Raw genomic sequence first — 567754 nt, forward strand, 5'->3', positions numbered from 1 at the left:
TTTCGTTATTAATGAGTCTGGTTTGGGTGGATGGAAATAACACTGACAAAGACTGAACTTGTTCAGTGAAAAGAGAGCTGACTGGGGAGAGAATTGCGTTATCTGGAGTGTTTTTTTGTTGTTCTTTTGTCTGTTAATATATTATACCCTAATTTTTGTGTTAGTAGTATATACTAATGTCTATGGATCTATACTAATGTATAATCGTATTTAAAATATAGTGAAGCTTCACTACTGTCTCAGATTAAACTCAAGTCCATTACATAAGTTTGTGATCACCTCTTTAAAAGGTCTTATCTAGTGAAGCATGACGTCCTACAGTTCCCACAATGCCTTTCATGGAATCCCCAGAGAACATGTCCAAACTTGTAGGAAAATAAATGCTTTGAATGAGAATAAGGCAATGTTGACAACGAAAGAGCAACAATAGGCCTAAAACAAAGCGCAGGGTCATGGCACACGAGGACAGAGTGTGGAATTTCAGGGGGCATTAGCTATAGCATTTTTGCTTTATTCAAATTGTGATTACAGTAACAACATTCAGGATAAACAACACTTTAATTACAATAATAAACGCGCTGCACTGACTAAACTGTCAATCACAAGTTGACCACAAGACAGAAAACATTAGTGCTGATCTGCTGGTCTCCTGTGATTGATGCATTTATGTTTAGCCCTTTGCACTGGAGTTCTCCAACAAAATTACTTCCATCATTGCACTAGACATTGAGACTAATGAGAATATCTTAAACTTATGACAACAACACAAACTACATTTTTCTTTTCTCCAAAAGCTCATGAAGGAGTTAAGAGTACCGACTGAGTCTTTTGGAGGAGCAGAGAATGTGCCCTTTGGATATTACCATCTAGTGCATAACAGTTACAAAACATGCATGCAGAATAAAAGTCATAGTTCAAACCTCATGACCTTTCTAATATCCTGGGCCTGCAGGAGTCTCTCAGTGGTAAACAGCAGAACAGTCCCAGGTGGAGCTGCCTATAATTAATGAGAGCTTGCTTGCTCAGCACATCATCCCTGGCTAAATAAAGATAAAAATGTGATTATTAGACACTTATAAGAGGGGCTAATTACTCACTGCAGTGTAATTCTGAACAACTGTATGCTTAAAGAAAACACTTTTGCAATCTTCTGCTCTTTGCAAACAAGAGTTTAGTTTCCCTCAACGTCAGCGTTTGTCATCCTCGCTGATGAGCTGCTGTCTGCAATTTAATCTCTTCAGCAGTTGCTTAGATTAAGGGCAGGGTCTCTGGAGAAGATTTTAAAAATAACAATAGCAGTAAAGTATATTTCAAATTAAATGTGCACAAGTCAGTCTTGCACTTGGGTTTTCTAGCACTGTATGCACAATGATTGCTCATGGTAAACAGTTTAAATTAAAAAAACATACAACAGCGAAAATGTGAATTAATTTGGCTGTTTTAGGGATTTAAGTAGTTAAGTTTTAATTTTAGCACTGTAGTGATAGTGTAGTGCCTCGAAACACCAGTTTTCATGCAAAACGAGTTTATTTTTCAATTCAGCAACCATGAAAAACAGCAAGAGGAGCAACAGGTCTATAAAAGTTAAAACTATTAGACTTAAGAACTAACTGAAACTCCCTTTTGGAAAAGGGCCTCAAAAAACACCCTCGAGCCTACGTAAAGTAATTGTTCCTACAGTTTCACCAGTTACTAAATTTGCACTACACGCACCTGCTTGAACATAATCGCATGCAGAAATGGATCCTGCAATGTAAACACAAAGGATGATGGGGTGAGCGAGTGTTAACGAGAGCGAGCGGAACGAGTGATTGAGTGACATAAAAACACAGTAAGAGATCAGCAAATGAGCAGCTGAGTGGGTCTGGCAGAGAGCGAGGAGACACAAGACTCTCATCTCAACAGTTTGTATTACAATCCAAAGATCCCGATAGACTTTAATGTTTCCAGTCAGTGTTCAAATCTGATTTAGTTTCTAGTTTTAGTCTTCTGATTATTTTTTCCGCACCAGTACATGTCGGAGTGGAGACAATAAAAAATCGTTGGCAGCACGATGCACTCATAACACTGCCAAGCATGACTGAAATAGCATCGGTGGCAAAGTACATGTTAGTGACGCAGATTGTAAAGCGAGAACAGAACTTGTGTTTGTGTTATGACAACAGAGTCAAGCTTTTGAAGACTGATCACAACTGTTTTCTACTGTATTGACGCCTGTTGATATTTTTTGACAACTTGACATTTTCCTATTTTAATGCAAAGTGCTTCCAGGAATTCAGAGCCATTCATCAGGATTTAATAAAAGACCAATAACAGCCTAATAAATCACTCTAATGCTAGTTCATGTGCACTAATGGTGGGGAGTGTGGTTCATTAAAGTGAATTTCAGCATGTAGGTGAGTGTGAAAAGATGGAGGAGTGACATATAGAAAGTGTTGAGAGCGCTATTAAAAGTGAAGCCATATGTTTACGTGTTAATATAAAGATATATGTATAATAAGAAGAAGAATAACAATATCTTCCTCTTCTATTAGGCGACGCCACAGCTGAATATCTATTTCCATCTTGTCCTGATCTTTATTACGCCTACCGCCTGCACTCTCTCTCACCACATCCATAAACAACCTTTTTGGCATTCCTTTTTTCCTTTTGCTTGGCTGCTCCATCTCGCCTGTCTTACTGTGTCCCTGAACCAACTAACCTGAGTTGCCCCTGTGACATACCTTCCTAAACCCGTCCGTCTTTCCCAGCTGTTTCATAGACATATGGGGGCTTATCCGGGATTCGGACCCGGTACATCTCCCAAACTTTTAACTTTCTTTGAACCCTCTACTCCTTCCATCCTCCTGATCCCACATTCCGTCTTCTTACTCGTGCACAACTATTCTGCCCTTCTTCCACTGTATTTTATTACACCTTGTCTCCACAGCATTCCCTGAACTTTCCAGGCAAGTCACCCCAATCTCACTACAAATCACAATGTCATCTGCAAATATCTTAGTCCACAGAGACTCTCGCCTGATCTTCCCTGTCAGCCTGTCCATCAAAACTGCAAACAGAAAAGGGCTCGGAGCCAACCCTTGGTGTATTCCCACCTCCACCAAAAACCATCTGTCACACACCTCACTATAGTCCCACGACACTCATACATATAATAAACCAATGTCACACACTCCTGACTTCTTTACCCAGTACCACACCTCCTGTCGCAGCACTTTATCATATGCTTTCTCCAAGTCCTCAAACACTGTTTGTCTAGCAGTACTCTCAAAGTCAAAGCAAGCATTGCATCTGTAGCCCACTTCTTGGCTGCACCTCACTAATCCTAGCCTAGCTTCCAATACTTTCCACAACTCCCCCACTATGGCTGATTATTTGTATATTTACTACAGCTCTGCACATAACCCTTATTCTTCAAAACTGCCAGCCTACTAGCACATTTCTTCTCTTCATCCACTTCATTTCCAAAACAGTGAAACACTATTTAGAAACTTCACCGTCATCTCGCCTGTTGATCTCTTTGTCTCTCAATGTCTTTCATATGGACCAACCACCGTCCCCTTTTTTATACTCATCCTTTACTTACACTCCCAGCTCCACCATCTCTTCACAATGCAGCCTGTAATTCTTTATTCATTATCCCCTCCAAACACTCCTTATCCTTCTTCTCTTTGCTTGTCAGTTTCCATCTTTAATCTCTCTAACCTGTGACACATCCTTTGTGCACATCCTCGGACCACTTATACAATACCTCGTCCTTTTCATTCAGCACCTTATCCCACAACTGTTTGTACTCTTGTCAGCTTTCTTCTTCTTTCACTACCCCACTTCTTTTCATCAACCTCTTCTTCCATATATTTTCCTGAACTTCCTCATTCTACAAACCAATCTTTAGGCTCCTCTCCTCTGACCTACATGTTCTCATCAAATACTGATGTTTTGTCAGATGCTGCTGGTGGTGCGGAGAGAGATTTTCTGTCTTTTACTGTGGTTATTTTTGCTGTCATGTGCTGCTTGATGAAGTTTAGGCAGTTGATTAGGGATAAGAAAAGATTACACCCCACATTTTGATAAATGACCAGTGGATTTGAACACAGGATAGGGTGTTTCTGTGTGGAGTTTGCATCTTTTGTGCCTGTGCGGTTTCTTCGGCTTCCTCTCAGTCAAGAAACATGAACATTAACTAAACTGGTGACTCTAATTTGACTGTTGTTGTGAATGTGAGGGTGAGTGATTGTCTGCCTCTCTGAGCCCAGCAGTAGATTGGCGACCTGTCCAAGGTGTTCTCCACCTCTCACTCTATGACAGCTAGGACAGGCTTCAGTGCCCCTGTGATTGTAAACTGGATAAGTGGTTAAGAAAATGGAAAGATGGATGGATATTATAAGGTGATGCATATGCCATGCATCAAAGTTTGAAACTACAGTGTCCTTCGTGTGATAAGTCAGGAGTAAGAGACCGTCGTCACTATTGGTTAAACTGTGTGTATCATAGCAGAAACATCAAAGGACAGCACACACTCATCTGTGTAAAAGCTTTAACAGAATGGGCGTATTTATCACTCCATGAACGAGCTCATCGAGCACCTTCTTAGCTGCCTTCATCTTTTGACAAAAAGTGATTTCCCAATCTGTGCCGTATTCATTCACAGTAGTTACGTTATTTTGTATCATTTCTTATTAAGAAATGATACAAAATAACGTAACTACTGTGAATGAATACGGCACAGATTGGGAAATGTAATGTGTAATGTGTAATGTAATGTGTAATGTAATGTAAATGTAATGTGTTTTGGGCATATAGCTGTTGTATAATATGCTTAATCTATTTTGCTATGCAGGTTTTTTTCAGTTGAAATATACTGAACTAAATCCAATTCTTTTGGATATCCATCTCTTTTTTTGATAGTTGTCATATATTGCACACATTGGTAATTCTGCTGTTTTGCGTGTGCAAGTTTTAAAGAAAACAAAGTTCAGGTAATTCAATTATGAGCACTTTAACTGTAGATGACCATAAGTTGGATCGCTTCCAAGGTGTAGTTGGATATAAAACTCTCCAGAATAAATCATCACTACACGATGTGTAACTGTGTCAGGGGTTAAGATAACTGTGCTGTTTATCTGAACAACAGCCATAGATAAAAACGTTTTGTGTCTATAAAAATCAAAGGAAATTAAATGTTGACTTTGAATGAACACTTTTGTGAGATATATCAAATCATTTGGTTTTAAAGTGTAAAATTTCAATTAGTCATTAATTTAAGATACGCTTAAAGATGACACTGTAAAAAAAATAAGTAAAATAAATATTCAGCTGTTCAGCAGGAGCAGTACACTGTTTTATTGTAAACCACAGCAATGAAACCCTGATGTTTTTTTATAGCACTGTGATTGTGACTGGGTATTTCCCTGACTGAGGGTCATGAGATACCATTTTCCCTTTCACGATGGTGGAGAAAAAAAAAAAATCTGGTTTCTTAGAATCGTTGTTGAAATAACTGAAATAAGTCCAAAAAATAAAAATAAACAAAGCACAAGAACATTATTCAGGAAACTGCCATGTTTCATCGATGAAGATAACATTTTTTTGAAAATTTGAAATTACTGTGATGAAAATAACCCAGATGAGCTTTAATTATACACTTTTTATATTTTAAAGCAGATTCATTAGGAGAAATCTTAATGCTAAAAAATGAAATCTAGTTACATTATTTCAACAAATGTTTAGAGGAATGATTTAACCCTAAATTAAAGCACAGTGTCCGGAAGTAGGGTCACCAATAAGTAGTGTACAAATAATAAGCTTCAATCACAAACACGTGTTGCTGTAACTACATTCTTTGTATTTATGGTAGTAATAGTTTAGCCTTCATCTAAGGCAGGAATCGTCTGCAATTTGTGACTTTTAATTAAATTAATTAAACGATGCAATGCAACGTCTATGAGAAAACCTGTGAAGTTACAGAACTGATGGATGAGATACTTGCAGAGCAAACTTTCACAAAAGGTTTAAAGCATTCCCAAAAATAACCCTCTATTTCCTTGGATGTATAGTTGAATGTGTATGTGCATACTGGAGCAGGAACATGCACACCCACACACAATAACACCCGTGCATTTAACGGCTGTGGAATGATGGAGGAGGGGGTGGTATTTCTATAATGACACAGTCATATCTCAGTAATTACAGGAGAAACTGACAGTGATCCATTAGTCTGCCGTGGTGGGCTGAGAGCAACAGCAGCTACATACTGGCTAACACTGGGCTTCTGGTAGACACATCCTATTATTATGCACTTACCGTTCACATGTAATAAAACATAGCTTCTATATATGCCGCATTCAGAGAGCACATGTTCAAGGGCACATGTACAAAAAAGTGTAATGCAGTGATAGTCACGTACCTCAAACACAGTCTGGCAATGTTATTTCAACAGTTTTTATCTGCATGTACCATAACACACTCATTAATACAGCTAATTATAACTCTTTATATTCTGATGCATGCATTTCTGACACACGAATGCGGTTCAGTCCATTCTCATGACTGAATATTCAGCTGTGGCTGCATAGGAGTAGTGCTGGTCACGCTGGTGGATGGGTGATTGGAGCCTGTCCCAGCAGATATTTGGCAAGAGGTAAGGTACACCCTGGACAGAATGCCAGTCCATCAAAGGCATGGAAATCTAAGGGGCACGCAATCTTTCACGCTAAAATCCACACCTCCGGTCAATTTTGAATCACCAGTTAAACTGCATGCATGTCTTGTGGGTAGAAAATAGAGCACCTGGACAAAGCCCATGCAAGCATGCAGCAAAAATGCAAAGTGCAGAGAGAATGACCCGATCAGACCAACAGGTTCACACAACACACAACTCTCAGTTTCAGTTAATGCATACAGATATTAATGCTAATACTTGCAGTGAGAATATCTTCTCAAATAACAAACAGTAACATTTACATACACTTAATTTTTACTGTCTGCCATAGCTGACCAGTCAACACCTGGATCATTGAGCCATCTGGCAAGGACATTTGGTGTTCCCAGGTTCAAGGATATGGTCACATGCAAATGGTGCCATTTCTTCCATTCATTTATTGCCATCTTGTGGTTTTTATCCTTATTTATGTTAATGGTTTTGTACTTTCAGTAAAAGATTAATCACAGGGCAATCACTTGTGATTTCACATGTACACTTATTGATTGATTTAATTTTATTTCCTTACATCTAAAAATGCTGCAGAATTTTCACTATGTGCGAATGTGTGCAAAAGCAGTCGCATGAAAGATCACATGCATGATCACATGCATTAATGTGCTCAAGTACATATCAATATCTGAGGCACATGAAACCCTCAGCTCGACTTCTCACACCCCTCTCAGATTTTTCAAAAGCTTTCCTTCAGAAAACAATCCAGTGAAACCAAAACACTCTCATAGTGTTGATCCCCCCCCCCTTTTCCCACACACACATATACATGTGCAGATTAACGACTAAACACACACACACACACACACACACACACACGCACACACACACACACACACAGTGAAAAGATATTTCAACACAACACAAGGTCATGACACTGATGATCAGGTCTCACTGCCTGGCAGTGAGCCAAGCTGGTTATGGTACACAATGTGAGACCCCCCCTCCACGCACACACACACACTTATAGCTTTGCAGCAGGCATGCCAGTTACACTTCCCAAAGGACCTAATGATGAGAGTCTGGATTGGGGAGTGAAATGGACGAAGCTGGCCAAAAACGCCTTGTTTGAGGACTTGGATTGTGATAATTACTGTCATTACCAAGGAGGCGATTTGAAAAAGGACACCATAGCAGTCGTCCAGCTGTAAATACAAGAGTGGGTAAACCCCAGCTCATTTCAGCTACTACGTTGTGGGGCTGGCCAAAAGCATTTTGGTTTGCTGGAAAAAGTTAAGTTGCAAAACTTCAAGTTGCCAATGTGCACCAGGGAGCTGCTTTCTATGATAAATGTACAAAATTCAACTAAAACAAAACATTTACTAGACAGATGGCTCCTTCACATAATCCAAGTGGTACATGCATTCAGTATTAAAGCAAAAAACATGGTTTGAAATTTCAAACGTTTCACTGCAGACCACTTCACTGACGTTCCACTGCACTTGACAGCCATATCAGAGGTTTTCAGCACTAGTTCATGAAGAGCTGATTAAATGGTTATTTTCACTCAACAGAACAGAAATGCTTTATTTACAGTTTGTGCACCATTACTGCCAGAGAAGTAGTCATCATAGTTTGATGTGAAATAAAAGTGACTGAAATGTACATACAGAAGCAATACAAAATAAATCAATCAATAAAAAACTGTTGAAGGTAAAGATGATTAACTTTTAAAACTGAATATAAACATCAGAGGACCAAGGATGGAACCCTGTGGAACTTCAAAGAGAAACTTTTACTGACAAAGACTAAGCTAGAATATAAATTTGATCCTCTGAAATAATCGCTAAAAGAATTTAATTTGTAGTTCTAAATATATTCTAAATGGATTTAGGGTGTTTTTTACTCACTTTATGTCTCTTCCATGATGTTATTTCTCTCTTCTACAACGTAGGTTACAATTATATAAGCATGACCGATTATGCAAATTAGGCGATGATGTCATTTAGCGACTAATAGCGACTTCTAGGACAACCAATAGCGATTTTCCTTACTGAGGAGTTGGCAAGACTGATAATGACAACATTAACAGCAGCAACTCATCCAGCCATCAGTCTGTGATGGGGTCACAGAGGCACCAGTTCCAGATCCTTCTCAGCAGCCATTCTCAGGCCAGATGAGATACATGATTTCTCCAGCAGATTCTGGTCTACACCCTGAGGACTCTACCCAGTAATATAGCTAGTAATAATAATAAATGTACAAGTACTCCACATGATTTGTTTGTTTTAGTTAGAAGTTGTTTCATCACAACTAAAGACATTATTTTTTTCTGAAACTGAATAATAGACTTATTATTTAACGTGAAACCTACAAAACTGTAATGTACAGCTCTCAATGGCAAGGTCTACCATTAATTATCACTAAACAAGAGAAAATAAGATAGAAAGCTACAGCAGTGCAGCAATTTGCTGCTAAAATGTAGCACAATTGGCGCACTGACATATGATAGTTATCAGCATGATTTGTATACAAGTTTTTGACCTGTCAAATTTGCTAAAAATCTACATAGCATGGGGCTCTAAAAGTAAACGCAAACTCTGAAACTTTACCTCTCTGACTTCAGATGTTACGAAACTTCACATTTCCCACGGCAGAACAAATCAGAAATTTCGGTGACTGTTGTAAAAATCTGATGTCTATTAACGCGTCCCTTATTTAAAGAGCCGTGACATTAAATGCTGAGTCAATACTGCGTCAGAAACATCTGAAAGTCATACATTTCAGTAAGATTTGAGCTCAGCTGGTCCACAGTGCCACACGTGCAAGTTTTCCATCCAAGAGCAGCAACAGTAGGATGATTCAGTATTTATCAGATCAAGTCAAAGCCAATATGTGAAGCAATTTAACATGATTCACTCCACTGCTCTACCACGCAAATTAAGCAAAAGGTGTATAAACAAAGCGAACACGTGAAATTTAGATGCATTTTATTGTTTTTCGTGTGTAATATATTCGTGTCATTAATTCAACATTAAGATCCACCCATTCCAACAAAAACCAACCAAAGAAAAAAAAACGTTTCCGATTTTTCGATTTTATTTGTTGACACATGGACGTGAGAACCCAATGCTTTAACTGATTGATAAATAATGGTGACCACATGTGTGCAAAATGCACCGAGTCACGCAGTAAGCATCGAATGAGGCACTTCGGCTGCTACTATTGCATGTCATTAACGGAAAAAACTAGAAAGCACAAACACATTGTGTTTCTACTTAACATCAATCAGTTTACTGCATTTAATTTGTTCTGTAAACCTTTTTTTTTAGGTTACCCAGAACATATTTTATTGTGACTTTTCCCTCAGCTTTTAGTAAAGTTGCCCCTAACACAGTTTTGATCCTCTTAAAATATCCAAATCATGTTTTTGAGTGAAACTAAGACCACTCACATGCTTCTCCTCAGAATGATATTTGCCTCCCTTATTTGTAGGGACAGCTGTGCAAAATTTACCCTTTCATTCTCTCTCTTGGCACAGTCATCATCGATTTAGCCTAAGCCCTCGCTTGGCACCGAGCAGCTATTCACGAAGGCTTTAAGTGCAAATGCCAGCATCTAACACTTCCAGGCACCCTGATACTTTGTCAAGTGATATGAAGAGCTGCTTGTCAAGAAAAGAACACTGTCCCACATCTCCCTCTGTGTGGGTGAGAAGCAGGATGGCGCAGTTTGTGGTGTTGTATTACATCAGCTGACAAAGAAACGGCCACTACATCATTCTGTACACCGCACAGTCTTTGGTCCACGTGCAATAACACACACACACAAAAATCACCAAAGCTACATAAAAACAAGAAAAATTCTTGCTATATGAATGTTTTTATTCCTATTTTTATCTTACCTAAGCTTGCCAGACGTTACTGGGACAATAATGGCATTAATCCTGCATGTTCTGTGTGGACTTTGCATGTTCTCTCTGTGCCTGTGTGGGTTTTCTTTGGGTACTTCAGTTTCCTAACACAGTCCAAATAATAGGTTGTTAAGCTGATTCTAAATTGGCTGCAGGTGTGTTAGCTGTGCTAGCCCTGTGATGGACTGCTGACCTGTCATGAGTGTATCTGCCTCTCACCCCATGACAGCTGGGATAGGCTACAGCTCCCAGCAACCCAAAACTGGATAAGCAGTTAAGTAAATGGATGGAACGACTTATTGCGGTTGTTTGGGAATCTTGCCAGCACTGATCAAAGAGTCCTAAAGACGTGGATTTGCCTGTTTCAAATAAGCTCGCTGAAATGAAAATGTGATATTTAGCTGCAAATATTATTATAAAAAATGACCCAAAATTAACAAAAATTACTATTAATTTTGCTAACTTGACTGAGCTGCTGTTGAAAAGTGACCTTTCCTTTCTCACCCTGGTTAAAATAGACCAATTTTGTTATGTAGTGAAAACAAAACATAAAAAGAAAAAAAACCCTCATTTTGTTTGGGTCTTCACTTTAAATTAATAACTACAGATGTCTGTGAAGGTTCTCAGTCATCCAGGTCATCGTAGTCAAAGGAGCTTGCAAAGAAAAGCATCTGGACTTCTTTGAGTTGCTTGAAGACGTTTCACCTCTCATCCAAGAAGCTTCTTCAGTTCTAAGGTCAAAATTACAGATGGTTACAAATATAGCTTTCAATTTAATTTCAGCACAATTATATACTATAATATTTGCTGGTGCTTTTCAGAACCACCATTAAAAGGTATTAACAGGAGTGAATTTGGCATTGAACTAATGAAAATGGATCTAACATAGTAACTGGAAGCAAATAGGACACTGAAAGTATCATGGCCTAAAGGTCACACAGAGTGCGATCAGTGACCTGGAGCTGTAGGCAAAAGGAAGGCCACTACACAGTCAGGGGGAGTGCCTGTGTGTGTGTGTGTGTGTGTGTATGCAGATTCCTTGTGTGAACAGTAATTTGGTTAAATACAATCATGAAGAGTTGACCTAAGGTGTTGGAAAGGGTTACACAGCAGCAGCTATGGTTAGAAGTCTCCAGGAAATGAATGCAAGTCAAAGTAACATCTTCTAATGTGATGGAAACGCTGTGTGTTTGTTACTGTATCTGTGTGTAGCTACTTTATATAGGAGTGAAACTAAAATTAGGAAATGAGATGGCTGAGAATGCGTGTGCCGTGGTCCCCGCGTCCTCTCAGGTTGACCTGCCGTCTGTTTTTCCTCTTTGTCTCAAATTCTGTCCTGGTGTGAAGTTGCCCGGCTCCTCTCGCACACAAACTAATACTCACCTACATATTCAGAGACCTTACCTACACCAGAGGCTGTGGAGGAAGAGAGAATAATTGTAAAAAATACATCTTTGGAAAACAAAGTAGACTTACATGCAATTCCACATGTGAAAATAACCATAACCAATCTGTAGCTGCAACCAGAGAGAACAGTGAAGACTTTCCTGTCACATGACCCTGTGACATCTGGACTTACAAAAACTGAAAGCCACTGTTTGAATATCGAGTTCACTAACTTTCTAAAAAGCTGCAAATTCATACCTGTTGTGAATTCAAAAGTGTTAATTAAGGTCTTTGAACTTTTTCTAGAACGTTCAGCTCCTTCAGTCTCTTGCACTAATCGTGACAGTTTGCAAACACGGATGCAGGGAAGCGTGTGAGCGAGATGTGCAAGAATGAAAGTGTGAGCGTTTGGGCCTGTGATTTACGAGAAGGGAAACTGTGAGAGCAATGACTGCTTGTGCGTGTTTATGTGTGTTAGTTATTATCGCCATCCTTTTAAAACATGCTCCAGCTAGCCTGAGACAAGGACACGGCAATTACAGCATACTGACTAACAGAGGTCAAAGAGCAGCGAGGTCACCTCGGTTGACTTCTAACGACCTGAGCCGTTAATCAGCAAGGGAGCGAAAGCCGTGGCCACCGGCTGTTGTTTTATTAGACGTTTCAGCAGAATGGTCACTTCAGCTATGCAGAGGTTATTTACCTTCCTTTAACGTTTGGCATTTATGTACCAGGAAACTACTACAACACGCTGTGCTCCTTTTGTTAAGTAAAAGCAAGTAAGGCTTGCAGATATTGTTTTGTTTTGTTGAATAGCTTTTCTTTGCATTGTTTGTAGTGCAAAAATCTCTCTGATTTATTTGTTTTGGTGATCAGATAAATGTATAATCAACTGAATAAAAGCCCATCTCATATAAATAAACCAGGACTAAACAAAACAGGATAAAACTACAGTGTCCCGTATCCCCTGAACCAATTTGGCAACAATATTGTAAAAAGAAAAAAGTTAAATCTAGTAGCAGAACAATATAAAGTAATAAAGTAAAAAGTGGAGTGGAGAAAGTTCTTAAAAGCTTCATGATAATGACTAAAAATCATCATAATTTTTACATCATTAAGGGCAGTGAAGTTGCACCTGTCTTCAAACAACATGGTTTTTTTTTTAAAATGAGATGATTTTTAGCAAAAGAAGAGATATATATAAGTAAAATGTGCCAAATTGCTGTTTTTGTACTGAAAAATTATCAGCCTTCAGTAAAATACTCTATTTGCGTAGCACCTTTCATGCAGGTTAGTACAGTTCAGATGACTGACATGTCATCTGCTGGATGAAACAGATTAAAAAGACAAAACAGTTGGAGCATATCTGCAAAGGATATTTTAAATTAATCACCCCTGTTTTATATTCAGTCAGTTTATATTTATATTTGCAGAATCTATCAAAAATTCATCTGAAAAAATGATGCTTTTGTATCTACTTTAGACTTATATAAGTCACATGACTACCTGATGGTCTTGGTAAATGCGACTCTAATGTTGTGACCTGTTTTCACCTCTTAAACTTGATAAGTTCACATATGCCAAATGTTTGCAAAACACACAGGCAGCATGCAAATCTGCAGCTTTCTCTCAGAAATTCATTACATGTGGCTTTTGAATGCTCATTTGTTTTCTTCCGTTAAACTGAGGCAACAACTCAAAGCAGAGATCAAAGATTGCATGGGAGCTAAGCCGCTTGCCTTTCAGCCATCGCTTTGAGATAATCTTCTGATATTTGCTTGTACTTGTGGCACAATGAGAGTTTTCAATAAAGCACTAAAGATGAAAAAGACAATAATTCTTTTGCACCTCTTTTGCTTGGAGTCTCAGCTTGAATAAGGATAAATGAAAATGTACATGTCATAGATCAGTAAGACCTGTATGTAATATACTGAGCCGTTCACTTGAACAAACATTAACTTTGCCAGGGTTGCATGCACCCCTCTGTAGCGTTTAACTGAAGTCATTCAACAGAATGGCAGCTATGAACAGCATTTATCACTTGTTTGTGGTTCTATCTCAAAATGCTACACTGCAATAATCATCACAGTCAGTAGACGGAAAAGCCATCGTCCCCTGTTTTTAAAAATACCATGCTGTAACTTTCCATTTACCAATAAACTCAGCAACACACTCCCATTCTTCACATGGCCAACCCCGCTATCACTGTATTTACATTACCCAAAATAAATGACCCTAATCGAGTGTGGCCTACAGTTCCTAAATCAGTGAAAACAGCTACTGCAGCCTGACAACATGTTCAATTTTCCAGCTGCCTCACCTCATTTTTATTCTATGTGTAATGTCCAGTGTCATGGAGCAGTGGTTTCAAGCCCAAGCAAAAGGAATGGAAAGGAGAGGAGGAGGGGCTGAGGAGCAGAAGCCTGCGATGGTTTAAAGCACCATGCATCTTTTCTATCTGAGGGACTCCGCTGGTTACCGAGTCGATGGTTCACTGGGCCATGAAGGAGCCGATTTGTTCTCCTCCCCAAGACAGGCTCTGGATTCAGCTAGCCTGCACTCCTCGTGAAAAAAAAAAAAAATCCATCTTAACAAGTCATTTAATCTGGTATCGTTTATATTTGTCTTGGGGGGAAAAAAACACGTGTAAATGCAGATTTCTTCAGCATCATTTACATTGAACAAACAGATCACTCCACAGACCTCCATTCAGACCATTCCCCATTTAATTAAAGCCAATTCTGGAAACATGGTGTTGAATAAGAAACAAATAAACAGTGAAAAAATATGGATCGCCCAACAGTACAGCTTGTTTTCATAATTTAAGTAAGCATTGTTCATTTATTTTGTCTTGAAAGATGATTTGCATTTTAATTTAGTAAACTCTTTAATTAAAAATGGATTTGGAGGCTTAACACTTAATGGCCTGTTGACAAGTTTTGCAGTGCAGAGAGGTGCAACATGTGGATTGATGGGAAACAGTAGAGGTTGTTGGAGGTGGATGGAGAGCTCTATAAATCATCTGACACCACTGTCTGAAAGGAATTTAAGCAAAACAGCAGGGGTTTCTTACAAAGTGCCAACAAGGCAACAAAAGTATCCCAGATTAAATCCAGACATTTTTATAAAGGGGAGTTCAATGTTCAACTTACCTACAGAGATGCAAACATAAATTTACTGTATGAAGGTGGATAACCATCCAGCCATTCTCTTCTACTTATTCAATTTAGGGTCGCAGGGAGGAGGGTGGGGGGTAAAGCCAATCCCAGTTGTGATAGGGTGAGAGGTGCGGCACACCCTGGACACATCACCAGTCTATTGAAGAGCCAATACAGACAGTCATTCGCACCTATGGGCAGTTTAAAATCACCAGGTAACCCACTAACTACATGTCCCTGGACTGTGGGAGGAAGCCGGTGTTCTGACAAACCATCCTACTTTGGCAAAACGTCCTACCGTAAGTAGTTTATGCACATTTCTGCTGTCTCAGAGTAATTCCAGCACAAATTTAAGTAGGTATGACGGTTTGCCACTTAACTTTGCCCATCAGAGTATGCTTGTAGCTCATATTCATAAAGCCAGGACGGTTTTCCACTTCATTTTACCCGTTAAAGTATGCTTGTAGGTCACAATCACAAAAGTAGCATGGTTTGGCACTTCATTTTACCCGCCAGAGTATGTTTCTAGCTCTTATTAACAAAGGTAGGATGGTTTGCCACTGAATTTTAGCTGTTAAGGTATGCTTCTAGCTCAGATCAACAAAGGTAGGACGATTTGCCACCTAATTTTACCTGTCAGAGTATGTTTCTAGCTCTTATTAACAAAGGTAGGACGGTTCGCCACTTAATTTCGTGTTGTGCGCATGCGCAGAAACAACGGGTAGGATTGTTTGTCAGGTAGGATGAATTCCCAGAACACCGGAGTACTTGGAGAGAACAGGTAAACTCTACACTGAAAGGTGCGAGCCTGGATGGTGGATTTGAACCCAAGAACTTCAGTGCCAACCACCACGCCACCATTCTGCTCCAACACACTGCCATATGGTCGTTAATTTGGTCATGTTATTAAAAAAAAGAGAAAAATCAGATCGCGACACAGTGCATTTAGTTAAATGCTGACATCACCATGCTAATATCAGTGACTGTATAAAAGATGGAGGACATGGCTCCACATCCTTCATTATAAATCGAGGATGAATTACTGAGAAAACTGAACAGTTTCTCACAGTTTTCTGGTTGACATTCACAAATTAATTATTAATGGCTTGCTATTGGCAAACCATTAATAAGTTAAAATTTATGCCTAATTTTTCTATTGTGGAGCTCAGCTGTAGCTCCGCATTCGGAGAAGAGCTACACATACTTTAAGTCAGAGTAGGTCTTGCCCCCTTGCCTTTCAGAGGGTTATACAGATACTAAAATAATTAAAATTTATGGTCAGCAGACAAGTATTATCTAAGGAGTTTTCCATGACATTTTGTGTTGAACCATTTCGCTTTGGCTGTGCTTCTCACATGGACACATTTTACCAGTGCTACCATAAATTTAAATGTTAACCATTTTGGGAGCTTTACCAATAGTAAAAGAATAAATTTAGCAGCTATTTTTTAAACAATTAAGTGTCACATAAAAATATATTATATACTGTAACTCTTTGGAAACTGCCTCTTTTTTACTAAATTATCAGTCTTTGTAGATTAATCAAAAGAAATGGGAACTAATTACATATTTGTTTTGGCAGGCCAATAAAATAGGAGTATTGGAAGTATAGAAATTTGCCATAGAAATATAAATATTACTTCAATATAAGTAATCATCTCAGCTTGGCCACCTTTATAAAATTGTCTGGCTTCCCACTGATTGTATTCATTAGAGAAAAAAAAAAGAAAGAAAAGAAAAAAAAAAGAAAATCTATACCACTAATATTAATGAAAGTCTTTGTTTACCATGCTAACATGCCAACAATTTCTATTTAGCAATATCAGTGTTTTTGCAAGTATTTTTAATTATTGTTATTATCATTAAAATCTCTTTTCTGATTCTGATTATAGGGTTTTATAAAAAGGTCGAATATAACCAGTATTTCCTCATAAATATAAAAATAGTCAGTTATTGTGTCACTTCAAGTAAAAGTAAGGCAATCCATCCAGTGATCGTGAATTTTTTAATCTTTACAGTCCAAGGCCACACTGTTAACATCATTAAAAGGAAGGGCCGTTTCCCTCTAACCTACTCATAGAATAACAGCATTAAACGTATTTGAATCGCAGTATCGTCCAATGTGGACAGCTTTTTAAAAGTCTATTTTGGATCTAACTGCTCTCCACAAGGCTGTAAAGCAGCTGAAACATGTGCGTCCACCTGCAGAGGTCTTGCTGCAGGTGAAACAAGAGCAAAACGGATTTACTGCACTGTCGTCTTTGTGCTCTGTGGCCCAAACAGACCAAAAATGACTCATTCAGAAACTCCCCGGTCTGTCAGTAGACACACTGTCAATCCATCATATTGATTATGTAGTCAGAGTTGATGATTGTTCACAGGCCAAATCAATAGTTAGTGGGAAATGTAGTCACAGCTAACCCACACACATGAATGGAAACAGTCTCATATTCTGGTCAGTCTGGAATTTTAGGAAGTGTGGCCGCGCGAAACCTTGCATGAATCTATACACAGACGTATAATACACATCTAAAACAGGTCAGCTTGTGTGTGGGAGTGAACACCAAAAAACACATTTCCCCATATCTAAATGTCCAACACTAAAAAATCACAAGTGTGTGTTACCATTCAATAAAATTCAGCACTTTATCAGTATACACCTCATAATCATCTAGAGCTTAACTTACATCTCTCACTCTCATTTAAATTTTAATTTCATTAGTTAAATTCCAATCCAATACTAAGTTCTCCTTATATATACAGCAATCTTAGCGGGACAGGATTTATGCATCTTTTAAATTAAATGAACTGCAAACAGGCCTCAAGCTATTTATTCCCTTTGGAAAAATTAAAGCTTTATTATGAGATGTCCTTTATGACTCTTGGATTAATTGTTATTTTATGGAAAGCTGCTGCTGCTGGTTGACTTTCTATTTATGTGTTTATATTTGCTTGTGCCTGACTATATTGATTAAATAATCCCCTTTATGCAAGGTACATGTTTGTCCACACATCAGTATGAGTTGCATTAGTTGCCATGGTGTGCGTAAACTGATGGGTAATTTCTATTTAGGTTCATTAACGGCAGACAAAACATAATGCGACAGAAACAACGCTGAAATAATTAAAACTACTTAGCAAACACAACTCATTAGAGTCATTATTCCTAAGAGTCTTCTGTTTTGGGTTTATTTAGATTGAAGGTATTATTCAGGAAACTTCCTCAAATGGTTGAAAATTTGCATCTGGATTCTCACAAGATTAAGAGACTTAAAGGTATGAGCCTTGCAGTTGATTTAGATTGCTAAATGTTCTACGAGGAGCTACTGATCTGATGACTGAAAGATGAATCATCTAATTGCCTACTAATTTCATTTGAGATTAACTACCTGCAAGTGCCTTTCATAGCTACACAAAGCTGGCAAGAATTGTGTAATGGCATGCTAACTAAATAGCTAGGTACAGGGGCTCATTGTTAGCTTTCCTCTTCGTTGTTCCCTATGTCCTGGCTTGTTAACCTAGCACTAGAAGAAGGTGCAGGGAGAAAGAAGTGAAACACTGAAAGTGATCTTGAAAGGAAGATCAGCTACGATTGGTTAATTTTATGGAGTCATTGCTGGAACTTTCTTTTGACATAAGCAGGGTGAGGCTTAAGGTATATATTTGCTAGTCCAAAATTAGTTTAGTAATTGGTTGATAAACATACAAATGGAAGAGCACAAACATTTTTATATTACTAAGAAGAGATAGATCACCTTATAATTCTAAATAACAACATATAATGGCTGTTCGTTCAGTTAATTTTATTATGATCCCCATTAGCTGCAGCCATTTTTCCTGGGGTCATTGTAAAAAGTGCTCCGTAGAACATATACAACATATCAGGGCTGCATTGATTCGTCGACATAATCGATTACATCAAATAAATATTAATCAATGAGGAATTTCACTGTTGACAATATTCACTTCACTTCAGTTTTATTTATACAGCACCAAATCATAACAACAGTCACCTCAAGGAGCTTTATATTGTAAGGTAGACCCTACAATAATACAGAGAAAAACCCAACAATCATACAACCCCCTATGACTTTGCACTTTGGCGACAGTGGGAAGGAAAAACTCCCTTTTAACAGGAAGAAACCTCCGGCAGAACCAGCCTCAGGGAGGGGCGGGGCCATCTGCCGCGACCGATTGGGGTACACTACACACTACAGAAACGATGTAATGTATACAGTGATGGTCCAAGACAACTTCCTTGAGGTACTCCACAGTCGACAGCTTTAAGGTCTGAAAATTACTCATTTTAATAAACGGTTTGTTTCCAATCACTCAAATAACTCCTCATCCACATTCTAATTTCTTCAACAGTAAATCATGACCAGTTATATAAAAGGCTGCTGCGAAGTCCAGCAGTACCACACCAACCATTTTCTCGTCTTCTATAGTTAGCCAATTATCTGTCAGTTGAGTTAAAGCAGTAGTTGTAGAATATCTTTTTCTATAAACATGCTGAAATTCAGTTGTCAGTATTCTCACAAAAATAACACTTAATCTGCTCATAAACTACTCTTTCTGTAATCTTACTCAAAACAGGTAGTAAACTTATTGGATGACTATTAGATCCACAAAAACATAACATACTATTTGTATATGTTTTACAATATGACAGATAGCCAGCCAGCTATCAACTTACCAACTATTGTAAACGGTGTTATATCTACCCAGTCAACACCAGGAGCTTTATTTTTTCAAGTTTTTAACTTAATCTCTAATATATTTATATTCACTAGTTTAAAATTAAATGTACAATTAGTATGCTTAGTGATTTGCTTTTTAATTAAATATAATACATCATTATTTGTTACAGGCACATTAATTCACATATTCAATGCATTTCTTTTTTGCAAAAGAGAAGGATTTCAGGCATGATGAATTATACTGAGTAAGAAAAGAATAAAAGGACTGCTATCAATACTCTGATATACAATGAACTTGGTCATTTTTTTTAAATTTTAACCAAAGCCACACACAATAAGATTCATTGATTTTGACTTTTGTGTACTTTTGGTTTTGGAAAGAAAGAAAAAAAAAAGCTTATGACACTTTTTTATAGCCACACACACTCAGTGTCAACATGTGCAATCAGACAAATTGCTTAAAACAAAAGAGGTTATATTAATATTTTACAGATCAGAGACAAAGTATTAACAAAAAAGTAGAGAAAGGGCTGCTCCACTTATAAATGCAAAGTCAAATTAGAGTAAAAACCTGCACATACAGTACACACCCACAGCATAATTTTGCCAGTCTTGCTGCAGACCGTCACCCTCGGCCACTTGCTGCCTTTGAAGTAGATTTGTAAGAGAATTTCATAAGTGAGGCTGAATTGAAAACGGAAGGCTGCGGATCAATATTTGAATAGGAGTGCTTTGGTTTACTCACATGTGAGTTTCCTCACATGCATGTGTGTGTGTGTGTGTCAGGCTGCCTTGGGCAGTGCTAGTGGGACAGTTGCCAGACAGTTTACTGTCTGGAATTTGATGGAGTCTGGTAATGTTTTATACGCCCTCGTCTCCATGATACATTATGAATGAAGCCCACCTTCCATTAAAAAGAAAAAAAAATAACAGAGAAAGGCATATCAGTTGCATGGACACAGAGTAATGTGTGGATGTGCATGCAGTATTTCTCAACAATAATTTAAATATAAAACTCATATTTCTTTAAAACAAATGTTCCACACTAAGCGTACTTTCCCTCGTATCTAAATGTAAAATGGGAGCCTAATTGTAAAATCAAGTCTCGACCCTCAAACAACACTTTAAAACAGCTCCAAAATAAAAACTGGCATAAAATGTCCTCATACTCCTCAAATATCCTCTCTGATAGTATAAAACTCAATGGTCCCCACAAATGCAGACATACCAGTATATGCACACATGCTCACACAGATGCAGCAGTAAAATTTTTAACTCATCTCTCAGTTTGACAGTTTTGGCTCATGTTTGTGCCACAGAGGGTTGGTCTCTCTCTCACTCTCTCCCTTTTACACACACACACACACACACACACACACACACACACACACACACACACACAGACCAGTAAAATTTTTATCTCATATCTTATTGAGACAGTTTATGGCTCACCCTGACAGACACACACACTGATACAGACACACGTACACACAGTAACCCAGTGGGAGAAAGCGAGAGGGACAGACTTCATTTGACAATCCAACAGCCCGGCCTCCTTCCTCTCTCAACCCTGAGGTCTCCTATTTCCTCACTTTCCCACAGACGTCTCCTTCAATGATGCCGTATTGATTTATTGTCCACCACATGACAGTGAGACCGAGTGAAAGATGCTGAAAAAGGGACAGAAAGATATCGAGCCAGGAAAGAGAGACAGAAACTGAAAGATGTTATTAATGTTCCCGAATGGTTTGTTGTTGCTGTTGTCATCGTCAGAACTTGATTGTATTTGTTTTTTGAGCATGTATGGAGTGTAAAAACAATATGGGGGGAAAAACACCTCTAAAAGTATACAGAGTACACATTTTTAAAATGATGAACTGAGAGAATGACTCACTTCCAACTCAGAGTTTTCAGAGGTCATTTGTTAATGACTTTAAAGCAAATGAATTACTGAGTGTGGGAGATGAGATGCTGGGCACTGCATTACTGTCTCTGCAACATATTGACTTTTCTGAAAATTAAATTAGGCATACATCTTTTTAGTTTGCTTTTTTCAGTCATTTGGACAAAAATGTGATGAAGGTCGTTCTTCGTTTACAGAATCCTAATTAGCCTCTATGGAAGGGATGGCTCCTCTATCTGATCACCCGTAACAGAAGACGAGAGCAACGAAACGGTTTATCTTTCTGCGCACGCCTTTACACTTTCAGTTTAAGCTCAGCATGTGGATCATTATATTATTTAGCATATTTGTTTTTGTTTTAGGGACCTCACAACTCCTGTTGAGGATGTACCTGTGCGCATGACAAACATGCACAAGCATGGCATCACATTATGTTTACTTGTGCAAAAACACATGTAAATCTGTGATTTTGTTATGCCTCACAGTCCTTTTAGTGAGACAGATGAAAAGCAATGATGCATTCTTTATGTCTGTTACGCCACCATAAGATGCTTTGCAGCTAACACTCATACATCACTTGATGTGCTGCAAAACAGTGGCTGTTTTCTGGGTGACATCCAAAAGAAGCACAAAAATCAAACATTAAACAGGCACAAATGAGAAGAATAATCATTGTGTCTCAATCCAGATAATTCACTTTGTACATTTCCATGCAGTAAACTGCATGCAGTCATATTTGTACCGCTCTACGTGCATTGGGAACAGGTGTTGTTTAAAACCAAACATGGCAAGTTGCGCAGAAATTCTCACATTTTAGATGCCACATTTTGTGAACATTTACAATCTGCTGAGCCTCTGACCACACATCTTCTACGTTACAGATGGCAATTCAGCACACAAACACCCCAAAAATGTAACACATGTACCATTAAAGCCTGACCAAAAAACAAAAAGAAGAAAGAAAAAATACTGTAAGTAGCATTGGAATTGCTCTCAGAGACGACAACTCCTCACTGACTAACAGAAAATTGCTCTGTGGTTCATCTCCTTCTTTTTCATTGGCAGTATGATGACCATTGAGGGTTAGAAGCATACAGTAATCCAAAATAAGCTTTGTAAGTGTGTTATGAGTGCATTATATCGCTGTCAATGTCAGCACGACCACACTCATGCACTCAAAATAGCCAGTGAAGTCTGCAATTATGTGACTTGACACACAGAATGGGTACATTGGACAGTTTTATTTGATTTTATGATTTTTATCTGTCTTCTGAGGGAAAAGCTCAAGAACCAAAAACAGGAACAAGAGTAGTGCGTGCATTTTCAGTGTTTGAGTTGCTTTTTTAAAAAAACATTTAAAACATTCTTCAAGTGGCAGCAGAAAGCTAAAACTTGCAGACGTGCGTCTATAAAGCTCAGCAGTGTGCCAAGGCAGCATGATGATCGTGCTTTAGGAATGCACCATTCTCCCATTTTATTGTGTTATTTTATGTTGCTTTGCTCATGGACACTTCGGTAGCATCCAGGTTCTGTGAATAGAGTAACCCATTGCCACCCATTTATGTTGCATTTTTATGCAGTTTCACTTTCATTAGTTGAGCCTTAATAATTAAAGTGAGAAAGAAGCATTATTTAATCAAAAAGCACAAACAACACACCACACCGAGTTTAATTAAGTGTAATGTTAATCTTTTCACTCCCCGTCAACTCATTAACTTATCTACTCTCTTCCTGAGTCTCATTCTTTGGAGGTTTCTTCCTTTTAAAAGGGAGTTTCCTCCCCGCCATCACCAAGTCCTGCTCATTGGATATTTTGGGTTTTCACTCTGCCTTGAGGCAACTGGTTTTTAACTGGTACTATATAAATTAAACTGAATTGAATTCTAGTCCCACTTAGCTAAAGCAAGACTAGTGAGCTCTAAGTATGGGTGAAAATAAAAATTTAATTCAAAATAAAGCATCACAAGGCATAAATCGTGATGGTGGCGGTCCTGCCTCTTCCCACAAAGAACAAGTCATTTGTTTTAAGGTAGCTTAGCTGCAAAACACATTTGGCAATCGTGCTCTTGCACAGACGCAGCCACATAGATGAAGTCATCAGAAACATGTCGGTTAATGTATGTTTTGTTTTCTTGGCTTACTGTACCTGTAATGTCAATTAGCAGGGCGTTTTTTAAATCTTATTCTGGTATATGTCATCAGCATTTTAAAGCACTGTTCATCAGATACGAGTGGTGGTTTATACTGTATATTGTACCAAACTGCATTTAATTAAGGGTTTGGTTTTGCTAGCCCACTTCAAATGGTGGGATGGCTGCCAAGTGGCAAGACTCACTTCTAGAAGGATTTTGGCATCATGCATATAGTATATTCACTTAGTAGCAGCAGAGCTCACAGAACACAAAGTCTGTATCTCTCACTATCTTTTACTTTTGCTAAACAAACAAAAAACCATTCAATAAGAACCTTCCGCAAAACACTGAACAGCTCATCTGTATCAGGGAGTCCAACACAAAATTAGGGCCACTCTCTGCTCCTAGTTGCCAAGGCAACCACTCAGAAATATAGAGGGTTTTCTGCACAGGGACGAGCAGCGTGGTCATATTATTTACCTCTGGCTGCGGCTGTAATCCCTGTCACCTACCCGCTGTGTCGCAGACTATACCTCTGGAAAAGAACATCCAACCCCTGTAAGCAACAGCAACCCCCCACTCCATCTCTTTCACACACATACATACACTTTCGCACAAACAAACACACACACACACACACACTCAGGCATACACTGCATCATGGCATTGTAGGTCTCTGGTAACAGCAGGGCCACAGTTACCATGGCAATATCGATAGTTATCTTTCATGCCCCCTGCATGTCAACAGGTGAGCTTCGTAATGTAAATTTGTCACGCTGTCAGGCAGAGATGGGGGGAGTCCGCAGGGGGGAGCACATGTGCACACACACACATAGAAAAATGCACAAAAGGTCCTCTCTGAATATATCGAGACAAAAAAAAATATGAACACATATGTGTAACGATGCAGATTTGCATAATCACACATGCATGAAAGAATATAATATAAATGGATATGAAAATACAGAATGAGCCTCAGACACAAAAAAAGAAGCATAGATGAAAACAGACAAACACCTCCTACATGCTACATGCAAGCATTCAATGCACATGTAAAAATAAATGCAGTATGGGTTTTTTTATTAGAAAAAACAAACATATACACACTATCACAGTCATCATTTCAGTCACAAACATATCACCCACCACCCTCTGCTCCCCCCATTAGTCAAATCCATAATTGGGCGACCATTATGCCAGAGTTCATTTGCATGGTTCCAGCTGAAGTGTTTACCAGATGTCTGTGGGTGTTGCTAACATGATTAGGCTGCCGTTCTGCTAATTTATTGGGTTGATCCTCTGGGTACTCGTCCATCATCTCTTGGATTTGGGAAATGCTGTAAAACTGATGGTTTCATCTCAAAACGATGTTTGTGATAGAGACGGTCTTCTGTGCACGCCGTTTATAAACACTGCCTGCGACACCTTGTAGTCCCTGTATGATGTATTGTCATCAACAATATCATAAGGATGATGAATCTTTGTACATTTATCATGGTTAGTGATACAAGTGAGGCCGGTTTAGAGATTTGCAGCTGGTCTGACTTGGATTTGAAAAGCTTGGGGATGTTAACATTGAGAAAAGTGTGTCATTCGGTTTTGTATTTTCAGTACTTTTCTGTTCAGTTACAACATCTGAGGTTCTGTCCATTGCCATCCATCCATTTTCCTCCGCTTATCCAATTCAGGGTTGTGGGGGGGTGGGGATTGGAGTCTAGCCCAGCTGCCACTGTATGAAAGGCGGGATACACCCTGGACAGGTTGCCAGTCGGTTAGCTAACACAGAGAAACAGATAAGCATTCACACTTAATTTTACGCCTACAGCCAATTTGCAATCACCAATTAACCTAATCATACTAACTACCATTAACCACCTACCCGTCTTTGGACTGTGGGAGGAAGCACAATAACTTCTTTCCGTGAGACAACAGTGCTAACTGCTCCACCAAGTCTAGTCTTGTGTTCCATTTATTTGCATGGTTGCAGTAAAAAAGAAACTTAAGGTTTTCCTTTGAGGGCAAAGAAAAGTGATTAGGGAAAGACCTCTGAGGTGGCTAAAAGGTGTAATGGAAGATTCAAAGGGACCACAGTGCTCAGAGAATCTACCTGCACAAACACAAGTCTACTAAAACCTTCACTTTGATCATTTAAACCTGGCTAATTATCACCGCACAACATGCAGATATTAATAAAATAGCTATGAGCATTCATACGTAGATTGCCTGTTAGTTAAACAAGTTCAAAAGTTCAAAAACACGCCTATGATGGAAGCAGCAGTAATTTACATGATGATCTGTGTTACTTCATATATAATCAGTTAGGCTAATGATGGAGTTGCAGATGGTGCTTTGAATTGTGCGGTAGCATTATCTCCTTTCCTTTTCATGCATTCAGTGATCCTGTGCTTAGCTAAAATTAAAGTGATCCCTTGCTAATTAAAAACAGTGAAGCACCTTTCCTTTGCATTTGGAGAATTTGATCGGGTCTTTTTATGGCTGCCATGCAGAGTCTTCTGGGTCATTTCACTCATTTTGCTGCCAGACTGTTTCACATCCTGCCTTTTCTGATTACTTGCTCTGCTGTGGATCAGTATGTTCAATTATTCAATCAGCCCTCTCACTTTATATACTTTCTTGCACTCTTTTATTCCAGTGAAGATTTAGCTTGTGTCCTGAATAGTCATACTTTCCAGGCATTTTCGTGTGTTTTCTTATTTTATTTATCTTTTGTCTCATTGAATTTGACAAATTTTAGTTTTCATTGTTTGACTTTCTAGTTTCTGTTTCTGTTTTGCTGACTGCCAACCTGAGGATGACCTTGGGCTACGTCTACACTAATCCGGATAAATTTGAAAACAGTGTTTTTGTCTAAAAACGCTCTGCGTCCACACTCTCATTTTCAGTCGTTTCCGAACAGTTGTTCATCCACACTGAAACAACTGAAAACGCTTACGTTCCTGTATTGCACATGCGTGAAACGTAAGACGATTCGAACTGCGTCATTTCTGTCTGCCGTTTATTTACTTTCCGGCTCTTTGAAACTTTGCAGCAAAAATGTTGAGGAAAAGCACCGAGTTTTTTTAAACGGACTGACAATGAGGTGGAGTTGTTGCTGCGAGTAACACAAAAGTACAAAGTTGCAAAAACGATTGAGAATTAAACAATTTGAATAAAAGCTATCTGGAGCATGTACAGACTGATATTAATCTTTAATAGGGCTGTCAAAACTGGGAGCAAACAAAACAACTGCTGTGTAATGCCCTCCGCCATCTTAGTTTAATTGGTCACATGACTGCCTCATGTGACTTAAATGCGTCATTGTTTCCTAAAGGCTCCATTTACGCACTCTACACTGCTTTGGAGAGCGTTTTCAAAAAGCTCCGTTATCCTTGACCAAAAACGCCGTCTCAGTGTGGACGGAAGGCCAAAACGGAGAGAAAAAGATGTGTTTTCAAACGAAAACGTATTAGTGTGGACATGGCCTTAGACGGTTGATTCAGGACTGTAATTCTGAACTTTAGCCTGCCTCTAGTGTACTGCATTCGAGTTCTTTCATCTCTTCTTCTGTTACAAAATACATGCCAAGAAACAACCGAATGGCTTAAACTGACACACATTTTAAGTGTGGGCAGGGCAGGTATTTTACTCATAGATACACGTGCATTTCCATTGGTGTGAGAGTAACGGACATGTGAGCAGGCTTGTGCATGTTTCAAATAATTTGTCACGACACCGACATGTAAACACAGATAAAGGCATGAACAAACACACAAACACCTGCTACAACATGCAAACACATGCACACTTCTTACACTCTCTGAGCCCTGTCCAAATCCACATGTACATGATCAAGTCTCACATATGCGTGCTCTCATTTGCACCCAACTCCCCACTGTCACAACACTACCCGTAATGGAAATGTCACTCTGCCAGGCAGCTTTAGGGAAGCTCATATTTCCTCAATGCTATCTGGAAGAGGCAAAGGGAAATTTCAGCTGAAATGCTATCCACCATCCCAGTGACATCTAAATAACGTGCTAGGTGCCAGGCCTATCTAAAATAGCAATCACCAGATGTAAATGTCATCGAGAATTCAACTCAAGGGTGTTTTAAGAGGAACACTCTGATCCTGGGATTTAAATCCATAAATGGCTGATCTGATTCCTGTACGTCCTGCGTGAGAACGATGTGGAGGCGGCTTCAAATGCCAAACAAATGTCACAGGTATTAAACAAAAATACACATTTTTTATGAGATATGACTGTCAAGTATAATATGTCAACATATTTTTGCTGGAAACTGTGAATGGTTTAAAAAAATTTAAAAAATACACGTCCGCACATTTTTGCACAAACACACATGGATTTTGTATTAAAATCATCCAGCACATGTGGGCATGGTTATCACTGATAAATTTGTGCACACAATGAAAACACAAATGTTGTGACTAGGTACTGGCAAGAAGCTGAAGGTATTTGCTTCAGGCTTTACTGCAGAAAATATTTTGTGCAAACATGCAACATGAATGAATGTGGTGGCAATTCTTTACCTACGCTATTGCACGCTACTGGCATGTGGAAACATGATGTACATGTAAAACAGCTTTTCACACATGACTTGAAAGAAATACCATCAATTTTTGCTTACGTGAAGTAAATTCACTGTTTGAATTATCAGCATATCACAAAAAGGTTTAATAAAAATATGTTATAGACCTTCTTTATGTGTGCCACACTGTTTGTGTGATGGTACTCTGTCATTTCAACTCTGGCATGGTAAAAGATAGGTATTATATTAGCATTTTTTGTTTATGAGATGGAAAAGTTAATTATTATAGGTGAACTCAATAATAAAGTTCATTTACTGAAGGAACTGGGATAAAACTCCTGCATTGCCGTTTCCCAGGTTGGGAAGCAAATCTCTTTGACTTAAGGGTGTTCACATGCTTTTAAGTCAGAATGTGGAAATAAAATAGATTTTACAAGGAAAATGTGTATAATTTTTAGTGCTGTCAGCGTTAATCTCGTTAAAATGACGTTAACGCCATAACCGTATTAAAGCGGTAAGTCTCCTTTAGCTAGTTAACGCGGATCGCCCCGTGTGTGGGGCTCCACGGCGTCAACGTGTTAGCGCAGTTAGCTCGTTAACAATAGCTAACGAGCTAATAGCTAACCAACAGCTAACGAGCTAACAGCGTTATGGCGTTAACGTCATTTTAATGAGATTAACGCTGACAGGACTAATTATTTTATTACTCCAAGTGTTTAAACACCATAGAGATAGTTGTTTCCCTTATATAACTGCATTACCTGAAGTATTAGCAGGGTAACTGCTTCTTTCTCTTCTATTGGTTGCTGCCTTTAGGGGCCGACACAGCGGATCATTTCACACTATGCCTAGGATCCTCCTTTGTCACACCAACCCTCTGCATCTCGTCCATTACTACATCCATCCTCTATGGTCTTCCTCTTTTTCTCCTCCTTGGTCCACCGTGTTCACTATCGTTTTTCTGCACATATCCAAACCATCTCAACCTTGCCTTGCCAACTTTATCTCCAAAGTGCTGGACCTGAGCTGTCTGTATCATGTACTCATTTCTAATCCTGTCCATCCTGGTCACTCGTAATGAAAATCTCAACTCTTCCACCTTCAGCTCTGCCTCTCTTTTGACAGTGTCACCATCTCGAAACCACGTATCAAAGCAGGTCTCACTCTCACATCATGTGAATCAATTTCACTCTTGCTGCTATCTTTGTGTCACAAATCAATCAGGAAAAAAGTTGGAAGAAGTAAGACAGAATGCATACACGTAACGAAGGTGGATAAGATTAAATACCTGGGGTCACCGCCCAAAGCAGTGGTCAGTGCACAAGAGAGGTTAGGAAGAGGATGTACTGTCCTTTGGATGGTTGACCCCAGGTATTTAATCTTATCCACCTTCACTACCTCTACTCCTTGTAGCTGTACTACCATACCTGTCTTGTGTCTAATGACTTTCATTTCACCCCTCTTCAAAGCGTGCCTACACCTATCCAGGTTGTCCACCTGCTCGCTACTCTCACTACAGATCACAATGAGATCTACAAACATCCTCAACCATAAAACTATAATTTTTTTATTATTGATAATAATAATAATAATAATAATAATAATGATTCGTTACTAATAATTATATAATATGAAAAAAATGGATGTGGATTATTAATTAAAACATTCTTACGAATCCAAATTTCTGTTTATGAGGATATGAACAAAATGCACAACTTCTATAATAATGCAACATCAACAATAATAAATGGTAAGCAGTCCTGCACTTATAGCACCTTTTAACTTTAGTGGTTCTTCATAATGCTTTGCAATGGGCTGCTCATTACTCACATACCAGTGGTTGTGGAGCTGCCATGCAAAGCATATGAGTTCTTCTGGCCATCTCTGTTTTAGGGATCATAACTGCGATGTCCCTGGTTCGAGTCCAGTCAGGATTATTTCGTTCTTTTATCTTCATCCCACTTAAAGTTAAACATTTCTTACAGTCTATGTGAATAGCTCACGTATATTTCCAATCAGTTTTTTTTCTAAAGGCTAAAAAGAATTGGAGTCTCAGAATAGGCTTGTTATGATTCAGCATGAGACAGTTAACAGTATGTTTAGTTAAACAAGTAAGAGCAGCACTATGGAAGACCTTGCAACAATGAAACCTACACATATACAGCGTACAGGCAAGTCATCATTATTCTCAGTCAGTACATGTGGAGACTTTGCAACCTCAAGGTCGGAACCTTAGAGCCTGGTTTGGCCTTGATTCTAGTCTTTATTCACTGCTCACCGTACGTGGCCTCCATCCTGCACTCTGAATGGTGTATTAGTAGGCTGTGCAGCACTATGGCTGAATTAGAATTCACTTCCCCCACCGCCAAGCGAGGGGTGTCCATTCAACATTTCATTCAGCTCAGTCACTGGCAATGCCCTGCATCAAGTCTGCGAATTAATCTACCGTGACTTGGCTACACTGACCCATAAATTACACTTGTTGTTGAAGATTATTGGTTCTTTTGAAATGCACTCCTTTAAAGGTTGGGTTTGTGGTTAGAGGGTAACGCTGTGACCTGGAAGTTCCAACCTTGCAACCATAAACATGCCCATCAAAGATCCTAAAGGATTCTCTTCACATTTATGGCAAGATTTATGAGTATAAGCTTGGATTGGATGTCTGAAATGCAAACAGTGATGCAGAAAGTATGCAAAGTTAAAAGCCAGAGAGTAATATTTAATAAAGGATCCTTATCCTAGGCTGGTAAATGAATTAAAATGCCTTGCATCAGCGCTATTGATATGCTGATCTATGACTGAAATCTGAATGTAAGTTTTCATTAGTTTTCATTAGCCAGTGGAATTAAAGTCCCATCTCTCATAAATTAAACAAAAAGCCTTTGAGATTTAAGTGATTTCCCCAGCGGAGTAAAGATCCATTCAAAACATAATTATAGGTTTCATGAAGATTATCAGCACAATAGTTATAAAGCATTAATGTCAAAATCAGGCAAAGAAAAGCTTCTGCAGAAGAGATAACAACGACACGACATTTAGTTTTTACATTTCAGCCATTATCTGCAGTTTTGTAGAGTGTAATGACTGATAATACAGAAAACCTGGAAATTATGCACTACATAAGCACAGAGTTAAAGAAACATGAGCGAATGTGGTTTATACTGCACAGTATTTAAAAAAATAAAAACGTTTTTATTAAAAATGGGCAGTTTCTTAGCAAATGAACACTGACGGTAAATATGTTGTTATGCCTTCATACTTGATCCACATATTTCCCCTCAGTGTCCCTCCAGTAAAACAACAGATAACAGCATCAAAGAACAGAAAACAACTGTTACTGTATTTGACGCTAAGCATTTTTGGAATTTGGGGAAGTCTATTCTGATTTTCATCTGTTTTCTTGTAATTTCCTCTAATGTGTAATAATTTAATTAGAATATCTTCGTATAGCTTCCCCTCTTTCAGAGAAAACTTGGAACTCAACACTTAAACTGTGATTATAAATTTAATTTGATGGAAACTGGTTTCAGGCTCAAATATTGCCTTTTTAAAACTATTAGAAAATTCCCAATGAGATAAAGCAACTGTGAGTAGTAAAATTATTAATAATCCACTGTATGAGCTTGTTGGGTTTAATGAAAACTGCTCTACATCATGTCTTTTTTCATATTTGTCTCTACTCCTCTATTTTCTAAGAATATACCTAAGACCCCAAGTTTACTGGTTCTCTATAATCAGTAAGTAAAAATTTTTATTTCAATAACTACTGCAACTCAGATTATAATTGCTAAAGCCTTTATCATGGAAATTGCAACAGAACCAGAGTAACATGTGTTTACTTCGCCTTAACCTCCTAAGACCCGAACTCTTTCATGGCATGCATTTTAAATTTCTCTTTGCTATTTGGGCTGATTGGGACATGATGAATGTAAAAATAAAGAATTACCAGATTTTTATTTTTTTTTACCTGATTTTTGTTTCTGAGAAAAATTAGATCCACACATGAGGAGATTCGCTTTAAATTTCGATAGAACAGTTGCAGTATAATGTCCTCGTAAGTGGATATCTGGTTAAAATCAAGGACAACTCTTACAAGACTCATTATGGGAAAAAACGTTCGTCTCTTCTCTTTTTTAAACCAAAAAAAGAGTTAAAAAAAAAAAGAAGGAATTTGGTAATATTCAGTTAAATTTAGCTGATCCATGGATCTCAGGCTATGATATGACAGTTCGATGTGCTGCATACGTCCAGGATTGTGGAAGGAAGCAAGTCTTTGCATTTGGCATTAGTTATTTAACCAGTTATTGTAAATCCTCAAATTTCAATGCAACACAACGTTTTTTTCCCAGTTTGGCTTTTGATTGGCTCTTTACGAAGAGAGGTGGGAGAAGTGGCATTTTTTCATGATGGAATTTCTGGGACTGATTTTAATTGAAGATCAACGAAATGTGATATGCTGGAAGTGACAGGTTTGATCACTACAACAAATACCTGAACAAATTGGAGAAAGAGAAGCACTGTGAAGAGGTCTTTCTGGCCTATATCTAGAGCTAAATAGCAGTGGGTGTAGGAGAGAGGTTTTTTTAACCTTAAAGGTTTACATGGCCCTTTAGGGGTTCAGGAATCCCTTCAAAAGGTATTAGCTTTGCATTTTACAAAGGCATATTCATCCCTAAAAGGCTGTCAATGTAGATTTGACTCAAAAGCAGTGAAATGCTCTTGACATTACTGATAATCTGAGAAGGCTACTGTGTCTTCTGCCGCATCAACAGCAGCAGACATCCGCTAGCATTTCACTTGTAATCCTTTTACATGCTGCATAATCCCACCACCCTCAACGTGATGCCATGTCACTCACTCAACTCTGACTTAGACATCTGTTAGCTATCTGCAGAGACAGACAGCGATAGTGACAGACACTTGATAGAGGAGTCCTTGAGCTGACAAGAAAAGAGGCTCAGACAGACAGGCCAGTGTGCGGGGCGAAGAGCCGAAGGCCTGCCAGAAAACCTGCCCTACCACCCACGACCCTCCAGCCCCCCCGCAGGACACGAGCTGGTGTGTGTGCGTGCCAGCAGATGACAGCAGCCGGTGAGCAGACGGAGTGTGTGCGCGTCTATGTGTGTGTGTGTTTACGTACATCTGCGACTAAGATGACACCATAAGACTACTTAGCTGCCTCTAAAGATGTGTAGCCATGATGTGAACAGCATGACGCAAGTACACACAAACCAGTTTTGTTATACTTAACAGCATCTTAATAGCGGTTGTTTTAAAGAAATGTCCGATTTGGGGATGACAAGACAAGTTTTAAACTTAGATATTATTACATTACTTGCTGACTTTATGTAATTGGCAGGTTCAGGATTTGTTTTGTTTTGTAAAAGAAGTTTTTATTTACTGTGATGCCTTTTTGCCTTGTCAATTTGGTCATTTTACAGACTTTAATATAATATCATTGTATATATTCTTTAGTTTTCCTCAGCCATGTACTCGGTTTTACAGACGAACAATATTAAAACAACAAATCAGGAGCGTATCTGTTATTACAGTTCCATTTCTTTAATTTCCACCACTTTGATGATGATGATTATTATTAACATTAGGTTTTCAGGATCCAATCGTTCTGTTGTTCTGCCCGAACTACATACAATCTTGCCAAAACCACAAAAAAAATTTAATAGCAGTTTATTTGGAAAGCCAAGTCATAATCCATACCCGTTTCTCACTTAGACACCTTCTAAATCATACCGACAACAAAAGTTGCCTCATTCTCAGCACACACGTAAACCCTCAGGAGTACTGATAACATATAGGATGGGAGGCACACTCATGTGAATCACACTCGAGGAAAGAACTAAAACTGACAGCTACTAAACAGGCTGTGAGAGAAAACAAATATCAAGTATACCCATGAGCCATAACATTAAACAGACAACATTAAACATCGATCAGCCGATTACAATCTAATGTCCTGGCAGGAAACCTTGGCATCTATGTGCATGTTAGTTACAGATCAACTAAACTACAGAGTGCAGTGGCCTTTCACAGCAGCTGCCTGCCGCACCATGTTGCTCAGTTCCAGCCTCATCATTTATTTGCAGACTGCAGTCTGATCCATGGAGGCCTTACTCACAACCTCAGGAACTACAGCCAGGTGATTTTGCAATAAAAAGTGCATTGTGAGTGAAGTGTCTTAAGGATAATACAACATGAAAGGACATACATCTGACGCATGCTGTTCTTCACCCTAATTGTCAGCCCAAAGCAATGTGTGTTCTTCACGGTTTGTGCTTCAGCACATTCATTTTGAAATAAAATAAAACATGCTACATTAAAGTGTCAGGCCTCACTTTAATTTGAGATGGTTAATGTAAACATTGACTAAAGAACAAAATGTGCAACTGTCCAAATAACTGTCTGTAATAATGTGACACTAAAGGGAAATGTGTACTTCTCTTAAAGCCAACCTCAGGACTGAGAGCTGCATTTATAGTCACTTTGTACCAACAACTCCTAATGAGTAATAACTGCTTAAAATTTATATTGGCTGACACTCAAAGACTAAAGCTTATGGTTACAAAAATGTCTGATATTCGGCCATAGAAGGGAAAAGACTGACTCACTTGACACCAAACCAGGATTTCATCTATTTTGATTCCTCATATGCATTTATTGCCTGTAATGAGCCGCTCAGGGTGTACAAGTATAAGCAAAAGCACAAGAGATACTTGCAACTGAGCCAAAATCACTTGAGTGACTGACAAAAGTGGCTAGGAAGTCACAGTTCTTATTTATCATATGGTTCTTGTTTGAAATAAGAAAAAACAAACACTGAACATTGCAGGAAAAGCTACAGATGACAACCATGTCTCTGGCAGTATTTAGTATCTGAAAATGAGGCACAAGAAATTTAAGGACGCGAGTTAGGATAGATGGAAGTTGAGGCCAGTGTGAAGGAGAAGTGGACATTTGCAAGGTTGTAGGCCTTTCCAAAAATGCCCCAGGACGGAGTTGTAGAAGTCTGAGATGAGCCTTATTCCTGGAGATACATTTATGCTTCATAACCCTGTGAATGTTAACCTTATTTTAGCTGTGGCCTAATGTGCCACGTCCAGGCTAAGGTACTGTTGTAACCTGCTTTCATTAGCAGTTACATCAGTTGTCATTAAAGGCTGTTCAGTTTGATACAGAAGTTGCTGTTTGCTCTTTTGAGGTTGATGGTTACATTTCAGATATCTGCATGAAAGTGAACAGGATTTCGAGAGAGGCCCAGAAAAGGTTGGTTGATACTGTGTATCATGCTTGTCTGAGGTTCATCACTAACCGTAAATCTCAGACTCACCACTGTGAATTATACTCTCAGGTAGGATGGCCTGCTTTGGAAAGTCAGAGGAACTGTCATTTATACAATTTTATATATAAGGCAATACTTGGGTTGCTGCCTTCTTATATATGTTCCCTGCTTGCAATGAAACACGCTGGTCGGTATTCTTTTTGTCCACATGGTTACTTGTTACTTTCTGTTCCATTTTCGAACTGAATTTGGTAAAAGAGCTTTTGTCCATTTAGCACCTTCGGCTTGGAACAAACTGCAGAACGACTGAAAAATGACTAAATTCATTTCATTAAGTGCTTTTAAATCTAAACTAAGAATCCTTGAGGCCAAGTCCATAACATGCAACTGTTTCAATTAGATGGATTGTCATTTTAACGGATTTTTATAAATTTTTATTTGAATTTTACTGAATTTTATTGAATTTTTTATTTTATTTTATTTTTTTCCATTTATTTTTGCATGTTTGTTGTTGCTGCCTGTGTTTATTTGAGTAATTTCTGTAACTGTGAGACACTTGCTGCTGCCTATCTTGGCCAGGTCTCCCTTGAAAAAGAGGTTTTTAACCTCAGTGGGATCTTCCTGGTTAAATAAAGGTTAAATTTTTAAAAAAAGGGTCCAGGGATGCAAAAGGAGATGATCTTGAAAGGGAGAACAGCCAGATTCAAAATCCAGTGCATGTTTTGAATCTTCTTGTGTTTGATATACATCGGACATATGAACAGTAACACTTTAAAATGAATTAACTTACAGTAACAGATAAACCTTTCACCCTTGTACAATTAAAAAATAATTCACTTCAAATTTAAGATGCCAGTGTTTTAAAAACCCTGTGAAGGGGAATCAATTTGTACAGAGATATTTTTCAAGGCCTGAAAACAAGTGAAAGATCATGTAGCATGTAGGCATCCCTTTCTCATTTCTCCGGGCTACGTATAACTAGATTGAAGGTTTCCCTATATCCCTAGCTGATGCCAAATGTCCCACTCTGTAGGTGTCCTTATCTGTGGCTAATATTAGCCCAGTACAAGGCTGGTTCCACCAATCGCCTCTTCGCTGAGAGGAGGGAGGTTGATGGCGATGCTTTGCTGGTCCCCCAGGACCATCTGTCTCAGCTAGGCACACAGTATGGGATAATGGCATCATGCACTGCTGTTTCTCACATCCGGAGGATCCTTAGATGCAGCTGCAGATTTCATTTATCAGCTCTCGTGACCTGGGAAAGAAAATCTCTTGGTATTTAATAACTGCTTGGTGTAGCTTGCATGCAGATGAGGAATCCGCTGACCCTCATTTAAATGAGAAAGGTATTACTGTGAACAGAGGTCAGTAATTAGTGTCTTTTCATCTCCTGGCTGGCACTTGTGGAGTAGAGGGTGAAACCGATCAGAAACAGTCACCTCACTGTCAAACGGAACGAAACTATGACCTTTACAAAACCCAAAAGACCTTTAACTGAATATTATTAATCAAAACACCAACCGGAGATTGGATGCTCAGCCATCACAGAAGCCCTGTAGTCAATGAGAGTCAGCAAACTTAACCAACTGTGTCTTCCCTCTTTGTTGTCATTCACAGGCATGCTAATCCAGAGAGCAAATCTCCATATGCCTGGACAAACCTAATTAACACCCATCACTTATTAACACAACCAGCACTGAGCTTTATTCCGCTAATTAGATGGCTTTTATAAAAGCGATGCCTCGACAATGTTCCACGGCCTCCGATGCGTCACAGAACATTGCAGGGTCTTTGTCTTCAGGTCCCCCCCCCCTTTTCTCATCTTTGGATCAGCCGCATTTATGCAAGCCTGTGCCAAGCTATTAATCACCAAGTCATTAGCTATGCATCAATTACTCAAGATGCCCACCACGCTTTTTGATTAGAAGCTGGGCAAACTCTGGAAGACTGATTTAGTGAATATTTAACAATTATCTGTTAAGCTGGTGCCAGTCCTGTTCCTCTGACACCCCCTCACCACATTACAAAAAAACCCCAAACCCATCTGTTGGAATCAAGAGCTCCTACTGAAAATGCCTACAAATCCAAATTATCCAAAGATAACCTTTAGTCCCAAAGTGACAGTATAAATTCTGTTTCCGTGTATTTAACTTTTAGGCTTGCTTTAAATTAAATCATTTCCTAAAATCAGCAAAGTGGCCACAATAAAATGCATCAATAATTCACCATCTCAGAGGGAACATTGATCAACAACACTTTCCTGTAATTGATCGTCCTTCAAAAGATTTAATCAGCTATCAAAAAACAGTTATTTAATCTGCCTGATGAAATATGGTTGGCAGACTTTCTACTGACTTGAGTTTTCAGAACACATCTGTTTTCAACAAAGCTTTAATAAATTGTACTTTGCAGTCAGCCTGTGCAGCTCATAACAGTGAAGCTATACTATTGGTAGCCTCAGTGCAGTGATAACGGGCTGCAGGTACTTGGCTGAAAAAGCAAAGCTGTAACACTTCACTTCTCCTAAATTGACAGTTGCTTTAAGAAGCAAGACTTTAATTAACATTTTGACCCTGCTGAATTACTTAGAACAGCAGCAGTGTGGTTATCCTGTGTAATATCCCAGGTGTAAGAGCATATATACAAAGGCTAAGACCGCACAACTAAACAAACAAATCCAGTCAATGTGAAAACATTTCAAAGAATATACAAGAAAGACAAAAAGGAGTGCTGTTTTCTGGTCAACCATGTGTGCAAATCTTTGCTTTAATTTAAAATATCTCAATGCTATCCCTTTGAACTTTAAGAAATGGTTTTATAATTCAATAACAAAGAAAAATATGACTAAGGCAACGTCTTCTAATGTATTTGGCACATTAATGTAATTAATAAAATATTGACAATTAGAATAAAAATAACAAATCTGAGTAAAAACACGAGAACTGCTTTCTCAAAACTACTAGATCAATGGGGCTAGTGTAAACAAGACTACATATGGTTTGAAAAACTTCACACCACAAAACCTGTCATTTAGCACAATCTGTTGCTGTTTTGTTTGCAGCATTCCCGCTTCCCTCTGGAGACGCTGAATTAGAGAGCTGTTTGCTGCACTGCTCGCTGGGGGAATGCAGCATAATCTCAAAGCTCCCCCGAGTGCTGTGGGAATAATTGTTCAGCCAGATGCTGTAATATCAGTGCTCATCACCACCTCGACAGGAGAGTTGCAGACATAAAATAATCTTGACTGTGAGCTCGCCGCGGCTGGCTATCATACTCAAAGTTAGCACAGCCAATGAGTTCAAGTAAAAGATTGTCACACCAAAAATAACTTTAGCTCTTTTAACAGCTTACAACATCCCATGTTTACATTCTGCATAGCAGGAAGTCATGTGGCATTATTGTAATCCAGCAAACAGCTTAGAGGGAGGAAGCTGTGTTGAATAGATGGGCGTGCAAAGTACCTCTTCCTACAAACAGCTAGCATACTTTAGGTTTCCTCTAACTGTGAGAAATATCGTTTTTACCTAACATAACCTGAATGTATGAGGGTTAGAAGTCTACACTTAGCAAACTTTAACCACATTGGCAAAAGACCATGAAGGCAATCATGTTGTACATTATGTACTGGAAGGTATTAATAGGGCCAATTAACTAAGATCACTCAGGGTTCAGGCCAACCCACAACTATTTGCTATTTATAACAACAACGTTGAGGCTGAAAACTATATACAACTTACTGTAAGTATTTTTAAAGCAACACAAAAGGAAAACAAATGTCCTCCATATCTGTGTTGCCCTTCATGACTTCACCAAGAACTACCAAAGACTTGTTTGAGGGGTTAAAACAACAGCTTTTTGTGGCCAACGCTGGGCGGATGTTTAAAGAAATGGAGGCTTTCATTTGCAAAGTTTAGTTTTTACCTTCTGGACTGAACAAGCAGGGAGGTATCCAACCAACAATGCTATGATAGAAACTGCACAAGGACAAATACTGTTGTAAGACTGTTTAAATGAAATGCACCGGTGGATGTAAACACGCCACTGTAAACGGTTAAACCAAACTCTTTAGTAGGAACAAATACAGTCAGAAGTGAAAAATGCCAGCGCGAGTGATGGAGGTTTACCACCCTCGGGCTAATCCCAGCAGGACCCGGTTATTGTAATGCCTTAGAAAGCTGTTCATTTCAAAAACCAGAGGCTCGGTAGAAGAGCTTTTTAATAAAAAACCTGGGCTAGTGGACATGAAAAGAAAGTGCAATGAAAAGCTTCTCTAGATTAATTGACACTCGTGGGTCCATTAAATACTCGCAATAGCCTGGTGTAATTTCTCTCGATCAGAGCACTCAATGCAGTGAGGTTCAAAAGCGATCATGGGAGTTAATTACGTTCAAAAGAGTGCCGCAGTTTCATCACATGAGACTGTGGTGAGGATTAATGGCAGGCGTCACAGAAAAATCCAATAGACGAGTGATTAGCATTCCTTGGAGATACTCGAAGATTCGGTGCATTGCTTGATAATCAGAGCGTATTACTCTGTCTCAACTTGACACACAACATCTAATTTCATCCCAAAGAGAGAGTAGATTCATCTTACAACAAAGAGGTGAACTATTTCTAGAAACATGAAAAGGTCCTGTTGTCCTTGAACCGCACGCGTCTGTACTGTGAAACAAGAGGACACGGATATATATCAGTCACCCAAACTATTCCCATGAATTTATTGCGCTTATTTAAAGTGACCTTAAACATAGCTATAATATAAAACTGACAGTTATGACCCAGTGGTGATATTAATATCTTGACCCACGATGTGATTGATGTCAGTGACTTCAGAGGCATTCGCACAGCAAAATCTAAGAAATTTCCCCGGGATTTCTGCTTAATCACGTGTTGAAAATAAACTTTACCACCTTAAGTCTCCAGATAAATTTACAGCAAAAATATCTGGAGTAAAATTTTTGGTCTCCACCAACTAAGTAAGAAAAAATAAGCTGTGAACCAACATCTCATGAAGCATTGCTAAGTTTGAAACCTGCTGCAAGGTTAAAGAAGAATACAAACAGATTGTTTTGTGTAGATCTGCCAATTTGCTGGAGCCTTTAACCTCACAGAACATTAAAAACAGTAAATGCTTTCTTGTGTCCTAATTTCTGATGGCAATTCAGTTCCTTGTATAAAAAGCTACTCTTCCAAGAAATGAACAAAGGTTGCCTGCAGAAAGAAAACCACTGTAACACAGTCGAGTTGCTGTTCTTATCTGTTCTGTTCTTAAAAATCCTTTCGCTCTGAACTTGAGTCCACAGGACTTGCTGTCACTTGCCCATTACTAGTCTGTGATTGCACCTTTCCCATGTTTGAGGGCTTACCATTTACACTGCTATAAAAATAGCTTCGTAGTTCACACCCCTAATGTATACAGCTACGCCGCTGTGATTACCGAGGAGGGGGGAGAGCTTGGGTTGTTTTTGTAGCTCCTTGCTTCAGAAGTCAACCATTTATTTGCCTTGAGTGCCATTCTTGACTCAGACAGTTCTTGCATTAGCGCATCTGCATACAAAGTAGAAATTTATCATGTGTTAGCTCCTAATTCCACTTTAATCTCAGATGAGGCAAGAACAACATTTAAAAGGATGTTGCGCTTCATTTCAACAGACCTTTGACTTGGAGCAAAGTCATGACCCCCCCACTCGTCTCCTCCGAGCAGCATCTCGCACAAACATGCATGGCCTTCACCTAATCTCTACTGCAAATTAAAAGTAGTAAGATACAAATTCTATGTAGTTTAATTTAAGATCTTATCAATCAAATTATCTGCCGTGCTGCTGGACAATTGTTCCCGAGATGAAACTGAAGGGAGGGATTATGGATCAGCCTCAGTCTGTTTATCAGTTGGATGTTGTTGATTGGATTTTAATGGAAATTTGTGGAATGATGCAGACATTCTCAGCTCTGCAATTTCTAATTTATGTTAATTGGCCCAAGTGGGCAACAGTTTGTTCAACTCTCTGCGTATCACATGTATCTCACATAATACTTCTTGCAAACACTTCTTCCATTATAAGTAATGTAACGATAATGTATTTCGCAGCTATAAGACATATATATATATATATATATATATATATATATATACCCAGAACAGGGTCCGGTAACCATCACAGTGGCAGACATCCAAGAAAGGGTCTCCAGTATGAAGAGTTGGACAGCACCAGGGCCCGACATGGTTCACGCCTACTGGCTGAAGAAGCTGACTGCACTCCACGAGCGTCTGGCAGCACAAATGAACCAGCTGCTAGTTAACGAGAGACACCCGGAATGGCTAACCGAAGGTCGGACGGTCCTGATCCCCAAGGACCCCAAGAAGGGACCGGTCCCATCCAACTACCGACCAATAACCTGCCTCAGTACTACATGGAAGCTCCTGTCAGGCATCATATCGGCTAAGATGAACAGGCACATGGGTCAATACATGAGCGGGGCACAGAAAGGGATTGGCAAGAATACCAGAGGCGCAAAACACCAGCTACTGGTAGACAGAACAGTTAGCCGAGACTGCAAGACCAGACTGACCAACCTGTGCACAGCCTGGATTGATTACAAGAAGGCCTATGACTCAATGCCCCACAGCTGGATACTGGAATGCCTAGAATTGTACAAGATCAACAGGACCCTAAGAGCCTTCATCAGGAACTCAATGGGGATGTGGCGTACAACACTAGAGGCCAACTCCAAGCCCATAGCACAACTCACCATCAAGTGCGGGATCTACCAAGGAGATGCTCTGTCCCCACTGCTGTTCTGCATAGGCCTTAACCCCCTCAGTGAGATCATTGACAAGACTGGCTACGGATACCGACTACGGAACGGAGCAGTTGTCAGCCACCTCCTGTACATGGATGACATCAAGCTCTATGCCAAGAGTGAACGAGACATCGATTCACTGATCCACACTACCAGGATATACAGCAATGACATTGGAATGTCGTTCGGACTGGAGAAGTGTAGTCGGATGGTAACAAAGAGAGGGAAGGTAGTCAGAACTGAGGGGATTGAACTACCAGAAGGCAACATTGCAGATATAGAGGACAGTTACAAGTACCTGGGGATCCTGCAAGCGAATGGGAACCATGAAGAGGCCACTAGGAAAGCTGCAACCACCAAGTACCTGCAGAGGGTCAGGCAAGTCCTGAGGAGTCAGCTGAACGGTAAGAACAAGATCCGGGCCATCAACACCTACGCCCTGCCCGTGATCAGGTACCCTGCTGGGGTAATAGGCTGGCCAAAGGAGGAGATAGAAGCCACTGACATAAAGACAAGAAAGCTCCTTACCATGCATGGAGGGTTTCACCCCAAGTCCAGCACCCTGAGGCTGTACGCTAAGCGGAAGGAAGGGGGCCGGGGACTGGTGAGTGTCAGCACCACAGTCCAGGATGAGACAAGAAACATCCACGAATACATCACGAAGATGGCCCCAACTGACAGCGTGCTCAGTGAATACCTCAGGCAGCAGAAACCCAAGAAAGAGGAGGAAGGCGAGGAACCATCATGGAAGGACAGGCCCCTGCACGGTATGTACCACCGGCAGATAGAGGAGGTGGCTGATATCCAGAAATCCTACCAGTGGCTGGACAAAGCTGGACTGAAAGACAGCACAGAGGCACTAATCATGGCAGCACAAGAACAAGCTCTGAGTACAAGATCCATAGAGGCTGGGGTCTATCACACCAGGCAAGACCCCAGGTGCAGGCTGTGTAAAGATGCCCCAGAGACAATCCAGCACATAACAGCAGGGTGCAAGATGCTGGCAGGCAAGGCATACATGGAACGCCATAACCAAGTGGCCGGCATAGTGTGCAGGAACATCTGTGCAAAGTATAACCTGGAAGTCCCAAGGTCAAAATGGGAGACGCCCCCAAGGGTGATGGAGAATGACCGAGCTAAGATCCTGTGGGACTTCCAGATGCAGACGGACAAAATGGTAGTGGCTAACCAACCGGACATAGTGGTGGTAGACAAACAGAAGAAGACGGCTGTAGTGATCGATGTAGCGGTTCCGAATGACAGCAATATCAGGAAGAAGGAACACCAGAAGCTGGAGAAATACCAAGGGCTCAGAGAAGAGCTCGAGAGGATGTGGAGGGTGAAGGTAATGGTGGTCCCCGTGATAATTGGAGCACTAGGTGCGGTGACTCCCAAGCTAGGCGAGTGGCTCCAGCAGATCCCGGGAACAACATCGGAGATCTCTGTCCAGAAGAGCGCAGTCCTGGGAACAGCTAAGATACTGCGCAGGACCCTCAAGCTCCCAGGCCTCTGGTAGAGGACCCGAGCTTGTTTTTTATATATATATATATATATATATATATATATATATATATATATATATATATATATTAGATATTTGACCATAAACCTTGCAAACAATGCAATAAAACAGCTTTTACAAACAGCTTTTACATACAGTGGAACCCCGGCTTACAAAGATCCCATTTAACGAAAAATTCAAGTTACGAAGGCATTTAACGGCAATATTTCTGCCCGTAGTACGGCAAAATGCCCACGTAACGAAAATGCCCGTACATTAATTAACGTAAATGTAAGTTTTAGTTTTAATGTTTAGGATTAAATTCCTTAATGTTATGTACATGTACATGTACGTATGTATGCTTTCTTCAGCCTCCACCACCTCTGCCACCTCCTCCTCCACCAAGAACTTCATCTTCAGCCAGCATTGCCTCACTCAAAAGGCGATGGAAAAAGGTGCTTTGACTTACGAAAATTTTGACTTACGAAAGACCCTCTGGAACGAATTAATTTCGTAAGTTGGGGTTCGACTGTATTTTTGTGTCTTTCTTTGATACGACAATCTTTGGAGCCACAGCTTTTAACAACTCACTGTATAAAATTATAAGCAGCTACACAGAGTTTTTAAAGTTTTCAGGCTTACACAGACAACTATTTAAAATTTGGCTCAGTCATCTCCCCTGTACTTCTCGAGTTCTCTTTCTTGACCGCTACCTGGAAGACCTGTTCTGCCCTGTCTGCAGTGCACACTGGAACTAGCGAGCAGCGTGCGAGTAGCATGGGTGATGAGCATATCTTGAACTGCACTGAACTCTGCATTCACACTTTGAGATCTTTATCTTGTACACTGCTGATGCCTCCACTGAAAACTGGTGTTTGATCTTTGACTAATAACAAGCAGTGAATCTCTATTTGAGCTGGTACCTCTCTGGGGCAATATCCAGCAGCAGGTAATAAAGTTATCTACCAGAAAGTCAAGCTTTAAAGTTAACTGTTGAAATGTTACGTTGCCAACTTTTTAATACTGTAGGTGGCCTCCTCATTTGTACTTCCTAGAACAGCAGCCCCTAACCTTGTTTGCGCCACGGACCGGTTTATGTCCGACATATTTTCACGGAGCAGCCTAACAAACAGAACAGAAGATTTATTCATAACACATGGGAAAAGACCCAGGGAAACTGAGTTAACAATAAAAAAATAACAATAAAAACCCTGAAAACCATACATTTCACACCTCAACTCTCACGGCCCGGTACCAAACGACTCCGGTCCGTGGCCCGGGGTTTGGGGAACGTTGTTTTACAACATGCTACAATCAAGGAAAGGGTGTAAAACTGATGCCTTCAAGCAAAATAAAGGTAATAGGTAATTTGTGTGATTTTTGTTGACTCAACAACTTTTGAAATTGGGAGAATCAAATGAGAAATATGCCTACTGGATCATAAAAAACACGCCTTCTGGGTTCTCTGCTTGGCAAGTGCAAGAAGGTGCATGGTGCCGGGGTGACATCCACTCTTTAGTTACTGAAACTCGCCTGTGACTGCAAAAAATGCCTCAGATATGACCCATGTCTGCAGTCTTGGACACTACAACACATGAACAAGAATCCTCCACCACAGAGACTTTCAGCACCATCCACTAACTATTACAAGTCATCAGAGAGTTGGGGTTTTTGGATGCACCAGGCATCTCTGACAGCACTCGAGCATCAAGCCTTCTCCTCCCATTGGGTGTTGAAGCATTCTATTGCCCCGCCCCATCTTACGCTCCAGGCTCATTTTATTTCAATTAATTAGCATAAATGTATGTGTACGAGGCCCCCCTCCTCCACCTCTCAGGCACCCTTACAATCTAGTATGCAAATGTTAATTAGAAATTGATGTATTGCAGGAGGGTTTAAAGTAATGACATCCCAAGGGGGGAACTTTCACCATAAAATGCAGTAATCCGCACTGACAGCGAGGCTTCTGTTGCACAATGTGTCTAGAAATGCACCTCCAAGCCAAAATTGCCCGTTACACATAACGCAAAACTGTTGAGATAAACACAGCCAGATATTACATATTCATACTCAAAGTTCATTTGGAGAGGAGCATATTAGGGATTACTGAGTGTTATTTATCCGATTTTAGACACTTATTTGAAGGAGATGTGAGCTTGAAGACAAATGAATGTTTGGCAGCTTAACCTATAGTAGTTACTCATTCTAGTCCAACAGGTTTGTATGATTGATAAGACGACTTTATGGTGCAGAGTTTACAAATGCACGAGGAAAAGGGAAATAAAATTATTCTCCAACATGTTTATGGTATTAAAGAGAAAGAGAAGAGAAAACTTGTGATAGAAAAACAATCTACCTGCACAAACAATATAACTTTTTCCATAACAGAGTACATTTTTGTGACAGTTATTCCATTATCACTTCACTGGCAAGTGGAGCAAAAATATCATATACAGCATCACAGCCCAAAACAAAGTGAGTGCTTTTTAGGTGTTTTACAGATATATTTTAACACAGTGTGCTGCAGTACAGACATAACAAGCCTGGGTAAGCAGGCTAGGGCCTGTTCTTCAGACATTGCTTAAAACACATTAGATCAACTGGATGACCCAGGATCTGCTAATCACAATCACACTAATGCGGTTTGCTCATTTCAAACCTCCAACGAAAATAAAGATGACGCACTATGCTTATTTCAAGCTCAATGCTTTTATTCTTGGACACTACTTAACGGTTAAATGATTTAAGTGACTTTGAATGTGGCATGGCTGTTGTTGTCAGATGGGCTGGTCTGAGGATTTCAGAAAGTGTTGATCAGCTGGGATTTTCCCACATAACCATTTCTGTGGTTTCAGAAAAAGAAACTATCCAGGGAGCTGCAGTTCTCTGGGTAAAAATGCTTCGGTAATGCCTGAGGTCAGTGGAGAATGACCAGACTAGAGTAACTTAAATAACCCCTCATCACAGGTATGAGCTATTCAGGAGACGGTCTCTGAATGAATGCAGCAGCAGAAGACCACGCCGGGTGCCACTCCTGTCAGCTACAGTAAGAACAGGAAATCAAGCATGAGTCTGTGATGGTAGGATCACAATATGGTGTAAAAAACATGAAAGCATGGCTCCTTCCTGCCTTGTATCAACAGTTCAAGCTGGTAGTGATGATGTAATGTTGTGGAGGATTATTTCTTGGCACACTTTAGGCCTCTTAGTGCCAAGTGAGCATTGTTTGAATACCAAAGCCTACTTGAGTATTGTTGTTGTTCATGTCCATCCTTTTATGATCACAGTGTCCCAGTCTTCTGATGGCCGGGTTCAGCAGTAACAAAGCTCAAATAAACTAAAGTTGGTTTCTTGAACATGAGAGAAGGTTCACTATACTCAAATGGCCTTGACAGTCACCAGATCTCAATCCAGTAGAGCACCTTGGATGTGTTGGAACAGGATGTGTAGCCAATAAATCTGCAGCGACTAGGAGATGCTGTCCTGTCAATATAGAGCAAAATCTCTGAGGAACATTTCCAGAGCCTATCTGAATCTGTGCCATGAAGAATTAATGAAGTTTTGAAGGCAAAAGGAGTTTCAACCTTGTGCTAGCAAGGTGTAAATAACCAGTACGTCTATATGAATAGTAAAACAAAAGGTAGCCTGCAGGCCACCAAATTAATCTCTTGCAGTCCTTCTCCTACCAAAATTCATTTTTAATGTGCTTTTCTGCTACGACATGTTAATCAGTGTTAAAACAAATCAGATATCACAATAAGTCAGTAGCTCAGTACAGCAGAAAAATCAGAAAAATCCAAAATGTGAAAGACAGATAAAAAAACCATATGTTTCAGAGTTAAAATAACAGAAACATACTGTAGTATGAATACTATACTGTAGTAGGAGTGGCACAGGTCAACAGTGTTGAAAATTATGTTATTTTTCACACTTCTCGCTTCATTTATAAGCGTCTCTATAAACTGGGTCATGTATTTTGGGTAAGAGCAAGTAAAAGGGTACAGGATACTATTATTACTTTAATACGACACCACATGATATTAGCTGCAACTAAAGGAGCATTCTGTCTCATCAGGAGCACCGATGAGACTGAATTAATTATGCACAAAAATGCAGGGAACAGAGCGGTTTATGGGGAAAGCTCACTTGAGGGACTGAAATGGATCATGGGGTACTGAGACGGTATAAAAGACTGAAGGGAGAATGTGGAATCACAGTAAAGCACGAAGAGTTATTTGTTTTCACTCACGGTGTAAAGAAGCCTCCGACCTGGGAAAGACACAAATCTAATTTGAAGTAATTCAATAAAGAACAGGGTCGAAGATACGTCAAAAAACAAATTGACCCAAATAGGAACTTGTCAGGGGAAAACCCACGAAAGGAACTTACAAAGAATCCTTGTGTGAATATATGACAAAGATAAACACTAAACTTAAGTGAAGAAGAGGATAAACAGATAAATCTGTGACTCCTCTCCTCAGCCTCATGTATAAAGAGTCCATTTTCCCAACGCACTCCTCCGGTTGAGTCACATTGCTTTAAAATGGAGCACCAAATGTCTCACAGTACATTTCGAGTACAAAAATTCCCCGAATACAAAATGCATATTTCATAGCAGGGAATGCATTATGTGTACAAAATGCACCTTAGGGCACCGAGTATCGCTTTCAGTGCCATGTAATGAATTTCTTCTAAATATATGAAGAAAATGAACTGGTAATAATTATAATATAATTACCATATAATTTCCATATTAATCTGCTGCACTTGAGAGGCAATGCACTTTGATGACACTTAATGGCAATTTTGTAGCACCAAAGATATGACATGCAGCTCTGGGTACCTCATAACCTGATGCCTCACACTGAAGATTGAGTCTGCAGTACTTCTGTGGGTTTGTGTGACTCGTGATCCACTACAATCTGTTGTTTAACCTATTAGGGACTACATTTCTCTCTTCTTTCTATGCTATTTAAAGCCTCAAAGCTTATTTATTTATTTACTTTGGTTACACATTTATGTTTGACATATAACGTGGTTGTGTCGTTGTCAGCAAAGAAAAATTACATTAAAATACGTAATTAACAGTGTAAACAGTGCACAACCTCACCTGAAACAAGCTTTCTTCAGACTATTTTGCTAGCTACTACTCCTGCTCCAGAAAAGGTATGTAGCTTTCAAATGTGTGCACATTGTGCTTCTGATTCTTTGTGTAACATTAAATGAAACTGGTACCACTTGTGGCACACTAGTGCTGTGCCACAGTTAGTCAGTATAAATGCCAGTGTAGATTTTTACAAGATATAAAAATGTCATATCAGCAGCACCATCAACTTCAACAACCTCCAACAACGCACGGTGTTTTACAAATTATGCAAGAAAATTATTCCAGATAAACATGGAACCAACAAACTCGTTTCACCACTTGAGATAAAAATACACCACTGAGTACAATCAGGGTACAAAGGCATGCAAGGAGGAGATATTTGCAGCTGGTGATGCACGACTAAAATCTAAACAAATGACTCAACCAAGCATCACTAGCTGCACTTACTCTCTCACTGCATTCCATATGACAGGAAGAGCAAACGGTGGATGGAAATTACTGATGCACTTACATGGAGGAAAAGCTGGTTAAAAATCTTGCCTCAAGTTACATCATGATGGGTCAAGACGTCCTGGGTAGAAAATATTTTTCAGTTTTATTATGTGCCGATATTGTGTATTTAGGTATTATTAAACTGTGAACCAGTTATTTTATACTTTTAATAAAAAATCCAGGGAAACATTTGACTTATGCTGTAAAGCATTTGGTTTATTGTTTTCTTATAGTGTCAGAAACATCATTGACACATACTTTTTTGATATCATTTTGAGACACCTGTCCCTAACGAATAGAGATGAACCAGATGCCCCAAACTCAAAAGCCCTGGTAAATAAAACTGCATAGTAGGTAGTGAAACATAAGAAGAATGAACAAACTCTATAACCAGTGTGGAGACAACAAGCAGTGCTATTGTTGCCTTGCTGCACCTGGGATGTTATTTTATACATTGGGGGCAGTTCAGGTCATTTACTATTCTGAAGGTTAGTGGATCGATCCCTGGTTGTTCCCAGTCTGCTCCCAGTTAGATAGAAAGCTCTTACATAAAAAGTATTTGGGTGATTCAGGCAATTTGTGCTTTGAATTCTCAAATACAGTAGAAAAGCACTTATGTAAAAACCAGGCTATTTACCATTTACACCTCTTTAGAGGTTTTTAAGGCTGTGACATACAGTTTGTTGGCCTGAAAACTGCAGTTTGTGTCCCATTTTTCCCCTTTTGTCCCATTTTTTGTTCATTAATTTCTTTCAAATTCCTTCTCTGATTATGTTTAAGCACCACAAATGTGATCAAATCAGATTCCTTTGGGTCCTTCTCAAATTGTCATCAACTCCTTATTGCCATAAGCACCAACTCCTGATGCGAGATGGCAGTGTCTTTGACAAAATGCCAATAAAAATGACATATTTCACAAATTACACAAAATCTATTAAATAAGATTATGTTAGGTGCATTCATGTATTTTGACAGAAAATGTCTGTTCCTACATGTTTGTAAGCATAACCATATATTCCCACAATAGCCACAAGCTACAATCACGTAGAGTAGCCATATTTATGTACATCTTGGCCAAATATGTTGTGCATCTTGACAGTATACATGACAGTATGTCACTGCACATGCATCTACATGTACCTGCTGTAAACAGGTTTACTCATCTCTGGTTTGGTGCGTTCAGCATAACAGCATACCGTGCTGTGTGGCTCGGGGATCTAGAAATAGTTTCACTGTCAACAGAGAGTGAGGAAAGAAAGACACTGTGTGAGTGACACTGAAACAAAATGAGTGATACAATGAAGGAAGCAGTAAAAGACAAAGTGTGTGTGTGTGGGCCGTTCCACAAAAACGGAAAAAAAAGACATAATTAAATAGCATAACAAAAAGGACCAAACACATAACAGCTTTGTGCACATGTCTGTTTCCATGAAAACAGTTTCCGTGTTTGCATATGCATGTGTGTGTGTGGCAGAAAGTGACAGGTAGACAGACAAAACGAGCAACGGCGGAAGGACTGATTGAGGACTGAAAGCTTTTTTCTTTTTTAAAATTTCTCATCACTCGATGAAGCAGCTGTTCACCTATCACCCTGTGTCTTTATATAGATTAGACCACAGACATTTAATAATTTAATTAGCCTGTACTCAGCTAAGCCTGCACAAACACAGCAGACTGCAGAGGGGCATGAGAGCAGTGGCAGGAGCCCCTCAAAAGCTCAATGACTTATGAGACAATAAGATGTAGAGATGCTGTGACCGCAGCGCTGCAGACGACAGCGTATGTCTCATCCATCAAAATAGTGGGTGTACGGAGAGACATAAACCATTAAGTGTCATCATTCAAAGGGAATGTCATGCTGTCAGATTCTGCAGAAGCAATAACATGAGCTTATTGTCAAGTTATTGATGGGAAGACATGCAACAATGCATTGATTGTACAAGAAAAACTTGAAATGTGAATGGTGTTGAAGGAGTGCTTTTCAGTGATTAGTGGGTCACTCTCTTTAGAGGCTGTTGTGTGGAAAAAATGAGTGCATTGGTTTAGCACAGGAATATGCAAAAGCAGGCTCCCCCTGACTAAAACGTGCATCATGCTTCTGATATGACTGAATCAACAAGTAAACATTTGTAGTGGTTATTAGTGTAAGATAGTCTTTACACTTCTCTGCAAATGTCAGCACATTTCAGCCCTCTTTTGTCACCATGCTGTAATTACTGTCAGCAGCTTTCACCATGAGGCTTTAGGGCTTTGTCCAACTCCTTATCTTTTTATGAAGTGCTAAGCCCGTGTTAAGATGCAGGTGAATGGCCTTTTTACTCTGCTTCCCACTCTCGGGATAATGGAACTGCAAAATTTTAAAAAAAAAAGAAAGAAAAAAAATCTAAAATGTAAATCTAAAATCACTCTCAAATCATTAAAGCAACTTAAACAGTGACATATGTCCTGGTAATAATGCAGTTATTGCATCATGAGTTGCTGAAGCCACTGTAAAAACCACAGAGACCCTGTGAAACCACCAAGTCTGCTAACTTTATCTGCTGGTTATGTGTAAGAGTACATGCAGAACGCTAATAATAGAGCAAAACTGTGAAAACTGTATTTCAGAACTAATCTTTAATGTCAGGCTGTTTGAGGTCCCTGCCTATGTTGGGTTTGTTATTTAGTTCCACATCACTGCTGCACCCTTGATTATACACAATACACAAACTGATATCTATAATTAACTGAGTAAGTGGGCATTTTAAGCTAAAATCCACCTGCTTTCTCTGACTGACTAATAAAATTACATTTGAGAAAATCTGCCACAGAGGAAAACAGCCTTCGGACTCTAATTGAGACCCTGTAGACTCGACTTGTCATCCATATTAAATTTTGGTGTGGAGACTCTGGCATATACACCCATGCACACACACAAACATAGACACACGTGATAATCAAAAGGTTTTGGGGTTTTTTAATCTGCAAGAAATGTTTGTTGAATGAACGAATCAGGTTAGGAAACAAAAACATGTTGTATGACATTAATACCATTTAGTCTACATTTAGCGTCCTTATGTCACCTGTAGGGTTGGATATTTACAGAGGATCACATGCATCCTAACCACATGTTAAAAAGACATTTGCTCAGCTATGTCTTGATCTTGATTTTTGCTTGTCTCAATTGGTCGTATATTGAAGTCGTTTCTAGAAGGTGCTCAAAACTGAGGCTAGAAATTAGCTGCTTTGATTTTCTTACTGCATGTATATATGTATATAAGCCTGTTCCATAACTCTTAGATACATTAATCAATCTGGATTAGACTTAGTATATGAACTGCCTAAGGTACCAGGATTGTCGGTTTTGGGAATTATTTTTTATATTGTCAAATCCTTACAAATTATATAAATTACATGAAGCAACATGCATGTTACATGTACATGGTGCATATCTGTAAGTGTTCATCAAACAGTGATACTACTAGTCCCTGAAATTGCTTTCTTTGTTTTATACTATGAAGATGTAACTTTCAAGAAGGAAGAAGAACAACAAATATATGTTTGTATTTTTCTATTCTTTTGTTTGGTGTTTCTGAACAGCCATTTTTGCCATTTTATCACATATAGATCTTATAACATATATCATATTTATATTGCTTTATGCAAGGCTGTACAATCAATCCAGTTTGTTTTAACTCATTGATGTAATAGGCAGACTTTTTAAAACTGTTTTACTGTAGGTGCATTAGCAGCCAGACCAATGGTAATGTTCACGTAGACTAGGGAATGCAGTCAAATGTTGAAGGTACACCTACATTATGTTTTCATGCAAATAAAAAAAATAATAATTTTTTAGTGTTCCATTCATTCATGCAAAGATGTAAAATTACTTTTACATCTTTGTCCGTGACAACGTCAAGACTTTGCCTTAAATACACAATTTAGTAGTATTACTAAATAGTAACACTTAGATGCAACTGTAAGGATGTGTTGAAATAAGTTTTGAACCATATCTCCTATTCATTATCTGTTTATACTGTACTACTTTACCGGCTAATGTTCATGTTCTAGCCCGGCATTCAACTTAAGCAAACAGCGAATTAAGAAAACATCTGTTGCATATCCAACCGTCAGGCCATTGTCATTACATGCTTATTAGCTCATTGATTGCCAAGGAAAACATGCAGCCATACAACTGGCAGAGACATCAAAGGTTCAAACCCTACGAATCTCCATTCTCAAGAGAAGGATCACAGTCTGAAAAAGCTGTCCTGATTAAGTCCCCCATGTGGCAGGGGAACGTTCTCTTCCTTGATCTGTGTCTCTCAAATGACCCGATCCTCTCTCAGTGGGCATGTCCTCTGTGAGAAAATGGCTCATGTTTCTGTGCAAAGATTTCATGCTGTTTAGTTACATTGGATGATGTGTTTGAACCAGGCGGAAAATTGTTAGACTTTTAATACCATGTGAAGTTTTTACTGTAAGCTGCACTTTTGCCTCTCTTATGACTTTAAAAAATTAGACTCCTCTGAATATATTTAGTGTTTGTATAGAAGAAAAGGCAAACTTTTTACAGTTAAAACTGAACTGGACTACCGTATCAGGGTGATGGGACCTCTGTAGATGACATAGTCTGTGCCTTTTTAATATGAGAATGGTAGTTTCTTTTTACTTCTACACATAAGAACAAATCTAATACCTAAAAGATAAACAAGCAAGTTGACATTATATGGCAGCCAAAACTCCATATGAGCTTAAATAATGATTACACCACTAAAAAGCACAAATTGCATTGATTTTCAGCCCTTTGTGCAATTCAGACACAATGCACTATCCTCCCAGTGAATCATCGTTTTAGTACAATCAACAGTTCCGTGCAAGGAAACATCTGGAAACCTTCTGATTATAACTCTTGCAAAGAAACTTGATGTTAGCATTTAACACGTGTTATGAGTTGTGTTTCTAATAAGATGATGTCAGATTTAAGCAAAATTTTGAAACAAAAATTGTATTTTTAAACATCTGTAATGGGACGATTGATTACACAATCAAGAACCCATCTGTATTTCTTCCACACCATCATGGCACGGTAGGTCTAAGTATTTTTGCAAACTGAAGCAATTAGTTCTTTTAGCTGTGTACCAAAACTCAATCAAGTTAGAGTTTCCAAGTGAAGCTTGAGGTTAAATAAAGAAATGCACTGCTTTGCATTTTTTATAGTTTCCCTAATTTATTTGTTTAGTGTACATAAAAATTACACCACTGTCCAGCTGATCTAAATGTATATGTGACTCAAATGTGTATACACCTTTTTCATTCTTATCCCCATCCCATGTTTTCTACTGTTATTAAATATAAAACGTTTTTGCTGGCTTTTGTTTTTAAATCTGTTCCTGTTATGTTCAAGTGCAATTTAAAAATTCACATGTGGATAGGTATGTTCCTGTACTTCGGTTTGCATTAGCTATTTAGTAACAGCTGTGTCACTCATCCTGTGTGTTCATGCTCGACAGTTAGGGACTCATTCAGTTGCTTGGCCACTATCTAATTGGACTAACACACTAATATTCAGGAAGTTGTACACAGCTTTCATAACATCAAACTCTTAGATTTTGTCAAGGTGGCAGGTTTTGTATCCTAGCAACCACCACCCCTCCAATCCTCATATATGGACTTTTATGAAATCACTTGCCATCTGGAAGTGCAGTGACTCCTGCATCAAGGCACTGACACCAAAGGACACTTCATGCATATGCAGCGTTGGACTGCTTGAGATTACGTGGGATTGTGTGCGGTACGGTCATTTAACACTGACATGCTGTTACTTCACCTGAAATACTAACAAAGTTATGATTTCCATTAGCTCAAACACTCTTAAAATTACTAAGGCATTGATATTGTTGATGTTTTTTGTTGGGGGAGGGTTTCTAGCAGGACTGAGGTCTTGCAGAAGATTTGTGGTATTTTTTCCTTCAAGTCCGTCAAAGAGCTCAGGCTGCTTTTTTTTTTTTCTCCCAACCAGATTTCACCGTATAGTCATCTTTCTCACAGCCATGACCTAATGTCTCACAAACCTTTCACGTTTCTCCTGCCTTGGCTATCCATCTTGCACCATCTCATTATGAAAAATCCTCCTTTGCACTGCCAGACATTACTGTCAGGCTGTGAAACTTGTCAATTATGTGTTAACACAGCTGTTTTAAAAGGAGCCTGCTGGGTTACCTCACCTGGAACAGATGTCTTGGTGATCATTTGTTGCCATTCGATGAATAAGAATCGCAATCATCCAAAAAAAAATTCATATCTTTAGACAAAATGACCTTTTTTAATCGCTAATGCACTCTGTTAATTTTTAATGTTCTGCAACAACCTGTTAGTTTTTTGTCTCAAATTAATGCTTGACAGTTTGAAAGGGAATTTTTTCACACATCTTCCATCTGTGCACCAGTATCCAGCCAAAAGATACTACCTGAAGATAAAAACTGACACCAGCACGTGTGAGTCATGTGGAAATCAGCTTCACATTTCACGTTCTCCTGTGCTGTTCCCATATAATATACAGGCCCTTTAAAAAAAGACTGTCTTTGGGGCTTCTTCTCTGTAAATGTCATTCTACTTCAGACATCACTCTGAAAATGTCACCCCGCTACCCTTTTCATTAGCTCACCAGCGCTCTTCTCGATTATACACTATTTTCCATTACCATGATCACACACCCTGGGCGAGGCTCTTTTTCGAGCTGTACGTACTGAAGTGTGATTGCGAGACTGAAAGGATGGCTGTTCTGGATGTTCTGGCACTCTGCTGTTATGGTTTGATGCTGTTTGCTCAGCCGTGATCACCTGTTATTGAAGATTCACTGCCATTTCCCACACTGCAGTGCTGCAGAGGAGTGCAGGACTGTATAAGCTGTCAATCATATCTGTACAGCAAAAAAAAAAAACCCACTGTAATTTATGTTTTTTGGCTTGTCTGAAATGAAAGTTTTAGGGTTATGGTATGTGCGCACTCGAGTGAACTCTAGACTTTTGAAATTTTCCTAAAAGCAGCAAAGCAGCCAAAACATTTTTTATTTTGAGTCCTCCGTGGGGTATGTTCTTGGTCTGCAATCAGTGAAAATTCCTGTTTAAATATATTGCAATCAGCTCATCAACTCAACTTATATTTAAGTAGATATTACAAGCACAAAAAAGCAAACTAAAATTCAGTCTGTGTACTTTCTAGTTAGTCATCCAAGTTCACATTTGGTGCTCAAGATATTCAGTATTTATTCATTTCATCGTGTCCATATTTATTAATCTTCCCAAAGGGCCCAGTACTCTCTAGCGATGGGTCACACTTAATTAAGTTAATTCATGTGACTGCATTTTGTTTTATTTTGGTATTTATTCGTTGAATCATGATACTTACTTATTTCTGAGTTTGCATGTCTGCATGTGTTCTCTCCAGGTACTCTGGTTTCCTCCCACAGTCCAAAAGCATGCAATTACTGCGGTTCGGTTAATTGTTGATTCTAAATTGCCTATAGGTGTGAATGGGAGTATGATTGGTTGTCAGTCTCTGTGTTTGCTCTGCGACAGACCCTCCAGGGTGTACCCCACCTCTCCCCCTATGTTAGCTGGGATAGCCTCCATTTGCCCTGCAACCCCGACTAAGAGAGGCAGAAGAGGTCTTTAGTGTCTTTGAGTCTGATTTGACTTCCCTTCCGTTTTCTTTGTCTTGATTGCACCTGTGTCTTCCTCCCCCCGCTCTATCCACTTCCTTGACTCCCCTTCTGTATACATGTCGTGTATATATACTATTCCACTCAGTTCTTTGTCTCAGCGTCTGTTGCCATCCTTGTGCACTATCAGCTGTTCTTGGAATCTTAGAAAACTTTGCAACTTTACACTCTATGCTACCATCTTTAATAAATGTATGGTTTTTTGAATATGTCTGCCAGTCTGGAAGTCTGCATTTGAGCCCCCATTTCACATATTCTGCAATAGCCAGGAACATAAATCCACATCAATTCCCCAAGTGTTAGTGGGACTTTTTAGGGGCTGCCTCAGAAGATTTGTGAACCTAAAAATCCATAGCAATTTAGAGTCCTGTTTACTGAAGAAAATTACACTTCTCATGTAGTACTTTTTTTTTTTTTTAACTTTGTAAAAGTTACAACAACATCCTTGACCATAAAATTCCACACAGCACATAGTAAAGTGTGCTGAGGTCAGTAAATAGACAGATTTGGAATGCTTCCAAGCGTTAGTAACATTGTTACCAAACTACTTCTAGTTAGAAAACAATGTAGGGTCATGTTACAGCATGTGTATTTGGCAGTAGCTATGTACATTTATGTTTTGGAAGACATGCTGTGCAAACTTTGTTCTTCAGTCTTTATATTATTTGCAAATAGTAAGAAGGAGCTTTACCCATTGCATTCAAACTCATTGCAGAAATGAAGCACTTTCCCAGCCTGCATGCAACAACCACAGTGTGATGAATTCGAAGCAGTTTGCTGCCAAAATGAAAATGTGGACATTTAATATATTCCCAAAAGAAGGTCTAGTAGTACAGAGGCTTCATAACTGCGGATGGATTTCAATAAGAAGAGCATCTCACAAATCCAGTCACTTAATATGCAAATGACCAATGCACTCTCCTCAATCCAGCGGAGTTTATCAGGTTCCTCTCAGTCAGTATTAAACCTATTATTTGATGTCTGCTGTCGGTCAAAGTCAGCACCCGGTTCTCGCTCTCTCTCCGTGGACCAAGGGTAATATTTGCTAATGAGTTGCTTTGCTGCTGCCATGGCAACAGGCCGATCACCACAGAGTGTGAAGCAGGAGTGGCACCCTTGACACCAGCCTATAAAGCAAGCCACCCAGGCTTATGATCCACAATGCATAATGCAGTGCTATAACCCTCATCCTCCCCTCCTCATCTCACTGTCTTTTACTCTGCCCCTTCTCCAGTCCCTCACTTTTCCTCACCCCCTCCCCACCTTTTCCTCCAGTCATTCATTCATTCCGTCTGGTTTAATCAAATCTACTGGATGGTCTCTCTGCACCAACTACACCCACCTTATCCCAAATCAGACAAGGAGACTCAATAAAAGGAAGAAGAAAATGAGATAAAGTCTTTCGAAAAACCTCACGCAAGAAGGGAAAGTTCATTTTCGGTCACAGTGTGATTAAAGAAGAACACGCAGACTGTCATGTCTGAAATTAATATGGATCCAATTCAAAGTTCAAAATTAAAACTGGCCATGCAACACCTACCGTTATAATTGGTCCCTGGTGGAAGTAACGTTTAACATTCAAGAGTCCAAGTTTACTGTACACAATCTATACCTACCCATCTACCTTTGTCCCTTTTTTAATAAATGGATCCCAAAGTTTAGAACTCCATTAAAGAAACATCAGCAACAAGCAGCACAGCAAGACTGTTTTCATCTGAACAGCACGCTGCAGCAGGTGCAGACAATTAAAAACAACGATACAATCACAACTACATCCAGCTGCACCTCAGCGCCGTTTTCAGTACTGGGAGGCACACACATAGGTATCATTAACATATTACAGCACACTCAACCATGAAAGTAGCATCACCAAGAGTAAGAGACTATGGTAAAAAACAAGATGTGCAGCCAATTATAAAGCATACTCAAAACCCGCAAGGTACTCTACAGACGCCCCTTAAAGCTATTTTGAGGCCATATTTTAGTCACAATGTGAATTTTTGGCTTTTTCTTCCTTTTAGCACATTTTTGTAAAGAGGAAAGTTCATATTTTGCTTGAGTGCAGGTGAATAAAGAACAAGCACTAGCTGCTGGTAAGTTATGGTCTTCAGCTGATGATAGAAGCAACTGCAACTGGTTAAGTCTTTCAGACTTTAACGGTAATAAAACTTGCTTGAATAATCGCATATTTCTGTGCTTAAACTTGATATTTTGAGTGCATAAATGAGCTCGCTGACAAGTAACAAATTTCCCACGTGTGGGACTAATAAAGGTTATCTTATCTAAGTAATGCTACATGAAGTGTACTAAGTGCACTCAAGTGTTGCACTCATAATAGTCAAAACTGTGAGAATACCACAGATATCGCCATCTTGGTTCCTCCTTCTTACAGCTGCTCCTTTTCAGGTTCCCTGGAGCGAATCGTCCAAGGTCTGATCTCCTGATCTGGCATGGAATCATTCATTTAGCAAATATTTTACACCAGATGTCTTTTGTGACGTGACCCTCCCCTTTTTATCCAACTTTGGGGAAGAGTATACGAGCTTAAAGCCCTGACTGGAGTTTATTGATGGGCCTTCATGTGTTATGGCATTTTGTTGCCATTTATGGGTGTTGCAATTTATTGTTGAAGAATTTTGTGTTATATGTGGCCAGAAGCTCATAAAGTATATATTTGCAGCAGTGTACTACAAGAAAGTAAGTCCAAGAAGTGTTTTTGTGCATGTGTGTATTAATGAGGTAGATTTTATATACATATATATATATATATATATTTTTTTTTTTTATTGTATTTTAAGGCTTTTAATTGTCTCAAGTGTTCGTATTTAATACGTGTTCCAGCTTTCCACTCTTGTAGTCTGTATATAGAGCATGTTAAAAGCTGAATTGGTTCTGCTAGCCACACAAACTCTCTGCAAGGTGAATGCTTTTGTGGAGCACTTAGGTGAAAGAGCCAGGTGACAGCATTTTATTAAAGCTGAGCTCCCTGTGTTTTAATGCAAAGCCCAGCATCACTGGCTCACAGCTACAGGTTTCAGTGTGAGCTCACCAACCAACCCGCAGAAGGCATCTATCTAATTACACAAAGGTCGCCTCGATGCCCTTCTTGCCACGGTGTGACCAGATGACACCGCTCACTCTCCCATCTGTCCTGGCCTACTGACGCCTTGCAAACCAGAAGAAGCACAGATTGTGACTCTTGTGTGACTTCGCAGGCACAGCAGGCCATGATGCTCTCTCAAGCCCCAGCGGTCCTACGTCCCATATGACCCTTTGCGAATGTGAGAATGCAGTGATTGCATGAATGCTCAGTTGGGTATCTCACAGTCTGTGATAAATGTCTCACCATTTTACCCACTTTTCAGTTGAGAAATTACTTCACACTTTGATTTGAAATCGTGACATGGCTTGTGCACAACTGTGATCAGTCCACCATTTTTATGGTCAACATTTTGCATCAGCCTAGGGGACCCCAGAATATGTAAGAGTCCTACTTGTCTCAGTGACTATAATACTATATGTATAATTTTTAAAAAATAATTTTGTAACTCTCAAATCTTTTCCTTGACATAACTTAGCCTGAGCACTCACTGACTGGTGGAGTTTCTACAATCATAACTTATCAGACATTCTTAGAAAGAACAATGTATATTTCCCAAATTATTCTAATGTTATTCCATTAGAAAGAAAAGAAATCAAACACAATTTCAGAAACCACAGACATTTTATAAATGGGCAAAGCCTGCTCTGTTTCTAATTGCTAGCACATGACAACTGCATAAAGGACTAATGAGAATACTTTGGCCTGATTTAAAACCTTATTAAACATGTTCCTAATATCTTTGTGGTCTCAATTATAAGACTTTAATCGAGTAAAGTAGGGCTTGATTTAGAGTAAAGGAGAAAAAAGTAAATTACTTTTGGGGGGTTGGCTCTGTATGGGTATGAAGTGTGCACGATCTGATATCGTCGTGTTGGTGTTGTTCCCAGATCATCATACTAAATGTTGTTCCAGGATCAACATTGCAGGTGACCAATCAGAATGTTGTGACGTCATACTTTTGCGACTTCGGGAAAAACCGCCGTAAAACAAAAAAACTGTACTTAAGCTGCGAGAAACCGCCTCTGTCCACCGATCAACGGACCCTGACCCTAATCCTAACCCTAACCCTAAACCTTTAATAAACGGTAAGCAGAATTGATATCATCCTTGCAACATTGGAATTTCATAAATGCACGAATGGCTTGGCGCGCAAAAGAATAACGTCACAACATTCTGATTGGTCACTTGCAATGTTGAACCTGGAACAACATTTTCATGATGATCTGGGAACAACACCAACACGACGATATCAGATCATCCATGAAGTGTAGTTAGGTGCCGCCTTCCTTGTTGAATGTTCATGTTTACTGAAAGACGCAACATGCCACTTAATATCACTCTGACCACAGGATGCATCCTGCTAACCAAGCCAGCTTGCTAGTAAAAGCATTGCTTGACCAGCTCTACCATCTTTACTAATTAAGGTCAAATCTTGTTTCGAAAAACCTCGATGTCCCTAACCAGTGGGATACATCACAGTGGTTACGTCCATGTAGTTCAGTCTATGACTGAAGCATAACCCTGACATATTTCTTGTTGTGACAACATAATATTAAACTAAACAATGCCATTTTCAGGCCTCTAAGTACATTTGTAGCAAAACAAAACGGAAAAGGTAAAGTACTGATTTCAGTACGAGCACCTCTTTAACATTTTAGTTACTTGCTGATTAAAAAAAACATATTTCATGAATCTACAATTGTATTTCCTACTTCTCCTTAGGTGACACTTTTTTCTTTTCAAATGCTCATAGTTAGTTATACTTAGCTTTGAGCAACAAGAAATGTTAAATAATTAATTTCTGGCTATTTTGCAAGTAATTTTATTCACCACAGAGACATTTATATTTATGAAAAGATCATGATTATTATTTTAAAAGCACCGGGGAAATCATTTAATTACTATAAAATTATTTTGTGCTTTCTGGTGTAAAAACCGTACGCCAGTTCACCATTTTGGTTTCACGAGTGTCATTTTTCATCGTAGCACATTGTAATTACATTTTATGTTGTGCTCCATGGACCCCTTTGCTTTATATTTTGTTCATTAGGAGCCTTTGGTAACATTATAATGTGCAGTCATTATTGCAGGCATCATAAAACACAGGAGGCCAATGAATTAGTGAGTATTTTTCCATTAGCATGGCCTATTGTTTTAGTAATTGAGCTGAAAGATGGGGAAGATCTCTGGTGCAACCATGAAAATAAACCACTCTGATCAAGCAACAGTTTATACTGAACATTCAGCATCGCACCGATTTCACTGACAACCTTTATTATTTCAGTGTTACCTATAAATGCATTGATACATTTTTCAGTACATGTATCATGTTGTATTATCAGTATTTTTTTCTCTTTATAGTACCTGAACAGATCTTTGAAAAACCTTGATAAGTCCTCATGGGCTTGATTTTCTAAAGCCTGAAAACAGAGGCTGGAGGAAGTAAAGGTGTCCGGTTACCTCTCCGTCACATGAATTACAATGTGCTGAAAGGTTATTATTGATTTTATGTCTAATGACACCAAAAACATGTTGTCTACCCTAGTTTAGAGAATATTTTGCCTAAAATACTTGTCTGTTGGACTTTTGCCTGTAGTATATTCTTAAGGACCTGAGTACAAAGAGTAACATGTCATGGTTAGATATATTAGTTACATGTACTTCCTCACATGTACCTATTCAACTTGTAGCTATAATTATCTACATTTCCACTATGAATGGATTTGATGGATCCTGGTGTACGGAGGGTAACTTGTGTTGGTTTTTACTGCACAACTGTTGAACAATTAATGTGGGGTCTCAGACCCCCATTCACTGCCTGTGTCTAATTGTACATAAAATACACTGACCTTTTTTTCACTGGCAAATCCGATGTCCATTACTTATTTCTAGGGCGTACATATTTGCATGGCAACACAACCTGCACGTTAACAACAAATTGCCACCATCCATCACAGCTGTGCAGCTCTCGACTGCAAGACGTTGGCTGTTTCTGCACACTATCCCTCCAGTCTACTATCTCTCAACTTACATAACCTCTGTGGTTCTCAGGAGGCTTCCGAGGCTGGCAGAGATTGTATCATAGCACAGGTCAAGGGAAGGTGATGACTAATTCATGAGGCTGTTTGCAGGGAACCCTCATTGAGAATCATTAGCTGCCTGTCAGCCACTGCGCATGAAGCCCAGGGAGTTGGGCAGTGTTGTGTGTCGTGATGGGCTTTAACAAACAAGACCTTCTTTGCTCTTTAGACATAGAAGTCACAAGGAACCAGTGCTGACGCGTGGCTGGTAATGGCTTAGGACTTTTTTGAATGCACCCTATTGTTGTAAAGAGCTTTGATCAAATTCCTTGATTTGAAATGGTTTGTATAATAATTAAACTCCTCACATTTTTATGTTATCCTACACTGGGAAGCCGCACGAGTCAGTTCACGTACCACCCTGTTAATGAGACACTTAATCAAACATTTATGGTGATCTACTCACGTGCATGTTTTTCCTGAATCCCACAGTCCAGCAGGCTTTATGACAGGAAAGAGTGGGTTAAAGTTTCACTAATTCCTCACATGGTCTATACATTTACATGCACAGTCCACAATTTGTGTAGAGATTCACTTCATGTACATGAGGCCGATATATGGGGACTTCTGAGATCAAGGGCCTTTTTGCAAGCATTTGACCTCATGTGGCTGCTGACATGAAACAGCCTGGTAAAAATGTAACAGGTTATGTTGATATAGAAGGTCATCGCAATAGGCTTACCTACATGAATACATGCAGTCTGACACCCACACTCGGATTTAAGGGTATGACCACCTCTTGGGTCAAACTGTTTAAAAGGAAAAAATATGTAGCTATGTAGAAAAATATGTACTGATTTTGAGCTCTTTGGTTGGATGGGATGAACAAGAATCCAATAGATATGGATTGGTGAGCAAGCACACTCTATTGTCTGAATATATTAAACTGTTAATAATCAACCTCACAAACCTAGAATTCTGGCCTCCATACGTGTTATGATTTGACAAATACCTGCAGAAAAAAAAACAAACGTGCAAATAAGTGTTCAGAGGTCTGAATATTAAGCTGATTCCAGCAAAACACTAAAATACTATGTAGATTACCATTTCATTGGATTTTATTCCTCCTGATCACAGGTGATAAGCTTTTTATGCGATTTCTCCTCATTTGGAATTTTTCTATATGCTATCACACTAATCTCAGTTTTGTTGTTATATTTTGGTGAGTTTGCATTCAGCATTTGATTTCTGCAAGTAACTTTCCCACAGACTTTGTAGGAGCTGGTGTCACCGGGCACCGATTTACCCTGCCCTCATTGTTACCACCTTGTAAAAACCCCAATTCCAACACTTCCTGTGTTTGCCTTCTTGAGACAGGAAATAGTCTGGAGTCTGAGATCAAAGACCTGCACTCATCCCTTATCAAGCAATGGAGAAACAGGGCTGTTGGATAAAGCAGTCTGGATAATTGTTTAAGAATGCCAGAAAAAAAAGGAAGACAAAGGAAGCAGAGAGTTTATGTGTGGATACCACAACCAATTTTAGGCAATTTTGATCCAACTGAGGCGAAATAAGAGAAGCTGTGGGGTTTGGCGGGGCCTTTCTGCAGGGTTTTTTTTTCTTCATGTTCTTGTGATCCAGCTTCCATGCACATGTTCAAGACATGCTTGGTAGGTTAGCTGATAATCCTAAATTGGTCCTAGGTGTGAGGTGTCTTTCTCTTTGTGTTAGCTCTGATTGGACTGGCACATGGGCGTATGCCACTATTTGCCTGATATCAGCTGGGATAAGCTTTGCTCATCTTTCTGCAGGATAAAGCAGGTATATTTAATGGATGGCTGTTGTCTGGGGACCCACATAGAGAAAGGTTTTCCAGATAAAGATTAAATAAAGCTCTGAGACCCCAATTTCCCCACAAGGGCTTTTCATGTGTAGAATTAGAAGGTCTACCTGTTGAAAAGAAGAAAAAAATCAGTATAAAACAACCTCAGATGGGTTGAAACTGTTGCTTTAGCTTAAAAAAGTCAGCTTTTGTCTCATCGGTCCATAGAATATTTTCCCAAAAATGACCATCACTGGAAAGCTTCACTACTGTCCCAACTTCTCACCTTTTGTGGATAACGACTCTCACCTCTAAAGTCCCAAAGCCTTAAAAATGGTGCTGTAACCCTCTTCAGACTGACAGATGTCATTGAGTTTGATTCTCATCTGTTCTTGAGTTTATTTAGATCGTGGCAATGATATGTTGCTTGTTGAGATCATAAACAGAACCTGTGTGACAAAATTAAGTGATTTCTTGATTCAACAGGTTTGTAATCAGTGAAACTGAACTCAGCTTTGCAAGAAATATGATAAACAGTTAACTTAAGGGAGGTAATTACTTTTTCACATAAGGACAGGTAGGTTTGGATAGCTTGTTTTTTTAGGTTGTCTTTGTCTCATATTAAAATTTATTTGAATTTATTAAAAAAATGAAATCATCCATTGTCTCTGTATAACCCTTTACTGGATGAAAGTTCACAAGCATTACCTTTCTCTACCTGTGTATGTTTTGGACTCATATTTCAACTGTCCAGAACTTTGCACGGACCAAAAAAGCAGGAACATGTCTTATTTGTGCTCTATTTCAGTGTATTTTCCTATTCTTATTTGTGTCACAAAGGGCCTGTTGTACTACTACAATATCCAGATCATCAATAAGGGATTCCAGTGCTTTATTAATTGCCAATAGTGGTCAAAAACTGTAGTTAGCAATAGAAAAACCGCATATAATTTGAAAAAGTTCCCAAGACACCATCAAAAAAATTTTTTTGACAGTCTAAAAATCAAAAAGAAACCACAGAATTTTTCTTTTGACCAATTAACATCAATACGACAGTCCTAATAAAGTGTTACTGAAATTTTTCCACAGACATGATTCACTGTTAGTGAAAATGTTCCTAACTGAACAATAAAACATGCTCTTGTTGACCTGGGCCACCCTGGTACGAAAACCTCTTCCTCTCGCGGCAGTAATTAAAGCGGTCAGTAGGTGTTTGGGCATGACAGAAGGATTAGGATTCATGGTGCTGGATCTCAAACTGAGCTGACAATATGGTCCAACCACAAAGCCAGGGGCTTCTGGGACGTCAGCCAGTGGCTGATAGATCCATCAATATGACGTGTTTAGTCAGCACTGATTGCTCTCCAGAGCAGCTCCTGTTGGTTTGATGGTGCAGTGATGCGTGGAGTTTTCCACATTGTCAAACTATTTAATGCTTTATTTACATGCAGGCCCATAACAGGTCAATGAGGACCCACCGCAGGCTAAAGGAGGTCCTCAATGAGTTTGCTGAAAGTTGAAAAATGAAGCTCAATAAAGGACCTATGATTTCTCTACTAGGGGTAATGAGTGTATGTGTGCTTGTATATGTGTTTGCTGTTGTTTTGGTGGTTTCGTCATAATTTTGTGAGAAAGTAGTGCAAATATTTTATTTAAATGATTCTAATGAAGTAAAACAGTCATTTCCTCATTGCTGATTACTTGTACTTAAACAATAAAATGTTGTTTATTGTCATAACATCTCACTCTTAATACTGTAAAATCATAATAAATATGTTCTCTCTCACCTCATGGTTCTAATACTGCATCATATCAGAAACCTCAGTCACATCAAGTGATTGAAAAATATTTTCTATTTAGCTCAATATCAGGATACATTATCAAAGAAAAACAAACAATTCATGATCCCAAAATCTGACTGTGCCACTCCTTAAATCTCGAGGCTTATCTCAATCAACTATATGACCCAAGTTTGGTGTATGGGAATAGCGAGATAGAGCAGTCGCAAAGCTGTTTACTGCCCGAACTGGAGGGTTCCATTTCCTGGAGCGCCATGAGATAACATTGTCACAGAGCAACATGAAGACTTCCCTCTCAAAAGGGTGCTTTGAAAAGCTGTGCTAATTTTAGCACAGAAAACATCAAGTGATGTATGTTGATGAATAGCTTTTCAAGGCTGTGTCAACTACGTCACACACAATAGTCCGTATAAAAATGAAGGTAAAAAGACCAGAAACAACCACAAAGTCTCACTGGGACAATCATTCTATGTTTCCTTCCTCAAAGTGCTTTCAAAGAAGCACGTGAATCACAGACAGGAAACAGAGAAACAACTAGAACAAACTGGGCTGCAGGTGATAAGACATTTTTTCCCCCTCACTGTTCACTCATCTAACACTAATTCCTCTGTTGGTCAATGAAACCCAAAGAACTATTTAAATCCCAAATCTACCAACAAAGGAAACTCATACAACACACTTCTACATGTGAATTAATTCTATACTTAATAATCAATTCCAAATAATTAACTGCTGATGTAAAGTAAGAAAAATTTATGTATAGAGCATTTTTCACATAAAGTTACAAAACGCTGTATAACAAAATAAGTAAAAGCGAGAAATAGTCACAATAAAATATAAAAAATATATAATTAATAGCAATTCAAAACTATGTTAATATGATTTTTTTAATTTTCACTGTATCTTTAACACCAGCAGGCACTGTGCTGCAGTTTCTTAATAGTCTATCACATCATAAGAGTGGTTGTCTGAGCTGTTTATTTCCTCTCAGCCAGAGGTCTGAATCATCGTCAGTTTTATAGCCTTCTTACTAACGAAGACATTACATACCAAGTCTCACACCAAAGTACGGTTGCTAAGGAGCCGTGCTGATGTTTACAACAGTAGTTGTAGTCGTTTTTAGGCATTTTGTGGAGATTTTGGATCACATAGTTTGTGATATTTCTCAACCAGCAGCATCATTCCCCTCATCACCTGTCCTACTACACACAGGCCGCAGAAAGAAGTGATGAGATGGAGGTGCCAGGAGCAGAAAAAAGGGGAGCAATGGAAGCTGACAAGGGAAAAAAGTACATCGGCTTGGCATTATGCATCATGCCAAGCCGATGCTGGTGTGGAGTTCCACATAATAGGGAACTCAAGTCTGTGAGAAACTAAATCCTACACAAATGCATTGCTGCACCAACTGTACAGTGCAACCGAGAGTGAAAAAATAAATTCACAGGATTCGCTGCAGAGGTTACATCTTTCAGCTGTCTTGGGAACGCTTCAGTGTCCCTAGATGAGGTGGAAGAGGTGGTTTGGCTGAGGGAAGTCTGGGCTTCTCTGCTCGGACGGCTGCCCCCATGATCCGAACCCAGATAAGGAGCAGAAAAAGGATGGATGGATTCTTCGGTGGATCCAAAGCACATCTTCCTTGTTTACTCCAGAAGATGACAACACAAATCAAAAGTGTAAGTTCATACATTTTTCTAAGACACCCATGAAGCTGTCACTGTGTGTGTGTGTGTGTGTGTGTGTGTGTGTGTGTGTGTGTGTACATCTGTAGAACAAGCTGCAGGCACTTTAAACAAAGGTCCAAGACATCCATTCTTCTGCAAACTATGATAGCAATTAATTCAACCAACAACATGTCATTTACAAGAATTAAACCAAAGCTACTTCACAAATGAATTTCTGGAGTCACAAAAAACTGGATACATTTTCTAGTTAGCAAATTGTTCTCATGACAAGATAAAGGAACCTGCTAATTGTTTCCAGGATGAAAGGCTGTTTGAATGATAAGCATAAATAAGGCTATACAAAAGTGACCTGTCCAGAAATGATCAAATGACAGCACAACCTCAGCACCCATACAGTACGTTCCCCTCACTGATTATTTGAATCATAATATTAAGATGCATGGATGCTGTGCTCTTTGCAGTGGGTCAAAATAATGTAAAATTGTCCCTAAAAGATGCTTCAGTGTAAAAAGGGCTTCACTCCTGCGTAAGTGCAGGACTTGATTGGTATTATTGATCAGAAATACAGGATCATCACTCTGCATGTATAATACCTGTAAACACAAAATAATACATTTTCTGTCCAAGGCCATCAGTTAGTTCTACCAGTTATCACAGAATCACAAACCCACATCAAACACAGACGCCTAAGAGACAGTATTGATTAGACAGCCATGAATGCAGAGCCGTCTCCCCGTGAAATGGGCTGTTATTACTGCAGTTTCAGTACAAAACTACCCACAGCCATAAAATCCATGACTATGACCAGATCACTACAGCAAATAGATGTAAATATATACCACACAGGTATGTTTCTTTGAGTAGTGAATGTTAGGCTAGGTTCAACAACATTTTTTTTTTAATCTGTCTTAATTTCCATCATGTATTCTTAATTGTATGTATATATTTTTTTCTTTCCCTGGATTCTTTTTCCTATTTTTATGGTTGGTATCAACTGAAAATATTACTCACCAGTACAGTAACAAGATCTTGCCCTCAATGACTTTTCACATTTAAATAATCTTAATTAAAAAAAAAAAAAATCACAATTTAACAACTCAGTGGCCTGTCAGTGATCATTCAGACTGATAAACCATTGTAACAAATCTAATTTTACAGCTGACTAATATGTAAACCAATAAAAAAAATTATACATGGTTCTGCTCTGCTAGCAAGGCACGAGCAAGTTTACAAAAACAGCCGCAAGGTAAATGTAAAGCAGACAATAAATCCATATCAGACATCACAACTACTGAGAAAAAAAGGCTAAAAAACATGACAACACAAATGATATTAGCAGCTTCAAACCAGATTGGGAGGAAGTCAGTTGTCTGCCTTGCCTGGTGGTAAGCAGCGCCTCTGAGTAGGAGAGCTCAGCCCTTCTTTAGAGAAAGTTTAGGAACATTCATCATTGAGTGATCTTACTGATGACTTTAGTGAGTGTATATGAAACTATCTCAATGTTTCACTAAATTCAGCTGATAGTGTATTCTGTGTTTAACTTGATCAATGCCATGTCTTCCTACGTGCACCTCCATTGTTTCATCATTGTTTAGCTATCCGGTCTTTAAGTGATGACATGATGAACCCTGCTTCTGGTCCAAACTACCCTGCGTTTATTAAGGCTGTTGTGTTTTTAACATGTTTTAATGCTTTGTATTTGATTTGATTTGATATACTTTTATTAGTCCCACAAGGGGAAATTTCATATCTTGTTCTATTTAATCTGAACAAGCCCCTAAAAACAGTCAGTGATCACTGTCGGCCTCTCTTGGTTTTTATTACCACTATTCATTTTAAAGCTCAGTTTTTAAAACCTTACGATGTAACTACAGCCCAGTCCATGCAGCAATAAATGAATGACTAACCTCTTGTTGTGGATGGATTATCTCAGTTGTTCTCCTGACTGAAGTTTGGTACATTTACAGGATCCTGCCACGCAACTGCATTTGTCCCTAACCATCGGGAACCCTCACGTTAACTTTTACCGATTGGAAGTTAGCATTCATGCTACAGCTTCACTGTGCTAATGTGTTTATATTATGCTAACCATAGCTGTGGAGCTAGCCACCACGTAGCACTTCATTATATACCAGCTAGCCCAACTTCAGTAACCCTACAAACGACATTACTGCTTAGTTTTCTGTCTTCATTTATGTCGGAAGTGATAGCAGAACTATATGTTTTAATTTTTTCAGAAATCCCTCAGTCAGGACATGCTATATTATATTTAGATGGAAACTAGCGAGCTAACTTCCTGCTAACTTCTAACTCCGTTAAATTTAATAAATTCAATTTTCATGGATGCCTGGATGTTAATCTTAATTGTTACACCTGGTAGAACAGCCACACTGATCATTTTATTAAAGATGAAAGATTTTAGACAGTTTTTAGCTCTCAGTGATGCTACAGTGTTTGTTTGACTTTGGGACCTGAAGCGGAGTTTGGACCCGGAAACGGCTAATGGCGTCAGACTTAAAGACCAGATAGCATCCTGACTGTAAAAACTTTAAAATTCTTTAAATACTTTCCATTTGGTTACCAGGGTGATGTGCCATTGACATTTGTGGAATTATATAGCATTATATAGCTTTTTAGCATTATACTTTTCAGCATTATACTGCTTAAACATTATACTTTTAAGCAGGCCTCTGTGTGACCTCAGGAGCAAGAGTAGTTGAAGCAACATTACAGGAAAAAGATGCATTGACGAGATACTAAGAAATAGTACATTAGTTACAGTAGATAACGGGGGGCAAAAGGGCAGCATGAAGAACAGTCTAACACATTGGATAAGTATAGACTAGAAAAGCAGAACTAAGGAGGAGAGCGTAAACCCCTGGCGCAAAACACACTTGACATGACCCCCAGACACACACATCCCTACAGTGCAGACAGGAACACACACACACTGCAGACAGAGACATGTACATCACACACACACACATAAACAATTAAGATATGCAATTAAAAAAAGGGTTAAAGATAGGGCAAGACCTTAAAAGGAAAGGTAGAAGACTATAGATGAGGAAGAAGTTGTTTTGATCGAAACTGTGTAGACGTATAGGCGAACGTGATAACAGAATAACAGGAAAGGTGGGAGGCAAATAAGGAACTTTGGAATATTATAAATGTAACAGTTCGAAGGACTGCCCTTCGAATCTGCAAGAGGCTTCATGCTGAGCTGATTCCCTTCTGCGCAGGGGTTGAAATAAAGAAGTTGATTGAATTGAAGAAGTCTGTCTCGAGTTGTTCGTTGTGGTTTTTCACCAGGTCAGATTAAAAGGATCGGGAGAGGCGTCAGCATGCCGACACATTTCAGCTCTTTCTTGTAATAAGTTCTACACTTGTAAAAAGTGAAGACTGCAAGTCAAACAGCAATGTGACAAAAAAAAAGGTCACAATGTGTAATCAAAGCAGTTATTACTGCAATTAAACTTTTAACCGTGACCCACAGATCGAATCAGACATATCCCTTTCTATTTTATCTTTCCTATCTCCAGCACCCTCGCGCTAGCAGGATCTCTCACCCCAGAAAAAGCAAGAGGAAAAACGAATACATTTTCACCAGCGAGGTGCTACTCCATCTGCAGAGCCACAGCAGCCTCATTTTCCCGTGTACATCACACAGGCGGCTGATTGTGAAAGATGATGCACTCGCACCTCGCTAACAGGTTCACGAAAGCCCACATGCTTAAAGCCACCTTCGGCTAATTCAATTCCACTGCCATTCCAGAGGTAATGGAGTGTGCCTGCACCTCCTTGCAGTTGGTGCATAGAAAAAGTGGGATGACAGGGTGGAGCGGTTGGTTGTGGTGGTCAGTCCACCGCCCCTGTGGATTAACAAGGTTATCCTGTTGTTGTGTTTAATTTTTCAGCTACCATCTCAAATTTCTTGTCCAGGAACTAAACTAAAAGTGACGGAAAAAAAGAAAATGTCTGGATTAAATTTCCTCCATCCACTTTACCTCACAGAAAAATATTTATATCTTTCCTTTAGTGGAATCTAGACATTCAAATTGTTTTGCTGTCTGTGATTTTTGGCTTCCACTCCAATATAATTATCAGCCAGTGAAGTACTTTGTGATGCTCAGTGCACTAAAAAGAAATGAATATTTTCCATTACTCTGGAAAATGATCAAAACAAGTTTTCAGAACTGCTTTTTATTGATAAAATGGAAACAGGAGCTCCAGCCATTTCTGTTATTTCCCTTTAATTTCCCATAGATGATTCAAATAGTGTCTTTGTTGGTTGGTTGGATGATTGTTCTTTTAATATCTGTAATTGCTCTTATACATATAGTTATACTAGGATTGACTTTGCAGTTTGTCTTAACACTCATTACCAGACAAACACAGAGTTTGCGTAGCCATAGACTAACACCCCCACCCAAAAAAAAAAAGATGGAAAGAAAAACTTTTTGGTCTCAGACGAAACTTATTCCCATAATTTAAAAGTCTACATTAAATAGTGATATGACTACTTTATTTCAGGCAAGCCAGCTCATACCCTTTGACACCTCCAGTTGGACACATAGTGTGCCCTATTTAACCTGCTGTAGCTTGCTTTGCACAGATCTGCAAGTTACTTTTCAACCTGCCTCCAACTTTGTCTAACTTAACCAATGCCAATTCCTACCTGCAATGTTCAGGGTTTTGCTGCTGCTCTCCCTTTCCATGTTTGCACATAGAAGGCATGTAAGGATGACAGCCATCTGCATGGAAATAACAATCTTCATTTAGCTATAGCAGTCCTGACTGAAAAGCTTCAAAATTATTTAAATACTTTCCATTTGGGCACCAGGGTGATGCACCATTGATATTTCAGCTCTTTCTTGTAATAAGAATCATCTCTGAGTCCCTGAGTCCCCGAGCAAATGTGCTCACTCACTCTGACTCATGATACAGAGAGAGGCTGAGCACTCCCTCAAACACACTTTAATTCTGAAATGTGTCATTCCTCCTGAAGCCCTTTGACATTCATGCATATGTAAGAGCCCAAAGGAAAGTGTTCTGTGCACTGTGTGGTCATAACGAGCCGCCAACAACTTTTACTTTGCCTTCATATTCTAAACATCCTTTAAAAAGGATGTTTGTATGATGATGTTATCTCCAAAGCCTTGAAGAATTTGTTATTGCATACCTCCTCAGTGGAGAGAAACAAACTGAAATTACAGAAATGCAATCTACTGAGAACGACTGAAATGGCCCATGAGTGGACTTCAAGCCTCCACAGCTACTAATCGCCTCTATTCCTCTGATACACTCAGAATGAGCGACGTTGCTCCTGAGAGTGTCTGCCTGCTCACCAAAGCCACATAGAAACACAACATTCATCTTCAGACACAGTGGAGGCTTGCCCACCTGCCATGAAATTGCTTTTCACTATAAAACCAGCAGTAATATTAAAGGAAGAACAAAATCACCTGCAATATCGGAGTGATCTAAAATAGATCAGAAATATACTTTGATGGCATGCAATACATACAGAAGCCACTATTATTGCAATATGACAAAGAACATTTCCCTTTTGGATCGGCATATGCAACACGGGTATGCACGGTGCATATCTGAAATTTTTGTTCAATAATAGAAAGTTTAGACAGTGGAGTGAAATAAAAATTCCTTCTCCAGTTTTAAATCCCTCCTTCTGAAATGCTTAGCCATTTGACAGGATACAGAGTGCCTGAAAAGCAGCTGTCTCATTCATTTGTCTGGGCTTGATTAAGGACCTACTAACTTGCTTGAATCCCCCATTAATGAGACCAGACTGAGCTTATGGCATTCAGCATGTCACATAAACCTTCATTAATGTGGAATTTCCAGAAGTCAATAGAGGAGCCAGGTTTTTAAATTCCTGGCTCTACTGAATCAGCAGGGGACAAAAATTGCCCCTGAAAGCCTAAAACTGCCCTAACGCATGCTATCCAGCTTCAGAAGTGAAACCACTATGAGCTTTATGTTAAGTGCACACAAGTCTTAGTTATTAAAAAAAGGAATGCAATGCAAAAGAGTGCCATTTATTATCATAGCCTCAACCTCACGTTCATGAGAAAATAGTGGGAAGTTACAGGTTCTGGCAAAGAAATAGTCTGATACATAACCCTGTTAACGGACATTTATGTGGAGATTTAAAACAAACTGGAATCATACATGTTAAAAAACTAACTTTAGAGATACTGATAAGTGCATTTTTCTACAGCATTCGGACAGGCTAACCATTTCCACCTGTAAGCAGTCCTTTCCATGGATTCCCTCACATGACTTTCAACAAGATACTTCTATCTCCATGGGTTGCTGTCTCTATGTTAGGTTTTTTGCCTTATAGATGAAGGGTTGTTCTCCTGCACCTTCAGGTTCGGTCCTGAGTATCGCTTGTGCTTACGCGCCAAAAGAAAATTCCAGCGTTCTTGGAGGCGCCGGGTGCAATGGCTGCCAAACTGGCAACTCCATTGTCCTGCTGGGAGACTTCAACACTTACACCAGCAACAACAGTTAGATCTGAAGGGTGTGATTGAGAAGAACGGCCTGCCTGCTGCTGACTTCAAGGAAGACAACTGACCCATCACCAGGTGTAAGATCACTGAGGTTTCCTAAACAACTCCTTGGTGGTAGAGTCCTTACGATGGATGCAAATTGCTTGAGTTTGTTAAGGCCGTGCATGTTGTAAGGCTGTCTTGGATTACACGTCTCTGTAATGTTGCATGGAGAGACGGTGCTTCTGCATTAGAAGAAGGAGGTGGTGGTTCAGTCTTCAAGAAGTGGAAAGGGAGGGTGTGCTCCAGATAAGGGGGAATCATACAACTCTCTGGGAAGGTCTGTGCCAGCGTCCTGGGGAGGAAAGTCCATTCCATTCGTTGGACTCAGAAAGAACAATGAATTTTAACCAGTCAACATGTGTTTTACGGATGTGGAGAAGCCATTCGATTACATCCCTCAGGGGATCAAGTAGGAGGTGCTTCGGGAGTCATCCATGCTCCTACTTGCAGTGGGTCCTCCACCCCCTGTTTGTGAAACAGTTGTAAACAAAATAATTTCACTGTGAATCAGCTTTGGAATATTAGAAATGTATGTCATTGTATTCCTTGCTACAACTTATTTCTATTGTAATGTAAACACTGAAAAAATAAACTCATATAGCTCTAAAAAGCAGTCATGTGAATATTACTGTACAGAAATAGGCCGTGTGAGACACACTGTAAAGAAAAGAGTGACAGGTCTATCATTTACAACCGGATTAGTCATTAGGATTAGTCACGATGAGGATCCACGCAGCCTGAAGCCATCCATTAACTCCATGTCACCAAGTTTAGTTCATTTCATTGGGTATATGAAGGGGAAAAGATTTATGTCAAATAGTTTCAGAGAGTTATGTATTGTGTTCAAGAATATTTGTAATAAAGAAACATTTCCTGCTTCAGACTGAATATCAAGTTCATGATTAGCTTTCTGATCATGCCCGATCTTTTATATCATAAGGTGAAATTATAATTTTTTACAGAGTATTACATCATGTAGAGAAAGGCGGGTGAAGTAGATTTTCCATTGCTGTGTAAATTAAGTCTTGAAACCTTAAAAACAACAGCTGCTCATTTCACTCACAGCTTTTTAAGATATAATGCATGCTGGGCTGTGCCAAGTTGTTGGATACTAAAGCTCAGAGCATGAAGCAGCCCTTTAAAAAAGAATAAGGGCAAAGGACTGATTGCGATTGTATTTTCACACACACTGTCAGAGACATCAAATGTCATGTGTCTGCGGTCCTATTGATTGCCCAGCGGGGCATCATGGGAAAGAACTCTGAAACAACCCGCAGAGGTTAATGTACACGCATTTCAACCTGCTGGATATGAGTCAATACATCACTATCTATTGACTGCAAACCACTCAACAACATGTGTCAAGTGCAGAACTACGTAGATCTAAAGAGAGTTTTAACTGACATGGAGTGGCAGCTAGGCGATATTTACCCCATATCCCCATTTTGGAAACACAAGCTACAGGCTCGAAAATATTTGAAGAAATCAGACCAAAATGTTTAAAGGACTCAAGTTTTAACCACAACAATCAATTTACCAAATTACATTGAGAAAAATAACTCAATAATGTAAAGGGGATCAATTGCAATGAACCTACTTGTGCAGAATAATCATCTTAATCTATGGCTCCCATTCGCTTAATGATTTGTTTCAAGTCATTGCTTTGCTTTCTGGCCCACCACTTTGACGTTTTGGTTCACTCTCACAATCCTCATAGCATTGTTTGCAAACAGAGGAGAGAGCTGGAGGACACATATTGAACTATTTTGCAGCCAAAGAACCAGATGTCTCTTCTTGGACCAGTAGATAAGTAGGTAAAGTTTATTTATGCAGCACTTTTCAAGAACAAAAGTCACAAATGGTAAATGGACTGTTAGTTATATAGTAGTTTCTACTCAATTTGAGCACTCAAAGCACTTTCTTCCTACAAGCCTCATTCACCCATTCCCACAAATGCATTTTTCTAACACTCACACACTGGTGGATCCATTGGGGGCAATTCGGGGTTCAGTATATTATTCAAGGATACTTTGAAATGCAGGTTGGAGGAGCAAGAGGCTGAACCACCGACCTTCCAATTAGTAGATAACCTGCTGTATGTAAGTCACAGCCACGCTACAATATAAAATAAATGGATAAAACAAAATAAAAGCAAACCAGCACGAGTGGATCTTAAGCTTCTTCTTAAAGGTATCATCAGTGTCCACAGATCATAAGTGCACAGTCTGATTTTGTCCTGAACCTGAACCGAGGTACCAGAGACATGATCAGTTCTGAGACATAGGAGTTAACATATTTATATACATCTTCACGAATACAGGGAAACATCTGACCTTAAAGAGCTCTGAAAGGGAACTTTAAACTGAACCCTCAGCTTTACAGGAAGCCAGTGGGAAGAATCGGTGTTACATCCAACCTTAGAGAGGACCTGGCAGGAAGCCTGACTGCAGTATGTGGGAACATTAATAGGTGATTTGCTCAGTTTAAGGATTAATGAATTACAATAATTGAGGCATGATGAAATAAAAGCATGTTTGAACTTGTATAACATCAGAAATCTTTCTGAGACACACATTCAGAAACATTTTATATTACTTTAAATTTGAATTAAGGGTTAAACCCTGTGTGGTTACACCACCCTCTTTTAAAGGAAGTCCAAAAACATACAGAGAAATTAATAAATATCAGAACAAAAGCAAAGCTCATACATAATAGTGACAGCTGACCTGATAAAGCAAAAATAAAAAATACACAAATGATGTTCTTTCACATTCACAACAGTCTGGGTCAGTGATCTGGAACAACGCGGCCTCTGAATGACAGAAAACCTGCTAAGTGGTCTGACTGTCGGATAAACCTGATGTTTGTGTGATTTTCAGACATTTCCCGTGATTCTTTAAGCTCTCGGGCGCTCTTTGTGTTTTGCCGTAAAGGTCAGTGGAGCTGCTGTGTGTGGGTTTAGTGTTTGTAATGGTTACAAGTATCCTTGTTGCTGTCATTTTCTGGAAATATGTAATAGTAAATCAATTTGAATGAAGAAAATTGCTTTGAATTAACTGTTTGCACCGATATATAAAATCTATATCAGAGCAATACATGTAACATGTAGACTCAGCCACCAGTTTATTGAGTGTACCAAATAAGAAATTATTTTAGCGAGACTGTGACACTGCATGCGTCAAATAAAGCAAAGTATACAGCAAAGTAAGGTGCTCTTTCTTTGCTAAAGTTATGAGCCATATAAAAAGGTTACCAAGAGCTACTGCTGGCCCACAGGTAAACCCTAGGTTTTGGAAAACGGATGGTTATGGGAATAGAATAGTCAAACAAGGGAAAGAAGTGGTTGGAGACTGCAGCATGACTGGAATTATTCTGACTCTGTGCAATGAACTTGCATTTTTGTTGCTTTAACATGGATGCTTTGCAGTCTGGGAACAGGTCTGAAATCATTTGCAGTAATTTGCAGTCTTCAAAGCAACTTACATGTACATGTTGCTGCCACCTACATCTACTTTAACTACCACTCCAGGAGTATAATCAGAATAAAGCTAGTTTGCAACCAGTTAAGTCAAGTCCCCTATACACTAAAGAGGCACATTGCACACAAGCTGCATGTGACCTGTATAATCTCATTGCAAGCAGCGGTCCCCCCATAGGTTGAGAATGCAACACCCACAGCTGGTCACCATAACTACTTGCATGTGCTCTTGGACCAGCTGAAAAGTACCGCCATGACTAATTGACCAAAAGACACTGGTCACTACTGGTTAACAATCTTCTTGCCTCGCTTGGTGTCTTTTTATTGACTGAAATCAGCTCAGGAATCTGAGACAAAACTCCACACAGCCAAGTATCATCAAGTCAGTCAGGAGGGAATTGTATTTGTCATGTGGCTAATGTTCTGACCTGCTGTTGTGCCACATGCTGTCCAGTTAGATAAGTCACCGCCTTTGTGTGAGTTGTTAAAAAAGAAAAAAGAAAAGCAAACAGCTTTTCTTTCCAATATTACAATTGCTGTACGACTTCGAATAGCAGCACCTTTCTCGGCGAACAACAGCAAAGCTTGTTTACAGAAGCAGAGGAGACCTTACTCTGATCCCATGAGTTCCATCAGAGGATCTGGCTGTGCAGCAAAGAAATAAAACATTGAGCAGCTTCAAATGTTTCTGATCAAAAAAAATAAAATAAAAAATCAGGCGCAGAAATCACACAACAGACTGAACTTCACAGACAGACTGACTAAAATCCCCTGTTGTGCTGCATGGTAAATATCTTCCACTCCTGCACCACTTGTTGCTCAGATGCTTTGATTTGGCACAGCCGTTTCCCTTGCTGAACCATCAAATGCCTAATTTAAACACCAGAAAGACTGTGTATCTCTCTGCCTTTTTCCTCATCCCCTGCGCTGCTTCCGTCTTATATGCTAATGCGTGAACACACAGTGCTTTAGTTATGAATTTACCTTGGCTCTCTTTGGGAACAAATACCAGGCAGAACAAAGCTGAGCATACTTGTCCTAGATGAGATAGCTTGATGAAATCTGTGCATGTGTGTGTAAATACATGCGAGTGTATCTGTGCAGGAACAAAAAGAGGATCAAACAAATGTACATGGGTGCACTTGCATGTTTCTTCTGTTCTTTTTAAGAGCCTCTCTTTGTCCCTGGAGACCCTCCACTCAGCAATCTATCATTCGACATGTTCATTAGCGTAAGTGTGTGTTGGTGTGTGCGCTGTATGTGATTCACCAGGCATCACCCGCCTGGGAATCAGCATTAAGCGGTGCAGCAGCTCGCCATATGCTGAGATCAGGAAGAAGAGCATCAATTAACAGACTTTTGATCCTTTCTAATAAAGCGCAAACACATTGTACAATAAAGGCTGATAGCAACAAATCCCACAATGGGATCAAACAATCAATGGAAGCGTGTAGCTCTGACTCAAACCTAAAAATAGAGTGATCTGATAGCTCTGTGGTATTGGAAGAAAAAAAAAAAACAGTTTAAGACTGAAATTTGTTGTTTTCTGTACACAATATTGATAGACAGCCAAAAGCATGTCAAACTGTATTCAGTAACTCTACTGGAAAAAATGACTGGTCAGTGCTGCCGTGTGTGCACAATAAGCGAGGGTTGTGTCTAGTGGCCAATCTTAACCATCTAATCTGACCATCTCAAAAGGCAAAGCTGTGTAGTCTGACCCTAATAATACTCCAGAGAGTATAAAAGGTGAACAAAGCTATGTTGACATCACCCATTGTTTTGTGAAGTCCTGTTATGAAGACTTGAACTGAGTGTTTCTTCTTTTTCAAACAAGCAAAGAATGGTGCGACTATAAAACCGCACACTCATTGGCTAGTGATGAGCCTTTAGCCAATGAGAATACCCAGAATAATCCTCCTTTGTGACTCTTGGATCATAAGTCATAAAATTGACTTAATTTTCTTTTCAGTAAAACCCAAATCTAGGTCATAAAGTCATCAGGAAAGTGTTTAGTGAGGTTGCAGAGCAAAGAAGAAAGCCAGGGCTGTTTGCCCATAGAGAGGTATACAACTGGAAGTCATTTTGCAGCCACAAGAGTTACCCCCTGATGGGCATTAAATAGAATGCAGGTTTAAGACACTTACTTTTTTGGCTTCAGTTTTCAGACCTCAAAGTTACATCCATCTGTTTACTCTCAGTGGACGTTACAGAGGTTTACCTGTGGTTGAAAAAAATAGCTTAAGAATAGAAGTCACTGTGCACAAAACATTTAGAAAAAGCATTTTAAAAGATAAAACAGAACTAATGATAAACATAGAAGAAAAGTCAGTATGGAATAAGATGCCAGTTGTGAGCCTTTGGCAAATAATTTGTCATATTAATCTTGTGGGTGAGAACTGGTCATGCCAGGATTTATGCTGCCTGCTGATGGACAATATCTCAATCTTTGAAATATTTGTGTTTTTCCTATCCAAAGAGGTGTGGGGGTAAAAACAACCTTACTTTCACCTACAAGAAATAAAACAGGATGTCTCAGATTACATAAAAATCTCATATCAACCCAGAATGTTAGCGATGGAACGCATTCAACATATGGCACCTCTTCTATGTGAATAATAAAGGGATTGAAGTGTGATCAACAGTTGCCAAGGTAACACATGTTTGTTCTCATATGTGATTTGCAACTAAATTTAATAAAAGCGGATGAAATCACAAGGCTGTTTTATTATAGAGCACAGTCTGCTACAGTGGGGACGGAGCCACTTTGAAGTATTTATTATCATTGTTTATTCATCCATCTTTTACAGAGCATGCACACACGCATGTTTGGGATCCAATGTAATTCTTAAACCACCTCAATTTTGGCTGAAACATTCCTGGTGCACAAATAATGGTATTTTAGGAGATTCTTTACTTAAACTGATTAAAAAAGCCTACAATTTTTACAGATTTAATCATCAGTTATATGAATACTGTGATATATAAAGGATGGTACTAATGTTACTGTTAATATACAAATCTAGTACTTAACCTTAATTCAGTGATGATTAAAAGATTTATCACGTGCACACGCCCTAAATCCATATGTTAGTAAAAAAAAATGACTCCGTTTGAAAAAAAAATATCCAAATTTATCAATGGCATGAGGTAGGATCATGCAAAACACAAGATAATGAAGAAAGAGGAAACGGGAAACGCATTAAAAAAAACACATTTAAAAAATGGACAAGGGAAATAAACTAAATACCATTAAACAACACTAGACAAAGGTTACCAAAATAAAAGAGGAAATAACCAAACAAGGGGGACACCACTGATGAAGACTTTACAGAAAAAGGCAGAACAACATCGAAAATATGCCACCCCCCAAAAAAGGATTTTGAAAATAGACCCAAGGAAAACCAAGAATGTCAAAGGGGGCCCGGAAGCCTGTACTGAAACTGGAACCAAGTGCAGAGCCGAGTCCGAAGACGACAGTAGTTTTAACAGTTTTATTTTGCTTAGTGACAAACACAGTGTAATAACTTGGCAAAGAAATGTGGAAAACTTAGAATGTATACAATATATAACTTAGCAGGGTGAAGGGTGAGGGCCCGGCGGGACTAACGAGGTGAACTGAGTCGTGGCCGGAAACGGGTGTGGTAGCAGTTGCAGGTGGAGTTGGAGTAGCTTTGGCGGGAGAAGGTGAAGCTCCGGGTGAGCTGAGAGGAGTGGAATGGCTGACCTGAGTTTGGGAGATCCAGCGAGCAAAAGGTGGCAGGAGGGCAGGCAGGTGGAGAGCTGGAAGCTTTCCAAGGGATGGAGTGTGAAGAGCAGAGAGTATGGCTTGGAGTCCGAGAAATGAGCAAAGCCTGAGGGATGAGCTGTGACGTGACCAGAAAACTGCAGCACAAGAGAACAAGGTGGACTTGAGACAATAGCATAGAGCGTAAGAGCCTGTCACCAACATGGGTTAGTTGGCAAACTGGCGGTGACAAGACAACGCAGGTCTTGGTGGACACAGGTGAATCTGGAACCCAGTGGAAATTTCCAGCAGCTCACCTGGACTGTGACAAAGAATCACACATTTACACAAAGAAAACTAGAAAGTCCACAAAAAACTCAAAATCACAGGGTAGCAGATCCAGGACCATAACAACTTCTTGTAAACCGAAAGCTTCAGTAGAAGGAACGTGGGGCTGCTGTACTAGCAGCCAGCCTCAAATGACCATATTAAGGATATCCACGGCCACTGGTGCCAAGTTTCCAGGAAAACTGTTGGCGACGGCACATTTAATGAAATATGAAGCCTGAGGTTTTGGCCTCATTATCTGAAAGTTTGGTCTTGTTATAAATAAGCATCCAACATCGCATTAATATATATATATATATATGCATGGCAGAAAATAAAGTGTGGAATGTCCCCTTTAAAAAAAATCTACTTTTGAGAATAAACCCCACACAGAAACATATATACAGAGCATCAAAGAATCCATCAGACCTCATACTGTTTCGGCTGTAAAGAGGCTCAAATGAAAGTAGCAACATAAAATGATGATCTAATGTCACCGGGGTTCAGCGTCTCATCAAACAGTCACACTCTGAGGCAGAATCTAAATGGCATTTGGTACTATATAGTTATTTTCAACAGTCGACATGGTCTGTGCCGCAGGTGGCAGAATATCCATTCACCTCTCAGGGTGCTTTCTCTGCTCTCATTTCATTTCTCATGGATGAAAGAGAATAAGGGGAAATGCTACCCACTGGTTCTCACTTTACTCAACAGCGCTCTGCACTAGGCTCTGTTTTGTCAAAAGCCAAAATGACTTCATTGTAATTCAGCAGACATGTTTGAGAAGTAAGGGAGATGACAAGTCTTAAGACACTCAATATTTCTCACTGCTGTTCATGTGAAGAGTGAAAAGATGAAGATTTTCTGCATAGGAAATAATCGGGAGTTGATGTCTCGGCTCTTCTATGACTTTGGAAATGTGTTTTTGCTGTGCCAGCTGTACACATTTATATATAACTGGTGCAACAAAAAGACATCCACACACAAATTATATACAGCTGTGGTCAAAGGTTTCATCACTCGCATGTCATGGTAATCTGGAGCTTTTAAAGGTTTCTTTGACCTCTTCTTTTTCCAGGGTGTTATGATTGTGCAGCATGTTAACTTCTTTAAAAACTGAAATGGGTGCACATGTTTGAATTCATTTTGGATTTTCCCTAATCTACAAAGGTCAAATGCACTGTTAAAAGAATTAAAGGAACACTTTCAAAACACATCACATCTCAAAGGGAAAAAACATGCTGGATATCCATCACTGATATGGACTGGATAATATGTTGCCATTTTTTTAAAATGTTCAACCTACAGTGGGGCTGAATTCAAAGACACACTGAAAATCAAACTGAAAAAATGGTTACAGTAACATAGTCTAATAAAGGAGAAAACCCTTTGACAACACAAAGGAAATTATTTTTATTGATTGGTATTCTTGCTGATAAGTAACCAGCAAGTTCAAGTGATCTATTTTCTAATCTAAGCTCTATTAGCTGAAATTCCAGGAGTGTAACTCAGACATAAAATCTTGTTTACACTTCCAGCATCACCAACTGAATACATGTAAAATCCAATGAGAATGTGACACAGATCCTCCTAGCAGAGGATCTATATCACACTTGTGGGCTCTTCTACCTGATTTTAAACTGAAACTCTGAACATATGCTGGTCCTGATCAGGCTATGAGTTCAGCATACAGTGAGTTAGTTACGTAATAAGAGAGTAAATTCTATGAAAAAACGTCTGACTTTCAGCCCAAGCTTGGCAGGATATCTGGCACTTTTAACCCGCTGTCCTAGAGGTAAGGAACAAACAGTACAAACTGTACACACAGGACACAGACAGGGATTGGAAAAAGAAAGAAAAACAAGAGGAAACAAGAGAAAAGTAATGATCAGTCTTACTAGAATCCATTTGTGAGTCTGATGTTGTAGGCAATTCTGTTCTTGTCTGTTGGTCATTGTTTACGAAAGGAGACTTGGGTCACTTGTACAACTGCTACTAGTGCAGAACAATAAAGGTGAAAAAGTCAATACTGCTGCAGATACATTTTTAACAACTGAGAGAAATTAACTAAATTATCAGATGATAGCCAGTGGTTTTGGCATTGGTCTTCTGCCACTTCTCTTTTATTCTTTAAGCAAACTGTTTACCTGCATGCAACGATTCCTTGCTCAAAGCTGACTGATCAATAGCACTCAGAGTAAAAGCAACAACAAGAAGAAACCAAAAATCTTTTCATTGCTAGCAGATTACAACAGAAGCAATGATCAAAAATAAGATGTCTACTAAATAAGGTGTATGTGTAGAATTAAGGGACAGCTAGTTGTCACTACTCTCACTGAGGATAGGGAAAAACTACAGTGGTCCCTCGTTTATCGCGGGTGTTACATTCTAAAAATAACCTGCAATAGATGAAATGCGCGAAGTAGTGAACTTTATTTTTTACAATTATTCTAGATGCCGTAAAACCCCTCACTACACACTTTATACACTTGTCTCAGACAGGCATGAACATCTTCACACGTTTCTCTCTTGTTTAAACACACAAGTTCAAACCTTCGTAGAAAAATAAGTCCAGTATTATAGAATGAAACCAAAGATCAAACCCTGTTTTCAGGTCCAGAACATGGGAATACTGTAGAGCAGCTCTGAGAGAACGCAACATTAATGAATCAATGGTACGGAAGTGGAGGAAGCAAGAAGAATGAGCTTTTTCCAGTAAAGATAAGTCAAGAAGTTTGACTTATCTGACTGTTTGGTTTCACTTAATGCACCTTATTATCCTTTGACGTCGACACTGTTTTTGTTGTCTTCTGCAGGCGAAGATTTATGTAAATTTGACAAGCTGAACGCATTCTGTACTGTACAGGAGACACGCAGGAGCAAGACTGAAAATGGTCTACAGCCGATCAGGACGCAGAACACAATGCGCTTTACAAAAAAAAAAAAAAACAACACAAACTCGATATGAGGAGGGTATTTTTACATAAAAATCAAGATGCCACGATTCTATTAAATTTGAATAAACTTCGGAGAAACCCACGTTGCCTTTAGCAAAAGGAATTCGGTCGAAGTCTTGGAACAAAACAAATGTAGGCCAAGCAAATTAAATGTAGATGAAGGAACAGAATAAAATGAGTTTAATGGAAGAGAAAATGAAGTATTTGGCATGACGGAGTTTAAATTATTGAGCTCTCTTTCAGTTCACAACCAGTGGCTTCAGGGTGCTACAGGAAGACCCCAAAAGACACGTCTGGCCTTTCTCTCCGTCATCCTTTTAGTTTTATAGTTCTTAATCTCCTGCAGTGCGTTCCACAGCTTTTACCATTGTGGTTATTTGCTGCATGGAGTGACTCACAAAGTAGTGCCATTAATCATAAAAGTACAGCTCAACCTGATACTCAAGTCTTTTAATTTACTGTTTGGAAGATAAAAGTTTGCAGAAATATATTAATACTGTGAAATAAACCCACCGCTCAGCTTGTTGTCCCTGTTATATGTGTGAAGACGTATGAATACAAGCTTGGGAGCTTGGTATAAACAATAGTTTGGTGGTGTATATGAATACAGTTAGGCCCATAAATATTTGGACAATGACAAGTTTTTGTAATTATGTTTCTGTATTTCGCCACAGTGGATTTTAACTTACAGTTTTAATTTAAGGTGGTTAACAAAAGCATTGCACTGACTGTTCAGGATTTTTAAACAGTCCCACTTTTCAGAGGCTCAAAAATAATTGGACAATTGACTGACAAGCAGTTGCCAAGTGAGGCCTGTTCATTTGTTGTTTTCTAACAAATGAAATCTGGAGTTTAATCCAAGTGTTAAACTTGCATTTGGAAATCTCAACATTGGATCCAAAGAGATGTTGATGCAAGTGAAGGAGGCTATCATTAGGCTGAAAATAAATCCATCAGAGAGACAGCAAAAACATCAGCAGAGGCCAACAACCTTGTGAATTCTTAAAAAGAAAAAATGCACTGGGCACTTCTGCAACATCAAAAGATCTGGAAGACCACAGCAGGGTTAGTGCACGATGACAGATTTACATGGTTAACAAAAACAGTGTGATAACATCTAACCAAGTATAGGATAGCCTTGAGGAGCCAGGTGTATCACTATCAAGGTCTATAACCAAGAGATGGGAATATAGAGGGTTAGGAACAGGAAGGCCAGGTCAGGCTGCCAGAAAACATCTAAAAGAGTCTGTACAGTTCAGCGAAAAATATTTAGGACAGACAAAATCAAGATTAAGTTGTAGAAGAAAAGAAGAAAAGGAGCAGCTTATGATCTGAAGCATAACACAACATCTGTCAGACATCTGTCATACATGTGCATGTTATGGCTGCACATGTGCAGAAATGTACATTGGGTATACACTCTGCTCACATTCGCCCAAGTGCTGGAAAACTGATTGGACAGTACTTTACAGTGGAATTGGATAATTCTGTTGCCTTTTTTTATTATCCTTGTTAACTTTGGCCACAGCGAGAAGTCTAATGCAGCGCCCTCATGACCCTTCAGGACAGGGACATTAATTTAGGTGGATAATTCTTCTGTGGATCCACATTTGGGGGTTTTGTTCCTCTCACCACCACCCGGCCCACGACAGCTTCCTCTGATAAACACTCAAAGTTTGTGGCACTGGACGAACTTTGGCATCAAAATTAGCCTGTCTGAAAATCCCCTTGTGGCTTTTTGTTCTGAAGCACAGTTGGAAAAGCATGCCAGGAATGACCCTCAATCCCAGAATGATGATATCATGACAGAACCAACAGCCAAAAGCTGTCACAGCACTGAGTCAGTCAAGTGATATAAAAACAAGCAAAAAAAAAAAGAGAGCGAGAGAAAACCACAGTTGGCTCTTTCTCTCTATTAAATGCACATGCTGCATCCATCAGAGCATTTCTTATAAACAAAGATGCTCTATTGAAGCAGTTGAGCCTAAAGCAAAAATACCAAGAAGTTTAACATTTATAGGTTTTAACATTATTGCAGCATCATATTTGGCTGGTTTTATAGGCTAACTGTGTACTAAACTTATGTGCATGGTTGCCACGATGTTTATTTTATTGTTGGTGACACTTTATAACTTCATTATTTATCACTATAGTAAAAAACATGCTCCTCACAAAAGGATGGTAAATGAGCTCTGCAACCACTTCTGAAATGGCGATATCCATTCTTGCTAAAGGATTCATTTTTGTTACATCGCTTTACTTCAAGCTAAAGAATGGCTGCCAATGATGAAAGCAATTAATGGCATCTGAAAGGAGCCGTAAGCAATGATGCAGTGACTTAATCTGCTTTCTATTGCAGGGCCTATATTGAATCTGTCAGTCTGCCTGTGTGCCACAATAGGCTATTGTTTAGGAGGAGGACATGAGGGATGACTTCTGCCTAGGCAACTGTCTTTTACGTTAGGATACACCTGAGTAGACACCCATACTATGGGTAACACACTACCTTAGTTACGTATGTACACTTTCAACGTGAAAGCATATTTTTGTAATGACCTATACGTTCGGGGATGTGCATAGTGGCAAACAGGGATGTAAATCTTTACAAATACAGTCAAACGTGCAGATCATTTCATGTACTTTGAGTGATACTTGGTTGTTTAGCAGAAAAATTATGTCTTATAAGACATTTACATTATCTTTTAAATAATACAACAAAGTGTAAGGAGCCAAAAACATATTCTCATCCACACTCTTTCTGTGAATACAGCTCAGAAAATCCCAGCAGGCAGAGACAGCTACTATACATGCAAACTCACAACCAGTATGAATACTCAAAACTCATACAATCACAGGCACCGGCGCTCTAAAATAAGCCGCTAAAAGATGAGATAAGCACAGAAAGAGAGTCGGCACGAAGGCTTATACTCCACAACACAAACACCTTGCATGCAAAATTCTGAGTGCTCACAGAGATGACAACGCTGCTAAAAGTGACACAGGTGCACAACCTGCTTGCATTAACATGCACATTTTTAAAACATGTGCCAGGCTTTGTATGTTTAAAATAATTTTTTGTAAACATAATATGAATAGTAAACATATCTGCTTGTTTAACATACTATTGAGCGCATATAACAACAATATAATCATAGCATGTGTTCACTTGCCAATGCATATATTAGATTCCCTACCATGAAGCAATAATAATCAACAATTTTGCCTTCAGCTTGACACAATCTGGACATTTTCATCTGACCTCTGGCATCAAGAAGGTTACAGGATATTTTTTCTGCTCGTTTTCTATAAACTCTTAGATTGTTATGCAGGAAAATCCCAGCAGATCAGCAGTTTCTGAAATACTCAGCCCATCTAGGACCAACAACCATGCTACCTTCAAAGTCAAATCACCTTAAATCACATTTCTTCCTCATTCTGATGCTCAGTTTGAACTTCAGCGAATTATCTTGACCATGTCTACGTGCCTTAATGCACTGAGTTGCTGCCAGTAATCTAACAGGTATACCTACAGTAAAAACATGGTGGGTGGGTGTATATCTCTTATTAAATGCATTTTCTATAGAAAGGTAAAAACTTCATAAATTCCAGCCTAATATTTTTTTCTCTTATTCTCAATCTTTGTCTGGTCAGTGGCTCTCAGGAGCCCAGAGGGTCTCTGGGTTAACGACTTTCCCAGCCACCGCTGGACAGATAGACAGATGTGTTCTATAGATGGTGTTGTTGCAGATAAAGTCGAGGGGGAGTTACCATGTGTCCTGGTTGCTACAAAGCCCTTTGGTCTCCATTCATCAGCAAGAACAGGACCAGACCGCATGAATCACACACACAGCCGAGAGCAGTTTGTGTTTTCTGTGTGTGTGTGTTCATGAATGTAACATACTGTCTGTAGGCAGAGCACATGCACTTTGTCTCACCATTGCAAACGATACATAGTGACAGAGGCTTGTGTATACAATGTGCAGGTGCAGGGATTTTGCGCGCGCACACACACACGCGCACGTGCTTTCTGCTTTTAATCATTCAAATAAACGCATACGAAAAAAATTCGTGCATCCATACCACTCGTCTAATCACATGGCATCATCTTAAATACAGGAAGTACAGGATAGTTTGCACACTGAGTGTCAGCACTGTGGATGTTAAACAGAAAATAGTCATATTGTCCTTCAGTAAACAAAGGCTGGTAAACAAATAGGCAAGAGTGGGTTATTATTACCCAACAGCGCACACTCATATATTACACACACGCATTCACACAGATATAAAAGCAGGAGCAGTATTCATTACTGTGCCACATTAAAAGACAGCACAATGGAACATAAATGACTCTGCGCTCCAATAGCTTAATTGCTAATCTCTTCTTTTAGGACAGTGTTTATTTCATTAGCCTCGTTTGCGCTGATGCTATCTCCCTCCTAATTAACTTGTTTGGATTAAATGTCTTTTCCCTTCGTGCCAGGCAAGAAACAAACAAATGCAAGGACCACCGTGAAGCCTGTACAATAAATGTGAAAAAATAAGAATAAAGAAAATATATAAATCACAGGTTTACATGGACTTTGCGCTGTATTAGAAAAAAATGATCATTAAACATGGATTTAAAGTACTGAAATAAGTCTATAAGTAACTATTATAGCTATTGGCCCATTTTGTAACTAATAGGAGAGTAATTAGCGCTTAAGTATGTATGAGAAATGGAGAAATATGACCCACACATCAAGACTGGAGCTTTTCAATCTTAATATTGAAAGCGTTTTTTACTCTCAAATTTCATATGTCTTCTCCTCCTAGTAAATATCTTCTTCTTCTTTCATCTTTTTTAATGTAATTCCATTAAACTTTCAGGTCTTTCAAGATGAAATGCCCAACCTTCCTCACATCGCTGAGAGAGCTCATGAGACACGGCACCCAGAACTACAAATTAAATGCTCTGTGCGTAGGCTGTTCGAACAAATATAGTTACAAAATCTTAATCTAAGGCACAAATATCTTTGTGATTCATCCATCTGACTGGATCACGGCTGTATTCTCAGAAGCACAGTGCCCCGTGAACAGGTTGCCAGTTGATTATATGCCTAACACAGACAAAAAGGCAATCATTCAAGCTTCTCCTGCATCCAGTATTTAGAATGGCCAATTAACCTAAGATTCATGTCTCTGGACTGCGGGAGGAAGCCAGAGCAGCTGGATTAAAAAAGGGCAGGCAAAGGGAGAACATGCAAACAACAGGCAGGTTTGATCCCAAAACCAGGATCACTATTTGCCATACTTTGTCAAAGAGCAATTACATAACTGTAACCAAACCTTAGCAATGGCCACAGTGCTTTTCTAGCCTTATTTCCAGCAGCTAAAAGAAAGAAATGCATTTTAAAATCATGGTGATTAAATGTAAATAGAGCTTCACTGTGTCAATTAAACAAAAGCTTTGTTCTTGTTCAAATTGTTCAAAATTCCCAGCATCTGGTTCCCCGGGTGGCCTGCTACATCAGATGAAAACTGAGATGTCTGGAAGCCTTCACCGGTCCTCATTTGTTTTAATCTGGTACTTTGGTCTTAATCTATCACTGTGGTGCTCTGCAGCATGGCATTCTTTCATTGTGTCAGACTCTGACACTGCAGGCTAGTTTATCTTCACAGTTTGAGTTTGTGCTGCAATGTGGAGCAAAGAAAATAAATGTTTGGGGGAATGTGCTCAGATATGTGTGTGTTTGAGAAAGAACAATAGGTTGAGGGTGGTAGACAAGTCAAATGGTGGATCGAGGGAAAGCTTGAGGTGTACGCTTGCTATTTTGTGGCCATTTTCCCCCAAATGTGATTTCTTTATCTCATTTCTCAGTGTTTAGAAGCCTGGAAAGGGAAGAAGGCTGGGGGGAAAGGACGTGTAAGAAAGAAACAAAGACAGAAACGTTATTTCTGGTTTGTGTAATTACGTCAACGTGATTGACGGTCAAAGGAAAACGATTTCTTTATCTGGATCCTCAGTCCTGGGAAATAAGAGGGGACGGAGAATTAGAGGAGAAAGCAGATGTGGGGCAACGAGAATGAAATGGAGTAAAACACTGTGTGCTTCGGGATGTGTGTTTTTCAGTCTACATGTACAAGGTGTGTAAAGAAGTGCAGTGATAAAGAGGCCACGAAGACAGCAATGAGAAAAAGAGAGGGTGCGATTAGAGAGAGAAAAAAGCGGGCTCCGAACTATTGAACGGCGTATCTGGCTGTGTACACAGCCATCTGTACGCGGGGCCCTGAACCCATTTAAATTCAGGACGATTGCACTGTTTCTCAAATCCTTCAGAGCTGAATGCTTTTTGCACCCCGTCGAACAGGCTCAGAGGAGTAACACTGCGTCTGAAAATACGAACAGCAGCAGCACACGGAGGGCAGATCTCTTTGTCTGCTTAGAAAGGCAGCATTATCTACCCGGCAAGACACACTTACACCGGGCGGCCTACAGGTTCTCACTTCGTGTTTTCATATCATTATTGATGGGGGCATTTTACGGTGAGGTGGTTTTTGTTCAAAATACCCGGAAGGTCAGCATGGCCGGTCGGCTAACATCAACCAGGATGAGGACAAACATCACAACCGGCTCAGTTTTCAAGAGTGTGTATGTGATTGAATCTCTTGGACATAAAGTGATTATTGGAGACTGACTGATCAGTTCTTAGAAAAGAGAACATAGGTTGTTGGTTCGTCAGACACATGCAGTCTAAGCAGTCATGAGTCGGCTTCGTTGGACTATAAAAACAAGTCAAAAGCCAACACTTTGGTAACCACCCTACCCAATAAAATGGTAATTCAGTGCAGTAGTGTGGTAAAACTCCCCTGAGGGGCAGAAACAAAAATACAGAGCACAACCACAGCAGCGTTATAGACAGGGTTAGGTTTTTATTTCTGCCTCAAGCTTGTACTTGATCCCAATCAAAAGGGCACGTTGGCATCCAGACAGGTACAAGAGAGCCATTTGGGAGATACTTAATAAAAATACAAAACTGAAATGGAGAACTGTGTGTCATACCCCAAACAGACAACCTGTTGCTTTTTGTACCAAGATAAAATTGTAATAATCGGCTACTGTGCCAATATTTACTCACTGGCACAGTGTCCCACTAATTTCATCTGACTGCTGCACTCAGTACAGTTGCAATCAATGTAATATATATACATAAATTAATTCATTAGTTTTGTTAATCTTGTGTCATGGTTTACAGCGTAATTAATATTTTACATAATTCATTGTTGTTTTCCTGTTCTTTCCTCATGTGTTTCCATTCTCCCCACTCTCTTCTGCATTTCCCTGCTTCTGTCTGTGTGTATTCCACATTCCTTTCAGTTACTTCCCATTCATATTACTTCCTTATGTGGCTTGCTGTGTTTTGAGTCCCTGTCTTGTTATCTAATTGAATTTACCTGTGTCTTATTATATTTAGTAAGTGTGTCCCTTTCCTCAGTCTTAATGACCTTGTCGGGCTCTCCCCCCTCCTACTCCCGTGTCTCCCACTGCTTCATTTTCTTGCTTCCTTCAGATTTTCTGTTTGAACTTTGGATTATTCTGCCATATTCTTACAGTACTTTTTTAAAATTAAAAAGTCAAACTAAGGATGATTTTCCTTTTTACAACATACAGCCTTTTTGTGCCTTTGTTTTGGTCTGCTAAAGACAGCATCATTGTATACAAGCAAGCATCTGCCCACCAACTTCCTCCATCAAATTAAGGCAGATGAAATATGGCTTTTCTTTTATGTCCTTTCTCCTTTGAGAATTCTCCAAAAGCTTTCAAAATGATGCTTTAAGCAGACACACAAATGCACAAAAATACGCCAAATGATTCCTGTCATTATTTGTTATTTTCACTCTCATATCTACCCATACATGCACTTGATAGGTACCTGTATGCAAGAGTCTCATAGAGTCCAGTAAAGTCAATAGGAATCCCTCCAAGTCACCATGAAACCCCACCACCCCACCTGCCCTGTAAAGGAAAATTGGTAATTCATGATTGATCTTCTTTCTTTAGACATCAGAATTAAATTGCCTAAAACTAATGACCATGTGAAGTCAGAATTGGAAAGTACGTTGGCTTGTAAACACAAAGCATTGTGCTTCTGGTTGAACTCCCACTTCACCATCACGATTCAGTACAACCTATGCATCTGTGCTAATGCTGGAACAATCCATCAAATCACTCCCCTCTATTGTTTTCTATGCAATTTCACAAACTTGAGCTTCACTTGTGTTTGAACTGCTCCCTTTACACATTCAGTACATTCAGCTGAAACATGTCATATAATGTAGCTCCTCTGTTTTTCACTGTTTTCCATCAAGTCCAGCTGCCAATAAGTGAAACTGCCACATCAGACTTTACATAAATAAACATCTAAAACTATAACCGTTTGCTGCTCCAGATTGACAGGTGTATTACATTGGATGAAAATACAACCCCATCTACTGCACGAGTACATAAATTCATAAACAATCATCCCTCACCCTCTCAGGATACCATGCAGCACTCAAATCAGTGCATCTCATCAGCACCTATTCCATCAACACTTTGGTTGCTGACACTCAAGGGCAGCCTCTAATTTCAGCCAGTGATGAATGAGCTGGTGGGACTGAGGGAGGGGGATGAACTCCAATCAAGGGGCTCCTATGGGACTGTTATCAATGGGGTACTTCCGGAAACATCTGCCACATGGCTATCTATCATCAGATGACCAGAGAAGCTGCAGTGGGGAATGATGGGCTCAGCTGTGAGGCTTGTGTGGCTGGAGGTAGAAGCGCACCTTTTGAGTTTTTCATCACTGTACTTTGTCATTACATGATCAAAATGATAGTGGGACAGGTTAGCACGCATTCTCCGCCTGTAATAAATCAGTGATTTTCTGTAATGATAAGAGAATGTGGTGATGGATTTCTATGAAAGTGTCTCGGTATGCTGTACAACCACATCTTATCTGGTCTACGCGGAGCATGGAAGTTATTCCCGGGAAGCGAACATCTTCAATAAAATTGAAACGTATCAGTTTTGAACAAAAATCTCATTTAAAATATGAAACACAAATTTGGAGAAATGCTGTGCTGTCGTCTTCAAGAGACAAGCTTTGAGCTGCAGGTATCAGAAAGGACATTCTATGTTTCCTTTAATCAGTGAACAAACAGAAACACTGTTGCTGGAAGCAAAGAGCAGAAAAAAAGTTGCTAAATTTAAAAAGTGTAACATTTCTTCCTTGTTTTATTTTAGGAGGTGTTCTCTCATTCTAAAAGGGGATTCTTCCAACATGCTACACCCTGTTGCTTTTGCTCATAGTGTGTGGAGTTCAGAGTGATAAAGCCCATGGTGTTTGGTGTGATTACCCCAGATGCTGCCTGGCATGTAACTAATGACTTGCGATTCACCCTAGGTCAAGTCTGAGGCTTCTGCTTGAGCTTTGAAGCTTGTTTACCCTGCTGCTTAATGCCCATGAGACCTCTATGCTCCCCTCCGCTCCCTGCATACCTTCTAGACAAATTAAGTACCTGCACTAGAAAAGGATTGTTTTTTTTTAGAGAAAGAAAAGAAACAGTCTTTTGGTGCTCAAAGCAACAACAACAACAAAAAAAGAAAGAAAAGAAAATACATTTGAAAAAGTCAGCAGCAATGTCTCTTTCCAGAAGTCATGACAGTGTTGTTAAAAATCCACAGAGCTTGTTGAGAAATGTTTCAGGCAGGAACTTTTTTCTGTTAACTGTCTACATCCACCAACCAAGAAGCATGAAGCTAGCTAACATTACAGCTCTGCCAAAAGGGACACCATCAGTATTCTCACGCTATTGAGCAAAAGCCTCATCAGGGGTAGGTGGATGCTTTTCTCTTTCAAGCAATGAAAACAAAAAGTTGTACATGAAGCTGTTTAGTACTTGACTAAGTTAAGACTTGTGGATTTCTCCTTTTCTTTATGGCTCGATCTGGCATAATTTTGTGAAAAACACATTGCTGTCATTGGGTTTTTTCGTACTCACATTTCTACAGGGCCTGGTCCATACAGACAGGGAACTCACACCAAAATTGAAGCAGACTGTGTGGGGAGTGAGAAGGAGGACCCAAAAGGAGAAAAAACTAAGCTTAAACAAAAAGCGAGCCGTTTATTATGGCTGATACATGAGTGCAAAATAAAGCAAAAGGCGAACAGGGGCGAAAACTAAACTACAGCCTTAACGGGGAAAACTAAACTGTGGTAACTATGACAACAGACACCGATATGATTCTGAACAGGAACGTGCGAGAAACTATGATAAGGAAAAACGTGACCTGAGTAGAATCATGAAGTACATGGAAAATTGACATGACATGGAGGGAAAGAAAGCAGACAACCTGACAAGGCTGAATGAAAACAAACAGACTAAATACACAGAAGGGTAATGAGGCAAATGGAAACACCTGGGGAGACACAGCTGACACAAATAAACATAATAGCGCCACAGGGGAAGAGTAAAACTAAGCACAGTGAACATAGAAACACAAGACTTTCAAAATAAAACATTTATTTATTGTATACTTCCCTTTGTTTGCCTTATATGACCTATTGTTCAGAAATTTGGGGGAACACATACAAAACATATTTGGATTCAATATTTAAATTGCAAAAAAGAGCTATTAGAATAATGAATAAAGTTGGATATAGGGAGTCCACCAACCAGTTTTTTGTAGGATTATCTATGTTAAAATTCATGGACATTATATATTCTAAAACTTTAGAAATGATATATCGAGTGATGAAAAAGAATGTTCCAATTTGTATTTTAAGTATGTTTCAACTAAGAGATGGAAAATATGATTTGAGGGGGTCTTATAAGTTTGAAATACCTAAAGTGAGAACCAATGTTAAGTATAGATGTGTGTCAGTTTTGGGAGTGAAATTATGGAATGGACTTAATGATGAACTGAAGATGTGTTTTTCTTTGGCATTTTTCAGGAAGATTTTAAAAATTTGTATTATACAAGGTTATAGAAATTTGGTTTGATAAAAAAATTTGTGTTGATTTAATTTACTGATTTATCACTGATTTCTTTTCAAACTGTTATGTAACTTATTTATCAATGCTATTTATTTTCTTGGTTAAGGATTTGAATATTTCTATGGGGGTAAGGGATAGGATAATTATAAGCCACAAGGCTTCAGCCTATTCCTTTTTCAGTTGCTGTTTGAGTACTTTTATGTAAAATTATAATCTGTTGTTGTTGTTGTTGTTGTTGTTGTTGTTGACTGAAATAAAATTTCAATTCATTCATTCAACATGGAGACACGTAGACATTATGACACCGACTAGACAACATGACACACGTGGACAAGAAATACATGACATACTGACACTGAAGACAAGAAAAGACTTTAAATCAGGAGTTATAGAAGAACTAGAAAGAAACTCAACTAAATCCTAACTAATAATAGTAACCCAAGAACTTAACACATTCCCAATATAATAAGAAATGAAAATACAAAATAAAACTCAATCACAGACCCAGCCCCTGACAAAATTATTGTAAACTGCTGAAAAGGCTTTGGGACGCATTTCATTGATTTTGTATGAACTGCACCTTTAGTTTGAAATTTTCCTGCATTTTTCCTTTTTTCAAAAAATCATTGTGTGCATATGGCAGATAGTGTAGGGCTTAAAGTGCTGTGGATTTAATTCAGTATTATAAAATATGTTGAATAATACCAGATCTGGCAAGTGGGGCTGTAGATGAGTGATGACTGTTTTAGTGTATCAAACAAAAACCCAAAAAAGCTCCTTTTTCACTGCACTGTGAGCAGATGCACACTGGCAAGCAGCACAGCTGAGGTTGTTTGTGCCAAACGGTCCTCTTCAGACACTTTAGGATGTTACACTAAACCCCAAAATCATAATGTAAAACCATGTGAATGTCATTAAAGAAAAAAAAAAGCATAATCCTGACCTGACACACTGCCTTCAGGGACGGATACTGTGGATCCTTCCACTGTAAACTGCTGTTTGGTCTTTGGGTTGTAGCCAGTGACTCAGCTTTTCATCATCCTCAAACCCAAAATGATGATCTGTGGTTCAGTTTGAAACAGTTGATGTTTGCACTTTTGTACAGTTAAAAGTAGTTGTTTATTTAAGCGGTGAGACAGGGATTTTCAGTGAGTGATCGAAAAATATTGGCTCAGAACCGCTGGAACCAGTCCAGAGGTGCACAAGAACATGACTTTGAAGCAGAGCCGTGCCAAATTTAAATCAGGTACTTTGTTATTTTTAATTAGCAGGGCTGGAAAACATTGGCAAATTGACCTGTCTAATATTAAGGAAAACTGTTTCAAATCATTTGTTAAAGTGTACTCCATTTAAATGTGCTGTTATGATATCAAAAGGAAACTGAGAAGCATGGAAGATAGTGTGTACGTATAAAAACCACTGTATAAAGTGGTCATACAACCATGCCATCTATCAGGCTAAAGTAGACAAGTAATTAATATTGATTGGGAGCACTGAAGCTAAATAATCCAATTGTTTTATCTAAAAGAATAATCTGATTGTACAGCAACATAATACTCAACTCTTAAACAACATGTTCCTTCATTTTCTTCTGTTGCAGATTTACATGATTTCTTAAGCTACAACCATTTTCACTGGACTCCAAACTTTTAAATGGGAGAACTTCACTCACTAAAACTCTTCAACCACTTGAAAGAATTAAATTAGTGAACTGATCACAACTCAGACATGTAATTACACATGGCTTCATTTCAAAGGGTCACAAGCAAAACCAAGCAGAACTTCAAATTACTCTCATAGCGCCCAGTATTTCAACACCATGAAGAGATAGCAGGTTCTTTAAATTCCATTTCAAACAAACTAATAAATTATGTTTAAGCTCATTAAAAAGCCTTCATTTCAGTGATGACCTGGACTAAAAGACAGACCATATATTACTTGTTAAATCCAGAATTGGTCTTGAATAATCAACCCCCATCATCTCTTAAAGACGCTACACTGCAACACTATTGTATTTAATCATTAGTAATTGATTGGAAATTCTGGCTCCCTCACAGTGTGTCCTTTGCCCTGTCTTCCTCCCCGCACCACCAACCAGTCACAATAAATGGTTGCCACTCCTCGAGCCTGGTTCGGCTGTAGGTTTCTTCCCGTTAAAAGGGAGCTTCTCCTCCTCACTGTTGCCAAGTGCTTGCTCATGGGGGTCATTTGATTGTTCTTCTATACCTTACATTATAAAGTGCCTCGATGTGACAGTTAATTAAATTGAATTCAACTGAATTGAAATGTTTGATTTTTACAGTTCCAGAAATAAAAGTCTAAAAACTAACTGCACTGTAATCCCAAAAGTTATTTGCATTCAAATGGTTTAGCTATAATCACTGATGGTAATTAATTTTCTTTGTAAAACTAAAATCATATAACTGTGTCAGACAGAACTCATTGGTGGAAGCTTTTTGCACTTAACCTATATTGTTTTGCATGTGATGCACTAAAATGAATACATTTAACATGGTCCTTTCTATTTTAAGTTTATTCTAATAAATAGTTTAAGTTCAATTTTTTATAAGAGAATAAGTTTTAAACTCAACACTCAAATAATAAAAGTAAATTTGATGTTTACTGATTATGTTTAGTTGAAAGCACTTTCACTATTTTTAAGTTTTTGTTGCCCCTCCCATATTTTTCCCGGCACTGGAACCGAAGAGACGTCTGGACTTGTTTGTCAGAAAAAATTAAGACAAGTCGTTTTTGGTGGTTTTGCCTGGGATTGGACATGTTTGTTTCAGTCTACAGTCGATAGGGAGTACTTTTCCTCAAACCTCCACGCAAACTGGTGAGTTAAATCTTTGTATTTCAACTTTAAGCAAAAATAGTTGCATGTTACATTACGCAAATATGCACGCTAATTCAATCTACAGTGAACCCTCATTTACCGCGGGGGTTACGTCCCAAAAACAACCCGCAATAAGTGAAATCCGAAAAGTAGTGAAAAGTATTTATTATAAATGTTTTAAGGCTGTAACCCTCACAGCCTTAACCCCTGCTCATGCGTAATGGTTCTAGCATCTTCCTCGTCCATCCAAACCGCGCGGTTCCATTGTGTGATGTGAGCACATCCAAACCGTGTTCAGGGTTAGCCCGGGTCCGGACTCCGGCCCCGGTCAGAGGAGGAGGACCAGAGTAGAAGAGTGAACCAGTGGACGGTGTTAGATGAAGCTCATCATCTTTATGAAAGAAAAATTACAAAAATATGCACAACAGGTTAATCCTCCTTCCAGGTTAAGCCTAGGTCGCAACCTGCTGTACAGGCTCCTGCAGCCAATCTACAAAAACCCATTCTCTTGACGGGTTGCTGCCTTATCAACATTGAAGAATGGGTCAAATGCAGAGGACAAACTTCATTATACAGTTGTATAATGACAATAAGCCTTACAGATTCCCCAAATTTTCCTGTTTTTTTTTTTTTTTATTTGAACAATTAACTTGTACTTAAATAATAAAGAGCATTTATAGAAATACAATACTTTGACCTTTTATACTTGTGTTACTCTCCACCAACAGGTTAACTCACAGTTTTTTCCCCCCCTCTGTAGAATGCTGCTGATGGTGACCTTGAAATCCCAATAGGAATCATCTTCAATGGTGAAAACGGAAGTCCAGAGCAAGAACTGAACCCCTCCCAGCTGGGGATCCTTCTAGAGGGCAATGTGGTAATGGATTCCATCTGCAGTCTTCCTTTGGCAATGTGTCTCCTGTTTGGACTGACTTATGCACTCCACTTGGAGTACCCAAAGTGCATGAAGAATACATTCCTGTTTATCCAGCAGATTATGCTGAATCTGGGACGAAACGATCCTCCTCCAAAACTCCAAAGGCTAAAAAATGAGCTTTCAATGTGTGCATAGATACATTGAATGTTCACTCTTCATTGAGCAGCTTTTTCTCAAGTTCAGGAAGTCATTATTGTGTTTGTAATTGTCTTTTTTTGTTTTTAGTGGATGGCAAAACCAGGGCTTAAAGGAGTAGTTCACTGATTTTACATACTGAGATATGTTCTTACCTTAGCTTTGAAGAGTTGATGCATACCTGTCTTGTCTTTGTGCGAGAGAAAGCCTCTCCCATATATTCCAACTACCTCCACTTTTTGCTCCTTTTAGAAGCTACCGAGCTCCTCCACGTTTTCCCTATTTATGTAAAATTACATGAAAAGTTACACCATCTAAGTTTAGTTTCACTAAATTTAACGTATAGATTTTTTAAGCCGATAAAAAGGGGCACTATATTACAAGCGCGCAGTAACCCTAGTGCACTCTGGAGCATAGACTGAGTTACTGGGGGGATGAAGAAGTGCTCCTACAGTGTTATTACACCTTGTAATATAGTACCCCTTCTTATCGGCTTAGAAAATCCACACGTTAAATTTAGTTAAACTAAACTTGGAGAGTGTCACTTTTCATGTAATTTTACATAAATAGGGAAAACGTGGGGGAGCTCGGTAGCTTCTAAAAGGAGCAAAAAGTGGAGGTATTTGGAATATATGGGAGAGGCTTTGCTCCATTTGCATGACTGAGGGCACGCACAAAGACAAGACTGGTACACATCAACTCGTCAAAGCTAAGGTAAGAACATATCTTATTATGTAAAATCAGTGAACTATTCCTTTAATTTCATTGTCTCGCTGGGGCCATTCCTTATTCCATAGTTTTTATTTTTCCAAGTTAAAAAATTTGTGAAAATAAGTTTTACTGTTACAACTTGTTACCCAGAGTGTCGCACCAAAGTTCTTTACTTGTGATACACAGTTTTATGTGTTTAAAAGGATTGTTTTAAAGAAAATGTTTTATTGGAAGTCCAATTGTGCAAACAAAAAACTTGCTGTTCAAAAAAAACTACCTCAGAGACCACAAATAAATTCTTGTCAAAAAGTGGCTAGGAACAACTGAAATATTGTGTTTGTTTCTGAAAGAAATGTCTTCTTAGAAGCGCCATGTGTAAAAATTGGAATACTGTTCAAAGGAAAACAAAAGTCTTGTTTTGTTATAAATAAAGTAAAAAAAAAAACAAAAAACACTTTAGTGGTCTTTGGTTTTGAGTGTGTTTGCCTTGACATATTAAGTTTTAGTAATAATAATACATTTAATTAAAAGACGCTTTTAATTAAACACTACGCAAAAAAGTGAGTTTTGTAATATTAGCACCACTTAAACAATTTAGTTTTTTCTATTAGTATTAAGTTAACTGTACTTAAACAAATTATTTTTGAAATATTGAATACTTAAACACTTTAGGTAGCGATGACTCAATATAGTAAATTGTGACAATTTTAATTTTAAGTTTACTTGACTAAATCAGTTAATTTTTTGTTTTGGGTTGATTACTCAAATCATTTGAAGGGAATCGGTTTCCTCAAACGATTTAAGTGTATTGAACTTATCCGGGTTTACAGTGTGGGTAATAACCAAAGGGTGACTGCCTTTGCAAAATGTGTCCACTCAAGGTTAGCCCAAGGACACTAACCCCATCACACCTCTGGAGATGGCCCCTTAGCACATTTAGCTGGCTCCCATGCCTCTTTAATAAATAAAGCTGACCCCTCAGCTGTATTACAAGAAGCTGGAAAAAATGAAATGCCTGTGATGGGTAAAGGCAGGGCAAAGAGTCAGGCGGTCTGGAAACAGATAAAAATCAAAAGTCAAGCGGGATTTCTGGGGACTTGCAGCATCTAGCTCAAGGTTCACTGCTGGAGGTGTGTGTCAAGTGTGTGAGAGAGAGAGATGTGTGAGGCATTTAGTCTTGACCTTGCCATGCTGAATCCTATTTCCCTTTGGCTGTTGCCCAGCAACATCACCTTGACAGCAAGAATTGGTCAGAGAGAGATATAAAAAGGAGGATAAAAACAGAAATGGGTCTCCCGCTTACTTGATACGTTAATATCACCCTTTGCTTCAAAGCTACACAATGGCTTTTTCCTGCATTTCTGCAGTAGCAGGGCCTTTTTTTAATTATTATTTCAACCTAAGTGGGACAGGTCAAAGGTCAAAGGGAAACCGATAGCATCTGTGGCCCCTGTGGAAGGTTTAGCAGCTTTAATCTAAGAGAAGTTATGGCCTTCACTTGGATGTGACCCTGGGGAGGCTGCAGGGCAGTAGGTGGTCAAGATCAAAGTTGTCCTGCAGGACACTGGCACTTATGGTCAGGGAAGAGTCTGTACTGCTGCACAGATAAACACGATGTAATATCTGTGTGAGCTCGCAGCTGCCCCGCCGAAGGCCCCGCCTCCTCACCCCAGAGTCCGTGCAAAATGAATGTGCTCTCTTCTTCAATCAAAGGGGAAGGAAATGATTGAGAGGCTCCCACGGAAGCATTTCATAGACAGAAGAAAACGCTTGACAAACAGGCAGGAAGATGAGGAACACGCAACATGGATTCAAAGGGGCAACATGACGAGGCTAGTGCTATAGTTGTGACAAGGCTCATTTAAGTTTGTTTACATCGTTTTAGTATTATTATTTTATAGAAAAATATAATAGATTGTTCTTTATAACATGATAGTCTATCAATCATTCTTTATTACCGACATGAAGTTTAACTGTTACTTAGGATTTTCAGCTTTTACTGTCAGAAGCCTCCGAGGTAACTGGTTACATGGTTACTACTCTATATCAGAAACAACAAGCACAAGTTTGTTTAGTTAATGACATTCTCATTCATGATTAATTGATATTACAGTAACAAACTTCTGAAAATGCTTTTAAAAAATTACTGCTCTTGCAAATTTTGCTTTAAGAAAATCAGACTGAACAAGAATCAGAAGTAGTCAGACATGTTTTTGGATTAGAACATGAAGGCAATCTTTGTGTGATTCTTTCATCTTTCCCTGCATGTACTTTACAACGCTTTGTGACAAGAAACTGTAGCAGACTTTCTCTTAAGAGAAGAAAAACACTTTTGTATGCTAGAGGCTTTCGGCAAGACGAGATCAGAAAATTGCTTCAATTCAGAGAAACCGAGGCAGACAGATTTATCTATATTATATCCCTAACTGCAGCGTTTGAGGATAGATGGGCCCAGGCTTTTATTTTGATAGAGTATAAATGGACAGGACTATCTAATGCATGTCAAACAGCCTCGCTTCAAAACACGATAACAAAAAGTGGAATTGGCTCTAAGGATATGAGCCCAATCGAACACAAGTTTTTACAAAAACGTGCCTACATTATGATATAGGTAACACTTCTATGCACTTAAAAGCAATGCACGTTTCATTTTTTAGCTTTCAGCCTGTTCAAAGCAGGTTCATCAGGCCATACATTTATCTTTTCTCTTCTTTTGTGTTATTTCTTAAAAGCAATCAGCTGCAGAAACTGTCGGCTCTGAATCCAAAATATCTGTTGAGTTGAAACCGGTCTGCTTGTTGACTCCTTATATAGACACACAGAAATTATAATTTTTGTAATGATCAGTTCAGCCTTTAAAACCTGCGTGGGAACATCTTTGAGCAACATAACAAATGTTGAATGGACTCAGAGTGTTTTATACATCATGTCTGCTTCACCCATTCACACATGTATTCATTTTTTTTTTTTACATTTAAGTGCTTTTTACTGAACATTGACACATAGCCACACTCTGATGTTCAGTATCTCGCCCAAGGACAATTTGGCATGCAGAATGGAGCAGCCATGGCTCAAACCACCAATCTGATTAGCAGATAACACTGCCCGTCTTTAGTTTTGATGATGCATTTGCCCTGACATTGTTTCAGTAAACTTACACAATGTCACACAATTTATTTCTATCCAGAGTTGATTTTCTGTTCATTTTAAAACCGAGACCTCGAATTGATTATGGCAGAGTTAAGTTCAGTGGACTCTTTGGTGGCCATCCATGTGTGAAAATGATGCATCGTGCTCTGAACTACCCTTTGGCAGTTTGAGCCCGATGAATCTTGGCATTGTCATCTTGGAGCATGTCCATGCCATCAGGGAAGGAAAAAAAATCTGCTGATGAAAAAAAGCCTGGTGATTCAGTATATTCGGATAGTCAGCTGACTTCATTTACTGGGTACATACCCTTTGTGAACTTAGATGTGACAAACTGATGCCTCCACAAGCTTGTATGCTAGGCACTAGTCATGATGGGTGCATCACTTCATCTGCCACTGATGCACAGTGACTCTGCAGCAGGGTAAATCTGGACTCATTAGAGTACATGACCTTTTCCCACAAACTTACCTTAACCCAAAGTTAAATATTTATCAACCCCAGCAAACAGAAGCTTGTTTTTTTCTGAGTAGCCTCACCAATAAGTGGTTTTCTTAGGGCTGCACAGCTGTTTAGTCCCAATCCCCTGGGTTCTCTTCACATTATCCATGTAGACTTGCTCTTACTTTTACAATTTTACTTTAGTGATCTCCAGTTATGATCATTCAACTTTTTTTTTCAGATAATATTTCTTCCATCTTCGAGTTGTAGTAATCTCTTAGTTGTTTTCTGTGTTTTTGAGCCAGGATACTAGTTTGACCTTACTGAAACAGAATAACAGGGTAACTTTTCCACAGCACGGGATGTGTCTTCCATATCCAAGAAAGGAGAAGCTACTCACTATGTCAGTTAAGGTTAAATAACCTGCTTCCAGCTGGAATATTAGTCGCAGCAGTAATTATCTAATGCAAAGCTCTTACCCCGAGTTAAATCCAGGTCTATAACGATGCAAAACAAGCCACCAACTCTGAATTGAAACCCACATTAGCTTTCTAGCCAACGTCTCTTCTATACAAGCATGGACATGAATATTTAGTTGTATGGTGGATTTTTATATAAACAACCAGAAGCTAGAAAACTGCAGCACACATCATCAGTCTAAATTAAAAGGTTGTCCTAAATGGTGGTACTGGCCATCTTTCCATGCTTGTATTTTCTTCCTCTTTCATTCTCGTTCAGTGAAAATTTAGTAAAGAAGTTAAAGTTGCAAATCATAGATACATGCATGTATGCACACACACACAGAAATACCAGATAACAGCTGCATATCGACCAGTTATGGCATACAGAGTTCTTTTTTTTTCTTTGCAGCATGCTTTATCAGCCTACACAACTTGCTTCCTCTTCACTTTACCCTTAGATATTCAAAAGAGCACAGTCAGCAAAGTTAGTGCAAAGCAGAACATAAAAAAACACAAAGCCACAAAGTTCAGGAGTCACTTTACATGTCGGGACAAAGTGCAAAATGATATCTTTTCAGAGGGATGTCTAAATAACCAGAAGCTAACGCACAGAGTTTCCACGTGACACAAAAATCAATGATATCAGCTGATTTGGCAGCCGATGGGCCGGAGCAGATGTGAGCAAAGGTTAAGTGTCAAAGCACTGCAAAACATTCCCTCTTTGAGAGGGAGATATTCACAGCGGGATACAAGCTCTATGTCATTACTAAAAGGTCAAAGGAAGCCGTGGACAGTGGAGTTCTGAGCAAACAGCCCATCAAATTGGTTGAAGTCTGCATTTGCTGTTTTTACCACTATGGAAAATCCTGGTCAATGAAGAGGATTTTCAGATGCCCTGTGGCGAGATGTTTATTTAAAACTATGTCAAATGCATTTTCTACATTTCAACAGTTGTCCGAGTATTTGACATGTAACTCTGGTTCAGTTGAGTAACTTGGGTTTTTAAAGTATTATTTTACTCACCGAGGTCAGGAGAAGTTCTTATGGGGGAAAATCATGATTAGTCAGATGATCAAAAGGGTTTTAAACAAGCCAATGGTTTATCCAAACTATGGTTTGTTCCACTCATGAGTGTGCTACATTGTATCACTATCTGCATGATGAGGAAAATTTGGGATATCCTATGAAGCTGTTCATTGTTGCAGTGACAGCATGAGTGCATTACTTTTCTCCTGTGCATGTTAATATTTTACGGATGCAAAGCACTAGCAATGCACTTTGGCCTTGACTCAATGTACATACATAACAAATGATGCAAGACATGCATAACAAATGATGATTTCCCCCGAAGGTTTAAAAGCTCAGATAAAGGCCAGAGAAGCAGAAAGTTGCTCTTTAGGTTCTGATAGATATTTTTAACAGGCAACTCTTTACCATCATCATCATTCAATCAGTGGATCTATTTTCTATCAAGATTTTAGCGAAGTGTTTTTGCACAGTCTGCTCTATTAGATTCAGAGCTAAAGTCTAGGAAAGACAGAGGAAAAAATATCCAAATATATGCTTGTTGCATAAAAAGAAAACACAGGAGACTTTGCAAGACGCTGGGTGCTTGGCAGCTTTGTTTATTAGGCGAGACATGAGAGAAAAGAAAGCTTAAAAGCGACTACCACAGCACAGTCTGCACTTAAAAGACATTTGAAGTCTACTTCCCACAATCTACTGTGTGGAATTCCCTTCTTGGCAAATGTATCTCATAAATTCAGCATGAGAGACAGTGAGAGAGACTGTAGAAGGGAAATGGAATTCAAAGGAAGAAAAAAAGACAATTTCACTGGAGAAAATGTCGATATTTACATTAAAAAAAAGCTTTCCAACATGAAGCCGTACAGATGACTTGTGCTCCCATCTCTCGCAGTACAGACAACACAACTCCCGCAAAATAATTTCCACAGCACAGCTTTAGTAAACTGGATGGATAATTTTATTGTCCAACAATTGGCCGAGCTGAAAGCTGGCAGTGGCAGAGACAATGTAATTAGCTGTTTTACTATCACGCCTGACCACAGAAAGCCTAATTGTTTTTGCTGACGGCGCACACAACAGGTTGACGAGAGAATGATCACACAAATGTTACATTTCTCCATGAACATGCAGTCAAATAAAGAAAGACAATCTATTTAATCTATAAGTGGCATTTTAGCACCCCTGATTGGGGTCTTTAAAAGAGCGTAATCGTGTACAATTACACAAGACGTAACATGCGTCCCCTCCCACATGTTTTTGGAATCAAACAGAAGGCCCAGTTCCAGTCTGGCCCCTGCACCCTCCCCACACACTTTCTCTCTGTATGCTTGTTCATGTGGAAAGTGCTGTTCCAAACCAACTAACCTTAAGTGGGAGTGGGTCATAAAATGCTCCAACACAGAGTCAACAGTGATGTCAGCTTACTAACCACATTCCTTGAAGGTGTAGTACCTACTTGTGTCCAAAAATGGAGGGAATAAAAGCACACTTACAAAAAATGACTTCTGTGTGCTTATTTTGATATAAAATGAAATAATCAGAAGGTCCCGTTTCAGCTGGAAAAGGACCAAGGCTTCTGAAATCCTTCTGCTGTATTTATAATCTACCCCTTAATTAAGGGGCCCTGCAGGAGTTGCGAGTGTGACTCCACATGGAGTTAAACTCATCTCGGAGTAGTACAGACTGGGATTTTACCACAGTTTGATTACAGACACAAATACCACGCTATACATGCTATTTTTGCTGCTCCTCGTTGACCAGGCTAATATCCATATGGAGCAGTGCACTCGCAAATGTTAGCAGCATGAGCTTCCCCACCAGGAGCTGTTTAATTCATCTGCATCTGTTCTTTAGTCTTACCTTTGTTTCACAGCTGACATGTTACCCTTTTGTTTCTAAGCGCCTCTTAGTCTTATACATCCCTTTTCTTTAAATGTCTTGTCTAACATGCAGGTGCTCTTGTGCATGTTTTATTTTTGAAAGATTTATATACAGATTTTTCACTGGTTATTTTGAGTTGCATACTTTGTGTATGTTTATTAATGTTGCTTAGCAAGTTGCAAATAAACCAGACACTTTAGGTAGCTATCAGCAAGCTTCTAGTGTAATTCAGGCTGAATATTTGAGTACATTTTTGGGGAGAATTGGTAAAGTTCATCGACACCTTCAACAGCACCATGTCATTGTGGCCAGTTAGCTCCATCTCGATTGACCAAATCAGTCAAGCTTAAAGGTATTGACTTTGGCGTAGGGGACAAAATCACCGTGAGAGGAAATCACCTCTCAGTCCATGATTTCCATGGAGAGGAAATCACCATGGAAAATCACCATGGACTGAGAGGGTGGTCTTGGTCACCACCCTCTCAGTCCATGGTGATGTAAAACTCGCTTCACTGTAGACAGTGACGGTGACATTCTAGCATTTTCCTGTTCATAGCAGGCTTGAGCCTTAGTGCTTCCTGGGCTGTTCTTGAACATCCTAGCCAACTTATTTTGCTTTAAGAATGACAGTCTGAGTCTTCCAGACCTTGGTATAATAGTGGCATATCTGAATAACTTACTGATGATTTTGGAATCTTCTGTTGTCTAGAAATGGCTTCAAGAGACCTTCCCAACTTATATAAATCTGCAATTCTCCTTCTTAGATTTGGACAGTCCCTTGGACTGTACCGTTGCTAAACAAATCAATCATGATCTCTAATTGGAAGTTAATTGGCCTTGGCCTTTTGAAGTTAAAAGACACTATAGGACCTTCAGCACACAAAGACTGATGGAAGCGTGTATGTATATAAGCCAGCATGTTTGTAGTCTGTGTAGATTAGAGAAAATCCAAAATAATTTAGTCATTACAGATGTTTGGTGTCCATTCATTCCACCCTTGAAAAATAGCATTTCAAAGAAATAATTAAAAGCTTAAAATTACTCAAAATGAGCGCGTGCAGACTTTTGACCATAACTGTATTTTTTTTTGTACAGGATTCCATTATATGATGATATTATAATAGAAAATACAATATGCATGACTTTGGAGCACCTTCTCTTTTTCAAAGCTTTCAGCCTCATTGATTGAGTTCAGTTGAGTTGGCCAGTGTTGAAGATCTTCCTTCAGAGAGCAGAGCATCTCCTTGCTTTTTAGCTAGAATGTGACAAAACGCATGATAATAGCACAAAAACAAAACAAAATAAAATCAATGGACAGGGACAGAAAAAAAACCAGTTATACATGGATCACCTGCTGGCAGCTGGATACATATGCAGAGATACTGTTGTGAGCTTTGGAACATATCGCTGCCAAATAACTAAGATTTCTTACTCTGAGCTGACAGCACGAAGGCAGATTTATCCAGACTCTTGCATTTCAAGTCCAGCCCCTGTTTATCCCAGTGAGGAAAAAGCCTTTAGTCCAACAGTTTTGCTTGAGGGTACAAACTGGAGTCTATTGTTGAGGCAAAATTCCATCAGTGGAGTTACAAGAGTACAGCCCTGTTGTGGCTTAAACACAGTGATTGAAAAAGCTATCTGGGAAAGCGTTTATTCGTAGGGGACAATCGTTAGCCACAGTCTTGATAGCGCCAAAAGCTTTATTTAGACTTTTGTTTCATTCGGTCTCTGCAGTCTGAGATAAGCTGGATGTGTGGGCTAAGCGCAGACTAACCCTCTCAGCCATTACATGCCATGACTTGTGGCCAAATCTGGACAATGACGGTGTGTTGGGAGAACCAGTCATGTTTGAAGGGCAGTCTGTGAAAACACTAGCGGCCGGACGGAGAAAGATGTACAGAATAAAATGGAGTATGGATGAAGACACTGAATGTAATTCAATTGGGTAGCAATCTCTGCAGATAACGCTGCTTTAATCAGAGGCATCTTATCTGAAAACACGTTATATAGAGCTCGAATTTGGGGGTGGGGAGGTTGTCCTCCTGGACCACAAAAAGAACAACATGGCTTTCTGCAATTTACTTATGAAACACACGACAGGTCATGCACATTGTATCTCAGCTATTATAAGTCTGCAGATTTGCTGTGGATACTCGGAGCAGCATGCTGCCAAGTCTGCAGCACAACATTTTTACAACAATGTGCAATTCTATTGATTGAAAACTCAGTGGATCCACGGTAATCTTATCAGCTCCTCTCTTTCCACAGTGGCAAAAACAACAGTGGCACACTGAAAGGAAAAACAAGCTCCTATTTCATGAGATAAAATGGCAAGAGATGGTCCCACAAGAGTACTCGAGAGATGATCTGCAAAGCCTCCATCAGATATTAAAGTGGGTTAGAACTTACCTTACATATAAAATAAAAAAATAAAAAAGACTCACACCAAAAGCCAAGAAAAGCCCCCAAAATATTTCAGTTTCATATGCATACATTGTTATGATATCTATATTCTGAAAGCATGTGCAGCAAAGAAGAGAGATGGGCTTTTCAGGTTTCGGGGCCTAGATGAACATGCCTTGGCCTCGGGCTAGCGACCCCGTGTTTTTCATTTGGAGCCCCCATCTTGGTCACTCTCTAGTCTTTATTTTCCATTAGGGAGAGAAATGCCTGTGGACGAAAAGTGGAAGCACAGAGAAAAAGAGGGCAACACACACACACACACACACACACACACACACACACACACACTCACAGAGGAAGAGAGAGAAAGGAGCTGAGCAGAAACACAGAAGACAAAATGGCTTTCATTCGCGCAGCAGTAGAAGGCCAGAGGTCCCTTATTTTTCCTCTTTCACTTCTTTCTCTTCATTTCTCGCCTCCTTTCATCTCGTCTGTGAGGTATGTTGTTGTGCAGCATTTTCAAATCACATAAAAGATGTTTACACATGCTCCACAAGCCCCTGTGATTGCCATGTTTTGCGCAATTGTATGCAAATCTACACAAACCCGGATCAATGCGGCGAGAGGAGAGACTTTCATAAGCATATGCAGTCGGTGACTCGGCATGCCGGGTTCCTCCAACACTCCTGCCTGAAGTGTTGGTGGTGAATATGAAGTGGAAAAAAATAACCTCTCAATCTTTTGAGAGGCATGCGAGTTTGGAATTATGCGCGCGTTTAGCTTATTGTTGTGTACGGTTTGCCCGGTGCACGCCATCGGTGTGTGGTGACAGTGATAAATAAGCATTATTAAACACGAGACAGAGGCCTGGTGGAGCCATTAATCTTCATCCTTACTGGCACCATCACAGAACTCACTTCTCATCAACCCGCCACATCTACACGTCCCATTATCAATAAGACAAAGGAAGCAGAACCAGTTGCCCGTGTTCTGATGGGGTTTGTGTGGCTCTTTAACCAGAGTGGACCATCTTCAGGGTCACGGCGAGAAGCGAGAAGTGATTAACATCTACTAGTATCAGATGAGCGATGGGACAAAGAGAGAGGACGACACCTTGTCTGGTGTCTCAGAATTAATCACACTCTGCTTGGAGTTGACACACAAGTCTATTGCAGCAAAGGAGGAGGAATATGAACCTGTAAGAGGAGGCTTGCTGACAGTGAGTGTCACACTGCGGCTTCTGACATTAAACCTAAAAAAAAGGATAAAGACATTCCCCGTCTTGTCGCTCCTTCCCTGGAAATAAAAGGCTGGGATGAACAGAAGCAGGTTGGAGGGGTGGGGGAAAAATGATGAATCATCAGGCAGTCGTCTTTTATCAGCAACTCAAATCAGCAGGTGGGAGGAAGAGAGGAAATAATAAGATGTGTGCAAAGCGAAAGCACTGAACATGGACCAGTGAACACGCAGGTACCTTTTTAGAAACATTTCTATGCTCTCTAAAATTAAACTCCCACATACTGTCAACACATACCAATATTTACTGGAGGCTTTGTTTTTCAACATATGTACAAAAAAGGGGATGGAGCGAAAAAGGGTTGTTTTTGTTTGTTTTTAACTATGAATGGGAACCGCAAGAATATTAAGCACATTTAACAACATAATAATGTCTTCATTAGGGGTAGACGTGTAAGATTGTATTGGTAACCAAATGCTTTTATTAATTCTTCCTACAGATTTGATTCTTTAATCGATTTACTTATTGATTCCTGAGGGAAACATGAACATGCTGTCAATACAGAGTGAATAGAAAGGTTTGTATTAGGCCACTAGAAGCATGACAACAATGACATCATTCCAACAGTGGACAGTTTAGTATCACTTCTGGTTGGAACTGGTTTTCAGTTTCCATCCCTTTTCTAACTGATAAACTCAAAAGCAATATGAATTAATTTTTCTCTGACAGTAGCCGTCTGAAGTGAGAGAATTGTGAAGAGCAACTCGTTGATTTTGGTCTTTCGGCACTTTCACCAGATGGTCACCAACAGCAGCACCTCCCTCCACAGGTGGCGGTACTTTCCCCTCCACTCATCTCCTCAACCCTGTGATCACACAACATCTGGTTCCACGGTTCATCGTACTCTTGCCTCTCTCTAATAAAACTGTGGCTCCAACCCTGAGGTCATTTCCTTCATTTGCAATATTTTTGTTCCTCCTTACAGCAAACTGAAAATTAGGACAGGAAACAGCAGGAGAGTTTAAGGCAATGGAGCAGCACCGTGTCAAAAATTCAAGGGCAAAGGCGCAGCAGATAGGAGACGGGCAGAGAAGTGAAAATCGAGCTGTCAGTCAAGCATAGAACCGTGGTTAACGTCCAATATCAGTTGGAGGTGGAATCAGAGAGCAAAATAATGACAAAACCAAAGTGAAAGTACATTTTCCCACAAAAGGACAAATAAGTAACAGGTGAGCTGGTGAAGGAAATCTCTGCCAGAAACTTTGAGGTCTCATAAGTTTCTTTGCACAAACGCCAGGAAGAAAAATGACAACTCAACTGTGTTGTCCTCAGCGAGTAACAAGATAAAATCAAATCCAGGCGATCATCAATCGTGTGTCGTAATTACAAAAACACAAAGTAATCCATTTCATGAGGCCTGAACCAACAACATCATTATCTATCCATCTGCATTCAGGAATCATTGAGCAAGCCTTCGAATTGTTCACACGGGCCACATGAGCTTCGTTAATGTTAGTGCAAGAAAATGGAAAGCAGGCTTCCTATGCTCGATGTAATCACAAATCACACTGTTAAATTTGGTTCAAGGAAACAAACACGACGGACTTTCTTTTAAATAGTAAATACTCACCTCATCCACCTGTGGACTGAAATTAAAATAAAGCAGATAACATCTTTCACATTTTAAAGATTCAGCAGGCGGTGATTCTTAACTGATTGTGAACAGGTGCAGGCTGCATCCTCCACACACACACACACATAAACCATGTACCTAATAAAAAGCAATTGTGTATTATTATCGATTAAAAGTAAAAGACAATTGCAAAAGTTTTCTTTTCTTTTGTGTCTTGAAGTCCCAGCTGTGGTGTTATTAAATGTCAGGATACGGGCCTCTTTTAAAGAGGAACAAAGAACATGACCACAGACCCCAAGCACGCCGGGGACTTAGTGTTTTGCACCTTGTTTTCATACTCTGCTTTGGTTTAGGTGCAGAAAAAAAACTTTGTTTGGTCAGAGTTTGTGGGTTTTGGTTAACCTAAGGCCCTATTAATCTTGCATGTTGAAAATTGAACCCAGGCGCAAATAAAACGTGACGCCGAAGGGGTCCATATGCAACACATGGTTAGCGACAGCAGTGATGCCAAATGAGTATTTCATGCTCTGGAAACAAAAATGGGCTGATATTTACCAGGTGAAGGGAAAAAAGTAGAGTTTACCAGCTTTTTCTCAAAAAATGACTCAAACAGCTCTGCAAACAAAAGTTGTAGACAAAAAATAAGATTAAGTATTTTTTGATTTAAAGTTTTTTTCATTGGAGACCATTTATGATTCCTTATATATATATATACAGATAATAGTTGTTATGTGACACTTGGCAGTCTTATTAGTAGTCGGTGGCCTTGCTAGAACTGAGAGCGTAACATTTATGTGACTCACATACACGCTATGCCTATCAGATCAGAGTTTCTGCAGGATACTGCAGGGATAAGAGCCGCTCATCCTCTCGGAGGCAAACTTGGGAACCCGCCAGCATCAGACAGCTCAATGTCCAGCTACAGAGGCATGAAATCCGGGAAGGGGGTTTCATGGCTAAGCAGGGCAAAGCAGAAGAGAGCTGGGTGTGTTAGAGCCATTTCATGGAGCATTTGACAGCGGGAAGTTGGACAGAATCCTGTCGGAGTCCATGCTCGTAGGATTTGAGGCTCCTAGTTCTTCCCAATCTGTGCTGGTGATGCTTGATGGAGGTCCATGTCTGTGTTTGCTGATTTACAGACTTAATTAGCATTGCAATGTTTCCTGTGGGCCTGTTACATTTTCTCTGTGTTAGTACTAACTTGTATTTATTATTTTGGGCTTGAAAATCCAAACAGTTTTCTGTGATATTTGTTTGGTTTCTCTTCAAATTCTCAAATCTCCACCAGTGAAGTTCCCAAAAATAAATAAAGGTTTTCTTTTCTCAACAAACAGGTTTCATGAGAACCTTGATGTTTGAGTTAAAAAACAGCTGAAACTAACTAAACGACAAGAGCATTTTTTAAAATGCATTTATAAAAGCATGAGGGACAGGTACAAGCAGAATAACAAGAACTAAGAGATAGACTTGCACTTCTTCTGGGCAGAACAGTGACACAGTGGTTCAACCTGTCGCCTCACAGTGTGAAAATCGTGGGTTCTCGTCAGGTACTCTAGTTTCCTCCCATAGTCCACTGATATACTAGGGTTAGGCTAATTGGCAATTCTAGATTAGTCACAGGTGTGAATGGTTCTTAGTTTTTCTGTGATAGACTTGCAATAGACTTGTAACTTGTCCAGGGTTTATCCCGCCTTTCCCCTTTTGACAGCTGGGACAGACTTCGTGACCCCTGCGCCGCTAATGTGGATAAATCGAAGAAAATGGATGGAAGGATCTTTTTAAAATGCAATTTTGACACCACGTATAAAAGGATGAGGGAAAATTATGGAAGGTACCAATGGAATAACAACTAATAACAATTAAAACTGACTTGCACTTTGTCTTGATGCATGCTCAATCATCCAGGTAAGTAAATCCCACAAGGTTGACTCTGTTCATCTGGACGTAGCGTTGACTTCTTCAGTCTCAGCTGACTGCAGGTTTTCCCAACCTTATAAACAGTACATTTGCATAATGACTGAAACCAGCCCACTGAAGGAACAATGGGCTGATCAACAACTATTGTTCTGACCTGACGAGGTAGCTCTTCTGTCAGGTCAGGACTCTGCAGTCTATTCACACCTACAGGCCAGTGGACACTCTTTCAATGATGAGGATGTACACATCCTGGACAGGGAGGAACGCTGGTTTGAGCGCGGAGTCAAGGAGGCCATTTACATGAAAAGGGAAAGACCATCTCTGAATCGATGAGGAGGCCTAAGGGTACATCTTTCGCCATCTTACAATGCTGTGATTGCAGCCATTCCCCAACTCTCTGTGAATGGTACTCATGGCCATTGATCAGTGGTTGTTGATCAATGGTTGTTGATCAATGGTCATGAGTATTTGCATGTTAATGATCAAGGAACTGACCTCCCAGCCCTTTGTTGAAACTAGCCCGGTGGTAAGGTTCAGTCATTATGCAAATGTACTGTTTATAAGATTGTGGAAACCTGCAGTCAGCTGAGACTGAAGAAGTCACCTGGATGAGTGACGAAACGTTTCTCCCACTGAAAACGCTACGTCCAGATGAACAGAGTCAACCTTTTGGGAGAGACTTGCACTTTATGTGATAAATACGCATTGTTTTGCATACAGCAACATCTCATCTCAGGACAATGACAAATACAATTTTTTTAAAGCCTTTGTTTTCCTCAAATGAACAAAATCTGCAGATTTACAGTAGCAAACACTAATATTTGTTACACATTTATAATATTTGTTACATGTCAACTATCTATAATTATTGGAGTTATTGAGTCTGTTCAGTTTTATGAGGGTCAAAACTTCACACCCTGCTTCCAGATGTCTGACAAATGTAGAGGATGTTAAATCTGGAGAACTTCCTCAGTTAGTTTCCTCTGTCCCCCATCTTGATTTACGCGCTCATGTCTTGCCCTCCTTTTGCGACTTCTCTAGCTTCCTGCCCAAATTCCAGAAGGATGGCATCATATACGAGCGATCCTTCCTAAACATTATGGCGGAAGGAGGGGGGAAAAGAGAGCAAAAACAGGTGTCACCTCTGAATAGGCCTTTAGCCGACCTCCCAGGAGCTAAATGGCTTGGCTGCCCCCTACACAAGGTGAGTATGACATTAAACAAAATGATAGGCTTTGTTAATGGCATCACGGTGCACGGATGGCTGTAAAACAAAAGGTTTAGCAGCTTCTTGTTTTGGCTCGGTGTTGACAGAGAGGGTAGTGGTTGAAATGATCCGTGACAATGCTCCGGGGTTGATGCAGAGTGCATTAAAATGTTGTAATGCTGCTGAAGGAAAATGGGAAATAACATAAGGTGAAGTTTATGTGCTCCCAAAAGGCGCTGCACGCACAAACTGTAGAACCCAAAGTCTTTTCACTATTACATCAATTTAAACAATTAATTTATTATTATTCCCAGAAGTAAAAAAGAAAAATAAAACAATTATGAACAGATTAATTACATTTGCATTTATATAATTCATGAAAAAACTCAAGAAAAAAAAACATGTAGCAAAACAATCAGTGTCTGATTGCCCTGACCACACCAATACATAAACTTAATCTAATTAACTTAAGACAATCAGAAAATGGAAAACATAAACAGCAGAAAACAAATTAATTGCATGATTGATAAGCAGACACATTAGTGAATGAGGGGGAAAAGGTAAAAATGAAAGAATCCCTTTTTATAAACAGACTTGTGATTACATTTGAAAACCAATTATTACTTCAATTAAAAACAGAATAAGCAACTAGAATAATTAACCAGCAACTTTTTTTTTTCTTAAACTTTAAACCTGTAGTGCAGAGTTTTTGTCTCTATTGGGAAGTGAGATCAGAGTTTCCTTCCTCTTTTTTTGGATGCTTCCGGTGTGTGAACACTGTAGACTCAGGCATGGTCTCAGCTGGATTAGCTTACTCTGTTGCTATTAGTTGTTGCCTCGTTCAACTCTGGAAAGCCAACTATTGCTGGCTGATGTGAAGCACATGCATCAGTGTACAGATGTCTCCACAGATACTGGATTGAAAGCTCTGGATTGCTGTGAAGTACATACAGATTGAGACGGCATTCAGAGGCTTTATTAGCAATGTGAAAACTTGCTTGGCAAATGTCCATATATGTACAGGAAATACATTTTCCCATATAGTCCCTCCCTTCATCATGCATTAAGAACTAAATTTAGTTTTCCAATTTCTATGAGATTCTCTGAACGCAAATTTTTAATCGTTTACAGACTATCAGCCAACTGTAGCCTCCATACAAGCAGGTTTCTTAAAGATATGTCTGCTTATAGCCATTTTTGTGTTAAATATTTGTAAATGCAAAGTAGTGCCAGAACTCATTTGGGCTATTTAAAATTTTCCAATGGCATTTTTAAACCTGGCAAAGTGTTATGAGTAGGATACAGTGATGAAAGCTTTTATGTGAAACACATTAGCCTGATGTTTACGGTTAATAGAGATATGATTTAATTGAGGTTAATTCTTGCAGTGGAGAAATGCCATTTCCATATTTCAGAGATGTTTTTGGAAGTCATTATGCAGCTTTTGGCTGAGAACTGAAGCAGATGAAGGTTACACGAAGACGATCACCTTTAAGGGGGGGAAGGGGGGTTGTTGGGAAGAGATCAGAGCTTTTCTTCCCAAAAAGGATTTTTGGAGAGCCTTTCAGCAAGGTGGTAGAACCGCAAGTACTGGAATTATTAATGGCAAACAGTATGAAAGTGTAGTTATGTTTTGCACAGCCAAGAGAAATAACTCCTTAATTACTGGAACTCGTCCATGGACATTCTCGACACTGCGCCAAAACATATTAAGGACTGATTGTTTCACTGATTATTATTATTATTATGCCCAAGAAAAACTACATTTGGTCACTGATAGCATGCTGTAGGAAAAAGGAAATAAATCTTTATGTTACAATGTGTTGCCTCATTCTGAGGATTGCAGCTGTATAGGAAGAAATATTGGGCCATAGTTGCAAGTCACTGAGTTAAACTAAATGCACGGAGATCTAAAGGCTTCAAACAAGTCAGCAACTAATACATACTCTGAAAGAACACTATTGGGCAGCACGCAGCCAGGTTTGACTCCTGCCCTATGGTAGCTGGGACAGGCTCCAGCCCCCCGATCACCCGGATAAGCACAAGCAGGTTAAATATGAATGACTAACAGAAACTGAACTTAAACACTTTAGAATAAATCCCTGGTTTGGTTAGTACCATATTTATTTTTCTGAGCTATTTTACTTACTAGAGACATTTTTATTGTTCAACTTTTTATGTTTATGTAAGTTTTTTACTCAAGCAACTTTTTTTATTCCATTTTATTCTATTGAACCATTTTCTTTGAGACATTTTATTTTACTGAGATATTTTTTGTGTCATTCTATTTTATCAAGCTAGTCTACTTTTAGTCTGTTTCCACTGTTGTAACTTTGGAATTTTCCAACATTTGCGTTAAATTACATACGATTTCCAATATGACCTTCTTCCCTATTCCCAATGGGATGTACACAATGGCCTTCTCTTTTTCTTTTTTACGGTTTTGAACCAAATTCCATCCTTGGATAAAGGAAACCACAATATACAACAACAGTATATAAGCCTAAGTATCCAGTCTACAAGGTATGAGCTGAAGCCTGAAAGCACCTGTTAGTTCTGACTGGGCCTCAGTGCACTGTAGTAAACCCTGGGAGTGCTGTGCATGTTCCATATTTCAGCTGTATTTGAATACCAATGTGGAATGAGACAGCTGAAACGGCATCCTGTGTTCTTGTAAATCCACACTTGTCAGTGCCAAATGCCCTCATAAATGCAAGCGTGAGTATTCATGCGAGCTTCCTCAGTGAACCTTAAAGGATGTGGTCTGAAGGTTATCATCGACAGCCTGCGACTCAAAATTTCAAAGAAGAAATAAGCACACAAAATCCCTTCTGTTGTCTCACTGTGATCGTGGCATTGTTACACATGACATGTATAATTCCTTCTTAATGTCATGCTATTAACCCAGTAAAAAGAACGACTGCTGTGAATGATAAAAGCGCAGGATGAGGTAGAGGGATTAAACTGCTTCCAGCTCTTTTTCCTGTGTACCTATATCTTAGTTTCTCTCAACACATGCAGGCTGTTGTCTTAAGCAGCATTAATTGTATTTAGTTAGGATCTCACCTTTGGCCTGAAGAACAAAAACAGTAGCAGGGAGCTGCTCAACAGGTCCCCTGTGAGTCACAGTGGGAATAAAGTTGGACTTAATAACAGGAAACGCAGAGGTGTTTTGGGAGATTATCTCATTGTATTCACCAGGTCGGTTACACGGGGGGAGACAGCGCCGTTACCCACTAGCCAAATGTTTGTTTCAGTTATGTTTGTACATCAACTGCTACGCCATTTCCCCCCACGGGAATGAATGATTTCATCATGTTACCTCCTCTTTATCCATCAAACTCTCTCAGTTTGTCTTTCTGAAAAAGACATCAGCAAGCAGCCCTGACAGGTTTGACATCTGACTGCAGAGTCCCTCATGGTTAATTGACGACACGTCTGATCAGGGTTCAGCGTCGGGCTGGGAAGAAAAGCTAGGGAGGGGGGAGCGAGACAGAGGCAAGGCGAGGTTGTAAACAGGATGGAACAGCCTTCTGTTTTATTCTAAATTTGATATGTACAGGAAGAATCGGCTGCATACATTTCTTAACAGATCATGTAAAAGTTTTCTGAAAAAACCCAACAACAACAACAAAACAATTGCACATCAGCATCTAATAACTTCCATTTCTTTTGAGATACTTTAAAACACATCATGGTGCAGTATGTTTGAAGGCATATCAAACAGAGTACAAATACAATGATAACTGTCCGCAAGTGTTGGCTCTTACAAATATTAAAAGATAAACGTTCAGGAAAGTGTACCCTTAATATGGATTTAAAATATTAAAAAAAAGAAAATCCACTGTAATTTGTGTGCTGCAGTGTCACTGACAGAAAAAAAAAATCACATCATAACCTTCTTTGTGTAACATTTTGTGATATTATCTCAGGCACTTATTGATATAACAGGAACAGCTGAACAGCTAAATCCACTGTATTTAGAGCACAGGTCAAACACATCCTTCTAAATATGCTGGTCTGCAATTTGTGTTCACAGCAGGAACCAAACACTTTGCTAAAATAATGTGCGTAACGGAGAATGCTTTTACTCTCATCTGCACAGCTTGTGTCTTTTTTTTGGTAAGTTTTTCATCAGCTTCATTCTCAGATGGGTTTAAAAACCTTCAAACTGGGAAGACGCCCCCCCTCCCCAAAATCAGTTCCTATCATTGCACCCATGCACAATATGTGCACTGAACAATATTGTTAGCTTTGCTAAGTTTAAACCTGGAACAATGCCACTGAAGGTTCATTTTTACTTCATCTCATTCATTACCCTTACCAGGCCTGCATCTATCCCAGCAAGGGTCTTCATTAACCAGCAGGAGATCATGTATATCATGCAGCTTCCCTCTGCATATGGAGATGGTGTGGGAGTGAAGGGTGATTATGCACTGCCCGTTTGTTCTCTGTAGCTTTTTCTGTATTTCCCTTTTGTTTAAAATTTGACCCCTGCCCCGTTTCATTTGTTAGCTCGGAGGCAGACACAATCACGTCACAAACATTAGCGCTGTCAAAGAAAGACAAGCACCGAGTAAGAGGTTGCCACCTACGGCAGCAATTATAATAGTGGGCTGGTGGCAGTATTTTTTTTTTTTTTAAGTATGTGTCATCGATGCCCAAGGGTTTTTTTCCAGTACACCTACAACAGCTGGCTTTAGTGCTTAGTGCCTCAGGAAAAAGTTTCAAATCAGCAGCTGCAGAGTTGGGCCAGAATGGAAATTTTTATCTAGTCTTGCAGATATTTCTTATTTAATTTGTTCCGGTTTGGTTTTTTTAAGTTCTGTTTCCTCATAAAATGGAGACCAACACAAAAAAAAAAAGAAGAAAAAAGTCCTTCTCAAGGCCGTCACAGCAAAACCTACGAAACCACTTCATTTTGAACAGAATCAACAGAATCAGTGGGTTTGCCAAGAGGTCCGACGTAAGTCTGTGTGCAACCTTTTCATTTTCATAACAATCTTCCTTCAATTTTAAGCGGAGCCATTGGGAGAAAAGAGGAGGAAGACATTTGAATAAATCAAATGTAAATAGTTAGCTGACAATAGACAGTTCGAGAACAGCAAGCGCGCGCTATTGTGACTAGTGCGCATTAGCATTATTCCAGCCTGAAGATTGCTGTGGAATCTTCACCTGTGTCACACAAAACCCCTGCTGCCCGGAAAAGCCACTTCCATGGGAACTCCATGCAGGGCGAACGGCCAGATGACCCTCTCACCTTGCACCTTGCATAATGATTAATGAAAGCCTGTTTGTTTACGTGTGAGCCTGTGGAAAGATTCCATATTTGTACCTGCTGCATAGAGAGAGAGGTGGAGAACACAAAGTTAGCATAACCCACTAAGCCTAGATTGCCATATTAAGGGGAAACATTTCAGGATGGTTAAAAGGGAGTTAAAAATGTTCTAAACGTTTGTTTGGAAAGAACGGCTTCTTTCTATTGTCAAGAGAAAAGTCATATTTCATTCATCGACTATGGCAGCAAAAGCAAACTCAGAGCTAGACACTGCAAAATGTGGGCAAACAACAACAAAATGATGTGCCAGTAAATAAGCTGTTTTGTCATTTTGTTCTGCCCTGTAAAAGCTTTTGGCATTCAGATTATCTATTGACTGATGCTTTTTTGAAAGTATGATAGCCCGTTTACCTGTTCCCTCTTTTTAAATTATTATGGAGAACGGGGCTGACTAAATGCTAACAACTGCAAAAAAATACAAAAAGCAATTACAGCAATTGAAAGCAATTAACTCCCAAGGACAGTTTTGCCTTTTGTTAAAACTAGGAAAAAGCTCCAGCTAATCTCACACTCGGAGGCTCGTTGTCTCTCTACCCATCTTTATTCTGTCTGTCTTTTTTTTGGGCTTTTATTCCACTCTTTATGTCAGAAGCCGGGCCCTCTGTCGATGCCTCCAGTGGCAGCGTTCTTTGGCTCTGGCAGGCAGCAGGTGGCTTGTGATGAAAAATTCAGTGCAGAGCCTGACTCGGGAGACGAGGAGGAGGAGGGTGGCACCGTGTAGCAGGAGGAAGAGTAAGGGGAAGCGAAGGTGTGAGATGTGCAAAGACGGGAGAGCAGGGGAGCAGAGGATAAAGGTAGGGGTGTTGAGGTAGAAAAAAAAAACAGGAGCGTAATGAACAGAGAGAAGACGAGAACAACGCAGAGAGGATGAGGGCTCCAGACAGACAGGCGGGCGGGCCGGCAAGTCAAGCCCAGAGCCAAGCAGAGGGGCCAGGCAGAGGATCAGAGCTGTCTACCCTCTCTGCCTGAGCCTCCTCCATGGAGATAACACAAAATATGAATCATTTATGAGGGGGTCTTTTTTATTAATAACACACACAATGCGCCCCGCTTTCTTTCACACACTTTGCCTTGTTTTCTGTGCTCCCTGTGGAGTACTGTGCGAGTTGTGTTGCTGTGGAGAGAAGACTAAAAGTAGAGAAAACAGAATGCTGATAAACACCGGCAGCATCTGTCGGGGCTGAACGTGACAGGTGGGCAGAGTCATCCGCGGGACACATTCTTGATAGTGAAACATGTACCTTGTCACATGCCCACATACAAAACCCACACAGAAACTTACGCCTCCCCGTGGGCTCAAAAAAGCGCCCACTCACTTGCCTGTCTGCCCATTTGATTGTCAGTACACGACGATGCCAGATCTCGATGAATCAGAGTCCTGGACGACTGCGAACAAGCTTCGTGTCCGTGAATGCAGAGAAGGCACTGTTTGTAGGAGGGTGAATGACTGACTAGTATAGGTCATCCTCACAGCGGAGGACTGAACACAAACACCCACATACCGAGTACACTTCACAACTGTTTACCTATAAGATCACTGCTAAACTATAAGACCTCTAGGTTGTCCCCTGTCAAGATTCATAGTGTCCATTTTTCTTTCTTCAAAACAATCCCCTTGGCTCTAATCGTTTCGTTTGGCTCTTCATCAACCAGTCCAACGATGCTCTTCAAGAATAAAAAAGTCTTCCTTTCTCAGAACCCAATCTATTAAGCCTCGCTAACTGTGAAGGCGAAGGTGGCACGTCGTGGCGGTACGGCCCTTTAGGAGAGGCGGGGTCTTTCAGGTGTGCCGTGTACCCCTCATAGCTGCTGTTACCGGCACTTTCCTGCATTAATTTCCCTTTGGCTTCTTGCTCTCTGCGTCTCTGCTCCTGCCTCAAGAGCTCCTGGGCCTCCAGAAGGACTCTGGCATTGACACCGCCTCCACCTGGATAGCCATTCCTGGAGCCCTGGTAGCTGGAGTACCTGGGGTTGTCCTTGGCAGTCTGGAACCCTTCACCAGGTGGGTATGCCTTATCCCAAGAGTCTTGGGAGATGGTGCTAGGGTTCTTTCTGGGTTGCCTGAAGTAGAAAGAAAAATAAAGCAATGGGAAATGTGAAACCGCTTTTGACATAATCATAAATAATTAACCCTAAGTTGTTTTTATCGCCTCATTTTCACTCCCTATTTAGTTAATCACGCCATCAGCAATCTGGAAACCTATCAGTTTCCAGTTCTTGCCTTTGGATATCCTGACTGTGACTTCCTGTTACATTGTCCTAAGATGATAGCTGACAGTTTCGATAGAGATTTCATTTTGGCACGTGCGATCCCCATTTTGTTCTCCACAAGGACCGTTTACCTGCACGTACACAAAGCCTCCTCTCCTCTTCAGTCAAAGCTTTCTTGTCTATAGAGTCAAGATATTCATATGCAGAATCTGTTTTTAGGGATCATGCCACATGTGGTTATTTTCTGAATATATTTGCCTGCAAACTGACTTCATCAGTTGTCACAAATGGTGCAATTCATAGTGTAGGTTTGATAACAAAGAAAGGGAACACTTTTTGAAACTGAGTGTAAAATATCACCAGTCTTATGTCTAAGTCAGCTTTTTTTAAGCTTTTACTCTCTGGTTCTTCTTCAGTGGGACTAAGAATCGACATTTAAAGCTCTGGAAAAATCTACCAGCTCGAGCGTTGGGTGAGATATTTTTTGTACAATGACTCGAAATTATGTCACAAGGTTTTCAATTGACAGATTTAAGAGAGGAAAAAAAGTTTACTGTCATTAATTTTGTCCCTCCTACGTTTATTGCCATTAAAAGCGGTTAGTATTTTTAGGCTACAGCTACCTTCACATAGGCGATGCAAACATAAGCTGTAATGTTGCCATGGAGATCAGCACAGAAAACTCTTTTATTAAGGTTAAGGTGAGATTTAAGGTGGATTTATCTGTTCTGGGCCATTTTTCTGTCCGCTTACATGAGCTAAGGAATATTTTAGCGTGGATCCAGGATGGGTTTCATGAAGGGGCTTTGGCACATTATGCTTCTCTGTCGGTGCCCTTCCAACCATTAACTGACATGGTTGTATTACAACCAGTAAATTAACTTTATGGAACTGATTTTTTAATTATTTATTTTTTAAACTGATGTAATAATTACTGACACACCTGAAATTGAATAATTTGACTATGTATTTGAGGTAAAATGAACAAATATTCTCTCAGAAAACTAATTTTGGGTTTATTATTAACAATTGAACCTGTTACCTCCAGGCAAAGCACTAGTGTTTGGATTATTATTTTCTGTTGTTGGAAAAAAAAAAATGATAGTGTCAGTAGCACAGGAGCCAAAACATCACATTCAATGAAAATGAGGCACCATTAGAGCCTCACAAACTGCCTCTGGGCAACTATCAACCCACAGCGACAACATACAGGGATACCTAACCATGTCAGAGTCTCCTTCCAGCACATTGGGCCCACGTCGAGACGGACTGAAACAGCCATTGGATCTGACAGACAGTAATAGCAGAGCATTGGATCTGACAGACACAAATAGCAGACCTTTTGCAGCTAGAAAAATGAGGCGACCATCTTGTCCCCTATGGATTCATACGGGCTGATATGCAACACCTGACACAACAGTCTTAAAGGCGCAGTTGGTTGTCGTGATTCTGGGGGACTGCCCTGGCCTTTACAAGAAAGATAGACAGACAGAGAGGGGTGGAGGGGTCCAGATGTGTGACATCACCTCTCATTTCTGCTTGGCTAGCCTCTTTGTGGCAGCCTTGCCTTTGTGTGTGTTTGTGAGCCTATACGATATGCATGAGTATTCCGAGTCTAACAGCTCCACCCGTTTATCCCGAGGGCAAAACGGGAGCAAGAGACACAGAAGACGGCGACACACAAAAACATCAATGGGCATTTGACTGTGAGCCATGCATAATTAGCAGGTTTATCAGCCAGCTGTGAAGAAATCGTATTATTCCTGTGTTTGGATTTCAGTAGGAAGAGGAGGGAAAAAAATCCTTAATGAGAACAAAAAAGACCTTTTGTTTTTATTCAACAGGGATTGAATGTGATTGGGAATGGATACGCTCCTCGATCGGCAAGATAGGAGTATATAGCCCAGGTTTATTCTTGCACACGCCTGAGCGCTTCCAATTTTCAGAGACAGGCGTCCCCGGGATCTGATTTCATTTCATATTGTTGACAAAGAGGCCAAAGCCGGTCTGCCTCCCTGCTGAGAAATGCAAACCAGATCGCCGCCTCAGTCTTATGCTGTGCCAAGAGGGAGCGTGTACATGTGCGGTAAATACAGAAAGATGTATACCGTTCTGTATTCCACTCATGCACTCAGTGAAGCATGAAGAAAGAAGAGAGGAAAAAGGTGACAGAGTGAGACTGACAGAGAAAAGGGGAGATAGGGCAGGGGTGTCATGACATGTGGTTGCGACACCCACGCATGCACACAGGCACACACAAGTAAAACCAAATGCCAGCTGTTGCAGCCAGCCTTTGGCGTTCCGAAATGGCATTACTTTGGCTCACAGATCAATGGTGCTGATCTGTGATAAAGATCCTATTCCCCATCATTGTTTCCAGTGGTGGCCATTTATTTTCACTCATACCTCCTTGTTTAGGAAAGGGTCTCATCCAGAAGAGAACTGGCTTTTGTCGAGAATAAACGCCGTTTTCATGGAATGACACTGTTATTAAAAAATAAATAAAAAGCTATGCTCATCCACATGACGCTCATCAGAGCCGTGACCTTCCAAATGAAAAATTTAAAGCCTCTGACTCCAAAGGATGTTATGCTTCTCAGTCAAACAATACTTAGTGTTCTGGAGAAACTGCAGCCGTGTTTATCCAAACAGAGCAGTTTATTAATGGAATTAGTGTAAAAGTGAGGGTATGCGGCCACAGGATGTTGCCTCTGACCGCCGGAGCGCGACGGTAGTTCATTAATCTTTCAGCAAAGCTGCCTGCAATATTTATCAAGGAAGGGATTTATGTTGATAACAGTGGATTAGAGTACTACGGTGAAGTAAGAGAAGATAATGTATTAAATGTTGTATATGTATGGTAAGTGCGAGGCGACACGCACCAGGATGCGTCTGCTTAAACAGAGTTGGCCTTAAAATGAATTTGAAGGAGAAATTACACAGATGGCTTCGGGAAAGGCGACAGTAGCTGTGAACAATGTTTTCCTTCTGGACTTTTCATGCTTAAAGTGAAGAATTAAAAAATATCCATAATAGGGTACTGCTATGATTTTAAATTAACATCAAATCTATGATTATAATCTCATTACGAGGTGTCATTGTTACTTAACATAGTTTTTTTTCTTTTTTTAAAAACACAATACTGAGGAAGGGAAACGATCATTTTTATTTCCTGACTTTCCAAGCGGTTTAGCGTTTTTAGAGGGGCTCATTTCTGCTCTGTTTGCTTCAGAGGTTTTGCTTTAAAAATGATACAAATATGTAAATATATGTAATGTGTTCAGGGGTGCTGAAAATGTCCACCCTGGAGGTAAACATTTCACCAATATCAACCCTAAACTCACACCAAAAACATTCAAGCAATAACCAAAACTTCTCAAATTTAGAAAAAAAAGAATAGAGGAAAAAACCCACCCACACCCCAGCACACTTCCTGGAACAAGAGACGCGCATCTCATGCAGATCAAAGGGAATTACATTAAGGGAGAGGAAAGCAATCATGTCATATCTTTGGAAGAGGGTAACATGATCTGTCCATCCTGACACTGAGAGTGTGTGTGTGCAGCTTTGCGGTCTGAAGCTGACCAGCTATGACCCTTTTCTTACTCAGATGGTTTATATATGTATATATAAATTTAATCTGCCATCACTACTGTCACTGGGCTATTACGATGAATCAGACGTAATCAGACAGGCGCGTACACGAACGCGCACACGTAAAACCACACATGCGTCACTGCTTGAGATCCATTACACCGGATTACAGATCTCAAACGGTCACAAACTCCAGGACACTTTTCATATTAGACAGACGCACGAAAATCTCTTGGTACGTATTGATTGTTGAACAGAAATAAACATCAAACACAATCGTGTCAAGTTCTACATCCGTCAATCTCACCGTGGCAGGGAGCTGTACTGTCGCTGCGCCTGGGTGAACGAGTCTCTCTCCTCCTGCCTCTGTCTTTGCATCTGCACCTCGACCGACACAGAGTGACGGCCTGGCTGGCTGTACCCGCCTGGACCGTTGCTGCTGGTGTTTGACTGAAAACATGAAAGCGGCAGCTCGGTTAGGACTCAGAACACAATCACCGCGCATATAATCAGAGACATACTTTAGTTGTCTAGCTACTACACTTTGATGCCAATCCACAGAAGATACTAACTAATGACAATCACAGAAAATGTCCATTGGGTTAAAAATATTGCATAGAAATCAAAAATATTTTGCTGATCTCAGTGCAAAACATTATGTATAGAGTGCAAAAGTCTTAAACCAGCCCTCATTTCTTTATATTTTGCTTCCAAGGGGCCACACGTTCTTGTGTAGTCTTTCTCTGGACTTCGGCTGCTTTTCCCCTCATTTTCAATCCAGTCCTTGTATCTGAAGCCACTCAATACTTATCTATCAATCATTCAAGCACCTTAAAAAGGCACCCAACTCAAGGGATGGGCCGGTGTTTTGTCTACACGTAACAGACAATTTAGCAAAGCTGATTAAATTCTTTAGCTGAATGTGTAAAAAACTGCTAAAGATGACACTATTTCACTGTGTGCAGTGTGTTCTTGAAAATAATTGAGGAAACTGATAAGCAGAGGACAAAAGAAGAAGGGGTAAGTCTAAAACACTACCTAGAGTAGATGAGCAGTATCTGAAAGTCATGTCCTTAAGAAAATGGAGCGGGAGAGAGATCCAGCAAAGACCTGACACAGGACCTGACAGATGCATCTGGCCCTTCATCCATCTACTGTTCACTGAAGCCTCATCAGAAATAGTCTCAGTGGAAGGGTGGCTGTCAAGAAGCCATTCTTAAGGAAGGAAAATGGGGAGAAAGGCTGAGCTATGCCAAATTATACAAGACCCGAACTGACAATCAGTGGCAACAGGTCTTATGGAGTGATAATTATGGAGGAGGTCAGGAGAGGCCCAACACGTCTGTGTGTAAAACACACTGGAGGCTCCGTCACAGTTTGGAGCTGCATTTCAGCCAGCAGTGTTGGTGATTTTGATCCACCATGCAGTACCATCTAGAAGAGGGGTTGGAAACTCCAGGCCTCAAGGGCTGGTGTCCTGCAGGTTTTAGATCTCACTCTGGGTCAGCACACCTGAATCAAATGATTAGTTCATTACCAGGCCTCTGGAGAACTTCAAGACATGTTGAGGAGGTAATTTAGCCATTTAAATAAGTTGTGTTGGATTAAGAACACATCTAAAACCTGCAGGACACCGGCCCTTGAGACCTGGAGTTCCCCCACCCCTGATCTAGAAAGTCTCTGATTCAGCATGTCACTGAAGCCTGGAAAACTATTCCTGAAGACTAGTCAAAGAAATTAGGTGGCCAAATATCGACTTTCAAGCTTGCTACAATTGTACCAACTCTATGTTTGCCTTAAATACTACAATTCCATTTGTGATTGTACATATGTCATTCAGTTATTGACTGCTGCCCATTTCCGAGCAAAATATAAAGAAATGAGTGGTAGCTTGAGACTTTTGCACCACATTGTAACTAATAGACATTTTGTTTATGTTCTATAATTAGATAATAATCCATGGATTTCAAAATTTGGTTAAAAAAATGATGTATAGAAAACTTACAGAATTCAGAGATATTCTGCTGATCTCAGTGCAGGACACTAACTGCAAATGTGTCACAAGTAACACAGAACTGTTTCTTCTCAGATTAGTTATTGACACAATCAACCTGTATCAAAGTGTTTTGAAATATAAATAAGAGCTAAAATGTCTCACCACCTTTGTGGCTCTAACGTGAACAAAAGTGCCTTAAGCTGCTGGAAATGTCCTTGCGACAAAGCAAAATTGTCAGTAACGATGTGTTGATCAGAGCGCTGCTTGTACTCATAAAAGCTAATATGACTCTGGGACTTGTGGGAGTTTTACACTCCCGTGTTAAATAAATACTGATGACTGTTTTTGTGTCCCGTTAAATATTTATGGGGCTGAAGAGCCTCAAGGAATGCAAGAAAGACTCTAACGTGCCAACATGTGAAGTGAGTAGAAGAATTTTGTTTCTTATGTGAACTGATAATCACTGGAAACTTAAACCATACACATCAAATACACATACATGGCGCTAGTATATACAGCTGTGGCTAGCCTACAAAACTGTGGTGAATTTCATGCTGTAAATATGCAAAATCCTTAAAGAAACAACAATGTTTTCTTGATAGGCCTCTCATAAATGAGTGTAGCGAAAACACCACATTGCCTGTATAATAGCACACATCAATACATATTTTTATGAAAATGGCGTTTCGTTTAGAAAACTAAACTGCCACCGAGTTATATGTGCACGGACATCTTGACTTAAAATAGAGAAAAGAACACATGATCCCTCGGTACAAATTCAAAGCATGAAAATCACCACAACTTGGAGTTCGAGTTTCCTCACAGTAGCCCAATAAAACTAGCAGCCATCCCTGACACAAGATACCCTCACAAAATCTCCCCATCGCACCCCTCCACCCGCCCAAGCCCAAACCGCAGACACTTACCAGCAGTTAGTGGGGCAGACACACCCTGAGCTCGTCTCTTCTCAGGTCAAAATGAAGGTGAGTCACACAGACAGACAGGGAGGGAAGGTGATGTGAGAGAGGAGGGGGGAGCCATGCTGGAGACTCAGAAGGGTTACACAATGAGATGTGATGGATGTTAGTGGGTGTTAATGAAAAAGACAACACCTGACATCGTGACAGTCCTCCCCATACACGAACACCTCCTGTGTTCCTGTTATCGGGCTGTGGTAGGTATGTGGACTCAGACACAGACAGCTGAGATAAATTTCAATTTTGTGGTAGCAAATAGTTCATGACTGCATACATCGGCGTGATTCAGATATACACATTTTTGCTGCTAAACTGTGAGAATTTCTTAGAGCAAAAGAGGTTGACTATATTGAAACAAATGCCTTCATATTATTTGTTGCCCCGGCATGCCTACAAAGAAAAGTATCAATATCTGTTCCCTAGTAGCGATACTTACAGGCAGGGGGAAGAAATAACCCTGACATTATGGCCTCGCAATTCCTCTCCATTTTTTCTTGGAGAGATATATGTCCTAGGCTGCTGCAGTTCAAACAGGGATAATGGCACACACTATGATACACCGTCTCCTTAAAAGCACTCACCAAAAGAGACGGTAGCAGTTGCAAACTTGTGAGAGAAGCTCAAATCTTGCATATTTTTGCATGTTGGTCAATGCTAATTTGCCTAGGAAAGTGTACAGACCTGATTAGGGGATATTTCCCCCAATAATTCAGAAGTTGGAAAGGTTGTGCCTTTTAGCCATTCAGCAATCTGATAAATGCTTCATTTGGAGTATAATTAGCTTTTAACCTTAATCCCCTTTATTGCAACTACAAGCCTAATCCATATCCTTAACCTGATCGTAACCATAACCCAAACATTGTTAAAATATGCAAGGGCAGTGCAGATCATACTGGACCTCGCAAAGGCATACACACAAGAATGCATACACACAGATCTCTCTCAGAAACCTCAAGTTTCACCTCAAGGTTCAGCCCACACTTGTACCACAACCCCTCTTCCTGCAATGCTCATTATCATTAGCTGTGTGGGTGCAATAACTGTGTGCAGATTAGTTGCAACACAAAGCCAATCTAATTACTTTTATGGCTGTGCAACGTATTGAGAGCCTGGTGGGAGCAGTGTGGACATCAGTTGGTGGGAAGGCCATAAAACGATTAAGAGTGCTAACGAGGCTCGCCTTTATACCAAATGAAGCCGGGGCAATCATCTCTGGCACTGAGTGGCACTGGATTGTGGTTCGGCTGACAATAAAGGACGAGTGAGTGCCTATATAGCCCGTGTTCCACATGTGAATTTAAAATGCTCATAGGAGAAGTTCAGGCTTAACATTTTTTTTCCCCCCCACTTGAGAAAAAAGAAAAATCCCTTCAGGGAGTTCTGAATATTCTCGGGAATGTTTTCTCATTCCTAAACACAGTGCTTGCAGAGGGGAGTGGAAAATACCCCGAAGGAGGCCAGATAATAGCAGCATTAAAATGTTACAGTAAAATACAAAAGGCAATATCGTACCATTTCTAAACCCCCAACATCAACTGAATGAACTCCTCAGTTCCCGTAGTGGTATAAATGAGTGCAATAAAGCTTGGCGCGGTGCTGCCGAGAGGGTGAGCATCAGTCATCGTTGATGGAATTAGACCGTTCTACCCACAATCCTCTCCTGCTCCCCAAACTATGGAGAAAAAGGAGGAGAGGGGACCCATCGCAAAAAACGGATATATTTACCCAGCGCACGCGGCTACAAATGGATGGCTAAGAAATAAGTGTTGTTTTTTTAGCCATCCATATTTAGAAAATGTGTAATTGGATGGATGAGAAAGACAGATTAGAGTGCAAAGATGTGATGGCTTCAGCTTTATCTCGCTGAAGGTGAGATTTGAAGAGGAGAACTTAAGTGTCTAAATTTGGGCTGAAACAACATGGTAAGTGCTTCCATATGGCTGTTCACAAATATCAGTCTAATCAGTATGGCGTGACACTGTGGCCGATAACAGTTTAAAGAAAAGAGATAACAGAGTGAATTAGGGCTGGAACTCATGATCATTCTAACATTGACTAATCTCTCTGTTTTGCATTAATTGTTTCATGAAATAGCCAAAAATATAGTCTTCTTTTTTAGGATGTGGATAGTATAGCACAAATTTGAAATTTGCAATGTTTAAAAACCAGATTCTCACAATTTATATTTGGCAAGTTTGGTTGAAAATGTTAAAACGCTGAGCCAAGTTTTTGTCCATTAATTCAATAAATCGACTCTATTAATTATTCCAGCACCGAAAACCACTGCTGCCCCTATAAATCTACATATGGTGAACAAAAGCAACTATTTTCATTTGCATCATACAGCATTACAATTTTCTACTATAAAAAAAAAGAGCAGTAGCAAATGGCACCATCTCACATGCAGCACTGTTCTGGCAAAGACTAAGTGGGGCAGATGCAGGTGAATTAAGAAAAAAGACGGTGGCTCCTTGAGGTTTGCAGCACATCACTCGGATGAAGCAAGAAAACGTAATAAATGCACGGCAGAGGTAATTGAATTTCAAAGAAACGTTCTCCTGTTTTCCATATGGCCCACAAGTATGGCCAGAGCATGAGTCTAATAACATGCAATCACTATAGAAAGCCTGAGTGTGGGCTGCAGTCTGACAAAGTAAAAGGGATTTAACAGGCTGTGGAACTGAAAAGGATTGCTGGGAGAAATCTGTGCTTGTCAGGTTTATTTCCAGACTAATTAAGCTTTAATAATAATACTACACTTGACACAAAGATTTTTTCATGTACCAATTTATCGGGTAAAAAAGAACAAAACATTGTAGCTGATGGAATATCTAATTTTTATGGGTAACTAACACTACTTTCCATGATTTAGATGGCAATAGAAAGTACATTGCAACTAATATAGGAAAAAATGCTGCAACGCTGTCCGGCTCTTTAAACGAGAGCACGCTCAGTAGTTTTTCAGACAAAAGGAGAGATGACCTACGCTCTTCTTTCCCACACGCTCCTGCTTTTCCTGTACAATGCTGGTTGGAATGTGCACCAGTCCATCTATCCCATTTACACGCAGGACACTGGTTAATACTGCCAAATTCAAAACACTGCTGCACACATTTGTTGGGCTTATTAGTTTGAAAAGAAAGAGCCAGAACACAGAGGATATAGTTCATGAGCTCTCACTTTATCAATTCATTTCAATTATAAGTCACAAGGGTAAAATTTTCCCATTGCACATCAAAAGACTGAGCAAAGTTACAGCGGGAATGTCTAGTTTATACACCAACAATTAAAAAACAAAAAAAGTTCATACAGAAATATACAAAAACATATCTGTGCGAAAACACCTTGTAGAGGGAAAAAGCTAACAAGGGCGCTCAATGTTATTCCTTATGGACAACACACTGTCTGGTATGGGACAACCCACATTTGTGCTACCTACCACCATAACACACTATTTAAAATTATATGTATTGTGTTATATATTAGAATAAGTTGGGAGGGACTGTATGTGAAAACAAAAAAATGTGTGTTGTCCCGCACTCAGTGCAAGTATGTGAAGACATTTCATTTATAATACACATTCTACCAATTAGAAAAAAAGGAATAAAAAAATCATGTATAAGATTTAAAATCTGCTACAGCTGGCTGTTCATTTAACCACAGTTCATGTAAAACCAAGTACACTTGAGGTGCAATGCCAGGAAGCAAGAAGGACTAAAATAAATACTAAAAATATGACAAGTGATTGCATCAGCTCCAAAAACCTTTGAAGGCATTCAGATTTTGTTCGTTTATAATTACCCCTTGTTGCTTCAGAATGCACTCGTCATCCCGCTCCTCAGCTAATGCAACTTTGATTTAAAGGGATGTCCGTTAAAAAGCACATAGCTCTCACTTGAAACTGTAAGAAGGCACAGGTTGAAAAACAAGGTGACCCCCTATACAGAGAAACAATATGGAAATGACCCAAAATCCATGAGGTGGTGGGCGGGTCCATGTGGATGACTGACACACAGAAAATGAAGACGATGGATCAGTACAGCAGGTCGTGACAGGTGGGTGGGGTTAGTGATGGTTGTGTCAGGAGGTGTGAGGACTCCTGCATGCAGACGGTGTTAGCATTAGCACAATTAGCCATGAAGGCTAATGGAGGTTAATGGTAATCCTCAAGTGTAGAGGACCATCAGTCTTGTTCATGGCTGCTAGTAGTGGGGTTAGTGACGGTAAGCACCATTAGCCACAGGTGCAAACACTGTTAGCATTCTCCTCAGACTAGCACTTGAGTCTCGGCCTGGTAGATAGCGGTTGTTTCTCAACAGTCTTACAGTTTAGCCGTCTTCTCGGCCCAGCAGCGGATTTTAGTTACAGGCCCCAGTGATTTTAGACACTCACCCAGGGCTGCTCGAAGCTGTAGGTCCTCCTGCGATCATCCGGGTCGTCCGGGACATTCTGGGCCTGCTGAAACTCTTGCCTCAGCTTCTGTATCCGGTCGTGGTTGCTGGGGGTTAGTCGGTTACTAGGGAGAGAGCAGGGAGAAAAAAGAGAGAGGGTGGAGGGAGATGGATGAGTGTGAAAGGTCCATTGTTAACAAGTGACCTGATTCCATCAGTGCAGGCAGAAATGGCCTGCAGGATGATGTTCTTTAAAGTCCAGCGTGCTTTGTCCATGAATTGATCAAATGCACTGTTGACACTGGCAAAGCACCCGGATTTACTCAACCCAGATAAAATGTAAAAAATGTGATAAAGTGAGGCCGGAGCCAAGAGCGAGCTTACAGCTGAGCCAACAGCAATATGAATCAAACTAATGTGCTTCTGATGTATTATTCAGAACAATGAACAAAGACTAGTGGTGAACGGTGAGTAGTACTCCAGCATCCCCACGCCCCCACCCCATCCTTCCCATCGCGGTCTTATATCATTCATCCACTGCGCTGCTATTGTCTTTCGCAGCCCTGTTTACATCAGACAACGCTGCTGTCAGTGTAACTTCCTCATGGTACAACGAGTAAATACACTCACACTGGTCATTCATAATAATTCTACAACTGCAACTATATTAGGAGTTACAGAGTCTGAAATACTCAGCTTTAACACCATGAAGTGTGTAGGATGAGGTTTATTAGGGAACAAAAATATTGTTTTGATTTACTTTTATGCTGAAAATCATTTTACACATATGTAAAAACTAAAATGTGTAGATAGATAACAATATAGAGATACAAATATGTATATTTACAAAAATGTTTATTTATTGTCATGTGTTGCATTTATTTCTTGTTTGTTCCTACTATAACAGAACATTTTATTTTGTATAGTACTTTATTGTACTGTATATAGTAATTTATTCTTGTTGTATAGTATGTTATTGTATTTTATCTTATCCTATTCTATTGTGTTTTTCTTAACTTTTACTGCTCTTAAACGTGTACTTTCTGCCGTGACCAAAAAAATTCCCAAGTGTTTGACTAATAAAGGTTTATCTTATCTTATTTCTCCTCGTAATTTTTTGTATATATATATAAATTGTGTGAAATTTTGATTTTGAAAGTTACTCCCTTTCACCAACGGTTTGGACCATGCGTCATAAATCAGTCCTAAAATGTAGCTATTTTATTTGCACTGATTTTCCTGCATTTCACCATAAAGGTTTCTGCGTCCTCATGAACACAGAATGGAGAGAAATCTATAGACCTAAATAGAAACGAAGGGACAGGTTAGTGTTAAATTCACATGGCCTCCTACAGAGGAAAGTAATTAACACATTTTCCCTCTCACACAGTGTGAATGAATAGAAGTGTTAGGCTCTGAATGAAGGAGCAGCGGGTGACTGTGACTCTGAGCTTGACTTTTCAACTTTCCAACTTTTGCCAGGAAATTCCTGTGGACTTTGTTATCTCTCAAACTCAAAAGGTCCAGCCTGCAACCTTTTCAGCTTTTTCAAATCTTCTCCTGACTGAAGACGGGGAGCGTTAGGGTCAGCATAAAAAATTCCAAGATGCAACTGGTAAGGGTTATGATTAAACTAAAGTTAAAAAACATAAAATACACGCCGTGCATATGCAAAAAAGAAAGAAGAAATCCCAGAGCAGCTGCACATTTAGAATAGACTTAGAATAGCAGTTTGTCTTTATTAGGTCAACGTATGACTCTATGTAGCATAAAATTACTGCCTAATTCATTTCATCCATCACAAAACAGCCAGAAAGAGAGCCCTAATGGCATAACCTAAAACACAACAGCACCACCAACTTAGCCAGCTATCAACTCCAGACACACAATAGAAAAGCCAGAGGCGGTCAGCCTTGTTAAAGACCAGGAACCTGCCATATGCAATCCAGCTAATCTCCATGACATGTAACACAGCTGCTTGGCCTTTCTGTAACTCAGCTGAACTGATGTGTGACCTTTTGACTACGGGTCAAGGATTCAATGCCAGCTTTAGCAGAAAGGCTCATATCTAATGTTGCTAAGTATGTAAACAGATGCCTGTCCAAACAAAAGAAAAAAAAAAACTTTTTAAAAAAAAATGTAATGTTTGTCAGATGGAAGCTGTTCAGTCTTCCGAGGCTCAACCTTGTAATAAAAAAACGTATCAGCTGATATTACAGAATCCTGCCCGAGAGACTAAAGAAAACAGGAACTCAAATAAAAGGATCAAAGATCTCCAATCTTTGACAAAACGCTGTAAATCAATCAAAGAAAGAGCAACACAACAATACAACTGTACTGCCAAAACACCCCAGAGACCAGGAAGAACAGCAGGCTGAAATTTAGCCTGAGATGAGCTTCATCATCTGGACAGACTCACTCAATATCTGGCACTACTGTATGAGGCTGAAAGGTCACTGTGAGGCTTTGTGGAGTGGAGTGTCTCTGGGACTCAATAAGAGGACTGTGGCTTGCTGACTGGGCTGCCAGCAAAGCTGTTTACGCTGAGATGCACCCTGCCTTTCATGGTCGGGTGTGCCTCCTGAAAAGCTGTCTGTCTCAGCCTTAAGCCTGGCAAGGAAGGAGCTTTGGGAAGATGTAATGTCTGCACTGTGGGCAGACTTTGACGACGCTACTACAATATGCCCTAATGCGGCGTGTTCAAGCAGAGGGATTGCTCAAAAAGAAGCTTTGAGAATAAAATCCAAACAGTCAAAGGATTTTTAAAAAAAATCAAAACTTGTGTCTTTTTTAAAATCCTTGGCTATAATTTGGGTCAGGAAGTCTGTAAACTCTGTGGTAACTTTGACAGATGCTTAAAAAGAAGAAATGTTTGGGGGGGAAAGGTTTACTGCTGACCCTTTCTCTGCCAAATCGCCATCTAATCAAGTCTAAATCAAGTGCAAAATCCAGTTCAATCACTTGGCAGAGAGATGACATTAACATTACAATACCAAGAACAATCTGTAAGCTGCAAGTAGCAGATATCGATTACGCTGTTTTTAACAGCTTGAAAATACTGACTTTTACTTTTAACTGATCCAGATAATGGAGTCCAAACTGTAAGCTTAACGAGTGTACAGTATTGATTCAATGCATAAATGATATGATGTAAGATTATTCTCTTCAATGTGCTGCGATTAGCTGTTAATTTTAAGTATCACTCTGTTAAGTTTACTGGCAGTAGCAGAGTGACGACTTTGAGTGATGTCATTTCTACTTAGTAAACATTCTTTAGCAAATTACAAAGTGCAGCTTGGAGTGATCATTACAAAAAGACCAGAGTTTGCTGAAGATGCATCAGAATTAACGTTAATTATAGCTCATATAATCTTCTTTGTTTTTTTTAAACTATGGTCAGCAACACTGCAGGTTACAAACAAGAATACTGGCACTCAGTAATGCAAAAATACTTCAAACTAAAGCAAGTCCAAGTTTTTCACAGAGCTGAAACAGAACTTGATGGGCTCTTTGTATCTGTGACTACTTATTCTTGGTGCCCTTATTAACATCTTTAGTGACAATTAGGGCAGGGCAATATGGCCAAAAATATTTATCACGATATATATTTGAAAATTTGCAATAACGATACAAGTCACGACTTTATTAGTGCAAAAAACCCCCCATCGATGTATTTTCACTTAAACAAGCAGCTGTTTTTTTATGTGCATTAACACTATATAAAAATTTAACAGTGCAAATGCAAATTCCTTGCTGACAGTTTAACCAAAAGGCATTTCCAGTGGAAATTGGCCGACATATCCTCAGCATAACCATGTATAATATCCACAAAACTTAAAAAGGGGTTATACACACACAATGCAGTAATATTATGTTGAAGCACAGTACGTATCACTCCGCGAGGCTCCTCGGTAGCTGTAATGCTCCGACAATCCATCAAGCGGTGCGACTTCGTAGCTTAGCAAAGTCGTACTGAAACATTTTTTGACAGATTTTTGAGCGCCGTGAACCACAGAATCGGTTCGAGTTCAGTAAACACAACCAGAATTCATACATAAGGCGCACCGGATTATAATGGGCACTGTCGATTTTTCCGAAAATCAAAAATCAAATTGATTTTAAGTGTGGCTTATTTTCCAAAAAACAGTAATAACGACGGCCTGCTTGCATGCTCTACCAAAAATTGTGCGCATGCGCGTTTTACACATATTCTATCGCGATATTTCATTTTCTTATCATTGCCTAACATTATACCGGTATTACCGTGAACGGTACGATATAGCCCAGCCCTAATGACAATACCGTGATCTTAGAGCTAAGGAATGATCAAAACTACAAATTCAAGATTTAGGTCTTTAATAAACACAATTTATTCTTGAAATCTGGCCTGTGTTGCAGTCAGTCTTTTTGATCTCAGAGCCACAATATGTATGAAAAATGCAGCCAAGACACTCAAAACAAGAACCCAAACTTTATGAGCAAGATCGATTTAAGGCAGGCATACAAAGCCTTTGCTTCATTTGGCAGGGAAGAGGACTTCCAAACTAATAGGATTAGAAGATATGGGCTGTCACCTCAAAATCCCACATGACTCTGGCACTGCTTTCACAGATCCCAATCAAAGCATGCCAACAGAGAAAGGGAAGGTGCAATGTACAGTAAGTGACAGAGGCAGCTGATAGGCAGCGCTTTAATCCTGCAGATTATAAATGAATGGCCTCATTCACAATGTGCGCTCTTCCCATGTCTTTAACATCCTTCAGACCTACCAGCAACTGTATACGGGCATAAATTTTACAACCATCGCTTAGAGGACTTGGCAACCTTCAGTGGATCGATGTGCTCTCGAGATGAATGCAAAGCGGCGGGTGTCCGCGCAGTTGAGAGCACTAAAAGAGAAACAACTGGAAACGACCCCACGGCCCGCAAAGACCATCTGAGCATGTACAGCCTGCTGAAGTTCAGAAGCCTACATGGTGGGAAGATTCAAGTGGATCTTGTGTCTGTTTTGTGATGAGGGCCCTTGTGGTGAGTGGTTACAAGTGGGGTGACCTTGAAGATACAAGAGCAGCATTGTTGGTTCACACTTCAAAGTATTAGATGAATGCATCGCCCTGAGCCAAATGCACCACCATGCAAACTAAAACCCCAGCCAAGACTACTCAGTGTCTTAAATGTTAGTGCGTTCAATTCGAGCTTACTTCATTTCACTTCTTTAACTTAAAGGGCATCTTTTGCCCTTTAAGCAAATTAACAGTTGCTGACTCAAAAAGAAATCTCACCTCCCTTTTAATAACGATAGGGGTTGCGTTCTGTGATATTCTATCTATTTAATTTGGCAAAAATCCTCACTTCATAATAATCAACTTTTTAATTAAAAACACCATCTTAATTAAACATTTAATTAAGCATGGGTAGTCATGGGATTCCCATCTCTGATGTGACTGTTGTACTGACTAGCTCTGCAGCCTCTTAAATAAACATTTACTGATGTACCGATACACGCAGTAAGGAAAAAAGTGCCCACACGTCCTTCTTGAACGCAGCAGATGTGGTGGTTAGTTTCTGTAATCTTATCAGATGGGTGAACTAGGCCCTACATCCTCTGACAAAGAGGGAGTAGCTGGTGGCGGCTTTCTCTGCTGTGAAAAATGAACTGAGATGCTGGAGATGATAATCCAGGTCTATTGATCGAAGGCTCACAGACAGCTAGAAGGGAGACTGATGCTCTCGCTAACTGGTGCTAGCAGCTAACTCTCCATCTGTGAGCCACTGTATGACAGTGTCCCTGTTATCTACTGCAATAAAGCAAGAGGGATCGACTCTTTTTACACTCTTGTCCAGATCTGCGATAGCTGTTAGATAGTTATTCCAATTTAAAAAAAATGTAATTTTCTAAGTGTATTTCTGATTACAATCCAACATTCATGACACCCCCGTATTTATTTTTGTGGTTTATCACAAGACTAAGAGCTAACACAATTTTATGCCTTGATTTGCTCTACATTATGATTTAAATGGTTTTACTTTTTAAAAAATAAACTGTCTGCCATCTCTGTCGACTTGTTCTGGTTGGATGCTCATAAAAACGCGTTTTAACAAGGGAGCCCTTCTTGTGGCATTTTTTTTTTATTTGTAGAGCTTCTAAGGAGAGACAAAGTTTATTGTTTTGAAAGTAATTTTCTTTCCTGAGTGTTGTTCACTGCTGCTACTGTGTAAATGGTGTCTCACGGGCCCATGTGGGCCGTGTGGCTGATGAAACAAAATATTCTCAAAGATTTTCTTGATTTACTTTTTAATGGTTTAACATCTAGATTTCTATATTTTTCTGTGATGCCAAATCTTTTCCAAGAAACTGTATATAGATGAGGTGGCATTACTGACAAGACAGAGGATAAGAGAGAATTAGCTGAGATGTTTGACCACTCACAGCCTCACTGGTGTCTGCTGATGCACTGGAAAGATTAGAGGTTCCAAGAGGCCATCGAGTCTGTGCCATTTAGGCACTATTAGTCCCATCTTGCCTTCATTCTGGATTACACAGGTTTAACATTGAAACAGGGGAAGCCAAATTGATCTGCAGAAACATGGCAATTAGACACCAATCGATACAATATCACCACAGTTAGCAACTCATTATCAACCCCCTGGTATTTACTTCATGATGTCAATGGACTAAGTGAGACTAAAGGAACTGCATGTTGATGAACTGCGCAAACAAATCAGTTAATATGCAGAGGAAGAAACAGCCAAGTAAAATGTCTCATTCTATGGAAAAGCTCGTGTTGACAGGGAAGTTAAGAGGCTAATGAATCCAGCTAACACATTCTGTAACCCAGGCCGAAGCAGACACCATCTGCGCGCTCGCAGCCCGGCTCGGATCAAACCGTTCTCTTCTCAGAGTGCACAGCATGGGCACAGCGCCGGCATGCTGTGCCAAGCTCAGAGCCATGAGTGTGCAAAAGTGTGTGTGTTCACCGGGAAAGAAACATGGCTCTTTAGTTGACTTTTTGCCACAGAAGAAGCGGTCACTGGGCTGCATTAAGAGCTGCAGCTATGGAGATGGATTTGAATACACGTGATGAATTCGCACGTGTCACATTTTAGGTCAACTTTAAGGTTCAAAAATGGATACAGAAGCTGATCTAATGACTAACTTGATTTACTGAGATTCATTTTGGGTCACTTCATCATTTAAGACTAACTTTAAATCCTGCGCATTTTAAAGTGCCAAACCCCCCCCAAAACTTTATGCATTACATAAATGGAGGAAACGCTTCATTTGTTTTCCTCAAAATGACGGAAGACAACTTTCCAAGAAATGACTAATTTCCTACAGCACACAGATACCCTCCTGCAACTTACAGTAGCAATCATTTTGAGCCTTAGCAATCCCACCGGGTGTCAACACTTGTGCAAAGCAGACAGTAAACATTGGAATCCATTGACGGAACGGATTGAATTTAATTGGCTTTCAGTTTTATAAGGCGTCTCTATTTTTCCAGGGGAACTGCTGGTCAGAAATGTGGGTGATGGTAATATAATATTTGACTGATATTAATGCAAGCGTGAGCACACACACGCACACACACACTTAAAGCAAGATGGGTAACAGTTCTTCGATTTCAAGCCATGGCGCCACTGGAAGCAATAATGGCGTGGCACACAGAAATATGCCTCCTTTTAATTCACGGGCCAATTTCATGCTTGCACACATCAGCGTATCGATGCCGGCCTTTTCAGTTACAAGCAAATAAATTGCTCTGCGATTCTAATATCTGTAATTCTACCCTACTTTTAATGAAGGTGAGGGACATGTCATGTCCTATGTGGGCCATTTAGGTTTCATTACTCAGCCCCCACCCCCCCCCTCCGTGGCAGAGCCACTTCTGAATATGTCAGTGTAATATATGCAAGAGCATTTCACACGTGGTACAGCAGGAGCTCTGTTTCCTTTTCCTAACAAATGCTTTCTTTACAACGCTTTCTGAGATTAACCTTCATCCCCAGATTAAACTGAACAGGGATGGCGTTAAATCTAATCTGATGGATGCCAAAAATACAACGGGATCAAACTTACTATTTCAGAATGAAAAGTGATTCTAAGAAAAGCAAAATTTACTGTAAACTGTGTGCCTCGTATATGAAGACAAATAGCTCTCCGTGTAACTGTCAAAGCTGACTACATATTGGTATTTACATCACTGCTTTGAGGCATCCACTGTTTGTCTGCATTGTGGTTAGCCTCAACACCACTTTTACATTTTAGACAGTCCATCAAGAAAAAGACTGCATTTGCAGTCAACTCAAAATCTTAAAATGACATGTGATAAGTTATCTCATTATATGTTTTACATCCAAACAGCAACTCAAAGTCACAAGAGGCTGATTAGCAAAATGCTCATTGTGCTCCTTGTCTGTATTTTACAGGGTGTATCAAAAAGAATCCAACGTGCTCTAATTCCACAACCATCCATTAGCAATGATCAAAACGTGTACTGCTGGAAAAAGGGGATTCGTGAGTTTCACCTGGTTGCCAGTAGGTAGTTTAACAACCGCAGTGGCTGCAGTGACTCAAGGATGGTCGCAAATGTTTAGGATCTAAATACTTAAATTGTAAATACTTTACTTAAAAAAATACAGCCTTCTTTAAATCAGATGATTCTTTTTGATACACACTGTATTTTTGAAGGTCCAGAGGTGCAAGCACCCTCAGGTTCTGCAGTAGTGAGGGGATACACAGAAATCAATCAAACATCAGTTAAACAAGTGCATCTGAACAGATCGGAGCAGAAAAGTTAACTAAACTAACCGAATGAAACGCATGAATGGTTAAAACACAGATGCTGGAAACAGACTAAACTATTGCTAAAAATGCAAAAGCAGCTGATGGATAAACAAATGAAGCTGTTACATTGTAACATAATGGATAAATACATAAATAGTTAAAACTGGCACCTTATCATAATGACTGGCTGTTGTAACTACAGTAATTAAATCAATGAGTCCAAGAGTAATACGAAATAAACAGGCAGAGTGTGTGAACACCCTCATCTTTGCAGGTTACTGTGCATAACTGATAAGCTAAAAGTAGTCTCAATCTAGAACATCTTGGACATGAGAAATGTTGATGAAGGGGTTTTTGAGCCCACTGGCGGTATGCGATATGAAACCACAAGTTGTCTCACCCATGTAGGTTTCAATTCCATCTCCCTGCTCCGCATTGAAATGCTAAATAGGGAATATCTGATCTTATCCACATTAACAGCAACTCCTGTAGATGCCATCGCAGTACCATCAGTAGTGCTTTGATGTAACAGTACGAGAAAAGAGCCTAATCTCATCCATCAATGATAGATGACAATCTCCTCGGTGCAGAGAAGGCGTAATGAAAATGAGATTATTTAAAACCGTGGAAATCTCCAGACACTCGTGTTTAGACTCTTCTTCCTTTGTCAAATTTGAAACAGCTCTGAAACACAAAGCCCGTCTGTTTCAGAGTCTATTCATCTCAGATATAAATTCGCAGACCCTTTCGCGCCATCTCCATCACACCTTGCTTCATTGCTCTCTCCCCCCTACAGACACTGACACTGACTTGAGGGTTAAGCAGAGACGGCATCCATCAGGCCACACCGTTCAATCAGTCAACAGACAGATCTGTGCTGTCAGATAAGTCACTTATTGTAATATATCTGAGCTTCACATTGCCGTTACGATCCCACCAATCATAACTAACGCCTGCAGGCCACTGTCTTAGTGAGTCACAGCTGATCACTATGATTCAGCACATTTGGTCACCTGGGGAAACTGTAACCAGGCAACAGGGTTTGGAGAAAGGGTCGTCCGAGTTAATGGCTTTACCGCTGGCAGCATCGCATCCTACTAATTATTCCTTTCTGTGTCAACACGGCCGTAAAGTAGACTCTTCTAGGCTATTAACTTGTAGTGGTGCTTTAACAACTCTGCAGCGAAGCGAAAACTAGTTTCAACCTGCCTGTGCCCACAAGAGCAGCGTTTTCCTACAGGTTGTGCAAATTACTGGCAGAGTTTGAGAACGCAAAGTGTGAGATGAAAGGGTGAGGGGAAGAGGAGAGGATTTTCAAACCAGCAGGGTGAGTACGCGGTCTTATCAGCGGTGGATTAGGGAAGCATTAAAGAGTCCGACTGCTTTTTTACATTTTTATGAGGGCTCAGCTAAACTAAACATTGATAACAAGGGCTGACTTTTTCATACTCATGAATAAAGTTCAGTCTGAATGAGAAACTACAGTTGAACAAGTTCTTTGGCTCTTGTCTTTTCATGTTGGCAAAGCATCACAGAGTTTCACTCAAACATTATTTCTTTGTTGAGGTGAGAATAGAGGATTTCAGATTTACCAGTGGTTTTTAATTAGGATGTAGGGTTGCTATTCAGTGACTCAAAGTCTAGAGCGCTACTGGAAAGGAGAGCTGTGACTGACACTTTCTTTTCTATTACCGTATTTTAAGGCGCACTTAAAATCTTTTAATTTTCTCAAAAATCGACAGAGTGCCTTATAATCCGGTGCACCTTATGTATGAATTCTGGTTGTGCTTACTGACCTCGAACCGATTTTATGTGGTACACGGCGCTCAAAAATCTGTCAAAAAATGTTTTAGTACGACTTTGGTAAGCTACGAAGCTGCACCGATTGATGGATTGTCGGAGCATTACAGCTACCGTAGTCAGGAGCCTCGCGGAGTAATCTGGGTCCAAAACTCCGTCCGCTTCAGGTCCAAAACACTGCGGCATCACTGAGAGTTAAAAACTGTCTAAATTCTTTCATCCTTAATAAAATGATCAGCGTTGCTACTTTACCAGGCGTAACAATTAAGTTTAAGTTAGCTCGCTAGCGAGAAGTTAGCTCGCTAGCTTCCATCTAAACATGTTCTGAGAGATTTCTGAAAAAAATAAAATGTACAGCTCTGCTATCACTTCCAACATAAATGAAGACAGAAAATTAAACAGCAGTGACGTTTGTAGGGTTACTGAAGTCTGTGAAGATTCTCAGTCATCCAGGTCATCGTAGTCAAAGGAGTTTGCAAAGAAAAAGCGTCTGGACTTCTTTAAGTTGCTTGAAGACGTTTCACCTCTCATCCGAGAAGCTTCTTCAGTTCTAAGGTCAAATGGCCGAGAGTCCCAGATTTAAACCCAGTGGGAGTATCCCCCCAAGGAGGGACAAAGGACCCCCTGGTGATCCTCTAATCACATGCGGTGATCACAGAGGTGAAACGTCTTCAAGCAACTTAAAGAAGTCCAGACGCTTTTTCTTTGCAAACTCCTTTGACTAGGGTTACTGAAGTTGGACTAGCTGATATATAATGATGTGCTATCTGATCGCTAGTGACACAGCTATGTTAGCATAACATAAATACAGTGAAGCTGGAGGATGAACGCTAACTTTTTCCCACTTGATTAAAGTTAACGTGAGGGTTCCCGATGGTTAGGGACAAATGCAATCGCATGGCAGGATGCTGTAAACGGACCAAATTTCAGTCAGGAGAACAAACTGAGGTAATCCATGCACAATACGAGGTTAGTCATTAATATACTGCAACAGCATGGGAATAGAGCAGCTGCCAGAGAATTCAACATTAATGAATCAATGGTACGGAAGTAGAGGAAGCAAGAAGAATGAGTTGAGTAAAGTTTGACTCATTTCACTGTTTTGTTTCGCTTAATGCGCCTTATAATCCGGTGCACCTTATGGTCTGAAAAATACCGTACTTGGCATTTATTTGGTAATATTTATTAGCTTCTGTAGTAGTACTAGTAAGATAAGATGCCCCATCTTAGTACCTTTTCTTAAACTCTGTATCAAGATCAGGATTAACAAAAAACACAAAAAACCTGGGCTTACAAAAAAGTCTTTGGTGGGAGCACTGCACGTAAAGGTAAATCTCACTCTACCGTCCATCAGAGGGCATCACCCCCTGTGGACAAACCTCAAAACTGGCAAAAAACAAAGAAGGAGCTAATAGAAACCTCAGGAAAATAGACTAGTAAAATGGGAGAACACATAAAACTTCAATAATGGACAGTAATGGCTTTGAACCTATTATATGCATGAGAGGCGAGATATCCTAAGGTCTCAAAGAATGATTTATCCATGCATGTATCAAAGACCGAGTTACTCAGTGCAGGCTAAATTTGCTAGTGGTCACAATGATCTGTACATTAGGAAGTGGACACTCTGACTGGGAGATTATTCACGGCAAGTACAAAAGGATCCATCCCATCTATGGCAGCAGAGTAGAGACAATTTTAACTTAAAGTAAGTCGAGCAGGCATACATTACAATTCCAATGCTCGTTTTATTAGCAAACGTTAGGGTCTGACTGATGCTTGTGTTCAATGCCGGCTGACAATTTTGGCCTGACCTGGACTGGGGAGAAAGGGGAGCAGTCATAAATGAAGGGGGAGGAGAGGCAGAACACCACAGAGAGAGAAAAGAAATCAAATTGGAGCAGTCTAATTTCTGGGGCAGGCATCACAGTCCAGCTCATATGGCCCTCTTGTTCTCTCCGTTATGGCGACCGGTGGGTGACGGATGGATGTCTCACTTGTAATGGTTCCCATTCTCAGAGAGCTGCATAATACTTCCGACTGAAGCATGAGCAGCATCTGATAAATCATAATCTAAGTCAAATTAGGATCCATTATCATCAGGAGGCAGGGGGCCTTTTTCCCCGTTTCAGGGCAGCATTGGAAGAAAATGAGACTGGAGGCATCTTGTGACAGCAGGCAATTTTGAGAGAGAAAGATTGAGTATTTGATGTATAATTGCCATGGTAATACGTGTCCTGGATGCCAGGGAGAATGCTCACTCTGAGGCCGGATTTTGACAAAACCATGTTCTAAACATGAACCCATCCTCAGTCTCGTATGCCCTTAAAACACCCAGATAACATCTTTCTACAAATGTAAGTCTCTGACAGCGATTCCTGTAAAACATATTTATCGAAAAGAAAACAGCCAGTGCTTCTGTGTTAAATCGAACCATCTATATTTGCAATATTACATTTCAAAGGCCGGACTTGTTTGCTTTCTTTCTTTTTCTACCATTGTTGACTGAAACTGATCAGCTCATTACAACGCAATGTTATGGTGCAATACGTCTTACCACTTGGTATTAAATGTTCACACATACACTTAGAAGGTGACTGGGGCTATGGTTTTAAAATGATAATCCATAAACTAGCGGGTGAGGTCAGAATATGATCTATGTTGTTACTGATCTGTTACTTAGTTGCTTGTTTTAGTTCTGTGAAAGACAAAAAAAAATGTATCAAATGAGTATTTTTGTTACTAAATCAACCCATGTATCTCACATTAGCTGAAAAAAAAAAAAAAAAAAAAAGGACATTTGTTTTTCCAAATCACTCTTGGGAATGAAGCTAAAGTGCAGCAATGGTTCAGGAAGCATTCATTAAAAACTGGGACTCTACACAACAGCCTCATGAAATATTCAGGATATAGGAGCTTTTGGAGGACATGATTTCCAGACCACCAAAAAAAAAAAAAAAACATTCTCAGCAAAAGAAACACGAAATCATGTGTCTGTTTTATTTTAAGCACAGACGGCACACAGAAATATCTTGGATTTATTTTTTTTCCTATACAAATTTAAAGGTTAGACAGAGTCGTCTCCTTGATATTTGCAAGCTTAAGATTTTAATAACACTGCAATAAAGAGTCAGATACTCAACGAGTCGGGGCTTATTACTTCAGATAGTGATGAGCCTTGAAATATGATCCTTGAGGTCCAGTTTGAGTACGACAATTATGGGTTTAAAGGCCAAAAGACTGAATAATCATTTATAATATGGCAACAGAAAAGTGAACGTAGAAGGCTACATTGTGACAATAATAAAAATTTGCGATAATCTCCAATGCAATTCTCCTTGGGAACTGTCCTCTCTTATAGTTTTATATCTTTACTTGAAAAGTGTTAAGTCTCAGATCAACACCAGATATTAATGCCCTTTAGCAGCACAGAGTAATGTTTTTAAAGCCATTCATCTCTCCCAGCAAAACAGAAGCTGAAGTTGTTTAACAGGAAATCCTGGGTAACCTCCTCCTAGCCCTCTACCAAATGCTCCCACACAACCAGCTGCAGCCGTGAACACTGAGAGGCTCTACAGGCGTGCATAAAGACTTTCCTGCCTCTCTTCAGGACAAACGTTTCAAAGCAGGGACACCGTGAAAAATACCCATAGCATCAGCAGGGTACAGACGCTTCCCCTTTCGTGCTCTCCTCTGCCTTGTGTCAATCCCTCTTCCACCTTTTCCTGCCTTTCAAATCTAAGCAGCATGAACTCCCCAAACAGGTGGAAATTCTCTGGCTTTTGGTGAGTCGCATGTAAATTTGTACTAGAAGTAAAACTCAGGCGCTATTTTAGACTAGTTTACAATTTTTTCACTATTTTCTCCTGGATGCGTCTGCATGTGTCTGGGCTGTGTTGGATTGTGGGGAGCTGTGTAGTAATAACCCACATTTTGACAAATCCCAGCAATACTTTTCCCGCTGCAGGCGTCATGTTTTTCAATTATATGATAGATTTGAAAACAAATATAGGAAAAAAAACTGTTTCAGTCTTCACTGCAGAACCAGAAAAATTGCTTTAAAAAAAAAAAAAAAAATCTGTGCTATAGATCACAAAATTCACAAAACATATTTCCAAGCTGCAGAATTATCGATATGAAAATTAATTTGTAGCTGCTGGATGCAAAAATTTCCACTAAGCTGGAATATCATATGTTGCATTCAGAATTAGATTTGGTCATACTCGTTGCCTAAGGGTAAGAGAGCACAGGGGAAAGCAAACAAACAAACAAACAAACAAACAAACAAACAAACAAACAAACTGTCTGGTCTCTATTCAGGCTACCCTCTGCTTCACAACCCCTGTCAAAACATCCACCTAGGCTCAGTGGTTGCTTAGTTAGACGCCTAGCAGCAGAGGAGTTGACAGGGTGACTACATCAGGTCTGTGTGTGTGGGTAAGGGTGTTTACATACAATCCTTCTGCACATAGGTGCAACATGTCTGCTTTATTTAATATGTTTCTAGTGCATCTTTATGCATGGAATTGTCACTGCATCTAAACAGTGATTCTAAAATGTGAAAAGAAAGAAAAAATTAAAATTTAGACTAATTTATGAAGCAAAAATCTAAAACATTTTTCAATGTTTGTGTTGTGGATGTAATGCAGTCACACAAATTTTGAGCTATACTTGTTGCTTGTTTTATTGTCCTTGTATTTCATTGTTACTTTATGATTTAAGACCAATATCCAAAATGGGGAGCCAAACTAAACTTCAGTGGGCGGAAGAATAACACTTGCAACATTAAAACAAATTCTAGTCGTAAATGGCGCCAACCTAATATTGTAAATGGAGGCGCATAAAGGCTCTAATTAATTAGGACGTTTTAATTTTACGTAATTGTTTGAATAGAAAAAAGAAAGAAAAAAAATCTGTTTTTCGAGGCCTGCACAGATCCTCTGCTCTGCCTGATGCAACAAAACGACACACATGCACCCACACGAAACACATACAAGTGCAGCCCATCAAAGAGCCCCCATGGAAAACTCAAAGGGAGTCACAGGGTTTCTGGCAGGTACCCGTCACACATCTCTCCACGGTTCAGATCCCTCAGGGAGGCTGGTTGCTGTCTAGAGAATGCTGTCAAGACCTCAAGATGGGAACTCTTTTTGAAAGCTGCGATGAGAAAGATAAGTGAGGCTGAGGGTGGAGGATGAAGGAGCAAAGAGGGAAGACAGTAATGGAAGGGAGGATGAGGGGATAAAGCAGGTGGGGGGATGGGGGTTCATAGGCCAAGTGTGAAGGAAGGATGAGAGGGGGAGATGACAAAGGAGGCAAGATGGTGGTGGAAGACAAAGGCAGGCAACAAAAAAAAAAAGGTGTGGCAGACTGAAACCAGGAGTTCAAATGCATTCTTTTTACATTAGCAAACAAGTCTGTCTTAGATGTAGCCTTAAATTTAAACGTAGTGTTTGGGTTTCTGAAAGTAAAATTTGGATAATTTTTCATTTAAGTCGGAAGAGATGCTGAGCTGACAAGGTTACGGGAGATAGCGACAAGTCAAGGGATGCTAAAAGGATGGCCGAAGGGAAAGAAATATTTATAGATAAGGGCAGACAGTAAGAAGGAGAGCAGAGATAAGACTGAATGACAGCACAAAAGGCAGAGTCCGGTGAGAGCCTTCTGTAAAGACTTCAAAGAGATCAGGGGGGAGAAGAGGAGATGATACATGGGAAAGTGGGAAGCAGAGATAAAGTGCTGTGGCCATATCCACACCAAGCGAGATAAATTAAAAAAAAAACAAACAACTTTTTATCACTAAAAGCATTTTTTAGCCGGCCAAATTGCAGACATAGTTTGTGTCGCAGTGCTGAAGAAGACTTAGCCCCTGACGGTTGAAGAACTGAATAAGGATGAAGACAGGCGAGGGTGCAGTCTACGTACTGGCATGAAGTGAATGAATCCCTGGAGGTCCTGCAACTAGCTGCTGACACGGGCGGGTTTTATAGCAAACCAGGGGGCCATAAATAAGACATTAAGGCTTCGTGGGTGTGTGCTGGGTTTTAGTGTGCCACTTTAAAAGGCCTTTTTGCCATTAGTTGAGTGTCCAAGCTGGTTGACGTGATAGGCCAACGCGTGCACGCACTTGCAACTGCGGGAGTGACCTCACTATGGCAGCACCGTATTTTAGGCGGCCAGACGAGACACAACTCAGGAGGCCTTGAGGGATCCGCCTGTCTCGAGATCATGATTCCCCTCTTCCCTGCCTGTTGTGCTGTTAATCATATTGTAAGAGCTGGAGTATAATGGTGCATAATGGTGGCCATCTCATCATGGAACAAAGCTCTTCAATCACTTGTAATATATTTTACATTGTATTGTGGAGGCAAGAGATGTTGAATTGATTGTGCATATTAGAACACTTTCTCCTTCATTTATTAATCTCCTACATTTTCATATCTGCCAGAGTTCCACAAATGAGACTTGAAATGTAATGTATTCTCCATTTCACTCCCCCCATTCTTCATCTTTCCCATCAGCTCTTATTTGTTAAGCTGCCTCCCTCCCTCGGTGTATCAGGAATAGTTGTACTGCTGTAGTGACTGTACTGGAACTATGCCTATTGTGATTCACTGCAGGTTTATTTATACGGCGCAAACCCCCAACCATAGTTGCGCGTCAGAGCAGCCTTACCAGGACCAAACAGGTGCAACCGGCACCAAATAAACACACTTAGAAATCCATAACAAGGGAACATGCCTTTTACATGTATATTTATATTGTACATGTAGTATATCCTAGGTCACAGCTTTAACATAAATGACTTTTGAACATATTATCAGGGTTCTACTTCCTCCTTTTTTGGTATTTGTATGAAGTAAAACAGGACAATTACAGTGTTTTATTGTTATATTGTACTATATACAGATACTATTGAATGTATTAACAGCAAACTCCTGTGAAATCTTACACTATAATACAGTATTCAGTCAGTTAAACTGGACTTTTGTTGAAATAAATACTGTAATCTAAAAGTTAAATTTAAATACTTTATTCTCAAGTGCTGTACTGGTACAGCGTTTCCATTTGCATGTATGTATGCTATGGTTTCTCGTGTTAAGGTTTAGCTAACAATGGGTAACCATGACTACGGCAATTAATCGTATCTGCCCAGCATTTTTTTTTCCAGTGTGGATTTTTTATGTTAAATAAAGCATGATTTTAAAGAAAAATACTGAATGGAATAATATATTATGAGTAGAAACATAAAAGCAACACTGCAATAGCAACCAAACAATTAGCAGTATTATACTGGCATATGTAGTACACAGTACTTTACTGTAAATTCACAGGGAAATTTGTTCTAGTAATTGACTTATAGATTTGTGCTAAATGAGTATTTTTACTGCAGTTGCTGGCCTTTACTACTCAGTTTCACTTATTTACGTTGCACTTCTATGTACTAGATCAGCGGTCCCCAACCTTTTTTGCGCCACGGACCGGTTTAGTGTCAGACAATATTTTCACGGACTTTAAGGTGTCGCGGACAATACAACTAAATAAAATGATACAACCAAGTCAAAAACGGTGGTATTTTGTAAATATAATAATAAACGTGAATTCATTGTGTAATTATGTAACTTTATTAGCAGCGTCCTCCTGAAATGCACCAACAACATTGAGAGTAACATCCTCCTCTCTGGGCCTTAATGCTCTCTCGTTGCTATGGTAACGCGTGAATATTTCTTTCAAAATAAGACACACAACTACAACACGGGAAAAGACCCAGGGAAACCGAGTTAACGATAAAAACTCTGAAAACCATAAATTTCACACCCGAGCCTCGAAGTCTTGCGGTCCAGTACCAAACGACTCATGGACCGGTCCGTGGCCCAGGGGTTGGGAACCGCTGTACTAGATGGACGATTATATGGAAACTAAGAAGTATTATCAACACTTCTGAGAATATTCCTATTTTTCTGGGGGGTTTTTTGTAATGTATTCCTGGATTTGACCACCACCTTTAAACATCAATATAGTTAATTACATTAACCACACCTGACACACTCACAGCTGCATATAAGCTTTCGTTCTAAGCTTGAGGGTCATTAGCTGCACTGGAAGACTTGGGCATGTGATGCTTATCTGATAAAGAACATGAAAAAGAAAACTGTGTAACAAAAAGCTTTTGCAGTATTTGTAACAGTTTTTTTTCCCACCACTATTCACTACTTAACAGGATGTACTTTTAGACAGCATATTTTCATTTTTACTTTCATAGGAAACTCCAGTCAAATACTGTCTGTATTTGTCATTTCCATGAAGTGTAGCTGGTCCCCAGACACTGGATCAAAGTAACAGCCAAACTTGTATTACCCTTTCAGGATCAGATGTTTAGAATTTGCCACAAATGACGGGACAATTACTGAAAAGCACTGTGAATATACAAGTCAGTTTATTACCATTTGCTGTGATTAACCATGATTAACCACCTGCAAATGGCAAATATACTGTATGATCCAGTTCTGGTTTCTGGCAAGAAACTGGTTTGTACTACTCTAAGGAATAAACTAGCTATTAACATATAAATACCACTTGCATTACCTTCCTCCGTCAGTGTGCAGTCACTGGATTGTCAAGGTCCACGGAGCATGAAAAATCCACAAAATTTGACAGGATACAAGCGTTAGTTAATTCCAACATCTGTTTTTTTTAAAAAAAAGGTAAAATGACAGACGTGCCCTCTTAAAATAGCTCGGGGAACATGATAGGGATACACTCTGGATTAGTGTTAGTGATGGAACATTTACAGCCAAATCTACTGTTTTGGAAGGGGATTAGCACACGAAATCTGGACGTAATTCATATGGCATTAAATGTTAATATACGGAAATACCTGATAAAAATGCATAAGCTTCCTTTTGTCGAGGATTACTTGTCAATTAATGACACAGTGTAGGCCATAAGTAAGAGACCTATGTATAAAGGAACAAGGGAATGAGCAAGAGAGAAAAACGCAGCACATTCAGGTTCGAATTATGGAAATCGCAGCAGGAGCTAATTTTTTTCACATTTTCAAAACCAAGTTTTGAGTGTTTGTGCTGTAATTTGAAAGTGTATATTTGATTTATTTAACAAATCGGTGCCACCTCAAAAAACACAATAACCCAGCGACTTTGAGGTCACATCCTGCAAGATAGAAGCAGAACAGCAGCATACAACAAAATGATTTTGATAATCCGAAGACCAAATCATACTTAGGCTTCCCTTGCAAGACCAAACTAGTTAGCCTGATTAAAGGGGGACGCACATAACCCTGGAAACGCTTGATTTCCTCAAAAGGCACAACTGTTGAGTCAAATGCCGTTGAAACAGGCAAGCGAGGGAGAGAGACAGCTTCTGCCCATGTGGTTGTCATCACTGCTTCCGACGTACAGCCACGGAAATCAGATCCGCTGAGAGGGGAAGGTCAGGGCAGCCCGAGCCTCAGTGCACTAAGTGCTGGCTTTGCTGCCACAGGAGCACCCCTCGTGAGACAGATCGTTTACCCCACATTCTTCCTCACCCCCCCCATGAATATGTATATCTATACCGATGGAGAGAAAGGCATGGAACAGCACATCTTTACGAGTGAAAACAAAGAAACAATACTGGCCTTTTACCAGTTTGAGATTTTCTAACCTAAATATTTAATTATGAGAAGCGCTCTCCTGTGTCCTGCTAATATATTCCTTAAATAAGACACCAGACCTCCTGCTCATTAAAATGTAACACGCACACTGACATATACCCAACGTGTCAAACCCGCCAAAGTGACAGATGTGACAAAGCAGAGGAAAAATCCCTTCTTGATGCAGCGATCTGCCATTACAACTTGTTCACCGACAACTGCACGCAGACAGTGAGTGATGAACTGAAATCGCCAATCAATGCAAATCTACATAATAGATTCCAAATAGTCAATAAAGCCTCAGATGTGTGACCGAACTGCCCCGCTACTGCTCAATCTAACCCAATCAAGGCACGCCACTGAGGACATGCTGATATAGGGCATTTAATTAGAACTAAACTAAACTAAAAATGTATTTAACTGCATACGATGAAGAGAAACGGGTCTTCGCTGTGATTGGTTAAATTGATTGGCTGGTAAGTGAAATGAGTAAGAGAGAGTGCGCGCTGCTGTGACATAAATCTAGTGTTAAAAGGATATTCGCGGGGACTCCGGCGCATATTGATTAGACATTATTTGTACTAACGGGCCTGAGGGGAGGAGAGATGGGGGTAGGAGTGGATGTGCTGGAAATCCATTATCTAAAGGGGGGAGAGAAAGACGCTGGCAGGGATCAATAGGTCTCGCACGGGTCTGGCTGCGACTACACTCTTCCTCTTTTAAGTTCCACTAAGACACAACAAGGGGGGGGAAAAAAATCACTTACAGTAGTATGACTAGTAGAGTAATGGTCTTAGGCTGGCTGGCTTATGACCCCTTAGAACGAAGCTATGAGCCATAATCGCTAAGATTTCCGTCCCCAATTATTCTTTATTTGGCTAAACTTAAGGGCCTCAAGAGGGACCACTCATCTGTATTTTAAAAGAAAAAGCAGTAGAAATGCTTCTTTGCTTTCCAACTTTATGAATCTTTTAAAACTGAATTAAAAAAAACTTACTGGAAATATGGAAAATCCTTTTATTTAAAAAAAAAGACTCACAACCAATAGAGAAATATATTAAGAAATACTGACGTGGCTCATCAAGGGAGACTGGAAAAGAAGTTTCCCTTCTTCACCGCCAAGCAACAAAGCTGTCAACACTTCATAGATTCTTCCTTCTCTTCCACTAAACTATCTCTCCCTTCCTTTCTTAATGTTTCTGGAGGCCTCTGGGACTTTTTTCTTCTTTTCTAAAAAGCACTGCTCAATTTCTTATCCTCACATTCTCCCTCTTTAACCCACGAGAACTAAATGCTAGTAGTTTTGGACCCGGTGGTGTGTCGGGGCAGAGGGCCACTGCTTGCAGATGTCTGCTTCTTGTCAGAAGTCCTTAAGTGGACAGTACATGGAATAGGATATGTGAAGAAAGAGGGGAGGTTGTGGCCTGACGTCTTGAAAATATCAGGTAAATGAGGACTAATTGAGATCCCTTTAATCTAGAATGTTTCCCCTGTGTGTGTGATTTAAGGTGATTTGAGAACCCAATTACCAATCAAAGAAGAGGCGTCTTGGCGTGAGCCTCCCCTGTCATCAAGTAGTCATTACACATTAACAAGGACAATAATTTAACTAGATTCTTGCTTGTGTGAGGACAAAGACAAATTAATGAGGAATCAAAAGGATCTTTCTGTCAATCTGTTCAAATGTTAAACACATGAATGTGTCTTATGACACTGAGGCTCCTCTTCAGCCCATCTATCATGTGAAAACAGACCATCTGACTGACATCACAGTAGGGCGGTGTGGTGAAACTAAAAACATGGTTTCAATCACGGGCGGTACAGTTTCACTTATTTCACCACGGATTTTTAAATAAAGTTAATGTGGTTTTAATCCAAGTACACAATAGTGGCGAAGGACATTTTTCCTGTGATTTATCTTCTTTGAGTTTGCTTAGAGTGGCTTTTCTCAGAACATCAGTAAATAATTAATTTGCAACTCAGTTTGGCTACATTACATCTTTAGTAGTTGTATTTTCTTTTTGCTTTGCCGAGCCACAGTTTGAGAGTTGCATACAGACACTTCTGCATGACTAGCAGATGTTATGGAAACTTGCCAGTGTTCAGTCCAAAGAAGAAGAACAAAGCAAACTAAGAACAAAGTTTATTCCCACGTCAGCAAATGTCTGAGCTAACCAGCTATCGAGGCGTCCATGCTAGGTAAGATGCCCACGTGGTGTTAACTGCTTTCTAGCACTACTGGTCACTAAAAACAGCACTGGATCACTTTCACTGTCATACTGAACAGAAGTGTATTTCTCAGCTCCCAAAGTGAATATCAAAATAAATTCAAGTGGAATTATATGAGAATATGGTTACTTACAGACATTAAATAAAAAGATTTAATACATTTTTTAACTCTAATTCTACTGTGGACTCAAAGCTGACCAAACATAATCCTCCTATTTTTAGAGCCAACATCACAACATATTAAATTCTTCTTGACCCAAATCAACATCCTCACCCAACCATGTAGATCTTAAGAAAATAAGCAACATACACGGAAAGTGAACTCGGTGACGTTCCACGTGCCTGGTGTCTTAGCACAGAAGCCAAGTTTATTGGAGATTTGCAAAAACACGGAAGCATAAAGGAAGGATTTTGTTTGGCAAATCATTCGCAGCAGTCTCGAGTCATTTCTCTGGTGTCATAAAAGGACGACAGATTGTCATCGGGATAAAAGATTCAAAGTGCAGATATGCACTTTGCTACTGAGACTTTGGTAATTAGTCTAATGACTTTTCCTCTTTTTCCCACCACCATAAAATCATTGCATCTAATTAAATAAACAAAAAAGCCCTATAGTTGTGTGTGTGTGATTGTGTGTGTGGAAAGGGGCCAAGGATAATTACACTGAAGTCGTTGAAACAGGGGGTCTCTTAATCCCAAATGCAGTTACACTTATTAAAGCAGAGAGGAGAGAGGGGGCTGCAAACAACAGCAGCCCGATTCAATTCAAAAGAAGATTTATTTTATTGGCAACATCGTATTCTCCCAACAATCTTATGAATTTAAATAAATGTCTATTTGTGTTGGGCTAAGATAGTCCTTGAAAATGCACTAAATACTCAGATATCTATTTTTATATTTATTTATTTTTAATAACTGCACCACAGTAACCTGGATCAACAGCAGTCAAATGTCAGGTGATTGATAGTTTGGCTTAACTTCATACTAGACTTCTAAAATGAAGTCATAATGGCCGTCACCATGTTAGCTTTTTGGAGTCAGAAGTGATCATATTTAATCTCTCTCTCTTTTTTTTTTCTTCTATACATGTAATCCTAGAAAGTTGTTGCTAGCCAGGTCTGTAGCCTGGGTGTCACACACAATATGCTCCAAAAGGAACCAAACACAACTTTAGGGATAAATATAGTTTATATGGGTGACTTCCAAAAAAAACAACAGAAAAAAAGCTGCGGATGCCCAAAACACATTTTGTCCTGGGTTGTAACGATGATTATTTGTACTTTATAGTTGGTCATTTCAACATGAGGGTATTTTTAAAAAATGGCCATTTGATAAACTGCTCTGTTTTTCTTCTCGAAACCAAAGCATCCTCTTTTAAATAAGAATTTTCTGTCATTCTTTTGGCTGCAAATCGCTGGAATTTAGATCAAACTGAACACTAATACAGTGGATAGTTTTTCCTAATTTGGATGTTCTGTTCTTTCTCCCTACATAACAGAAAAAAGTACCACACTATTTTCCACTCTCCCTCCTCTCTAGGTTTTCCTCCAGTCCTTTCTTGACCACCCCAGACCTCATCATCTCCTTTCCTTTCCCCCTCTCTCTCAGCATCCCTGCCTTCCTCCTCTAAATAAAAACCAGTCGTTGTGATGCAGGCTGCAGCTCCTGCTGGTTGAGCTCTGCCGACAGCTTTGGAGGAACGCCCTCTATTTTCTGCCCTCCATGTGGGAAACCTGAGGCCTCGGCATTGTGGGCAGCACGCTGAGCTGAAGACAAGCCGGGGAGGCCTGATGTCCATTTCCTGAAATTACACACTCATACCCAACCGCACACATCTAGATTGACATTTACTTATAGATATAGAGCTCCCTCTCTATCTATAGATATAGAGCTGCAGCGAATCAGCATCAGAGACTGAAATGACTCAGACAGCCTTTATATCGCCATTATGTCATGGGTAAAACACTTGTACTGCACTTCTTAGAGAAGACAGACAGGAGGATGATGATCAACAACAGCCTGGCGTCAGGTCACATGTGAATGAAACAGTGGATAAAGCAACTGGGCTACCCAGAACTCTTCGTGAGTAAACAGTATATTTTCTGAAAATTGCATACACAGCAGTTTATCAACACACAGATGAGATGGGTGTGTCCGTCTGCTTTTGTTGAGACACTATCTTAATGCATTGCACGTTTCCGAGGGTCTCGCAAGGTGCAAAGTCACTCATCATCAGTGAGCTCACGTTTATCTTTCCAAGCAGCACACATGCAACTCATGTATGATGAAAGCCAGGTGCAAAACATTAAGCTCTCTCAGTGAAAACATTCTCTATTATTATCAATGTCTGCTTTTGGCTAAGAAACGGTATCAAGTTTAAAAAAACATAAATCATCATACTTCATCAGATGAAGGAAAAACACTCTAAATAAGCCCTGCTCGTCTGTATGATTGCCTATTATGGTCTAACGTTGTAACAGAACGAGAGATTTATTTTGAGATTTATTACGAGTAGTGAAAATATCCACTTATGTGGTGCAGATTTCGATAATTCATCTGCAAACTATATGAAAAACGCATTTGAAATCTTTCAGCACATGCAGCATCCCGACGGCACAAGGAATCCGCCAAAGACCAGCTCATCCTGTCCACTCATGATATAGTTTTTGATTAAAAAATGACGTGTTGGTGGAATGAAAGCCAAGCCTGTACGATTCCCAGTTTTCAAATGTTCAGGTCAGGCAATCAAAGCATAAGTTTTCATGTCTCCTGAGGCTAAACACAACAATCCAGCAGTTCACATGGCAGGTGACTCCCAGCCGAGGACAGAGCTCTGCTTCTCTGCTGTTTTGCTTCGTAGCTGCACATCACATGAGACAAGAAGCCTCCAGGCGGGCATCGTATCTAACCATCAGAAAATGAATACAGGCCAAAACCCTTTGTAGAAGTTCACATCCAGAGCAACATTATGAGACGGAGAGGCACGACACAGGGCCCTAATGGCTACATCATCACACAAATAAAGGATTCTTATAACCAAAGCTCTGTTTGATACCCCACAGGCATAAAGAGAGCACGCATGCACACATAAAAACAGTTTCCCTGCTGCATCAAAATCTCTCCCCATTTCTCTTTTTCCCCTTACCAGACGAGAGATTACATTATCTATGAGGGCCTAACACACACCCCATGCTGTGCTTGCTGCTGCTATAAAAGCAGTGCTTTTCACATGGAGCGCTTTGCTATCACTAATGATTAACCAGAACTTGGACAGCACAGTTATTCTCCCAACACTTCAAAGACGAAATGCAAAGACAATTCAATTGCTTTAATAGGCCCGGGCCGAAACGGCACAGAGAATGCACACTTCAACCCATCTATAAATGTCATAGGCCATTTAAAGATGAGAGCCCTGATGTAATTTTTATGTGGTGTAAGAACAACTCTTGTTGAGAAGGGAGCGGGGGGGGGGGTGTAAGAGCTGTGGACGTGCTGGATAAAATGTAGAGAAGATCGAAGGCATGAGTGCGTGTTTTCTGGTAATGAGCTGCAGCAGAAGAAGAAGAAGACGACAGGCGCAGAGTGAAATCAAAAACCAGTCACGCTTTGCTTTTTCCAAGGAAGAATAATCGTAAATATCTTTATTTCAAAGAGGACACTATGCTCCCGACAGCGTGATGAAAAAGTTTCCTCTGATGCCCTGTGGTCTGTCGTGTGCATATTTGTGTGTTTTTTCATTTCCCCCGTCTTTCCTGCTGACTCTGATCTAATAATCGCGGAGTTGAGAAGTGATGCATCTTCAACAGCGGTGCAGCTGTAAGCAGAGGCACAATGGAGTCCTCTGCGTACGCATGCAAACTGCAAAGCTTGAAAAGTTTGAGTAGCTTCACTTTCTCTTTAACTTCCCAACCTCCTGCTGCTCCAGGTATTTTGTAAGAAAAGAAACGAAAGCGACAATGTTTGACACTAGAGAGGAGAGCAGCAACATAAATACATTAATACTGAATGCCATATGCTGTTGGGGAGTAAGCATCTGAATAGGGGATGAGCATGAGAAGGTCTAAAGAGGGGAGGAACGGGAGCGTGAAAATTTCCGAGGATGTTGCAACATGCTGTAACTCCCAGCACACTCAGCCGGTACATCCCTAATGGCTCAACTGTTTCGTTGTCAAACAACTTCTCGCGTCCCCCTCCTTCCTCTCTTTCTTTACAACCAAAGTCCCCACTTACACTGTCCCAGATTGTTGTTGTACATCTACCTACATGCCGTGTGCCATTTGTAATGAGGTCATCGGGTTACAAGATGGGAGCACTTTAACGTCCGCGGTCATTTTGAAGAAGGAATTATGAAAAGGAAAATGTGAAATCCATCACTGAGCTACTTGAAAGTTGATCTCGACCATATATCTGCGCTGGTGGGATTAGCGTGTACTGAAGACCGACTGACATCGCCGTTTATGGTTTAGAGGAAGGGGAGGGAGGCTTAAGAGGGAACAGGCTGTTCTAATGAAAACCAGCAGGCTCTCAGGAGCTGCTGTGATTTAAATCAAAATAAAAATGGAAAAAAACAGGGACAACCCAGGTAGAGCCATGCTTTGTCTACCCAATGGCACATATTTGAATAACTGGTCATTTTAGGTCCCGTCTTTGTAGCAAGTGCATGCACACATTTGCATTAACTTGCAAAAACTTGCAAGTGACCTACTCTGCTAGTTCGACATACCTGCTACTATTAGACACACACAGTCCATCCTACGTTTATATGTTCCACATCTCTCCACCCAGTACGCACATGTGTTTGTGTGTGTGATTCAATTATTTAGAGATGAGTCTTAAATCAAAACTCTAATTAGGTAATACATAACCCCACCTGCCATGATTTCCCAGTGTGGTCCAGTTTAGGATGGATTAATGCACAGAGTCATGATGGGGGTAGGTGTCTCCAGGGGGAATGTAATGGTAGTCCTGAAGACTCTTTCAACTGAGATTTATTACCCTCTTCTTTATTATCATGATTTGAATAAATTATTAATTTTTAATGGGGGCAATTTTTTCGATTGTTCTAGTAGTCAAGTAGTATAATGTAATTACAAAGCTGACATGTAATAACATCTCCAGTTTGATTCCATTCATGAAAATTAGAAATTATTCTGTTATGCCTTCACATCTCGAAGAAAATGAATAATTTACAAGAGCACAAATCTTTTAACTGCTTGTTTTGTCCATTCAGCGGTCCCAAAGAGATTTCATTTACACAAATTTTCTCTTATGCAACTAATGATTCTTTGTTAAACACAAACACTGTAGTACAGTCAACAAAAAATGAAATAAAATGCTGTAAATAAGAATTGACACAACTCCACCAAAGTTATTGTATAATGCTTGCAAGTTAAACACCCGCATACACACACGGGGACACGGGGCGGTGCATGCAGACAGCTAAGTGATACAAAGTGCCATCCATGACACAAAATGTGGGTCAACAGCCTTTTAGGCTCAGACCAGACTCTGAATCCCGCTCTTGTGCTAAAACGCAGATGGTCAAGAGTTCCCCACTTACACCTCTGCTTTGCCCGTCTACTCGTGCTCCCACTGTGACAGACTGCATTCCATTCACAGTGGGAAATAAAGCAGAATATGTCGTGCGGGCAGCGCACCATTACCGCTACACTAATGCGCAACATACTGTCAGAGATGGCTCAGCTGCAGTTAAGCGCTTTTGAGTGCTATTAGAAATGTTGGCAAATTCCTTGATCTGATGAATATTAAATACCTTAAGTGGATTTTGCAGAGACATTTGTGACATTAATGGCTTCACTGCTTCCAGGTTTTGTGACGAGTCGTGCCTTTAAGTTGACAGTTTGAATTTTTATTATTGCTGTTGGGAGTGAATGGAAAAACATTTTTCTTTCTAATCTTTGAACTGAATGAATAATGATACAAAAAACCACAAAAAGAAATACAGAAATCGGTGAGAATCTTAGTAACAAAACACAGGGATGCTAATCGTGCTAAATAATTGATCTGACCCAGTAAAGCCTTAAATGTAAAAACCTTTTTCAGATTTTTGGAAATATGGTGAGAACAGTTTTCTCTGCAATGTTAAACATTATATTTTTATGAGAGACTTACTTCTTTAACTTATAACGACCTCCCTGGGGTGTTGATAAAAACTATTATTCAACTTGCCTGGTCGAAGAACTCTTCTCGTTGCAATAGTCACAAAGTAATGCAATGCGACTTTGTGGTTTTGAGGAACATCATGATGTTACAGTTTCATAAAATCCTTTTATTGTTGCTATGCTGATTTATTACAAACTTGTGTTGCTTAATAAGGTTTTTGTTGTCAGATTTAAAGGCAAGATGTGATTCCTCAGTGATCCAGGTCATCGTAGTCTAAGGAGCTTGGAAAGAAAAGCGTCAAATGGGACTCTCCACCATTTGACCCTAGAACTGAAGCAGCTTCTCTGATGAGATGAGAGGTGAAAAGTCCAGACGCTTTTCTTTCCAAGCTCCTTAGACTTATTGGCTTGTAAATATTAGGAGCATATTGCAGCCTCAGTCATTATGAAGCACTGATCAATGTATTTGGCATTAAGATATTCTAAAACCACAATTCCAATAATTAAGACCATTATCTCCATAATTTCTCAACTATTTACTTTTTAATATGCATTAAACGTAATACAAATTATTTATAAGCAACAGCACCTTTAAGTTGTTATTAATAAGCTTTGCTTCTGCCAGAGGTTTCTTCCTGTTAAAAGGGAGTTTTTCCTTTCCACTGTCGCCAAAGTGCTTGCTCATAATAAGATGACCCCCTCATCTTATTGTTAGGGTTTTCTCTGTATTATTATAGGGTCTTTACATTACAAAATAATTTGGTTCTATATAAATGTAACTGAATTGAACTGAATTAAGAATGGGGATTTTATTTTGAGTTATATGGACATGTTTAAAAATTTGATCGTTTTTTTTTTTTTTTTTTTACATAAAATAATAAAATACAACTACAATATCTTTTAAGCACTATTCTTGTGATAAAGAAGCACACAAGGGTCAAACTGAGCAAAGTATTTACTTAGGTTAGCTCATGTACAACAACTTTTTAATCAATAAGCAATGTCACGTGTAGTAAGAGTAAGCAGTTAATAGTTAATTGTTACTTTTTTCCCCAATATTTTCTCCATCCAGTCTCTTGTACTTTGTACCACTCTTTCACTGCTGGCATTTTCAGAAAAACTAAAACTAAAGGTCTTCAGATGGACGGACAGTCTGGCTCCAAATAAGAAGGAATGACATCATTACGCCATCAGACATGGTCAATACTGGGTGGAGATGGCCCTCAGACTGTCCCTGACAATAAACACGCACACATACGGACAAACACTGACACAGTAAATTTCTAAAAACTTCAAACTCAATTATACTCATAAATTCCAGCTACCATTATTTAGAAGCTTCCTCGCCTCTAATCTCACAATATTTATCCGTGTGTGTGCGCACACTGCAGTTTCAATGCTAACCACTCCTTGCTTTCTGTTGTTCACTCTAATACCTTCCAGTGTCCCAAAGGGCTTCCACCCCATGTCTGCGGTCTTGTGAGAAACATTACTCACAAATGGAAAGGGTTGAGATAAAGTTACTGACCCAAAAATGAGAAGAAAAAGCTTTTTTATGAGGACAGATCGAGTATCTGAATCTATATCGGGTTTTGGTGCCAATTGGGGGGGGCAGGGATAGCTCAGCAGGTAAAGCGGTTGCCCCATGATCGGAAGGTCAGGAGTTCGAATCCCCTGAACGGCTATCCTCAGGTACCCCTGAGCAAGGTACCATCCCCACACACTGCTCCCCCGGCGCTGCACTGGTGGCTGCCCACTGCTTCACTGAGTGAACAGGTTAAATGCAGAGAAGAATTTCCCCACGGGGATCAATAAAAAGTGTATATTATTATTAATTAAGAATACCATCGTTGTTTTATGAATCTTCAAATATTTTTTCCTGGTGTAGGCTTTGCTTCAAAAAAGAAAATAATAATTAATAAATAAATAAATAAATAATCATTCATGCAGGTTAAAAAAAATCAAAGCATCATAAAGTTTAATTTCTAATCTCACCTAAACATGTTATAGTTTGTCAATTTGGGATAAAGGAAAAATAAAAGTTCAGTGCATCAAACTTACATTACTGACATTTCCCTTTTCCTGTATTATTTTGCACTCTGAACTGCACTCCACTAATTATTTTGATGTCAGCATAATCTTGGATTACTGTACATATTCACGTAAGCTCAGATCAAACACTTAATTCTGATTAGGACTCAGAGGGTGGCAGTGTTTAGTGCGATCACAGCAGGTTGTCTGTCATTAAAATGTTTGGAATGTCGAGCTTCGATATCCACCACATAAATATGAGACATAATCCTCATCACTGTATCAATCAACAATGCACTTAAGGGAGGGATTGTGTTGCTTCTGCACAGCTGTTTTTTTGTGGAGGGATTACTATGAATCTGAGAAGGTTGTTACTTGACGTCACACTTCTCAGACCATTAAATGGTAGCTGCTAGTAGGATATTAATTATATTAATATTTTAGTGTTGTAGGAAACATCATTGTTTAACACCGATTGTTACAGTATGATGGCCATAAAGGCTCTTTTGTGGTGAAATTTGCCTTAAAAATGCGTCGGGCCTATTCTCAACACTTGGATGTGTAAATATGAGAACTAATCCGTGTGAACAACACATCATGTTCACAGACTTACAGTCTCAGAAAGGAGGGAAGAGTGTATAAAAATGAATAAAATCTTTTCAATGCACAAATATTATTCATTTCAATCAATTCTGATTGAATTTATCTTTTTTATTTGGGTTTTGTTACCTCTTTTTTTTAAATCCTTTTTTTTTAAACTAATGTAAGGGTTTAATAAGATTTGAATTGTAAAGACAGATTGGAATGATCTGTCATACTTTTTTCCGCTGGTGTGATATGTAGCTATTTCAATCAGTAAAATTCATATTCAACAGTCTTCTGTTGCAGGAAATAGAACCAATCATTTAAACCAGCTACATCTCCACTGGGTTGAATGTTGAGACCATATATAGTAAGTTTGATTTACAGGACCTCCATGTATTCTGACAGGGCCAAATCCACCTGGTCTTAAAGCTATTTAAAACAACTCATATTTTACAATCTAAAATAACGAGACTTTAGAGATTTGGACCAAGACAAAAAAAAATTAACAGTCGAAGCTGTGACTTTCAGTGAAGTTTGTTCTCCAGCTGCTTTGTTCAGAACCAACAATAAGTTTTTATTGCCTTCTAAGGAGAAGACAAACAGGACCAGCATAAGAACGTAAGAATGTTAGTTAAATCATTGGTTTATAAAACACCAGTGACATAGTCACCGTTTTTAAACAGGATGACTCTGCTCTTCCAAAATAAATAAAAAGAAGAACGTGGAAATAAAGCTTTCACCTGCCTGCTTTCGTTCCAACCCAGAAAACACCCAGATGACCCCTAAAAACCCAAAGAGCCGTCCTCTCCCACATTCATAAAAGATTCCCCGGGGCAGAACATATCTTTCTTCTGTAGCTGTTGGCCTTGATCCAAGGATTAGGAGTGCAAGACGACTGGCCTGTCTCTCCTCATTTACAGTATAACTGATTCTCCCATATAGAAGCAGATGGTTCCTGACCGGCCTTAGCTTTAATACAACCCATCTCACGCTATACTCCGATTCATAATCATTAATATATGAAATATTCTGATTAAAGGACGGTGGAAGCCATTTCAAATTATTTTAAATGGAAGGCCGGCTGGCAAAACAGCAGGCATGAGGAGTGGTGGTATAACCCAGCTTGTTCATTGCAATTCATTGTTCAGCGGTTTGTATTAAATAGACAGAAAGCTGCATGTGTAGAGCAGGCAGCTTTTTATCCTGCTGCTGCTTCAGAAAGTTGACGTAGTAAATGAGCGGCAGATTTAGACAATACAACTATGGAAAGTATGCATTTCGTGTATTTACCAAAGACACCTTAGTAAAGCCCACAAATGCTTTAAAACATGGCATTGCAGAAATTAAATTTCAATTCAATATATTTATTTAGCGCCAAATCACAACAACAGTCGCGTCAAGGCGCTTCATATTGTAAGGTAGACCCTACAATAACACATACAGATAAAACCCCCAACAATCATATGACCCCCTATGAGCAAGCACTTTGGCGACAGTAGGAAGGAAAAACTCCCTTTTAACAGGAAGAAACCTCCGGCAGAACCAGGCTCAGGGAGGGGCGGGGCCATCTGCCGCGACCAGTTGGAGTGAAATAAGGAAGATGAGACAAAAGACATGCTGTGGAAGAGAGATTAATAACACGTATGATTCAATGCAGAGAGGTCTATTAACACACAGTGAGTGAGAAAGGTGAATGAAAAAGAAGTACTCAATGCATCATGGGAATCCCCCAGCAGCCTACACCTATTGCAGCATAACTAAGGGAGGATTCAGGGCCACCTGATCCAGGCCTAACTATATGCTTTAGCAAAAAGGAAAAATTAAGGCACTTACATAGTTGATACATGAGGCTGCCAGTTTCCTGTAGCATAACAAAAGTGTTATTTTTAAAAGAACCAAATCAGAAAAAAACCCCGTACATTTTAAGATCAAAATGAGACGTCCTAATGTTTTTAGAGCCACATTAAGTACAATCACTTCCCTTGTTTTCTCCAAACTGTTACTCATTAGATGAATGCATCCTTTTAGGTGATGAATGAACATCTGTATCAGTGTTTTTTTTCCACTGCTGCTTCACACATATCAGTTGGATTCCATCTGTCTGCATCATAAGTCCCTGTGAAACTCAAACTCATGATCACTCCACGGTTTGCAGTCCCAAATTCATAAAGTAAGATGTGATTAGTATCCTGCAGAAACCCTGACTGAATCTAAAGAGCCTCAGACCCCAAGGTTAGAGTATCAAAAAACAAACAAAAAAACTGGTATCATTACAAAATGATTTTAGTTCAAATTTTAGTCAAGAGAGTTTTGGCACCTAATTTTGGGTGTGAGGAAAAAATAAAGTTAAGCTGTGATGCATGACCTGCTGTGTGCACTTGGAAAACACAAAGAAAGTGCACCACCATCTCCCACAGAAATATGCTCAGTGTGTCCTTTGGCAATGATGCAATGATACAGAGAGCTAAAATGTCCTCATTTAAAGAGTGACAAAGTGCAAATTTGGAGGCTGTTTTCCTTTTAATTTTCCTTTTGCTTTCACTCGCTGTTTGGGTCTGGCAACAAAAATTCCCTGGCTACGTTTAGGAAACAATTATATCTTGGATTAAACGATACCGCTCAAAAACATTATCCCTGAGCAAAGAAAAATGGCAGTGAATCTGTGTTTAAATGTGCAGACGAAGGATTTTTATTTTTTTTTAAATGCTATGAGTTGAGTGTCAGACTTGTCTAAATATCGCCATAAACCTGGTGTGTCTCGTTATCGACACTCTGGGCACATGCATCATGTCCCAGTGCCTTTGGCATAATATCAGTATTTGACTCCCTGCAAAAGAGAGTTGGGTTTTATCACCAGTATTTGCTAGATGATGGTGATTATGGTCTCAGTAAGGACCATTTTATTCCTACAGTTTGTTAACCCTGCCGTGCCTGCAGAAACCTGCATTCTACTCTTCACAGTCTAACATTTTTTCTTCCTTTTTCCAAACAGCGCTCAATTACACATTTGTTGAGTTATAGTTTTAGTATATGTTAGCAATGATCAGATCCCCAATTTTCTCAGCTACCTTCTGCTGTAGATTTGAGTTTTCTCAGGTGCAAAAGTTCAGTTACGTCTGTGTTATGTAGACGTGTCTTACTCGAGGCAAAAAAGGTGGCAGCTTATCAAAATTCTGTCCCCGTTCTCATCACCAGGATCTGGATCAACATTCATAGCAACAAATTCAAGCAATCATGATGACCCTCAAGCAGAGACGTTCCCCAAGCTGTAGTAAGACATCCTGTTCTGCTCAGTGAGTAGTGAGAACGCACATTCATATGCCGTATCGGAGTGAAAGCCAACATTTTGACTGTGATAGTGCAGCAGCTGAGGTGCGGAAAGATGTGACCGAGCTTGATTTTTCTCAAGTCGGTTGTCTGTTAAATGGTTGCGAACATGGGAAAAGTCACAGCTGCAACTTCCTACGAATCCAGGTTGATCTGGCAGAAGGAGTAAAACTTTTCTACGTACTTTTTTTACTTACTGACTTTAATTTAGGGTATAAATTATAGCAAAATGTAAAGAGGTTGGTGGGTAAACTTTACATTACTCAGAAATAAGACAATTCAATAATGGGTTAAATAGTCAAAGAACGCAATCTCTATGTCCAAACAGAGGAGGTCATCTGAAGCACGGTGTGTGGGATTACATCACTGACAAAGTCATTTGGTAATGATAGGGTGTAATGAGAAAGAAAGACTTGTTTTCTGCTGGTCCCATCCTACATTGTACACTCTATGTAATGTAACATAATTATATTTAAGCTTTTAAAATCCCGTTAAATCTCTTTGTACTCTAAACGCATGAGAATCACAAGATCCCGACTAGACAGGAATGTTGGATTAGATGCACGTCTACTCAAAAGAGAATGAAAGGCGAGTGCGTTTAGGTGAACCGGTAAGCATAATAACATTCCAAGTACTTTGGAACCAAATTTCATAACCGAGTCTTACAGTTTAATGGCGTGGTTACAATTCCCCTAAAGTTGAAGTAACAAATAGCAGCCCAACAAAAATAAACCCTACATTTATAATTTATAATTTGAACTCTTTTCCTTTGATCTCAGTTTGGTCTCCACTGATCACTGGGGAAAAATGGCCATGCTTGCTTAATAAGGATATTCTTCAGCATTCTTTAGCCAACATCAAGCATAATCTGTGCTTATTCCTACATAAATGTATATTTGAAACCAAACTATGACTAAGGGACTCATGCAAACCCCCCCGGGTGGTAACGAAAATGTAACAACGCTGTCATACGCACTCAGGAACGCAGACACAATGGGGCCACAATGCTGGTTAATCTAGCCCTGGTTTCACTTCACCAACAACAGAAATCCTTCTAGAGTTTTAGAAAAGGCAAGGGCTTTGTATTCACTGCATGCTGCTGCACACCTGCCATCACTCTCTATCTCTGAGTCACAGCTCTGACTTGTCACCCTCACTCTTCGAAAAAAAATGTATTTATTTTTTTGCAAACACACGTGCACACGAGCAAAACCCAACAGACGGAGTAGCACCTGCATCGAAACTAGGCAAAAGACAACAAAACCACCAGCAGAGATTCACATTACTAAATAACATGTACACACAAAACACATGAAGTCAATAGTAAATGCATGCACGCAGGTGCAAACACACACACCCCTCATCTTATCAACCTATAAAACGCTGCAAGGTGAGTACTTGTCTATTTGTTTGTCTGCGTTGCCGTTTCTGGTGTGTTTGCGATACAACACGGCCGCGTGTGCTCCCTCTGCGGCCTCTTATTCCCCCGGTGGAGATGAAATGTAATGGAGCCGATTCAATAAGAGCGCCGCCTCCTCGGAAAATGCGGAGAATCAAATCACACCAAATCCCTCAGAGCCTTCCCAGCATTCACTGCTGCCTCGTAGTTGGGAGGGGAATAAAACAATGGTTGCTAATTCACTTGGCTCTTTGCACACTTATTCTCACACAACAGGGACAGAGTGTGATACAGCAAACGTCGAGGGCTAATAAAGCTGCTTAAAAACATGCCGTCTACATTATGTTTTCACTGAATTAAGGTAATTAATTTCAGTAAACACAAAAGAAGCACCCAGTGAGCGAGCTGGTAAAACTTTCACGGGATATTGTCTCCCATTACTTCTTAAGTACGCTTCCTAGGCTACAAATGTTACCAGATGCCAAGTATACACACTAAAAGCACTAGTCGCAATAGCGGGGAAAACACTGGGGGAGAGGGGATAAAATCAACACACTTTGAACAATATTTAGCTTGGCAGGCTTCGAAAAGCAAAAGAAAGAAAATAATGTCTCAGCAGTGAGGTTATGCAATTTGGTTGAGAGCCAAAACAAAAACATAAAAAAAAAAAAAAAAAAAAAAAAGACTGTTTTCAACCTGATACTACACCGTACCACCTACGCGGTAAACCACAGAGTAACAACTAAAACATCATGTGCTCCAATATGCTGTCTCGCTAAAATATGCGGCTGTGGATATAAATAAGAGACATCTAAGAAACACATTTTATCCTGAAAGCAGCAAAATGTTGTTTCAGGCTTGTTGCAGCAGACTGCTCGAGCCTATAGGACTGTGTGGTCATTTTCCTTAAAGCAAAGGAAACGGTAGACGGCTCCCAAAGGCACACACGAAGCTCCTTCCAGCCTCTTTAGTTGTTTTTGTTTTTACACCACTGCGGTTAAATTGAAATTTCTGACAGTGTTTTGTTTGAAGGAAAAAGAGGCAATTAAAAATGAATTCCACTGGATATTTATGCAGCTGCAGCTACTTTTTTTGCGTTTCCCCTTGGAGTGCCCTGCACGACAGCGCTAAGGAAGGCAATAGTACGTTTTACAGGCCCAGAGGGAATTAAGAGTCTAACGGGGGCGGTGGGATTCTGGTATTCTAATCTGGACACTCGGGAATATTTTTAGTCTTATTGTTCGCTGTGTTCAAAGTGACAGACGAGGTTAGAGATGAATTTCCTTTTGGCTAGAACGCGTTCGGGTAACATGTTTTGGGAAGATCAAGGTGACAATGCTGATGATCAGCAACTAATAGTAGCAGCAGAAGGAACAGTGGTAACAGGAAAAAGGAGGACTTGTGTCTTGTTGCCTTGTATTTAAGCTGTTTTGCCCCTTTTTGTGTTATTATTAGTCTTATGGCCTGTCAATCATTGTGTTATTCTGTGAAATGAAGAACAACTGGGATAAAGGTTACCATACTGTAGCTGGCAGGTCTCAGAGAGACTACTGCAACACATTATTTTCATGCCTCACATGAACATTCACATGATTTATTATGCTCTTTTTTTATGCATGTTTACATACTTTAGCATTGCGATGCATGCAGTTCTGTTTTTGCTTTGCATCTTATGGTTTTCGCTGGGATCGGTGTTGTAATTTGTGCTTTGTGTTTTCAGTGTAAATAAAAATGTAGCCATGTTAAAAAGGATACTACGCGAAGATAATTATTATATTTATGTAACATGCTGAAACTAGATCTCTCTGCCATAGCTTTGTCTTCTTCAGTTTTACTGCGAGTCATAATCTTGTGACAGTCACAACATCGCGGCACCAACAAAAGGCGCACACAAACAGCAGAAAACACAACTGTGACATTTTGAAAGCCATGATTCGGGGCGTGTAATGGGCACAACTTAACAGATGGTCAGAGATCAATCTGCTTTTCTCAAGCAAATAAAACAGTTTCCTGGTTTGAACAATGTAAAAACAGCGAATGCAACACAGAGCGACATCCTGTGCACGTCGAGTATTTACGCTGACTACAATGAAATCTGAAACCTTTTACATGCGTGCCATTTTAGAGAGAAGTGTTAATGTTGGAGGAAAAATAACATTTTCCTTCACTGCCTGCTTCTAAGGACATGTTATTGCTTTGATTAAATCTCCACAATCCTTAAGCTCTGATATCAGCTCACACTGCCATTTGAATCCCATAATAACAAACACCCCCTTCTGTCAGGTGAGAGCCCCCCCACGCACAGCCGCCCACCCCGATGTGCTTGGCATTGCAGGATCTAATTCACTTCCTGTTCAGCAGAGAGGGGCAGACAGGAAACAGGAAACGTGCTTCCCGAATCTCTCAAAAGGTATATTCTTCTAATACTCGGGGGAGATGAGAAAGGAACACAATATCTTTCAGACGTTTGTGTCCCTGGCTCCTACACTGCTGTAATCAAAGCTTCCTGAAAAGAGCAAGTGTTCTGGGGGAGAATAGGTAGCTAGGAGGACATTATGAAAAGAAACTGTATCAGCTATGTGCAAAATTATAGAAAATACTTTATTAAAGCAAGGAAAGACTTTATTATTTGCTCTGAAACACGCCTGAGCCACTTACATTATTAGAAGAAACCAATATTTTCTTAGTTTGATCCTTCTGTGTTGCCTTACATTGATGTCCAAATGAGTTATGTCTCTTTTAAACAGCGATGTCTTAGAGAAAGCAACGAAAAAAGCTTTGTGAGCATGATTTTAGGGATGTATTTGTCGTTTTAATTCTTTATTTGTTGACAAATGTGATCATCTCTTTACAAAACGCTTCATTGTTTTACTTGTAAGAGCACGCAAACTTTCCATCACGAGATACGTGCTTTCTCGGTCCAGAATCTCCACATTCAACTTTACAATGAAACAATCAGAAAATCCTCATATTTCCATATTAGTAAGTGGTGAACACTTAAAATGTTTGCTTGATGAAAGACACTTAATTTTCAAAAAATCTGCTTATTAAAATTATTTCAGGCTAATCCATTTGCCTGTCGCTGATCCTAAACTGCAGCAGCATTTCCACAAAACTCATGCTTCCCCATCTCTAAGAGGTATTAAACTAAGAAAATCCCAGTAGTCCGAGTGAGAGGGAGGAGAAAAAACCCATTAATTGCTTATGTGGTAAATGAGTGAAATGGCTACAGATTTTAATAAGATGATGATGATTAAAGCCTAAATCACGAGTGAATTCCATCACCTAATTAAATAAGGCTTCGTATCTGTAATGCTAGTATATTATCTTCTGTTGTGCATCTGCATGCCTTAATACAGCCACTTCAGGGACTGCACAAAAAAAAATTTAAAAACGAAGGAAGTGTGCAGTGACAACAGCAGCACAATGAATTATGAATCGATACGTGCTACGGCACTCTTGAAGTAGACACAGGCTGCTGAGGCCATCTGGGGATGCGTGAAAACCACAAGGAAGACAAACCCATTCATTCAGCTGTGGAGCTACTTGCCCGCACAGACTACGTTTCTGCTGCACAGCAGGTTTTCCTCAATTTGCTTCAAGTTCCCCAAATCCATCTTAGGGCCACGAATCTCGCCGTTCATCGATCGGAGCAGGATTGGGGAGTAGCTCAGCACCGGCGTGCAGTGCTGAGAACTCTGCTTCTGACGACCTGCATGATTTTTAAAACAATCTGGCTTTTGTTTGCTCCTTGCTGTGAAGTTGGCGTTTGGTTATGCGGGGGAGCCTCGTGGTGCCATTTGGCTGCTCTACAGAAACGAAACAGTGTCAATGACAAAGAGGCTCTTTATGTCAAGCCTGGGTGATTATTTTAAAAATGACTGACAGCTCTCAATTAATGAGACCGAAGGTTTGAGCTGCCAGTAGCTCAGGTAGTATTGTCTGTGGGAAGACAGGAAAATGATGGAAATGCAATAAAAGTGAAAAGGTGGCAATAAGGTGAAACCAACAAGAGCACAAAAGACAGCGAAAGAGAGGTAGAAAGGTCAAGAGAGACAGAAAAAGAGACAGATATTCAAAGGTTTCCATTCACTCACTGCCTCCCCCGAGTATTCCCACATCCCCCTGAGAACAGCTCATGGTGTCTAGCAGTCGGCGAGCTGACATTTACCGCCTGCCTTCTGTTGCTGTGATTATTTTCTCCTCCAGGTGTGATAGCTAGCCTGCCGTCTCTGTGCAATAATGCCGCCTCAGAGTTACAAGAGCTGGGAAGGCGAGGCAGAATCAGACCTGGACAGACCTTTTACTGAAATACCACAGGTGAGTCGCACTTTGGAATTACAGGTAAGAAGGTTGCTGAACTGTGACTGGCAGCCCGTCACCTGGCTTCTGAGGGGGAATCTAACTTCAGAGCTATTCATGAATGTAATTAAGACTAAAATAAATAATAAAGAAATGAAATAGAAAAGTTCACACGATCATGGCTCCAACTTAAAAATTCAAGATTCTTAAAGATAATTCCACGTGCTGGGATTGAGCCCATAACACCTGAAATGCATCAGTTCACCTCTTACCTGTCTGCAGATGGAGGTCGCTCATTGCGCGCCTTGCTAACTTGGGTGTAGAGGGTATCGGAGTGCTGGTGCTGGTGTTGTGGATGGATGTGAGGGTGCTCATCACGGGGGCTGTGGGGGCGACTATGGCCACTGTCCATGGAGCTGTTAAGTTGGTTGATGCCAGCGTACTGGTGGTCCTCCTCAGAGGATCTCTCCGGCGATCGACTTATATCCAGAATCTCAGCGTAGTCTCGTTCCCTGGCCTGACGCTGCCTCAGCTCTCTGGTCTTAGCTTGGATCCTGATGGTAAAGGTGATGTTATTTATATTAAAATGCAATAACAATCTCGTGGTTGAAATGATCATATTAAGACATAATATTGCAGTTTCTCCAAGGTAAAAATCCAGGCAATGTCTGATCAGTTGCATTTTGTACTTTTTCTTAAAAATCAAGGGTAAAAAAAACTAAGAGGGAAATGTATTTATTATACATTTACTATTGTGTGATAGGTTTATTCATTGTGACCCACTGGCAGAAGACTGGGGGCTGTTGTTGTTGTTTTTTAAAAACTTTAAGGTTAAAAAAAAAGAAAGAAAAGAAGGTATCTTATCTGCTAAACTTCGGCTTGAGGAAATGAGGAAGAGAAAAAAAACAACTTTACTCTTTGGCTTCTTCTGGCAAGTGTTTCCTGGTTTACTCAAATTACATTTCTGGGTCCTAATGCTCCTTTATTTCACAAAAGTAAGCAAGCCCTGAAGCACCTTTTAGAGCCATTTTTGCTCCAATAAGATGGCTGATCTAAAAGGCATCACAATAAACCAACATTCAGACTTGTATGAAAACAAGGTTAGCCATAAGTTAGCTAGCTAGCTGAAGCATTTCCAAAACCACAACTGTGGATGTAAATAAAGATGGAAAACTAAACACCAGTGATGTGTACGGGGTTAATGGAGATGGGCTAAATGAGATATAATAATCTTCTAGCTCATAGCTAGCTCAAGAGCCATGGGTAGGCTTATATAGTTGGGGAAGATGTAGAATAATCGCTCAATAAAAGTACATGTTAAGTCCCCAATAGGCAGAGAGAAATCCCATCAAAGTTGAATAATTCTTCAACACAATTTTTGTGTCTTTTGGAAGATTTTGAACTTTTGGTTTGAAAAAGGGAAGACATTTGAAGACAGCACTCTTTCAGAACAACAAACCAAATTCACCGAATAATTAATAATCTAAATAAAACTTACTAGTAGCAGTTTCACTAATTATTTCTTTATTTTTAACTACCAGGTTTCTGAGTATGATATTTTCAGTTGTCTGGTTTCCACTGGCCATTGACAGTAGCCAACTATAAATTGTAAATGCACACTGCAACTAAAAAAAGAGAACGGATGTATGACTTTGAATTGTGGCTGAAAGGGCTACATGGAAAACTAGGATGGTGCTTTACTTTTTTCTTTGTATATAAAAAAAGTCCTGTAGCGTGTCCAATCTAGATGAGAGATGCTGTAAATCTCAGTTGTCACATTAACAAAACACCAGATGAACCATTGTAACATCTGCTGATTGGTTATTGCACTTTTTAACTTTCCATTACAAAACAGAGAGAAGATCTGGAGTCTATTATTTATGCAATTTTCCCCACTGAATAATACCATAAACAATGCATGACAATCTCTTGCCCCCAATAACACCTAGCACAAGGGAAGCATTTTGTATTCACAGAGTAGTGCTAATATATAGCTAACATGCTTTTCTCTTTCTTTCTCCCTCAACAACACACGCAGACACACATCTGACATCTTTCTGTCTGTCACGCACACACAAAAATCACACGTTCGCTCTTTCTCTTCAGGCCATTATCTTGTGAATAACTGGCAACGCTATTTTCTATAGCGGGGGGACTACCTATCACGCAGCCCCCGTAATTACAGCCTTGCCAATTATCAGAGCTTTACAACTACCAATTATCATACTGCTCTCTTTTCTGCAGGCCTCTTTTTAATGGCAGTGGGAAAGTGAATGGGACAGGCGCCGTGGTGACAAGGTAGGGGGTGCAAGTGCACTGAAAACTCAGTGGGCTAAAATCTGAAACATTTCCTCCAGAAAAATTGCATGGTGTGCATAATGAAACAATAACTCTAATAAGGAGGGCTCCCTACCGTAGACTACAAAATGTGTTAAAAAAAGGAAGATTAAAAAGTCAAGGCCAAGTGGGTAGAAATGCTTCACTACTAAAAAGTAGGCTGTTAATGAACTTGATGGTTTCAGCGGCTCCCCACTGAATCTGGTCAGGGGGTAGACAATCATTTCTGGCAAAACGTACACTTATTCCAACAACTTAACTTGAAAGCTGGCGGAGTCGCACGCTGTGTCTTCGCTATTTGTGGACTCAGCGATTATCTAATAGAGCAGAAGGAAGTGAGGCCCTTGAGGGATCTATCTTTAAACCCAGAGGAAAAACTGTGTTTTCCATCAGTGAAACAGCAACAGCAGCAGAAGTAGTGGGAGCAACTACTGATTGTATGCAGAAGCACAGTGGCTGATAAGATAAGGCCAGACATACCAATCCAATGCACGGCCTTTTCTGTGCAGCCCCTTTCCATAACAAGTCACTGCATGGGTCAACAAGGCCACTTGCTGAGTTAGGGAGGATGCATCATTGAAACACTCGTGCTGTGTTGTGTGAAAAAGAGACTCGGAACAAACTATCTTTACGTTTTGCTTCCAGGAAGTCAGACTTCCTTGACATTGTCAAACTTTATCAAAACTATTCTACCCACTTAGTTCTCTTGGCTTTGTCAAAGTCTTTCAATGTTTGTTTGGTTTTTTTTAACGTAAGCTGGTTTTTCCACTCGTATTCATTCGATTAACTGAAAGCTTGGCACATCTCTACATGCAGTGGAGTATGTCCATGAGGAAACTGGACCCCTCAAAGACAAAAAGAAGACTATCTACAGCAGATGAGAGTCATGCTCTTAATAAATATGAAGAAATCCAGCAAAGATGTGACACAGGACCTGAGAAATGACCTGCCCCCTCAGTTGATCCATCTCATGTTGGCCAAACACTCATCAGAAATGGCCTCAAAGGTAGAAGCCATTCATAACGGACCCTGACAGGGTATGTCATATTACACAAGAACTGTACTGACATCAGTGGCCAGAGGTTTCACAGAGTGATGAATCCAAAATGGACATTTTTGGCTCAAGTTGTTATCAATCCGACAGTGAATGTCTACAGCCATCTGTAAAACATGACAGAGGGTCTGTCATGGTCTGGAACTGCATTTCAGCCAGTGAGATGGAGATCTTGTCGAAACTGACAGAATTATGAACACAGGAAAGTACGGCCAGATTTTGATCCACCATGCAAAACCATCTGGAAAGTCACTGATTAGCAACAGCTTCATTTTTCAGCATCACAATGATCCCAAACACGTTGCCAATGCAATGAAAGCATACCAGGATAGGAAGAAACACACAGTGGAACGCCATCAGTCATGGACTGGCCTCCCCAGAGCCTGTGAAAGTTGTTGTTGTTTTTTTGCAACCATGACCATCTGTCTGTGCTCATCTTTTTCCATCTACATAAGCTACATATACATGAGCAATAGCTGTCATTGCCCACAAAACAGCAAGCTTTCCAAAACGTCCAACTTTTCTGAATTACTTTTAAAGGACACAGGAAATGTTACTTTAAGACAAAGACCATGACTGTCTGTGTCAACATGACAAGCACTTAAACGGTTAAAATGTTTCACAAACACAAATGCAGTGCTGACTGAAATGGGACAGGAAGGAAAACCACACTTGGCCATATCATTACTCTTAATCCCAAAATACCTGCATGTGACAAGGGTTTCTCTTTAACAAATAACCTTAATGACAGACGAAAGAACTCTTACCATGTAGAGTAAATGATTAAGAAATCCAATGAAAGGTGGCAAAAGACCCAGAGGGGGAATAAAAACAATGTAGAGCAGAAAGAGAGGAAGAGGTGGCAGATAAAAGGGTATAGAAATGGCAGAATGGGATTTTATGGTAGAAGAAATACATTTGACAAGTGACCTTTCTACCACATCACGCCAGAACAATGGTCCATTATGTGCTATTGTAGTCATTGTGTAATAAAGCGTTCTCTTACCGGTACTGCTGACACAACTGACAGACTACAGTGAAAGGCAGGAAATACATGAAGGGAGAAGGTCCAGCAGGACAAGATGGCTGCTGAAAGACCTTTTAGATTGATAACACGGGTACGCGGAAATGTTTCATGATTTAGCGACAACTAGCTGCAGTTGGTTTTAAAGCACTTGTGATTTTTGAAGGTTAATACTAAAAGGGTTTGACAATGCTGCCTTAAATATCCTTAATTCATACTTCTGTGTGAATTAAGGATATTTTTAGAATCACACACACACACACAAAATGCATTGTACTTAGACTGATGCTGTTAATCTTGAACAAGAGTAGCAGTACTGAGCAAGTGTTGAGGTCAAATTAAGTTCACTGTGACAAATTACTTCATATACAGCAAGTCTGTTGTATAGATTGAACTTGTAACCTCTGGTCATGTGACTGCAGTTATGTCAAAGCATGATCTGATTTAGTCTACAGATGGCTAAGGCAAAACCTGCTGTGCTGCCCAACGAAAAACGTTTATCTGGACTGATCTGGAAAAAACCCAACAATCAAACGATAGCCTGTGAGCTAGCATTTGGCGATGGTCGGAAGAAGGGTTTCCATTTTAACGGGAAAAGACCTCTAGCATGATCAGAGGGGCAGCAAGGACAAAACACCAACTCTAGGAAAAAACAGATAAAATGTAACCACAAGCAGTATCGGTAAATAGGGAATGAAAAGATGTAAGCGGAGAAGAAATGCTCAGTGCATCACGGAAAGTCCCCAAGCAACCTGAGCCCATATCAGCATAACTAAGGCGATCGTTCAGGGTCACCTGACAGAGCGACAACTACAGGCTTTATCAAAAAGGAACATTTTAAACCTGATCTTACTATACAGAGGGTGTCAAGTGGAAGCTTGTTCCACAAGAGAGTGCTTTGTCTCCCACTCTACTTTTAGAAACCACAAGTCTGAGAAGTCCGAGAGCAAGGTGCTCTATTAAAACAGTACAGTACTATGAGGTCTTGCATTAGTATTGCGAGTACTGTAATTTTAGTAAAAACCATTCGATTTAGATCAAATAACATAATATAATGTAACAAATTTATGACACTACTGAATAGTTATTCGCATACCTGTATTATTTATCTTTTCTTCAAATAACCTCCACCAGTAGCGTACTATCTGAACTGTCTGTCAAGGTTTGTCTGTCTGCCTTGGGGCTAGGGTCCTTTGAGAGCTGAGAATTAAACCTGTGAGGAAATCCATTCATCTAGTCAATCACAGCTGGATTAACCACAGCCTCTGGCAGTGGTCAATCGATACCTTCTGCAGTGAGGTGCCGAAGTTCCCAACGGAACCTCTGCAGAGCGGCTTGGCAATACAGCAAACTGGATGGTTGTTTAACACCAAAGTAGCCACAGTCTGAGCATGTGCTCCGAGGGATCTCCCGTCAATATCAGCATCTCTCAGCTTAAATATAAACAAGAAGCGTGTTTGTGCTTTTGGGGTGTATAGCGATGAGTCACACTAGGTTGGAGTGCCTCTAAGAGCCAACACTTTATAAAATAATTAACACATTGACTTAAGAAATACTATGATCTTATTTTATTTTCTGCTCCAAGCAGGAACTTTTTGCTGCTCTCTGGACATTTTTTGGTTTCTCTTGTAACCATTTCGCCAGATTTCTTTTGGCTCTTTGGCCCCAAGAACTCAACACAACTAAAATTGTTCGCACTAACAAAGAGAACTGAGAACCTACAACTCAACCCAAAAACCTAAGGAAAAAAAACAGAATATGCCATCACTACTTGTAGTTCATCTAGTATGACTTTTAATGAGACTTATGCTTTATCAGCTAGAAATAGGCTGATAACTAATTCACATTTTATGATGCTAATAAATCAAGGTTAATATAGTTTAAAAATAATGTAATCTACATTTCATTTAACAGCACAACAAAAAAATCTAAGCTCTGGAAACTTCTAGTTGTGCTTTGAGCTCAAAAAGCTTCACCGCTCGTCTGAGAGTTGGAAATAAAAGCAAATGCAGTTAAATCTACTCTGAATTCAGAACGTTATTGCAAAAGCATTACAGTAGGCTACATGTAATTTGTGTCATCCATGTTCTTATGTGTGTGAAATAACATAACGGAGTCCTGAACAGGCTTAAATAGTCCAAGTTGTGTGTAATAAACACACGTGACTGTGATATTGAAGAGCAAGAAATAAGAGAACACTTGGACGGGATTAACACACAAAAAGACCAGTCTGAACTTTTAACTATATCCAGCATAACAACCGAATCATCTGACGTGGCCTTTGCGTTAACTTTATACCAATTAAAAATAAAGACTCAGCCATTATCATATTATTAGACTATCTGCTCTGCAGGCGCAAAGGAAGACTACAAACCAAATTTTCATAACAAGCAACTGTGGGGAGTAATGACTCTTGCCCTACACCAAGAGCAAGGGATTTAATTAGCTGGCAGGGCTGTAATGGCCTTGGCATTTATAAACTGCTGCCCCCCCAAAAACCTGGCACTGTGCCTGCCTGACATTTCCTTTGGTGAGGGAAGAGTGGGTTGCAGTGGGAGAAGGACTTGCCACTTGAGGCTTTTTGGTTTTGGGCACCCACGTAGTAAAAGCAAAAGAAGGCACAGGTTCTTTAACCGTGTAGTCATTATTTAAACACAGAGACTATCGATTTATTAAACTGTTAAACAGAGAAAGCAGCTCTTTCAATTAATTTTTATGCAGCTTCATTCAGATTTTTCACAATAAAATGAAAAACCAGTGCTGCTTCAACCATCATTTTTTTGGGCTCTGAAACTTTAGATGTAATCAAGATAATGGTTGTGCTACAGTTTGAGTCATCTTTACAAGTTAAATGATTACTGCGAGTGCTTTTTCTTTTCTTTTCATGCAACCCACGGGACCTGTGAGCATGAGCTCGCTGCTGAACAGAGCTGTGCCTCCGGTGCTGCAGTGAGACCTTTGCAAAGCAGTACTTTCTGTAGGTTCAGGTATGAAAAGCGGCTGAGCCTAGCAACAAAGCTGCTTAGCTGGCAACAGTGAGGTGAACCAAAGCCTAATGGCTGCTGTGAGTGAGATGCATGTCCAAACGAACCCTCTGAATCAGTCTTCTGATTCCCCAAACTAAAAAAACCCAATATGTGTCCAACAAACTGATGCTCAAATATTGACTGTTCAGATAGAGAACCTTGGAAACTATAATAATGTGCTTATCTGAGCACCAGAGAAAAGTACAACAATGGTGTCCACATACTTTTGAATAATTTGGGTTTGGCACTATTCATGTTTTTCCCAGTGAGGAGACTTTGTCTGAGAATTTTTCTACTTAGAGTTTGTTTCAAATCTTTTCTTTTTTTGTTTTCACCCTGCAGAAACTGGGTCTATAAATGTAAATGTGGAAGAGCTCAACTCACCTGCACTGAACTGCTGACTCAGCTAAATACTTATCTATTCAATTCAGTTCAATTTTATTTATACAGCACAAAATCACAACAACAGCTGCCTCAAGGCACTTTATACTGTAATGTCGACCCTACAATCATTCATACAGAGAAAACCCCAACAATCATATGACCCCCTATGAGAAAGCACTTTGGTGACAGTGGGAAGGAAAAACTCCCTTTGAACAGGAAGAAAGCTCCGGCAGAACCAGGCTTTTCAATCTTATTTGAAACACAAATCTGTTTAAATGTCTATATACGTTTGCTAATGTCATTAATATCCACTAGTTTTCAGAATACGTAACCATAAGTTGCCTCACCTTTCTTGCTCCATCCTCATCTTCATGGTCTCCTCGTCTGACACCTGCGTCTCCTCTGGCCTCCACTTGCTGGAGCCTTTACGATCAATCTTTTCTCCCGGCCGCTCATCCTTTCGGTGCTTCCCAAACCTGGAGTACATAAACAATTAATATCCACCACTTCATTAATGTTTCTATACTTCACAATTTTTTGTTGTATTCAAATTATGATTCGTCGCAAGTTACTGCTGCAGTTGCATGACTAGACAAAGTCAGAAGCTACGGTGCAATTTCAAAAAACTCTTAATCAGCTAATGTGATGCAAAACTGTCCTCTGAAACACAGGCGTGTCTGCCAGAACCTTGACAATAACCCAACTTTTACCAATACGGCTGAAATGTTGTCTGTGATCACAAAAACAGCCCACTGCTACGACTGTGGGCTTGATTAACAGTTAATCAAGCCCACAAATGAAGCATTTGAAAAGTAGCTCTCACAAATTCAAACCCAATTCAGTTCTTTTAAAGTTGTGGAGAAGGCGTAGACGCAGCCCATCACAGTAATTATATTCATAGGGAGGGAGTGACGATTCACCGAATAGGAGGCACCGCAAAGATATTTCAGCTTGATTGACTCAGTATAAAGCTGCGGCCTGTTGAAGAAATGACTTTGGCAGCGCGCTCGCTTCTACAATGAACCGCCGTGATTATTCACAGGGAAATTGGTCCGCAGAGAATATCTACGACTTCGAAAGAGACAGCGCTGAGAAAAAACCAAAGAGGTGTGTCTGTGTGTTAATGAAAGAGGAGGAAGACAGCGAACAAGAGGAAAAAAATGAACACGCACAAGAGAAACTCGTTGAATGAACCATTAAGACCGAAAACTAAACTATGGCGAAGAGCACAAAGACTACCTTGAAAGGAATGTGTGAGCGTCTGTGTGAGAAAGCTTCAGAAGAAAGAGCGATGGAAAAAAAGAAAGAAAGTGAAAACTCCAAAAGTAGAGTGCGCTTAAAGAATAAAGAGGATGAGTGTAAATTGCCTGAATATAAGTGCAAAAGAGAAAGAAGAAAAACACTTGGATGACAGGTACGTGAATTTGTGGTTTGCATGGAAATCAATACAGAAGAAAGAGAACTGAAAGCAATAAAAGTAAATACAAAAGTAAATCGATGAGAGAAGCACAAGAACCAACAAAACAAGCAAATGAAGCCGCACATAAAACCCAGAGGTGAGAGAGTGTAGGAGTGAGTTAAACACTGAAAAATAAAAGAGAAAGAAGAAAACGGCAGCGCACGGGGGAAAAGGTAAGAGAGAAAAATAAATGAATGCAGGCCTGAGAGAAAAATGCATAATGCAAAATTAAATTAAAGTCATATGAATCGTGTAATTCTCTTTGTGGAAAAATACAATGAAATGAGACATGAAAAAAAGAAGAGTATGATAAAAACTATATGGAAATTAGTAAAAGATGTGGATCAAAGTCATAGTTCATTAAAAACATCAATAAACTGAGAGAGAAAAAAAGACTTTCCAAGACTTTTTCTGTTTGTGGCATTTTTAAGAAGTCGCTGATATATTGTTTATATTTCTACTAGTTTAGTAGCAGATATACCATCATTACATAACATGTGATGATAGATTTCACAACAAAATGTAGAACTTTAAGTGTCACAATATCACAGCTTTAGCGAGGCCACATGTTTATGTTCGGTGTACACAACAGCAAGTCTGAGAGCGAGAGCTGAAATTCCTGATATGGCTACAAGAGGGAAAAGCAGGGCTGTAAGCATCTGGTTAAAAAGTTTGACCCAAGATAAAACAACCCAGATATAAATTATATTTCAGGTTAATTATGTGACAATATTCTGCAGCTCCTGGTGAGTTACATCCTTACTCTCTTTTAGGTACTGTGAAACTAAAGCGTAGCATAGATTTTATTCCTATATGTAAAATTCTAAGGAAAAACATGACCAAGGGTACTTTGATTAATGTTGTGTCCCTGCTATTGCACTGCAATGCTGCTAGCATCTTGTTTCAGTAGATTCACAGACATTAAAAAAGGAGAAACCGCTTCGATACCACACACTAGTTCAGCTGCACCTATAAAGGTGACATCATACAGGAAGGCATAGCTCAAACTGATGGATCAACTCCTGCTCCACTGGACTAAAGCGAATTCACTGTGTAATTGTGTGACTTTATTAGCAGCGTCCTCCTGAAATGCGCCAACAACATTGAGAGTAACATCCGCCTCTCTGCCTCTTAATGCTCTCAGGTCGCTATGGTAATGCGTGAATATTTCTTTCAAAATAAGACACACAACTATAATACAGGAAAAGACCCAGGGAAACAGAGTTAACGATAAAAACCCTGAAAACCATAAATTTCACACCCGAGCCTCAACTCTCGCGGCCCGGTACCAAACGACTCCGGTTCGTGGCCCGGGGGGTTGGGGACCGCTGGACTAAAGAACCGGGGTACAGTTGAATGTGGGTTTGCATCATCCACATGCTCATAACATGTCAACTGGGTAAATGCTTGCGAACTTTCTCCACAAAATGAGTGAATAAATGAATTTAAAAAAAGCAAGCTGCTTTCTGGTAAACGAGCGATCTGCTCAGAGTTCGACCTGCTTCCTGTCACGTCTTTACCATCTAAGACCCAACACAGACAGACAAAATGCCTTGCAAATTAGTTTTTCACACCATCTACACACCTTCCCTAGTATTCCTTGAATGTTGTGCTAAGTACTAACCCCAAAGACAGCATATACTGATAGCATGGAGTGTAAAAGACAAACAGAAAAGCTGAGAGACAGGAATGAGGAGGAAAAACTGCAGCTGGAGGGGGGAGGGGCGCAGACTAAGGGCCATTACTTGATTAATTTAACTGCGGCTGTCTGAAATGCTCAGAGTGACAGCCTGCCGTTAATGCTAAGAGCAGGAGTGATCTATCACGGCGAGAGACGGTTGACACTTTCTCCACACCACTAACTTTCATTAACAGCCTCTTTTAAAAAAAACAGCCTCGTCATACACACACGTACGCGCGCAAACACCCGCACAGTGTGATTTATGACTGAAAAGGAAAACTTTGAGGAGGAGACAGAGTATTAACCATGACACCAGGGCTTTTAATAATCTTATATTCCAGGCACAGTTAGGCCCGCCTCGTCTTGTGAGTGCAACAGCATCGATAAAGAGGCTTTGACTGCTTTCTGCGGTTTGAAAAGATCACTTCAAAATGTCAGGGACTGAGCTGATTCAAATCAGCAGACCACCCGTGAAACACCGTTAATCCTTTTAATAGCACAAAAAGTGAAAACAAGTTTTTGGTAGCGTGCCGCAGTTTTCGGGAACTCGCATAATCAGATGTGGGTGAGGAGCAACGCTAATTGCCAAGTAACTTGTTTTTGATTTCCACTGGGCAGAGACACACTGCTCATGGTCATGAGCAAAACATCTCAACAACCAATGAATGGACTTGGCTGCCCAGTGATTTTGGTGATGACCTGATTTAATCGAATTACATCCGCAGCTGACGTGTACACCTTTAATTTTAAAACAACTAAGATTTTTAAGGTGGCCTTGGTGTGTTCTGTCACACCGAGGCCACATTTAGATTATTGCAAAAGTTTTCATCAATCCAACTTTTTTTCCACCCGATGTGAAATTACTCATTTAAATTCATGTCTCCAAGGAAGGTGTTTCATCGGAATTTTTCAGTCATTTATTTCAATGATGGAACTCTTACACTGTTTTAAAATATTTTAATCAATCCAGCTGTACACTGACTCTGCAGAATGCCTCACATTTGTCTTACACTATACACAGATTAACCATGGACTATATATAAATATATATCCATATAAATGATCGATGTACCAACCCAGATGTCACCCGATGCGCCATTTGGCCCCATCTTAGTTTTTTAAGACCCAGAAGTGATTATATTTAGATGACAGGTGGAATTTCCCCTCATCGAGGGAAGGCACAACCATGATCTGCATGGGTGCACATTTACAAATACTTGCATATTAGCTCTAAGTAACATAGAAACAGAAACGCATTAGAATATAACTCACCATATCTGGAGCACAGATTAATAGGAAGGACTGTTATTACAATTAACCACTAAGGATAAAATCGAGAACCAGTTCCCAGCAGTCCAATTCCTTGGAATTGTTCGTTTGCTTGCCTATCGATTCCGGTCATCGGTTGCATTTGCACTACACATTAATGCACACCAGGAGGAACAGTGGTACTTTCTACAGCGTGGATATGACATTACTTTAATTTTTATTGTACAAAAGTATGAGAGCACGATGTTAAAGTGCAAACTAGGACAGAAACAACTGCTAATATGCTGCTAATGAATCTTTGGCTCTTTATAAGCACCTGGACAGACAGCATGCTAATGCTAAGCTAGCCATAGGGATGTTAAAGCTGAGTGAATGCCGACCCCAGCCCAGCATCCAGACCCTGAACTTCAACAGGTAACAAAAGAGCAGTGATGAGCAGTCAGGCTGCAGTGTTTCTAAAGTAGAATCACAAAGTGTTCTGTGTAACACGTCTAACTACTTTTTTTGACCCCAACACTGGCCACAACGAAGAGAGTAAATACCTCCAACATGCACAAACATTTGACTACACAGCATGCAATTAATTTGCATGAATGTAATGTCTTTGATATGCTGCTTAGCGATGGTGGTGACTCTCAAAGCAGAGCCAATGAGAACCCAATGAAAATGAAGAAGAGAATCAATAAAGAATCAAATCAAAGTGAACTCACAGAAAATGCTGCTGCTGCTTTCCTAAGCCTACTCATGCTGCATCACTGTTGGTGTAGTGTTGCAAGATTGAATACCATGTCTTAAGTTGCAGGAACACCCAGCACTACATGCAATACCTCACCATAAACATATTATTACCTACAGCTACGACTATAAGGACCACAATTATTAGCATTTTATCTTGCGGGCAGCAAAATAACAGAGCACGATGCATTGACGTCCCTTCATCCATGACTAATCTTTCCTCCTCGCTGTTCAAGCCATCTCCAAGTCTAAGCTTGCTCCGCTTACTCGCACACAAACATGCACTAAAACCACTGCAAATTTAGTGTAGCCCTCAAATCTCTGGGCAATGACCACGTTCGCAGATGCCAAGCCCATAGACTGGGTGTTGCTTCTGTGTCCAAGTGATGATCAGAGAGCGAGAGAGGAGAGGAGTGGGAGAAAGGGGGAGGGAGGGCTACAGTTGGCAGGCCGCACTGTTGGCAGAGGCTGATGGTAATGATGCTTTGATTGGGACTGAGTGTGAGGCCTTCGAGACATGAGAGGGTCAGGCAGTGGCAACTCTGTTGATCACACACACGTGTGCGTGAGTGTGTACACAGACACACACACGGTCCTCCAACTTCTAAGGGCCTCCCTCTCCTGATCCACCCCTCCTACATGCTAACACATCAAAGCTCCCCGACACTCGCGCACCATAAAACCTTAACTCACAAACGCTGCCTCGCTCAAACACATGACACTCATCGGGAGCTCTTAACATGCTGTACAGCCACTCTTGGTATCAAACTTCCCATTTCACAGAGTGACACGGGCACACTTATAAAAACCTATGCCATTGTTCTCCACACAGCCAGCCTTTGCCTTAAGTTTCATCCCGACGTGTTGACACTGACAAATGGAATACATGAATTCGGATGCTTTTCCCCCTCTTAGTAACATATTTGTTGCTAAATGCTCACTGCTGTGGTGTTCGCTAAACTGTAGCTCCCACATATCACCTTTCAGTCACACAATGTGGGTGTTAATGGGACTTTTTTTCCTCCTTTGATTTTCTCTTTATGCTTATTTTGGAATCTGGATGTGGTATTTTTTGTGTGTCTTTAAAGCACATTGCAAAAAGTAAAAAAGCTTTTTTAAATGTACGCTTTTCCTGCTCTGTTCAGATGTGATATATACTCAGATTAGGTCTCTACCAGTGTCATTTATCTAAATAAACAACAAACTGTGATGTAAATAATACACTTTATTAATTTTCCTCTTAGATACAATACTTTCTTGCCCAGTAGTATGAATTATAGAGTAAAGACACTACAGCTTGTGCAGAACTGATACATTTATATTTTATATTTTGATAAATTTGGAGGAATTAGTTTAAACTTAAACATTTGCATCCATAAAATGAACCGGTCCCCTCAAAATTTGAACTTCCTTCAATATCAAGTTTACTGAAGCCAAACTTCCTGGGATGCGCCCTTTAAAATTAGTATGAGGTCCAGATTACACACACAGACAGATGGATGGATTGAATGCATCTCACATCATTATTTTGGGGCACACAGCTGTCTCGGCCAGTAAACACTGGGCGTGGATCAAACAGGCAGCCAGACGGCGTTTTAATGGATCCGATCTGATGTGGGCAATATTGAGCCAATCAGAGCAGGATAACATTGATGCTTTGACAATACACGCCAATCATTAACATATGGCAGGATAAGAAGGAAACTAGCTCTTAAGTCGGTGTGAGTGCATGTGCATCTGTAAGAAAGGAAAGAAGATTACTGCAGTGTGCGGTTGTCTGTGACCAAAATTGTATGCGTGAGCTTCCCTGTCACTTTAAATCCAAAATCCAGCATGTATTTGCAGCTTGTGCATATCTACCTCTGCATGTCAGTATGTGCAATGCATATCTTCAAGTATGTGTATGTTGGAGCCAATTAGGTCAAATATATATACTGGAATTATTTACAGTATTTGTCGATGTGTATAACAATGCAGCGTTTATATGCAACTCTATTGTCTTACTGCACTGTCTCAACCCCTGATCCCCCTTTTCTGTACTTTGCATTTTATTCCTATGCTTTAAGGATTAAATATTATATCACATTAAATATATTCTGTAGTGTTACAGTGGATGTATTAGTGGACGGCATGCCGCCCCAAAAAAGGCTTAAAGTTTAAGCTCCATATGAGACTTTCCTGCTCCTAATGCTGTGTGATGTCACCGAGAGGGGATTTTCTCAATATGGTCATCTCAGGCACACGCCCCTCTGTTTGTGAGGGGCAGCCAATCAGAACAAAGCTGGCTTAAAGAGAGATTAAAATGGCTCATTTTAGGCCCTGCCCAGCTTGAGATAAATAAAGATAAACTTAAACCTTAAATTATACAAAGCTATTACAGTAGCGTCCAAGAATAAAAATATGGAGCTGAAGATTAGCGTATTAGGTCCACTTAATTAAGCCATCATGTCAAACAGATTTGTGTTTAATTTGACAAAAATTATTTTCAATGAAGACCCACTTAATAGACTTTTTTTTAAAAATGTGTTTTCAGTTGGCTCACCTCCGTAATCTGTGATAACAGAATAGTATTTATGATTTTTGGCATTTGATTAGTCTTTTTATTCATTCTGCAACATGATGGCAACATCTGGAGTGATTACAAACCATCTCAGTGAAACTACTAGCCCCGCCTACCTGCAAAAACTCCCTGAAACACTGCAAGAGGATCTTATTGTTTAAAGGGCGGTAACACCAAATATTTATCTGAATTTTTACATCTTTTATTTATTTTTCTGTTTAAGTTGACTGATAAGAAAAACAAATTTTTGAAAGCATTGTAATGTTAATTTTTGGTTCTGCATTTTATAAACTGGATCTATAAATGTTGCCCGTTCACTGTTAAAATTCCCCTCAAATCCACATAATCCATTTCCCTTCCCTCACCCTCGTGAGTTTAAAGCTCCTTTTATTCTCTTATCTACTTTTTATTTCAGAAGATTGCGTTTGTCTTTCGCTACCTGTTGCTCCAAACCCCGTCCTTCTTTCGCACATATTTTCGTTACCTCCTCATCTCTGTGGACCTCATTATTTCTCTCCATCAAATATTGATACTCTGTCTGATATACTCGCTGTTTTCCCCACTCTGTGTCACTGTCACTTTGGTCAGTATCACAGACTGATAAAATTACTGGCAAGATCTAAAGCTTTCCAACAAAACGGATGAGAAGACCTGCAGACCAAAGGACCTGTACACCAATAGTAATGAGGATTGGGGCAGAGAAAGGGGAGGGAATATGTAGACAACACGCTAATGAGAGTGCGTTTGTGTGTGCTATTTAGCTATAAGAGAGCATAACAGTTGAAATATCAGAGGCTGAAAAGAAATTAATTAGAGGGAGATAAACCACAAAGGTCAAGTTGTCTGGGAGTCTAATTAAGGTTTCCTCAGACTATTTAGCAGTGCCACGGTTGTATAACAGGCTTGTCAATCGTCTCCATTATGTAGGTCTTTCTGTTCTACCAAGCGTTCCAAAAATGAGGCGAAATATTACATCTGTCTAAAAAACAAAATAAAAAAACCCAGAAAGTTCAGGTTGTCCATGTCTAGACCTATAATGAGTGATTTAAAGTTCTTGCTCTTCACGCAGGCAGACAGAACACAAAGCTTGCTCAATGAGGCTGTATCAACTGTTCACAGCATCGATCACTGTGGCTTTGACACGAGCTCTGATATTGAACACAAGATTCTCTCTTTTTCCACTCTTAAAAAGTTACGGTGGCGGGGTACAGGACACAAAAACCCTCAAAGGTATTACGCTTTTCCCTCAAATGAAAATCCTCTGCTGCTGTCTTGCTTTTATTAAGGGGAAAAGCGCACATGTTGGAGGTGGATTTGTCTGCTACACAAGGCAAGACAGAAGTTACAACACCACAAGATAAAATATGAACACACTGTGTACGGTGGCCCTGAGAGGCCAAATGGACTGAAACTTAGAAAACATCAGCAATAAGAAAAACGCTGCAAAAGCACCAAAACACAACGGAAATAGGAAAAAACAGATTTCCAAAAGCACAAGGGAAGTGTTTCTGGGGAGACAATAACCCGACAGACCACTTGCAGGAACCAAAATATGCTTAGAATTGTGCTGGGAGACACTTAAAAGAAGTGGAGGATCTATCGGTTTTGTGAGAAAAGAAAAGATGAGAGTTAAGTGTGTTAGCCTAACTATTATCTTAATTGTCCCTTGGGGATAAAGTTTTTTTTACTTTGATTAGCCTAAAAATCCGTCATCAGTATTGTATGAATCATGATAAAACACACCCACTAAGTTTTGGGTCCGTCGGGTTATTGTCTCTACAGAAACACTTCCCTTGTGCTTTTGGAAATCTCTTTTTTCCTATTTCCGTTGTCGTTTTCTTTATTTCCGTTGTATTTTGTGTACTTTTGCAGCGTTTTTCTTATTACTGTTGTTTTCTTAAGTTCCAGTCCATTTGGCCTCTCAGGGCCACCGTAACTGTGTGCTTATGTTTTGCAATTTGTTCTCAGGCAAAGTTGAACCAAAAAGTAAAAATAGTAAAATAATACAAAAGAAATGCAAGTGTGTGTTTGACTACATACACAGACTCACTCAATAAGATGACCCTAGTTGCCTTGTAAGCTCACGAGCTTAAATCTGTTTGCATATATTAAAATATTGACATTGCATGCAGAGAAATGTCTTGAAAATTAAACTGAACTTTGTAAAATTTAATGAGGACTTGTCTGCTTACAGCTCTGATTGCTATTTAATGAAACCATAAAGTCATACAAGTCTTTGATTAGTTACTGTTACTCCCTTCAAAAGTTTTAAAACTTTACCTGAACATGTCCCCGAGTCCCTTCAGCATCCCCTTCTTAGGTTTTCCCTTGTCCTTCTCCTTCCCTCCCTCCGGCTTCTTCTTTTCCTTCCCTCCCTTGTCTTTGTCCTTCTTCTTCTCCTCTTTGGTGCGGTTTGTGCCATTGACCAGTGGCTTTTCGGTAATGGACAGCGGCGTCTGGTCCGCTACTGTTGACACAGAGTCTCTCCCCGACCGTGAACTCTCCTCAGTGTCCTCCTCCACTAAAGGGAGGGAGCGATAAAAACAGAAGACAACAGGGGAAGAAAAATGGAAAGGAACGGAGAATTCGTTCATGTTAACCATTGAACAGGTAAGTTTTAAGATGGACTGTAGCACATGTGAAAATCAATAACCTTAATAAATGAAAATCTATAAGTCATAAACGCACAATTATGTCTCCTAAGCACCAAGAGACTAATACAATTTAAATACATATTACAAGTGCTTAAAGAGCTCTGCTGTAAAATGAGACAGAAACCATTAGAGACTATTAGACACAGACTTATGGTGAACAGCGACACATTTGTACAGTTTTATGACACTACGGTGCGGTACGCTACCTAAATTACATAATCTTCATACTTTTGTAATAGTGCGGTTATTGAATAGTTAATGAGTCATTGGACAATCAGCACATCAGATTAAAGATACAGTAGCAACACTGCTGTCTCATTCTCAGTTCTTATATGTGGAATGTTTAATTCATGATTACACAGAATAAAAAGACTAAAGCAAAGAAGGAGGGTTGTTTATCAGGTTACCCTGTGTAATCTTTACTTACATTGACTTAACACTGCTCAAAAAGTAATGTATGGTTGAGAGGTTTTGACACATTTCGACTTTTACTATAAATTAAAAAGCAGTTTTTTTTAATATACGGCAGTTTAAAATGTGAACAGATTTCCTAAAAGATGGAAGCTCCACTGTCGACTCCACGTAAGCTGCCCCTTTGTGACCCTGTGATATCTGACACAGTGAAGGTTACATCCTGACTCACACATATGCCATTGCCACAAGCAGTGATAACATCAGCTGCCAGATATTGAGCATTAGTCAGAATGCCGTCACTCCCATGCACAAGCATGAAAGCCACGTCAAAATTTTAGGCACTGATATTTCATCTATTTCAATAACGATCCCTGCTGGGAATCATCATTGCTGCTGTTAGTGTGAGTCGGCATCATTTCACTAACCCAATGCAATGCCACATAACATTTCACATGACACATTGGAGGCGAAGGAACCGCCTGCTTAGGGGGACACCGTGGTCACTGTGGGAATCAAACCTGTGATGCTGCGAAAAGACGGTCACATTAAGATGGACCATTTGATGCCTTACATGTCTCCATGCCCTCGTCGTCCTCTTCCGTGGCGGCCGGTCGGTCGTAGGATTTGTCGATGGCTGCTCTGAAGCTTTCGTTACAGCCCCGGCCCCTGATGATACGAGGGCGAGGCCTGTGGAAGGGGACGTCCCCGTTCAGAGTTACCTCTGCTACCGCTGTCTGGAGACTCTCGAGCGAGCTGGACTTCTTTAGGCCCAGCGATGGCCCCACGTCCTTTGTGGAAGAACCTGACGGGGGATACAGCAGTCCGGAGTGAATGACATGAACAAACAACTCTGCCCAAAACCTCTCCATCCACAGCAAAGGCCTTCAAACGACCCCGTTAATGCTTTTTAGTATCATTTATTGTACTGTACACTAGAATGGATCTCTATGCCAACATATGAGGATAAAGTTTAGCATACAGGCAACACATCTTATACAAATGAAAAGAAACTTTTCTTCAGGAGCCAGCTGTATTATTACAACAGGTAAAAATGTTTTTAAAAAAACCAACGTCACCTCTGTTTGTAAGACGCTGCCTTGTTTGTAGTGCAGGCTCATCATCCTTTACTTATCCAGGTGTACCACATCTGTAAAATGCCTGCCTAGCAGCTTTTTTGACACTTTCAAAACAACAAGCAGCTGACTCACCATCTCCCACTATCTAAAAACATTTTAGCCATGAGCAAAGAACAGCTCACTACATTATCTCTTTAGGAGTGATCACAAGACTGTTTGTGGACTCCTGCCATCAGAGGAACTGATGACCCAGAGGATTACTTTTGATGGCAATGTCCCTGCAACAATACAGAATTAGAGGTGGTACATTAAGCAGCTACTGTGGCTACATAGAGCTAATGCTATAATTAACTTTGACTGCATGGTCACAGTAATCAGAACTGTTGGAAACTTGAACGCTGATTTCAAACTAACAAACAAGGGCTGTGTGTGAGCTGCTGGCTTTTGTGCTAATGTGCAACCTAAACCTGGCTCACTCTTTGTTCCCCGGTTGTGCACATCAAGTCTTTTATATTAGACGTAGGAGTCATGAGCCCTGTTTTGCTTCAGTCATGAACGGATTTTGTCACTAATGCTGCCTTGTTTTCTCTGATCCTGCTGACCAGGCAATCGTTTTTAGAAGATAAGGTAAACAGAGTTGCTGTGGAAAATTTAAAGAATAGACAACTGTGTTTAAAATATGCTGAAGGACAATGGATGGTGAATGATGATGCAAAGGATATGAAACAAAAACAGGAGAGTTATGCGAGAGGATGACTTCAGAGGACGGACGTAGAGGATGAGCGTGTTCGTTTTCCCACCGTAAATACTGACTAAGCAACGTCACACATGTTTAACAACAGCAGCACACTAAAGCTGTCCAACTATGACCTCAGACTCTTCCCCAGTGTGTCCACTTTGATTTTATGTAGCCGCAGTACTGTTGTGTATAGTACGTGAGTTATTTATTTATTTTTTGCAGTCTGGGATTTGTTCCAGCCAGCCTCACCATTCCCTCAAGGTGAACACATCTACAGCAGCATCCTCAGCGCACACACACGTGTGTGTATGATGACGACGAGGAAACGCAGAGGCCGCAGGAACATCATACACAGACAGCTGATGCTACGGGTCTACTGTTACGTCTCTTTTTCCACAATGTGTGATTAAAGGCTTAATTTCTTGTTAACGCTAACAAAAGACGGGCTTACTCCAAGGAAAAAAAACAAAAATCTGTTTGTAGTCATGTGAGCTACAGCTGTATAACAGTGTTTTAAATATGACACCCTGACAGCATAATAGGCTGACGGCATATTGTCCTAAAAACATCTTAAAACATAAACATTTTAGTATAGCTCTTGATCTTTTGGCAATAATTGGTCAATAATTCATTAGTCCAACTACTACTCTGCTGAAATGTGACTAAAACAGCTAGTTTACCTGAAGATGAGCGGTCTCCTAAGGGACAATAAGCAATAACCTCTAACAACAATGCACCGTAATCAAACCTGGCATGCTCGTTTCACTAAGACGGGAGGCTTATCGATTGTGTGTGCAGGTTCTCCTGTGTGCACGTGCGACAACGCCACTGACCGAGTACAAATTTCATTACGAGATGTGGCTCTAAATGAAAATAACCATCAGCAAAATTGGAGAAACATGACAGTTTAATTAAACTAAGACTATTCATACAGTAGTGCAGGTATAATTTTTGCTCCCATATGGCACCTTTCACAGGCTCAGAACATGTACAGTGAATAATAAATGTGAAAAAAGATAAGGTGAGGAGGTTGGGAGGTAAATGAAATAGTCCCTAATCTCCTGGGTGGTGTCACTTCAGAGTGTATGAGGAGGCTGCAAAATACACAAATCCTAACAGAATAGCACGAGCTGTCACGGCACGGGAGGCTGAATGAAAACGATAGGCTACAAAAGAATAGCACAAAGTGTGGAGAGGTAGGAGGTGACATACAAATAAAAGCCAAAGACAGGACAAAAATAAAGCAGTGAGACGAGTCAACATGTAACAGTAAGCAGAGCACTGAATGTGTACATTTTAGCATATGACCGGACCTTCTTTCAAACATTCAAATATATGAATGAGATTACTTTCAACCTATTTTAGTCACATTAAGCTTCTGCAAAGACTGCCTTTGTGGATTCGATTGTTATTTATAGGCAGAATGTTGCTGGCATTCTTTAAACAAAGCAAATATTCACAAAAATCAATTTGGGCAAAATTTATTGTAATATATTAAAATGACCTGCCAGCACTGTAGTATATTCACAAACGCCAAGTCTGGAAACAAGCAAAAAATATTTGCCAGGCAGCTTACTCACATTGAGACTGACCCCCCCCCAAAAAAAAATCCAAAATAAAAAACTGTAGACAGAGTGAGCGAGAGAGAGAGAGAGGGGGGAAAAAACAGAGCCGGAAAATTGAATACATGCAGAATGAACAAGCTTGTGGGTTAGCAGCCTCCCATTCATTCTCATCAGCCTGTCCTGTTCCCTTAACGTCTTACTGAGAGCCGGCCTGATAGGCTTTTCACGCCGCGCAGCCACATTATTTAGAGGCTTTGCCCAGTGCCATTCACAAAAGTCACACTTCAGCGGCAGTCTTAAAAAAAAAAGAAAAGAAAGAATAGTTTACACTGAGTTGGAGATCTGACAAATGGCATTTAGTCACAAACATGAAAAAAAACTTTTGCTTTATATAAGACTTGACTTTTAAGTAACTTGGTGAGGACATTTCGTCTTATTCAGTCAGCAACTCAGAAAGCATACAGATCATACAGAGGACTGCTCACATGCTGGCAACCAGTGAGATTAAGATAATCGTTACATTTCCATTTATACTGTTTTAATTAAATTGCCACACTAGCCCAGTTGGTGGCATAATGGTAGATTAAGGCAGCAGTCATGTCAGCTTTTTAGTTACCAGCCTTTTGTAAGAGGTTTTTTGTCAGTGTTACGATATTGAGACAACAATTTAGGCCCACTCCCCACCAACAACACTGACTCATGTTTCAAAAATAGCCTATAGTTCACTCTGGGAAACATTTCCTACCTCCCAAAATTCATATAAATGAGCTTGTAGTGTGAACTTTACAGAGATCACGCAGGGGTCACTTTCTCACAGATTTAGACCTGCAAGAAATCTGGATGCAGTTTCAGAGACTGCCAACAGTCCAGTATTGTCCTCCGTCAATGGAGTGTCCTCGTCCAACATGTGGCAGTGGCCTGTGCCAACAAACATCTCAGTCAATCACGGCTTAGGAGAGGAGGGCCGCTATATCCCCTCTCGGAGCTGTCAGAGTCTTTGGTTTCAGCAGGATGGTCGTGTTTTGACTTTGCTAAATGGACCATGGATCGCTTGTACTTAGTGGAGAGTTCAAATATTGAAGAAAAAAAAGTCGGTAAACTGACACCAGAGGCCAACAAGCTAAAAATAAACACTGAGCACTTAAAGAAAAAAGCAGGGTGGAATCTATTAGTCAAACCAATCAGGGAATGGAAAGGGAATCTGATTCCAGCCTTTAAAATCACTGTATTTTTCACAAATTTCACGCTAAATATCAATTAGATTATAATAATTTCAGCACATTTAGTCTTTGAAATTAGAATCTCAAAATTTCAGTGAAAAGGAAAAAGAGAAGCCAATGGTAATTAAACTGTAACCACACAACTACTTTCATGGTAAACCGTTTTCTGATCCAAGGGATTTTTAGAAGAATGGATACTATCGGTCACTACTAGCATTCTTCTGGAGTCATTTGCCGAAACAAGCTTGCATCTGGATTTGAAAGTTTACATTTACACAGCATCCTTTCTCTATGCTTAAAACAGCCTGTGTCTTGACAAGTGACTGTTTGTGGTCTCTGCTGCATTGGTTGTCATTTAGGAAGCGGAGACGGACAGTTGTGCGTACAAAGCATCTAACTCTGACATTAAAGCCCTCCTGCTTCAATCAACCAGCGTTTTAGCTTGACGTTGACGTTTTCCCCAACCACAATCAAACAGTTATATGTCCGACTTAAAGAAACCTGTTATTAAACTATTAAGAATAATGTATTTTGTCATTTTAGGCATGAGAACTTGATGGATTTTAAGATGTGATGACATGCCAAGTTGTTACTTTTCTTAACAGATTATGCAACAAGTACAGTTGACTCATCTGTTGCCACCATTTGGCAGACACAGCTTATAAAATATGCAGCACTCCTGTCCTTGCTGACTCAGGCCATCACAACATGATTAAAAGTTGGAAACAAAATCGCTGTTACCCACATGCTGTAAAAAAAAAAAGAAAAGAGGTTGCATAAAAGAATGACAATGGTGGCCTCGGTATCTATCCGCATTTTTATTTATTTTTCACACCTGCTGTGAGCTGCCCCCAAAAAATCTTATTTCTCAAAGTCTAAAGTCTCATCTCTCTCGCTCCTACTCCGCACATCTTCCTTCCGTCCATGTCACCGATTTCAGAGGCAGACCCTTTTATTCAGTTGAAGCGACAGCGAAAATACACAAGAGTTGACAGTGACTGATGACTCGCTGTCAGCTGACTGCCTTAACCAAGGACAGAGCGCTTTCTCTCTACTCCCTATACTGCCACGCGCTCACAAAATAATTAGTGCAACAGCGGCATTCGAGGCAAAAAGGAAGAAAATCTAATCTGCAGTCACCCGACTGCTTTCACAACCGTGTTCAGCAGTGACCTTAAAGTGCAGCGAGGGCTACGAGTCTTCACTTTGCAAACTGACAAATTTGTCTTGCCAGCGAGCGAGCCAAACACTAAACACGGGGAACACTACACAAATGCATAAAGACTCGAGCAGTGGGTAAACTTTCAAAACGAACCCTGCAAGCAAGCTGCAGAATCTATGTTTGTAGATCAATGTTTAATTTAATGGCTGTCATTGTAGCTCCTGTGCGATTCCTGCCTTGTACCTGTTATGAATCGATCTCTCCGGTACAAAAAAAGAAAAGAAAAAAGGGTGTAGTTATAAAACCACCTCTAATCTGCAGTTAATGCATTCCCCGAAGGTTGGGTAATGTGTTGCTAAACTCATCTGCGATCTGTTTTATAATGGAAAGAGTAAAGGGGAGGATGATATGCAGGACTTGGATCAGAAGGGCCTAAGCTAGTTTCTAACAGAGTTGAGTAAACTTCTTTGTTGCTGGAGGACATTAACTTGAACTTTTGTTATAACAAATGAAGACAGTTGTTCTTTTTTCTCCAGTTTTGGAAAGCCTATTCCCCAGAAAGCACACATTACTATGTGAGCAACTTAAGTGTAAAAAAAAAAAAAACCCATCTTGAAGACATTTATAAGATTAAACACAACTGCCTCATATGACGTATAAATCAAATACCATATTTTCCGCACTATAAGGCGCACTTAAAATCCTTTAATTTTCTCCAAAATTGTCAGTGTACTTTATAATCCGGTGCGCCTTATGAATTCTGGTTGTGTTTACTGACCTCGAACCAATTTTATGTGGTACACGGTGCTCAAAAATCTGTCAAAAAATGTTTTAGTACGACTTTGGTAAGCTACGAAGCCGCACCAATTGATAGATTGTCGGAGCATTACGGCTACCGTACTCGGAGCCTCGCGGACTCGGAGTACTGTGGGTCCAAAACGCCGTCCGCTTCAGGCCCCAAAGTCAAACGAACACTGGTGCACAGAGATTTAAAAACTGCCTAAATTCTTTCATCTTTAATAAAATGATCAGCGTTGCTGCATTACCAGATGTAACAATTAAGTTTAACATCCAGGCATCCATGAAAACAGGATTTATTAAATTTAACGGAGTTAGAAGTTAGCAGGAAGTTAGCGGAAGTTAGCTCGCTAGTTTCGCTAGTTACCTAAACATGATATAGCATGTTCTGACTGAGAGATTTCTGAAAAAAATTAAATGTACAGCTCTGCTATCACGTCCAACACAAATGAAGACAGAAAACTAAACAGCAGTGACGTTTGTAGGTTACTGAAGTTGGACTAGCTGGTATATAATGATGTGCTACGTGATTGCTAGCGACACAGCTATGTTAGCATAACATAAACAGTGAAGCTGGAGGATGAACGCTAAGAGGGTCCCGGATGGTTAGGGACAAATGCAGTCCCATGGCAGGATGCTGTAAACGGACTAAACTTCAGTCAGGAGAACAAACTGAGATAATCCATCCACAATACGAGGTTAGTCATTAATATACTGCAACAACATGGGAATAGAGCAGCTGCTAGAGAATTCAACATTTATGAATCAATGGTACGGAAGTCTGTCCCTGTGTGTTGGCCCTGCGACAGACTGGCGACCTGTCCAGGGTGTACCCCGCCTCTCGCCCTATGACAGCTGGGATAGGCTCCAGCGCCCCCCGCGACCCTGAAAAGGATAAGCGGCAGTGAATGGATGGATGGATGGATGGTACGGAAGTGGAGGAAGTGAGAAGAATGAGTTGAGTAAAGTTTGACTTATCTGACTGTTTTGTTTCACTTAATGCGCCCTATAATCCGGTGTGCCTTATCTATGAAAACAGACCCGTTCATCGACAGTGCGCTTTATGGTCCAAAAGATACGGTACCACCTGTACCCTTCAGTATCACACTTCTGAGATGCAGCTCAAGAATGAAAATATGATGAAGATGTTCTTGTTTTTTGGCTTTTAAATCAACCTTTCAGTGCACCGTTCCTTACCTGTGTAGGTCTCAGGATGAGGTGTGAGGTTAATCTCGTCGGCTACTGTTAAAGGAAGGGGGGGAAGAGAGAAGGGATACAAACATTTGGGGTTCAGTTAGTGCTCACAACATTCCACATGCAACATACAGGTAGTGCTGCAAACATCAGAACGAGCCTCATCTCAATTAGGATCGGAAGCCATGCGAGACCAAGGGGGTGGGGTCGGAGTGGGGGGAGATGGGAAATGAAAAGAGGGTTTGAGGATAGCAATCAGACTTGTTGTGATATCAACATGGCACACAGCAGCAATCTGGTCGGGAAGATTAGATATGATTATAGAGAGTGCGAGCAGAGAGACTGTTGCAGCCAAAGCAATCAGCGACTGTTCGAAGCCATTTCAAGGTGAATCAACACAGTGAAGTTCTTGACTTTGGCGAGAGATGCAGAGTGTGTTTTCAAACCAAGAGGCAAGGGGGGTGGAATACATTTAAATACGAGGTACATGTCTGAAACGCGAGGAGCGTGCAAGGATATGCACTCAAGGTTAAACGAAATCCGGTTTAGCTAGTTAACTAGGTTTACTGAACTGATCAAAATTACTTTTAAACACTGATTTCACCAAAAAGTTTCATAAGCCATATGCAACTTTTCCTTAACCAACAAACAAAGCATGGGTATAGCACTCATGTTGTATATGCCTTTACTATTAATTTGTTCACATTTTCTTTTAGAATTAGCAATAAAGGGTCCTCGTGGATTATTTGCTTTTACTTTATGTATCAATGGGTATTAAACTGGTTATTTCTAAACTTTAGGACGTCTAAATACAATTACTTTATAAGCTTAACCTGGATTTTAATGTGAATGGAATTAAAAAGCTTTCATCGGGATATTCTGAGTCGAAGATGATTGATGCAAGACACTGACTGTGTTTTAAAAAGTATTAGCACTATATGAACATGAAAGAGGAGCGTGTACAAACGACTTTAGTCTATATAAAAGGCATTATTGTAGCATCTGGAAAATCCTTGAATTCTTAAGTCGAACTTGAATGATGGAGAGAAGCAGAAAGTTTTTTAAACACTCTACCTAAATCCATGCTCTTGGACTTGCGTGTCTTGATGATTTCAAGTTGAGAGGCGTCTCCAAATTGCTTGGTGCGCTTCTCTGACATGCTCTGGCGTCCAAAACCTTCCCTCTGGAAAGCACCATCTGGATGATTTTCATCTGGAATCGCAGAGCTGGATGGAGAGTGCGACAGGTTAAGATGAGCTGGACCTGATCTCACACACGGAAAACCTCACAGACAAATATGTGTTCAAAATCATTTCAATGGATTCAATTACTCCAAAAACAGGAATGTTTTGAAATAGTTGTCATATTTTTTTTTTATATAAAAGGAATGTAAAATGAAAGTAAATACATTCTACAAGCAGAAAAGAAAGAAAAAGAAAAGCGAGAAGAAGAAAGCTGAACATGGTATAAGTAAAGAAGGATTCAAAGAGATTCAAAGAAGCTGTCCTCTTTGAACTCGAAGCCTTCAAAGGAGGTGAAACGAGGCTGAACAAGACATGAAGGGCATCGGGGAGGGACGGGGCAAAAATCAAGAAAAAGGTATGGGAGCTGAGCAACTGGAACTAGTGGAATATAGATTGGGGCAATGAGAGAAACAGGGAAGAAAGAGCAAAGTTGGTGAAGACGGCACGACGGTGAGAACTAAAATAAAAACAGCAGAACTGAGAGGACAGAAAGGCTGACAGCAGGAGACAAGGAGTTATCTGGATGGAAGAAAGTAAAGGAGGAGATAAAGGTAGGAGCAGAGTGGAAGAAAAACTTAACAGACAAAAACAGAGAAAAAATATCTGTTAAATCTTTCTCACACTGACACACACAAGATGTCCTTATCATCACTGTGGCAGAAAAGGACATCAGGCTGAGAGGACAGTAGGGGGAAAAGAAAAGTAGCTGCTCCAGGAAACATTGCTTACAATCAAAGAGCAATCAGGTGGAAAAAACAAACAATCTGCACACCGATAATCCACAACACTGAAACCCCTGACAGACAAAACACTGATTATCACCTCACAAAAGGGTGAGATATACTGTACTAGACAGCAAGTGAACAGTTAGTGCTTGAAGTTGAGCCAACAGGATTTAAGGGACTCTGACAAAGGTCAGACTCGACAACTGGAGCCAAAAGAAGTGGTCCAAGGAATCGCACAGGTGACAGCGTTTTGGTTAGCAAAGAATGGCTTGTGTAGTCTGATCCTACAGAAGAGCTACTCCAGAATAAACTGCTGAAAAACTTCAGGCTGAATAAGACAGGAAGGTTACAGCGCAGCCCTTCGAAAGGCAAATCATTAAATAAGTAATGGCAGCAATCTGTTAGAATAATAATGTTTTCTGTTGTTCTTGTCAGACACAAATTGCATCGGGGTGCATTGTGGGAAAAGGCCAGCTGACTGAGGCAACATGACGCTCTGGGCTATAATGTAAAATTTTAAGGAACAGCTTCCAGAACAAGTGTTCAGAGCAGCGAACGAACAGGAACCATCTCACAGTTTACAGAGCTTAAAGAGCCCGCTGCTAACATCTAGTGCCTGATACCACATGACTGCGAGGCCTCACCTCGAACAGAAGTAAATACTAACAACCTGTTGCAGGAGAAGTTTTTCTTCAAGAACTCTCTTATTATTTTCAGCTATTATATGCCGTTTGGTTAGATTTAGGGAGGCACAGTAGCTCTGTGGAAACGCAAAGCTAACGTGTTAAACTGTACGCTAACCAGAAACAACAGTTTCCACTTTGCCTACCTGTGATTCTGATTGGGCAGCTCTTTGGCCCACGGTGGAGTCACATCAGCTGTGAAGCCGACATCATCGTGCGAGCTCGAGGACGACTGGTCGGACAGGTGGGGTGGAAGAAGCGGAGGCCGGTCATCTTCTATGATCACGGTGTCGTCCTGCGGCATGTTGACGGTCGGTGAGAGCTGATAGTTTCCTGCAGAGGACAAAATTATAGTTTTCATTATTCTTACGTTTTCATCGCTGTGTTTATGTGTTTTGGTCCTTCAGATCCAAAGTTTTCTGTGTTCCCAACTTCAAAAAGAAGCCTTGTATGTCTCCACTCTGACAAAGAAAGAAAAAATTGTAGAAAAAATTGAAAGGTTAAAGCCAAGTTGTTATGTTAGTCCTTGAGACTCAAAGCAACAGCAGCATTTCTCAAGTCAATAATAAGAGAGAAAAGAACCGAGAATCAACACGACAGAACACAAAGTTACAGTCTTACAGCTCAGTGTGGCAGCTTTTTAAGAGTAAAGCAATCTAACAAAATCAGTTAGTTTACATTTATACTGCTTCTTTCTGACTGGTTTCATTTATCATGACTTTCACTAATGAAGAACAATATGTTTTATTGACACGACTCCAATTAGAGTCTTGCTTCTTCTTACAGTTCAGTAAGATGTATGCGACAAGTGCACATCTCAATGAATGAATTGGTACTCAGCCGCCGTCTACTGTACAAACCACACAGCGTCCCCGTCAGTGTGCTTGAGCATAAATCAGGAGTTATTTCCAGAGAGAACATTTGAGCCACACTTCCTAATCAGTCAGCGTTGCAGCGATTTGTCAATATGGAGAACTTGAGAGTTGAGAAGACACTATGTCTCATCAGCGATTTTATTTTATTGGAGTAATTCCGACATAGAAAACACCATCCGCGATTTATATCGGCGCCAAGGTGAAAATTATGAAACATGAAAAAAGGAGCACACTGAATGGAGAAACACCCTCAGGAATTCATTTATTTGCGACAGAAGACAACTACTGTATTAAGCGTGAGACTGCAGTCACAGTTTAATTGGCCAGCAACAACAAAATACAATGAAACGGGTAACTTTTGAAACCACAAAACATATTTTGAAGTTTAAAAACGGAGTGAAGCGGCTTCTGGCTAATCAGCTTACACCAAGAGGAGTCTGGCAGCAGGCACAATGGTGTTCCTATGTCAAAACACTATGATTAATTCAAGCTGTGCCCTCACAAATAAAGATTAAAAAAAGTCTCTGTGTTGAGGCAGAAAAAAAAAATTAAATAGTCTCCTTTCTCCGCCTCTGAAAAGCACAGCTTAAAAACTCTCATTGCTATGCAGCACATGACTTTGTCTTTAATCTGTATTTTGAAACTGGCATCAAAAAGGGTATCTTCAATGCTTCATAAAAGCCTTGTGTACTGAGCTTAGGGAGGAGTTTGTCTTTAGAAAAGCCAGAGACCAGGAGGTCTAAGCCAGGCCTGCTGTTTGCTTCTCTTAACCAGGCACCGAGGGGACCGCAGGGCCGCTGGATGTTGCTTCATCCAGCTAGCATGGGTGAATGACCTGATGTAAATGAGCTGAAAGGAGAAAACAAAGGAGCGATGAGGAGGTTTGAGTGTGTTAGGGTATGCAAATTTGTGTGTAGAGGTCAATTAAAGTGTCGCCGGTCAATGTTCAAAGTGACATCTTATTTATGTGAACTGCCTGATGCACAACGTACTTTTTAATCCCATTTTGGAAACAGGCAGTAAAGCTTGTGCCACACAAAACCCTATTTAAAGTGTTATTTTAAAGGAATTATCTGTCAAATAATATGACTTCTAGTGATGTTTGTGCTGCAGTTTTGGTGACTGAAATTCTAGTATTTCAGCAGTTATCTGTACGGGCTGTATGGGAAGCTGCTTGTAAATCAAGGTTAGCAGCAGTAACTGATGACTTTGCCCTCCACCTTCTAAATATGGTTCTGGTTTCAAAATTGAGAGCTCAGAAGCCAATGATTAAAAAGTTAATATTTACAGCCTCCTTGTGCTTGGTAGTGACTAAAAAACTAGTGGGGGAAAAAAGACAATAAGAAATGCAGAAATAAGAAATAAATGCACACATTTCTAGGAATATATATAGATGTTAGTGTACAAGCATGAATTGTCTCACACTCGGTGTGAATGTGCTGTGCCGGATCTGCAGAAGTGTGCAAAGTGCACGGCCTTAACCTTCCCTGAACAACTACAACTGTTATAGTGGTTTTAGTGTGTGTCTTTGCCCTCCTTTCAGCCCCGCCTCCTGCTGTGCATGTTTGTTATTCACTGGGAATCTGGGAGTCCGGGCGGGTCCTCCAGCACAGCATGGCCACTTCTTTCTCTCAGACCACAGCCACACACATCTTACACAAGCGTCCGCACACATGTGCATTCACAGAACCACTTAATCCCATTTCCCTAAGCAGTCCAATGCGCAACACTGAGAATCCCATCAATGTCACAGTTTGAATCACTGCAGTACAATCAGCTGGCAGCCACTGAGTAGGAAACCAATGAATCTGTCAACTCAGTTGCTCGGTATAAGGAGGGGGAAAAAAAGCTTCTTTGTTTTAGTGCCAGCACCCGAGGGCAGCCGTCGGCCAGCGACAATGGCTCTGCCATGTGGACGCAGCACACACCCAACATCACCTGAGAATCGAACCAATAAACACACATTATTGTTCCCAACGGCTGTAATAATTTTAGACAGCGCTGCAGTGGAACAATAGGCAGCATTTCATTGAGTCTCCAGTGTTATTAGACGCTTTTTGTATACAACTACTGAATACTTGAAAGCAAAAAAAGGGGGACATGGAACTGGCAAGGGGGAAGGAGGGGGTACAAAAGACTTTCTGAATGAAACTGGAAGTAGCAGGAGGGGAGAATAACATGAGGTGAAAGCCATGCGGAGCATTCCCCCCTCCCTCCTTTTAATTTTGTCTTGTCTCAATGTATTTGCATAATTAGCAGAGAGGTTATTGCCAGGGGTGCTGGGCCTTGAAAGCTATTGGCCTGAAGGAATAATTAAGCTGCTCTCTTATCCCTGGCATCTTCAGCAAGCGATCTAAGAGTGTACGCGGTCCGAAATTCAAGCTGATATGTTCTGAACCAAGTTTTCCTCTAAGAAAGCCTAATGCATGATTTATGTTTAGCTGCACCCTCACAACGCAAGAACAGGCTTATTCCAAGGAACTGTGAAAGACCCCTCCAGCACTCAAACACACACAGACACACAATTGTATTTATCTTAAGAAGGTTTGCTGAGCATGCAAAGCTCTACTTTGTGTTCACATGCGTTCCCATCTGGGACCTGCTTCTAGTCTTTTCCTGACAGCTCCTGACTAGCAGCAATGCAGCAGCTCATAGCTGTGCATCTGCTTTTCCAGACCCTTCCACTGTATTCACATCAGTCATAACACAGCTGCTTATGTTGGCGAATCACCACATTTATGTTAATTCACAGGGAATTGACTCAAGTACAAAGGGTGACAAGTTAGCTCGTGCAATCATCAGGAGTTACTCCAACTCAAAGTTGCAAATCCTGCAGCTGGTCCATCATTACAAACGTAAGCACGGGCCAGAGCACTCGTCCAACTCCCAGACGTGCACTTTAAAAGCGGTGGTTGACCCAAATTACACAGAAAGACGCCACGATTGTTACCCTATTTTGTAGTGGTGTGAAGCCATGCCCAAAGTTTGGGTTTTTCTGCCCATGTTTGGACATATTCTTGGAGGTGTCTTCTTTCACTCAAATACGGTGTCAAAAAGCTCAAAAAAATCATTTTATAAGACAAACATTAGACTCCCCCCACGCTACTTTCGTTAAGGAAATTGTTCCAATCCAAACAAGAAGGGTTTTATAGAACTGACCTTCTAAAGTCAAGTCATGATCAAAAAGCTGCTCGAACCTGGCAAACCTGGTCTGAGGGCCAAAACTGTCATTTTATAGGTAGACATAAATACAAGGAAAAATTAGATGTGGAATGAATATTCGGAAAAAATACGAGTTTTAATAGCTTTAGGAGCGGGGATGAAAAATCAATTGTTTGGGAGAAAAATTCTGATGTTTATGATGGGTTTGGCTGGACTATCGGTCCTCCATCCAATGTTTATTTATAATTGCCAGCACAGCCTCTATAATTCTCATGCTAGAAAGAAGGAGAAGAAAGATGCAAATGACACAAAAAATGTTCAGCTAATGATTTTTGCAAGACTCATTTTAAGCAGGTGGGTAATTTGCACTGGAGTTTTTACTGTCGGGTGATTTTCACAGGATTGAGATCAACAATCATATAATTATTACAGTTTATTAGATGTATATACATACTAACCTCATGTGAAGAGGAATAACGTTCAAACTGAGTCCTATCAATGTAACTGATTCTGCTGGAGCTTTCTTCCTGTTAAAAGGGAGTTTTTCCTTCCCACTGTCGCCAAAATGCATTCTCATAGGGGGTCATATGATTGTTGGGTCTTTCTCTGTATGTATTATTGTAGGGTCTACCTAATATAAAGCGCCTTAAGGTGACTGCTGTTGTGTTTTGGCGCTGTATAAATAAAACTGAATTGAATTAATTCAGGTATCAGGTATGGTCCCCATCAAATCTCATTTTTAAGATAGCCCTAGATTAGACACTTGAGCTATAAAAATGTAGTTATAGACAACACAAAAGACATTTATTTATCACATTTCCCTTAATAAAAAATACCTCTAAAATGTTAATTTATGAGGAAAATACTAAGAAAACCAGAGTCTACCAGCTTAAAGTTTGAGATTGCTGGCCTTTATCCTCTTTGCCGAGTCCACAGTGGCAAATTAAACAAGAGTTCATATAAGGATTTAATCCTTTCCCTACCTCTCCCAATCTTCACAAAACCACAGAGCAATGTTCTAAAAGGCCCGAACTGCTTATCTGTAGTGATTCAAGTACATGAAAAAAATCATTTTATAACCCACTTGATTTTAAAACCACGTGTCAAAAAGAAGACCCAGAATATGTTATATGATATATTGGGGCTGAAATGCCTCCTTAAACGGTCAGGGGAAAAATCCACTGGGCTGATTAAGTGTTTAATAAGCAGAGAAAAGAGTCACGTGTCTGTGATACATAGCAATTATAGAGTGCGCAACCCTTGTAGGCCAGCCTTGGAGGTTTCAAGCATGCGGTGTCCGATCCTGGTGGAGAAACGGACCACTCTTGGTGCTTTGATATCAGATATTCCCTGCTTAGCCCAGACAGTTCACAGTGAAATTACAAAAACAAGACACGTGACAGAGGATCAGAAAGCACGTGGCACAAGTGTTGGGAGACACAAATACTGATGGGGCATGAGCTGCATGCCACCAAACACTACAGCAGCACTGCGGTGACATTATTTAATTTAAGTTGAGCCTCATCATGTTTCACAAAATCCCTCTCTCGCTTGTAAAGGTTATGACCGGATGCAGCTCCACATTTTGGACAATATTTAATCATATTTAAGGGAGACTGACAGTAGAAAAGCAGATATCAATAACAATTTTCTATATTTTTTTTCTTAGTATAGCCTTCCTTTAATTTCACCTAACAATCTCATCCTCACCGACAGGCCAAACTTCACTTTTGATTTTTACTCTGGAAGATTATTTTGTTTGCTTAGTTTCCATTTGTTTGGATCGAATCTCTTGCTTAAAGAAAGAGGAAAAAACACTTAAAGTATTACTGCAACGACTGTTCCACTCTGGTAACAACCTGAGAACCCATCAACTAGTACACTGACTTAGAGTCCAAGTGCAACGGCTAGTTTTTCAGGGCTTCAGGATACCCAAACTGCGGATAACAGATCTGTTCAATACCCCCCTCTTTTGTTTTTGCTCTCGACATACATAGACTGACCTGCAACCAAAGCATGCTCAAATATTTGCTTAGTTAACAGGACGCAGGAAACTTCTGTATATCTATCTAATAGCTACCCCTGAAAAATAAAAAATGTTTAGTCGTATTATTTTCTTTTTTCTGTAAAAAAGAAAATAATCTTCCAGGTTCGATTTTAAAGTTTAACAAAGTCCCATGTTAACTACCCACTGTTTGCAGAAAGCTCTTCTATGCTCCAGTTCAACCTTGACAACTTTACCCCTTTTTGTTTTGCGCTTAAGGCAGAGAAAAAGACTCTTTGCAATCTTTAGAAAGCCTTCGCCCGTTCAACAAAACTAAAGATCAGCAACTGTTGAAACATGCCAGATCTATTCAATTCAATTCAATTCAATTTTATTTATATAGCGCCAAATCACAACAAAAGTCGCCTCAAGGCGCTTCATAGGTACAGAGAAAAACCCAACAATCATATGACCCCCTATGAGCAAGCACTTTGGCGACAGTGGGAAGGAAAAACTCCCTTTTAACAGGAAGAAACCTCTGGCAGAACCAGGCAGATCTGGTCTGTACATTCTGGAATCCCCTGCAGATTATGCTGATTTTGAACTGTATACACAAAGTGATGTATTAACTTCATCAAGCATTAGGATAAACTCGAGCTTCACAAAAGATTCAGACATCAGTTTGTCTGGTCGGCAAAGTGACAGCAATCTCATTTGCCACTGTTGAGCAGACAAACTGCTGTATCTCCCGTAAATCTGCCTCGTGCTTTCACTCCCGACCCTGTACGCTCATTATGTGCTTGCTGTTTGTTAAGCATGGATGAACGCAGCCACTGTAGCAGCATGGAGGAGCTTCACCTATTAACACTTTCTCTGTCACTCATAGCTTACACTTTTGTTTATACTGACAGTGTCAGAGTCAACCGATTTGCATAAATGGAAAACACTTTCAGATTAAGTTGCATTGATTAATGAGACAGATTTGCCTAGAGCTACTTTTTTAAAATATAAGATAAGAGTTACTTCAACTCTACTTACTGTTTTTCTACTTAATTCATTTACAATAAAAGTATTTTCTGTATCTTTTTTCCCTTTGGGCTCATTTGCAATGATTCAGCAGAAGAGAAATTGAAGAATTCAAAGCAAATAAACAACTGCAAAGGACAAGATGTAGGAAGATGGTCGGGTCATTTTGTTCTTTCTTGAAATTAAAACAGGCGAGCTTTGCAATTTTACCATCTGGTGCACAGAAGCCTTTCTTTGACATTAACAAAGACAACCACCCATCCATCAATCACTCAAGTGCTACACAAATGCAATCCTGCACAGATGCGCACAAAGCTCTTACACACAGATACAAATATGCTTGCTAATCTCTTGAACACACACACACACACACACACACACACACACACACAGTCACTTTTAAACCAGCTCAGAGCGTGTTTGAGCAATAGGTTATTTAGAAACAGGGAGACTCACAGGTTTGAGAACCAACACACGCGTGACACGCTTTCAGAAAACATACAAGCAACAAACTGTCGAGGGGCATTTGTCCATCTCTGTCTCTTGCTGCCTGACATTTGCAGAGACATTAAAAACCACTGATTCCAGATGATACTGCTGGCTCATGCTGACAAAACCTGGCAGGTTAACTTAGAGAGCACACACAAAAAAATGCTGTAATTGCTGTAAAATGCTGCAGTTGTGACCCTATAAACATCCTTAAGCAGAAGAAACAGGGAATCGCATCGCACCTGAAAATGGTCATAAACTTCAACAAGGCAGGAAATGTTATAACCAGTTTCCAATGACTGAGTACAAAAAAGGCCCAAATAATTAGTCATGCTGGAACTCACCTATCGTGCGTGGCAGCATGCCTTGCCGGGGCATCAAGTTGTCGTCGAGGCCCTCCAGGCCACCATACAGCGAATGGGAGATTCGGCGCTCGTGGTCATCTAGGGAGGTGTTTAAAATCTGCTGGGGTCCCAGTGGGCTCCCTGGTGTCTCCTGAGTGAAGAGGAAGCTGATGTTACATCAAAGACCAACTCCTTCCTTTGTTTGAATCACCTGTAAAGTGTTTTTATAAAGGTGAACAAAGAACAAATAATCCTTTTCACGGGGACAGAGTGAAGTGCTAGAAGTTAAGTCTTACTCAAAAGTGAGAGAATGATTTTGAAGGGAACTAGCATCGCTAACATTTGTTCAATAGTAATGGCTGGACACAGGGGTGGCGATCCATGCTAATGCTACCAATGTGGTAACAAGGATAAATGAGGATGGATTTCCATTCAGCTGTTGAGCCACAGGCTGTTACCGAGCTGGTGATCCCCCGCTGGGGAAGATTAGCTTCTTGATATTTCCCTTAAGACCCATGATGACACTCTTTCCTGCTGGACAAATAGACCATTTGCATGCCCCGTTACCCTTTTGCACACATCTACAGCCTGAGAAGGTGTGTGCATCTTTTGTCTGTTGGATCACTGAATGTACTGATGTATTGATGTTTTCTGTATGGTTTTTGCATTTCCTTCTGAAGGTGATGACAGCTCTAAAGATAACAGTCATAAATGTCAATGCGTATCAGGAAATGACACTATCAAACGTGAGTCAATACTGGGACCAAATGACTCCAATCAATGACTATGACTAGCTTGGCTGGGATTTGAGTTTGCCAGAAGGTCTTTGCCCAATGATCCTTTTCACTTCAGTGAATGGTTGTGCTGCTATAAACACTGCCGAATAGATAGGGATGTAACAGAAAACTTCAGTTTATGAGAGCACACATATGGTGGTAATATCAGGATGCTGGCAAAAGTGTCATGAGGCAGATTACAGAAAAGAAGGCTCTTTGTGCAAGACTAGAAACATGTTCACATCCTGAATCACCTTTAGCTCATCGATCAAACTGCTTTTTCTTTCTTGTTAGGGATTCACTGGGGTCATTTAGACAAGACAAGTCTGTATATGAAAAAGGAATAAATAAATAAACCCTTGCAGCAGCCCTGAACTCGATCCTGTGTTGTGATACAAAACATTAGTCAGCACAGAAACCTATAACTTTCCAATAAATGTACGCAAGTAAAAATACAGCACAGGCCTGCGAAATGTAGAGTAATACAATAGGTTCACATTGGAAATAAGGCAAAATTCAAGCACCTAAAATTTAAACTCTTTTAGAGAACTTGAGTAAATTAAGAAGACCTAAACCCTGAAACCCTTAAGCAACACACCATAATAGCTCTTGTAGAAAGGTAAGAAAGTCATAGACATTTCCTTTTTAAATAACTCCTCCTGTAGAAAAAAATGGAAGTATGCCGATAAAAGTTTCTACCAGTTTTACTGCTAACACGTCTTAATTTTTCTGGATGCCTTTCTCGCACTACAAATGAAGAAAGTCATTTGCTGAACAAATTAAACAGTTTGAATGATGGCAAACATAACTAATGAAAACTTCACATGGATAAAACAAATCAACTACGGAGACCGACTCATTTCGAAGGTCGCCATATGGTGCTGTGACTGCCGGCATGCAGCCGCTCTTGACTTTAAATGAGGTAGTTAATGAATCGAGCGACTGAGGGGCCGGGGTGAAATGCCTTGGTAATAGCCGATGGGATTCGCCGTACTGAGGGCACATGGACAAATCACACCGCAGCTCATTGCATATTCAGGCTGATAATTGAACTCCTGGAAGGTCTCGATCCCTTCGGGTGCCAGCGGTGATGTGGAAGTTGGCTGGTTGGAGTTCACTGCGTTTCTATGGGGACGGAGGAAAGATCGGAAGTGGTGGAGCCTGTGATTTATGCAAAAGCAAACATTTGAGATTGATATCAGACTGACGGGGACACGGGAGGGAGAGTAAATAGAGATTTATCTGATCCCATATGTCGGTAAATGTCAAATGAGCTATAGCTCTTATCCTATAGTAATTAGGTGTTATTAGATTTTAAGTAATATTTGATTGACGGCTGGTTATGATGCGTTTATCTATACTGAGCCTATGGGGCTTCGAGCTCAGACCAGTCTCTTTGAGAACAAGTGTATTAAATTGTTGTTTTCCTCTTCTTGTTTTCTCAGTGTCATGGACTCTATTTTTATAAATAGCCAGACACTTGGACAGCCTCAGGCCATGCCTCCAGCTCTGCATGTGAAGCAAAGATTGACGAGACTCCCAGCGCTCGAATTTTATTCATCCACCACGCTCTCTGTGCTTCGACATGTCGGCAACACGCACACGCGTGTGCATATACATAGGACGTCTTGGCAAACGGACACACAGAAATATCCTGGTAAATAAATGCATACGTGCATAAGCTGGATGTACAAAAGCACAAACTGCACACTTCACTACACACAGGCTGATAAAACACACGCACACACACACACAAGACACACCTCCAGGCTTAGCCTCTGCTTTCAATTACGAGGCGGACCGAGGGGAAATCAAAACTTTGACACACCAGGTTGGAAAAGGAGAGCAGAGAAGCCAGGCACTGCCAGAGGCGTACACGTGCACACGGACGTGCGCGCCCATTTGCAGGCACGCACACAGATTCAGCCTCAGCTTTCAAGCAGGCGACAGGCCAAGGTGTACGGAGAATGTAAAAACATGACATTGAGGGGAGGAGAAAAGTTGCGCAGCTCAGTTCGCAGCCGTGTATTTTTCCTCCACCTGCCTCGAGGGAGGCAGGAGTGAATGTGAGGGGTTGGTGAAATGCTATGACCTGACTGCTTCCTTTTATATTATGAAATAATTAATTGACGCTTATAAGGGTATTTCCCAGTGGTTTGGCTTTGGGTTGTTATATATTTATCACAGAAAGGAACTCAGAGAAATCAGGCCTAACGATTTAAGTGGCTATATTCAGGAACAGCAATGCCAAATTTTACAGGAACAAAAGTAAAAAAAAAAAGCACAAAAACAACATGAAAACTGCAACTATAGATCTGATCTGAATACTATCAGATTGGAAGTGAAATTTTTCCCCATTAGAGTTGAAAATACTAAAAGTAAGGTTGGACTCTGACTGAAATAGCAGTTCTTTACCAAACTGCAGTCTGCATCTAAATCTGGATGTTTTGTGAATCAGCAGCAGCAGTCAAAGATTTCACTACACTGCTTCAAATCACAGAACAGCTGGTAACAAAAAAGCCGGAGCATTAATGTTGAATGAACGCCACCTTCTCAAAAACTAATGTTGACACGGCCTTGGGCACGGTGTTTCCCCACAGTTTTCCCAATGAAAGTGCTCAGCGGTGAAGAGTCAACGTCAACTGTAATGCACAACTCTGAGGTTTGAATTCGTGAAAGCCAAGTCGGCTGCTGCAAAAGGTCATATATGCTCAGAGTGAGCAAAAACAGTAAATTATTATAGTTGCTGTTCTAGTTGTAAAATCTTCTGATTGCATGGTTTACACAAAAGCGTGCTGGTCACAGCTATGATGCTGAACTTGAGTAGAGCCCGACTAATACAGCATTCTTTAGAACAATATGACATTTAGTCACTTAAAAATCCAAAATAACAGCCAGTGTTTTTTTTCCTTTCATGGGGCACATGTATGGATTTCCCTAACATTTGTTACGTTTAGTTTAGTGCCGTCAGCTTTAACGTGTTAATACGGCGTTAACGCGGTCGTCACGATTAACGCAATTAAAATTTTTAGCACGCTCAACCCATCTGGAGCGCAGAATGGACAAATCGGACAAGCTGCCCAAAATGCTCCAGATGAGTTAACTGTTAATCGCGTTAGTCGTGATGACGGCGTTAACGCGCTTAAGCTGCATTAACGCGCTAACACCGAGTAACCCCTCACACGGATCAATCTGCGTTAACTCGTTAACGGGGGATTTGCCAATTTTGACGCATTAACGCTGACAGTGTAGTTATTTATGAGTCCTTACTAAGGTGAGCGCTTTGAGTACTCCGGGAGAGTAGAAAAGCGCTATATAAGAATCAGTCCATTTACTAAGGTGATATGTGAATGCTGTTTAAAAAAAATAAGTTAGTAACTGTTTTACAAGTCATGGATCAGTCATTTACGCTCTGCCCCCTGGTGGACAAATTAACCAATCTCAGTGGTTGAAGGGTGTTTCTTCCACCTCCACTTTTAATTTTTCAACGTCGGAAATTCTGACACTGATTTATCTCCAAATAGCCAACATCAGGCAACATAACGGCCAATATGCTGGATAGGTTCCAAACCTGAGGCTTTAAATGGGAGTCTGAGAGGGCTTAATCATCAATAAGACACATTAGCAAAATTGTCAAAGCAGAGGTTCAAATTAAAAAGTAATGATTGTCCTGGTAGATATAAATTCACACAGCTGAGAACCAGACATTCAAATCCATCCTTCACCTTGGTTCCTACCTCATTTCTTTTGGCAACTCGTCTGGCCACAATGAGCTGGATCATACCACGCTTGTTGCCTTCAGTTGACATCGACTTGCGTAGCGTCTCCATAGCGTCTTGGTTGGTTTTGCCCAATAGCGACTCGCCGTTGACAGCAATCAACTGGTCATTTACTCGCAGCCGCCCGTCCTTTTAATAAACAACCAATTACATATGGTGTTTAAACTTTTAACACTATGGAAAAAGTGCATTGTGCATTTTTACTGACTGAACAATAAACGCTGTAAATAGACCTAAAAGCACCTACACCTCCGGTTTAACAATAACCTTGATCTAATCAGACAAACGGTCTCACTCACTAAGAGGATCCTGTTTCTAGTCATGATCTAATGTCTTGGAGAAAACAGTGTTTTCAAGACCATTATCAAGAGCTGTCAACACAAGCTTGTTTGTATGAAAAACAATCAAGTTGAAGGACTATTGAAACTGACTGCAGCACTACAGACAGCCATGGAAGAAAGGGTGCTTTGTGCTCATAGAGCTCATCACAGCTTAAGTGTTTCTTAGAAACAGGAAAGTCGTTTACCTCACGCTCCCTGTTAGAAGGTTAAAGTTTGACATGTTGAAAAATCACACCTAAAATATAAAAAGCTTTAAGACAAAGACATTCTAATGTAATTTAAAGACACACAGATTTAATTGTAAACTTAATGATTCTGCCGCCGGCCAGGTGTCAGTTAGGATTTACTGGTGTACATAACATTTAGAGTCAGACTTAACTGAATCAGCATCTTTATATTTCAATTTCAGATTAAAAAAACCTCGCCTACATGAATGAACACCACATTTTTAAGCTCTCTTCTTCATTTCCATTCAGACGCTACATTACTCATGAGAGAGGCTACTGTACCTTGCAGGCTGCACCTCCATTTATGATGGATTTGACAAAGATGCCCAGATCTGCATGATTTTCCTTGGAGCGGTTGCCTTTGACGCTGACACCCAACCCTGCAGAACCCGAGTCACTGAGGGGGATCTCAAAGGTCAGGAACTCTCTGGTGCCATCGGGGGTCAGGACCAACTCGTCCTCCTCTGTCTTCTGTAAGAGGCGGAGCAAAGATTGAGAGATGGGGCTCAATTTACAGAGCGAAAGCAACCCGACCAGCGACTACAAAAGAACTTTTGAAAATCCAGAAAGTCCACCGAGACCGAATCACATTTAAATACAGCTAAATGTTCATACACCGTAATTTAATCATCCAAACCAAAAGCATTCATGCATTTAGCCTAAGCAGTAAAGCAAAAACCCCTTCAGCCTTGCCACACTTTCTCCGTCTTCTTGGGGTTAGCAAAAGTACAAAAGTTAAAAGGACATTCATTTGGCTACTTGAGGTTAATGAAAAGAACCTGCATATAATTTGCAGCAGGGCAGTTAGCAGGGAGGTAAATCAGAGTGCAAGCTCATTATCTACAACAGATTTATTAGAGTTAAACAGACTACCAGTCTTAAGTGTTAAATCAGGTGCTTAGTATATGCAGGCAGAGACTTCTGTTGTATAATTAAGGCACACGGCTCTCATTAGTCAACGCCGAACCAGATAAATTAAGGAAATATCCATTCTGACATCAAAATGGCATCCTATAATAGTTGGGATGTGATGTGGTAGCTCTGATCTTTGGTGACAGGGAAAAAGCTGCAAGTCCAAGTAAGTTCTGCAGTCCCATCTCCTACACTGGAAGAATTTTGGAGAAGGATTGTAGCCCGCTCCGCCAAATAAGAAATGACATAACACTAACCTGCTTCTCATCCACCAACAACAAACACTGCATTAATGACTGAGTCTCTTTACCGCGCGGTTACATGAAGCTCCACAACAGCCAATATCTTGGCTAACTGAACACTTCTGTCATGTACTTGAAAGCGCAGCGTGAATCAAAGCAAATGCAATTGGAGAGCATTTACTGTGAAGCATCTGCAGGTACACAACTAAGAAGTGTTCAATAACTGCACATTTGCCAGTGCGTGTTGCTGATTAGATTACTGGGTATATACTGCATGTATATTGTGATTAATGTCAGCCTTATGAGGTGTTCAAGCTCAGTCCAATATGATTATCTCCTGTTAATTTCAAATCATTACAGCACAGATGCACTCCAGAGCAACGCCACGACTACATTTAGTGTACACGGAGACTCCAAATATGGCCAACAAAAGTCAAGACGTACTCTTCTTAAACATCCCTGTATACTCAGGACTAAGGCCTCACCTCAGAACTAAGAGTTGTGACTTAGATATTAAGTCACAGATGAATGTTTCCACTAAAAACATCCGACTAAAAGTGTTCCTATAGTAAAAAAGCACAAATCTTGCACCTGAATCATGATGCCAAGTGTGTCAAACAGGCAGTAAACTTCCCAGTAACCCCGCATGAACACAGCAGCCTAATTGACATGCTGAGTGCTCTCTCTGTCTCTCTCTCTTCCTCTCCACAACAGGTGCTTCTCTCACTCTTTCTCTAAATTCATTCTCCCTCTCTCTTCCAGCTCCAACAATAAAAAGCTATTCTCTCTTGCTTGTTATTTGACAGCTGTCCTCTGAATAGATGGGTGCGTGCACGCTAGCGCCTGGCAATTATTGTGCACGCCTAATGAATTCAATCATCGGGCTCGGTGTCAGCATGTCATTAGCTCCCTTTGTTTGCTGGGAGAGAGATGGAATTACTCTGGGTGCAACCGAGGAGGCAGAAAGAGGGATGGAGGGAGAGGCAAAGTGGCGGAGGAGGAGGGCAAAGTGAGGATGGAGTAAAAAGGATGGGGAGGGAAGGGGAGGAAGGAAGGAGGAGGAAGATAAAGGACAAGGAAGCACGAAGAGCACCGTCAGGGTGTCTGCGTGTTTCAGAAAGACAAAAGAATGCTACCTGGAATAAAGTTGAGAGAAAATTAAAAACAGAGCACGAGTCGATTTGATACGAGGCACAATTCACTGGAAGTGCTGCGGAATAATAAAGACAACAGGAATTTAATTATTTTGGTGCAATTCATTCTGCTGGAATAAATTTAAGGCTAATTAAAAAGTGACTCCTGAGCTGTGAGTAAGTGAATAAGAAGGAAAGTGAAGTCAAAATAGAAGTGATCTGTAAATGAGGTTTTATTTCAGGGCTGAAAAAAACCTCCTGTTCCCTTTTAGATTTAAATCTAATGGTTTGATTGAATTTAACTGCCATATTTCATACAGCGTTATGCAAAACTTACAAGATAATTAGACCGGAAAGTATATCTGGTAACCCTGAGAGCAAAAAAAAATGGTAACGTCGGAGATGCTCCAAAGTCTTTTCGCCTTTCCAAAACACAAAAGAGACTGGAGAGCCTTCCAGCAACGGCAGTTAACAGTTAGTCTGGTAGACATAGTTAAGACTGATACTGTATCCACAGATGGCAAACTCAGCTAAAAATCAATTAATTAATTAATTAACTAATCAGTTAAGCCTGTTACTTTAAATGCTATAACTCACTGCATTTCTAGCTAATGCTGGTCTCTGTTAGCTAAAATGTGCTTGCTCATCAGCTGGTTCCACCAGTTTTTGATAAAAGAGGGTAGAGGTTGCATCAATTAATTGTACTTTTTCTTCCCTAATGGCGAGGGCATGCTCCAGCCAGGATTCATCAGGATCACTTCTGAGAGCACGAGACATTTTCTTACATGCATCGGCCTCCACAGAGTCCAAAATCCCGACCAACATTAATACAAGAACTTGTCAAAATCAATGCTACTCTGGATGGAAATCAAGGTTGTGATATTGCATATGATTAGCAAGATCACGTCACAGCAAATGTGTGCCGTCACTGAAGCTAAAGATGCTTCTAACAAAATTTTAGGGAGGGGGCTCAGTATTGTGTCCTTTTGTAGGTATTAACAGTCGTCAAACCACCGCAGGCTCGTTTACAGCATTTGCAATGTTGATTTTACACATTAAATGTGCACTAGCAAAGAATTTCCACCACGAACCAACACAATTATGGTTTAATCTGGAAATATAATGAATATTATCTTTGCAGAAACGAAACCTTGGGCTTCTTTACTTTGAAGACGGTGTCAAAATCTTATTTTTGCCATTTAACTTCATTGCTGTTCTTTCTGGACCATCTTGCGAGCACCGTTTGGGTGAGGTGAAGACAGTTTTGGTACCAAACGATTGATGAGACTCTCATTCAGCATGCAATATGTGCACTCCACACCACAGGGTTCAATGTGCTGTTTGAGGCAGTCACAGTTAAAGACTTCCAGCGGTGTTTCACTCTGTGCCCTGCACCTCCTTTCTTCATTACTGGGAGGAACAAATCAGAAGTTTTTCTCTGATGCTTTTACTACAATCTCAAAGCTCAATTATATAATTCAGTTACTTTACACCTATAATATCAATTTTCCCTTGATCCCTGCACACTGCTGTCTTTCCATTGGCTGCGAGGGCAGCAGTGACGGCTTGCGCGAAGCATTGTAAATAATGGATTTCAGAGCGTGCCACTCACGAGGCATCCTGCGTGACAGCACTTTAACAGGCAGCGAGCGGGGCTGCCACAGATCAGGTATGGTACCATCTGTGGAGAGAAGTCTGTGGAGCTAAGATTAGCATAAACCGCCTGGCTACTTTTTTCTTTCTTTTTTTCTTTTTTTTCTGAAAGGAGCTGTGGGTCAGCTAGGGAAAAGTTCTGAAGTACATGATTTTACCACTAAGGCCAACCAAGGGATCAAATGTGCTCCACTCCTACTACATCCCTGTTTACAGTGTGTAATCTGTCCTCAGTTCACTGGTTTGAAAGAAAGATGTAAGCAAAATTATAAGTAACATTCTGATCCTTGTTTTATTATTATGTGTAACAAAGTTCCAACCTTCTGATAACCTATAATCAAAATTTTAGTCATGATCCAAAATATTTATCTTAAATTGGACGCAGTGTACCAACTTTTAAATAAAGCTTAATTGTTGTTTTTCTGAGATCCTGAATTATCAAACTGATTATTATTGTTATTAAGACCAGACAGAGAAAATACACCGACAAGAAAATCAGAAGAAAAAACCCCACACATGCACAGGAGGAGGCAAAGAAGGTACAAAGTGAGAGGAGCTGAATGAAGGTGATGGAAAGGAAAGTAGCGATGGGCTTGAGGGGGGATGGGGGGGTGAAAAGGCGAGGAGCCGAAAAGAAAAGGGTGAGAAGAATGAGAGAGTGCGAGCATGACAATGACAGAGTGAGCGAGCGAGCGAGTGTGAATGAAAGGCCGACAGAAAGGGATGAATCCATGTGGAACACAAAAGGAGAGACACTGCCACCTCTCTCACTGTGCGCCTGTGTCTCTCACTCTCTCCGCTTTTCGTATTTTTATACTTCTCCTTCACATTTATTTATTTTTTTTAAATCTCCATCTCCTCCCTGTTTTGTGCCACCTCCCTTCCCCAACTCCCACGTACTTGTTCTTCCTTCGCCCATTTATTCGGCTTCTCGTTTCGGTTCCCTCTCTTATCATTTATTCCTACGAGCACACCCGACATTAAAACATCTAAATTTGAGGAGCCATCGTTTTTGCTTTTATCCTTGACACTAAAGTAGTGTTTGTGCCACATGAAAAACAAGCTTTTCTCAAAGTACTGTGCAGAAAGATGCACTTGAAATCGTGAGCCTCAAATTTGAACTCCGTTCAGATAAACACAGCTTAAGTCTGAAAACTCTGAAATCACAGGAAAAATGCTTTTTGTCTAGTTCACAGGTGGCATCCATAAAGTAAGCAGCTTCTTTCTCAGTTATCCGACTTAAGAAATGGAAGAACTTATAGATGAGAACAACCACAGATTGATGGGACTGGAGTGTTTAAAGTCAGCACAGGTGATGACAGTGAGTTGGACGGGGCTTTGAGGATTAACAGGCTTTAACTCAGAGCAATAACTTTTGGTTTTTGTTAACTGCTGACCAAATGTTGGCTGTAACATAAAACTTTATAGTTTGACACTTAAAAGAAGGAAAAGATGACGCATCAGATTCTCGTCTTTAAGCCCTCTCACACACACTAGCTTTCTGAAGCCTTCTGTCCCTCTCGCGTTCTCATTTTCACTCATTCCCATCCATCCCCCCCAAACCTCTCCAGTGCAGCACATCTAATGCAAGTCTCACACCTTCAAAGCCTCTGCTCTTTTTTGTATGTGTGCAGTAACTAAAACTTGAGCATTACGAGGAATCAGACTCTTTTCCTGCTTTTCCCTTCTCCGCTGCGGGGCCTGGAATGATTAGCTTGACTTTGGCTGTACAAACCTGTCGATTTGATGGCATCTGGAAAACTCAGTTGAGGGGAATTTTAAGGGGGGGGGGGGGGGGGGGGAAATGAGGGCTGGAGGTGATGATTGAAAAGAGAGAGAGAAGTAAAAAGGGGGCAGTGAAGGGTGTAATTGGTCGAGAGAAGTCGGGCGTGGAGAGCATTGTTGGCTGCCTACTGTAGCACAGTCCATCTCTGCTTATTCATACTCCAAATCTTTTCATATTCCTGGCTTTCTATTGCTGCTTTAAACACTGCCATCCTCGCTCTTTGTTCCTGTATCTTCATCAGCATCACTCCATCTCACCCTTTCCACACTATACCCAAAAAGTGCCTGACTTTGGTCGTTTCTGCTATGATCCTTTTTTCCAGTGAAGAAAAAAAAAAAAAATGTTCATAGCCTCTTCCCTCGTCTTTCCACTCTCCTCCCCTTTTCTCCCACCCTCCTTTCCTGCTTCCCCCTTTTTCTCCCCTCTATTCATGACTCCTACTTGTCCCCCCTCCTCCCTCACCTTCTCTCTCTTCTCCCACTCTTTCTGATGCGTCTCGCTGTAGCTCCATGCTGATAAACCATGAATATCAAATACCTGTGTGATCGACGCAGCCGAGGCAGGCACAGCACGGAGGAGGAGAGGAAGGCAGGTGTGTGGAGTGTGTATGTGTGTCATAGAGAAAGCCAGTGACAGGGGGAAAGACAGAGGAAGTGTGTGTGTTGGTATGATTTGTGTGTGTGAACAAAAAAAAAAAAAAAAAAAAAATGCTATCCTTCTATGATATGACTATGCTGATAGACACTTCCTTTACAGCATTATGGAGGCTGATATCCACACACACACACACACACACACACACACCGTCACATGTTCAACTTGCAGTCCAAAACTAATCAGCTGCCCTCTTTCTAGCTCTCCCTCTCCCTCGGCCACTAGAAACCATTTATAACCTCATCCAACCCCAAGCAATTACACTAGCAGCTGCTCCCAGTCACTCTACGCCCGTGTGTGCTAGTGCGCGAGTATACTTATGTGCAAATGTGTAGTGGTGCGTGTGCATCTGAGGTGTTGCGTGTTTGTGTAAATCGTGCCATATGGCTCGTGCGTTTTAGAGTTTGCAATGTGCAAAAGGCTCTTGATAGTCTATGTAGCTGCATACTGTGTGTGTGTGTGTGTGTGTGTGTGTGTGTGTGTGTGTGTGTGTGTGTGTGTGTGTGTGTGTCTATAATGTGCTGTATGGGTGGCTGTAATGTGTGTGTGTGCGTGAGGGTACAGGCCAGGTGGCAGCTTGAAACATCACTTTAATTAAGCCAAAAAGCCTGTTCTGTGGTAGAATGGCCCTCTCTGATTGACTTGTATGTGTCACCACCGGGCCGCTGCAAAACACAGAAACACCACTGTGCCTGCTGCCACCGAGCTGCAACCATTAATCACTGCTGCTATTCTCCTGTGCTAATAATGATACAAGTTATGTAACTCCAGTAATGACTTCTTGCTACATTACAGCTAAAAAACCCCACTAAGCTGCTATTTACCTGAGGTGGCGATAACACCAATATTCAGATCATGTACACTAGTAAGAGCAACAGATACCCCATCAACAGAAAAACTCCAATTTCAAAGTACATTTTAGTTTACAGGGTTGCAGTAAGATATGAACTGTCCACCAGTTGTGACTACTCTGTATTATATTTGACTAGAAGGAGATCCATGTTACCCGACATCATACAGAGTGCAAAAAACTGTCTGAAATGAAATGTTTACAGCATTGTCACGTCCGAGCTTTTGGCCATTAAGGATCACCTGTACACTGAGTACACTGGGCACAGTTTTAGAGCTTTGGACAGTGGTTGAGTGGTTAGGACCTATGGAGTTTGGAGTTTGGAAAGAAAAGCATCTGGACTTCTTTAAGTTTCCTTGAAGACTTTTCACCGCTCATCCGAGAAGCTTCTTCAGTTCTAAGAGCAACTGAAGAAGATCCCTTCCCAGATGTCTTAACGCCCACTCACATCCTGGGCCAGTAAATCACATGTGGGGGTGGGGATAGTTTCACAATGGGCTCACCCAAAACCTTGACTCCTGTGATTAGGTTGAGGATCAACAGGGGGTTTATGACCCTCTTGGGGGACACTCCTATAGGGCTTAAATCTGGGACTCTCCACCAGTTGCTGTTTGAACTGAAGAAGCTTCTCAGATGAGAGGTGAAACATCTTCAAGAAACTTAAAGATGTCCAGACGTTTTTCCTTCCAAGCTTCTTAGACTACAAGGACCTGAATTGCTGAGAACCTTCACAGACACAGTGGTTTGGACCGTTGCCTCACATGTGTAGAGTGACTGGGATCAGGAATCCACTGGTCAGCCAGGAGCTTCCTGTGTGGAGCTTTCATGCTCTCTCGCTGAGTACTTCAGCTTCCTCCCACAGTATGTTGGATTAATTGGTGATTCTAAATTGGGCATAGGTGTGATTGTGATCATGAATGACTGTCAGTCACTCTGTGTTAGCCCCTTTGTTCAGGGTGTAACCCGCCTATCACCCTCAGGCTTCAGCCTCCCCACTGATGAATACACATAAATAATAGGAAAAGCATAATAGGTACTCCTGTGAAGTCCGGCTTTGTTTTATTAGTTATGCTTGCTTTGTACAAAGACACCAGCACTTTAGACTTTAAATAAGAATACTTGTCACTGATATTGCCAGATAGATTTATGCTGACGTAGGCCATCAGACATGCAGCAGCAATAACCAGCCACCTAATGTGGAAAATGCTGAGTGAGGAATATCATTTCAGATCTTTTGAGATAGAGATATGATGCAATTATTACCCAAGTCAGTAGAGCTGACTCGTGGCTATAAACACAGCTAAACAGTGCTAGGTTCTCCAGAGGTTGAATCTGAATGCCTGCCATGGAGTCTGCTGTTATGATCCAGAAATACGTGAGATAATTTCATTAACTTCCTGGAATGAAAACTTTGGTGACTCTGCATTCTCTTACAGTTATCAAAAATGAATTACGACCCCATATTCCACCGTTGACAGCATTTATTGCTTAACAAATAAACTGTGCACAGTTGTTTAAATGAAATATGGCATAATGTTTGTTATAGTTTTGCAAAACCTTAGATGAGTCCAGAAAAACCCCCGGACACGTTCGGTACTTTACTTCATGTAACAACTGCTATATCGGGTGCTATATGTTACGAAGCGTTGAAACAAAGAGCAGAAGACAGAAGCTTTGACGCATCATGCGCTGATATTTTCACACACTGACCTTGTTATTATGAGCTGCAAATAAAACGATGTTGCATTAATGCATGGCGTTGGTTTGTCATGCAAGTTGTAGTTTAAAAACAAAAATACAAACCCTCCCACACACCCGCACCACACTTCTGACCTTCTCACAGACAAATACAGTATAATACTGCCAAATTTTTCTGTAAATATATGCCGTGTCATGGGCGGCCAACGCACATCGTATGCTGAATGCTTTATCACGCTGTGAAAAAATCCTTCATCATTACACCAAAATGTGCTAACAAATTACCATTTCATAACAGCTTTGTGTGCGAGAGAAACATTCACATGTGATAGATAGCATCTTGGCACGGCGCTGCTGTAGCATTACTGCTGCTCCTGCTGATGGCTTTTCAATATAGCATTGCAGTAATTTTCCATAAGCCAGTATGACTAATGGCATAAACAATGGAGCTGAATGTTCACGTTATGGGCCCATTATGAAACTATCAGAGCAGGCATGTAAAGACGGATGCCTTTGATCAGCACTCTATTGTAGCAGCCAGGTGCAGAGAAGAGGATTTAAGTCTTAAAGTGTGTCTTAAGTGTGCGTGTGTGAGGCAGAGAGAGAGGAGGGGGGGTGAAATAAAGAAAAGGAGAACTAACAAAGACAGAGACAGGAGACGAAACAATGAAAACTGAAGAGAAGAAGGGGGCGAGGAAGAGACAGAAGAGAAAACCCAACAAAGTCTTTTGTTTTTACAGACCATTGGGAAAGCAATGGATTGCTTAAATGACTCCCAGTCTATTTGTGCAGCCACCCAAAGTATCTCATTTGCCTTTCATGCCTTTTTTTCCCTATACAGCACATAATAGCCCACGCTGGTGATGTCATGCAGCAGTTACCTCTATCAGCCAATGGTGTTTCCCGGCTGTCACAGGCTGCCGTGGATGCTAAAGGGAGCAGTCAAAGTCAACAGGTTAGACACAGAAGCCCCTTAGACATGGACCCCTTACTGACTCCAAGACACTATTTGCAATAAAGAACCTATTTGGCCAGAAAGTTTAAAGTGACATGACCAAATATGTAACAAAGAGGGTCATGGGCGCTAATGCCATGGATGAAGAGCTAAAAGAAACAGGAGTCTCCTTAATCATTGGCCATTTTTATTGCAATGACTGGAGAGCACGGTGGCTTTACCGCGTAAAAAAAACATAACAAAGCAACTAAAAGTTTTAGCCAACCTCTAAAGCACTACTGTAAAATCATGTGTGATTTTTGGGTCATTGGACCGATTTCATAAAGCGAGTGCTTTTTCCACTTCAGTTGCTGCATTTTGTCTGCCGTGTAACCCTTGACAGAGCTCTCTCAAAGGATGAGTCATGCTGTGCCAGCTTCCAAACACCCAGCTGAGTGCCGGCAAAGCCGCGGATCTAAAAGCTGTCTACATAGTAAGTTTCGTTAGCTTTTTAACGCTACTAACTGCACTGTGGAGATGCATAACAGAATACGTTTTTCCAAAAAGTTAAAGAAAATCAACAGATATAATTAAGGTCCCCATGCGGCGCGCTGAGCCTGCTTTTTACTTACTGCTAAAGAATCGAAAGCTTTAGATATGTTTTAATTAAATGCTTTTCAACTTTGGACAGTTGGCTGAACAAAATTAATGATTTGAGAGTGATTTGAATTGTCACAATGTTCTGTAGTTGTTTGTATTATGTGGTCACTTAACAAAAATAATAAGGGAATGAAGACAATAATAACGAGCTGCTGTCCCATGGGCACTGCTGTTATCCCGTCTTTTCCATTGGAAAGCTATCTAATACTTGAAAATGCATGTCCATTAAAAGATGTTCTTTCGGACCCACGCCCTGCCCCTTACGCCATCATGGTGCCTCTGCTATTGTTGCTGTTATCGGCAGTGAGATGTTTAAAATGAGGCGCCTGACAACAGATAACATCTGAAAAGCACTGAATCCATTATGGCGGTTGGTGTTCCGGGAAAGGGTAAGGAGAAGGCTCATCTGGAGGTTTGGAGTTTGGAAAGCAGGAAAGAAGGGAGTTGAAAAGAGACAAAATGGGAGCGAGAGGAGACAGCAGGACTGTGGTGCTTTTTCTTATCCGTCTGGCTCCGGTTCACATCGATCTTTAGGGTGGGAAACATCCAAAATTGAGGAAACGGACATTATTTTCTTGCATTAATAACGCAAATTGCAATATTGCTGCATTATACATATATATAAATAATTAGGCGAGCATCAATTCCTATAAAGATAGAGTCAGAAAGAGACAGAACCACATGAAACTGCTACACAAACCACACGGATCACCTGGATTGTTCTTTACATTACTGAGAAAAAAGAAATATGAGTAAAAGGCAAAAGCAAAGCAATTAATTCCCAATAAATATTCCAAACGTTTAAACTTATAGTGCACTTTTGGAAGGAAAACAGCACAATGCTTCCAAGGATGACTTATACCATTCCAACTTCGAAACGTGACATTGAAATGGCAGCAATGGGAGACACAGTGGTGTTTATCTGCACTTATTCTAATGCTTCTGGAATGATACGCGTCATCTTTTCTGCACATGTGCACACATATGAAATGTGCCAGCTGCAGTCACAATAGTCAACAACGCCCCGCCATAACGCTTCGTCACGACGAGGATCATCCCCACAGCTGGCAGGTACAACCGCCAATCAGATTAACTGGGCAATTACACTTCTAATGTGCCACGCAAAAACCTAACCAATTACCTGCACTCAGCCAGATGTAACCTGAAGGTAAGGCCAGATGTGAAGACGTGAAGTCTGTTAAATCACAAATCAAATTTGGCATGTAAATGGAGAGTTATGGAAATCTGAATAGCTTTTTAATACGAGCAGTAAAAACAGATGAGCTTTTAACAGCTGCTGCAATAGAGAGCCTTTTTGGGTAATGTGTGCCATAAAGACCACACTGTAACAGTTGGAGACACTGTACATCCTGATGAGAGCTGATTATTCACAGAAGGTAGATTCTGAAACACACTCCATAGGGTACGATCCCAAGATTAAGAATCTCTGTCAGACATTTATAGCACGCTATATACTTTATGTTAAGTTGCTCAATTACGGAAGCCGTTATCTATTAAAGCTGTCAAAGTGTCTGTGCACGTTTCACTGCACTGTCTGCATTTCCCCCTAAACTAAACTCGGTTTGTTATTCCCCTCACATATCGGAGCGGGTCTGCAGCAACAAGGCCAGACTGACAGCCTTATCCACAGCCAACAAATACAGCAAACTTCCACCTTCACTGGCAAACGCAGCTCTGAAGGGAGTTATGGAGCAAATTATACTGCAGCACAGCTTCAACAGCCACATACTGATGAAGCATGAAATTGTGACTTGTTACAGCATCTCTAGCTAGAGATTTAAAGTAGTGACTAACACTATAGGTAGGGTACTGACGTGCACTCTGATTAACCAGCTAGTTTAGCAGCAGAGGCTGGATGCATGCATAAGTTGGGTGATAAGAGCAGGAGGGGGAGTTTGGGCTAAATAAAGAGGAGGGGGCTGTTAAAGAAGAGAGGTGGAGGTTTGTTGCAGGTCGGTGTAAGGGTGGTGTCTTACCAAATCTCTGGGGATTTGCATCTGGGGCTCAGCATTCTAGAGGATGGAGGAGGGACAGAAGAACCAAAAGTAATCAGGAAATAAAATATACTTCTTTACATAAACAGTGAACATTCGACTATAACAGAAATCAGGGAGTGGGAACTAGTGGATAAAGTGATGCAGTTCAAGAAAATGTGCATGCAGGATATGAAAATGATAAATCTGACGAGTGCTGAGACTTTGAGTATCAACCGTGGCTCGGAAACAACTGAAGCGGTTGCAAAGACAAAATATCATATCATCGAAATGCTGTCTTTGCATCCGCACAAACTTTTACAGTTTCACTTTCATTTACTCTAGATTTTTTTAACCATCCAGCTGTGCCCCATCACAAGATGAGACAAACATCCAGATTGCTTTCATCGCAAGAAAAACGACCCGAATAAATTCACAGCCACAATCTTTAAAGTAAAATGCTCCGTGTAGACTGAGATTCTGAAGCTTTCACACAGTTTTGACTGTAAATAAAAAGTCAGCATCAGTCATCAAACAAAACAACAACAACAAATGTTAGTGAGCAACAGAATTTGGCCATGCCCAAAGTGCGGTTAATAAAGGATCGTCAAATGCATTCGGCACAGTTTAGTAACTGCTTTGAAAAAGTTGCCTGAATTTAACTACATCCAAAACTGTAAAGGACAGAGCTGCTTTTTACAATCCTGCTTCTCTCCGAGTGAAACTAAATGTGATTTTATGCCAGATTTTTGTATTGGTGATGCAGGAATTTGAATAATAATACAGCAAATCTGAATAACATTTCCAATTTCTTTGTTAGTCTACCATTATAGAGTAAGCTCAATTTCCTGCTCAGCGTATTATGTGTCACACTGATGTAGTTTCACATTAGTGATAAAATAGATTGTTCAGCTTAGATTAAGGGCTTTTATACCTGCTGAGAATTATGTCACCTGTAATACAACAGCTGCTCACTTAATTCTTTTCATTACTCTACATTAGATTTAATATATTAGGCTTAGTAATCGCCATTTGTAATTCATAACTATGTGCCAAGAAAGCCCGATCTGGGTTTTTTTAAGCTTAAATTACCCAAGTAATGCGCTACTGTGAATTCAGAACATCTTTCACCCTTATGTTGTTGTTAACTGACAGACTGTTTCGTCTCTACAGGCTCTAAAACGCAGAAGAAAAAGTGCAGTCTAGCTTCAGATAGAGACTCAAGCTGCTCATTTTGTGCACTGGACCTCATCTCCCTCGAGTCCCATCTCAGCCCTTTCACATCGCGCTCTCCACCCTCTGCAGCTGATAACCACAGATCAAATAAATCCTGCCATCTAACTACCAGCTATGCAGAGTCAGCCAGACTTAAAGCTCTGCTGTAATCTAAAGATGAGTATCGACCAGTGTGGCAGTTTGCCTCATCAAACTTCACCCATGGCGACAGCCAGCCAATAGCCTCATCTGCATCGCTCACTGTGATAATTGTCACCAATCAGCCGTTTGATTGGCACCGCTTGCTAGTGAATAGCTGTTTGTGGCTCTACTGGCTGCCATGGCTTCTGAAGGTAGAGGGAGAAATAAATTTTTGCTACAGCAGAGCAGAGATTTAAGGCTGTTTGGTGCCATTACTCACGTTAGTACTCAATAAGCTGTGTTAAAGCCAGCTAGCAGAGGTGGGGAGATAGCAGAGAAACCTTGACTGTTGCTGTAGAGTAAACACCAATGTGGTTTAAAGCGCACCCACAGCCTCCACTGTTCACTTCCCACACATTAAAAAAGCCACTTAATTCTCTGTGTTCTGCCATCTTGCTTTTGCCTTGGTCATTATAAGCTCCCTTCCTGATTAAAAAACACAACTTTGAGGTAACGCCATACATGCAGAGCATCCTATTACATGTTTCTGCAAAGGTAATTAAGTACAACATCTGGCACCATGTAAAAACATGAACTTCATGAACATAAACAAACATGAAAACTAAATTAGCATCAGTATGCATGAATCACTGAGAGTGGCTTCTGCCAAGACTGAGTGACAGCAGCAGCATCCAAAAACTGCTCACAAACAGTTGTATTTCAGTTTGTAAAATGTAATGTGTGTGGACTACGCCTGATTGATATTCAAGCCAAGTGTGTTTTTCACTCTCTGCCTGCTACCTGCCCTGCGTCTGTCTTTTCATCCACACATCCATCAATCTACCGAGTCAGCTTGGAGGCAAAACACAGTGAGAGGAGATGGAAATGCAGATGCAGAGAAGGTTACCCACCAAATGTGAAGAAAGAAAGGGAGCTGGTGAAGTAGAATGAAAAGAGCGGGAGAGGAGGGTGATGGATAATGAAAGACTGAAGACAAAGTGAAATCGAGAAGAAAGGAGAGGGTGAAAAGACAGCTCTACAGGTTTCCACCGAGGCTAGCCGCGACTTGATAATAAAGAGCGGTGCGGCGATGGAGCAGGACCATCAATCTGCATGCTCGGCTAGCGTGCTGTGTTAGCTGGGAAATGAGAAGATGGCACAGCCCTCACTGGAAGGATTAAGAGGGCTTGTGACAGCTCAGGATCACACATGGAAGCGCTCACACATGTGCCAGAACACACCATCCCTGTATATACATAAATTACATATATATGTCATGATATGTAATGCATTATGGTGACAGGGTGAAGAGCTGCAGTGATGCTTCGCTGAGGTGGCGAGCAGCCAACGTACCACTTCTCGGGGTAGGAAAGCGTCCTCCTGGCGTAAAACCAGCAGCCCCACAGCCCCGCCCATGGGTGTAGCTCTAAGCAAGGAGACCACCTCCTCCTGGGTCCGCCCATTCAGGTCCACGCCATTCACCTGAACAGGAGACACAGTGATTGGGTTAAACTCTACATTATCTTGTATGGATTATTATCTAGGCTTGTTTTAAAAAAGGTGAAACACTCAAATCTCTTAATTACGCCTTTTGGCCGTGACAGAAAAGCAGCAACACTTTCCATTTTTATCAAAGCGGCACATGGTTCGTTTTCTAATTTGATTAGTCGATCAACTAGTCGCTTTAGCTCTAGTTCAAACAAAGTTTGAAAATGAGAAAAACATGAGGATAAAAGGATTGCAAGTTTTGGTGGAATAACCCCATACATTCAGAGCCGCACAGTGTAATCCTTTATGCAAATGGTTTGCAACGTGGGATGATGCAACTTCAAAAGCCGCTCTGTTTTTGCTGCACGAGATAGCGTGTGGAAGCATAGTCTCTGATTTAATTTCAGGATCCCCATTTCCATTTAAAACAGTTACGAGAAAGGAATTTGTTACACTTCAGCAGATGGCAAGCAGCGTATATCACATATTTAAAATTGCAGTTTCTCGTATTTTGGAACGAAATCACCGTTCCTACGTGATGCACATCTACTTTCCAGATCACAATCACCATCTCAGACTAAATTAAAGCCTCCTCACACATGCCTTGTAAAGCATTACCGCACTTTCCCGCGCTTACCTCTAGCAACCTGTCTCCTGCCTTGAGACGGCCATCTTGGATAGCAGCTCCTCTGGGCAGGATATTCTTCACGTAGATGGGTGCTGAGCCCCCAATGGGAACATCCCGTGATGTTATACTGAAGCCGAGTCCCTCGGGGCCTGCGGGATGAGCGGGTGAATAAGTGAGGATGCAAAATCTAATGATAGGATCTGGTTTTATCTTGACGCACAGTCTCCTCTGTACCTCTGGATCTCAAGCTGCTAAAAATATGTTAACATTCAACTGATAAAACTCTCCTGTATCTGAGAGGGCAATAATATTGGCTGGTGTTTTGGGAGACATTTAGCTGAGAGTCAAGTGGGTTCTTTCATTAGGAGTAAAGGGTTGGTATGAATATAGTTGTCCCACCCGAGGGGAACACTTGACCCATTAACAATGAGTACCTCATCTCTTTTAATAGAGCACACTCCTAACCAGTTTTTCCAGCACCATCATCCAGTAAAAAGTGGCCCACCTTACCTGAGTTAAAGAGTGCGTCCCCCAGTGTCAGAGGAAACAACTGCAATCCACGTTAATAAGTGAGGCCGTTGTTTAGGCCACTGTGAATTGACTACTGCAACATCGTGATAAACGTGATCTGTCTGATTCAGCTCAGCATGCAGCTGAATGATTACATCATACTTTCAGGAAATAATCAGTAGCATATCACAATGCTGAAAAAAAACAGAGGCAATATAATCAGCATTACAGCGACAACCGGTGCTGTAGATTTCACAATAAATGCCTCTGACACCATCGTTTATGAAATCTGACTCTGTGTTTTGAGAAGAATACACTAACGACTCTCCTTTCCCTCGTGACCTGGCCTTTAAGGCACACAGTACCCTGAGATGTTGTTGATCTACATGTGCTCATTAACCTATGTTTCTGTGGGCGGATTGGATTTGGCTTGTGTACGTTTGTAAGTTTTGCCTGCAACCTCGTACGAGTGCATCATTATGAGCCATTAGGAACGCAGGTCTCTGTCTCATATTATCCATATTCCTAGCAGACAAACAAACAATTTCCTATTATTGGGCAACTTGAAGTTGCAGGAAATGAAGAGAAATCCTCTACCCTGTCAGCACAGCACTTAAGTAGGTTTGTGGTGAATAATTAAAGTAGTTTGTACATCGCAGGGCAATGAAACTGCATGCTTTTAAAGTCTCAGTTTGAACCAGTCAATAATTACACGCAATTATGTTGTGCCAATAAGAAAGTTCAGCCTGAAGAAATGTAATACTTTTGCTTGATTTTTAATTGGAGCCAGAAATTGAAAAACAACCCGGGTCAAAAAAAACATAACACGTATTACACAACAGGGTTAGGGAGCGGGTAACCAGAACTTTTCTTCTGCAAATGCAATGCAGCTCTAAACCTTTCTACACAAAACCTGCAGGACCAGAACAGAAACGTCTAAATCAGTAGGACCAGATAATAAATATAATCTATCTGAGCACATGTGTGAATACTGCAGGTAAAAAAGCAGCGAATTAAAACTGAACTGAGCATTTACGGTCGTGAGTGGATGTCTGACACAAACTGCTCTTCTCTGCAGCATGTATGAAGGGAAAAAATGGCACGATGTCTGGTGTATTTCTCCAGATAATCAACATACTTGAGTAACTTCTCCCACATAAAGATTACTGTACAAGTGCTCAGAACTTGTGATCATGTGATATGTTTCTGTAAATAAACTATTTGAAAAGATATGTATGTCCAAAAAAAGTTAATATAAGAACAATGAGGAGCATTTTTGCTGTATAGGGGTTTTGGCCTTAATCCCCTCCTGCCTGTCTGAATGAGCCGATGAAAAGAATAGCACAACACTTAGCCATCCTGTTTCACATCCTCTACCTAATCCCCTGCATTGATGAGCCAATCAACTTCCCGCAGGCATTCGAGGTGCGGCATTAAACTCACCGGTAAATGCTTGTAGAGTTCCTGGCTTTAAACAGGGAGGAGGATCTTTAAAACTCCCATTAGCTTGATTAAGACATACCTAAGCAATTTCCTGTGCAGAAATAAGATTCTGTGATTGATTTTGATACTCCCTGGGATTTGCAAGGAGCCCGGTGTCTGATTCAAGCACATAAGAAATGCAGGAGCTTAATCTGCGCTCAAAGCTGTAGGCTTAAGTCGGTACTCAAAACAAAACAGATGAGCCAAACAGCCTCTTGGGAATCACTGTTAATCCATGTAAGTGTCTGCTCCAACAACAGCAAACAAAGGTGGAATGAGAAAAGATAACATCTTTGACTGTGAACATAACAGATCTCCTGCCATATCATGCACAGAATGCAGTGTTTTCACAAGTGTTTTGTCAGCGAGCGGGCAGATGAGAATGAGAAGAGTGAAAAAAAACCTGACAGAAGAATGGATGGTAAGAACTGTGAGTCAGGAATTTTTAAAAAGCAGCTGGACGTTTTTATGTTTTATGTTCTGGCTCGATTCCCGCCCCACGAGAGAGGACAGGTTTGGGTGAAAACTTCAACGGGCATATGGTGCAGCCCTGTCAGACTCTTTGCTGTGGCATTTGACAGTGCACGGGGACGAGCGGCTGCTTAGCAACAAGCTCTCTGGCCCTGGGACCTGGCACCGACACCTGGAATCCTGTTGGCAGAGGTTTGCACCACCTGTGTCCACTGTCAGTCAAAGCGCACACCAGGATCCCTGCAGCTTTGCAGTCCTAACGTCGCCTGTTGCTCCACATTTCCATCTAACCAGATGCTGTTTGCTTTTATCACCCACTTTTTCACATCTTGCATCAGTACGGATAGCTCTGGATGGGGTTTTTAAGCCTCTTACATCCTCGTTCACATATTCCACGCTTCCGTGCTTGAACCATCTTCCAACAGTGTTCCTACACTTGTTTGCAAGGAATCAGGAAGCTGCTTGTTTATTGGGTGGAAATAAAAAGGTTAGACTGATGCTGTGTATTTCTCTAAATCTTAAAAAGCCAGAGAAATGCACAGCACGAGACGAGACTCACAGATCCTTTGGAAAGAGTCTGAGTATGCTTCAAAAACAACAACAAACCCAACCCTTTTACAGCGGTTGGGATGACTTTGCTTTTTTCTTCCTCAGAAACAATAAAGATCTTTCCTGATAATGAAAGCTCCAAATGTTTTTCTGGGTTAAAAAAAAAACGATTGTTACGGCCAATCAGAATGAAAAACACAAGCTAAACTGCCCCAGCTAAAGAGATAACTTAACTGATAACAATTGCATCATAAATCATGTGGATCATGTGTTAATATTTACTTAACAATGAAAAACTTAACCTCATGACATTTTAATACATAATCAGTGTTATTAATAAGCTTATGAGACTAGTAATGGTTTATGATATATTTGAGTCGAAACCAAAACGAACACTAAAGCAAAGTTTGTGCATTTTTGTGGAGACCTCCTCACCTTTCTTTAGCTGAATGCTGAGCCTCCTCCCGACTTTTTTCGTATAGCCTCCTGCTGGCGTGGAGTTCATCCCCTTCTGCGGTGAGTGGGTGTGACCCGTCGGGGGCTTGGCCGCAGAAACCGCGGGGTGAAGCAGAGGGGGGTAACCGTCAGTCGGCTCTGAGAGCACATGAGGGTGCGGATGGGAGTGTGGGTGCGTTTGGGAACCGTGCCGGGACATCCGCTGTGGCGTGTGGTCGATGCCTGACACAGTGCTGCCGCTGAGGGAGTCGGGGCTGAAACGGCCCGAGGCGTATGCGGGGTTCCTTTCAGCATGGGACAGCTGCTCGTAGTGGGCCTTCATCGATGACGGCACCACGTGGAACATGATGACCGGAGAGCGCATGGCTTGACGGAACATATTCTGGGCTCTGGGATAAAGACAGTGGGAGGAAATTTACCAGTTATAGGATGGTTTAAGGATATGGAGAGAAGAAAGGATAGACGCAGAGGGAAAACTCAACATACTACTGTTAACAATCAAATGCAATACTTGTCTGTGCAAACTTGCCAGTGTCTCTCAAACACACACACACCCATTCGTACTATATATAAAATCCATCTTCGCCCACCTGAACATTCTGACATGTTAATTAACGCTCATTGCCAGCATGAGCGGCTCTAGAAAGTGACTGAACCCTCCCCAACAGCTCCATCACATAATCCCCTCATTTGGCTCCAGATGAAGGAGACCTCCAGTCGTCGAATACTTTGCAGAAAATCCTCTTTTAAAACCCCTTCGGTGTGAGCTCGTGTACATTAGGTGTGAATGGAAACTTATGTTGGCTGTCAGCACCCTGTAAAACCAAAGCCTTGTTAGCGCCACCTGTTTCAATAAAGCAAACGTGGGTCCCCTGACAGCTGAACAGACGTTTGAGAAAATGCTAGGCCCCGAGAATTTCTATTGCTCCCCCTCCACCCCCAGAACGATAACCAAAAGTCGCGCTGCCGAAGAATTTCTTTGTGAAATTCCGGGCCTCTTTTCCCAGCTACCAACAACCTTCCCTCGGGGGGATGGTCTCGTCACGGTGTCTTTACAATTTCAGGCTGGATCGAGTGTCAGAGGAGATGTAGTCTGCCCCCTTATGAAAATAAATAACAAGAGCAACTGTTGCACTAATGCACTTGTGGCAACACTATGTATGGAAGCTTTATTCCCACCCATCACATAACTTGTGGCTCCAACATCAGGAATGGCTGGAACGTGACAACATGACCGGGATCCAGAAGTCGGTTGGTTCACCCAAATTATTCTTATATACCCCCCGACTCATACTTTTGGTGCAACTGCTCAGTTTCTACCCAGTAAACAGTTCTGACAGCACATTCCTTGTATTATCAACACAGGAATTCTGTGTCATGTAAGAGATAATACTGAAGTAAAATCTCATTAATCTCCATTATAATGAGGTGGTAGCAAAAGTCTCAAAGCCTGAACTTATCAGAAACCAACCAAAATGATCCCTGTGACGAGATTCTGATTTAATTAGTTTGTTAAATGGGGAAATATATGTTGTTGTCTGTGTATAATTTGGGAAGACCGACTCTTTACGTTTCAAGGAACGGTTAAATCCAACAAGACGCATCTATACATGGTCACATGTGGGTGGTACTTTCCATAATAGGTGTCTTACATAATGTGCATCACTTTGGAGCAGCTTATTGCATTTAAAACATGCATATACTTTGTATAAATTTAACGCTGGCAAAAGAACATCGCAAACAAAAAAGCATCGCTGCATTGCTGATATTGCATGTACTGCATACACAGCATATAGGTTCGCATGCATCGTACGGGATCTAGAAAATGGGTGGATGTGTGAGTTTGGTTAGGCAGGGAATAAAAGCAGGAGACATGAACGGCACTGAAAAGGAGAAGCTGTGAATTTTAGGAGATTTATTCCCATTCCTTCTGACAGAAGAAAAGAGAAAGTAGCGAGAGTAGGACTCCAGTGGAGCTGTTACTGTTACTGAAACACAAGGGAATAAAGGCTAAGAGGATTGCAGGGACGACTTGAGCAATTGAGGCTCTGACCTACAGGAGTTAAATAGGGAAAGGTTAGCTTAGCACAGTGACAGGCAGCAGAGGAGACTGTGCGCCGGCAGGAGAGGGAGTAAAATAGGCATGAGGAGAGAGGAGAGCAGCCAAAAAAAGAAGAAGAATGTTTCAGACTATGGGTATAAAAAGCTAGGGAAGAGGCGATGGTGCGAAAAAGCCATTCACACAGGAAGACCAGGGACCACCAGAGCTCAACAACGGCTCCCGTGAGCTGCAGTCTTACTGTTCAAATCTGATGTTTCGCAGGTCTCCGTTATTGATACGGACGATACAGTCGTTCTCCTGGAAGAGGCCCTGCTGCTCGGCCTTCCCTCCCCTCTCCAGACGCTTGACCAACAAGCCAAGAGTCCTGAAATGTTCAGAAGTTCATGTCAAGAGGATGCAGTGTCTGTGGATTCAACATGGCTGTTAAAACACTGTGGCCTGCACAGCCGGGTGAAGAATACACTAGGACTTTTTTGCACACTGTATAAAAGCTGGCTAAGAGTCTTTGTCCTTGTGAGGGGTTATAAATTCTTTGATCACATATTCGATACAGTTTAGATTATTCTGACCACAGATAGCATTTTCTCTTTTATTTTAACAATCCCTCTTCCCGTGGCCAGATGGTTATTCAAGAATCATCAATGTGAAGCTAATGAAAAGCCTTTTTTTTGGCAAAAAAGACAGCTATGCCTAATTGCTGCCTCTGCTTCATCATGCAGTACTAGTGAAGAGAGTACAGTGTGGTCCTGTCATTTGCATCATCAGTGTACCAATGAGGCTTATGAGAGAAAATAGTCGCATCACATCAGGGTGCTTTAGAGGCTGTGTGTGGGGGAGGCATCTATTCAAAGGCAATCAACACATTCAAAACCTCAAATGTAGTTCTGGTCGGGTTGACGCTTTGCATGTGTTAATTTTCGAACCTCTTAAGCTCCTCTGTCCTTTTTCTGAATACAAAGTAAACAGAGTGGTTTCTGAGAGGAATAAAAAAAACAACAGTATTAAAGACTGATGGCAGACAGTAGCTGGTATATCACGCTGTAGCTCTTCAGCCATGCTGAGCTTCAACGCTTGTCGCTCTGTAATCCAGTGTGGCAAACTGGCTTATGCCTCCCCGCACAGCCACAGCGAGGGGCTAACTTCACCTGAAAGGGCGCCTTTTGGATTATAGACCAGAGAACGAGGAAGAAAATCAGCTATGGGTAGGGAAGACGGCGCACACCTAATCGAGTCTTCTTCGGCATATAGTCCGTGTCTGAGAGCATCAAGGATTTTTCGAGGGTAGTGTGAGCGACTGTTGCCTAGGTAAATTGGGTTGATTTTAGGCTTTAATACTTGCCCTCGCCTCGGGCTTATAACTCAATATGAATGAGAATGCGATTACTCCGGGGGGCAGAAAAGTTCAGGAGTCGAAAAAGTTCAGAGACAATTCGGCTGATTGAATTTGAGTGAGAACACAATGTGATTTGCTGCAGAGGGGCCCATTTCTCTGATGAAAGCTGGGCATCTTAATCTTGGTGAACCACCCAAACTGACATTTCCCCAATAGCAGAAAAGCACATTATAAATGTGCTTTTAGGCTGATTAAGTTGGGCAGAGAGAAAAGTGATATGATCTTGATTTTCAATAAAGTACAACAGAGACTTTACAGTCAGTGATGGCACTGGCGAGTTTTAGTTTAGATTGATACGTAGAGGAAGTCTGGGAATGTGCGGGGCTGCGGTTGGCTGGTGGGAAAATATCTGAGACAGGAAATACCTCGGCACTATGAAATTATATTAGACCTAAATAACCTGGTCAGCGCTGGGGTTTATGCTTTTTTTTTTTAAGGTCTACATGTAAACTTCAGCTTTAAAACTATGCAGGCAGCTAGCTGCATGGGGTTGGCTCTATAGTTTTGTTATAACCTCAAAGGCATTCATGATGTGGATCTTCAAAAACCAGATGTGAAATTCCACTAATTCCTTCAGAGTTTTGTTCCATGTGTGCTTCTGAATGCGAGCGTATAGATGTGTGTGTGTGAGTGCACTGCTCAGTGTATTCTTTAAATAATGTAAAGCTGATGTGACAGCAGCCACAGAGAAATAAAACGGTCACCTGCAAACCCCAAGCAGCCATGATTAATCACTGGAAACTGGCAAATTGCTTCATGATGCCGGCATGAAAACCTCTGTGGTCGCGCATGTGTGTGTGTGTGCGTGCTTGTCATTCAGCCTGTATGAGTGATGAAGTTATTACACTTTGCCACCAAAGAGGAATGTGTGGCATGCATGGGCATTACTGTGTGGGAGTGTTTCTGAGGTAATGCAGCCCGCTTCTCTCCAGGGGTTTTGCAAAAAATCAAAAAGGCCAAATTAACACATTTCGTGACATTTGTTACCAGAAACCAAATTCAACCAAGGAGAATTTCTTTTATGAGACTACAATAAGGCTGACAAGTCATCAGCTAAAGTGGGCAATTTTCTTTTTTCCCCATTTTCTTTTCTTACATATAAAACCTGTCAGACGTGTGCCAGTGGCAAAAACTAAAACTAAAAGTGAAAAAATATATTTATAAAAAAAAGAAAAAGAAAAGAAAAGCAGAGACCAAATGTTTGCAAAAAATCCTAATTAAACACAGGCGATTAGCAGAAAGAATTTAACAGTGAAGCTACATGTTATAATTGTGTTCTGCATCGTGTATTGCTAACACTTTCCTGTGGAACCCCAAATACATAAGAGTCTGATCTTTATAGTGCTTTTGTGTGCTTGCAGTGCTATTCATCAGTCTAGATAGTTATGTTGTGCTTTGGCCAGTTTTTGAGATATTGGCTTTAGAAATGTGATGCAGCACAGCAAAAGCCAGCCAAGCATGAAGACTGAGAATCCAAAAACAGCCGAGCAATGACGCAATCGAGAAAAAACACATTCTTTACGTCACCATCTGCACATATCTCTCAAAACTATGATCAAAAACGGTTTATTGAACAGTTTCTGATGCATAAACTGCAAATAAACAACTCGATATTTTGCCCCAAGTCCTTGTCCAGCAAACTTTCTCATCTATGAAGGGAAAACACTCGGCTCGGGTGCAAAGTGGACCAGCAAAATCTGTCCCCTCTTAGTGAGGCCAAACTGGAAACACTGAAAAACTGGACTGTGGCCATAACGCAGTTTAATTTAAACATAATGGCGTTTGAAGTATAATACTTCATAAATAAGTTGCCACAAACTAAGCCACATAAATAACTAAAGTATGGACACAGTTTGGCAGTTTTTTGGCATGTTCATGAAGAAATTTTACAATTTTAGGACATACTGCAAATTGCAAATATTAGTCTTTAGCCTGATTTTTTTTTTTTTTTTTTGCATGCTCTGTCTGCCTTCTTTTGGATTTAATGAAAACTCAAGACCCGTGAGATGCTTAAACTGGCACAGGGAAAAAAGGAAAATCAGCAGGAATGTCTTTATCCAGAATAAATGATCTGCTTACTTAAAGACAAAAAAATCCCCACAAACTTTGCTATGAGCAGTTACATATAGGAACTCATTTCTTACTGTATACATTCGCCTAATGAGAGGAAGGCGCAGCTACTGTAGCTAACCTTACAGCTATTGCTATCAATATTTACGTCTTGTAACACTGTCAAGAATAGATGCATGCAAGTTGGTAGAAGTTGGTTAGAAAGAAAGTTCCGACATGAAACTCGATATATTAAATGTAGTCTAAGGAGCTTGGAAAGAAAAGCGTCTGGACTTCTTTGAGTTGCTCGAAGACGTTTCGCCTCTCATCCGAGAAGCTTCTTCAGTTCTAAGGGTCAATGGTGGAGAGTCCCAGATTTAAGTCCTAGGAGAGTGTCCCCCCCAAGGGGTCATCATTCGAGCAACTCAAAGATGTCCAGACGCTTTTCTTTCCAAGCTCCTTAGACTACGATGACCTGGATGACTGAGAACCTTCACAGACATATATTAAATGTATTTTTTGGCTGTTTGCGCATCAGAAGGCTACTGCAGCTGGGCTGCAATATATTCAAGACCAATCAGACAGATGATACCCCGGAACTGGCAACTTGTATCAAAAGAATCTAGATGGATAAAAAGCACTGCAGGTCACACAACAAAAAAAGGCTGAATTGGGCTGGATTGGCCCTTTGAGCACACATATTTCAAATATTTAAGACCTTTATGCAAAAACCTGTTAATGTAGTTAAACCCGTGGACACCATGTCTGAATGGCCCTCAGATTTATTTCCTTCTAGCCTGTTTGAAGAGCACAGCGGTTCTGCTCCGGTTATTTTTACCTGCGGTCCCTGCCACTGAAAGGCACCACGTGGATCCCCAGGGGCCCACCGTCGTTTGACACCTCCACCAGTTTGACAATGTCTCTGGGATCGGAGACGGATGAATGACAGAGAGAGACGGGGGTGGGTAGGTGGGTTGGGGAGGAGGTGCGGGGTGGAGATCAGAGGAGAGGGGTGACACCATGTGGGCAAAAATAAAAACAGGAAATGAGGCAATGAAGACAGAAACATTATGACAACAGCTCAGTGGTGCAAACAAACAAATAAAAATAGAAGTCAAGGAGGAGTCAGAGGAGACAAAAAGCACAATAAAACACAGCAATCCAAAGAAATCAAACACATGTACGGGAAAACAAAAAGAAAAAAAAAAGGTTTTCAAAAAAACCCTCACACCCCCAATTCGGACTTAAGATGCTCTTCAGAGGGTGTAATGAGACAAATGCAGTGTGTTTGCTTTTTGGGGCGTGGGACCTTAATCCTACGACACATTAATATCTGTGGAGTGGAAAATTGCCCTTTCAAAGCCGGAATTAAGCTGCATGTAAGCGAATGGCTGCTGTTTGAAGTTGTACACAGTGGGGTAGAAACTGAGTGTTAATTAGAAAGTTCCTAAACCAAATGGTACAGAAAACAATCAAGTCAAATCAATGTAACCGCACCACACAGACACATTTAACATCCACTTATCCAAGAAAGAAATATGTCAAAATTTGAAATTTAACACTGTAGCACTAATAAGTTCCCTAAAGAGGAATTCAGCTTCCTCTGCTCTGCTGGAAAATCTCTTCTGGCAGCACTCTGCTGAAATGCACAGTCAAACTTGGCAAGAAAAAAAGAGAAAGGGAGCAACTTCCTGACAAGATGCTGGATCAACATATCAGGTTCCTTGAGAACAAATGGTACATGTTACTCAGATTTGAGAGGTGTGAGCATCAGCGACTTGACAAACACTTTTGGGTCAATAAAGATATGTTTGTGCATCTCTGCAGAGGTAGTTTTTTAAAGCATGTCTGATGTCCTTGAGTAAGCAACACAAACCAAAATGTTCCAAAAAGTTGTAAAAAAAAAAAAAAAAAAAAAAAAGCTCAAGTTCACTGATGTTTTGGCTTTTGCATGTAGAAACTGAAAACAGCGACGGGGGAGACCTAATAATGAAAGAACTGACAGAAAGTTGCATTCCTAAGGATGTTAAAGCATTTATATGTAAATTAATGTGTGCTGATATCCTTTTAAAAGCAAAGAAAACCCAAAACAGTTCCAGCTATTTGCATTTCTCAGGCTGTCCATACACTGGCAAATATTATAAAGATGCTAGATCTAATCCATTCACAGCTTTGATACAATGACTATGATTAGCCCAGGGAAAACGGGCCCCTTACTGACAACTAAGAGGCAGGAGAAACCAGAGTCTCTGGGAAATCATAGGAATAATAATACCATACCTGCATATTAAACTGGAAGCATGCAATGGAGCAAAATAACAAAACAAAACACAGTTGTTAATAACAGAAGCTGAATGGGTTAGTGCGTGGGAGAGCTCTGATGGCGAGACGAGGATCATTTTGCTCCCACAAAAGAGAATTATGTAAATCAGAAAGCAGGGCTGAAAATGAGATTTTCGACAAACAAACCTCGGCTACAATATAGAACCTGCTGCTTTAGCTTTTAAGTGCCTATTATGTGAAGAAAGCAAGCGGAGAACAGATTTACAACGGTCAACTCTGAAGAGATATTCTAGTCTCGAACAACCAAAGTTGTTACTTCTTCGTGTTCGGTTGTGTCCATCATACTTAGCACTGCATGTACCAGGTTGCTGAGATGCGGAAACAGTATCGCAGTATTAGCAAGACATCAGGCGCTGGCTTACGGAGGTGTGGCAACACCACAAATATTGCAAGTTTCAGCCTATACATTTAGTTTAAACACACATGTATTATTTGACCAGCAAAGGTTAAATGATCATCTGGTCAGAGTCACTTGGAGAGGATGAGATTGACAAAGCTGCGCGTCCTCTACAAGCATCATTCTAGCGAAGGCAAAGACGCTGATCAGTGACTTACTCTAGTGACCTCACAGCAGTGTGGTCAATGGAGTCAGCTCGGCCAACAGGCTCGATCCGTCCGTTTTCTTCTTCTCTTGCCGCTTCCTCCTGGAACGAAACAAAAGGAGAAAAGAAAGAAGAATTTGAAGTGAGTGACACTCAAAAAGCACAAGAAGACTTGAGTCTGAATCTCTTTTACATAAACAGATTAATGTGAAACTTTCAGCTCAGCCACCACATTACAAGTGTGAGGTAGATGAATCCTGTTTGAGTTCAAGGACTGACTGATGTCCATACGACTGTTGGCAACACACACCCATGACTAAATGTCTGCACGATGAAACCGCATACACAATTTTCCAGTTTTTCTTGCCAGCCAATGAACTGGTTGACAGTCACTCACATTATCTATGCTTTATAGAAAAATGATGTTGTCAACAGGCTACACAGCATTTTCTGCCACTCCAGTTGGTCCATATGTCACACTGGGCACTCGTGCTCGGCCACGAGTTGGCCAACGTTCACGTCAGTTGAACGCAGTCCAAGAAGCGTATGGTTTCTCACAGACCTCCGAGATGTGCGGCTATGATCCAGCAGGAGGTTTTCAAGACAGATTTCAGAGATCAGGAATGCATAACCAGCGTGTCAACGTGTTGAAAATGTGTCAAGTTAGAGAACAGAACCTCCGTTATATCTTCAGGACCTAGTGTCGTTTCCTAGTTGGCACAACAAGACCACGATCAACGCCGCTGGATTAGGCCATTTATGAGCCAATATTCCTCATCCATCTTGTTTCCTGCCTTTCTGTTTGCATGCTGACACAAAAACAGTGCCATCCACCACCCAAAAAGTTAAATGCAAACCTGATGTAGCCAAGAGGAGCAGACCGGAGGTGGTTTTCCACAGCTATAAAAATACATGCCCTTTACAGCCGTACGCCATCAAAATTACATCGCCTTTGTTCTCTCCTTGTATTAACTGTGGACACTTTGTGCGTGTCAGTTTGGACAGGGAACTTGACATTCATGACACAAACGCGTGCACAAACACACACAAGGTGCACCGAGAGGAGAAAAATGAGAAGCGGAGAAAGAAGGTCATTAAAATTTCAGGGCGACACTGGAGAGGAGAGAGGAGCGAGCGGCCGCAGCAGCAGAGGCGCAGGCCTCCCCGGCAACTGGCCTCATCAGTATGAAAATGAGCCTGCTGTTACCGTGGCTGCCGTACGGTTGCCATGACACTTTGGTTGCCTTGAGGACATGGAGCTACAGGGCAGCATACGAGTGTAAGCATGAGTGTGAAGAACTTTGGGCTGCTGTCTTTTAATTTCAGTCGTCTTCTGCCAGCCCGAAGTGCTGACTGTGACAGTGAAAACAGAAAAGTCAACAAATGTGACAAATGCAGTATACGCATTATTTACAAACGGATAAAAACCCGACTTTTCAATGACTCTAGATAGAAAAGTTACAGGAATTTAGATATTAATTAAATGTCTTTTTATATTTACAGGGATACACACCTGGAACTCTGAGGATTTCTTTTATTTGACACCTTTTTGTGTTTTGTTTTGGTCTATACCATCCGGGGACCAGGTTAACAATAAGTGTTCAAACGCCAGTGACTAATGCTGAAATCTGATGCGTCTCATACTTGCTGAAATTGTACAATTCTGGGACTCCACCCATTAAAACCACTGAGCACCTCTGATTGAAATTTGGCTCATTTCACCATGCACACCTCTACATTCCCAGTGCACTCACAGTCTTCTTGCTAATAAAGTGTGGCTCTGTGTTCAAGTTTCACCATGGAGCTTTAAACCAGACAACTTCTGTGCCAAACTGACCCAACTTTAATGTCAGCGCCAATCGCTGGTGATTTGACCAATACATTAAGACAAAACCACACTAGGAGCAACTGTGCATCCTGAATTCTTCCAAAGGTTAGTCCATCAGCACCAAGATTTACTTTAACCTCATGAAGAACCTTTGGCCAAACCACCACATACAATTATTTCATCATGCAGTGGGAAACACAGCATCTTTTACACCACATGAGCAAAACCACTGCTGACCACATTGCTTTTAGCAAGATTTGGTTTGGTCACAGATTTGGCTACCTGTGACCGTTTTCTATTCTAAATTTGAAGAGATGCATAAATCTTAAACTTTTTGATCCGTAGACATTCAGCTTTCTGTTTCATGATTTAGTTTTTCTTCATATCAGCTTTGGCACTCGACTTCCCTGCCACTTACAGCAGCGATCATCACACATCAGCTCCTTGCTTCAACTTAACGACCGTGGAAAGAGTCTTTTTCTAGCCCTCTAGCAACTGTTCAGAAAATCACCTACCAAAAAAAAAGTACTGCTTTGCAAAATCAGAGTATTGTTGTTGAGCTAACTGCAGAACAAAGGTTTTGCAAAAAATAAAAAAGGGCTTACTTCTAACATTATTACTGATAACCCCCGAATCCCCCCAAAACAAGGTATTGAAAACATCATCATTAGCTGGTGTAACAACACAAAGCATAACTAGCATGTGCTTTTTACATGGAAGCTATTAGCCAGCTAACCTCTCCATGCAACATCTATTTAGCATCCAAGTCAACTTTTTATTCATTCCACTGACTCTCTCTGGGTTTTTGTACAAGACATGATATATGCTACATACAGTGCAGAATAATAGTCCAGGACAGTCTTATAATGTCTCATCGTTGTTTTCCCTAATTTGTGTGAGAACAAGCTGTGCACAAATGCAAAACACACTACAGTTTACACCTAACCACCACCAACATTAATATCATTTATTTATTTATTTAAATGAATGGAATCACTGATCTTCCATCACATATGTATAGATAAACAACAGCAGAAATGTTAGACATGGTAGATGTTAGACAATTTTTAATCCATCACTCCCCCTTACAGTAGTGCAGCACTTACAACTTAGACAATTGCATCATAAATGCAATAAAGTTTCAGTGCTATATTTTGCAACTTTTAGTGTGGCTGTATCTAATAATATTCAATATTCTCTGCATCATCAAATGACAAATTTAGTTCAAAAATGGCTCAATGAAGAAGAACATTAAAGTGTTCTGCCTCAGTCTCCTGGATACAGAGTTGATAATATAAGCACTATGGGGAGCACTGTAAAGAAGCCAGCGTGGCTCTTAAAAGACCTCTCTCTGATCGGTGGAGAGAAGCACCGAATTCCAAGTTTTTTACATCATCATAAAGAAGCTATGTAATAATAATAATATTTTAAAAGAGAACATTCCTAATGTGTCATTTTGACATTGCAGAAAAACTCTTCTATAAAATGGTGCAAACCTATGATCTAATCATCCACTGAATACTTGCCAAAGCCATGCAGCCTTGTTCATGTGCACATTAGAAAGAAAACACACAAAAACCAGAGCAAGAGAAAAATCCAGCAGGCAGAGAAACAATAGCACCTCAAAGCGCCTAATCCTAATACTATTCAACACTTATCAGGAGATGAGGAAGTGAGGCAGGGGGACATCAGAGGGGGGAGAGGAGTCGCTATCTGGGGAAGACCAAATGAGATCCACATTCATCACAGCACACGCTGTTTTATTTCATTAGAGGAACAAAATGAGAGACATTTATAAAAGACAAAGTGTGCCGGGAAGAATGTATTAACAACATCATATTATTCATTCATGGCAACTCCCATGGGCTAATGTGCATAGATGGATTTGCCAGTTGTCGTCAAATAACATCAACACAATAGAAAGTTTACTAGTGAAACATGGATAACACCATCTGCTGATGAACTTTCTGTGAAATGACTGAAAGCTTCAAAAGAGATGAAGAGAAAAGACTTGCAATTAAAAAAAAGGAAGTACTCGCTGTAAAGAGAAAAAACAAACAAACAAAAAACTAGTTTTTCTCAGACAATACTGGCAAAAACTCGATTTGCCCAGTTTAATGGAACAAATACTTTTTTTACTTCGGCATCCTTTTCAGAAGTCCAGCTGGAGACACTCTGAGAGGCATCGCCACACTTTGCAAACCACACAATCAAGACGTCGCCCATTCCCGTTGCTGGGAGGGGGCCGAGCGAGCAAAGCAAAGGATAGAAGCATTAATAATTCAGGGTCGAGTTGGGGGGTTAATGGCTAGCAGGCAGACAGGCAGGTACGAGGGCCGGCGGCCGATGTGTTTTCCAGCCGAGTCATTGTTTGTTTCCTGGATGTGGAAAAGTAGAGGCAGGCAGGCAGTTTTCAGGCCCGGGGGCTCATTAAAGATTAATAGGAGAATCCATTGGGGCCTGTCCTTTCTATCTCTCAGACTAAATGAAGTGGTCTGCACCTAGTGTGCATGCATGGGAGGGAGACTGAGAGGAGTATTGCTGCACTTTAATGAAGTGTTGCCCACTCCCCTGTCCTGCCACTTTGACCATACTGTCACTTAAGAACTGATGCGAATACACACATAAACACACACACACACACACACACACACACAGATGGAGGAGTGAGTGTTATTTGCAGAAACGAGTACAACTTTCTAAAGACGCTGACACAAATCTGCAGAGACCAAATGCAAACATTTTGACGTGGCAGGAATGTTAAATGTGACGGTGAGCGTAAATGTTTAAAATCAGTAACAACCGTAGTTACAGTCATTTGTGGCATCGTACCTGGATCCTTTCATTTCTTTGAAACTCGCATTAAAATTTTAAAATCCCGATCCGTTTAAATATGAATGATTGTGTCTCCGGAGTACGGAAAGTTTTTGATCATTAGGTTTGATGTTAAAGCTGCCCTTCATAGTGACAACCTCTGAGAAAGACTTCACAGGAAGTGCTTTGAACTGGTGCAGTGGTGAGAAGCGCTGATTTGCTTTGTCAAGCTGACTGTTAGCAGTGCCAATTAAGTCAAGTCAAAGTTTAAAAAAAATAAAAAAAATCATACAAAGTGGTGCCTCGCATAAAAATCAATCTTTGCAAAATGCTGCATTTTTTAAATCAGTAAAAATGAACAGCAGGTTTAGAAATAATGCAGTTGTCTTTATGATGGCCTTCAGCAAAGTATAAATAGCGCCTTATTCGCACACAGGCAGGCTAATCAGACATTCTGTTCTTGAATAAATATCAGTTGGAACCACTGGTCAACATCCATGACCCGTCAACTTAGGTGCTCTTATATGATTAGTGTTACATACTGGCTACTGTGCAGTAAATATGCAATTTTACTCAATAAAGTTCAAATGGACACTACTTAAAATCACAAAAGTGAACGATAAAAATATGAATATATCATCAAAATTTAGCACATTTTTATTTTCAGTTTCATTATGATACAAGGTCATTAATCCTTACTTTTAAAAACACTTAAAAATTAATGGTGCTCATTAATATGTGATTTTTTTCTCCTATTATTTCAGTACTTTTGCATTGGAATTGGATTTCCTCTGTTTTATTTCAAAATGTCATATATACATACAGGCATACTGCGCAGTCCTATTACTTCCATGAACCTTCATTTTCAAAATAACCAAAGCTACATTAAAACACAAGCGCACAAACATTTATCTGTGTTAACTGGTATCTGTGTCCTCCCCAGCAGAACTCCATATGTTCACAACCGGATGAAACGCTGAACTAAAGACTATAAATTAGCCTTAACCTTTAACCTCTAACCTGAAAGCCACCACACACCATCTGTGGCTGACAGACAGATGAAAGTTAAAGGTGGACTTCAAATAAAGCTCCAGACCATCTTTGCAGCATTCGGTCTTCCGTGAGTTCAACACAGCTGCTGTAAGCTTTTAAGTTTTTTTCCCCTCATGGAAAAATCCTGTAACGTTGGAGATAATGATGTGACAGACTTTAAAACAGAGAACTGGTTTGTTAGCATTAGCACTTTGCCTAAAATAACTAAAGCAGAGCAACTCATATACAAGGCCAAACTGCTTCAATACAATCAGAAACTTTCCTTAAAGACAGACAATAACAACAAGACCACAAAACCACTAATAGTTTCTGGGGCAGTGGCTGTGTGACCCTTTCAGGAAGAAATAAAAACAACAACAACAACAAATCTACTCAATTTCTTGGCGAGTTAGACGACGAATACAGACAGCTTCAGATTTTCACCAGAACATTTACTGAAAGCACTCAAAAGGTTCATTAGAGGCCACCTGAATGGACTCACACATTTCATTATGTCAAGGGATGCAGTGATCAAACATGGCTGCACATGACCTTCGATGTCTTATTCATCGAGGGCAGAGATGAGGCAGACATCCAGCTAAGAGGACAAAAATAGCAAATAGTGAAAGAATACTAGCTCATCTCAAGTTCAGCTTTACTGGCTTTAAACATTTGATGCAGGATCAAATAAACCTTGTGTCCCTGATAAGTTTGATACTGCGCTGCACAAGACAGTCCAATCCATCCCGACACAGAGACGTATAATGAATGCTGATGCTTGTCTCTGTGCAAGACCACAATGCATCATTAAAAGCAAGCTTTCAATTACAGATCCCTGCACTAATTCAATTAGTTTCCTTTGAAGACACTTTGATAATGGGATCCAGACGGGCGGACGGCATCGTCAATAACTCGAGGATTTATTGAGCCAAGGGGACGTTATCGGAGTTTATATCATCCTGGCAGCCTGTCGGGGTGTTACACAAGGAGAGGAGAACACTACGTGTTCACGTGAATTTTGCGGTTTTGCATGAAGGGTATATTGAAAAAAATATAGAAGATTTCAAAAGATAGCATGCGATTTTGAATGCATTTCACGTTCAAGGACTTTACTGTCTTTTGTCTATGCATCTTTGTGGTGTCACTTCTCTTAAATCCTGGCACAGAGACGGATTTGAATATTTTTCTCGCTCTTAAATGAGTCCTAAACAATTGTGGTGCTTGTTAAAAATGGAATAACAATATTTTATTGTGTTGTTGTATTGAATTACAATGAGTGTTAACTGAACTGGTCCTCCTCAACTTTTAAAAGCTTGTCTTGCCTGATCATTTAAACATAATACGAACAAAGACGACCTTTACTTCAATCATTTGAGTTCCTTTGGTCTCAGCCCATTTCAGTTGCTTTGGGACCCTTAAACTGGTTTATGGCGTCATGCTATCTGCCCATAGATTAATGTTGCCATTGGGAGGTCACCCAGTGGTTTTTGAAGTCCTGCTTTGAAACCTCGGTTTAGTGTGTGCATTTTGTTTTTGTTTTTTTTAAACAGCCTGGGTGGAGGGCGAAGTGCATCAATACACTGTATAACATACAGAAAACAGATACCAGCTCATTTCTTCCTAAGCAGCATACAAATAAAATCCTGTATGTTCTACTTTTGGTGGATAAAAATAGACTTGCTCAGGCTTTTGTCAGATAACAACAACAACAAACTTTATTTATATAGCACATTTAAAAACCAGTGGTGTTCCAAAGTGCTTAACATTCAAAAGGGTGAGATGAAATAACAGGGAGAATGAGGACTATGGTAAGGTACCAAAACGAGCTGGCAGGTTGAATGGCATTAAAACACACAAGGCAAAAGAATTGCATATAAAAGCATAAAAGAAAGCAAAACAAAATGTGAAGGATTAAACAGTCAAAATTAAAAATGAATTTAAAATAATTAAGAATAAGCCGAAGATAAGAAAAGCGTTAGGCTGACTATCAAGCAAGGACTAACTGGTAGAAAAGGCGAGGCTAAATAGGTGGGTTTTTAACCGCGATTTAAAGGTATTTGCATTTAAATGTATCCGATAACACCAACACCACAAGCATGGCTGTTTGCCCAGTACAGTGACTCTAATTAGCTGAGCAGAAAGCTAGCCACATGTGTTAGCATGCGGCTAGCATGCTAACACATGCGAGAAGCTGCAGGTTTTGTTTTTTTTCCCCCACTTTTTCAGCCCCAGTGGTTACTTTTGTTTAACATATTGGTAATCTAATTTATTTGCAAATAAATTGTGATATTTCACTCTGTGGCACCATCTCCATTTTAATGTCAAAGAGAGGTAAATGAAGAAATGCTTTTCTTGGTTTGGGGGAACTATCCCTGACCTTAGGTTTACAGTGTTATCCAACACCATTAGGATGAACTAGACCACATATTGTAAACCAGGCCTCACATTAAAGTTCAGGGTTCAGTGTTAATAAGATGAATTCGGCTGCATTTCTTTGGTCCCGTCCGTTATCTCTGGGTTCTGTGTCTGCAGCACCAGGCTGGCATGGACAGTTCCCCCCGGCTCAGGATTATTTCGCAGTGACTCAGTCCCAGCCAGCTTTGCTTTGTTGCCACACATCCCAATCAGTTTGATTGATCTGCGTAGTTCTCTCACTGGCCCCTATGAAAGCGTTAACTTCTGTCCAATAGCAACAATATATCCATTCACCAGATGTGGGGACATTATCTTCAGCCCATCCTTGCACTGCCACAGCTTTACGATGGTAGGACAGTAGGTCCCATCTTCAAACTGTTGGGTTTCAGGCGAGGTTGGATTAGTGGCAGCAGTACTACAGATTCCAGCTCAAAACCGGCAGATGCAGGGACTGTTATTCCTAAAGAAAACTCCTTATGCAGGAAAATTCAGTGCGTGGCATGCACCTGAAATTAATCCTCATAACGGGTTGCAGTGGTCTGGTCACTTGCCATCACTCCCAATCCACAGAGTCACCTTCTTTGAACTCATCTCTCTTCCTCTTAATGCCTTTTTCTAAGGGCCTGCTGATACAGCGCACTCCCAAAACACTCTCTTGTGAAGGTCGTTTGCACCGTCTCTGATTGTGACCCTTATCAAAGAGGCTACTTTTCCTTCTTTCAATGCAAAAGGGCATCACCGTGCAAATATAATTCTTTCTTTGAACGTAGAGGTCATCCTCATCAACTCTCCATATCTGATGTCTCCCGATGAGCCCGATGAGGAGGAGTGGCTTTGACGGACTAAATGATTTCTTGAGGCCACTCTGCAGAATAGTCACTCTTCTCATTTCTTCTCTATATTCGATGGTTTCAGGTAAAATTATCCTGTGCATTTTCTTCTGATTTATTTCTTCTCACACGTCTCACAGGGCTGGATTGTAAGCCCTTTATTTAGAGTGGTAAATAAAACATTAAAAAACTCATCCCCTCCTTGATCTTACTTGATCCTCCAGAAGAGTGTGTAAATGTTTATATTTTCCATTTTAATGTGTTCAGCTTTCCTGATGGTAGGATATTTTTCTTCTTTCTCCTGGAAGGAAATCTTCCCATTTTTTTATAATGTATTTTTTCCCCTTCCTCCCTCCGCTGCGCTGTGTGCCTCCTGTAACCTCGAGATAGTCATAACATTTTTATAACTTTGCCTCTGCATACGACCACAGTGGATTTCAAATCAAACAATTAAGATGTGATGGAAGTGCAGACTTTTAACTTTAACTCAAAGGGCTGAACAAAAGTATTGTGTTAACTCTTTAGGTTATTCCATTACTGCCAGTCCCTAACAGCTCTAGGTCCCCATGGTTCTGGTGAAAAGCCTTCGCAGAACAGTGGAGACTATGGTGACTGTGATTTTCTAGGTAAATGTACAAAAATCACACTCCAGAAAAGTTTAGGTGTCTTTGAAGGCCCAAAATATGCTGACAGCGACAGCACGTCCTTTCCACAGCCCCGTCTCCACACATACAGCACTGTTTCTGCGACACTCCCATGTACCTCATGGAACTACAAGAGGCAGCAGTAATATCGGCGCGCACAAAATGAGACTTCCAGCACTTCCTAAATTACCGCAGAGCCGCTGTAGCAATCCACTTAATTCAACTGCAATTTCTCCGATCCAATTCAATCAAAGTGGCTGGGGTTGGTGGAGGGGTATCAGCGCACCAAAATATGCAATGCAATTTACTCAAACATAATAGACAATGGAGGCCTCATCAGGAATCAAAGCAATTTCAAAACTCACATTTTAGAAGCCGATGTCCCCTAAGAGCTCAGTCAGTCTCGTTTGAAGTAAATTTGTGGGTTGTGTTAAAAACGCTTGTATTGTGAGTCTGACTGAGGACGCGGAGGAGGGCAAAGGGGGTTTCCCTTTTAAGCCAACTTTATTCCTTTCCCAAAGTTATCAGATGTAGTCTACAGGAAAAATAACTGAATACAAAGGTTACAGAGAGGTGTATCAGAATTCCTCCAGAGAGTGAAGGGAGATGAAGCGAGTGATGGGACAGAGAAATGAAAAACTACAGAATAAAAGGAACAGTAGATTGAGGGAGTGACTCAAAGGATGACAGAGAGGCAGATAGCGCGACGGACAAAAACGCATTACACGAGGGACAGAGAGCCACGACAAAGCTCGTTCAAAGGATGACAAATGACACTTTGAAAACTCCCAGCTATAAATCTGAGGGGATTCTGAGATCTTCTGACATTTTACACTTTCACACTTTTGGCTGTCAAAACAAAAAAAGAAGCTGAAAGTTTGAGGTTCTCCAGATGTGTCAATCATTCAAACAGAGAAGAGTCGCACAAGTGAGCTGGAAATACCACCAGGGGGTTAACTATCTAACATTTGCTGTGGCGGTTATACCTGCCAGTGTCACCATCCTGAATGGTGACGCTACATCCGCTGATATGAGCCACACAGAGTGGAGGTACGAGAAACCAGAGGAAGAGCGAATGTGTTCGACTTGAAACCATATGCATCCCATATGGAGAGTCGAAATATGTGGCAACTGGAACAGATCAAGCCTACACACATTGCACTTACTTGCATATATAAACTTTGAAGTGCAATTCATTCCATTTAGAGAGCAAATAAAGGGGATGGGATGCATATGCGTATGTTGCAAAAACGTGGTGCATAAAAGTAACGAGGCGCGGTGCCATTACTGAAGTTTCTGCTGTCGCGCGTGTCAGCTTCTAAAGGTTTTAACTCAGGAAGCTAATCAACATGAATGCTCAAAATAATGAGCAGTGCAAACATGTTCAGTTGGACAGAAAAAACACACAGACTGAGTCTGCTGAGGACGGCTGTGTAATTCTTTTAAACTGACCTCCTGGGCTGATTAAGCTGCTGATTGATCTTCTAAAAGTCACGAAAGAACTGTCAACTTCAAATGTACCATGATTCTTTGCATAAACAGTACATACCAGCTGATTACACTGAAGCTTTCTGAGCAAGCTCTGCACTAATGCAGCATGTTCAAATCTCTGCGAAGTTCAATTTCAGACAAATATCCTGACAGAGGAAGGAAGTGGCGAACACGTTTGAAGCAATATTTACTTCCTGGGCATTCTAATGGTGTTAGCGCAATGAAACGTCTTTTATGTTGGTAGTTTTCTGAAATTATTCACCTGGAGACAGAACACAGCTGGAGTGGCGAAGGTATGGGGAATGAAGAGTAGGTATCATTTATAACAAAATAATCAAATAATGAAGCCAAGTACTTCCTGATGTTACAACATCAACCTTTTAGCTGCCACAGTAACAAAAACCCAAACAACGTTTTCTTTATAGAGCTTACGTCAAACTTGAAGAAGGTTTTTTCATTTGTGTGCTTTCATCAGAGGTCTTAGAGCTACCGCAGGTCTAATCTTCGTGGTGTATTCGCCATACGCCCTTACAGCAGAGGTGACCAGCATGGGCCGTGGCCAGTCACACAGCTTGTTACGTGATGCACCATTTACCAAGATGACACTCCCGATAGAGCCGCTGCAATAGAGCAAAATAACAGGTAAAGCTGACCAAACTACACCTCTGAGAGGAAGGGAGCTATAGATAATAGTGACAACACACACACACACACACACACACCTACACACACACACACACACACACACACACACACAGCGGTAGAGATGTCAGATTGAAAGCCATTATTCTGACTGACTCAAACTGTAATGGCTGCTGCTGAGAAGAGCGTGTCTATATAAACAAGTCGAGGGGAAAACTAAATTTCTCTCTGTCGTCTCCCTCTGGCTTTTTCCTTCCTGCAGCAATGCGTTCTGTACCTTCAGCAGAACTTCTGTAACTCTCGCAGCACCGTTAATGAGTCAAAAACTTTAGCTGAGCTATGACTGAACATAGCGCATCAGTCAAAACAATGAAAGTTCAGTATATTAGAGTGTTTATTCTTACTATTAAAATTCAGGGAACTGTAATTTAAAATAAGCCCCAATTTTAAGAATTTGATACTTTTTTTTTTTTTTTTTTACACATTTTAGAGAAATCCACCTAGGGCTTACAGCATGTCATATATTTGACATTTTTTGGTCTTATCAACTGATGATTTGCATTTATTATAAAGTTTTCTGCATGTTTTGGACCCTTTCTGGACAGAAATCAAAACTAAGCTAATTAACAAATTGAAATTCTCTTGTTTTGCAAATGAGGGCAAAATTAATTAATTTGTAGTGAACTGGCAAATCACTCTGGAGACTAAAACCAGGCTTGAAATAAAAGTTTCATCTGTATTCACTATTACAGTTTTATTCAGATGTTTAGAAAAATGCACTTTGAACCTGCTTGCAGGTTTTGAGATCAGCTGTTTTGGATGTGTACTTGTCGTCCTTCATTTCAGAACAATCTGCCCGACTCGTCGGTGGGCAGGTTTCATTTCCAGAGCACAACAGACCTCAATAATCAGCTCCATCCCTCTTTTGTCAGATCTCTGATTCTCCTCTGATAACAGCTGGCACCTGCTGTTGTCATCCTTCTCATCTGTCTTTGATCGTTTTATAGACCGCCGATAAACTCTGTTGCTCACGGAGCCCGTAGAGCGCTGCAGATGTACAAAACTGAGATCCTTATCTCGGATTTCAGTCTCCACTGTATGTGTTTCTAACCCTTCCTGAACATCAACAGGCAACAGGTGGATTAAGTTTTGAGAAAGAGCTACCATCTGTCCAACCAGCACAGGTCTCTTTTAGGTGTAATTACTTCTTGGTAGCAGGTGAGCAACATGGAATTACATGCTCGTGTGTGTGCCTGCAATGTCCTGACAGCAGCTTGCAGCCTAAGATGGAGCTCCCTTTGGGAAAACTGTGTACCCACAAGAGGGGGAGAGCTGTCTTTCATCTCTCCTCCGTCTCTCTGTTCCGGCTCTCTCCCTGCGTCCCTCCCGGCTGGAAAAGATCTGGGCTCCCACAGCTCTCTGTCATATTAAAACCAAAAGATCAAAGGTGATGAGGAGTGGAGGACCAAAGAACAGACAGAAAGAAAAGAGAAATGAGAGGAGTCAAAACAAAGGGGCTGCTGTGAGGACGGGATATAAAGAGCAAAGAGAAGAGGATCAATAGAGAGAGATGAGGAGCGGGATCTGTGAGAACGGAAAGATGAAGTGAAATGGAAAGTTTTTTGGAGTTACGATGTGTTGCTCTAAAAAAAGCTGACGCTAATTCTACTCTCCTAAATGTCTTCCTGATTGAAGCAGAGGAAGAAAAAAAAAGAGAGGGGGTGTTTAAGCAAAGAATTTGTTCAATCAACAGCAGCGGAAGCATATGTCAAATAAACAATGATGAATACGTGAGATTGGATTTCACACGTGGAGACGTTTGTAAATGAAGGACGGAGACATGCAAGTCAAACACGGGCGGTTATTCCAGGTGGCTTTAAGGCTGTAAGCGTGTGTCCTTGTCCTTCAGTCATGTGTGAAAGAAACTGTTACTGTAACCTTCTTATTAATTACAACAGCAACATTACTCCTCCTCGGAGGCCTTTAGAAATACAGGAAAAGGGGAAAAAATGAAGCCATCTCTCTGTGTATGAATATAATCAATAAAAACAACTCCTCCCACGGAACATGAAACAACTACTACACAAAATTAACAACCACACTGCTTAAACAAGTTAGCAATAGCTGGTCAGAACCAGCAGATCGTCATTTCAAGGTCACTTTGATCATGTTTGGCTAAGAACATAAACATCTGAGACTTCATTCTCACAGTTCAAGTCTGTTTAAAGTTGAAACATGAGCTGCAGAAAGGCCAGCTTTGGCTCTATGGGAAAAATACAGAATTTTAAAAAAAAGGACTGTAAGCACATGTGAGCTGGCAATGGGACTGATGGGACTGAAGGGCCGGTGCAATGCTGGCTTGAATAGCATTATTCTGCTTTTAACCTTATGATCATTGAGATGGACGATAAATAACTGCCAGTGTGTTAACACTGCAAGCTCATGGAGATATTCCATATACTTCCTGGATCGTATTTCAACTTCTCACAGTGTAAGAAGAGCCTCCTGTATTTTTTTAAATTTTAAATTAGACATAGCCAGTCTTGTCATAATACCAGATTACTACATATAATGAATCGCATATTTTGTTCACAAGTATGTGAAAGAAAGAGGAGGAGGTATGGCAATTAGGTAGATTTTTCCTTAGGTAGTAAACATGACATATTACTCTGTCATTAGTCACAATTACATAACTGACAATATGTCAATTACTTGACACATTGCTTCTTTTTTCTTATCTTTATCTCTTAAAAAACAAACCTTTTCCTCTGTGTGCATTTTGTTTTATATTTGTATTATTTGACTGTAAGATTCCCACCAGACTTGCAGCCAGACCTGGTGACTGTGTGAAAAAGGCAAATAAGAGATTTCATCTTCACCTTATCTAGCAAAAATTAAGCCAGAATGAAGGTGCAGTGTGTGAAAAACAAAGTACACTCCATGATTTACAACTTGTAGAAGTCCCTTTAGCAGGAATAACTTCAAGTAAGCATTTTCTGTGCTCTTTTCATATTATTGGATGAATTTTGGCTCTTTCCACAACCTTGCTTTAGTTTACTGAGATTTTTCTGCACAGCTCTGTTAAGGTCCTGCCTCAACATTTCAGTCAGGTTGAGGTCTGGATTTTGACTGGGCCATTCACTTGATTCTGTCTTTATTCCTTTTCCCACCAGCTATTCTGCTGTAGATCTGCTGGTGTGCTTGGGATCCTTGTCCTGTTGCATGACACACTCTGTCAGACAGATTGAGTCTTTGGCATACAGAAGTGGTCACGGTCAACTCAATGACTGCAAGCCGCCCAAGTCCTGTGGCTGCAAAGCAAGCCAAAATCATTGCCCCTCCACCATCACGCCTGACAGTTTAATGTGTGGCCGTTTGTGCTGACGTTTTATATGCTAACAGAGGACTGTAGAGTCTGAGATATAGTTGTTGGTTTTTTTCAGGGTTTTTTGCAGATTCTCTGAACAATGCACGGTCTGACCTTGGGGTGAATTTGGTGGGGCATCACTCCTGGGAAGACTGGCAGCTGTCTCAAATGTTTTGCTCCTGCAAATAATCTCTCACACTTTAGAATGACGCACTTCAAATAGTTCTGAAATGTTCTTACAACCCTTCCCAGATTGATGGGCAGCAACAATTGCTTCTTTAGGATCATTGCTGATGTCACTGTGTTAACACTTGAAGGCTCCAGTCCAGCAAACTGTCAAAAGTCCTGCTTTTTATAGGTGGCACCTGGCTGCTACTTACCCCCTATGGAAGCAGGAAGGGTATACTCAGCTTTTTTTCACTGATTCTGAATTTTTGCTTAACTTTTGTTAAATAACTAACAACATGGTGTAATAATTCACCTGAGATTGTATTTACATCATCTTTAAAGACCTGCAGAGGACCAGATTATTATTTTCCATTATGTCCTAATACATAAAATGCTACAACTGAAAGAGGGTGCACTTTCTTTTTAACATAACTGTATACATATACTATTCCTAGTACTCTTTACAAGTGTTAACGAAGCCATTTAGTCCTGGAAAAGCATAGTTTTATCTGTGTTGTGGAGATTTTTTTTCTAAATTAGCAATACTATAAATAAAAAGGAAAAATGTATAAATGACAGTAAGCTGTGGTAGGTGTATGTCATGTCTGACAAGTGGACATCAAAGCTAATGAGCACAAATGTCAAGATGAGACAAAGAAAGGAAAACTGATTGAATGGAAAGAAGACTGTGTAATTACCTACAGTGTGCATGAAGCTGAAACAGCAGCACAAAAAAGACAGGAGGGTTATGATGTATGAGACAGAATAACAAAGTTCAAATTAAAATAATACCATTGGAAGAGTGAGAAGAAAAAAGATTAGAGGCTCATTATAACAAGGTGACAGCAGATTAACACTGTTCACACATCTGCAAACACACACCTACAGCATTTATCGGTACACTCATTTACACCACACCAACATATTGTACAAAAACAGAAGGAAACACCTTCAATCTAAGCTCCACAGCAGCACCTACTGGTCGCTTGCACAGAATCCGTCTGCACTGATCGTACTGCTTTCACCCATCACTTTCATCTGTCTTATTAACACACAGACACACACTCTATAGTATGCACCCACAAATCTCCTGAACCATCACACAGAAAATGACATGTACACCACACAGCTGCACAAATGAAAAAAAACAAACAACAAAATAAATTTAAAAAAGTCATATAAACAGAGACACAGACATGCCACAAAACTTGAGCATGCAGGTTTCAGTGCATATTACGCATGCACATACGAACACAGTCTCACACAGTCTGAGGTGATTTATGACTGTACGGCTCAGGTTTGCATGATTTATCCTGCTAAAGCTGCACTGTGCACCTGAGGGACTCAACCCTCCACTACACACAATGCATGGAGGCTTGTTAACAGCAAAGCAGCAGAGGAATGTGCGTTTGTGTCTGTGCTTACACATTTTTGTTTTTGTGCACAGTTCGAGTGTAATTTGCTTTTATTGTGTAGGTGTGCACACAGCCTTGATCACTCTGGCTAAGGAATGCCTTGAATCCATAATAGCAGTATAAGGTACTTCTGTGCTTTAATGAAATCTTCACGTACGTTTATCATGTGCACGAGTCATAACATTGTGCTAGTATCTGCATGCTTGCATGTAACATGTTACTCGTGTGTAGCAAAGCTCACAGTGCAGATATGCCAAGGCATTAACATTTGTGCACAGGTCTGTAGGTGTGTGAGCAGATCCACCGTCAGAATGTCTGTTACAACAACATCCCCAGTGAGCTGTGTGAAGCCTCCATCCCACCATGAAAGATAACCTGGTCCCCCAGCAGTCTAATGGCTGAGGACACGCAGCAGCAAAGCAAGCTTCTGTGATCGCTGCATCACATGCTGTGATACACTGAGCTGATTTATGCTACCAAGGATGTTTTTTTTCTTTTAATATTACATTTTGAAAAAAAAAAAAAAACATCTCAGATTTTATAAAGGCTACAGCCAGTTTAATGAGGTCTGTACTCGAAAGGTGCTAATTAGGAAAATAAATAAATGTTATTCACATTAAAGCTACTTATGAGTGCAGTGCCCACTGCTAAGACGCTACAATCCCCTCAGGGGCTCACTTTAAGTTGTGGGGGTGAATAGATGGAACACACCCAACTGTTTAGAAAACATTTCTTTTCCTTAACTGATTCCTTCATTTGTCTACAAGATTCATCTACCTTCCCTGCTGTTGTTTCCTTTGGATCTTACACTGAAAATAACAGACTTTCCAGAGTCCTCTTTTGTGTCTTGTTTCTGAGGCCATGGCGGCTGCAGCTTTGTCAGTAGATGCTCTGTAGCGCACACCCCTGGAGCTGCTGATAGAAAAATCAAAAGCATTTCCTTCTACTGTGCACTTAAAATCATTTGACTTTATTTTATAGTTGTCTGGAAAGAAGTCTTGCTATCAAACGGTAATTGTTTTAAACTAGTCCACAGTCCACCACTCGCCTAAAAGTATGAAACATTCCTAATAAGAACACGGAGTAAGCAGATTACTCCTTCCAATCGTGGCATAAATATGCAGATAAAACAACAATTAATTTTAAATTAAATAAGTAAATAGAATTAAAATTGTTTACGACTTCAACTAATAGAAAACAAGAAAAAAACAACATTATGCCTGAGTTTAATGATATGATATTGAGTTAAGAAGAGAAAGTACATTTCCTGCATTAACACTATGGAAGCTCCAGCTCTGGGTATCAGGAATGTCAAGGGAAGCCCTCCAGGCATATTAAACATGCACAGAAAGAAGCTCACTGCTGTCCTGTGAGTTGTTCATCCCAGCTCTCAGTTATTGAATTTTTAGGTAGAAATAAAAGGAGCCTTTATTTGAATTGTAAAATTGTGAGTTGAGAATCTGATCATTTTTTTTTTTTTATCCATTTATTACAATTTATTAATTTGCTGACATTTAATGGACACAGGCAAATAAACGCAGACAAATATACACTTTTGTACCTAAACTACATAGAAGTGCAATTCACATAAACACAGATGCCAGATATTAACAAGAAATACACCCAGTGCACCAAACAGAAGCAGACATGCACTGACCTGCAAGTCCTCAGAGACTGCCGTCTAAGACTGACCCTGACATGCTACAGTGAGAGACTGTGTGTGAGTGTGTGTGTGTGTGTTGTCAGGGTTCAGCTCACTAACACTGCAGGTGGTTCAGTGGCTTTTGGTATTTCTTCTTAATTGGTTGATTTGCAACCCACTCGAAAACTGTTTGGATTTTTGACACCTGCTCACAGCTGACACACAAAACATACATACAACGCATACACACACACAGACGATGCCACAGACATGTTAACGCATAAACACGCACGCACACGCACGCACACACACACAGATGCAAAGATCCATAAATGCCCTCATGACTCATGAATATACACACAAACGCAGACGGCAGCGCAGTGCAGGCCTCTTTTCTCTGCATAGCCTCGGCACCTCCACCCGGCTCTCATTAATACACACTCGAATGACAGCTCGCTGTTGCCATGGCGACCCCCTACCTGTTGCCAAAGGAGGCTGGTAGTTTAGGGGGCTTGTGAACGCTGCTCAAAACTATTGCAGCTCAATTTTTTTTTTGCTGTGTGTCAGGAAGCTGCCAGTGCTGCTCCAGGCATGCACAATTAACCACTTTGGAACAGAGAATAGTTTCATTCATTTCAATGCAATTCAATCTGGCTCACTTCAGTGCAAAGCTATGCCCTGTTCTGTGCGTTTTGTTATGAGAGAGGCTGAATTCTCCTCAGGAGTAAAATAGGCCGACTCCAATATATGATGCTCTATTCTAATTCTTCTCTTCATTTTCGTACTCGTCTGTTCGACGTTATTCATTCCGGGAAGATAAGATGAAACTAACTTGAGGAAATTGCTTTGCTTAATTCATCATTCCGAGCTCCTCTATTCTAATTAAATCACTGCATATTCTATTCTTGCTCTGCTATTCTTCTTCGCCACACCATTCTATTTTATATTGTTAACAAAGGTTTCATACACTGCTGGAAAATGGCTTTCTGGGCTAATTGTGCCGTGGAGGAATTCTTCTTGCTTCTCAAATAAACTGTTAGAGGAAGTTTAGGAACTATACAGAAAATGTACGTCCATTAAAAATACATGAAATGTTCCAAATCAGCACTATTAAGAGAAGATGCTTAAAAATCACACCCTTGCTGCAGTTTCTCCCACAGGTTTTTATCCACCACGATAACTTCGAACTCTACAGTTTTTTTTCTATTGGTCTATATTCTGCTAATGTGTGGTGTTATTTTTTTAATGACCTATGGCTTACATGCCTGTGCAGCCATGTTGGCCAGGGATTGCTGAGGTTTAGGGTAGGATGTAGGGTATTAGTGTAAAGTTTGCATGTTCTTGTGTATGCGTGGGTTCCCTCCAGGTCAGGGGTGTCGGACTCCAGGCCTCGAGGGCCGGTGTCCTCCAGGTTTTAGATCTCACCCTGGGTCAACACACCTGAATAAAATGATTAGCTCATTACCAGGCCTCTGCAGAACTTCAAGACATGTTGAGGAGGTCATTTAGCCATTTAAATCAGCTGTGTTGGATCAAGGACACATCTAAAACCTGCAGGACACCGGCCCTCGAGGCCTGGAGTTCGACACATGTGCTCCAGGTACACCAGCTTCCTTCTAAAGCCCAAAGACACGCAGTTAGTGGGGTTAGGTTAACTGGTGATTCTAAATTGCCCATAGGTGTCAAGCTGAGTGTGAGTGGTTGTCGGTCTCGCTGTGTTAGCCCTGCGTCAGACTGGCAACCTGCCCAGGGTGTACCCTGCTGCTCACACTATACATACGCATGCGCACACAGAGGTATGGACCTAAATGTTGTATGTTTAATTTGTAGTTAAATGTTGACCTTTTATAATATCAAAGGTCAAGCGTATCCATGTTACACCTATATAGGTGATTTTTCTTGCTTCAGCACTGTGTGGGTGTGTACAAATGAATTAAAGCTGAAATCTCGGTCGCTCACTTATTTAGTTGCATTCTTTAGGGAGGCGATTTTTTATCTTGATCATTGCGATAGAGAGATGGCTTTCCTTCAGCCTGAGCAAAGGTCAATCAAAAGTCTGTTACACTGTGTATGAAGACGGTGCTGAAAGTGACAACTGATAATGAAATGGTACCGTCTTGCTATAGTCAAAGTGGAAGTAGATGCTCATATTAAATGTTTTTAAAGTTTAAAATAATGATGGCATATGCACAAATAATCTCAGGATTCAGACTGCTCTCTTTTTGTACTCCTGGTTTTGGTTGATTTCAACAAGACTGGATTTTCCCTTTATCGGTTACTAGATGAGCGGCACCCCAAGCACAGCACATGTTCTGTTGACTTAAATTTTTATCCAACACTTCCTGCTTTGACCTAGCTACTCTGCAGGTTTTCAAAGTTAATCAAAAATGCCTTTACTGTGGTAAAGTAAAGCTAAATGCAAATCTTTTTTGAACCCAACAGGAGGTAAAGGCACACGCTCACTTCACAGAGGGCTTTCATCAACAAAGCTCCGTATGAAGCTAGTTTTCGGTTATGCTAATGCTAACACTGTTCCACCTTAAAAGCATTGTTTTACATAGTAGATAAATCCAGGGGCACACTTCAACTTCAGTATAAGATCAATAGATAATTTTTCAACTTTGACTCAAACAATTAAAAAAAAATACAAATACAAAGCTAAAAATAAACACTTGTTTTTACCTAAACAGGCAGCAGACTTTGTGCTATTTGATAATTCAGACATGATGTCTAAAGACAAAACTTCTCAGAGGTCAGAGTCTGGTTTAAAGGGTTGCATTTCTATATAAAACAAAAAATGTCTCCTTTTCATTTAAATTCAGACTAACAAAATGAAATATAGTGATGAACAGTGTTTCGGTCAATGCAACAATAGAATAAGACAAACGAGAGCATTTTAAACTTAATAAAGCAGCAGTCACGGTCTATAATCTAATGTATACCCGCAGACTTTAGCTTCAAACACAAGCCACCCCACCCCGCTGGTCTGGTATATCTCATATTCTTTCATTTGATTAAAGTAAAAGTCCGGAACAAAATCAAGGCTTTTCTCATCATCCACTAAAGTTGCACCATCCTTCCTGGAACAAAGTAAGCTAACTGGAGCTTAAATCAATGTGAGCCAACCCTGCACACAGAGGGTTCCTGTGCAGAGTCGGCCAACACAAGCAACTCGTGAGGTCTCAAGACTGTGTTTGTAACACTGCAAAAACCAGTCCAACTTTACATATGATGTAATGTAACGGATTCAAACTGTTTCATTAGGTTATTTTCTGCTCGGCCACACACACACACACACCACCTGAGCTCTTGCAGAGCTTGCACAAAAAAAAACAGGACACCATGTCAACAAGCTGTCTCTCTCCATCACAAGGAGAGAGACAGCTTTAAATAAGACAGACACACTCCAAGGCCACACAGTATATTGTAGTTGGTCCTGTCATTGTGGGAGCTGTCAGGATGAGCATATGGTTGGGGGACACGTGCTCGAGTGTGCATGTGTGTGACTTTAGTAGGGCAGATGGCTTTCAGCAGGTCATTAATACCAACTACACATCCTGCACTTATTCCATCACTTAATCCCCTTCAAACTAAAACCTGTTGTAAGGCGGAAGGAGGAAAACGATGCTGCCCCACACTAATAAATGGTGACAACTTGTTGTACATTTAACCCATCATCCAGTTTACGAAAGACCTTATATAACAACAAAGGAAGCAACCACTTTAAGCTAAATGGCACTTTGCAGAGAATCTAAGTGCTTAAGACAATAAATCAACATTAATCCATAAACAGTTTCAAACTGCTTTTAAAGCTTCTGAGAAACAGGTTAAATTGTTCTGGCTATTACAGAACGAGCACCAGGAAATTATGACATATCACTCATATCACAGATTATTTCTTAATGAGGTTCCACCAGAGCACAGCGTAGGCAACGTTTAGGTAACTGTAAAGCACATATGCATGAAAACGAAAAACAAACAAACAAGTAAATAGTTTGAATTTGTTACTTTTTTGTTGGGTGACACAAAAACGCTGATGATGTCGGATTTCTTCATGAGCATGAAGAAACGGCCCGAATGTTAATAAAGTTCAACATTTTCAATTGGCCATGTGGTTAGCATTAAGAGCTGACAAAAATCTAAATCCAGTAAACATGAAACACTCAAACCCGAGATTACCTCATCTCCACAACCACACTTTGATGCTAGTCTTTATGATATGTTCAGTTTACACTATGGGCATTAAAGTGAAACATTTTAATGAACGCTCAGTTTTCACAGTGATTGTGGATCAAAGCCGAATCGACTGCTTTGTTTTCTTCCGTTTCATCTTCTGCATTACACAAGAGCAACCTTCGGATCATCATTATTTCAACACAGGACTCGACTTTAAGCCCAAACCCAAGTTATCGAAGCTAAACAGTTCTACTAGCGCAAAGCTGAAAGGCCAACCAACAGAAAAACATCCTGACGCTATGAAACTGAAAACTGTTCATTTCCAAACTAAATACAATCCAAAGGATACATGCAGATCATACCGAGTCATCAGTATTTATCGTGATATTCCGAAAAACTCCATGTTATACTTCATGGCATACATGACCCCAGTGGGAAAAGATCCCCCAACTCTGCAATGTTCTCGGGATCCAGTTAAACAAAACCATATGTACTACGGGTGCTTATGTTATTTACTATATCAACATTATGTTATTTCCCCATCCTCAACTGCTCGCTCATTGTGGATTTATGGTAGAAATTCTTCACTTTTTAACCTTTCTGCAGAGATCCAAGGGGAGTGATAGAACTGGGCTCAGGCTCTGGAGTGGATCTAGGCCACTCAGGCAGGCTTTCAAAGAGCCTGGGCCTGATGGGTAGTCTCAGGGTAAAACTGGCTGTAAATCTCTCAACCTGGAGAGTTGAACTTATCAGGTGTGCGCGTCATGTAAAGCCTAACAGAGGCCGTGCTTTCTGCTGTGCCCCATCTTCCGGAACAATTGATTAATCCTCATGTCTTCACTTTCCACACACACTTTGGGAACAATACACAGACAGAATGCACTGCATTGAAGGAAAGCCCTGGTAGTATACATGCAGAAATAAACTCCTACCTGTTCCTGTCTCTCCAGCCAGCGGTCCACCATGGGATGATTGGCGCTGAGCGATGACCGTGCTGTCTCTCTCTGGAATTCTCTCTGATTGGCCCAGGTCCCAGCGTCTCGTGGCAGACTGCGGTACGTGTCCATCCCTTTACCCTACAAGAGAAAAGGTATAGTTTTTGTTTTTACTTTTAATACTGTAACCACATAGACATATGCCATGCTTGCTTTATGTTAAGTAAATGTTTCTTTTCTTACTGAAAAATGCACATCAAGCATTAAAACCTTAACGGTAAAGGCTAATCAACCTGCGCTGAATTTGCTCACAACACTTTTAAAGAGAGACCCGACCACTTTATAGTTGTGAGCTGGTGTTTCTACATTGCTCAGTCTTCACAGTGACAAACACAAATCGGTGGGTGTCTGGTGGGCTCGGAGCAAAACATTAAACATTGAGCAGTTACTTTTACAGAAAGAAAAGGAGAGACAGAAGATGTTCAAAGTGAAGTGAGTGTATCTGTGGCTCAGCAGAGCTACGAAAACAAGAAAATCACAGATGTCCAAATAGCAGAGTTGTGGCTTCTGTGGTTAAATACAAGCAAGCTAGATACAACGAGCATCTCTTAGTCGGTGATGTGTTTAGTCACACTTATTGGGATGTGCATCTTAAACAACAGTGTGGAGGTATGTGGCTTTAGGCATAAACCGAACAGAAGGGTGCAAATGTTCAATGTGATCAGTTTCAGCTTGGGAAAGTACAAAAAGGCATAAAGCAGCTTTTAAGGAGTTGTACTGTAACGAAAACAAGATGTTGATATAAAACAGATGCAAAGGAACTTTTAGTGCATTTGTACTAAAAAGACAATGGCATCCCTCATGCAGTTTCGTGTGTGCAATTTCCTCCATTACAGTCAAATTATTCAAAATGAGCTTGCACAAAGCCATGTCTGGTTTCAACATCCAAGCACCAACCTTCCTTTCCAGGCTATTTGTGCCAGACGAGTGGCGAGCTTTCAGGAAGCCAGCGGTGGTGGACCAGCGGGTTGGGTTCTTCCTTGACGGCGTCTCATCTGGTTGGACCCGTGACTCACCGCCGCTGAACGGCCCATTGATGGTCATTAGAGCAGGGTCACTGCTGCGCCGGACGTGGAGGGGCATATCTGAGGAACAGGTCATACACCAGGGCGTCAAAGCATTGTTGTACCTTTTTAGAGACCCAGAGTTGTTTTTACTTTTCAATGGAAAAGTTCCACTTTCATATTTATGTATGTAAAAAAACAAAAAACAAACCTTCAGCTATAGCTGTTAAAGACTAACGGGCAAAGGCTGAGGAAGAAGACGGTTTGGAGATGATTGATGTAAATTTGCTGGAACAAATTTTACGTCTCAAACAATGTGGGCTAATAAAAGAAACAGATTCCATTATCATCCCATTGTGAATTAATGTGATTTATCGCCACAAGTCTAATCAGGCAGCCCTGCTTTACTGTCAGTGCATCTCACCCATAACGCAGAGCAGCAGGCTCTGTGTGGGAACAACAATACGAGGAAGAGCCTATTGAGAAACTCCAGCGTTAGTGGATGCCTTCCATTAAAACTCTTCACTCTGAAAAGTTCCAGTGTGTGGGCGGTGGGCCAAGGTCCAAATAACAACCTCCAACAGGGGCAGCGCGCACAAAAACACCGCAGCCCGCGCTTGTACACAAGACACGACGTTATGACAATAAAAATAACCTCTGGAAATTTCCACGAGCTCATTTGATTAGCTGGAAGGGCAGCCATCAGACCACACAGGAGACACGGATTATAAAAGATTAGAAGTGTTTAAAAAGCCCGAGCGTCGTCTCGGGACGACTACGCCGAGTGTCATGTTCCCATGTTCTCTTCCAAAACATATTGCTGTTTACAAGCTTTCAGATGTTTGGAGATGGTGGTGTGTGCTCATACAGGAAATGCTGTGATCTTCCCAAAGAGTGTGTGTCTGAGTCAACAGCTCGTTTTTGTCTGTGTGTGTGTGTATTGTGAGACTAGATTGACTGTGTTTGTCTGTGTGTGTGTTAGTGTGCCTGTTTATTTGTGTTTCCTGACAAACTGGTGAGTTTGCACATGAGATCATCTAATACTTTTGTTTAGAGTTGGGTGCGTTCACATTAAGTGGATCTTTGTGCGTGTTCAACTTGTGTAAAGAATACACATTAATGATGAGTTTTAATTTCATGTGTGCACAAATCAGTGACCAATGTTGTTTATGTTTTGGAAGTACTAGAGCCCACAGCTACAGTAGTTGATGAGAATGTGTAAATGTGTACACTCATGTACTTGGCTCAGTGGTTCTTCTGGGTCATCCAGAGCGTGGGATATGAATCGCTCTGAGCTGTGGGAGGCAGTGGCTCTCTGGGGGCTGCAGTTCAGGAGGGGACAGAGTGCGGGCTGCCTGACAGGTCTCAACAACACCTACAGCTGAAACTGCAACTCCCAGGAGGCATTAGAATGCAGGGGTGCCTCCCTCGAACTGAATCACGGTCAAGACTAATGTGTCCCGAACCCACATCTACTGAATTTGCATCGGCGCTGTGGAAAATGCTTCGCGGTTTCACGCAGTCACAATGCTTTAAACAAAGACAGGCCGCTACCCTTCTTTGTCATCGCTCATCTTAAATGCCATTGTGATCTCGCGGCACAGCTGCAGTCATTAACCTTTTGTTCGTCTTGTCAGACGTAGTGATCATAAAACAATTATTCTAACTACAGCACAACAGCTTGGTTAATGAGTGCCGGTTAAGATACCGTTTCACCAGCTCAAATTTCACGCTACTTCAGACATCTCATAAGTGAGAAAAAAGAACTGCATAATGACACCACCTATGTCATGAATGCAGCTGCAACAAAACACAGAATAAATCTGTGTCTGCATAACTCTGTGAGTACAAGACCTAATTAAATTAAATGGGGGAGGTATGCAATGTCATTTAGAAGTAGTTGCAACATTTAAGGGATGCAGGGTAGTTCGGCAATAACATTCCCAGCATAAAAACATAGGATTTGGGAACTCTAAGGCAGCGGTCCCCAACCTTTTTTTGCCCCACGGACCGGTTTAATGTCAGACAATATCTTCACGGGCCGGCCTTTAAGGTGTCTCGGATAAATACAACAAAATAAAATGATACGACCAAGACAAAAACTGTGGTATTATGTAAATACAATAATAAACATGAATTCACTGTGTAATTGTGTAACTTTATTAGCAGCGTCCTCCTGAAATGCGTCAACAACATTGAGAGTAACATCCTCTTCTCTGCCCCTTAATGCTCTCTGGTCGCTATGGTAACGTGTAAATATTTCTTTCAAAATAAGACACACAACTACAACACGGGAAAAGACCCAGGGAAACCGAGTTAACGATAAAAACCCTGAAAACCATAAATTTCACACGTGAGCCTCAACTCTCGCTGCTCGGTACCAAACGACTTACGGACCGGTACCGGTCCCTGGGCCCGCTGCTCTAAGCCACGATTACTGTCCCCATGATGTATGTCAGTGTATGATGTATGCAAAGAGTTGCAGTTCCTCAAATAATTATTTTTTGCTACACCCTCCTTGTCTTCATTACAGCTAGTTCACACAAAACAAATGATGCTCCTTCGTCCAAGACACAAACAGAGCTCCGTTTTTACCTCCGTCTATTCAGATCAGGTTGTTTTGTTTTTTTGGTTTTTTTTACCATTTGCACCAGTGTGATATGGAGTAAAATCCTTTTGTGCCCAATTTTTGTTGTTTTGCTAGTTGACATGGGTCAAAGCAGCAGTCACGCCGTGAGATGGCCAACCTTCATTTCATCCCAGGCCATCTCTGATCACAGGACAAGCTGCAACAGCCAACCTGGACCATCGCTGTGCAACAAAACACTACTGCTCTGGAGAAAAAAAACTAAAGAAATCATCACAATTATTCCACTTTGATCATCTCTCATGTGGAATAGCGCAAAATCACACAGGGTACACACCAAGCTCGGTTTTCTGCTATGTGCTACATTCAAAAAGACAATCTTTTTCAAGTTGGCATCTGAAAGCCTCACACGTCCACAACAGTAGTATTGTCCTTTAATTATTATTTTCTTATCTGCAGAGGTTTTTCAATTTAACAAAGCCAAGAAAATAACATCAATCCATTTGTGAATTTCAATAGAGCTCTCTGTCTAATAAGCTTAATCATTTTTCTTTTGAGCTCCTGGGCCGAACAAGAAAACTGGCAAAGCCCCACAGAGTCCAGCGCTTCTCATCTCCTCTTCTCTCCAACATAAATCAGTGATTGAAAGCTAGTCTCATTAGGGTGCTTATGAAAAAAATAATCGAATTCCTTCTCTTCCATGTCAGACATTTTTCTTAAAACCCATTAAAATTCAGCTGATGAGATTCGGAGTCGTCAATTAGGCAGGGTTAGAATTTATTATGAAGAAAGTTAAATTGGACGTATCTGGCAGGTGTGATTGTAGCAGAGATTTCAATTTCTTACTGAAAATTCACAATCAGCATCTCATCCAGAAACGCAATGAGGGCTAAAGTGACCTCCGTCGCACTGTGTGTGTGTGTGTGTGTGTGTGTGTGTGTGTGTGTGTGTGTTATTGAGACCAAGAGAAAAGGAAAATTGTGCTGTCTCTGTCAGTCAATGCTATTTCAAAGGTCATTAGTGAATAAGACAGTGGAGGGCTTTGGTGCTAATTGAAAGACAGTAATGAAAAAACTCCTTTTAACTTTTACCCTTTCTGATAGCTACACATAAAGGTGCTCCACACATCCAGTCTACAGGTAAACAAGCTCTATGCTAAAAGTGAAAAATCTTAATCAAACTTCTAGTTTAGTGCTGGAGTCTACTTTACAGTGCTGCTGTGATCACTAAAAACATGCTAACACGCTAATTCTCTGTTTAAATCAGACTGACTTAGCCACTTCAGAGTGGCTAGCAAGCTAGCTAGCATTAGCATTAGCTGACAACTCCGGAGCTACCCGCTCGATCAAATATGGTCGCCTCTAAAAGAGATGAAGAAAACGCAGCACAACAAACAAATAAATAAATACAAAGAGAAAAAGAAAGGCAAACATGAGCCTTCGATTTGCTTTTATACAGTCTGTAACTATAGATTTACTTTAATATCTTTTTGTCTGCATACTATTCATGAAAAAAAAAAAACTTGATATGAATTAGAAATATTTCTTTTGAACCACAAAAATATTTTGAATTTATGATTTTCTCTATTTTTGACATTCTATTTTATATTAATAAAACCAAATTTTTTTTATTTATTTTTTGGCTTTTTTAACTGTATTCAATAGACAATGGAAGAGTGGACAGGAAAGTAGGGGCAGACATGTGGCAAAGGGCCGCAGGGCGTACTCTACGCTAACCCGGGTGGGCTGCTCTTAGCTGCATGGCATGTGGTCGCCCGCTCAACGTACTGAGCTAAATTGGCGCCCATAAAACCATAATTATTAATTATTCTAATACAAATAGTAGGAATACTTCTTTCTTTCACTTTAGGCAGTCTGATAAAAATATGGGGGTGGGGGATGTCTTTATGTATATTTGCGTGTACATGTTTGCTTGCTTCTGTGCAAAAGAACTCGCTTGATCCGAATTGACAAATCACCTACACGAGTCACTTTTCCATCCAAACTCAGAGTAATTGCAGTAGAAGAACCGACTTGGCCAGCGAAACTACCGAGGTGAATGGCCTCAGCGTCACATTTGATTTAGGAGGCAGCGAATAGAACCAATTAGCCACTTTGGCCGGGGATCAAACGGCTATCTGTGTCTGGGGAAAAAAAAAAAAGGGCACCTCCTGTCCAATTAACAAAATTTATGAACAGGGCGACGGTACGGCTGGGACGTGATAAGGTGATTTGTTGTGTTTTCTCTTATACTGCTGTGGTTGATGACATTTGACTCCAATGAAGATGATAACGTGAGGAATATAAGAGGAACTCAATTAAATATTAATCAGCCAATGTTGCAGTTCCTGATTGTATCTTTAGGTAATGATCCCTCTGTCAAAATAATGCACGTCTGTGCAAATAACCCTAATGGTATTTGATCCAGAAACGCGTGTTCTCCAGTCTCGTGACTTACTGGTGCGCAGGGCCGAAGGCGTGACCTCGATCTCGCTGGCGCCCTGGTAAGGCTGGAAAGCAGAGGCTCCGCTGCCTGCGCTGAGGTCTGCAGCAAACAGGTCGGGGCTCTGGGTGCCTGTGGAGCTGGCACTGGTGCCATCACCTCCATGATGGGGTTCCTGTTCATCATATATAGCTATTAACTGCAGAAAAAAGGAAAAACAGAGGAGAGAGCACAGAAGGTCAGATTTCGAAAATATGTAGCTTAATGTTACACCGCAGTATCGAAGTAATATAGCACAGGAAATTTTTTTTTTTTTACTTTATGGAATGACAATGCTTAGCTGTAATCTGGATATAGAGAACAATTACAAAGAAGGTGCAATGACAGGAAACAAAAGATGATAAACACCTAAAAAGAAAAAGAAGAAGATGATAATGACGACTCTTTTGTAGTGATACCTACTCATTTTCCCTTAGACTTGAAATTAAGCAGCATTCATGTATTTTTTCCCCATATTTAAAACAGAGGAAAGGAGAGACTTCATTATCTGCAAATCTGATTTTAATCCATTTAATCCAGGAAGAGGCAAATGAGAATAATTAAAACACAGCATACTGTGTGATTTTTGAAGGTAGGCATTAACACCAAGTGAACCACACTGGCTCAAAAATCAGTCCTACTGGGTGTAATCAGGAAGCCCAAATCATAGCTGGAGTTCTATAAATTTAGAGGTAGCATCCTTGAAAACGGCGCACAGATAAATAGAAGACATGGTGGTCCTTCTCTGCTCAAATGCACGGGGACCGCACATAAAGTCCAAAGGAAAATTGAGGTGATTTAGACCCCCCCTATTTTATTCTATGACAGAGACGCTCATTATGTCCAATCATATTCTCCCTCCACTCAAAAAGCTTCGTCTTTCACTCCACGTCTTTATGTTCAAAGCTCTTCTCCCTCACAGATCTGATTAATTCCAGCCTCTGAAGAGTCCCTTTATTAGATTAAAGATTACATTCATGCCATCTCTCTGCGACTCCCACTAGGCCGGCGTATGTGTTCAGCTGGCTTCAGTTAGCTGAGGAGAAAATGAAAAATCCATCCAACACGTGCCAATTCGAGGGATGTGATCCGAGCGTCCCTCGAGGTGAGATCTGATGCAGAAGCACGACTGTGATAAGGTTTGCCCCCTAATGCACAAGATATTAACCACATTCAAAACTAGCACACGTGCTCAACCGCTCAAACATCTTCGAGACATCACTTCACTTTATCTGGGTTTATTGACATGATCCTGACCAAAGGAAACGCCTGAACTTTACAGAAAAACTGACCAAATACCTCCAAGGCCAAAGCAGCTAGTCACAGACAACATACTAATTTCACCTCAAGGAAAAATATATATATATTTTAAAATACCATACTGTGTGTGAAATAAAGATACGTTTTTGCAAGTGCTCTTTGAAGATCAGTAATAAGGGTTTCCAGGTTTATCGATTTTATTTAGCGTCAGAAATAGATTTTCCTCTTAGAGGAAGACTTTCAAACGAAGCCAGTTTAACATTTATAAGAGGAGGGAATCAAAAGGGGAAGCGTGTCTGTGAAGGTTCTCAGTCATCCAGGTCATCGTAGTCAAAGGAGTTTGCAAAGAAAAGCGTCTGGACTTCTTTAAGTTGCTTGAAGACGTTTCACCTCTCATCCGAGAAGCTTCTTCAGTTCTAAGGTCAAATGGCCGAAGCTTCTCGGATGAGAGGTGAAACGTCTTCAAGCAACTTAAAGAAGTCCAGACGCTTTTCTTTGCAAACTCCTTTGACCAAAAGGGGAAGCATTTCACTTCTTCAAAGCAAGCAGCTCTTTAATCAACAATTTTAGTTGCATATCCATCATGAATACTGCTTTTAATATCATGGGCTAGAGCTAATCAGTAAGGTAACACTCAGGAGTATGAAAGCAAAACAATCCCTACAAGCAAAGGTCTCTACATAAGAAGCCTCGCTTTGACTGCAGTCAGAGGAGAAAGCTTTGGCTCTGATGAAGCTTTGTCACATCTGTCCTTGATGATGAGTAACTTAAAAAAAATAAATAACTAATTTGAATTTGGACTATTCTTCATTTAAGTTGCTTTCCAAAGCACAGCTGCAACTTTTATACTAATCCCAGGAAGTTCTGATCTGACACCGTGCAGGAACACGGTCGAATTTCACCACGGGCAACCAAGAGAGAAATTCTGTGTCAAACTGACCCAATTTTTGATCAGCGATGACAAGAGTCCATCGCAAATGCTCAAGTGCAAGTGGTCACACCGGGACATCCAAGAAGCGATCTAAAAACAGCCGCCACTCAAACCAAGGTCCAGGGCTGCCACTGGAGACTATGAGCAAAAGAAGATCAGCCAAATTTCTATTCCATGCGGTTTTTGACTTTTTTATGAGCATAGACGGGGAACTTAAGGGTCACACCTCGCCGTTTATGAACGTACGGTACAAAATGACTGGAGGGTTCTTTTAAAATCAGTATATTTGTACGTGACGTATGACTAAAATAAATGAAACCAATTCCATGGCAGAGTCGTTGTGCGTCTATTGCTTCAGTGATTCTCACAAGTAACATCAAAGTCCAAACAACATCTTCATCACACTAAAGATGAAAAGAAACTGCAAGCACAAAGTATTAACACTTCAAGGCCATTCAGGCTGCATACAGTGCAAATTAAAATACGTCAAGTTCTCTAAATCACAACTCTTAAACACACACACACACACACACACACACACACACACACACACACGGACAAATAAAAAGAAATGCATTGATACACACACAATTGCATCTAGAGACACAAAGACACCCACAGAATCCATTAAAACACACACACACCATTCAAATCCAACGACCATTTTTCCAGCACATTAAACCTTCATTTCAGCCACATTTAGCCTGAGAGCTGTGGAGTTTTATAGCTTGCTGGACAGGCTCCCCTGGTGAGAGAAACACACTCTCCAGGGCACACACACAAACACACGCACACTTAAAAACATTTACAGACCTCAACACTCATTTTTCCCATTAGTCCCTTTACATAAACGCAAACACATTTACTTCGAATTACAGCTCGCTACAGCCAGAGGCTAATGTGAGCACACGTTAATGAGGATTACAAAGGTCAAAGGGCGAGGCTATATGTGTGCTGCAGAAGTAATGAAGGTGCAAATAAAGACAGAAAAGAAAGGAGAAGAGGTGAAAATAGTGGACTGACAAGTAGAACAGAGCAGGTGTGTGCGCTCAGGTGCGAGCGTGTGTGCGCTTTAGTGAGACTCATGAGAAAAGGGAGTGTGTGCTGTGTGTTTGTAATTGTGTGTTTTATGTGTACAAATCTATATAAACCTGTGAGTGTAGTCTGCTGCTCCCTCATTAAAGCTCAGTTCAGTCCACAAGGGCTGAGTCAGCAAACTCCCTGCCTCCCCGGGCTACTCCCCGAGGGCACCACAGAAGAAGAGCCCTCAACCCCATGTGCTTTTTCAGCCCATGTGGCTGTTATTACATGGTAATCGGTTCAGCTGCAGCGGGCACTAAAAATGTGTTCAGGCTGAGCTTACCTGATATCGCTCAAAGTAGAAATAATCTGCAGCAATTAGCATTGCGAAAATAAAAGCCGTACAGCGCTGGGATATCTGACAAAAAACAGCAGCAATCATAAAACCTGTTGAGCCACACAAATATCTGCCGCTAAAGCCATTTTGGACAGATCGTTAATCACATTCGCCCATTATCCCTGACGCTTTTCTGCATTATTATTATTCTATGGCATTAAGCTCCCAGTCTTTGACGACTGAAAAAGCCTGCAGGGGCCTCAAAGTTTTTCGCATAATTTAAATGATTGAAACCCAGAAACAGTCACTGGAAGTATTTGCATTGCATTGTTTTCTACACGGCATACAAATTGCGCATGTACGGGATCATTTGCTTACAATGAATACATCCATATGCAGATGAGTACATAGTAATAAATATTTTTCAATACAAAAACAAACGCTTGCTGCAGGGTACACCAATAAGACACAAACGTTGCAAGAGTGTAGCTGCTAAGAAAACTTTTAACTAGCAAACACGCCTCAAGCTTTCAGAAGGAACCGTCAGGAATAAATGCTGTTCAAGAAAAGTCCCCAAGAGTATTTTTTAAAACCCAAAATATGCATTCAAGTCTTAATTTGCATTCCCATGAAAAAGCTTGTATCAGATTGCAGCAAGCGGCATTCGCCAAAACTTTGGGAGGGTGGAATTTTTTAAGTCGTAACAATATGAGCAGAAGATTGGTGGTTTGGAATGTCATATTTCCCACTAACATGTCCAGCATTTGAATGCAGCACATGACTTCAAGCTTGATGTTCCGCTCGAGTGTCATATGTAACGCTAAAATGCACAGTAAAGTAAAAATGTTTAAAAAAAATTAAAAATGCATTACTTATAATCCGAGTTGACTTTCAGTGTCTCGGTGGATTTGGCTTTTGGCTGCTATTACTTTACACGTTGAATAAGGTCAAAGGGAACATCATCAGTTGCCAGACTTTCCTTGGAAACTGACCAAACATGGGTTTTAAATAAGTGAATATGCCGTAGGCTGAGCAGTACCGGGCAGCGTCGTGACTGACAGATGCTCCCTCGAGGTTACGCATTATTTCTGTCGGAGGTTTTGAATTGTTGTCTGCGAGCCAAGAAACAGCCCCGAGTCAAAGCTAATTGCTGAGGTTTGTTGACAAGCACAGCCCTGACCCTGCCACAGGAGAACTGCTTAAACGCATAGGAGCACGCACGCACGCACACACGCATACACATACACACACACACACACCACAAAACAAGGGTGACATCCAATTAGCAAGGTTCTGAGAAAAACAGAGGATGTAGAGTGAGAATTAGGTGTTGATTGGTCTGTGGAACTGTGTCAATATGTAGAAGACAATAAAAATAAACATGTAACCTGCTGTTTGCGAGGCACTGTGTGTATTTTTCAGTTGTCTTTCAAAGTAATAGTACTTATCGAAAACACAACTACATTTGCAACTTTTCCTTTATGCAACTTTCCATTTGTGTTATTAAGAATATATTGATAACAAAAAAAATATGAAACTAAAGGACTTTGGATTAAAGGGAAGAACTTTTTTGGTAATTATAAAATCCAAATGAAAATGATTTGCAATCCATCCAGCTTTATTATGTGCTACATTTCTGCATAGCTCTGTAATTACACCTGCAAAACTCGAGTTGACGTGAGGTTTCTATGCACTGCTGATCTTCTTTAATGCCCACTGAGCTGAGAAGAGTAAATCAGAGATGGAGCTAACAGTAAACACTGCAACACACACACACACACACACACACACACACACACAAAAAAGAGCAGACCTTGATATAGACCAAGTTTATACACAGACTGATAGAGCTATGAAAACCAGAAAATAGCACCTAGCAAGTCAGAAATATTACACATGGCGGTCATACTTGTCATAAGCTGGAGCAGACTAGCAACAATGGGTGTATGCCAGGTGGAAAAACTGGCTGATTCTGGTCTTTATATGAACAAAAAATAAATAAATAAACAAATCAAAAAATCTAAATCCAAAAACCCAAGCAAATGACAAGTAAGAGTTAGCAAAGAGGTATTTTGGAACAATTTTCTCTAAAACAAGTCCAATAAAAACACAATTTGCTGACAGGCTGTACTGCCTCCCTAACATAATGTAAGTAAAGCCTCTGAAATGTTGGAGAAAGACGCAACTCTCTCTTCATTCTGTAAATCCCTTTTTAAAGCACAGATTGATGTCACATAGCAAAAATATAGCAGTACTGTGGCTAACACAGCAACAGTAAATTCTCAACTGTAGAAATCACAGCGTGGAATAATAGAGCAGGTATTAACTAATTCAGGTGAATCAATTTAATCCAACTTTATTTACACAGTGTAAAATCACAATAACAATAAAATAATTAATGTTAAGTAGATTTGCCAAACGCTGTCCTTGGATACTTTTATCAACTTGTATCCCCTTTCTTGCACTTAGATTCCTTTATACTCAAACACTAACAATTACTGAAGAGCAAATTACAGTGGAAAGTGTGGGTCAGTCCACTTTTCAGCAGTCACTTGCAGCTCGTAAATCATCATCATAACTCTGGCTAGAACAATATGCTGGCAGCGGGGCCAGAGAGAGGAAACCAGGGGTTTCTCAAAGGGGAATTAATCCTCACGGATGTGTGTTGGGGAGAGGATTGAATTTAGCAAGACGCAGTCACCGCTTGTGCCACATCAGCAATTGCCCATTTTTATTTCATCGAAATTCCCCAAGCTTGTGCGGTGCGACCGTCCAAAAGTTACACTTGCCTTAGTTCTGGCTATCAACTCCAAAACATAAATCTTTCCAAGTTGAGCGTCCATCTATTGAGCATCTGATTTATTCCCCCGTCACATAAAATAACGTCAAGTCATTACAGTTTCACACAGAATTATATTACATCAACAGACCGCATTTTCCCTCATGTCAAGCTCCACGTTGCATATCCTCTGTTCTTTCATAAGATTTATTTAATCTAAACTGTATATATCAATAAACGCAGACACATAAAATGAAAGTGAGCTCGACTGATTATTTGAGCAGAGGGGAAATTATGCTTGTCATACACACTGCAAATCACGAGACGCTGGATCCTGACGCGATACCAAATGTGTCAGTGTCACTAAAATGATAAATGAAAGACGGGATTAAAAATGGTGATAAAACTGATTATTTTTATTATTAGTGATTTTCATTTTAACAAATTATCTCTTTATGTGTTAACTCTCTAATGCACGGCCACTGCTCGTCAAATTACAAGCAGACACTGGTATTTTAGTCATCTACTTTCACAGGTCCCAGTTTGTGTTTATGTTCTGCTGGTTTGGTGCATTGACAGTCCAGAATGAAGCTAAAGGCTAAAATGTAATAACTTATGAAAGAAATTGAAATTTTAAGATATAAATATTGGTAGAAGGCTATTTCAAGCCAAAATCAAAGAGCTCAAACATTTTCTTTTGAGTTATTCTTCACCATCAAAGATCACCCTGATTCTGGGAATCAAAGCCTTTCGGTTCTTTGGCTTGCACTATACCAGTTTATGACCAGGAAGTAAGAGGGCAAAAAGGAAAACCGTCAGCAAAATGAAGGAAGTAACCGCTAAACTTTCACCTACACAGCTGTGTAATCCAAAGCATGTCGTCCCGACTCTCCTCTCGGGTCAAGAAACAGCAGCCTGGAACAAATTTTCTTGGTTACACACTTTATGTCGAAAGTGCGAGGTTGCAACAGGCCTTTTCCCAAAAGCAACAGCCATCAAAGCCCTCACCATCAGCTCGCCAGAGCCAAAACCCACACGGCGCAGACAGGCAGTGACCAATGTTACTCCCGGGTCAGTATACCACAGTATTTATGTGAGGAGTTTAGTTTCAAAATGAGATATCTAGCAATGCAGGAAAAGACGAGACACACCATCAGTTTTAAAGAATGTTTGCAACTTAAAACCTCAGATGACAGTATGATAAAACTCCAAGTTTTTAAAAGATGAACTTTAGATCATTTCTTATTTGAAAATAGATAAATACTTTAAATATTTAAAAATGAAGCACATACTTATTTTGTCATTACATCCATTTCTTTCACTCATGAAATCTATCTGAGGTTTGGGAAACAGGAGGAACACGACTCTTGACAGGTTCATTAGGTAAAAGCAGGAAACTGACTGTACTATGTCTTTCTTTAGAACCCTAAAAAAGGTGAAAGTGCTGTGACAAGAGTTATGGTTACATGGTTTCTGCTAAATCAGTAACATATACATGAAGGCGGCGAGAGCGATTTATCAAAAGTAGGGAAAGAAGACGTTTGATTTGTAAACTGAGAGGTTCGTGAAAGTTTTTAATGTAGCTGCTGGTGGAAAGCTGTACGGTAAGGTCATATAAAAAGGTACATTATCACATATCTGGTAGGATATATAAGATATATGGTATTTTCCTCAGCTTTTATTAACAACAGGAAAAGCATGGGGCTTAAAATACAGCCTCTGGTACGAATCCGAGACCTTTAGAACCAACTGGAACAGTAAAGACCGTCTTATTTCCCAGGACATTAAACACCGAAAATAGGGAGAACTGGGTGAAAATGAGGATGACGATGGTGGGGAATCTGGTAGGGAGTTAGGCCCTGATTATGAGGTGTATTTGATGCTCTCAGAAAGGGAAATGCCGTTCGGTCTGCCTTCGTCACAGGATGTCTGCGGATGCAGATGGGATGCACCAGGGGAACTGTACAGTAGCCACGGAGCGACAAACAGAGTTAGCTGTTCCAAGCTGCTAAAAGTAAATCAGGTAACCTTGTTAAGAATAAGAATCCTTTATTATCATTATGGGTACACAGTATAAAAATTGTTGGTTTTACTTTCCCCAAATACATATTGTTGGCAGAAAGCTCACCAAAATGTTGTTTTCATAATAGCTAGAAGTCTGTGAAGGTTCTCAGTCATCCAGGTCATCGTAGTCAAAGGAGTTTGCAAAGAAAAGCGTCTGGACTTCTTTGAGTTGCTTGAAGACGTTTCACCTCTCTAGAAGCAAAAATCGTAGGCAAAACTGAAATTTGATTAGTATCTAGCATCTGTGCCTGACTAATCAGTTAAGGGCAATATACAGATGAGCCTGTCACTTCTAACTTGTCATGTACGGGTGCATGTAAACGAACCTCTTGGCATCGCATATAAACACTAAGCTGCTCATAGTGTCCAAACCTAACCAGTTCCGGTTTGTTCAAAGCTCCCACACACGACACAAATGATGGCCTTCCTCAACTACAACCTCCTCGGACTCCTAACGTAGCTTCTGTAGCTCTTTCAACAAGGAGCATTGAGGAATAGTGCATCAACGCAGAGACGACATCCTCAGATTAAAACACAGTGGAAAGTCTCATGTATCACAAAGTGTCCTATCTCACTTTGTCTGTAATAAATCTATTCTTCTAAAAAAGTATCTTTCTATTAAAAATGTCATAACTGACATCAGAGTACACTTGTTTTTCTATAGCTTCCCTTTCAACACATCGCTGTCCTCGGAGCATTAAATGTGTATTCAGACCTACTAACTTCACAATGAAGTTAATACAAAAAATGCTGGATATAAAAGCCTTTAGTTATTTTGATACACTCCTTCACAGTCAACAGATATCACTCTAATCCACTCACGCGCTCACATCTACAAGTTTCAGAAAGACAAATTTAAGACTGTGAGAAATCACTGGAGAAGAGTTCCCAGAGACTAGAGGAAGGTTTGTAAAGCAGATTCGAAGCGTGCACTATGAACGAAACAAATACGAAACACATTTACTGCCCCCAAACGTCACTTTTCCCTACATACTTTTACTTTGTTTTCTCGACAGTGTGTAATCCTTAATTACTTAAGTCTGCGTAAAATAGCGTAAAGTTCAAGATGTCTGATTGTTTAAAACTTTCTCTTGCTTTTTAATTTAATTTGACTCATTTTTGTACTCAGAGAAGAGTGTTGCAACAATTACTTTGGGAGTCTTTGTGGAAAAGTGTTAATCTGAGCAGCACAAGCCAAAGGGGCAGTGGTTTGGATGTGTGACTGATGTGACTAAGATTAGCTGAGGTTGCCAGACGAGCAGCGCAACCCCAAACTCCCACAGAGACCGGGCGAGCTCAGGCAGAACACGCAGTAACCTTGACCTCAATGAGTTTAACAAAAAACACACAAAGGAGAAGGAGATGTATTAAACACAGGGGAACGAGACCCGACACTGACCAGGTGCGAGCCAACCTTCCCAAACCTTTCAAACATCCACTCCAAAAAACACCTTCCTGCCCTTTCGTTCATTCAGTTTCTCATTCAAAACTCAATCTGACACAAAAACACATTCATCTGTGAGAAAGCACACATTTAGGATCACTGTGTAATAGAATTGGGGACAGCTCAGACCAGTGTGAAACAATCCCAGTCACACTGATGACCTACTATCCATTTCACTTTAATCCAGACAATAGAAAACATGTGGGGGGAAAGCAGTGTGCAGCCTGAGTCGAGGCCAAACGGACAAATGAAAACGGCAATCAGGCAGAGCCAGGAGGGAGTGAGGGAGCGAGGCACTGAAGGTAATTCATTCTCCAAAATGAGAGCAGGGCTGAGCTGTGACTCGTATTCCCCGAAAGATACTCCCCTATACACCACTTTTTACTCAACTCAAGTTCTACTGAACTTTGGCCACATGTATGACGGAAACAGTACTTGCAAAATATTTACTTTGCATAGCCATATACTTTTATCTTATATCTATTTTTTTTTCTTAAATATCAACTTGAAGACAGGTTTTGGAAGACATTTGTCTCATTTATTTGCTAGTGCATAGGTATACAGATAGGTATAGGTATACAAATACAGATAGTGCATAGGCTGAAACCTTTGCCAAGCTCTGACAATGTCACCGTGAGAAGAAAGCACAGGACCATCTCTGTAAAAGCAGTTTGCTGGTCTGGAGCATTGAGGTTTAATGGAAAGGAGGAAAGACATTAACAACAATGAAAACAATTGTTGCTGCCCATCAATCAGGGAGGGGTCATAAGGCCATTTCCAAACAATTTGGAGTCCATTATTCTGTAGTGAGAAAGATTATTCACATGTGAAAAACACTTAAGACAGTTGCTAATTATCCCTGGAGCGGACATCCCAGCAAATTCACCCCACTGGCAGACTGTGAGATACTCAGAGAAACTGGAAAAAACTCAAGAGCTACAACTCAGACTCTGCAGGCCTCGGTTAGCATGTAAAATATTAAAGTTCATGAGGGTAGAGTTAGATAAAAACTCAACAGCTATGGCTTGTTTGGAAAGGTTATGGCCTTATGGAACAGTATTCTTTGGACAGACAAGACCAAAGTCAAGGTGCATGGACATAAGGCACAGTGTTTGGCAAAAACCAAAGAACGTATCAGCACAAACACCTCACACCAACCATCAAGCACAGTGATGGTGAAAAAGGAAAGAATCAAGGTCTAGCAATGACCCAGTCATGTCCAGACCTTAACCTGAGTGAAATGCTGTTGTTTATAGAAGCCAAGCAGGTATAGAAGCAGGCGACCCACATAAGGCTACTGCAAAGGCTCAGGTTTAAACCTGCACTGAGGCAACTTACTGGTCGTCCTTCCCCCCGTTCTCTCCACTATGGCTTAGACATTTTAGCCAGGCTGCTGGAGAGGAGAGTCCATCCATTAGTCAAACCTCAGAGGAGAAACAGTGTGGCTGCAGTGATGCTGCTGCGGTACCAGTGTGTTCTTTATTGCTGTATTTAAATCACTTTGGTGAAAAATTATTGCCCCTCCAAATTCATTTCAGTAATTACTTAATGAATACCTACTAACTAGTTATTTATGACTCAATTATTTGATGTATTATTCTTTTACCGTCATGTAAATCTGGTTATACGAAATAATGAAAGTAATTCAACTAAATAGACTAATTACATGGTTTCATTATATTTACAAAAATCTTTAAAAAGCAATTGGGGCGACCGTGGCTCAGGGGATTGGGAAGTTCATCTGTAACCAGAAGGTTGCCGGTTCGAGCCCCCTGCTCTCTCTGTCCTGGTCGTTGTGTCCTTGGGCAAGACACTTTACCCTACCGCCTACTGGTGTTGGTTAGAGGGGCCGATGGCGCGATATAACAGCCTCGCTTCTGTCAGTCTGCCCCAGGGCAGCTGTGGCTACAACTGTAGCTTGCCTCCACCAGTGTGTGAATGTGAGAGTGAATGAATAGTGGAATTGTAAAGCGCTTTGGGTGCTTAGAAAAGCGCTATATAAATGCAATCCATTATTATTAAAAGATGTTTTCTATCGACTCCCACCGTGGAGTTTCATTTCAGGCTCATCTTCTCTTGTCAAATTTGAGAAGCCTTGTTCTCAACTGAACCCCATCTGCTCATTCACTTACCTGCGACAACTAAACTGACTATTCTGGATATCTAAGCTTTAGAAAAAACCAACACTGAATAAGAGTGTTGGGTGAGAAGTGTGTTTAATTTAAGCTGCTGAAAGCTGATAGACGTTAGTACAGCACAAAAAGACAGAAAGAAAAAAAAAACCACACGACAGCCGAGTGAATAGAAACACACAGACCATTTCCTATGGCCAAAAACCTGATACTGCACGCTGAACCCATTACTGAAACCTCTGTACGAGTTAAATATCCTCTGGTTTGATGGGTAGAGCAAAATACATCTATCAGCATGAGCACAGCTTCGTTTCTCATTGAGGCTGCCCGCTCTAAAAACAAAATAACATCTCCATCATCATCAACTTATCACTCATCTTAATGACTGCTTTATATACATTGTGATTCTAAAGTGGCTGTAAGTGTGAATACAAACTCCTAACATTCATGTCTTAGAACTGTGAGGGGACCCCAGAGTAAGGCTGCACCACCATGCTGACAAGTTTGGTATATATACACTAACAGCAGGCAGATTCTGGTGTTCACTGTAAACTACAGACTGCAGGAGGAGTTCATTTCTATTTCAATATTACTGGAAGAAGTACAAACTAGCCCTGACCACTTCTTCAAACATAAAATCATTTTGTAACAAATATATACATAAATTCAGTTGTTAGATATCTAAACATTCAATCCCCACTAACATTCTTATCCAAACTGGCCTACTTTTTTTAAAATCAGCTGTCCAGGACTAAAAGGGTTTGGATCTTGAAATCATGTTTTCTGATATGAAATCCCCACACAGTTCTACCGAGCTCGGAGGCTGTTTCTGCAGAATAAACCTTGTGAGCTATCGAGAGTTTTTCACACAGCGGCTTCAGGGCCGAACTGTGTGGTGATCCGTCTCTATCATTTCAGTTACCAGAGTAAACAACCCAGACAAGCCAGTGCTGCTGGCTAAAAGAAAATATACAAAATAGCACAAGGAAAATCTGTGAGTCTGTTCAGCAATGCTCACTGATATATTGTGCACCGTATCTGGTGAACCAGTTGTATATTTGTAAAGTAACCACGACTGATTGTTTTAGCTCTTACCTTTGTGAGCCTAAAGGAACGGTCACTCCATTTTTAAGCTCAACATAAATTTTTGGAACTCACAGACTAAATAACTTAAGTACAAAACCAAGCCTGAACAGAGCACACACCAGCCTAACATCCTTGTGAAACCTGGGTGATGTGACGGAGATAGCGCCGACACACTGTATTGATCACCACTCCTGCCATCAAACAGAGAGATAAGGAGATAAAGATGAGGTTGAAAAGCAAACGGGGACTCCTTTAATTGAACAGCCACAAAAGTCAGTGTGTGTGTGTGTGTGTGTGTGTGTGTGTGTGTGTGTGTGTGTGTGTGTGTGTGTGTGTGTGTGTGTGTGTGTGTGTGTGTGTGTGTGTGTGGGGACAAGCCGGTTATGGGTTCTGGGTTGAGGGGGTGGTAAGCTAGCAAACTAATGAGCACCATACATCACATGCTATCACTGTTAATCACACTTAGGGCTATATTTAGCCATTTAGCTATAATGACCTGTTTTCCATAGAGGTAATCAGTACTTAGTAGGCAACACGTAGCAGGCAATACTGAGTCTGTGTGTGGACGTTTATGTTTATAGGTGTGTTTTAGGTAAGACAATCTACATGAAAATAAGAGCTCTTGGGAGGAACATGTGGCTCTCAGCATAAACTCATAAAGCTAACAGGTCATTTTAGGTTTCAGTCCCACAGTCCCTGAGACAGCTCCTTGCAATTGCTTTGGTTGCTAGATGGTTGCCACAGTCACCAGGTTTTCATGAAAGACGCTGACTTCTGCGCAAACTTTGCTTTAAGAACAGTGTATTTTACTTTGAAAACAAATGGTGTCCATTTCCTGTGTTGCACTTTTCAGTTTCACTACTGCTTAGTGAGTAATTTGCAAATATTTACAGACAAGTTGGCGTCTTCCACGCAGCCTATCGCAACTTGCACCTGCAAGGTGTTTGGTACTGTACAGTATCCCACTTGCTTGCTGCTGTTATCACCTAGTAAGCAAACATCTAGCATCCACTTGTTAATCAGTTGTAGAATACACACTTTTCCCACACTTATAGCATATATTTACACACCAGTGGTTGCAGGGATCACCAACAGGTCTCTAGCAGCACCTGGATGGTGCTTTAGCAGTGATTTCACAACGACTGGAAGCAACCTCCAGCAACCAACTGGTCAGGGAATACTCATTTTTGGCATCATGAGCAGTGGTTGTCAGATGGTCATCAACCAGTCTAGGCCCATGTGACTGGACCTTCAGTTAAAAACTCATGAACTAGGCTACAGAAATCAAACACCAATCACTTACAGCTAACCAGTTACTTACACTTATTTACTTACAACTACTTTGAGATTACATAAAAAGGTCTAAATTCAAATCGAAAGACATTAATAGACATTACTTGTTTATGTTTTGCTGTGATGGCTTCCATTTTCATGAGAAAACACACATTTCTTCATCTTAAACAACAGCCTTTCCCCTTTAGCTGACAAAAAATGTGTAAAGTGTAGAACAAAGGTCTTATTTTTCCTCCATGTGCCTATTTCAGGATAACAAACATGTTATACATTTTACTCCCATTACGTAATATGAGAAACAGACAGCACGCTTACTGGATGTGTCCTAAAAAGAGAGAAGTAAACAGGTGACTCAGGTAAAACAAAGTTTAGAAAAAAGGGGTAAGAAAAAGGCTGCATGAGATGTAAAAAATGTAGATGCAAAACACAAAAAGAGAAGTGTGAGGAAAGAAAAAAGAATAAGTTTGGATGGAAGAAGCTAGATAGGGGAGAAAAGGAAGAAAAAGGAAGGAACAGATAAGAAAAGGACAAGGAGCAAGGAGATGATGGGGTTAGCAGAAGAATGAAGAGGAAGTGGGTGAAAGGAGGAAAGAGGCGAGACCAATCGTCCATGAGAAAGACTCGTCGGAAATAGCACAAGCTCTCACGATGGAGCCGACGGTGCTTTAAACTAAGCTGTTTCTTCACAGAGCCTGGCTGAGATGCTCAGAACACAGCGAACTGGACAGCTTCCCTTCTCTCTTTGCCGGGAATTATTCTGTCACTCCCTTGGCCTGGACAAGTGGTGCTGGGAGAAGTGTTAGTGTAGCGTGAGCCGAAATCAGTGTGTGTGTGTGTGTGTGTGTGTGTGTGTGTGTGTGTGTGTGTGTGTGTGTGTGTGTGTGTGTGTGTGTGTGTGTGTGTGTGTGAGAGATTGCAGCAACACAGCTGGCAAGCCTCACGCTGGCTCGAGTGGTGGGGCATTTTCTGTTGCACAATGAAACAGCCATCAGCAAAGAGGAACCCACTCTTTTTTTAGCAATAAATCAGCTGAGGTAAAGAAGGTGGGAAGTGAGGGGAGGCAGAGGGAGGAAAAAGAGAGGGGGTTGATGGGAGACTGAATGGTAGAAAGGACGTTGAAGAGACACACACACACTTGGAAAAAAGGAAAAAAAGAGTTAGGCTCTATTGGCTGTATTAAGCATATACTTTATAAGAGACCTTTCAAGTTTTAAAACCCTAAAGAGAAGTCCAAACACATTGCATGGCAGCAGCAAAGGAAATTACTTTTTCACACATAAAGCTAACACACTAATGGGGCTACAACTATTTCCGATGACAACGCATTAGAGTCTTGTAAATATTGTTTTTGGGGGTTGTTCATATGTGGATGGGAGGTTGAAATGCCACATCATCAGCCAACACTGGAGCTAACTTGTTTGCCAACGTGAATCCGTGCACGGTATCTATGCACAGACACACATACCTGCAATAAATGCAATACCACAATGCCATCACTGAAAAACCAGAGTAAACTTCTTGTACATGCTGCACCTAGCAGGCCACACATTTTTCCAGATATCCGCAGTAAAAATGCTCCAAAATCTCAAACACAAAGGAGAGGTCTGAACTCTTTTTAATGTTATGTTAATTTTCTGCGTAACAGAAAACCGCAGTCTAATACTGAAAAGCTTCAACGACAATTCTTCCCTTGTCGTCTGCTTTCTCCCTTTCTGGTGGGTGTAAGATTTTTGGGGGCAGTTTTTACTGCAATTATGGTAAAAATTACGTTCACCCATGTGAGAAGGTGCACTAGTGAGAGCAGGGGGAAAAGAAACTAGCATGACCATCAGTATGCATCAGCCTAATGACTCCCACTGAGCCGAAATGAGTCCAGTGCAAACAAATTACATCAATAATGAAAACACAGAGGGTAAGGGTTATCTTGGTTCCGTTTTCATTTACAGTGCTGTGAAAAAGCATTGTAATATTTTCTTTTGCTTCATGAGATTTAATCAAAAGGCTCTACAACTTCAAACATTATGATAAATAAATGAACAAAAGGAGCTCTGCATTAGCTCGAAGAACCATTTATATTAATGACAGCAGTGCCTGCGAATTAAACTGATGTTTTTCATGTTTGCCTGTGTTCGCGCTCAGTCGCTAAAAGACTACAAGACTGTCCTGTGCAGCTGTGTCGCACTACTGTACTTGCACGTATTGTACGGTATATTGAAATTCCTGGGCATATTTATTTGTTACATTGTAACAATCTCAAAGTTGAGCCTGATGTTGCCTTCCTAATAAAAGACTGTTAGATTAAACTGGAGCAACCCAACTCAATCTAAGGAGCTTGGAAAGAAAAGCGTCTGGACTTCTTTGAGTTGCTTGAAGACGTTTCACCTCTCATCCGAGAAGCTTCTCCAGTTCTAGGGTCAAATGGTGGAGAGTCCCAGATTTAAGTCCTAGGGGAGTGTCCCCCCCAAGGGGTCATGAACCCCCTAATGATCCTCTACCTAATCACACAAGCCAAGGTGTGAAAGTGGGTGTAGGTCACAATCAGCCAAGGTTTAAAGTGAACCTGCTGTGATACCTAGCCCCACCCTATCATGTGATTTCCTGAGGTCAAAAGGCCCAGGATGTGAGTGGGCGTTAAGAAGTCTGGGAGGGGATCTCAAAACTGGATATAGATGGCAGACAGTTGGTTTCATAAACCACCGACTCTGCTCAAAGATAGTCGTTCACAGTGGACATAGATGGCTTCTTTCACTCTTCTTTCAAACCATCTGTCCTCTCTGTCCAAAATGTGAACATTGGCGTCCTCAAAAGAGTGACCTTTGTCCTTTAGATGCAGATGGACCGCCGAGTCTTGTCCCGTGGAGGTGGCTCTTCTATGCTGTGCCGTGCGTTTATGAAGTGGCTGTTTGGTCTCTCCGATGTAGAGGTCTGAGCATTCCTCGCTACACTGTACAGACACAACCCAACTCAATATTATTTACATGAGTGTGTTAACTCGAGGGACGACCCTGGACCCTTTCGTAATGAGACACTGGACTGGATGAGCACCTTTTTTCTTCTAACCTGCTCCTACACAGGCTACTTTACCCCAAACCTGTTCTCCAAGTCCATGGAGAAATATATTTGTTGCACTCTGCTACACTTACACATACTGTTGTTCATAAAGTCAGCAAATCAAATTCACCCATGTGCTGTTATATGAACAAAATACAGCATAATTACTAAAATGTACTGCTATTAGAGCTTCTCAGCCTGCAAGTACTACATGGTAGATTTCCAAAACCCACACCGATATAATCTCTGAAGACATCATTAAAAGAATATTTGCAGAACAACTATTACCCCTGAGCTGTGTAGGCAGTAACCCATCATAAATAAAGTCCAGATCTGTATAAGAGCAGCCCCAGTGGGAATGAAAGTGCTAACACTAAACATGTTAGTGCCCTTAAAAAATCTGCAGAAACACTTTGTGTTATGGAGGATTTAGGGATACTTTCAAACTGCGTGCCTGTCATTAGACAGCATCTGCGACTTTATGCGCACATATGTCTGTCCAAGGATTTGAAACCTCAAGATGTAAGACTGACCCACATATGCAGCCGTTCTCCAGCCAGGCGGAGGTCTCGTAAGCCTTGCTGTAATTGAGGGCCAAGGGAGCACCTCGGGAGTGACGGTCGTTTAATGAGAAATTATAGTTGTGCTGATGCTTTCAGAAAACCTGACTCCATTTGATAGTAATTACATCTCATATGGTTTCATTACGCAAGCTCCTTATTTGGATTAGGAAATATTACAACTGAAATAGGAGAGGATAAACTCTGCTGGGATTAACACTCATCTGAGACCCGAGACCCCCACAGCCCCTTAGCAACCCCCAACACACACACACAACCTCATTTTTGTGTGTGTTTGTAAGGGAATTCACCGGTCATTAATATATAAATAATACCGTGACCTTATCTGAATTATCTTCGCTTTGTCAATTTGCTCAAATTACAGTCATTAGTGCCATTACAGAAGAACAGGACTAACATAACTAAGAGTCTCCAAGATGGTGATCACACTAGATTAGTCTTGATGCATACGCAACTGGCTCCGGCAGGTTCGAAGGATTTTGTGCACTCTTGATATTTCCCATCTACTTCTTCCTGAAAACTGTGCATTTCTAGGAAGCTGTTTAAGCTAAAAGAAAGGTACAGCTGTGAGTGGGTAAGTGCTCAATCCACAGCACAGGCTCAATTAAATCATCTGCGAGTAAAATGAAGAAAAGTCCAGCAGATTCTGTTCTGGACCAACTGAAGTAATACTATATAAATTGAATACATTTCATGTAGGGCTGTGCGATATGACCAAAATCTCATATCCCGATATAAGACATTTATCCTGACAACGATATATATCACTAAAATTATACATTTTCTGTACATCCTGTGAACCTCTCATCTTCACTGGCCATGCTGGTATTCTCTACGCCTGCATCCACATGGTGACGGTAAGCGCCATTTATAGTTACTTCATGTTTTTATTTGAGGTAATTTTTTTGATGCATATTCTAAAATTTGATATTTGAGAATAATGTATTTTGTCATCATTTCAGTTTATTTTGAAAAACCTCAACAGGATCTTCAGCTTTACTGTGAAAGGTTTATGTGGAAAATAAACGAGCGAACCGCAGAGCCACACGCTGGGTTTACTGTCGTTGTTGCTAACGACAACGCGTAAAAACAGTCGCTTGTCTGTCCGTAGTGTGGTTATTTTAAATATAAGAGAAAGAGAGAACTTTAAGAGATTAATATAGCCACTGCAGTGACCATCAAAACGATGAAAAAAATATTCCCGTAAACAGTTTATTTTGCGACACCACGAAACAAACAATAGTGTAAGATGAAACGATAGATGTTTTCATATCGTCATCTGATATATATCGTTATATCGAGCAGCCCTAGTTTCAGGACAGTTTTTATTTATTTTTATTATCGTCTTATTTGATTGCGTAAATACTAACAGTTAAATATAAGTTACATGTTTTCTGCTTGCTTTTAAAACACTTTACCTATTGAGCCAGTCAGTAAAGGTAGAAGCAACTTCAATTATAAATTATCAGCTGAATTGTATTATAGTATTGTATATCGTATCGTATTATGAATACTAGGTGTGTTATAAAACGTCCATGCTTTGGTCTGAATTCAACTTAAAGCTCATAAAAAGGGCCAGAAGCCTCCAACTCAGTGACTGCTTCAACCTTTATTTCACTTGGGAGGCCTTTCTGGGTCAGTCTAACTGCTTTTATGACCACTGTTGACAATGGGAGACCTAAAGTTTGCATAGAGAATATTTCAGGCTGCGGCAGCTTTCCCATTACCACAGATAGTGCACTTGAGATTTGAAGTGCTTCTGCTAAGTCAGAGGTAAGAGCCAGTGGATTTGAGGTGCAGTGGTATTAGCCCTGCGAGTTTAGGCTTTAATCCAGGCCGAGGTAGCGCAGACGTCAAGGTTTTCCTTGAGTCTATCTCTTACACCCACACTCACTCTCAGGAGGAAACACACACCCCCACACGTTAACTCTGTGCAAATTTATGAGTTCTAACCTGCATACACACCAACGCAGAAGTTAACTCTTACCTTAAAAGAACCCAAAGTTTCCTCATCTCTCTTTCTCAGACACACACATACACCTCCCCAAACTCATCATCAAATCTCTTTGCCTTTCACCACCTCCATCCTCAGGAGAGGAGCCCCAGCACTGAAATCTAATTAAAGGCTCCATAAGCAGAGCTCAAATGAAACTGTCACATCAAAGTCGCAGCTGGGACGGAATGACACAAATCAATAAGACTGAGAGCTTCAGCAGATCCCCCTGCACCCCGGAGACTCCTGAGCAGACCTGGGCTGGGATTAGGCCAGTCAGACTTCACTCAGGTGGGAGGAGAAAGGGCTCTTCTTTGTCTATCTATTAGTTTCTATGTCTGCCCAGCAAAATCCGGATTTAATTAAGAGTGTGACTTTGATTAGTTTCACCTTCTTCACCCTGAGCGAGCTACAGAGTCAGGTTCTGTGTCTTTCAAAGGTTATCTCTGATCTACGACATTTTATTTCCAATTCTTCTCAAGTCACCCAGTTTATTTACTGCCAGGTGTGTCGATAATAAACACACAATACATCCCTTGGTTTTGATGCTACAGTGTACAGGGTTTAGGTAATAGTTTAGCCCACCTGACTCCCAACTCCTTGTGGTTGCACTTAAACACACTGAGTAAGCGCCTCCTTCCCACAGGCAGGTTTAATGTTATGACAGGCCATATGTTGAGTTGGTTTCCTTTAATTATGGTAAATAAACCGAACAAGTGAGTGAAAGTAAAACATAAGTAAAAACAACTGAAAGCAACAGGGGAAAAAAAAAGTACATCCAAACTTTTGTCCACCCTCGAAAACAGGGGTAGGCAACTCCAGGCCTGGAGTGCCGGTGTCCTACAGGTTTTAGATGCGTGCTTGAGCCAACACAGCTGATTTAAATGGCTAAATGACCTCCTTAACATGTGTCGAGGTTCTCCAGAGGCCTGGTAATAACATAATCATTTGATTCAGGTGTGTTGACGCAGGGTGATATCCAAAACCTGCAGGGCACCGGCACTCCAGGCCTGGAGTTGCCTACCCCTGCTCTAAAATAAGGCCACTGTGTCATGGCCGCCGATGTCCAAGATCACCTTTATTGGATCTTTGTGACACCGGCCGAAGGTTTAAAGTAAAATTTGACCCTGTGCGGCAAAAATCATCAAGTTAAAAAAAGAAATAAACAAAACAACGCTTAGCATACTGCTACTAGCTTTTATTCTTATGTATATGTACATTTATGGATTAATGCTATACATATAGATCTTGCTTTATAAAATTTAACTAAATGTGCGTCATGTTTTTTTCGTATCTTTCCATATATTGATATAATGTACTCACATGAGTAACATACTGGAATATAAACTGTTTTCCCAAAAACACAATGCTTAATTTAGGAGCGCTCCGTCCACTCAGGTGTCCAGTGTAACCACAGTGAGACCTGAGCAGCTCTGCTGAGCAGGCGGCTGATTAAGGGTCTTGCTCAAGGGCACACAAATGATCAAAGTGCAATTTTTTCACTTTTCACTCTACATATTTATCCCGCTGTTCTGGGAACGGCACTAGTCTAAAGCTTGGATTTATAAAAATCTGGGTTTCTGACAAAGGCTCCAAGTTAATATATTATAGCTCAATGTGAGTCACACTGTCTGTTCGCGTCACTGATCTATTTAAAAACCCCATACATTTTTCTGAGAACTGTGCAAATCTACTTGAGGGAGCTATGACAGCCAAGTGGGAAACTTTATTTCTTGTAAAATAGATTGTTCTACGGATTTTATTTATTTTACAAGCCTACAAAATGAAGCGCATTACTTTTTAATAAGTGTGCAGCCATAACTTGCTGCTCCAGGTGTTGTTCAGAAAGTGACCCAACTTTCAGTGTTTCCTTTTGCATAAATCCCCCACAAACTAACACACTGTCTCAGACAATAAAGCGCAGTATTAGGATGATATTTTTGACAGAACTTATAATGTGCACTGAATCCCGCATGCAGCAGGTTTCAGTGGACTGTTGTGGGAAGATTCAGAGGATTTACAGGTGAACTGGAACAACAGTTTAAAGAACAGAGAACGACTTACCTGCATGGATGAAAGTCGAGAAGAGATTGAAAGAAAAACATGAACATGAAAAAAAAAGAGAAAAAATACAAATGAGTTTCTTCAGTAAGCCAGTGCACCTCTTATAACACACCTCAAGACCTTTCATCTACACTATTAGTTAACTTAAAGCAACAACAAGGTGTTTGACACTTTCACATGTTTGGGGTGCAATTCTGCAACTCCCCCCCCCCCCCCGATTCCTACAGTTCACTAAGAGAGAGCCAAGAGATATTTCAGACAACATCAGCTTTTATTGGCCAGGATTTCATTCGTGCTGTGTGAACTAATCTCCCCCCGCAGGCTTCAAACCTAATTATACGTTACACAATATCAAATCGCCAAACAACAAATGCATTGTTTCCATACAAAAACCAGTGGGTGCCAAACAGTCTACTCTTTTCCCCTCCCCCATTCTAATGATTTAATTTACAAGTAAAAAGACCAAACTGAAATAAGTCAACACTTGTCTGGCATTTTTTCCCCTCACAACAAAACAAACCTTGTGATGCGAGACGTGACGGTGCGCTACTTAAATACAAGTTTTAACTGTGGTTTGAGGAGATTTGATTTCACCATTAAGAAAGTGTTGTGCAATTCAAGTGTGAGAGGTTAAATATGCATCTGAAAGCAATCCTCTTGACTTTAACGGTACCTAAACAGCAGATTCCCATTTAATATAACATTTTTCTCCAGTATCCCATGCTTTCCGTACCACTTAGGGAATAAAAAGTACATTATCCCACTCTCTGCAAAGTAATGCTTGTCCTAAAAGACACTGATACTTAACCGAATACCAAGGGAATAGGAGAGTGGGGAAATAAGCACTTTCAGTCTCGCACAGACAGCAGAAACCTGACGACGATACCTTACACAATGGCCATTGTAGGAGGCAAAGGCGTAAGGGAAGAGCAAGCAAATGGGCTAATTTGCTGTGTGAACAAAAGGATGTTGGTGACAGCTCAGCAATGACACATTTCTGTTGCATTAAGGCGCATGAGGGGATTAGAGAGAGCGTGCGATCCCGTCTTGTCTGACTCTGATCTCCGTGGAAAAGACGCTGCGTGGCTGACAGAAAAATGTCTACAGAAAACAAAATAATGGGAGCAACAGCAGAAGCCTCTCATTCACTACATTTATCCTTCATCCATCCTGAAGAAATGCTGCAAACAAAGGCGGTCACTCCTCACGTCACCTTTATGGATCACACTTTGTTGTCTTCCCTTTATTCCTACAGAGGCAGCAAGTAAAGACATCTTTTTTCTTTATTAGTAACAACACCTGAGCTGACACTTCACCGCTGCACACCTTCCTCTGCTATTTCCACTGTGGTGTACGTCCCTTGAAACATTAGGGATGCATAACACTACAGAGTAAATGGTACAGGTCATAAGCTGAAATAGTCACATTTGATTTTATGGGAAATGTACTGAGGTTATATTCAAAGTTATATCCAAATATATGTCACACTCTTAGTACAACTGTTGAATTTCAACTTTCAAGGCATAAAGCTGAATAAAGCTATTTAAGAAGCTGTCTGTAGTCTATATTTTTGAAAATGTTAATGCATACAAAACATTTAAGGAGATCTGTGATTGGCCCGAGCAGAGCCAGATGATTTAAGCAGCATTTCTAGGTTTATAAATTCTGTACACTGCAAGGGAAAGATGGGCTATGTGGGTTCGAAAGCACTCAGTTTCTGAGAAATGCTAAATTGTGAATGACACACCCTGAGACCTCGTTTCAGCCTTTCCCCAAAAAAGATTAGTATAAAAGACGAGTATGAATTTTCTATTTACCCTCCCTTTAAAGTGAAAGCACTCAATGAATGACTTAAAACACATAAAATGCTGCTTTTAATCCAGTTTAACTTCTGAGGAAAAAAATATTTTTTTTTAAATGACTTATTTGTTTTCTGTAGAAAGATCGAAGTGCAAGTGCAGTGATGTCAAAGATGTGCTGGTCAGCTGTTGTAAAAAGAGCCAAGCGTGAATTCAAAGCTATCAATTGACTGCTTGACCTTCCCATGAACTGTGGATTGTGAAGGAGAAGAATAAAATCAAAATGAAAATGAGCTTCCTCACCTTCAGGGTGAGCAGCCTGGTTATTTGGAAGAAGCTCGGGGTAGAGCTGTTACTCGTCTGTACTGCAAGGAACCAAGTGTGTGGTGCAGGTGTTTGACTAAAATGATGAGGTATTTCAGGCATGTCCAACTGGCATTCCCAAGGTAAATCCAATATATGCGGGAGAGCTTTCTTGACATGAGATAAAAAGTTGTTGATAAAAAAATAATCCATAAAGAAACTCATTTTTAGCATCTGATGTAGTTTTCTCTCTGTGCTCCTGAATATTGAGGGTATATGTTGGATGGATCTACTTGGTATTCTGAACTCGGTACACTAGTCATGCATGACAGATAAGCCCGTGCAATTCATCACCAACCCTGAAGCAGAAGGTGCACTCTGACTAGACATGGAAACACACAGTTTCACCGTGCGATTCCTAACACACATCTTTGCAAAATCCAAGGTTGTGTGTGCACGTCCAAGTTTGACTAAGCAAAGAAAGAAAACATGGTGATATTTATGGACGTGAATTCATTTGCAAACATTGCCACTCACAATCTCCTTATATGGGCCAAGTTGGACTTCTGCATCCTTGTGTCTTACCTCAATTCCCTGAAAAAGCTTCAGAAATAAGTTCCCATGACTGAGTTAATACTCATACAAAGTCCATTTACAACTGTTATGGAATAATTGCATCATCTTCATCATCTCCCATAAAAAGCTTTCTGTCTGGCTGATCTGAGACAGATTTGGTCTAGATTGGTCTTGATCAGCCCTGTCAGACCAAAAGTTCAACCTATTCCCAGTTGCACAGTATCAAAGGCTAAAATTCCCATGATGGGCGAAGGCCTGGGTGGTACTGAGGAGTTTAAGACAGAAAGGCAGGCAGAAAACAAGCGGAAGAGATGGACAGGAAGAGAAAAAGAAACAGGCGTGCAGAGAGATGGAGCTCTCAGTGGCTCCGGTTCAAAGACAACTGCACCGGGGCTCTGTTTTAATGTTAATTCAACCAAACGGACAACAAGTGCCGCTCTGCTTCTCTACTAGGCAATTAATCTTGCGTGAGCCAAGCAAAGAGAGGGCTAAAATAAGTCTGCATAATTTTTCTGAGCCAATTACCGTGACAAGAAGAGGAGGGGTGAGGAGAGTGAAGGGGAGAGGAGGGAGAGAGGTGGTTGGACAGAAAGAGAACGAGGAAGGAGGTTAAGGAAAAAGGAGGCATTTGGGAACATAAATGAGGATCTGAAACAAAAAATGAGAAGGTAGCAAGGAAAGATGCCAAGACTTGGTTCTAAGGTCAAAGAAGTGCTTGAAAAGCAAAACGGGGGCTATAAGCTGTCAACAAAAGCTCAGAGTAAGACTATCCCAACTTGTCAAAATGAAAATATAAATCAGTGTGTCACAGAAATCACTAGTCCTCAACGTGCATGAAAAAAGGATGTGAAGTCTGATACTTTGAGAGGACAGGACAGACAAAGAGCTTTTCTGGCTTCCTCTATAAGCTTAGCTGTCAGTAATGCACTTACTTTGACAGATAACCGTTATTATAGAAGACACTATCATCAAATGATGCTGCTAACAGAGATATAAACACATTGAAGGCGGCTTGTACAATGAGATGATTTCCCATCACCGGAAAAGTAGTAAAGCCAGGAACATTTTTTAAACTCCCACGAGACTATAAAGAAACAGGATCATTTCGAGGAACGGGAGAATAAATATATGTATAATTCAGAGGCAAACTGATATAGGATTTTTAAGATCGATATTTGGTGCTTTTAAAATCTGACGCGTCTGCCAATTATTTTTCCCATTTGCTTTCAGACACAAAATATAAAAACACATTTCCCATTATGCATTTAACATTATTTATGAGTCCTTACTAATTTAATATGACTGCGCTGTTAAAAGTCATGGATTACTTGTTTGTGACACGCCCAGTTTTGTTCAGATCAAATGGTGTTGCCATCAAAGAAGCGCCCTCTGGTGGGCATGTTAGAACATTTTTCCAATCATTCAATATATCGGTAACAGCCAATATCGGCCCTGCTGATATATCAGTCGAGCTCTAGTAGAAATTCCTTAGAAAATTCTCTAATACGGCTGTCACCAACCTGCGGGCTGGTCCATGAGTCGTTTCGTACCGCGCCGCGAGAGCTGAGGCTCAGGTGTTGCATTTTTCAGGGTTTTTATTGTTATTTTTCATCGTTTTTATCGTTAACTCAGTTTCCCTGGGCCTTTTCCCATGTGTTATGAATAAATCTTTTTTTTGGTACCGGTACTGGTTTTATTTTGTTGTATTTATCTGCAACACCTTAAAAGGCCGATCAGTGAAAATATTGTCGGACTGTTACAGTCGCTGACCTCTGGTGGCTCTCCCTATGTGAGAGTTTTTTTCTCCCTCTCCTGTGCTCCAGGTCTGCCTCATGAGCTGCAGCTGAGATGTACTGCAGCTCGTCAGCCATGGCAAAGATAGCCGTTCCAAGGCGGCAGGTCCGTGGCGCAAAAAAGGTTGGGGACCGCTGCTTTAATACCAATAGGGATGTTTCACCCCCTTCAAAATTAATCCTGAAACATTAAAAGGGTCCGTGTTTGTTGATTTCTTTGGTGACCACATTTACCAGGACATTCACAAAGACCAACTCAGGACATTTGGAGCCTTTTATGAGTTGCCACAGTGTGTTCTAACTCATTGTGACAGCGTGGGCAAAAACATCTCAGGAACAGCAATGGCAGCAGAAAAGTCCCCCAGCCCGGGGTCTGACTGGTTTTTGAGTGGTTTGTGTGTCTGAAATAACGCTGCACAATTACACAGTTGGTTCTATGACAGGCGAGAGGGTCACAGTTTCAAATGTAGGGCGCAGCTGTGTGGATCCTGTATTGAATTGCAATTATTGTTGCTACATATCAGTGTAGTCACACTGTAGTCACGCAGATAAAGGTTAAAGAGGTGTTAATGAAGATAATTACAGGCTCTGTATATTAAAATAATAAAGTCTGCATAAGGCACTGATAACGTTCTCTTATTTGAACTTTAGGTGTTGAAGTCAAAGTATTTCCAAAGAAGGCTTATGTGTGTATCTCTGTGCATGACCGTATGCCAAATATAATCCGGTCTATGTTCTGACACTGTGTCCACACACGTTTTTATTTTTTTTATTTAAGTACATCGCTGTGCTCATGTGTGTCTGCTCTCTCCCCTGCTGTTCTGTGAGAGATTGCGAGGGTTATTTCATAAAGGTCCATCTCCAGCCCTGCCTCAGACCGAATCATCCCGCCAGCAAATCTCATTTACACCAAAGCCCCGGGGACATGACGGCCATTTCTGCTGCTAACTCTATACTGCAGCAGCCTGCAGCGAGGTTGCATTTGGAACAAAAATAAAGAAGCAGGGGGACGCTGACTTTGCCATTACACTATCTCACATAAAATGTAAGTTTAAGATGACTGCAGAGTTAAAGCTAACTATCATCAGATTCTACTTTCGTTCCACAGACCCTTTACACACATCTGCAAGCATTTTCACTGGACACTGTGGCCTTAATGAAAATCTGTCAATCTGACATTTACATTGGCAGTGATTTCACCACTGCTGTTTTCAGAAAGCCTCTTATGCGGTCTCAACATCTGGATGCATTTGATATGCACGAGGGTTTGCAAGGTCAGACTTTGCCATTCGAGGGCTCTGTGGCAACATCCACAAACCTTTCACACTCACCTGTGTGCAATCCCATAACAAACATGTTGCCTACTGACAGTTTAAATACCTTGCTATAATACTCGGAAACCATGTGGAATCCGTTGTGTTGTTCATGAAATCCATTTTAACTGGTAACAGTTTCATAATATTAGTTGTTGTTAATAACTATGCAGATGCTGACTGCATCAAACAACAAATATACCATTACTTTACAGAGATGAAATTTCCATGTCCCACATGTCTAACATGGTTAGTGCCAATATGCTGCATATTGATGAATGATGAGCTTTACTCTTATCAAATTGCTGAAGTTTCCATATGGTTCTGTGCTGCGGGACACAAGGAGGGTCACGAGCGTGTACCAGATAGTGAGTTTGAGCCTAATGCGAACCAACACCGCAGATCCGCATCTCACATTCACAGACGATTCTACTGCCGCTCGTCCTCCGAGAGCTCCAGGAGCCAAAGTCAGACTTATCAGCGTCTCTGTTATGGCAACCGAGCTGATTAAAAATGTGTTTCTGTGTGTGTGCGTGCGCCTGTGTTTGCATCGTCTTCATGGCTGTCTCTGTTATAGCAACCAAATGTTTGGGATGAGGTTAACAGTTACTGAGACGGTAGAGAGTTCTTGTTCATCACATGGGTCCTGACTCAATTATTATTCTTTTAAATATGACTTTGGGGACCAAGCGTTGAACTTTCAGTGACAGATGAATCAAACCTCTTAGTTTGGAACTTCAGAACTAAATATTTCCTGTAATATCTGACTTGTAAAAATGTCTTTTTGGAAATACATCTGGAAATCGTTTGCCTAAACCACAGTCCCTTGTGACTTTGGAAATAGTAAAGTTTTTTTTTTTTTGGATGCACAATCACTTTCCTACATGACTGTACCCTGGAGGTTTACCACAGTCTGCAGACATAGCAGCCATTTGGTTCATAGGCCCCAACAGTTGTGTGTGCACGCACCATGGCTACAAATCATGTACGCGTTACATTTTTGCTGACTGTGTAGCAATTATTTTTGATTAGCTTTTGGAAGTTTTGGCTGAATCACTAAGAACAAATTCTACCAGAATGGTAGAAAAATGTAAAACACATGTGATTCGAATCAATAGGTCCAAAATCTGCTTAATTAATGGCAAAGTCTGTTAAAGGCCAGAAATGACACAATACAAAAGGAGCCATTACACCACAAACACATACTTTACATCCTTCCCACACTTTAGTCACTTCATATATCAGACGATAACAGGATGTCTTCCCACTTGGGTCAACTGCTGACCGGAGCGTTCAGAAGTGGTGTTTAGATCTGATAAAAACAGCCAGAAAGTAGCGCGGCTGGCCGCAAGTCAAGAATCTGCTTACTTAACACTCACGTAGAGTCCCTGAGATCAAAAAAAGAAAGAAGAGCATGCACGCACACACACATATGCTTCTCCAGACAAGCCGGGGTGAACTTGGCACTTGTTGATTAGCCGTAATGGATTTAACATGCACTGAGAGCAAAGAGGCACTGGCCTTTATCCCCACATGCCAGAGTTTGTGAATGAAGGAATAAACGAATGGCAGGATATCAGGGCACTCCATCACATCCGGCAGCCCCTCAACCTGCAGCTCCCGATAATGTGGCCATCTGTTTACACAGCCTATCAGGCAAAATGCTGCTCACGCCATTCTGAGAAAAGTCTTTTGTGGCAGATGTAAATATGTGAAGACACCAGCAGATCTGCTCAATTGCACTGGAGTCCACTTATCACGTACTGACGCAACAGTTTTGCCTGAATTGTGTAGACTGCACAAAAAACCCCATTGATAAAATGCATTTCTTCAGGTTTCATCATTCAGTGATCTCAGAAACACAGACCGTTTGCTCATGTTTTTGACAAACTACTTTAATTACTCCAAAAGTCTTCAGGACACATCATTAAGGTGGTATTAAGGTGGAATGGAATGGCCTGTATGGCACTTGAGTGATTACAGGTTAAGGGTGTTCTAAAGGCTAACATGGTCCACGGTTCAGAGGTCCAGTTCATTGACTGAACTAGCAGAGGTGAAGCCAAGCAGACAGCGTTTGGCTACAATCGGCAAAGGTGTCAGCGGTGCATAATTTAGTCCTTAACAAAATCCAATTGTGGGAGTATCAATAGTGTGTTAGCAGCCTAGCAGTCCAAAGCTATTCTTTGTACCATCAAAACATTTTTAACTTAAGCCTTTGCACTGGCTTCACTTTTATTTCTTTTTTATAAGGTTGTCACTTATGCTAGGATGATGCCAAAAATAGTAAACTTCTTGATTTTAGGTTTTAATGCTGTTGTTTCTGTTTAGTCCAATATGTACATTCTTTTCCCCCCACCAGCTTAATATTATTGAAGTCCCCCTTGTGCTGCTACGACAGCTCGGACCTTGGGCTATCAACACAGGACCTCTAAGGTTGTGTCCGGCACTGGGATGTTGAAAGAAGGTCCTTTTTATATGCTGCAGTTGCCAGGTTAGGTCTTTGTGGTTGAGGTTTCGTCTGGTGCTTGATCTGACTAGGATCTGGATTGTTGGTGATTATATGCCTTGGCCTCACCACCATTTAAATTTTTCCAATCTAGGATGCAGTTTTGTACACTTCACCTGTCATTGCCTCTTTATTTGGCAAGACATACATTTAGAATTGGATTAGTAAAAATCTAATGAAAGAATTATGAAAAAAAGATGGTTAAATTGTTGTTATCGGCCATATTCTGTGAGTATACGTGTAACATTAAGGCTCTTTTTTTTTACCTGACAAACCTACGACCATCTCATCAGGACACAGATCAGTGCAGAAGTGCAAACAACAGGAACTGCTACTGAAAACCCGGACAACATGCAAACCATTATATGGCTCTTCTGGAGTAGCAGTGCTGTGTTTGGGTTGTCTTTAGTGTAACAATAGGAGGATGAAGTGCTGACAGGTGAGATGAAGTGCCGAGTCCATTTGAAAGAACTCTGACTCTTAGAGGTTAATGAGTTTGTTGTGAGAAGAAGGTTTTCCCGTGCTTCACGCTGTTCTGGCATTGGAATTAGCTGCTTAAAGGAAGTCTATATTTTGAGTGAAGGTATGTACTGCACTTGCAGGAAACTGTACAAACTGTACAAATAATATAAATGTTTACTAGAACTTCTGTGCACACTTCACAGTTTATTATTGTATTGCTTTCTTAATTTTAACATAAGGGCAGCAAACCTCCCATAGTCATGTATGGTGACCAACACTGTGAGAATGGGAATGCTTTCAAAAGATTTTAATGACTAAACTAAAATACGCTGCAAAATAAAATGGGACCCCAGATGCAAAACAACAAACAATCAAGGAACGTGCTCAATTCATTGCATGTCATTTTAAATGGAACATTCCAGCTACAATGGGAAGATCAATGGCAATCTTTCACAGAATATTTCTATTCAAGTCGAGTCTGTGCCTACAGATGAGAGAAAACAATTTATTTTCTCACTCTGATTTATTCCTGACGACCATCAAAGCGCGGATGCTGGAAGGAAGTGACTACACAAACAGTGCCGATCACATCACAACATCCTGTTTATTTCCCCCAACACTCACTTCCTGCCTGCTTTCTGCCACTTCCTGCAGTAGGAATTAAAAATTTATAGTTGCCCTTTGGTGAAAAAAGGGAGGAAATGATGACTGTTGGTCGTTAAAGGTGGAGGTTGCAAGATCAGGGGAATATTTTGAAAATGTCAATTTGTGTTACGCGTTTCAAAAACGTGTCGTGAGAGATTTGGATATAACAGAAACCTTACAGTTAATACTGCAAGATGAATGCCCTGTGTGTTATCGATCGTATGCTACATCCTCTACTGACCTCTGCCACAGAGCCAGAGAATTGTGGGCATTCAGTATTAGTGTAAGTAACACATAAAATCACCTATTTCCTGCCATCCCCCACAAACACTCTAAAAGAACCTTCTACAAGCATCATAACAGTAACTACAGTCCCAGCAGGCACAGAAAACACCCGGGGGAGCGTGATGCAAGGCCTCACAGCTTTAAGAGACACAATTACTCCTGCTCTACCCCCTCTGCAAGCAGCACAAAGTCCACGACCTCAGCCTGGTTAAACCTAAACCCACACTGCCCCCTGCTGGTGCAATTAGAAAGTACTACAGGACAGACTGGGTCTTTGAGATCTTAGTGCAGTTACAGCCTATATAAGAACACAGAAATAACCACCTACTAAAAACTATACGAAAATTATTATATAATTTATATAATATGCAGGATGGATTCATTTAATCCCACATATTCTGATATTTGTGACAATAAGTTGTTACATTACCCGATACTTAGAATATTCTGGATTAAATTCACAGGATTCTGATAAGTACATTTAAGATTTTGGCTGGAAATCCCACATATACAAGTGATGAACTATTACAAAAACCTTTGGGGCTCTTTTCAGATCTGTGTCAACTTTAGACATAATGCAGACACAACACGCAGAAATAGTCCCACACCACTTCCTGACTGTGCAGCCTGTTCCCACAGACCACAGCTGGGCTGGCTGAGTCACCGTGGTGAGAACCCCTCTGGCAGAGTCTACGTACGAGTGAGGGAGTGAGTTAACACAGAAAAGTAAGAGTCAAAGAAAAATGTCTAAGAAAGATAAAATAAGCCGAATAGCAGTTCTACATTTTTAATAACCACGAATAAAATAAAAAAAAGCAGACGTTTGCATATTTTGCTACAAGGAGACGTGAAAATATTTAAATGAGTTTGTTGCTTTCCTTTGTGCGAACTTCCAGCAGCAGTTGTTTAAAACAACCTGTTAAAAGTAAATAAAGTACTGAATTTTTCATGCTGGGTTTTATAGTATTTCTATGTTTGTGCGTTGTGCTCCAGTGTAGTCATTGTGGGCACTGATCTGCTGTGTGACTGATACATAATGCAATTAAGCGGTTTCTTAACTCGGTGACTTCAACAGTTTGAATGTTTAAGCGGGGGGGGGCTAAAATCTTCTAGGGAAGAGTTTTGCCCTCTAGGCTTGGACCCTACCCAGTGTGTGTTTGTCAGTTCTAATATCTAAACCAGGCAGACAAGGGAAACAGACAAAGGAAAAGAAGCAGAGGAAACAATTAATGCATAAAAACAACAGGAAACACTCATGTTAATTTAAGCCAGGTGCATCGTGGGATCATGCACCAGTAAATATCTCTGCAGAGATTCCTGAAAGCGGTGAGAAACTTCAGTGGAAAAACGAGCTGAGCTGCCCCCACACGTTGCAATTTTTAGTTAAAAATGAGGAAAAACTACGTGACTCAGTTTTGAAAAGTGAGTTTCTGCACAAAATCTGCACTCTGCATGTATGACCTCCACTGGTCACTGAAACAACCCTCGCCACCAGACCCTGACCAACAAAATAAAAGAGCCCCCACAGGGTCAGACGATCACAGCATCACTGTCTATGTTTGTCTCTGTGGTCTCCCACTGTTGCTTCTGTGGCTCAGAGGCTGTTGTTAGCAGTTATTTTGGTAGAATGGCCGATCCTGAAACACTGACAACAAGAAGCTCGCAGTCATTTTTAAAGAGCTTGAAGAGCTCCATGTTTAATCCTTCAAAAGAACCTGCTATGCTCATCGACACCTGCGTATTTTTACTCTTGGACTGAGCAGCTTTGCATGAATCACAGCACAAAATACTCCTTATTTATCCGACACCAGGCTCTGATCCAGACCATCCGTTTATCCACTGTGCTTTTCTCTTTTTTCGCTCCTCTCTTTTTAAAGACATCACCCCTTTAAGATCACGGTCTTATTTACTGCTGCTCATAACCAGAACATCTGAAATGTATGCTCAAGAGGACCACATCTGGAACATCTGCTTTCACTGATATACCGAGCAGAGAGTAGAAAACATAACCTGTCTGAGTGTTTAGAGCAGTCTGAAGCCTGAGCTTTGGGCTCACAGGGACTCCTTGTACATAAGCCGACATAAGCTCATGAAATGTGGAAAAGCACAAGATCCCACTTTTAAAAAGGAAACTAACAAAGTTCATAAACTTGTCAGTTACAGTTGCAGGGTGAACAGTCTTAAAACTGTGTCAGAGCCAAAGCAAACATCTCTGCAGCAACAACAACCAGAAGTCACCATGTCTATATTTTTGCTGTTCCAACTCAACTTTAAAGAATACTTTTCTATTTGCACACAGCTATGCAAAAGTACTGAAAGATGCACTGACACACCAACACCACTAGATGGCAGGACAGGCCTAATCTTACTCTTCCTCAACCATGATAGTTGAAGATTTTTATATGAGGACTATATTACCGCACAAAACCTAAGTACAACACGGAGCCAGTACTTCAATACTTCACAATATCTTGCTAAAAAACAAACTATTGTGGTGGGGAAGCAAAAAAAAAAAACACACAAAAAAGGAAATCAAGCATTGAGGCAGGGGAGAAAAAGCAGAGAGAGATGGATGGCGAAGAGAGGGGATGGAGGAGCAGAGATAAAGGAGACAAGGAGGGGAGGAGGGGGCGAGGGGAGTCATAATCTCATTACCGCCAACACAGAGACACAAAAACATCTGTTGTGAGACGCTGTAATCCAAACACTCCTGTTGACTCCTTACGCGTAGTCTTTGTTTCCTCCTGACAGTTTCTATCACAAATTAAGATTAAAAACTCAAGGCCAATGCAAATTCAGCGAAACCAGGTTTTAGTCAAATGTGTGATTCACGGATTAACAAAAGTCTTTTCTTTTTGGCAGCTGCTGCCTTCTGTTCAAATCTTTTGAGTAAACTGAGTAGTTAATGTTTTGTATCTTTTTGCTATAAAAGCATAGTTCTTATTCAACTATTCTAAACAAAAATCCATAAAGTCTGACTTTTCTCACAGGGGGTCATGTGAACTACATCGCCATCAATTTAACACAAAGTGAGAAAACCAGAAATAAATTGAACAGCAGCAGTCATGCAAAGGATGTTTGAATATTAGGATTTCTGGGTGACCATCCACACCCCAGAATCATGTCGGTGCCCTGCTAAAACACCTCAGCTCATCACCCTTATTTTAGTTTCATCAGTGTTTAGTTGCCATGCTGAAAGCTCCCTGTGCCAAGTTTAAATGAGCTTGCAATGCTGGTTGGTAGCACTGAACTAATACTGGTACGGGACGCTGAATTAAAGCTGTGCTAAAATGAGATGATACAATTAAGTGAATACACGAGGTATTTATGCCAGATGTGAACCGATGTGTTAAATATAAATAGAGGTGAATGTATTTTCTTCACTTGGCAAAGTCTCACGTAGTACCATTTTTAGCTTCAAAAACAGTGTATATCGTTACAATGGCTCCGTTTTCTCAGTTTAGAGTTTTCAATCCAATTTCACTTTATCACCATGACGACCGAGAGTAGCGTTTATGTGTAATGAATCTTTAAGAGCTCAGTAATAGACTGACTGAGATTGTAATAAACTACTTTTTAAAGCGACTGGATTTTTTTCTACACTCTTCAGCGTGACATGGATTTATTTCTCCATGTCCATGTACGGTGTTGTCGAGCTCAGGCGGCGTTGTCGGTCCTCTGGTCTCCGACCGTATCAGACACAGAGCGAGGCAGGGAAGCGAAGACTCACCACACTGTTACCACAGAAGGAGATGACAGCCTGCGACGGTTACCTCACTGCTAACCTGCAATTATGCTGAAGGACCAGCAATACAAAAGATGAACGCATAAGACACAATGCACAGGGTGCAAATGCACTTAACATGCAGGAAGTCTACGCACATATGCATGCACACACAAACACACTTGAGTAATCATTACTTAGGATTCGTGTGGGTGACAGTTACTCAAGGTGAAGTGCTGAGATTGCTTAAGTGTGGGTGAGTAATCATTCCACACAGCACTGTGAATAATACACGGGCTATTATGGGGCATTGGAGGTATAGAAGAATCTTATTTAAACAGTTTTTCTGTCCAATCTTACAAATTTATGATGAAGCAATCTGCAATCTGGTGTTAATTATAGAAGAAATTGTGACCATGGTTTTCACACACCACCAATTATTGCAGCTCGTAGGCAGTGTAACCTTTTTTTAATGATATAATGAGCCCATAACAGCAACAATAGGTCAGCTAAGTTCACTGTGACACATAAATCCTATTTATTTTTAATCATGTTCGCAATATAAACATGCAGAGTAAGAATGTCGCGAATGGATAACTTGAAAGAGAAAAGAAGACAAGTGATTTTATTTACTTGTATCATATACTGACACTCTGCATGCACACATTTGACTCCATTCAGCAAAAATATATGTTTAAAATGTTCAGTTTCACTTCTTTATTTAGAGGTAATTCCATCCATCCGTCCTCTTCTGCTTATCCTTGTCGGGGTCGTTGGGGCTGGAGCCTATCCCAGCTGTCACAGGGCGAGAGGCAGGGTACACTGTGGACAGGTTGCCAGTCTGTCACCCTGATTTAGAGGTAATAGGCTATTAAATGTGTGGCATCAATGCCAGCATACTGTAGCTAATTAAAGCAGGAAGACCTAAGAAGAAGTCACAAATTCATCGCAACATCAAACAGTCTTATGCTGATTTTCATTGGGAAGCACAAAGACAGAACTGTATACCAACCAAGACAGTATACCTATATGATTTCTACACTATACAGACCAGTTCAAAGGCAGTATGCAGAAAAAGCCTACATTTCACTGATATAGGCTTAAAGATTGCCTACACTTCCTAAAAAATTCAATTATGGTCAAGAAAATCTAAATTCATAAATTTGCGCAACCAAGAGTCTCACGAGTAGGGATGGGTACCGTTATCGTTCTGACATAAACGGTAGTAACCAGACCGAAAAGCAGCGCACATTTCGGTGCTTTATTTTTTTTCTTGAGATCTCATACATTTTGGATTCTAGCCAATCATTTTACCTTTCCGAGGATAGTAGGCGGGCCCAGGTACGTACGTTCTTTTAGAGCAGAGCTACAGATTAAAAATGCCCAAGGCGAAGCGGTCAAAAGTCTGGCTGTACTTCACAGCAAAAGATGCAAACTCAGCAGCCTGCAACAAGTGCTTAAACTGATACTGTGATACTGTCAAAGGAGGTAACACCTCAAATCTGATGAAACACCTGGCGACGCATAGCGTTTTTTTAAAAGCCGAGAAATGCGCCGTATTTGATGGCGGATTATCGGACCCGGAGTTAGCAACATCCCCCAAGAACCCGAAGAGGAGAGTCCTGGCCCCTAGCCCTGCCAGTGTAGCAGAAATGATGAGGATGATGATGGCAGCAGCAGCCGTTCTTCTCTGTGTGAGTAGCTTCATGTTGTTCGTGTGTAATTTACGTTGAGTAGGCTAACCACATTATTACATTAATGCATGTAAGGTGAACTAGTAAACACCGTCGTAGTTACATGCGGCTGTCTTCTTGTTTGATAGAGTGATACCATATATGCCCTATAGCCGCAGAAAAGGCTAACATTGTTATCTTTTTATAAAAAAAAAAAAAAAACAACAGCTAAACATGAGAGGTTTTAGGACAAAGTTTGTGTTCTCCATTCTTTAAGCACCAGTTCAAGCACCGTTTAAGCACCGGCACCGTTTCAAAAGTACCGGTTTGGCACCGGTATCGGATAAAACCTAAACGATACCCATCCCTAGTCACGAGTCGCTCCCATAAGGCTGTTTTCATCTGTCGGGTGAGTGAAGCCACTGTCTGCAGAACACAAGAGGTGGGCTGTTTGAAACATGACCAGGCACAGCAGCGGAAACACACCTCCGAAGTTTAAACAGCTCTCTAACATTTGCAACATTTCTTCTGTTTAAACAAGTACGTCTGCTACGGCTATTAAACGCGCTCCAAACAACGAGCTTAAACGATTTACAAAGAGGGAGAGAGTAAGTGCTTGTTAAGACAAACATGCTAAACTCCGCACTGATGGCAAGCCAAGTGGATGTCATCAATCTAGCAAGTACGCGTAAATTAATTTCATAAAAGCTTCGTGTTGCTTCACGCGGAACGACAAGGCGAGGTTGGGCACGACTGTTTTGACAAGACTCCTCCAAAATAGGTAATCGGATCGATGTTAATATCACATTCATCATAGTGAAGAATCTGACTCGGATCTTTCTGGAGTCGTAACGTAATTATGAAGAAACCATAAATCAGATTTCATCATAACGTCAGCAGAGAACATAAACACTGGTTCTCCGTCGTGCCTGAGCATGTGGGCTTGTGTTTGGTATTTTATCTATATGTAGCGCCAAATCACTGCAACAGTCGCTCCAAGGCGCTTTATATTGTAAGGTAAAGACCCTGCAATAATGCAATCAGAGAAATAACACATGCGATCATGTACTGGACCTTTAGCTGCATTATTTGCACATCAGTCTTCAGAATGGAGCAGGCAGGTTAAATAAACATGCGTATGACTGCGCCAGACACTGGCGCCTCTGTCGGGTGACGTCGAGATGAGTTCAGGGCTGCTGTGCATGTGTTACAATGGCTCAATATACAGTCTGTATTATACTAAATGTATATGTTTGTATGTACTGGCCAGTATAAAATCATTTTATTTACTCTGAATATTAATTCTGGCATCTGTCAGCAATAAACTATCATTCAAACTCTACTTTTTGTGTGTCTACTCCCCTCAACACGAATGCGAAAAAACCATTTTGACACTTACACGCAACTGAAAATAGTTAAGATACTATGTGAACTTTTTATAAAAAGGCAGTCACTTCCATATATTCATGCATAGCATTTCCAGAGTTGATTGCTCTCTCTGCGTCCACCCCCTCCTCTCCCTCCTACCCTCGACTCATGCAGGAAGACTTGCTCAGAAAAATTCTGTGTCACCCATCTGATTCTGGTATAAAGTTGTCATCTTGTTCTCATTAGGAGGCTAGAAAGAGGGGAGAGAGAAAGGGAGGAGGAAGAGAAGGAGGAGGGCTAGCCTGGAATAAATGAGGTCATCACTAACACTCCCTGAGGAGGATCACTGAGGCCTGGAGGAGGGGCCCGGTCGGCCGTAGTTTGGTAAAAGTGAGATGTGTTTTAGCAGTCCAAAACAAGACAACCTCTCTGTTTGTTGGGGAAATATTTATATTATATAGTCATATCATATTCTGCATCCTGCACTTGTAGTTTTCCACGAGTTCTTAGAGGGCTTTCTCTAGAACTAGAAGTGAACAGAAAGTACACAGGAGCTTGTGCATTTTCTGTTTACAGCAGCAGCTCCAGGAGTTTGAAAAACAGGATAAAAGTCATAAACAGCACACACGCAGCTGTTTAAGTAGAAGTACACAGTGCCTGCTACAACCAGGGCTTTTTTCAGTGCTGCTGCTGACTGGCATGAAACTGACAATTGTTGAATTATTAAAGAAAACTCTCACTTGCAACCTACAGAATGTATTTCAGTATGTAAGATGCTATTTTTGTTACTTTTTAACCACCACATATATGTATCAGATGACCTCTCATCTATCTCAACCAACTGTTGTTGGAGCAGCTCCACACAGGCAGTGGTCCAGACCAAAATCCGCCTCGCAGCAGCACTATCCATGGTATCCATCTCCCTATATGGCTTTAAAAAAAAGATTTTTTCTTCCCCATGCTCAGATGACACCGAACGGCAGCGTCTGTCTAAGGTTTGACTCATAATCTGGACAAAAATCCTCCCCAAACAACAAGGCAATGTGAGTATAATGTGCAAAATACATAAATCAGTTTTACTGAAAATATTTCACTACACCCTTCAATTCCCAAGCGCTCCTCTCTCTTCCCAATATGACCCGCTTCCTATCTGAGGAAAAAAAATCTCCATACTCAGCATCAGTCAGCATCTGCCTTTAAGAGGCCTCAGAGGGGTTCAGTTTCACAGCACTTCCCCATCCTAGTGCATGCACTTAGAAAAATCAATACCAACCACAGACACAACAAATACAAAGACATTAGATCAATACGTGTAAACGCTTCTTTTTGATTTGAATAGGTGGCAGCCTTGCTTTCAAGATATATTTATTATCATATCTTCCACCAATGGGATCATTTCTTAAATATTTAGTTCTTGCACAAAAGCTATTAAATATATTTTTAATAATGTCAACATTAAAATCTTAAATTATGCAGGAAAAAAAGCTTCAAAGAAAGTAACACTAAGTAATTTAGTAGCAAGCCCTGCAAAGGCATGAATGACAGTCAGCACACTTGCTCACAAGGATCATATTGCTCCGATTCCACACATGCACGCGCACGCGCACGCACGCCAACTGTGAGTGGTAGTCTGCTCGTCTGTTGATATTCTGTGACAGGATAAACAGAAGACTGATGGAGTCGTTTTAAGAAACTCCTCTGGGTTTATTTAACCCAGCGGCCCCTCCTGTCTGTGTCTATTCGTCTCCTACACGGGAAGACGCTTCTATATTCAGCTCAGACTAAGATATCGCCTGGATCAAAACCAAAAACATGCATAAAGCAAACTCAAGCCAGAACTAGTATACAAGGAACATCACTCGGTCTGTCTGTTCAGTGTATCGTATTAATCAAAACATAACAAAACGTACAAAAACACTCAAACTTTTCCACATCCAAGTTAAACACAGATGCAATGAAGACGCTGTGTAAATTTAACATGTTTGAAGAAGGCACAGATGTCTGCACACGCACACACCCCGACACACGGAGCTAAATATTCAGTGCGCCTGTCACAGAGCCAGACACCATGCTGACCGGGGCCAGACGTGTCAGCGATGGAGTGAAGGCAAGCGCAGCTGTGCGGCACACCCTGACAGCACACACGCTCAGAGGAATGTGGTGCTGGCACAGCCCAGGTGCCGTCATTTAGGGTTGTGACATCGCTGCAGGAGTTTGTGTAGGGACAAGTCTGTCATCAGACTCCCGGGGTACGTCGGTGGGTGCGCGTCAGAAGAGAGCAAATAGAACTGGATGACAGAAGGTAGCGAAAATATCTGAGTGTTCGCATATGAAGGTGTATAGTGTGAAAATTATCTGTAAGGTCGAATTTTTATCTTTATTTTTTTACTTTAAGTAACTAGGAAAGAAAACTGTCCAGGGGCAGGAGCTTTAATCTCGCATATTTTCATTGGGCTCCTGGAAAAAAAACAAAAACGCTGCAAGCACAAGGGGAAGATATAAGGTGGGTAATGCTGGGTAGTGTTGTGCTGCCAAGACTGCACGTGTGTGTTGCAGAGCAGAAGAGTGTGTGCATCTCTTAGGTAACTATTAATGTACTGCCCCTGGACTTTAGACAACACAGTAAAGATTGTTCTGGATGATCAAAGTATTTTTACGTTGCAGGCCAAACCTTAGCACATACACTGCGTGTGCAGGTTACTACTGTACAGCTGTACTTATCTATCGTAAAGTAGCAGAAAAGTTTCCACCTTTCTGTAATCCAATCAAAGCAAGACGTTTCATAATCTCCATTAGTAACAATGTGTACAGTGTTGGGTCGCTCTCGCCCTCTCTTTTCTAGAATGAGTGAAAAAGAAGTTTCAAATATATATATATTTTTAAGACTCCATTATTATTCCAGTTTTGCTTCACCTAGACACCTATCATCAAATGAGCATGCTTTCACCACGCATTAACTACCACACCTCCACATGGCTAATAAGCATGAACAACAGGAAAGGGAGAAAGGGAAGAGGGAGCCACAGCACAAGACTATGAAGAGAGGGAGCAAGAGAGAGATTTGGTTTCTATTTAACATACATTAAGCACATATAGTACAATAATGCTGTATTGAGAACAGGAAGGCTGCAGAGGGTAATTAATACTGCCCCCTCCAAAAAAAAAAAAAAAAAAAAAAAAAAAAATCACTGGCTGCCCTCTTCCACCCCTGGAGGTCATCAGCAGATCCTCCTGTCTCAGTAAAACCTGGGCCATCACAGCACTCCATCCACCACCTGTTTGACCCGCTGCCCTCTGGTAGGCGCCTCAGGTCAATCAGGTCTCACACCTCCAGACTCACTAACAGCTTCTTGCCCTGGGCCATTCGGACTGTCAAACACTATCCCCCCCCCACGCCCCACCCCAGCCCACTCACTGCACCACTCTGAACCATGATCCGAGTAACCCACCTCGCTCGGGTCACTCACACATGGACTCTATTCAGACTTTTCTTTGCACTACTTCCAAGCACTTTGCAACTTGTTCCCTAATGTGTGCCCTTCTCTTATTTTTCTATGTATCCCTCTTGATTATATACATTTCCCCTGCTTGCTGCTTATTCCTTGTGTCTACTGTTTACATTTTATTCTGGCACTGTTGGTGTGGAGCACCCACAATTTCATCGCACATGTACAATGACAATAAAGGGTTATTCTGTTCTATTCTAGTGAATGTCCCAAGTAATACAATCTAAACCATCCAGCCAATCAAACAGGTATCTTCTATGACCACAAGCAATGACTACTAACTGAACTATGAACTGTGAAGAGAGTCAGCAGCCAAAGTAGATTCTTAGTTATTGATGTTGTTACAGTTCATAGAAAATATGGTATGAAGGGGAAAAAGGAAGGAAGTCAGATGAAAGAAGGAAAAGATGGCATCTGAAAACAATATTCCCTCTGTGTGAGTTCAAACTGCCACTTTTTTCTGGCAATGATGATACTGACTGTATCTGTATTAAATACACACTTTATACTTAAAGGTGCTTCCACACATACAGACACAAACACTCGGGGAAAGTATTAAACTGTGTTGTATATACTTGTATTCCCCAGATGAGCACTACACGCAGCCCGTTTCATTCCAGTGTAAGCTAATAAAAGTGTCCTTGTGTGATGGGCCAGACATTCCTTCCAGTCTTTAAAAAGCTCCTGTGCAATGGCAGAGATGAGTCACAGCTGCCAGGAGACCACCAGTCATGTTCAGTGGGACACATGGAGTCACTCACACTCATACATGTTTCATCTCCCTACGTTTCCCCTCTTTTCTCGCGCCAAGTGCACATGAATGTAGATCAGTGTAAAAGCACATCAGACTCTTATTGTTAGAGTGTTAAATCTACACAAATCCAGAGTTTCCAAAAACTAAAACCAAAGGGAAAACATTTAAAACTACTGATGACAAATTTAAATTTAAAAGTAAAAATGTGAAGGTTCACTGACATCGCTGGTACTTGAGAGCAAGAATGTTTAGAAAGCTGGTTCTGGTGCCGTTTCACATCCTTATAAGGGATATTCCTTTTGGTATGAGAGCCACTTGATAAAGCCACATTATAAACATAAACAATTTATATCAAAAAATCCCCATTTTAGTTGTAGCTTCTGTATTAGCTGTGTAACATTATCACTTTTATTTGTCATCATCATAAATAATTACACAAAAGGAACAGCATCTCTTCAAGCACTCAGTGGGCTAATATAGAAAGGATAACATCTCGTTACAATGCTACGTTCTGCTACCTGTTTAATGTTCTGCTACACTACGTTAAACAGGTGCTTCTGCTCTCATGGCTGATGCCTGTGTACGTTCAAACTTTGTAGAAAAGCAAAACATCCACCCGCAAAGGATTTTGTGTCATAGCGGTGAGAGTGATGCAGATGTGTGTCAGCGAGGCTGACAGGTTGTCATGTATGAAATGTACACACACTCTTCTGTGGGAAACGCCTGAAGGGACCATTGAGAGCCGAGCATAAAAGACAGAGGGATGCGAAAAGATGAGCATGATGACAGCTCGTTGTAAGGGTGCACACGTAAACACATGAACTCACAAACGTGCAGATAAACACTGAGGCATGGGGGCTTATAAACAAAGGTTGAAAGGGTTGCATGAGAAAGTGTGCGCCACAGAAAGCACAAAGATTCCTTTGAGCCACTGACTCTAGAGCAGATGGGAGAAGTCAAGTAGATCCTGTGCACCTGAAATCTCAATTCTTACTTGAACTTTAGCTGGAGTTTTCGTATTTGGGCCGAAAAAGTTCTGTCAAATGTTACAAGTTCTAAAACTCTTAGCACCTATGGAAAAATCAGCTCTTCATCTTTGTGTGCAGAAGTCTGTTTCCAGTGGAATACCTCACAGAGACTCTGGATATATTTTCAGATTACTGGCTAAATGAACTGCTTAGAAATAAAAACAAATGAGTGCAGCTAAAAGAAGTGGGAGATCCAATTATCGATAGCAATCCTGGTATTGGTACTGGATCAATACTGGCTCAAAAGGATTGATACTTTCTATCCTTTAAGTTTAGTATGAAGGCCACTGAACTGTGCAATTATTATGATTTTTTTAAAATGAAAATGTACTTTAAATTTGCACAATAAAAATGCTGAGTTGAGTGTCGCATATATTTTTTATAGCCTACAGCACATTTAAACGACAGAAGTCGACCCAAAGTGCTTCACAAACGGGCAGATTTACATTCCAGGTCTAAAAACCCCCCAAAAACACAAACAAACGAAGAAAAAAAAACTATGTAAGAAGCGGAAAGGGGTTTTGTTGCATTAACTAATTATTGTAGAAAGTCAAAATCACAGTGATTTAGTGGCCATTAAAATGTGTTCAGAATTTGCAAGTCAGTGATTGAACTCCTAAATCATGACACACTCTCCCAAAATAGTCGCACACCATCAGTGGCTGAGACGCTGCTCGTGAATAACAGCAGTAAAAAAAACGTTTCAGTTATCTATACAAATATCATTTTTTTGGAGTAACTTTTTTTCTTTCATTGTTCTTTTTTTTGGATTTTTAACCATAACACCCCCACCCTCCACCATGACCTGAATCAGAATGGCAACACAGTCAGGAAGGTTGGAGTTTATGTGCACGCACAAACGATGAGTGCCTAGTTTGATAGCTGTAGACTTTGGGAAGAAAACAACTGAATATTTACATTCCTGACCTCAGAAAGTCGTGGTTCAGGAGCTCTAAAGTAAAGCACACTGCTCGATCTGTTTAACTTAGATTTACCAAGAGATAGGCGAGGCCATGTAAATATATGGGGAGTGTTTAACTGATTAAAGAGATGGTTAACGACGGCATTAATGAAAATCCAGAAACCGATAAGAGGCGCTTTGGTGCACAACAAATTCTCTTATCTGTCTGGTCAGTGAGCACTTCCTGTGCCTTGGAAAACAGAAAAAAATAACATTTTTAAAGACTTCATGAACAGTTCCCAGACATTACTCACCCTGTCTTTGTCATCAGCCACATCGCAAAGCACATCATCCAGGTCGAGGATTCCCCCATCACCGTGCTCCAACCGGTGAACCTGCAGCCAGTAACTGGCATCCTGCAGAACAAGGAGGCAACATTTAAATTCAAAATCAACAGCAGTTTTAAAATCGCCTGACACATGAAAATTTGGGGCAGCAATTGTAAGAAGATGCATATATCACAAATGACCTTCAAGAACCATTTTATATTTTAAATGCGAAGAAATTAGTGCACACAAACTCCAAGCATAAACATCGTGAGACCTGATAAAGGGTTTTAGTAGAAAAGTAGACGTGACTGAAAATCCCTTGAAATCTCTTTGGAGCTTACACAAGCCCACCAGCGGACACTCCAAACATTTTGACATGCCACTCATCTCATCATTGTTGGCTCTTTAAAGCAAGACTATCACGATCATCGGGACCTGCGAGGAATGCCACCCACCATTACTATATAATCAAGTTCAATTACGTGTGAAAGTTTCTGACATGAAAAGCACACGCAAAGGTCACACTTGGTTGAAATAAGACATAAGAAATATCATAAGACACTGTACAATTATAGAAAAATGTAGCTTTACAATAACAAAATAAGGCAGGGATAAAAGGTAGAGTATTACCGCCATCACGCAGTTCTAAATAGGAAATCAACTCCCAGATGATTGTAAAGCCCCCTCCCAGGGTCTTGACATGCAAAAACATGTGCACATGTAACTTGCTCCAAGCTAAAAGGGAGAACGAGTCGATTGCACATGCATGGAAGTGCACAGTGTCCTGGCATCATTTGACAAAGTATTAACTTTTGAAGTGACTATTTGGCTTCGTCCCACACACACAGAGCAGCCTTGAGGGTTACAGCCTCATTACCCACTTGTACAGTTCCACTCCACTGCAACGCACACAACTCACTGCAAAAGGGCACCAGACGCACGTCTGATGTGTTTAACTGGCAAACTAATACTACATGACAGGCCTGCCTTGGAGAAGGAAACTGAGATTTTTGTGGGGAAATAATGCAGAGGTAGATGAAATGAACTAACTATACAGCGATGATAGTTTTGATAGTCTGAGTCTAAATGCACTCAGTGAAAACACGTCAATTCAAACAGCTGCATTAGTATTTTTCATGTGTTGCTCTTTTTTAGCTTCTCTTTAACTCACCCACTCGCTGCTGTGACAGATGTCATAGTTTATGACAGCCAGTGTCACTTTGTGCAACCCTGTGGATTCTAAATGATGGATCTCAGACACAAACACACAAAACCTTTAATGTCAGCAATTTTATAAAGGAAAAAATGAAAAAGAAGTTTGGCCAGACCAGACTTTGGTAGTGATTGAACAGTAATAATTAACAGTGAACCATCCTAAAGCATCACTGTCTCAGAAACACTTGTTTAAAAAGAAACACAACGTGTGTTTGTAACAAAATGAAACTTGAAGCGAATCTTAAAGTTTATTAGGAACACTCTGATGTACGTGACTATAAATAAAAGATGGAAGTTCTGGAAATCAAAAAGCAGTAGCCAGCACCGACCAGAACTACATCTGCAAACAAGCCAGTGCAAACAAATTACTGTAGGTTTCTGTGTGTGCTCAAGAACTTTTTTTTTTTTTTAATTTATCGCTGCCTGTTATAACTGAAAGCATTCAGTCCAAAGTATTCATCTGACACAGAGCCAGCACGTCCAAGTTTTTTGTTTGTTGTGGGAAAGAAAGCCACAAACCACTGCCTTTAAGCCAGTTCAGCCAAAACACATTTTACTGTTTTGTTTTGAATCAACTGGGGCGTCTCCCCAAAAACCATAAAATCTAAACACTTTGATTTATTGTTTATCATTAACAACGAGTGAGCGTTCAAGAATGGCTTAAAACGCCAGGATTTTACCTACTTTACAAAAACTGTTACGTCAATTTGAAAATGACCCCGATAGCCCAACAGCTTATTAGAAAATTTATATACAATGTATATAATGCACTTAAAGATAATAAGGATGCAGATTTAAAAAGTAATACTAATCCAGCCTGCTCTTTAGTTGAGGCTTTCAGAAGATAGTCACACATAATAAGTGCACGTAGCAGCACTGTCTATTTAAAGTCCCCTATAGTATGTCACCGTGGGGACAGACCAGGGTTGGGCACAAAGAGACTTTAAAACTGATGTGTGCGTTTGTGTGTCGTTCTGTGGTGCCAAGTTCATCGCGTAAAAATAGCTCACAGCAAAATGTCACAGTGCCAGACTTAAGACAAGGGACTAAGTCACATAGTAAACAAGGTTTCAACATAACAGCTCTCTGATGTGGGTATTACAACTTTCTATGCACATCATCCCTCAAACTGTCTTACTCAACTTTTGGAGTGAAAAAACCCCAAAACATTACAAACAAGTTAATGTGGCATCTTCTTTCTCACTCTAGTTTGATCCCTCTGGGCCTCATTGAGATTCTCACGACATTATTCTGCTGAAGCTCTCTGCTAAAGAAAGGAGGAGCGATCTAAACTATTGGAGCCCTCAACAGTCCAACAGCAGACTTGAAAGGAGGCCAAGGCAAACACGCTGGCAGCAGGGGAAGCCCATCACTACGTTTTAGCGAGACAATGCAGAGTCGTGAGCACCAAGGTCTCCCTAACACCGTGAAAAGGAATGTCTGGAAGTGCCAGTGTCCACAGTTGAGAAGTATTCAAATGGCATTACACAGTCCTGAGTGTACTGACATGTGACAAAGACACTGTATGCAAAGTTTTGGAGGCAGACTAACTTGATGTATTTTGCAAGATACTCTACAATATGTTACAATTTTTAACTATAGAGGAAAAAAAGCCTAGAAAAATGCTGAATCATTTAATTGAAAAAATATATATATTGATTAACATTTGATCTCTTATAGCATAAAAAGCAGCCTGTTTACCAGTTTAACAGGAAGCCATCAAAATGATGTGAAATATAGGCTTAAAAAAAAAAAAAAATTATTCGCTTTTCAATAACAAATCTTTCAAGGTCTTACATGTTTCAATCCGATTTTCACACAGTCCCAATAATACATTTATATGGCAATAAACTGCATCACATGTAGCAGCCTTGGAATTTGGCCAGAACAAGAAATGTGTGAGGGGAAAGTGACATTTGCATGTAAGGACAAGAAAAAGAAAAAACTACGTTTTAATACTTTCAGTGCGCAACTTCTCGTGACGTAGTGGCACAGCGTGTTAAACAAGAATAACAATAAGGTGAATAATACACGCAAATAAGGGCTGTGTTTTTACTTGATGGTAGTGGTTTTAAATTTTTCTTCTTTTTTTTTTTTCTTTTTTAAATGAGGAAACTGTAATCCTGAACCGAAGTAACAGCAGCAGTCCAGAACTCTACAGTACTTTTCAAATCAAAGCACCAAACTGTTGTCCAGCATACAAAACAATGCATGGGTTTATCGTGGCAACACTCATTCTGATCACAGCACTGTGCTGTACCAGACTTTGCACCACAATGTCTCTGGAAGACCTCAGCGTATATTTCGAATCGGACGAGAGTGACGACGAGGCCAAAAACCTCCGGAGTTACGGCGAATCTGACGACGACGGCAGCGAGGTGAATTACCGGGATCTTGTTTGCCTGCATGACAATCTGATGAACTTTGAAAACATCTACTTAAACAATGCAGTTATAGACATGGAGGTAAGGTTATTTTAAGTGGGTCGATTAAATAGTGTTCTAGCTGAAACATTGAATAGGCTTTGTATTTTATGCCACAATAAATGATAAATGACGATGGCGGTAGAAATGATTTCTTTATTTTCAGCACTACTTGGTGAGTGAGGGTGGACAAAGCTTTGAAAATGACAGCAGAGAGTCTACAATCGCTCTGATTCAAGACTATATGGAAAGCACTGAAGAGCAGTTGCCCAGCAGCTCCTCCTCATTACTTTCTGTTGTACCACCTGAAGCTGAGGCAAGCCCAGACACAGATGACTCGGAGAACTCTACTGTGAGGCTGCTTCAAGATTTAGAAGATTTTGTCCAGGTGTTTCAAAACATGCTCGCCTCATTCTCCTCCACTTCATCAGACTCAAGTGATTCACATTTACAGGAGACCAACTGGGATGACACAGACGCCTCGGAATGAAAATCTAGAGCGCCAACCTTGATGGTGTGAGCAATTATCCAATAAACAAGCGCATCATAGTCTTCATGCTAATTATTTTATTTCTGTAGGAAGTACAGAAGTAAGTTTTTGTAGCCGGGTTAAACTATAAACATTTTATTTATCACATGGCCAGAAGAGTTAAAAACCCCAAAATGAGCCAATGACACTCAGACCAGATTTTAATAAACTTTTTTATTTGATGGTTTTAATTTTGAAGAAATTAATAAAACCATCTGGACAAAATTAAAGCCAGAGAGTTTTTGATTTTTTAATTTTGGCTAAAGACGGTTTTCTCCCCTTTTTTTAAATAAGCCAAATAAATGCATGATGGCATCCAATATTTAAAAGTTGTTCGACTTTACAGCTCCAATGGTCAACTGGATTTAAAGGGATATTCCGTATGATTTAAAAAAAAAAAAATGTATTTTTGAGAAAAACAAAAACAGTTAAAGAGAAGAAAAGTATTCTTCTGATTAAAACATTAAATAATTTTAAAAAACACTTGTGAAAAATGTGATCAAACTCCAAGAGAAGACTAACCTGAAATAAAGAAAGGAAAGACCAAGAAGTACAACAACATTGTGCATCTCCAGTTAAAAAGCTGGTTCGGTTACATTATGTGTTCACAGTTCTCACACAGAAAACAATCTATGCTGTTAGGTTAGAGGTTTTAGCACAGATTACCTGGTATTCAGGCATTTGTGACATTGACACTGTTTACTATAGTTAGAAAAAACTCACTCTGTGTCACCTGACCTAAGGTAGTTTTAAGACTTTAAAAGGATGATGTTGGGAATCCATATAAAGTCAATCCAAAGACATGCGCAGATACCAACTTGTCTTCCATGGCACAGATTACATGTACCTACAACACTTTTAAACTTGTGAAACTGAACCGTGTTCACCTCGGGGCTGAATGAACCAGTTCTCAAATGTTCACTCTCTATCAATCATCCCTTTGTGGCACAGATCATAAAGAGGTTTTTTGGGGGTGAATTTTGAGCCAAAGACACTCCTGTGTGCCTTAAAGAAACGCTGCATTGTTCTGCCAGATCCAGCCTTCTGCTACACAGTGTGTCACAGCTTGTAGACACTCTGTGTTCTTGCCAAAGGTTTGGTTTTTGTTATGATCTCTTGCAGTGGTTATGCATTACTGTGCCACAAAAGAGACATGACAAACTGTAGGTCATGTTCCCACCTACTCCTGTATTTACCGCCAGTTTGCTCTTCGTCTTACTGTAAATGAGGTCTTTTTTGTTTTTTTAGCCCTTTTCAGCCCTCCTTGCTCTTTATTCTGTCTTTTGTCAAACATTTCAGTCATTTTTTAACATATTTTCTTAATCTTTTGTTTTAATAAAAGTAACAGATTGCTGCCTTACGCTCGACACGAATTAAAACGTGTTTATTATTTCAAAAGTCGCCTGCAGTCTTCCCCTTTACTGGGAATCCTCTACACATCTATCCAACTCACTAAGCCTAAGGTGCTGGATCAGTGCAGATCCAAAAGCATTTGTTGTGTCAACTTTAATTTGCAAGTTGAGTGTGACACCGTTTTGTACTCTCCAGAGAGCTTCCCCGTCACTAAAAAATGCATTTTGCTGCAGTCTTCTCTCCTCCTCCCTTTTAATTTAGGAAGATGGGGCAGAGGAAAGAGCTGTGAAGCACAGAAGATCTGAAAGAATATTTAAGAGCATGTAGATTCTAAACACAGGCCAGATGGAGACCTGGGGAGGAAGTCACTTAAAGGAAATGAGATGGTGGAAGCTCCCAAAAATCAAGACAACGTGACACTCATCTTATGGTGAGGGCAAACACATGCTTTATCCTCACAGCAGGCTCCACTAATGAACAGTGGATTAAGAACACACAGTGGGGTTTTTGTCACTTAAGTGGTGCATGAATGTGTGCACGCTCAACTCACTGTAGTTTCCCTGACCTTGGCATTTCACCACAACCAATAAACCTCACTTACCTTATCGGTTCACCCAGTTTAACTTTCTGTATACGGTATTTTCCTTTTAATAACAAAAGGACTCTGATTCATGCGTGTAGCTTGCAAAAGTCAGAGATCTCTTTCCCTGTAATTGAATTAGCGTCTGTAACTGAAAGCTAGATTTTTGATCCATACTTTGGAACAATCTGGAAAAATCCAAAAATCAAACCCTTCGTGGACCACAATCCGTGACAAACAGTTAACACTGGTCCAAAACTAGAAGTGGTTTTGATTACTAGTGTGAAAACATGTCTCAACACGGACTCTGTAACCTATTCAGGAACCATATCAGAAAATGTTTTTAAAATAAAACTTAATAATGCAGAAACTTGATAAAACAAGCTGAGGAAAAAGTTGAGAAAAATAGTATTGAGAAAGAATAAGCAGGAGAGTACACTGACTGTATAATGAGTATATTGCCTGAACTTGCTCCCGGTAACACAAATTACATAATATTTCTATACAAGCAACAAACTTTTCCATTATTTTTCTCCATTATTCAAAAGGCAGCAGTTTAACACAGATATAAAATAATAGAATAATAGCCAATATGGGTCAAGTATCATGAAACACAGCCCACATAGGCCATAACAACCACCTGTGGATAGATCATCAGATGTTTTTGAACATTAAATGCTACACTCGGGTCAGTCAAACTACTTCTTGCGCTGGGTTGTTGTTCAACATTCTCAAGCCAGTTGCAGGAAACTGCTCCTCCTTGGGCCTGGATCTACCAGAGGTTTCTTCCTACTTCAATGGAGTTCTTCCTCCCCAGTGTCGCCAAGTTGCTGCTCAAAGATCATGATCAGATCATTGGTGCTCCCTTTCTAATAGGGTTAGGTTTTGTTTTGTTTGTTTTTTTTCCCTTGAAACATAAATCTCCATATGATGACAGTTGCTGTGAACTCAAAACTGAATTAATCTGAATTGAGCTGAATTTGAAGAATCGCATGGAAATAAACTGGAGTGTACAATCAGGGGGTGGATATGTGGCGATAAGCAGGACAAAGCTCCGCCTCCTTTTAACGTTTGAATAAATATATATTTTCACTCATGTTGGTAACAAGGTGTGATGAGGTAACCTAGCTGTGATATGTGAAAAGGAGCTAAATACTAATCTGTTTTCTTTGTACTGCTCAGAGAAAGACTATTGTAGTAATAAGCAGCTCAGGCTGACAGTAAAAATATAAAGCGGGTTACTGCTGGAAGCACACGCTTATTTTTCCAGGCAAACCCTCCCTGGATAAATAAAAGTTTCCTCAAGACTGTACAGAACATCTTTGTAAGAGCTGTGATTTTAAAACATGCTTAAACCAATGTGAGTGATGACTTTCTCACTTTTTTAAAAAGGAGAAAAGGTCACCTTTTTAGATATTATCACCCATCTCAATCTTGCAGACAAACAATGTGAGTGCTCTGTTCATGGCGAATGACAAATACCCCTTTCAATCACATCTGTTGTTCGGATGTGTACACAGCCACGGTAGGGCAGCACACTGTACGTTTCCTGGATTGTAGGGTCAAAGTAAGGTTGGCATAAGGTACAAAAGACCCTTTCATTCAAGTACAATGACATCAGTGAGAAGAGAAACAGGAATTGGAAAAAGCCACAAAAGTGCTACGTGATGCGTGTAAAACCGCAGACAGACGTGTGCACAAACGCACACCGATACGCGTGTGCGAGTGTATGAACTGTGTGTAATCTAATAATACGTTTTATTAGCTGTCAGTTTGATGTCGAGTACACTTTGGGTTCGATTTGAACGAGTGCCCTGCTGGGCTCCACTGAAGTGAACACCAACACTAACATTATTAACTTTACCAGTGCACTTGGACCATGCTTATCATTTCAAAGCCTCACTCATGCTTTGATATTAATCTTTTAACCCCTGAGTTGTGTTGCCATTGGCAAACCACTACCCATGTCAAAATAATAAGAGCTATTTTTCTCCTTTCTTTTGTTCTTACTATCCAATAAAACCCATTATGTGTTGTAATAAGATGTTTTCCACAAACTGGGCTTGTTCATTCGATAATTCAGCACTTCTTCCCCAAATTTTTTGCAAGATACATGTTCTAGGGAGTTACATGATATATGTAAATACTTGTCCTCGAGGTTTTCAGAAAGCTTTGATGACATCACTCTGACTCGTTCTGTCCTCTTCAAGCACCAAACATTCCTCCTGCTTTATGTGTCAAGCTGAGTTAATGTTACTACTCACCATGTAGTAACAGACTAACTCACTGTGGTCTTCACATATAAATATTCATTCTGGATGGAAAGATGAGGTGCAGGTAATGAAAAGTTCAGGTTCTTCTCTGTGCACTCTCTCACTTCCTGAATCAGAATCACTTCTTTATGACCTTGATGACAAATGCCACAGTTTACCAGTACATTTATTTAAATGCAACCTGAACATCACTTCCTATAATTAGACACACATAAGCATAAAGCGATCACCAGAGGTCAACTATAGCAATGTCTTGAATTATGTTTCTTATCCATTATACCCTGTGTCAAAGTCACTCCTGGGGCACTGACACCATCACTCTATCCCTTCCATTGTCACCCTGTGTCCTTCCATTCAAATCCACTAAAGTTAAAGTCTTTGTCTCAGAAACTGAAACGTAGGGATAATAAACTGAGAAAAGGCAGAAAACTCAGGCGCTCCAATGGTGCTGAGCCATACACAGAACAATGTTGCCATTCAAAGAAACATTCATATCTGATCAAAACAGGCAACCACTTGACAGCATAACGTATTACTCTCCAAAAATAGTAAAAAATTACACCGTCTGGGAGCAAAAATTAAGACTAGGCAGGTAGGATTAATCAGCAGACTTTATCCAGTGCATTAAGCTTTAAAAGAAACCAAACAAAGGTATCTTTATTACAGCATGTGTGAACCACTGCTCCGAGTCGTGCAAGAAGAGAGCTCTCTGTCTTATAAATTACTTATCTGATGAACAGAGGGGGGAAAAAGATACCTGTGCAAAAATGCAAAAGAGGATCTCACATGCAACCCAAAGAGAAAGATGCAGGAGATTTACGCCTGTAGCCTGATTAATTTAATGAATCACGAACAATCATTAAGCGGCCTGCATCTTTTAATTCCTCACATGTAGCAAAATCCAAAGCAGCCTGAGAGGAAAGAAGAGAGCCACAAAATCAGATACACACACACACACACACACACGCACACACGCACACGCACACTCTAAATGCAACATACCTGTATGAACTATAGGCTTTGAAAATGTAACTTTAAAAAAATGCAATACAGTTAATGCAAATAAAATGCAATCCGATTTAGAAAGTCTGCATTGTTTACCATCATGGCAATTATGAAACTCACCAATGTGAATGCAAACGTGAAGTTCACTGCAAGTGGCTGCAAATCCCAGTCAAATTTTGGAGTAAAATTTATTTGTTTATTTTAATCCGTTTCAAAAATGACAGAAATCAAGCTGTGGAAAAGTGTGCAGTCAAATCCATGAAATGAAAATGTGGTTTTTGTCATGTATTTGACAAATCACAGGTTACTTGTATTATATAAGGTGCAAAATGGGGGGAAAAAGCTGTAAAGTAAGACATTTTGTGTTAAGATCAGTCAGTTACAGCATTGTAGGCTTAGTAGGCAAAGCAGACTTCAGGCCTTCATTATGATCAATTGAATGCATTGTCTTCGAGCTCATCGCCATAATGACCTTCACACTGGTTGCACGTTAACAAGCTGAGGCCAAAAAAAAAAAAAAAAATCAATGGAACCACAGGGAATGCTGGGAGCAAAGGTTTTCTCGTTAAACTCGAGTGAAAGGAGATAACATCCCAAAAGAATTTGATCATCTCAAAGTACCAACAATTTTAAAACAACAACAGCTGTTTAGTTCAGTTATATTGTCTGAACTTTTAAAACAGTCACTTTGAGCTGCTGTCAAGAACCAAACTAAGTGGCAGAAGTGCATCTAGTTGGGCCTTTTCCATGATGCTTCCAGACAGTCACGAAAACCGCACACGATCCTTAATGATATGGATGTAGAACAACCGTCTACGGTTGCAGTGTCACTTTCTTGTACAATGTTGAGGCGAGGATTCGTCTTCCAATAGAATTTATTGATCTGATTAATTAGTCAGGTCTGCCTTAGAGTGAAGCTGCATGACACTTGATGCAAGTGAAGCTGGCACAGCTGCACTGAAATCCAATAAGCAACTTGTGGCTGCTAATAAACTTGACACGCTTTCAGTTTTTCCTGGCTCAGCGTAGGCCTTGGGGGTAGGGTGGGGGTGGAGGGTAAATACTCACGTAAGCACAGTAATGGCAATGAGCCTCCATAAACCCCAAACTATGTCTTTGGGTGGTGAGAAACTTTTTTTTCTCTTTTCTTTTTTTTTCTTTTTTTAATTCTGACACCACTGTTTACTTTGTGTGCACCTTCAAGTGTTGCTATAAAGTTGCATCATCGCCACGAGACACATAAAAGAATTTCTCATCAGCAGCGTCAAGGTAATTCAGGTGAGATCCCTGAAATTCAAGAAATGCCTCAATGGGGAAAAAGTAATCTGGCATTGGTATTTACACTGATGGCCATGGTTGAGTTCTTAAAAAAAAGAAAAGAAAAGAAATTTCCCAGGCTGAAATATTTCAGCTATGGTTACTTTAATCCCAACAGCCCTCAAATCAAGTCATTTTCCTAAACTTAAGTCTATTTTAAAGTTTGAATACACACAAGTCAGCAGCACAGAAAGTTTCAGGAAAACAAGCCAATAAATCTCAATTTCATCAGGTTCTTTTTTTCCTGGTCGTGTCAACAAATTTGCCAGCGTTTTACAAAAATGGGTTAATATAGGTTCATTTTCTCACTACAAATAGCTGCTTATATTAACATTGCTCTTACTCTTTCAGAGAGGGTCAAATATTTCACTACTCAACAGCACTAACTCTTTGGTACAGTTCTGTTTGGCTGCATTTAAAACCGGAGGGTTAGTGTTACGGTCATTTAACTCCTTTTGGAACAGCATGTACATGGTTTACAGTATCACAACTGTAGTACTGTTTACTACATGTAATGCTACATTTGAATTACATTTTCTAAAAATCCAACATCAACTGAAGCAGTAGGTCAACTGTCTTCTGGATAAATACTTCTTCCACTAAGCAAATCACAAAAGAAAAATCAGAACAAAATACTGACGCAATCATCTCCAATAGTTATGGGGGAAATCCAAGTCTTAAAGTTCTTACTTGAATTCTAAAAATACTTTAAAGAGCTTTCTTTTTTCCCCAATGTAAAGCGTATTGTGGTCAACCAGAGAAAGCTACACATAATAAATTAGTTTTAAGTTTGGTTTCTTTTAATGGTCGAGAGGTAAAGTGAAGACGCACGTCGGAGTGGTGTCTAAGGTTACACCAACTGTTAGCCTGCCAGCACGTCAGCCCTTAGCCCGGCATCTCTTAATCCTACAACAACAAGGAGAACTGAAACCCGGCCCGAGTGGCGAGGAAAAAAACAAAAAACAAAACACTATCTAGACTCTTAAAACACTTTTTCAAAAAAGCAAAGCGGAAAACTGGCAACTGTCTATGTGAGCCTGAGATGTTAAATACCCCAAAGGAGACCACAAACTGACACAATGGAAGATTTTGAAAAGGCATACAAAGCTGTTCAAGAGATAATTTGCTAGGACTCGCTGGCAGACTCACTTAGCCGTCAATCGATTTCAATGTTGTTGCCAGACGTGTTAATTTGGGTTTTATCATTTTCCCCACCTGACTTGCAAACTTGTCATAGCACGACAAGGGATGGGAAGAGAAGAAAGATAGACTAATATGCCCTTTATCAAGTATCTTTCTTCCTTTCAACATCACTGCTAGAGCGAGGCAATGCTTTATTTTTATTCTCCTTTTCAGAGAAAAGCACGAGACGCGCAGAAGAGAATGAAAAGAAAACCACAAGAGCAACAACTAGTGTGACAGGAAGGAGGAGATATAATCAGAAGGTGAGTCGGGGACAAAGAGCTCAGGTGTTTGAGAAACAAGTGATGAAGAGTTCAGTTGTGACACTTGATTCTTTCTCAGCGCTGTCATCCACAACTGACCTGCTTGGGCAGGCCTCGGCACAGTGACACGAGACGAGTTCAATAACGTTATTTGGTGTGTTTTAGGATTTCAGTTGATTCCTTGGAGGAGTCGTTTTCAGTCTTTATCATCCAGCTACAAAGGTGAAATTACAGTGACAGGAAGAAAGGGATGTGTCCTCCGAATGGTCCTCTGAAAGTAATACTCAGCGTAGGGGTGATACCTACAGCCATAAATGATTAAAAACAGTAATATTTAGAGTTCCTGTTGGATAGCCTATTACATCTAACGGCTGTAGAAGTGCAGTGTCAGTCTTGACAGACTGTTCAAGGGCCTTCCCAAAGAGCAAGACACGTCAAAGATTTGGTACCCTAAAATTAAAAACTTGATTACTGTTTTCATCTAAACCAGCTCTGCTCATGACACTCCCTTCAGTAAAATCTGAGTCATCTTAGCTTCATCTGTCCCTCAAAACACTAAGATTTACCAATGTACTATAGATTGGAGAGCTTGGATGCTGATAGCTGGCAAAAGATCAGAAATTGAATACAACTGGAGCCCATCCCAGTATCCCAAACATAATCCCAATCCCATCCAACAAGGGTCATTTCTAGTAAGCAGTGTGAAATGATAACACTGCAGCATTTACTAGACAGTACTAAATACTTGGATACACAGAGTCGACTCCCTCTCTCTCTTTTCTGTATCGCTGCAATACAAACAGAATAAAAGATCATCCATCTAAAGAAAATGCTGGAACATACCTGACTGCCTCGGCATGACTCCACTTTGAGTCTCTTCTTGAGACCATGGTGGTGTTTCCACATTTCATGTGTAGCTTCTGCTACACACCCTCCACTGTTCTTCCACTGCAAACAGCCTGCAGCTTTAGCCTCGTCTAGGATCGCACATACCGGTGTGTGCATTTGTGCATCTGACATTTCACATTGTGTTGCATGTGCAGGTGTTTTCTTGCATGTGTGTAAATGCAACCGATCCTATGAAAGGGACACGAAAGGAGACACACGGCTGCACAGCAACCTGCTTTCCTTGCTTCAGAGACAGTGTGTATCAAATTGCCAACGGTATCGCTGGTTATGGATACTCTAGCAGGGTAACAAGAAGCTGTACAGATTGAACTGCGTGAAAAATTACGTTGATAACTGAGCTTCACAAGCTGCACGCTATTTGCATTTATACGCCTTGTTGTGACAGCCACGTCAGGCCGCGAATAATTGTTTCACGAAGCACAAATCTGTGTGTTATGGTTCAGTGTCATATAAATGACCAGAACAGACATTCATTTTGCTATGACAGAAGTGTAGCAAACACACTTCATTTTTGAAAGACAAAAGTTTTGCTTGCTAATTAAATTCCGTTGTTTAAGTACTGCATTTCATTGAACCCTGCACTTTGACCGACATAAGAAAAGCTTTCCACTCCTGCTTCTTCCCAATAAGATCAAAACAAAACCAGTGGTCGTGAAGCCCAACCTGGAAAAAGTCACTCATGCTTTTATTTTCTCTACACTCTCACGTATAAATGAAACATCACACAAGTCCAATGAGTTCAAAATGCCTCTGAAACCAGCTTCACACTCGTTTCAGGAGATGACGTCACATCGACCCAGCCCTGGCTTCTCTCCATTGGCTCCCTGATTTTACGGATCACTTTTAAAGCATGTCTGGATCTGGGCCCAAGTTACAAAGCAAAAAACACTGACCGTGAGCCAGTTCACAGTCCTGAGGTGGGGTCATCAAAGCTTAACTCTAAAGGTGACGCTGCTTTTGCCATCAGTGTCCCTCAGCTTTAGAGCAATCTGCTTTTAGTTTGTCTATCCATCGCTTCGATTATAATCGCTTCATTGCCTGTATTGTTTTATTAGTATCCAATAATTACCATGTCATTGTGTGCTTTGTAGATGTTTTTATCCATCTGTCTTGACATTTCTTTATCCTTACGTGTGGCTCCACTGCCAAGCTTCCTGTTCAAATTTAGCGCTCTGCTTTTACTCATCTGTCGAAGCACTTTAAAACTCTGGCTTTCCTAAGGTGCCATAAATATTGTATTAGTCTCCTCGTTATCACTACTGCTTATTACTTCAGTTAGAATTCTTCATGAAGATGGTTTTAAAAGAATTTAGGAAATGATGCTACTTTTCTTGATATTTAATCTGGTCTACTAAATATGATCCACCTGTAGAGGACGACAGCATTATTTCATCAGGCAAACTTTTGTTTTGCAAACTCTGAAAGCAATAGGAACTAAATGTTTAGAAGACAACAACAAAAAGACCAAAGCATATGACCTCAGACCCTTTCATTTCCACCGACATATGGTACGAAGCTGTGAAAGTAATAGCAAGCGAGTGTCAGACATTGAGGATCGGCAAGCAGAAGTGAATGTGGCAGACAGGTGCAGGAGACTCTGCAGGCAGCTGACTCAGATCAGATGAACAATCTACTGAGGCCGAACAAAGCAAAGCCATCAGGCTCAAAGCATCAGCTGCTGAAAGGCCGTCTCAGTGATCGCAACAGAGAGGTCTGTTACAAGCCTGTTTCTGTTTTACCATTTTATATTTGGGTCCAACCGCCTTCAGCAATTGTTTAAATAAACTTTTCTAAGATGGAGTTAAAAATTGAAGACAACAAATTTGTTTCTGTAAATTCTGGCAAGGGCAAAAAAAACATAAACAACCTTCTGTGATCGCCACCGCCTCGTATTACAAAACCCTGTCACCACAGGCATCACTTCTGACCCCATGACTGACTGCTATCAGCAGACAATCTCGCGTTTGCTCCCGTCTGGTTTCTGAAGGAATGTGACAGGAGGATATCCTGTCTGTCAGCAGTGGAAGCCTCACAGACAAAACTGTGGCAACTTTAAAGAACCAGTTCAACCAAAGCCACTTCCTTCTACCTTCCAGAACAACCTGTTTTACGCGCTCATGCGTGATTAAAAGCCCATCGCCTTCTGACAGCCACAACATGCACCATATCTAATGAACTGAATGTTCTCATCTTTCCTTTTCAACCAGGGATTATTTCTCTGGAATAAAAACTTTTACAACATTTTTTTTAATTACTTGAGAGTGATATGTACCTTGTGATTTTTATCATTTCATTATAAACGTGCTAATTCATTTAAAATACTGGCACCCCGGTGACTGGGCAAATCACCAAAAAGCAGCCCCATTATGATTTCATGAAAACAGTAACTGCATCATTGCGTCAATGTTTTCAGGAACTGCTCTTCAAAAGGCACGAACATTTAAAGCTCTAAATCCTTGTTAGCTCAGTCTCAATCTTGGCTTTCCCCACTCCAACACTGACAGAAGCTCAGCCAAGAAGAGCTTTGGTCATCTCCAACACCGACACATCCCAGGTTTGGATGACAAACAAACCAAAACCATGGAGACTGAAATGACATCATCGCTGTCGTTTCTCACTTCAGCCAATCAAACGATGAAATAAACAGTGGAAGGACCAAACAGTCACCCACCACTCTTCCTAGGAAAGTGGGTGGCCCCTACACCCTCTCTCCATGTGGAGTCATAATGGGGCAGTGGAGGGTCAGTTAATTAAGAGGTGGGGTGGAAATACAAGTTTTAGGGCTTTCTCAGATCTTCTACTTGGCATCTGTGGCAATATGAAGTCAAAAGCAGAGATTTATACAGATCATGTGCCTTCCATCACCAGCTGGAAAATATATCAGTTCCATTTCGCTTGCATTTATTTATTTACAACGGAGGCAATAAAGCATTTTCCGACATCCTCTGACTTTTTTATAAAACAGAAGCACAAAGTCCAGGAAAATTTAGATAAACGAATCCTGCAGAAACGGAGAAATGTTAACTCTTGCTAGTTATAATACAGCTTCACACAATTTATTAGCGTTTCTGTGCATTTCATTACATTTATTACAACACCCAACAATATCAGTTCCAGCATGCTGGCCGTTTTAAAAAGGGATGTGAACCTGGCATAAAACTGGTAAATCTCATGTTACCCTGTTTGCCAAAGGCTTGCATAGAAGAAGGTTGACAAGCATTATTTGCTCTACTTGGCAACAAGGGCCCTTTTTCTCATTTTACTCAACTTTTATTTTGTGGAATAGTTCCAAGGTGCTTTTAAAGGGATCAAGCTTAAGAGCTTCAACAGTGCTGGACCAAAGCAGATCAACAATCCAGTTTGCCAGAGATACATGTGAAATCTTCATTTGATCTCTTCTCTAAAAAGACTGTCAGCAACGGGTTTTGTGGAAAAAACAGATTTAGCGAATGACTCCAAATATATTTTACAACTCAATGAATATCTCCATTTTATGGGCTATAATGCCATCTGGGAGCATTTTACAAGCAGCTAACCAGCTCTGGTCCTTACTATCTCTTGGACAACTAGGCTGCTGTTGTGTCAGCATCATTCAGCTGCTTCTCCAGAGAGCCTCTTGTTTTGTGGTAGGAGAGGCTCCACTCTGCAGAGAGCTGGAAGGCCATTCTAACCAGAACCTGTAGCTGCTGAAGAATTAGCTTATGTGCCACTACACCGAGCTCAGTGAGGTTGTATGGGGGAAGAAGATCTGCAGCTGCAGTCCAAAAAGGTGCAGCAGGAGTCCATCCACTAACTGGAGATGCTGTTATTTACTGCCACAGAGTATATATAGCATTAGTTTTAAAATCATTTAATAAAATTTGGGCGTGCTTTGCATGCACAACCACATCCATCCATATGTGCATGTGCATATACCACCACCACCGCCACAAATGAAAATTAATTCTGTTGAAAATGCTGCAGTTTAAACTGAACCTGCAAGAGCAAGTTGTCCAGACTGGGTTTCAGGTTAAGCTCCAACACACGTCTAACTCACACCTCTTAAGAAAACACCTAAACCTTTCTGAAGTGTAGCGATCTAACAGACGAACGCTTGCATTTAAAGTTTTTATATGCCGTCTCCATAATGTGGACGAATTCTGCTGCAGCCATACTGTGCTCCAGCAGGTCCATACATGTTATGACCAAAGCGGCACACACCTTGGCCATTCTGCTTCCAACCCAAATGAAAAGGAGATGACAAGGAGTCTTTCGGGGGATGAGTCACATGAAAATCAATGGTTTGGGTATGAAAGTAGCTGGTGACAGCAGTCTGAATAAAAACAACTTACTCACATACAATTCCTGATCCAGTTATAAAGACTGAATGTTATCCAGGGGATTGGGAGATGTTGTACAAGAGGATTTGCGAGAGCAGAAGTAGTAGGAACAGTTGGTCAATAGGCAGACAGCGGTGGCATGGGATTATTCTGTAAAACACGGACTCGCACACAGAATCAGAAGCAGCGCTCTCTCTGCCAGTGTCATGTGACAGTTTGACAGTGCAGAGGAACAACTGCCAGTGGCCTCAGCCGTATCAGATTACAGCTCACCAAATGGAAAAGGCAAAAATAAGGAGGCTTATTTGTAGTGGTCTGAGATATGTCCTATTATCCATAAGTGGAAGAGCAGAGGGATGCAGAGCAAGCCTGCCAAAATAAAAGCTCACTGCGCCACAGGGAGGCACGGGCTGCCAGAAGAGTTCTGCTGTGGAGAAGCACAGCAAGACCTCTCAAACTCCAATACATTTTTAAAGATGTTACAATAGGAAACTTATTGACAGTGAAATAAGTTATAAATATTTAATAATATACAACACCATAAATCAATGTCTGAACTGAAGAGAAAGCAAAAATAATAATAACAACATGAACACAAGTTACAATACCTAAACTTAAAAAAAAAAGCCAAATTTGAAAAGACAAGGAAAAAAACAAACAACCTTTCTGTAACTAAAACCTTTTTTCCCCCTTTTTCACAGACAGGACCGCCATCTGATGCTTCTACGGCGGTTCCAAGATGTGACTGCACCTCACCTCGGCTTACAGGTGCTTGCTCAAAACAAACAGCGGATCACTGTGAGAAGCCAACAGACCAAGAGTAGGTCAGTATTAACCAAGTCGCAGGGGCTTTAACAAGTGAAACAGTCCACTTACATGTGCTCCAAATATCTGATTATAAGTTCGCAAAGTCAATATCCTGATTACCGGCAAGAGGCATTCATTAACAATAGATCTATCTTAATTATGCAAGAAGCAGGTCACATTTAATTGGTCTATTCTGGTGGCCTATAAGGTTAACAAATGCATTAGATTTGTAAATTATTATTGAAATCTGTTTAAGAAACTATTCGACCTCTGTCATGAACTTACAGTGTTGACTGTTAACTGATTGTGTGTGTTTTCGTGTGTGTGTGAGAGAAACCTCACCATGTTGGCAGGCTTCAAGTAAATGACAAAGAAGCACTCAACCAGGCTTTAAGATTCCTAATCTGAAACCAACAGCCGTTTTTTCTTGGCCTTCCGATGGAGATAGGATATCCAGATATCAAATAATGGATATCCTGTTCAAGATTTCCTGCTCTGGTTTTTTTTTTCCTTTTTGTTTTTTTAAAGTCTGCCCAGAAGCAGACTGAACCAAGAATACTGTCTCTGATCTACAGAGACAATATTCTTCGCAATATTCATAATAAGTAAAATGTGTATAGGGTCTGATGCAGTCTGCTCTGGACATCTCCAATTTGATCACATGTGTTATGAAATTTCCGGTGGTGTGAGCAGAAGTGCATGGCCAAGGTGTGGTGTAGGGACCCAGGAGTTAACATCTATGGGGACTACAGAGGCTTGTGCTAACAGCAAATATAACAGACAGGCCCAGGCAGGCAGAAAACAAAGTACGGTACAGTCACTGATGGTTTACAGACATCGTTGCGTAATGTTTATGGATGCAGTTCAAACAGAGAGAAGTTCATTGAAAAGGCGATGGAGATGCACAGGAGAAAAAAAGTGTGCATCCCCAAGTGTGGAGCATCGGGGCTATACAGAGGTGATTCTGCAACGAAGATGGCAAAACCTCTTTACAACAGCTGGAGCGCATCCTTCAACATCCACAGGTGCGCGAGCAAGATGCTATAAGCCTCCAAGCTACATCTGCGCTCATCATTTTGTAATCATGACAAACAAGATCAGTGCATGCTCAAGAAAGTTTGGAATGCATTTTCAAAACTGGCAAAAATTCAAATAAACAACAAAAGGACTGTGAGAAAACCATATGTAGAAAATGTGAGGAAAGAATATTCCAAGGGACTAATGCGCATTTGTGCATTTATGTCAAGAAAAAGATGCAGAGCTGCACCGTTTAAAGCTCAAGCACAGGCCCATGTGGATCAAAGCTGAGAAATGGGAGGGGGGGTTGTTTCAAGAAGTGGGTTGTGCAGATGGTGGGGGAGGTAACAAAGCAGGGAGGATGGAGCGCTGGGAGACGGAGATGCAAACTGCAGTCGTTTCCTCCTTTGGAGAGAAGTTGAAGGGGGGTGTTAGTTACAGCAAGAGAGGCGAGGAGATCATTTTCTTTGGCTCTCTGAAACGTATGATGAAATAACAGTCATAACCCTAGAAGTATTTAATATCCATTTGGACTTTGGGTCAGAAATGACTCAGGGCTGTAATTTACATCTGCATTACAAAAATAATACAATTTGTGATCTGATCTAACCAAGGTCTGCACATATTTGTTAGGACACAATCGAGGAAAAACAAACCCTTCTTACTTCCTAAACATCGGTTGCTTAATATGATCTTTGAAAATGTACCAAAGTGACCAAAATTGCTTTTGGTCACTAGGATCACATGAACACTTAAAGTCTAAGCATTTCTAATCCTACTGCACTTTAGATTTTTATTCCATAGTACCAACAATATAGCATGTATGCATCAGCATGCTCAAAGCAGGACTCACTGCACTGATTTACCCTCTGCAAGTCTAACGCTGGTTATGTAAGAGGATAAACTGCAGGGTCAGGACACTGTCTGATCCAATGAGACAACAGACACGGACATGATACATGATAGCAGAAAAGTTTTGTATCTAGAGAATCAATTTTTCTTGTTGCTAAAGGCACTGGTAGCATACGTCATACCCATATGAAGATCAATAGATCTCCAATGTGAATGTGCTCCTTATACAATGAAATGAAATGCGGGGGTTTTCATTTAAAAAAAAAGCTTCATCTTTACGAGTCTCTGATGGGTGCACGATCTTCTCTACAAACATGGAATAGGAGCTTTTTATAGAGAACCAAGTGAACTACAGCACACATGGTTCCAAACTCTGGCAGGGGTTAGGCTTTTTCCATCCATCTGGAGTCTGGATGGTGGAGATAGAGGTATTTGCAGCATCTCCTTCTCTTTGCCAGACTTTCACACAGCTTCACTTGCTACTAAGCTTCAACTAAGCTTTAAAACGGTGGACACATCAGCAAACAGCATCGTGGAAAAAGAAGTTAGCCACATGAATTTTGAAGAGCAACACAGACTTGCAGCAGCTGACTGTGAAATAAAGAAAAAACAAGCAGCAAACGCAAATGATTACCAATCAGAACCAATCAGCTTCTCGTGATGCACAATTATAAGCTTAAATGCACTTTTCATTGAGGGTAGATAAATCCAAGCCTACCCCAGTTTATTGACCATGACTATGATGAAAGACATTTAGCAGTCATCTGGTTCACTAAGGAATCTGGCCACATGTGAGGACCAGAAAGAGCAGAGCATCATGAGAATGCCTGAAGGGTTTTCCTGTTGTGACACAGCAGGAAAGGCTTCTGCAGCGGGCATGTAATTGGGGAATAAGTAGAGCGTGCAACTTTGAAGCTTGGGTCACTTTAAATGTAAATCAAGTCATTTGGAGCTGGAACTGTTTCTGTTGACATGTGCACTCACCTTGGAGTGCACATGTCAACACAGCGATAATATTCAGCAACAATGAAAGCACACCACCACCAATCACACTACCTGATAAGATTCCCACAACCAAATCCACTTTAATAATCGGGCAAAAGGGGAGATGATGCTGAGAAAATGAAGGATAGAAGTACTAAAAACACACATTACCTTGAAGACAAAACAGGTAACTTTTTAGGGCATTCAAATACAATGAGACTAAAGTCAGTTTTTTTAAACCACATCCAATGCTTGCCTCAACTTGAAATCAAAAAGAGGTGCATGTGAAAATCCAAATCTCCAATGTGAATGTGCTGTGCCTCCTTTGTGCAAAACCTGTGTAATTACATTGCATCAATGTACAAATAGCGCAGCTAATACTCTGATGCTAGCAAGTATCAGTGGTCTATTGAAGCAGCTCCTTCACCTAAACTACATTGAGCACACATCAGCTACAAATGCTTCTTTTCTATTGGGTACTACATGTGAGAAATGACAAATTTGGAGAATAGCCAAACCTGATTCTCCTGAAAATGTCCAAGGTTCATTGGTGAAAGGAGCTTACGGCAAAGCTAAAGTCACAAAACCGTCTTCACCGAAGTTCAAACAGCAGTTGATGGCTGGAACAATGGGCTGTGGTGTAGAACAGACAATGCTTTTCAACAACCATCAACTTGACTTCCTCTCCAAGGCCGTTTTGCAGAAGTACAGCCTCGTGCCACTTCCATCAGCACCACAGTTTGAGAAATACAATTATAATATCTGCCATAACAAGGCTGACTATGCTGTGATTTGTAGTTACACGCCTTTACAGCCGATCAATTTCCCACTTCTGGATTTACGACTTTTCAACATAAATGGCTGCTTGTTTCCCTAAGTAGAGAAAGCTTTACCCAACGTATGGATTCTCGTTTGCCGACAAACTCTCATTCTGCATGAAGAGAAGGCTGTTCATAAAACAAGACAAAACTCACACATTCCTTTACTGGGACACGAGTGCAACTGAATATTGAAGTCCAACCTACAGGGTTGCGATTCTGGGCACACTTCAATACATGGATCAGGATAGTCTAAATGGGGCGCTTGTCTCCAACAAATGGCCTCCTCTTTGAAATGCCAGGCGTGTTGGGTTTGGTGTCCTAATTCATGTGTGCGAGAGGGCAAACTTGAGAGCTGAATGCACACACACACACAATCTTGTTCGATCATGTCAAAAGAGGCAGCAGTCCCAGGCCAAACCTGACACAGTTCTTTCACACAGTAAGCTTTTTATCCCGCGAAGGCCCTATTCTGCCTCTGCTGACAGCAGTAAAATAAGCTGCATTCAAGTCAGAAGTATTCAGAATGCACCGTTTATTACAGAAATCATTTTCTTCAGCTTTAACTCGTTTCTACAGAACAAAGCTGAAAAGGAAGCCTTGTACAAGCCACAACATTTTAGAGGGAATGCGTCAAGCTACTTTTTGCATGCAACTTCGTGCAACATTTATGCAACAAAGGGAAACGCTGGAACGTTTGGTCATCATGCAGAGAAGATTCTCTCAAGCTACTTTGTTAGCAAATCCTACATTTTCCAGCTTATTGTTGTTTTATCACTTCCTTTCTGCAACATTCTGTGAACTAAGCAAAACTGAAACCTTCCTGCAGAAAGAAACTTCAGCAGAATCCACTGCCACCATATTACACCTGCCAATGAAGCCCAAAATATCTCATCTCTGGATTGGCTTCAGGGTCTGCAGTAAGAAATATCTCAATTACTGAACTCGTAATAGTTTTCCTAAAATAGCCCTAACAGAGCACCAGCTGGTGTAAAAATAACATGCATTTGTTTGTGGTGTTTATTTCAGTTTTTTTATCTTAGATCACAATTAAGTGACTGCCACTGTTTTCTATGACTTCAGATGTCCCTTCACCGCAGCATCACTACTGTCCTCTCTTGTGTCTTGGAGAACACCATTTCTGGTTTCACCAACACAAAAATGTCTTTAATTTTAAGTTACATAAAAAAAACCAAAAAACATTTTTTCAGTGAGATTTATATACATTGTCCGTTCTATCCTCCTCATTGTTAGTAGCTACACTTAGCTCCCTTCTGCTCTCCTGAGCAAAACAGTGGTCAGTTATTCACCTTTAATCAAATTGGAGTTTGAAATGGCTACAGTACATAAACTGAACTCTCAATGACTCTGATGTCTCTCTGGTAGCACAGCCACCCCCCTCCATGCATTTCCTCAACACTAATTTCCTGCACACTAAAGAGAAAAGACAGGAAAACCCATCTTCCACTGTGATACACTACTAATTCTGTGCCATCTGGGCTGAGGTGGCTTCCTCCAGCAACAAACTGTTTCACATGGACTACATGAAACCAGAACACAGTACTGTGCAAAAGCCCTAAGTCACCCCTGATTTCTTTACATTTTGCTTCTGAAAACTTGCTACTTTTAAAAACTTGCTACTTTTAAAAACTTGCTACTTTTAAAAGTAGCTTTCAGCAATAGCTCTCCAGGCTTTCTGAAGGTCTGTAACATGGAACATTCCCATTTCTTTAGTTGAATCTATTAAGTTTGACAGGTATAACTGAAATGTGTAGTATTTTCACACCAATAAGGTGATTCTCCAGAGGACAAAAACAAAGTTGCACGCCTTAAAATAATAAATCTATCTAAAAGTCATTTCCTTGAGAAACAATCCTGCAAAGACCAGACACAGTACCTGAGAGATGCATCTAGGCCTTCAGTTGATCCCTCTACTGTTCACCTCAACAGAAACCATCTCAGTGAGAGTTTGAGGGCTTTTCTTGGTATTTTTTCATACATTTTTTAAAATCCAATCTTAACTGGTACTGACAAAAATCATCAGATTGCAGTTGAACTAGTACAACCTTAATATGCACTTCGATCATGCACTGTAGTCAATGTAATTTATGTCTGTGAATCACAAACACCACAAGAAAGGTTGATATGGCAAAGTCAACACAAGTTGACAAAGTTGACAGGATAAAAAAAAATTTAATTGCAGACCCTCTGTTAGCTTGAGTACCCACTTGGTGGCGGTATCTAAATGTTGTACGTCAACTGGTCAGGCAGAAAGCAGTTTTTCCAGTTGAACAGCATGCCGATCTCACAGAGCAGTTTCTCCAGCTGACTGACGCCAGTCTGCTGCACGGACATCAGCTCCTCAGCTTTAGCTCACAGGACTAATACGATGAAATGATTTTAAAAACGACCGACACGGCTAGTCTTTACAATCAGGCATCAGGTGATAACTTTTCCATCCATTTTCTTGTCAACTGCAACACTCCTACAGACATCCTGGAGAGGATGAAGAATGGAGTTCAAGGCCCTTGTGTGTCTGTGCTCTGCTTGAAGGCCAATAATCATCTGTCACAGGCACAGCTTTCATTTGGTCTGTCCTATATTTAGCAGACAAAGCCTTATCAGCCTAAGTACTGAATTCAATTTAAAGGGACATCATTAATCTACACTCATAAATCATTTGTGCTATGCTAATGTGGGTTCCTCTTTCCTCTGCTCAACATGGAATTTTCTTTTGTGCATAGCAAAACCTTGGATTTATCTCTGGTTACAACCATGTTTCAAAAATATGAATTACGCCGATGCAGTACCCTCTATCCCTTTGAAATGCATTTGGGTTTCCATGGAGAACATGCCTGGCAGTCCAAGCTTTGCACTTTGCATCACAATACTACCAGGTTTCTCACTTAGCTGCCAGTAATTAGCATCTGGCTGAGAATGAGAAAGTCTGTTATGAGGGGGAAAATAAAACTACCTTCTAAGAACACATACTTGGAATTCCAGAGGAAAACAACGACAGGAGCAAAACAAGAGTTTGGAAAAAGAGAACAAAAATAAAGGGTCAACAGCAGAAAAGCAAGAGAACAGTTTGGTAAGAATATTCTCCTGACTTAATCAAATATCCAATTTGTAGCACGGTGCACTGAGGGATACGCTACATCTGAGCTGTACTGTCCTGACATTCCTCAGAGACAATCCTCTCCCTGTGCTCAGCAAGCCACACACAGCAAGTCCTTGACATTTCAGTCGGTGTCTGTCCACTTAATGGACAAGGGACAGTCATCCTATGAACAAGGCCAGTCTGCACGCTGAAAACAAATGCACATTCATTTTACTCTGTTCTAAAGCAAATCATGCAGAGTCTGCAAGTAGTAGAGGGCAGATGGGGACTCCATGTCTTGCTAACAAACACCACAACAGGGCAATAGATCATAAAATAAGCAGTTATAGAGAGTTCTGCTCTACTTGAATCTGAGCTGAAATGGGCGAACAGAATACCCAGACTGACAGAAAATTAAAATGTAGCAATTTTATGAAAAGAAAACATATTTGACTGACTTTCCTAAACCAAACAATGAAGTGAAAAGCAAAATAATCAGCAAATTCAACATGGAAACTGAATAATATCTTGTGATTTGCAGCCCTATAATTAGGAAAATGATGTGAGTGACCAGTTCTCCCAGCCAGATGCAACTCCAAAGGCAGGTTCACATGCTTTTATAACATGAAGCAAAATTGAAAGAGTGCTAGAAATATAATCTTTGCTTTATATTATCTAAGTTTTAAACCAGAGAAAGAAAAGGGTCCTTCTACACTCTGCCCAAACAGCATGGGGTCTAAAGAGAATATTGTTCCTTTCTGCTCTACGAGACGTCGTCTAGGCTATGAAACCTCGGCGTTTATTACGGGAGAAAGTTGATGAGTACCCAGCTACACTTGGCCAGCTTAGTATAACTATCAGTTGAGACTGTCTAAATGTTACTGAGGCTGAAGCCACAGAACTCCAGTGTAAATTCACTGCAGGTCGACTGTTGAACCAAATTTTTCTTTAAAAATGAAAAAAATGGCACAAAGATGAATATGGCGCAGTGTTCTCAGTACAAGCAATGACACTGTTCTGTAAGCAATCATTCAAATTGCTAATGGCTTCAATAACATGGACTGGTGAGTTTTCATTTCATACCAGATGTTTTATGGGTTCATTTGTTTTAGAAAACGTACACAGTGTAGCTTTAGTGCTGCTCTACTTAGGGGTGGGGGGGGGGGAATCTAACACTCAAGTCATTACATTTTCTTGATTTCAGCTTCTACAAGGACTTTATTCTCCTGAAAACACTCAGCCACACAATCAGGTTTTTCATAAACATCCTTCTGTGAACACTCTCTTTCATAACTAAACTATTTGGCTATTAGGCTGAAAGTTCGACTGGCAAAGATGGACAAAAACATGAGCGCAGATGTAGAAACTTTTTTTTACTAGCTTCCGGGTCATTCTTCCATGCACAAGTTTACATTCAGGCGCTTCCCTTGTTTATGGAAGAAAGCCTACAGCTGAACAGAATGGGCGGGGAAAAGAAAAATCTTGACCTCTAAACACCACCCTGTGATGCAAGCATTCATCAAGAGATCTTCGAGTGCTGCTGATAATTTTTGAAGCATCCATCACCTAAAATAGGCTTCTGTCAGCCTGTGTCTGCATGGCCTACTTTGTCTGCAAGGCCGGCTGAGGGATGCAGTTCCATATGGAGCCGACTTTGCTTCACATGATTGGGGTGCCAATGCTCGGCCGACTGGACCCAAGCCAGAGTTCAAGTAATCTGTTTACATAGCGCTCTCTCAACTTTAAGCTCTCTGTGTCATTAAGTCTCGTGATCTGCTGCCTTATTAACTAAGGCCTCCCTCCATCGTGGTCAAGAGTTCAGTTGGCAAGTTTCATCTTGTGTTCTTCAAGTGATCGAGAGGAAAATTATGAAAAATATAAATAAAAGTCAGGTCTTCAGGGAGTCAAGTCTAAAGGTCACGTGCAGTATATGCTTCTGTGTCATCTAATCACGCCAGCTGGCAAAGTGGTTAGAGGTACTTCCAACGGCCACCATTTAAAAGGCCTCCTCCCCAAGAACCTAAAATCACAGAGTGAGGCATGATGTGATAATCCTTGACCAGTTGGGACAGGGATTATGCACATTTTCAGACTCTCCTCAAGGGCCTTCATAGTTACATTTGAGCGTACATTCAGATTTCAGGTCCTGCATTAATTCTCACATCCACACACTGACACACAATAACCGCAATGTTAAATGAGTGACTGTCGAATAATTAATTATCAAAAAGGTGCAATGCAGCTGAACACCTACGCCCCCATTTTCCATGTTGATTCAGTGTAGATGAATGGCATTTCAGACCCTAACATGGAACCTAAAAAGCACCGTGACAGTGAAGGACACCTGAAGATATTCAAGTATTAATCTTAGTGCCTTAAAATCTAACTGAAGTTCAGATTTCACATCTCAAGTATACAGTTCTTCTACATCCTGAATACCAATGATGTTCCCAATACAACTAGTAAGAAGATTATTAGCGGCACCATAACATCTGCAACGCAGCTCACAAAACTGAAAAACCGCATCTTATTTAAATTTGGTCTCTAGTTTAAGGTTGTGTCCTTGGACACCACCACACCGCTTCCAGAGGGGCTGTCATTTTTCAATTGCATTCCCCGAAACTGCCAGCCTGGCCACTTGCATGTCTGTGAGGCACACTGGATCTCATCCACTGACTTGAAATGGCACCAGTTCAATGGGAATTTCATTTTGATTATATTTAAGATTGTACTGGCGTGGCTGAACGCCCTGTGCAGAATGGCACGCTAGCCGCAGCTGAGGTTTTTCTTCCACCAAATGCTTTTTCAGATTCGTCAGGATGGTCAGTCGAAGTCGGAATTGGCCTCCTGACACCAGGGAACGAATTCAAAATAAAAACCCCATCAGTGTTGGGGAAAAAAGAAAACTACAAGCGACCATGAACCCTTTAACAAAAACTGTTCTTTGGAGAGCCAACACTAAGCAATCGTGATGATCCTCAACACGAAAGGCTGCTCAGTGATACACAAAACTTCTTGTTTGCTCTCTGAGCAAGTTTGAGGTTCAAGATGAAAACACAATCACTTAAGTTCAAGTGGTTCCAGGAAGCAATCTAAAATGTAGCAGCTGTGCTGGGATAGCTCCAGCGCCCTACAAGGAGATGACCCTAAAGTCGAGAATGAATGATATTAGGATAGTAAATGTTCTTTTTTTGAGCTGCTCCCTTTAGGGGTCAGCAGATCACCTGCCTCCATCACACCTATCCCTAGCATCCTGTCACACCGACAACCAAGAACCTCCACTGAGGTCTCTTTTCCTCCTGCCAGGCAGCTCCATATTCAAAATCCTTTGTCCAGTATACCCCACTGTCCTCCCTCTACACATGTCCACACCATCATAAAGCCTGAGCTAAGAAAATGATGAATAAACATTAATTAAAAAACTAATATGACAATATATGTTAATATAATATTAATTATTATAAATAGCCCCCTGAAACTTGTCAGTGTAAAAGATTTTCACCAAGTTTTCCCAACAACCGTTTGAACTTGCAGCAATAGTTTAATCTTCTGTTGGGGATGCCTTAATGATTGTGCGTCTTAACACAGATTTCTTGTGTTACAGGCAATTTAAAGAAGTGTCATTACAGTCAAGTGCTAACTTTAAAGTAAACAGCTGTGGATAACAACATGAGCTTAACTTCTGAAATGTAAATTAACTTCAAAAGAAGCAGCAGTCTTCCCACAATGTGAGAACTCTGCAGTCAGCACTTTACAAACTCATACTTAGCATTTCTCTCCCTCTCCGCCCAAACAGTTGTTCTCCCCCAACAGTGACTCCAATGCTGCTGGGCTTTTCTCCTCCTGAGAAAAGCCCAGCGGCAACTGACGATAGAAAAAAAAAGAAGAGTCACTAAATCACATCAGTGTCACGATATGCAACATGATAAGGATAACAGCTCGCTTATATAATGCCTTACAGTGAAGCTGCGTTTTTGGAACGGGGGTGGAGCATTCAGAATGTACAGCACAGCAAAGAAGCACAGTGGGAAAAGTGGTAACGTGAGCGTCATCATGTGACGCAGAACGGGCAGAATTTCTCACAACCTCTGGGAAAAAAGACGAGCTGCTGTCGATAACCATCTCTTTAGCTGTTTAAAGCACTGCAACACCAGGGATTTCATACTAAAAATGCTTAAATTGCAAAAACTCTGTTTATTCATTTGGATCATCTCAACCTGATTTTTGTATTATTATTATTCCACCTTCACACAGGAAGCCAGACTTTGCTAGTTTTCTTTCATCCGTTCATTCATGCCAGCGTGTCTTTAACAGGCTCCTTTAGGAAATGAAATGCTGTGCCAGGTCATGTTTTAGAACATTTTTCACAGTAGTTTGGTCAAGGGCAAAGTCAGCGGCCCGGGGATCATCAGCGAAGCTTTTAATCCTGCACTGTGCTCGTTTTGGAAGCAGGAAACCCTGGCTGGTACAGCCTGGTGACATGAGGATCAAACAGTTGAACTGTAAAATTTTTAAGGTTTGTGACCTGACGAGGGAGAGCTACTGCACAGTCACATCTTTAGGTTTAGCTCGCTCCAAGGACAAAAATCAGTTCAACGTCTCTGAAAAAGTGCATAAAGATCTTCAACTTAAACAGGATATGGTTCTTTTCTGATGGAAATTGTTCAGGTAAGGGATGCTGCCTGGATAAAGCATGAATGCTCCCTGTACATTCACATTACTCTCACAAGCCAGACACTAGAAACCTCAGCGGATAGACTGTTAGTGTCCAGCCTGACTGCTCACGTCAGCCTCAGTCAGGAAATGGATAGAAAAGATTACATAAGGTTCTCTGACACCATTCTGCGACACCTGAACTTGAATAATATCGCTTTAGATTGGCAGGAAGATGAGTAATCCTTCCTGAGTTGGAATAAATAGCTCAAAGTATGCTTGGCACGTACACACCCTATTTGCAAACAAATATAACCACGTACTGTTTAGATGTTTCGATAATGTCAAACTGACTCAGTACTTTGGAAAAACCCCGATAACATCAATAACACTATTTTTGCATAGCTGGCAAGAAAACAGGAGGAATAAACAAGTTTTACTGATGTACAAGCAAAACGTGATCAAGCAAACTGCTATATGTCAAAACGGGTGCGAGGTGTTTGGCAACTGTGGTAAACAGAAGGAACTTTAATGATAAGAATTATATGGAAACAACCCACAGAATGAACCACATCAAAAGCAGACCGGAGACACTTCACTCTAACAAACCCCGAGTGAATGCTGCCTTAGCAGAGCACACTTGTCATTCAGGCTTTTTCTGCTCACACTTTGCACTCCAATGGACATATGACACCATCCTTCATCGATACCATGCCAAGTGTACTGTACCGTTTCATGCATGCAATTGTGTTGCTTGTTTGAACAAAAATGGGGCCAGCCTCAATAGCTGTAACTTTCGCTTTAAAGATGAAGAATACATCTAGTGGAAAACATTTTAATCCATTAGCGTATGACCAGAACAGCGGCGGTTAACTCTCACACGGCACGCACTAGTGCATATCTCCAGGCTCAGTCGGCCATCAAAGGCCGCTGCACACTAATTAAAAACAGTCATTTGTGTAATGAATTGTGTAATATCTTGAGCACACTAAAGCACATTGAATTGACATCAGGATAAGATTAAAAGAAAAAAAACTGACAGATTGGGCTCAGTCAACAGCAGTTGACAGCTGCTCAAATGTGATGATTTTCTGAGCTTGAGCCACACTGAGGGAGGTTTTTCCACCAAAGTGTCAACTCTGACACTTGATCAAACCCCTTTTCCTTTTTTATATCCTTTTTTTTTTTTTAAGTCAGCTCCCCCACCCACCCCAAAAAAACCATAATTTTTAAAGGCCAGTAGGGCTGGGCCATATGTTAGCTTGTGCCACCAAAGCACAATTTTTTGTAGAACATGCTGCAAGCGGGCCGTCGTGGCGAAGACAGGAAACACCGCAAACTAGGGCTGTGCGATATGACCAAAATCTCATATCCCGATATTAAGACATCTATCGTCCGATAACGATATAAATCACAAAAATGTAACATTTTCTGTAAATTCTGTGAATCTCGGGCAGCTCGACTTGCGTGAAGTGTTTCCAGCTGGGCGTCGCGTACCTGGAGTCGAGTGTTTTAACCGATGCATGAAACGATACATTTTTAGACATAAGTTGTAACGGCCGCCGTTTTCTTTGTGAGTATTTATTACACGGCGTGCTGCGGGGAAAAGCCTGTTCTAACGTTTGAGTCTAAGGTTTATTTTTTAGCACCTGACGGCTCGTTTTTGCTTCTCATCCGTAAATACTCAGCATCTTTCACGTGATTCAGTTTATTTTGAAAAGTCTCAACAGGATCTTGAGCTTTATTGTGAAAGGTTTATGTGGAAAATAAACAAGCGGACACTCGATGGTTTTACCGTCGTTGTTGCTAACAACAACGCATAAAAACAGTTGCTTGTCCGTCTGCAGTGTGGTTATATTAAATATAAGAGAAAGAGAGAACTTTAAGAGATTAATATAGCCACTACAGTGACCATCAAAACGATGAAAAAATATTGCCGTAAACAGTTTATTTTGCGACACCATGAAACAAACGATAGCGTAAAATGAAACGATAGACGTTTTTATATCATCATCCGATATACATCGTTATATCGAACAGCCCTACCGCAAACCTATTTCATCTAGTGCTGTAAGCGTTAATCTCGTTAAAATGACATTAATGCCATAACTAAATTAACGCGGCAAATCTCCATTAACGAGTTACCGCGGATTGCCCCGTGCTTGGGGCTGGACGGCGTTAGTGAGTTAACTGCACTAATGCGTTTGAAGCAGAAGCAGCTGTTGGAGTACAACAAAGCTGTTAAAGCACGTGAAGAGGCGTCAGCTTCAACTAGCGCACTGGTGAGACCAAAGAACTCAAACAATCGGTGTAGCTTTAAATAGCTGCAGGCCTTATGACAAAAGTAACAAACGCTGGGGGGAACTAACTAATTAACTAAACTACTATAAACAGCTGCTTGTTTAAGTGAAAATAAATTTATTTTTTTTCCAACTAATAAAGTTGTGGAGCTGTAAAGTACTTTGTCTCGTGTCAATTATATTGTCAGTATATTGTTATTGCAAATTTTCAAATATATATTGTGATAAATATTTTTGGCCATATTGCCCTGCCCTAAAAACCAGTTTCCTCTATTTACATACATGCCACTGGTAATGAAATAATCATGAGTGTGCTTATCAGTATTTTGCAGTTGAGATAAATGGGAAAAAAATTAAAAAACACATTTCCCTTTTTTTTTTTTTTTTTTTTTTTTTTTAATTTGTTTGAGCCATCTGCTTCTATTGTCTGGAACAGGTCAACGTCATGTCAAATCTCTGCCTCAGTGGTCATGTATGAACACAATAGCCCAGACTCTGCCAGAGGAAGCATCAGCAGTGTTAAACTGTACATGGCTCGTGGGCTGTGCGCTCGTGTGGAAATGACCTAACAGACACCTGATATCTAGAGGAGGATTGTGGGTGTTGGGAACAATCCAAAAAAAAAAATAATAAAAGAGCCAAATATCAAAAGAATTTCGTGACATGCCAACATTCCAGCCCCTTTAAGGTTTGGAGCAATACACTATCAGTTTTCCAGCACAGGGTCTAATATTTAAAGCTGTTTCCACACTCTTGGTTAAATGGGTGAACATTAGAGATTATCCGCATTATGATCTGTGGAAGGAAAAATGAGAGTGGAAGATCATCTGACACAATATTTTTTCTCCTAGGCGTTGAGAGAAATTAAAGCCTTTTGCTCTCGAGTGCAGTCAGATGTCTAAGTGAGAGCACTGTACAATGTAAACAGTTATCCTGGTGTCCTCATCTTTGTAATTCCATGCTTATGAGATGGCAAAAGGCCCTCAGAAGTGCACTTTTTCCCCTTTTCTGCAGGAAGCATTCCTCCCTAATGACAGGGGAAGTTACAAGAAGGTCCATGCAAACAGCGAACCAGGAGAAAACACCCATCCTAAATTTGGTCATCTTATTAAAAGGTGGGTCGAGCAAAGAAGCTGTGATCTTCAACACAACATCTGCGGCCAAGAGACTTCCTGAGACTCTTGCTCAAACCTAGGTTGTAACGAAAAGAGCTGGGTGGGGCTCAAGCAATAAACGCAGATATAAGAGGATAAAGTGACTAAAGCGTTGTGGATTTAAAGTTGTGGGTGAGGAGTGCGTGAAGAGTTTTGGTTTATTTTATTTAGATCAAAAGTGACCTCAGTGGCACCGCTCCCACCACAGTTCCATCGCCCGACGTTAAAAAGCGGCAAAGTCGGGCTTTCCAGATGATCGCCCTTTGCTAAATTGTGATAATAGTCTAAAAAACATAGCTATTAAAGTTAAGTGAGCTTCTAGCCAAGCTCAACAACAATTTCAGCTAGTAACCACAAAAAAGTCATGTGTAGCACCAGGCAAAAAAATCTAACCTTACTACTGTGAAGCCTGATTTAAATGGGATCTTTTCCAGATCTTACAAATTGTGTTAAAAGTGAAGTCAGCCTTTAGGTTCAGTATGTTGTACATAACACAATCTATGCTCCCAGAATCTTACAAAGATTTAATCTCCCCCAATAATCAAAAAGAAAACAACATTGTTCAAACTGCTTTCGGATTAGGTTGCAAATTTTTTACTTCTTCGCGAGGAAAATCTGTCTTTTCTATTTGTCGCGAAGAGGTGTAGAAGATTGTGTCTAGATTTCAAGTAAAGTGTCAGCCTATTTGCTGGCTAGTTTTCTGTCCTACAGCTGCAGCAATCTGAAACTTGAAAGTCAAAGTGGAAATCTGTTACACTCCAGTCACAGAAATCACATATGGGACAAATACAACTGCACACAGCAGCCTCTATAACATCATGTTAATCACACAGAGTTTCACTTTGACATTGCAGCAAGCTTTCAAGGAAAAATGCCACTGATAAAAAAAAAAGGTTTCACGTTGTAAAACTATTTAAGAAATGCTACTATCCTGCACGTCACTCAACCTTCTTCATAACGCTTTACTAAGTTAGTATTGTTTCAGCACACAAGGTTCACAGAGCAACTCTTTAAACCTGCCTCTCAACATGCAGAGATCTTATCCTGGCTGCTCACGCTGAATTATTCAAAAGGAGAGGGAGAGGAGAATACAGTAGGACTTCTAGGTGGGTCACTATCATTGCAGCAGAAAGAGATGAGCTTAAAGTTAGCACACGGATGGGCAAAGCACTCATAAATTATGAAACCCGAGTTGCTGCTTAAGGTTTGTTCCTTAAAGGAGACTAGCCCGTTATCCACGAGTATTCAAATTACCACCACTGATAATTTGCAGCAACTTCAATTCTTTGAAATAGCTGGAATAATAACAAAACTACTACCTGTAACATCTAACCAACTAATGGCATAATATCCATCAAGGGGATGACATAAGGATCAATACACACTTAAAGTGTTCTTAAAGTAGGAATATGTAAAAGCTATAGTCACTCCAAGCCATGACTCCACTGAATATTTCAACACTTTAAGTGAATATTTATCAGATTATGATGGTGTGAATGGTCAGCCCTACTGGAAAAAATATTCTATGATCCTGCTGTACCCCGGCATCATCTTATCCGATCTCACTAGACAACCTCGAACACTAAGATAATTCAGAGGTTATCTGCAGCTACAAATTTTCTTTTCTTTCCATTTTATCTGCATGATTTATGTGTCAGGTCCATCACGTCTCCCAACAGTCAGCTGGAATTGGCTCTGCAGTTTCCCTGTCCGTCCTGCAGGGCCCAGTGCCTGCTCACCCAGCCGTGCAGCTGAAGACAGCTCCTTCTCTGATGATTCTACCTACAGCCTTATATAACTTTTCAAAAAGTCCCCGAGTGTGATCCTGCTCTCCCTCTCTTCTCTTGCATTGCTGATTTGCTCCATCATTACCTGCACATACCAACTGAACCTTCAAGCCACAATTATGAACCAAATAAAAGAGCAGAAACGTGGTTCTCTGTTCCCTTTCTTCAAACGGGATATATACATTAGGCCTCTCCAGTTGCTAATTGCATTGACCTGGTGCCAAATCACCTCAGTCCTGCAAGTCCTCCTCCTGCAGCCTGCTGGCTAACTCGCTAGTAGGCTAATTTCTGCTGGCAACTTTCAGAGGCACGACCCCGTGGACTTGCAACTTGGATGCGAAGTCTACAAAAAGTGCGTGCCCAGATCGGCGTTACAAATTCACGTTTTATGCTTCGAGGTTGCAGCCAAACGCGGACCGCTGTGTTGTGTGCCACAGTTAGAAATCCCTGTGGAAGTTTTGTGGGTTTACAAACACAAGAACCACAATGGCGGTGCGCCTTTCTTTGAAAGCACCAACACACGGGCGAATGCACACACGCTCACCGTGTGGAGATCAGATAGTGCAAAGCAAGCGCAAGAGAGTAGATACAAGCACCTCTTTTTGTTCACCCCCTCTTCTTTACATCTGTGTGAACTTTGCGCCATATTGAGCGTGCCCGCAGAGCCTTCCTGCACGGCGCAATATTGTTTCCAGGAAAACAAAAGCCGCAAGAAAACAAAGTAGCCACCACTCACCTTGGCGATAGCCTTCTTATATCTCATGACAGCCTGCTGGATGAGTGTGTGGACTTTAATATTCCCATCCCCGCACGGCACAACCACCCGGGTCCTGCCAAAACACACCGTGACTTTCATGGTTTAGTATCCGAGATCTTCACCAGATTCGGAGCAAAACCGAGAAGAGAGGAGGAGGAGAAATCCGCGAGAAAATTAAAAGGAGCATGGGTTTTTCGTTTGCTCTGCTCCGAGGCTGTCCCGGTATTCCTTCACAGAAGCGAGAGCTAACGGTCTTTCCGCCTCTCCCCGCCGGACGACATTGTTTTCTGCGTGTTTTCAGACCACCTGTTTAGCTGTGTCTCTCTCTCTCCTTCCTTCCTTCCCTCTCTCGATCCCAATCCCTCTCTCTCTCCCTCTCTCTCTCTCTATCTCTCTGCTGAGCTAATGCGCGGTCATATGTTGCCTTCACGTGCACCTGGTAAAGTTGAACCAAAGTTGACCAACTTAAATCAATTAAAGAAAAATCCATTTTAGTAATCAGTGCTCGACTTGGACCAGTGTGTTACAGTCTAGCATTATGAGCGGTAGAATGTGGTTATTTCATTTATCATGCAAGTTAAGGTTTATTCTATTGATCTGAACCCTAGGCTTATCCAAAGAGGCTTTGTCCTTCCCCAAAGGACAAATAACCAAGACCTCATTAAAAGTTCTATTTTTTTAAGTAGATTTTCATTTACTCGGGTATAAAGTTAATTTTATTTCCCGAAAGGCCAGAAAAATAGGTAAAAATGCACAGATTTCAGTAAGGTACATTAACATAGCGTTATTACCAAAAACCAATTTTGACCATGGAAAAAAAAATGCTGTTTGCCAAAATGTTTTTCTTGAGAAACTGAAATAAAACACGGACATGATGATACACACAGATAACACAACCTATTAGAGGTCAGGATTGCAGGACTTACGAGCGGGACTTTAATGCAACCTCTAGTAGGGATGGCCGGAGTTGCACCGTGACTCCGCGCTGTGGTCAGTGTGGGTAATGTTTGGCGCCCACGGGGCAGCGGAGGGAAGAAATAATGAGAATCAACACACTGAATGAAAATAAAGCCGAAGCCAGCAACTTACTGTAGTTTGTAATTCTGCCTTACAAGGACAGAAAGCTGTGTGAAATCCTCCAAAGTGAAACACTTTTGTTTCTTTGACTTAAGAAGCTGCTTTAAAGTTAAGACTTGAGTTTGGTTTTAAAGGAAGAATTAGGATTAGGCAGAGATTAAGTTTGGTAATAGGAAATGACTTAAAAAGTAATTAAAGACTTGGGAATTATGTGTCTTTCCACCACCAGTGCACATTTCTTTTTACTAATCAGAGACATATACTTTATTTTTTCCAACATCTAATTTGATGATACACCACTTATTACAAAGCTTCATCTTCGTGTGTAGCCAGCCCTTTACTACTTTCATCTACTGCCTCACCTGGGATTAAAACAAGCCCCTTTACAAAAACCAGTCCAAACCCATGTGGGGAGCTTTCAGGAACAGCTTCCTCAGAACATGCATGGATCACATGGATTGACTTCCTCTGGCTGAACACAGTGACTTATAGTGCCAAGAAAGGATGCAGTGGAAGGTTTAGTACAAGAAAAGAGAACTGCTGAATTTGAAGTATGCAGAAAGTGTGTGTGTGGTTTATATGGTCAGTGTTTAAACAGGATCGCTCCATCATGTAGTGCCAGCATGCAGCTGGGAGGCTATTTTAACTCTTAACACAGCTGGAGTACTCACAGGCCACCAACCACAGCCACAGCAGCTGTCGCAATGGATTAAACAACCTCACCTTTGGATATATGAGCACTTGTTTATCATCATTTGCACAAAACATAACAGAGGAAATGTGCAATCACACTGTCATAACAAAAGAAAATAACCTATAATTATAGTGAGGGGGACAAATGAAGAAACATCTGACTGACGTTAGGGTACAGATATATGTAGCTGCAGAGCAACAGTAGATCCAGTTTCGACAACAAGCAAAGGGGTGAAGGGGAAAATGGCTTTGGCCTTCAACCTTTCTAGAGAAAGCAAGCAGAGATTAGAAAACCCACCAAATAAATGGACATCCTGGCAAACAAAACAAGCAACAATCACTGGCTGGCATTTATTCTATATTAAAAACAGCAGAAATAAAAATAATAATGAGATGCAGAAGATGTAGAAGCTGACCATGAGTCAATTTTTCAGATGATTACACGTCCCAGAGTCAAAAATTAACTTCCATTCTTAATAGACAAGAAAGCCTTTACTTGATATCCCTCACAAGTAACCACACACAGTACCATCAAGAAGTATTTGATCCCTTACGGATTTCTTATTCATTTTCATATTTCTCACACTTTCATGTTTTAGATCATCAAACACATTTTAATATTTTATAACAATAACAAAGTCAAGCAGGCTAAAAGAGCTTAAAAAGCAACACATCATGGCCCGAGCTAAAGAAACTCAAGCCCAGCTGAGAAACAAAGTCCTTGACATCTATCAGTCCGGAAGGGCTACAAAGCCATTTCTAAAACATTGTTTCTCCAGTGAATCATGGTGAGAGCCCTTATGGACAAACGGAGAAAACTTGGAACAGTGATGAATCTTCCTAGAAGTTACCAGCCTACTAGAATTATGCACTGACGACTCATCCACGAGGTCACAAAAGAACAAGGCGGCTTCACACTTGCCTCAGTTAAGATCATGATTCATGAATAATGTTACATGTTACTGATCTCCAAGACTTTTGGAAAAATATTCTGTGAACGGGCGATATACACTCTGAAGTTTTTTGGAAGGTTTCAGCCATGTTACATCTGTTATAAAACTAACACAACATTTCATAACAGGAACTTTATACCAGCAATCATATATGATGGTGGTAGTGTGATGGGCTGCTACAAACTTCAATCTGTAATATAATTAATGTCTTGAGATACGCAAGCTAAAAAGCTGATAGTTTTAAGAGGATTTAAATATAAGTATCCACCAGTCAACATAACCAAGGACCATATGTGTTTCAGTAGTGACCTCTTGTGGTGCACTGCTGTGGTACCTCTTTAAGATGATTTTAAATCTTATTTGGCATAACCTTTATTAAAAGAGCAAATATACCGCTTCTTGGTAAGCTCAGTTATGGCATTTATAGAATTTCCTATGTGTATTGCACTTATGTAAAATCAGTGTTTCCCCAAACAGAAACATCTTCCATTTGCAATTTCAATGAAAATATAGTATATGGTTTTAGGATGCACAGTAAGCACAATAAACTCCAGATGAGATGGGCCTACACCTTTGCAGACATTACCTGCAGTCTTTCACTTGGTATAAGATGCTACAATTGATCTTTTTAATTTGCAAAATCATACTTGGAAAAATACAGCTATAAAGCCTCTGCATCTTCATCATTTTGTGTACAGTTATCATGAGATGACATTACTTTACCCTTACATTTTAAACTTTGACTTTTCTGAAAAAAAGACATGCAATTTCCAGAAATATGGCGGTTAAGCTGGAAAGGCCATGGCAGATGCTCAAATACCTCTTTGATGGTATTATCAGCGTGAAATTGTGTTGTGTAGTTATCCCAGGCTAATTTTGTGCTAAAGAGCTGTCTGGCCCAGGTCATATGTAACTTCCCGCTGTCAGGCCTTTGTGTCACCCCAGGGTCCCCCTTCTGTTGCTGGTACTTGGCCATCTGGAGACTCCATCCTCTGACCACAGGATAGGCCAAGGAGATGGAGGAGGAGGAGGGAGCAGCAGTGGGGGAGCATTAAGACGATGTAGTTTTGTAATATAAAGCTGTGCTAGTTAGAAGTATATGACACAAAACCTTTACAAAATGATGGACAACAAAACCGGGAACACTCAAATACTGTAGCCAGACTAACACTAATATCAGTTATCGTCATAATACTGAAAGAATGGTTTACATTACAGTGAATGTAATGCATGCTACACTCATGTTGTATACATCAATGCATGGTAACCAGCAGACATAATAATTTTTTCTTGAATTATATAAAATTATGCCACACCGTTTGAGATGAAGAGGACTACTCTTTGATAACATCGGGTGGCGCTGTTTTAACAGTGCAGCCTCTCCAGGCATACAGGAGGACAGATGGTGGCTCAGGGGTCAGCCAGTCGGTGCTAAATAAAGGAATCCAGCAAGTACATCACGGAATCTACAGTAAACCACAGCTATCTGCACTTTTTTTTTTTTTAAACAGAGTGACATTATACGGAAAAATTAGCACCAGGAAACAAGTCTGAGTTTATAATGTAGTGCTAACAGGTGAGGTAACCATTAACAGTCTAAATATAGCCTCTATTCTATAAAACATTATTTGTTCTTTAGATTATGTCGTCAGTTTATACTCTTTACAATCTATTATTGTTATTATTTTTAATCACTTTCTATCAACATCCAACTGAATTTAAATGGCCATGGCTATTTGGTTGATTGTGGTAGACATATAACTGCCTACAGAAGCATCACTTTCTTACTGGAGTCTATGAAGTTTGCACTCTTAAATATAAATTCCGTGTACTCTTAAGTTATAAAAAATGTCTCAAACAAAATGCAATACATGCCTCTTAATCTGCTTCGGCTTTTCAAAGTGTAATTGCTTCTTACGGGCACTAGACAGCAGCATTACTTTGCTCTGTAAACATGAGTGTCCAAGTTACAAAACTATCACTGTAGCACTGTCGAATTGTAGTGTAGCGTCTTTGTTGACTCAGTTATTGCACACTTTGACTTTTGTGGTTTAATTTGAAATTTCCTTGTTCCGAAAATTGAATGTATGAATATGAATACACTTCTCTTACCATGCTAAATTAAAACAATTACCTTTTTGAAAACTTTAACATAAAGTGGTCGAGTTAAGCTGTAGCTATGCCTGCTTTTCGGAAACAATTTATTTCAAACATTTCGCGAACACGGTAGAAAAACTAAAAAGATATACATTTGAATTAATTTCCAGATTCTAAGATGTTACGTGTGGCGTGTTCCCGTGAAATTCCTGCATTCTGTTGACTTAAAGGAGGAATTTAGCCACGGCTTGTTTGTTTCGCCCGCCGAGTGTAAACAAGGAAGCAGGAAGGAGTGAATGCTCTCGCTCCACCTCGACACTCTTCGGCGTTAAACTGACTCGCCTGTCGACATTTTCGGCACAGCATCATCAGCGCTGACGTGGAAACTACGTGAGCGAAGGCACGGGCCGTTCACCCATACTGTCATTAGTGACGACTCAGACTACGTAAAACTTCGGTAAGTCGCTGCAAAGCTGTCACATTTTTGATCAGCGCCAGTCGGGCAGAGTCGAAGGAAAATGTGCAAATACATCTTCGGTGCGAAACGCTCCATTAAAGCCTCGTTTTGTATCCATAGCTGATAAATTGCCGACCATCATGGAGTTCAACAAAATGTTCTCAACTGTCAGCAGTTCCTCTCTGAAGTTTACTGAGCTACGTCAAGTCAGGCGAAATAGATGTCGGAAGTGGAGTGGACGTGCCCTCTTCAAAATAAAAATCCTAAGCCCAACTACGTAAAATATTGTAAAATGTCCAATGTGAAGACTTCGTTTTGTGTTCCAAATTTGTAATGTGTAACACAATTTATTTTAAAATTGTTTTAAAATATGTTGCTCAAAATAAAAGTCCAACATTTGTCAAATTGTTACCCCGTAAGGCCTGCCCCTAAAACGGAAGTCCATTTTGCCCCCCTATTTTTTCTTAATTCAACCGACAAAGATCTGTTGTAACTGCGTGTAATTTGTTTTACTTGAAACATTAAAAAGTGGCTGTCTTGTTAACAAATACGAGTGCTGCTTTAAGAGAAATTCACACACCTCGAAATATGTTAAAACGGCTTCAGGACATTTCTAGGGCAAAGGGCTGTGGATTGCTAATTTAATTTCACTGAAATGTTTCAGATTTTCACTAGTAAGAAACTTCAGAGTTTGCCATCAGTAGCAGAGAATAAACAGTTTGAGGCTAGTCTAAAAAGCAGGGCTCTGTGGCTCATCATGAGGGTCCCTGATGTGTATAATATGTAAATATTTTGACAAAAAATGCTTTCCAGTTATGATGCTGGCTGTTTACATCAGTCCAATTTCTGTTGCAGAGACACTGTAAAAAATTAGAATCCCTCCATTTGTTTAGTTTTGACACTGCAGCCTCTAATTTGAAGCAAACCTGTTTTAATTTTCTAAAACCCAGTTAGACACAAATCTTTACAGCCTTTCATTGTCATTATTGCCCTCTAACAAAATTGTACTCGAGTTTGTAACAGTCTGTCTCCCAAAGTGTGAAAAAAAAGCCTCAGTTCAGTCAGCCAGCTTCACCCGGTGGCTGCCACACTTAATGAGCTTGCTAGTTATATAATGCAAATTTGTCACAAGAAAAACACTCACTCTTCAGACAAATAATTTTGACTCAAATCAGGAGTGTTTTCATTTCATTTATTTCTGTTGGCTCTGTCTTCTCAAATTGTATTTTAGACTCACTGATTGAGGAGCGCTCAGTTCACCATCTCATTATTCTGCACTTCATTACAGTGCAGTTAATGTTGTTATTTCTGCCTCTATGCACTCGGCTGTCTGGATATTTTTTGTGTGTCAGTTAAGCTTGAACTGAATCGTACTGAACAAAGTAATTAAGTGCAGAAAGAACACTTATAACACAATATAAAAATATAACACAGGTCTTGTAAAAACGTACAAGATAATTTTTGCGGATATTCCAAGGTTAAATGTCTATCTGTAGCCAAAGTTTAATGAATATTGGGGGGGAAATTGAACTGGAAAAACACATTTATTTGTCTGTTATCTAGAGAAGAAAACATTAGGATTGCCTTTGTCTGCTTCAGTTGTATCATTAATAATTTGCCCGTCCGTCTGTCTGTCTAGGTGAGCGACTATGGATAGCTCAGTATCGTCTCAGCTGGACAGCAGTTTAAATGACTCATTGACAGATGGAGAGGAAAACCAGAGTGAAACCAGCCCTTCTCCTGCAGCTGCTGCTCAGGTGCACACGTGCGCGGTTAGGAAGTGTTTGGTGGTTTTAACCAAAAGAGAACAAACAAACTTTAAGAGGTGTTCAGACACTCAAGTCTAAGTGTTGCAGGCAAGCATTCATTATTTCATGTGTGCCTGCAGGTGTCACTAGCAGAAGAGTCTTCCGGTGTGACTGTTGTTCAGCTGCCTGGTCAGACAGTTCAAATCCAGGGGGTCATCCAGGCCCCGCAGACCTCTGTTATACAATCACCACAAGTTCAGACTGTTCAGGTGAGGGCACATGCTTGCCTCAGAACTCATTTGAACTCTTTTAATGGATGACTCAGTTTTTCACATCAGAGAATAGCTTTGTCAATACGTGCAAAATTTAATTTCAGTTCCAAATTTTAACTAGAGAGTAATGAAACATCTGTATGCAGTAAGCAAAGTAGTTAGAGGCTCCTTTGGGTCATGCCAGAGTCCGAACCCAAGTCAGTCAAGAGACTGAAGTCAACTCCTAGCCAAGTTGCCAGTCTCTCAGGGTGGGTCTCAGGTCTTACATAATTCAAGATATGATCAAGTCAGACGTTTCAGAGCAAGTTTCAGGTCCATTAGGATAAATCCAGATTATGCCTCAAGTCACTGAAAACAAGTCCTGACAAATCTTAAGTCAAGACGAGCCTCCAGTAACACCTCAAGTCATTTGAACACGTTTCAAGATAAGTATCTCTGTCAAAGCGCTACTCATGCAAATGCGCTAGTAAGATCAACATTTAAGCCCCAAAGCCTGACAATTACACCTAGAAAAACAGTAAATACTGTCCTCACTCTGCTTTGTACACTAATTTAGATCGAGGTCAATATCTTGGTCAATGAACTTGTAACTGCCGTGTACAAGGCACACTGCAGGGCTCATGGTTTAATGCAGTGCATCTGTTAATAGGATTCAAGCGAGCGGCAGGAACTGAGGTTTAAGCTCATCAGTCTAACCTTCACTCTCAGGAGATGTTGTCTCATTTACATGACTGCTGTAGAGCTGCAGATGCATCAGATAACAGTGATCTGTCATGTGAAAATGCTGGCAAGACGTTGTTAATATTGTATTGAGGACCACTGTGTAGAAGTATAAGGCCTGAGAAAGGAAACAATGGTTAAAATAGAGCAGCAGACTTTTCTCTACTGTGCATCTTTGTTTGCAAAGCAGAGGTTACTTTGTCGTCTCATGGAAAGTATTTTTTCAAGGAAATTAGCATGAAAATAAGATTATATCTTTGAAATGCACAGTCAGATGACATAGATCTACCCCACAACGTGGTTTTGTTGACTGGTTTCAAACTACTCCGTACTTCTTATCTGTGAAACTATCGGTAGCAAGTTTGACTTGTTGCTGATTGACTGCTGGTATTAGCTGTACGCTTCCAGTAATAACTGTTATTTGAATAAATCCTGCATCAGTAAGTCTTAACGTAAGACTCTGATTGAGTGCCACTAAACATCTGGAGGCAGATGCAAAACATCCTGTTTAAAGTCAGCACTAACACTGTGTGCGTAACAGCACAGCACAGTTATTTCTTGCGCTAAATTTGCTTCCAGAGCATAAAGCTGACAAGCTTAGTTCCAACCTCCACTCTATTATAAATTAATGGACACACCTCTGTTTAACCCGGCACCTTTGTCTGGTACAGATATTATCCTAATGTACATTCATTACACAGCAGCGTGAGTCATAAAAGCCCTCTGGCTTATGACACATTACCAGGTTGACTTTGTTATTATTCCCACGGTATGTTTCAGTTGGGAAAACAAACAAATGCTTGAGGGGAGAAAGGTGGTAACTTTTTTTTGCAAGTAATTGTGCAGTATATACAGTGCTGTGGAAATGTCTTGACCCTTTATATGTTGTTTCTAAAAAGCCAGACTTTCTTGTAATTTTAAAATGGCTTGAACCATACTTCTCCAGTGTTTCTGAAAGCCTTTCAAATTTTTTCTTTGGACTTTGACTGCTTTTCACTCATTCATAGTTCAAACCTTGTACCTGACCAATTTCAGGATTTATGGGTTTTTTTTAATTTGTTTTTGTTTAACACTGATCTATGAATCACTCAAACATAAAACAGGCACCCATCTCAAGGGATAAAGCTGTGCTGTGTCTCACAGACAACTTAGCAGTGAACCAATTGTAAATCATATCTTCAGGCACTTTGTTGCAAACAGCCTATTGCAAAGGCACATCATTTCATTCCAATTTCATTAGTTGAATCTGTGAAAAATGTCTGTATGTATGTATATATATGTATATATTTATCACCAAGGTGATTCCTAAAGAGTTGAGTCCTTGATATCAGCCACAAAGTTGGCATATCTTGGGATTGTGTGCAGTCTGTCCTTCAAAAAAGTGAGGAAACTGGACAGATGGAGAACCAAAAAAAGAAGTGGCAGGCCTAAAAAAATCTATTCATGTCCTTAGGAAATAGGGAAAAAATTCTGTAAATACTCAATGCATCAGGCCTTCCAGTTGACCCGTCTACTGTCCGTTCAAGCCTCATCAGAAATGTCTCAGTGGAAAAATGGGGCCAATCTTAAGGAAGGGAAGCAGGAAGAAATAGCTCAGTTATGCAAGATTGCACAAGAGCTGGGTTGAAAATCAACATGGTAGGTCTTACAGAGTGATGAATCCAAATTTGACATTTTTGGTTAAAATCCTCATCAACATGTGCGGAGGAGGTCAAGAGAGAGGGACAACAGTGAGTGTGTGTCATGGTTTAGGACTGCATGTCAGTCAGTGGTGTTGGGGATCTCGTGAAAATTGTTGGAATTAAGAATGCAGACTAGTACCTCTCTATACACTGCCAATGGAGTAATACATAGCTGGATGGAAAAAGACACAATGAATCAATATCAGTCATGGATTGGCCTCCCCAGAGCTAAGACCTCAATATTACCGAGGCGGTGTTGGATCATCATGACAGAGAACAGAACAAAAGGCAGCAAATATCTAAAAAAAAAGAGCTTTGAATGTCCTTTAAGAAGCCTGGAGACTTAAAGAAGTTACAAAAAAGTTTTCGCAAAGAGTTTTCAAGCTTGTTAGAAATGTAAAAACTCAGTTTTTGCCTTTTGTACTGTATTTCCATATATATTTGCACACTTCAATACATCATTTTCCCTGGAAAACTATAAAGAAATCAAGGGTGACAAAACATTTGCGCAGTACAGTTATTGTCTCTTGTGACATGCAATGCGTTGAAAAGAGTAGGGCTTGAAAAAATGCTCCTCAAATTCTTTTGACGTCATCTTTGTCTCTCACAAACACCTCCCAGTGTTCCACAAAAGACCGTGTGTGGAAAGATACACCCACTCAGTGACAACATTTAGCACAAATGATGTTGCCAAAATAATTAAAAAAAAACCCAACCCAATGTGGATTACTCATCACTATTAATTACTGCTTGCTTTTTGCTCAGATTGCTACTGTAGCAGAACTGGAGGATGACGAGTCAGTAACAGACACACAGAAAAGGCGGGAGCTTCTCTCCAGGCGTCCATCATATCGGTGAGAGGATATGAAGAGTAAACTAAATTGTGATATATGTCATAAAAAGTCTGCTAGTGTTAAAAGGTCTTTATGAAAAAACTTTATTTTGTTTGGCAGGAAAATTTTGAATGAGCTTTCCTTCGACTCACCAGCAGTTCCTAAAATTGAAGAGGAAAAGATGGAGGATGAAGTGCCGGTTCCCAACTCCCCCACAGTGCCAACCTCCATCTACCAGACCAGCTTAGGACAATACAGTCAGTACACACGTGAATGGTCCACTCACTATAGAGTCATCTTTAGCATTTTCTGCTCTGGAACATAAATTTACAGAACTGTGAAAAAGAGTTTCAGCTACACTTCACTTATTTATACTGTGTTTCCAAGGGGCCTGTCATTTTTAAAGTGGTCTTGAGTAATAGTTGTCCAGGCATTTTCTTTGGATATTGGCAGCCTTTTCACTTCTTTTCAATCCAGTCCTTGTACCTGACCATTTCTGCTTCTTTCTTTCTTCATGAAGCCAATTAACACTGACCTATGAGCTATGGGGAACGCTTCATGAAGCCAATTAAGAAATTAAAAGAAAGCTTGCCTAACAGAGTTCAGCTGAAGAACAAAGGTGGTCATACCAAATATTGATTTTCAAGCTTGTTAAATTTATAAAAACTCTGTTTTTGCCTTGTGTACCGATTTCCCATTCATGTTTTGAATGTTTCCCAGAAAATATAAAGAAGTGAGAGTGGCTCAAGATTGTTGCACGATTGTTGCATGTAATCAGTTCATTGGGTACATGCAATTACAGGAAATATTTCATTGCTTGAAGAGATTAGCAAAGGTATTCCTTTCCTTCCTGTGTACACATTTGGAAGCTTTAAGTGTTCACAGTGGGTTAACTTAATAATAATCCAAGTCGTTCAGAGAAAATGCTCTCCAATAGCTTATAGAGCTTTATGGCTCCTATTAGGTCCATAAAGCTCTGTGAGCTATTGGAGAGCAGAGAAAATCAAATTTCAAGCATAGTGATTGGATGTTACTATTTCTTCATTCTAACTTCATGAAATCCCCTACACAGTTGCAATCACCCAAGGGAGAGCCATCCAGTTGTCCAGCCCTGGAGTTCCAGGTCTGCAGGGGGTCCAGAACCTGCCAGTCACAAGTAGTCCCACCCCACAGCCTGGAGCCGCTGTCTTACAGTGTGCAGCTCAGCCTGGAGATTCTCCACAGCAGCTCTTTATCCAGGGAGGACAGGTACTTATCCAAGGTAGGGTGCAACTTTGAATTTATATCAGAAAAATCCTTTATGAAACAGCAGCATACATGTTTGGGTGTAAATATTGAATGTAGTGGCTTTTTCTATCAGTACCTCAGATTTTTTATTTCTTTTCGCTACAGATATAAGCCATAAATGATAGCAGAGATCAAAATCTGTGTTTAAAAAAAAAAAAATTAATATGGTAATCCCCATCTGACATCGTGGGATTAAGGACTCAATAAATTATGGGATGTTTCTCAGTGAAAACATACAAGACCCTTTGTGAAAATAATTTGTCCTACAGACAATAAAATGTGTTTTAAAAAACATTTGAGATTCATAACTCTGCAATATCAAAGTTTTCATTAGGATTTCCATTACGTTCCAAAAATGTGTCCACACCACTTGGATTCATTGTGCAATATATTCATCTTTTACTTCCAGTGATATCTTAAGCCATTTTGTAAAAAATTCCCTCAAGTTCATTTCTTACTTTGAACACAGCCGCAGTTCCATCTTCAAAGCACCAAAAAGATGATTATTTGTTCTGAGTAAGTGCGTGAATTCATCAAGATGTGGTGAAGGCTTACTCATCTGCTCTACTCCAAGCCAGTCTCTTTCTTCTTTAGCTAAGCTATCTTTCTGTCCAGCTGCTGATGAATGTCGTGTTGTCAGGTCTAATCCCTTGCTTCATATCTAAAGTAACATATAGCTCAGCAAAGAGCTTATCACTGTCATCTGGCAGAACTTGGAGCCTCTGGTACCTGTTGAAGGACACGAATAGTTAGGTCAGTTTTGGTTTTTTGGACAAAGGGTTAATGACTGCCTGAAGTCTAAAACTATGGACATTACCAGATGATGTGTTTCTTCCCTTGAGATGCTCTGCTAGTCATCTATAACAACAACCTTCAGTTTCTGCCTGTTTGGGATCTTTCTGCATTTAGTTTTGTATTTAACTGAACAGGATGCTCTGTTGGGTTGAGATACTCTCGGGTTGGTCTTGCAGTATGGGTTGGATTAGTATCCTTTTGCACCGTGAAGTGCTGGCTAATCTGTTTCGCAGTGTTTGAGTGAATCTAAGAAGAATATAGCTCTGCATACTGAAGAATTCCCCCCCTGCTACTTCTATCATCATCAGTAAATACCCTGAACCACCTTGAGTGGTTCCTGTTTTCATTGGGTTTAAAAAAAAAAATGAAAGAGTTACATTTTTCCACAGTGCAGACATCACACACCACAACTCGTAGATGACAGTAGGTTTAGTGTATGTGAAATTAGTCATCTTTATCTCTTTCACTAAATCTACAAACATGGTGCCTCTGATCTGGATGAGCCCCTATGTGAATGTCTACTTTCACTGAGGACAGCTTTCGATTTAAATCAGACCATCTTCATCCAAGAAGGTTTTAATATAGGTCATATAAGCTATAGGGAATAGTTGCTGGATCCATCAGTAGATCAGACAGATAAAATAACAAGCGTTTCTGTGTTCAGATCAATTCTTTACTTTCTGTTTTCTTAGAGAGAGTGAAAAAAAAATTCTGTCTTTCTTTCATGTCCTTTTTGAAATTCTGCTACTACGGTCTTTCTGATGTTGCACTTCAGCCTCAACACCATGCAAACTAAACCCTTTAACCTGAAGATCAAAGTAATGAATAGGAAAAAGAACAGAGTGAAGTTGTTATCTGTGAACGAGCTGGTTGTGCTCAGCGTTTGTTGAAATTATGATAACAATACTTTGCAAATACCTGAAGTTAACTGGATAAAACGGCTGACTTTTAATTTTAAGCTAGTTAGGACGAGGGAAGTTTTCAATATCTGATCATTTCTTTTGCTGATATTGAGCTGAGCACACAAAAGGCGAACTATCCCATGCATTTACTCTCATGGACTTGTTCATAATAGTAAATCTGTGGTTTGAGAATTGACATTTTAAGAAAATAATTGCATTCAGAACATCTGAAACATGTTAATTAGAAGGTGAAGTTCTAGTTTGATTTACAGTCAACGATAAGATCAAAGTAGCACTCGCCCATGCGCTTGACTTATCAGCAGAGGTTCCAAAAGTACAGAAAGTCTGTACTTAAGTAGAAGTACAGATACTATTGTTAAAGAATACTCCAGTAAAAGATGGAGTAGTGATTCCACTTGTTTACTCAAGTAAAAGTGAAAAAGTACAGGCTCTGAAATTTACTCTAAGTAAGAAAGTAAAAAGTATCTCTTTGAAGGACATTTCTACCAGCTACTTTTATGCAAAGCTAATTGGAACTTGCTATATTGATGTAATAAGAAAATAATATTAGTGGTTTATTTTAGTCTAAAATTTCATTCTTATAAATATTCTCATCTTGAATCAGATTAGCAGAACATGAGCAGAAAAAATTAAGGAAATAAAAGAAAATGCCTCTGCTTTCTGTTGCCTGCACTGTAGAGGGTGACTTTGACTCTAAACAGAAGAACAGTAGATGTGGGGTTTAACCTGTTTATCCTGCAATAACATATTTTCATGCAACCTTTAAATAACACAGATAGTCTACCTCAGTTTGTTTTGCAGCAGGTTTTGCAACATGAAGAAGACATAATGTTACATGTGACCAACCTTTATCTGATGTAAAAGCATGAGGACTTACATGTAAGCTTTAAATTTGCAGTTCAAATAGCAGGTTCAAATGGGTTTGATGTTTGAAGGCCCGCAGTGACGTGAAACAGTAAAAGTAATGAGCCTGTTTTGAAAATGTAAGAAGTAGGAGGAGTAGAAGTAAAAAGTTGTCAGAAAAAAAACTACTCAAGTAAAGTACACATACCTGGAAAAGTATTTGTAATTTGTTACTTCCCAACTCTGCTTTTCAGGGACTGTTTATTGTATATTTTCACAGAGTCACATGCACTGGCATCGTGTTTTATACCATATGATCATAACTGATAGTTTCGCAGTGTAATAGCTGATGAATGTCTCATATTAGTGGTCAGGTTTCAGTTTGTGTAGGTGCCTTTTCAGTAACTCAGTAACTCTGCCTGACACTGTGTTATTTACCTTATCAGTCTAAGTCCATATCCAGCTGGCACAAACAGAACCACCTATGTGCTTGGGCTAATTTGTTCCTTCCAGCTGAAGAGCTCTGTATTAACAACAAAGCTAATAGAGCCGCTCAGCAGCAGGGCTGTGAATGTACTAATAGTTAATCAGGATTGTTTTAACCACAGTGAAAGTCACTGAAACATTTTTTACGCATGTTGCTATTACTAAGAGGTTCAGAGTTTCCCTTTTTGAATTGATTTCAGAATCAATGGTTAACCAACAATAATCAATGTTGCTTGCTGTCTTTATTTTCGTTCCTCTGGTATTCTTTTCTCGATATTACCCTGAAAGCCCTGCAACGGTTAGGCTAAGCTGTGATAAATTTAAACCTGTGACAGTGCCAAGAATTGTCAAATTAAAAAAAAATATGCATGATTCTCCTGATTAGTATTACCATAAATTTCATTCACGTCCTTTCCTTCCTCGCTGCTGATTTTCCCACCAAAGACCCGTCAGGCAACTAAGTGGTTAATATTGTTTTCACAGGTTTGGTTAAATAACTGTTTTTGTAGAATTCAGCAGGATAAGTAATGGACATTTGGTTAAACTTGAAAAAAATGTAAAACCTTCATTATCCATGTTTACTATTTTCTTACTTCCTTAACACTTTACACACACACACACACACACACACACACACACTTTGAATCAGGGAGCTCAACAGTTTGCATGGCAGCCGCTTGGGACACAATATCCTCTTGTTTGTTGAGCGTCGCTCTAGTTGCGTCACTGGAGCTAAAAATACACCCCCTCAGCTACCGCCCTCCCCCCATTAGCTCCCCGCCTTCCCTGCCTCCCTCCCTCCCTCCGTTCCTTCCTGGCTCACATTGTGTTTCTGTACTTCAGTTACTCATCTGCAGGAGGGGAGGGTGGGAGGACCTCTAATCCAGGGTGTTTTACTGACTTCAGCGGGCAGTAGTGATGTCATTGTGATGTCAATGCCTGTAATTGTAATCAGGCTGTAAAGTTGGCAAGTGAGCACTCTGATACAGAGAGCTGAGAGGAAAGGAGAAGCGGGAGCAAAGGAGATACAAGTAAAGCAGAAAAGGATAGTGGTAGAGAAGAGTTTTTGTAGTGAGGTGTCTCTCTACCGTGGTGCTGGATTATTGGAAACCAGAGATGGCTGTAACTGGGGATGAGACTGAGTCAGGTAGAGTTTCTTCACATGTTTAATAATGTGTTCTCTGCAACACTCTGACTCTTTTCTCTGTGCTTTTTAGAGAGATATTTGTGCATGTTTTGATTTGATGTATAGCTCTAATTATACCTGAATGTAAGTCCTCTTAAAAAATATGCTTTTGGTATTTGGAACTTCTAATTGTAAGATGATCTCTTTTATTTAGTAAACTGTGAGAGCAGAAGCTTTTGCATACAGGGGCATATTTATGAAATTGAAATTACTTTTACTTGACTTTCAATTTCATGCCTTGTGAAAGTGAAGATGAGTCTTTACACAGATCAGACCGGTGTCCTTGCAGTTGCAAAACAGGAAAAACAGTCATGACAGTTCAGGCTTGAAATCAGATCTAGCAAGTAAACAAGCATTTAGTTAGTATGCTCAGCGTTGTTCCATTCAGGCTCTTTCTCGCTGTTGCGAGTATGTTCTCTCTCTCTCTCTCTCACACACACACACACACACACACACACATACACACACACACTCTACTCTTTTAATCGCTACAGTGGTTGTTGGGCAGACAGGCAGGGAGGGGGTAATAAGTAAGGGAGAGGTGGGGAGGGGGGGGGGTAAGATAGTTGGGGGTTTGACGTCACTCCAGTTTCCTGGAACAGAAGCCAGGCAGGGAAGAGAGAATGCAAACGGGCAAGTGAGACGCACGCACTGACGTCAGCACAGCCCGAGTCACTCTGTTATCACAATGAGAGAAAAAGAGACAGACGCTCTGTGTGTCTGTGCGTGTTTGTGTGTTCGCACCTGCTGTGTCTCTTTCTGAATGAGTGTGTGTGTCTGTGTGTGTGTGTGTGTGTGTGTGTGAACAGCAGGTCAGGGCAGAGCAATGAAACTTCTCAGGAACAAAGTGAAAACGAGAGGGTGAAATGTTACGAGGCAGCAGGCAGAGCAGCACACAGTTGAGTCATGAAAGTGATGACTCAAATCAAACAGCTCATAAACCACATCCACAGAATCGCTTTGTTTTTTCAGCCTTCTCCAGAATTAGCATCACTTTCTTTTAAGAATTCGATAGGCTACCAGTTATCAGTAGCACACAGTGGTTTACAAAACGTCACCTCCCAAATGCAAGTGCTGTTATCTCATTAGACCTATACCAGATCTTGTGAGGAAACAAACTAAATTGTTCACAGGAATTATGGATTTATTCTACTGAGAATAAACGCAGTCATATTGTTTGCAGTTTATCATATGTTTCAGTAAATGTTAGTATAATATAAAGGCAGTAATGACTCTCTATTCAAAAATCAAACAGCGAGCAGCTTATTTAGAATGGACAGTCTGATAACTAGTTGTTTATTCTGCACCGCTTTAGGCTACAAAGTTACATTGCATTACATTAGCAATAGCAGGACCAAAGGTGTTTTAGAGTATTTGGACACAGCAGGCCTCTGACCTTTAGTTCCTATGGTTAAAAGCACTTAACTCTGGTCCTAGAGCATAAATTCACAATTTATGAGAGCAAATTAAGTAAAAACAAAAGCAGATCTTACTAAGGTCTGCATAAAAGGAACAGAAATAGACTTTATGGCACTTGCTATGTTGCTTAGTATCCCTCAGAAGTGGGAAATGCTTGACTTTTATTTCAGCAGCAAAGTTTTGAAGTTTGTTTGTTTGAGTCAGCATCTTTTTATTAGAGCTCCTCATGCCTGCTTTTAATGTAATAAAATAATAAGTACAGCATAATGTTAGGACACACCTTATGAATTTTTCTTTTAAAAAAGGACAACATTTTGTATTCTGTGTTAGTCTGATGGTATAAGGATAAATTAAGCAGATAAAGATTTTTGTACAGATTTAGAGTTTTTGAGAGGAAAATGTAAAGGCAACAAAGATCAACAAAAAGTAAAAGGTTGCAGAATCTTGATCTCCTATTCTTTTGTCTGCATTTGTCTACAGCCGCTACTGGAGACATCCCCGCCTACCAGCTTCGTTCACCAAACTCGGGCTTGGCTCAGAGCATTGTAATGGCTGCGTCTCCAGGCAGCATGCAGAGCCCCTCATCACAGCACGCCGAGGAGATCACCCGCAAGAGGGAGGTCCGGCTGATGAAAAACAGGTAGGAGCTGAAGTAGAAGTAAAAGATTGTATTTGAGGTGTAAGATCATTCCTTGTCAGTGATGGAAATATGATTGCAAGCAAGCAAGGGAATAAATGTTGGGGACCCCCTAATTCATGCACATTGGAAACTTTGACTGAAGTGTTATTGTGCATGTCTGGAGGTTGCTGTTCACACTTTGTCAAAGCGACTATTCACAAAAGGTCAAAGCTAAAGATTTCTGCTTTTGTAGGTGATCGGCACATTTTTTTTAAAATTTGAAAACGAAACACTGCAGCGAGTAAATTGTTGTCTACGTAAACAGATTCGTGAACTCATGAAATGCGAACTCAAAAGCCTCAGGCGTTGTTTTGTTTATGGATTGTGCAGACTTGTATTGACTCTTATATTATGTTTTCATCTGGAGACTCATCCAAATTTTTCCTCCATTTCCTCCTCAGGGAAGCAGCTCGCGAGTGCCGCAGGAAAAAGAAAGAGTATGTCAAATGTCTGGAAAACCGCGTGGCTGTGTTGGAAAACCAAAACAAGACCTTGATTGAAGAGCTAAAAGCACTAAAGGACATTTACTGCCACAAAGCTGAGTAGCAGTGGCTGCTTGTGGTCATGGGCTGAAGACAGTTTACAAACTTCTACAGCAAAATAAGACAAAACAAAACAAAACAAAAAACCCAAAAAAGAAAAAAAAAAGAAAGAAGAAAAGACTCTGGAACAAAAACTACTTTCATCGTCTTTTATTCTCTGCTCACTCAGGCCTGATTTACGCCAAATTTCAGAAGAGTCGTAGGGAAGTCAAATAGCTTGAGCTTGCCAGTTTCGCTCTTGTTCTTATCTTGTGCTCTTTGCATGTGAAGACTCAAGTGTCGTACACATTGTGTTTGCTGTTGCTGTTGCGCACAAGCGAGGCTAACCAATGAGAGCCAGCTGAAGAAGAGGAACAGGAAGAGGAAATACAGGTGCTTCCTGAAAATGTGCCGTTCATTTATGGCAATTTCGAAAAATCCTTCGAGGGGTCAGCCAGGTCCCGCAACCAGCATGTTTCTCTGAGGTCAGACGAGCTGCTACGCAGATCCATCAGCACTGCGACAAGGCAACTCAAAGTGCGTTTACCTGATTATGTGTTATTTATGCTTCTGTTTTCGGTCATTGCATTCCTTCATGTGGTTAAAAAAAAAAAAAAGATTTATCAAGCATTTTGTCTGTAAAGTGGATTTTCGTCATTGTTAGTTTGTTACAAAATATCTTTTTTTTTAAAGAAAACACTGGTAAAATCAATGAAATCGAGATGAAAATCCATTCACGTTTGGTTGCGTTTGCATAGATTCAAGAAATCTATTTCATACCAATATAGAGAGAGGTATTATCTGAATCACAGTATAGTTTCAAAGAATCAAATAATGTTCAAAAGAATCTTTATTTTTGCATTACTGAAGTGAAGTTACAGTACTTGAAATGAAATGAAAGAGCACAGTTGGACTTTGGACAAAGCACAGAAAGTAACCAAGGACTCGTGTAGATATTAGAGTTTATATTATATTGCAGTTACCTGAATTTCACATAAAAACGTATATATTCTACAAAGATAGTTGTTGTATGTTTTAAAAATTGAAATATCAAATTTGTAAACAATCATTTTACATTGAATATGGCCCCAAGATGTCCCTGTTTTGGTCTGCTGTTAAATAACTTTTCAAAATGATGAATATCCATTTTGGAATAAAACTGTATTTATGGCTTATTGTAATATTAAAATGCTCTGTTTAAAGGGTAATGCCAATTCTTTTGTCTTTTTTTTTGTAAAAATATTCTTTCTCAAATAATGTATCATTTTGTGTTCATGTTTCTGGTAATATATGTAAAAGCTTTCTCTGTTTCTGTTGTAGCTCACATTGTTTCCCTGATTATATTTCATTAAAATATTTGATTTTCTATGAAGAATGTAGACATGCACAAAAGAGCATTCCTCTGAGTAGCAGACCCTGACATCTGTTACAATGCGGCTGCCAAAGCTCTTTAAGTAACAGTAAGGGATCTACCCACTGACTAACTCAGTCATAACAGTATCAGTCTTGATAGTTGCCACCCAAACAGTCTGTTACTGTTTGTGATCTCAGACGTGCGCCCATTCTTTTAAATTCTATGAAAGGAAAAAAATCCAGGCCTTCTATATCTTTATTTCTTTAATATCAGATGAGCTGAATATTTTCTGCACTTAGTTTTTGCTGTTTTAAATGGCTCCGTCTTCTACCAGGTGTTCTGTTGTTGATGTACTTCCTCATTTGAATTGTAAAAAAATATTTTTGTTTATCTAATAAAATATACAAATTTGACATGGATTGTGTGATAGTGTTTAGCTCACATACTGCTGATGAAACTCCCTCAACACTGAAGCCATCTTATGTTAGTGCAGTTAAAGCTGTGCAAGATAAATCTGCACTTCACAGGTCCATAAATTGTCGGACAAAGCCACAATTTTTGTGGTTTTGCCACTGTACACCAAAACAACTTCTATGTAATTGAAGTGCAGACAATCAGAGGCTCAAAATTCATTGGACAGTTGACTGACACATCGTTTCATGGCCAGGTGAAGCCTGTTCCCTCGTGTTTTATGACAAGTGAAGCAGACAATCTGAAGTTTATTCACACTGTTGAATTTGTAATTTATAGCTGGTCACTGTAACTTTAAATATGAGGGCCACAGAGATGTTAATGCAAGTGAGGGAGGCCGTCATTAAGCTGGAAAATAGAGTAAAAACGAATAAATAAACATCCGAGAGAAAGCAGGAACTAGGCCAAAAGGCCTGAAGTCAAATAAGGTGCATGACGACAGAATCGTTTCCACGGTTAAGAAAAACAACATTGCAACATTAACCAAGTGAAGAACTTTCTCGAAGAGGTAGGTGTATTATTGTCAGTGTGTACAATCAAGAGGCACCTTCTTAAACGGAAACACAAGGTGCAAACCACTGGCTATGCTCAGCAACAGAAGAAACTAAGATGAACTTGTAGCATAAAGATAGAAAAAAGTATGGAGAAGGAGAGAAACAGCTCATATTAAGAAATGAATCACATCGTCTCTCAGATGTGATGGAGCCACTACTGTGGCACGAACATGTATGGCTGCCAGTGGAAGTGGACCACCATGCTTTATTGACGGTGTTTATTGATGAGGTGACTGCTTATAGAAGTCAAAAGATGAATTATGAAGTATACTGGGTTATACTCTCCACGTAAAGGCAGCCAAATGCTGCAAAACAGTCCTAATACTTTGAAATGATTGATTATGGTGTTTAAAGGTAAAGCTACAAAACTGTATCTTTGCACAACAACATATGGGCTTAACTATATAAATAAAATAAAAGAAGGGAACTATATTATATTATTGCATGATTATTAATTGTATAATCATATATAAACAGCATATTACTTTTTTAGCTTAGGAGAGGAGAAAATGGGTGGTAGCTTGAATAATTTTAAGAATTGTTGGGTAATTTTAACCAATAGGGATTCTTCCCATTTCCAAAAATGTCAGAGACAATAACACCAGTTTTTTCAGTATTATGACATTTTCAAGCAATGTGATGGGTTTTAAAAAACTTGGTGATCAGTTCACCAAGACCTAAAAGCACCAAATGTGGCTTATTGCAGCCAACAACAGAGAATATTTGTATATACTGATCCTCAATAGCTGCATAGCTAAAACCTCAAAAGTAATTAGACTAAAGCTATAGTATTAGCTGAAGTAGAAATATTATGGATGTTTATGACTACTTCAGAAATTAGGAGCCAACAGAGAGCTGTAATATATGGAATAATGTGCACACTGTAGCTGTTATATTGTACTTTCTCTATTCATTTCTTCACTTGCTTTCATTCGCTGCTTTTGTATGTCAAAATTGTGAAAGCCCTCATAGAACAAAGGTCAGTTTCACAATATGAACACGGCATACACATACTTCAGCCTCAAGGCTAAAGTATTCAATGCAGTTAGGTAACTGCATACATCTGCCTCTGCAGCGCAGGCATGCTGTGTTAGCAAATAGTACAGCACTTATGCCTTGAATGCTAACATCTGCACTGTGTTTAGTTTTGCAAATAAAAGGATAAAACTTAAAAGCCTTGATGGGAAATATTTGCCATATTCATTCGTGCTAGTCAGGCATACTTTTCTCATAAGAAGACTGATATTTCATTCTGCAGTAATTTACAGTTGAAGGTATGGCTCTCTTCTGGGACCTCCCTACACTTTCATGTGGAGCATGAAAACATAAGCAACACTGGCTGCGGACTTTACACTGATTAAATCGAAAACTCCGTGAAAAGAGGAAGCGGGGGTGGAGGAGGGCTGCAAAATGGCTTGCAGAGGTAGCAACAACTGTAAGAAGGCTATCACGAGTGAAGTATGAGATTTGGGAGCAGGATGCACAGAACTGGATCGGCTGAGGCATTAGCTAAGCTGAGCTGATATACTGGGACCGTGGGCAAGGTTTGACCTGCCTGAACTAAGCTCAGAGTAAGGTCACAGTGATAAAGATCAGCTTGGCTCATTAGTCTCAGTGTTGTAGTCTATTTTCAGTGATGTTGCAGGGCAGATTTTATGTTAGTTGTTTCATCTTTTTGTTGGTTTAAGTGATTTCTTTGTATCTAAAATGTACCAAATCAAGCAACCAGTGCCTTGTCAATCTTGATGCTGCACTTAAGTTCAGCATCTAAGTTATAAAGCATGTTGCTACTGTATCACCAAGACATTCCTAAAGGTTTTTAGTACTTTTCCTTGTAAAAGAGTAGCAGTTTGTCTTTGTGTATATCCTATTGTAACTCTATTGGCAGGGGCAGTGTGTTTAAAATTTCCTTCAGCACCTAAAGGTCACAGATTATGTAATGTGCAGGCTGAAGAGTAACAAACCTCGGCTTTTATTTTGCTTCCCCGAGCAAAGCAAAGGTTAGTTCCTCTTTGGAAAGTAATAAACCTTGTTTGCGTCAAAGCACATTAGATGGAATGTAAAAAAAAAAAAACATCTTCTAAGAGGGCAGAAAACAAATGTTTTAAATAATACCTTTCTTCTGAAGACACATATTTATAGTGTGCAGTTTAAGATAAAAACAAACTACAGACAAATAATGAAGCTAAAAAGCTGCTTCATGAGCCAACTAAAATTTTTAGAACGAAATTACTCTTAACAGTGGATGCAAATGAAGACAGTTTCCATAGCAACCTCATAGCAATATAACAGTGACCTCAAAGGGGTTGATGGTGATAAAAGCACACATAATTCTGTGTGATTTTTAATTTAAATTGGATTGATCCCTTCACCTTATACCATATGTTGCAGTCTCATACACTCACCAAAATGAATTATGCATGCACATGTATTCTGTGCTCTGCACTGTGAATTCAACTTCAATGACAATGACAGACAATTCAACTATCGAAATACAGCTTCACTCTCTGTTACACACACTTACTGCCAAAAAACATAGTTATTCATCTTCTTATTCTCTCTCTCTCTCTCTCTCTCTCTCACACACACACACACACACACACACACACACACACACACACACACACACACACACACACACACACACACACACACACACACACACACACACGCAGATCGGAGAAAAATGCCTCTGAGGGAAACCTTGAACACTGCTGTACATGAAAAGACTTTGCAACTCCCCAACGACGCAGCACCAAAAATATTTTTTAGAGCTTACACACATATTAACATCCTAATTAAAGAGCAAATATAAAAATTCCAAGTCAAACTTGTGGAACAATTTACCCAAACTCTAAAGCCAAGCTGTTTATGACCCCTACTTTTATGCTGTTTACAGAAAAACAAACCAAAATGGAAATTTTTAAGCATGGGAGTCTATTTAATGTTTCATTATCACTCTTTTCAAACATCTTCATGGCCTTTGGTCAAGTGTGGCTTGAGTGGAAATTTCCACCTAGAGACTGGCTGCCTACCAGTAAGCTGGGGCCCACTACCTTGACAACATGAACAGCGCCTCCACTGAAGAAGTCAAGACGGACCTCTGCTGTTCAGTACACGACACTGCAACTACCCTCTCATAATAATAATAATAATAATAATAATAATAGTAATAATACTAATAATAATAATAATAATAATAATAATGATTTATTTTTTACTCTGAAAAATGTCGATGGCCCTCGTGTGTTAAAAAAATTACCAGAACTTATAAAAACTGAATCGAATGTGTTTTATAACAAAATTATTTTACTGACAGCACCTGAAAAAAACTTCTTGTCTACAGATTTTCTAATACTGATCCCTTCTTTGTCCCAGTTTTAATGTTAGCACCAAAAACATTATACCTTATATACGTTAAAGAAATAATGTTTCTGATCATCGATTTGGTGCTAAATTACGAGTCTCTTAGTTTGGCCTGGTGTACATGGATGTAAGTAAAACACAGATTCAACTCTATCTCCCTTTTTTAATGTGTTGTAAATAATTACCTCGTTTTTCATGTGTAACTGAGTCAGAGCAGGAGCTATTTGTAATGTTCACTGTGTCTGGAGAACACAGAGATTTCAAAATCAAAGTATTCCTGGAAAAAGATGCGACATTCGGTGATATACAACCAACTGATAGCTAGGAATAGTGCTTGTTATCTCAAGTATTGCTATTTAAAGTATATAAAAATATTGCTCACTTTTTATCTCTGTCAAACTTGTTTTTATTAAACCTTTGTGTTCAGATGACGTGTTATTTCTTATATCTTGTTTGATTGTAGGTGCTTATTTTCTAAGCACTATGATGCTACATTTTCACCTGCAGAAATGTATAACACGGAAAAATCACTGACAAAATGTAACCCAGTAAAGAATTGTTGTGTTATTTGAGAATGACGAGTACTTTCTCCATTTGGTTCTCCAAGGACTAATAACTGTCAAGGAACAGCAACAGTCACATGACCCCCTATGAGCAAGCACTCTGTGACAGTGGGAAGGAAAACTCCCCTTTAACAGGAAGAAACCACCAGCAGAACCAGGCTCAGGGAGGAGCAGCCATCTGTCGTGACCGACGTAATCGCTTCATAATGTAACATATTTGGAGTGATGGACTCTGAGTCTGGGTGCCCAACTCTACTGTATTCTGCTGCTGTAATAAACCATTTCAAGCGTGATTTTTCGACTAAATAATAACCTACCCTAAGTTGATAATTTGGTCCTGATCTGCACTCTGGTGGAAACACTGCTTAATTTTGTACACACTCAAAAGTTGTCATAGATTCTTGTATACATTAGATGCATCTGTGCATAAATGTGGTTCATGTTCACATCACACATGCACAATGATTGACGGCGTGGTTTACTATTTCAAATCATCTGTTTTTAATAATAAAAGATTTAACCTGTGAATAAAATCATTTCAGTCCTGAGTATTTTTCATTGTGCTTTGACTGTTGACCATCTTAAGTTTTTTGTATCATATAGTCCTGCATTGCCAGGAGTTGGCCAGCAGATGACCCTATTTCAACGCTACCGCCCACCCTCCTCACTCCCAGCCACCCACACACGATTTTTTAAATGTAATTGTTTAATTGTTTTAATTGTTCGTTTGCGCTTATTCAAAATAGCCCAATGCTTCACAGAGCTAGGAGAAGGTTTTAACGACAAAACAGTTTATGAGTGTAATGATTATAAAATTTTTGTTTTCATCTGATCATTGAACTTGGCCTCATTTAACCTGGCCTACAATAACATAAAGATTTAACGTCATTCTGTCACAATAAGACAATTTCTCCTTAAAATTAACCCATAGGCACAAACCATCGTGTAACACCTCATTTGCACAGTATTTATGTAAAAACCTGCAAATTTCTGTTTGCTTCTTAAAATGGATCCATCTATTTAATGGTGGATTAATAGACAGACGTAGATAAATGGACCTTTCGGCATTAGGGATTAAATACCATCATTAATTAACAATAATAAATCATTAAATCAGCTCTCTCGCCCCTTAGCCTCTCTCTTTGCTGTCAAATTTGTATCCACCCACTTGAACCGGAACCTTTTCTCGGGATTTACACCCTCCCCGTCGCTGCATCGCGCTGACAGCCAGCCTCAACACCGATCCACACATCACCGTGCGCCCGTCGTCGCTCACATCATCAGCCGCACGGGATGCTCCGGGTTGTACGATTCCTGGGGTAGCAGTGGTAGGTCGGCCCGTTATTTACTCTGGCTTCTAGAGAAGTGTCATCTTCATCTCCCGTGACAGCCTCACCGTGGACACCAAAGACTGACAGCATCTGTGGGCGCTACGATGGATGTTTCCAGTGCGCTCTCGTGATCTACGCTCACCGGCTCGGTGGGGTCGTTTCAGCTTCCGTTTTAAACGGAAAGGATAGATTATATGCACAGCTCCTGCCTGTACGCGCAGTGAACGGGTAAAGATGGGGAGCACGACCTCTTGCTGCGTGTCTGGGAGCCCCAAGCTCCGCAGAAATGCCCACTCGAGGCTGGAGTCGTACCACCAGGAGTCGGATATGAGTAGGGAGGAGACGGGATGCAACCTGCAGCACATCAGCGACAGGGAGAACGTTGACGGTAAAAAACAACAACAACAAAAAACTGTTTAAGGTGTCAACATTGCGTTTTTTGCCATGACGATAAAAGATAAAAGTTTATGGCTGGTATGAATTTTTGGAATTGAACAAACAAGTACAGCCTAATTGAAGCTAATTACACCTATGTATAAATGAAATGCAGCTAATAATAATAATAACATGGAGTGAAACATTCAAATGTACCAGTTAGGTGCAGTAAACTAATGAAAATAAGAACTGTCATATAACATCTGTTTTATTATTCCTGTGGGAAAGTTTTGAGCCTTTTCTATTCTGGTGACTCTGCTTAGTGTAAAGGCAAAAAGGAGCCTCATGAACTAAAAAAAACAACATAATAAAAACATGTCACACCCATTTTCAAATCTTGAAAAATTAATCTGTAGCTTTCACATATCCACCTCTGCTCGCACTACTCATGTGTCAAAAAATACTGAGTTGACTGCAGAGACGTATCAATCTTCAGTACAGCCGGGCACATGCAAGTATTTTCTGTGTGCATTTTCTTCTCATGTGGCACTGCAGAGAGATATGGAGCTGCAGAGAACATCCTGTTCACGAGGGCAGACGTCTTTGTGCCGGTCTTTGTTTTGCAAGCATGGTACGCAGCCCCCTCCACTGACACATGCTAATATGCATTACAATTGACCCATTCACGCTGGAAAGTGGCTACTAAATGGGCTGCCTATTTCCATCCAACAGCAAACCATTTCATATAAGTGGTTTTTCTCAAAAACTGTACAAAATCACCCCCCCTGTACAATCTATGTCCCTGACAAGCTTATTTGAAACTGTTTTATAAATCGTTGTTTTAATGAAACTGTTAGACACTGTATTACAAGACAGTGTCTGGCAGATAAGTTGTAACCTTTTCACTCTGGCTTTGGAAGATTCTCATAACAACAACCACTATAGATTCAAATATGGAGTCTAACAAGGCATAGCCACACAAGGACATGCTCTTTTCAAGGGCTGCTAACTTATCTGGTGCACAAATTAAGCTGTATTTAATCCTGTATCTGCTCTGTATTTTCACCTGATTTGCTTTGGGTCACGTAAAGAGGTAGAATTTCCATGTTTACAGATGCATTTGACCTATTTTTTCCTTTTTAATCACTTTTAATTTATTTGACCTGCTCATCAAAGAGTTCTGAATCCTCTTCCACATTAACTGCATTCATGTTATACAGGATACAGCCTCATTATCTGTGCTTTTTTAAGAAGTCCCACATTCATAGTAGGTGCTCATTCTTAGTCATACATTTTGCCACTACTTGCTGGAGAGCCCTGACACATCTGATAGCATCATCTTTCCTCTTTGCCATGTTTACAGTTCTGTGCTGATAAAGGATCTTCACCCAGGAACACTTTGTACGGGTTATCATATGAGGCGGGAAATGAGGAAATTATTCTCACCTGCTGATCTAATCTTGTTTTAGATGTGTTGATTTCTTTTGCCAAATCTTTGCATAACTGCAAAGCTCAAGAAGAGCAGAAAACAACCTGAAAGAGGAAACATCTCAGCAGCACATTAGAAGAACCGTGTCTGTTGTCTAAAATCTAAACCTGAGCAATCTGGGGCTGAGTGCACATGAAATGAAAACATTTGGAGCCATATTCGCTTACATATTTTGCTATAGGAAGCCTATTGACCTTCATTATCCGCACTGAGTCAGCATGGTGAGAGACCTGCCTTTTATTGATCAGCGATGTCACTTCCTCTTGTAAAGATTCAGCTTATGTTCTGTATGGCATTTGTGGAGACTACTGACTTGAGTGCTTTGCATTACAGCAGGGTAATGTTGATAATATATCTTCAGTATCAGTGACAAGGCGGCTTTAAGATCACTGAAAACATTGCATAGAGAAGTGCAAGAAGTCCCCCGCCCCCCCCAAATATGTTTTGGATCGTTGCTTTCATCGGATGCATAATTGTCTGAGCGTGGAGCCAGATGCTCTTTCTAACAGAAAGAAAAGAGCCATGATGAAGATTCAGAGAGTCGACTGTCATTTCTGGTGAGGATAAAGATTACTCGCGCTGAGAGGCCGTCTGTCTCAGCGGTGCGGTGATTGAAACCGGAGCGTGTCTAATGTGTTCGGACTGTTATGAATTCACAGACAGATTAGTGGGCTTCATTAGAATCTGCAACATCAGAAAAAAAGAAAGAAGTCTTCGTCCCTTCCCAAAAAAGAGGCAGCTGTGAGCCTGTGTCAGAGCAGATAGAAGAAACCTCCAGGGACAGTTGATAGCCAAGAATTAACGCCTCAATTTAGAGCACGACATGCTGCTTTCAAATCATCACGTGCCTCTTAGTGAATGGGCTGACTTTGCAGCATTAAATGGGAGTACATGTAGGGACGTCAGGGTTACTTATCGTTTTAATTTTTAATTAAAAGAGAAAAATTGTTATCACGATTTTCCCAGAGCTCATCGTAACATCGTAAGATCGCGTCGTCTTTGTCGAACCAGCAGATTTTCTTTGGTGTTTAATTTAATGTTGGATCTGACGGATCATTTGGCCATGAACTAACTACTATCCCTTGATTCTTGATACATCTGAATGAAGCTCGAAATGCTCTGATGTTGTTGGAGAAATGTGCTTTTTTTCAATTGTTGTTTCTTTCAGCTGACTTACAAACAACCAGCAATGATGTCATCCATGCTTGTGGCTGTTTTCCTATAACTTTAGCAGGCTGATAGAATGTCTCAATTTTTAAAGCCCTTGGTTGATTATTCTTCCTACTGAGCAAAAAGTTAATTGTGCTTGAATTCAAAGTTCACAGAAATGAGAAAATGTTGTGTTGGTGCACAGAGGTTATCTGAGGATGCGCGGTGGTTTTCATCAGAGCCTTTCAAGCTGCTTAGAAGGGAATTAGAAGTTTTGTTTATGCAAACTGTTAGAGATAGATAAGAAAAGATCATCATGTTCCCCTGCATAGTAATCTTATCAGAGAAGATTTTTAGTAACAGTAAATAAAATTAATTTATTGAAATAAACTCACAGAGGAGATTACGTGTAATGTTTCTATCTGGAGTTTGTTATTATGGTAGGAAACCATAACTGTAATTAAATTTAAGCCCAGTTGCAATTATGGTTTCCTCTGATTATGAAAACAAGATAATCAAGAGAAAACCATTATTATACAGTGTTCGAGCTCTTTCGCTGACAGGCTTTGGCAGGCATAGGTCAGCCTGAGTTGTTTTAAATACTTTGGTTTTGAGGAATCTGGAGAGGAACAACTAATAGGAAAATCATGTTTGTTGAGTAATAATTTGATCTGAATTCAGATTTTTCTTTTTTGCTCTGAGAAAATTGCATCTGACTTCTGTGTGTAGAGATCAGGAGAAATTCTAGACAATAAGAGAGCTAGATGGACGTGAGAAACTTATCTGGAAACGACGTGGTGGCTACTCAGTGATGAACACAGGATCTGAAGGGGAAGCGTGCTGGGATTGTTGAAGCTGGACGAAAGGCTCAGTGGTCACCATATGAAAAACACGACATGGTAAATGGCCTGTATTTATATAGTGCTTTACTAGTCCCTAAGGACCCCAAAGCGCTTTACATATCCAGTCATTCACCCATTCATACACACATTCACACACTGGTGATGGTAAGCTACATAGTAGCCACAGCCACCCTGGGGCGCACTGACAGAGGCGAGGCTGCCGGACACTGGCGCCACCGGGCCCTCTGACCACCACCAGTAGGCAATGGGTGAAGTGTCTTGCCCAAGGACACAACGACCGAGACTGTCTGAGCCGGGGCTCGAACCGGCAACCTTCCGATTACAAGGCGAACTCCCAACTCTTGAGCCACGATCGCCCCATATATATACAGACATATATAATCATAGAACTGGAAGGTCTTATAAATTGTCTCCAGAGTATTAAAAAATGTCCAAAAAAGTATTTGAAGTAGAGCTGTATGATTTTGCTTGGTCTTATTAACTGAATAAAGTCCTCACGTAATTTTTTTCCCCATGACATGAACTAGGTGAGTTGGCGTGGAATGACCAAATGGCCTTCTTGGAAATTCAGTTTGATTAAAATATCTCGATAGCTTGACTGATGTTTTTCCAGTGCCTCAACCTTAAACAGTTGTGTCTGAGTCAGTGTGGGCTATTATGTCACTTGGGGGATTTTAGTGTTAGAGTCCTGAAGTGACCTCCCAGCATGCTCTGTTTATAACGACAGATAAACGCTTCACTACATAACACCATCATTTCACTAACCTGGGGCCTTGAAAGCTGTCCTAAACTAAGCTGCTAGCTAGTTTCAGAAAAGACATCTAAGGAGAATTTCAGTTTTTGCAAAGATGCATTTATTTTCGTGCAGTTCTCCTTATACTGGTTTGGAACCTACTTTCATAACACCAGTTTTAAAGATAAGCATGTCACATGACACTGATTATTGCTGCTTTTTATCTTTTTCACGCTGAACAGGCCCAATGCTCCTTCACATTTGTACTTTTTTAGCTGTTGTGATCTCACGAGGGATAAAGCTGGCTTAAAGCCTGAAATAGAAGCTAAAATGTTGAGAAACTGACATGTGGTTTGTGCTGTGAAAACATTCTGCATTTATAGCGAGACACCGGTCCTGGAGGGAAAAGATAACGAAAGTGAGAATGAGAGACAAAGCTGTCATGTGATCTGCCTTTCTTTGACAAAGCTGTCTGTGTTTCTCTATTAAAATGACTCTTTCTGTTTCTGTAAGGCATCACGCATCAGCTCACATGCTTATATTTAGGTAAGGAGTATGGAGGGTGGAAGGAAATATATATATATTTTTTTAAAGATTTAGAGCAAATTCAGATAGTCTGATGAACCTGGTGTTGTGGTAGTTTATTATGTTATCATTAAATATATATCTCTTAATGCAGAAGCAAAGATGCATATGTGTATAGTTTGTTACTCAAAGGCATTTTACATCTATATCTAAATCATCTACATCTATAAAATAGCAGAACATTTGTTTCCTTGTCCACGGTTTGGCAGGTAAAGATCATGGTCGCTTTCATTTAGGTCTTAACACTGTCAACCAAGGTTCACACAAATGGTTAATAGAATAAAAGGATGAAAAGATGACAAGAAGGGGCAAAGGTTAAATGCAGACAGACGTGGCTCTGAGACTTGACTTTAGTTTTGTGCAGGGTCATACAGCCCTAACTGAAATAAAGCCTCCTTTTGTTTGGGTTGTGTGCGCTCGTGAGGTAATAATATGCTTAATCTTTTGATTTTGGCACTAGAGAGGTGAGCAGGAAACACTGAAAATCTAAAACCAAAAGCTTAACCTTTTACCAATTTACCTCCTTAGTTTTCTCTAAACCCCTATTTACTACACGTAATCAACAGACACACAGTTTGTCTTTGTCTTCCAGCCCCTTTCCCTTCTTTTATTCTGCTATACATTTCAGTCATTGGGGCTCTTTCTATCGTTTCTCTTTTCTGATTTACACAGACTGAGAACAAAGCTACACAGACAGGCAAGACACGACATTTCAATTTTAACTTCATTTTAAGCCAGTAGTGAGGTGTAACATTTAAAAAAGGTAAAGTCAAGTCAGCTGATAATAAACGAGAGAAGTCAAATGAGACACAAGAGGATTATTCTCATAAGGAGGAGGACAGATGAGATGATATACTCAAACTGATTTCTTGAACACGACAATGAGTTCACTGTGCTCAGATGTCCTCCACTGTTACCGGAGGTTAATCCAATATAGAGCCTTTAGGATGCGGTGGAACAGGAGATTCACATCATGGATATGCAGCCAATCTGCAGCAACAGTATGACAGCTGCGTCATGTCAGTATGGACCAAAAATCTGTGACGAATGCTTCCAGCACCTTTTTGAATCTATGCAACAAAGAATTAGCTCTGAAGGCAAACTCCAGTCTAGTACTATCAAAGTGTACCTAATAAAGTGCTTGGTGAGTGTATACTTGCACTGACGTCTAAAATGGAGCAACTGTGGAGAAAGATGACTGATCAAGTGGTTAGTTAGTGTGGGAAGGGTACAGGGCAACAACAACAAGATAAATAAACTGGACACACTTTAATTAAGTGTCTCATTATTACCACACACCAACTGAGATCCTTAAAAAAAACAAATCAGCTGCTGCTCATGTGCTCACAGCAGGCTCCACAAACAGCACATTTTGCCCTGTGAAGCTTTCTCATAAGAGGAAGAGGACTTATTTGTTTTATTGATGTAGACATGGGTGTGCCATCAGTAAATGAAACTTAGACAGGAAACACATTTTTAGTGCTTTTAGCAGCCAGTTCTGCTATGTGTATAAATAGATATAAATTTACCAAATGGAAATCACGTTTGAAAAGTTGAGTTATAATTTTTATCTGAATGTCGATTTTTTTTTTCTTTTTTGCTTTGGAAATGTCATCTGACTTCTGTGTGTAGAAATCAGGATTAATTCTTGACAATAAGAGGACTCGATGGACATGAGAGAGAACCAAGAATCAGGAAACATCGTGGTGACGACTCTGACCAACAGTGCTATAAAGCACTGCAATGCAAAAGAAGTATATAAAGAGATGAAAACAAAGTTGTTTTATTTCTGTTTTCTCCTGAAATTGTGTAGCAAAATAAAAAAATCAGTAAGAAGAGTAACATTGCTGAAGTGGCACAACATTCAATGTATCCACTTCTTTCCACATCAAGAAGCATGACTATTTTTACAGCACTAGCAGTCATGTGTTTCCCCAGGGACAGATGACTGGCTCAGCTCAACATGTTTGCAGAGCTGGAACGACTCAGATAAAGGAGTTAAAATATTGTAAAACAAAGAAAAAGATTACTAGGCACCCTTATTCTTCCTTTGGAGAAAAAAAGTCCATTCAGAGTCGCTTTGAAGGAGAAAGTACTTGTTTGGTTTGCTGACTAGTAATGAGAGAGCAATTTGTCTGCCACTACAGATCAAGACCACCTCATCCCACTAATTATCACTTCAGAAAGGTCTGCTGGCTTTGAGCTCCTGAGGCAGAAAACTCCTAAAAGACAGTCTCATTTAAATTAATGAGGACTTAGAGGAAGCTGTCAGCTCTTGACTATAAAGCTAATCAGAATCAAAAGCACTTTCAAACTGACAAGTCTTCCACAACACGTTTACTTATAAAGGTTTTATCTTTCTTGCTGTAACTCATTTCCCAAACTAGTACTTATAGAATTTGGTCATTATTAAAGGAGGGAATAAATAGAAATATGTCAGCATGTTTAGGTTCAGTCTGTGATATCTTGGCTTGAATGTGCGATTGATGCTACACGAAGCTGAAAATAGGGTTGAGCACACTGATCCGTGCGTAGATTCTTGATGAATCTCTCGTTAACCCAGCATGTCATGAAATACAAATCGAGGTGTATTGTGTAATGAAGATGTGTTTAGCAGAGAGATTTATAATCAGTAGCTGGTTGGTTTTATTTATTCATTTTACTTTTGTTAAGGAGATTGGAGTGAATTGAAACACTGACCATTATATGATTACTGGGAGTGTAATGATGCACCGTTGTCTGCGAATGAGAATCCTAAAATGGTCAAAAAAAGTTCAAAATTTAATTTACTAGCTGGGCCCACATCCTTATTTTAGGATTGCCAGCGTTTTAAAGGCGAGTGGCTTAATCAAGAATTGAGCTGCGGTTTGGGGCCTCGATGGGGACTGGCAGCGGCTCCCGGGCCTGGCAGATCCCCGTGTACTACGAGAAGTGAAGAAATGAAAGAATTGAAAAAAGGGGAGCAAGGATGGGGCATGAAAACGAGAACGAAGAGCTTGTAGAACTGGGGGTCATATATAGATTAGATAAGACCCGGAAGGGGCGTGTTTGGAGGTGTGGTCCCACTCCTGAAATTCAGATAATTTATCTCCAATAAATCTTACTTCATGATTTTTGTCCATAGTAGTCCCTGTAGCATTACTGATGTGATTGTGTGTGTATACGTTTGTGTGTGTGCTTATGCTTAAGCTTATCAGTGCTTTCCCAGGGAGTGCCCCCTTTCTCTCCTGGGAATATGAAGCCATGTGCATGTGTGCAAGTCCTGTTTGTTTAACTTGGTCTGATACCACTCAAAGCCAGTGGTCAGTGTGTGTTTTTGAAAAAAACTCCAAAACAAAACCAAAAAAATGAAAAAAGGACCAAAAAAAGAAAACTAACATAGAAAAGAATAAACTGCTCACACACTGCAGAACTCTATTTTTTTTTAATTTAATGCATGTGCTGGTGTTGGACATTTTAAGAGTGCCCTCTCTTCATCATGCAATGAAAAGGCCTGATAAAGATGGTCAGCGCCATCATAAATCACATTAATTGGTCGAGTAGGTTTAAAACATGTAATCAGGTGTATCAAAGATTATACTGTTAGATTTTGCCTCAGGCATCATATATATCTTTTCTGGATTTGTTGAGATGTAATTCTTCATGTACTTGTTCTTATAAGTTTCCTTTTTGTTTTTCTAGTTAGTCTCATGACTCATGCAAAGACAATAGGTATTACTCGCAGATGATTCATTTATTAACTATTTTTCCAATGTAATACGCGGTTCTGTTTGAATATTATCATCACTGGTCATGGTCATATGACCTATCACAGTTTATTCAACATGGCGCCGCTCTGTGTTTCATTATCTGATGAAGAGCAGGTGTGTAGGAAACTTCATACCCTACTTGATGCAGAGTTTGGCAGTGTGGGAAATGTTAATTGTTTCCTGTGATGCTGTTACTCAGAAATCCCTTACTCTGCTGTTTGAACGGTGGGTAAGGTCCTTCAGAACGCGATTTCACCTCAGCATGTATTTATTATTAAACACATTCATGTACAGTACATGAATTTAGACGACTCTGCTAAGAGGAAAAAAAGAATACACATGACTGAACAGTGACCATAATTACTGTCTGCATGGGAGCGAGTGAGTTTTCATGCTACCACAGACTCCAACAATAACAGTGGCATCACATTCATAACAGTGAACTTCAGATCCTGCTCAGGCAGGCTCTAATGTTAACAGAGGCAAAGCTGCTCTTAGTGTAGACATGGTCATAAGATAATAAGTCATGGGTGAAGCTTAAGTGCCACAATACAAATAAGAAGTAAAGTAAAATAAGTAAAAATGAATTTGTGAAGTAACTTTCAAGATAAACATCAGTATGTGCTTCACAAGAAGAACTCAATTTATTATGTAAAACTGAAAGTTGTCCAATAAGATTTCAATTAATTAAAAAACAAAAAAACCAGCCAGTCTTAACTTGTCTGAACATTTATTAAATTCGTTTTATATGGTAGGACCTATAAGTTTTAGTTTATGAGCAGTAAAAGGACCAAACTGTCACCCTTGGCATCTAGATTCAGTGGTAAAATTAACATTATTGAAGGCATAAAAATAAATATTTACCTTGAATGGGTGAAAAGGACCAGAAGATTTTTGTTTTGCCTGAGCTTTTGGCTATTAGATAGAAAGTAGTTGGACTTAAAGAGCAGAATTGGAGAAATTATTAGCATTAATGTGTCCTTAAAACAAAACAGCAGTACATTGTTGCTGAGGCTGCCACACTCAATACTCCGCATATAACATGTACTTCTACAAAAATGGATGCAGGTAGTTATACGTTAGGGTTCATTACGTCCCTTTTTTTGCAATAATATTTCCTCAAAAAGGTTTAAAAAGTAGCAAAACAGACACAGTGTTGGAAGTGTTGCAGTAGTGGACTGGCCTGTTAAAAGCATGGTGCCTGTTTTTAATTCATTATGTAAGAGTAGTGAGACAGACAGGTAGGTTTGCCAGCTGATAGGTTAGCTGAGCTCCTCCTGTTTCAGTGTTCCAAAGCAGACCACAACTCTCCGTTAAAGTTTACTTGAGGTGGTGAATATCATGTGTCAACACATGACACCAGCTACTGTACACCCCGGGAAATCCAGCAGGTTGGCCTAGAGGGACAGGTCCTGTCAGATTGATTCAAAAGTGCTTCTGCTAGTCAAAAACACTTCAAGGACCTTGTGAGACCAACGATGTTTAATGTTACATCATCTTTGAACCACAGAAACAACTAGAAAAGTGAAAGCGGTTGTCTCTCTGTGTCAGCCCTGTGGAAGGCTGGACACCAGTCTGCCTCTCACCCTAATGCAGCTGGGATAGGCTCCAGCCTCCCATCGACCCTGAATTGGAAAAGCAGAAGAAGATGGATGGATAGATTTTTTTTTTGCTATATTTTATAGTCCTGCTGACTAATGTGACCTTGCCCCAGACCTAGTGGTTTCCTGGAAAGATTCTTGACAGTGGCTCCACCATTGTTCTCTATGCAGACCGCAGTAAAAAGCAGAGTTAGCTGTGTGTGACTGGAAGACTCAGACTGACGCATGCATCATATATTTGACACAGCAGTGGTACCTGTGAGAAATCACTCCACAGTGATCCAGAGGGGTGTGTGTATTTCCACATAGTAATAAATTGCAATAAATAAATTGCTAAGTCTGATCTTTATAGAAATGGCAGTATGACTTTGACATACTGGGAACAGGTCAAAGTCTGTGATCACAAGTGCAGCAAAGTGAGCGAAAAGTCAAACTACAGCTCTCATGCATCATGGCCTGACTAAAATATATTGTGAATGGACTGCTACTTAATGCTTTTCTACTCTTTCTCATCCACTCTCAAATACACAAACATGCTTTTCTTTCTTTTATTATGTTTTAATGTGTTTTTTTGTCCCGTGTCTGTTTTCACTGGGCTAAAGTTAATATATATACTTTTTGCACCCTTGTGCTTTCTTGGCATGCTTTCTTTTAAGTTTCAGACAAATTGAAAACCAGCTAAGCTACCATTTAAACTACTCCTGACTACTGTTACATAAGGTGCTAACTTGACACAAATCTAATCCAAGCTGGGTCCATTCGCCCTGGTGGATTTCTGAGGCTTTTAGCGAGACCAAATCACACGTGCAGCTGTATATTGTAAGAAAGCAGCAGGGGAAACAGCAGCACAGCCAGAACTAATTAGGAGATGCCTAATTCGATTAATATTATTCTGGAATACATGAATAAAATGAATCGCTGATTAGCGTAACCTTTCGGCATCAACCAATTCATCTGTTAATGCTGTTTTTTTGGCCGATTCCTAAGATCAAACTAGAGTTCATTTGAACTTCAGTTGTTACTTTATGGACAGAAAAAGCTTAAACTAAGCAGACTTATATAACAGGCTTCTAGTAAATCCTACCTGCATGTTAGCTACTTTTACTTTTTGATTGCACACAACAGGAGGTGTTTGTCAAAGTCTTTGCTGTTTTGCAGAACAGCTGTAATAATTGAAAGTTGTTTCTCCCTGTACAAAACTATTCAAGCAATTTAAACAAGGCTCAGCATGGCTGTTTGTAGTTAGAGAGAACAGAGTCTGCAGCACAGGTAGGTTTGTTAGAAAGACCTGTTCAAAAACATATTAGCTGTGTAATTGTTACTGCAGTTGTGTCACAGCTGTTTTGCTCTCATTTTAATTTACCAGCAGTCATTCATAGTCCAGCAGTTGCTGTGGCTGGGATAGATGATGACCCATGTGTCCCTCTCACTGTCTGCATTATAATCAAATAGTCTGGATTTCAATCTGGGGCTTTTCCTGTCATAATGTAGGAGTCAGAACATTTGGCAGTGCAGACTGCCTGCCGGCCATGTTTAAAAGCTGACATCACCAAAAACAGGCTCGTAAAATGTTTCTCATTTGATGCAGGACACTACAGGATTTGTAGTGACGAGTTAAGTGAATAATAGCAGATGCTGTATCTGTGTCATTTTTGGTGTTGCTTATTCAATTTTGTCATTCGACTTCAATTACTCTCAATTATTTATGCATATGATTGATACGCACATGATTTCGAATGCCGGGATTTGTTTTTAGATGTGCTGGGTGTGGAAATGATCGCTCGCTGAAGAGAGAAAGCTTCTCACTCATAACAACTGTGCTCTCTGTTGTCAGAGTAGCTGATGTTATTGGCAATGAACAAGGCATGAAAGGATTTTTTGGCATCTGTTCTGAGTCCTTCTGCTGTATAATATGCGCGCACAAATGCCTCGCTGGCCCATGCCTTTAGGCCATGATGCAATCCAGATTAGCCCTGGATGGGAATGATTCATGCTTGGATTTGTTAGAGTAGAGAAACAAAAAACAAAAAACGCACACAGACTTACAAGAGTAACGCTTGTGATTTAAATCAGACTAAACTAGTCATCCTTTAAGAGCGAGTCTTCTTATTTGCTGGTTTCTCTGCCACTACAAAAAAGGAGCCCGACCAGAGGTGTGTTATAGTGATGAGTGCTTGTCGGCAAACGTTGCACGGCTGATTGTCAGAATTTTGGCAAGGAGGTAAAACAGAGGAAGAAAATATTACAATACATTTAAAAATGCAAAATATGAGCTTGGAGGAGCGAGTGCTCTCTGAGCAGCCTTCGAGTTTAATTTCATTTGCAGTATTAGGCATCAGTAGGAATCTATAGTCCTATAACATGGAAGTGTTTGCATGCTAATATATTGATAATAATATCGGTTTATACATCGAAGTTGTAGATGTGTAGTTGTAGGGAGACATCCTTTTTGGGTTTGCCTCATGAAGGGCATCCTGCATAGAAATCTACCAAATGAAACATGCAGGGCTACCTGCTGTGGGACCCCATTGTGAATAAGCTGAAAGTAGCTGCATGGTGATGGTAATAATTGCGACAAGCTCTAATTAATGTGTAGCCTTGTTTAGCATTTGTGCAAACTTAACACAACATATATCTGAAGCATGTGTGAATGCTGCACCGAAAAACATTGTGTGTTTTCTACTGTCGTGGTTTTTTTTTTTTTTGATATTTCAGGTAGCATACATATTCTTTGCTCTTTGTTTTTGACAGAGCTGAACATGGAGTACAATCCATCAGACCATCCACGGGCAAGCACAATATTCCTCAGCAAATCACAGAATGACGGTGAGTGGCTCGGCTTTATAGAATTTCACATAACAGGAAATTAGTCTTTTATCAGGTCTGTGAAGGTTCTCAGTCATCCAGGTCATCGTAGTCTAAGGAGCTTGGAAAGAAAAGCGTCTGGACTTCTTTAAGTTGCTTGAACTTAAGCAACTTAAAGAAGTCCAGACGCTTTTCTTTCCAAGCTCCTTAGACTACGATGACCTGGATTCCTTAGACTCTTTTATCAGGGTTTATCAGTTCTGGTAAATAAGAATAATTTAATCACATTAGCAACATACTCAGTTGTTAATTGTTGAGGAAGAAAAAGTTCAGAAAGAGTTGCACTGTGTCTTTTTATAGATCTAGAGGAAGCTTATGATAGGATGCCAAGAGACAAACTGTGGTACTGCATGAAGAAGTCAGGCAGCAAGACAGTGGTGAGGTGTATGATAGGAATGACAGATGGGTTCAAGGTGGGCTTGGGATTAAATCAGGAATTGGCTCCGAGTCCCTTTTTGTCTCAATTGTTATGGACAGGTTGACAGATGAGGGTTAGTCGGGAGTCTCCGTGGACTATGATGTTCACAGACAACACTGGGATCTTTAGTGAGAGTCAGGAGCAAGTGGAAGAGAGCCTGGAGAGGTGGAGGTGTGCAGTGGAGAGAAGAGGAATGAAAGTCAGTTGTTATTGAAGGTAGATGTGTTCAAACACCTGGGGTCAAACATCCAAAGCGACGGAAAGTGCACAAGAGAGGTGAAGAAGAGTCTGCAGGGAGGGTGGAGCGGGTGGAGATGAGTGTCAGAGGTGATTTATGACAGAAAGACAGCAACAAAAGTGAAAGGAAAGAAATACAAGATGGAAGTGAGACCTACGATGTATGGTTTGGAGACGACGGCAAGAAGACCTGAAGATGTTATGATTTCCAAGGATGTTGAATGTGGAGATGCCAAGCAAAAAAGACACGAGGAAGCCCACAGAGAAGATTCATAGATGTAGTGAAGGAGGACATGTAGAGGGTTTGTGTGACAAGGAGGAATGTTAGGGACAATGTGAGACAGAGACAGAAGATCTGCTGTGATGATCCCTAAAGGGAGGAGCTGAAAGACATGTAACAGGTTTCCAGTGTTTAGTTTTGATGTAATTATATACAACAAGACAAAAACCCAACATTTAGAAAGCACAGTTTGCAAAAAACATACAGATAGTGTTGTATAGTTCGGAACACAGTTTTGGCTTTATTGACATTAGCTTGACACGCTGCACTTCCTGTTATCAGCACTGCAAGTTGCTCAAATGCAGTAACAATAAAGAGGGTTTGGAAAAAGTCTGGACACAGTGCACACAGCAGCTCTGATCAGGGAAATGTTTGCAGCCAGCTGAATTTGTGCTGTTGCATTAAGACTGAGACTTTTAGCATCCTGTTGGGGAAAGCTCGCACATATAGAGAGGAAGTGTTACTAAGATCCATTAACGTCCCAGCATGAGATCGTTGTTGTTGTTGCTGGAATTTCAGAAACAACTAAAGATGCTTGCTTTTTAATGCCTTTTAATATTTTATATTGGATTGAATTTCTTTTTGTACACGCGTATGAACTTATTCATGCAGAGAACTTCCAAGTGACATTTGATTAATGTTCCTCCTCCAAACAAAGAAGGAATAAAATGATGTGAGATGTGTGAGTTTTTTAAAATAATTATTGCTTAATATCGCCAACATTTAGAGACAAACTCCTTCTTTTTTGTGGCTTTAAACATAAAACTGCTGCTTTTATAGCTTTCTTTTCTGAAGTCAACAAATCCCCTAAAGACATCAGTGTTAAATAAATTATACTTGCTGATATTGCCCATGCAGTCACAGAGTGATGTAAGCCTTTGTGCCTCTGAGCTGTTTTATTATCCAGAAATGCTCCAAATTTAAAAGCAGTGTTTGCAATTTGTTTTAACTTGGTCTGCTTTTGGTCTTTTCATATTATCTTTTGTACTAAAAATACGATGCAACACTAGCTCTATCCTTTAATACAGGACTGAGCACAAGTCTCAACCAACACCTCATTTCTTAATATTTAGTTAGAAAAATGCAAAAACATGCAGCATTTTACTGAAACATGCAAATTCACATTGAAATACAAGAGGTAAGACAAAAGCAGAGTTTGTACTATTCAGTGTGCTTGAAAGCCAATGTTTGAATATTTGACCACCTTTATTCTTCAGCACAGCCCCAAGTTCCCTGAAGGATATTCCAAAAGGCTTCTTTGGATATTGGCTGCCTTTTGTTATGTTTGTTGTCCATTTGTCATTGCCCCTTTTCCTCTTATTGGGAATCACCTTGTTGGCACGGGTGTAACTTTGTGCTGAACATTGGAGGGGGTCAAGATCTCTGTCTAAATAAGTAAATAAATCTGGGTAAATTCCCAGATGATTAAACATGCAACTATTTTGCTGGTAATACCTGAAATGAGTAAAGAAAATCAACAGCCTATTTATGCAAGATAGTTCATAATTTTATTGAGGGGGTTATATTGGTTGGGTCTGATTATTGGGGGGGTCATAACCCCCCTTAACCCCCCTGGAAATTACACCCCTGCTTGTTGGTGCAACACTACAGTTTTATTACTGCGTGTTTCTTAGTTTCACCTAAAATGGGAACAAATTATGTGTTTTTGTAACAGACTGCTACTAACAACGTGCCTACAGATACAATTTAGAACTGGTTTATACAGAAAATCATCATTATACAAAGGCTGAACTAAAAATGAGCGACAAAGCAGCCAATGTCCAAAGACAAGAAAAAAGAAGACCTTTAGAAGGACTGGAAAACTATTGCCTGAGGCCACTTTAAAAGAATTACATATCTGTCTCCTTGAAAGCAAAATATTAAGAAATGAGTGATGGCTCATGACTGCACAGCACTGTATTTTGTTTAAAATTCATTGCACTTGGCTTATGAGCATAAAAATGTTGGACAAGTTCTTCAGCTGCTTATGACAGATTGCATTTGCAGTAGAAGTTTACTTAAAGAATGATCTTTTTGTCCCAGGTACTTATTTTAGTACTTGAAGTGCTGACGCTGTTCCCAGAGAAAAGCCAAGTGAGACAAAAAGTAACAATAAATGACTTTATCAGAGGTTTCCTCTCTTGTAAGGATTTATTTGGACCCCTTAGATGTATCTCACGACCCTCTAGGATGCCCTCACTGTTATCAGAACCCAAACCATATTAGAATATTTAAGCATTAACATGTTGACATTACAAATGCTTGTTTGATGATCATTTATGAGGACGTTTTGCCTTGCCCTACAATGTATGCTGTTTGTTTCTTTAAGTGAATCAGTGACTCTCATGCATAGAAATAAGCCTGTTGGTTCCTCTTTTTTCAGAGGTAGCATACAGGACTGGTGAGTAGTGTAACTTTGTCTCCATCTAGTGGCAAAACTGCACATTTCCCCCTCTGTGTCGCAGCTCACTGTCTTTACTTTTACCCTTTAACACATCCTTTAACTGTCTTTTCTCAGCAATTTATTGCAACCTTTTTTGCTAGCTGCTATTAACACTTTGCTAATAGTGTTTAGTGTGTTTTACAGGCTTCTAGTTGGTGGGTTTTGTGTTTGGCTTTTTTTTTTTGCTTCTGGCATTTTGGGAAAAATTACAGATGTTGAATGTCTTCTATTTATTTTTACAGTGCGGGAGAAAAGAAAGAGTCTCTTCATCAATAATGTGAGTGCACAGATTTTTCTGCTTCCTTGCAAAAATTGAAACATGATATTTTTTCTTCTTCTTTATTCTTTTTGTGCACGTTACCCTTGCATGCTATAGATGAGACCAAAACATGTGAATTCTATTAACAGTCTTTTGTTTGTGCGCGTGTTTGTGTATTTGTAGCACGGAACTTTGAGGCGCAAATACAGCTCCTGCTCCACCATCTTCCTGGATGACAACACAGTCAGCCAGCCCAACCTCAAATACACCATCAAATGGTTGTAACACCAGGAAGGAAAATTTTTTTTTTTTTTTAAACCTACATGCTTTTCTGATATTAATATAAACATTTCTTTCTGTCTACAGTGTAGCATTGGCAATATACTACCATATAAAAAACAGGTAAGGATTCTCATGTTACTTAAAGGCTGACAGTTAATATCTGGGCATCTGATATCAAGGACAATATATTCTGTTTATCCCAAAATCTAAATGCAGAACTGCTGCCTATTCTGGACGGTTTATCTGTGCTTCTGTCTTTTTTAAGCTTTTTATGATGAATGCACAAAATTACATCTAAAATTCAGCACAGTTTGAAGTCTGTACTTATGTTTAATCTTGTCACAGTTTCAAGGATGTCTGGACTGTTGAAAGATTCAAAGTGAGGGATGCAAGACAAGAGTTATCAGAATAAAACAGGAAATGAAGAACTTCTAGAACTGAAACAAGAAGGCATGAAACACGACACTAAAGACTAAATAAGAACAAACTAATTCCGGAGGGAAAAAATAAGGACGTTGCTAAACAAAATCTGGAAACAAAACAAATCTAAACTTTAAGTCCCAGAATAACACGTAAAGAATTCCAAACCCCACGTAATGACAATCGAATGTATACTTCTGTGACAGTGATCTGTGTTTTTGGATTTAAGGAAGCTTCAAGCTGTTCAAACTCATCTTGAAACTGTTTCAGTTGCAGTGATCTTTATCCGTAACGTAGCCATAATAGCCTACTTTAAAATAGTTAATATGTATCGCTTTACCCAAAACTCCAAGGCATTTACAGTTTGTGAACATCTCTGTTTTTGCCACGGTAGTAGCCCACTGTGGTTAGCAGACTGAAGTGTACCCTGCCTGTCGATCTGTGATAACTGGAATAGGCTCCAGGCTCTTTGACCCTGGATTGGATGAGTGTTTGAGAAAGTGGACGGATAGAAAAGAGGAAAAAAAATGTTTTATTCCTTTCCAGAGATGCAGACGGTGGGACGCTATTAGATATCTTTGATGAGAAGCTTCACCCTCTCTCGGTAAGATAAGCGATTTCATTTTTAAATCTGTTGACTATCCTGCTGCTCGTTTTGACAAAACTGTGTCAGATTTTCTATTGTATTTTTAATGCACCTTGGTAGAGTCTGGTTCTGTGTGTTAAGATTTTTTGCTCTCCCATTTTAAACCCTTTATTCTTGCTCTCACCCTCACCGTCTGTTGCTTCATTTTCACTTCCGCTCTTTTCTTTATGCCTTGTTGTCTTTGTCACCCTACTCTCTGTTTTGGCTTTTCTTCCTCCTCGCAAAATTGTCATCCATCATCGTCCACTTTTCTCACTTTCCCTGATGGTTGTTCTTCTTTTATCCAATCTCTGCCTCCCTTCGTTTATCCAGAAATCAGAGGTTCCACCGGACTACAATCAACACGATCCGGAGCAGAAGCAGATTTACCGTTTTGTCAGGACACTGTTCAGTGCTGCTCAGCTCACTGCTGAGTGTGCAATTGTCACACTGGTGAGGCTTATTTATTTGTGTATTGCCATTAAATAATCTATTTTTAGAAAAAACAGGTATCTTCATGACACTTTGCCCCTAAGGTGAGATAAGATGGACCTTTCAGTTGTGTGCACACAGTTTGTGTTTAGGCCCCCGGGGAAATTGCAGCCTGATATGTTCAGACAACCCAGGCATGTGTGCAAATTGTTGATGAGACTATGCATCATAACTACTGTAATGCATGTGACTATTGTGGGCTCTGAGAGATCAGTGATGAATGTAGTTTGTCATACAGGGAAAAACAAACAAACAATCGTTTACCTCCTGACACTATTAGTTAGATCAAATCAGGTTCTGTTAGTAAACTGTTTTTTTCCATGTTAATGATTGTCTGCTGCTTTGTTTTTCTATCTAGTTTTCAGTCTTTATCCATGTGATTGTGCAGGTTTATCTGGAGAGGCTCCTGACCTATGCAGAGATTGACATCTGTCCAGGAAACTGGAAGAGGATCGTTCTGGGTGCTATCCTGCTGGCTTCCAAAGTCTGGGACGATCAAGCTGTCTGGAATGTCGACTACTGTCAGATTCTCAAGGACATCACAGTGGAGGACATGTGAGTGATTAGCATTAAGGATGGGAATGGTCTTGAAATTTAGGATTTAAGGTTTGAATTAGGAGTAGGTTGGGGACTGGGTAAAATTTAAAAAAAGACAAAAGAAAACGACAAGCAGCCCGAGAAAAACCTGAACGATGCTCATGAGATTTGGTGTGATAAGCTTCTCCATCAAGTCATGGGTTTAAATCCTCAAGGTTTCAAACAAATACATAAAGGGAATGAAAGACTCAACAACACCTAACTTTGAAGGATGATTTGTGATTTCAAGGAGGCGTTTTTTCTTCTTGATATCACAAAGAAAACATTTCGAAAAAGTCACTGGGTGAGTGCACTGACACAGAAATTGTATGATCATGCGACCAGGAACGAATTGGAGCGACAGTTTCTGGAGCTGCTGCAGTTCAACATCAACGTGCCGTCCAGCGTCTACGCCAAGTACTACTTTGACCTGCGATCTCTCTCAGAGTCGAACAACCTCAGCTTCCCCCTGGAGCCGCTCAGCAGGGAGAAGGCTCAAAAACTGGAGGTGAGACCGTTAAGGTTTCCATCCGAATGTTTTTCTTTCTTTTCTATCCATCAAATTACTACATTGTCCCCTTGATTAGTAATCGATGAAAATAAAGAAACTCAAAGCCAGTAAATATAGGAGTTATAAATTGTTCCAGACTGTAACAACTCAGCTTTGCCCGATTGCCACAATTGTTTCTCAGGGTTAGCAACATAGAGAAGGGAACTAAAGGGATAAGCCAAGTACTGCATTTATTAAAAGTAGTTAACTAAAAAAAAAAAAATTTTTGTAGTGTGGAGAGCCTTTGCTCCTGTAGAGCCTGCTGGCTGAAAGAGACTGTGCATGTTGGAGGTGTCACTGACTGATCAGGGCAACTAATTGCTGACTGGCCTTTCAATTTTATTTGTGTAGCCCCAAGGTGCTTTATTTTGTAAGGTAAAGACTCCACAATAATACAGAGAAAACCCCAATGATCGGACGACCCACTACGAGCAAGCACTGGGCAACAGCAGGAAGGAAAAACTCCCTTTTAAGAGGCTGAGGTGAAGAAAACCAGTTTACCAGGATAGGACAATTACCTTTACAGATCTTCCGGTGTATTGGAAATGTGTAAAGGGGCATCAAATTGCACTATTTACTTTTAAAAAAGATTTGAAACGTTTTCTAGAAACTAAAACGTTAATGCTTCTATCACATAAAAGCCCTACATGCAGCCAAATGACAACAATATCTTAAATGTCTTTATGCCCTTTTGCAGGCCATCTCCAGGCTATGTGATGACAAGTACAAAGATGTGCGGAAAGCTGCCAGGAAGCGCTCGGCGAGCATGGACAATCTATGCGGGATCCGATGGGTTCCTGCAATCCTCTCTTAACCACTAATATGCTGTCATATAGTGAACAGTGACATCGTGCTACAGACGCTGCCTGAAGGAGAAAACGTGTGTTTATGCTCAATGGAAGTGTTTCAGTGTGAATGGACCCAGGATGCAAAGCTTCATTCTGGAACAGTGAGTGTAACCTGGCACCATCCAATGGACCTGGAGTCAAGAATCGCAAACTACAGTTGTAGTTTTAGAAGATTAAGCGAACAAGACGTGTTTCTACTTTAACTTAATGCCTTCATAGTGCCTCGATATTTTTGTACTGTAAGAGGGAAGGGAGTTACTGGTTGTCACGTCAACCATTCAAAGACATTCGGAGACAACTCTAGTTTTGGAGTATAAAGGAAATCCAGGACAAGACAAAAGTCTGAAACTTTTGAGGACATGGCATTGTCAACCTGTCTCAGTGTAAAAAGTCTCAGTTCGGTTTTCTGGTTTTGTCCAGACAAATCTCTCGGTTTTAACTAGCTTCGGAGATTCTAAATAACCTGTCTTTCAGATAACCCTGCGTATTATTTATTTATTTTCTAAGTACTTTTCAACATTTTCAACCGTGTTTGGCAATTAGTAGTGTAGCACAGGACTTTCTACTGGTTATTTATTTCTTTGATGGGAGTAAGAATAATAAAGATTTCTCCTCTGGAAATATTCAAGGTTTACAGTTCTAGTGTACCTCTTTATGCTCAGGTAGTCTGGTTGATATGTCGATTGACTTTAATGCTCCTCATTTCGGTTATTGTGAGGAGAAATGAGAGTAGATAATGAAATAAACACCATAGAAAGAAAGGGCTAGAATACATTAAAGGATCCCTATAGATGTATCAGTATAGCAAAAATCACCAGGTTTTCCTTCAGTAACATGACTCCACAAATTCAAAAGCAGGAGACAGCACGACCCTCTGCTGACATCTAGTGGTTATTTGAGGTGTTGCAGAAAAAGGCTGCCGGTCCAGGGTACGGTCATTTAAAAGAGTAGTTTACCGAAACTACCATAAAATTCTACCATACCGCAGAAGAAGTTACGTGTTACGTTACGTGTTAACATTACATCGAAAAATTATCTGCAATACATGTTTCAGAGAACATGTTTCCTATTATCCCAAATAATCCATGTTTCTTGCAGTGAACAGTCTTTATAGACGTTGTAGTCAAATTATACACAGTAATTTTAATTTTTTTTTTTTTTTTGAACACTGGCTTAAGGAAAAAAAAGAGAAAAGATGGGTGAAAAGATGGAAAGTTATTTTGTACTAAACATTTATCTAACAAAACATTATCCATTTACTGTGAAACTCAAATGTGCTGTTGCTACTTAAAATGTTTTATAGTCAAGTAAAATTTAATGTCTAACTTCAAACAAAGAGAATGACATAACTGGTCTGACAAGTGCGCTGACCACTGGATGCTGATCTATTGCAGATGTGAGGAGGCTGCCCAACATGCCTTTGTTTATATATGTTCAGTATTATAGCATTACTGACTGTATATATCACATTTACTGTTCTTCTGGAAAATCTGGTAAAAAGCTCCGGTCTCACGAGCTTCATGCTCAGTGTATCCTACCCTGGCTACTGTCTTTATTTACAGTATTAACATGTTCTTGGATGGATGCTTGAAGGACTCGCTGACATGTCTGGGTTAAAGGGTTTCTGTTTTGTAACTTCTCAAACCCCGTGAAACCCAACGTTCCTAATATATAGGGGTAAGCCAAAAAAGAGAGCTGTTTTCCTTGTGTTTGATGAGGTCATTTTTGTAGTTATACAAGTTTTCACAGGACACGTTAGTAAGATAGCACGCAACTAAATAACAATATGAACCAAAGAAAAGTGTATTAATTGTATGACTGCAACTTCACAAATATCTAATGCCTCAAATCCCACAAATTTCTTCTCTCATATCCCCAAATATTTTTTTATTAGAAGCAAAGTAAACAGGTCTCATCTACTAGTTATGTATGGTTGGTACTCTTGATAAAGGGTGTCTTGAATCCCTGTGTTTAATCATGACAAGCTAGTACTACTGCTTAATCTTTAAATTTCCACTCACCTTTAAAAACATCGTTTTGTTATTTGGATTTTCTCATTCGGGCAAGATATGAATTTTTCCACGTTTCTTTTCACCTCAGTGTCTCAACGCTAAACCAGTAAAATATAGAAATATAGTGTAGTTATTTTGGAAATTAACTTTGTACAGTGTATAAAGAGTTCAAAAACTGAAACAGGTTAAATTTAAGTTATTTATGGATGTGACTGATTTGTGTTTTTAATAAAACAAAATATTCTCGCTTGATAAGTTGTTGTCCGTTAATTATTTTTGATGTTTTTATGGTCATGTTGTAATTATGCTTCCAGTGTTATCTAATTAGTATCTAATTAATTATTTTGTGGTGTGACTGCCTGTTTCACTTTAGCGGATGATTAACAGATAACAAACCTGGCCATGTGTGAGTGTGACTGCCAGCTTCCAGTAAAGTTGACTTAGACATCCCAACAATGCTTTGATGGCAGCACGGTAAGAATAGCTCTCTCCGCAGGTCCTGTGCTCTGCAGACAGGGGTAAGAGGCACTATCAGCGCGTTAGAGGTCAGTGTGTTTAATGGGAAGCTGTGAGGATCAGCATTGTGATTTTAGAAGCGAGTTAAAGGGGAGAGCAACTTGGGGGACACCACCTCGAAACATCATCAGAAGTCGGACTGGCCAGTTTAAAAGAGGCGTTGAACAATGAGGATGATGGGGTCAAAAGAGATATTCTTCATCACTATAAATCAAAATGTGTCCTTTACTGGTAAGTTGGTGTGGCAGAATATTCAAATTAACATGTGAAATCATTAAAACGTTTGATTTTGAATGAATTATTTGTGTATAAGTGGGTGCTTTATAATGATTTGTCACTCTAACACAACAAGAGGATTTCCTGTGACAATTTATTGTTGCTATTATTTTTAAATTACTAGCATTAATACATTATATCCTTATTTATCTGTATTTAACTTTAATTAATAAAAAATACAGCTTCTTATTAGGCATTGAAAAGATTTGATAGCACATATTCACTCATATTCACCATCTCCATTACAGGCAAAACCTGGTGGATACTGATGTTGGTTTTCCGTCTGCTCGTCCTCCTCCTGGCCGGCTTCACGCTCTTTAGTGATGAACAGGACAGATTTAACTGTAACACCATGCAGCCAGGCTGCTCCAACGTGTGCTTTGATCTATTTGCTCCTGTCTCTGTCCTCCGTTTCTGGCTCTTCCACCTTACTCTTCTATGTCTTCCCCATTTGATGTTTGCCACCTACATCATGCACAAAGTTTTCTCATGTCCCTATTTTGGAGGTTTCTACAGGGGCAGGAGTCGAGGAGGATCGTCTTGCAGCGAGAATTCAGAATCCTCAAGAGAGCCGTCCTCGCGTAAAGCCCTGCTTCATGACCTCCCACTTGAATGGGGAGCGCCACGCTTCTACGGCGCTTACTTCGCAGTTATAATTCTAAGGATTCTTCTAGAAGCTATTTTTAGCGCAGCCCAGTTTTTTCTCTTTGGTTTGTCGATTCCTAAGAGTTTCCTCTGTTATGAGGCTCCCTGCACATCTGGGGTTGAATGCTATATATCCAGACCAACAGAAAAGAACTTAATGCTCAACTTCATGCTCTGTGTTGCGTTTTTATCAGTCCTATTAAGTTTGATTGATCTGGTGAACTCTGTGAAGGCAATGGTGAGGTGGAGGAGGAAGAGGGAGATGCTGATGGAGGAGATAAGTAATAGAGAGCAAAACAGCACGTTTACAATGGCAACGGTGACAGAAGACACTGATATTGTTTTAACCAGACGATCCAGCCCAAGTGGAAGCTCAAAGGTGAATGGCCTCAGAGATGAAAAACCTGCTGATGGAGTTGTGCCAAATGGTGGACTTCTTCAAACGAAGGCATGTGTTGGGACCACGATTGGAACTAGTGCAAGTAATAACAAGAGGCCAGAAAATACAGATGGCAAAGAGGTGATGCCTCGGTCACCCACAAGCACTTCAGTGTCATCTCAGTTTGCCCCTCAGCACCACTTAAAACCTCCACTGTTCTCTCAAACAGACAAGGGATCACCAACAAACCCCAGAGCAACAACACCAATCCGGCAGTGTCGTAGCGACGGCTCTCGAGACAAGAGAGCATGGGTCTAATTGGCTGAGCATGGCTGTTTATTATTGGCCCTGCACACACATTTACCTCGTTAACAAAACCAAATATTTTGCTAGATGTGAATAAATAAGATCTTCTTTACCAGGAAGTTCTGGGAAGTATGGACTAATAAAATTTACAGTTGACAAAATACTGTATTAAAATTGAAATAGGGACCTCATAGCGAGAGCCCTGCAGCTTCCTCCAGCTCTACAGAACTTTTTTATTATCTTTTAGCATGTTGTTTTGATTTTATGACCGCCCCACTCTCATAAAATGTATTTATCCTTTTCATTTTGCAGAAAAATAAAGTTACCAGCTAGAAACCTAAAGTTGTGTTTCTAGTAATGAATGCAAATATTGTTGGAGATTAACACCAGAGCTAAAAGGAGAAGGAAAACTGTCCTATCCATGCTGTAGTGCTGCTCTATACATGTAAACACAAATCCTAACTAACATGTACATCATGCCAACATTAAAAGGTGATGATGTGTCAGTGTTTTGCTTTACGTTTTCTTCCATTTCCTCCAAGTGGCTCAAAATCATTTAATGCTGCTTTAAAACACACAGTGCAGATTTTGCATTTCAGCATGTCAAAGGTTACATGTTGAGCAGCTACATATTAGAAATAAATACATTTCTTTCCTGATGAAAAAAAGCTCAATTCTAAGTATCAAAGCCAGCTTGACACGACAAAATTCACTGTTAACTCTGTGAAACAGTCATAGCAGGTCTGAGCATGTTTATTTTACACCCTGAGCTATTTGTGTTTCATTATGAGAAAAGGAGGCGTTCAAAATGAGTAAGGAAAAAAAAACCCTGACTGCTTCATCAAGGCTGACCTTAATAAAGTAGCGGTAACAGTGCTCAGCTGTTGTCTGGATTACTGTGTCTGGCAGTGCGTCTAGCAGCCACAACCAATGCACACCAACCTGACTTCTGACCTCTCATATGACCAGCTGATGGCCTTGCCGTGACCTGACTTAAGCTAACCCTGGTCAGGTTACATCAGGCCTTCAGCCTAGTCACCTCCATCAAACAACATCAGCTCAACATGCAAGCAAACTTTTACATTTTAACCTGCAGGTCAGGGAGTGCTGCTGCTAAAAAGATTAAATAATGCCATCATGACACATTAGATCTATTCTTTGCTTTTTCCTGACAGTAGAGACGTTCAGTTTGTTTCTAATGAAGGAGAACATCAACAGAGTACAGGAGTAGTTGATGGGCACTTGATGAATATTTTCTGTGAATGTCAAGCTTTACATTGCTGTTGTTTCATCATTTGAGTAATCTGCTCTCTCCTGTGAGTAACTGATTATTTGTTGTGTGTCTTCTATTATTTGTCTCACAGTAAGAACTGTTGCTTTCTTTGTGCACTTAGACAATTTCTGTGTGAAGTCATTTTTAAACACAGTTATGTTATGTGACATTTCCGCCATATAAATATCGAAACTTGTGCTGAAAAACAAAACTTTGATGATGACTTTGATCTTTATTTGCTCATCTAATTCAGATTGGCAGCCTATCCCAGGCCCATAGGACAAGAAGCAGGGTACACCCTGGACACGTTGCCAGTCTGCCACAGCGCCAACAAGAGGGGCACTCACATTCACACCTATGGCCTATGTGAAGAGTCACCAGCTATCCTAAACTCCTATAGTCAACAGATATGTTGACTGTAGGAAGAAGCTGGAGTACCCACATGCAAAGGCCTCATCCTTTCTGTGGATTTGAACCCAGGACCTTCTTGCTGTGAGGCAACAGTGCGAACCACTAGAACTGGGCGATATGACCCAAAATTCATATCTCGATATTTTTTAGCTGGATGGCGATATAAGATATATATCTCAATATTTTTTTAAAGCCATAAAGTAAGAACAAAAAGAGAGTTCTTAGTCAAAGCTGTGTCCCAGATGTCACACAGGCACTTTTATTAACATACAGCATAGATAAAATTATGAGCATTTATTAAATAATGCTGCTCTATAAATAAAAGAAAACTATGTTGTTTTGTGCATAACAAAGAGCTCACAATTGTGCAGTCAAAATGTAAACTAAAAGACGCTGAGCATAATAACATAGATAGATTTCACAGCTGCTCTGTTCCCAACTTCTACTGCGTGACTGACAGCCTGGAGTTTGAAATCCGCTTCGTAACCATGTCTCTGAACAGGTGCCATTTATGGTCCTTATACACACACAATACGGTAATATTACGTTGAAGCACAGTACTATCACTCCGCGAGGCTCCTCGGTAGCCGTAATGCTCCGACAATCCATCAAGCGGTGCAGCTCCGTAGCTTACCAAAGTCGTACTAAAACATTTTTTGACAGATTGCTGAGCGCTGTGTATCACATAAAATCGGTTCGCGGTCATCAAGCACAACCAGAATTCATACATAAGGCGCGCAGTCAACTTTTGAGAAGATGAAAGGATTTCAGGCCGTGCATGGCGTTAGCGTGGCTAGCTCGTTAGCGTGGTTAGCTCGTTAACACGTTGACACCGTCCAGCCCCACGCACGGGGCGATGCGCAGTAACTCATTAACGGACATTTGCCGTGTCCATCTTGTCGCTGCCTGCAGGTGAAGCGATGGGGAGGAGCAGTGGCGTGTCTAGAAAGTTTTTGTTGGGGGGGGCAGGTAGGGGCACAGATTTGGAGAAGGGTGGCAGATGTAATTGGCAGATAATGTTAAAAAAAAAAATTCTACCAACAGTTAACCATCATTCAATAACCCTATAAACCTAATAACTGAATTTGCTTTTGACTCTTATTAGAATGAGGTTTTAACCACTACGGTGCAAAGTTATGGAGGACCACAAGAGCCACGCGCATCGAAATAAAAAATTCTGTGCTTAATTTTAATAAACTGCATTTCAAAATCCTTTTTCGAATTCCACTTTAATAAAAACATTTTCGAATTGCACTTTAATAAACTGCATTTCAAAAAACATTTTCGAATTGCACTTTAATAAACTGCATTTCAAAAAACATTTTCGAATTCCACTTTAATAAACTGCATTTCAAAAACCTTTTTCGAATTCCACTTTAATAAAAACATTTTCGAATTGCACTTTAATAAACTGCATTTCAAAAACATTTTCGAATTGCACTTTAATAAACTGCATTTCAAAAAACATTTTCGAATTCCACTTTAATAAACTGCATTTCAAAAACCTTTTTTGAATTCCACTTTAATAAACTGCATTTCAAAAACCTTTTTCGAATTCCACTTTAATAAAAACATTTTCGAATTGCACTTTAATAAACTGCATTTCAAAAACCTTTTTTGAATTCCACTTTAATAAACTGCATTTCAAAAACCTTTTTCGAATTGCACTTTAATAAACTGCATTTCAAAATCCATTTCCCTTTCCTGTTCGCTCAGGGATTAACATGTGGATTAGCAGTTGGATTAACAACTTCATTTTAAAAATCCTGCTGCTATTCAAATTAGCCACACCGTGGGATGTAAGGAGCTCTCTGATTGGCTGGTCAGACAGGCTGTCTGCCAGCCTGGATTTTTCTAGCTCATAGCTTCGCCCTGCTACGAAGCGTGTGTGCTTGTACAAAGGCCGTTCAGCCTCGGGATTTACACTCGGCTCGACACGGATATGTGAAGAATGAAGGGAGCCTGCAGCGAAACGGAGAGCTAACCTCTGACTGAGTGCCCGTTTACTCAGTCTGACCACCTGTTGAAGGTAACGTGCTAACATGGCTAACGCTAGCATCACCCCACGTAGCCCCGTTATTTTAAGGTCATTTTAGCTTATGAAAATTTTACGTCGCAGCTGTACGAGCTAAATACGTGTTTTGTAAGCTGCTGTGCTCTTCACAAATAAAGCTGGAAGCAGCTCAGACTGTTAGAACCAGCACTGAGGCCTGTTACATTTATACAGTGTTAGAGCAATGGCTGCAACCTACAGCCTTTAAACTAGCGATTAAAATGCTGACAGTAAACTCGTCAGTCCAGATGTTACCACATTACTTTGTGATACTTAGAGTTAAAACAACTGAGACAGGCTGATTAAAATAACAGCTGTCAGTTCTCTCATTCCTTATATCAAGACTGGAGATCACACTACTGATTTCAGTTCATTTAATATGTGAGTGCACAGATTCATTCTCAACTGGACATAAATGATGATCAAAGGTTGTATATATGATGAATTCATCAAATCCCAGCCTCTAACACAGTGCGCTGAATCTTAGCTTTGAATGTCCAGTATATTCTAATCAGTGCAATTTAAGCATTCACTGAACCTACAATATCTACACCTGTGTGGCAAATATGTGGTAAAGATACAGATAATGAAGTTTAATTATTAATACAATATACATCATGAGAAACGAAAGCTGAAATTGATTCAGTTTAGTACTTTTCTCTGTATGTTCTGTGATTATAAAGGCCTTAAATTCTGTGATATATACTGTAAATGATTTTCACAGAGGTCTTAAAGTACTTAAATCACTGCTGATACTCTGGTTGTTTATATTTTCATGTTTTTGTGTCTGTAGGGCTGTTTGATGACGATTTGGACTCCTCTGGGTGATTAGGACACACCCACATCTGTTCCATACTGCAGCCATGGATGGTGTTACAGCTCTGAGTCCGCTTTGGGCCATCAGATGCACACACTGGAAAACCAGCGCCTGTACTTCATGCAGGAGAGATGACCTCAGTGATGTAGGTTCATAAGCAAGTTCAAACATTTCTGGCCTCTTATCACTTAGATTTCTTAATCTTAAAAGTGAATGCATTTAAAGCAGGAACTGCACACCTAGCCATCAGAAGTTTGGCAGCATGAGTACTGTAAAGTTTTGTAGGGCCCTTGTTAAAAATTCCACAAGCACCACACCACATTTGTCATATACAGTTCCATTTTGTACAGTACATTGTTGAAATTATAAACTATATATTCTAGTTATCCACTTGTCAGTAATTTTTGAGTAAATGGATGTCACTGATGAATCAGTGGTGATTCACCTGCAAATGTTTTTAACAAACTTTGTTTTTTGTAGAATTCATCAGCAGCTGTGAAGAGATGTATTTGAATATCTTCTGGTTCCACTTTTCTTAACCTGGAAGCTGAGGATGGCTAATTCCTGACAAGGACACACACCTCAGCGCTTATCATGGGTGTTACATCCTCTGCGCAGCAATTCCAGAGAAAACGAGAGAGCAACGACCACACATTAAGACCAGACAGAAATCTGTCCCTTTCTGGCAGCTGTGGAAACTTCCAATAAGAAAGTTTGCATTCTTAGAACAATGCTGGGTCATGTGTGATGTGTCATTATATGAGGATATTACATTTTAACTTAATTCTGCTCAATTAAGTGTTTTGTTCGTTGATCCAATATGGCAGCTTTTTATTGTGCTCCAAGTTAAAACTCATTGTCCTCATGAGCACAGCATCTAACAACTCTCCTTAAAAAAGTCGATTGACTTTAACTGGACACAATGGTTTCCAGTGGGAGATACATTCATCACTCATCCGTGACACTGGAGAAGTCACCTGAGTGAGTGATAAAGCAATTTTCCATGGAAAACCCAGAGGAACTAAACTTTGTTGTTGTTTCTTTGGGCTCAATTTCAGCTCTAGCAGCATCTCTCAGAAGAAAACCGTTTTGCAAATAATCAGATAAAAAGATTGTTGAACTAGGTGGTATTCTCTGGAGTTTAAGACCAAAACTGAACTCAAACAGTGAATTGACATTAGACTGGAATTCATAAGATGAATAGAAATACTGCTGAAGCTGAATGATTCATTCATGTATATATATGACTTTTTTTCCCCCCAATTCACCAGGTCTGTAAAGTTCAGTATGACTGTGGTACATGATACAAAAGAATAAATACAGAAGAATAAAAACTTTATGTGAATAACTTTACTCTTCTTAAAAATAACTCATAAAACAAGTAAAAGTACAAATGTGTACAAGTTAGAGACTTCCTCAGTAAGTTTACACTCTTTTGGAGTGATTTTAATTGTGTGTTAAAGAGAAAGAGATTAGGAGGTAAAGTAGAGGATGCAGAGTCAATCATCACTGAGGTCATCTCTCCTGCATGAAGTACAGGCGCTGGTTTTCCAGTGTGTGCATCTGATGGCCCAAAGCTGACTCAGAGCTGTAACACCATCCATGGCTGCAGTATGGAACAGATGTGGGTGTGTCCTCATCTCCCAGAGGAGTCCAAATCGTCATCAAACAGCCCTACAGACACAAAAACGTGAAAATATAAACAACCAGAGTATCAGCAGTGATTTAAGTACTTTAAGACCTCTGTGAAAATCATTTACAGTATATATCACAGAATTTAAGGCCTTTATAATCACAGAACATACAGAGAAAAGTACTAAACTGAATCAATTTCAGCTTTCGTTTCTCATGATGTATATTGTATTAATAATTAAACTTCATTATCTGTATCTTTACCACATACTTGCCACACAGATGTAGATATTGTAGGTTCAGTGAATGCTTAAATTGCACTGATTAGAATATACTGGACATCCAAAGCTAAGATTCAGCGCACTGTGTTAGAGGCTGGGATTTGATGAATTCATCATATATACAACCTTTGATCATCATTTATGTCTAGCTGAGAATGAATCTGTGCACTCACATATTAAATGAACTGAAATCAGTAGTGTGATCTCCAGTCTTGACATAAGGAATGAGAGAACTGACAGCTGTTATTTTAATCAGCCTGTCTCAGTTGTTTTAACTCTAAGTATCACAAAGTAATGTGGTAACATCTGGACTGACGAGTTTACTGTCAGCATTTTAATCGCTAGTTTAAAGGCTGTAGGTTGCAGCCATTGCTCTAACACTGTATAAATGTAACAGGCCTCAGTGCTGGTTCTAACAGTCTGAGCTGCTTCCAGCTTTATTTGTGAAGAGCACAGCAGCTTACAAAACACGTAGCTAACTCGTACAGCTGCGACGTAAAATTTTCATAAGCTAAAATGACCTTAAAATAACGGGGCTACGTGGGGTGATGCTAGCGTTAGCCATGTTAGCACGTTACCTTCAACAGGTGGTCAGACTGAGTAAACGGGCACTCAGTCAGAGGTTAGCTCTCCGTTTCGCTGCAGGCTCCCTTCATTCTTCACATATCCGTGTCGAGCCGAGTGTAAATCCCGAGGCTGAACGGCCTTTGTACAAGCACACACGCTTCGTAGCAGGGCGAAGCTATGAGCTAGAAAAATCCAGGCTGGCAGACAGCCTGTCTGACCAGCCAATCAGAGAGCTCCTTACATCCCACGGTGTGGCTAATTTGAATAGCAGCAGGATTTTTAAAATGAAATTGTTAATCCAACTGCTAATCCACATGTTAATCCCTGAGCGAACAGGAAAGGGAAATGGATTTTGAAATGCAGTTTATTAAAGTGGAATTCAAAAAAGGTTTTTGAAATGCAGTTTATTAAAGTGGAATTCGAAAATGTTTTTATTAAAGTGGAATTTGAAAAAGGTTTTTGAAATGCAGTTTATTAAAGTGGAATTCAAAAAAGGTTTTTGAAATGCAGTTTATTAAAGTGGAATTCGAAAATGTTTTTTGAAATGCAGTTTATTAAAGTGGAATTCGAAAATGTTTTTTGAAATGCAGTTTATTAAAGTGCAATTCGAAAATGTTTTTATTAAAGTGGAATTCGAAAAAGGTTTTTGAAATGCAGTTTATTAAAGTGGAATTCGAAAATGTTTTTTGAAATGCAGTTTATTAAAGTGCAATTCGAAAATGTTTTTTGAAATGCAGTTTATTAAAGTGCAATTCGAAAATGTTTTTATTAAAGTGGAATTCGAAAAAGGATTTTGAAATGCAGTTTATTAAAATTAAGCACAGAATTTTTTATTTCGATGCGCGTGGCTCTTGTGGTCCTCCATACAAAGTTTTTAGATACTGCGTTGATAAAGTACAAGAGATACAATCAGTGCTTTGTCAGTGTTTACGCAGCATTGAAGGACAGCAATATTTGCATAGTATTTTTACTAACATATAATGCACATATGTTTTGGGCAAAAACATTTTTGAATATTAAAATACAAACATTTTTAACATACAATTGGCAAATTAGCCAATGCAAAACTTTATCTGCCTATTAAAAAAAGAAGATAATCTTCTTACAAACTGGTGTTTGATTTTGAAACAGGAAAAAAGTGGGGAAACAAATGAAAAGACTAACATTTGAATGAAACCTGAAAGCAAGTAAATACTTTCTATGCTGCCTTATGGTAAACTTTGGTAATATTGATGTATAAAGAACAACACTGGCTGATGATGAAATACAGTCAGCTGGCATGGTGACACTGCCAGTATTAACCTGCAGGGCTGGACTGGGACAAAAAATCGGGCATTTTGACCAGAGACCGGCCCACCAGGTATTAAAGCCATAAAGCCTTTGAATGAAAACGAACGCTGTTGTGACAGTGATGTACACTGTCTTGTTGGTTTATGTATGATTTCTATCAATTTTACGTCAGATAAAAACTTTGTTCGCAAGATTCAGATAATTATTTAATAAAAGCTAGATATTTTAAATGAGAATAAGTAAGAAAAGTATATCTTTGTGCCCCCCTTTCCCTGTTAATGCCCTACTTGGCCCCCTGGCATAACTTTGCTAGATCCGCCCCTGCACAGTTACCAGCTGTCAGCTACTTAGAAAAGGATCCTGGTGTTATTTGTCTCTCAGAAACAGTTCATAACTTCCCTTCAACTCATTCATGTGACCTAAAAGGTAAACCTGTTTCTCCATCACCTGTTCAGCTCTGATGATTCAGTAAGGACATCTCCTGGTTTCATCTGCATGTTTCCCTCTCACCACATATCCAAACCTATATCATGACCAGTAGCTTTTACAGCTGTGGCTCCAGCAAACATCAGCTGATACTAGAAATTAATATTAAATAAAGTCTAACAACAGCTGATCATGCTTAAAGGTGCTGCTGTTGTTTAGCGCAACACCCGCTGGTTTCCTCTTTCTGGCGCAAAGTGGGCGATAAACAAACAAGAGAAAAGCCGATCAGCTGATCATTGATCAGTTTCATGATTGAAGTAGCAACAGGAGAGGGAGGGGGAGAGAATGAGAGAAGAAGAGGCAGCTGTGCAGCAAAGACACAGAATAACTCCAGCTTTGTGTCTTTTTCATTATAGCTTAAGTACAGGACAAACTGCGTCTCTTCTCAGCTCAATACAAAACCTGTAATATTTTCTCTGAATGAGGGACCATTCAATTTTTAAGGAGCCGTTGGCAACTCTACTAACTAACCTTATGAATAAAATAAAGTTCACCATCAGTAACATCATAGCACCCACCCAGCTGTATAGAAACTCCATCATGCTAGCTAGTACGCAGTACGAGTTATTGTAACTGACTGTAAAAAGTCAGCACAACGAAAATAAACTCCACCTAAACTTGGTTTATATCTAACCCAGATAGACTGCAGGTCATAACTTCTTACCTGAAGTTCAGTTCACCTGACACTCGGACTGGCGGCTGCCTCGGGTCTCTCCTCCTGCCTACCCTTCCCTCATCCACCTGCTAGCCGCCGTGGTAGCTCCGCCATGCTCGATGGCCAGTCCAGCTATGTTAAACTGTTAATCTTTCGCCGAAAAACTGTTTTCTGTGGTGCTGTCTTTCGTGCTTGGCTCTCCTACCTTTGCTAACATGACGCTCATAGCGCAGAAGCCGATGCTGCATTCACTTACACTCGGATATGTGAGCTTCACTGTGAAGACATAATCGTACATTTGATATTTCATTGGATTTTATTGTTTTGGCTTCGGGGTGGCACCTGGGGTGGCCAGTCTGGTTGGGGGGGGTGGCCTGTCCACCCCGCTGGACACGCCACAGGGGAGGAGGGGAGTTGTGTTCAGTGAAGGAGAGGCGAGGTCGAGTAACGTTGCATAGAGACAAAAGTGGACGACAGAGAGGCAAACTTGCGGCCCCTCATATCCGCAACTATAATTATAACGTAACATAGACTATATCGATATAAAGGATATTGTCACATCTTATATCTCGTATAAAAATATATCGATATTTTTAAAAAACTCGATATATCGCCCAGCTCTACGAACCACCATTTTACATTCAAAGAAACATTTACTGTCCACTGTCATGCAGTAGTTCTTTGTAATTACTGAGCTCAGAGATCCCAGATTTTCTCTCTCTGGGAAATCTGCAACAGCCTGTTTAAATCAGTGACTGTGAACAAAACAATAGAGCACCTACAGTGTTGCATGACCCTTTAACACATGCCTCGTGCCCTTCTCATTGTCCTGCTGTGCTATTTGGGGCAGCTAAAACACGAAGCAGTATTAGGAGGCTGGCACGTCATCAGCTGGGAGCTCTGACAAAGGACTGCATTGTCACTGGTGTGGGTTCACAGGTCAGACCAGCTAACCTGGTGACCCACACCTGTGTTAACCCAGATTCACTAGACCAATGTCTGTTGTTGGCCATGATATCAGCATTGTACATTTTATTCACCCAGTAAGTAATTATCCATCCATCCATCGGTCTGTCCATCGGCATTAAAATTATTTTTAAAAGATGTTTATACACAGAACGTTTTACAGAAGTGTCTAAAACTCCACAAAAAATTGTGATTAAAGCAAAAGTATGTGGACATCTATGCATTATGCTGATATATGATAGCTGGACATCTTATTTCCTTACTGTAGGCTTTTCTCCAGATTTAGGAACCTTGCTGCACACATTTATCCTCAGTCAGGCCCAACAACATGGACACTGTCATTATGAACTTTGTGGTCAATGAATTTCTTCTGAACCGAATCAGGGAAAAATTCTTTTAGTGCTGGCTTGTTCATGTGGAATTAGTCACAATGAAGCCATACACAGAACTTTATCAATGGAAACCCATTAATGTTTTTATATACTTCTGGTCTTGGGTTCAATGTCATATGTGACTATTTAATAGTTACTGCTCAATGATTTTCTTTAATAGTTTGCTGATTACTGTCTTATTGAGTATTTGTGCTTTTACTGCCACCTTCTGGTCAAGGAATGAGAAACACAGCGAACAGGACAGAAAGGAGTGAGCATCAATTCAATTTTTTAACTGAATTCAATTCAGTTTAGTTCGACACCTATAAAAGTAAATCATATACAAGACTGCAATGATGGATAAAACATAAATAACGCCTACATTTCCATGCAAGTGTGATCCATTATTTCTTTGATTAAAGCTCCGGTCTGTTTCCATTTTTAATAAAAAAAATAAATACATATTTCATTCATTGGTAAATTTCTAATTCTGAAACCAAGTTCTTCTTTTGTGGAGCCTGTGTTGTATATCAGTACAAAGCAGAGAATTAAGAGTTGACACTTAGACTTCTCATCGATCCTCAGCTGGAGTTGACGCATCAACCTGCGAGCGCCTCGGGTGTTATAACGCAGTCGGATCTCATGGGTGACAGACGGAGGAGATTGAGAAGTAAGAGGGAAAACTCAACATTGACCACAGCAGCACATCAGAGAAGATGTCAGAGGCATCAAAAATATTGATCACTCAGCACCCTTCTCACCTAAGAGGATGTATCTGAGATGAATGGGAGGATAAGGTTGTCCCTGATGGCTACACAGAGAAAGAGAAAATCTATTCTGCCCCCCTTTGATGTTCTTGATACAGGGATTGGAGAGTAAAAAAAAATAAAAATAATAAAAGAGAGAGGCAGAATGAGCCTATGTGAAGAAATGTTGAATAGCTTTCAGGTGTTTTCTTACAGTAGCTGTGGCTTCTTGTCTGCAGATTAGCTTATTAAAGAGCTGAAGCAGAAACCAAAATGCTCATGAATTAATTTCAGCAAACACCTGAAAATCTTTTTGAAAAGGAGAAAATGTTTCAGCCAGCATTTCCCTGGCTTGTGCTGTGAGCAAAGCTTATACTTTATGTACATCATTAAAAAGGACCTTGATCCAATTATCATTTCTTCTAAAGCATAATACACTTAGAAGCCCCTTTTCTAGTGTTTTATTAAAGAGGTATTTGTCATGTCATTTTGAATTCTGTTTATTATTAAATATCTTCAGTTTGTTTCCTAAGTTTGCTTTTCATTTATTATTTCAAACCTTGTGGTGTCTGGTGTTCCCATGTCCTGGTTTTCTCCACCTCTCTCATCCCGTTGTGTGTATAAGTAACCTTCTCTTACCTGTGTTTTCTTGTCGCATCGTACTGATTTCCTGCCTGCCATTTGCATTGTTTGTTACTCTGCATCTTGGACTCTGTTTCGCATTCATGTTTGTATTAGAGATACAAAAGTGCCAGTGCCTACACTTTTTAATGAACCATAAACTTTACCTGTGTGGCAAATGCCCACATCAATCATATTCTATTAACCCTGGTCATAACTCAGATTTTCAAGTCAAAGATAATCTTTGCTCACTCTGGCCCTGCTTGTAAGAGAAATGAAAATAAAATTAAAAATTAAAAACATCTAAAACAAAGTGGATGTTTTAGTCATCAAAACATTTACTGGAGGAATCCATTTTGCCCAATCAGATATGTCCAAAGCGATCAAGTTACAGCTAATAATTATTTAGTGGGCTGATCTTTTTGCCCCTGCACAGAATGCCAGACAAAGATGACCTCTGACCTCTGACCTCTGCACCCTTCACCTTGCATAACTTGTCACGTATGCATTTGCGATTTTAAAAATGCAGGCAGAATAAACTTTATGGGTTTTAATAGTATTTATGTAATCCTGTCAAAAACTACACAGATAAAACATTCACTTTTACGTAGTGATATTAAAAATGATTTCTTATAAGCTTATTAGAATATCAGTGGGCTAATTTTATGACACTGTAGAGCTTAGAAAGCAGGTTTTCATTTGGCCACATTGGCTTGTCAAACCTTTCATGCAGCTATTTATTATTTTTTTTAAAAGTCACTCATTTTCCTTAAACACTTCTTTTCAGAGTAATGTGGTATTTGTTCTAGCATGCTCTGAGACAGAAAGCAGTGAGGTCATCCGTCCATCACAGACCTGTCAGTTAGCACTGTTTGCTTAAGACTGCATTGTAAATCAGCCCTGGCATGACAATGGTTGATAATGAAAGCTAAATGTTCTCCCCCCAGCTCTGTATACTCTATGAAATTAAAGGTTCCTATTGCTATGTGACCTTTAACTGCCCATATAAGCCATTCAGACATCTTAACATGATTTATTCCCAACCAGTCACAGTTTGACATCGAATTAGGTCATTATACAAAGACTGCATTCACGAAGATCCTAATTGAAGGAAACGAAGACGAGTTGGGCTCTCTGGGTTTTACCAATAGGATCTGGCTGCGATGAGCTGAACTGGCAAGTCAGCGTCTTGTTTATGTTAGAAGGAGATGGATCGGGCACGACCTCTCGACCCATTTCCTCTGTTGATTTTTTGCTTGTGGGCTTGAGGGAGCATGCCCAACCCCCTGCCAGAACACAAATATACACACCACGTGAAGAGGAAGCAAACTTGTCTCATGCCTAACAAGTAGTGGCAGAGCAATTTGTTCTGAGACAAATTGAAACATGTCAGAATGGCCTCTGTAGGAAATAAGTGATCCGAACTGATGCCCTGTGTGCAGACAGAATTAGGTCACTTAAAAGCCATTTAATGTTGGAGTCAGAAATGTCCATATGTTTACCTAAAAATAGTAATAAAACAAAACAAACCCCATAAACATTAGAATAAAAACCTATTCTCAAAAAAAATCATTGACCACTTAATAGGTGAAGACAACTGTTCTCCTTATTTTTGATTTGAAAATGCGTAAAATATGTATTTAATTTAATTTTCCATATGATTTGTGATGTATGGAAACTTTACAGCTTTAACTGGGAGTGTTTAGGAAAAAAGAAGTGGTGTGATGAGCACTATTTTTTTTTTAAAGGAGCTTCATTAAAATTAGAGATTTTTTAGAGGTTCAGAGCATTATCTTACATAACAGGTAAGCCACATCTTCATACTCTCAGATTAAACGAAACATTTTCAGGTTTATGTTAAATTAAACTAATTTGTAGATGCTACTGTTAGTTTTGTGCTTTGTGAGCCACTGATGGCTGACAGCTTTTAATCATTTGACCAGAAGATGGCGGCATTTTATTATCGTTTCCTCGTCGTTCTTAGCGAAGTACAATTTGTCCTAAAATTTTGAACACATGTTTTGCTGTGCCATTTGAATTTATGAATAGCGTATGGATTTATCATGCTGGGGGACAGGAATCCTTTTTTTCCTTTTTCAAATTATGGACACAAATAGAACCACAATGGGGTGATGATGTTCAACAGGATAAGCGGACCACACACTGCAGAGACTATGGAGAGAGTGTCAGCCTGCAGTTACAAATCTGTCTCTCCTCTCTGACGTCTTGATTAGAAGCCTCGGGCATCACATTTGTAAATGATCCATCTTATTAAGAGTTATGTGAGCCTTCAACTTAAACCTCTTATAATAAGTATTTTTTGTCCTGGCTTAACACACGGTTTCTTCTTTAACTTCTGATGGCCAAACCAAAAATAACACTGGGAATAACAAATGTCCCTCTTCCACTACTGCTGTTCCAAAAACGAATAACTGAAGAGTGGGCGATCTATGTGTGTCCAAAGGGATAAAGTACAATGTGACACATTAAGCTCGACAGAGAACAGAAGTCAAGAGTTAATAACAAATCTTAAGCGCAGGGGGCTTTAAACTAAGAAGACCACCTGTAGTTTCACCATTGCCGTGCCGATATTGTTCTCCTCGTCTCACAGCATGTAAGTTTGCAGCACCAGGGACGCTTAATAGAGCTTATCCCACGTGGCTACAAAAGCAATTTACATGTGTTAGTTAAATATAAATGAAACTACAGCTGTCATAGCTCAGCCATTGCGCACAGAGATACTGAGACTTTAGCACCTTGCGCACGCTGCTCGTTAGTCTGCTCAATACTGAGATGCTGTTTCAAAGCATGAATTGCATCAACAACTTTAAAAAAAACTAAGAAATACACAGTTCGACAGTGTCAGATTCCAGGAGAAACAAGTAGTGAGAATAACCAGGAAGCATGAGTAAACGTTCAATAAAAGTTGTTTTATTCTCAAAATAAAATCTTCTATCAAAATGGAAATTATATATATTTACAGTCTCGTAAAATTCAATGTACAAATGTACAATGTATGTACAACAATAATTATATAAATACACTTGATGCGCAAATGCAACCCGTACGAGGCAGTATTAAGGCATTGATTAATGTACGCACAAATCCATCTTGTAGACAAAACAGCCCAGCAATGGCCTCATTTCTAGCAGAACAGTCTCATTGTGAATATTGTGTTTAAGACACAGCGGTTCTTTGCAGTGAGAATAAGGAGATACTCAGATATACCATATAACCTATCGACAAGGGGGATCTTGTCAGCTGTGTGCATTCAATTAAGCCCAGATAAGACTCTGCATTCTTCGTGCCAGGTACATTGTTCTGCTGCTGACAGTCTCATTATTTAAAGAGAAGCCATTAGGCGCTCATTAATGTGCTAATTACAACACGCTGATGGACAATCCCAACACAATTAGTCACCCCTCCCCCTTTCAAACCCTCTATTCAAAACCCCTGGACGTCACTGGGATAAGGCAAGGGAAGAGCACTTTCCATTAGTCAAACTGATCTTCTAAGTTTTATAAGCAAACCTGAGCATAAATCCATCAAACTTTCACATTAGGGGAGTGCTCAGGAACAAAGTTTGACTTTAACTGGCAGTTTGGGGACTGACATTTAATAATTTACCCAGTAAAAACAAAACAAAAATCATTCTCTACGACACATTGTCCCCAGAAAGCTGGTTTTAAGTCTTTAGTGTCAAATGACATGAGATTGGGCAACTGGGCGTCCAATCCACCTGATCAAACCCGGGAAAGTGGCATCTGTTTGGGGCAGGAGACGGAACTGGCCGTCCCAGACCTCCAGGTCAGTCCAGTGCTCACGTCACTGTACATGGAGCCCGCTGAGGCTTTACTCCCCCAGCAGCACCGCGTGCAAAAAGTCCTCCAGGAGTCCAAGGTCTTCCCGGACCAGATCCAGGCTCCCGACGTGATACCCACCAGGAGGCACATGAAGTATTTCAGCATAAACACAGCATAGTCTGGCCTCTGCCTGTTCGGGTCCGTCATGCACGTACAGTTGTGCGTAATTTCCCACGTCTGCCTGTTATGCTGCTCGTAAAAGTAACACGCCACTATGACAGTGGCCGGGACTGTATATAAAACTGTGAAAACTCCTATCCTGATCATCAGCCTCTCCAGTTTATCAGTTTTTGTGCCTCCTTGTTTGATAACACTCCTGATCCTGAACAGCGAGACGAAGCCGGCCAGCAGAAACATGGTACCGATGAACAGGTAGATAACCAGCGGTGCCAACACAAAGCCCCGCAAGTTGTCCAAATTCTGGTTGCCTACATAGCAAATCCCGGCTACGGAGTCCCCGTCCACTGAGCTCAGAGCCAGAACCGCGATGGACTTCATGCTGGGAATGAGCCAGGCGGCTAAATGAAAGTACTGTGAGTAACTGGCTATTGCCTCGTTACCCCACTTCATACCTGCAGCGAGAAACCAAGTGAGGGACAGAATCACCCACCAGATCGAGCTGGCCATGCCAAAGAAGTAGATCAGCAGAAAAACGATGGTACAAAGAGCAGGACCAGTGGTTTCATAGTGAATGTATTCTCCGCCGTTTTCTCTATTGCAGGCCACTTCTTCGTGTCCAGCGATCAGTCTGACAATATATCCAACTGACACGAACATGTAGCAGGCGGAGAGGAATATGATGGGGCGCTCCGGGTACTTAAACCTCTCCATATCAATTAAAAAGGTCGCCACAGTTGCAAAAGTGGAGATGAAACACAGAACCGACCACAGGCCGATCCAAAAGGTAGTAAAAGTCCTCTCCTCTGGTGTAAAGTAAGGGTTGTGGCACGGAATGGCACAGTTCAAGATCTGTCCAGTTTTGACGCGGTTGTGCAGTGGGTGGCTGTCGCTGGTAACGGGCACCATGGGCGCACGGCAGAAGCATCCCGTTTCACACGTAGACGCTGCTGGTTTGTGCTTACCGGGGATCCCACGACCATAGCCGCTCTTCTTCTTGGTGTTGTACGGCTTTAAGGGCCGGTTGGTTGGCTTCGCCACCACAGGAGAGACAGTGGTGGTCTGGCTGCGGTTGTAGTCCATGCACAGCGTGTCCTGGTTGCCTTGTTCGGGCAGCAGGTCGCATCTCATCCGGTCTGGCCACGGGAAGCCGTACTGTCTCATGAGCGGCGCACATCCAGCTTTGGCCCGCTCACACACACTCCTGCACGGTGGCAGCGGTTTCTTGTAGTCTTCAAGGCAGATCGGTGTGTACATACTGCAGAGGAAGAAGCGCAAGTCGGGGGAACACTTTATTTCCACCAGCGGCCAGAACTGGTGCACTTCCAGGCCGGCTTCGTCCTGCGTGTCGTGTTTGAACTGGTTGGGCATGTAGGTGTAGTTGTAGCCGATGCCTTTGCACAGAGGTACGGAGATCTCCTGGCACTGGAGCTCTTTGGCAGCCAAGCAGCGCGTTCCGTGCAGAACCAGGGTTAACAGCACGCACCATCCCGGGATGCTCCTATCCATCGTTGTTTTCTGTGCGCGATTTGTCTTCCACAAAGTCAGAGCGAACTTGCTTTTTGCAAGCAGGCTGCAAGTCCAGTTAATCCAGGAGAAGTGCCAAACTCATGCTAATGCGCACACAGTTTGCGAGTATGTTTAGTACGTGTGATATCCAACACAGGCGTTTTACTTTCTGAGAATCTGTGGATACTTCCAGTCTACCCTCCCTCTCTCTCACTCCTTTGTGTCGGTGCAGCACCGCGTCTCTGCCTGCATGCTCTGTAACACACGGTAGCGTTGGGCTTTATACGAGCTGGAAGAGGACACTCCCTCAGCCTGGGCGGAGAGGAAGAGTAAGTCAAGTCAATCAAGACTTCCTTCTATAGGTGTTTGTTTAAAATGTTCACCCCGGTGGAAGGGTTATAATCACTTTGCCCTTGTTTGCACTCCCCCAAGAGACACACACAGACGCAGAGTCACACCGCCCTTCACAAACAAGGAAAAGTTATCAAAAAATAAATACATTATGGAGGAATGTAAATAGGAACGCAGACAGCCAACTAATAGGATACAAATGAACCAATTAGGTGGGTGGACTTAATACATTAGTGGTTGTTATCTTGGTGGTGGGTTGTAGGTCATAACACTTTTGACTCAATCATTCATTTTCTCAAAAATGCAACATGAAATGAAGGAGAAAACTAAAATGTTATCTGTTTTTTCTATTGCTGCTTTTATTAATGAATTTATAACATCCACCTTCAAATGATAAGGAGCGTCCAGTGTTGTAGTGACTGCCATTACCAAAATAGTAAGCAAATCAGATTCTCAGCAGATTCACAGGATTCATCTGCAGAGGATGGAAATATTACATCTTGTAGGGGAGACCAGGGATAGTTGTAACGTGGGTCAGTTGTAACACTTCCAATTTCTCCAATCAGGGCTAAGTTTCAAATGATGTGATTCATCCTGTGCATGCCCATTTCAGTTCTTCTATCACATGTGAAAAAACAGCACATTTTGTCAAACACAGAATTTAACACGAAAAAAATTTGTATGCCAAAAAGTAAGTTTTTCTACTTTATTTCAATTTCTAATAGCATTATCTGCTTTGCAGTTAAACTCATCAAACTTAAATTATGTTATTTGTATGCTTATGGGGATATATTCTGTGTAGGTCTTTAGTGCTAATGTTTTAGCCGTTGGCTGTAATCTTAGCTAGTTCATGGCTATAGGAGTCTGGGTCAGTTGTAACAGCAACAGTCTGGGTTAGTTGTAACAATAATGCAGATGTTACAACTTACCACACTATTACTTTAACTTATATTAAATAAGTTGGGACAACGACATCAGCAGAGAGAGGTTCACTGGTCGCCTTTGTGTATGCGGTTAATGCCATTGGCAACACAATTCCTCCACTGTTTGTGTTCCCACACATACATTATGCAGACCACTGTGTCAGAGATGGACCAGTAGGAAGTATTGATAGTGGAAATAAATCAGGATGGGTGCAAGAAACAGATTTCCTCATCTTTCTGAAGCACTTTGCAAACCACACCAAGGTAAGCCATGATAAAAAGTAATGGAAAAAACTACGTTTTTTCAGCTTCATTGTTATGTTCAAAAGTTGGTGCAAGAGTTGTAGGTTATAATGCCCACTGAGCCAATGAGGCCAAACTCAAGGAAGACCAACCAAAATTAATGAAATATTCAGTTGCAGAAAATTCCATAATTTGTATTTTTTGGGGGGTTGGAATATGTTCAAAAGCTAGATTTCTGCATTCTGTCTCACACACACACACAGCTACATAAATGGCTCTAAGTGCATTCATGTGTTGAATAAACAAAGATTACATGTTAATGTTTTGTCAGTACCCTTATTTCATTGTGTTACATTTCACCTCAGGATATGTTACAACTAACCCAGACTATGGGGTTAATTGTAACATTTCACTCTTTGTGTTTGAGACCATACCATGCAATGGGTAATTGTGCTGCAGAGAAAATAGCTGCACTATTTAATAGCAGAGACATGTAAATACTTTGCATTACATTTTGAATCCACTACCTTAAAACAGCTCCAATTTACAGACAGAAATGTCAAAAATGTTACAACTATCCCCGGTCTCCCCTACCTACACGACACCAGATCACTTTATTCTGTCACAGCTCTTAAGTTAGAATTTAAGAATGATACTTTAATATCTGGGCAGTTTCTGAAAATTAGCTTTTTGACTAATTTCACAGGATTTCTCAGTTCATTAATGTTGTCAAATAATGAATTAAACAAAAATATGGCTGTCTTCCCCAGTGAATCCTGCTCTGTACTTTAGCTGGTTTTCATTTACAATCTTTCAAGTTAATCAGTGGATCAAACATCTTCCAGTCCCAACCTATACAAGTAGGAAAATAAAGCTGTCATTGCTGATGATGATACAGCACATTCCCAATCACCAGAGCCTGATCCATTAAAATTTTAACTTGTCTAAATCTAAAGAGAAAACAGTTTTGCTCATTTGTTGTTTAAAGCCAGATGGACAAACTAGTTTCTCTGGTTTTTAATTGGAAACCAGTATAAACTCAGTTTTGCATGCAAACCTCCTGCTTCACATTGGAGATAAGCTTGATAAATTTAATTTAACTAATCTTCTGTAAACAAATGGTTGTGAAGGCCACAAGGAAACACTCGTTTTTGCTCTGTCATTTAGACACAATCCAGCGCAATGAAAAACCTCCTGCCCTTAGATCTTACAATATAAATATGTTTCTGTGGCCTACATGAAAATGTTTGTACATGCACATATGCATGTGTCTTCTTGCATGCAGGAGAACTACTACGGGGAAAATGTGTGTGTGTGTGTGTGTGTGTGTGTGTGTGTGTGTGTGTGTGTGTGTGTGTGTGTGTGTGTGTGTGGGGTAAGGGTGGTTGCTATAGTCTTGTTAGTGCACAGCAGGGGGTCGTCTTGTTTGAAAGGGAGGGGGCTGTTTGTCTTAATGCTGGTGCCAGTGTTTCAGTAAGATCATGCTGGGCCAGCGATGACTGCAACACACCACAGGCCTAATAGACAGGATAGTGTGTGTGTGTGTGTGTGTGTGTGTGTGTGTTTGCAAACAGTTTCAGAGCTCAGCTCTAAGAGAATAAGCTAACATGGGCAAATACAGCATTGTGATAGCACTAATTAAAGTCATTCACACTTCTTATTGGATTCAGCAGCTTCAAATGGAGCTGAGACAGTTTGGCAGACAGGCAGTGTGTTTCCAATCCACAGGTTTTATCAGAACTAATTAGCCCCAAACTCCAGTATTTGCAAAAGGGTGCTTGTTTCAGCTGGGTTTGGATTCTCGGATGTGTGGGGTTGTGTGGTTTCTGGCTAAACTCACAATAAGAAAGCCTTTAATCAAATCAATAAAAGAGCAAAACTGTTTTTATTTACCATTATCAGACAAACATGTCATTTTCTAAATATGGATAGTTGTTGTCTTCTCACAGCTTTATTTATAAGATACATATTTTTTTCTTTTAAGTCAATCTAAGCCCAAACGTAAAAGTTTACCTCACAACATACAGAAGAACTTAAAACTAGCTCTCAGATTATCTAACACGTAAAAACTGAGGTTCTTCTGTTCTAAAGGAAGAATGCGCAAAACTAATAGGATTCTTTCTCAGTGGTATAATTGCGGTTTTTCAAAATAAAAATATATTCTTCCCGAATTCCCCTGGATCCATCCTGAATTCCCAATCACCCTTTAACTCTCTTCACATAATAATTTAAAGTATATTTCAGCATATTAAAGTGTTTCCAGTTACAAATGTGTCAGCACATAAAGTAAAGAAAACTTTTCAAAACCCAAGTCATGATGACTTGGGTTACATGCACTTCATTTACCTGCACTATGGACAGATAGAAAAAAGGACACAAACAAATTGTCCTTTTCCTGCTAACTGCAATCAGCTGACTTCACTTAATGTAGAAGGAGTAGAAAAACAGCAGAATGGTCTGAGACTGCCGAGGAGTAGCAAGAAGAATATTGCTTCTAGTTCAGTTGCATTCATAAATATGAAAGCAATGGCAAAGTGCATACTGCGATGTGGCCAGAAGCAACTATCAACTGCTGATGGCAAGACATCAACTCTTTCCACACGTCTGCATAAATAACATATCAGATCTAATGACAAAGAGAATAATCTTAAACCAAAGTGTAGGCTGAGCTGTGATTTTTTTCAGAGGTAACAGAATGAGGAGTGTTCAGGCCTACAGTACCGTAATCGCCATTTTGTGGGATGTTCTACCTGTCCTTGCTCCAACAGGTGTGGGCAGAAATGGCCCGATCGCTTTTCTTTGAAGCACTTTCTGGGCTTTTTTTCACTAACTTAGATGAATGCTGTGTGTTAACAAATAAATGCCAATTCACTAGCTGGGCCCACGTCCTCATTTTAGGTTTGACAGCGTTTTAGTAGGTAAAGGTGAATGCTTGGACATGAATTGAGCTGCGGTTTGGGGAAGGCCTCGTGGGGGACCGGCGACGGCTCCCGGGCCTGGCAGATCCCCGTGTACTAAATAGAAGTGAAGAAGTTAAAGAATTGAAAAGGGGAGGGAGGGTGGGGCACGTAAACGAGAACGAACAGCTTGCAGAACTGGGGGAACCTATATAGATGAGAACCGGAAGGAGCGTGTTTGGAGGCGTGGTCCCGCTCCTGAAATTCCGAAACATAATGTGACAATGCACATTATGGAATAATGCAAAAGTAATGCAATTTTTTTCCCATTCTTTTGATTATTTTTCCTTTCAACAGAAAGTAAATATGTTGTGGAATGTTAAAGACATTACTTTATGACCCTAACATTGGTGGTTTTAAACAGCGCATTTGTTTACACAGCAAGAAAAACAATCTGAATGAATTTGTTTTACTATTAATTTGAGATAATAGTGTCTCACTTTGGTTGACTTCCACATAAAAATCATGCTTTTTGCAGCTGGTTTTACTTTCAAAACAACATTCACTTTGTCTGAACGGGGGGGACAATTTTCTCATGAAGAAATGAGACTCCTCAGACATTCTTATGTATGTGCAGGAACTTTTTGGGGCTGATCCAGATGCCTCACGCTGGGCCAGCCATCTCCAGCTGAGCTGTGAACTGCAGGTGAAAGTCTTAAGAAACAGGTGCCTACTCCTCCTGCCAGAGGGAACAAAATAGCAGGCTGGGCATCGGTTACACCAATCGCTGTCTATCAGAGTGGAACCCGTATTGATTAACAAGGCCGATAGACTCGGTGGCCCCAGCCACCAACTGTCGACTGCGCCTCCCCCTTCTGTGTGCAACAGCGATAGTGGGTTTAGGGTTACGCACTGGCCCCCTGCATACCAAATTTAAAAGGGTGGAAATGGAATTACTGCATCTGTTTAGAAGTCAACTTCTGCATTCTGTGGGCTGCCCACTCTGCCACTCCTCTATCTAACCTCCCTTCTTGACTCTCGGTAGGTTCCCCCCCGATTCTCCCAGGGCTCTCAAAGTTCACGACGCCAAAGAAAAAGGTGGGTGGGTGGGTAGCAAAGGAGGGGGGCTTCTCACAGAGTTACTGAGGCGTGCTGTGAAACTCTGAAATGTCTGTGTCTTTGTAACCTCCTCATGGGAAGTTTGGGCTTGTGTTGATTCGCACTGTGGAGCCACAACCCTGTGAGTCTTGAATAATTTCTCTGAAAAATTTGGTTAGATCGATAAGAAAAAAAGGGAATTAGGGTTAAAAACAGAAAAGATAAAGTCTCAGTTAATGTGATGCTTCCTCACAAATCGACTCATGTTCATAAGCTCCCACAGAGCGTAGATGATCATCACTGCAATGATGATAAAGTGGTATTTTGTTTTCGCTTTGAAAGGCAGAATGTCACAACTGCAATTATATTTAAAGGGAAGTTTATGAAGTCTGATTGGGGTGAGGAACAAGAATAATTCTCAGAAGACACATTTGTGCATAATCTGGGAGTCTTTGCACACATACAGCTCAGAGCCATTTGTGTCAGATTTGGCCCACATGTCATTAGCTGGACTTGACATAGACTAGGGGAAGCTTTTTGTGGGACAGATGTGACCCAGATGTCAGTACACACCTCACATCTGGCCTATATAAAATGAACCTGGTCAAGCAACCAGACTCACCTCGGAGTCAGTGCAATGAGTCATGGTCAAATCTGGCACGCAAGAGAACCAAAGCTTTGGGCTAAATTTGTGCCAAACAAGCATTGCTATCTGGATATTGTTCTATAAATATTATAAACAGTAATGTATATATATTAATACTGAATCCTCATGTATATACTGTATATATAGTAACTAGTTATCCATATCTTATTTATTTCATAATTTATTCCAACATCTTGGCACTCTCTATCATGTACCATTGTACCATGAATATAAATATGTCACATGTTGCTATTGTTAGTATTGCATGTTGTCTATCTTGTTACTTACACTGAGAGAGAAGAAAGTTGATTCTGACTCAGATTCAGATTACGGTGATAGAATAAAGGTGAATTTTACTGCCAAACAGTAGAAATAGTAGGAATAATCAATAGAAAGAAAAATGAGGGAGATTTTCCTTTTGCTGTAGCTTTATTACCGGGTTCTTCGCATTACGGACAAATTAATAAATACAAGCCCTTGTGTAATTCTTAACCACCTCTCGGGATATTCAGTAGATAATAGTTAGCCAAGAGATTTTAAGGGCGGCACACTCCACTGACTCATGGCACTTGGGCAGAGTTGGTGCATGTGAAATTGCTGTCATATTTCCCAATGTCTACAACATTTAAATTAGATTCCCCCTGAGAGCAACATGTCTGAGCCACTGTGCATTCATTATTGCCCTTAAATGACAGGATGCAGGTATGTATAGTTGTGCTTTGTTAGCAATGTTTGTTCTTGCCACCATCATCCACTTTTGAAAAAATGAAAACAAAGAAGCTCAAATTAATTTCTTTTAGCTGCTATGTTGTCAAATTGTATCCATGATTACATGTCAGATATAATAACCTAAGAACAAGTCTTAGCTTTCTTAGCGTCTCATTCTGTAGGCACCAATAATCGACCTGACCCAATTTCATTGAAACCTGCAACTCCTCGTATAATATCTTTCTGAAGCTGGCAATTAAATGAATATTTAAATGAGTGTCGTCTTGGTCCCCAGGGTAATTTGGTTGATTTAAAACTTCATGTGCGCATGGGAGAAGAGGCCTGAGTTTAATTAGATGTGATGTATGTCTTCAAGATAAGACGTGAAGGCCCTCCTGACTTCTGAAGATGTTTACTTTCTTTAAGTTTGGATGCAGTCTTTCAGACGCCACCCTTGATCTCGGAGGGAATGCTGCTGTCACCGAGTTCTCACTGGCTGGATAAATAATCAGAGTATAAATAACTATACTATAGGAAGTGTTTGAGTAAAATCTGTGCATTTCTTTTTGAGGGAAACAGGCGGTGAGTCCATAGTATAGAGGACTCTGATTTTGTAAGTGTCAGTTGCTCTGAGCTAATCACTCAACCGCCTGGAAATTCAACACTCAGCAATAAATACTCATTTAAATGCTCATCCTTGCCTAATAGTTTTGACATATTTGAATCTGCTGATATTTCAGATAAACGTGATTTTCTGTCAGAAAAATCAGCTTTACTTTGTTTAAGCAGGTTTCTTTTTTTACAATGTGTTTTTCCTTTAACGGCTGAGCGATCATTATTGAGTGGAAGGCTGTCACTTTCCAGGGGAAATTTGAATTCCTTGCAGTGCGCGCCCATTCTGCATCTCCTGGTCAGTGATGGATAGAGGATTCCTCCCTTCCTTCCTTCCACAGGTTAGATTCCTCTGCGGTTCTCTTCCATGTTTACTTAAAGACAAACTACTAATCAGCCCGGGGTGGGTTGGGAGGCTTAGGGCAGTCACCCTTAACACAAACACGCACTCACGCACACACAAACCCTGACAGTGTTTCACTACTGATAGAGTGTGTATGAGTGTGTATTGTATGGACTCACCTTCCTTCCGCTCATTAACCAGAGCAAACATTGACACAAATACCTCCCATCCAATCAGTCTACTGCTGGGCAGGACCATGACAGCCGTGTCTGTGTTAACCAACCTCCTGAAACCACACACACACACACACTGATATGAGAGCCAAAAGGTGTGAAATATGCTGTAATATTGTTTTTTTTACATATCAACCACCCCTAACATTTAGTTTTTTACATTATAACATGACTTTTTAACTTATTTAAACTTTCACTAATGCAGCCTAAAAACTCACCCTGAAGGGTTGCTGGAAAATTATCTGCAGGCTTTCCTGTGTGGCTCCAGTGTTTCTCCATGGATAGGGTGATTCCCAAAAGTTGTCTTGTGGCTCCAGCCTAGCTCTCTCTGACACTATTTTGGTAGCTGAGTTTCAGGATTTTGCAACCAAAAAACACCTAGAAGCTTGGAATTTGAAAATAGAGCAATTAATATACCATAAAGATGGAAGGTGAAATTACAGATAAGTCTTCCAAATTCCAAATTTCATTTTTCCAAATGCTTTAAATGCTGAAAAAACAAATTCCTCAAAAATCCCCAAACCAAAGCTATCTGCATGGCTTGATATCACCAGGTGCTTCAAATAAAAAAAAAAAAATATAGGCCAATAAATGAAAACATGTACATACAATGACTATGGAGCAGTGGCTGGCATTGTCTCTTTAAACTACAAGCTACCACATGACCAGATACACACAGGGTTGTACAGGTGTATGAATTCAAAGACACACAACAACAAAGAAAGCAGTAATATTGCTTTAACTCAATACCTTTTAACTGCTGACACCTGAATTTAGCTTAGGGGATACACACACACAAACTTCAATAATGTGCGATCTGCTGCAAAGCAATTTTGCTTTCACTCACACAGCTTAACAGTGCCCATTCAGTTACTGCCTGAAGCCAATAATGCACACCTGGTTTCACTACAACAGAATGAGCTGATAATTTGCATTGATTTGAACAGGTCATAACCTTAGGGAATACAAGTGAAATCCAACTTAAAAGGGAGTGGAGTTTTGCTGTGGGTCATCCAATAATAATTTGAATCATCGTTTCCAAAAACTGGCAAAATCCTCACCCGGTTAATTGCTCCGATTTGGCAGCAAAAAGACATCAAACATGACAGTAAACCCAAGCAGTCAGACTGCTAATGAGACTGCTTTGAACAAATACCCAGGTCAATGTAACAGGTACAAGTAAACAAATAAATCAGAGGCTTTACAAGTACAGTTTCCCACACTCTTAGAGATTATGGGCAACATGTTTGTGTCATGTCTTGCATTTAATTCAGAATAAGATAGATTGCTTGTCTAACACTCTGACTGATTGCATATCTTGGCACTACTGTTGTAGACATATTGCCGTGTTCATACACCTCATGAATCAGCTTGAACAGCGCTATTAAAATAACATCCTGGGTTGTAATCGACGAGTGTTGCTGTTTAAACTGACACTATTGTACCTTAACTGTAACATTACTTAGCGATTAAAAACCCATGAACAATTATTTCAGCACTTTAAACACACACACACAAGTGAATGCAACAGAAGACAGTTATGTGTTTCCCTTTCGCAGGAGGTAAAATCAGCTGCCAGAGTCTGACCACTTGCCCGTGTCTCCCTTCATAATCCCTCCATACTGTAGTTTAAATTTGGAGGCTGCCAGCCCAGCATTGAGGGTGTTACCATGAGCCCTTCTAAATTGCCACTTGTTCTCCTGGCGTCATTAAGACCCTAGGGCGACAGGGGTCTGTTCTTAAATTGCTACCACTGGAAACAGCAGTGGCATGTTTATAATTACAATCTTTCTTCAGCAGCGATGACGTCTTCCCTGCGGTAAACACGAACACTCGGCCGGCTCTGGTCCCGAACAGGCACGAGGATTCATTAAGAGCCGTGACGACAGCCTCAGAGCTCACTTAACTTCGAGACGTTGGCTGTGTTTTATGAGAGGCTTTCAACCTCAGAGGGACCTTTTCAGTGAGGCTGTTCTGAGGGCAGAAGCAGTGACGAGGTGAGAAATGTAACCATGTTGAAAGCCATTAGTGTTCCATTAGAGTTTGGCTTTCAGGAGTAGGCTCAAGCAACGAGAGGTGACACACTACGTCTTTCATATCTAAAACCTGTGGCATGTGTGTCAAGGGCCATTTAAGACAAATGATCCTTTGTGGATTAAGCAGTGTGTTAATAAACAAAAAGAAGCTGTTTTAGGACTAATTAAATACTCACTGAATTCACAAAACACACATGTAATTTTCATATTTATGTTATGTTTACACTTAAATAAACTGCAACTCACTGTATTCTTTGCATTAAAATTTTTCAGCAGCATAATAATATTTAATAATTAATACAATTATAATAGGTAAAGTTCATTATTTCCAGTAGTAATGAGTCTAGTAAGCCAGTATCTTAACTTTTTCATTCTAGTCAAAAAAGGCAGAGACATTTTCAGTTCTTGCAAACTAAAGACCAGAAATATTCAAACCTTTTCATCTAGTAGAAAGACAATAGCTGGCTTATGTATAACCTGGGAGTTAGCCTGTCGACAGCCTCTGGGGGCAAAGGTTTCTGGTGTAGCAACCAGATGTCCTAATGACTTACTGTTATGTTTGCTTTTATTATTTAGAGTGCAGATAAATTAATAAAGCTAATGATTGCCCCTGATTGCCCAGGGGATTGTCGGCTGTTCTTTACCCTCTCTGGACGAACTGCGCCGCTCTCGCTGTCTCAGGAAAGCAGGAAATATCATAAAAGACTCCTCACAGCCCGCTCATAATCTGTTCCAACTGCTGCCATCAGGCAAAAGATACAGGAGCATCAGAACAAAGACAAATAGACTAAATAGCAGTTTCTACCCTGTAGCTGTTAGGGCAATGAATTACAAGTAATCACCTACAATTCAACCTGCCAAATACTGTGCAGTGGATGACATCCTGTGTCTATGTGCAATAAGGTTCTATTTATTACACTGAATGACTGTGTTCTACCTCTCTCTCTTGACACTGCAGGGACTGCACTTATTTTGTTGCATTTGTTAAAATGACAATAAAGATATCCTGATTCTGATAATTAAATTGTTACTAGACACAAGTTGATGATTTCAAAATTGCATTTGCATGTTTTGATCTTTACAAAAACCGTTTACTTGCATGCAGCCAAAGTCTGCTCAGACCTGTTGGATTGATGCAGTGTAACTTGCACTCTTGGTAACAATAAATTATGATTGTTGATTACAGGCTGATTATAGATTTCCTTTCATATAGATCAGCTTACTTAAAAGAAATAGTTGCTGCTTGCTACAAAATGTACAGATAACGTATTCCTCATTTTATATAAAACTAAAAAGACGCTCAAGTGACATTTATTCAACCTGTTCTTGCTTAAATTTATACTAGATCCCCTTTATCAACATGAGTCTTTAACATCTGGGAAGATCAACTTCCTGAAATACTGAAGCTGTGAGTGTAAATGTTTGAAAAAGAGATAAGTGGGATCTCCATAGTTCTTGGGCCTTGCCCTCTCCTTCTCAGGGAATTGGATTTGGCAGATTTCCATCATCTTAGTGGAGCTGGGCCTGTTTTTCTTTCTCTTTTCTTTATACTGCTGCTAAACCTGCTGCCCCCTTTTTTACTGCTGTCCTTCTAGCTCAGAATACCTGGAGCAGTGAAGCTGGAAAAGCCATTTAGGATGGATATCAGATGATGTGTAATTTGGGCTTAAAATAACATGTAGGCAAAGAGTAAGTCTGACGGCTCAGCTTATTTCCTGGAGCATTTAAGTGGCCTCATTTCACTCATTTGGTAAAAAACTGACTAACATACACATTGTACAGACAGGTTAATAAACACTCAGGCACACACACAAACACACTCAGGAAGACGACCCATACACATACACACATCTGCACAGAGTCTAAACAGTCAGCCAAGCTCACTCTTTCTCTCTCTCTCACACACACGCACCATGTACAAGTGATCCCGAATAATATTTACCCCTGTTTGCCCCTGCTGTAACAGCTGTGCAAAAGTCTTGAGCCATGCCTCATTTCTTTATATTTTGCTTCCAGACGTTCTGAAGGTCTTTCAAAGTTTTTCTTTTTCACTCATTTTCAGTCCGGCCCATTTCACAGGAATGCTTTTTCTTGTTTGTTAAGTCACTTAACACTGACCTGCGACTAATTCAGGGACTAAAAAAGGCAACTCAAGGGATGAACCAATGTTCCATCTACAGATAACAGACAGTTTAGTAATTAACCAATTTTAAATTGTATTTATAGAAATGTTATTATTAGACTTGTTATTATTACACAGCCTGTTACAGAAACACATAATTTGCTACAGACTTCTTTAGCTGAACCTATAAAAAACAATAACACAGTTTGACAGGCGTAAAATTGTACTTTTTCACCAACAAGGTTATTCCCAAAGAGATATTCGCTAAAAACTTGATATATATTGGTATTGTATTACAATTTGAGGAATTTAAGGAAACTGGACAACTGGTGGTCAAAAAAAAAAAGAATCTAGACCAGTTGAATATTATCTGAAAATCATGTCCTCAAGAAATAGGGAAAATGTTCTCATTGTAAGGATGCTTGTCATGAAGCCATTCTTAATGAGGGGAACAAATTACGCAAGAACTGGACTGACAATCAGTGGCAACAGATTTTATGGAGTGATGAACCCAAATTTGAAAATGATGACTCAAGTCATCGACAGTATGAATGGAGGAGGTCAGATGTGAAGTACAACAGTGAGTGTCTACAGCCATTTATAACACACTCTGGAGGCTCTGACTTGTTTTGGGATTTGTATTTCAGCCAGTGGTGTTGGGGAAAGGTCAAATGTTGATCCACCATGCAATACCAAGTAGAAAGTGCGTGATAGTCAACAGCTCCATTTCTCAGTATGACAATCCAAAAACACTGCCAATGCAGTCAGTCATGGATTGGACTCCATAGATCCTGAATCTTAATGTTATTGAAGCAGTATGTAATCATCTAAACTGAGGACTAAGAGCTCACACTCTTCAACAAGCCTGAATAATTATTCCTAAAGAGACAGTTACACATTCCTGTTTGTGTTCAGATTGCATATCCAAATGTATGTTAACTTACCTTATTTCCATTTAGGTTGTTGATTAAATTACTTTAAGTGTCTGCAACAGTGCAGGAAATATGAATTTCAGAAATGTCTCCCATTCACCCAGCTTTAAAATCTAGATAGAACACAGGGTGTTGGCCGCTCTCTGAAGACAGCGCACATACATTTATTTGTATCAGGAGGAGCAACACATTCCGCAGGAAGGTGATGAGTCAACTTTGACCCAGATGAAACTTGGCAGAAACCTCCATGCATGACTTGACCAACCCACCCATGACAATGTTCAGATTGTTCAGTGCAGACGCACAGTGATTATTAAAGATAAATCCCAAACTTGCCTAACCTAAACCTAATGTTACCCTAACCTGGCTATACATTTAATAACTAATGTCAGGGGTTCTCAAACATTTTGGGAACAGGTACTGCCTTGAGGGGAACCTTTTCCAAAGACCATCTTTTAAGATTAATTCCCATTATATAATTCCTTAATACGATTCCTACTTTTGGAACCGTTGGAACTATTTGTATTAAAGACTTCAGAGCCGCTTCACAGTGATAAACAGAAACACATTTCATAATTAATTGCATTAATACCCATTATATGCTTTTAAATTGAAGGTAATTGTATTTAAATTTTATTTGGGCTCATTTTAACAACCGTCATATGATGCAGTTTGGCCTCCCTTCTTGCTATTGTCAAAATAAATGAAAACAATATGTGTCTCCATCTTTTCTGGGTTTATTTAGTTTGTTTTTAGGATTACTGACAATATAAACTGATGTTATTTCTCTTTGCTGAGTGATATAAACGCAAGAAAGCTTTATGTAATGTGTCAAAGTCACATCACAGTTTCTACTGGCCTTTATTAATCCAATCTAGATGCACATTTTTATGATTTATAGAAAATTATTTAGCATATTATTCACCCTTTGGCATTGGTAAATACTTTGAAGGGTTTTTACATTAAAACATACCTCGAGATGACTGTTGTTGTGAACCTGTGCGATATAAATAAAATTTTATTTAATAGAAAAACAACAAATGCCTCGCCATGGGTCACAAGTCTTACCACTTTGATAACCCAGAAAGTGACTCCATAGACCAACATTTAACACTTGTGGTCATCTGAGGACTACCAATTAACCCCATGTCTTTATACTGTGGAAGGGACTAAGAGTACCTGGAGAAAACCTACATAGACACAGCAAGAACCAATGATCTTCTTGCTGTGAACCAACGGTTCCCCTCCCCCCTCCACCACAAAACAGGCAGGAATGAGGTACTGAAGTAAATGTGGGCCACTGTGGGAATGAGGAGGGAGGAAAATAGTACAGAGAGGTGAAACAAGTGACAGGTAGCTATGATTTCCAGCGATAGTATTTTTATATGGATACTCAGTATATAAAAAATGAGCTGTTTTTAATCATGCATTGTATAAGTTAAGGAAGCAAGATTATGAAACAGTTGATCGACTTTATTATCCTTGCAGGTGATTATCACTCATAAAATACTACATCTACTGAATGGCATTCCTAAAGCCTTGGAAGTGCAGACCCTGTACAAACTCTAGCAGTGTCACTCAGCAATGATAAAGCATGCACCAAAGTGTAATTAAGCTTATCTCACCTCAAACGTGTCTGACAACAGGTGCATTTAGAGCTGCAGTTGTCAAGGATTGCAGCTGCATGAGCCTTCATTTGTGAGATAGCGCTGTCAAAGGGTAACTCACTCACGGAGAAATGGCTCTGAATGTTCAGACGCCTATAAAAACGCCAGGTCTAATGGTATTTTGCTTGCAAATTAGGTTGGTGTTTTCATCTGATAGTGGCCCAAATCTGCCACGTTTTATGCCACAGCTTTTTAATTGGTCCTCATTTTCAGTAACACAACTTGATATTCTGAGATTAACTTGATTATATGATACAGACGGGGGAGAAATGAGATTTTATACATTTTTTTGTTGTATTTTACACGTCAAACAAAAGAAATTTGTTATTTTGTTTTTCCCCCAGACTTGGCTCCCTGAACTCAGCTCCAAAGGTCACAGACGTTGACAGAGTGAGACACTCCTTTCCTCTCTGTCAAAGAACCTCGAGTGCTTATAGCATGGACATTCCAAACTTAGAGACATAGTCCTAAATACATACAACCTTTTATACCACATGGCCCGCGAACATCTCGACCTGTCCAGACAACAACCTACTAATCTCAGCAAGCTGAAGCTAACTATTTAGTTTCTGTGGTAACGCTGTGTTGTGGTACTTCACAGTAAGAGCTATATAAAGGGTTACTGACTTAAATGAGTATTTACAGTACAAGAACGAGATCAATACTATGAGATACGGCCTGTTAAAATAATACAGGCTCAGAGCTGTGTTGGCCCTTCACTGATGACAGAATCCTTGGAGGCCTTTACTATGTATGTTGTTTTGGTACAACATTTAACTAAGTGTGCATACTGTGCATCGTATAACCTCTGCTTTTAAAAACAATATTAAAGTTTTACAATTAGCTCTTCCAAATCTTTGAATATCTGCAGCTTCTGTGCATTTGCCAGAACTGCTGTGGGCTCGATTCTCAGGAGTTTCTTCCAAAACAAACATTGGTCTCTAGGGATTTTACTTCTGCAGGCAAGCGTTTAAAAACATTTTTCTACTTTTTACTCTTTATTTCTTTGTCTTCTGAAAGAGTGACACCCCGGAAGATAAGAAGAAAGATCTGTTTTTGTCACTGCTTATCCACGAGCCATCACACTCTAAGAATCTGTAGACTTTCAGCATCACTGGCGTGCTGGAAACCCCTCAGTGATGACGATTATGTGAGTGACTATAAGCTTCTAGTTTTTGAGGAAACACAGTTGTTAAACTGAACCAGAGGGGTTAAGCCAGGGGTGGGCAACCCCAGGCCTTGAGGGCCGGTGTCCTGCAGGTTTTAGATGTGTCCTTGATCCAACACAGCTGATTCAAAAAGCTAAATTACCTCCTCAACATGTCTTTCAGTTCTCCAGAGGCCTGGTAATGAACTAGTCATTTGATTCAGGTGTGTTGACCCAGGGTGAGATCTATAACCTGCAGGACACCGGCCCTCAAGGCCTGGATTTGCCCACCCCTGGGTTAAGCTGACAAAAAGAAACCCTGTCGTCCATTGTATTAAACATAAAACAATATTAAGAAATATGACAGGAAAGAAAATGCTATTTTGTAATATACATATATTTTTTACTGCTAATATGACAAAAAACCCCTGATAAAACTAATAAAACTGAATTGTTACAAGTTCTTTCAGCATTTTAATACACTGCATTGAAAATGTAGTTTATAGTTTAAGAGGTTTTTTACTATAAAAATGTTCAGTGACCATTCTTTATGCAAGAAATTGAAATTTACTGTATGCAAATAAAAGTAAAAGTAGGAATCTTGGAAGTAAATGTAAGTAAATGTAAGATTGTACAGGGACATTTTAGAGTATTTGCAGTAATCCCACTAGCTACCTGCTGTGGTTTTGGCGTGGAGCTGTAAGCGTTGGGTTTCGCCGGCGGGTCTTTTGACCGGGCTCACAGAGGATGAGTGGAGATCCTGAGTGCTGTAGAGGCACTTATGAAGGGCGCACATTGTTGCCAGCCCTGGGGAGAAAACTGAGCAGTCTGGCAACACAGGCGGAATTTCCTACTGTGATGTTATCTCACACAAGACATTTAGCCTCAGCCAAATGAAGAAGGGGGAGAGAAAGTGGTAAGGAAGAGGAGGGTCAAAAAAGAGGGCGATAGAAGGAAGGGGAATGACAGCTGAGGACATAAGGGAGAGGATGAAGAGGTGGTCAGATAATGATGAAGAGAAGGGAAGTGAAATGTCCTGTAGAACAAAGGAAAATGAAGTAAAAGGCAATGAGGAAATACATTATGAAGGGTAGATGGGGAAGAAGAAGGAGAGACTGCAGATATGGGAGTTTAGGTACTTTTCATTAGTTTTATGCACATTTTATATTCACATGAAAATCTTGTGGTACCTTCTTCTGTGTCTCCAACTGTGTATAAAGCCTGCATGTCATTCATCCTGTATTCCTCTGTGGGGGTGCAAGCATCAGACCAGGCTCACTTTGCTTCTGAACATATTCGATGTTAACCAGAGGGGGCCATGAGTGGAGTAGAATCCACTACATCAGAAAAGTGAAGATATATAATTTACAGACAGGACACATCCATCCATCCATCCATCCATCCATCCATCATCTCCCACTTATCTGAAGTTCAGTTCTGGTGGCAGTAGGCTATAAGCTGGATACTTTTAACCAGGATCCTTCCCCCCACACTTTCCATTTCCTCCTGGGTATCCCGAGATCATACGAGAAATATAATCTCCCCAGTGTGTTCTGGGTTTACCCCGGGGTCTCTTTCTAGTTGGGCAAACCCAGAACACTTCCAAACTTGAAGTACCAAGGAAGCATCCTAAGCAGAGGCCCAAACAATATAGGAGACATATATTTTTAAATTTAATACAAGGTTTTTTTAAGTTAGAGAACTGAAATGACAAGATGAAAATTCTTTAGGGACATATAAATGACCAGAAATACTTTCATTTGTGCACAAATTGAGCACCGAGGAAGAGAAACCTGAATATGGTTTCAATATGTATTGCAGTGGAAATCGATTTAACAATCTAGATAAAGGCCATTCATACCTCAATTATATAAAATGTTACCCAAATTAAATGTTCGACTTTTAGATCTACATTCTTTCTCTGCGTTGCCATTACACAATAACATCTTCACTGCATTGCACAGTAGTATATGGTGCAATTTTCACTGTATCATAAAAGCAGCGTAGCAAAGAGAGTAATGAGAGGACCTTTGAATCAGGGACTAGAGCAAGACTAGTAAAGCATTTTATGACCTTTGCATCATAAGATTTAATCATTGAACCACTTGACTGAAAGTGCAGTTTGAATCACGTAAAAACAGTTTAGAAATCAGTTGGAGAATCAAGTTGAATGAGGAACTAGGTTTGTAGTTTGAACAAAATATATAGGTTTGAAAATGCTAAATGTTAACATGCACTAACTGTTTATGTGCTTGAATCACACTGACATGTCAAACTGACTAAATCTGCAGGGTGAAAACAACAACAAAACCACATTTATGAGCCTATGTTTGCTTTTGTTTTTTAAATTAAACAACAGAAACAGAAAATGTGACATTTCAAATATATTACAATCAACATTGCTATAGTTAAGAAAATGTTCCTCTTTTCCTTTTAAAAATGAGACATTTCAAGACATTTATGCAAAAGTGATAACATAATTTTCTTATATGAGCTCAATTCTTAAAGAGTCTTGTTATAAAGTCAATAAAATAACACCTCATCAAAAGGACTGGGAAAACAGCCTAATAAAAATTCCACAAGCTCTAAAAGTTATCCTTCTTATCTCTCTGATTGAGCTGCAAGAGGACAAAAGTGACAACATAAAATGATAAATTGGAAGCACTGTTGGGGTTGCAGAAAACACTAGTTAGACTAGTAAATGTTTTACGTGTTTTATATAGGCAGCACTCTCAGTGAAGCCAATAGCTGGCCTGCAGCCTGGAATCCAGAGATTTAAAAAGTTGTGCAATAATAAAACAAAGAGTAATGTGCACTGAATGACTTCAAGCAATAACATGACTGTTGCTTTAAATGAGCACTTCAAGAAGCTTTTTGTGTCTTAATGATTTTCAGCATTAACATAATTTAATATGAGGTATTACAACTTGTGTATAAAATGCACTATTACATTTAAAGTATTTATTTTCTTTTGAATTTTCTGTCTAAGAGAAGACATCAGTCATAATTTTAAAGCCAAAGTCACTGAGAGTGACATGTGACTGTAACGTTTTGTCATGTGCAGGCCTACTGCATCTGTTTTGAAGTCAAAGAACGTCACTCTCAAGTGAAAGGAAAGATTGATCCTCAGACTGACTTCAGGCCTTTCTTACTTCTGTCACATCAAAACCTTTAAGTCTCCTTGATGCTGAAAAAGGAGATCTCATGAAAGTTTTTATTTTCAAATTGACAGCCTTCTTTCTATATACATATCAGAGAGACTGCATGGGGTTTATGGTTTATCTGAACAAGACCAGTCAAATAAGTAAACACATAAAAATACTTAGCAATTTAACAATATAACAATTTGAAATTAAACATGCCATGTGATTCATCCAATAACCTGTAACACATGACTTGAGATCCTTCCTGCCAAATAAATTTACTCAACAGTAGTGTTCTTCTGGATAATAATTACCGACCTGTTTACTGTGCAGATGGTTAATGTTTTGTTAACACAGTAGTCGCTGCAGTAACATGGCAACAATAAAAACAGGAGAGTATTTTTCATTTTTCTGCCAGTATTAAAGAAAGAAAGCTATGATCGTGATCGTCTGACATTCTTAAAGTACTTTTTGTTTAACTTTTATTTAATTACCTGAGAAAGTAACATACAACAAAAGCGAATGTTTCGTCTGAAGAGAGGATTTTCAGACATTCAGGTGTGTGACCATAGATAAGCGTACAATCGCTCAGATGCATCACTTCCTTTGACACTTGACTGGAAAACAGTGATCCATATATGGTTTTCAGGGTTGGAGCAACAACCAACCAACCAAATAAAATCCTGCAAACAGCTGGTTTGACACACCCTCAAACTAAGAGCGAGAAGTTGCCAGTTTTTTTCCCTTGTTTGCTCATCTTACTTTTAAAAGGCATCATTCTGCTTTATAAAATGATGATTGGATTACGCAGGTGATCTGTTGGTGGCATCTTTCTATTATGTTGAGTTGCATCTATGTGAAGTTCAAAAAGTTGAGATGTAGGATAAACAGGAAGCATGTAATATGAATGAAACAATGATTTGCTTGAAGTATAGAAATGTTCCCTGTGAGAAAATACCCTCGGAAAACAGGTGTTAAGGCTTCTCCTTGTAAACACAGTAAATGCTTCTGGCTGCCCCCGTTGTCACATAACAAGTTGGATCTGGCAGAGTTTTATAACAGATACCCTTCCTAAGACAACTCAAAATGTACAACTCCTGCTGGAATCAAGCCAACACCCTGCACTCTGGGAGAACACAGGAAATACTCAGAGTAAACAGTATTTCTCTGCATTAAACCTGCATGAAACCCAAACTTTTCAAAAAAAGGAGCAGTCCTCATTGTACTGATTGTAGCAGTGCTCTGCCAGAAATTCTTAGTGTTAGCATGTTGGGTAGCTAATAGCTTGGCTAATAAGTGCAAAAGCTTGAGCTGGGCTTTGGCTCTGCTTAGGTTTCACACTTTGCAAATGGAAAAAAGAGCATGGCACCAAAGTATTGCATACTGTGAATCTTCAAACATCTATAGTTGGAGGTTTTAGCAGATAGTTCTTACATAGATGTGCCTCGCTCACACGGGTGCTGCTTCACACGACCAGTTAGAGCAGGTTTTTTCAGTTATGGGGCCTTGTAGATACAGGACATGAAGGTAAAAAGGGGGTGAAAAGAAGTGCTCTGTACCTGTGTTTTTAACTTTTGTTTTTATTCTATGGTGCTCAAGGATAGTGTGAGCAATTTAACAGCATATATTGCATGAAAACAGGAGAAAATAACTCAGAATTGCATATCAGATAGTGAAGAGGGGCAAAGGTACAACCACAATCATAAAAATTCCATGTAAAAATACAGGCGGACTGTCTTGTGTACTCTAAAATCTGCTGACCTGCAGATTTTATTTGGGCTTTGTTTATTCATTAATTTGACCAAGGGAGATGTTGAAAATGCTCTGGTTTAACTTTTATCTATGTGAGGTTTGTACATGCTAGGCCTTAAGGATTAAGACTTAAGAACAACAAATTTTTAAATAACACAGTTTATGGATTAAGCAACGTCTATGCAGAAGGCCACGGTGCATGTATAGATGCAAAGTTCAGTTCTAAGGTTAACTCAAGGTAAAATAATTCTCTTGTTTTAATGTATGTTAATACAGTTTTTTAGTTTCAGATTTGTATTTGACACTGAGCTGCTACCACATCTAAAGCTCTGGTGCTGAATAATTGAAATCAGAGCAATGAAAAAAGCTTTGGGGATTAGCTAACTTTTCCTGGATAAATACAAAAGGGTTGAAAAGCAGCTCTTCGAATTATGCAGAGCTTTGTGAAACATCCACTTTTGACATATGACCTGTCAATCTAAGTCACAGTTGGACCTGATTAAGCTGATGAAACCAACAGAGAGCCACGTGAAACTGACAAAGACACATTCCACTTTGTATGCATAAGACGCTGTTGTTCCAGGAGCAACAGACTTATATGAAAAAATGTTAAAAGCAGCTCCAAAAATAAACCATCATAACACGTCTTTGATACTAAGTCTTTATAAAATCTGTCAAATAGGTGAGTTAAGCTCACTTGTTTTCAGTGCAAATGAGCTTTAATCAGTTGCATCATGTGGCATCATCTTGATCCCTGCGCACCATCTGCACATTTATGGCAATGGATACAGTTGGGAAAACAACTCTTTTCTAAAACAGTATTTTATTCTTTCTAAAGCATCATATCAACTTAATTAATGTAAATATTTTTATCCACAATTTACAACCCAAGCCATCTAAAACCTTTGTGTTTTATCATCTAAGTGAATCTTTTGTTCAGATAGAAAACAGTGACCCTGGTGGGACTCGAACCCACAACCTTTGAATTGCATCTCTATGTCTTTAACTAGAAGTCCAATGCGCTATCCATTGCGCCACAGGGCCACATGCATGCATGCAGCTGTCCCTTTCTCCCTTCGTCTGCAAATGTAACTGAATCTTTCTGACGTGAACTAGAAGCTGAAGCTTTCCTTCTAAAGTGTCAGGATTCCTCCCTACTACACATCTCAGGATGACTTCTTGGGAACTACCACTATTTCACACTGTACATTAATTCTTGTGGATTGGGATAGGGAACAGATAAAACTGAGTGTCTCTTATAATATTTACATATTTTGCTTTTAGTGATTTTAGTCAGGACCAATAGCAAAAGAGAACAGCATACACTGCAACGTCCCATATACAATGTCAGTAATAAGTGCATTTGTGGTAGAGTTTTTGATGCTTGAATATTGAATCCATTTGAATCTATTTTTATTTTTATTTTGAAACACATGTAGATTGGTTTGTTCCATTTTTTATATTATGCAATCTAAAGATAGCTGACCTAGCTGAAACTTGACTTGAATGTTTGAATACAGACTGAGTTTTTAACTTGGGGTTACATGCAAAAGGGGCGTGGTCACTAGAAAGATAAATAAGTAATTAGCAACTTTGATTTGTTCACTTCAACCCATTTGTTTTAAACAGCTTACTCAGAAGCCAGACTGTATTTTTTAATAAAGTATTTTGGCATAATAGAGGACAATAGATGTTTTTCCTTTGTTGTATTCAAAGGAAGCAAACAGACTAAGGCCTCTACAGTTGCTCATAAATTTGTTATTTTAGCTTAAACCCTGCTGATGTGAATGGGTACTTGTTGCCATGTGTCTGAGTGAAGAGGCCCGGTCCTGGTCGACTTAGCTGTGTGACACGCGATAGGGTCCAAATCCAAAGTGGAATGGCTGCAGGCTTCAACCTGCGCTTAAGAGGGTCACTGCTGAACAAAGGGGGTTCAGTCACTTGCTGAGAGGCTGCACACACTGAAAGGAACATGGGGCCAAGGCGGTGTGTGCGTGTGTCCGTTTGTGTGTGTGTGACACAGAGGGAAAGCGAGCGTGAGCACGTTTGAGCTTAAAATAATTTTAAAGAGAGAAATTAGTGTATCTTATCTCAGATGTGTTGCTTTCTTCGTTTAAATCTTTCCCTCACATCTTAGATGTTTCATCTGAAGAAATTAAGAGGAGAAGTGAGAACAGAGGAATCCAGGAAATGCGCACTTAGTGAAATGAGCCGTCTTTGCCTCTAGAGTGACATCAGAGGCGACATGAGTTAATAATGGCTGCGCCGCTGGATCAGTTTAGCTGCTCTGTCTTTTGCTGGCAGTACGGCACGGATAATTAATTAAATACTCCCAAAATAATGACAAAGTGAGCAGTTTGTAGTAGGCTTACTGCTTTCATATCATCAAACAGGACGCTGAGAATTGTTTCTCTTTCTTAATACACACTAGAAGTTGACAAAAGTGTTGTGGTGATGCATCTGCATTGCAGCTCATATATGCCACCAGTGTGTTGAAGGTGTCCTGTGTAGTTTTCTTGTCTTTAAGGGTGAACAAACCTGTTAAACTCTTTGAGCCTCATAAATTGATTGTAAAAATGTTACAATAACCTTTTACAACTCTGCGTACTTTCTTGCTTCATCATTGTTTTACTGTTACATTACTGTGGCTTTTGGGGTATTTGTGAATCAGTGACAAACAAAACAGGATGTGACTTAAAAAAATACAGTTACATGGAGCTACGAGAGCTCAGAAACCTTGCAGGAAACCTCTAAACTGTTACAACACTGAAAACCAGTGTGCATGTGTTTATATGTGTTTGTGTTTACGTGCCTGTGTGTGTGTTTGGGTGTGCAGGGCAAAGATGCACTGACGACGTCTGCTTGTTTAGCCAAGAGCAAGAAAAGTGAGTGAGATTTTCAGATTAGATTCTTGCCAAAAGACTATGACTTCCCCGTGAGGTTTTTCTAAGCACTCTGAGAATGTTAAACAGTGCGTTCTGTGTACAAGTGTATCTTGAAGGGAAAAAAAGCAACTCAGACATCTTTAAAAGCTTTTTATTTGTACTGTTTGTTCATATTTTTTGTGGAAGGTCACACCTGTCATTCCTCCAGGTGGTTGGGTATTGTACTGCACTATGAATTAAACCAAGAATGCAGCATTTCACAAGAGAACAAGTCTTTTATTTGGTCAGTGATATCCATTGTGTCTGATTCCTGTGTGTTAAAAGGGCTCAGCTTTTGCATTACACTCTCCTTTCCATGAAAAAACACTTCAAAATTCCCAGACGTGACATCCTGAAACAATATCTGTACTAATCTGGAAGAATAATACAGTAAATGTTCCCATACAATCAAGAGGTGTCTGCAAATTGTGTCTTTCTCATCTTTTATTGCAGCTCTTTCAAAATCCAAACTTGTGTAAGTCCCTGTTATATTGCTTCCCACAGTTTTGGCAGAAAGGCTCCTCAAAACGGGGAATATTTCACCTCTTAAGCCAAACGTGAAGTGCCAAACCTGCAAAACATAGCGACTGCCTCGGCTTTTCACTTTGCCTGGCACAAATCATTCAATGTCAGGCCATTTCCCACGCCAAATAGGCTTAGAACGCTAAAAAGACGAGAAGAAAAGAAGAAAGTCCTGTCAAGTTTTTCCACTTGGTTTTGTTCTCTTTTTCTGCCTCTGTGTTTTTTCACCTCAGTATCTATTTGTCCCCTTTTCTTTTCCCCTTTTCCCTCCCCCCTCCACCCCCCACCCCCTCCCCCCACCCTCCTCTGCAAGTCTAACATGTCATTCTCCTTCTTTTGTACCTACAGGCCTTTTTTCCTATTGAACTCCCCGCCCTCTCCACTCCTCTGGCTCTCCTTTTCCCTCTCAGGGGCCTAATTATGAGCCGGCATTAAATAAAAACATTTATATTTCTCCAAAAAAAGGCTTCTCTCTGTGCTTTCTCTGGACAATGAGGGCTTATGATTCTCCCTTCCCTCCTGCTCCCTCTTTCTGTCTCTTTCTCTGCTGAGTGGCCATTCACTGGGGGTCTATGTCTCTTTGTGATTGGCTTGCTCTAGGACTCCTAGGGGGCAGTAATTGTGTCTCATTAAGTCTTACAGTAGTCGTGAGGGGAGTGTAGTGGGGTGGGAAGTGAGGGGGAGTTTGCTGCACAAGGCCTCGCAATTAGAAATCCCAGAGAGCTTGAATGGGAACCCTAATCAGACCACAATGGCCGAGGCTCCCTGCCTATTAGGGCAAAAAGGAAGTGTTGCCATTGTCCAAACACACACACACATGCAGACGCACACACACACACACACACCAGGAATGCATGCAGCACAGTGGGGATGGATGTACTTGTGTGGTGGCATCGTCCCACAGGCCAATTTGGAACGATTGGGAGACTTAAGAGAGCTTTTCACTGCCTCAGTCACGAAATACACATTCATGCACTCAGAAAGTCGAGTATACACACACACACACACACACGCACAGGTGCAGGCACACATACACTCTTCCATCCATACTGAAGCTAAAAACGGGTCTCATTAGTGATGTCGAGGACGAGCTGGGAGTTTGCTTTCTGTTTGCTCATTTGTCACCCTGTGATTCCTCTCACTGCACACAGGAGTTTTTTCAATTTTTGTGTGAAAAACACTTTCTGCAAGAAACATATTTTAGTGTCTCCGTGAAGCAGAAGCGGGGTAATACAATCAGCATGCTGTGGTGCGGTGGATACATAAATAACCCATGCACCTCATCTCTGTGGAAATTCAGTAAATTTCAGTGTCTGTGAAATAAAAAAAGAAAAAAAAGAAGAAAAAAACCATACAAATAATGATATTCCACCACCATCTGTCTCTAAAAGGGAAATGCATTGGAAAGTGAAAACTTTGCAAAGCCTTCCCTTGTTTTTATCTCATAATAGGAGCAGAAAGTGGGTCTCTTTTCCTCCGTTTATCTGTGTAGCGTTCCCAGGAGAAACAGTGGCTACCCCTCCTTATCTTTGTTACTGCCGAGTGCTGCAGTGGATTATGAAGTGGATTATGCAAATGTCTCACAATATATTCATATTAACAAAGGTTGAGGTTCATGTGCCTGTGCCCGGAATTTATGAATACGCACATATTTTAAAAATGGCTGGAATGTGCTATAATTTAATGAAAATGAACTCAAATGACTGTTATACAGTTCTAATTATTGTACTGTGCTTTGCCTCGTTTTCAATTTGTGGAATTAGTAGCAACTTTAAAATAAAGTGATATTCAATTCAATTTAGCCCATTGTTTCAATTATCAGCTCTATTGATCCTCTGTAGAATAGACGGTTATTGTTAAATGTTGAGTAATTTGCAGTTTGTTTTTCTGAAGTCATAAAAACTGCTAAGATCATGTCATAAATGGATGCCTCTCTTGGTTTTGGAGAGTTTTCGTTGGTGTTTTGTTTGCGCTAAATGCAAAACATGGACGGTCTGAAGACTAATAAGCAAGGAGCACGAAGCTCCTTGTCAGCTTAAAAAAAAGTCAAGGTCATAAAGGAAGCATTCTGTTTTCTATTGAAAAGGAAATGCAAAGCTTATGGACTACAGGGAAATATTAACATCCTGCTTAGCCAACTGACTCATCTGAAATGATGCAATAACGGATTTATGAGCAGTTGTTGAATTTATGATTCATCTGGTCGTGTCCTTAAAGTCATCAATAGGTTAAGATTAAGAAAGATGTTTCTGAATGTAAGGAGCAGAGGTAAAACATTTTCAGTATACCTCTGCAGACTTTACAGGATACTGGTGGTTACATTTCACATTAAGTTATCTATACTTGGGAAGCAAATCAGTTCATAACAGATCTGACATCCCTAGAGATAAAAGTGACTGGATAAAGGCACAAGTTCAAACCTGCTCGCTGGATGGGTAGATCTAGGTGTGGAAAGTCAGCAGGAAACACATCTGCCTTCATTTGTTACAATGACCTTCGCTAAGCCATTCGGTTGTGAACCAAGCAAAACGCTGAAGCTGACTAACTTTGCATGGAAGCAGGAAGCAATTTTAAAGATATTGAAACGATATTCCTGTTTTAAAAATAGATCAAATGACAGTATGGATATTCAGTGTTACTCTGTTGCTATAATGAGAGAATGAATCTGGAGTTTCAGCCATACTGTATATAAAATGCTGTTATATTGTTTTTATATTATGACTGCATATAAAAGATAGACTATCAAGAACCAATGGCATGTGAACTGCCTTTTGAAACATCCCTTTTAGTATTACTGACACTTTCTTTTTTTGAGCCAAAAGCTGTTATGTTTGTAAGAAAAGGTGTAGTTCAGTGATGTCAAACATAAGGCTTGTTTGAATCAGCCCACTTGGAAAATGTGAAGGAGGACATAAATTTTAGACTTTTATCTGTATTTTCAAACATTTTACAGCTTTTTCTATGATTTTTACAGTGAGTTCACAAACAAAAAAAGTCACATTTGGTCAATTAACAAAAAATTCTCCTCAACAAAAATTTTAATCCATGATATTACATACACCAACATGAGCCCCATGCTTAGTTTCAGCTCGCTTTTCTTTTATTTGATGTTTTGGCCAACAGTCTTACATCTTTTGGTTTACCAATAGCAACTTTGTTTTTGTCAGCAGTCAAGTACTTCCAGCAACCTGCAACTGATAAAAATCTACAGCAGTAAACAGCAGTAATCAGTACACCTACAGTACTGTGCATATATACACAACACAGCTGTGTGTAGAATATACAACCTAACAAACCCAAAGTTCACCCCTTCGATAGCTCAGCTGGTAGAGCGGAGGACTGTAGGAGAGTTGTGCTGAAATCCTTAGGTCGCTGGTTCGATTCCGGCTCGAAGGAGGAGGCTTTTGTGGTTTGGTAAGAGTGGCAAACAGACATTGGCAGTTGGAAATGTCACATACATTACTTGTAAACTATAAACTCCCTGATAAGTGTGTCAACTTCTCAACCACTACAAGCTCCTGAATCAAATCAGTGTGGCAGTAGTGATAAACTAAGCAAGAGTTCATTTATGTCTGTATAATGTATACTGTTTACGCTCATTAAACTATTAAACTCTCATTACCGAATTTCCCGGAGGAACCCACCCAAGGGATTAATAAAGTTTTATCTAATCTAATCTAATCTAATCTAATCTAAAGTCCACTTTAGATCAGATCTCTTGAAGACAACATAGCATAAAATGTGTTATAGTTGTCTGCATTATAGTTATGGCTCTCATTTAAGTTTTGTATGTGCTGTATGTGTTTTGTTTTTAGTCTGACTAAAAACAGACTAAAAAGTCTGACTAAGCAGCAAAATGTTTGCTGTCAAGGACACTTCAGTAGGATATTTGGCCACATCAAAACATACTGACATTCCAAAAGCTACTTTATTTGCACTCTCACTGGTCATGTCCTTTCTCACACGCTCACTATCAGCACCAGTCTCACTGTATCATTTTCCACAATGAGAGCGATCTGCCCACAAATTTCATGACCTCATGCCAGATTACTTTACATCCACATTATATCTTAAAGTTGAAGGGTTGACCAGCTTAACCAGTATTGCGGGGCATTCAGTGTACCGGAGAAAGCATAATGAGTTTTATCTCAACAACAGGCAAAACAGTCTTTGGGTGTCAGCTGGGATGGACCTGTTGGCTAATTGGGGTTGTCAGGATTTTAAACACAATTAATGAAAATTCCTTCTCCTTTTCACTGACCTAATTGCAGGTGATAATTATTGTTTGTGGCCAAATTTAAACAAATAATTAACAAATGTATGCTGACAAACAGGCTGACTTGATTCTTTGCAAATCCCCGCACCATTGTATTGTTAATTGGGTTGAATGTAAGTGGAGACTCTGACATGTTTTCCACCCTCCAAACAGGTCCTCGCTGAATACAGTCTTAAGCTCTAGAATAAACAGCCTCAACTTTAGGAGGTGTTCTTCTTAAAGCCTCAATATAGAGTTTCACATTGTTAGCGCAGTTAAGTGAACACATTATAGTTGAAAGGTTTGTTTATTGGAGCCTTTGTGACAAAGCCAACAATCCAATGTTGAGTTTTTGTACAGCTTAATGGTTAATAAATAAGCAAATTGTGAAACAACCAAGATCATGAAATGCTCTTGGCTGAAATGCTGATCTTCATTGCACGTGGAAATCTCAGAGAATTGCAGTGATATTCTTTAGAGTTAAAGTTTTTAATCTAATTTTTTATATAGCATTCTATACATAACAACTGTCAGTTGCAAGACATGAATACACATTTCAAAATGTGGGAATGGGAAAAAATGCAAATCTCAAAAAAAAAAAAAAGACATGAAAGATTTTTTAAACATCCGTTTGGGTAAATTTTTGGTATTTAGACTTCTCGAAGGGGGATTTTTTTTGAGTATATTGTTTTACATCTGTAACACAAACCCCAGTTTTCTCTGCAACACTGCCAGATGCTTCAACATCCCCCTGAGCTAATCTCATAATACCTTATTAGTATCCCTGAAAGTGTACAACAATATGAGATCTCAGACCATGCCATGTTTCCACTGAGCACATTTCCAAAACATGATAGAGGCATGAATTGCGCTGGTGATGGCTATTTGTAAGGGGTTTCCCTCCCTGCCACACAAAAGGGGCTTAGCAGAGAGGCAGCGTGTTCTCAGGCATTGTCTCTGGGCCAGGACCACCCGTTCCCCCTTGCTGTCCCACTGTCAGCCAAACAATGCAGTGGTGCTACTCCCACTTTGCCCCCAACCCCCATCCTATTTACTCAACCACCCCCTCCCTTCCCCCACCACCCACACTCTGGACACAAGTAGTGGTGACATGATGTTTCTTTAGTGGTGAATGTGCACCATTAGTCAACAGCTGGGCGCAATTCATTTGGCCTGGAAAGTCAAGTCAAGACCAGATAGCTTTGCTCGAGTAAACTGCAACAGCATGGCCGTTTATGAACACAAAAGCCATGCTGAGATATTTTATCCTAAAAATGTAAACTTTTTTTTTTTTTAGTCAGAGAAGTAAGTGCAGCACTTCTAATGTGAACGAGCAGCAGCAGCATTTTTATGTGTCGCTTAATGTAACGTTTTTACAGGTATTTTTAGCTTTTAAAATCAAGTTTTAATATCTTTAAAATCAATTCTTGTCATATCTGCCTGTGACAGTGCTGTGCATCTTAAAAAATGTGAAAATAGCAAAATCACAAGAATCCGTATTTTTATGGTTGGAGCTTTTTTGTATAATGTATATTCTATATATGGGAGTCCTAATGTGGTATGACTATTTCTAAAATAAAACCTGTTTGATCCATACACACAGCTTTATATGGAAAGTTTGTATTTTAATCATCATGATAACAACAGCAGACCAAGAATGTTCTTTGTATGAAACGAGTTCAACATACCCATGGTGTCTTTTTGTTATCACACCAAGGATTTCCCTGGGTTTACATGAAAGGCCGTTGCCAACATCTGACCAATCACAATTATGGATAAGTGTACTGGCAGCAGAGCAGCTAATTTTACAAAGAAATATATAAAGCCCCTATTCCATTAGTACCTACTTGGATTGACTCGCCACAGATCACCATGACTCAACTTGGATTGACTGGTTTTCCAGTACAATCCAGTACTACCCCGTAACATCCGTTTAAAATGCCCAAGTGCTACAAAAACATTAACGTCAAAGCAAGAATATACTTGATGCTCAGTCTGTGGCTTTCCATCAGACTCGGGGACCACAGTGTTGTTTTTTTGTAGCCATTTTCCTTGTTGCTGAGTTTCAAACATGGCGGTTTTAATTTTCATGAACGAGCTCTCATGACTCATTGAGTGACGCTACTGACCAGCCAATTGGAGGAGTCTGCAGTCTGATGATGTCACATTTTAGCACCTGCTTGGATTGCTTGGAACCCCGAGTGAGCAGGTACTTAAAAAGTACCTGGTAACAGGCACTATGACCTAATGGACATTTATAATGAAACAGCTACTACAGACAGAGCAGTGGCATGAGAGAAAACATTCTGTACAGTAGTTTACTATTTAAAGCATTGCATGAATGCATGGGCACTTTCTTTTCACAAGGAGAAAAATCCAAGTGAACTCCAAGCAAACCAAAATGTGTCATTGCAAACCACTCGAGAATCTTTAGAACACTTAATGGCCAGATGTGTCTTGGGCGGGAGCGACAATAGTAAATACAGGATGAAGGTGTTATGTTCTGTACTATTGAGCTGCAGTGATACCACCTCCTCCAAATGGTCTTGCCTCAGTTTTTTTGGTCCACAGCGAAGTGTGATTACTGTGTTCTGCACAAATGAACGGCACCAAGAGAGAACCAGAGTTCAGTTCAAATGAACTAAACACTGCAGGTGTGACAACGCTCTAAGAATTTTTATTTCTTACTGCTCACCAGTAAAATGCAAAAAACATGTGATGTTAATGAAAAATCCTTACCACATGCATGTGTGAGGTATTTTTGAGGCGATGCTGTTTTTTTGGACAACTGATTGGTCAGTAGGTAGTGATTTGATATTTGTTGATCTCCAATCAGGAACACAACCTGGTCCAGTAAAGGTTATGTTGGTAGAGTAAGTTACCATGGTGATATAACCATGGAAGAAGTGAACTACCTTTGTAGCAGGAAAATCCCTGGGTTAACCCTGAAGTTAACTGGACAAGGCAAAAATCATGCTTCGTAGCACAGGTCTTTGGTCTGCTGGGTTCTTTCTGTGTGGAGATTCAATGGGTAGATGTGGATATAAAAGTGTGTATATGTGGTCTCTCTGTTAGTCCTATGACTCACGGTGACCTGTCCAGGATGCAACCCATTTCTTGCCCTATGAGAGCTGTGACCCTGAGTTGCATAAGTAAGAAAATGGATGGTTGGGTGGATAAAGTTTTGAATATTTACAATCCCCAGGGCAACAGCTGCCTCACTTTACAGTGCACTGTGTATAGAGACTAAAACTAACACAAGCTAAGTGCGAGCTCTTTAGACAGCTCAGTTGGTGGCATAAAGGGCTGTATGAGAGCTTTGCTGAAATCCTTGAGTCTGTGGTTCAGTTCAGTTACGGAGTAGGTGTCTGTACGTGGGTGACAATAAACGTGTATTCTTGTAAGCATTGGTCTTGCACTGGTATGCATCACTTTGACAAGTAACGATGAAAAAGTGCATAATAACCCCTATGAATGTACTCCGTTGGGGGCATGTACAGCTGGAGACACCATGGCTGAATAGTCATTCCTGTCATACTTCTTTGAAGTCTCCTTGCGTAGGTTGCAAGCATAGTTGGCACATGATAATGTAAAGCTCTGCAGATAACTCCATGGTGTCACAAAAACACTTGCAGGCATGTGGACAAAAGCTCACACCGCACAGACATGGACTATAACGTGCCTGAACAGCAAACAGTTTGCTAAAGAAAATCTTTAGTGTCTTTGCAGTTTTTGTCTCTCAGCAATGGGCTGGGCTGTATACACAGCCACAGTGCCTAAATAATCTGTGAAACCCCCGGAAAGCTAGCTGGTAGGTTGGAGGACTCCAGGCGCACTGTGAATATTGAGATATGTTTGATATAATGTTATTATGGTAACACTTTGATAACTGAGAAAGACATGTAGGAGAGTGTATCGTGTTTAACAATAAGGCGTCATTCTCGTAAATGAAAACTGTTTTAATGAAAGCCTTTTTTCTCCAGTGTTTGCATTTAACATCTTAAATGCAAAAACACCAAATCTGTCATCATATGTTTCCTTATAACATGTCTACTTGGTTTTAAAACGGAACTAAACCAAACTATCTGTCATCTTGGGCTGCAGCTGTGGATGCGAAATAATCAATCAGTGCTCAAAAGAGGCAGCAGATAGGGTTATTGAGATCATCAGCAAGCTAGCACAACACAGTGTTGTGGGTCCCTGGGGGTCATATCTGAGTTTTTGGCCCTGGACTCATAGAATCAGAAGTGAGACTGACTTTGTTAACTGATGTTTCTGTGCAGGCCCAGGCATGAGCCAGTGTGAATAGTGCCTCTGGCAATGCTGACCGGTAGTCAGGCAGGAGTCAATGTGGCTTCAGGCTAAAGCATCTGGGCAGACAGCTTTCTAGGTAGCCAAGTCTACAGTCTGCATTACATGTTAAGAATGAAGAGGACGCTCTTTTCCAGCAACTTGGTAATGAGTGGCACCGAGTTTAAACCCCCAGATCGTTCACCGGATTTGCAGCAAAAACATCCCAAGAACAGAATCCAAACACCAAGCCATAAGTGAGCATACATGACAGACAAATAGTACAACGGGAAATAAGGGCTGAGGTGGAGAGATTTGCATGAAGCCAGCATTAATTTTGTATGACTGGACCTGGCCTCACTTACTTGACAAAATCACCAAGAGAATGATTCTTCTGTCAGTGTCCTGGCATGAACAGCGACTGTGCAAAGAATATTTATTTTACAGATATTCTTTTTAAGAAAGCTAACAATATTCTGGCATATTATTATTTAACAGCGAACGTCTGCTGATGAACACCATGAGGAGGTCAGAAACAGTGTGTCAGTTCTCTGCTCAGATCAAGGAGAGGCTGATACTGTATTTCCACCATAACTGTGACCAACCTTATTAGATAAACATGGAAACATTTATGAAAAATTTGAAAGGTGTTGGGCTTGTAAAATAGCAAATTGAATGTATTACACAAGGACTAAAACATGTTGTGAATTTCAACCCAGAACATATCTATTTACATTGTTACCAATTTAGATAACTAATTTACTGCAACACATGAGTAGAAATTGGATATATTAACAGTATGATTACTGGTGACAACTAAGAAAGGATTAGAGAATAAAATTGTGAATTGTGCCTACATGTATCCATCTTTAATCCAGATTTTTTCCTAAATAACATAGATGGGTAACATGTAATTAATCCAATCTCAACAAAATAACAACAAAAAGGGAAAAATCATGACGTTGCTATAATCCCAAAGTAAATTTTGGGGGTCAGCCATGGAGACACTGTGGCTGCTTTTCACTGGTAGTTTAGTGTAGTGGAATGCTAATGATGGTGAATCACACGTCTCCGCTTGATGTGCATGAGGGAGTGAGGAAGTTGGGAGACCACCCAGATCTCCTCCCATGTCTCCTTCTGAAACACTTAGCAGTGCAATTAAATGGGAGTGATGTGAAAAACACTCTCTGTGCAAATATGGATTAAATCCCAGACAGCAAGCACTTCCAAAACACCACGTCTTACTTTCCTTTAATCATCACCTGAAGTTACGTAAAATATAGAGGATAAAGTGTTGCAGTCTACTTGGAACTAAGTTGCTGGTTCTTCTTTAGGAATGCCACTTTGCAAAAGAATGGACAACAATATTAAAGTAGCATTAAATCACTATCATTATAAAGGCTTAGTAGTTTATGATATTCCAGTGAATACCTTTCTCAGTCTTGCATCCTCTTCTACTTAATCACGCGCATTTCTCTCCAATAAATCACATCTAATTTTCAGGTTTTGTTAGATTCACAGCATTTTTCATCTCAGAAATAAAACTTTAAAATTTACTACTTCTGTATTCACTGACATATAAACATGAGAGTCATTCTGTAAAAAGCTTTTCTAATTTTCATGCTAACAGAAGGTGTGCAATTATATGGTAATTTGCAAAATGTTTGTATTCAGAATCCAAATCTTTTTATTGTCATTTGGCCAAAAGCGGAATAAAATTATATGCTGTCCCATTCAGTGCAAAGAAAGCGAACTACAAAAATAGAAAAAAGAGAGAAATACAGTATAAACAGTACATGAACATCTATATCTGTTTGCGTGCTTGAGTCATCAATCAATCATAAATCAAGCAAAATATGATTTTTCTCATTGTGGACCTGTGTTTCAGTGAGATAGATCGTGTAAGAGACTTTCATGAAATAATGTCAATGTTCAACTTTGTCATATTAATTTGACAGTTCTATATACTTGAATATTTTTAATCATTTTCGGTGAAGGCTACATTTCCCCAGTGCAAAGGCCACTTCTTTATTGACTGCTAAATCAATGCAGGTGCAGGTGGTTTTATGCTCATGTGTTCTTTTGCATTTTAAGAAATCCATTTCTAGAGGGAGCTTAGAAAAAAACCAACAACCTTGCAGTTCACTTCACTGCTGGTGACGTGTCTTCCTTCCTTTCATGAAATCTTATATCTGTGTTTGCTTGATCGGATAAACATCTGTATCTGTAGCAGCAGAGATCCCACAGCCCGATGCGGCCGCTCTTCTCTTTCCCTGAGAAACTTTAGTGTTTACGAAAAACAATCAAAAACAAACATGGCATTCAGAAGTATAGACAATGCTAGGGTGGCCGGGTGAGAATGCTGTGCATTCCTCCTGATTCAAACTAATATTCTGGGAGATTCTATGCTTAATGTAATTACAGGGGAAATGACAGTCTCCCATGCACAGACCGGAGCTGGTGACTGACTGCAGGGATGGTTTCTAATACAGTGAAACTCATTCTGGTACACTGAGAGGAGTTCTAAATGTATTTCCCAGAATTCCAAGGCTCAGGTTTGACGTGGACCATATTTCAAGAGACGTTACACTTCCGAGGGATTCGGCTAACCAGCCCGACTGCAAAACAGAACAAACTTGATCTCTGCTGCAAAAATATAAATTTATGAATTTTCCAGTGACTAACTATTAAAGACGGAGCTCAGAGGCTGTCAAGCGGTGAGATCAGCTGTAAAACAGATGTTAAAAAAGCCCATTTTTGCAGCATTAAGCAAGTTTCCAATCATGTATCAGCTTTCGAGGGAGATGTAAAACTGTGTGATCTGGAATGCAAGTGTTTGAGAACATAAACATATAACTAAACTGCTGCCATTCACTCTACAGCAAACCAATGCAACCCCACAGCATCTGTCAAACCTATGAGAAATATGTAAAAACATCCTCTGTGCAAGCAGGGATGAACCTGTTTACAGCATTCACGAATGACCACTCACTTTATATGGACATTTGTTGTCTACACATGCAAACACAAACTTAGATACTTTAAAAAAAATGGTAAATAAATGGTAAATGGCCTGTATTTGTATAGCGCTTTACTAGTCCCTAAGGACCCCAAAGCGCTTTACACGTCCAGTCATCCACCCATTCACACACTGGTGATGGTAAGCTACACTGTAGCCACAGCCACCCTGGGGCGCACTGACAGAAAAAAAGTATGTGTATATAATAGAAAAATCACTCACAAAACACCATCACAGATGTAAATGTTTTCAGTTATTGTACAAAGCTATATCTTTGAAACATTCTCAAGAATTTGGGAAATGCTACATTAATCTAGCATTTCTGGAACTGAAGGCTCTGAGATGAATCATTATCAGCCATCTGACCTCACAAAGTGTTCTTGACTCCCGCACAAACAAATCCTCCCTGCTTATTGTTTGGAGACAGGATGGAGACAAGAACTCTGTATCTGTAGCTGTGATCACCAACAGTTTAAGGTTCTGCCTGAAGTGGACATTTGAATCCTTCTCACAAATCACAGCTTTAGTGCATGGATAAGCTACGCATCAGTGTTTTGTTGTTTTTCTTCAGAAGCTCTGGTTTAATTTGCATTTTACAGGTGGATGCAATAATAAATGCGTAGAATTTTACTGTTTTTATGAGTAATAAGTAGTTTCACCACTGCACAACATCTACCTTTTAACTACATAATCCTAAAGTAGCAGTTGTCTCACAGGGTCTGTCCTATAAATGGTCGAGAACAACCTCCAGTTGCAGTGCATCAAAACTGACTATGCAGGAATTACACAGTCGGTGTTGGGATTTTTACTCAAAAAAGTAATGTATTATCATTTTCTTAAAAGTAATGCAATATGTTACTTAATTGGACTGGAGAAAGTCATTTGTTACACAGCTCAGTACATTACTTTCTTGATACTACATAAAATGACCTGAAATGCACTGTCACATAACTATTAGTTAACAATACAAACCTGTAGGCAACAACCCTACACACATACATATAGGTGACAAGACAAAGCAAACCAGTAAACCAGTAAACTTCAAAGTGATTGCCACCATGATTCTCTACCGGCACAGTTACCTGATGAAGCTTATGTTGTGGCTGCTGGTCCAGGGTCGGCATGCATGAGCATCATTCTGGGTTCTGTAATGAGACTACACCCATCACTGCCAACAGTCCACTTTTTTCTTAATTTTAGCCTGAAAATGCTTGTGTTCAGGAACTTTTTTATTCTACAGAGTATTTATATTTTGGTTACATAACTTAATGAAGCCAATATAATCTGTAGTATGAGCCAGCATTACACTACAAAGAAGATGAGGTACCATAACTTCAGGGTCATGAACATTAGAGAGAAAATTCTACACGTTTAGCTGATACTGTCAGATGTAACTTAATGAGAACAGCAGGTACAGATTTGTTATGTTTGCTGAAGGATACATGACAGACTGTTGCTAATGGAAACATTGTCTAAGGGACACAGGGAACTGATCATTGTTTTGTTATGGCAACAGGACTGATCACAGTCTGCTAAGATAAGATAAGATAAATAAAATATCCAAATTTGGACATTTTTCCTTTAGTTTTGCACATATATGATGTTTAAACTGCAAAATATAGACATTGCTTTACCAGAAGCGCCATTTAATTTGTAATCTTCCTATCAGTGTTTGGGGCTTTGTTAATGAGACAAAGGGATGACATCTAATCACAATGTGACTGGTTCCTTACATGTAATACAGAAAGATACAGAGAGAAGTCCATTTGACAGCTCACTTGGTAGAGTTGAGGACTCTAGTGGGTGATGCTGAAATCCTTTGGTTGCTGGTTCAAAGAAGGATTTTTTTATGCTTGGATGAAAATCTTAACGTGATGCTTACTCTTGGGTCTAATATGCACGTTAAGGTTTCCACATCTGTGATTGTGCTTGGGTCTAAGTCATGTAAAGTTGGTCACAAGAATGTGAACTTCATGGTCAACATTGGCAGAATGTTGCTCATAAATGATCACAGGATCACTGTGAGACTCAGTCCCTGTCTGCATACAAATACTTTGCAAAATAAGCTTGTTTTTGTTCTATGTGTTTTGGCCTTTTGAGCACACATAAATGTTGTTTTAGATCAATGAAAATAGCTTTTGAAAAACTTCAAGGTCAAGATTTTCAGAAACTCTATTTCTGCATTTATGGAGACAAAGAAAACAGAGATTTTGTCTCACACCTTCAGAGGTGTTTGCCTTTGTCTTCTTTTTTGATGTAAGGCTGGCTGTGTGTGCAAGTGCTTGTTGTTGTTTTTTGCATTTTCATGTGGATGTAGATATTTTTCAAAATGATTGTGGAAAAATCCTCAGAATACCCTTGTGTAGATGTTAGCATCTCCAGAATCTTAGTAAAAACATTGTGTGAGTAAGAACTCAAAGTTTTCTTTCATCCAAAGTTTAGAAGTTACCAGAGTTCAAAATGTCCAGTGCTGAAACCGTCCAACTTTAGCCTGTACAGGGTAGTGTGAAGGTGGTGTATGGTACACAGTAAGATTAACAAAATGGACAGGAAGACTTGTCTCCTGGATTGAAGGAGTTTGTTTTGTCGTTTGAAAGCCTTAAAGCATTTTCATGTTTATTAGGGAAACACTGTGTCTAGCATTTTGGCTTAGACACAATTTAACTTTGGCAATAAGTGAGAAATCGTACATTCTCTAATTCATAATTAAGAACTTAATAGAATCAAAATGTACCTAAATTTCCCCAGCACAGGGTACTTCTTATAGTAGCTGTAGGGTACTCATTAACACTAACCAAACTTTTCAAAACCTTTCATATCTTTCTATTAGTGTCTGCTGCTTTTGTCCATTCAATCACCTTGGCGGTAAATGTCTAGTGCTTAAGTTCTCCAACTTTACACAGTACTGAGTGTGTAGTTGGTGCGTGGTACACAGTAATGCTAACAATGTTTCTGCTCCCTTTATGTCAGTATTTCTTATTTTTTTAATTTGTTATTTTAAATGAGACGCAGCTATTCCATGTGATCACAATGTGAGTGGTCAGTTGCAGTACTACCTCTGGAGCAACACAATGTTTTAGCAGGTACACCCACAACCAATAAGTGAGGGCATGTTCTGTCAGCACATTGACTATAAAGCACAGTGAGCCATGCAACCACAACCCTTCGATAGCTCAGTTGGTAGAGCGGAGGACTGTAGTGACATGAGCTGAAATCCTTAGGTCGCTGGTTCAATTCCGGCTCGAAGGAGTGTATTATGTTGTTTAGGTAAATGTGCAGCATCAGTAGTAATAGATACATGTGTGAACTTTCTTGGGTCCAAGTGATGTATATTTCCTTAACACAGGATCACTGTGACACTCAGTCCCTTTCCACACTTAAACAAATACTTTGCTAAATAGTAGGCTTTTTGTGTCATTTAATTTTTTTTACTTTAATTTGTGTGTTTTGGCCTTTTGAACACACATAGTTTTGTTTCAGATCACTGAAAATAGACCTTTTGAAAAACTCCTTTAGTTTCTTATTTTAAACGAGACAAAGCTATGGCATGTGAATTCAGTCCAGTAGGTTATTTGCATCGCAGAGCAAAAAGAGCTAAACGACGAGCAAGTACATAATCTGTCCTCATTGGCTACACAACACAGTAAGTTATGTAAGCACAACCCTTTGAGCAGAAGACTGTAGCGAGATGTGCAGAATTTGTTAGGTTGCTGGTTCAATTTCATCTAATAGGCATATGTTATTTTGTTTGGGTGATAATATTCATACTCATTTTTGCCACTGAGGCCTTGAGGGGTAATACATGTGTTATAACAGAGTAGTTGAGTAATTTCTTACTTTCTGTTGTTCCTTTATTTTGTAAATGTCGAGTAAGTGTTGCATTCAGGATTCCTTCAACTAAACGTGTTACTAAACTTTCCTGTTAGCCCTGCCTTCATTATTATGAATTTTATGCTAAATATTAGTTGTATCCATTAAATTCTTGTGAGGTGTTTCACAGTGCAGAAGAGAAGGTACATGTTGTACAGAAACTCATGTCTGAGTTTCTGCTTGCCTACCTGGATGACTGCCTGCCTGCCTGTATCTGTCAGCATGCCTGTCTGTCAGTTATGTTGTCATAATTAATGAGAAATAAATGTTTTCAAGTCTGGAATTGAAGGCTTAAGCTTTCACAATAGATACCTGTCAGTGGTGGAAATGTTTTACATTACATTTAAAGCCAGTTAGCTGACACTTATGCTGAGTGATGTTTGCTGGATACAGGTGTGTGATAATATATGATACAGTGAGTAAAATCAACCCCTGTTTGTAGAATAAATACAAAAAGTAAAGCACACTGAGGCATTTTCATTTCTGTGACTATAGAAAGATGATTAAATAGGTCTAAAACGCATGTATTCACAGCATCGTCACAAAGAGCCAGTCATAAAATGTTTAAACAGGCATTCAGTTCAACACATGTGCGCTCTGAGAGAAAAGAAACGGCACAATTTCGAATCTGCTTTTTGTTTCAGCGTTCAGCTGTTCATTACATGTTCATTATATTGCATGTGTACGAGTGGGCCTTCGCCCATGGGGAGGCTCAGTGGTTGCATTAAGCCTGAGGTAAAAAGGAGTGTCTGGGCAGGTTAACATCTCAGAGCGCCAGTGTCAGCCAGCTGTCTGCTGCTATCGTGCTGCCAAAAATATGACTCTCTAGCCCTGGCATCTAGCAACCTGGCAAGAAAAAAATCTGTCTCAAAACACTCCACACAGAGTCCACATGCAAACATGCTATGCGAACGCTGTTCTGAAAACGCAGAATAAACACTAAATGACTCACTTTTCCATTACAATGTCAGCTTGGTGATGAACTGTCTGATTCAAGAATTAGTCTGTGCAAAAGGAAATACAGAGATTTGTTACTGATCCCAAATATAAATTGTCATCATTACAAATCCTGATTTTTGTGTGCAGTGATGCACTGTCACCAAAGCTTATGATGACTACACTGCCTCGACTGTTTCAGTCTGCTGACAGACACACCTTTTGTGGTATGTGGGTTTAAACCAATTATCTTCTTCCCATGCCTTCATCCTCCTGTCCTGCCAACATGCTGTGCTTTGTTTTTGCACATGTCCATTAAAGGGCAGAAGTTGCCATGTGTGCGTAATGTCGAATAGTTTTTAAAAAAGAGTTCTCTTCCACAGCAAACTATCCTGCATCTTTAGTAGATGTTTGGTCTCCAGTCTAATTAGTGCAGTCCATGTGACTGATATGCAAGCTGTCAATCAATGTCCTCACTGGATACGCCCGCTGGTTATTAGAGCAACAAATGTAGCATTTTTTTTTTTAATTTTTTTTTTTTACCATTTTACAATTTTAAAGAATCATTTTATCAGGCCTAATAAAATGTGCTGGTTTGCACATTCACCTCACAAAATCCCTTCGTGTTGTGTCAGAAAGGGCATCTGGTTTAAAAATCTGCAGAACTTTTATTAAAAATGCATCTTTTTATACATTTTTAGCCTCAGTTAAAAAACCTGGCGATCATTTAAAACTAAAGCAGTCAATAACAAATATTCAACAGTATCCCCAGTCATCAACCAAATTCACAGATAATACTAATCTTGCTAACTATTTATTGCAAGAACCCACATATGCACATAATGCAAATTCCGTAACCCAAAAAAATGTAGATGCACAAAACCAGAGGGTTATCAAAAACAGAAATTTTTGTCTTCTCATGAAGTTTTGTCCTATATAAATAAGAATACTGAAAACACCATATAATTTCAAATATTATAGGTTGTTGGTAAACGATTAAATTGCCCCTGGAACCTATTAATCATATGTGATGAAAAGTCACTCTGCAGGGCTGGAGACAGACTGCGTACAGGCACCAGAGATTTAAGGGAATTTGGGTAAATTTAAGGGTATGAAAGGGACTGACTGAACCCAACAGACCCACACAGACGCACGCGCTAAAAATATCAGACACATGGATGTGGTTTAACTTTCGTGGAAGTTGGTAATTGTTGTTGTTCTCATCTCAGCAAACACAAGAGAGTACAATATAAAATCTGTATCTTAATTATGAGTCTGCTAGTTAGATATACAGTTAACAAATTATTCAAAGCAACACAGGAAAATTTGGTTGTAGCTGTCTGTGTGACATGGGAAGAGAGGTTTCGAACACTTCAATTTTCCCATGTTTATAAGTCTCTCATGGCAACCTCCACCTTCTGTCAGCAAGATTTTTTTCTTTGAAAGGTTATGCAATCCTTTGCACTTTATTCAAATAAAAGTCATGAAATGCCAGTTTTGGAGGTTTTTAAACACTGAAATCTTTCACTGCTCATTGCTGTTACATTTACTTCCTTGTGTTTTGCTTAAAGAAAATCATGTGCTTGAACTCAAACCTATTTGCCAAATTGCTACAGTTCAGAATAACAACTTCTATGTGTGTGGCAGGTCTGAATAATTACATGTCTTTTTGCCAACACTTTAAAGATAAACAGTGATGTAATTTCCCTACCTGAACAGGTTCTATTTGTGCAAATTATGGTTCAGAACTGACTGACTGTGCAGACTGTCTTCTGCTGTAATTCTTGTAATATGTTTTATTTAGCTATGAATCGTATTTTTAAGATTTTTAAAAATCTGGATCTAAATCTCTTTGAAGCTGGACCTATGGTGCATATGTGACAATGTAACAATGACGAGCATTTAAATAGTTCAAGGTTGATCGAATCATAATTTCCTGTGGATCCTGAGACAAACTATGCCCACGGAAGAGATTTCTGTCCCTTCTCAGCTGTGATGTTGTGTGGTCTTCCTTTTGGGTCACCTGGTGAGTTAAAGCACCCGAGGCAGAATAAAACTTGACTTGTGGGTCTAAAGACAGTTTCGTGTCTCATATATTCCTAGGAGAGATGTGCTATCTCAAGCACATTTGTAATGGAAGAAAACCATTTTGTCTCATACCAGACAATTCTGAGTGCACTTATAGTGTCTCATTTAAAAAAATATTTTAATTTATAAATTATTCTAAAACCAGACGTAACTATGGAAAACCTTAAACATGCTTCCAGCCAAAACTCACTTCATGACCACCCAGCTACAGAAACAAAATCCACCACATTACAAAACCACGCCAGTCACAGAATGCCATTTACATGTCAAAAATCAACCGCATCTTTTACTAAAGCAGCATTAATAAATAGTTTTGAGAAAGGTACTGTGTGAGTGTGCATGTGTGTAAATCAAATTCAATTACAGTAAACGGCTCTGGCAAGAAAAGATGGAAAAACAAAGAGAGTAGATGGCAAAGAAGAACAGAAGGGGATGTGAAAATGAAAACAAGAAGAAGGGATGAAATCTGGGCTGCAAAGAGAGAAAGAGATAAAAAAAAGAGAGAGACGCAGCCAATTGTAGATTTGAGCTTCTATATTTGTCCCTCTGTGTTACTCTGCGATGGACTGTCCACGGGGTACCTCGCCAATTGCCCTGTGTTAGCTGGAATTGGTTCTACCCCCTGCAACCCCAAGTTTATAAAATGGATGAATGGCAAGAAGGGAGGCATCAATAATAGAGCAGTGACAGTGGGGTGAAGAAAGAAGAACAACTGAAGAGGAAAAAGAGAAAGAAATTATGAAAACTGGACACGAAAAAGTGGTTAAGAGAACGGGTAATACACTGTTGAAAAGGTAAAACCAAAGGTCAGGGAGAGCTAATCAGGACAACTAGCCCCCTGCTTTGAGCCTCGCTCCATGGGGTTGATGGGAAATCCCACTGATAAGCCACTGACCTTGAACTACCGGGGGAGAGGAATAATATGAGAAAAAAAGTATAGATAAGGATTGGTGAAGGTAAAAAGGTAAAAGGTAAAATCATAACTTCGATATTGTTAATAAAAAACCAGAGTAAAAACTGATTATATCAAATGTGCTGACAGTGAAACCACAAGAAGAGGGAGATAATGTAGAAATGAGTGAAGTAGGAGAAGGAAAACAAACAGATGAGGATCAGATGAAGAGAGAAGTGAACTTAATCCAAAGATATTCAACACAATGCATGTTATGGGACATACATATATTGTTCATGTGCGAGCACTTCATGAGCACTTCGCTCTCGCACTGCAGGCTTACTTGTTGTTCCTAGAGTATTTAAAAGTAGAATGGGAGGGAGAGCCTTCAGTTTTCAGGCCCCCCTTCTGTGGAACCAGCTTCCAGTTTGGATTCGGGACACGATCTCTACTTTTTTGACCTCTACTTTTAAGATTAGGCTTAAAACTTTCCGTTTTGGTAAAGCATATAGTTAGGGCTGGATCAGGTGACCTTGAATCATGCTTTAGTTATGCTGCAATAGGCTGCTGGGGGATTCCCATGATGCATTGAGTATTTCCTTTTCAGTTACTTTTCCCACTCACTATGTGTTAATAGACCTTTCTGCATTGAATCACACTGGTTATTAATCTCTGGCTCTCTTCCACAGCATGTCTTTTATACTATTCCTTTTCTCACCCCAACCGGTCTCGGCAGATGGCCCCGCCCCTCCCTGAGCCTGGTTCTGCCGGAGGTTTCTTCCTGTTAAAAGGGAGTTTTTCCTTCCCACTGTTGCCAAAGTGCTTGCTCACAGGGGGTCATATGATTGTTGTTTTTTTTTCTCTGTATGGATTATTGTAGGCTCTACCTCACAATATAAAGCGCCTTGAGGCGACTGCTGTTGTGATTTCAATAAAATTGAATTGAACTGAATTAATGCACTTGTCATGGAAATATGACTTCTGTATAGTTAATGTAATATAGTGTATAATTCAAGCTAACCTCAGCACAGATACCCAGATGCAGAGAACAGTAAAAAGATCCTGAAGCTGTCTTCAGCTTGTAGTAGTTTTTGTAAGGTGAAAATAATACTTTGCAAACTCAGTAGTTAGTTATGTAAAAGTACAACAACACCTGAAAATTCAGTTATGGTTTTTGTTCCAAGTCAACCACAGTAGTTACAGCATAATTTATTATAATTTCAGGAAACTGTGGTTCTTCATACCTGGAGGGAAAAAAAGTGAAGGAAAAATTAACTCACACTTTAAGCCAATAAACATTTATTTCTTAATGTTTTCTCAGCCTACAAAGAAGCAACAGTCAGAAAGGGTTGCATGATGAAAAAAAACAAGCCCACCAAATGACAGGCAATTGCTCATCACGAGGGAGAGAGAGTGGGGCGTGGGTGGGTGTTTGGAGCCTCTCCCAGCTGTCAGAGGGCATGAGGTGAGGTGCACCCCGAGTCCATCAGAGATGTCAACACACAGAACCATTCACGCGTCATTCAAACTCCAACGCCAGCCATTAGAGTAAAACTCAGTGCCCTCTTGCTGTGAGGCGACAGTGCTAATCACTGAAGACTCTTGCTCATGTGACCCCAGTGACAGTGGCTAAGTATGCAAGGACCAAGTGTGTGTTTGTGTGTGTGTTTGTGTGGGATCTGATACGATGGACGACTGAATAACATGAATATATCAAGTCAAATAATTCAAATTTAATTTAATTCATTCCTTACAAAATACACTAAAATGTTACTAACAGAGAAACATTTTGATGCCATTATAAAATATTCAAATCTACCATCATAATTCATTATATTATTTTCTTCCTTTATCTTTACAGCATTAAAGCTGATATTTCAGAATCATGCATGAGTTAGACCAACGCATTAAGTTGCAAATAAAAACACTACTAAAAAATATTCTCAGTTCTAGTCATCTCTTGATATTTAGTAATTTATGTGGCAAAATGTGTTTGAATAATCAGCACTAATAATGGTAACTTCTGAGCGTGGTTGGAAAACATGCACTCACATTACATAATTTATCAAGTCCCATGGAAGAGATTTTGATTTATTTATGATGAATAAACTAATGAGTTGTTCACTGTTTAGCTTTACTCACATGACCTAAGGGAGAACTGGGTTGCAGAGAGATATGACTGACAAAGACACAGTGTTAAAAATACAAATACAACTTTCTCACTTTCACCTGTTTTCCTTTACCAAAAAGTCACCACTGAGGAACCCGGTCTTTAAGTGATGAGGTGATGAACCCTGCTTCCGGGCCCAAGCTACTCTGCGTTTAATAAGGCTGTTGTGTTTTAATGCTTTGTATCTTGTTCTATTTAATCTCCACAAGCCCCTAAAAACAGTCAGTGATCACTGTCGGCCTCTCTCGGTTTTTATTGCCGCAAATCATTGTAAAGCTCAGTTTTTAAATCCTTAGATGTAACTACAGCCCAGCCCGTGCAGCAGTATATTAATGACTAACCTCGTATTGTGGATGGATTATCTCAGTTGTTCTCCTGACTGAAGTTTGGTCCATTTGCAGCATCCTGCCATGCAACTGCATCTGTCCCTAACCATCGGGAACCCTCACGTTAACTTTTATCGAGTGGAAAAAGGCATTCGTCCTCCAGCTTCACCGTTTATGTTATGCTAACATAGCTGTGTCGCTAGCGATCATGTTGCACATCATTATATACCAGCTAGCCAAACTTCAGTAACCCTACAAACGTCACTGCTGTTTACTTTCCTGTCTTCATTTATTTCGGAAGTGATAGCAGAGCTGTACGTCTTAATTTGTTTCAGAAATCCCTCAGTCTGAACATGGTATATTATTTAGATGGAAACTCCCTGCTAACTTCTAACTCCGTTAAATTTCATAAATTCGGTTTTCATGAGTGCCTGGATGTTAAACTTCATAGTTACACCTGGTAGAGCAGCCACACGGATCATTTTATTACAGATGAAAGAATTTTTGAAACTCTCAGTGATGCCGCAGTGATCGTGTGACTCAGGGACCTGCAGCGGCGTTTGGACCCAGGCACGGCTAATGACGTCAGACTTAAAGACCGGACAGCATGGACGTGTCTGCTCCAAGCAGCTGACTGTTGTTGATTCAGCAAACTCTTTTCTTGTGTTTTTGCAATGGTGCAACCTGAGCACATTTAAACTTATAAATATTCCTAAATATATATTCTGAATTCACATTCACACCTTTTTCCTAACCGTGTGCCATCTATTTCTTCGGCACACACCCTTTGGTCACCATACACATTAAACAGTTTACTAAACTAAACAAATGGAAGTTTAAAATGTGCATCAGCAAAACAGGTTTTACACATTCACGCTTCATTGCTTCCTTTGTGAACTTGTAAATATGTTTGGCCAAGGGCTGAATAGCTTCTTTCATGAGATGGATGCTAAATTGAATTGTGAAGTTTTCCATCTTAAGGCTACGTCGGCTCTGGCGTGGTTAATTCAATGTCTTTGTCTGAATATGAATAATTCAGACTGCCTCAGAGTTGGAACAAGCACAACATAAAAAAATGTTTTTACAGCTTTTTGTTACAAATTTCATGAAGTAATCCGTTTTCTACCACCTCAAACATACATAATCTAATGAGTCTCAGAAACACAAGTATATGTTAGTGACAACCTTTACCTCACACAGACAGTGTGTGTGTGTGCTTAGGTGTGTATTGTGCTGCCTGACTAATTGTGCTCTTTGTTTGTAGGCCATTTGTGCTGAAAACAGCTGTAACAAATGCAGCTTAGAGGGATTATTAGTCCACTGTTGATTAGGGCAGAAAAGTACATTTTAAAGAAGACAGATGAGGTGATTTCACGTGGTGAAGCTGGAGCAATCAGCACATGTCAAATGTGACCAGCCCCATCACCACATCGATGAGTATTTCTAAGTGAACACATTTTAACCTCAGTTTACACCTCTGTTGTGTAGAAGCTGCTCATGTCTCACAGATACACAAGCTGATATTTTACATATGGATGGTTGCAAAGACTTAAAGATCACATTTACACTGGGTAACCATTTTTTCAGTGTGCAAGACTAATATTGTGATGGTGCCTGTATCATAGGTTTGTCAATTTTACAGCTTTTGCTAAGCTTTTATTTAAATCCATATTCTGCTGCGTGCCAGTTTAGCTCATGTGGTTGAAATGTAGTGGCCTGGGTTCAAGTCTGACCTGTACCTTTTGGCTGTGCATCTTTCCCTGCTTTCCTGTCAAATCTCCACTATCAAAGGAAACAATGCCAAAAAATAATCGTAAAAAAAACTATAATCTTTCTGGAAGGTGTAATAGCACTTGCCCACACACCCCAGAATACCCGCTGTTGACCACCGTTAAGTTACATATAAGCATGTTGGGAATAAACATGTAAAACCAATAGAAAAAAGAAATACAGTAACATAGCATACATAATGTAGAGACCTGTATGCCTTATATTCACCCACATAGAGTAGAAACATAAACATAATGCTTTCACATTCCATCACTGATAACTTTTGCATCACTGATGTCATTCACAGGCAATATTCTCACATTTTATTAGTAAGGTACACAGTCTTGTTCTGGCCTGTTCAAGAAGATTATTAGGAGGGTTTGGTTGGGGACACATTCTCCTCAGAGAGCGAAAGCTGATGTTTTTCATCCCTGCTAAACCACATCTCTACTTCTGTCACCCTCTCACTGTATTCTTCACTGTACCATAATTTCTCTCTCTTTCTGTCTCTCATACACACTTCAGGGACCGAGTCCACATGTGGTTAAGTGTCTTTCCTCTCTTTTCCTCATTCTGTTGGAGAAGTGGAGCTGAGCCCTCGGGGCACTGCTGTCTAATGAACCACTGGCTGCTTTGCGTTTGTCCTGTCAGAACAGAGAAACGACCTCGCTGCTGCCGCTAAAGCCATGCTATCTCTGTGGGGAGGCTAGCAGGAGCTGCAGCATCTTTAAAAGGATTTAAAGCAGCTGAGCGTGAAATCCCAGTCTCTAGTGGTGGATATCCTTATTTAAACAGATGTTAAAATCACATCCACCTGGAAGTCTGGATGTATGAACACCTGAGGGCCTATCTTTCTGTCTGCTTATGTTTGCTTACTCTGACTGAAAAGTCATATGTAGCCTAAAGAGACATACAATGTGTCTTTCCATGAATTCCTAAATGTATGCCATGTGTATCAGTGCCATGTCATATTTCCAAGATTTCCAAAATAAACATAACCTCAAGTCTCTTGTACTCTCACACAAACTCCGGCACTTTGTAAGATGAAAACAACTCTTCACAAGTCAATTAGAACAGAAAGAAGTTTCAAACACTTATTTCAAGGAGATTGATTTAAGAAAATCTTGGCAACAAATCCCTTTGCCTTGCTTACTTATTCAAGTGAAATCAAAGAATGCACACAAAACCCGGCAGTTCAAGAATACTACATACCCACAGATAACCAAACCCTTTAAATAAACTGATCTAATCTCATTTATTGCCTTAACAGAAGAAAATCTTATGATTTTAATCCTGACCAATTAATTTCCTTTCAGCCTGTCTGAAGCCGGTTGATTGTAGCTTCCATTGCTTTTAGTCACTACTGAGGGATGCAGTGTTTATAAGATAAACAGACCTTACAAGAAGTGACCTGTATTGTGGATTTGTTATATTCAGTTCAGTTTGATGGACTGAAAACAACAAGCTGCTTGTTAGTTATCTTCCAAAACAGGACAGTTTTTGGATCTGCATTAATAAAGTCACTGTTTTCATTAGTTGGTCAAGTTCATCTGCATATTAAACATATTGTACTGTTTTAATACTGTGTATTCAGTAACTGATAACTAGAGAATAATGTCCTAATATATTCTACATTTTCTGCACCCTACCTGAAGGGTAGGTTGTCCATCCATTGTCAGCCTTGCAGAATCGTACACTGAAACATATACCACATGAAAAATGTAGAACACAATCACAAGAATGCATGCTGATAAAGACCTGGAGCATTTAGGAAGTCTGCAGCAGTCAAAATGAAGCAAAAGGCGGGAGGGAAGCCGTGACACAGACATCAGTGTGTTGCTGTCAGCGCTCTGCAGCGTGTGTCGGCTCAGTGCTGAGGGAGAGTGAAACCCCGCTGAGAGGAAAGTCCACCAAAGGGCTCATCGCACAAGTGTGACTGTGTATGTGTGTGTCTGTGAGAGATAGAAGAAGCGACAGCATTGCTGCTGCACAGCTCTTCGTGATGTACTCCTACACACACCTTTGTTCTGTTATCACATGCAATACCGTATTTACAGAGGGCTCGTAGACGTGTACATGGAAATATTTTCAAAATGAAACTTTTTCTGTGCATTTGGCATTTTGGCCTTTTGTGCACAAGAAGGCAATGTTAGGTCACTGCACACATAGCTTTTGGAAAATGTTTTTGCAACCAGGAAATAGACTTTTTGACCGGTGATACAGAGTGTCAGGACTGACTGGTCGTGATGGCTGTGTTAAGGTAATGCTGTTTTTGAACAGGCTTCAATGGTATTTTTTGCAGTTTGAAGTGAGAAAGAAAAAGATTCATGTGATAGGGTTGTCATGATACTAGGATTTCAATACATTTATGATACAAGAAGGAAAACACACGACACTTTTATTAATGTTACATTATTTTTAGGTTGTCAGGTGCAGTGACAAAAAGAAAAAAATATGAATTTACATAAAATGCATGTAAAACATTACCCTACGTAGTACATAAAAGACAGTTTTTTCTGGGTTGTCTGTGGTGTGCTGTGCTTCTGTTGTACCATATTTTCATTGCTGATCAAATAGAGTTGTTCAGGTAGGTGTCTGTCTAGTTGCTAGTAGACTTTGCTCATTGTGTTATGCTATTAAATTAACACTGTCTATTAATGTCAGCAGGACTGATAACGCTTGTTGTCTTGGTTCCAGTATCAGTGCATTGTTTTATTATTAGCCACAGCCTGCTATATTAATGATAACTTAACAGGTGGCTAATGTGACCATTGGGTAACTGCTAATAGCTAAACAGCTAAAGTAATATCTGCACTGGCCAGCTTAACATGTATCATAACTGTTTAACAGATCAGTGTTGTTGAAACAGGATCTTTATTGACCTCTTGAAATTCCCCATAAAATGTCAGTGTTCAACGTCAGTAACTGTTCATGTGTTTGAATCCTAGTGAGGGAAGCAGCTGTGTGCCTGCCTGCCTGCCTGTCTGCAATAGCGATGTGTGAAGTTGTGTCAGCTGGAGGCAAAGACAGCACTGTTGGTATCATTGCTGTTGTAAATGAGTATCCAGTCAAATATTAATTTTTAGTATAACATAGTATCTCAGTATTGATTTTTTGACAGTTCTAGTATGTGGGAGTCTTGACACACTGTCAAGTCATTACTTATGAATAAAGAGAAATTCAGACTGAACATGTTTAGACTGAGATTTAGTTCAATTAAATTTTCAATTTTTAATTCAATCTGATTTATACAGCACCAAATCAAAACAACAGTTGCCTCAAGATGCTTTATATTGTATTGTAAAGACCCTCCAATTATACAAAGAAAACAGAGAAAACCCCAGCAATTATATGACATCCTTTGAGCAAGTGCTTTGGCGACAGCAGGAAGGAAAAACTCCCTTTTAACAGGAAGAAACCTCCAGCAGGACCAGGAAGGGGTGCCTATCTGCCGTGAACAGTTGGATTGAGGAGAGGATTTAGTTAAATAAAGTACTGAAATAAAAATCAGTCAGTATAAATTAGTTAATCTCACCAAGATTGTACATAAACTGTCGACACTGCCTTTTTGATTTACAATGTCACACCGCAAAAGCATAACAAGTAAAAATTAAATATATGATCATTTTTTTCATCTTGGTAACATCTCAGAAAAGTGTAGTTGGATTTTGAAGACAATTAAAAGTCCAAACGAGAATATTTATTGTGTTCCGTCATATTTTAGAATTTTCGCAAGTGTGCTTTTAAACTATCTTTTGTAACAGTAGCTAGTTAGTTGACAGGCCAGCAGTATCTAAAACCCAAAACTCCTGCAGTGTCGGCAGCCAAATTGCTGGTGACAGGTGAAAAGCTGGTCATCATGGGAAGTTGGAGTTCTGATATTAGTTCTGATAATAAAAATAAAAAAATGTTTATTTCCTGTTCACATATGTTGCTTTTTCCTACTGCTGGCTTTCCTTCTACCCTGTCTTTGCAGTGTCCTTCCTGCCTTCCGATGTCTTCAAGGCTAAATGCATGCACTTATCGGAGTTTTGAACAGTAACACAGCATTACATAATCTACTTCACCATATTAATCTTTCCATTTGTCTTATCTTGGAATCAGAATTTCAGCTTCAATGGTGCTACTGCTTCGCTGATGCAATTTAGATTATTCCCCCCAGGTTGAGGAATGGTGTTTCAGCAGGTTAAGGCACAAACTGTACATCACCATACCTGCAAAACTGTAGATTTGAATCAAGTTCTCATCCACTCTTTTCTTCCATATCTATCTTCCTTCATTTGCGATTCTTCACGATTCTTCTTCCCTCCTTGCCCATCCTACATCTCGTGACCTTCAATCTCTGTCATGCCATGTTTCCTGATGTTCCACAAATAAAGGAAAATGCTGCTAAATATCTACATACAGTAGCATCATTCACCGTACAAGGCTGAAACCTCCAAATCCTCCTAGTGGAGGAAAGTAACTTTTTATCTCTGATCAGCTTGTTTTGTTTTACTTTCAACTCTTAATGAGCATTTTTATCTCTGCATTACCTATATTCACCACTATCTGTTATAAATCAGCCATGAGAGGAGGCGGAAGAAGAGGCAGAGGAGACTTAAGTAACCCACATTTATCTCTGTGTGGTGCCGCACTGAATTCTTTTCCATAAACGAATGAGAAAATGACAAAGACTTTTGGGTTAATTAGGGACTCGACCCCTTGGAGAACAGGCTACACAGTTTATCTTCTGCTACAACAAGCGTGTGGCTAACAGCCATTTAATACGCCACTTATTTACATTTAGAGTGAATCTTATGGCCCCAACAACCCTTGACAGGAACCTTAAGACTCACAGTTAAAAAGAAACAAATGCGTATAAGTGCCAGCTTTTTAAAAAGTAATTAACCCATTTGTTGGAATGTCACGGTTCTTGAGTTTTTTTTTCTTCTTTTTTTTACGCTGAGCGAAGGTTTGATTAGACATGGCGTTGGTTTGTTATCCACTTAGGAATATCTGTCCAATTCATCTCGCCACCGTGTCCGGAGGCAAATTCTCATTTCTTGTACTAGATTGGTGAGTGTGAAATCAGAAAGTTAACGTCAAATTGCAACGAAAGAGAAACGTGTTTAACTTGGCTTTTCTTATTTAGAAATTAGCCAAATCAGCTTTTGGTATCTCTCTGGTTTGCTAATCAAATTGTCCCTGCGTGACACTCAATTTTGATGTTGGAAGTCATTGGGTTTGTGCTTAAGTGCTTTCTGATTCATGTTCTTCATACACGATGCACTCATGCCCCTGCCCCGTTTCCTGTAAATGCAGTCCCTCCCCTTAAAACCCGATAAACATATGGTTTGCACAACACAGAGAAATAGTGACCGAATTCTCTAAACTTGCTACGTTCATATACTTCTTCAGTCTCAAAGGACCATCTATTTCTTCCTTTAAACCATCAGATAGGAATCATTTTCCTATTTGCTGACATGAATAGAAACTTAAATCAGAAGGATTTTTGAGATGAGTATTTGCAAAATATGTTATAACCATTTTTTCCAAAATTCCTGCTGTGTATAGCTCTTGCCTTATATGTAATATATACTTTCTTATATGTAATATAAACTCGTCTTCTCTTAAATATAAAACAGATTATATATAATACATGCTATGTACTGAATTATATATACTCAAGTATCTTTGTTTAAACCTTAAAAATTAGTAGCAAAATGCATTCAAATTGTAAATATACACTTTAATGTTGTATACACAGACACACACACACAGACATGCCCGCATGGTGCTGATTTGTCATGAGGAACCACTTGGATTCAAGGACACTTAAGCCTGTTAGGGACCCAGGGTCAAACTGCTAACCTTGCAATTACTGGACAAACCTCCCTACCACAGTCTGTTTCTGCCCTTTTAACAACTTTGCACACACCACAGATTTCTCAAAAAGAAAAATAAACCAAACTGGGAACGGAGACTTTAGCTTAGGTCTAAAACCTCGTCTAACCCGGTGTCATGAAATGGTATTTAAAACAACAAGCCAGTTTCCGTATAGGCCATTCTTACAGTCTACTGAGTTTGTCTTTGTTAATGAAATTTGCTAAATGTCTCATTTAGCAAATAAAAAAAGTGTAAATGGGAGCTAAATGATCAAAGACAAATTTATGTTGCACTGCTTGGAATGAGATGTATTCAACAAATTGAAAACTCTGACTATGCTGCACTGGGACTGGAAGCACTTTTACAACACTGCTATCCTCTCTTGCCCTTCTTTCCTGTCTTTGTGCAAAAGATTTTTGCTCAAGCATGCATGTGTTGTTTTTCCAACTAAAATGGGGTGAAATGGACAAAAACACTGAAAAAATATACACCTCTGCAGCCGTCTACTCTGCTTTACTCACATGTGCTGCAGCATACACAGTCAGCTCACTACAGCACAGCTGTGCACCACTGACGCAATCAGAGGTCTCGAGGAAGGGCTTAAATGTTGTGAGCAAAAGTATCCCACTTTGCTCCTAACACAAGCAAACCATTGTGGGTACGCTGAGTGCTAGAAACAGCTGGACCACACGGCGGGTACCTTGGACCCCAACCCTGTGGCGATGACAGGCTCAGCTTTGCCCGAAAGCTGTCTTATCCACAGTCTGCACATGATATCATGATGGATGAGGGCGCAGACAGGCTCGAGGGCTGTGCTGGCACAGAGTAACAACTTTTATACTTCTACTGGGTGGCACTTTACTATAGCCTTGTTCTAGAGTTTGAACCTGTGTAAGTAATTTAGTTGTACTGTTAAAACCTCAGCCATTTTTAATTTCAGGGTGTAAAACAGAGCTCAGTGTGGGATCCCTCTCAGACTCAAACAGTGAGTTCTAGCTCATCAAGTTCATCTTTCACATTATATTTTTCCCTTATGAAATTAATGTGTACCCATTAGTCATGGTGTAAGATCACAGTACATTAAGTGAAAAAAACGGATTAGGAAAGTATGTCATTATAAAAAAAATATTAAATTAAAAATTTTGCACCAATAGAAACAAAAGCATATTTTGTCTTGTTAAAGGACTCATTCGCCTCCATTTTGCACAATATATCTGTCTCACCCACACAGATGTGAGGATTTGGGTGATGTATATGTCTGTCATCAACTGTGTATGTTCATTAGAGGATTATGACTGGACTTCTGCTTCTTGTGACCTTTGACCCTAGTTTTTCGTCACATCTTATAGGACAGTGAGTGATGTTAAGGCTTTCTTTTGACATTTAAAGCATATGTTTAGTGTGCTTTGCAAAAAAAATCAAATCCTTTATTTACCATTAGTGGTGAATATTTCCTTCAGCTAAAAAAATGAAGTCGTTTCTTTCTTTGTTCATTTTAAATTTGATACTTTTTTCAGTATTCAGAGAATTTTGAAGGTTTACTAAAACACTCTTAATTTTATTGCAATTTAATTAAAAATGTATTTTGATAGCTGTTGTTGTAGCATTCAGTAAATTCCCATTTATTGATTGCAGCATGTTTAATTGGTCAAACAAGAAAGAAGGCAAACACATTGCATGCAAAGACATGTTTTTTTAATTCTAGCTCCAGTGCACTCTTCTAAGATGCAAATTTCCTGTCCGTCAATCTGGCTGACCACATGCATGGACACACTTGCAGGCTAACAATGAAGTGTACAAAATATATTCGCTAAAGCAATCACACAAACCTCAAGTTAATTTTCCAGGAGGTCCATGTGCTGATATTAAGCTTTAGATAGCAAAAGAAAAAAAAATCATTTTCTGTCCCACTTGTATTAATCATAACATTCACAAAATGATGCAGCACTTGCAGCTCCGAGTTGTAAGTCACATGTAACACCTGCCTGGTCTGGGTTAAAATATTTCTCAGTTTGAGTTTTTTCGGTCAAACACTTGATACAAAATAGTCATTTTCTCAAAGCAGGATGAATCTATAAGAGAGAAAATCACACACTTTTCTTGATGAACATCTAAAATTCTGAAAAACGTGTCAGCTGCCTAACTTTGGACTCACTTTGCTTAAGTCATGGGCTGATTCATCTAAAAGAAGTGATGCTGAATTTTAAAATTAAGAGAGTCTGTGAGTCAAACAATTCCTTCCACCAGCTGATTGTAAAATAAGCAGCAAACAAATGAGCTAGGGCTGGGAATAAATCCTCTCATATCTCACAGTGTTTGCTCTCCTTAGGTGTTATTAGGGATCTTAAAACATTTGGGACTTAGCCCAGCCTGAAAGCTTTACATTTTTTTAAACCCAGTAACTTCTTCATTTTTAGATTTATTACAGTAAAATTTAATATGTAAATCATTGTGGCCATGTTTGTAAAACAAACAAACAAAATCACATGAATCTGAATTGTCACTTAACTTTGTTATTTAGCAGCAGCAATAAAACAACAAAGACAAAAAATACTTAAAAAAAAAGAAAAAAAGAGAACTGCTACATTGTGGAAACAGTCACGCTGCATGTTAGATTGCATATAAATGCTTTGCTCAGTTTTAAAAGTTGGCCATTGTGTGGCCTTTGTGGCTCCCTTTAACTCTGAACTTTGACAAACTGTGTCAACTCTTTTTTTCCTGTCTCAACTGGTGTCTCATCTCTCCTTTCATTTTCCTACTAAGAAAAAACCCCACAAACAGCTATGCCTTGGAATTAGTCTTATAAGTTTATTTACTTGGCGTTGATCAAATTTTGCAGGTATGTCTTGAAAATATTTATTTAAACAAAAGGTGTGGCCTATGAAAAAGAGCCGCTATTGACTTGCCCTCATTTTCCCAAAACTGTGAGCGCATCTGCTACAAGAACCGTTGACATGTTGACTCACCTGTAGACTGTTGCATGCACCATCTTTTAAAAATGTTATTTTAAAAGCTAATTATATCCACAAAAGCGAATGTAATGTGCTGCTTATCTGATAAACAATATACCTGACTTATGTTTTACTATATTACATAATTTTGGGGGGCTATAATCCATCATTGTACTGACAGAGGAATAGATGTGGGGCTATTTTTTAATTGCTATTGTTTTTTTTTTGCTAATTTGAAGCCCTGTACAATCAGGTCTAATGACACAGAGCTGTCCAACAGAGCTGCAGGGAGTGTGCTTGACTTTTGACATACTGGACAAATCTGTCAGATCTGCGAGTGCATGTGAATGTGTGTGTATTTATTTTTGTTGCTCTACACTCATTGCAGCTCTGTGCAACACTTCCTTGAGGTGACTTGTTACTTATGAAGTGTTGGTGCTATGAGGTCAGAGCCTCGGCAGGTCAAGCTCTTTTCTTTGTCTGTTACAGCTGTTACTGTTCCCACGGCTTACACCTCAGCTCTTTCGACAAGTTGTCAAACCTCTGTACTTATAACTGCATAGTTTTTTGGTGTCACGGAAGGTAATCTGTATGACAAGGGAATATGTTTATTTTCTATTTTGCTGGGAGTGAGATGAGAAGATTGATACTATCCAAAAGTCAAGGTGTATTCAGCAGCGTGTTGGCTTGAAGCAATGGGAAATATGTCAACAACATTTATGCATGTCCGCTTTTCATGTAGTAGAAACAGCATTAAAGCACTTACGGCGAATCAAATATGGATACAGGAGGGTGTCAAACAGTGTTAGGGCCGTTACTGCAAAAAATTTTTTTTAACGTATTACACATCGTTCTTTTCTTAAATGTAATGCAGTCCGTGACTTAATTATTTGCCAGAGAAAGTAATTCCTTACACTACTTTGGGATGGGAACTGATAAAAATTTTGTGATTCTGATTGAGGTTCTCATTGGCTCTACTTTTCGAGGGTCACCAACATCTCTAAGCACCATATCAAAAACATTGCATAAGTGCAAATTAATTGAATGCTGTGAGGTCAAATGTTTGGGCATTTTAGAGGTATTACCACTCTTTGTTGTGATCAGTGTTGGGGTCATTACTCAGAAATTCATTGTATTAACATTACACAGAACACTTAAAGTAATGCAGTATGTTACTTAATTTATTAATTTACTTCCATGAAAAAGTAATTTGTTACACTAGTTGTTACACTACTTTCGCCTTTCTCTGTAAATGACCCAAAATGCACTCATAATCTCTATAATCTGATAGTCTCATAATTGCTAGTTAATAGGCTTCAGTCCCACACACCAACACAAATACCTGTCCTATTAAAAACCAGCACAAAGAAACTTTAAAATGAATGCCACAGCGCCACACTCTCATTCTTGCAGAAGTGCAAAAAAAGGAAACAAAAAAGGTTTTTTTCCCCTCTATATGTCTGGGGTGGAGAAAATGGAAGTACCCGTGTGTAAACGATGCACCACAGACCCGACCACATATTCACGCTTTTCGGAATACTCTTTATTACTGGTTTCTGTATCTTACAGATACGGCTGCAGCTTTTCAGCCGCCAGCCTAACACGCACCAACAACAACAAACATCAGGACCCAGCACAAACTTTAAAGCTGGCGAGGCGTGATTGCCGATGCTGCTCAGGTGTGTCTGCCTCCCCGGCGAACGCGCCCCAGACCACGCCCTGCCACATATCCCCGAACCTTCCCCCCACCCCCCGAGTGGGAGAGGGAATCAGCCCCGACCGTCTGCATCGCCCAGCGGCAGGGACGTGTTGATTGCCGCTTGTCGGGCGGCCGGCCGCATGGCCAGGGCGGCAATGGAGCCGGTGTTGTGACAAACCATCCTACTTTGGCAAAACGTCTTACCGTAAGTAGTTTATGCACATTTCTGCTGTCACAGAGTAATTCCAGCACCAATGTAAGTAGGTATGACGGCTTGCCACTTAACTTTGCCCATCAGAGTATGCTTGTAGCTCATATTCATAAAGCCAGGATGGTTTGCCACTTCATTTTACCCGTTAAAATATGCTTGTAGGTAACATTCACAAGGGTAGCATGGTTTGGCACTTAATTTTAGCCGTCAGAGTATGTTTCTAGCTCTTATTAACAAAGGTAGGATGATTTGCCACTGAACTTTAGCTGTTAAAGTATGCTTCTAGTTCATATTCACAAAGGTAGGATGGTTCGCCACTGAACTTTAGCTGTTAAAGTATGCTTCTAGCTCAGATTAAAAAAAGTAGGATGATTTGCCATTTAATTTTAGCTGTTAAAGTATGCTTGTAGGTGACATTCACAAAGGTAGGATGTTTGGCACTTAATTTTACCTGTCAGAGTATTTTTCTAGCTAATATTCACAAAGGTAGGATGGTTCGCCACTTAATTTCGTGTTGTGCGCATGCGCAGAAACAACGGGTAGGATGGTTTGTCGGGTAGGATGGATTCCCAGAACACCTGAGCGAAGGCCGCCCGCGTGGCAAGCGGTGGCGGTGGCACAGCAGTCGCAGCCATGATTTGAGGCTCTCAGGTAGCTTGACAGGCGGCCGGCGTGCAGGACCCTCGCTCGCCCCCACCTCCGGCTCCGGCTAAGCAGGTACCTTGCGCGCCCCGAACTCCGGCTCGGCTGTCCTCCTCTGGGGAACAGGAATGGATTCAGGCAGAGGGAGAAACCGGCGAAGTGTGATTTTTGGATACCGCTCAGGTGTGTCCGCCTCCCCGGCAGCCACGCGGCAGACCACGCCCTGCCATACCGTGTCATGCAGGTAATGGCATAATTCTAACTGTAATGTGACTACTGAATTTTGTAGAGTAATACATAACTATGTTACTGAAAAATGTAAAACGATTACACTAATAATCGATGTCCGAAGCTAATCAAAACAGTGTATGAAAGCAATATTAACAAGCTGAAAACAATTCAAAGACCAAAAAACAGGCTTCCACATGCCTCTTCCACCTTACACAAACTTTGTCTCTCTTTCAAATGGGAGTGTTTGCACCAGCTGGTGTAACGAGGCACTGATACCAAAGGAGATGTTGCTGTGGAGCTCTGAGATGCTCTCAGCTCGGATAAAATGGTAACATTTGACACTTAATGAACACTTTACATGAGAGTTGTGTTGCCGCTTTATACATCGTGCAGGGCAAGCCAGCCACAGTGTATTTTTTTCTGTATGACAGAGTGTTGTGTCTGCAGAGCGAGTGCAGTAGGTACAGGTAGTAATACAAGCATAGTGAAGATGCATGGAGCAGCCATGTTTAATAAATGAACAGCTGAGCTGCTGGAGGAGTTTTTTTCCATTTGTTTTTGACATATCACATACATATTTTATAGCGTGTCTGGTTGGACTACGGCTTGCCTAGGGAGCAAGACAGATGTTGTGGACACAAATAAAGCATCACAAATGTGTAGATGTGTGTCTCACTGTGAGATTCAGCAAAACAGGAAGCTTTAGTACACCAACAGTTTACTTCTCTACAGGTTACTCACACAAATTATTTAGTATGTGCCATTTAAAATATTTGCAAAAGTCTCTAGTATGTTTTCCTGCCCATGACATTTCCCCCTTATTAGCGTAGATTAGACAGAGCACAATACTTTGCAGTAGTATAAGATCTGTATATGTTCCATTAAGAATATATGATAAAACAATCACAAAAGTCTTTGTCTATTAACACGTAATGTTTCTGCATTGGTTGACTGCTTCTTCTCAGATAAAGCAGGGGTTAATAGTTATATCACCAAGGTTACTCAAAAAGCTCCAAAATAAACAAACAAATATTTTTAAAGTAGTGTTAAATTTTGTCTTCTCCCCTTCCTGTGAAAGATGGGTTCAGAAACACTTTTAAGAAAAAAAAGCTGCCACATGTTAGAGAGCATGCTGGTTTGATTTGGCACATAAAGTCACTTTCGAATCAGGTGACTGACAACACTTTTGTTTTCAGCCAACTTTTCTAAACATCTGTCACCAAGCAGGCAGCTTTTGTTTTTCATGAGACAAGACTGCCTCACCAAGGTGACTTAGGGTGCATTCATTTTGTAGCTCAAGAGATGCTTTGACATTAAACCAGAATTTAGAATTCTGGAAATTTTGCTGTTAGACATAATGTTGTGTTTGAGTAATTTAATGAAACTTTTAAGCAGACCATTAAAACGTAAAGAGAAGCAAGTTAAGAATAAGTTAAATTTATATGACAGTAGAGTAAAAAAGGCACAGTTCACAAACAGATTAGACTTAAAATAAATGCTCCTACTTTACAAAGCAGTTTATTTAAACGAGACGTCTAATTTCTGACCTGAAAAAATAAATAATTTTCAAACCTTGTTTTGCTTCAGATCTTTCTTACGGAGATTAGATGGTTCCTTTTTTTCTAAATGACATTGCGTGTCAGTCACTTAAAGCCGATTCATATAAACAGCAATTGCTGAAGCAAGAAATCATGCAAACACCGCACATATCAGGCAAAAGGTGCAAAACATTACTCACACAGAGGACTTTCTCAAAAGTCTTAATATGTAAATGATTTTTTTTTTTTTTTGTGTGTAGGTCCATCTTTACCCTTACTCATGCATGGACATTGCTTTATGACATCATGGAGTCCATTTCTTCTGCTGCAAGAATTGCAACTACACACATCATAATCTGCTTTGCTGAATCAATACTATTCAACTTCTTATGAGAGTTTCAAGAAGTCATGAAGTATCATTGTGTTGCTTTGATAATCAAATATATGTTTAACAAGATTGAGTTGTTTTAATTACATTTCATAAAGGCAATCAAGCAAAGAAGTCTTTTTGTTTATTTTAACAACATGTTACCTCTTCAGGACCCCATTTCTGTTTTGTGGCTGAATTGTAATGTGTATTTTTAAGCTATCACTCACTCCTCTTGAAAGCCAAGAACATCGTCATAAATTAATGAGTCTTAGTCACCTCTCGCATGGTTTTTAACACATTGCTCATTTTAATTGTTAGCATTGGAACGTGGCCAAGGTTTCCCTGTGGCTGTATTGCTTTTGGCTGTTTGTAGGTCTCTGGGAATTGTTTTTCCAGACTTGGAGAGAGAGCCACCCCCCTTCCTCTCGGTCCTGAAGTCTGAGCCAGGGCAAGAAAGGAGCCCTGGGGTACTCCTCGTTTCCTGTCAACACACACAGCCAACGCTGTGACGCACCATTCACACTAGTCATGTACACATGCAGAACTGTGCCCGTGAACTGGCCCCCTCTCCAACCTTGTCTCTTAAGAATTACGTTTATGTGCAGCTATTCTGAATTAGTGAGCAACAGTAAATTTAGAGGCAAAGAAGGAAGCAGTGTGAAGTTCTTTGTTCAGCCAAAAGCAAGAATGTGGAGGTCAAGGTGATGAATGAATCTATAGCTGTGCGCCTTGAAGCTGCACCAAGAGGCTTTCATTCCTTTGACTTTATAGAAAGAGACAACACATTTACTTTAACTTAAATCCTATCTAAACCACACAGCAAATACCACTAAAAAAAGACAGTTTGAAACCCATTTTTAGAAAAAAGTTCAGTTTTGATTGACTTTTCAAATTTAATGTAGTGTTTTAAAGGATGCAGAGACTAAAACTAATTGGCTATGGTTGAAAAGCACAATAATGTATAATGCATCCTCTTACAATCAGCTCCAAAAGTTAGAAAACTTGTTCAAAATGCTCGTCTGGAGATTTTGCAGGCATTTATACACATGATCCATACAGATCTCCTACATAATTTGGGTGGCTTTCTATTTATCACTATGTAAAGCAGATAATACTGAACCTTCTGGGAACACAGACATGAAACCCTGTCCAAATGTTCATAAGTGACAGGTAAGGTTTATGGAGCTTCTATTTAATGGTTTGGACAATTCTAATACTACAAGCCAATTACTGCGCAACCAGGTGACAACCTCTTATGTCAACAAAAGTTCTGGTTGGCTGTGTGCTGACCATGTGCTGAATCCATGCATTGTGCTTTGGTTTCTGTGTCAGTCTGCTTGTTTGTGATTATTACATGCTGTATGTTAGCTCAGAGGTACCGCATCTTGTCCTGCAAATTATACTTTTTTTTAAAATACTTTGATTACAAAGACACCAGTGCCCCTTGCTTAACACCATTCCTCAGGCTGTCTGAAACAGAGTCAGAGTCATCCTGTTGCAGTTTCTCCTTACGGTCCTGACCTTCTGTGCATGACTGATGTTTTTATTGGTGTCCTACTGACTCCGGAGTGATGCGGCTATTACAGAGGTCACTGAGGTCCATTATGTTAACCACACCGTGCAACTGCCTGACAGCACAGCTCCGTCTGTTTCCAAAAAAATTATCTTGAGACCAAGTCCTCCCTTCTTGTCTTACTGCGCATTGGAACAAAAATGAACTTATTCTTTCCAAAACTTTTAAAAAATGTTCAGGAAAAAAGAAACTCCTCCACCCCAACTCCACCTCCTCCCCATTTTACCATTGTTTAAATTTGTTCCACCTCATATTCAAACACTCACACGATCTCATTGCACAAGTTCCACATTACATGCATGTCAGTGTATGTGCTGTCCTGGGCGGGCTGGGTTTCAAAGGGGGTTTAATGGAGATGGTTGGGAGGGCAGCAGGAGAAATTACTGAATTATACTGCAGTAATTGAGTTAAACAGCTCATACAGCAGTGTTGCTTTAAAAGGGAAACCTATCATTTGTCATATGTTGCTGAGGGTTGTTTTTGAAAAGCCTGCAACTCACAAATTAGCTGAGGTCAGTGTCTCAATAGTGGGAAAAAAGAAAAGGAAAAAGAAGACTAAACTCCTTTTGACAGGACTAAGAAGGCACAACTGCTCGGTGAAGAAGAATACAGCAAGTTGTGACTTAAGCGCAATTACAAAGAGCTTCGCATCAAAATATAAGACAGGTCTGGATGATAGCTCTAAGCTAAAGCTCTTAGTGAGGGGTCTACTAAATTATTGACACGCTGAATACTTACCATATTTTCACTCTTGCCAAAGATGCCAAATGATGAGGGGGAAAACATATTTATCTATTCCCTAAGTGCTTCAAAGAACCCAAAGTGTAACATAGACAAACTGAGCCAAATACAAACACTTGAAGAGAATATGATGATGCAGAAGCCAAATGGTGCTGAGCAGCGCCTGTAACAGGAGGCAGCAAGGGGAGTTTTGAAGAGCCATGCTGGGTTGTTGGCGGTGATGACATTCAAGCCGCGACACAGCTCACCGGGATGCGATTTAGAGCGTGTACTTCCACCTTCCAAATGATGGCACTTCTAAGAGGTGAAAATAGATCCTTCTGCCTTCTCGCAGAGTTCAGAGACGTTATATTTCTGCTAGCGAATCATGAAAAAGGTCTTTTGGAGCTATGAGACACACTAAGCTTGGTTTCAGCTTGGTAACAAACGGCTCAGCTCATTAAAACTAAGTTAAAAGTTATAATAATGCTCGTTCTAAAAAAATTGTCTCTTGAAAAGTACCAAATATTTTCTTGACCTAAAGGTGATATTTTATGATCAAGCAAGTTTATGCTGCTAAACTCTTGGTCATTTTAAATGTGTAATGATAAAAAGATTAAAAACCATCCTATTTAATGGCAAGTCTCTAAGATATTACCAGTAATAATCATATAGCCCATCAGAGATCAAATTTATTTTGTATATTGACATCAACCATCGCTTTTCATATGTAAGCATACAAACTGGGGGAGTTTAAAAGTTTCAGATTCAGACCAGATGCCTGGTGTTGTCAGTTGGATCCCACAGTCAGGAGAGGACCTCAGCCTACCCTCTACTCTGTGAGATTTAACCCTCCTAATGAAACATACGAAAATGTGTCTCGGAGGAGGACACCAAAAAGCAAACTCTTCATTTCACTGCATGAATAAAGGAGACAAACTGCTATATAGCAGAGTCTCTGTGAGGAGTTTTTCCTGATTTTGAAATGAAAACAAACTGGGCTCCAGCCATTCACTGTAATAGATCCCTGGGAAAACTCAGACTCTAGGGCTAACTGGGACATTTCAATTAAACTGCTCAGGAGAAACATAGACAAAAATGTTGACAGAGACCTTATTATAACTATGCAAATAAATAGTTTGAGTTAGGTCCAATTTAGATATAAAATAGACAGTATAATATTACAGAATAAAAACAATCGGTACACATAGAATAGAGTGATGTCAGGTCATGGCCGCATGTACCGCATGGCTTTCATTCCCAGAATTTTGAATAAACAATTTTCAAATGACAAGAAACGGCAGCGTTTTTTAATAAGTAGCCTTTACCGCTTTAACACCACCTGAAGTCAAACATGGCATGACACACTGCATCTGTCTCCATCAGACCCCTTCTATGTTATTTAATGCTAGCTTTGATTAATTTTATAACAAGATTTGTACTGCACAAAAAATAGAAACTACAATGATGCTGTTCTGCTAAGAGGATTTTAGACCAGAATTTAATATTCATCAGTTAATTAAATTTGTTTTTAAATGAAATTTTAAGTTTTCTGAAGTACAAGCTGGAAGACACTAAACTTTGCAATCTATTCGTCTATTTCTTTGCAACGCTGAGAAGCTGGAAGGATTTGAAATTCCATGGAGGATGAACACTGAGCCTTTCCTTCATTTTCAGTTTGTCCTTATTCGCATTTCAGCGGACGAGTTATGTGAAAAGCTCCTTTCTTTCCCCTCAGTGACACGGCCACCAGTTGCAGCAATGCCAGCCGTGGCTTTGTTATTTATCTATTTATTTAGCTGCTGGAGTTAAATGGCTTAGTGACAAATTAGAGTGTAACGATAATGACCGCGATAGTTAACAACACTTGCTTCTCATCGAACAGAGGAGGGAATTTCCAATGCTTCTTTTCTCTCATTCTTATCTTGACGTATTTCACGCCATCTCAATATGAATAACAATTACTGCCCCTGATGTGAAAGGGAGCTCTGAACTTTGTTTTCTTTTCTTTCTTGTTGGAGGCTAATGTGGCAATCCAGAAACAGAGCACTGGTTGCAAATGAAGCACACAAAAAGGGGGTGAGGTGGGAAGTTTTCCCCTTTTTTTTTTTTGGCCAGGTTTGGGAAAAAAAGGGGTCAAGAATCAAAATGGGAATGACATTTGCCATCAACGGTGGCCTGCTTTGTGCCAGCCATTGATGCGCCGTTCCCAACGTAAGCCTGCAAGGGTGAGATCTGAATTGCAAATTTGCACTGTGCTGGCCCTTTTCAAAGGTGGACAGGCAGGCCAGGGCATGGTTCCCACACACACCCTATCTGTCATTCAGCCCCCCACAACAAACACCCATCCCCCCACTTCCCTACTAACCTCAGCTTGCCCGAGCGGCGTCAATCGTAGCCACGATGGAAATGGCTAAGGGTTCTCTCAGGCTTACTCCCCAAAGCAGCCATACACAGCAGGGGCTTTGTTCCAGCAGCAAGGCCAGGGGAGGGTCTGGGTCAAGGGGAGGAGACCAATAGCTTTGACAGGCTGTAACTAAAGATACTTATAATCTGGGCTGTGTGACTTCACCCACAGAGAGCTGCATGTTTGTTTGTTTGTTTGTTTTCCTTTAGCTTTTCCATCTGAGACACTTTTGTTTTCAGGGAGTATACAGAGTTTCCATTATTTGAATCATTAATGTAGCTTGTTCAATCAGTTGGACCGTTGAAGTTGTCACAGCAACAGGATCCATCTAGTTAATTTAACAAATTACTTCAAATAATGGATAACAAAGCAGCAGCCTGTGTGACTATGCAGTGGGCCAGTAAATGTATTTTATTTTGATATTAACTAATAATAAAATTAATACTGCGAAAATTGCAGAACACAGGTATGAGTTTTTAACCAACCTTCAAGGTTTTTCAAACTCTCTTGAACACAAGCAGTAGAGCAAAATGTAGAGGTACAAACAAATGCAGCCCTATGAGCATGTCCTTTGGCGACAGTGGAAAGGAAAAACTCACTTTTAACAGGAAGAAGCCTCTAGCAGAACCAGGCTCAGGGAGGGGCGACGGGACAATGAAATGCTGTCAAAGAGAGTCTGAGATTAAGAATGATATCTCTGCATTTAATAACTATTGATTAAATGCAGAGAGGTGCATAAACACATAGTGAGTGAAGAAGAAAACTCAGTGCATCATAGGAAGCCTCCAGCAGTATGCAGTGTAACTGAAGAAGTTTTAAGCCTAATCTTAAAAGTAGAGATGGTGCCTGTCTCCTGAATCCAAACTGGGAGCTTGTTACACAGATAACAATGGTAACAATGAATTACATTTATTGCAGCAATAATGTAATTAAAAGCACAGAGAAAATGATCCAAATAGTGTTCGAAGTGTTTGTCATTTAATTAGCCCTCTACATAGAACTGTATAGAAAGTAGGGAGTAATAAATGAGTTACCACAGCCATAGTAACAGAAACTATTATTAATCTGCACTTTCCCTGCAAAATAACCCAGTAGGAAATGTTTTGAGCTGTGATCCTTTAAAGAGGCGTTTTCAGCTTTGCTGCTTGATTAGCTCCTCTGCAGTGTAGCACTGGTGTGTGAAAGACTGTGCTTGACAGACACCTCTGTACAAATCCTCTGCTATATTTTAATTTCAAAACTGATTCTAAAACTAATTAACAAGCTGCCAAAGTTTAATAAGTGTAAAACTTTAACCAGTCTGTTGATATTGCTCAATGTTTAACAGATTCCTGGAAGTTTGGAGTTTTCAACAAGGTTACTTCAGCTGAAATATGCAAGTTTTAGTTGTGAATTGGTGATCTAACCAGGAAATTAACAAGTGGTTTGATGAGTCTCTTGATTCCACAAAGTGACAGATTCGGTACAGTTTTGTGATATTGCTGAGATAAAGGAAAATTGAGCACTGCTTTACTTGTTTTCAAGTGTAAAAGCTAAGTTAATAAGTATGGTGATGTTAATCAAGCACAGAAACACAGACCTGGATCAGAAGATGTGGATCACACAAGATATGTATACTAGGTAATGGCAAGGGGGTTTCTTAAGATGAAACAGCGGTATTCTTATGATTTAACAGAAATCTAATAGTTATATTTACAGTGGCTTGCAAAAGTATTCGGCCCCCTTGAACTTTCCCACATTTTGTCACATTACAGCCACAAACACGAATCAATTTTATTGGAATTCCACGTGAAAGACCAATACAAAGTGGTGTACACGTGAGAAGTGGAACGAAAATCATACATGATTCCAAACATTTTTTACAAATAAATAACTGCAAAGTGGGGTGTGTGTAATTATTCAGCCCCCTGAGTCAATACTTTGTAGAACCACCTTTTGCTGCAGTTACAGCTGCCAGTCTTTTAGGGTATGTCTCTACCAGCTTTGCACATCTAGAGACTGAAATCCTTGCCCATTCTTCTTTGGAAAACAGCTCCAGCTCAGTCAGATTAGATGGACAGCGTTTGTGAACAGCAGTTTTCAGATCTTGCCACAGATTCTCGATTGGATTTAGATCTGGACTTTGACTGGGCCATTCTTACACATGGATATGTTTTGTTTTAAACCATTCCATTGTTGCCCTGGCTTTATGTTTAGGGTCGTTGTCCTGCTGGAAGGTGAACCTCCGCCCCAGTCTCAAGTGTTTTGCAGACTCCAAGAGGTTTTCTTCCAAGATTGCCCTGTATTTGGCTCCATCCATCTTCCCATCAACTCTGACCAGCTTCCCTGTCCCTGCTGAAGAGAAGCACCCCCAGAGCATGATGCTGCCACCACCATATTTGACAGTGGGGATGGTGTGTTCAGAGTGATGTGCAGTGGTAGTTTTCCGCCACACATAGCGTTTTGCATTTTGGCCAAAAAGTTCCATTTTGGTCTCATCTGACCAGAGCACCTTCTTCCACATGTTTGCTGTGTGCCCCACATGGCTTGTGGCAAACTGCAAACGGGACTTCTTATGGTTTTCTGTTAACAATGGCTTTCTTCTTGCCACTCTTCCATAAAGGCCAACTTTGTGCAGTGCACGACTAATAGTTGTCCCCCACCTGAGCTGTAGATCTCTGCAGCTCGTCCAGAGTCACCATGGGCCTCTTGGCTGCATTTCTGATCAGCGCTCTCCTTGTTCGGTCTGTGAGTTCAGGTGGACGGCCTTGTCTTGGTAGGTTTACAGTTGTGCCATACTCCTTCCATTTCTGAATGATGGCTTGAACAGTGCTCCGTGGGATGTTCAAGGCTTGGGAAATCTTTTTGTAGCCTAAGCCTGCTTTAAATTTCTCAATAACTTTATCCCTGACCTGTCTGGTGTGTTCTTTGGACTTCATGGTGTTGTTGCTCCCAGTATTCTCTTAGACAACCTCTGAGGCTGTCACAGGGCAGTTGTGACGCTGTTTTGCAAAGAAGAATGGGCAAGGATTTCAGTCTGTAGATGTGCAAAGCTGGTAGAGACATACCCTAAAAGACTGGCAGCTGTAATTGCAGCAAAAGGTGGTTCTACAAAGTATTGACTCAGGGGGCTGAATAATTACGCACACCCCACTTTGCAGTTATTTATTTGTAAAAAATGTTTGGAATCATGTATGATTTTCGTTCCACTTCTCACGTGTACACCACTTTGTATTGGTCTTTCACGTGGAATTCCAATAAAATTGATTCATGTTTGTGGCTTTAATGTGACAAAATGTGGAAAAGTTCAAGGGGGCCGAATACTTTTGCAAGCCACTGTAGGTACTAATATTTTACATTTTCATCAAAAATGTTTAAAACAAGTGTCAGCGGTGAAAGAAAATTTGGTGACGTGACACTTTGCGTAATGTAAATGTTTGGTGTTATTATTTTAAACTGTGACATGTTAGTAAAAACTGCATTAAGATTTGATGATGATGTTAAAAGGCTTGAGAATCATTCTCAGTGTTGCAAACAAAGTCATATGATAGTTATAGATAGTTACAGAAAGTGTGTGTGTGTGTGTGTGTGTGTGTGTGTGTATTTCAGTTTAAAGATAGTTGCCAAAGAGCAGCAATCAAGCAAATCCTACTGACTGACTTTCAAACCTTGGCAAAATTAGGAAAAAAATGGAAATTGCATACTTTCCCATACTGTGCAGTGCCATTTCTGTCTATTTTTGATGAAAATGGAACCCTCGGTATAAAAAATACTATATCAATAAATTCAATCAACACAAAAACAAGCTCAGCCTGTATTCAGAAATGTTTACTTCAAGCAAGCTGTTAAGATGTCTGAAACACTGCCCTCAGCCATGCCCCCAGCTCGAGTCAACCTACAACTTTCATTTTTTGGATGCAGTGTGAAGCTATGTCACACTCTAACACCAACTCTAGCTTGAAAATGTTTCAGCCATGAGCAAAGAACGGAAAATGTTCTGTTGGTTACAAAGGGGAACACAAGCTCGCTTAAGCACTCCTGGAATCTAAGGAACAAAACTCTCAGCGGATTTGATTTCCAAAACAATGGCATCACTAGTGTTAGTAGGCTGTGCAGCTAATGTGACTAACATTACCATTACCTTTTGTATACGTACTATTCGAAACTTCAGGACTGAATCCAAATCAGTCCCGTTTTGTGTTATAGTGCAAAATAATCTATTTTCTTGGCATTCCTTGATGCTATATTGCCTCAAAATATGGTTAGAAAGCAAAGTTTTACCACCCAAAAGCTCTTTGGGCTTATCATACAACATTGTTTATGGAACGAGTATTATTATTACTATTTTTTAGTCTTTTGCGGTCATCCGTGGCAACTTTTGTTAAAAGATGTGTTCAGCAGATGGTTGTTTTTATTTGACAGTATTACACTACAATAGCCTATTTGGAACATGGATGAAACCAATGGTACATAAGCAAGAAGAATCTCTGCAGTAATTTGAGCTGAAACTTACGAGATATTCTTGGGATATGTGCAACAGGCCAGGCTTTTGTAATCTGGGACCTTTAGTCCAGGGTGCCATTTACTGATTAAGTTATACTGGAGGGAAAGTTCCTTTGCTTATGCTGGGGCCTCCAAAAAAGTTGCCAAGAGAGGGCTAATCTTGCAGACACTGTTTTTTGAACAGCTGAATCCCCTTTATGCACAAAACATTAGCACAGTAGGAGGCATGAAATATGAAATACAATGGACCTCATTCCTGGCTACAGTGTTCTCAAAGTTATGACAGATTACTGTGAGTACTTCTTTCACATTTCCTCCTACATAACTTAAGTCTAACATCTGTTGGGTGAATTAGAATGGAGGCGCAAAGCCAAACACGAGTCAGTTGACACTAGACAAATATTGTAAAATTGCTATTAAATGCATATTGAAGACAGGGGAAATGAGACGGTGCCACACTTCAAACCTCATATTTCTACCTAAATTTATCCAACCTGCAAGCATCAGCCCTTCACGCCTCCCAACCAGCGAACGCTTACTTAGGATATGAGTATGTCGATGAATATAACTTCTTTCTTAAATAGAAGAAAGAAGCAAGTTTATGTAATACTGACCACTGGCAAGTCATTTTAAGTAACTGCCCCAGCAAAATTACAACTTTGCATTCATGAATTTGTCAAATAATTGTTTAAAAACGTGATTTAGAACTTACAGATCATCTATCAATGGTTTATCATATCCTTTGTGCTCGGCTACCCAAACTGAATAAGAAGTCTGACTTTGATACGTGTCGTTTTTTTCCAAGTAGTGAAGGCCTCCACACTTTACTAGAAACAACAGTGTCTGAGAGAGCACTTTAAAAACAACTATAAATTGCAACCCTGTAAAGCACTCTTTGTCCAGGCTTTTAATATCAAGACTTTTATTACCAGCCTTGACATTGTGAGTGAGGTTTCTGGAGTGTTATTGACAGTGAATGGGCTCCGCTTCTTGTGGTAGCTCCCATGGATGCCTTCAAGCCTCGCTCCCCCTATCCTGAACACTCTTTGTCAACCTTCACATTCAGCATTTCAAAGACACATAACGAGACCAGTTTATAATGTGCTCTGCAGCAGAATAAAAGTAAATTCCTGAATCATCAGGCACACATCCCTGTTTCTCAGAGTAGTGCTTTTTTTGCTGGTGGAGGAAGAGTTGACAAATTACAAGTGAAACCAGACCGAAGCGCCAGCTAATGCCAGTTTACGCAGTAGGCTTTTTAAAATTAAAGAAATAAATATAAAACGTCATTTTCAGGAAAAGAAGAGCTCGAAACGCCAATATAGAGGTATTGTACCTCATCAGCTGTGCTCCACTTAGTCAGAAAATAATTTGGAAAAGACATGTTTTGCTGGCAGGTGCAACAAAGAAGTCAATGATGGTAATGAGAGTTTGTACCACCTTCTGGTGACCACAATTTAAAGTAGTAAAATACAGCACTGAAACAAACCCATCCAACCAAACAGTTAGGAATTTAGGAATTATTGAAAAAAATGTGGAGGTTTTAAGATTTTGAAAAGCAGCAATGACAATCCCTTTAAGCTCTCGAATATCTAAATTTAACTGCAAATATGCCACGTAAAAACACTGTACACTTTATCATTAATTCTAGAGGAGCACAGACGCAACAAAATATTGCTGTCACCCTGTAATGATCATGTAAATAAAGCCCCAGAGCAAAAATGGGGGCGGAGGTGAGGAGGTGCAGATGTTTCCTTTTCTTCTCTGCTTCTCAGACAGGGAACCTGGTGGTTTTATATTAGCCTGTGTGAAAGGGAGAGGCTGCTGAGGGAGCCTTTGTTAGCTCTTTCTGGCTCCGCCTTTATGTTTGAATGCCTTTTGAGACAGGACGTGAAGGTATGCGGCTGGAAGAGGGCAAGTTCAGGGATGAATGGCTTCACATTTTCATTTGTTTTTAAAGTATAGGTTTGTTTTCACCCCAGAGTGTCCTCCCCTCCAGGATGCCCCAAAGCAGAGCAGTAGCAGTGTGGGTTAATTATCGAGGCGTCATGCTGGTACCTGCGGATAGAATTAAGACAGACACACAGGGAACTATATAGAAAACTATATATTAACCTACAAATCCTAATTGGATTGTTCATGTAAAAGTGAAAACACTTCCAGCATATTGAAGTTTAGGCTTATTATTTTATCCATATCAAAATCTGGCTGACAACCTTTACTTGGGCAACAATTTGAAGATGTCACAGATCAATAAATTGATAGAAATAGAAAAACATTTTGTCTGCCTTTAGTCACTGGTCTGTATGCATGCTTCCCCCTCCACCCTAAAGCCTCTTCATTTTGTGTATTACAGTTCATTTTATCACACAATTACTATAGAAATCTTATATGATAAAGTCAGATGGTCCTCTTTAGCGATTATAAGATGGCAACACAACATGTTTATTTGTAAGGGACTGCCTTAGAAAAAAGCTCAGTTACCTCTGTTCCCTTGTTACATTTAAACATACTCCTTACACACACAGTTACGGGACATTTTAATATTAGCTGGACGTTATCCACACTGAGATTGGAAAAACTGAAAAAAATGCAAAGAAAGGAGAGGAAAAAATTATCAAGGAATTCAGTTTTTATTACCAAATGAAACATGAGACGTGACAAAAGTAAACAATAACCTCTGAAGCCTAATAAATCTATGCTTTCTTTACACCACACCAGAAGTCAAGTTTGGATCATTTAATTTCCAGTGGAATAGACTGCATTTCTCATCAGCCACTGAAGACATGCTCAGCAACCCACTCATAACTTTACTTGAATGTGCAAAGAAAAAGAAACGAAGAGAGAAAAACATTGGCAGGGAATTGCAGCAGTTTTTTACGAAACAGCAAGGTGAAAATGAGGATTTCAGTACTTGACAAAACTGAGCTTTGGTGTCTCCATTCAAACTCTGTCAAGCTTCCCTTCTCTTCGTGCTTCCATGAGACAACTATTAACGAGCGAATTGATTTCAAAGGCCCTCTGGGTTGAAGACTGCATGTCCGGGCATCTGTGGAAAGGGAGGGAAAAAAAAGTCCCATATTGCTCTCTCGCGCTCTCTCTCTGTCTCCGTCTCCTCTCTCCCTTTGAGAACTGACAGAAGTTTTGACAGTGGCAGTAAATTCACTTTGCAGACCTGCTGGGAGGCAGGGGAGCACAGCGATGGGAAGGCCTTTCTGCACTTCAAGGACCCCGAGCGTCTGCCGGATAGCCTGTCAGAAATACCAAGGCTGATAATAAATTTGCTTTTGCACAGCTGTGGCTGTGAAACGAGTGCAGAGGCACTGGGGTGGAGGAGAGAGCTAGAAGAGACAAATCTGAGGCAACTGGTTGGCCCAACTTATTTTCACACAGGGAGCAATTTTTCAAACGGTGAAGGCACGGCAAAAAATAAAATTTATCACCATTACAATTTCTTCACAAATAATAAACTGTATGTCCTGTTTTATAGGATTTTATCCAATAAATGTTCCAGAAAACTCTTTTCCAAACACATGCTCCAAGCTGAACAGTTGCTCACAAGTTTAATTATTAATTCAGTTCAGCTCAGTTCAATTAGAGCAGTTGCTTCAAAGTGCTTTATATTGTAAGGTTAGCCCATATTATGTTTAACATATTATATACTAATTGGAAGGTTGGTGATTCGATACCTGGCAGTTCCAGTCTTCACGTCAAATATCTTTAAGCAGAATGACAAAAGTGTTTGTATGAACGGGTGAGTGATACATGTTGCGTAAAGTGCATTTAGTGCTCAGGTGGATCAGAAAAGCACTATCTAAGAGGAGGGAGGGCCAGTCAACCAGTTGGGGGCGATGGGAGGAAGACAGGATAGAAAATTGACTGCTGAAGAGAGCCAGAGATGAATAATAACTAATGATTAAATGCAGAGTGAGAGAGAGTATAAACACATAGTGAGTGAAGATGAAATACTTAGTCCATCACAAGATGCCCGCAGCAGCCTAGACCTATGGCACCATAACTAAGGGAGGATTCACATACATTCATATACACTATGGGAACATATCATCTGTTAATGATTTTAACTGGTCGTATAGTCCTGGATAACCTGATCTATACTAATGTAATATGTCTGAGAAATAAAATGGGGGTTAGTCATTCTTTAAGGTAAATGATTGCAAAATACAGTAGAAAAGAACCACAAAGTGGCACAAATTAGAAATATTTGAAGTAGAATTACATTAAACCTGTAATTGAGAAAAGTAATCTAGTAAATGCACTTTACTAATTAGTTACATTCCTTCTGGCCCCATGAATGCTGTCAGTCATGATGGTAGGGGCTTTATATGAACAGTTAATTGCCTGTTTTTAAACTTTTGTGACTTTTTAATATTGAGAAGCACCGCATTAACCATTATTTAATATGCCAGCCCTTAGTCCAAAGTCAGTGTGATGTTTGATATTGCCTGTGCATGCGCAGGCTCTTTGTCTGGCATTACTGTCGAGTACCACAGGATGAATTTAGGGCTGATATGAAGCATCTCTGTGTTTATTTTGTCCCTATTTGGATCTTATTATCCTGTTTTGCCCCTTTTCATGTAGGATAAGGTGGGGTTTTTTTTTTTTAGGCTTAAGGAATAGTGTTTATTATGTAGTTCTCCAAATAGTGCTTGGAAGGCCAGATGATTGCTGCCAAGAAAGTAAATTGGGATAAGATCAAAATATCAAACATGCCTAAAACCTTTGCAAAATACTGAAATTCAGTGCTATATAGTCTTAAATTTGGGCTTGCAGCTAAGCAACAGGCTAAAACATGTAAACTCACTGGTATGGTCCTGGTGAGCACACATGACGATAGCAGGGATCAAGCCCGTGAACTTGGAGTCACAGAGAGGTTTTCCTGCACACCTCCACAGCCTCAGGCTGTGTTTGCTCTGTAGCATGTATGTCAGAATATTTCCAGACTCGGCGACCTGTCAGTTTGTCTCTGCATCAGTGTCATCAAAGCGTGCTCCTGCAGAGTTATTGCAATGGTAAATAAAATTAATTCAGAATGTTAAAACAAGTGTTGGTATAAACTTTAATTTTTTCTCTTCAAGTATGAAAGTGTTAATGTTCAGTCGGATTTTATACATCTGAAACAGGCTATGCTGAGTACATTTCAAGACGTCTGCTCACATCCTTGCAAGAGCTGCCTCTCGTTCCATTTCCTCTGTGTTTCCTGTGATCTGCCTTGCACAATGTAAAGGAAGGTGAAACGTGTCCCTTTGCAAATTCCCTCATCTGAAGCTGTTATTTCCTTTCTTATCACACAAATGCAATGAGATCTTTGAGAAATCAGCTCTCCTGGTATCTGCCCCTCTCCCTTCTCTCCTTCGCCCACTCGCTGTCCCTCGCTCCCCCAGCACTCTCTCTTTTTGTTTTACATTCGCTTTGAGCCACTCTGTGCATTAAGGCATGTATAAATTTATTTATACCTGAAAATGTATAAATATAGTTAGTCAATTTTTCCACACACCCTATCATACAGTTCAGACAGGCCTGGGGTGTCCTGGACCTCCTTGTGAGGCTCCCATGGGGGGGAATCTAGTGTTTGAAGCCATCTGCCTTTTTTTTTTTTTTTTTTTTTTTTTTTTTTTTTTAAATCTCCAGTCTGGGGGTATCAGCATGGAAAGTAATAGAAAATCTAAAAGCAGTAAGCAAGACAGGTTGAGATTTATGTTTTTCTAAGCTTTTACAGTTTAATATTGCAAGTGTTTAATTTTTTAAAACCACAGGTTTGACACAAATCATTCATAGCTTTGCACTTCTAGACATTTATGGATACATGTTGTAATTCATGTCTAATGACATGACATGAACTAAGCCTAGTCCTAGTTTTATGCTTCTGGGATGCAGTGGACAAATATTAAATAAAAGGTTCCCCACAAAGCCAGCTGTAAATGCTGTACTGAAAAGCATTTAAAAACAGAAAAAAAAAAGTTTTATTCCTGTTAAATTAAATTTTGAAATAGATTCCAGCTACTCCAGTACGGGTCATATAATAGGCAATAAAAGATTTAGCAAATCTGATAATGTAATAATGCAGTTATGTAGTTGTGAAAATATCGTTGGCTGGAGGAGTACAAGTGCTCCTGCTTTTTGTCCCACATTTTTATCAATTTATAAATTAGCTAGAAACACTGTTAATTAACTTTACAAAGCTGGGATTATTCTACCATCCACCACCGTAATACAAAACTGTAAACTAACTAAATTACTCATATAAGTATCGGTAAAAATGTTAAAATATGTAATTCCTTTAATTACAATTTGGGTTTATAAGACACTCAACTGTCTACCTACAAAGATGTGAAATATGGGGCCACAGTGCTGATGTATCATAAAGCCCTGTGGTATACATTCTGCAGATATTAGGCTGTGACATTTGTCAAAAAAACACTGCATGAATACTGGAGCAGTCATAGATCAGTCTGTGTTAGAAATGCTAAAATTAATTGATGGTCTTACAAGTTAGAGATACAATTTTAATGAGCACAAGTAACAACAGAGACAAGTTTAACTGAACAAAAGTTGAGTTGTCTCAGTTGAGACTTTATTCTCAAGAGCTATTAATTGTAAAGATTTCTCTGAATAATAAATTTAAAAAATAATAAAAATACAATGTCAAAGCTATATATCTGGTTTGGTTGACATATCAAAAGTCTGACTGAAACATTAATAAAGTGATTTCCTTTTAGCATGGGAGCATAGTCGAATGTCTTTCATGTAATCTGAAATGTCTCTACTTGAAGTGGTTTGGGAACTTTGAGGTAAGATCAAACAGCTTTACGCTTCAAGATAAGCCACCTATCCTTGCTCAACCACCAGCTTCATGCTAGTTTTCTGGCATTTACTTGCTCATTCTGCTCACAGAATGAGCACTTTGAGCGATTGAAACATACACAAGTTTTTGATTTTGCATTTGAAATCCTTCTTTTGTCCATCACCATGTTGTTTCGAGCCAGAAGTGGCCATATTATATATTACATGCTGCACACCATGCTGAGATACGCCACCTTTTCATGTAATAGCTTTTTTGAATCTCCTTGATTCTACATTTTAAAATTGGTTCCTTGCTAAGTTAGTAACACTGGTTCATGCCTTGAGTTATGTGCCTTTTATATGCTTGAATGATTCATAGGTCAGTGTTAAGTGGTTTAACAAACAACCAACCAAACAAACAATGACTCAGGGTTGGCTCGAGACTTTTGCACAGCACTGTCTGTTAGCTTGACCTTAGTTTGACCCTTTTTAAAACTTTTTTTTTTACTGTATAATTTGTAATGGAGATTTTCACCATTCAAATGTAAGTTCTTGATGTTCTCACCTAAATGCTTTGCATAGAGCAGAGGCTTAACGGGGCTTTCATCTCTAGAGTTTGAGCAACAAACCCAACTGTTTGATACAGTTTGAAAACTACTGTGTCTTAAATTTTGATTTCCCCCTCGCCTTTTTATTTATTTTTTTTTACAAGATGTGCTGCATTTAAAAACAGCACAATTAAAACATTTGCTATGAAAATTAGTCGCACAGATGTCATAAACATTTCTAATGTGAATTCCTTTTTTTGTTTTTCTTTTTTGTAATAGGGTTTGGACAAATGAAATCATTTTTTGAGTCGTTTAATTCTTAAACTCACCCATATGCTGTGCCATCTGTGCTCCACATAGCTGTTCTGTTTTCTATTGGACCAGCACACAGTCTGGCAATCTTACAGCTTGAAACCCAAATAATGGATTGTGTGTTTGCACAGGAAATCAACCTATTTCAAGTTCACATATGTCTTTTTCCACACCACCCTTAGACCTTAATAGCGACAGTTTCTCTTGGCTTCACACACCACAGCTAAGCATGCTAGCAGGAGGGCAGCATTTAGCCAAAGCATAACTGCCTTCTGCTGAGGACCAATTTGCTAAGGAGGGTCTTGGAGGAAAATGGCTGTGCTTTTGTTGGCTTGAAACGCTGCTCTATTTCAACAGAACTGACCTTTTCCAGACCAGTCAACCAACAAACTCTGTGGACACCCAGGGAGAAGGCAAATGAAGGGCAAACAAGATTAGAAAGAAACTAGAGATATTTTGTATGTTATTTGAAGCAGGAATAAATGACTCTCCATCTTTTACACTTTGGATTTTGGATTGGAAGTTGAGGAATATGACTAAAGTATTCTGTCGCTATCAGACACCAAATGTACATGTCATTCAAGAAAGGGGTTAATGAAGCTGAACTCTGAAGTTGGTTTACTTTTGCAGCGTCTACTCACCGAATATTTGAGCATTTGACTCAAAAAACAGTAACTCTGAACTACCTCTTAGAATAGTAGTAATTAAGCAACATATGCATAACAGAAGACTATGTTTGGGGTTAATCTACTGACTGAGAAAAGCAGATGATATCTAAGTCTTCATAAACCATAACCATTGTGCCTAACCACAGTTTTTCTCTCCGCACTCAACTCTTTCCTTTTGACCTGATGGGTTTTTTTTCTTACAGACAATTCTAAGTACTGTTTTTGTGTTGGAATCTAAAAGTTATGAGTAGATAGTCATCAGCAATCTATGACCTAAATGCATGTTGAATTGTGTATTTTTTTTCTTGATTATTTGTGGCTGCTTCTGCTATGCTAAAACTGTGCTTGAAACAAAGTCTTAATGTCTGAAGCCTCTAAACTAAAAGAATTTAAATGTAGGAACAAAAAAAAGTGCAGCTTTGAATGTCCGAGGCTTGATCAGCTGACGTCTTAAGCAGAAAGTAGTACAATCAAAACTTCCTGCCTCCATTTGCAGTTCAGTCATAAACAAAAGCGGTCCAATGTGGCAGCTTTAGTCACCCTCTGTGGCTTGGCAGCTGTTCTGACAGCGACTAATTCACCTGTTATAGAAACTGAATGTGTTTGTGATTTCTATAAACATCTACTGCTGGGTTGCTGTGGGCTGCACCCTGCAGAGGAGACGTGGATGAGTGAGTGATAGCTGTCACAGTGCAAGCTGACACTCAAAATGCTCGGATTTCTTTAATGTCATGCTTTTATTTTTTTTACTGACTGAAACTTAATATGCAAGGTTTACTGCGGCATTATTTGAGGCTTTGCTAGTCTTAGCCAGATTAAACAATTTAACCTCTAAAAGCCACAATTTGAGGCACATTACTAAAATAATTTTGTAGTCTCACTACAATCTGAGTAATCTTTTGAACTACAAGCAGCAGTAGTCAAATTTCTACATGAGATGGAGTCTAAATTGACTGAATAAAATATGCTAATTCTGTCATGTGATAGCTAAACTGGCCTCATTAATGACTTAAATGAAATGACTTTACCAGAATGATTTACTACGACTGTTTGATGATGTCTTCGTGGTGCAGATAATCATTCACCTTCTGTGTGGAGATGTCAGAATCAAAACACAGACACAATAATGGATGCACTTTACATACATCATACTAAAATGATCATCTAAGCTATTCATGTGATAGTTTGTGTGTGGGAAGAGTAAAATCCTGAATAATTCGATTATCAAGGTGATTTTGATGAAACTGTAAACACTGAGGACACTGAAGAGCACTAAAATGTGGAGACGAGCTAAAGGGAAATCCAGAGCTGCATCACAGTTTTGCAGTCCAATCATTCACATCAATAACCAACACGCACCATTTAAGCCATTGTTAACAAAAGAATGCTAATAATCTCACCTTTACCGCCTGAAGTGGCAGTTTTTATGATAATTGAGCACCTTACAAGTTGTAGTGCTATAGTATTTAGCCAGCATGCCCAACCAAGACAGACCAAAAAAAGGTGGTTTCTTAAAAACAGAACTCATTAAAGTTGTGTATCTGCTTGTTATAGCTATGTGGACAAGTGGAGTGTGAGTGTGTGTGTGTGTGTGTGTGTGTGTGTGTGTGTGTGTGTGTGTGTGTGTGTGTGTTCATGACCGACAGTTCTGTCTCATTGGCCAAATCTATGTCTGAGAGCCGAGTGACCTTTAGGGGATCTGGAGTGTTTTCCATTGGGGTGATGAAGAGGTCCAGAGCCTTGTGGGAGTATAAAAAGGAGTTGGGTTAAAGGGAGATGAGAGTGGACTCGGGGATAGTGGGGTGTGGGGCACAATAACAGGGAGGTCCACTTGGCCATGAAATTAAAAAGAAATGCAACACGATACAAGAAAAATAAACAGAGAAGGGCCTCCCAGGTTTGAGTTAAACAGCCGGGGTGATTATCGAATTGTGTTGATTGTTTCCTGGCTCCTCATTTTAAAACAGAAGATGTCCTGAAAACTCGACTGCAAACAGATTTAAGAAGACCAGAAATGTCTTTCAGTTTTCTTTTCATTTCATATTTATGTGTGTTGCCTTCTCTACCATAGCAGTGGTCAACTTTTGAGAAGTTAATGTGGCCGATGGGAGGAGTTTTCTTCTAAATATACAGAAATACTACACTTAAGAGTGTCATGCACAATGATAAACACTTTTATAATAGACCGGGTTAGGATAATGATGTTCACCATATTGGGTATTTCCTGTTCAACTCATTCACTGATCTTTGGCCCCTTAAGCAATCTATCCCATGCTCCCTGTGTGAGGAGGCCCCACTGATCCTGATGTAGTTATCTGTGGAGTAATTTACACACAGCGTACTGCACATTGCCCTCATCGTAAATCAGCTGCACTTCAGCAGAAAAAGACATAATCTTGTGGACAAAAGGCCCAAGGCTCCAGGTTCTAAGTAGGTAGACTGACTGAGGGACTCTGACAACTTACTGAGATAAGTTTTCCTGTCAAACATGGCATCTACAGTTTACAGCATCTTTACAAGCTTTAGGGCAAGTTAAATGCAGTAAAAGTGCAAGTTGGCATTCGCTGTCCTCGTCATTGGACATACATGAAGCAGGATACTCACCAGGCACTGGCTTCCCTCTAATGTAGCAAATAACCATCAAATTTTTTGACCAGCTGTACTGTGGACTCTGAAATGTTGCCAGTTTAAATCCAACTGGGCAAGTTATTGCAACAAGCATGTACTGGAAACTAAGTTAAAAAGCAGTTCAGCCCTGCCACATTAAAATCTCATAATCTTTTTGTTCTCATGAATCTGTTATGTATGTCTTTCATTTGCATTTCTGTGTGTGCGAGAGTTTGAGAGAGAGAGAGAGACTTGTTTATAGCTCTTTTTCTTTTCTTTATGGACACTTCCAAGGGGGGTATAATTTATGTGCTGAACCTCATATGCACCTTTACAAAGAAACTTAATCACTGGAGATTTCTTTTTCTTTCTGTACTGAGGACATGATTGATTCATGTCGTTTTTACAGCCTTTTCCTTTGGGTTATGTAGCTCAACCACAACCAGGAATTGGAATAATCCAACTCAGCATCCTGGCAGAGTCAGAAACTGCAAAACACGAGTCTTAGAGTTGAATTGGCATTTTGGCACAAACTACACTGAGAACATTTTATTTCCTTCTAACATGTACCTCTACATGAACAGGCTCTGAGGGCAGTGGCTGGGCCAGGCAGTTTATATTGGAGTGGAGCAGACTGATGGCATTGCTTGTAATTGTGTGGCACAGAAATGGATGTGCCATTAATGTTTTTTAAGCAAATTACTATATGCCAAACTTTCATGATGAGTCCCTGAGTCAGTCATTAATCATAACTTGTCACATTATTAAAACATGTCAGTGTGTTAACAGCATCTGCAGTGTTCTTTCAAAAAAGTTGATTTTTAAAAGTAGTTTGTGCTTAACCCCCGAGTGTGCAGGATAACCTGTATGGTGATTGTATTTTGCTTTTTGGTCACTATTGCCACCATTGGCCACGCCTTAGCTTTGCCCCCAGCCACAAGTGCACGAAACTTGGTATTTTTGAGAAACGGCCAGGGAATTATACATAACTGGTTACCTGTCTAGTCTAATTTTTTGTGTCACTCGATAGAATGTAAAGCAACATGAGCCTGCAAACGGGAATCTAGACTTTTTAAAAATATATATATTTCTAGGATTTTTCTATTGAGATGTTTGACTGAAGTTAAATTATGACGCTGGTAGTTTGGTAGTGAGCAGCAGGCCTGCTATTTCTGGACTATATTAGCTTTTTAGCCACACTAGCAATTTAACACTAGGGCTATTTGGGTAGCCAGTAAACACTACAGTAACTCCACTCCACTGCTTCTGGCAGCTACATCTGTCCATTACATGTACCCAGACCAACCAGACAAAATATTCTAAGATATGGGATCCACAGTCTCACCTTTACCTTTCTGTTGACAATCGAAAGAAAAAGTCTGGAGGGCCAGAGCAACCTTAAACTGGAGTTTAAGTAGTGGGTGTGAAGAAGTTAATGTCTGCAGGATGTTTACCTAGACTATCCATGTGAAGCACAATGGAATGCCATGGGGGAAGAAATGGAGTACACAACAGTTTTTAGTGGTGCTAGGGACAGCACCTGACTCATGTATTTACTCATCTCTGCTCAAGACCATCAAATTACTCATGTATTCGTCTGTTTACCCCTGTAGGGTTTTTGGAAATGGCATTCATTAAAGGTTCATTCCCAAGCCGTGTGTTTAGCTATTAGCATCCTTGCAAAATGTCATTTTGAATTATTTATTTACTTGTTTTTATTTTCGGAACCAAATTTTTATACTCTGGTTTGTGTGTTCTTAACATATTACTAAGAATACAGCAAGTCTGGTTTGGTTTTCTAGTAACAACAAATAAGTATCAAGTAATGAAGCAACAAGTTATCAAGTGTTACTTGTTATCAATTTACAACTTTTCTCTATATAAAGGAATATAGAGTTAAAAAAAACTTTCTTTTACTGTAGATGCATTTTAAAAAGTACTTCAAGCTTGATTTGAAATTTTAACACATATTCATACATGAAGGGTAAAACCCTTTACACAGTACATTTATACCGTTGCATTTGTTCTCGCATGTGCGTGAGAAGGCTCCACAGGGCTTTTCCTGCATTCTCTTTAGTAAAACATACTGTACAGTCCAGTGCTGATGGCTGGCATATGCGGCCAGAGTTCCCCACTTGCACCATGACACAAATATTCACACTCTGCTTCCACAGAGCTTTGCCATCGACAGCTGCACTTTTAACAAGAGCTCTGAGATTTAATTACTGGCCTGTTTCTACTCTGAAACCTCATCTGCTGAGCCGCACAGGAAATTGCCTCTCACAGTGTAAAGGTGGTAACTGGATTGCTGGACTCTTAGGGAAAATGTACACACATTGTTCCTGTGCGTATTTAATTATGTTGTGAATTGTTGGCAGATTGCATAACAGCAAGTTGGAAGCATATCCAAGCTGGGTTACACTGTATAAAAGGTCTGATAGAGAAAGTAGGTTTGGCACTCATTGGGAGTGTTTTAATCAGGAAGTGAAAAATGGCTTTCAGTCATTGAGGGAAAAAAGTAAACACAGGAAAATTTACATCTGATTGTTTCAGTTTCGGTCTCCTCTGTCTCTTTTTTTGCTTCTTCCCTCCTTCTCTGCGTCTCTGCCCAGTTGTAAGTCAGGCGAAAGTGATTCAACTCCAACTGCTGTCACTCTTTTACCCCTAACATAATAATTGTCTGACAGCTTGAAGTTATACCACCACATCTTTGGCAACTGACCTGGACACTAAATCACAGTGAAAATCCTTCAATAACATTTGCATGGAAATTAAGTTGTTAGCTTCTCTCTTTATACTGATCAATGACTATGAAAATATTTTCTTCAGCTGGTTTTTCACTTTTAAATATGACTGTTCCAATGACATAGGAATATTTCCTGCTCTGGCCGTAATGCTATTTGCTTATAGGTTTGGAGAGTAGTTGGCCCATTCTCCACCGCCCAGAGCTGTTTTTAGGTCACTTAAAGTAAGTTTCAAGCAAGATTTTTGTACCTTCCATTCTTTTGTTTTAAATTATATAACAATAATTTTTTGTGTGTCTCATAGTGTCTGATAACTAATGGAGGATCTGTGATAGTTTATGAATTCCAAAAAAGAGTAATCATTAAGTAACCTTTTTGTTTCCACCTTGTCGCGTATTTTTGGATGATAATGCTTTCCTTTTGATTTACTGATCTTGTGTGCACAAGCATAACGATTAAAAATTCAAGTTTACATGAACCTTGCTGCTTCTCTGACCTGACTGATATTTTGGTTTCTCTACAGTTTAAACTGATATCAAATTATTAGCAGCAGCAGCCTACGCTTCATAGGTGTACAGACCTCTCACAAGAAACGACACGACTACTGAGTGTGGCTCCCTGGTACAAATATTAGCATAAAGTGATTAGGCAATCCGATCATGGCATAAATGCGACGAGTCCTGGAACTAAAATTTTGGTTTTATTATGTTTGAAGTCTACAACATGTTTTGTTTTAATAGTAACATATTATACAAAATTAGATTTAATAGCAACATAATCCCTACTCAGGTTTCAGTTCACGTTGCTGCCTTTTGACTCTGACAGTAAGCAGCACTGATAGTAAATTACTTTGGATGAGGTTGTCATTTTCAGTACTTAAAATGTAAATATAAAAAATGTGCTGGTAATTTATAGGTATACCATTTTGCCTGGGAAAGTGGAACAGTTCAGGAGGAAGAGCCTGCTTTTAAGGTACTTTTGACATTTTGTTGGAAATCACTGACTGCGTGAGTGAATGAAACTCTTTGGGAACACTTCAGTTTTCCATGAGAGGGAAGTGCAATGGTTTCCTTTTCCACTCTCACCTCACACACAGTTTGGCTCTGTTGCTCCCAGGATAAGTGGAGAAGTAGATGTTTTATTCATTCTTAACAGCTTATACTATATGTATTTTTTTCTACCAGTAAAAGAGGGAAAGTTGCAACTACACAAACTAGCTGTTTTTTAGGCCCCAGAACATTGATTAATAAATGATTATGAGCTGATAATGAAGAGCTTCAAACTCTTTAAAGGCTGAATCACAAATGATTCTCAAGATTTCAGTCATGTTAGAAGTCAGAATGAGTTCAAAATGTGTCACTGCTGTTTTATAATCAGAAAAATGTGACATCAAACATGGACTCTTTCTGCAGATGTGTCTGTAATAATCATCAGTGACCGCTACTGGGATGATACAAGCAAAGTGCTGACAGTGGCTTAGAAGCTTTTTGCTTCCAGCACACATATCATGGTGTCAACACACAAAGTTGGAGACAAATTCTTCCCAGAACCATCCCAAAAAACAGAGCTGCTCTCACTCTCTGGACCAAAATAAATAACCAAAGAACCTAGCTGAAGCACATTCCTTTTCCCTAAAACAGCCTTAAGTTTCCCCTGGATGCAGAACTGCTGTGTCTGTTGTAGAGCATTTTCTGCCAGTTGGGAGTCATTGAGTGGTGTGATTGACTATTGGATGGTCTAATTGTGATTACTGAGGTTAGACCTTCCTCTGGGATCAGGACGGTTCCTAGTCATCCATCACTGGCCATCATCACTCTGTCATCAGGCTCACTGGCTGCTTCCACCTTCTAGTTTCTTCCTTTTTGGGGAACACTTAAATATGGATATTTTTTTCAATTAAATTCCATGGAGCTGTTATGTTTATTGTATTTAATTTATAGAGAATTGCAATATTCCTTTGGGACTATATGGTTTCAGTTCTCCTGTATTAGCCCAAAGACATATAAAGACTTTGGGAACTAGGTGGAAATATTTTCTTTAAAATTTGGTAGATGTCCCAGTTTTCAGCCACTTATCCTTAAAAGCCCCACAGGAAAAAATAAAACATTTCTCCTGAAAGTTAGACTGAGAATAACTTTTATTTTTTTTTCCAATAAAAGAAAATGGATTGAAAAAAGAAAAAAGCACATACACAATATCCAAGCTGCTTCAAGTGGAGCTCCGTTGCTATCATACCCTGAGACTGAAAGCTGGTGTAGATCATTGAAATACACAGCTATGTACACTTTCAGTTAAGTACAGTTATTTTATGGGACTTTTTGCCATTATGAGCTTTACACTGATTTAGTTTGACAGCTTTCTGAGCTCAGGGGTATTTGAAGGAGGTATCTGCGCTTTTTTTTTTTTTTGTCCTCCTTTACTTCTGTCTCCTTTATGGGCATGTTGTTTGAACATTTGCTTTATATTTACACTTGCCAGCTCAAAGTATACTGCAAATTAATGCTCTTAGTGTTTAACCGCTTACCTTTGAGCTAATGTTTTTCTATATTTTTAAAGACACAGGTGAGAAACCAAACATCAGTACACATTTGAATTCAAGTAAGACATGATGACGTGATTCGTACACATCTGTCATAGACCAGTCAGCCACTGGATGTATCTTTATAGACACATGTTTAAAATAGCATGAACTAGACATTCAGCTTGCTTGCTTTCATCTGGTTTTGCTGCTTCGTATTGATTGCATGTTTTTCTTTGAAAACTTTCAGTGAGTGGTCTCTTTTTAAATCAATGCATCGAAGAGTCAAGGTTGGTTATGTCTTCAGGGTGTTTTTTTCCTATGTCTGCGCATTTCTGCCAGCAAGAGAATTGACTACACAGCATCAGTAAGCATTAGCCTTAGTCCCAGGGAGGAAAAGCCTCAAATCCCACAGAGGGATGAACTTACACAACTTTCACAAGTTAGGTGAAGACAGAGCTTGTACTCCCAACTTTTCAGTCAGTGCATGCTCCAAAAGCAGTTCTGTTTAATGAATGAACATTGTGTGGATAGTGCTGAACATATGAAACCTTCTCTTTCTCTGTGTGTGAGGTCTAGTAACTATCTATTTATGGGGATGCTATAAAATATCTATGTCTCTTAACCAACAGCACCATGCAGACATAGTCCTGGACATTTATTGTTTTTGACTATGCTGATTGCAGTGTTTACAAGAAATGTAATCTCTTTACACTGTAGACATTGCAATTGCACCAAATCTTGTTTTTCTCAGCTTTTACCCATAAACTGGTCTCAGTTCTCCCCCTTGGGCTTTCTGTGCAGTAGAAAAGGTTTTTTTCCCCCCTTAGCTTTCAGACATGACTCAGGTTGGATACCCTAAAATTTCTGTGAGCTGCGTGCAGTAAATATCTGCCCAAAATGTGTCTGAGCTGAGAAACCTCAACTGATTATAGCCTCTTTTTGAATACTGAGGTATGTGGTTGAAAGCCACTTTGGCGAGTGCGCTTTGAGTTTAGCACAAGCATTATCATCATGCACAGAACCAAATTTTAAACATCACAGTGTAATGTGCTACCAAAACTAAACAAAGAAAATTGCCATATCAACCTGAAAACATTAAAACATTAAAAAAAAACATAAAAAAACTATTACCTAAAGTCTCATCTAGATTTTTTGTTTGTTTGTTTTCCGTGTATTTAAGTATCCAAGAAACATATTCATGCCTACATTTGCCCACTATTTGCATATATTCAAGTGCCTCCTTCTGCAGCTGATATATATTTTATTTTCACAAATACACTGAAATACACACACAATACACATTTTCAGCCATGCCGACTAGTTGAAATCTTATACTTTGCACGGGAGAGTGATAAAAACACTCAAATTCCAGATATAAGTATTGAAAACATTTTCTCTGACTATAGTTGATTTTGTGAGTAATTAGTGTAAATATGAAAACTTACAGAATTAGATCAGATATTAGTCTAAATGTAAAGGTTTCATTTATATGCTTCTTTTATAATTTTGCTTTTGGTTCAAATTTTTCCCTCGTGCGCTTATTTGTTTCCAATCTAAGCGATAGCAGGTGATAACTATAAGAGCAAATGCATTTAAATAATGCAATCTATTAATGACATGGCCTGAGATTGCTGTTTCTTGCATAACTAAACAAATTAAAGGAATCCTTTAAGAACTGTTCAACAGAACTTTGTTTTATAAAAATGTATAAAAAATAAAATGTCAGAAAAGAGTTTTCTGACATTTAAACAAATGTTGTATAAGATATGCAACCAATGCAGTTCTAGAGTGACTAAAAGCAGTCAAGAGTCTGAATTTAGCTTAGAAAGAGAAGGATTGGAGGTCTTTAAGTTTCATGAAAGAGATCAAATTATTAAAGTTTTAATTGTGGCAAAGCACTGCACATAAAAACCCAAATTACAAACTAATTTTTAAGGAAAACAGCCATAGAAAATGAGTCTGCTGTCATGTTTTACACAGGAGCAGTGTCTCAGGTGTACAAAATAAACACTTGTCGTGATGTTGTTCACTTTTTGTGTAGAAAGAATCAGATTTTATTTTATTTGATGAATCTCAGACATGCTTCTGAACATATTGGCAGTAAATTAATGGATTATCTGGAGAATTTGAGACAAGTGGGTATTTGTACAGCATTTCATTGGCAATTAGCTGGACCTGCAGCCCGCATACAGCCTAAGGTTGTTCCAAGGTTGAAAAAATAAGAAAATTCAATATATCAAGCTTCTTCCTCTCTCTCTCCCAATAAATGTCAGAGTAGCCATGGGATGGATTGAGGAGAGAACAGTTATAGCTTGTTAATTTAGAAAGTGGCCTGGCTAATTTACAGAGTGTAATATCTGCGTTCTTTACACATCCAAAATAAACAGGCTCTGAATTTTTTATTGGAACATTACCTCAGTTTTTTTTCCTCCAACAGCATCTTTCCTTTTTTTTTTTTTTTTACAGTGACTGCTTTTACAGGAAAAAATAAGCAGCTTTTCCATTAAAACTACAACAGATTCTCTATTATTGGCTGCAAATGAATTGGGCATTATGGGCTGGTGGAATGAATGGAGCTTTGATTGGTTTAACTGAATGCATGAGGTCCTGGTCAAGCCAGCGATGAGTCCCTTGGAGTGCGACCAAGAATGAAGTTCTGGGCTCTTACTGTGAGAATGAGAAGAATGTGCGAGACAAAACGAGGGAGAGAGTGACACACACACACACACACACACACACACACACACACACACACACACACACACACACACACACACACACACACACACACACACACACACACACACATTATGATACGATGATACCAGCAGCAACTGCTGACCAGTGTGATCACTATAGGCAGTCAGTATTTTCTGACCTTTACCTGTCAGAGATTTTAGTTTGGGTTTATTTTCTACACGTCCCAAGTTTGGCAGATTATACAGAATGCGGCATTATCATAAAACCTAGGCAGGATTATTTGAAAAATCACATTTTTTTTAGGTATCATTTTTTAGCATTATAAAGGAGATGCTTTTTCTAGACGGGGAAAAAAAATCCTAACTTGGTACTGCTGAATCTTATTGAAAATTGACATCTTCAGATGAGAAGATGAAGGAAGGAAGAATATGTGAGCAATGACGAGCTCGGCAAGAAGGAGCCTGTGAATTTGCCATAACTGCTCAAAAATATAAATTTTTATTGAATGCATCTTCACACAAATACGTGAGAATTCATTTTCTTAGATAAAGAAGCAAATGTGCATCTATGATCAGTTTGTGAGGTGGAAGAATACTAGCCCATATTGTTTCACATTTATCTCCCTTTTCATTTATTTAGTTGTTTTTAAGAGACCGTTCTCTGTTCTCAAGTGTTAAGCTGGCTAATCCTCCCTTTGTACCAATAGATTTATATTTTTCCAACCCATAAGGTTTGTTCTCTCAGTATCTCAGCAGCAACAATTCCCAGGGACCTTAAAGGTGAAACTAATCTCAAAGTAAATTTTAGATCAATTATTAAAATTAAAGTACTGTAATGAATGGAATGGAATAAGAAAAAATGGGTTATTTCCTAAATAAACATTACTGGAGGGTGTCTGTCAGTAGCATTCGACAAATCATTTTTTCATACTTAGGGAGTAATGTTGGGGGAGCATGGTGGCAGGTTAGTTAGCACTGTTGCCTTATGGCAAGAAGGTCCTGGGAAATTAAAATTGGCCCAAGAAAGGATATTTGATGAACCAGTGTCGTCCTGGCTTGTTTCGATAGCAACTTTGGCACATACAAATTGTCTTCTGTGGGACACAATATTCTACCTGGTTGTTTGTAATATGATGAAAACCATATTTATACAGCTTAATAATCATAGTCATCACTCATATTCACACAGAATATGAAGGTACTACAGGCAAATTCATTATTAAGTGCAGAAATTCGTTTTAGAGCAGCACTGTGGTGGCGAGGTTAGTGCTGCTGCCTCACAGCAATAAGGCCCTAGATTCAAATCCAGGCGTGGGAAATTCTGGTCCAGTTTGTGTCTTCCCCCATGCTTGTGTGGGTGCTCTCTGGGTAAACTGACTTCCTCCCACAGTCCAAACACATGTGTGGGTTAGGTTAATAGGTGAGTCTAAATCGGCTGTAGTTGTGAATGATTGTCTGTCTCTCTGTGTCTGTCAGGGTGTCTGTCATCTGGGGTGTGCCCTGCTTCCTGCCCTGGGGTGGGCTCCAGCCCCCCTGTGACCCTGAACTGGATAAGTGGAGGAAAGTAGATGATGAAGCAGTGCCATCCAAGGGGAGGGATTTTTCTTAAAATCCCTCCCCTTGGATTTTTCTTAAAACCATACTGGTGTCAGCATGCCCAATGATGTGGCAACACCAAATGCTGGTTTATGCTGGTTTTTATTTCAACTAGCATACACTGAACAGCTTTGTCCCTGCAACAGAACAATGTATATATTGGACATGAAACATGTGCATGTCTAACATGCAAATTACTGTTTTATTTCCTGCACCACACAAATTATGGTAGAATTTCAAATGCATTGTCATTTGCAGTATGCAATCCAGCATATTTTTCTCACTATTTAAGTCAAACTTTTTTGCTACAAATGTAATGGCCACTGCTGAAGAATGCCCCTCCCTTGGTAGTGTAAACATATACTTGCATTTTGATAAAAGTGCTTTTGTAAAATCATTGGCAAGTAGTCATGAAACCATGTGACCACTGAACACCTCAGTGGAAACGTTTGACCTTAAAGTCAAAGTAATCTGTGACTTTGATGAATTTTTACCAGTGTTTCGTGTGGATAGAGTCATATAAGGACAGATGACACATCATCTGTAACTATTCCTGTCCATAGCAACATTTTTTGTAAACGCATCAACATCAACTGAAATCATCTGAAAACTTTGCAACTGTGCAGCATCAGTTCAGTTACATTACTTAACACGTTCACTGTTGAAATTGTTCCGTAATATTTTAATTGAGATTTGCGATGATAAAACTAAACCTCTGTTGGTTTACTGAAAGGAAACTCTAGCCATCACCAGCTCTCACTTCATTTGTTGAGTAGCAGTACTAACTTTAGATTGTTGAGTGTTGCCACAGGCTATGAGAAACGGCAGGCCTTACCACAGTGTCCATTGTAGGTCCACCCAGGATAAGACATGTAATTAGCCAATCCTCCTGACAGAATAGGGTCAATTTAAGGGCCACCTGGGATATTTCAAAAACAGAGAACGGCAACAACTGTAACTCATCTTAATTTAGCCTGGGTAACAAAACAAGAGCACTGATAACTTTTAGCTGTATTTTTTTTCTTTTTTTCTTTTGTTCTAGCAATTTTATCCATGAGCAAACCTCTAACTTGCAAATGAGTTGTGCTGTGGTTGTCTCAACCACTGACAAATGCAGGTTAGGGCTGTGAGACAGACAACCACCCATTTAAGTGGACTGTAACACACAAAAGCATAAACATGCACACGTGTATTGGAATGTGGCATGCATAAATAAAAAACGTCTGCATATATAGTAAGTGTATTTCTGTATGTTTTGTTTTTACTAAACAGTGGCACATTTTATTCCGAACAGATCTTGCAGCAGACAAGGGATTAATGTCAGTGATGGATTGATGGAGGGGAGGCCACTGTTCCCTCTGCATGTTTGATACTATTGGCCCATATGGTGTGTGACCTGACAAATAGAGGGTCTCCGAAGGTCACAAGGGCAGCTGCAGGATAGGTGGTCAGTGTGGGTGGTATAAGAACCCACTGCTAGCCAGTTTTATAGTTCAGGCGAAGTTTTAATCAGGTTCATAATTTATTATACAGGTATCACTACTGATACCTGCAATAGTGACCATTGTGGGTTGTCACTATTGTGGCTTTAAAAAAAAGGGCTTTTTTCATTAACGTGAATGACATTTTTAAGTGAAACTCTTCTTTATCAGCGTGCTAAAAGATCATGGCTTTAAGCCACAGTGTTTCACAGCACCCATAAACTGGGCTAATTTGAACCAATTAACTGATCAATTGCTTTTTAAACAATTTGTGTTTTTATTAATTTTTCTGATTCATATGTTTGCAGGTTCTTTTTTTTAAACCAAAGTCTATCTAAATAGGAGAGAAAAAACATACATATATATTCTTGCTATTGCAGCTGTGTCATTTTCAACATGTAATAATTTCAACAAATACAATAAATATTTACTCTGTGCTGTATAATGCATTTATATATATAGATATATAATATAATATAATGCTCCTATCACAAAGTTTTGCTGTTTTCTTCAGTAATTTAAAATAAGCACCATTGCACAACATCCTGATATATAACTGTACAATCTTCTGAGGTTCTGCTGCTCTGACTCTCCACCTGTGGTGAAAAATAACTGCACATTTTAAATAATGTAAATGATAGAAGTAATCCAGGTGGTTCTCTTCACTGATGCTGTTCCATCTCAATGACCTTTTTCATTCCTAGCTACTAATCCAAATAATCCCTGCTGTATTACCTGGTGGTTACTGTACATTAGCTTAAGCTAAACGTTTTTGGTATAAATACAACCTTTTATCTTCCCCTTCATATAGTTTGCATTATATGCTTTTACAAATAGCTTTTAACTTCAGACACATTCAGCTTTTTTTCCATTTACACTTTATCTCAAGCATGTCCTGTTCTTTTCTGGTCTCTTGACGCCCATTTAGGTCTGGTTGTGCAAACAGACGTTATCAGTCGTATGAAATGTTTTGTCTTAGTTCCATTAGCTGGTGCACATGGCAGCTTCAAGATGCAAGAAGTCACAGTTGGAAAACACTGAAGCACATTAGTGCTGTACTTCTATGTGCAGACTAATCGACCCTCGAGATGCCAGCTTAGCATTACAGAACGAATGCAGCCCACGGGTCCAGACTGAAGTAATATTAAATGCTGCTTTCTGGACATTTTCATCCCAGCAGCCATTGACAAACAGTGTAGCTCATCAGGATGGTTTGCAAATGTTGCAGAGCTATCAGTGCCTAAATACTATAATTTGGAGGCACAGCACTCTTCTAACATTAAACTCTACAGCAGTTGTGCAAAACAGCGATTATTTTTCATAAATATATTCTTACAGCTTGCCACTTGAAAATGGAAAGTAGAGGACATGCAGTAGTTAATGATGTTGTTTCCCTTAATTCTAAAAATGCACAATTCCAATTCAGGTTAAAATCAATGAATAAAGTGGAGAGTTGACCCAAATACAATATATCAAAGACAACCTCAAAACGAGACACAACAGAGAACATAGACCTGATAACTCTGTAAAGGCTATGAATAATGAACAAAAACACCTGGAAAAATATAAGGAACCAAAAGTGGCAAGAAACTCTCAAAACACTAAACTGAACTACAACTCTCCAAATTTTCTCTTCACCTGAAGTTGTCCAGTGTAATCTACTGGTTATTTTTCTGAGCTATTATCCACAAAAACTTGTTTACATTAAACGGTGCAAACAAGTTTTTGACTGGTAGAAACATAACGTAAGTTAATATGATGAACTTAATTCCCAAAGTAAATTTCTTTGGTTACTGTTGCATCTATTGTGGGAGCTTTACAACTAAATTAAAATGTAATTTTAAAGTTAAACACATCAGAAAAGACAAAATTAATGGCCAGAGGAAGCTGGTTCTACAACTGTTACAAAATTAAAACACAGACCATTTTCCCATTGTGCTCCTCTGACTAGCAAGAGCACCTACAGATGATGGGAGCTGTTGGAAAGAGATCTTGTAAATGTTCCTGGATTATTTGGCTCCACTTCCGAGACTGAGCTGGCTTTCTTCTAACGTTTATTCAGACTTTTAGTGTCATCCATTCACAGATTTTTGCCTCAGCAGACCACAAAGAGAAAAAAAATAGCCACAGACCCATAAAACATTGTGAACATGGTCCCAAATCCCACTGAAGCATTTTACAGTAGTGGGTGGGTGGATAGGGTAGGAGGGTGAAGTCGAGTGGGGGAGGGTCTACACATGATTAGCTGTTTTTGAATTTCTTTGGAAATTACCTTTAATACATTCTGTCTGTGTGTCTTTCAAGCATCTGAACTTTTGCTCTTGTCTCTAAAACAACACCATCATCGCCCTAAGAAAGAATGATGATCACCATCTGTTTAATAAGGTTTCTGTTCTGCAAAGTTAACTCAAAGTTCATTATATGTTGCGATACATTTTTAAATTGTGGGACTTTGGACCTTAACTTAAACTACATTAATAATAAATAGATGCATTACTATCACAGTAATCTGCATGTGTTCACACTACTGACGTGACTTCAACCTCAGTGAGCTCAGTTTTTTAAATTTTGGCACACTCAGAGTTGTGGAGACCACAAATTTGCGTTGAGCTTCATTCATGTAATGGCTTGTTAATCCGAACCTCTCTGGCCAACACGACAGAAAGGCGAAATGTTTTCTCAGCTGTTTGTGCTTTTCTCTGTTTTCTTCTTCTCATAACTGCACAAGTAGGGGATTAATCTCATAAAGAAACTATTAACAAGCTTCTTTTTGTCTGCAGCGAAAACAGCTGGGCAGCCAGTGGCTGCTGCTTTGGTATTTGTTGGTCATTTGCTGAGGATGGATTAACTTGTAAACGGCATTTGACTCGTACTGTAAACTCAGGGTCCTCTTATTAGGTCGGCATGTTTTTCCACTGCGGAGACGGATGAGATCAGGTTTGCAGTGGATTTATAGCAGTGTGGAGGGGAAGAGAGTAGAAGGGTCAAGTGGGCGTAAGCAGGTGGTCACTAGCTTTGTGAATAAACAGAGATAGATTGCATCTGCACTGCGAAAAGCTTAGTTTCACTGCAAGTGTTTTTATAATTTAAAAGCTGTTAAAGTGTATGAAACTGTACAGTGTCACCCTAAATTCAGACCTTGTTGCTTTCTGTCACATTTTTCCCTGTGATGCATATTTGCTTTTTAACTTTCATTCCATTCTTGTGTTCTTTGGTGACAAAACGACCGCATCTTCGGACAGTGTCTTGCCCACACTAATGTAAGGTCACTGACAGCAATCTGAAACTGCAAGTTTAAATTCTTTCTCAACTGCTTCCTCTGGCACTTTCCAAGTTGAAATGATACTGTGGTAAACCTCTCTGCTAAATCCTATAATGGCTACTAAGAATACCCCAGACACTTTCCTGCAGCATCACTACCAGTAGTTAGTCAGGATCCGTGTGTTTTCATTTGGCTTGTGAGTGGATGAATCAGCAGTTTGGAGTATTAACCAGTAACTGGGTTCACTGGTTAGAAAGACTGCTTTTGCTGTTCCTCAGTAATTCTTGTTGATGCACACCACCACTGGAAAAACAGTCAACTTACATGTCTATGAATACACTCATTTACACTCCTAGAGACGAGCATTTTAAACACTAAAACCAATGAGATTAAATGCCAGACTGAAAGTTAACATAACATAGTTGCCTTATTGCTGAAAAACAAACTAATTCCAGATTCAGTGGTTCTCCTTTTGTGTACTGTTGCATACTTAAAAGACATATACTAAATAATTCTTATGTTATTATTTTTACATCCGTGTCTTCTTATTTCAGCTGCTCCTTTAGGGGTCGCCACAGTGGATCATCTAAAAACAACTCACCCTATCTATAGCATCCATCTCTGTTACACCAACCCTCAGCATGCCCCCCTTCCACGAATCTTCTTTATGGTCCATATATATATGTATGTATGTGTGTATGTGTATAGACATATATGTATATGTGTATATATGTATGTGTATGTGTATGTATATGTATATATGTACAGTTGTAGTCAAAAGTTTCAATATACTTATGAATGCCAGGGTAATTTTGGCCTTTTAATTCATTTTTTGTACTTTTTTAAGGAGGAATAATTGCACAGAATCTTTAATGACTTTAGATTTTTTTCTACTTTTGTGTTTTTTAAAGTAGATTATATACACTACCACTAGTATTTGGTTAAATGCCTTTTAGCAAGTCACACCTGGGCTACTGACAAGCTTCTGCCATATTTCAAACCAATTTCTGGTTACTATTTGACCTCACTTCTTGGAATAATTTCTTTCTGACAATGATACCAAGTAAAATTCCGGCTGATATCGGTGGCACTGATTTGTTATGATATTTTGTACAAAAACTTAATGTTTTTGTACAAAAAACTACACAAAACTTGGTCCCTTCTCTTGTTTCCTGTCAGGCAACTAATCGTCAAAATCAAAAAATGTATTTCAAACTATACCTTCATAATGAATATAAGACATCAGACTTCATGTTCTTTTTGTTTAATTATGAAGAATTATCATACAAGAAAGGAAAAAAACTGAAAAGTCAGTACCTATACCTATCAAAAACAAATGTGGCAGATTGAAAATAATAATAAAACTCCAAGTACGCTGTATATTTCAAAGATACCTAGACTATACAAACCACTTAAAATACTCTAGAATTTGAAGAAATGGGATTCCGTAGTTTTAAGAATGTGGTGAAGCATCAACACAAATTGCAAGCCCAACAGTGCTGCACGTTGCCAACAGTTCCTGAGGACTCCGCGAGTGAGGTCTGTCTCGCCCTAGCAGCACCTGTACCTCTCCTCCTTCTTCAGTTTGCATCATCATAAACTCATCATCATATTCTGTGTTATAATTTACTTTTGTTTGTGTTTGACAAGGTTTGTGGGTTTGTGATGTGGTTTGTGGCACAAACCACATCATGGCTATTTGTGGAGCAGAAATAGCTTCTTTTATATTATTAATGTTTTAAATTGGCCAATACATTTTTAAGCAATAAATATGATTGCATTTATGAGCATAATTTCTATGTCTTTGGACCTCCTCCCACAGTTCAAAGACATGCAGTTAGTGGCTAATTGGTCGTTCTATATTGCCCATAGGTGTGAATGTGGTTGTGAATCTGAGTGCGAATCTATGTGTTAGCCCTGTGACATGACTGGTCACCTGTACACGGTGTACCCTACCTCTTGCCCTACAGTAGCTTAGATAGGCTCCACCCCCTAATCCCCAAAATGTGAATTTTCTGGCAATTATTTCATGATTCAGGTTTTAAAGGTTTAAGGAGGAAAAAGCAAGAAACCTGAGAATTCATTAGCTTTTGAATATGAGATAATAAGTCTGAGAAACCTTCTGTTAAAAACCTTTGACAAAAAAACAAAATACAATTTATACGATAATTTAGCATCTATCAATTTTATTATAAATGTATTTCCATTATCTTGTGCATCAGAATAAGAAATGATCTAAGAAAAATGAGTTTTACTGCTCTTAAATTCAGACTTGCTCTTTTTGTGCAGTAAGATAATTACCAGTATACAAAATTATCTTGCACGTTACGTTGTAGAAACATTCCTTTTCTGTAGCTCTAGCTGGATGTGACGACAACACACAGACACCTGCACTCTTTCCGGCCCACTTGAACTCGCGAGTATAACAGCATAAATTTTAATTATGAACCTTAATGATCGAGCCTGCTTTAAAAATGTAATAAGTAGAAAGTACGGGTGTTTGTGTTAAAATGTAGGGAGTAAAAGTAAAAAGTTGTCAGAAAAATAAATACTCAAGTACAGACACACAATACACGAAAATTCTACTCAAATATTTCTACTTTGTTGCTTCCCACCTCTGCAAATTACTTATGCAACTTGTCACGCACTGCACACTTTTGTATGCTGACATTTTTATTTCAAAATGATTAGTTTTAGTTTTATTATTTATAGCTATGCTAGCACCTCTTTGAACTGCAGATACATGTCATGTTGTTTTTTGCTGCTCATAAATCATCTTGTCTACTCGGTGAGGTTATCAGGAATGTAAACTGACCAAAACTTCCATTCCCGTTAGCTGTGATGAAGTCATTATTAGTAGCAGCCTCTGGTGTAACAGGAATAACGTCTGCCTCTGTTTTTAGTTAAACACCACACTGGAACCCTGCCAGGTCCTGTATATGTTTACTTCATTTCTGTCTACTGAGGAGCCTAATGACATTCAACACATCAAGTGATGAGAGGACACTGGCAGAACACAGAGGACAGGGTGCAGACACCCACTACGAACCGTGTCCTGCACAGTCTCACAGAGACAGGCTAAACATGTCAGATTTATGTGTCTCACACTGGCCACGATCTCGATGTTTTCCTCCAACAGTAGAAGCAATAAGTGCTGACATTTGTGTTTGCATCAACATTCCAAAGTTGACAAGTTGTTTCCCTCAAACTGAAAATGCAATTGCCATGTGTGTCTGCCCTACTGTTTCCCACGCTACCTTTACTTTTGCGGTTGCCAGCAATGTTTAAAATCTCTCAATGTGAGCACCTTTCACACATGTTCAGTGTGTTTGGGTCATCTCCAGAAGGCTACAGATTGAAAAACACATGGTTGCTAGGCACAACGCTCTAGGGTGGTGAAATAGCAGCTTCATGCTTTTTCTGACTCTGCAACATGTATTGAAATGTTACATACAGCTGCAAAATGCACTGACTAGGCCCTCATTTATTAGTTAGTCTGAGTTTAAGAATAGCTTCTCTGTTGCCAAACACTAAATCGAATAAATATCCATGACATAACAAAGAGTGCTGTGTCCATAACTAGGTTTTTTGGAGTAAAATTAACAAAAGCATCCTGATATTCTGTCACATTTATGTTTGTTTAGTACATGAACACAGCTTCTTTGGGGCTGATTTAGCCTCACTTGTTTTTCTAAATCTTCGCCTTCCATAATCTTCATTTTAAAATAGCTCTGTATTTCCAACCTTGGCACACTGTAACAAATAGGGCCATTTAAAGAAATGCTTAAAACTTATACTAAGTGGTTTGGTAAGCAGCGGGGACAGCTTCATTAGTTGACAGCGGGCAGACACAAACTACATCTACAGCACACACAACAGCTGGAGAAAGGATGACAAGACAGAAAAAACTTCACGATTAAAGATCTGCCATCCTTCATTATGCTAGACATTAGCCATTGTTGCTATGCTAAAAACTGGCTAGTGGGCATACAATACTAAGCTGCTACATAGTTAAATTTAGTTATTTAAGTGTAAACTTGTAAGCTACAGATAACCAGAGATAAAAGCTCCTCTCAGTGGTAGTTCTTCCATGGCACATCCCTCTAAAGGGTATGGACAAGAAGAGGAAATGTCTGATGGCACATTAAAACGTGGAATGTCACAGGTTCTGATTATTCTGTGTCAGCTGATCAGGTACAAAACTGCTGAACATGTTCAGGTCCTTTAGTCAAAGCCCTGTGAGATTTTGAGAGATTTTTTACTGTAGTTAGTGTTTCTTTGAACCAACTGGGTCACCAGAAACCATAGACTCAGATGAAATGATCAGGTTGCAGTAATGGTGGCTGAAGTCTATCACCATCAGCCTTGTTTCTGTAGTAGAAGAAAAAGCTGACAATGTCCTACAAAATGAAGCTTATGCATAAGATCAATAAGAAAGCTCCCAGGTGTTTTGTGGCTATTCTGTGCTTTACATCACTTCCACTTTTCCATGCTGGCAAGCTCATTGCTGACATCGCTGGTCTAGTCCAATTATCTTTTGTCTCAAATTCTTCAGGCGAATCCGCCTCGACTCCGTGTACTTTAAATCTCATTGGTCATCTGTCATTCTCCCTTTCAGAAGCTTTCGTGCAACCCACCTCCTCATCACCTCTGCCTCTCCCATGTTACTCAAGGCTCCAGCCAAGCCTCCATCTTTATCTCCACCACCAGCGTCTAGACTCTGGAGGGGTCCTGCCATAATTCCTTTCACTGCTGGGATTATGTTCTGCTGTGTTGGGTCATCAGAATCTAAACATCTAATAGCTTAATTTATTTCTGTTGATCAATAAATCACGTTCAAATCCTTCTAACGATCTCTCCTTATTGAAATATCCTTTGAGAACTGCTCACAATTAAGTGTAGGTGTCTGTACAGTGCATGCTTCTGCCACATTCATGTGGTTTGCAGAGGCAGCCAGGCAAAAAGCGCCTCAGCGTCAATCATACATCTGTGTGTTGTGTTTACCCAAGTCCCATAGTGAGAGGTGTCAGTCTCCATATACAAGCTGGATCTATGGCAGCTTTGTCTGCTGACAGGAGAAGCAGTGTGACAAAACAGCAGGGAGATTGGCATCCATCTCGCCCCCCCCAAGGCGCTCCGCTTGACGCTGTACACATTGCTGGATGCTTTAAATTCCTCTCCCTAGAAGAACTGTCTTGCATGATCTTCTTCCAAAGCTTGTTCTGTCTTCTGACTGGAGAACTGTCAGAGTGCTTTTTTTTTTTTTTTTTTTGTCATCTGGGGGATGTTTTCAAGTAGGTGAAAGAAAGGGTGTGCAAGGATACCGTTCAGAGAAATCAGCGTCTGAAATAGTTTGTCTGTGACTTTGACCCAAAAATGGCCTGTGGAAACAGAGTTTAACAGAATGATGCTAACATTTTTAACACAAGAAAAAAGATTTTTCTCTCTCTCTTTTCTGTCAAATGATACTCACACAAATCTGAAAGTTGAGCACGACTCCTTCCACAACCATCAGACCTTCCTACTAAACTAGATCAAGCAGATGGCAAGTGCTCCAAATAAAGGGCATGAAACTAAATCTCTGGGGCACCTGCACTGCAGAGGCCAGGTTTTCTTGAAAACCAACACCGTCCCTCCAAATGTGACCAGGAAACCAGATTACTACTAGCCCCCTGACAATGGACAAACTGGGAGGGATCAGCTTGGCTTCCCTCTTTTTTGGAATCAGCATGAATGAGGTCATTATGGATTTCTGTGTATAGGAAGGATAACATCTGTATGGACGCAGACTGAATGAACTCTATGAATATTTAAAAGTGCTTCATGCGTTACACTCTTTGCAGCTACAGTCGGACTGATTTGACATACACAAAGAGAGAGATTGTTATGACTTTTGCTCTAACCTTTCTACAGTGAGAGCCAATGGATTAGGTTTGGAAAGAAACTTTCTGGACTGCATGATAGCAACAGATTGAGGGTGTTGCCTTGCCAGAGTAAATAGGAGAAAGTGCTCAGCTTTTCTGGCAAAGCAGTCTTGGAAGAGTAAGGCTTTGCCCCCCAGAAAACACTGGGTTCACTTTTCAGTGAGGTCACTGTGTTGGCAGGATCTCATAAACATAGGAAGGACAGCATGGCAAAAGAAACACAAAAGGCAACTGTGGATTGAGTATGTTTTTAGAATTTACTTTCATTTCCAAGTCAAGGATCTTAGTTTACAGCACTCTTTTCACAGTGCCAAGTATAAGGTCAGTAAAGTTCTGACACTGGTCTGCATAATTGAAACAGATGAGAATATTATTCAGTAGTTTTATATTATAATTAGAGCCACTGCTTATGTCACACTGATAAATCAGTCACTTCAGTGTGATTAAAGCAAGCATTGCTTTTCATTGTCTTCATACTTTTCTTAAAGTATGATCATTATTGAACTTGATAAGTGTACTTATTCGTTAAAGAAAGCTTTTGTTAAAACCAATAAGTATAATGGCAGAAAAAACTGATGGTTATTACTATAAACCTTTAAGTCTTGAAATTTGAATATAACACATCTGATGATATAGTAAGACATTCATCTTCCCCTGGTGCTCACATTTTAGAGTTAGAACTAACCTTTATGTAGTTTAAACTAGTTGTAGTGCTGGTTAATGTTACAGTAGACCTTTTTGTCCTTTGGCATCAATAAAATTTCAGAGTGTACTCTCCAATTCTTAGTCTGGATAAATATTTTTCAAACCCACAAACCTGGAAAAAAAGCCTCAAAAGTGGTGAAAAAATACTGTAAAATGAGAATAATTTACAGGTTGCCAATACAGTAAAATAGTAATTGATATCAAGGAATAACTGTTGGTAACTGCACCAAAATAGGTTACTAAGACAGGTGAAGATGCATTTGTTTAATATATAGTGAAATGTAAAAAAAATGCCATTTTTAGCTAAAAGCTGTCTTTATCTTTGAAAAGCAGTGATAAACCATTTTGATTTCTTAGGGGTGCGTGTGTGTGTGTGTGTGTGTGTGTGTGTGTGTGTGTGTGTGTGTGTGTGTCTAGGTACCTGATGTAATCCATTTGTGAAGAAAAAGGAAGAAAAAGCGATGAAAAAGTATTTAAAAAAATATCTAATATATGTAGATGCTGTTTGAATTCGTCTTATTTTTATATTTATCTCATCTCATTTTTGCATGTTTTAGTGTAATGCACTAAAATCTCATTATAAAACACATTATTTAAATGAAAATAACCTTCCTCTGGTGATAAATTATTCACTTTTTTGAGCACTTTTTTCTTTACTAACAAAAATTTTAGGACATTCTTATATTTTAATCCAAATCTTTTTTAGCTGTAAAATATTTGTTGCTTCATGTATCCAAATGTGTCCATTTTTTTTTAAAACCAACCTATGATTAATTCATTTTTGTTTTACTGGAAGGTAGTGTGTCAATTATGCATTCAGACTCCTAGACCACTCCCAGTCATTCAGTGTTAAGCCCCTTTAGAGACGAGAACCTCAGGCTTCAGTCCTTATTCTGTCCAAAGGTTTGCAAAAGACACAGTCCCATATGCCTCATTGTGTGTTGGATTAGACCTACCTCCATTCATCTGAACCCTGAGAGTAACCCCTCGGCCACCCTTCTGCCATTCGAAGGACACCAATTAGAATCAATTGGCAGTATTCTCTGGGGTGATTAGCATACATGCTCCACTCGTGGGGCTTTGACAGTTATTGAATCTGTCCTGTTCGAGTGCCGTGTGCGTGGCTGTTTCGTCACCTCTCTAACCACTAGCTTAACAATGAGGTAGCCTGAGATTTAAAACATAAGAACACGCTATAAATCTACTGTATATGTCACAAGTGTGTGCTTTAGTAAGGTATCCTCTTAGTTGGGGGATTATGATTGAGCTCAATTTCCAAAATAAATAACCAGAAATAATTTCAAACTCTTTTAGAAGTGAAGTTTATAAAATCAAAACCAGCCACCTCACAAACAGATAAAGTATTGATTTTTAGATAAAGAAACGACTGACTATGTTACACTATCGGGAATACAAACCATATATGAAATGTGTTTAAATATCCAACTGATGCCTGACTCCAAATGATCTGCTTCTACATGCTTTTAATGACTATACCAGCATCTGTAGGTGATTTTAGCAGGCAAAGAAAAATATGAATATTTCAAAGTGTTTGGTTGTTTTTAGGTCAAACCTGTGAATATTTTATCCTGAGTAGGACATGGAGAGCTGCTTCTGTCACACTAAACAGGGCTGTTTCATAAATTGGTTTTCAAAAATTACTGACAAACGCTTTGAACAAGGATTTGGGGTTAGCCACTCTTTTCTAAATAAGTTTAGAAATGAATCCCGAGCTGGATGAATGTCATTAAATGGTAAACTGCCAAAGGGTATTAATTGGAAACCCAATAACAACAATGGCTAGCTAATTAAAAGATAATATTGCTCCACTGAATACAAACTATGTCAATAACACACTAATCATTTAAATAAGGAACCTTCAGCTCATTGCATGACTAAGCCCTCAAATTTACAGGGATCTGTCCTGGCTGATAATGTGGATCCAGTGGCCTCTGGCACAAATGCAGGCATAATGAATCATGGGACTCCTCCAGGGGATAGTCCAATGGATGTTTTCCAGCCGATCTTCATTAGCAGCCATCCAGCTGAAACATCTGTCACTGGAGTGCCTGGCACTGTCCCATGGCAATTAGTAAGCTGACTGCAACAGGTTGTGCTGGAAGATAAACAGGATACGAGCAGAGCCGAAGGCATGCACACAGCAGCTTGAGATGAGCAAAGAAAAGAAGGACAAGCTTCAGCTGAAAAAGTACTGTATATGTATTCTCTCTCTCGCTCTCTCTCTCTCTCTCTCTCTCTCTCTCTCTCTCTCTCTCTCTCTCTCTCTCTAATATAAAAGCTCATGAAGCACCTTGTAATACTATAAATTTCTCTATAAACTCCTAAATATAAATCTCAGCAAACACTTTCCTGGAAGAAAGGTTTGTTGTATGTATCTAGTTTCATGTTAGAAGAAGTTTTTGTACACATCACTGAAGGGGGAAAAAGCTTTAAAAAAAAAACTTCTTTTGTTTGCTTTTATTATTAATCACAATAAGCAGCTGAAATCTGCTAACTCTGCAGACGTTATATTAAGATGTTAGGCCAAGTGCAGCTGATTGCAATAAAATACATCTTCACTAAATCAGACTGGTTGCATGCAAACGATCACAAATATCAGTTGAAGTATGACTTGTTTGTATGACTAGTTTGGATAGAGAATGAAACATTTCACAAGAATTTCGTGGACAAATAAACATTTTACTTTACACGATAATGCTGGTTCAATGAACACTTCATAAAAAACAAACTGGAACTGTTTAAAGGAAGGAAGGAAGGAACAAGGAAGGAGGAAGGAGTCACAAAAAGTGGAAGAGACAGTGAATGGCAGATGTAAAAATGGAAGGGCAGGAAATCAAAAGGGATGAACCGATTCAGTCAATATAAATTGAAAAATGATGATTTGAAGGAACCCTATTCCAAAATACTGGGAAAATGGAGTCTGTCGGTACGTTACTGTGGTTGTGGGGTGTGTTCCTTCTCTCTCAGCTGTAGCAGGGAGAGGTGGGAAAGGGCGGATCAGGTGTGTCACTCGAGAAGAGTGGCACACCTGGCTCGCACCTGCTCATTAACCTCTCACCTTACACAGTAGATGCGGGGCTGGAGGAGGCATTAAAAACACATGGAGTTGCAGCACAGCAGACAGCTATGAGAGTCTCTGAAACATGACATGAACAGTGAGCGTGCCATAACTTAACAGCAGTGCAGAGCCAGCAGTGTTAGTGTATGCAAAAACAAAGCACTGTGTGTGTGCAAAAAGGTGGCATGTTGTCATCCTTATAGAGGACAGTTGAGGAGAGTTGCTACAGTTACTTGGTCCGTCAACAATATGTCTCCATATAATCAGAAAAACCAGATTATACCGTTTGTTGGCAGTAATAGTTGCTTAGTCTGTATTCAAAGTCCAACCACCTTTTCCATTGCTGTGTCCATCCCAGACTAGAGGACACAAAGAAGCAATTGAGCTGCACAAGAGAGAAGTTAAATCCCCAACAACCACCTGAATCACACAGTGAAACACAAACACACACCAATCCAATTAATAATGCCACATACCTGAGGTAAACATAAGATGGTTGTCAACATCAACTGCTGAGGTTTTAGTTTTTAGAGTTCTTCGAATGGGTGTCATCATCTGGTCAAAAACATGTTGAGTTAAAGAATTCGAAATGTGTATGTGTGTCTGCAGTTTGGAGACTAGCAAACGAGGACTGAGGACATCGACGGTATTTAGATTGGTGCTACAGTTTTTTAATGTCATATAAAATTCATAGACTATTAGGTGATTTTTCAAGATGATTACTGCTCTACATGTTTGTACTGACAACATAATGTGTGAAAGAGTGATTAAGTGTTTTATGAAAGGTTCTGTACTCATGAAGGTTCAGGTTCCTAAAATATCCTATAGTTTAATCCTGTAAAAGTTATTCTTCTTTTGATGCCTGTAATTGGCTATAACACAGTGTTGGCATCAGAATAGAGCCTGTACACAACTGTCACATGAGCAGTTGTAAAATGCAATATCATGAACAATCTTTAACAAAATTTGTCAAATTTAAAGGTCATAAGCATTGACGAATTAAACATTTGAACCATAAAGATTCTTGGTTCAATCCCAGGACGAGGCACAAATCCATTGGATGCTGTGTCAAAAGGGCATGCAGACGTACTTGCTGTGGCGACCCTTTGTGACAAAGAAGCTTCCCAAAGCGACGTCTTTAAATCCTCACACTAAGGAAACATTTTGATTTTGTCAACAAAACATGAATAAATTCATATTTTTCTTGCTCTTCATGTTTCTGACAAACAGCAAATCTGGAGAAATGAAGAAAAACTTGACTTTTTGTTTTTAAATCAGTGACTAAGAAATAAAATAAAAATAACAAAAATCCCAACAATAAACCAAGAAATCCATTTTTAAAAAAAAAGAAAAACAGTCCCACATATGACAGGATATCTTTCTTTTTTGCCCTTTTCCACTTTTTTGACGGTCCATTTACAAGTGAGAATAAAACTATGAATATGTGTTGCAACTTATTTTTAAAAAAGTGAAATGTTGAAATATGAATTTATCCAACCAGGAATTAATTTTTCTAATTATTCTGACACCACATGGATAAAAAAATATATGGTGTTATGGAATTATTCGGTCAAATATGAGGACTTGTTGAACAAAACAACTGCCAATAACGTCCTTAAACTCAGGTTGTCTCATTACTTCAGCAAACTATAAACAGCTTGGATATCTGCCCTGTTAGATGCTGCATCTCTTTATAGAAAAGAACCCAGTGCCCCCCACAAGTACAGGAAGCTTTCATCTCAAATAAACAAAGTGAGGAATGATGGGAGATTCTTATCGAGATGCACACAGTTTAACACACGGAAGGGACGAATGCAAACAAAAAAAATGCCACACAGTTTAGCAAAGGCACACAAGCAGACACACGCCTTGACCTGCTTCCCACTAAATAATCAGCTGTGGAATCTGCTAGACAAATCTCTGCTCTTCCCAAAGCCAACATCAGTGAGAGCCATTATTTTTCAATCTGCCTGGCAAATCAGCAAACAGGGAAACAATTTGACACTGGTGACAACTAAATTTAGATAGACATAGGCCACTAAGATTCAGGAGATAATCTAGAGTTATTTGGCTTTTAGAAGTGCCTATGCAGAAAGCCCTATACAGATTACCTGTATAACTTATGACTCTTTAAAAATGTAAAAGTAAAAAGAAATGTGCAGGACACTGTAACTCACACTCAGACGTCTCTGTTTTGGAGAAGGTTAAGAATACACATTTTTTCTGGATTCAGTAATGTCCCTTCTCACTGCGTGCCAGATAATGAGCAGCTAGTCTGGCCCTTTGTATAATTTAGGCTGGTAGTTTGTTATTGCACGACTGTGATTATGAATAACACAAAGACTCACTCCTGCAGGAGTTTAGTCTATTCTGTCTTTCCAGTGTTGCACCAGGCAGACACCCAGATCCCACTGATTAACTGGGACACAGGAAGCCAGCATGTAAACACACAGGAAGACAAGAAGACTACTGTTGGGGTTCTATATCTGTTTTATGTGGTGGTAGTATTGTGCTTTGTGTGCTGTTGTTCACCATGCAGCCTGCATCGCATGTTGCATTGAAAAGGAGACATGTTGACTTGAGTAGAGTGTGCTGCGGGCCTTTTAAAGTTATCTTAATCTTATTTTTGATACACTGCCATTTTCATTGATGAGTGTGCAGCTGAAGATGTGTCAGATTTAGCAGATCAATTTCTGTTTACAATTAAAAGCAGAATTATCAATAATGCAGATACGTTTTTCAGGATTATCTACAACTTCTAAATTTTCTTTACTGTTTTAGTCTCTCATAAGAGAAAATAGTTCTACATTGGGAACTGTTCAAGCTGTTTAAGCTGTATGAACATCAGACAAAACCAAACTTTTCCAATAAAAAAAAGACAGCGAGAGAGAAAGAGAAAATCCTTATTGCATTGCTGTGGCATCAAGATAAAGAGCAAGCTGCTCTCTTTAAAGAAGTGAAAATATGAGGTTGAATGAGGTGACAATGGCCTAATGTTTTTAGTACTGTATATCTTATAATATGTAGACATCTCATACTATGATGAACATGATTTTTTTGCATATAAGTCTGTTGACTTGATTCTTATTTAGATTTACTGTATTTAAACATTGTAGCAGTAAACTTAGTAAAAGTGACCACATATTCTATCGAAAACTTGTGTGCAATAAACACTCCAACAGGAGACTCACACTCCCCCTAAAGCTCATGTTTGCTAAATTCCCCAATGCTAAGTCTTTGAGTCAATGAATGAATCCCTATATGTCAACCCCTCCCTTTTCTGTCTGTGTTCCTCTTCCTGTGTGCGGCCTCTGCATCACTTAACGCCAGCTGATCTCCTCTTCCACCCAAAAGCTGCCTTTTCATTCCGGTTCACTCAAACACACTCTACAGATTTACAGTGTGCAGAATCCGGTGGGTTGTTTGATTCAGGAAGCTGAGGAGATCAACGAAGGAATTACGGGATAATGTACACACACATGCACAGCACTGTGTGTACACACAGAAGGGACACAGCACACATATTCACACGTACAGGAAACACTAAACCACAAAATCTACACATCGACAGATACATATTTACATGCATGAACAAACATGCAGAGGAAAGCCTTAAACACAAGACATGCATTCACGCATACAGAGAAAACTCTGTGGCAAATGAATGGAAACACACACATGCATGGACGCGCACACATACACGGTTTATGAGACCTGATGAAGACAAGTGTTCTATCAACAACTCCAACTCTGGTATCATTTCCTTCCTGAGGTTCACCACAAACATTATAAGCCTCCTGGCTCTTTCACTACATGGCAAGATTACTAACAGGGTTTCCAGGTTATGGCTGATTACCCGGGTGGCCTGCAATGGCTGAAAAACATACAGAACAACTCATACACACATGTAGTGATTAAGATCACTGCAGCTCATGCAGAGGGACTGGACATGCTGGCAAGAACATACAAAGACGGAACATGCTGCCATAGAACCCAAAATACATTCAAGGATACAAACCATGCATGCACGCAGGTTTGAGGGGGAAATCCAGGGAGTCGGATGAAGAGATTAGTTTATCATCCCTGGTGATGACAGACCCTGCTGATGTGTGACCACAAAGCAAACAACCACTGATCGCTGTCATGTTTCTCCTGCAGCCAAGGGGAAACGATGCTGAAGAGTTTTACATGTGAAGGTCCAAACACTCAGGAGTATTGAGCTCGAGTCAGAGTGGGAACACACTGCACTCTGGAAAAGCCTAAGTGGAATATTCATCAGGCAAAAAAGCAGCTATGGATTTTACTGGGTTGACACAGAAAATTCTGTTGCTTGTTTACTTTTACTTGAAATGTGCATGTAGTGCTGAGAAGTGATCAGATGCACAAATTACGCTGCCTTTTCACTGTGAAGAGGGTTCATGTGTTATATAACTATAAGGATGCTCAGGAGTCTTGTTGTTGGGTCTGTTAACACACTCCATATACATGCACTTCTTGCTGCTGCCAATTTATTTGCCTCAGCTACTTTGAAATAGTTGAAATTCCTGCAGAGCCTTAACTCAATAAAAGTGTTATTTGAGAAATTTAAAGAAAAATATATTGAATTTAACTGAAAGAGAAGAAGCACTGAGAATTTTCACATCAAAATCTCATCTACAGCAAATTTACACCACTCTGCTTCATTAAACATGCTAGAGTGCGAGGGTATCCCTTTTCACCTCACCCATCTGTGACACTTACGGGCTTTATACCAATACATGCTGAAAGCCTTGGCATCTCTGTTATTTACAGGAATGAAATGACGATATCATTTTGGCATCTTTGGACCGTAACCTAATATGTGTACTGGGGGGGGGGGTCAACAAAGTGTGATGCAGGCAGGGTGAAGATCAACAGTTAGAGGATGAGGAAACAAGCAAATTTCTTAATGCAGGTGAAACAGGAGCAGTCTGACCACACAGACGTCTCCATGTATCTCCATGTGTCTGATTTTAACCAGAATAATGGAGTTTGTATTAAATCATGACGGTAAAGACAGAATTTGATCTAATCGATACATGCCTGTTTTCACATGTCCCATATGTCGCCCTGTGCCTGGATTCCTGCATGTGTTCCTCAGTGTATGTCAAGCCACAGCAACAGACGGCCTTATATTACAAGAACAGCAGAGAGGAAGGAGGAGCCCCCCAACACGTCCGCTTGGTGAAAGCAACTCTTCACCATACGGCAGCTGTTCACATTTCCTGCGTATTGGATGTCGAGTGGTGGCTATCGCTCATTTGCTGAGTGCATTATTAGCAGATGGACTTCCCGCTTAGCTCTAATATTGGGAAATGGGAGAAATGTGGAGAGCACTGTGGAGACACACATACACACCATCTATGAAGCAGCTGCTGTCGCTGCTAAAGAATTGAGAGTGTGTAGATATTTACTGCCAAGTACCTTCTGTTTGCGTTTCTCCATGTCTGCATGCACATACCTCTATCAGTACATACTGTATGTGATTCCTGCATACAGGAGGGTATGTGATTTCTATGAGTCTCTCTGTCTATTAGCAGTTCTGCTTGTGTGGGCCAGCTATGTGGCAAGAATTCCCCTTTGACCTTATCCATGCTTCAGTTATTCACATGAGGTTCCAGTAAATGCATGCCTGTCAGCACAGTACGTTCAGCTGCAAGAAACCAGTTGGATGACATTGTTTGTGCTGTTATAATGGATTTCATAGAGGATAAAGGCTATTTCAGTCATGGATGCGACACAATAACGACTTCAAGTATTATTAAAAACAATCTTTACCACCCAGTGTTTCAATGAAAACACACACAGATGTTAGTGAAATGTATATTGGAGCAGCAGTTAAATGAGTTAGCAGGAGCACTTTTGACGGCCTGTGATCAGCATTTGATTGTACGGTTATTCCTTTCTTGGACTTATTAGGGTGGGTTGAGTCTGGATGCTAGGTTCAGCCCTACTTTTTGGCTGCTTGGATTCTTTGTCATTTCCCTCAAAGAGCAGAGAATTTTCACTCGATACACAGCAACTGTCAAACTGTTTCTCCTATATGGCACGTTCTTTAAAGCAACTATCAGACTAACTTTGTGCAGTAGTTTTACCTTTGCAACTCTGGAGGCTTTGCAAGTTTTCTACTTGGATTGTACCTCATTTGTACATTGGGTTGGACAATAGAATCTCTCAGCTTAGAAACTGTAATGGGAAACTTAAGTAATTTTGCAAATTGGGAGTGTCAAATTTAGCTAAAGAGAATGAAATCCTTAATAACATACAATAAATACTGAGCAACAATTACCTAAAGTCTAAGAAAGGAAAACTTTGGTAACAAAGGATAAAGTACAGAGCTTTATTAATCACTTGGTACCAAAACGGATTCATAAATTCAAAAAATGAATGGACGGCAAAAGTTTCTAGCATCCGTTTCCCTCCACTTATCCAATTCAGGGTCACAGCTGAGCTGGAGCCAATTCCCAGCTGTTATAGGATAAGAGGAGGGAAATACCTTGGACAGGTCGCAGATGTAATGTAGGGCTAACACAGAGAGAACATTTAGATTTAACACCATTTAACCTACCTAATTAACCCACTCAAATACAAGGAAAACATGCAATATCCAAATAGAAAGGCCCCAGCAGGCTCTTAGATTTAAATTCAATGGTGCTATTTACCACACCACCCAGAAATGTTAGTAAAATATATCTTAAAATCAAATTGTTTGGATGCCAAGTATTCCATAATAAGGTAATTAGTTAAAAATCCACAGAACCACTTGGGTAGTTACTGTAATATTGTTTGTGTTGAATCAGGTCCAAAGGAGATCTGGAATGTTTTCAGGAGTCTTTATGTTTTCCTACTTAGGTCGTTACAGTTCATTATTCAAAGCATACAAGCATCCAGTTATTTTTTTCTCTCCACCATCATTTCTTTGCTTTCCTGAACTTAACCTGGCACACAATTCCTGGCAAAGGATGACTCATTACACCCTCTTCTTCTCTCTATCCTCCTCGTGTACCTTTTCTTAGCCATTTGTTACCTGGGTATGTAAACACGACCAAGCACTTCCTCCACGTTGCCGTTCCTAAACTATATAGTCATTAAAAGGGACATAAACCAGGCCACTTCCTGTGTATGTCAAGCAGCTTATGATGGCACAGGAACTACACCAAGGCCAGGTTTATCTTAAGTGTCTCCTGCCATCTGAAGACACATTTGTTAACTCGGTCAACCATCAAGAGTCCCGGACAGTGGAACAGCACACTTAGAGCAACGCTTTCCGCTTCTTCCTTTAAAACAAACAGCAGTGGCAGAAGCCGAGGAGCGTGATGAAAAGGAGTGTTTTGATAAAAGGGTTCTCATACCCCGATGCCAGCGTTTTGGGCCAAAAATGGTTTAGACATTTGAACTTTCAATCACAGGATCTTGGCTTCTGTTTCTGTGATAATGACAGTTTGTCAGACTTGACTGATTAAGTGAATAAAATGAAATTAAGTTGACACTGAGTTATGGTTCACTTATTGGTTTCATAACTGCTGGTCAGAGGTTGTAAAAAATCACTTGCAACATGAGTGACTATTTTGAGTTTTAGAATCTGTTTTGCGAGAGTTTTCTAGGTCAGCGGTCCCCAACCTTTTTTGCACCACGGACCGGTTTAATGTCCGACAATATTTTCACGAAGCGGCCTTTAAGGTGTTGCGGATAAATGCAACTAAATAAAATGATACAACCAAGACAAAAACTGTGGTATTTTGTAAATATAATAATAAACACGAATTCACTGTGTAATTGTGTAACTTTATTAGCAGCGTCCTCCTGAAATGCGTCAACCACAATGAGAGTAACATCCTCCTCTCTGCCCCTTAATGCTCTCTGGTCGCTATGGTAACGCGTAAATATTTCTTTCAAAATAAGACACACAACTACAACACGGGAAAAGACCCAGGGAAACCGAGTTAACGATAAAAACCCTGAAAACCATACATTTCACACCCGAGCCTCAGCTCTCGTGGCCCGGTACCGGTCCATGACCCGGGGGTTGGTGATCGCTGTTCTAGGCCACCGTGCCATTTAATTCACTCAGAGTTAATAAATTTCTACTGGTTTAACGTAACTTCAGTAAAACATCAAAAAAAGGAAGTCACATTTCAGTCCTCTGGGAAATCTTCTATATATCCACTAAATCCTCCATATACCAAATGAACTGTTGGTCCCTGTGCTATTGCCCCTGATTACAGCGGTTGTCTTTTCAACTGTAAAATCAATAATCTCAGCATAGCGTATAAGCAATAAGCAGAGATGAACTGCATGAAGAGGTGGAACACAAACAAATAAAATATTACACATAGTACACATATAGTCAGACACTGGTTTTCTAATAAGTTTCCACTCTTGTGGAAGCTTGGCAGCACCTACACACCTCAGATATGAGAAACTGACTTGTTCTCTTACTACACACTGCACACTGATGATGTAGTTATTGACCTACAGGTCACCTGCTTTGGTGATTCACAGTGTTACAGAAGCGTAATTAATTTGTGTGATTTGAATTTTGACCTCTTAAATAATCCAAGTCTAGGAAAATGTGCTGAGCAGAAAATTAGCAGGCATAGCTTACCACTAACAGCACATTCTAGATAAAGATACAGGAGGGTTACTGCAATGACTCTTGGAAATTGGTAAACCAAAAAGTTCCAGAATGGGTAGAAAAGTATATAGTAGGTTTCACTTTGCAGGATGATCTGATATCGTCGTGTTGGTGTTGTTCCCAGATCATCATGAAAATGTTGTTCCAGGTTCAACATTGCAAGTGACCAATCACATTGTTGTGACGTTATTCTTTTGCGCGCCAAGCCATTCGTGCATTTATGAAATTCCAATGTTGCAAGGACAATATCAATTCTGCTTACTGTTTATTAAACGGTTAGGATTAGGATTAGGGTCAGGGTCCGTTGATCGGTGGACAGAGGCGGTTTCTAGCAGCTTAAGTACAGTTTTTTGTTTTACGGCGGTTTTTCCTGAAGTCGCAAAAGTATGACGTCACAACATTCTGATTGGTCACTTGCAATGTTGATCCTGGAACAACATTTAGTATGATGAGCTGGGAACAACACCAACACGACGATATCAGATCGTGCCACTTTGCACACTTCAAAGTATCATGTATGGCATTCTGCTATTACTGCCAAATTTTCTTTGCTACATGTTTTTGAGTGTGAAACACTTGGGGGCTTTGATTATCATACAAAAAAACCCCAAACATGCCAAAAAAGTTATACAAAGATAAAGGTATAGTGTTTCATCCATCTAAATAAACAGTCAGTTTCAGAAAGCCTGATACTGTTTGTCTCAAGTCATGTTGGCACTACAACAGGGTTACCAAGACAATGATAGAATTGCACCCTGGGTCCAGCAGTAGCAGAACAATGGTTTGTGATCCTGGGCTGCACTGCCCATGGTAGTCTTGTTGTCCTGAGAAGCTGCCAAATCATAACCCTCTTTCAATAAATGGATAATGACGCTCTGTGAGCATGGTGGCGCCAGACACCAACTCCACATGGCCTGGGCTGCCGTTGTCACCACTTTGTGTCTTTCAGCTCATGCACATGAGTCAGCTGGACACTTAAGGTACAGCATGTCAGAGCCAAACATCACAACACATGTTAGGCACCCCATTTGTATGGATTACGAACATACAGGCACTGTTGTGAATCCCTGTCTGTAGTAATAGTGATCAGTAAAGTCAGATATTTGGATCAATACTTATTGGTATACACATGGTATCAATAATAATAATAATATGCAAATGTGAAGTCTTGGGCTGGAGAGGTGGGTCAGCTATAATTACAGGTTTAAAAACTTTACCCCAGAACTTTTGGTTATGTCTTGCACTCGTTTTAGCCACTCAGAATCATTTCAGGTAATTTGGGAGTAATTTTGACTTTCCCAAAGGTAAACAAAAATGAGACGTCATAAAAAGGGAATTACATTGCATCTCATCTGAACTACCAATTTTAGGTCCATGCATAATTTGATTTGATGTAATTAACGTACTGCACAGTGTTTTGAAGGCATATCATTCTGAGCTCTCATTTCCTCAAACCATTTTGTCATGCTACCAAACGCCACACTGATGCTCATAGAATTTTTGGCTAAATTTAAAATAAGCTGCATGCCCTTGGGATATAGCAAGATTCTAGATACAGCAAATTTGCTTTTGGTATATTCCCCAACACCACATTAGCTATTTTCATTCGAAAATGACATATACTCTAGCAGTAATTTCAGCAGTATATCATATTTAGACCCAACACAAAATCTGACATGATGTGCCCAGCAAGACCAAATCCATCTAAAAACAGCTTTCTTCCAACCATAAAGCTCCCTGTATATACAACAGCAAAAACCAGTTTCTGATGGGTTTCATACCAGGTCCTGCAGCTCCAGAATGATTGGTTTGCCTCTCCTGGGCGTTTCATGAGGTGTACAGCTGAGGTGAATCCCACCGTGAGCTCTCATGCTTCATACCGAACCATCAAACAGTGGGATTCCTCTTCTGGCCATTATGGAGGCTTCAGCGGACTCATTTGGTACCCTTGCAGAGAGATTAGATGGGAATAGAGGAACAGTTATGAAAGATGAGTATCACAACAAAAACATAATGGACACAGTGGAAGTGATGTACAAGACTAAAGGCAAATGCATTCTGTGTTCCTGCAGGGGACATAGCAGCAATTCTACTAATAGTAAATCTGCTATTACTTATGCCACTATTAGAACCTCATTCTTGAAAACGTTCAAATTCAGTGATAACTTTGAGTATATATTATATTAAACTTTCTTTAATATTTTTTTGCATTAAATCCTAGGCCTAGGACTTTTTAGTGCTGTAGGTTAAAACATAATTCATTGAAGGCCTCTCATAGGTTTGATAAGAAGAATAAAAAAATTAGATCATTTCATGGTGGTAATGTTTTACAGTACAAGTAAACACATTTATTTTTCCACACACCTCTGCAGAATCCTTTGAGATTTTTATAAAAATGTAGCATGCGTGATCCTGCACACTGTGGCATCTCTGCTCTGTCTATCAAATAGACACATGGGCCAGCAGGTTGTTATACATTAATGACACAGTCAGAGCATATGTAAGTGATTCACAGCTTATCAAGTCCAGCTCTCATGATCTGACTGCCCAAAGCTGGACACCCAGGAACAACTTAGAAACACATTAAAATAGTAAGAAATTCAGGGTCAAATACTCATATATGAGTAAAAATTATGAGTTTAAACACATTTTTAGTAGCATAGGATACAGTTAAGGTTGTAATTTATATTTTTAGTATATTCTCTAAAAGCTAAAAAAAAAAAGTGGGGAATTAAATGTGCATCATCTTTTTTTTGGTCCAGTATGTGTCTTTTGTTCAATACAGCATCAGCATCACAGTTTATTCCTCTCCTCTTCATGTTTTCACAGCAGTAAGCTGTTAATGGAAGCAGAGGCTGCTGGCTGTGCCTGGCAATGAAAATAAGACCCATGTAGGGAACCAGACTGGTGGAGAGAACAAGAGGAGATGAGATATGTGAGTGCATGTGATGCAGGAGAGCTCAGAGGGAGGGAATATTATCCATTTCCATCCTAAGACCCTTTGCCATCTCCATTTGGTATTGCTTGTGGTGTTTAGCCAATAAAGAAACTTCTCAAGCATCAATGCAGTGCCTCTTTCTCACCAGATTACAGCATGAAGCAGAAACCATATCGTATATTTGGTATAAATCTGAGGTTAAAAATAAGTATAAGCGTTAAATTCAAAGACCTTCTCTAAGTCTTTTGTTTTGTAATTAAACAACTATGAAATCATCTTCTATGACAGTAGAGGGCTCCATGGAATAAAGTCTTTTCAAAATAACTGGTGATGATACAATGCATGTTGTTAAGCTCCACAGGCTGGATGAATCTAGGGCAAGAACGGGAAACGCAGCGCTTTTCCCTCCATCACGACTATCCCTGACTCACCCTTAAGCAAGGCTCTTTGCAATGGATGAGAAACGTTTTTGACGACACACCCTTACTCTTCATAAACATACAAGCTGAGGGAGCTCCACTTCCCTCAGGTTCCACTGCACTGACTCATTCTTTCCCACTGCCCCGTGAAGGTCCACGGTTGGAAACAGCATTCTAGCTCTGCGCAGACCATGACCCTTGACGGCCAGTGTGGAGTGAGAAAACAGCTGCTGCTCCGGGAAGGAGCGCAGTCAAAATTGGTTTGTGAGATGTTAGATGGCTATTGTACAATATAATTAGTCCCTTAAGGAGAGGGGTCAGGGCTGTCAGCAGTAGGTGGGATGTTAGCATCAAATGAAAATAAATATCTTTGCCAATGACAGCGGCCACAACTACACCATGAACTGGAGATTTTTCTAAGTGGCCCAGAAAAAGAAATATAAGAGGGAAAATGAAAACTGCAGTTTTTCTAGTCACATTTTTGCTGTTTTACAGCACCACCCAGTGGTTAATCTAGTCCAGTACCGAACCAGATCATTGACAAGTTAAACAAGAAATAAATCATAGTGCAAATGATTAGACAGAAAATAGCTTATCTTATTGCCTGATGAAGCAAGGTTATCACACCTTTCTGCTACTACTAAAATAAACTAAAACTACTTTAATGAAGCTAAAAAAAACCCTAACATATAGAAAATGTACATTAAAATGTTTGGCTTTGTCCACAAAACAAGCATAAGGACACACTAATTCATATTTTTATTCAGATTTGGATGACTTTTTCACAAAAAAACATTACAAAATAATAATAATGATAACAACAAAGAAAAGCTAAATAAAAACTAATAAAAACTAGACAGAATCTACAAAATTGGGAGCAACTAAATTAACATAAGCAAGCCCTAACAGAAATGCAAATGAAGTAAACAAATATTAAACTATAATGCTCCTATGAGGTTCATTTTACTCTCACCTACACAGTAAGGGAACCTAGTTTCTTGCTAATGCTTTATCCAGTCAGATGTCTAAATTGTGGATTTATTTTATAATAAACAAGTGTGCATGAGTTAATGAAAGACAGATCGCTCTGCTGAAGACATTAAACAGAAGGAGAAATGATAGGATCTGTAACTATAAATTTTCTCGGCCTTAGAGGGAAGCACTTTATGGTGATTCGTTTTACAGACCAGGAGCTGGAGGCTCCATTATCACCTTCCTGGATTAAGCTGTGACTGCTGACAGGCACATAGGGTGAATAAATGTCACAGCACAGGGCTACTTTGCGGGTCAAATTTAGGCATCACAGAATGCTGAATGTAAAGATTTCGATATATGAGCAAGGGCCACAAAAGCAGAGGACTGATTGATGATCAATTTGCCATTTTGCAATATGTGGAGGTGATCGCCAAAATCAAATTAATAACTTTATTTTCTGCTTTGCAAGACATGCAGCAGAGTTTCAGCTATACCATGATCACACTCTGATCTTACTTTGCTGCAGCAGTGTCATGCATCTCAATGCACACTTGAAAACAATAGTTGTAAGACTTTTTTGATATGCTCATAATGCTGGTTTTGGTATATTAATAATCACAATTTCATATCATCATGGTTTCATATAATATATATACATTCTATAGTATAGATCCTAAATCTATAAAAGGAGTCTACAGTATTTCTTCTGACACATGGCAGCAGGTTATGTAGTTTGGAGTTGTGACTCTATAGCAGGGGAATTTCTTTAAAGTCAGCAGTAACATTCCCGGCTAAACACATATAAGAAAAAAATATCCCCTACAAAAACAGCACCTGCATTACATCCTATTCATAACCACACATACAAGGCATCAACGAGCAAGCAGGGATGAAACTGTTACTGAAAGGAGTTCAGACTTGGATCATGGTTCTTTAATTTGTTACTGTTCGAAGGTGCAATATGTCAAAGAAAAAGCGCAAGAAGTTTTAAAAATCATAAAGTCTCCCATAAATGCTGGGTACACATAGAAAAATGACAATTTTACTTTTCCTGGATGGCCACTGACTAAACCGTCATCCTTCCTCAGGACAAGGTCAGTCCTAACCTCCTGTAATTATTCTGTGCATAATTAAAGTACTTGGATTATTTTTACATGGCCGTGGGACAAAGGTCTTGTGATAACATCATAAACTCATCTGAAAACAAAAACCAGAGACCTCTTTCAAACTGAGCCGTGGTGGGTTAGATGTTGGGAACGCAAGAGTTTATCTGTGTGGTAAATTTGCAGGCTAGGAAGAGAGAGGATAGAAGGACCACATTTATTTAGAATGAATAAACAAAACTTTACTTTATCAGTGTGTATATACAGATTTAATTTTCCATGACAGCCTCTGCACCCGTTCTGACCCTTTACCACAGGTTAACATTTTGAGGAGAAGCTTCTCTTCCTGGCTGTAGCAAACTCTGTTGTCCACGCCAACCATGTAGCAAAGGCAAACAAACACCACATGGGAGCCATTTAAGAAGCAAAATGAGTCTTTAATAACACTCTGCGGAGGGCCTTGTAATTGCAAGTGAGTGGAACATTTTCTAATTATAATCACTCACAGGCATACACTCATTTCTTGCGCCTTATGTAGCCTAGCATGCCCTGTTAGCCAGTAGCTAGCTGTGCGGCTAAAACCACATGAGATGTTGGAGATTGCAGGCTGGCAGGGTTTGTTGTGCTCCGGTTGGGTTTTGGGTCAAGGTTGGTTAGCTGAGTAAACACTATGTGAAGTGGGCAGAACGTGTGTGCTGTGAGATTCAAAACAAAATCAAGCAAAGTACAAATTTTCCTTATGTTTGGCACAAGTTTGAAGTTGTGTTGTTTCTGGTTAGCAATTAGAGGATGTGACTGTCGACATAATTATAACTTCCTAATTGCAACTGGCGGGTTCCAAGTTGGATTCCAGATTGGAAAACAAAATTTTACTTTCTTTTTATTGGCATATTTCCTACCAGGAATTCCAATAAGATGTTTGTTTTTATGTAATTCTACCACAAGTACATATGTTGATTAAACCTGTTGAACTTGCAAAGTTCAGGCCGCAAAAAGCATCAAAATAGCAATATGGGTTGTTTTTTTGACATGCTCAGAAAGAGTTCGGAAGTACAGATATTTAAACAGGGGTTTTAACCCTGTTAAAGGACTTCATTCCTCTGCATGTCTCTGTTGAGATGTTTAACCTCTGCTGTAAAATCTGCAAACTCTTCACTGACATTGTCTGCAGTCATCCAGCACTACATCTGTTTTCTGAGCGCATAACAGTTTTTAGTGTTTTCCTCCACTGACTGTTGTGTCGCCTTTGTATCTGCTGCTCCACCACACAACAGCTTGAACCTGTCACTGTGAACTGAAAGCACATTCAGTGACCTTAAACCCATAGATCAATGTGCATTTTATCAGTAGCAGCTCTATTGACCTGGTGACTGAGAGCAGCAGTCTTCTTGTCTCAGGCAGAGTTCCAGTTGCTGATCTGCTCTGACCTCTTTGTCATCACAGTACTGCTGTAATTAACAACCAGTACGTAGGAGAGTAAATGGATGGAAACCAAAACACTAATCTTATAAGCTTAGCGCCAAACGCAACAGCACCTCTGGGCTTACTTCTATTTGCCTCCATTTTGGATGACACACAGTTTGTGCTTTTATTATGGCAACAGATCTTTGGTGCTTAAAAATACCACAGCCCCAGTTTCTAAAGCCAGCGAGGACTTTTTCCTCAGCGGACTGTTTGTGAGGCAGTTATCGCTGGGGTTATTCGTAGTGTCGAAAGATGAATTACACACTCGCAGTACTTTTAAGGAAATAACTTTTTAAAATTGTTGTCACTGCTTTCTTGTGTTTCAGCAAAGCTTAAGAATCGAAGAAAACTCCTACAATCGAGAAAAGAAAAACTTAACTTTGCTTTTACTGGGAGTAGCCATCCCTTTAGCTCATTCACATGAAGTGGAATTGCTATAACAGAAATTAGGGAAGTTGCAAGCCAGACACAGCAGAACATTCTTTGGATCCAGACCTTCGAGTCCATCTGTTGCTTGATAGCAGACAGCATGACAACCAAAGCTGAACCTTTCTCCTTTATCAATAGTTCTCGTTGACGAGGACTGGGAGCAGAGCTGTAGCCGTTGAGATTTGCATACACATACACACTTGCACAATGTGAGTTTGAAGGAAGATTGTATTTATTTATGTTTGTCAAATACTTTTTAATTGAAAGTCCAGATGTCAATAGAACAAGAGTCCATTTACCTAACTTATTTAAAAGTTAGACACAGCTAATATTTCACGTGTTACATATTCTTTTTTGAAACCAGCAGAAATACTATTCTTAAATTTGTGTATTATGTGTATTATTGTTTGGGATGGCTGTTATGGATACTGTAAATAATGCATATCCAGTATCCAAATACATACATTAGTTAAGATTAATTGTAAGAGTCACACAATGTATAAATACCACCTGTAATGGTGGCTTTGAATCTTAGTGGCACGTTTTAGCCAAGCCAAGTAATGTGAATCTGTTTTGTAGCATATCAAACAAAAAAGGTAAAAGAAAACGAAAGCTTTCGAAAACATACACAAATTTGGACGGGAAAACATTTTACTCGCACTCACTGAGCTGCCTCAGGATATCTTTAGCATCTGCTAGATTCTGTGCTTCAGTGAGAAGGTCAGCTGGAAGAGAATGTGTGTTTCTCTATGGGAGTGTGTGATGAATAGCATTTGGCTGTCACCCAAGCCAGACAGCCAGTGTGCTCTCTCCAAACCTCCAGACAGTTGTTAACATACAGCCCACCTGAGACCCCGGGCTCATAAATTAGAACCATTTAGCCGAGCTGTCTATCCACCTATCCAAACAGAAGCTGACAGACTTGGTCTTTCTTTCTTTGGAAATTGCTATGAGGTGATCATGATTCAATACGTCTTCAGCAAAATTCACCCCAATTTTCCTCCATTATCATAACTGTATTTGTGATGCTCTCATTTGCACTGCATGGAGGGACAAAGTCTTACAATTTTTTCCCATTCTTTTACTTATAAATGTATTTTTCAGTACATTACATATTTATTGTTTGAATGTGATGAAGAGTTCAGAGAATTAATTTCTGTTATTTAAAAGAGTGAAACATTGTTTCATGTTGTATTGTTTTATGTTACATTGCATATATATCAGCTTTGGGTAAAGAAATCCTGTTTTTCAGCTGCTTTGCTGCACTTTTGTGAAGACTTTATCAGCCAAAGAGCTGTTCTGTTTGTGAGTGATTTGTAAGTTTTGTTAGATTAACCTGACAGATAGAAAAGCACGGCCGCCATTAAAGCGTCTGATTATGGCTTACAGCCCATGTCTGTAAGATCGGAAGCTACCTACAGGTGATATCTATAGGAATGAAAACAACCAATGATGCCCATTTAATGGAGTCACTGTAATGAAATGGATGCCAGCACCCACAGCCACACAGTACTCATTGGTGAACACCACAGCAAATATCTACTCTTACAGTGATTTACTGCTGTGCTAAACCAGATATATTCTTGTGCTAGTTGCAGTCTGGGAAATGTGATGTCTGCATGTGAAATTCAGTCACATTTGATCCATCAGTCTTGATGTATATAAATATATATAATATAATATAAAAATAATATAAAACTGATTCTCATCCTAAAAACTCTTTAGCTAGTTTAATGGAGTGCCATCCAAGAACACTGTGTGCCATTACTGTTTAAATATCAGAATTAAACCATTTGCAAAGTAGATAAAATAGAGATGGACCAGTCTAATTGTATTATAATGACAGTGATGGATTTGGAATTGCAAATATGTGTTTAAACTAGACTTACAATCACACTGCGTTTGGCTTTTATTAGAAAACAGATCAAATTAAATATATAAAGCTTCTCATAAAATATGGCCACCGGACTTATGTATGAATTCCCTGTGAGGTATGCTATAGAATTCATTCATATAGTTTATTCCCCCTGCACGAGGTTTTATCTTAGAGCATGGTCTGTTAGGGCAGCACGTTGGTTACCATGGTTATCTTACAGCAAGGAGCTCTTGGGTTTGAGTCCACCATCTGCCTGGAGCTTTTCTGTGTGGAGTTTGCATGTTCTCTCCATCTCTGTGTGGGCACTCGGGCTTCCTCCCAGAGTAGATTAATTGATCATAAATTGCCCGTGAATGCGAATGCAAGTAGTTGTCTTACTCTCTGTGATAGCCCTGTGACAGACTGGTCCCGCCTCTCGCCTTATGGTACCCGGGACAGGCTGCGAGCCTGAACTGGATAAGTAGAAGAGAATGCATGGATGGATATGGTATTGAGGGAGAGTAGAGCAGTTCGGGATCTATCTTGTTATGTTTCTCTGCTGCCCTCTAATGGTGTTAATATGTGAACCAAGAGTTTCCCTTTAAGTAAATCAGTCAGTCAGTCATTCAGTCTGTCTGTTGTGCCACTTGATCTATTGAAATTGCAAAAATATATGAACATGAAACATTTGTTGCAGCAGATTGTAACAAATAACAATTTGTTATTTGTGTATTCTGATTGCACCCCTGCTAGGACTGTCATTCTCAGCACTGTCAATGCAGTTCTGAAACACAGATTTCTCATAACACAGACTCACCTGTGCAGAAGATGTCACAAACCTTTCACATATGTCAGAACAGACAAAATCACGAATTAAAACCCAAATGGCATACTACTTTTATCAAAATCTTACTGACTTACAGAAGATCTGATAAAGCGTACAATGATTTCAGACACAAAAATGAAATATGTAAAGGATTTTTTTGATACTTTACACAGTGTTTTTACTGAAACTGGGAGAAACAAGATGATACATGTGAAACTACGTTCTTCTACGTCTTTTTTCAACTGCTCCCTTTAGGGGTCGCCAAAGTGAATCATCTGCCTCCATCTCACCCTCCTCTCCCTCTGCACGCGTTCCTTCACTACATCCATGAATCTTCTTTGTGGCCTTTGTCTTTTCTTCCTGTCTGTCGTGTCAATATATCCTTTATCCTTACGCTGCACATGTCTAAACCATCTCCTTGTCTTTCTATCTTTATTTCCAAACCATCTGTCCCACTGATGTGCTTATTTTTAATTTTGTCCACACTGGTCACACCCATCTTAGGGATCTTAAACTCTGCAACTCTAGCTTGGCCTCCTTTCTTTTGTTAGTGTCCAAACGATAAATCATAGCAGGCCTCACTACCCTCTTGTACACCTTCCCTTGACTGAGGACATTTCCTCAGTCGCAAATTTCTCATTATTCATTATTCAAAATTCTCATTATTCAGCCCCCTGAGTCAATACTGTGTAGAACCACCTTTTGCTGCAATTACAGCTGCCAGTCTTTTAGGGTATGTCTCTACCAGCTTTGCACATCTAGAGACTGAAATCCTTGCCCATTCTTCTTTGCAAAACAGCTCCAGCTCAGTCAGATTAGATGGACAGCGTTTGTAAACAGCAGTTTTCAGATCTTGCCACAGATTCTCGATTGGATTTAGATCTGGACTTTGACTGGGCCATTCTAACACATGGATATGTTTGGTTTTAAACCATTCCATTGTTGCCCTGGCTTTATGTTTAGGGTCATTGTCCTGCTGGAAGGTGAACCTCCGCCCCAGTCTCAAGTCTTTTGCAGACTCCAAGAGGTTTTCTTCCAAGATTGCACTGTATTTGGCTCCATCCATCTTTCCATCAACTCTGACCAGCTTCCCTGTCCCTGCTGAAGAGAAGCACCCCCAGAGCATGATGCTGCCACCACCATATTTGACAGTGGGGATGGTGTGTTCAGAGTGATGTTCAGTGTTAGTTTCCGCCACGCATAGCGTTTTGCATTTTGGCCAAAAAGTTCCATTTTGGTCTCATCTGACCAGAGCACCTTCTTCCACATGTTTGCTGTGTCCCCCACATGGCTTGTGGCAAACTGCAAACGGGACTTCTTATGGTTTTCTGTTAACAATGGCTTTCTTCTTGCCACTCTTCCATAAAGGCCAACTTTGTGCAGTGCACCACTAATAGTTGTCCTATGGACAGATTCCCCCACCTGAGCTGTAGATCTCTGCAGCTCGTCCAGAGTCACCATGGGCCTCTTGGCTGCATTTCTGATCAGCGCTCTCCTTGTTCGGCCTGTGAGTTTAGGTGGACGGCCTTGTCTTGGTAGGTTTACAGTTGTGCCATACTCCTTCCATTTCTGAATGATGGCTTGAACAGTGCTCCGTGGGATGTTCAAGGCTTGGGAAATGTTTTTGTAGCCTAAGCCTGCTTTAAATTTCTCAATAACTTTATCCCTGACCTGTCTGGTGTGTTCTTTGGACTTCATGGTGTTGTTGCTCCCAATATTTTCTTAGACAACCTCTGAGGCCGTCACAGAGCAGCTGTATTTGTGCTGACATTAGATTACACACAGGTGCACTCTATTTAGTCATTAGCACTCATCAGGCAATGTCTATGGGCAACTGACTGCACTCAGACCAAAGGGGGCTGAATAATTACGCACACCCCAATTTGCAGTTATTTATTTGTAAAAAATGTTTGGAATCATGTATGATTTTCGTTCCACTTCTCACGTGTACACCACTTTGTATTGGTCTTTCACGTAGAATTCCAATAACATTGATTCATGTTTGTGGCTGTAATGTGACAAAATGTGGGAAAGTTCAAGGGGGCCGAATACTTTTGCAAGCCATTGTATATGCATCAGGAACATATACAGTGAAAAAAATATATATACCGCAAATACTTGTGTTTAAATAGCACTGGCATGAGATGCACATGTGCCACAAGACTGAGAGCATGTGTTTCTATTTGTTTAACTAAACCTCATTAAATATAACTGTAATGCCCACATGAGCTTGTTGTTGTGTTACAAAAACCCCTTTACTTAAAGTACTATCCTTGTGCTCCTTGCTTGCATTTTTATATTATCTAAAACCTATTTTTACATTACGTCAGCTAATCTTATATTTATTTAGGTAAACCAAACCACAGGTAAACCTCTCAAATAATATTGCTGGCACGTCACTGTAAAGCACAACATCCACCAGGAGGGGGTGCTACAACACAAAACATTTTCTTGTCTCTGTAAACGTGCCGTGTTTATGAAACTGTTATGACTTAAACACGTCCACAGACCCTACTGTGAGTACAGCTGAGGCTTCTGAAATATGCTCCAAACCCAAAATTACAAAACCCCAAAATAGTGTTCCAGGGAACATTTCTGCCACATACATTTATTTTAAGTGCATAATAACATTTGCATTGCATAACTCATGGCTGGACCGCCATCCAACCTCAAGAATTTCAGTGAAAGAGTTTCTTTCCTGCCTAGATACACAAAGGAAGGGGCTGGATGTTTAAATACATGGAAATATATTTGAAAAATCTTCTTTGTTTTTTACTCAAGAGTGACAAAATATTATTGTTATTATATAAATACTGTTTAAACCTGGATTCAAAGCAATTCCAGTGTAAAAAAAAGAATCCTTCCTTTCTTCCTGGCATCTTTTATAAGTTCATAAAGCTGCTCAGCGATGGAAATATGTGGATAGCAGTTTCCATAATGAACACCACCATTTCCACTGCCTCTAGCTCCAATATAATTTAATAGCCGTTGTGGTAATTGAGCAAGTCTGTTAGGTGTTACGTGTTAATGTGTCTTAATTACAGAACTGACTCACGGGGCTGTGTCTGTGTGGCACGGACTAAAAGGTAGTCTGATATAAAAAGAAAAAGCTCAGAGACATTAAAAGGATAAGTCCACACGTTTTATTAAATTCATATTAATGATTTCATTATTCAGAGCAGATTGGATTAATATTCTGGTCTGGAACCATTTTAGCATAGAAAACAAATGGATTTGGAGCTAATGTTTTCGTAATGAACAAGACTTTTTCTTCCCTCCCTGTCTCGTACAAGCTCAATCTAGTTTGTAATATCTTTCAGACAAGCTGAAGTGTGGAATAGATTTATGCCCACAAAAGGCTGATAAAATCCTTATCTGTGATTAAAATTCACTCTGCTCTCATCGTTAATATGCTTATTAGATTTTTTTCTTCCTTTTATTTGATGGAGAAATTATTGCCATTTGTGTAGTGGTGGCATTGTGGCTTGTTCCGCTGAAGCGCTGCTGGTATCGTCACACCATCGACTCCAAAAGTCTTCACCCAGCATGAAGTTTAAACGTGGTTGCCGGTTTGCGAAGCTGAAACTTTCAGAGCTCCTTTATGTGTCACAGAGATCAGAAAAGTGTGTTGGGCCTTTGAAGGAAAGTAGGTGGAAAAGACATACATTTCTGACCTTTAAAGGAAACACTTCATTGACCTATGAAGGAGTGTGTAGTTTCTCTCTGCAAACCTATGACAATCATTTTGGCTGGGCCTTTCAGATCTGACCTTTTTCAACCTTTCATACTGAGGTTTTTGATTGTTAGTTGAGACCAGTTGGCCTCATGGTTATGGAGATGGATTGGACTGGATCCCAAAGGTTACATAACAAAATCCTGCCAGCAGCTGTTCCATCGTACTGTAGACAAAAATGGGTGTCGTGTTTCTGCTACTTATTTTAGTCCAAATCGTGGGGGCAGCAGCCTAACAATGATTTTCTTAATAAGTCAAAATTTCTGAGTTCCGAGTCAGAATTTGAACCTTAGTTTGGTTGGAGCAACCCCAAGTTAACAATCCAAGATGGTGGCAGTGAACACTAAACACTATTTATGTCAAAATTCTAATCTGTAATGCCAATATTGTGTATTTATGACTCACTAAAAAATCGATTTGCAGAGTCCTGACCATGCTCTATCTATGAGTGTGCTGCAGCTGTGTTTTTAAGTGCAAAAATGAATATTATGCTGTTTTGCTAGGGATATCTGAATAGCTCTACCTCGCTAAAGAACCAAAACAAACCTTGTTTTTCCTTGCTTTTTCTCTAATGCGCTAATTTGGGACTGATATCACTTCCAAGTTTCAACATCCAAGCACCAAGGTAAAGGGGGGAGGTTGCTTTTGACATGGAGCATTAGTGACTCTACTGTGAGTCCCTCTTTACTGACTGAGTTCCTCCCCCAGTCCTTAAGAGAGAGCCATTCTAGGAATCTCATTTCTGCCACTTCAGTTCAATTCAATTTTATTTATATAGCGCCAAATCACAACAACAGTCGCCTCAAGGCGCTTTATATTGTAAGGTAGACCTTACAATAATACATACAGAGACAAACCCAACAATTTTATGACCCCCTGTGTGCAAGCAGTGTGGCGACAGTGGGAAGGAAAAACTCCCTTTTAACAGGAAGAAACCTGCGGCAGAACCAGGCTCAGGGAGGGGCGGGGCCATCTGCCACGACTGGTTGGGGAGAGAGAAGGAAGATGGGATAAAAGAGCTTGTATTCGCCATCTCATTTGTTTGGTCCCTACCTACAACTCTTGACCATAAGTGAGAGTAACAATATAGATTGACCGGTAAATTGACAGCTTTACTTTTATACTCGCTCTTCACAACAACAGACTGACACAGTGTCCCCATCACTATAGATGTTACACCATACTGTGTGTCATCAGCTCTACTCTTCACTTACAAGATTAAGATACGTAAATTCCTGCACTTGGGGTAGCAAGTAAATTGTTTATGATAAAAAAAAAATGGGCACTCCAACCTTTTTTTCTAGCTGAGAACTATGGATTCATACTTGGAGGTGCTAATTCCCGTCCCAACTCCTTCAGACTCAGCTGCAAACTGCCCTAGTGCGAGCTGGAGGTCAAGGCTGACGAATCAACAGAACCACATCATCTGTAAAAAGCAGAGACAAATTCTAAGATCACGAATCCCAAACCTCTTTTCTGTGCCTTGAAATATTTCCATAAATGATACAAACAGAAAAAGTTTGATTCTTGCTGCTTTATTTCTGCTTTTGCTTGAACTTTGAAAAGAGCTCCAAACGGATGCATTTAACACAAACTACTGTATTACAGCCTTATAGGTGGCCTGTAAAACTTTCAATGAAGTGAATATATATATATATATATATATATATATATATATATATATATATATATATACACACACACACACACATACAATAAAACTCCAACACACCACACTATCTCACTGACTTACATACATTTATTAAGCCACAACGTATTATTCCTGCTATGACACTCCCAAATGTCTACTCTGAACTAAGGTCTGTTAGAACATTATAAAAGCATTGTTCAACAGTGCTGCTAGTAGTCAAAAGCCAATATTTAAAGAGTCCTTAAACATAAGCTTGTATAGCATCTTCTGTACTGGTTAGTTCAGTTCAAAGTGCTTTACAGGTAACTGACAAAGTAAGACTGTAGAACTTTAAGCAGTAAAACAATGGGGGACTAATGAACAGAAAAGCTATGCAGAAGGAGGACAATAAAAGCTAAAATCATAAAATAGACACAGGACAATAAAAACATTTTAAAGCAAAACAATAAATGTAAAAACCTCCATTAACTGGAGCGAGGAGCTAATCAGAAGTTATGTGAAAACACAGCATTTTTCACTTTATTTTACTGCTGTTTGATTAATTTCAGCATTTTTGAATACCATTCATTATTTTTAACTGTAAATCTCATACTTTTTTACGTGGCAGATGTAGAACAAGACATTTTTAAACTAAAACACTTTCCCAGGCTCTTAAAAGTTACTCTTCTCAAGCAGACAATGACAACACAAGAATTGCTTGAAGGCTCTAATTCAATCCAGCGTACTTGTCTTCAGTGTTTTCCGACTCCTGGTTGCTGACTTTCCAGTTAGCAACTCACACATCCTCTGGAGTGTTATGTTACTAAAAGGAGCAAGTACAATTTAGTGTACTAATTAAGTATCCATCTGCTGATGTGTTATAATCAGTTATCACTTGGGGCTTCAAGATATAATTAGTGCATGTATTTATTGAAAAACGGGTGCTTTAATTGTGCATTGTGACAATGTTATATACCAGGTCCCCTCACATTCATGCATTGGACACACGGCAGTCCTATCATTCAATCATATATAGACCCTCTGCTTCAGCCTTTCTTTCTCCTCGTCACTGCATGCTGATTTTCATTTCAGTGCTCACAGCAGGTGCCAAGGAACCAACTCCCGACTTAATGTCGGGCTCATTTCCCAGGTCAAGACTTTATTGATTGATATAGAGTACAATTACATAACCTGCTATGCATATCCCCCCACCAGTTATTAGTATAATTTCCTTTATTACGCCCTCTATGAACTCTGAGGCAAAGTAACGGGCCACAGGCTCAGTCTGCCTCTTTCATCTGACTGCTGAGTTTTATAGTACTGACCTATGATTTCAAGGTGTCACAGCTGCCAGAATAGTTTAACTGTGACAATTACACGATTTGAAATGACAGCATGATTCTGTCTTTTGTACTTCTTATGTCTTGCTGCCAGTCCTGTCACAGCTTGCCAGATAAGATAAGCTCTGTGATGAGAAGTAATAATATCAGATCAATATGTTCTGTACCTAATGTTCTCCACAGAGCGGGGGAAAAAAATCTTCAAGCATGTTCTTTTTTCTGTAATCAAGTCAAAATATCTGCTGTCATAGTGGAATAATCATATTTATGTTAGGGTTTGGACACTTTGGAAAAGCCTTTCTGTTTCTCTCTGAGATGATCAAAACAGATAGGTTGGCATTAAACCAATCACAGCGGTGCTTCTGTAGTGCTCTCATTATACTTTAATTTGGGTTAAAATCACATCACTGGCATTTTTCTGAAGCTGTCGGTAGAAAAGAAACACATATTCAGACATTTCTTGAGTACATTTTTAACCCTTACAGAATCCTGGGGACATTTCGTGCCATTACGTTTTTTTTTAATGCTATTTTGGCTTTTCTGAAAGAATATAGCTCATATTTGCCAGAGGATTTAAAAAAAAATTGTAGTCTCTGTTCCTTCATTTAGCTTAAAATGGCTAAGCTACGCAACCTGCCACATTTTATCCTAAGGTAAAAAAATGCCCCACTGAAAATCGTTGAAAATACAATTTTTAACCTCACGGGGGAGCTGCAGCTCAGGAGGTAGAGCAGGTCATCTACTTATCAGAAGGTTGGTGGTTTGATCCCTGGCTCCCCCTAGTCTGCATGCCAAACATCCTTGGGAACGATGATAACCCCAAGTTGCTCTCCAATGCATCCATCGGAATATGAATGGTAGTTAGTAAGTACTTAGAAGCATAGAAGGCAATGTTGGTGTAAATGCGGTGAATGTGGCATGTTGTGTAGAGCACTTTGAGTACTCCAGGAGAGTAGAAAAGCACTATATAAGAGTCAGTCCATTTACCATTTACATTTATCTGGACTTCAACTAATGTCGAGGGAGATGCAAGTGTACAGTTGTTCTACCTCTAAAGGTGCCCATGACAGTGAATATTTTACATGCAGTTCTCACTATGGCCAGTAGAGGTGGATCAATTCATAAAGCAACTATGGGTCATTTAAAAAACAAAAAACAAACGTCTGGTCTATTCTCTTCTGCTTATCCAATTCAGGGTCGTGGAGTTGCTGGAGCTTATCCCAGCAACCATAAGACGAGAGGCGGTGTCCAGGTCACTGTACAGGTGCCTGGACAGGTCACCAGCCTGTCACAGGGCTAACACCGAGAGACAGACAACCATTCATATCTATGGGCAATTTTGAATCACAGTCTTTAGTATGTGGGAGGAGACCCAAGTGAAACCCCCGAGAGCATCCATGCAGACACTGGGAAAACATGCAAACTCCACATAGAAAGGCTCCAGCCAGTTGGTCCAGTCAGACCCAGGACTGGACCAAGTGGTTACACTGTTGCCACCGTGCTGCCCACAACACATCTGCTTGTTTTCTTGAGGTGAGAGTTTCATCAGGAACACATTTATTTCGCTGTTTACAGACAATGTCATGAAAATTTTTATTCCATCTTTCTTATGGTTAAAGCGTCATTTGATTTACCCGAGTTACACCACACAGATTTACAAATGTTTCTGGGTAGCTCAAAGCCACTATACTTTAGTTTTCGCCTGTAGCTGAAAGTCGATGGGATCACTTATTTCAACACGCTGTGACAAATTTTCTTCTTCCACTGGCAGATATTTTTCCACTTGCAAGAAGAGTGATGAGCGAAACGAGACTCAGTAGTAGATCAAGTGATTAACTTTGGCTGCTGGATCACCCGCTTCTCAGTTTTTTGCTGCTGTTAAGTATAAAACATAGATCAAGCTTCCCTGTGAGGTTGTCTGTCTGTAAGTAACCATCACTATGTAAACACTGCTTTTCATTATGATGGATGGGTGTGGGCACTGAGCCACTGGTCTGTGAGGTCTGTGTTATTGTGGTGAATGGATGAGAATACAATTTTAACACACACACATACACCCCCCCCCCCCCTCCCACACACACACACACACACACACCCACACCCTTTTATGAGTCATTCAGTGTCTCTGTTTATTTATTTAGCTTTTGGTCATACAGGGAGTGTTCTTGTCAGCCAGAAACGCCCAAACGCACGTGAAGAAACATGAGGATTTGAGGACGGGTTCATCCCAGGATTCATCCAGTTTCAACAGCAGGCATAATTTTAGCTCTGCAAAAGTCAGAATGGCACAGAAAGGCAAGGCACATGTATTCACAAAAAACATTAAAAGGTCAAAACGTAGGACTGGATAATTATGTTATCTTACTTTTTAATCTGTGATGCACAAAACATTTTACACTACTCCAGGTCAAGAGATCTCAGTAGAAAAGATTCTTAAACATTTAGACGATTACAGGAATGAAAACTAATTAAATGATATAAAATATTTCTGATTTAAAAGCTTTCATTCAGTAGCTTGAAGACTGTGTGAAAGATGACTGCTTTACAAGTATGTGTGCTCAAGAAATCAAGAAACACAAGCAAAGAAATGACTTAGTCAGCTCTGATTTTGTGGTCTTTGCTGTATTTAAGTGACTGATGCAATAGACTCTACATAAGGCACCCCAGTTTCTTTGAAAATTATGAAAGAGTTGCAAAATGCAACCTATTTTTTCATGTACATGGACATAAATTCTTCTTTTTTCATGAGACTCAGCATAACTGAAACTGTGGCATTTAAACTGGAAGTATGTTGGACTTTTAACCCCAAAAATCTAGAAAATGGAGTTTAAAAAACCTACGGTAAACACCACAGTTTTACTCTAATAGCTTTGAATGAAATAAGAACATGTTCATGTCTATGAACACAAATAAACAAGAGGATTGTCTTTTTTGGGGCCCATGTACGTGGTTCAACAGATCGTTTAATGTTTCACCAACTGCTCTGGGAGTGTTGATGAGGACCAGTATGAGTCAGTTATCCAGACACATACAGTAAAGAAAGCGCTACCAAGCACAAGAAAACTACAAATAAAAGTAAATGACAGATAAAATCAGTACACAACGGAAAGAAGCCATAGGAAAGCATGTGCAACCTTTTCCACTAATAGGAGAAAATGTTACTCGTACTTCCTCATAGTCAAACATTTTTCACTTTTCTGTTGTTCTGGTGAGATTCATGTTAACACTTGCATGTTTTGGTGAAAGTTTTCATTATTGCCTATACATGAATTGTGGGTTCCATCTTTTCTCTTTAGAGCTTGTATGACAAAAAATGGGGGATATCAGTTATCATTTTCTAACATTTCTAGTCTCAACCTATCATAACAACTTCTCAAACTGCACAGTTGTCATTTCTTGAAAAACCTTTTCAACCTCTGTGTAATTTTAGAGCTATCGATGCGATATTTAATAAAAGGACAATATTAACTTTATATCAGGCAAACCTATAAGCACACACAGGCAAACAGGTTTCACTTCCACTCTGCCTTGCACATTTGTGCTCCCTTTGCAGTCCACAAGAACTTCCACAACCACACACATTCCTGCATATACCATTAGCAAAGACAAATCTATCACACAAAGAGACAGAGAAGCTCTCGTTTTATCTGTTTCTCTCACTTCCTCACACACCGAAACCATCTTGCAGACATGCCTATTCATGGTATTAACAGAGCACATTAATAACAATACAACAGGGCTCCCATTGTCTCCCAAACATAATTGTATTATCCATCATGCTTCTCTGTAGCTCTGACACACATCGAAACATGGCTAGGGAGTCTCGCCAGGGCTGCTCGTCCACCAGCATTACCATAGATAATGTTTAATTATGCTAATTCGATTGCAATCATTTTGAACAAAATGACAACACGCTGGCGCTAATGAATATTTATAAGACAGAGGGAAAGAAGTTAATTGTACTTTATGAGTGTGCCGGGGAAGTTATGTTGGGACCAGGATTTGGAAGGGATGACTGGACTGCAGGGAGTCAGGGAAGAACAGAAGAAAAGGAGGGAGGGAACGAGGGAGAATGGAAAACTATTGCAACTGATGATCTGTCCCTGAGTCATCTGATGGTGTTCACAGACTGGAGGTACATTTGATTTTAACTCCATCAGTGTACTGAATGAGCCGATAAAGACAGAATCAGATGATTTATTTCAAAATTGAGGCGTTTTCCTTTCATTTTTTCCTTTTGAAAAAGACATTTTCCTGAAGGCATTACTCCGTATCACTTTCTGTCTGTTGAAGTAAAAAACATTTTGTCAGACAAACCAGTCGGATCCAAGTCTGATAATGCAGACACCTGTACATTTAGTACTATAACTCATTTTTAATGTCATAATTAAATCATAATGTGGAAGTGCTCATTTCTTTTTTTTTGCCATCATTCATTCAATTTAGCCATCAAATGTAGTTCTTGGATGTATTTATTAGGTCATAACATTGCTTTAAAAATGATTATTAATAGGTTTTAAATGAAGGGTCACTTTACCCAAATTGTTTACACAAAAGCCTTTTTTCAGCTAGTCGTGAGATTCTGCCTTCATTCAAGTATAATGGAGATGAACAAGATTTGATATTCAGTGCTCAGAGCAATGGTAAATTAGATTTGAGTAAGTTTTTTTTTAATGGGTGTATTTATAATACAACCGAAATCACAGATTACTTTAAGGCTTGGATACTGTATGACTGACAGTTTGCTACCATATAAGCATGCAGTGTCTCACCAACAAAACAAGCTGGCGATGGTCATAATGCTTAGGTTGCATTTTTAAAACCACAGCTAACGATGGTTAATCTCACTAACGTTTCAAAATTCGTCTGACTCAGACTGAACGAGTTGCCAGTGGCAATAAACAAAAAAAAGGTTTGCCTAATAATTCTTGTTCGAAACTGTATGACAAGAATTTTTGAGTTGCAGCTAGAGCAGACTAATTCTGTCCAAGTGTGGATGTACAAGTTTGAGCTGGTTTGTTCACTGTGGTTAGTGTTCAAATAAAACTGAATGTACATTGCACAAACACACTTTGATCTTAAGTATGCATGCCCTTTTTGCTTTTTAATTAGTGATATTAAATTTTACAAGACTGATTTAAGTAAGTAAAGTCCACAGAGTCAACTAAGTGTAGTTGTAATGGTAGACTGTTCCACAGTCTATCGCCTTAGTCTTTAGTTGTGTACAGAGAACAACTAACAGATTCTGAGACTGTGAACAAAGATTTGTTATCTTTGTTCATCAGTATATTTTGTAAGAAGCTAAGAGATGTAATCCAGAGCTTGGCTGTTTAGTGCGCTGTATGTCTCTGCAAATCCTAAAATCTACTGGGACCCAATGTAAAGAGTATAAAATGGGAGTTATAGTGATGTGCTTGATACAAGGTATAAATAGTCTGGCTATAGAATTTTGTGTAATGTGGAGGGAGATGATTTGTCTAGGCTGCTAAACAGGGCCTTACAACAATCAAAACACAATGACACAAAGGCATGAGTAATTTTTTTCCAGTTCAGCTGAGGAGACCTTGTGTCACAATTTAGAAATGTTCCTTAAATGAAAGAAACAGGAACGAGACAAAGGAGCGAGAGCCTGACTGATTTTAGCTGTAATCGTGGTCTTAGTCTTGTCAGCTTTTAAAACTAGGTAATTGCTAGACAGCCAATTACTAACCTGGGTTAAACAGTGGACTAAGGATGGACATCCTATCCTGCTGTTCAAGCTTAAAAGACATACAGGTGAATGTCATCAGCATAAAAGACAAGCAACATCATTCACACCTAAAAGAAGCATATAGGAAGAAAATGATAATGGACCCAAGACTGAACTTTGTGGAACTCCACGGGTTAGGGTTAGGTTAGAAGTGATCTAACAGAGAAAGTCCAATCAGTTATGAAGAAAACCAGCTTAACACAGAGACGGAGATACCAGCCATATCCTTGAGCATATTAAGTAAGATTGTATGGTCAGTGGTATCAAAGGCTGCAATGTGATCAAGTAAAATGATTGCATTAGAAACCATTAAAAGATCAATACATGATGTTTCTCTTGGTTCGGATGTAGCAATTGTCCAAAACAACAGTTCAGTCAATACCCGTATTGGTGATCTACTGGTTTTGGTGAATCCTTGCCTTTATTTATAGGGAAGGAATAACAAAAAACAGGAAAAAATGGTCACTTGATCATGACTGGAATATCAATGGAAAGGAAACTTCATTGTTCTTACTTATTCCCTGTTCACTTGTTACCTGAACAATCTGCAAAGATTACAGCTTTAACCTGACTTGCATGCTAACAGTTCCACATGGATGTCATGTTTGGGATGAGGGAATGGCAACATGATGAATAAATATGAGGGGTAGGTATCTGCTGTGTTACCTGATCTATCTGCTGTGGTGAAAAATAAGGGAGCAGCTGAATGTTTTTTCTTTTTTTTTAATGTTTTTTCGGGGTTAGGTTAACTGATCATTCTAAATCATCGATTAACGTGGGGGGAGAAAAAAAGAGAAAAGAAAGGGTCTCTGACTGCTGCTTCTGTAGCAAAGCACACCCAAATGATGCAGCACTAAGAAGACAAAACAGAGGGAGAGTGTGAGGGTGTGAGAGAGAGAGAGGATGTGAGCGTCTGTGTGTGTGTTTGTCATAGAACGTACTTGAAAAATGAGGGTGAGAGACTGCAATAATACCACCCCCAGAGAGCCAGAGGCAGATAGTGAATAGCCCAGGAGACTCTGCCATCCATGGCACCCAAGAGAGCTAAAGATGGGAGGCCACACGTCCCAGTGACAACCATACGTCCACCCCAGCCGAGGGAAGAGGGAGGCCCAGGACAGAGTTCCAACAGTCAAGGGTGGGGGTGTCAGGGGACCAGAGGTAACAGCATCCAACCCTGCTGGACCAAAACGCCCAAGGGAGCAGATCAGCAACCACACCAAAATACCCAGTCATCCGAGAGTACCAAGGACCCATGTCCCAGGAGGGGGGTCAGTGGTGTCCAGTGGGGAGCAGCAGGGAGGGGAATCCCCCACCCTTAGTAACAATGTCCCAGAGGGATCAAGTCCCAGCAAGCCCCAGACCCAGGCCTAGCCACATGCACACACACACAGAAAGTGGACAGACTGAATGTACTGGATTTTTTCTATCCTACAGTGGAGTGGCTACATCATCTTTCAGCACATTCTACCTTTTTAAGCCAATTTGTGGGCATTTAGACATTATGTTTCATTATAGAAAATTTGTCAACTTTAAAAATTACAGTTTAAGTTCATGTTCCAGCCTTTATGACTGTTGTGTCTCTTGGAAGCCTGTAATCTTTGTGAGAGTCTAATTATGCTAACACTAACGCTAATGCATTTTCGCTTGTGATAGTGTTCATGAACTTACAACTTCTGTAGCCCACTGCTGTCCTCTTCTATAACTAAACTGAGTTGGACAAATTCAGTGGTAAACTAATTTCCATGAGTACTTTTATTTTCCTCTTTGGATTTTTATGCATATGAGCAGAAGTTCTTCTTCCTCTTTTTTCCTCACACTTGGTCTTTTACACACACACGCGCACATGCACACGCATGCACACACACACACACACACACACACACACACACGCAAGAATATAGTATACTGTATCGCCTTAGTGTAAGTGCTGGGTTAAATTTCAAGCAGACCATTTTTCACTGTCAGTAATGCACATAACTCGAGTACAGAGTCTGCGCTGATGGGTAACACGATTACTCATTATGCCTTTCTATGAGGGGGGAAATGAGATTAAAAGTTGCCCTTTTACATCTTAGGGAACAGCAGCCTAGCACATTGCGGGCCGTGTCAGGAGTTGGCAACTCCCTGCATAGTGCAGGTTATAATCCATCTTGATCTCATTAGGATGGCACGACTGATTTTTTACTGAAATGTTCCTTTAGATGATGCCACAGGAATGCAGAGAGGCTTTTTTGGTTCAGACGATGCATCCGCACTTTCAGCTGACTAAGCGTGAATGGGTTGAGCGCTGCACACGCCAGCTTTGGCTAGAGTTGGTAAGAAATGGAAAGAGACTGAAAGAGAGAAAGAGTATATGTGTGTGTGTGCGTGTTTTCTTATGTTTCTATACTAATAAGAATCGATTTCCAAGTACTCCAGAAAAAGTCTGGTCTGAGTTATAAAGAAATTTTAGCTTAATGTTAGGGCTCTGATTTGGTTTGAAGACAACGATCCAGAGAAAATACAGAACATGTCACACTAAACACAAAGAGAAGAGGTAAAGAACAAAACGGGGAAAAAAGTTCACTTAACTGTGACAAAAACATGGACAAGGACTGAGAATGAGGTCATTATGGGGGTATGGGTGGTGGGGTGTTGGGTGGGTGTTGTAGAGAGATACTGAGAGAGATAAATAACTGAGATAAAGACTTATACTGTACTTATGGACCTGGCATGATGGAACTTGCAGTCTTACACTAAACCCTGAAACGAGAGTTTCAGTTGAACTCACTAAGTTTCCACTGACATGTCATATTGTCTGTGGTCGTTTCATAATATCTGACTGCACTGTGTGACTGCTGTGTGTTTATCTGTGAATGTTTGCACACTGGGGGGCACCGTTCTACAGGCCTGAAGAGACATACTCCACTTGGATTTAAAAGTGTCTGAAATGTAAGTACTGGAATCATATTTGTTGTATTTTAAATCACACTAGTAAATTGGTTCCTTAAATATTGGTCCAAGGTCCTTATATACATATAAATATATAAATATATAAAAAAAATTGAAGTGTAAAAATTAGTCTTTACAAGCAGATAATTTGGTTCTGGTATGAAATAGTAAGCACTTTGCTTTACAAAGGTTGCCTGGCCAGAACAAGTTTTTCTCTCTTTAGGTAACATATCAGCATAAAGTAGCAATATGATAAGCTTTATGCCAACAATACAAGCGGATTTCTTGTATGCACTTATTTAGCATGTAGCTTTTCAAGTCTTAGCTACATCTGCTACGGTAAAAACAAAGAAAAAAGTAATCCAAAAATCCTCTTCATTTTCCCAAAGTAGACTAAAATTATAATAATGCCAGAAAACTATGTTTTGTCACTTGCTTTTGGGTTTCCACCTGTGGTTTGTGTCTTCTGGTTCCTCATTGTCTATTCTTCTTTAACTGCCACTTCACAAAAAAATATCTGCATTGCCAATTCTAAACACATTGTTACCTTCAGGGGTGTAGTTTAATGAGTAAATTTAGGAATATATTGGTAATATGAACAATCTGTTGTGTAGGTGTTCAGATACGTCAGAATTTATGCATTTTTGTGACTGACAGCTGTTATTGATCTTTTGCTTCTTTGCAGTGCAATTGCTGCAGATCAACAGTGCTGTGAGTCTAAGATGAGTTTTCCCATGGGGATTGTAAAGTATCTCACATCACACTGTATCATATCGCATAAGCACTCAACATTAAAAAGGTACAAAGTCCACATCCACAGCACTCTGCTAATTTCCATGACATTATCAGGGTCTCTTCAGAAGTCAGCGTCAGTGTTCAACAATGGAGAGACTTATTCTGTCTAGTCAGGTTCATTAAGTACAATACACATTGTGAGTGAGGCTGAAAGATTCAGTTGTTACTATAGCAACATCATCTCACTTCAATATTGTGTACATCCAATTCACTGCAGAGCATCCAAGGTATCTGAATTAATCTCGCTCAAGGACTAACTGTCATCAATACTGCCTTTGTGTGATAGAGACTTAGCTTCTCAAAGAGGTTGAGATTTTGGTTTCAACTAGCATTTTTCACATTTATGAGTTGAAAGAGCTTTGAGCTTGCAGCAGTTTAAACTGCACTTGAGATTCTTTGGACTCAATGACAGAGGAAGCGTTTGGCTGACTCATTGATGGACATGTCATAAATCATGCTGTTTTCAAATTGATTTTATCACCTGCTGCCAGATATTTTACATTTTAAGATAATTTATCAAGAGCCGTCTTCAAATTTCCCAAAGCAACACAGAAATAGTTCACCATACTCAAACCACAAAAGACAATCACAAATAAATAAATAAATGCAAATCACAAGTAAGGCCTGATTTGGACTCATGTTGTGAGTCTTTGTAGAGTCTATGATGTAACCGATGTAAATGGCTTACACTGCTGCCTGCAGTTATGCTCGTGTGTGGTGCTTTATGTGTTAATGATCTTGTGGTCATGTCCCGGTGTTTTATATGCAGTGCCAGCCGATAGAAAACAAATAATTTTTTCCACTTCTTTGTACGTCTATTCCAATAGTTGCAGCAATCTCCCTCGAGGAATTTGTTGGGCTTTGTGAGTCCTTATATTAAAATTATGTTTTTATTCAGATGGTGTTGTTATTCTCTCATTGATAAATTCAAACATTTTGCGTAAAATGTACCCCAAAATGCACAAGAGCAATCAATAGTACTGAGCAGAGCAGTCACAATAATTGCATTACATTTCTGGGGAGGTGCATGTCAGGTTAAGCTCCAGGTTATGTGGCAGATTTTCAAAGGAATTTGTGGAATTATGATGTAGGTTTTCTCACTGAAGCATAAATCTTCAGTCAGTGAAATAATCTTACTTCACCAATTATACATTTTAAGAGTTAAAACATCACAGGAGGGGTTAATAATCCTTTTCTGTCTCCCCAAAATTTTTTCCTGTAAAATACCGATGATGGCATGTAACAAAGACTGTGTGATTTCCATTTTCATCAAAATACAAACACTAGACTAAATATAAGGGTGAAAAAAAAAACAAATTGTAGATACAATAGTAGTTGTCTGCTGGTTTTATTTTTTTTTGTGTGTGGCATAGAGGGTGATCTTTATGTTTGCTTGTCTACATCACAGTTACTTGTTATTTCTTTCTGTCTGTAGCTGGCCTAGAGTTTACTGAATTGGGCTACTGTCATATTAAGGAACACAATGTTTGGAGACCTCTGCCAACTAAAACTGTTTGCAATGAACTTGCAATCTCCTTGCATTTGAAATGGTTGCTTCAAAGAAATGCAACAAAGCTCTAATGAGACAGAGTCAGTCTGCTATTAGTTTGCAACTAAATGATGTCAAGCTGGCAATTATATGCAATCTGTTTATGATAATATGGTGATTAGCTGCAAGAAATCAGTGATAATCACAAATCTGTTGCTGTCTGTTGCAGATTTGTTGCCATCTATAGACACAGAAATTCACATTGGGCAGAAATTAACATTAACTACTTACATTCATTGCCAAGCTGGACTGATTTGAAACAGAAAACATTTCAAATGCAGTTGCTGCAGAATGGCATTTTAACTACAAAATACATAGAATCTCAGTAACCTTGCTTTTATATAGGAATATAACCAGAATACAACCAGCTGGCAGATGAGTTGAATACCCTTTTGCAAAGAGACCCATTACAGGCAAGTTGGACCCACTGGTGCAAACTAACTCAGACTGACAGCAACGTGTTGCCCATCTGTCTACACTCACAAATTAGATTTGCCAACCTTTGCTAATTTGTCTGAAAGTGATTACGATCTCTCCGTGTTAGACTGTGATCAGTTGGAGAGCGGTTGCTTCCTACCAAGCGACCTTTACAATCATCATTTGATGAAAAGCGGGTTGCCCAGAGGATGACGGTGTTGCACACTCAACCCCTGGATGAGCAGTTGGCTGCTGGATTAGTAGGTAGGTCACTGAATTCACAAAATTTCAATGCAATCACTAGCACCCACTATTTTTACTTTAGTGTGTCTGAGACATTAGCTCGTGCTTACAGGATCTCAGATGTTGTTTGGACTGTCAAAATTCAAGTCTAAATTGAAAGAAAAAAAAGCACAATATGTTCATGTTGCATCGGTTACATTTAATGAAAATTAGCAAAATGTATCTAGATCGTTATTGAACAAAACCTGTTAGAATTGTACATGCAGTCACCGTTATACCAAGTACTCATGTATACTCCAAGCTTTTCTTGTTATGTTTTAGTGCATGTCTGGGTTTGAACTTTCTTCCTTAATACAGGAGAAAAGGGGGAACTAGAAGTGCTTGCTCAGCATACCAGGCTTTTGTGTTCTTTATTGTTGGCAGGAGTAACATTAAGGAACACGCTGTGCAGCAAGGAGACACTTAAACTGCATGTAACTCAACTCCTCGCTGCTCTAGGAGGACATCACACTATCTCCCAAGTCATATGAGCCGATACTTGAAAACTTTCCCTCACCTTGAATGCATGAATACAGTGTGTATCTGTTGTGTATATCCAAGTAATATGCTTGCAAACTTTGAAGGTCAAATGTTTTTAGTCAATGGTCTTTATAGTTATAAAAAAAAAAAACAGTGTAACACAAGAAAAACTCAGAGAATGCATGAAATTCTAC

At 39.9% G+C, this 567754-nt stretch overlaps 4 protein-coding genes, 7 long non-coding RNA genes and 3 other non-coding genes across 40 annotated transcripts in view; 9 read left to right on the forward strand and 5 right to left on the reverse strand.

Annotated features, from left to right (window-relative positions):
• Positions 1–9850: 9850 nt before the first annotated feature.
• Positions 9851–14406, reverse strand: LOC112842979 (uncharacterized). Its single transcript, XR_003215057.1, has 2 exons — positions 14272–14406; positions 9851–11981 (listed from the first exon to the last, which is right to left on the reverse strand). It is a non-coding gene; the product is annotated as an uncharacterized LOC112842979 (long non-coding RNA).
• Positions 14407–59104: 44698 nt separating this feature from the next.
• Positions 59105–60654, forward strand: LOC112842980 (uncharacterized). Its single transcript, XR_003215058.1, has 3 exons — positions 59105–59231; positions 59314–59385; positions 59699–60654. It is a non-coding gene; the product is annotated as an uncharacterized LOC112842980 (long non-coding RNA).
• Positions 60655–74763: 14109 nt separating this feature from the next.
• On the reverse strand, positions 74764–96166 carry LOC102081786 (uncharacterized). Its single transcript, XR_001224602.3, has 5 exons — positions 95806–96166; positions 80922–80995; positions 77630–77740; positions 77454–77538; positions 74764–75761 (listed from the first exon to the last, which is right to left on the reverse strand). It is a non-coding gene; the product is annotated as an uncharacterized LOC102081786 (long non-coding RNA).
• A 15606-nt stretch (positions 96167–111772) lies between these two features.
• LOC112842736 (uncharacterized) lies at positions 111773–112982 on the forward strand. Its single transcript, XR_003214739.1, has 3 exons — positions 111773–112249; positions 112516–112593; positions 112746–112982. It is a non-coding gene; the product is annotated as an uncharacterized LOC112842736 (long non-coding RNA).
• A 7300-nt stretch (positions 112983–120282) lies between these two features.
• On the reverse strand, positions 120283–355863 carry pard3ab (par-3 family cell polarity regulator alpha, b). 13 transcript variants are annotated; one of them, XM_005476793.4, is made up of 26 exons: positions 355474–355862; positions 319883–319984; positions 274874–275057; positions 269723–269910; positions 268763–268906; positions 245380–245468; positions 243320–243403; positions 239278–239403; positions 236957–237366; positions 233519–233658; positions 232747–232875; positions 230041–230076; positions 227331–227378; positions 217804–217992; positions 216912–217082; positions 212399–212549; positions 204665–204851; positions 202941–203092; positions 201870–201914; positions 194684–194914; positions 193325–193565; positions 183688–183816; positions 175788–176069; positions 135282–135405; positions 128224–128366; positions 120283–124172 (listed from the first exon to the last, which is right to left on the reverse strand). In XM_005476793.4, exons 1-26 carry the CDS (start codon positions 355591–355593, stop codon positions 123779–123781), a joined length of 4239 nt encoding a protein of 1412 aa, XP_005476850.1. In that variant the 5' UTR covers positions 355594–355862; the 3' UTR covers positions 120283–123778. The 13 variants fall into 13 exon arrangements, with proteins under 13 accessions (XP_005476850.1, XP_019203620.1, XP_013128196.1 ...); XM_019348075.2 differs by lacking the exon at positions 201870–201914 and having other exon boundaries at positions 355474–355863; XM_013272742.3 differs by lacking the exon at positions 243320–243403.
• A 4758-nt stretch (positions 355864–360621) lies between these two features.
• crema (cAMP responsive element modulator a) lies at positions 360622–375932 on the forward strand. 5 transcript variants are annotated; one of them, XM_025900043.1, is made up of 8 exons: positions 360622–360771; positions 362411–362543; positions 362660–362788; positions 365959–366047; positions 366147–366283; positions 367099–367287; positions 373446–373605; positions 374046–375932. In XM_025900043.1, exons 2-8 carry the CDS (start codon positions 362421–362423, stop codon positions 374188–374190), a joined length of 972 nt encoding a protein of 323 aa, XP_025755828.1. In that variant the 5' UTR covers positions 360622–360771; positions 362411–362420; the 3' UTR covers positions 374191–375932. The 5 variants fall into 5 exon arrangements, with proteins under 5 accessions (XP_025755828.1, XP_003447496.1, XP_013128201.1 ...); XM_003447448.5 differs by having other exon boundaries at positions 362411–362528; XM_013272747.3 differs by lacking the exon at positions 362660–362788 and having other exon boundaries at positions 362411–362528.
• Positions 367339–433572, reverse strand: LOC100698585 (frizzled-8). Of its 9 annotated transcripts, XR_001224620.3 has the most exons (5): positions 433240–433386; positions 432708–432874; positions 432436–432542; positions 367772–368042; positions 367339–367451 (listed from the first exon to the last, which is right to left on the reverse strand). XR_001224620.3 is itself a non-coding variant. In XM_019348089.2 (4 exons), the coding sequence occupies exon 4, from the start codon at positions 424433–424435 to the stop codon at positions 422690–422692; it is 1746 nt and encodes a 581-aa protein (XP_019203634.1). In that variant the 5' UTR covers positions 424436–424747; positions 432436–432542; positions 432708–432874; positions 433551–433572; the 3' UTR covers positions 421856–422689. The 9 variants fall into 9 exon arrangements, 5 of the variants coding, with proteins under 5 accessions (XP_019203634.1, XP_019203633.1, XP_005476854.1 ...); XR_001224618.2 differs by lacking the exon at positions 367339–367451 and having other exon boundaries at positions 367689–368042; XM_019348089.2 differs by lacking the exons at positions 367339–367451; positions 367772–368042; positions 433240–433386 and adding exons at positions 421856–424747; positions 433551–433572.
• Positions 381658–404910, forward strand: LOC100691542 (cyclin-Y). 2 transcript variants are annotated; one of them, XM_005476801.3, is made up of 11 exons: positions 381658–382192; positions 395100–395174; positions 398532–398549; positions 398834–398868; positions 399034–399128; positions 399217–399252; positions 400099–400156; positions 400511–400630; positions 401058–401224; positions 401591–401753; positions 402493–404910. In XM_005476801.3, exons 1-11 carry the CDS (start codon positions 382039–382041, stop codon positions 402607–402609), a joined length of 1038 nt encoding a protein of 345 aa, XP_005476858.1. In that variant the 5' UTR covers positions 381658–382038; the 3' UTR covers positions 402610–404910. The 2 variants fall into 2 exon arrangements, with proteins under 2 accessions (XP_005476858.1, XP_003447495.1); XM_003447447.4 differs by lacking the exon at positions 398532–398549.
• On the forward strand, positions 411418–411983 carry LOC112842753 (uncharacterized). Its single transcript, XR_003214765.1, has 2 exons — positions 411418–411476; positions 411812–411983. It is a non-coding gene; the product is annotated as an uncharacterized LOC112842753 (long non-coding RNA).
• A 12667-nt stretch (positions 433573–446239) lies between the features above and the next one.
• Positions 446240–446332, reverse strand: trnar-ucu (transfer RNA arginine (anticodon UCU)). The gene is made up of 2 exons: positions 446296–446332; positions 446240–446275 (listed from the first exon to the last, which is right to left on the reverse strand). It is a non-coding gene; the product is annotated as a tRNA-Arg (tRNA).
• A 5710-nt stretch (positions 446333–452042) lies between these two features.
• On the forward strand, positions 452043–452130 carry trnay-gua (transfer RNA tyrosine (anticodon GUA)). The gene is given in 2 exon segments: positions 452043–452079; positions 452095–452130. It is a non-coding gene; the product is annotated as a tRNA-Tyr (tRNA).
• Positions 452131–463460: 11330 nt separating this feature from the next.
• On the forward strand, positions 463461–463547 carry trnay-gua (transfer RNA tyrosine (anticodon GUA)). The gene is given in 2 exon segments: positions 463461–463497; positions 463512–463547. It is a non-coding gene; the product is annotated as a tRNA-Tyr (tRNA).
• Positions 463548–482876: 19329 nt separating this feature from the next.
• Positions 482877–485984, forward strand: LOC102082995 (uncharacterized). Of its 2 annotated transcripts, XR_270098.4 has the most exons (4): positions 482877–483073; positions 483610–483965; positions 484194–484280; positions 485751–485984. It is a non-coding gene; the product is annotated as an uncharacterized LOC102082995 (long non-coding RNA). The 2 variants fall into 2 exon arrangements; XR_003214725.1 differs by lacking the exon at positions 484194–484280 and having other exon boundaries at positions 482889–483073.
• A 79029-nt stretch (positions 485985–565013) lies between these two features.
• LOC102083080 (uncharacterized) overlaps positions 565014–567754 on the forward strand; it is a 2866-nt gene continuing 125 nt past the window's right edge. Inside the window, exons 1-3 of the long non-coding RNA XR_270100.3 lie at positions 565014–565059; positions 566926–567062; positions 567465–567754. The exon at positions 567465–567754 is cut by the window's right edge and continues 125 nt beyond it. This is a non-coding gene — a long non-coding RNA (uncharacterized LOC102083080). The remainder of the gene's footprint in view (positions 565060–566925; positions 567063–567464) is intronic.

The sequence above is a fragment of the Oreochromis niloticus genome, linkage group LG18 (assembly GCF_001858045.2).
Source record: "Oreochromis niloticus isolate F11D_XX linkage group LG18, O_niloticus_UMD_NMBU, whole genome shotgun sequence".
Taxonomy (NCBI): domain Eukaryota; kingdom Metazoa; phylum Chordata; class Actinopteri; order Cichliformes; family Cichlidae; genus Oreochromis; species Oreochromis niloticus.

Coding starts and splice junctions, on each gene's coding strand:
- pard3ab (XM_005476793.4), bottom strand. CDS start 355,593: ATGAAAGTCACGGTGTGTTTTGGCAGGACCCGGGTGGTTGTGCCGTGC. Junction 233,659..236,956: donor CAGCATTCAGCTAAAGAAAG/GTGAGGAGGTCT, acceptor CTCATCCCGCAG/GCCCCGAGGGACTCGGCTTC. Junction 212,550..216,911: donor GAGTTGCCAAAAGAAATGAG/GTAGGAACCAAG, acceptor CTCTTCACTCAG/GAGACACCAGGGAGCCCACT.
- crema (XM_025900043.1), top strand. CDS start 362,421: ATGGATAGCTCAGTATCGTCTCAGCTGGACAGCAGTTTAAATGACTCA. Junction 362,789..365,958: donor CACAAGTTCAGACTGTTCAG/GTGAGGGCACAT, acceptor CTTTTTGCTCAG/ATTGCTACTGTAGCAGAACT. Junction 367,288..373,445: donor AGGACAGGTACTTATCCAAG/GTAGGGTGCAAC, acceptor ATTTGTCTACAG/CCGCTACTGGAGACATCCCC.
- LOC100691542 (XM_005476801.3), top strand. CDS start 382,039: ATGGGGAGCACGACCTCTTGCTGCGTGTCTGGGAGCCCCAAGCTCCGC. Junction 382,193..395,099: donor CGACAGGGAGAACGTTGACG/GTAAAAAACAAC, acceptor TGTTTTTGACAG/AGCTGAACATGGAGTACAAT. Junction 400,631..401,057: donor AGTGTGCAATTGTCACACTG/GTGAGGCTTATT, acceptor GTGATTGTGCAG/GTTTATCTGGAGAGGCTCCT.
- LOC100698585 (XM_019348089.2), bottom strand. CDS start 424,435: ATGGATAGGAGCATCCCGGGATGGTGCGTGCTGTTAACCCTGGTTCTG.